The sequence below is a fragment of the Paramisgurnus dabryanus genome, chromosome 14 (assembly GCF_030506205.2).
Source record: "Paramisgurnus dabryanus chromosome 14, PD_genome_1.1, whole genome shotgun sequence".
NCBI classification, from domain to species: Eukaryota; Metazoa; Chordata; class Actinopteri; order Cypriniformes; family Cobitidae; genus Paramisgurnus; species Paramisgurnus dabryanus.
The window spans coordinates 33,763,534-34,340,249 of NC_133350.1; the positions used below are offsets into that span (position 1 = coordinate 33,763,534).

Sequence of the window (576,716 nt, forward strand, 5' to 3'; positions counted from 1 at the left end):
TTTACCCATCTAGTCATCTCACTAGGTTTTGGAACAAATCAGTCCTTATAGCTAACCACTGTAAAGCTGCTTTCAAACAATGCTTTACAAGATACTTTATAAATAAATAAAAACTAAGACATTGCTAAAGGTTGAGTCTTTGAACTCTCCTTAACACACACACACACACACACACACACACCCTGTGCTTCCAGCCAAAGTCTGTCTCCAATGTTATCTGCTTCCCCCAGAAGCCCTGTTTGTTACACAAGGCTGACCGACCAAGATGATTCACGAGAAGCAGACGTTTCTGGTTATATCATCTGCCACGATGCATTTAAACAAAAACTATTGTCTTTGCTTTAAATGCATCCAGATGGGTACCAATGATCAAACGGGTTTCATTCTTTGGAAAAGATGCATTTTCAGATGAAGATCAAATATTTGTTAAAGCAGTCTTGTAGATCAAAGTATTTTTAAAAGATTGAATGGATAACCAGAGGGGATATAGAGGAACATAATGACCTACATTTACAAAGCTTAATGGATGGCGCATGACAAACATTGGTGTTTAATAATATTGTTTGAATTCTCAGAATGTCTGTAAAGATTCAACCAACAGTGCACTGAATGTCAAATTTGGGTTTGTTAATACAAGAGACCGCTTACACCTTCAAATAATCCAAAATTAATCAAACAGCCCTCTTGCCAAACTTAATAACACGCCACAGGCTTTTTCTGAATCACTCTCTGAGAGCTTTTAACTGCAGTGGGGTCGTATTTGTTACATTATCCTCTTAGTCTAGCGGGATGGGATCTGTGAGAGATTAATAACATTTCACACTTGAGCAGGAGAGGGTGTCAGTGGAGGAATGAACCACTTGGAGATTAGAATATATACACACACAACATAAAGCACTAGGATTTGGATAAACAAATACAGGCTAGTTTAATACCGGATCTTAAGCGTTTCATTACTGAGATGAAACTAGAGGACACACAAGAGGTACTGGCAGCTGTGAGTAAACCTTCAGAATATAGCAAACTCTCCAAAGTTGTACTGACATTGCATCTCACCCCATGGCGTCAATATTTGACGACACTTGACCATGCGTCAATATGTTGACGCGGAGGGTATACCTTTCGCGTAATTTTTTGACGAACTGGGGACTTCAATACTATTACGTCCGTTGCATTCTCTTTCCTATTTTCTTACCATTTTCGCGTCGGTTTAGGGTTAGATTTACATAATGACATCCCTACCCAAACCTAACTCTAACCCCAACGCCAGGTGACAACTGTTTAATTTCGCGTACCTAACTCTAACCCCAACGCCAGGTGACAACTGTTTAATTTCACGTACACTGTTTAATTTTGCGTAATCTAACCCTAAACCGACGCGAAAATGGTAAGAAAATAGGAAAGAGAATGCAACGGACGTAATAGTATTGAAGTCCCCAGTTCGTCAAAAAATTACGCGAAAGGTATACCCTCCGCGTCAACATATTGACGCATGGTCAAGTGTCGTCAAATATTGACGCCATGGGGTGAGACTGTGTAGAATGTGTAAGAATTACTAGATATAAGGTCAAAATCTTCACCATTGCTCTATAGAATAGAATAAAATGGGGTAGAATGGGAACAGATAGAATATAATTGTGCAGTATAATAGAATTGCATGGGATGGGATAAAGTTGTTGAATATAATAGAATTAGATGGGATAAAATTGAATTGTGGAATTGAATTGGATAGAATAGAATTGTGGAATGGATGGGATGGAACAGAATTGTGGAATAGAATAGAATAGAATAGAATAGAATAGAATAGAATAGAATAGAATAGAATAGAATAGAATAGAATGGGGTAGGAAGGGATCAGATAGAATATAATTGTGCAGTAGAATGGAATGGAATGGCATAGAATGGAATTGAATAGAACTGAATAGTGGAATGGGATGGGATAGAATAGAATTGTGGAATGGGGTAGCATAGAATTGTGGAATGGGATAGGATAGAACAAAATTGTAGAATAGAATAGAATAGAATAGAATAGAATAGAATAGAATAGAATAGAATAGAATAGAATAGAATTGTGAAGGAGATGGAATGTGATGGGATAGTATGGCATGGGTTGGGATAAAGTTGTTGAATAGAATAAAATGACATGGTATGGAAGAGAATAGAACAGAATTGTGGAATTGAATAGGATGGGATAAGAATTAAGTAAATGAAACAAAACAAAACAATTTAATTGTGAAAAAGAATTAAATGAATGGGATAAAATAGAATTGTGGAATGGATTGGATGGAACAGAATTGTGGAATAGAATAGAATAGAATAGAATAGAATAGAATAGAATAGAATAGAATAGAATAGAATAGAATAGAACAGAATAGAACAGAATTGTGAAGGGAATGGAATGTGATGGTATAGTATGGCATGGGTTGGGATAAAGTTGTTGAATAGAATAGAATGACATGGTATGGAATAGAATAGAATTGTGGATTGAATAGGATGGGATAAGAATTAAGTAAATGAAACAAAACAAAACTATTTAATTGTGAAAAAGAATGGAATTAATGGGATAAAATAGAATTGTGGAATGGGATGGGATAGAATCGTGGAATGGATGGGATAGAATAGAATAGAATAGAACCGAGTACAATAGAACGGAATAGGATATAATGGAATAGGATGGGATGGAATAGATACAGTAGAATTGTGGAATAGAATTGAACGGGATGGGTTGTAATGTGGTGGGATGGGATGGAACGGAACGGGATAGAATTGTGGAATTTGATCCCAGTGTTGGATCAAAAAGTGACAAACCCAACAGTTGGGTTAAATTAACTCAACATAGGTTAAATTACAACCCAACGGGTTAGGTTTGTCCCTTTTTGACTCAACTCTGATTTAAAAATAACCCAACATTTTTTATAGTGTACACATTAGCAGTGCGGCAGCAACATCGACAACCACCGCTCACCTTTTCTTAAAAGTACAGTTACATTATATAAAATAAAAATTTTCTCAAAGAGAAAAATGTAACAGAGCTGTGCTTTAGTCATGTGATATCTGATATCTAAAGCTCTGTATGAAGGCTTTTACACTTGACTTAAAAAGCAGTTTCCTTGAAAACATGCAGGACCGCCTATTGCTTTCTTCACATGTTCTGACTAAATCTGTTTTTCCCTCAGTGCCTCTGAAAGCATTGCATTAGTGAAAGTGACACTCAAATACTCTTCCTGTGCTCATCGTTGCGTATTCATTGCTGTTTGATTGATTTTACAGTGAAGTTAAAGACAAGATTTGACAAGTACGTTTTTGATGCCGACAGCGATTGTTTTTTCACAACAGACCTGCCACCATTTTCATGAGACCTTAATGGTAAAGACATAAAAGCGTGCATAAACATCACTGTGTTCTTTCATTGTAATAGAAGCTTGAGCATTTAATGCACCTGGGTACAATCAGCCTTTAATGCGGGAGGAACGTTTAAACCATGCATGATGACTGCATTGATGGTCTTTACCAATCTGCATATATGTGGATAATATTTTTCTCTCAAACAATGATTTGCTATTACAAATCCTTTACTTGTACTATTTAAAATGTTCCTTAACATTTAAAAACATTGCCTGGGAATTGAATTGAGAATGAATTAATGGATTTTTTTATTCTTATTTTAACAAAGGCATTCGAATTAGCTTATTAACTTATTAAAACAAAATGTGTTAAACATTTACTTGTACTATTGCATGGCAAAGAGAGCCACATCTTAGATAAAGTGAGTAATTTAAATCTCATGATCATTTAATCAAGAGGCCTATAAGTCATTAGGACACATACTGTAGTACAGCATTGCCTTGTGAGAACAATCGACCATATTTTCCTCACATTTGTCTTAAAAAATGACTGATATGACACAGTCAAATACACATTGTTTGCATCAAAGAACTTCCCTATTCCATCTTTTGGTGTTTGTTTAATTTCAGATACAAGTTTGAAGCAGATTTTATTCATCATGGTTGCATAATAGTGAAGGCACGTGTCTAGTGTCTGTTTTTTGCCCTCAGCCCTCATCACTGACAGCAGGACCTTCAGAGGGACAGAGGCGATGCCGTTATCATAGCTGATGTGTCTATCAGATGAAACATGTGACACTGCACAGAGAGGTCCACATTCATTTTTTGAGATTGGATGTGCAGCCCGACTCGTCATAGGTCAAGAGTGAATCAGAAGGAATTACACAGCTGCCAAAGCCCGTTACTTCAGCAGAGCCGAGGTAAATATGCTCAGGCCTGCTCACAAAATAAACGCACACACAGAAATAAACATGCACCACAAATGCACACAGCGCAAATTATACATTAGATTTCAGCAAGTACACTTTGTATATGCAGCGCTATGTTTCGTATTCATTTTATTTATGCATTTAATATTCTGTTGAATAATGATGCTAATGAAAAGTGTGTGTGCAGCGTACTGTTGCTATGGTTACCGTCTCAGGCCAACGCGTATGCAAGCCTCTAGTGTCAATATAAAAATGTGAAATAAGATTTTCACCAACAAAACTAAAAAATAAAGCATTTAAACACCGCAGCATTTTTAATGACCTCATTTGCCAAATATTTCAATTTTTTTCATTTTTACTTTTTTATTTATTTATGACTACTTAACAAATAAACAAACCTTAATGTCTATTTCATAAATGATTATTGTATGAACCCATGTTATTTGTGTGATAGCATCATAAGAACAGTAACGGGATTTGGTTTGGACAAACACAATGCTTCATCCCCCTACAGCAAACAAATCTTAATTGGATTTCTTTGTTCATTCTTTTCATAAATGCGTCAGTCCTCAACCACTGATAAACTGATTGTTGCCTCAAGGTGAATCAATTTTCAATCAATGCGCTCCCTCAACAAGCCTGAGATCATTCATTTAGCACTGATGCTGATTTGGTGCTTTAAATCTAATATCCATATCTGCAATCAGTAATACATCTCATCATCAGGTTATGGATTATCTGAGCATGGGTAGAAATAATAATGATGATAATGGTGATATCGATGGTGCAGCCTATGATAAAGATCAATAATAACACGGTCATCTTCAGTTGCTAACATTATATCATAAAGTGCAATATTTGGTATTGGATGCTGATCTAATATAGACATGCCTGATATAAATGAATGCCTAAGACTTGATATGCATATATATAAATAGTGATAGTAGATGTGTATGAATAGTGCAGAACATTACCAATCTTTAATCTACTATGATTGCATTAAATTGCAAAATTTGAAGACTTTAGACTGATTTACTTAAATCACCACATGCCAATTGTATACTTCATATTGTATGTTAAAATAAAGATAATTTTTTTCTTCTCATTTTAAAATACTAATGAATATAATATACTGCATACATCTAGTTTAGCTATATCTATTAAAAGCAATCTCTTTGTGCAATGTCTTTTAAGTCCAGCGCATTCATTCGCTTAAAATAGGCTTTTGAGAGGAATGACTAGCAATGTAAAACAGTTGATTTGTATAAAGCGAGGTAATGTCCCTCGGGGAGCTCTGCCTTTGACCCATGAACCGACTCTTTTCACAGGATGAGCAGGCGAGGTTGAGAACCTGTGGACATTTTCAGAAGCGCCGCGAGGATCAAGACAACCAAATGACCTTGTTGGTACAATACATCTCCATCCAGTTACACACATGACCCAGAGCTGACACTGGATCCATAGCTCATTTAATACATTGTATGTCAATGGACTGAAATGCGCAACTCAATATTACACAATAGCCTCTTTCACAAAGTAATTTCAGTAAATTACCATAAATTTACCAGAATCACTTTACCAGTAAATACATACATTTCACGTAATATTACGTCTTTTTAAGAGGCCAAAAATTATCTCTAAAATGCAGCGTGGCGAGATAAATAACAAACATAAGGACTGCGGATACATGGTCATAATTCCTTATTGTTTACAGCACAACAACGATGCTGTAAACAATGGTTGGTTATGATTATAACCCGCGGTCCATAGTTTTTATTTTTGCTGACAGTCATACAGTTGCTCTTGACCAAACAACACTGTATTAAATTACTCCAAACTAAACTTCAGGTGAAAAGAGTCTTTAAACTGCATCTAAACATTAAACAGTAATGTCTAAACAGAGCGTGCAAAGGATTCGGCTACAATTCGGCTAATACAGCCTGATCTCATGAGAATTTGTACATATTTTCCGACTTTTTCCATGTTTAATTGCTATAATTGTGTCCCCAATGCTTCTATCAACTTAGAAAATGTGAAAAAGATCAACCCAGTAACTTAGTTTGGTAAACCATTCTCTGTAAGCATGTGGAAAAAATAGGTCATTGAAATTTGGCTCCCCTTGTGATGTCAGAAGGGGATAATACCTCCCCTTAAACACTTTAGGTTGTTTACTTTATGCAGTGTTGGAGAGAAACTTCCGTAAACATCACGTGAGGTAATGCATCATCTGTGTCAGAATGTTATGACTGGCCCAAAGCCGTTGGCGTGTTCTGATGTCGTACCAGTAAATTACTGGTAATCTTACAACTTCTCTCACTGCTAAATTGGCAGGACCGATTTACTGTATGAGTATTTTTATAAAATACCGTTATAAAAATAGTCCCATTCACACATGATCTCTTAAATGCAATTTAACAATAATTTACCAGTACAGCCTGAATGTGTGAAAGCAGTTTATGTCACATGAAGGATGTGTGTAAAAAATGTATTAGGGTTATTTTAAAATAACTAAAATAGATTTCTTAGCCAACTGATTTTCACAATCCTAACTGAGAAAATGTTTTTATTCTGCCACACTGAAAAAAAAATGATTAATTCAATTTACTCAATCTTTTAAGGTAAGTGGTTGCAATCAATTTATTTAAGCTACATTTAAACAAAAGTTATTTATTTTATTTTACTTTACTAATCTTTTTTGTTTAAATGTAGCTTAAATAAATTTATTGCAACCATTTACCTTAAAAAAATGGAGTAAATTGGATGAATATTTTTTTTCAGTGCATAAGCAGTATTATAAACGTGAAGATGCTTGTAAAGTGTTTTATTTTTATATGCACGTTTAGATTTTTTGTGCTGTGCACCTTTTCCATTATGTGGCAAATTGTATCTTCCCCCCATTTCCCCTCAGTTACTATAGAAACCAGAGCTGGTGAATTCACCAAAAAACACCCTTTACGTGAACACACAAAAGTCTCTTAAAAATGCTGGACATTTAGAATGCATTAATAACACATGTTGTTGTTGATCTTGTTTTTTTTATTTTTGTTTTATTTTTCATTTTGACAGAAATGGTCCCAGGCTTTTCATTCATGTTGAAAAGATGTTCCTGTTTCCCCAAGCAAACAAGAATATATATAGCTCGGCAGACTAAATTTGGCAAGTCCCTCTCAGCATTTGGGTTTGGTTTTGCTCTTCTGCTGTACCATCAGCAGTTCATTACCTGAGACTCAATTCCCTGGAGTTACTATAGCAACACTGCACCGATAGTACTGTTCTTCAAATGCATAAAATCCAGGAATAATTTAAGCGTCTCAGACACATAGTGGTGCTCAGGGAGGATTTAATGTGAAGTAAAATACTAAGGATGTCACAGGAGGAAATATTATTGCATTCATGTCTTTGATGTTGCCACCGCAGGCTTGAATAGATCATCCAAAAAAATGGCTTTTAACAAAACCATTTCTTGTGTTTGCTGCTCTCTGCTGGTGGCTGTGAACCCTGCTGACTGTCGCCTTTCTGTTGCAGCGCAGTAAGGAGTAATGAGAAGTGAAGGGTGGCAGGTGCTAAGGAGGGACCGGGAATACATAACATTTCTCTGCTCTTTATTTCTTTCTACTTCACACCCTGTCAAACATTCAGGTGCAGTTTGTTTATCTTTATTCATTTGACAGATCTGCAGTGATTTATTTGAAGGTATCAGACCTTTGCTTACATCTGTGCTGAAGGCCCCTGAAAGACAGAAGCCCACGGGCCCCACTGACCCAGTTGGTTTTGCTTTATCTTTGCTGAAGGTATGCAGAAAAAAAATTACTAATAGTTTTATAGAAAACGGTTAGGAGCGGTACACTGTCAAATCAATAAAACAAATTTACAGTGGAAATATTGAAAATGACAGAAAAAAATGTGTTACATTTTTTTATTATCAACATAATTTGAAGCAAATGTAATAGTGAACTACTTCATCATCATTTTCTTCTTGAAAGGTAATAATATTTCTTTGGAAAGATGTCTTCCTGCCAGATTTTACTGGCTAACAAAAGAAACTAAATCACATTCTCTCGGTTGACTGACGTATCTCTCTCTCTCTCTCTCTCTCTCTCTCTCTCTCTCTCTCTCTCTCACTCTCTCTCTCTTTCTCTCTCTCTCTCTCTCTCTCTCTCTCTCTCTGAAGCAGTTGGCCCCATTTCTCTGCTGCACAGAGCCTTGGATTTGCCAGCGGGCATTAGTGTATGAATGAATCAAAGACTAGCACAGGTTGCTCATTTAATTACAGTTTTTCTGAATTGCTAAAACACATTTTTTGAAACCATCACTCATTTTCTCAAAACCTTAAACACAAATCCCAATTTTAAACAAAATTCACAGAACCCCTGACTCTTCCAGCAAAATCAAACAATTCCTTCAAAACCATTTCACTTGTACTCAAAATCAAACTAAGCTTTCAAATCATACACACATAAGTCTATAATATAAAACACTACAAACATCCATTAGACACTATCTTACAGTTTTTTTGAATTGTTAAAACACTAACCCCCAATCTCTGAACCAAATTCATAGTGGCCTAAACCCATTTGTCAAATCATGCACTCTTTTTGCAAAATTCTAAACACAAACTTCTCACTAAAACACACATTTCACACTGCAATGCACTTGTTTTATAAATGCTAAACACATGCAGGCAGAAGTTGAACACAACTAAAACACCGTTATCATCGAGTAAACACAACAACTCAAAATTCTACACACTTTTATCTAATGGTATTTTTTACCAATTGTGTGAATTGGAAACAGTCTGAGAGGTAGATGAAGAGTATGAGGAAGAAAAGGACACCAGAGACAATGCAATTGGCAAAATTTGCAGTTGGATTGCTGACTTTTTACAAAATACAAGAGCTGCTTACAGTAATATTGAAAACTTACTATTACTTGCAGTACTTACAGTAAAGTATTCACTATATTCACTAAACTAAACTTGTGATTACAGTAATAGAGATTTTTAACAGTATTTGTCAAGTGTGTTGTTATGTACAGTAAACATGTATTTTTCTATAAGCAGATCTCCTGGATGTTGTGTTTTCCATTTTTTAAGGTAGTGTCTAATGGATGCTTGTAGTGTTTTATATTATAGACTTATGTGTGTATGATTTGAAAGCTTAGTTTGATTTTGAGTACAAGTGAAATGGTTTTGAAGCAATTGTTTGATTTTGCTAGAAGAGTCAGGGGTTCTGGGAATTTTGTTTAAAATTGGGATTTGTGTTTAAGGTTTTGAGAAAATGAGTGATGGTTTCAAAAAATGTGTTTTAGCAATTCAGAAAAACTGTAATAAATGGAAAACACAACATCCAGGAGATCTGCTTACAGAAAAATACATGTTTATTGTACATAACAACACACTTGACAAATACTGTAAAAAAATCTCTATTACTGTAATCACAAGTTTAGTTCAGTGAATATAGTGAATACTTTACTGTAAGTACTGCAAGTAATAGTCAGTTTTCAGTATTACTGTAAGCAGCACTTGTATTTTGTAAAAAGTCATCAATCCAACTGCAAATTTTGCCAATTGCATCGTCTCTGGTGTCCTTTTCTTCCTCATACTCTTCATCTGCCTCTCAGACTGTTTCCAGTCCAAACAATTGGTAAAAAATACCTTTAGATAAAAGTGTGTAGAATTTTGAGTTGTTGTGTTTACTCGATGATAACGGTTTTAGTTGTGTTCAACTTTTGCCTGCCTGTGTTTAGCATTTATAAAACAAGTGCACTGCAGTGTGAAATGTGTGTTTTAGTGAGAAGTTTGTGTTTAGGGTTTTGCAAAAAGAGTGCATGATTTGAAAAATGTGTTTAGGCCACTATGAATTTGGTTCAGAGATTGGGGTTTAGTGTTTTAGCAATTCAGAAAAACTGTAACCATTGCTTCAGCATCCTTACAAAAGACAAATCACTTCACTGTCTGCACTCAAAAAAATTATTCATTGGATTAACTCAATAAAATTGTGGGCAGGATTTCCATCCAATATGAATGTGTACCCCTAACTCATAAAAAACTACTTTACCCAATGAAAATATATTGAGTTGGTCCAACTCAATTTAAAGTAAATGGCAATAGTCAATTAGTTGCCTCAACTCAATTTAGTGTAGTCTGAATAACTCAATTTAGCATAGTTTGAATAACTCAATGTAGTGTAGTCTGAAGAACTCAATTCTGTTATTTTATATAAAACGCTTTTATATCATACTAATTAGCATAAGCACATGTTAGCATGCTAATAATAATGACATTTGATACTTTGGATTAGAGTTGTGACGTTCGCGAACGAACCGATTCTTTTGAACGGCTCACAAACATGAACGATGGGAGCCGAGTCGCGGCTGGAGGGGAGCCGTTCTTTCTGTCGTTCTTTTTTCCAATGCGTGTTTCACACAGATGCACACAAATTAGCTCCTCCGCGAGACAGAACAGTTATAGGGGGAGGGGCGCACCCAGCGGAGGGGTTGTTCATTTAAGACTTGAAGGGGCTGATGTCCTATTTGCAAAGTTTACATTAGTAATAGTAGTAATATTGGACTGTATGTAGACATTTCCATTTTATTTATTCTAAATTGTGGAAGTTTTTGTAGTAAAAGCTATTTTGCACAGAAATTCATTGCAGCAGGCTTTGTTTTGATATTTATTTGTGAGCAGGTATTGTATGAATAACATAAGACAACGTAGCTTTACACTTTGTACTAAAGATAAATCCAAAATAGTGATGTCACTGTCTAATGTTGTGAAACCCTATGGAATATAGTCTACACACGACAAATGAGGTAATGATCAATATTTCAGAATAATTCAAACTCAGATATTGGTGTGTGATATCTGAGTTTTAATGATTTGACTACAAATCTAACCTCATCATTCCTCCCAGTGATTATTTGCAGTTTTACAGGATAAACTGAGATGCCCCCAAGCTGGCTTCTTAAAACTGACTAAATATTTAAAAAGAGCCAAATGAGCCGTTCTTTTGAACGGCTCTTTGAAAGGAACGGATCGCCAAGATCCGGATCCCCTGAAAGAGCCATAAATCCCATCACTACTTTGGATGAGCATGTGAGAAGAGACTGATCTCCAAACAGGCATTAACACAGTCAGTGCTCATTGAGAGAAATATGTCCCATCCACAACCTAACCACAAGCGCCACTCTTTTGCATGTTGGTAACCAAACAATTTGAAAATAAATTACACAAACACTTCTAAATCAATAAGATAAAGGGACATTAAACACTATTAAGTCTTTCTCTTTACCTAAAAATGCATAAAATAACACTTAATTTAAAAAATTACTCACCAAAAGCAGTTGCATGCAAAGCATGCTGGGAAATTATTTTTCCAGAACCCAGACTCAAACTTATTGTGTTAACGCAATTAAAAAGAAATCAATAAATTATAGTACATATTTATTTTGTGTTATACTAATTAAATATATATACTTATTGCTCTTAATGAGGTATTTTACATTTATTGAACACAATTTTAATGTGTCATTTCTAAGAAGGGCTTTAATCATTTTTTTGAGTGTGGGAATTTTGGTCAGGTCTGGTAAAAAATCTATTTTTAACTTCCTTTTAAGCATGGAGAATATTTATTTTTAAGTGAAAGCTCCTTAGAAAACTATTTCACATGCAGATTTAAAGATACATTACAATTATTAAAGTGGGAAATTCATTTGACTTCAATTAAAGAATTCTAATCTCTTTGGTTTCGATGACATGGGATAGGATATATCATATTTGATACCGTTTATGAACCATATATATGTTGCTTTGTGTGACAAACATTGTGACTATGAACTGTTGCTGTATAGAAAAAGCTGCATTTGAGCTGCAAGAAGAGAAAGAATGTTGTTTTTCATTTACATGATTCACATTATTGGATAATATTTCAACATACTGTGACTCTTAAAATGACAACTGTCCTATAAGCCCAGCAAAAGGACAAACGCTTTTATAAGGAGTGTTGTTATTAAAGGTGCAAAAGAGGATGTTTGTTTTATACATTTTTGCAATATTACTTGAAACTGTCTTTACTAAATGATAAAAGGTGCACTGAAAGAAATAATATTAGTAAACATCATCTGTGTACAAGGTAGGGCCTTAAAAACATCAGCCAATCGTTTACACCATCATTGCGTAAACGATTGGCCCTCTTGATTGTCAATCACTGCCATTACGTTTCTTGTGAGAGCCATCTGGTTTTATGTTTTATTGTTTGTTTTTAATTGGGACAATAGGTGTCGCTCTAACCTAACTGGGTTCACACAATATAGGTAGGAACGTTCATGTGGGTACCAGGTGTTGCTTGACGGAGGGGGAGCACACATAGCTTTTTGACCGCTTTTGATATATTACTAAAAGTGTGTTACATTGGGTAACGGGGGCACCTATTGTGTGTTTGGACATTATTAAAGAGCACCTATTATGAGATACACGTTTTTAAACATCCTTTTGTGTGTAAGTGTGTATTAGTACATGCTAACGATATTCAAAAAGTACATACCTCAAAGAAAACGATGACGCGAGTTATCGTCTCTAACGTTCGAGGACTACAAAAAACACTCGGATTGTAGGCAACAGTTTACTTCCTGGGATTAGTGACGTAGATAAGACCAACATTATCATAGTTCAGCCCTCTCTGCTTTGCTTGGGTACGCCCTCAAAGACGGGGGTGGAGAGCACGGAGTCAGAAGAGAGCTAAAATTGCGGAGGTTGGGAGTCCCTGCTTTGACTCTGTTTGCAAACTCTTGTTTCATCGTTTAAGCGATTAAATCTCTCGAGTAGACGCTGTCTCTTTAGATGCGAGGGCAAAATAGCACTTTATGGACTTTCACAGAGAACATCATGTTTAATACGGTTCCGAAAAAATCCAGTCAGAAGTTGTTCACAGAGTTTTCACAATAACTGCTTCTCATGAACCGAAGCTGGATTTGCGCGACGTCTCCTCCTGAAAGTTGGATTACTGTGCACTTCTGGATCACAGGCTGTAAGTATATTCACGGTAATTATTTGCCTTGTACTGTATGTTACGTAACCGATAACCGGCGATAAACATAATGTGCGTGTCAACCCAGGTAAAGTCGTGTTATAGTAACGAAAATTTTTATTAATTTATTCGTGTTTGATGACACGAATTTCCGCTGTTTTTCGTGTCTCTGGAGATGAATGTATTTTTCTTCCTTCCCAGCACGAATTTCTATCAATGGCTGTTCGTGTCAGTGACACGACTTTCTTTATCGTGTTTTTTTAGATTTTGTTTTCTCATGGTTCTTTTCTATTTTTTGACCATTGTCGCTTGGGGTTAGGGTTAGAATCACTTTTTGCGACTTCCTAACCCAAATCCCAACTCTAACCCCAACTCCAGGCGAGAATAGTTTTAAAAGCGGACGAAAAACATGTAGAAATCATTGCAAAAAATTACATCCTAATGCAAACCCCGTATCTAACCCTAACCCCAAGCGACAATGATTTAAAAATAGGAAAGAACTATGATAAAACAAAATATAAAATGACACGATAAAGAAAGTCGTGTCACAGACACGAACAGCCATTGATAGAAATTCGTGCTGGGAAGGACGAAAAAGACATTCGTCTCCAGAGACACGAAAAACAGCGGAAATTCGTGTCATCAAACACGAATAAATTAATCAAAAATTTTCGTTATTATAACACGACTTGCCGTGAGACTGTGTTGTGCGTGTAGAGCTAAGCTTGCAAGCTAATTGTTTTGTGTTGTAATACTGTATTTCATAAACAACGTACCATATTTACACATGTGTATGTTGAATTATGCAGACTATCGGTTTTTTATCGATGTTGGTTTAGACATGTTTACAAACTTGCTAAGTTACCAGCTAAACTGTAACAGGTAAAATTTGTTCTCATGATCAAACTCAAGAAACTCTAAGTACAGATGATTTGTTTAAAGTTATATGTATTTTACTGTTGTATTTACTTGAAGCTTTCTTAGATTTTGAAACGAAGTAAACACGTAATGTGTGTTGCTAATGTTGGGCCATGTAATATGTAATGCATTAACGTTTTAATGAATAGTCTAACGAGTTATAGTCGTTGTACTCTATTGTTATAATATGTCTTTTTGACTGAATACATGTTTGTTTTATTTGTCTATATCCTAGATTCGCAGCTGGACACATCCTTCTACACTGTATGCAAACATGCAACATCATTACACGCAGTACAAGGAGTCAGACTGGCATATGAGGAGCAAAGGTGTGTAACACATATGATGTATTTAGCTAGTGAAACCACTACCAGTCTTAAATATATAACTGATGATGACAAAGTTTTTTTCTCTGCATAATCATACGAACCCAGGCAGTAATGTAACAAGCTAATTTTAAAATGTCAACAAAGTTCTGTTAATGTATTGAGACTTATTGATTTTTGTGTTAACTTCAGCAAAACTTGCTGTTATATTAGTTGAATTATTTTGGGTTCCTACCATTGTTGTAGGTGGGGTCGTTTTTAGTGAGACACATTGGGAGGAAGTGTGCCGCTCGTGTTTAGCGTGTGCTCAGAGGCACCGCGAGTGAGCACGGAAGCGGTAGGTCATTTTGCTCTCTCATATTTTGTATGTATTTAAGCGTCATTTGTGAAAAAAAAAACCTTTGTGTTTATGATGAAAACATTGTCTCAAGGTTTATTTCGATAATATTATCAGTGTAATAGTGTTTTCTTTATAAATGGCGTTTGTTTTGATTGAGATAATGAAACTCAATGTGCGTTTGGTTCGCACGTGTTTCTCAATACAGGGATGAGAGAGAGAGAGTGTATTCCGGTGTGTGACTAATCATGCCTACTCTGTTAAAGGTATGTTGTTATCTTGTATGTTTCCAGTTTAGTTGTTTAAATGTGTCATCAGTGTGAAGATTGATGAATCTGTGTTAATTTTGAGTGTGTTGAGATAATGTAAATGCCTGTGTGGCGTTTTCTCATGTGTTGTGGTCACGTGTATGAGACTTTATTGTACACAGTGTGTATATCTGTGTAAAGCCAGCTCCAGTACACAATGTGTTTGTGTAAAAGATACATTTTTACTGTATATAGGATGTTGGATACAAATGAGTTAATGCATTTGATACAGCATTATGCACAAGTTTTAATGTTTTTAATTGAATGTGTTTTGTATTGTGTATAAATTTGAGACTATTACATTTAAGTATTAACTTTGTTACATTTGCACAATTTAAATTACAGATTGTTAATTCTGTACTACTTACCTGTAACTCTACCAAAAGTGTACCGCTCGTGTTTAGCGTGTGCTGAGAGGCACCGCGAGTGAGCACGGAAGCGGGATGAGAGAGAGAGAGTCTATTCCGGTGTGTGACTAATTATGCCCTATTCTACTCTGTTAAAGGAGAAATAAATTCAGTTCCAGATAAATCTGCACATGGTGTGTACTTTGGTGTCCGAGAGGTGTCATTTGAAGTCTGCTACATAAAACTGGTGCCGTGACCCAGATCACTTGATCAGCCGCAGCCGATCGCCGGGGTCAAGCAGTGTGCTGTGACATCAAGGTGCTGTACTGTGTGATCAGAGTGTCTTCACAACAGATATTCGAGTGATGCTATTCGGACATTCGCGTACACACGTACTTACCTAACAGTTGTAAAGCTTGCCGAAATCACAGACTGCTACATTCGTTACGCGTGCACGTTTTGGATATTTACAAACATTGGACATTGATATACATACATGCATCCCTTTAAAGGACTGTAGTTTTTTTTTTTTAAACATAATTTTGTTAAATATTTTGGTCATCTGCAATCTATATATTTACATAAGTTTTGGTTACCTATTTTGGTTGTTTTTGTTTACACCACTGTACAAAATGGCTGGTAGAGGTGAAGATAATTATGTAGTGTACACCCCATTAGCTGGAAGAGGGAGGGGTCTGGGTAGCCTAAGAGAGAATACAAGCACAATACCAAAGCTGTTATTCCCAGGTACTTCACTAATCCCTGAAATAAGTCCACAACCTGAGTTAGTACACCCAGCATGTTCCACTCCTTCTGATGACTCTCCTGTTGGTACACAACAGTTACAAGAATTAATAGTCAGACTAGGCAGTCAGATTGGCGAGTCAATAGCCAGCCATCTCCTAGCTAGCCAAAATGTAACAAACCTGTCACCTGCCAGCCCCCCAGAGTTCACAAAGACTGATTTCCCATCTGAATCCTCCAAAGTAAATGTCATAGTGAGGTCTGATATCAAAGAACCACCTCTGTTCAAGGGAGATGAGAGTGACAAATACACAGTCCAAGAGTGGATAGATGTTATGGAACTTTATTTACAGAAAAGCCGTTGCCCTGAAGCGGAAAAAGCTGAGACCGTCATGAGTCATCTTTTGGGCCGAGCTAAAAGTATAATCAAAGTGGGATTAAAGAGCACGGCTTCTTCTGGTCACGCTAATGTTGAGAAGATTTATGACATGTTGAGACGCTATTTCAGCGATCATCCGGTGTCTCTCCTGCCTTTGGCAGATTTCTACACAACGCAGCCTAAACCTAAGGAAAGCCCTGTAGATTATTGGGTAAGACTGAACTCTGCAGCTGAACGAGCCAATAGCCACTTAGAACATAGTGGGGGTAGTATGGAGAACATGAGTGTAGAAGTAGCCATGATGTTCATACGAAACTGCCCCGACCCTGAGCTGTCTAGCGTGTTCAAGTGCAAACCAATGAGCAAGTGGTCCGTGGAGGAGATACAGGAAGCTATTGATGAACATCAGAAGGAAAGTCAGTCTCGCAGGGTGTCCAGTACAGTTAGACCCCATACCTTACATACCTCAACGGCCGCCGCAGCTTCAAATGTTGCAGTCACAGAAAGTGAGCCCTCTGCTGTCAATGCTGCTGCATGTGTTCCAGTTAACTACCCTAATACATCTGCCTTAACTCCATCCAGTTCTGATGCATTAGAGCGTGTCCTTAACATGTTAGAAAGAGTTCTAGAACGAACCAGTCAGGCAACACCAAACCCCACAGGGCCGTTTCAGACACATGGAGTCCGTAATCCGGCTTGTCGCGTCTGCGGAGGTGTCACTCACTCCACTCGTTCACACTGCATGTGGGAAAAACGGTGCCTTATCTGCATGAGAATAGGACATCAGCGAAGAGAATGCCCGAATGTTGTCAGTACTCCTTCCCAGCCGAATGTAACATCACACACTCAGGAAAACTAGCTTGCTTGCATCGGGGAGGGGACTATGTGAGCGGGAGAAGTGAAACCCTCAGCAGCGAAGATGATCTTCTGTTGTACGAAGAGAGTTGCAAGGCAATCCCTGATAAAGACATTCTATATCAAAATGTGATGAAGCTAGCAAGAGCTGACAGTTTGTTTTACACTGATGTTGTTATCGCCGGGGCCCCGGTCACACTACATGCTCTACTAGATAGCGGGTCCATGGCCTGTACCATAAACGTGGAGGCTGAACGCAAACTGGAGAGCGCGGGAGTCACGCTCATACCCAGCGAAATGCGCCCCGATATTGTTCTCATTGGTTGCGGTGGTGTCAGTGTTCAGCCCAAGAGTATCCACCAGCTTGAGATGGAGGTGTATGGATTTCCAGTTAGTGTCCCAACTCTAGTCGTTCCTGGCCAAAGAGATGAAATGATTTTAGGCACAAATGTTATTAAGTATGTTATCAGTCAAATGAAGAATACACAAGGATACTGGCGTGTCTTGAGTCGTCCCGAAAGTTCAGGAAATTATGATATCGTGCAGTTCCTTGACATGTTGTCTGGCCTACACCGTTGGAAGGGTACTGAGATGCCCAATAAGATAGGGACCGCTAAACTAACCCAAGCTGTAGTGCTGTTCCCCCAGCAAGAATACCTCATCTGGGGTAAGCTACCCGCTAGTGTGCCTGTCTCGGTGGGAAGTGCTGTCCTTGTCGAATCGGCAAAGTCACACAAGAGTGTTGTCATTGGTCGTGTCGTAGCATCGATAAATGATGACAGATGGGTGCCAATCAAGGTGCTGAATGTGACTGACAAACCCATAACGTTGCGGAGGAACACAAAGTTGGCAGATGTATTCCCTTGTGTAGCCTTGGAGGATTTGGACATCGATCCCCAACGTCCAGCCAACCATGAGTTGAAAGTAATGAACCAAAAGACACGCGGTCCAGTTATTGACAGTACGCCCCCTGATTCAAATCTCTGCAGTAAACTGGCTGACTTGGGATTAAGCGATCTCGATGTCGAGTCTTGTGAAGTGTCACAACACTGGAAAGAGCAGCTTATAAAGCTAGTATGTAAATACGAGAATGTGTTCTCAAGGAATAAATTAGACTGTGGCAAAGCAAAGGATTTCGTCCACAAAATCAATCTCGCAGATAGTCGCCCTTTCAGACTCCCCTACAGACGCGTACCACCAGCGCACTATCACAAGCTCAGGCAGGTCCTTTCGGAAATGGAAGAGCATGAGATTATCCGCAAATCCTCTAGTGAGTGGGCCTCGCCGTTGGTGCTCGTCTGAAAGAAAAGCGGGGATCTACGCATATGTGTCGACTATCGGTGGCTGAATGCCCGCACCAGTAAGGACGCACACCCTTTACCACATCAAGCGGACTGTTTAGCCGTGCTTGGAGGCAATGGCATATTTAGTACCATGGATCTCACCTCGGGATTCTATAACATAGCAATGGCCGAGGAAGATAAGAAACTTACGGCATTCACAATGCCTATATGAGTTCAACAGGCTCCCTCAGGGTTTGTGCAGCAGTCCCGCAAGTTTTATGTGTCTCATGATGGGTATATTCGGCGACCAGAACTTTTTGACCATACTCTGTTACCTGGATGACCTCTTGGTTTTAGCGCCAAATGAGAGTTTGGCATTGGAAAGGCTCGAGATGGTATTCAGCCGTCTGAAAGATCACGGTTTAAAACTTGCCCCCAAAAAGTGTCACTTGTTGCGGCGGAGTGTTCATTTCCTCGGTCATGTGATTGATGAGAGTGGAGTAACAGTGGATCCTGACAAAGTCCGAGCTATAACAGCAATAACTGAGCAAGATCTTATGATGGAAGATGGGATTACCCCTTCTCAAAAAAAGATAAAATCCTTCCTTGGCATGGTTATGTTCTACCAGCGATTCATACAGAACTGCTCTAGCATAGCAAAGCCACTATTTACACTTACTGCTGCACCAAAATGTCAACAAAATAAAGGGTCCAAGTCACCCACCTTCAGGAAGTTGAGTCCAAGCGATTGGGGAAGAGAACAGCGTGACTCCTTTAATCAGTTGAAGTCTGCTCTCTTGGAGTCCGTAGTGCTTGCGCACCCAGATTTCAGCCGCCCATTCGTTCTGTCGACCGATGCTTCGTTGGATGGATTGGGTGCGGTATTATCGCAAGTCCCCGAAGGTGAAACCAGAGCTCGCCCTGTCGCTTCGGCGAGTAAGGCCCTCACACGATTTCAAAAAAACTACCCTGCTCACCGTTTAGAATTTCTGGCATTAAAGTGGTCCGTCTGTGACAAGTTCAGCCATTGGCTGAAGGGGCATCCGTTTACTGTCTGGACGGATAACAACCCCCTTACTCACATCTTAACAAAGCCGAAGCTCGATGCGTGTGAGCAGAGGTGGGTTGCCAAGCTTGCTCCATACCACTTTAGTATCCAATACATCCCCGGAAACAAGAACATAGTAGCGGACGCAATGAGCAGACAGCCCTTTGTTCAGGGACGTGCAAGTCAGAGGTTAGTGACCGAACCCTATGACACTCTGCTGAAAGAGGCCAGCCATTTCCAGGAAGACACAGTTCAGCATGCTTTTCGACTAAGTGCTAAGTGTCAAAATGTCCAGTTACCATCCCTAGGGCATGAGCACAGTGAGTTTCCCTTTCATCAGACAATGTGTCAGCCATTTTGATGAATCAGCTAGAGTGGAATGCAGGGCCAAAGGAGGAAGTGTATCATTGGCTGGCTCAGGATGTACATAACTTGGTCCCAGCTGGTCAAAGTGCGCTGCCAATATTTACACTGGGAGAGCTTCAGGATAAACAGTCAGAAGACCCTGTCTTAGCTCGAGTCCTTTCATATGTCACTCATGGCACGAGGCCATCAAGACGAGAGAGGACAAAAGAAACACTGAAAACTCTGAAGACTCTTAAACAGTGGGAAAAATTAAAAATGCTAGATGGGATTCTGTATCGCGCATCCAAAGATCAGCTTACAGGGAAGAAACGTTGGCAGTATGTTGTACCTGCATCGCTGGCTGAACGGATCTTGCAGGGAGTAAATGATGACGCCGGCCATCAGGGCCAAGCCAGGACACTTCACTTGGCTAGAGAAAGATTCTTTTGGGTAGGCATGGAGCGAGACGTCAGGAGATACGTAAAGTGCTGTAGACGCTGTGTAGTAAGCAAGACGCTGGAGCCAGAAGCAAGGGCACCCCTTGAAAGTGTGAAGACAACAAGACCTTTGGAACTCGTCTGTCTAGATTTCTGGTCAGCAGAGAACAAGAAGGGTGGAAGTGTTGACGTATTGGTGATAACAGATCACTTCACCAAAATGGCCCACGCCTTCGCATGTCGTGACTAATCAGCCAAGCAGGTAGCTCGCCAGTTGTGGGACAGGTACTTTTGCATATATGGTTTTCCAGAGAGGATCCATTCGGATCAAGGTGCGAACTTTGAGAGTCACCTCATTCAGGAGCTGTTGCAGATTGCGGGAGTCAAGAAGTCGAGGACTACGGCTTACCACCCAATGGGGAATGGTCATACCGAACGGTTTAACCGCACATTGGGTAGCATGATACGAGCCCTACCCCCGAGAGATAAGCAAAAGTGGCCTCAGATGTTACAGACTCTAACATTCGCCTACAAATGTACTGCTCACAAATCTACTGGTTACGCACCATTCTACCTGATGTATGGAAGGATCCCTTGTCTTCCCATAGATGTAATGTTTCACACAATTGGGAGAGATGATGACATCGCAGATTATGACAGCTATGTTTCAAAGATGAGAGATGATCTCAAGGAGGCTCTTAACCTAGCCCAAGTGAATGCCAGTGCAAGTCAGCAACGTCAGGCAGAGTTCTACAACAGGAGAGTTAAAGGACATGACATTGATGAAGGAGACAGAGTCCTGCTTGCTAACAAAGGTGAAAGAGGCCGAAGGAAATTAGCAGATCGGTGGGAATCTGTGCCCTACGAAGTAATCTCTAAAGACCCTAGATGCCACACTTACCGAATCAAGCATACCATTACCGGCCAAGAAAAGGTGGTACACCGTAACCTTATGTTGTTAGCTAACTTCCTGCCCCTTGAGGAAGAAGAAACCAAGTCTCTTCATGATGGATCCTTAACTAGCCAAGGACAGTCGGATGGTACTGAGGATGTTCTTGAACCAGAACGCACTGCAGAGTGGGTGGCATCCTTACCTGACACTGATGATCTGTTGGAAGAGAGACCTGAAACAGAAAGAGAAGAGAGTATAAAGAACTTTAGTGAACCCAAATGTACTGTGAACAATCCAAGTCTAGGGCCAGATAGTGATAACTCTCAGTTTGAACCTAGTGTAATTTCTTCCAGTCCAGCAGATTCTCAACACAAAGGGCATGCAGAAGATACCATGTTCAGTGCTAGAGAGCGGTCAGGGTCAACTAGTATGTTGTTCATCTCCAGTATGCCCCCTAGAGTGCCCGAATTAGTGACTCAGGTGCGAACTCGCGTTGGCAGGTTAATCAAACCAGTGAATAGATTGATTCACAATATGACTCAGAAAACTGCCCATGAAACAGTCAAAGATATTACAATACCCCTTCCACTTTAAAAAGTTTGAAGTTTAAAGACATATGGTCCAATTATGGAATTTTGAGGTAACGGGTAAATAGGCATTTGTATCAATTTGAGAGGTGTATAAGGCACCCTTTATGCAAGAGAATATCCGAGAGCCTGATCAACTCTCCTTTGTTCTCTTTCCCATGATGTGTGGGTAACATGAATGTTGTATGATGTTTTGAAGTGGTCATGACAAGTGACATGCCTTAATTACTCTGTTAGTTGTGCCAAAGGTGTATAAGCACAAGTTTTGTGAAGTTAAGAGGGGAGTATGTAACAAGCTAATTTTAAAATGTCAACAAAGTTCTGTTAATGTATTGAGACTTATTGATTTTTGTGTTAACTTCAGCAAAACTTGCTGTTATATTAGTTGGATTATTTTGAGTTCCAACCATTGTTGTAGGTGGGGTCGTTTTTAGTGAGACACATTGGGAGGAAGTGTGCCGCTCGTGTTTAGCGTGTGCTCAGAGGCACCGCGAGTGAGCACGGAAGCGGTAGGTCATTTTGCTCTCTCATATTTTGTATGTATTTAAGCGTCATTTGTGAAAAAAAAAAAACCTTTGTGTTTATGATGAAAACATTGTCTCAAGGTTTATTTCGATAATATTATCAGTGTAATAGTGTTTTCTTTGAAAATGGCGTTTGTTTTGATTGAGATAATGAAACTCAATGTGCGTTTGGTTCGCACGTGTTTCTCAATACAGGGATGAGAGAGAGAGAGTGTATTCCGGTGTGTGACTAATTATGCCCTATTCTACTCTGTTAAAGGTATGTTGTTATCTTGTATGTTTCCAGTTTAGTTGTTTAAATGTGTCATCAGTGTGAAGATTGATGAATCTGTGTTAATTTTGAGTGTGTTGAGATAATGTAAATGCCTGTGTGGCGTTTTCTCATGTGTTGTGGTCACGTGTATGAGACTTTATTGTACACAGTGTGTATATCTGTGTAAAGCCAGCTCCAGTACACAATGTGTTTGTGTAAAAGATACATTTTTACTGTATATAGGATGTTGGATACAAATGAGTTGATGCATTTGATACAGCATTATGCACAAGTTTTAATGTTTTTAATTGAATGTGTTCCAGATAAATCTGCACATGGTGTGTCGGTGTGTACTTTGGTGTCCGAGAGGTGTCATTTGAAGTCTGCTACAGTAGCATCGTTTCACAATGTTTCCATCACCATCATCAGTGGATGCCTTTGCCGTCCGTAGCCTGAGATTTCAGATTTGCAGCAAAAAAAAAATATTTTCTCATTTATTGGAATGCTGTGCAGGTATTTAAGTATTTTAGTAACTGTGTTAAATAAAGTAGTATTTACTTTTACAATAAATGTATTGCTTGTTTATATTTTTACAGGTTGTACCTTGCAGCCATCCATTACAATGTCACCAAGCCGTAACAAAAGCAGGAGAGGGAAAGTACAAGGCTATGTTCCCAAAACACAAAAGTGACATACTGTAAGCAGTAATGTTTTATTTCAAATACATTCATAATTAAAAACTTAATGTATGAAGCAGGGAAATAAATGATCAAAACAAAAGATTTATTGACTGTAATATTTGTACAATTATGTGGATGATGTGATCAGGCTTGTGTTTGATGAGGTATTTGAAGATAAGCTGAAGGAAACCCCGATTCCAATGGACCTGGCATCACAGTTTTAGAGACCTTCAAAGGAGGACGTGATTGCATGCCATCTTCAGTGCAGGGGTCATCGAAAGCCAAAATTGTGACCGATCTGATCAGGAAGCTCCAAGCATATCTGGAGACGACAGGATGATAACCTTATAGTGTCGTCTTAAATAGCACCAGCTGACAAAGCTTTGATATGCCATTTATCTGAATAGATAGCTGTAAGAAATGAATTGAACAATTTTTGAAAGAAGAGCACAATATGGTTACTAAAGTATGTTTAGTTGTATATTGTTTAACATTTAAATATATATTTGTAATAAATAAATAAAACTTTTGACTGACTACTATATTTTCTTTAAAGTTACATCTTTTGTTCTTTTGGGTACTTTGTTACTATAATGATACTTAAGTGTTATTGGTTTAAAAATGTAAATCAATAGTTCGCCTCCGCATTCAGATCTTAATGATTAATGGTAAACAAACTTGGCTTGCTGTCCTCAAAGGGAGCTCTACAGCTGAGCTCTGAACCTTCAGAGAGAGCGAACCTGAGGCCGGGGCTCGAGCCCCAAGTTCAACCCCCAAAAAGGAATGTTTGAGGGACAGCAAGCTGGGCAGGTGCATGCAAGTAATTAAGACGTGTACGATTAGTATTAAAATCCTCTAGATCTCCCCCCCCCAAAAAAAGGTAGAATATCATCAATATTACGGCTTATCACTTCTGCGGAAGTTAATAGAAAGTGCGTGACATAGGGCTCCTGCGGGAACGATGGTGATTCACTAATGCATTAGTGCAAGTGTGGTGAAGTCACTGCTGAGGCAGTGAGCAAAGTTGAACCAAATAATGCGGTGCGAAATTTCGGTTTATGACTTTTGTGGAAGTTAACAGAAATCGTGCGTCCTGGGGCTTCTGTGGGAGCGATGGTGATTCACTAATGCAAGCATGATGAAATCACTCCTGAGGCACTGGGCAAAGTTTTACCGAATAATGCAGCATGAAATATTAGCTTATTACTTCTGCGGAAGTTAACGAAAAGCGAGTGGCCTGGGGCTCCTGCGGGAGCGAAGGTGATTCACGAATGCGTTTGTGTGAGCGTGAGGAAATCACGGCAAAGGCAATAAGCAAATTTGTACAAAATAATGCGGTGTGAAATTTCAGCTAATGACTTCTGTGGAAGTTAACAGAAATCGTACGACCTGGGGTTTCTGTGGGAGTGATGGTGATTCACTAATGCGTTAATGCAAGCATGATGAAATCACTGCTGATGCACTGGGCAAAGTTATACTGAATAATGCGCCGTGAAATTTTGGCTTATGACTTCTGCGGAAGTTAAACGAAAAGCGTGTGGCCTGGGGCTCCTGCGGGAGCGAAGGTGATTCACTAATTTGTTTGTGCGAGCGTGAGGAAATCACTGCTAAGGCAATGAGCAAAGTTGCACAAAATAATGCGGTGCGAAATTTCGGCATAAGACTTCTGTGGAAGTTAACGGGAAGCGCGTGACCTGGGGCTCCTGGGGGAGTGATGATGATTCAATAATGCATTAGTGCAAGCGTGATGAAAACACTGCTCAGGCTGTGAACAAAGTTGTACCGCAGGGGCGACACTAGCAATTTTGGGCCCTATGAAAGAATAGGGGGTCAGGCCCCCACCATACCCATTACGCACCAAACATACAATCCAACCTACTGTAGCTATTCAAAATCTTTGTCTGTAATTTAATAATACAGAACTATTTATTTTGCTATTGTTATGACCACAATTATCATTATTTATAGACACCTACAATGACTGCAGCTAAGATAATTTATTGTGCAATGTAAATTTAATTGAAAAATACAGTACATAAACCAAATATTCAGAGAAAATGCAACGTTCTTAAAGATTAAAGATAAATGTGACCATGCCTGTGAAAACCCAGCTGAAGTATTTATTTGTGGTTTACTGTTTTCCAAATAAATTCATCCTACATAATGTAAAGAACATTTTGTGAAAATATAAACTTGATATCTTTAATGTTGACTGAGTAATGTCATGTCAGCGATTGAAATCATAGTGAAATTAATGCTTGATATTAAACTGTGATGTTTTTTATTTCACAATAAGATTTGAGACTTTAGTCTGATTTTCACAGGAGTCTCAGTGACATAGTGTATACTTGAGCTGTCACACACACCAATAACATTGTAACATTTAAAAATGGCGAACAACAACAAGGCATCTTTTCTATACAGTTACCTTATGCCTCAAATAAGACTGGGTCAAAAATGCTTGACCAAAGCTTGTATTATAATTATTAGCATTATTTATAAGGTAAAGAACAAGTTTCACACACCAGCAGCTTCAGTAAAGCAAAAATAACGACAGATCATTGAAACTGTGAACTTGAGAAAACAGCTATACTGTTATTAAATGATTCTTCAGACTGTTTTTTAATCAACAGGACTCTAAAATGAAATGAATGACAACTATTGCAGATTCTGACATAGATTTCCATTGATTTCTTAAACCTGTTGCAAGGTGAGAAGCTATACATAATTTGACTAGTTTAGCCTTCGTTGCATTTCAGTTTTATCACAATCAACTCGATTCACAACTGCATAAAAATACTTCCTTGGCATATTGCGTTACAAAACATTGAAGTGTGTAACTGATCGCATTTCTAGTTTATGTTAATAAGTTTATACGGGCTACGTTAATTAAATAGCTTATAAGGGCTGACTTCGCGTTAGAATCATAACATAAAACAGGGAACGTAAATCACCTTGTGTTTTTTTAAACTGAGGTGAACAGAGCGAAGACTTTACAGTGGAAAGAAAACTGCATTGTATTGCTCCAGCGTCACATTGTGTAAACTGCATTTATAGTAAGGAAGCGCACATATGCAGATATCATAGCAAATAGCAGTAAATACACACACCTTGTTCTCTTCTGAAGTTCACGCGCACTGGAGACTGTGGATTAAAGACGGCGCTAAAACGCAGAGTAAAGACGGGGCGGAGCTAAAAGGGCTCAGCTTAAGGGGGTTGCGTTTGCGGAACAGTCCTTGGCTGGGGCCCTCAAAAGTTCATGGGCCCTTAGAATCGTCCTAACTTTTCCCCCCCTTACGGCGCCCCTGTTGTACCGAATAGTGTGGTGCAAATTTTCAGCTTATGACTTCTGTGGAAGTAGAAGGGAAACATGTGTCCTGGGGCTTCTGCGGGAATGATGGTGATTCACTAATGCGTTAGTGCAAACGTGATGAAATCACTGCTCAGGCTGTGAGCAAAGTTGTACCTAATAGTGCGGTGTGAAATTTCAGCTTAAGACTTCTGAGAAAATAGACGGGAAGAGTGTGGCCTGGGGCCTTTGCGGGAATGGTGGTGATTCAGTAATGCGTTATATGCGAGTGAGATTAAATCACTGCTGAGGCAGTGAGCAAAGTACAGAATAACGCTGTGCAAAAAAATTTTTTGGCTTATGACTCCTGCGGGAGTTTATGGGAAGTGCACGGTCTGGGGCTCCTGCGGGAGCAAATCACTACTTTGGTAGATCGAACGGGATAAGGTCACTGTTGCAGCGGTGAGAGAATGTTGCAGTGACTGTTGAATGGGAGCACGAGCCACTAGGATCACTACAGCGGTAGTGAGAGTGGGACAAAATGACTGAAAGGGGTTAATACCTAGCCAACGTATTCCTTTGATTTTTGAAAGAGCACTTTTAATAAAATTCTAAATTAAAACCTTGCAGACGTCTTGCAGATGTGTAAATAATCAAAAATTACATCTTGCAGAAAGTATACATCAAATAGACATCTCTGAGATGTATGTGAGCTGTCAGTCATAACGGAATGGCAATTGGGAATGTTGGGACTTTGCCAGAGGGCCGGTAGTGTTAAACATTGTGAGTTATATTAGCTACATCAACTGCCAGTCTGATGTGCGGCCGCTTCCCGTTGGTCAAATTGTGCAGCTTCTCTGCTCAGTATAGTATATAAAAATGCTCAACCCGTTCGGCAGGTCCAAACATGTCCAGAATTTTTAAAAATTTATGGGAATCAGTGAGCATCCGCTCCCCAAATGGCATAGCCTGTTGGCCTTTGATGTAAAAAAGCCGCCGAACGCCTGTTTCACACATATACCGTATGCAGTGCGTTTGCGGTCGGATCTGTCAAGAACCCGTTGTGCTTTCACACATACGCTGTTTGCAGTGCGCTGCTGACCGCTGATTCGGTGTATAAAAGGATTGTGTAATTGACACTTTCTGTGGAAAAGCAATAAACAATATAACAAAGCATCAAGATAATTACAAATCGCAAGAGCAAATCACGTTTTGACAATCGCATTTTCTACAGGTACGTGGCGACGCACACACGTACACAAAAGATGCAGATCAGCCATTATTAATTGACTGTGCCATGGTTACGGTTTTAACTTGTTTGCCTTAAAGAACCAGTTCGAGAGAATGATTCATTCACAAACTAAACAGACATCATTAGTAATCACAAATAGTATTTTGGGACGGGAGGCTTTCAACATAGCCGGGTTTAACCATGCTATGCTTCAACAATGATTCACGGTTTCGAAGCACTAGAAAAGCCTAGATATGGCGCCACCTGCTGTTGAAAATGTAGTACATGCTTTATACAAATTGCAACAAGTAGAGGCAGGCTCTCACTTAGGGGGCAAGAGAATAGAAGAAAGGAGCTGAGGAAGAATATAGGGCATCCGAGCTTGTGCCGGTAGCGGAGGCAGCCTCACGCTACAGTTTTCAGTCAGGCCACAGCCGGAGAACAGGATTAGAAGGAGAAGCCTGTGCCGCTAGCGGAGGCATGCTCACGCTTGGGAATGGCAAATAGTGGAAGAAGGGAAAATAGGAAGAAAATAGGGCGTCCGAGCTTGTGCCGGTAGCGGAGGCAGCCTCACGCTACAGTTTTCAGTCAGGCCACGGACGGAGGAAACGATAAGAATGAGAAGGATCCTGAGTCTGAGCTGCTAGCGGAGCCATGCTCACGCTGTGAGGTCAGTATGTGTTGCTAAAGGCTGTTGCTGCGCTCATTCAAAATTTGGATTTATAGTATATAAATGAAGACCCAAAACCTAGTAGGTGCATATGAATGGATAATTTGGATAGTAAAGTTTGCCCTCTTGTAACAGAAGGATGTTAGACTTGTTGCAAGCAGGAAATTTGCTGATTAAGCATTCAAAGATCGCACGGATTATCTGGCGATCAAAAGCACACGGGGGTTGCCTTAGTGACTTTTTTGACCGGGTGCAGGCGAAATGGAACGGATGTGCGGCAACGGAGTGGGTAAGATTGGGAAAACAGCTAGCCAGCGTAGGGCTCTACTATATGCTTTACAAAGATTACATTCCATCCATAGCGACCTTAGTGTAAATTACTCAAGGCATGTTAGGCGTTTTTACTCATGCTGTTTTGATGCATCTACTGACTCAGAAGCAGTCATTCCAATTTTGGACAAAACACATTCCATATTCGCTGGTCAAAACCTTTTAAACCCCTTAGCGTCACCCAACTCTATTTACATTAAATTTACACTCTTGGAGCTTTCAAACGATATCCAGTTTGTCATTAGAATAGAAATTCACATGCAAAAAACACTGAAGTAAACGTAAGCGTCCTGCTGGCAGGACAGTGACATTTAGCAGGATATAATGTTTTGAGGCACACTCTCATAAATTAATCAATTACTCTCCCTACACGATTCATTTTATAAAACACTGTTGAAATGTCTATTCTAGAGGCTTAGACCTTTCCAACGATATATAGTTTGTGGTGATGGATTAAGATTTACATCAACAATATTGATATAAACTTAGGTGTCCCGTAGTCGGGACAGCGACGCGTAACGGTTTAAATTCATTTAAGCTTGTTTGATGATGAACTACTTGCATGATGGTTGTTAGACTCGTTTTCATTTAACCCTCTGGGGTCTAAGGGGTTTTTAGGGCCCTTGGGAAGTTTTGACATGCACTGACATTTGTGCTTTTTTCAGTTGCTTAAAAACATATTAATGGCAAAAGTCTCATAACACTGTGTTCATCACAAACTGGGCTACAATATCATATAATCAACATGTATGTACATGTTTGTATTTTTGAGAGAAAAATGTTTATGCGTGGTTTTTGAAAAAGCAAAATTTTTAAGTCACTGATATAACTCCACAAAACTCATTCTAAACATGTTTTCCCAAGACTTTCCAAACTGGATCTAGTAGTCTAGAGTTTTTTCTTCAAAATGATGTGAAAATCATATGGCCTACTCAATCACATAAAGCAAGATATTGATTTACAATTTCTAAGACACTTTTGCTTGGGAAAGGCTGTATGCATGGAGGCGGGAAAGCTCCTGAATAATCAGTGATTGACAGCTGAGAGACAAAAGAGTTGAATAATGAGCCACTAATGAGCCTTGTGTGGATGTTCAACAGGAATAACTTTCTCTGTAGTAAAACCATGATAAGGTTTACTTTTCAATATAATGTAAATAAACACACACACACATTATATATATTTATATATATTTCTATTGAAATATTTTCTATTAATTTCACAAGTATAAGTTACCTTTTAAAAACCATAGTAGCTTAATCATGGTAAAGATACTGTTTGGCCATCTTAACATGAACACACTTCAACCCAGGGTTAGTGTTTGGTTGGCCAGCGAGAGGTTTACTTTTGTGCAGTAAAAAGCTCAAAAGAACAACTGCCTATCGTTGTCTGGACTCTTATTTGTGTATTTGTAATCATTATAGTAGAAACACAACAAGGGACACGCGTGGTAAACGTATCAATGTTTGTTTACAACCGCCGCCATTACCTCACGTGTTGATCATGAAAGCAGTGAATGTGTGCACACGCGAGTGATCCTGTGTTTAATAAACTTGCTGTGCGGAGATATGCGCTTAGACGCAACTAAAAATAAGGATTGTACTGTTTGGAATCGCGCATTATATAAGAATACCAAAAAGCGCGTCGAGTTTCCTGACTCGCGTGTTTGTGTATGTGTGTTCCAATCGCGTGAACTGTTTGACGGAAGAACAAAGAAAACACTCGCGTCTGGAGATACTGACACACATACGCAAGGAAATAAGGATTTATGTCATGTTTGGTGCAATCGGATGGAACAACAAGGAATGGAGAGACTGGATTGTGGATTGCATATCCATTGACTGCAGGAGGCACGAGTCATGCATATGGATGTTTCTGCTCATTCACTTCAATGGCGCGGGGGTGTGGCGATCCGATCTCATTACAGATAATGAGGTAACTGGCGAAATACGGTACTTCTCCTCCTTCTCATACAGTTTACACCGAATGACAATATCTGTTTTCAATTTCACTTATATCATTTAAAAGGAGACATTCCAAGCATTATGTAGACATTTATCTTTTGTTTCTACACCAAGTATTCGTTAAGTTACAGTTTATTTTTCTGACGCGTTTCTGAAAGGACTTCACTGAGGGAGAGAGAACAGAACGTGCATCATGTTTATTTTCTTAATTTTTGCGAAAAGCACAACATTCTGTTTTTATTGGGAGTGGACAGAAAAAAACTAGACACTTTAACGTTTGAAATGATGTATAAATCATATCTGTATGTCAAAAATCAGCAGAGTAATTTAAGTCTCTTTGCGGAGTGATTGAAAAATAAAGAGTTTGCGGCGCCCGCGCCACCGTCGACCCCAGAGTGTTAAACAGTCATGAAATAATGATATTGCTAATAGGTTAAATAAAATATAATGATTAAAATTTAAAAAAAAAAATTGCATCGCCTGGATGCGATCGAGATTGGGAATCAACATAGAATGGCTATTATGTCTTCCGTGAGGCTGGACAGCTCTCTTTTCGCTCCATCATTAGAAAGCGAAAATCGGTATGCATAAACGTTACTTTCAGCAATTCATTCAAGCTAGCATAAATTACCCTAACGATATGCTCGCTGTTGGAGCCACAGTTTAGGGAAAGGGGAAACAGTGAAACAGTGATTGTGACCATTATGATCAAAATGTTTTACTCCTGATAAAATTCTAGCAGAAACAGCCATTTGGTGATGAATTCCTGCAGTGTGGCTACAAGGTAACCTATGAGTTACTCCAGACAAGTCTTTAGTACCTAAAGTCTATAAAGTTTGTCAGCATGATAACTCTACGGCGTGATATTGCTTAAATGACCTGGTATCAGATTTGTGATGCGGCAATAAACAATACAGAAGAACCATTTAAAATTATGTATTAGGTTTTTAAAAATACTCTGTGGTTTGTCTGTCGGACAAAAGTTGTGAAGGGTGATAAGATGGGTGTTATAATTGTTCAGCTTGCCTGCCAACAAGCTTGCGGCGATGGGTCGATTGCCCAAGCATAGATGACAGTCAAATTCATTGAGCATCGACCAAACCATGTTTCTTTGATGTAATAATCAACTTTACAATTATATTGAAAGCAATGTCTAGGCAAAACATTAAACAAAACATTGTATAATTATTAGACAGGCCTGTTGATGAAAGGTGGGCTGGCATACTGCGGTAGTGCGAGTGGCGATGAAATTGCTTCTGTAACAGAGAAAAAGATGGTAATAATTGGATTATTGCAGGCAGAGATTCCTACTGCGGTAGAGATCACGACAACGCAGCCAAAAGATCAGCGTTTTAAACAATACTTAACCGTACTCGAGGCGATTCTGTCTGAGCAGGTAAGCCTGTAACGTTAGTATCTCCTTGATCAATCCATGCAGAACAAAGCACACTATTTATCTGACATTCTTAAAGTATGGAAATTTGCATTAAAAAACAAATTCTTTAACGTATGACTCAAAATTATTGTATAATATTTGTATAGAATGTACCACTGGATGAGGAATAAAATACAAACCTTAAGATTTCTGCATGGTTTGTTAAGTAAAAACGTAAATGAAATGATAATATTTATAAAGACATAAGTGACTGTGGTTTAATTCATGTTCTCATATTTATATATTAAGCTTAAATTACAAGCACCAGGGTTGTTTCAGCCAAACGACTTCTTCTATCTTTTACTTTCTGTTGGTTTTTGCACTGGATTGCTCGAGTTGCCCCCTGTCGGGTCGAAGGATAGTACAGCAGCGAGCGCGTCGACTACGAACGACTTTCGTTTGTTGACAGCGAGCCGAGGCTCGCGATCAGCGGAGCAAAGCGGGAGTATCCTCGCCCATTCGCGGAGACCATATTATAAAGTATGCAAGGTATGGCAAATGAGGTGCGGTGTTACATTGAATAGAAGAACCACGCGAGAGTGCATTCTTCCGTGGAGCTGTGAATAAACAATTGATACGGAGAAAACGAGCAGTTTGATTACATTGACAATGAGGTAAGTTTCACTACAATTGAAAATCTCCGGTATTTGTAAGGCATGAGGCAGTCGAGGGGAGCAAAGTTTTGTAGTCCGCCATTGTTGTTTTGGTCAATCGTGCATGCCTAGATTGAAATAACAGATGCACCTGACCTCGCCGTTGTCAAACCCATTTTGCGTTTGCCGTTGTCGGGTAAAATGAAACATTCGGACTGCATAAAAAGATGTGTACACTGCCCCTGACATCACTACTGCGGTAGTGAGAACGGGTACTAAAAATACTGCTGCGGCAGTGGTATGTAAAAATATTTCCCAGTTGATCGGAGTGCTGGAGCTCGTCATGTGGAGACGTGATTCCGAGAATGGGCGGGGCCAAATGCTGGAAAAACTGCAGCTGGACCCGGAGGCCATAATGATGATTGACAGACCTGAATGTTTAGGCTCCTCTCGAAACTACATTTAGAACTACAATAAAACTTACTCTAGTCCTGCACCTCAAAGGCTTATAGTCGGTACAATAAATGTTCTGTGTGTAGGGATTTCGACAATTTGTGCAAAACCTGGATGATGAATCACGCAGGTAAGAGGCCCTGGAACCTGTTCAATTCTCCTTAAAACCTAATAAGTAAAAACATAGCACTTTTGAGTAAGTCTTTCATAATAAAGTTTACCATAGTGAAATAATGTAGAACATTCATTTCAATTAATACTTTCTTTGTGCTACATTTGGTGTTTCCATGTAGTTTGCACAGTAATATAGTATGTAAGCAGTCTTTTATAATAAAGTTTACTATAGTAAAATAATGTAGAAATTACCAAGTGAAATAGTTTTATAATCATTTCAACGAATACTTTATATGTGCTACATTTGGTGTTTCCATATTGTTTGCACAGTGATATAGTATGTAAGCAGTCTTTTATAATAAAGTTTACTATAGTAAAATAATGTTAACAAATGAAATAGTTTTATAATCATTTCAACAAATACTTTCTATGTGCTACATTTGGTGTTTCCATATAGTTTGCACAGTAATATTGTAATGACACGTAAGGAGTGGAAACAACTGCAGGGGAATAATAGAACAATATTTATTAAAAATAAACACAGAGAGAGTATTGAGAGTCAATGCGGAAGTAACAGTCCGGTGTTGTTGTTGTTGGCAATGGTGGCGAAGACTACGGTGGAAGTTGATGTTTGAGTGCGAGGTTGGTGGAGTGGTGAGCAGTGGTGAAATCCAGGCTGAACACGGGAACATCCACACGAAGACGACGACGCCAATAAACATCCAACTGTAAACGTAATCCAACAGAACACAGAACAACCAAACAACACGGTGTCGAACACAAAGTGAGAATCTGGCAGGGAACAGAAAGTCAGGTGAGTATTTATGGAGGTGATGTAATGATGAACAGCTGGAGCGAGACAATCAACACACAGGTGAAGGGAATCGCTCTAACGAGCACATGGCTGGGGTGAGTGAACAAACAAACACACACACACACACACACACACACACACACACATGACACGGTGGAAACAGTGGATTTCCTACCGTGACAAATATAGTATGTAAGCAGTCTTTTATAATAAAGTTTACTATAGTAAAATAATGTTAACAAGTGAAATAGTTTTATAATCATTTCAAAAAATACTTTCTATGTGCTACATTTGGTGTTTCCATATAGTTTGCAAAGTAATGAAGTACGTTATAATTACCTTTTGGATGTCTTTGCAACACATTTTCGTCTTCGTTTAGCATTCTGGCAGAGCTAAGGACACCTAAAAAAGTTAAATCCAATCGCGTTCATTGACGGAGATCGTTTATATCGTAACGGCCTTCTGAACTCTCTGGATCGAGCTCGAAGTGGTAAGGCAGTACAGACACCATCGTTTATAGAGAAATATAATGCTTGTTTATGTTGCCTGTGACTCTCAGTCGGAACCGGAAAACCCACGCGTAGTCAGGGGCGTAACCTTTCAAACACACGCCGAACCCAGTTGACCAATAACAGTTGAGTAGTCATCTGACCAATCCGAATACACTAGACATTTTGGGAGGCGGAGACAGGAACTAAATCCGAGCGTTTTCCAGACAGGCAGAAATCGGTGAGGTATGTAAGCAATTTATAAGACTCACAATGCATTAGTTCAAGTTTTAATAACATGTATGTACTATGGGATATTACAATAATGTGCTAACGTGCTAATTTATTAGCATAATTGGTGCTCTTTAATGGGTGTATGTGTACTTTTATGGATTATTGCAACAATATGATGAGAATAAAGTATCAACCGTGAATAAACAGTGAACTTCTCTTTGTATGTATGGACAACAAATACGCGTTAACAAAGTGCCCAGTCTAGCAATCACCGCAGTGCTGTAAGTAAATATTTAGCCCCTTCAAAGCGCATAGTGCATAAAAACTCTGGTGTTAGTTTCGGTTTGTTTTCATTGTCGCTCCTGCTTTTCGTCTCGAATTTGCACCATGGAAGAGAAGAAACCTGAAGGATGACGCAAAAGAGACTTTGTCACTAATCTAACCAAAGTGGTTCTTGGAGAAACATTTTAATGCTGGAGAGCATTGAAGGAACAGAGAGGTGTCAAGACAAACGCGCAGTTGGCAAAAATTCTCAGTCGGCGAAAACATCCTCTTTTGCGCCTTTAAACATGCCAAAGAATGCATTGAAATAATCTGTTAATTTGTTCTCTGATATCTAGAAGGTATGGCTTTATGAATTGCAAAGAGACGGTTTTCCATGTCCATTTACATCCCTAGGATTTGCCTTTAGAATGAAATGGTCTATTATTACCTTATTTGAAAGGGTCATGAATAATAATAATGTTGAGCTCTGCTCTGACTGGCTGTTTCTCAGAGCAGCTCCTTTAGTAGCTCCTTTTGTGTAAACAGATCTTATGTTTGAGTCTGTATCAAATGAAGATGAAGATTTTGCTGAATAATCAATTGTTTGGAGATTGTTAATGGATGTTTCTGAGTGATAAGTTTGTTTTTTCAGTATGGACCTGCAAAAAGTAAATGTATCGTCAATAGTAGAACTTTAGCCTAAACGTTAGCATTTTGCATTAACTAGCATATAGCGCTAACTCAGTAGTCACAAATCTGTTTTTATCATTGTAATAACACTGTAATTAATTTAATGTTGGGAATACATCTCGACTGTAACGTCACAGTTGGTGTTATGTTTGGATTGGTCTGTTTTCCAGCTCTCTTTTGCATGCACGAGGTTTAAGGAGGAGGAAACAATCGTGTTTGAGGCTCACGATATGCCAATACCATGTACAGAACTCTTATTATGCATTGATGCCTAAATAAATACAGTTTACATTCTACTGCACCTTTAAGTGTAGCACATTATATGCTATTTATCAAGAAAATATCCTGTAGCTGATTTGTTAGAGCATTGCATTAGCAGTTCAAAGGTCATTGGTCCAATCCCTAGCCAACACACATTCTAAAAACACCGCTTTGAATAAAAGGACCTGCCAGAGATGTAAATGCAACATCTTCTCTCTGTGGCTAAAAATGTAACAATGCTGATAATTCCAAGTAACCTCCTCACCGTTAGTTACTGTAAAACACTTACTCCAGCACCTCTTCCTCTCGGCACTTTATCATCCATTCTCTCTCTCTGTCCATCTACATTATCCCTACTCTTGGTAAACTTTGTCTGGCTCAAGGGCAATGGCACTCCGCAGCGATGTAAGAGGTACTGAGACTGACCCTTAACTCGCTCTGCCTGCTTATCATCTCCGCTGGATGTCATTTGCATTGCATTAGAGCTCACTCGCTCTCCATTCTCCGGCTTTCTCTGCAGCCAAAGCCTCATCACTTCCATTATGCTGCCGAATCATTTCAAACGCCTCTGCATACGCCAGCCGTGTCGATGTTTCCGGAGGGAAAAGAGAGAGGAAATGCTCTGATTAGTGATTATGTATGATTAGAGGATCTGGATGCTTTCCATTAAAATGTAGTCAGAGAGCCTTTCCTACACATAAGTGAAAAGTTTGAAGGCAAGAACATGGAAACATGGCAGTGGAACAAATAGGATTGCTAATACAATGTGTTAGTTTAATACAATTCTTATTAAAAAGAGGAGGCTGTTCTCTTTTGGCGACTGTACTTTACACATCCCTTTAGGCAGCTGTTCTTAACACATCTCTTTAGGTCGCTGTTTTTTACATGTCTCTTTAGGCTGCTGTTCCCTTTCAGTCTGACACTTCGACATCACGTCGATGACCAATGAATTGGGAACTCATTAGAGGGACCAATCTGCTTTGAGTGGCTAGTGTTTTGGCTTGCAGCATCATTATGGGGTTAGAATAGTACCAGAAGTTCAATATTGGTAAACTCTGCCTCTTCCTCCAAGCCCTTGCCAGCCAGGTGTGGGGAGTGTCAGATGTGGTGTTGGATAACTCAATTCAATTCAATTCAATTTTATTTATATAGCGCTTTTCACAATTGTTAATTGTTGCAAAGCAGCTTTACATGAGTAGATGTAGAGGAGAACATTGAAAATCAATACATAGTATAAGAAGTAGAATATAGCGGCTAAGGATAAAAAACCGTGTAAGCGAGCATATTAATAATGTCACGTATACAGTAAAGTGCTAAGTTAAGCCAAAGTTGGCTGACTCTCCCTGGGACTAAAAAACCCCCTAGGAGAAAACCCAATGGGAAAAAATCCTAGAAGGACAAAAAACCCTAGGGAGAAATTAATATTTATATTTATAATATATAGACACGGTAGGGATAGGAAGCGTGTAAGCGGATTAAACTGGTTCAGCCGGCGGCCGTTGGTCGCGCATCGGTTGGGCGTCACGTTGAAGGACAGCCAGTTGATTAGTGGTGCGATGACCTTCACAGCAACAGGAACTGGGTCTGTTTGTCTCATTGTCCTCAGAGTCGAGGACGAGACAGGTAGTAACTGCGTTACTGGTTAGAAAGGAGGAGCACATACACCAAGAAAGTTATGTGGTGCTGAGGCCAAGCTAAGGAAAATGAAAACCAGTCTGTAACCAGTCTCAGATTGCCCTTAATGCCCATTTTAAGTGACAAGTAATTCTGATGTTATGGCAGGACCAGCCCAAAGGAGGATGAGGGAAAAGAAGCGGCAGAACATCCCCAACTTTGTCCTTTCTTGACCATGTGACCAAACTCAACATGATACTTCAAACTGATCAATCATAAGACCACCTTTAAAGCCCACTGTATTGGACAAACAACTTTGCCAATAGTCTTTGATATCTATCAGTGAGCACAGGAATGTAGATGGTAGAGAAAGGCAATGGGCATTGTGACAGAGTAATACATTCCTGTTTTCCCTGTCATTTTTAGCCTTACAAAAGCACAGATAGGTACAGTTTGTCTAAATGATTCGGTGCTACTATGTTAAATTTTGGCACTCTTTGAACTCAATCAAATAAAAAAACAGAACTGTTACTGTATATAAGAAATTATAAAATAGTTAGCTCCAGTCCTTTATTCGGATTGGTCAATAGCTGTGTTTTATTTATGATAAAGTACAGCTATAATGATTCTGTGTATCACTTCACAACACCCTTAGCAATGTAAACATGTGTAAAACATTCTGTTAGTGTTCACAGTCAATCAGGAAAATTTTTTGCAGCAGAAGGAAAAATATATAAAATATTTTATTTCATTAAAGGTGATACTGTCACGGCTAGTCCGTGTCATGTTTTGTGTATGTCTCCGCTTACGTCATCTGGACTATTCACAGACTGATTGCTCATCTCACCTGTTCCTTCTTTAGTCCTTGTGTATTTATACTGCTGTCTGTTTCACACTTGTCGCCGGTAGATTGTCATTGTAACCATGTCTGCTCCCTGTGTCACGTTTTGGATGTTCCTGTGTTTGTTACCTGTTACTCCTCGTGTTATTATTTCCAGTTTTATCATTAAATGTTATTTATTTTCCGAAGTCTGCGTTTGTGTCCTCCCTTCACCTCCGTGCCATGACAGATACATATTTTTTGCCTTAATATTTGAATTGTGTTGTATAAAAGCAATAAGGTACTCAAGGATGTGCTGTAACATGAATGAGGGGTGAAGAGGTTACATTGACTTTGCTATGCGTTGTGCCTCTTCATCTGTGACTTATTCACAATACAGCACAGCCTCTCATACAGTACCTTATACTTACATATATCATTGAATATGCTGATATGCTGCTTTTTGGGTTTTAATCTGATGATGAGTGAATATTACTGTATTTTACTGTAATAGTATTACCCCGCTCAGTAGCAGTTTTTGGCACGGGCGAACCGGGTATCTGCCCAGTGCTTATTTTTTCATGTAAAATGGGGTGGGGCACAATCAAGCAAAATATTAATTTTATTAAATGATATAATTTTCTATTATATTAATTATATCATCATCTATCATTTTACTTTGTGGGGCACTGGCAAATTAGCACCCCTACTTGCTGAAAAGGTGTGCCGCAGGGGCGCGGGGGACAGTTCACCTCTGGGTCTCTCCGAAATGGAATGGACGTTGGGAGGACAGAGGATCCCCACTGTATAGTGGAAAAATTTTGACTTTCTTCCAAATAACGCACATTTCATTTATAATATTATAAATACAGGCATATCTGAATTATGTAAAATGGATAATAAAAATAGTTAATACAAAACGATTATGTGGTCAGCAAGATAAATTGGTTTAGTTATATATTTATCTGACGCTTTTATCCAAAGTGACTTACAATTGCTATATGTCAGAGTTCGCACGCCTCTGGAGCAACTAGGAGTTAAGTGTCTTGCTCAGGGACACAATGGTGTGTCACAGTGAATTCGAAACTGGGTCTCTCACACCAAAGGGGTGTGTCTTATCCACTGCGCCATCACCACCCTACATTATAAATTAAAATTTTAGTGTCACAAGTATGGCTGTATGTGCTGCTTATTTTTTCTGAAATCAACAATGAATTAATACGTCTCTGTTACGTATGTAACCCTCGTTCCCTGAAGGAAGGGAACAGAGACGTCATGTCGTGACCGATGAATTGGGAACGCGCCTCGCGGGACCAATGTACTTCGAGAACTGCTAACACGGCAATGAACTTGGCATGCAGATATTTGCATCTGATGGTGCCGCCCCGCCGCTTGGGTATTTAAAGGGACACAAGGCAGCATTTTTATGTTAATAACTCATTTTCGTAAGTCGGTATATGGTTAAATGACTCATTACCGGACGAATGAAGACTCTCTCGCCCCCCCAACCGTCTGTAGGAAGAATACCCCACTTGCAAGTTCGCTGTATCCGACCCGGTGTCCTTCAGTCTCGCAAAGTCTCAGATATCGCGAGAAGCAGGATCACTTTACGGCAAACAACACAGAGACAGGCGAGCTAAACACGGCTAGTGATTGTTGCAAATTGCAGAGCCGGGGAAGAAGCATTGAAAACCCTTGATGGAAGGGAAACATAACTGGATTGGAAATAAGCTGATAAACTCGGTTCCGAGGGGGGACAACAGTTTGTTTTTACGACAGTGTGTTTGAAAGCATTTAGTTTAAGACACTAGGGGGTGCTCGTAGAGAATTATTACGCAGACTAGAGTTGGGTCCAAGTCCACCTTTGTTGAGTACGAGTCAAGACCAAGTCCTTAAACTTCAAGTCCGAGTCCAAGTCCGAGTCCAAAAGGGTCCGAGATGGACTCAAGTCCGAGTTCTTAAAGGCCGAGTCCAAGTCGAGTCCGCCCGAGTCCAGAAAGTAATTAAATTGAAAAAAGATACAAAATTTGTATTGTAAATGGTTACTTTCTATTAATACTTTAACCTTTCAACCCATTCAACCAATGGCAATATAAAAATGTAATAAAAATACCTCTATTGCATCTTGTCATTGCCATTGAACATTTTTATTCTATGTCAACTAGTTTCCTATCAAAACTGATTTCAAAGAAAAGAAAGGGATATAAAAGGTATCTTCTTTTTATCAGATGTCTTGCAAATAAATTCTCTATGATTTTCGTAAGCAAAACAAATTATTGCTGACTTTGAGGACATCGTGCTAGCCACGCATTGATGTGTGTGATGTGTTTGTCTGCAAGTATGATGCGACTGGCTGCTGCCTGCCAGTGTGTTGCAGTAAAATAACAGGAGGGGAGACGGTCCCGTACACACTGCATATTAAATTGGGTTGTCACTTCACCTTTTAATGCTTAATCCTGTTCTGTATGTCACATGTGGAAGCGTTTCCGCCCGGACGAGAGAGTGGGAACACCGGAACTTCCGGAAAACGCTGCGAGGCGAAATTAAGCGGATTGATCACAGGTGTGGATAATAAACGTAGCGGCTGGGAATTGGATGCTGTAAGGAAGAGAGAGGTATAAAAGACAGCTTTTGAACACAAAGAGAGGGCAGTAGTGTTGGTAGAGGCTCGTGTGCGGAAGTGGCAATCGCAGTGCAGTGTTGGCAAACCGTTTCGGTGTAGAAGAGGAAGGACCCGGGCACAGTTACGCTGGAAACAGTAAGAGCCATTGTTACTGGAAACGTAGCTGAAGAGGAAAACATAGTCAGAGGATGGGTATGTCATATTTATGAGGATTTTGGATACGATTGGATTTGTGTGCACTACTGTTGTGTTTGGAGTACCGAGGAGGAATTACTCACCGTAAGAGCTGCTGAGGAAGGTTTGAGTGGTGTACTTGAAACCGGGCGAAGAGGATTCCATGGGTCTATAGGAGAAGAAAGCAAAGGAGACCGTTGTAACCCATTGTGAGTACTCAGTGTCTGATGCAGTGTGTATTGTGGAGCTAACGTGTCCAACGTGGGTTGTGAGTTTTCAACCGCCAGAAATAATCAGTGAAAAGTCCAGTGTCTGTAATATCCTCTGTGTCACAGCTTAAAGCCTGCAGAAGGAGAGAGAACCTGCATACCATACCTGTGAGGTACCTACCTGTACGACGTCACGAGCTGACGAGGTGAGAGTGAAAGCCCCAGTGTCTCTTACGAAATCCTCTGTGTTACAGCTAAAAGCCTGCAGAAGGAGAGAGAACCTGTATACCATACCTGTGAAGTACTTACCTGTATGCCGTCACGAGCTGACGAGGTGAGAGTGAAAGGCCCAGTGTCTCTTACGAGATCCTCTGTGTTACAGCTAAAAGCCTGCAGAAGGAGAGAGGACCTGTATACCATACCTGTGAAGTACTTACCTATACGCCGTCATGAGCTGACGAGGTGAGAGTGAAAGCCCCAGTGTCTACTACGAAATCCTCTGTGTTACAGCTAAAAGCCTGCAGAAGGAGAGAGAACCTGTATACCATACCTGTGAAGTACTTACCTGTACGCCGTCACGAGCTGACGAGGTGAGAGTGAAAGCCCCAGTGTCTACTACGAAATCCTGACAGATTTTGGCATAGTCGGCAGGATTCCACCTCGAGTTGAGCAACCAGGGTCTCCCAATGGCCGACAACGAAGCGCCTGAGGCCCCACCCCGTGTCATGCCAGTATTTATGAGTAACCCCTGGGTGCAGAAATATGGAGGGGCAGAGTCTGAGGTACGCCTATCAGAGTGGAAGGCCCAGTTGGAATATCTGACCAACCTGCAAGGGTTGAGTGTTGCCCAACGATTACAGTTCATCCTAAACTCACTAGAGGGGGAAGCGCGTTGGGAAGTTCAGGCCGCTCCCGAAGCTGTCCGAGCCACCGCCCAAACAGTCCTCCAGTTCCTCACGGAGCAGTATGGTGACCATACCCCCGTTGCTGTCCTCCGGGCACAATTCTTTTCTATTAGGGATGAAAGTGAGGCAGAGTCTGAGAGTGCAGTTTCGGAGAGACCCAGAGCTCACTTTCGAGGAGCTGAAGGAGATGGTGGCTTTGGAGAGTGACGAGGCTGAGGTACGAGATCCCCCGGTGTGTGCGGCTGTAAGTTGAGTGGCGGCGACCGCACCAGCAGCGGCCGACTGGAAACAGGCCTTGAAGGCGGAGCTCCTAAAAGACGTCCGGGACCAGATGTCAGAGCTGTCAAAAACGCTGTTGGGAGAGATACGATTGGGACAGGCACGAGAAGAGCCGAGACCTGCCCCCCGAGAGCGAGTGTATTCTGAAGGTGGCCGAGACCCAGCCCGATGCCTAAACCAACCCAATCGGCCTCGATTTGAATGGGACGAGCAGGGGAGGCCGATTTGTAACCGTTGTGGAGAGCCAGGTCATTACAGTCGAGAGTGTGGGCCTCGAAGAGCGTCGGAAGGGGGTTTTTAGGTCGACCGGCCACAGTGGGTCGTGTGGCCGGGACCCCTATAGAAGACCCATTAGGAAGAAGTGACTCCAGGAGCCAGATGATTGGACGCAGTCCGGTGGCGGAAGTTCGAGTGGGCGGTAAGAAGATTCAGTGCCTCGTTGACACAGGCTCCCAGGTCACCTTATTCTCGGAAAGCCTGTCCCTCGAGGTGTTTGGAAGACAAGGGGCACGTGAGGCGGAGGCCCCCTGGCTCACCCTAAAGGGTGCAAATGGACTAGAAATTCCCTATATTGGCTATCGGCTGACCGACTTGGAGATCCATGGAGTGATCGTCCCCCAGAAAGGGGTAATTATTGTGCAGGACCATTGCTTAGGCACCCATCGAGCCCTTCTAGGGATGAACGTCCTCTCGGCATGCTGGGAAGAATTATTTCAGGCGAGGCCCGTACAGAGAATACCGCCGGCTGAGCGCCCCCAGTGGGAACATGTGGTGGCCGACTGCCGTCGAGTGCACCTGACCAACGTCCGGAGGGACCAAGAAGGAGTGGGGCGAGTGGCATGACGCTTCGCACTATCTGTGCCCGCTAGAAGTGAGGCCATTGTGTGGGCAAGAGTCCCGCCACGAGAAGGGGACTCCAAAGACTGGGTGCTAGTTGAACCCCACGTGGACTGTCAGCAGGTGGAAGTAGCTCGGGGCTTGGCAGTGGTCCGAAGAGGAAGAGTTCCTGTAAAGATCCGCAATGAGAACCCCTACGCAGTACACTTACATCGGCACCAAAGGCTGGCCCGGTTAACAACAGTTGCACCCCACCAGGTACGAGAGGGGAGAGATGTGAGCTTCCGACAGGTATGCCCCACCGTTGTTGAAGTGGCCCTCACTCAAGTAGACCCGCAGTCCAGCAACGCTGGAAGGAGCATGCCTGACCATCTCACGGGTGAGTCCCTACGCAGGACCAAGCCGAGAGAGGTAACGGCCAATACCGCCCACATTGTACACCGAGGTGCGTACATTATTACAAGGTCTGCTGAGCCGAGGCATTGTCTGGGAGAGTAGCAGCCCGTGGGCCGCGCCTATAGTGCTTGTGCAAAAAAAGACGGGAGCCTGGAGATTCTGCGTTGATTATCGGAAACTCAACCAAGTAACAAAGAAGGATGCTTTCCCCTTACCTCGGATCGAAGATTCGAGTTGGGGGCCGTAGAGCAGCGATGGGTGGCCCAGCTGGCCAACTTTGAGTACCACCTGCAGTATCGCCCCGGGCGAGAACACACCAACGCTGATGTCCTCTCACGACTTCCCGAAGTGGATGGCCCAAGGGAAAGAGCGGTGTCAAGGATAAGTGGCAAGAACAGAGTTGAGAGGTGAGCCGAGTCCTCGGGTGGCTGGAACAAGGCCGTCGGCCGACACCGGTAGAGAGACAAGCCCAGACCGACGTAGGGCGGAAGCTGCTGGCGCAGTGGGATAAACTGAAGCTGCAAGAAGGTGTTCTGTGCAGGAGTGTCACAGACCCAAGATTGGGCGAGGAAGTCCGCCAGATCGTGGTACCAGGAGACCAGGTACAAGCGCTGATCACGGCGTATCACGACCAGCTAGGACACCAGGGGCAGGAGAGAATTGTGTCCCTTCTACGCAGGCACTTTTACTGGCCCGGGCTGGAGGCGTCGGTGAGTACCTTGATTCAGGCATGTCCCAGGTGTATGTTGTTCAAGTCCAGGCGAGAGGCTCGAGCACCGATGGTCCCCATTAACGCCAAGGCCCCTCTTCACATCATAGCTATGGACTACCTGACGTTGGGTCGACCCATGGACCGCTATCAGAACATCCTCGTAGTAACAGATCTGTTCACGAAGTACGCTTGGGCCATCCCCACGTTAGATCAGACGGCAAGTACCACGGCTACGGCCTTGTGGAGGACCGTCTTCCAGACCTTCGGATGCCCGGAGTTTCTCCACTCAGACCAAGTGGCCAACTTCGAGTCGCGGGTAATCCGAGAGTTGTGCCAACTGTACGGCTGCACCAAAACGCACACGACGTCGTATCACCCCCAGGGAAATGGCAGCTGCCGAGAGATTTAACCAAACCTTGTTGGGGTTACTGGGGACTCTGGATCAGCGACAACAGGGTGACTGGGTGAGTGCCTTGCCTAACCTTCTCCAGGCTTATAACAACAGCGTGCACAGTACTACGGGGTACTTACCTTATGTTCGGCAGGCATGTTCGGATGCCCACGGACTTGATGCTGGGAGTGACCGCAAGCCAGGAAGACGTGTATGTGACAGAGTGGGTGGGACGCCACCACCAGCGCCTACACTTTGCATACAAACAGGTGACGAAGCGGATCCAGATGGCCGGAGTAAGGAACAAGAGGCTATATGATCGGACAGCCCGGGATGCCCCCCTGTTACCTGGAGAAAGGGTCCTGGTGAGGGACAATCGGCGGCAAGGAAAAGGAAAGCTGAGTGACCGTTGGGAGGCCACCCGGTATGTAGTCCACAGTCAGCAGCGACCGGGGCAACCAGTGTACACGATCCGGCCTTAATGTGCACAAAGAGTGCTGTGGGTGATCTGTGCTTTTGCTGTAAGAATACACTTTGAATTAGTGCAGTGGTATGCTGTGTTTGTATCGTCAATAGCCCTTGTCCCTTCACAGAATTCACAGTGGGAGAACTAGAGGCTGTGGAAGCCGGTTAAGTAACCCTTTGTATATGCTGTATGCGTGTCCCTGTAGCAGGGTTATTATAGTTTTAAAAAAAATATTAGTTTTTATTTTTATTTCGTTTTGTAATGTGTTATTTTATTTCAGTTTAGTTTTAGTTATTTTTAGTGGTGCATAAATAGTTTTGATTTCGTTTCTATTTTTCAAAAATCATTACTTTTAGTTTTTATTTAGTTTTAGTATAGTTTTAGTCTTTAGCATAATATCATGGTTGTGTACATACACCTTGCCAAATCTGGAAATGTTGAAAATACGATGAGAATAAGAGGATTTAAAAAAAATTTTGTTTATTTAGTACTATCAGTCAAAGGCCGGGACAAATACCACACCAACCAACACTCTAAATTCTGTTGTGTTATTTGGGTAAATATAATATACATGTATAAATATACATGTTTGGTTATAAATAATCATATGCTGGGTTGTTAACACAAACATGAGTTAAAACAACCCAGCATTGCATTGAAACAACCCAGCATATGTTTATTTCAGCACAGTAAATTTATTTCAGCACATCTTACTTGTACAAACTTATGTCTGTGCACAACAACTGAAAATCAATGCAAAGTTTAATGTTCTGCATATGAGTGTCCATTTCTGTACCAGAAGAGATCGCTGTACTAACATAAAATGCTTATTTGTTGACTAAATATTAATATATAATATTATTTGTTGATTATCCGCAAAGGCATATAATAGTTTCAGATTAGTTAAGCGGACATTCTGTATCATAGCAACCAAAAAGCGTCAGCTAACACTGCCAAGCAAGTGGTTGGTGTTAGCGTTTTCAGCCATATTTAACGTTTTAATGCTTCCGTGTAGAGATAATTAAGCCTTCTTCAGTTATTGTAATGGTTTGCCAGCAGAAACAAATTGTCTTACTAAACTAGCCGTTAGCAACAAGATGATGTTTTCTGAACCGAACTGTTGGCTCGGGGGCAGGGATCCAGTGCCCTGACAGCGTCATACACATCACGTGACCCTGCTGTGCAGGTCAGGAGTTCTAATAGACTGCCACCTATTGGTCATTAATGATTCAGCAACGTCTGCTCATTTGCTTATGATCCGGTAATATGGGTGACTCCGTGTTCAACTGCTGATCCAATAACATTTAAAAAACGAAAACGCAAGTTTTGTTTTCCTAAATTTTAGTTAGTTTTACAGGTCCACATAGTTATAGTTTAGTTTTAGTTTTTTTTAGAAACCTTCGTTTTTATTTTATTTCAGTTAACGAAAATGTTTTTTCACTAATAGTTTCAGTTTTCGTGATAGTTTTCGTTTACGATAATAACCCTGCCCTGTAGTAAAGCTTCAAGTGTAATACCTGTTGTGGCCATCTTTTGGATCCGGCCTGACTCGGTGGAACGGTGGTGAAGGACATTGACTTCCTAGACTGCTGTGAGTAAAACCAATATTAACAAGTGTTGTGTGTATGGAAAACCTCGTACTGTTGTAGGAAGGGTGGCGAAGAACATATCTCACCTGTCACGGAGCCTCTTCAAAGGTGCGCCCCTGTCCAGTTCTCTGTAGCCGAAGTGAAGAGAGGAGAGGGCAGCGTTCGGCTCGGGGTGACGGTGTTAGATTTCCCCTTCTGCAGTGCCAGGGGCCTCTGGGAAGGCTGCATCACGACGCCGTACCATCTCAAGGTTTGGAGCATAATTACAATCTACTTACAGTGAAGCCACCGTAAGTCCACCATCCCCGAGCAGTACTTGATGTTGTGATTTCCTGCTGAATGACCACAAGTTGTTACAAATCAAAGTGAAGTTGAAGGGATACAGCCGCTAAAGTTAAACTGCCTCTGCTTATGAAATGTACCGCCAGAAATAATCAGTGAAAAGTCCAGTGTCTGTAATATCCTCTGTGTCACAGCTAAAAGCCTGCAGAAGGAGAAAGAACCTGCATACCATACCTGTGAGGTACTTACCTGTACGCCGTCACGAGCTGACGAGGTGAGAGTGAAAGCCCCAGTGTCTACTACAAAATCCTCTGTGTTACAGCTAGAAGCCTGCAGAAGGAGAGAGGACCTGTATACCAAACCTGTGAAGTACTTACCTGTACGCCGTCACGAGCTGACGAGGTGAGAGTGAAAGCCCCAGTGTCTACTACGAAATCCTCTGTGTTACAGCTAAAAGCCTGCAGAAGGAGAGAGAACCTGCATACTATACCTGTGAAGTACTTACCTGTATGTCGTCTCAAGGCCACTAGGTGAGAGTAAAAACCCCCAGTACCTATCACGAAATCTTCTGTGTTACAGTCACGGGCCTGCAGAGAGAGAAAGAGAGAGAGAGAATCTGAATATCACCACTGATATACCCTAGTGGAACGCCCAAGGATTGATCAGCTGGTCCCCGGGAGAACATCCAGGTATAACCAACATTGAGCCGACACTTACCATTGTTTTAATCTGCCTCCAGGAGGAAAAGGAGGGCGCCACGAGATCAAAAGAAACCAGGCAGAAGTCTGGCATCGTTGTCCCCTCCCCCATTCCCTGTTTTACCTGGAGGACAGACGGAGAGACCCTCATTTTAATTTTCCCTTGCCCCTTTCCCTTCCTATTTTAATTAAATTAAATAAAGATACTTTTTAACTTTTATCTACGCTTGTGTTGTCTGGTCATTGGGTTGACTTTGGGACCTCCTCGAGGTGGAAACTAGGAAGGGGCGCGGCTTGTTTACATCTGTGGTCGCCCCAACCTGTGACATGTACACACACACTTCAGTAATTTACGGTATTTACGTACAAAAAAGCAGAGGACCTGGCAACACTGCAAGACCGCGCGCTGTGAAGCAGCCTCACAAAAGAAGCGTACAATACACAACACCCGGACGGAGGTTCATTGCAAAACACAATGCTGTTAGATTATTTTGGTCAAAGCTGTGAGTGATAAGCACGCGAGACAGCGGAACATTGCTATGGTTAATTTCTGTGTCAATCATCACATTTTCGGGAGTGAGTCTTGTTCCATACAGACATGAAACGATCATTTAGGGGATTCACTCCCGCATTTAAATGCAGTTGTCACTCTCGAAAGTTTGCAGTGTGTACGAGACGAGACATTAATTAATTTCTCATCTCAAGTTCTTGCTGTTTTTAATGTTGCACATGACGTGGACTCGACTGTACTCGGGATATTTTCCGAGTCCAAAATGTCCAAGTCCGTGTCAAGTCCGAGTACAAATTCACCTGAGTGCGTGACAAGTCCGAGTTCATTCAAAATTGGACTCGAGTCCGAGTCCAAGTTCGAGTACCCCAACTCTAACGCAGACTTCCCTGGTTTCCCTTTAAACGAGGACCAGGTGCAATATCATTAGCTTGATTTTTCGCGGAGAAAGCTGGCAACAGTGCACGGCTTAATTCAGCAATGGAACCGAACTGTGGCGACGGGACGTGACGTCTCCGTTCCCCTCCTTCAGGGAAAGAGGGTTACATACATAACCGAGAGGATTCCTTTCAGTCGGTCACTACAACGTCACCCTTCCAGTGCCTGCAAAATCCCTCCGGCCTCCACATGGGTGACATCGTGAGAGCTTAAAGCATAACGTGAAAACCCCCTTAGTAGTATTTCATACTAGGGGAACGCGGAGCATGCTCCGCTAGGAGAATGTGGTAAGAATTTCCATGGAAATACAAGCATATAGACCCACAGGGGACGCAACACGGGTGCCTAACCTAACCCAGGTTCACATGGAAACATCTAGTGAGAGGCTGACAGCAGAAGCTCCGCAACATCAGCTGTCAAGGCAGTGGAGGAGTGAAAAACACTATTTTGTGACGTTTTTACTATAACGGCCTTCCATAATGGTGCGGTTGTGCAGCACCAAAATAGAGGCTGCAAGCCGACATGAGCCGGTCTCTAGTGGTCTTTACTGATTGGAATAAAAAACCCGAGAGGATACCGGCTCAACACGAACACTGTAAAACCTATAGTGAATGTGTTAGGTGTCGCCAGCCAGCAACTCTGCAGATGTCTGTTAGCGAGGAACCATGAGCCACTGCCCAAGATGATGCCACACTTCTCGTAGAATGTGCACACAGATTAAACGGGCAAGGAATACCCTGCTTTTCATACGCAAGGGTAATAGTGTCCACAATCTAATGGGACATCCTCTGCTTGGTGACAGCATTCCCCTTCTGCTGACCACCGTATACAGACAAAGAGCTGTTCTGAGGTTCTAAAACTTTGAGTCCGAGTTACATACACATGTAGCGCACGCACCGGACATAATAACGCCATGGCTGGGTCTGCCTCCTCCGGGGGCAGCGCTTGCAAGTTCACCACTTGGTCTGTGAAAGGAGTAGAAGTGGGAACTTTGGGCACGTAGCCTGGCCGGGGTCTCAGTGTTACGCTGGATTCAGCGGGCCCGAACTGTAGGCACAAATCGTTGACCGAAAATGTATGAAGATCTCCTATCCTCTTAACTGAAGCCAAAGCAAGAAGTGTTACGTTTTCATAGTTAGAAACGTAACACTCACAGAATGCAGAGGCTCGAAAGGGAGCGCACTGTAAGGCTTTCAGCACCACGGACAGGTCCCAAGGAGGAATAGAGGGAGGACGAGAAGGATGCAGCCTTCGTGCACCTCTTAAAAACTTAACAACCAGGTCGTGCTGACCCACTGTCCTACCGTTTATCGGTGCGCAGATATCACCGCAATATTTACTTTAATGGTAGAGGGGGACAGCCTTGTCCAAGCGATGTTGGAGATAAATTAGCACAACTTTGATTGAGCATTCTCTGGGGTCTTCTCGTTGAGAAGCACACCAGTCAACGAACAGATTCCATTTTAGTGTGTACGCCTTTCTCGTAGATGGCGCTCGCGCTGCAGAGATGGTGTTAGATACCGAGGGTGGTAAATCACCTAGAACCTCCGCGCCCCATCCAGATACACATGGAGGTTCCTCAGATCGGGGCGCGGGTGCCATAATGTGCCAGGGAATCCGCCAGGGAGGGGCTGTCGAGAGGAGAGTGAGCTCTGCAAAACCAATTTCTGGTTGTCCAGTACGGCGCAACTATTAAAATGCGCTCCTCGTCCTCCCTGACTTTGCACAGTGTCTGCACAATAAAGCTTACTGGGGGGAAACCCTGCGACCAGCTGTGTGCTGAGTGTTCCATCGGATAATGAATAAAACAAGCGACAATGGGTTGTCTCTGGAGAAGCAAACAGATCTAACTGCGCTCTGCCGAAACGTTTCCAAATCAGCTGAACCGACCGGGGGTGGAGTCGCCACTCGCCGGGGCGCGCTGCTTCTGAGAGCCCATTTGCCGCTGTGTTCAAAAACCCCGAGATGTGAATGGTACGAAGAGATCTCAGATTCTTCTGACTCCAGAGGAGGAGATGACGGACGAGATGCGACAGGTGACGAGAGCCCAGACCGCCTTGGCAATAGATATACGCTACAGCCGCAGTGTTGGCGGTGCGCACTAATACATCTTTTGCATCGAATCACGTTGATGAAATGGATGAGCGCAAGATATACAGTCCACAGCTCGAGGCAATTTATGTGCCAATGTCGCTGGGGTGTCGACCCCCGAAGCGACGAGCCCGCCGTACATGGCTCCCCACCCCGGGGTAGAGGCATCTGTGCCAACAATAGCATGCCTGGAGACCTGTCTCAGTTGCACCCGCACCCTGAGAAACGCTGGGTTTGACCACGGGGTGAAAGTAAGACGGCATCTCAGTGTAATTATAATACAGTGAAAGCCAGTGAGCCACGCTCTCCTAGGGACTCGGTCATGAAGCCAACGCTGAAGTGGCTTCATATGGAGCCGCCTGAGAGGTGTCACAGCTGGAGCTGCTGCCATATGCCCCAGAAGTTTCTGAAATTGTTTCAGTGGAAACGCAACCCTGCCTTTAAATGTTTTGAGGCAAGTCAGAATTGACTGAACATGCGCTTCTGTGAGACATGCTGTTAAATCGACCAAATCCAGTTCCATTCCGAGAAAAGTTTACTCTTTTCTCAGTTGACCTGAAGACCGAGACGAGCGAGGTGTTTAAGTACACGATCTATGTGTGTGCACAGCATCTGACGGAACTGAGCTATTATGAGCCAATATGCCAAAATGCAAACACCGCTCTCTCTTAGGGGCTAAAGTGCCCCCTCCGCAACTTTGGTGAAGACACGGGGAGAGAGAGAAAGCCCAAACGGTAAGACTTTGTACTGATATGCCCTCCCCTCGAACGCAAAGCGGAGAAATGGCCTGTGTCGGGGGAGTATGGAGACATTAAAGTACGCGTCCTTCAGGTTGAAAGCTGCAAACCAATCCTGTGGGCGGATGTATTAAAATATGCTCCTCTGCGTTAACATTTTGAATATCATTCTGTGAAGTGCTCAATTCAGTACACGCAGATCTAGGATCGGATGCAACCCGCCGCTTTTCTTGGGTACAATGAAGTAAGGGATGTAAAGCCCCGACTTTATTTTGGCTGGAGGGACCGGCTCGATCGTGTCCTTCGCCAATAGGACAGCAATCTCCGCAGGCAACGTGCGCATCGGCGGCCTTCACTGTGGTGAAGCAAATGCCTGAATATTTGGGAGGTAGCCAGGCAAATTGAATGCATAACCGAGACGGATCGTGAGTAAAAGCCAACGCGACGGGCTGGGAAGCTCTTTCCAGGCCCCCAGATACCGAGCGAGAGGAAATTAATGGCACAATATGTGTACCCGTGGCGAGCGGAGACGGGGAACTCAACGACGCGTGCTCTTTGGCCGCATTGTGAGACGTTGTGTGTAATGAAACACTCACCCGACACCACTGATGGATGCTGAGCTCCTTTGTAGATGTCCCGGGACGCTCGACACATCCGCTGGCGAATGAGGAAGAAGAGAACGTAGGGTTTTGATCCCGTCCGAAACTCCTACATGCCCTCGGAGACCTGGAGAAGGAAGAGGAATTCGCTCTTTGAGGTTTAGTGGGTGCCGACTGAAACCGGCGGAACAGACAAAACGGAACCAAGGATTCCCCACCCGGCCCTCCTCCGGGGGGGAGTGGTGATTTCACCATCTCCTGAAGAGCGATCCTCTCCATCTTCAGGTCGCCCAACTCAGAACCGCAAGGTTTCATTTTCCACCTCTGTAGCGGGCTGAGTGGGCAGGGTGAACTACTTACGACAGGTTCCTCAGAGCTGCCGGGATGTAGGAACGAAAAAAGCCACAGCAGGACGCACTCAGCGAAAAGCAGATGAATATACTGACGTAACAGATAGGCTAGGTAGGCTCAAACATGACACGATGCCTCAGTCTGCTCTAAAGCGGCCGAGAATTGTTGGACGCTCTCAGCCGTGTCGCCGAAATGGCTGGTCTAAAATGGAGCATTAGGAGACGCTTCTTAACGACCTACTTAATGCCCGTAAGACACAGCCAGAGATGGTGTTCCTGGACCACCGGGGTGGGCATAACACGGCCGACGGCATGTGCAGTGAACCTAAGTCGCTCATAGCACCAGGTCAGAGCCACACAGGGTTCTTTAGCCGCCGGACCGTGACATTGTCTGTAATGATCCTTCAGTGCCTTAGCTTGGCGGACCTGCAGCAAAGCCATGGTGCACACGGCAGAGGCTGCCTCCCATAAGCCCGTGGGTCTGTGAGGGAAGGGTGGCTAGTCTCTTGGAGCAGCGTAACCCTTAGCGCCCCCGCCGTCAGGAGAGGTGAGAGGTGCGAAAGAGCTAATTGCACCTGATCCTCATTTAAATACCCGAGCGGCGGGGCGGCGCCGTCAGATGCAAATATCTGCATGCCAAGTTCATTGGCGTGTTAGTAGTTCTCGAAGTCGATTGATCCCGCGAGGCGTGTTCCCAATTCTTCGGTCCCAACGTGACGTCTTAGTGACCGACTGAAAGGGAACAATAATTGTCTGTGACATACAAATCTTCTTGACTTCTGGTTGTGAGTGACAGTGTTGGCCAAATAAACACAGAGATGGACGGAAAAAGGCCAAAATCATCAGGTGCCCAATCGTGAAAGAAAAGAAGAAGAGAAGAAACGCGCAAAAGATAAAGGTATGCATCTATGTTCTCTCTGTATGGTTATTACAGTATCTATGTCATGAATGAAGTGCTAATGTCAATTGGAGGGTAACTTATAACTCTTACGTTTGTTAGTCTTTTTGTTATGATGCTTGATATGCTTATACAACAATTCAGTTTTAACTCAAAAAACACGAGTTCTGTTGAGGTTGGTGGTCAAGTTTTGGTTTTATTTTGATTCCTGTTCTTAGTGCAATAATTGGATTATCTTAAGTGTGTTTTCACATTTGTGTGAAAGGACTTGTGCTATTTAGAATATTTGTTCTTTATGTTATGTGTATATTATTCTTAATATTTTATATTATTATTTTTCTTATGGATCTGATTGTATATATTTTTTACACATTTATTCATTTAGTGTATATTTATTTAAGTTCTGATAACTTATACTGTCATACTTTGTGCAAAACTGTGTTCATTGTCTTTTGGCAATGTTGGAGTTGGAGATTGTGCACCTTAAAAAGTGTTTCCTGTTATAATTGCAACAGTTAAATAACTGGATTCTCTTAAGTGTGATTTTCAAATGTTCTTATAAAGGATTTGTGCAATTGGGAAGTGTATTTTTCTCTTTTACCTATTTTGTTTTAATAAAATAGAAATATAACTGTTTATGCAGATTTTTTTTTTGGGGGGGGGCTCAAAGGGGGTCTCGCCCAGGGTGTAATTCTATGTAGAACCGCCACTGTGACCCCACTTGTGAAGAAACCCAATCTTAATTCTGCAATGTTAGAAAATAACTTACCGGTATCTCTCCCTCCTTTCATTGCCAAAAATTTCGAGTGTGTTGTTTTTGACCAGCTTTCCTCCTTTTTCACACAAAATAACCTTCTGGATCGCACTGCTCTCAGTCATTATAGCCCTAAAGACGGCAAGGGAGGCTTCTAAATCATCTGGACTGATCCTACAGTATCTATCTGCCACTTTTGACAGTGTAAATCACCACATCGTCCTGTTGACCCTTAAGGCTATGTGTGTCTCTGGAACGGTGCTACTATGATTCAAGTCTTATCTCTCAGGCAGGTCATTTAGAGTATCCTGGTGAGTCTCAACGTCTCAATACCAGGGTACCTCAGGGCTCAATGCTTGGACCACTGCTCTTTTCCATATACATGACATCCCTAGGTTCTGTCTTTCAGAAACATGGCTTTTCCTACCACTGCTAAGCGGATGAAACACAACTCCACTTGTCATTCCCGCCTGCCGATCCAACGGTTTCTGTCTGCTTCTCAGCATTCCTGGGTGACATCTCACTCTGCTTGTGACATCTCAGAACTGCTTGTGATATCGACTGACCCATGGAATCATCACAGCCTTTCCATTAAACTAGGTTCATAGACCATTACACCTTTCACAACAGCCAGAAACCTGGGAGTGGTCATTGATGGTCAGCTTAGCCTCATGGGTCATGTTGACAGCACCACCCGCTCCTGTAGATTTATCCTTTACAACATTAGGAAAATTAGACCTTTCCTATCTAAGTATGCTACGCAAATCCTAGTCCAGGTTCTGGACTATTGCAATGTGCTACTGTCTGGACTCCCTGCCTGCACAATCAAAACTCTCCAGATGATCTAGAACAGTGCTTCCCAATCCTGGTCCTTGAGGCCCCATTGCCAGAAAGTTTTAGATGTCTCCTTATTTAAACAACTGATTGAACATATCAGCCTCTTTCCAAAATGGTAAACATGTCTCCCTAACAAGCTGATGAGTTAAATCAGGAGACATCTAAAACTTTCTGGGAGGGGGCCTTGAGGACCAGGATTGGATCTTCACCCGCTTATACAGATTTAAGTACCATTTAGATCCCTGCGCTTTTCCAACGTGCAACGTCTTGTGGTGCCGTCCCAAAAAGGGAAAAAAAATGCTATCACATACCTTCTTTGGATCTGTTCCACATCTGTGGAATGATCTGCCGGTTGCGACAGATCTGCTAATTCTGTAGCCATCTTTAAGAATTGACTAAAAACCCATCTCTTCCCTCAAATACCTGACTCACTAGTATAGAGTTTGATATATTTTTCTATTCTTCTATCTTTTTCTTTTATGTTCTAAAAAAAACCCCTTGGCTTTGTATACTGTTAGGTTTGAAGAGACTAGTTCTTGTGCACATATGTATTGCTGTTATTGCTCTAAATGCTTCTATTGTTATGGTCGCTTTGGATAAAAGTGTCTGCTAAATGACTAAATGTAATATTACTATAATCCAAGGTCTCACTGATCACTCAATCTGCCTTTTTTGTTGTAATATACTTTTTAGTTTACTCCAGCTATATCATCCCAGATAATAACTTTAAATGCATCATATCATCTTATACATTTTCCTTAACTCTTTCCCCGACATTGACGAGTTACCTTGTCAATTAATAGAAAAGGCTTCCCTTTAAACTCTAGCTAAAATAAATTAGAGAACCACAGAATTTCTTTTTACCTTTTATTTTTAAAAATGAGTAAGCAGACAATTCTTATGTTCTGTGAATACCAAAATCTGTGTATACAGCAATATTACAAATCCATTATACGGCTGGAACTTTTTTTTATTGTTGAATGACTTATCAAAAGTCCTCAGAGAAACAATGTTTTTCATCAAGAAAGAGTACACACACAAAAAAAACTAAAGATATTGTAAAAATATACATATATCTGAAAAGTTAACAGGATATTATAACATAAACAAGTTTATTTGCACAAACTGACGATGCAACGATGGATCAGACCAGACCAAAGATTGCGTACATGTGCGAAAGGGCCAGCGCTACATCCTGAGGAAACTACACTGAACACAACAGTGCTTGTGATTGTAACACTACAATAAAGATTTCAGTTGCATGAGTGTTGAATACTGAATTTCAAGGGTCAAGCACTTTTTTACAGCTTAATAAATTTCAAAAATACAGATTCGGTTGCTCCATTATAATTCTGTTACTTTCTCTTAGGCCAAAATATAGTGTCCTGTTACACATTGCATTGCATCAATCTTTCCACATCAGATATCTATTACAGCACATATCTAATACTCACCCAAAAATGAAAATTCTGTTTAGAAATGAAAATGATTTACACTTGGGTAAAATGCAAACTTTGTTTTATTTGAATTCATTGATAATTTGGTCCACAGCATTGATCAGTCTGTTCCTGAATTAACATAAAAACAACTGCAGATTGTTGTAATAAATTTTTATAAAAACTTTTATTGTGTTTTACTTTGGAACTTAACAGATCCAAAAACTAAAACTAGAAAATTACAGAATTTTCATCCTTGGATGAACTTTCCATTTGATGTTTTCCCAACATACAAACCAAATCTTCATCTGCATTTCTTCAACCATCAGACTGCCCTTAAACATCACAAAAACATCACAGTGATACTGTGAAAGTTCATGTACTGTCCACTCTCTGGACCACTACTCTGAAATCTGTGTTTGGTCTGTCAGCTTCAATTAAACTCATTTTAATAGGTGTGAAATGGGCCAGAATTCGAGGCGCGTAAGACGCTGCTAGACGGAGATTTACAGCTTATTCGACAACACACTGAGCCTCTTCTACAAACATACAGCCAACATTTGGAGTGGTCCTCAAAACATCTTCTACCCATTAGAAAAGTACACTACAGTAATCCGCACAGGGCCAAGAGTCAATGCGCAAAACCATTTCACAGCCAGTTATACCTTGGCATCTTTCTAGAGGTACAGAATTGACTAACGTGACAAAGAGAGACACGATGTAAAGACATTCTCATCTAGATTTAGATACCCATACAATCATGACATTAAAGTGTGATGTGTTACCTGTTTGTGCAAAACAACCAAGACTACAAATTTGATAATAGGTTTCTCTCTTTTTAAAAATAAAGGCAAACATCATTTTTCGGTGTCTTGTGTCGGTGATGTCCGTGTCTTGGGTTTAGAAATGTGTCTCCTTCTCTGTGATGGTAGAGATCTTGCCATCCGCTCTCATTTTGGCATCAGCGTCATTGATAGCACATGGACCCCTGGACCCGAGACGGCCCCTCATTTTCAGGTCGGGGCTGGGCGTGGTCAGCTTTTTGATTCTCTAAAATCATATAATAATATGCAGCATGAGTTTGCTTAAAAAGCACTTTTGTCATACACAGATTAATTTTTTCTTAAAGTACAGCACTATACTAACATGTGTAACAGAAGGGATTCTGAGAATATACATGATTAGGATTTGAATGTTTTTTTCATGAATGAAGAAATGACTGTCACAGGATTAACTTTTACATATGCCATTATAAGTTTTAACTGATAAAAGAATCGACTACAAGGGCACTTTAAATGTATAGCGGAAGATTTTATTTTTCCGGGTGGATCATCTATAGATCACAGCGCCACCATGCAGATTTCCTTAAAGAAATAGCAGATTTCCTATCTGAGCTTGTAGTCACTGTAGATAAAGCTCTTATTGTTGGTGATTTTAATGTCCATGTGGATAACCCAAAAGACGCATTAGGACGTGCGTTTATAGATGTTCTAAATTCTCTCAATATTAGACAAAACGTGACAGGGCCAACGCATACTCGTAAGCACACATTAGACTTAATTCTGTCACCCGGACTCAATATTAATGACGTCGAAATATCACCTCAGAGTAATGCAGTTTCTGACCATTACCTTGTGACATACACTGTACTTCTAGATAGGATCACTCAATCCACAACATGCTACCGACTAGCCAGAACAATAATTTCCACCACTAAAGATAGCTTTATTAGCACTCTTCCAGACCTGTCCCAAATGAAACATGTAGCAGATAACTGTGACAATCTAGATATTGTAATTGAAAACCTAAACAATGTCTGTTCTAACACATTGGATGCCGTTGCTCCCATTCGAAAAAACAGATTCAAAGAAAAACCGCCAACTCCATGGTATGACCATCACACCGCAGCCCTTAAAAAGGCAGCTAGAAAAATGGAAAGAAATTATAGAAACACAAAGTTAGAAGTATGGCGTGCAGCAGAGTGTTAAACACTACAGATAGGCTATTAAAACCACCAGATCTACATATCTTAGCAAGCTTATAAATGAGAATCATAATAACCCTCGTTTCCTCTTTAGCACAGTTGCGAAACTGACTACAAACAAAGAACAAACAGAAACCAATAGTAAACTTCAACACAATAGTAACGACTTCATGAACTTCTTTTCTAACAAAATTTCGGCTATTAGGGAAAACATCGTAGCTACCCAGGCAGCCACCACTCTACCCATTAGTTCACTTAACACTAGACTACCATACGAATATCTTGATTCATTTAAACCTACTACAATAGATGAGCTCTCTAAACTAGTCACATCATCCAAATCATCATCTTGTATATTAGACCCCGTTCCCACAAAACTACTTAAAGAGGTATTCCCTGTAGTGTCAACCCCGGTTCTAAATATCTTTAACTCATCGCTAGAAATAGGATACGTTCCAACAGCTTTCAAACTAGCAGTTATTAAGCCGCTGATTAAAAAACCACAGCTTGACCAAGGAGAACTTAATAACTTTAGACCAATCTCAAATCTCCCTTTTCTTTCGAAAATATTAGAAAAGGTAGTGGAAAGCCAGTTACGCACATTCTTGACAAATAATAGTACATATGAAAAGTTCCAATCAGGATTCAGGCCCCACCATAGCACAGAGACAGCGTTGCTTAGAGTTACAAATGACCTCCTATTAACATCCGATCGTGGTGAAATCTCAATTCTTATATTACAAGACCTTAGTGCAGCCTTTGACACAATAGATCACACAATCTTACTCAATAGACTAGAAAACTATGTTGGTATCAGTGCTCAGGCGCTAGCCTGGTTTAGGTCATATCTAACCAATCGCTATCACTTTATTTATGTAAATGAGGAAGAGTCATATCACTCCCTGGTTAAATACGGTGTACCGCAGGGATCAGTTTTAGGTCCTATCCTGTTCTCGTTATACATGTTACCCCTAGGAGACATTATCAGGAAACATAACATAAGTTTTCACTGCTATGCGGATGATACCCAGCTTTACATTTCCTCGCATCCCAGCGAAACACACATTTTCTGAGCTAAAAGACTGCATTAGCGATGTGAGTGACTGGATGGCACATAACTTTCTTAAGCTCAACTCCAATAAGACAGAGATACTTATTATTGAACCAAATCGCTACAAACATAATATGTCAGATTACAAATTGCACATAGATGGCTGTACTGTGGTGCCATCTTCCACGGTTAGGAACTTAGGTGTGATGTTCGACAGCAACTTATCCTTTGATAGTCATATCGCCAACGTCTGCCGCACAGCATTCTTCCATCTTAGAAATATCTCTAAAATACGCCATATACTGTCTACATCTGACGCAGAGAAGCTTATTCATGCTTTTATGACCTCTAGAATAGACTATTGTAACTCGCTACTCGGGGGATGCCATTTAAATCAGGTCAACAAGCTTCAGCTAGTTCAAAACGCTTCTGCAAGGGTACTTACTCGATCTAAGAAGTATGACCACATAAGCCCAATTCTGGCATCTTTACACTGGCTACCAGTTAAATATCGCATCCAATTTAAAATATCACTAATCACCTACAAAGCCTTAAATGGCTTAGCACCCTCATATCTTAGAAAATTACTATCAGAATACAATCCATCACGCACACTACGGTCGCAAAATTCTGGTCTATTGATTATCCCTAGACTATCAAAAGTGTCTAAAAGTGGAAGATCCTTTTCCTACTTAGCCCCTAAGCTCTGGAATGATTTACCAACCGATGTCCGAGAATCAGACACAGTCGATCATTTTAAATCTAGACTTAAAACTTTTCTCTTCAACAAAGCATTCGCGTAATTTGTCTAGTAAAGGTTCTTAACTCGCAATAGTTATTTTCACAGAACAAAGCACTCACGGTCATAACACAGACCAACCAAATAAATAAATAAATAACCTTTTCTGCATCAATACTTAAAATGAATTGCATTAAATAGTTTGCCACCGTTTGCCACTGAACCTGCATTAACGACGACAGTGGGGCTTCCGGCCTTAGTCAAACGGTTTGGCACGTATGGTTGGGTTGCGATTTTGGTGCTTTCGTGTGTCTTGTGAATAGTATGCCATACCGACCCGTTTGCCACTGAACCTGCATTAACGACGACAGTGGGGCCTCCAGCCTTAGTCAAACGGGTTGGTATGTATGGTCGGTAGGGGTGGCACGGTCCATGAAAAAAATCCGAACCGTTCGGTTCGCTTGTCTTGGTTCGGAGCGCGTGTGTACCGCACGGTTCAACGGTTCATGGCATGCACAATGTAGTCTCATGCCCTGTATGTGACCTCAGATTGCGTGTTTCCCTTTCGCGCGAAAGAATAGGTGACTGGTTTGGAGTATAAATACTGCAGGTTATGTTGCGTGTAGAAATGGCAAGTGGGAGAGAAAAGGAAGTCTGCCCGCAGTTGGAGGATGCGCCAGCGTCGTATAAGTTTGGTGTGTGGAAACATATTTTTATTTCATGTTACCCATGATGACAGCGGAAATAAAACAATAGATTGAACTGCAGTCTATGGGTTTAATGTGCTCGAACAGCCACAGGAGACCGCCTTCTCTCCGACCATTTATCTGAGGTACTGAACACTGTTTTACGTCTTTTCGTATTCAGCGCTATTTTTAGCCTTTCATTGATAAAATTAAAGCGGCTGATTTCCGCGTAGTTTCATTTTGCTAGCGTGTGAAAGTTGCGCGATCTTATTTTAGAAATTGCCCCTCAAAGTAATCAGGACAGAAGTGGTCAAAAGTGGACAAAAGAGACATATGTAAATATTACAGGTGTAAAGGTTATGTTTCTCTCTCGTCCACATATACTCTCAGTATTAAAGCAGCCTCTCAGTGATAAACCTAAGAGCTACACTGAAGTTGGCATTTTAATAAATGCAAGTTATCTTTGTGTGCTAAAAATGCACATAAAGTTCATGTAGATGGCAATACACATTCTCTTTTTTGCCAAATAAATGAAAAGCATGTTGAAATCATCAATGTCTTCCCTCTTGCTCTATCAAAACCGCATCTGGCTTTCCTCAGGGATGGTCCCAATAATGTGCTTAAAGTCAAATTCAGTTTGTGCATGATTACATGATATAACTTTTTTTTAATACTGTATCCTAAATTATGGATAATTAATACATTAACAATAAAAAATAACAACAAGAACCGTACTGAACCGAGAACCGTGACCATAGAACCGTGATACGAACCGAACCGAGGGTTTTGTGAACCGTGCCACCCCTAATGGTCGGGTTGCGTTTTTCGCGCTTTCGTGTGTCTTGTGAATAGTATGCCATACATACCCATTTGCCACTGAACCTGCATTAACGACGACAGTGGGGCTTTAGGCCTTAGTCAAACGGGTTGTCAGGTTTCATTTTCTCTTAAAGACCGGAAGGTGACCCTTATTTACCATATATACCCTCACATTGGGCCCCCAATTTGGTAAATCCTCAACTGTGGATAATATAATTATGCCGCAATAGTTAGTCTGTCTGGAACTAAGCCGAGTTAAACCACATCACTGTGTGACACTTCAATACATATGAACGGCCGCTACACTAATACGATTTTGTTTTTCTCTCCCTGTCTCGTCCTTGACCTGAGGACAACGAGACAAACAGATCCAGTCCCGGTAGATGTGAAAGTCGGCACACCTCTGATCTACTGGCCGTCCTTCAATGTGACGCCCAGCTGATGCCTGACCAACGATCACCGGCAGAACCGCTTAATCTCCTTATCCGTTCTCCCAAGGGTTTTTCCTAGGGATGCACCGAATGTTCTGAAACAATACGGCCGAAATGTTGTGATGACGCAAACAGAAACCGCGCCCTGCACGTGCTTGTCTGAAGCAACATGTATGCGGCGTGGATGTATTTAACCGCAAAAAGGCGCTAAAGTACGCACAGAGGCACATGCGGTTGTGTCCGGTCCAGACGTGATCATCACAGTGAGTACTAGTGCTGTGTTCAAAATATCGATACGACGATACATCGTCATGGACGCCTGACGATGCGCGCATCGATACAGCACCTTCCGTATCGATTCGGATGTACTTTTGAAAGTAACGTGACAAATTGCTGTTGATCCGTGATCCATATGGAAAGGACGCATGTGTCCCGCGGAGTACGTAGAGTTAAAGGTGCCGGGGTATACTTTCACTTTGCGTGTCTGTCTCGCTGGCGCACGTGTCTGCATAGTGAGCCGCGTATTCGCGCTCTCTCTCTCATGCGCGAATTAAAGTCAATGAGTTCAGTATGAAAGCGTAGATATATTAGCCTATACTACTACAAAGGGCTTTATTAGACATGCTCTTATAAAACAGTACTGACGCATTTGAGAAGAAACACGACAAAGATCTGCATGTGAAAAGTGTACGTCTAGAGAAGAGATACTGAGCTACTTCAAACTATAACTGTCACATTAATAATCTGATTTCTATTAAATAGTATTAAGTCTGACTGCATGTTTATAGATATATTCATAGATGTAGAATAATGAGAGACAAGAGTAAGGCACCATCTTTGTTAAACTGCTTTTAAAAAAACATAAGTTAAGTATTAACTCTGGGATTTTAAATATTTCTAATAGCTAATAAATGAATGGCAAAAACACAACTGTAACAACACTGCTTATTCAATGTACAATAAACAAATAATAATAAAAAAAAAATAATAATAATAATGTTACTAAATTCTGAACAAAAATGTAATTCAAAATAGTCTTGTATTGTGATGCGCATCGTATCGGGACCCTTGTATCGGGATGCGTATCGTATCGGGGAATTGTTGGCGATACACAGCCCTAGTGAGTACGCCCTTCAAAGATCAGAACTCTTGAGGTGTAAACTTTAGAGAGAGTCGCGCAAATGTGTCTCATACTGTATAGTCCATTAACATGTGCCGAACAAAGCAATGAAAAACAACGTAACGTTTTTATGCTGCGCTGTTTGGGATTCGCCTTCGTTCTCTGTGTGCGCGCGCGTTTAAGTGCCCTCAATAGTGCACACACGAGTGAGACGCAAACAAGCGAACGTAAAATCTTTCTGTTATTGACAGGGCACATATAAACAAAATTATCTCCAAAGTATTCTTTTTCTAATAAAAACATTTGTTTATGTCTTAAGTGTATGTATAGATTACAGTCATAAACCAGTCTCTGCTTATTTAAAGAGACACCTCAATTACTTAAGTCTAACAAAGAGACAAATAACTCTAAAAATAATAATATATTTAATTTATACATTAAAGACAGTGTTATGACTCATTTAATTCGATTTCTGTACCTAATGCTAATGTTAGCCCTTATTAATGTGCAGCTTTGTTCTTTTTTATAAATGTTTGTAATTTCTTTATTTGTTATTAGATTTTCCCCACCCCCTTTTTGCTGATCTGAAAAATAATCCGATCCGTGCCTCAAAAACTGTAATGTGATCTGAACCGTGAGTTCTGTGATCTGTCACACACCCCTAGTAAAGGTAGTACACAGTGATAGCCATAAATGCATTTGTACTAATAATTGGCATAATAATTTATTTCGGTGTTTCGGTTTCGGTTTTTCGGCCTTGGTTTCCTCATTTTCGGTTTCGGCCAAGAATTTTCATTTTGGTGCATCCCTAGTTTTTCCCTCCTAGGACTTATTTTTCCTCGGATAAAAGCCCGGGGTTTTTTTTCTCCTAGGGGGTTTTTCACCCCGGGGAGGCAGCCTTTTTGGGCTTTACCTAGCTTCCTCTTCTAGACGTTGCTTTAGTAATACGTGCACTTATAATATTGAGTCATAGCCGCAGCAAATTTAACTGCTTATGCTATCATGTATTTTGTTGTGCCATCTGTCGTTTTTCTGTGCTTTTCACTGCTTCTATTTATGTAAAGCTGCTTTGAAACAATTGACTTTTGTGAAAAGCGCTATATAAATAAAATTGAATTGAATTGAATTGAATCAAGACTATTGGTCATCTCAGTTGTCAATCATTCTGGTGATATGTTTACGTAAGGCCGTCGTACGTGCTCGTCCCTGGGTTCGCTTTCTGCACATGCACACTTTCAGGTGTATATGTGTGGTGGTCTATGGATTCATTCATTCCAGGGTTCTTGCAGGTTCCAGCAAGTTAAATAGAAATGACTCAATGTAGCACCAAATACTCCATCCTAGTCTATATAATTAAAAACTACCATGCTTTGATGTTCTTTCTCTGTTTTCTTTGTTTCTATTTTATTTTAAGCTGCTTTGGTATGATGAAAAATTGTTAAAAACGCTACATAACTAAAATTGACTTTTTATATATTTTATATATATTCTTATTTATATATATATATATATATTACATTATTATATATTACAAAACACCAGCTTAAAATTCAGAATCAACACATGTCAGCCAGCTCAAAGGTTTATGTATTAAGTCATTATAGTAGTATTCCTGCAGCCTCTTGGAAAATACTAAGAGAACCCCTGGGATTATTGAACCAATCAGAATAGAAAAAACAATGAGTCATTAAAGCTGCAAGCAGCGATGGAAGGACCCTCGCAAGCATTTGCACCGCCACCCTATGGCCTTAGTAAAGCATTGAACCAGGTGGGTAAATTTAAGTGGGTAAATATAGGTGGATATTTAAAGGAACTTTGATGTGCCACACCTCTTGTGTGCAGCAGGTGGTGCTGTGACTGTAACTGATTGTTGTTATATTGATGTGTTCAGGCCAGGACAACTTCATGTTTCATTGCGAAACATCACTCTTTGCCAGGCCGCCACGGAAACGCCCTTCAATGAAAAGTCAAGATCTTTGCAATTTATCATCGCAAAGGGCTTAAGATCAGTCTGACCAGATATGATGATGATTTGATTCAATCACTAAGAGCAGTAAATCATGGCGTAAAACATGGCATTTCCTGCTACCTCTAGGTGGCGCTATGACTGAAGCTGAATTTTGGCATGGAAATGTGTTCAGGCCAGGACTCTTATCAAACATGTAAAGCGTGGGTCAGATTGGACATTGTATGCCTGAGTTAGAACAACATCCTTTTTCATGGCGAAAACGCTGAAATTTGTCAGGCCGCCACGGACACGCCCTCCAACAAAAAGTCAAAAGCTCCGCAATTTAACATCGCAAAGGCCTTTAGATGATACTGACCAAATATGATGATGATCGCATTAAATCTCTAGGAGGAGTTCGTTAAAGTACGAAGCTTGGAAATGCCAAAATTTGCACAGAAATCACAGAGAAAATTCAAAATGGCCCACTTCCTGTGGGTTTTAGAGCCTGGTTCAAAGGGACTTTTTTGTAGGTCTTGGGGTGATAGATGATCCAACCAAATTTCGTATCTGTACGTTTTTCGTAGCGGGAGGGTTGTTCTTTTAAAATTTTGCAGGTGGCGCTATCGAGCCATTTCTACACGCCCACTTCTGACGTCTATACCACATGTAAATTTTTGTCACTTCTGACGCGTGTGCAAAGTTAAATGAGTTTTCGAGCATGTTTAGGCCCTCAAAAATGCGATTCATTTCAGAGAAGAAAAAGCAGAAGAATCTGAGCAAAAACAATAGGGCTTTGCACCTACGGTGCAGGCCATTCTGGCCTGCTCCTCGGTGCTCGGGCCCTAATTAGAAGCCTCATTTCTTAGCCCCGCCTTCCCACCTGCGCTTGCAAACTCAAATCAGTGAGAGAATCGTGACAAAACTGCAAGCGCAGAGGGACCAGTAGATGTCGGGTTATTTCAGGAAATAGTTTTCCCTTCGTATGCAACAAGTCATATACAACTGGTTTATTTTACACACAGAGACAGATTCTGCGCGATTAATTCATATTTGCCATTCATGAACGTGTGTTTTTCATTGCACACCACTGTTTGCAAACTTGCAATGCTTTTGGCAGTATTTCATCGCAAAAACCGTGCCAAAAGTGTAAGCGCGGAAAAACTGAGGTCAGATGCATACAGTTCATACTTATTTGCGTAAATATGAAGTTTCAGTTTTAAAAGACATGAATTACACTTACGATTAACAGTAGAATGTTGCAAAACTTGTTTTCTTATGCTTGCAACTTGATTTACACCTTTACAAAACTGTTTTTGCACATGCAAATTTATTTTACGCTTGCAATGTCAAGTACATTCTTACAAATTTTATCCTGCGCATGCAAATCTTTTAGGCGCTAAATTACCTTCATATGTATTGCACATTGTGAGTATAGTTTAAACTAATTTGTATCTCTGGTGCCTAGGTCAACTTTTCCAAGAAAAAAGGATAAAAACAAATAGATAAAAAAATAATCAAATTAACCAAAGCAGCATATACAGTATTTAAGCCATCTAAAAAAAGATTTCCAACCCTGCCAACATAAGTAACACATACAACCTGTAGATTAATAGATTTTAAGGGACAAGAAGTAGGATTTACCCCATCTAGTGGTGAAATTGTATTTTGCATTCAAACGAACAGTGCTCTCTAGCGCCTCGCCTTTCCAAATGCATGTTGCAACTATGGTAGCCGTTATGTACTCACTGATCTCCTTGTCCGTTTCAGCTGGGTCACGTGTTCTGAACGAAAACGCGTTGAGGAAACGCGTTGTTAGGTTAGTGCTTTTTGTCCCTCTCTGCTATTATGAGGTGTGTTCAAGATCATCTGGCGCTGCGCAGACCGAATGTCGAGGTTTGCTGCTTGCAGTTGAGGAAGGAACTGAAGACGGAGCCGTCAAGCCGGACACCGGCTGCTGGCCGTAGTGACGTGTGCGCTGTGTTTCCTTGTTTTTAATCGCGAATGAAGTGAATTAGATGGTGAATTTGATAAGCACAAATGTAAAAAATAAAAAGTTATAACATTTTATATCGAATATTTTAATTGCTGCTTATACTGTATACCCCAAAATATCGGGAAACAAGGCTATATTATTTAAATTCCAATAGAGTTTGTTATTTTCATTTTTATTTTATTACACAACACAATATAACATTTATGCATATTAACGTGTTTTTTCCTGTTTTAAAAACATGAATTTATAATGTTTATTAGTGGAACTAAAGGTTGTATTAAACTTGAAACACACGTGATTGTTGTGGCAGAATTACATACTGGTCCGGCATATATACTACACCGCTTTCAGTCGGTTTCAGTGGTTTCGTGTTTACGGATTATTTTTTTAGAGCAAGGAAAAAAATTATCGGATAGGGAATGCACCGGCTTCGTGTGGACATAGCCTCAGTTATGCGGTAGTCAATCCTGCAGATGCCCCCTTTAATTAAAAAATAAGAAAATTGAAAACAATCAATCAACTTTTCCAATTTTTTGTTCTCCTATTTGTAAACAACAGTCAGGAAACAACTTGATTCCCGATTTTGGTTTTCCAATTTAAAAGGAAAAAACGTTGGTGTAGAAACGCGCAGCAGAGAGCTTGATGACTTAACAAACAATAAATGAAACTGTAACCTGACATTAACCTTCTGTGTTACAGTGTACACAATACGTCACAACAATATTTTTAAGCCACATACGGCTTAAAAATGATATCTGAAAGCCAGTGTTGACATTTAAAATTACCTAAACAAACACGCCCCTACCCTAACAGAATCTGAACCTTCTTTTGATAGACCTGCCCGACACATACGCAAACCAGGTCGTTTAGTAGACACGAACTTTACTGCTGATTGGCTACAAGTGTGTTTTGGTAGTCTGCCCGACTCCATTCTCCAAAGTGTTTTTCAAAAATTATGCACCCCGCCTTTAACATTCTATATTTGATCATGCATGTCTATTTTTCTTTAAGATAAAGCAAAACATACATACTGTATAGTTTTAGGTTATTTAACCTAAGAACATGGGTATGATCATAGAAGGTTAAAAAAATAACACATATTTTAAAACCTTTGGAAAACAATCAAATAAAGATGTTTGAGAACCTGTATCATAAAGCACATCAGATTCAGATTCATTAAAACTTTAAGATGCTTTTACCTCACGGAAGGTTCCCTTCGTTTTCCAGATCTGATATAAGATTCCCACAGGGATGCACACCATTGAGGACAAAGCCATCATCCATCCGATGCCATAACCCCAGTCTGGATATGTGTACACATTATTATACTTCAGAGGCTTGTATTTGATCAAGAAGAACAGAAAGATCCCCTGAAAGTACAGAGATGGCATTCATACATCTGCTTACACCATTTACCATGATGTATAAAGAGATGATCCCAAAGAAAGGTTACTGAAGTTTGTTATTTATTAATTTATCCATTCATACCAAATCCTAATGTTAACTTAAAAAATGAAGTGGATGTGGATGTTTGGCTTATAACAGAAATATATATTTTTTTATTTAAATGACAGAATTATTAGAAAATATATTCTGGTATTATGGTAATATTAATCATGAAATAATAAATTCTTACAGTGCAGATGCCAGGAGTGAAAAACTTCCAGCACCATTTGATGAAGAAGATGGGCTTGAATCCAATCATGTCTTCAATGTTCAAATAAAACCTGTCGCTACCTGATTATACAATGAGATTAAACACAGTTGATCATCAAATCTCAACGTTTACTAACAAGTCTTCCAGTGTCTGAAAAACAAATTTCAAACATGCATGTACTAGCAACCTTTACACTGACACTGACTGTAAAACACTGTATGATTTATAATGATTCATTAAATGCACTCTCTGACTCTCACCAGCAGGTGGCATAACAGCTACAGGAATATGACTGATAGCACAGCTGATGTAAAACTCAATAATAACAGTGGTCACAGCCGAGGTTATTCATTTAAAATAGCCCAAACAGTAACATGTACTGTACGTGACAGAATCCACACAGTTTCTCAATAACTTGACATATCTGTATCAATTACCATTTTATAATTGCAATATGTACAGCCTAACATTTCTGGCTTAAGAGAAGAAAAGATAGATTAGTAACAGGCATATTAAAAGTAAAAAAAATAAATAAATAAGAAATGTATTTAAAAGACACAATAAATAATGTAAAAGTGCAGCAAAAATGTGAGACATTACACATCACAAAGTGTGAGACGTAAATGTGTCTAGACTTGAGATGTTTAGTAATGAAATATAATATATTCATACTGAGTGGTACAGATTCTCTCACCATAGATCCAGCCGATACAGATGGACTCAAAGATGGCCACAAATAACAGACACATGCCACTGGCTGCATATGCGTCAAAGAGCTGGAAGACATACATGCCACCCTAAAAGAAAACACATGCGGTCAGAGAAAATACAGCAAAATAACTTTTACTAAAAGTAAAGGTAAAGTATTAAACGAAAAAAAAAAAAAACCCAAAAACTGGTACAGTGCTGCTATCACATCATAATAAAATATGCTACATACACCAGCTTGACCAGGCTAAAAGACCAGCTTATAGGGCTTGGGCGCCACGTTGCATTCTGGGACGTGGCGGCCATATTGATAGCCTCGCGAATGTAAACATACAGCAAGTCGAACGAGGAGAAGCAGCAGAGTTGGGAGAATTAAAAGAAAGAAAAAAGATGTTAGAATCCGGAAAAGGATGTGGAATTTACTAGGATACGTTAAATATGGAAGCAGGGACTATTAACAGTTTGGATCCATATGAAAAAAGAGTGAATAAAGAGCCTTTTTAAGATAACAGCGTGGTTGTTGTGAGAGTACGATTTCACGCCAATCTGTAAGCAAAGTCACGTATGACCTAGCTTCACAACTAGCTTAGTTAATGCAGCAGTTTTTGTATTTTTTGCTGTCAGCAGAGGGATAGCAACAGAAAGATGTTGAAATTTTCCCGTATTTTGGGCGAGTAAACCGGGACATTTCCCTTATTTTCAATGTTCAATGTTGACTTAAGCTAATATAAATTAATATTCAGATGTTAAACTTCACTGTTGTATATATAAATGTCATTTATATGTCATGTATACACATTACTGAGGGGTTGAGGTTAATTTTTGGTTTCCTACATTGAATAAAACATAATGAAGTGTTGTCCTTATCTGTAATTTTTAATGTAAATTACTTTTAATGTGTTACTTTATTATTAATACAGCAACGGTTTACCATGGTTGAAAAAATAAAGATGAATTAATCAAATTAAGACACACGATTGAGAGAAAGTATGTCTATAAACAGAGCGCAGTAGTCCGAGTAGCAGTAAAGGAGGCAATCAACATGGCCGCCACGACAAGTAATGACGTCACGACCCCCCAGCCCTATTAAACAAACTACAACAACTTCCAGCCAGACCAGCTAAAAAAGTGACCAAAACACCTCTTAAACCATCTGCTACACCTGCTAAAAGTTTTTCTTCAGCTGGCTTTGTTCAGCAAGGAGCCATTAAATCTTGCCATCAGAGGACACATTTTATGTCCAAATTCAATGTTTGCTTCACCTCATGTCTCCTGAGATGCTTTCATCTAATGGAAATCTGAGGCAGCAACCTTCACTGCCTTCAATATCTCACAATCCCCTGTGTGTGTGTCCAAAGGGAAGGGAAGTGCTCAAGCAGTATAAAGTTTGATAAATAAAATAGTGATCAGTAGAAGCGTTAGTGTTTGATTGCATATCTAGATCTTAAATATTTGAGTGGTTCTGGCCAAATTGCTTTTTAATTACAATTTTAAATATAATTTTGTTACGCTGCCTATGAAATATGTCTGGGTGAATTCCCAAAAGAACGGATCTCAAACAAACCATTCATTTTCTCAGTTGATTGTCACCTATGATGGGGTGCTTTGATAGGGTGTTGCTATGCATTTGCTAAGGGGTTCAGTGTGGTTGCTAGGTGGTTGTCTACTAGCCCACTCCCATATCCCATAATATTCTGGTCCTTATAGATTTTACTGTATAGCTATTACATAGATTAGTCTTTCAATCAAAGTTATGCTAAGAAAAATTGTGCAAATGGTAAACAAATAGTCCAAGAGAAATCATATATGGGGATAGAGTTTTGGGCAAATATTTTTGTGAGCAATATTAGCAGCAATGCAAATACCACTATTAACTCACGTTTAAAGGGGACATTTCACAAGACTTTTGATCGTTAAAGATGTTAAATAAATCTTTGGTGTCCCCAGAGTACATATGTGAAGTTGAAATTGACAATTTGTAGGTGTGAGCAAACTGTGTTGTTTTTGGGTGTGTCCTTTAAAATGCAAATGAGCTGATGACATCACAAGGGGAGACAAATTTCAATTACCTATTTTTTCACATGCTTGCAGAGTTACTGGGTTGATCTTTTTCACATTTTCTAGGTTGATAAAGCACTGGGGACCCAGTTATAGCACTTAAACAAGGAAAAGGTTACATTTCATGTTTTGTCCCCTTTAAATGAAACCCTGACTGTTGTTATTCCATGGAAACTCAAACTGATCTTAGATCTTCCCACAGAAGAAAGCTGAAAGATGTATTTTCTCATCCTGGTAAGAGAATCTCTGAAAGTGCATGGTTCAATGGTTTTCTTCATGAAACATACAGTGTAAGTGTTCACGTGACTGTGCTTTACGGGTGCAGAGCTCTTCTCTCTGTCTATTTTTACACACTTACACACTCCAGCCATAAAAGCAGAACAGGAACACACAGTAACAGCCAGGCGGTGACAGCAATTAGCCAACACTCTGCAGTGCTACCAGCGTTACCTTACTGATCCATAGCATTTAAAACTGATTTTAGTGTACAATAAACAAAGAGCTAAGAAGAACCAAGCATGACTACATGGAAAAATGAGCAATCCTGAATAATATGATAACAAACTGTCTTATTTTATTAGATCTATTAGTTCTGGCTAAAACAAATCTGTGTTTGTATAGATCTGTAACGGTTGGTGATGAAAGCTCGTGTTTTACTAGGCAAAACACTGATCGATCCCAATTGGCACAGCACAAACTTGCAGGACACCAGCTAGTATACTGTATGTGAATAAAGACATTACCTCTGTTAACATTATCAGACCTAGTAAGAAGGAGACCACCGACATGCCCAGAATAAGCATTTCTCTCCGATAGCCCACACGGAAGGTTTTAGGATACATGTCCACGATTGCCGTCACAAGACTTTCCACACATACGAACTACAAAGATAGAGAAAATCTGTGCATTAGTAATATTGTGATTGAATTATACAGACATTGCTTGCTTTGTAAACATGCACAGTGCTTTAAATAAATCATGAGCGGGTGATCTAAAATGACTCTTAGATTAGAGAGATTGGCAATATATAAATCCAACGACCAGAATTTAAAGAGCTATGCTAAAATACTCTGCAAACAATCTGCCGTTAAATGTTATATAGCAGAAAAAGTTTTTTTTTGTTACCTGACTGTCCAAACCAAGGAAGATGAGCATTAAAAAGAAGAGACAGGCCCAGAGTGGAGCCCATGGCATCATGGTCACAGCTTTAGGATATGCTATGAATGCTAGACCAGGACCTGAAACATACAGTACAGATTGACAATTTCATTTAGATTACAAATTCACTTTGTCGGATGTCTGTAACACCTGGAGAAAGCTATCCAACAGCATTAGGAATCGTCTCATTGACGTCTATTAATATAAATATTTTTTTTCTGCATGTAAAACAGAGTGTTGAGTCACAACATTTATTGCAATAAAATAAAAATAATTCTGTGGGATTACAGAGCTGTGCAAGCATTAATTAAAATGTTATTTACATAGATCAAATCATTAACCCTTAAATGCATAAATGTTTCTTTAGTGACCCAAAATGTTTATCTAGCATCAATCTCTAAACTTGAACTTAAAACTGTCCTAATACTTCATTAACCTCATCTCATTCAGAAATACTTGCTGGCAGAATTCATTTAGAGTCTGATAAAAAAGCTAATTTACAAATCAGATGCACTTAGAGGGTTTTGCATATAAGCTCTTCAAATCCTTATTTCCTATCTCTTACATACATTTTATCTATGTAAATATACTGTCTTAATGTATGCATAAAAAACATAAATGCCACTGTATATGTCTTCATTTCATTCAACTCCAGATATTATGTTTATGAATATGTACACATATTTATAGACATTTAGAAAAAATTTAATGCTATAGACGGTTTCATCGAACGCACATGATACACGTCTGGATCCGAACCTTACTTCCGGTTTCGTTTTTTTAATGGTCTGACTAGTTGCTAAACTGATCTCTTGAGCAAATGCCTCGTCGAAAATAACAAATGTTTTGGTTTCCTAGGTAATCTATGTGTTGTTTTGTTTGCTTGTTATATAAATAAACTATGTTTAAAGAACTTTGTTGTTATTTATAATTAACGGAGTTTACCGGAAGTTACCTGCAGACAGCGGCTTGTTTATGTTGAAACGGTTAACTGCTGAAACGGTCTATACATGTAACATATTTATACCAAAAATAACTAACTCACAAATATGATCTCATTCTTTAACTCAATATGTATCAATATATGATAGGACATCTGGTCCTCCTTCAGTGGAACTCTATGGGATTTTCTGGCAAGATATTTAATGAAATAACAGCACACCTTCCCCTGTGTTTACCCCGGGTACAGTCCAAAAACATGCAGGTTAGGTGAACTGGTGATGCCAATTTGCCCTCCCCTCAATGTGTGTATAGATCAACTTAGTGTGGATTAACCTACCCTTACCCTGGAATGGTGTTACGAGTAAACAAATAAATATCATATAATAAAAGAACATAGACATGCACCAGCATTTCACATAAATTTGTATTTCCCTTTAACATGAGCAAAAGCAATAGTGTTGCTTGCCTTAGCAAACACAACTAATAATACCTTTATGATGATTGGTAAGTATCATTTTGAAGTTTACATTCAATACTCAGTCAGTTCGTAGTCATCCATCCTCTATTGAAGTAAATAAGTAATGTTGTACTGTTAAATAAGTCATTCGATAAGAGTCTTTATAGTAAGGGAGAAGCTTTTAATAACATGGAGTCCATACACAAACACTCACCTGACTCTGCCACCGCCTCTATTGGCACATTCTGTTCATATGCCATAAATCCCAGCACAGAGAAGATGGCAAATCCTGCCACAAAACTCGTGCCACTGTTCAGACAGCACAACATGATGCAGTCCCTGCAAACAGACTTACAGTTACAGTGGATCACAGTATAAATCAATAGACCAAAAACTTTTTTGCGAATTTGTCGTTTCCATCATGGCTTGTGTAGCAAAACATAAGCAATGCACATCATTGAAAGTCTACATACTAGAGAAGCAGCATTTGGTTAAATGTCGTCATTGAACTGAACTCTTACTTGTAGCAGTTGTTATTATAGCTGTTGTAGCTGCCAAGAGCAGTCAGGCAACCCAAACATATGGCATACGAGAAGAATATTTGAGTTCCAGCATCCACCCATACCTGTAAAAATCAACAGTTCATCACACCGACAGAGAAAAGTCTGCTACTGACAGTCCTTATGTTATAAACACTGAAAGACACCATTTTCTAGATTAAACAGTGAATGAGTACACATGAGGTCAATTATTAATGTGGTACTGCAGAACACTCATGAGGATTTATGACTGTGACATTACATAATTAAGAGCTTTTAGTATCTTTAAAAGAGCTTGTAAACAGAAACAGATAATAATTAATTTATTAATAAGTCCACAAGATCTGTATCCTTCAAAAAAGATCTTCAGAAACCTATGGGTGTGTGTACATCTTTTTTACAGTCTATGGTGTAGACAAGCGGGGGAGTGGGGCAATCATACTCGGGTATAGTTTGTACATCGACCAAAATTATAAACGCAAACTTTTTGTTTGTGCCACCATTTTTCATGAGCTGAACTCAAAGATCTAAGACTTTCTTTATGTATGTACAAAAGATCTATTTCTCTCAAATATTGTTCACAAATCTGTCTAAATCTGTGTTAGTGAGCACTTCTCCTTTGCTGAGATAATCCATTCACCTCACAGGTGTGGTATATCAAGATGCTGATTCGACACAGGTATGGCCACAATAAAAGGCCACTCTAAAATCTGCAGTTTTACTGTATTGGGGGGTCTGAAAACAGTCAGTATCTGGTGTGATCACCATTGCCTGACCCAGTAGAGTTGATCTGGTTGTTGATTGTGGCATGTGAAATGTTGGTCCACTACTCTTCAATGGCTGGGCAAAGTTGCTGGATATTGGCAGAAACTGGAACACGCTGTCGTATACGCCAATCCAGAGCATCCCAAACATGCTCAATGAGTGACATGTCTGCGAGCATGCTGGCCATGCAATGGATGTTTTCAGCTTCCAGCAATTGTGCACAGATCCTTGCAACATGGGGCCGTGGATTATCATGCTGCAACATGAGGTGATGGTCGTGGATGAATGGCACAACAATGGACCTTAGGATCTCGTCACAGTATCTATCAAATGCCATCAATAAAATGCACATGTGTTCGTTGTCCATAACATACTCCTGCCCATACCATAACCTCACCACCACCATGGGACACTCGATCCACAATGTTAAGATCAGCCAACCACACTACCACAATACGGCATACACACTGTCTGCTATCTGCCCTGTATGGTGAAATCCAGGATTCATCCGTGAAGAGAACACCAAAGTGCCAGACACCATCGAATATGAGCATTTGGCCACTCAAGTCGATTATGACAATGAACTACAGTCATGCCAAGACCCAGATGGGGACGACAAGCAGGCAGATGAGCTTCCCTGAGAGCTTGTGCAGAAATTCTTTGGTTTGGTAGAGTGTTTGAAACTTGTAGCAGCCGATTCAAGCAGTTGAAGTTATGTACTTTGTTTGTGCCAGAAAAATATCCAAAAGATTTTTCTGAGAAAACATTGTAGGCACATACAATTCTCATCGCATAAATGCACATGCTGATTTGAGAATGTGCAACATTTGTGCGTGACTTCACATTTTTTGATGCTGCAATTGCTGCAGTAAATATGGTGCAAAACATATTTTAATGTTTTGCACCATATTTACTGCAGCAATTGCAGCAAAAATGAACGCATGAGTTTCTTAATCTGTGACTCATTAAATAAGATTTGTGCAGCTGCACTGAAGGATTTGTGATGTGTAACCGTTCTGTTGTGTTTGAGGGAAAGAAAAATATCAACAAGTTAGTAATCTCCACTTAACTGCAAATCCCACTGTCTCAGGCGCTCCGTTCGTATGGTTTGGTTAAGTATGATGTGAGCGCGCTCTATTGGCCTGGGTATACTTTACTTTTTACAAGTGTGCGATGGTCAAGCTGAACTTTTTTATGCATCATTAAAAAGACCACATTGGTCAATTTTCTCCCAGTAAACAACATTGCTATGCTGGTTCACCACTTGGACAATTTTAATTAATTCCTTACATTCATATAGCGCTTTTCTCAGTACTCAAAGCACTTCACATATGAACAGGGAATATCCTCAACCACCACCAATGTGCAGCATCCACCTGGATGATGCGACGGCAGCCATATTGCGCCAGAACGCCCACCACACACCAGCTTATTAGTGGGGAGGAGACAGAGTGATATAGCCAATTAGTATGAGGGATGATTAGTAGGCCAACGGGCAAGTTTGGCCAGGATGCCAGGGCACACCCCTACTCTTTTCGAAGGAAATCCTGGGATTTTTAATGACCACAGAGAGTCAGGACCTCGGTTTAACGTGCTTTTTGACAGTATAGTGTCCCCATCACTATACTGGGGTGTTAGGACCCACACAGACCACAGGGTGAGCACCCCCTGCTGGTCTCACTAACACCACAACCACCAGCAACCAGGTTTTTCCCAGGTGGTCTCCAATCCAAGTACTGAGCAGGCTCAGCCCTGCTTAGCTTCAGTGGGCAAGCTGTCTTGGGTTACAGGGTGATATGGCTGCTGACATACAATCACTGATTCAGCAACAAACTTTTTGAACTGTAGTGAATTTGACTATTGGGATGACACCAAAGCTGGATTCTTGATGTAGGATTTGGATTTAGGTTGGCAACAAGATACTTCAAGGTTCCATCTGTCCTAAATGTCTTTTAAGAATAACCATTGCTCTTGAAAACCAGCTTCCAATTCGGATGCAGGATTTGCTTGCCTCCAACTCGCTAAAGTTTTCTCGCAGAACCCAAATGCTCTCAATAAAGTCGTTTTACTCCAAAGAATGAGAAAAGTGTAAAAATGTAGCCATAAGGGATCCATGTGAGTTGGTGGAAAATAAGCCGGCACCTCTTTAAAATGCTCTCACATAACCACTGAGCCCTTAATCTCTTTTACTGGGAAAACAATTGACATCTCACAGTATTTGCTTCCTCCAGCGGGTAACCAGGGTAACCCCTCTGACCTCACAAACACAGAGCCGTTTCCCTCCAAGAACATCCATTCTACGGGACGATCGTTTACGTCCGTTCTGTTTTAAACTCGGCCAGTGCGAATGCTCGGGTTTGGCTTTACTCGGACACGGCTCTCCATTAAAAAGCTGCTTGTTGATGTTGTGGCTAATTTGGAGGTTTGTTGTGCAACCTGAAGTAACGTTGTGATTGCAATTTAATTTCTAAACCAAGAGACAAAACTTGGTGTCGTCCTAACAACATGCTGTCATTAATGTCTATGATCTGTATTAGTCGTACAAGGGTCTTAAATCAATCTTTATTAAACTTTGCTTTTTTTGTAGAATGCTAGAAAAAATACAGGTGCTTAGTAAAAACAACACAGGTGTTTGTGTTAATATACCATCAAAACATTTTATTAAATTTCCCCTTAGAATTTAACTTTTTTATAAAAAAAGTATATTGTATAGTTTAACATTCTGTAAGTGTACAATTGTAAACAGAGATGGAAGCTCTTTGGCACAGAGGAGTGATTTGCGTGGAACTGAATTGATCGTAAAAGAAGCCGGTGAATGAAACAACACAGCATACAGTGTGTGAACAGACCGCTTATTGTGTGGCATAAAAGCTAATTAAACATTGGAGTCAGAGACGCCCCCATTGCCGAACAGCAGCTCTTTATCTCTCTTTCTCTCCTTTCCTTTATGTCTCTCGCTCTCTCAAGCTATCAATGCTACTCCACATACATCCCTTTAACTCTTGCTTTCTCTTCACTGGGATGCTGGAAAGGTAAAGCATGACAGACTGATCTCCACGTCTGAGGTTCAGCCATGTGTGGACGTCCTGTAATCCCGATAAATTGTCTAAAAGTTCCCAGGCCTCCTGGAAGTGCAACTGGCATGGATTCCTGGAGTCTTACAATGAAACTCATAGCTTCACTTTTACTCTACATTTCAGTAAGATATGCTATGTAAAATATATTTAAGGGATAATGTACTGTCAACCAGTCATAATCGCAAAATAAACCTTGACAGTGTGAAGCAGAGGAATGCTCGTGTCACCTTAAACAGGTTTATTTTGCAATAATTACTGGCTGACTGTACATTATCCTGCTTAATGCATGGCTAATATTACTAAATAAACAAACAATGGTTGAAATGATCATATTATGTGAGAAGAAACTAAATTTGCACAGCTACTGTATATTTGCCATTAATAGTCATTTACATGGTTGAGTGAATGTTATACAATATATTTCAAATATTTCACATCCGCATAATGCATTTATTGCATGGTATATTTCTGACTACCGACTGGGATGAAAAGATGCAGCAGCATCAAAGCTCAGTTTTATCACAGTTTACAGGCATTTACAGGCATTTGAAGGATAAGCACAGAAAGCCACAGTTGAAATGACAGTCGATAAAAGCAATCAGACAAGATTTATAGAGAGAATTGCTACTAGGATTGCGTGACATGACTTAGCAAGATGGTTTGTCAGGTCTGGATCTCAAAACGCAGTAAAGAAGTTGCTGGATTTTTCAACCTTGCAACTTCAGATATCTGCTCACAGGAAATCATGGATCTACATGACATATCTGCCTGCAAATCTTCCTACTTATGACTTTGGAAATTGTAGTTTACTTTGCAAAGCAGAAGGCTCATTTCATTGACTGGGAAGACTTTAAAGAAGAACTTTTAAAGCGTTGTGCAGACAAACCTGGAAAAACTAGAAAGACACTAGAGGACTTTTTACATCGTGCTCTAAACACACAAAATTAACTGTACAGAAGCTGAGAAAGGTTTCTTGCTTGTTTTCTCATGATCACAACAATCTCAAGATAACAAAAAAGTTGTGTCCTTGTGATGTAATTAAAGCTTATGAGTACTCAATAGAATGTGTTGTTTTGCTTGGAGACAGCAAAAGCATATTTAGTGAAATAAGCATGGATGAACAAATCTGGATCAGGGATTAGCTTAAGCTGAAATAGATCTAACGTGTTATTTGCGGTGCGGACAGTCTTTATGTCAAACAGATCCTGTTTCCAGATACAGAATTATGTTAAAGGTGCTGTTGGATAACAGGTGGGGTGCTGCTTACACCGCTAGCGTGTGCGTGTGGCTGTGACGTTATTGCTTGCGCCACTGGCAACAAAAAGACCAGCTCGGAATCCGAACGTCGTGAGGATGACTGACCGTTTAACGATCCGGCCACTCATTCGTAAAATCTGCCAATTACGATTTTCTAATATTTCAAGAAAAAAATGTTTTAATCCTAACGGAGAAAGAGCTAAATGCTATTGAAGATCGAAACATGTACATTATAACTTTAGAGATGGTCCCCAAAGTCACGAACATCAACGGTCTAACTTGGATTTCTTACTTGTCATTGTGATAGCGATAACCCCAATTAATTTGCATCAAAATACACAAAATATTATTGAGAGGAAAATACATCATGAGATTTGGATGTCAGGATGACAAGAAAACAACTTTTTATTATGTTAAGATCACCAGAAAATTAAGTTGTGATCACGAGAAAACAAGAAAGCTAAGAAATGATATGGCTTCTCTCAGCTTCCGTATAACACTAATAACAAAGATCAAATATATGATTTGTAGTATGCAGGTGGTTAGTATGACATTACAATACATACATCATTTTTTGTTTCTGACAGGCTGTCTCTTTCCGATTACCTCTGAATCAGTAAATCATTTGAATATTTTTCACCTACTGATATATAAATACTGTACATCATACTGAGACATACTGTGTATGTACCACTCATGTGACTTAGTGCTTTTAACATTAGCATATAGAAGAGAAGTGGTTATCTTTGGATACAGGACAAACATGTTAAAAACTTTTTATAGGGACATTTCACAAGACTTTTTAGGATGTAAAATAAATCTTTGGTGTCCCTAGAGTAAGTATGTGAAGTTTTAGCTCAAAATATCATAATAATAATTTATTATAACATGTTAAAATTTGCCACTTTGTAGGTGTGAGAAAAAAATGTGCTGTTTTGGGTGTGTCCTTTAAAATGCAAAAGAGTTGATCCCTGCACTAAATGACAGTGCTGTGGTTGGATAATGCAGATAAAGGGGGCAGTATTATCCCCTTCTGACATCACAAGGAGAGCCTAATTTCAATTACCTATTTTTTCACATGCTTGTAAAGAATGGTTTATCAAAACTAAATTATTAGGTTGATCTTTTTCACATTTTCTAGGTTATTAGAAGCGCTGGTGACCCCACTATAGCACCTAAACATGGAAAAGGTCAAATTTTCATGATATGTTCAGTGTGACAGGCCACACTTTTCAAGAGTCTGTGAAAAGTGTAGTGAGCAGTGCGGGGGAAGAAGATATCTTATATATTGTGACTTTTATTCCTGTCAGAGATGCTCACAAGTCTCTGAGCCCCAGTCCAAGTAAAGTCTCTGGGCTCGAGTCCAAGTCAAGTCTCAAGTCTCATTGTAACAAATGAAACTCTAATAACATAAAAGAAATTACAAACATTCATAAAAAAGAACAAAGTTGCACATTAAGTAAGGTCTAAAATAGCATTAGGTACAGAAATCGAATTAAATGAATAATAACACTCTCTTTATTGTACATATTAAATATTATTATTATTATTATTAGAGAAGTGATTTTCGGTTTGTCTTGGGTTGTTTGAGAAAAAGAATACTGTGAGATAAGTTTGTATGTATGTGCCCTGTTAAGAACAGAAAGATTTTATGTTGGCTTACTTTTTGAAACACTTCTCTCCATATGCACAACTGAGGGAACTTAAACGCGTGCTCACACACAGGCGGAGGGCGAATTCCAAACAGCGCTTCAGGAAGAAGATGCAGCAGTGGCTTCACATAAAAACGTTACGTTGTTTTTCATTGCTCTATTCAGCAAATGTATGTTAATGGACTATAGTATGACACACAGTAGCGCAACTCTGGACCTGACTGGATCTGGACCGGACACATTTAACTGCATGTGCGTACAGAAAGCTGCATACTTTAGCGCCATTAAATTGAATGTTAACATTTGCAAGCCTTAGAAACACGTTAAAGGATAATTCCGGTATTTAACACTTTGAGTCTCATTTCTGGTTTGTTTTGGATGAACTACAGTGATGGACACAGAAATTTTGACAATGGGTCGTGTCTTGAGTTTTTGACTCGTTTAGAAGCGTCTCTTGACTGCTTCAGAATGGAAGTCAATGACCATGCACAAACATGTCATTAAAACAACACTTAACGTTCATTTTCAAAACTGTGCTACTCACCGAGTGGTGCGTGGTGTTCGGAGTGGTGTGGAGCACTTTGAATGACCTCTGTGTATGAAATGTGCTATACAAATAAACTTTCCTTGCCTTGATTTGTCCCAATTAAATACCAAATTAAGATGTAAACTTTAAATATCTGAAGCTGAAATTACTTTTATGTTTATCTCTAGTAATATTTAAAGATTTTCTTCATAAAGTGGGTAGATTATTATAGGGTGCATCAATAACTGGAGACAGAAAATGTCGTGAACATGTTATCAAACTAAGAGAAAGAGCAGCTGGGTGTTAAATCCATGGGACACATAATGACAGTGCATAAAGACATTGTTGGTACCTGAGGGTCCGACAGACGTGACATATCAGGATACAGGTAGAACTTAATTCCATTAGCAGCTCCTGGCAGTGTTATTCCTCGAATAAGAAGAATCAATAGCATGAAATATGGAAAGGTTGCAGTGACATACACCACCTGTAGAGGACAAAACGCAGCTTAGTTTCCAAAACAGACACTACAAAACACTGCAAAACCGTATTCATATTGAATATGTCTTGGTTTTAACTTAAAATATCAAATATGTTCGAAACAAGACAGATTTATGTAATAAAGCAACACTGTGCTGGATATTCAGGATTTTCATAGTTTGTACTGTACGTGTTGAATATATGAGGAGTTCGGATGCAAAACCCTCTAAGTGCCTCAGACATGTTTTCTTGTAAATCTGTTATGTTTAATAATTTCACTTTAATGGAATTAAAAGGTTATTAGTCAGTAACTGAGCCTTCGCCGGGAGTCTGTTTGACAGGTGACATGACCAATCATAACACAGATGTTATGTGCCCTTCTTGCTATTCGCCATTTTGTCCGACAATCAAACATCAGAATAGAGTTAGACCGGCTCCACACTATGCAATTTTAAATAGTCCTGCACGACTGTATGAACATAATCCCAGCCATCCCAGGCTGTGAGATCTCAGTTGTCACACAGTACAACAATAAAAACTTTATAATCAGACTCTCACAAAAAGACTCATCCTGAGTTTTACTTCATAGCCACACCACTGCAGGACTGCATCTCAAAACATCTGACACTGCCAGAATTTTATTGGAGGTACCCATTGCCCTAACCACACGTTATGTAGTTTCAGCAAGCACACTACAAGCTACTGTAATAGCAGTTAACACTAGCTAGAATGATTTATTAAATGTGAAAATATAAATGCATATTGATTTCACATCGGTAGTGAATAGAGAGCTACCCAGCTTTACTGAAACACTGTTGTGATTCTCACCTTGATCGATCAAGGTGAGAATCAGTGTCAGATGTTTATCCAGAATTTATTATCTCAGGATAATAATTTCTAGTGCAGTGGGAGTGCTTTGGCTGATGTCAGATATAGCAAAAGGGGGCAGGTCCTTGCGAAAGGTCAATTGAAATTATTTTTACAAATGTCACCTTAGTCATTTCATTGGTATTTAACAAATTTGACTGTCTTTCGCTGTAAACCCTTGTAAGCGAATGCAAGCTGTTTTGGGCCAAAAAACCCTCACATTTTAAAAATAACACATTGGGTCAAATTTACTAAATGGAGCAAATGAAAGCGTAATTTAAAAAAGTGCCGATGGGAGTGGTAATGCGGGGTATTTACTAAAAAGGCACAAATTAAATAACACAGGTGCAACAGTTAATTTCCATAATGACCAAGCAATCTACTAATGCTGCATTCCAGGCAGGTTTTTGAGCCTGTAAATCACGACTTCAAAACCACGACTCACGACTCAAAACTAGGAGTACGCGTTCCAGGCAACCTGCTGTAACCCGTGTTTTTCCAACATTCTACCCGTGAAAGCACACTGGAACGGCAGTCAAACCTGTGACTTCCCACTGTGAACTTGTACTAGATCAATGTACTCCCAGTTCAGAGTCGTGAGTCGTGGTTTTGAAGTCGTGATTTGCAGGTTATGGGTTGCCTGGAACGCGTACTCCCAGTTTTGAGTCGTATAAGAGCAGCACAAATGAGTTCAGGATCGCAAATAAGCAGAGCTGATGCTCCTCAGGTGCAGGTAATCTACTAACGCCTGATGTGCTCGAGTTCAGCACCCCAGACATCGCAGCTGAAAATGCAGGTTGTGAAATCCCACCTAACGAAGGTTTACAAGAAATTTTGAAACAAACACCAGCAAAGCAAATACCAGTATCACATGCATAAACAGTAAATCGTGTTGCATAAATCATTTAAATAATCTCCTCCCATACATTTTGAGTCTATAGGAGAAACTCCTACAAATAAGGTCAGTCGCAAAAATAATTAGACCACACCTTTTCAGCTCTAATTATCCACTGCATCTTCAGTAAATCCAGACAGTCGTTACTTAACACCAAAATTATGGTTTGCACTGGCGCAAGTTGTTAGTAAATCATCGATCGGATGCAAATTTCGATCGTATTGTAAGGGGTGGTGTAGTATGATTTGTGACCCGATCATCAGTAGGAAGTATGCGTGTAAACGTGTAAATTGTCACATTTGGGTTGTATTCAGGACAAAATGTATTCACAAGGGACACAAGTTTGAATGTGATCCACAGTCACTTTGCACACACTTGTTCATTCAATTCATCTTCTGTGTACTTTGAGGATTTTGCGGAAAAATCTATGTGTCTTTTATTGGATTCTGCCAACAAGTCACTATTTCTGAATGGCCTGAAGCTGGGATTAAGCAAAGGTATTTGATGAGGATACAGTATAATATGTGCTGAGAGCATTTGGTTAAAATCATTATCTAATTTTTGACTGAGGTGGCGTTTAGCCGCTTTTGCCTCTGAACTCCTCATATGTTTATTGAATTTTTCTTAAAATGATTTTAAATTAAATTATAAAAACTCAAATTCTATAAACATTCCCTGAAAGATTAAGATACTTGTTAAAGCATACCACAAGTTTGCAGCCATAAATAAATACCAAACGACACAAATTTTCTTAACAAAGCCGAACAGGTTTGTATGTGTCTGCTATGTAACTTTTATGCAACCTGCATCAAAACAGAATAGGGCTGGGATAAACGATTATTTTTTTAACGATTAATCTAGCGATTATTTTTTCGATGCATCGATTAATCTAACGATTCATTTTGTCAGTCCGATTCGACTTCGATTCGATTCGATTCTCGATTATCTCCCCATTAATTAACTAATAGCAAGTTATACATGTTGATTTACATATCTGAATGTAAACATTTCAATATATCTTTATTGCTCTTAAAATTTCAAAATAAAACTATACAAGTGCAAAATAATGCATTCTTAGACAGAGGTAGCATTCAATAAAGCATTTGCAGTGCATACTGTGCAGTTAAGTAACCGTATAAAAATCTCAAGTTCAAATTACTTTATTTTACATGCATTTATGAGCAAAACCTCTTCAATGTGCCTTTTGATGGTCTGTGTAATTTTTATAACTAGATTTGTTTAATCCACATTGTTTTCGTGCTGTTCTAGTCCATTTAATGACAGATATAAACTTAAGATAGACTTAAGATAGACTTATTATAGACTTAAGAAGCACATATATTATTAAATCTCTTTCTCTTAAGTTTGTTAAGATAGATTAGGACTCATTTACTGCTGGACAAAGAGTGAATGAAAGCGCAGTCTTCTGGCAACAGTGACATATTTCATTGCTTTCTGTTAAATTGCTCAAATGACTGTTTAAAACACACTTGGCATCACATTCATGATTTTATGGTAAAATGACACTTTTTTGCGTAAATCCACGAGCATTTAAACCATAAACAAAGCACTTTCACTTTAATTGAGCGTGAGCAGCGCAGCAGAACCACGCAGAAACGATTGCAGCACTGTTGCTACAGAGCCGCCCAAGTATTTGTAGCTGGCTCCGACCTCCGTTTATATCCGTTTCGAGCCGCGAGCTCGCGCTGCTCATGCGGCGGGGTGCATGCTTGTTAACATGGGCGCTGAAAAAACCACGCGCCGCGCGGCCGCAGGCACTGCTCACCCTTGCTGTGTGAAACCGGCGTGGACTGAAGCCACTCGCGTTGCTACTACTGCGCCGCCTTTTTGGGTCTGACGAATCGACGCGCATATTTTGCGTCGACGTATTTTTTGCGTCGACGTCGTCGATTACGTCGACGCGTTGTCCCAGCCCTAAAACAGAAGTAATCCAAACGCCTCTAGTTGACATTCCATTGAAAGATGCAGTGATATTTATATGAAGCAACGTATTTTAGGTTATGCAGAAATGTCAACAGAGGTATGTATACCGCGTGAGCCTGAGCTAAAGAGAACAAATAATTAATTTCTAAGATATGGTTATGTTCTTAATCTCTAGTGTCACTGAATCTTTTAATTTGTCCATCTTGACTAGGCCAGACATAAAAACAATAGCTAAATCAATCATGTGTGTTTGAGGTGGGACTATCTGTTCATCCAGCCAATAGTGTTAAACTACACTCTACTCTCCACTGCTGCCTTCACAGTAAATCTTGTTCAAAATTTTTAGTATTTGCTGCATTTGGCTACAATACATGTGAGGACCAGTGATGTTTGACATCATTAAAGTAAATTCTGTTAAGGGCATCAAAGTGCCATTTTTGAATCTCAGTGTGAACATGATGATCTCTTGTGTATACCAACTTTTACTTTCACAAAGCATGGCTTCAGAAGACTTAAATGATCTAAAGTCTCAAGTCATATAATAAAATTTCATGGTGCCTTTTTTCTTTTTGAAACTTTTGAGAATTGTTGCTATACAGAAAAGGGTTTAACGAATTTAACAAACACAACTTATCTGTTACACTGAAAAAATAATGCAGGTTTTGAATTACATAAGTTATACATAAAATATTGACAGCATTTTTATTTCTAAGGTGAATCAGGCACTAATGGGTCGAAGAACAGTCTGAAGACATTGTAACCTGATACATGATGAGATTTTACCCTTCTTTGTAATGGTCAATGGTGTGCAAACCAGTTGTCTCACTAGTATAACTTTCAAAGCCAATTTTAAATGAATGAATGAGTAAATGAAGTGGCGCTCTTAACGTGAAGGGGTTAAGGAATACCCTTAAGGTCTGCCAGAGTGGGTAGTTACTCTTCCCAAAGACTTAATTGTGTGAAAATTGAAAGAGTGTTTCTCAGGGGGAGGAAGTTGAGGAATTGCAGGTCCAAGCCAGAGGTTCAGATGAATAAAACACTTAACAGCACAAAACAAGACAAAAATAGCCAGGCCACTGTCATGTTGAAACGTTGTCAATTCACAATCTTAAATTAATAACCACGAGGAGCTTTGTCTCCTGAGAGACACAGGATGATCACACCTATGGCATCAGTGCATCACAGGACGATTCTTCTCCAGCATACATCATAATCTTAAACCTAAAATGCTTCGCAAAAAGCTATTCATGGTCAACAAAAATCAGTTCAACATTTAGAAGCTCTTTCAGTCCCGTGAACAAAACCGCCCTTGGGGGCGCCACTATAGGTTCTTGTTCCTTTGGCACCTAGTCAAGACCATACAAGGACAAGACAGGGTTTGGACACAAAAGCTTCTACTCCCTGTCCCTCTAGAAAGAGCCCAACCGGGAAGTGTTGGCTGTGTGGGAAAATCTGAGGTACAGAAACACACAATTACAGATGCCTTCCAACTGGCCTGGGTAATTTACTGTACCAAAACGACAACAAACACTTCTTTGCGCCGGCTAACAAACATATCACCCATTGAGCCACTTTAACACAGGAAGCTTTATTCTTTGAAGAATTTCTTTGACAAAATGCTTCCTTAAAATCCAGCACAATTCTTGACAAGCTCCGCAATATTATTCATTTGTCTCACTCACTCCAATATGCATTGCATTGCTGTGTAAAAATCAATGTAAATCTTTGCTTAACAAAGTAATAAACAGACTTTGTCAAGCCCAAAGACCAAGCTGAGACCTGTAAGAGTGACCATTTTGTGAAAGGAGATCCTTTAATCCAAACACACCTCACAGTGTGACGCACGAGAGCTCTCCCAACTCGCTAATTCACACCCTTTTCAATTAGTCTCGTAAAATGATTACATATCCATATCCAAAAACCATGGTCACTGCAAAAAGCCAATCCCCGATTTGCTTTCAAATCCATGTGTGTGTTTTATTTCTTAATGAATAGGGCGATGTTTCAAGTCGCCATGAGACTGACACACGCTGACTCTCTCCCAACTCTCCACGCTCAAACATTTAAACCCGCCATTCACGGGTCAACCCCATGCCATAAATCTACCGCCGGCTTATGGGAGAATCGCAAGCGGCCACAAAAGACCTGTGGGCGCACAGCTTAGCGAATGTCCTGAATGCTACAATCTGCATAGCGGTCAAAGGAGAGGAAGAAAGCAGTTTGCTATCCGCCAGATATAATTCCTCACAGAAGAGAAGAGGCGAGCAGAGGAACTCTGCATGCTCCTCATGAACGCTCCACTTTCTCCCTGTGAATACAGAAATCAATCTTGGACGGGCTGCTAAGGCCTTGCCATGAAGGGGCATTCTTTCCTCTTGCTTCACCGCCAAACAAAAGCCACTTCAGGAGATATAGGCCTTGCTGCCGAGCTCTTTTCTCCAGGACCTGTACAATGTGAACCCATTTATTTTTCCTCACACAACCCTCTTCCTTTCTTTCCACTTTCTTTCTGGCTCATTGAGTTTGTTAAACTTTCTTAAAGACCGTTGGACGAATACAATCCAGAGGAAGGCTACTGACTGAGTTTTAGAGATTGGCAAAAGGGCACAGGCCCTCATAATACAGTGGATTGTGGGTACAAAGCGAAGATAGAGAAAGGGCCAAAGACGGGAATAATGCAAACTGTTTGTTTTGTGAAGGCACTTTCTTGGTTTGAGTTTACCAATAAGTCGTTTGGTTATTGTTAAGATGCCTCTTTGTTCACCTGTGTTTCTGCTCACGTTTTGGATCGCTGCCCTGTTTCTGGTCAATTGTTCCTGTACTGGCTGACAGTCTAATATGAAAGTTGGTAGTTTCAACAGCTAACATTTGTGACCCGTCACGGAAACCAGGGACTCAAGTCGGCAGCACAAGTTTCGAGAAAATGAGAAATAAAGTTTTTTTTTCGAAATTTGTGATTTTCGTTTTATTGCAGAATCTGTTAGTTGAGATCACGAAGAAGCCTCTCCATGTTTGAGATAGCAGTTTTTGTATATTTAAAAGCGTACATTTTGCGGTTAAAATAGGCTTGTTTTTCCGGAGATTCTAGCGTGCAGCGGGGGGCGTCATTGTCTGTGTGTATATTTACATACTGTATAAGCTTGTGTTTTCGCCTCCGCCCCCAAAGGGAACAGCGTGACTACTAAATAATGATAGTTCGCCCAAAAATGAAAATAATGTAAGTAATGACTCACCCTTATGTCGTTCTAAACTCGGAAGACCTCCGTTCATCTTCGGAACACAGTTTAAGATGTTTTATCGTTAGATTTAGTCCGAGAGCTTTCCCCTTCATTGAAAATCTATTTATGGTTTCCATGTCCAGAAAGTTAATAAAAACATCATCAAAGTAGTCCATGTGACATCAGTGGGTCAGTAAGATTGTGTTGATGCATCGAAAATACAGTTTGGTCCAAAAATAGCAGAATTACGACTTTATTCAGCATTGTCTTCTCTTCCGGCTCGAGCGTGAAGTCACGTGACTGTAGTGACGCGCTGCCCTGTTCCTCAGACATGTTTGCTAAGTTTTTTTTTTTTTTCAAACTTATAGCCTGCGTCTCCCCAGACTGTAAAGCTCGGGCGCACAAAACAAAAGAAAAATAAAAGAAGCTGGGGCGGAACAAATAACAGTCAGCCGCATCGTACGTCAGCCGCGTCACTCACTTTATGCGGCGCCGCAGTCGGATGACGTCAAAGTACCGCGAGAGCTCTTCAAGAAATCTTACGGAGTAGTTTAATTTCGACTCGCTCTCGCGGTACTTTGACGTCATCTGTATGTCAGTTCTTGCAGCGCAGCATGAGTCCAAACACACAGAAGTTACACAGATATCGTTGTATTCTTCATATAATTGGCTACATGTTTTGTCTATCAATATTTTCCATGAAGTCATTGGCTGATGGAGGAACGAGCGAGCCATTGGTAACCTCTCTAAAGGATGTCACGTTTTCGACGGCGCTGTTTGGATGATCTATTATACTACTTCCCTATTTTAAATACAAACTTTGAAGGCGGGTTCATGTGTTTAACGGAGTGTAAGCTCATATACCCTTACATGTTACGATTTAAATAGTCTTCAGATTATATATTATATTGTATTACCAGACATTCATGCGAAATCTGATGTAAACAATCTATATTTCACGGATTATACGCATTTGTGGACAAATATGGTCATTGGATAATCTGAAACAGACTGGATTCGACTTGTGATCCCCACAAAGGTAAAAGAGTCATGTTTATTTTTGCGGGTTGTCATTTGGTCATAAAATACTACATATGATGCTAGAACATCTCAAAAAGGGTTTTACAAGGGGCATGGCTTAGCTAAATGAGATGTAAATGAGCCCTATTGTCTCCCCCAGCTGAAAAGAAGAGTCCCTTTCGTCTCGATTTTCTCGGTTTGAGTATTTCTGAGTTCCTATATTCAAATGGCCACAACTTCTCCAAATCTTATCAGATTTCCATGTGTTACACATCGTTGGAAAGCTTAGAAACTGCACTTTCAGAATCTGTGAATAACTCAAAATGCCCAGATCCGACTTGTGTCCCTACTTTCCGTGACTGGTCACATTTTCTCAATACGTGAAGCAAAATAACGAACTTGTGCCTAACCTAACCCTAACCAGTGACGAACCTTAACCTAACCCTTTTCATACTTCATAAGCAAACGGTCGGATGCTTATCATTTTTTTTTAAATCTGCATGACATCATAATAAATGTTCCAGTGCACCTAATTTCAGACTGCACAATTGTGTTGATGACATCATCTTCAAAGCTGGAAATTGTCTCACATTCAACTAACCAACTTTCATGATGAACTGACCACAAAACAAGAAGCTTAGCCTCTTGGTCAACATTTACACACATTCACAACCATGCAACCATGTATTCTTCAATGGACCTTTCGTTTTTACCTTTCCTGTTGATTTGGGACCTTTCCAAATGCAGAAATAACATATGATCCAGGCTATCGCAAGACAGAGCGCGAGTTCCCAGCGAAGGCTGCCGACTTCTTCGATTCCAGAGGATATGCGGAGGACACGTCGCCTGGAGAGAAAACATTATAAATTAAACAATGTTCTACCAGTGATGCTGGCACTCTCCACGATGAAATATTAAATATTTAATATATAAAAGGTCCAAAGCATCTTAAAATCCTCCAGCACTCTCTGCAACCCTACATATTATACTTTAATCTGTACAGAGAACAGATAGATGTGGATACATGGATGGACGGATGGAACTCAACTAATTGATCCTGTTTATTATTACCTAAACTTAACAAACTTAAACTAGCTTGACATCTTCATACATTTACAAATTATTATTGGAAGGTAGATAGAATACTACAATCTGCAAGCTTGACTGAAGCTTTTAAGGATATCTTTATCTATTCAAGTCTCTAACATGAAATTTTTGCGTTATATGACTTAATGCATTCATTTTTTGAAACCCTTGATACCAGCACACTTCAGTGATGTAACTAAACTGCATTGATACACATTTTCAGTGACAGTCATCTGTTTGTGTCCAACTATCTGCCCTGTGCCTTTAGTAAAGATTAACTACTTTGCAACACAGTGATGTAAGCTTGTAAGATAGTGAGAAAGAGCAACAGTTTTCTTTTTTGCTCTGCCATTTATCATCTTTGACGTGTTCTTGGGTGACATCCACTTCTTAAGCCAAACATTTCCTATTCAACCTCACGACTGAGAGCTTCTGTGTCTCTCGGTACCAGAGTCCCGCCTGCTCGATGTGAAATCGAGGCCAGCAACATGCAAAAACTGTCTGACTGCAATGGCCCGACCACTTCCACTGTATTAGGATTTGGATATGACACAGATATTCTGTGCAGAAAAAGTAGCCAACAGCGGCCAAATTTGTGTCCATACCACTCCTGACTGTGCAAGTGCCCTTTTGATGCTTGTTGACAACAGCAATGCAAAAAGAATGACAAATTATCAGAGAAAAAGGTTACAGATTTCCAATGAATTTAAACAGCTTTACACATGTAATGTGCCAAACGTTGCTTGGGAAGCCAGTGTGTCCCTAGCATATTACATTTCTGGTGATCCCAGAGTTTTGAGTCAATCCTTAGGCTGGATTCTTATATTTTTGGAGTCTGCACTAAATCATGTATATATCAATGTGTACAACACCACAAGGCATGCAATGCTACTGAACAGTCAAAATCATACTTACTCCCAAAACTCTATGACAGGTGATGTGGCATATGGGTTGCTAAGGTTGGCAATACTTTCATTGTTATAGTCCACACAGTTTTCTAGAAAACAATTATTATAACAATTTAGTCAGTTTCCCATTCCTGCACTCTCCTATGAAAAATAACCATGGTTTTACTATAGTAAAGCTGTAGTTACCATGGCTTTCTGCTGTATTCAAAAACTATATTATGGTAGCTGTGTCAATCCATATTTCAAAGAGCTATTTATTTTTAGTACTTAATCGTATCCTTAGATACACCAACCTGTGTTCCAGTAGTGACCACACGATGCCCAGGGCAGTTCTGTCGTGAAGCAGTTGAACAGGTAGAAAATAGCCCAGGCCAATATGACCACGTAATAAATATTAAGATGGGCTTCAATGACTTGGGTCGCATAGCCAATGCCTGCAGGAAACAACGGGTTATTTTAATTCACAGCTTATGTGAGTTCATACGGAGTATATTCAGCACACTTATTGCAAATACTGAAATGCTCATATTGTTTTCAAACGTAATGAGTGATTCAGACTTTACCTTCAAAGAGTGGGCAGACTTTTCGCCAACATGTGATGCCCCCTTCACTAGTGAACTGACCCAAAGCTGTTTCCAGGAAAAAGACTGGGATGCCACAGCAGACGAAGAAAATGACATAAGGTACAAAGAAAGCACCTAAAACAGACACAGGAAAGTATAAATCTCAGCTCAGTGGCACCCATTGAAAACAAGCCTTTTGATGAATATGAAGCTGTTGTATGTCTGTTCCTTGGAGAAGTCACATGGACAACTTTTATGAGGCTCATTTGTCCTTCTTTGTGCTTGGGCCTCACTTTTAATCAGGGCTTTGAACCAAAAAATGTTCCCAATTGGTTCGTTCCGAACAGAAACAGTATTTTAACGTTTCTGGTTTTCGGTTCAACCCTAAAATTGATGTTCCTGAACCGGTTAGAACAAAAAAATAAAGTTCCCAAACCATTTAATAACGTTCCATGTCAGCTGTGGGACATACAAATAAGTAGGCTGATCATTAGGACATTAAACTTAAATTATTAGTCTACATCATTTTAGTCTCTATCTTGTCATCAAACATTAAAAAAGGCTACTTTATTTAAGCGGCATAACTGTAATCTGACATGCGTACAGTACATTTGTTGAGTGCACATAAACACGTGCACACGCATAGACGGAGGACGAATTCCAAACAGCGCTTCAGGAAGAAAATGCACCGTGGGTCTTGATCTATATGGATCACGGATCAACTGTGACCAAGTACACCACTAATTAGTAAAAAACAAACATCTTGAGATACTTGGGAGCCTACAATATTTACCTCTTATGATTGAACATTAGAGACTTGGACTTAAGTAGGCTACTTAATGGTGGCAAGCTTCTCATTTCTCCTATGAGTCAACGACGAGGAGAAGTGAACTCCATCGAGTATTGCACAGAAATCTTGTCAAAGAACGGAAAAAATAACGGTATTAACCGGTTACCATTATTTTAGATAAACGTTTCTGTTCTGGAACATATATTTTTTGAAAGTTTCTGGTTTTCGTTTTCGTTCCGTGAACCGGGTGAAAGCCTTGCTTTTAATTGATGGGGGGCAGATGAGATATTCTCCTAAAGGTCTGCATTACTGCTTACAAGAAAGAAAACTCATTCATGCTTGGATCAAGGATCTGTGAACTACCTCTCTAAAAATGTGACCTCAGTGTCAAGACCAGTTTAAACTATGTTGTGCTGCACTGTTGACTTCTATAGTTACTGTCAGAAAGAGAAAGTAGTTTATGTCTTCATACATGTTCTGCTCTTATTTTTGATAGTACAGCAGCTAATGAATTACAATGGTTACAGCATTTTATGTGTTGCACCAATAACAACTAGGGTGTACCAATATATCAGCCAAAATCGGTATCAGCAGACACAAGCATTTCTACTGGCAAGGAACAGGGCAGATTATATCATGCCAACCAAAAAGTTTGATTATTTGAAATTGGGTGACAAACAATGACTACAGAATAGGCTTTATGCCCAGCTGCACTACTTCCTGAACTTCAGCCAGCTCCTTGCTTCCTGTCTGCCATTATTGGACAATTATTGTTGTTGTGACTACTGAGGTCAGGCACACCTGGATTAATCAATTTAGGTCAGGCACACCTGGATTAATCAGTTTGTTCAATAATGGCAGACAGGAAACAAGGAGCTGGCTGAAGTTCAGGAAGTAGTGCAGCTGGGCATAAAGCCTATTGCAGTTTGTACATTCTGCAATTCTATGATTTTACCACATACTACTTTGAAAAAGCTAAATAATTGGTATCTATTGGTATGTAGAATTTGATTACACAGTATTTATAATAAATAAATGTAGAGTATTTCATAAAATGTCATAAAACTATGCAAACTAGACAAACCTAGTACAGTTTTACACGATACAATCGTAATACTATGACTTTTGGTCTTAACAGTATACTGTAGTATATTACAATGCATGGTCTCATTCCTTTAAAGAGTACCATCGTATCATTGCTTTGCCAATATGGTACTATGGTACTCCTAAGGTTTAATAAATATATAATGTTTAGATGTATCATCTAAATACCACGGTGGATGGATATATCATTTAGTACCATAATACACAATGGGCCTATATCAAAGTACATATGGTATCAGATACAATAGTATTTGGATATAGGCCTACGGTACCAGATGCCAGGTATCTGATACAGTAGACTAGTAAGACTAGTAAGTACAGTTACTGTACTATAGTACCACAATATTCATTCCGTGCTTAAAATTTCATTTTGCACAAAGTTAGCTGAAGTAACTGTTACAATGTCTCATTGGCTGTCATTAGTTATAATCAATGTACCGTAAAACAATCATTTTACAGACCATGAAAAGAACAAAGTAATGCCGAGTTCAGACTGCACGATTTTAGCCCTGATTTTGACTCGCCGACAGGTTTTGAGAAATCGCCGACAAATGCCCGAAATCACAGGCAAATCGAGGACAATCACACAGTGTGAATTATAAAAGACGCGTTCTGAGAGGATCGCCGACGAGTCGCCGACACCCGTGAGATATTTGGCATGATAAATATCTGGACCGGTCGGCGATTCAAAATCATGCCGTGTGAAATGTGTTTTGACTGACAATAACATCGGCGATGACCTACATCCAATGAGAGAGCAAAATACAGGACAGCTGGAAGTTCGGGGAGGAGTCTCTCAAAACATTTCCTCCTTCATAATTTTTATTTCTTCTTCTTGTTTCTGCTGCAAATGAGCGCACATGCAATTTGTATGGTAAACTTCTTGCGGGTGACCATTTCAAATAATAATCCCAGTCTCACGTGAGAACTCCGGTCTTGCACGCGTGACCTCGCGTTGTTTCATTCGCGTCACTTCTCGCGTGCGTTTGGTTGTGATACGGACCGGGAAACAGTTATAGGCGATTCTTCTTACGGTAAAGTCATGCAGTATGAAAACCCCTGTCGCCAATCCATCATGCAGTCTGAAACAGCAGCGACTGAACCCTTCCCCAGATAATAATCACGCAGTGTGAAACCACAGGTGACCCGACTAGTTTGAAAATCATACAGTCTGAACTCGGCATGGTTGGATGTGGTGTTGTTACTGTATGGGTTTACGCTTTTGGTAATAAATGAATGACCTCTTACCTCCACCGTTCTTGTAACACAGATATGGGAACCTCCATACATTGCCAAGGCCAATAATCTCTCCAGCCACTGACAGTATAAACTCAAGCTTATTATTCCACTGCCCTCTTTCATTCACAATCTTCTTGTCCTTCTTGCGCACCGCGCTCGGGTTTAACGTCTCCGGGTCCATCGTGTCGTCCGCTTTTCCATTTATAATAGGGATCGACTTCTCGGCTGTCATGACGTCCTAACAGCCTAAAACACACTTACAGTTAACAGTGCATTCGATACATTTTAACAGTATGTGTGTTGTTCTCTGGGAATCGAACCAATGAGATTTGCGCAAAAGTGTTATCAATTACGGATTAAACCAAAAGTTGAACCACCTGTCAGCATTGGATGACAATTGATCTAATTTGAAAACTGCCCAGCAGGCCAAAGAAGACGCGTCGTTGATAAACACCTAAATAGGGCGCAATGGCACGCAAAAATGACGCGACGCGACAAAACTATAAAACTCTCATTTTAATGAAACAGTCAACAAACTGACGCAATCCTAGTTTTTTTATTTCGGTGTATTTACTTGCATAGCATCTAACTTTTTTGCGTCGCATCATAACGGTAGCGTTCCAGTTTGACGCGTCGCGTCTTCGTTGTGTCCTGTTTCGCGGCAGACTGAATGAGCGCCGCAGCTCAGTGTTTCCCAAAGTAAGCCACAAATTAAATTAAACAGGGTGTAAGACGAGACTTCCAGAGCTCTGATAAAGCCAATACGCGCGAGCACTTCGCGCACCCCAAATCCGCGTGAGTGATGATGCACTTACCGGTGTAGGTGGTGCAGTAAACCTCCGTGGAGCCACCTGCTTTAAGAGATGCTTCAATCTCCGTGTGATGGAAGCAGACCATATGAAGAAAAGTGCAAATCCCTGATGGATGTGACTCTGTGTTACAGTCTTGTAAGTGTGGCAGTGGGCAGATCACTATGCTGTGATCACAGCTGAAGATCTGCTGATCTCCAACCCCTCTCACTGGAGCAGGGCCACGTGTGGACTGGACATCAGGTTTCTGTTTTGCACCTCCTTAAAACTCTACACAATTCGTAACAACACATCTGCTTGTGTCCTACTATTAAGCTGTTGTTTGATGTATTGTTATTTTGATCATTGAAATGTTGCAGTGTTTGTAAGTCTAAACATATTAATTAAATGTTGTTTTCTGTATAACTAGTTTATTTTGGTATTGTTTTTTTGTCTCAAATAAAAGCTGCTTCTGTGAATGATTGATTTGAACATTAATAATAATTACATTAGTATGGTTAGTAAGTGATAGACTAATAGTATATTTCATTAGTATAGTATACTATATTTATTAGTATTATAACACAAATTATTATTATTGTTAATAATAATAATAATAATAATGGCTTATTTTAATGTTTATGTGTGGTCTTAGTAATTGATAGGTCTAACAAAGGTTTAGATGTAGCAGTAAAATTCTGAATACTATTAAGTCCATTTAGTATTGTACTTTTTGTTGTAATAGCGTAATATGTTTGTTAGTATTGAACAAACAAGTACTGTAGGTGTACTATAACTATAACATACTGTTAAGGTATAGTTATTGCACTGGATATTGTATATTTTGTGAAACACTTTCAACGCTTGACATCTGGTAACTGTAACAAGAAGTCTCAAGTGACAAACTACTACGAATGTTTTCTCCACGCAACCTAATGAGTCTCGTAGTTGTTGTTTTTGACACTGGCTTGCTTGGTGTCTCAACAGGAAGAATTGCTTGCTCTCAGCTGTCTTTGGTTCCCTAGTGTTCAGAGCAGCATGGAAAAGACTGACCTAGTCACTATAGTCTCCTCAATTAAGGGTCAGTTGTCATTTTAACTTGAATGAAGCAGGACGCTGCATAGTGAGAGGCCACCAAAGACGTTGGCAGAGACTCACTGCTCCCTTGGGACACATCGAGCTGATATCTGCATTTATGTAACTTCATACAAGCAACTTAACACATCAAAACACTTGTATTTTTTTCAGATCGTTCTTCAGTTTTGTGCTAAATGGTGACAATTTTCAAGTTTGTTCAGTGGCAAAAAGTTACACAGAGTGTGGCATTAATATATTGCATAACACAGCATGTCAGTACATCACTCTTTAACTTATCCGTCTTTTATATTTCATTTAATAACCACTGTTGATATAATCATTATCTCACATTTTAAATCATTATGCTCATACAGTACCAGCCCCAAAACCTGAAAAGTGATTTTAATCAAACCAGCTTACAAATGATTCATGCAAAATATTTATATAATAAAGTTAATATGTGTATGAGATTCAGTCATCCCGTCTCTTCTGCAGGTCAAACAGGATATTTATTGACTTGTAGTGTTTGATATCATGCTGATTCCTAGCTGTTTGAGATGATCTGTAACTGCAAAAGCATTTAAGTGCTACAAATCAAACCTTGATTTGTGAGAAAGTTAATATCCATGTTATGTTGTCGAAAGTATGGAGTACAGCTGACAAAAACAATACAGCTGACAGGGAGGTTTGTACTTTCCAATATACCCTCAAACACACACACGCACGCGCACACACACACACACACACACACACACACACACACACACATGCACACACAGACAAGCACAAACAGTTGTGGGGACTTTCCATTGACTTCTATTATTTTTATACTGAGCTAATGATTTATTCTATACCGTCTCAGAAAAAAGGTACAAAAGTTGTCACTTGGACAGTAAAAGGGTCCTAATATGTACCATTTTGGTAGGCTACAGATATGTACCTTTATGGAACCAGTATATACCCCCACCTTTGAAGTACCAATATGCACCTTTTAGGTACAAAAGTACCTTTTTTCTGAGAGTGAACCCTACACCTTACCCTTACAAAAAAAAGGCTTTTGACTTTTTAGATAACAATTTCAAAGGTTTACTTAGGTGTTTCCCATGATATAGCTGATGTTAGATTTTAAAGTACACCAATTTCATTGCTAAAAACATTATTTTGTGTATTTGGTATAATACAGTGGACCCTATTTTAATGATCTAAGCCAGTGGTTTTCAAACCTCTGGTGGGTCGCGGAAATTAAAAACTGGGTCGCCACTCGCCAGAAAGATTTCAAAAAAATGTTACTAAAATAATTTATTTATTTTATTATAAAAACTATAATAATTATAACACACTTGAATAAAAGCACAGTAAAATATCTTTTAAATACACTAAATAAAAAAATACTCCACCACTGTGTCACATGACCCATGTGCGTGCGCAGCTTACTGTATTAAATTCATAGACAGCAGATTAAATTGCGCCGAATTGCGCACGGGGTCACAGCCATTTTTTAAATGATGCAAGGGGAAATAAAAACTCCTAAATAAAAATAAAAATGTGTTTGGTCTGATTTAACAAAATATATATTTTTAATGTATTTGATTGGTTTGTCGAAAGTGAGCGCGGAAATGTTTAGTTGTTTGCTAAGCAAAAAACCACCGTTACGACACGGTTGAGTTTTGCAGTAAGACTGACACGTTATGGTTCTGCTGTTATCTTTGAACTATTTTCGCTGCTGAAACCACAAAAACAGTCAACATTGCGTCTAAAATGTAAGTGGCTTAATATTAATTACTTGTTTAGTGAACTGTCATGAAATCTGTCACATTTTCAACCGTGATGTGATGCTGCTTAACTGTATCATGTTATTAAAAACTTCACATTTTTACCGCAGTATGTTTAACCCACTTTGTCAGTGTTAACTCACTTTGTGTTTGCTGCACTTATTTGTTTAACTTAGCGTTATTACATTATGCACTTTCGGTTGTCATTGAGACTAAAGGATGCAGAATCATTAGCGTGTTTTGGTGATTGTTATTGGCGTTTTAATCTAACGTTACTTGTCCCTGATAAGCGGACAAGCATTGATGTCGAGCCCTGCGACGTGTTTTTAGACAGCTTCAGTATAAGCTAGGTCCAATCTTTAAGACTCCTCCGTTGTGTTGCGTATGTCGGTTCTTCCTCGTTTTTTGCCCATTTTCATAATTAATGATATTATGAATTGCAGTGAGGTTCCCTTTCAGTCGGTCACTACGACGTCACGTCGTGACCGACGAATTGGGAACCGCTTCGCAGGTGACCTATCTACTTCGAGAACTATAAGAAACGCCAATGAACTTGGCATGCAGGTATTTGCATAATGCCGGCGCCGCCCCGCCAGGTGCGTATATAAGGCGCAGGTGCACAATACCAAATTAGCTTTATTGCTTCGAAGCCGGCAGACATCTGCTCACGAGAAGCTATTCTGAAAAAACTGATCTTCGTAGATCCTGTTCTGTGGGAAGAAAAAAGATCTCAGCTTGCCAAAGTTGGTTGGGCGAAGACACCTCAGCGGAGGCTCGCAGTGTTTTTTTCTCCACCCTTTCTCTCTCTCTCTGTCTCTTTAATTTAGGACTTGAGTTCGAGTGAGTGCGTTGCCTCTCCCTGTGTGTTTCACCAGCTTGCACAAAAGAGTGATTTCCCTAAAAGAGCAGCACGTTTGAGCTTTGTGTCTTTTTAAAGACAGCCACTCATTCGTGTCACGGTCGGGGTCGTCTTTTTAAAGATGGATTTCCGTCCGTGTTCGGTTTCTGGATGCGGTGTGTTCATCGCCCCCCGGGATGGCCACCAGCGTTGTCTTTCGTGTCTGGGGCTCCAGCACGCAGAGGCAGCGTTGCGTGATAGTTCATGCTCCATCTGTGAGGGCATGACTATGGCGGATTTGCGGAGACGGGTGTCGTTTCTCCGGGAACGGCGCCCGCCTTCCAAGTCTGGTGCTGCTAAGAGCGCAGCTACCAGACTTGCGAAGGATGACCTCCGTATAACGGTGCTGGGTCGGTCTGCTGGTTCGTCCAGCAGCTCCCAGCGCCCTGATCCGTTCCAGCGGAGGTCCCGATGGAGACGAGCGGCCCGTGTTCTACGGTGTCCTCGCGCTCTGTCGAGCCTCCACCCGACGCGATGTCCACCGTAACATCGGAAGGGGGGTTGTCAGCCTCGGACGTCGATCCGGATCCGCTCCCGCCTTCGGGCCAGGTTGCGGCTTCTGTGTTCGACCCCGAGATGGCAGCCACGCTCGCTCGGGCGGCGGAGGCGGTCGGCTTGGAGTGGACTAAACCTCCCCCACCTGAACCATCCCGCCTTGATGATTGGTTCTTCGGGGGTGCCAGGGCTTCTCAGTCCTCGCCCCCGGTGCCTTTCTTCCCCGAGGTGCATGAAGAGCTGACGCGGTCGTGGAAAACCCCGTTTTCCGCCCGGAACCGACCGTTTCAGCCTTCACCCCTCACCTCCCTCGAGGGTGGAGATGCCAAGGGGTACACTGGTATCCCGTCAGTGGAGCGGCCGGTCGCGATGCAGTTGTGTCCGGCCGGTGTCGCTTCCTCCTGGCGGGACCAGCCTACTCTCCCCTCACGGGCCTGTAAGCAGTCTTCGGCGCTGTCCGGTGCTGCTTACAAGGCTTGTGGGGAGGCAGCCTCTGCCCTGCATGCCATGGCATTGCTGCAGGTCCACCAGGCTAAGGCTCTAAGGGACCTGCACGCGGGAGGTCACGACTCTGCGGAGTTCTCTGAACTACGTGCGGCTACGGATCTGGCGCTTCGTGCGACCAAGGTCACCGCACGCGCCGTCGGGCGTGCGATGTCTACCCTGGTAGTCCAGGAACACCATCTCTGGCTGTGTCTGGCGGACATGAAGGACGCCGATAAAACCCGGCTCCTGAATGCTCCGGTTTCCCAGACCGGCCTGTTCGGCGAGACGGTCGAGGAGTTTGCGCAGCAATTCTCCGCGGCCAAGAAGCAGACTGAGGCCATCGCTCAGATCATGCCACGTCGGAAGCGTCCTGCGCCTGCCCCATCCACGTCGGTGCCTCAGCCTGCTCCTCGCCGAGGGCGTCCTGCGGCGGCCGCCTCCGTTCCTCCCCGGGGCTCTTCTAAGAAGCGAGGAACCGGTCGTCAGCAGCCCGCCCCGCCCGCTCAGCCCGCTTCAAAGGGTGGTAAAAGAAGATCTAAGCGGCCCTGAGACGGGCGACCTAGAGATGGAGGGGATCGCTCTTCGGGAGATGGTGAAGGCACCACTCCCCCCACCGGAGGAGTGCCGGTTGGGGAATCTTTTGTTTCATTTTTCTGTTCCGCCGACTTTTCAGTCGGCACCCACAAATTCACAAAAAGAGCGAATTCCACTTCCATCTCTAGGTCTTCAGATGAGCGCCGGAGACACGAGCGGGCTCATAACCCCCCCTCGTTCTCCGACTCATCAGAGGAGAACGAGAGCGGCGCACGGGCTCATAACCCCACCGCGCTCTCCAACTTCTCAGGCGGTAGGAGACAGCTACGGGCTCATAACTGTAAGGAGGTCCAAATATGACCCCATCCATCCGTTTGGCCCAACGACGGAATCCAAACGGCATGGCCGGTTTATAGCGCATTCGGTCTTTTCCGGTGCTTCCGGTTTTAACATTACGCAACTTAATATCTGACTCCAAAGATATGAAACGTATTGTAATATGAATCAAATTGATGTAAATATAGAATTTGGATAAACGTTTGATCATTCTATTTAACTCATGTTAACATTGAACTCATTCATTCGATTACCCATGTCGTATCGGTCCACATCGGCCGTTATGCAGATTCCGAACACATATTTGACCGTACTAGAAGTTATGACTAACACAATTTAACAATGCCGCTCCCGCAATCTCTTGCTAAATGTCCCAAAATAGCCTCATGCAATCGTTTGTATACAACTTAGTACAAAATTCACACTATAACCAGAGGTTCGGGCTTAGCACCATCTAGCCGAATATAGTTAAATCATATTACTATATACAACTTAATTATAGCAGAAATCATGACCAGCGGTTATGACTTATCACTCCGATAGCCCACATACAAATACGATTACCCAACAACTTAGTGAAAGTTAAATAATTAATCTACCATGCAATAACTAGAGGTTCATGACTAAAGCAATTTTAACAATACCGCTTCATGTGTACGGACTCTCATTAAAACGTATCCATATAGCCTCACACAATATGTTATATACAACTTAATTCAAAGCCTTACAATGATCAGAGGTTCGGGCATAGCACCGTCTAGCCGAATATAGTTAAATCCTATTACTATATACAACTTAATCAAAGTAAAGGAAATGATTAGAGGTTATGACTCATCACCCTGATGGCCCACATATAAACACGACTGCGTAACAACTTAGTTAGAGGTAGAACTTAATTAACATGAATTAACCCCGATCAAAGATATGTGGTAACAAAGGATATCGTAATACTTTATAGTAACTTAGAAGAGTCAATAATACAGAGCAAATTAGAATGAATGCAAATGTAACAATTTATTAACCAGGTAGGTAAAACATAATTCAGAAGCCAATTTACATTCCAATTCAAATACGAAACAAACAAAAAACCATTGCATACCTGGTAATGAGATGAAGATCTGGTTACAGATTCCTCAAAGTAAAATAAAAAGAAACATGATGCTGTATCAAAGATACAGCATCATGGGGGTACATTTCTAGATATCGAAAGTCCCGCCTGAATCTTCTGACATTTTCCTTAAATATCCAGAGAACAAAGCATTGTGATATGACATACTGATTGGTTCTTGTAAGCCCAGGGGTGTTGCCTAATATACATACAGTGGGTGATTGGTCAACATGTCTAAGGTGGGAGTTGTCTCTCAACATTAGGTTAAATTTACTTATTGTCACAGATTAACATTGAATCCTGTTGTCATATTAATAAACCCAAATGTACCACTTGCATTAAAACACTTCATATAACACCAAACAAGACCAGTTTCAGATACATGTGTTTGCAGAATGTAGCATTCCATATACAGTTTACTTTTAGAGAAAAGAATACAAATGTATGACACCCTAAAGGTGTGTCTTTGAAACCCAAATGTGTCTCAGTGGGAAGTCCACTGTGAATCGTGGAGAGAGGCTTTTCTCGCGCACTCACTTTGCCCCCATGCAGTGTCCTTTGGGGAGGTGCTATCTTATTTAGGAAATTGTCTTACAGCTCCGCCGCTTGATCATATCGGAGAACATAACAGTCCCGATGAGATCAACATACAGTAAGATGTTAGCTCTTGGTGGTGTCCAATCTCTGTAGTGTTCGTAGTGTTCAAGTTCAGTGTGTCAACCAAGGCCTCTGTGCTTTGTTCAATGAATGTTCCATTCTTTTACGAAAAAACCACCTGTTTTTAGACGTTCTGTCCCTTTGAAGAAAGTTGTCACCTCTGAACGGTGATCTCCTCTGATTTCAGACATCGTCAGGTGGGGATCGTGTCATTGACAATACATCACTGTGTGAAACACCTGCACATCTTAAGGACCATTCATTGATTGAACATTGATCAATACTGATAGACTCAGCAACATTATCAATAGATTCATAGTGTAAACCATAAATAAAATAGATAAAAACATAGCACATGATACCTTGATGTGGAAAGTGCAAGTGGTACGGTCTCACCAGGTCAAATATATCTGATCTATAAAATTACCAATGTTCTTTCCCACTATTGTATTTGGAGTTTAGTTGAATTTAAATGTACTTGGTCTCTGGATATTGAAGAAGAAGATGCAAAAGATCAGGTTAAAACAACAAGGCATAACATTGAGGTATGCATATTATAAAATAAAACCCAGAAAATAAAATGTTAAAATAACCTTGAGATATGCATGTTACAGATTGTATGAAAATAAAACCCAGGAATGGTTAAAATGATCTTCAGGTATGCATATTATAGATTGTATGGAAAATAAAACCCAGAAAATATTAAAATAACCTTCAAGTATGCATATTATAGATTATATGAAAAATAAAGCCCAGAAAATGTAAAAATAACCTTCATGAATGGATATATTGGGTAATGTAAAATAAAAAAAAATAAAACCCAGAAAGTGTTAAAATAATATTCAGGTATGCATATATTAGGTCATGTGAAAATAAAAAATGGAATATGGTAAAGTAAAATTTGGTTATGCATACTATAGGGTGTATCGATAATAGTGACAGTATAATACTGCTATAATAGATTTTGGTATGGGCTTTGTAGACCATATATAATAATAATAATAATAATAATAATAATAATAATAATAATAGGCACATAGTGTTGTAATCATTCCATACACAGATCTACAATGAATGTTTCGAGGGAACGCTGAATTTTCTAATATAAGCACCTTGTAGGCCTAAGATTAACTTAGTATATGTTCAGAACATGTTGAGTCCATGAGAACAATTGAAGATTCAGAATCTCATGTTAGATTTCTATGTGTGCAGGTATGTGCCTATGTGTATATGTATCTGTATGTGAATGTGTATGTATAGTCCATACATTTGAAGATTTAGAATCTCAGATTTCAATGTGTTTGCGTGTATAAGTAGGTGTATGAGTGTAGAGATATGTGAATACTTATATAGGTGTGTATCTGATATGTCGGCTAAGTCACATTTGATATTAGGAGTTGAGATGTAAATGGTTTGATTGATTCTTGAAAATTGTTTGTGCTGTTGTTTAGTGATAAGTTGAGGATCAGGGCGCCACTGTTCCTCCACTTATGACAACAACAGTCAGATTATTGATTTGAGATTAAGACAGTAAGTTTGTTATTGCAATTAAAAAAAATAATTATCAAAGTGTGACTTTGCCATGTAAGTTTCTTATGAGTGTTGTAGTTTTGCTAATCTGGGTGTGAATGATTTCACTTTAGCATATGTGTTAGATTAGATGGCTCTGTTGGTGTAACAGGAGAATGTTGGTTTTAAGTGTAGTGTTCCGTTTGGAATATGTTGTGTGGTGCATGGTGATAAACATGATGGTTTTAAATGTCTTACATACAGAGCAAATCAAATGTCAAAAATAATAGTATTAAACTTAGAAAATTGCTCTTTATCAAGATTTCAGTAGACATTAAACTGGTCAAACTTCTGAAAAGAAAACCCAAAACAGATGCTTAAATTCAGACAGTTTGAAATAATGACTAATTCTTGGTAAGTGAGTGTTTGCTATGCGATTTAATTTAACTGAGGCTATGTGTGAATACCATGCTGCAACAAAGGTGAGGAGGATAAATTGTGATGCAAATTTAGTCCTGTTGTTAAAACAGGGAGCCAGTTCTATATTATCGGTATGAGGTTGTAATCTGGCTCAATAAGTCTTCCAACACCAGTGTTTTTAGTTAGGAAACATGGTAAAAGTGCTACTGGATCCTGTTGTGAGGTAAAACATTTTCATTAATGCAATTATAACACAATGTAGCCACATGGCATTTTTGTGCTCCTCTATAGGGTCTGACTGCAGCTATACAGGGAATAGCAGAGTTTACCACATAGGAGACAAATCCTTCAACATAGAAACACATACGAAACAAACAACTAGAATGTGTTCTATAGAAATATCAATGCCTTACGATCAATTACAAATCAGAAAATGTAAACGGATCACTGCAATGAGAATGTTAAACACATGCTAACTGGCTGTTAAGCCACACAAGCATGTGCCCAATCTGTATTGGATTAAAAATGGGTTAGTGATTTCCAGTTAAATGGGTTTGGTTTACTATCACAAGTGTCATGTAATATTTAAGTGTTAAAACATGGCAACATGTGACAGCACATTCCGCCCTTTTGACACTGCATAGTGGACCAATTCTGTGGGTTTGGCATGTGCAAGTTATTCCATAGTACATTTAATGCACCACATTTTACCATCTGAGGCCAGTTTGGCCATTATAATATAATGTATATTGCAACTTGATCACAATATAGATTATATTACATTAAAATAGTATAAATTAAAAATACTTTCATTACTGATCTCTTTTAAGGAACACCAGGCTGGTGTTTGTAATTTGCAAGATGTTACTGTATCAATGTATTTGAATGTGAAAAGGTTTCGGCCCTGGACAGACTGGTGTGAGGCACAGTTTTTCATTGGTTCATGCTAATGTATTCCTACAACAGTTTCAAGACTAAAAGTTGTGTGGCCTTATACATCTCCAGAAAGCTGTACAAAACTGTCTTTGGACAATTTTCACAGACTCATAGGGAAAGACTAAGCCAAGAACTTTTAACAGTCCTGGTGTTTATCAAGTTCTTAAAGAACACTTAGATTTACAGAAGGAAAAATATGGTTACAGACAAATGTCTCTCTTAAAACAATGTTCTCTCTTGGGAACAATGGATAGCCCGTTATCTGAGCGGGGGTAAGCCCTCTCATCTCAGTTTGGTGTCTCACAGTGAGAGATAGGACCATTTGTGTTTTATTGGCCTAGAAGAACATTATATTTTCCTGCAACAATTTTAGATTTTGTTTAATTGTATCTCATCAATGGAGGAATACATTGAATTAGAAGTTTGTAATTGTAATATGACTTTCTGATTTCATCCTCATTCAGTCCAGAGTGATCTTTTAGAAGGCTCACTCACAACCTTGAATACAATAGACTCCCCGGAGAGCTACCCTTGATAGTCAAACATCACATATCCATACAAATGGTAGATCTGCAGACAGATAGCTACCCTTGATTGTCAAACATCACATCTACATACAAATGCAGCATTTAAAAACCTTACTATCTGTAAGCTTATCACATCTCAACTGTCCAAGTCCTCCTTTCACATGCAAACACATTAATTGCATTAGTTTAAATCATCCAACATCATTTTTTAATTGTTAAAGTTTGTTAGCTATCTTTTCTAGGTTGTGCATTTGCTGTCACAACAAAAACAATTGTGTAGAATTTGGTGATTTAAATTTAGATTCTAGATGTTTTCCTTGTTTGAGAATCAGAACAAATTTTGGATGATTTAACTCCAATGAAAGACGATCTTTTGTTGTCCGTAGGCACGTAAACAAAAGATCTTAACAGAGCAAAGCAATTCATTCTTCATATAGCTTTACACAGCATTTTTTGATAATGTGGTTTCATTTCATCCTTAAAGGCCCCACCGGATTTGATTTCCAGTCTAACATTAGGTATATTTACAACCTATTTCATAAATGTGGGATGTTTAAAACATTCCCTTAAACATTTTTAAAAGGCAAAGAAAAGATTGACTTACCACATCAGCTGAAGAAATAGAAGAAGTTCAAACCTTTAGCTCCATGAAAAGACTCTTATTCTCCAGGGATCGAATCAGTCGTACTTTGTACATTTTGATAAGATTTTCTCACTGGTTGAATATCACGTCGGGATCACCACTTTGTAAGGAGGTCCAAATATGACCCCATCCATCCGTTTGGCCCAACGACGGAATCCAAACGGCATGGCCGGTTTATAGCGCATTCGGTCTTTTCCGGTGCTTCCGGTTTTAACATTACGCAACTTAATATCTGACTCCAAAGATATGAAACGTATTGTAATATGAATCAAATTGATGTAAATATAGAATTTGGATAAACGTTTGATCATTCTATTTAACTCATGTTAACATTGAACTCATTCATTCGATTACCCATGTCGTATCGGTCCACATCGGCCGTTATGCAGATTCCGAACACATATTTGACCGTACTAGAAGTTATGACTAACACAATTTAACAATGCCGCTCCCGCAATCTCTTGCTAAATGTCCCAAAATAGCCTCATGCAATCGTTTGTATACAACTTAGTACAAAATTCACACTATAACCAGAGGTTCGGGCTTAGCACCATCTAGCCGAATATAGTTAAATCATATTACTATATACAACTTAATTATAGCAGAAATCATGACCAGCGGTTATGACTTATCACTCCGATAGCCCACATACAAATACGATTACCCAACAACTTAGTGAAAGTTAAATAATTAATCTACCATGCAATAACTAGAGGTTCATGACTAAAGCAATTTTAACAATACCGCTTCATGTGTACGGACTCTCATTAAAACGTATCCATATAGCCTCACACAATATGTTATATACAACTTAATTCAAAGCCTTACAATGATCAGAGGTTCGGGCATAGCACCGTCTAGCCGAATATAGTTAAATCCTATTACTATATACAACTTAATCAAAGTAAAGGAAATGATTAGAGGTTATGACTCATCACCCTGATGGCCCACATATAAACACGACTGCGTAACAACTTAGTTAGAGGTAGAACTTAATTAACATGAATTAACCCCGATCAAAGATATGTGGTAACAAAGGATATCGTAATACTTTATAGTAACTTAGAAGAGTCAATAATACAGAGCAAATTAGAATGAATGCAAATGTAACAATTTATTAACCAGGTAGGTAAAACATAATTCAGAAGCCAATTTACATTCCAATTCAAATACGAAACAAACAAAAAACCATTGCATACCTGGTAATGAGATGAAGATCTGGTTACAGATTCCTCAAAGTAAAATAAAAAGAAACATGATGCTGTATCAAAGATACAGCATCATGGGGGTACATTTCTAGATATCGAAAGTCCCGCCTGAATCTTCTGACATTTTCCTTAAATATCCAGAGAACAAAGCATTGTGATATGACATACTGATTGGTTCTTGTAAGCCCAGGGGTGTTGCCTAATATACATACAGTGGGTGATTGGTCAACATGTCTAAGGTGGGAGTTGTCTCTCAACATTAGGTTAAATTTACTTATTGTCACAGATTAACATTGAATCCTGTTGTCATATTAATAAACCCAAATGTACCACTTGCATTAAAACACTTCATATAACACCAAACAAGACCAGTTTCAGATACATGTGTTTGCAGAATGTAGCATTCCATATACAGTTTACTTTTAGAGAAAAGAATACAAATGTATGACACCCTAAAGGTGTGTCTTTGAAACCCAAATGTGTCTCAGTGGGAAGTCCACTGTGAATCGTGGAGAGAGGCTTTTCTCGCGCACTCACTTTGCCCCCATGCAGTGTCCTTTGGGGAGGTGCTATCTTATTTAGGAAATTGTCTTACATAACCCATCGTCTCCCTCCTCCTTCGCCAGAGGGTGCATCGAGTGGCGAGAGGTGTCTTCAGCAGAGCCTCCCTTACTCAACCACCCAGCAACGGACTCAGGTGAGTGTTATCACACACAACACTGCTGTCGGTGCGGCCGTTACGCACACACCGGCGATCACCTCCGTTGCGCCTGCCGCGGGTACACCGATCGTGCCTTTAGTCCCCCTCGCACGGTATCTGGGGGCGTGGAAACAGCTTCCCAGCCCGTCGCGTTGGCTTTTACGCACGATTCGTCTCGGCTATGCGATCCAATTTGCCCGGCGTCCCCCCAAATTCTCCGGCGTTCGTTTCACTACGGTGAGAGCTGCCGATGCGCACGTCCTCCGTGCGGAGATCGCTGTCTTATTGGCGAAAGACGCGATCCAGCCGGTCCCTCCAGCCGAGATGAGGTTGGGGTTTTACAGCCCTTACTTTATTGTACCCAAGAAAAGCGGCGGCTTGCGACCGATCCTGGACCTGCGTTCGCTGAACCGTGCACTTCACAGAATGCCGTTCAAAATGCTGACGCCCAAACGCATATTTCCATGCATTCGTCCAAACGATTGGTTCGCATCTATCGACCTGAAGGACGCGTACTTTCATGTATCGATTCTCCCCCGGCACAGGCCGTTTCTCCGCTTTGCGTTCGAGGGGCGAGCATACCAGTACAAAGTCCTCCCATTCGGGCTCTCTCTGTCGCCCCTTGTATTCACCAAAGTAGTGGAGGGGGCTTTAAAACCCCTGAGAGAGAGAGGTGTGCGCATTCTCGCGTATCTGGACGATTGGCTAATAATAGCTCAAACACGTCAGACGCTGTGCGATCACAGAGATTTAACTTTAAAACACCTCGCTCGTTTGGGTCTTCGGGTCAACTGGGAAAAGAGCAAGCTTTGCTCTGTGCAGAGAATCTCTTTTCTCGGTATGGAACTGGACTCGATCGATTTGACAGCTCGTCTAACAGAAGCGCGTGTACAGTCGATTCTGACTTGCCTGAATACATTCAAGAGCAAGAGCGCGGTCCCGCTGAAACAATTTCAGAAGCTTTTGGGGCATATGGCAGCAGCCGCAGCTGTAACTCCGCTCGGACTGCTCCATATGCGACCGCTTCAGCATTGGCTTCACGATCGAGTCCCGAGGAGAGCGTGGCTGCGCGGCATTCACCGTGTTATCATTACACCTGCGTGTCGTCGCACTTTCACTCCGTGGTCAGACCGTGCGTTTCTCCGAGCCGGTGTGCCTCTGAGACAGGTCTCCAGGCATGCAATAGTATGCACAGATGCTTCGGACACGGGGTGGGGGGCCACGTACGATGGGCTTGCGGCTCCGGGGGTCTGGACGGCACCCCAGCTGCATTGGCACATAAATTGCAGAGAAATGTGGGCTGTATATCCTGCGCTCGTCCGTTTCAGCAACGAGTTACAGGGCAAAGATGTATTAGTTCGCACAGACAACACTGCGACCGTGGCGTACATCAATCGTCAAGGCGGTTTACGCTCGCGTCACCTGTCGCATCTCGCCCGTCATCTCCTCACTTGGAGTCAGAAGAATTTGAGGTCTCTTCGTGCCATTTACATCCCGGGCACGCTCAATGTAGAGGCTCTCTCGGGCTGCGCGTCCCGGCGAATGGCGACTCCACCCCATTGCGGTTCAGCAGATTTGGAGACGTTTCGGCAAAGCGCAGATAGATCTGTTTGCTTCCCCAGAGACGACCCATTGTCGCCTGTTCTATTCACTAGCCGACGACTCGCTCGGCGTGGATGCATTGGCACACAGCTGGCCGCGAAACATGCGCAAATACGCGTTCCCTCCGGTGAGCCTCATTGCGCAGACCCTATGCAAAATCCGGGAGGACGAGGAGAGCGTGCTGTTGGTGGCACCGTATTGGACAACCAGGAGTTGGTTTCCAGAACTCTCTCTCCTCGCGACAGCCCCTCCGTGGAAGATTCCCCTGAGGAAGGACCTTCTTTCTCAACAAGAGGGCACATTATGGCACCCGCGCCCCGACCTGTGGAACCTCCATGTGTGGTCTCTGGACGGGGCACGGAGGATTTGAGTGATTTACCGCAAGAGGTATCTAACACTATTGCTGCAGCGCGAGCGCCGTCTACGAGACAGGCTTACGCGCTTAAATGGAACCTGTTTGTCGACTGGTGTTCTTCCCAAAGTGAAAACCCCCGAGAATGCCCGATTAGTGTTGTGCTTTTATATCTCCAGCGTCGTTTGGAGAATAGGCTGTCACCATCCACTATTAAAGTCGATATCGCTGCGATATCAGCTCACCATTCACCCGTAAACGGTAGAACAGTGGGTCAGCACGACCTGGTCATTAGATTTCTCAGAGGCGCTCGAAGACTGAATCCTTCGCGTCCTCCCTCTATTCCTCCTTGGGACCTGTCCTTGGTGCTGAAATCACTCCAGGAAGCCCCATTTGAGCCTCTGCATAGTGTGAGTGTTAAATTTCTTACTATGAAAACATTAACTCTCCTTGCTTTGGCTTCTGTTAAGAGGATAGGGGATATTCATGCATTTTCGGTCGACGAATCGTGCCTTCAGTTCGGGCCGGCTGCATCCAGCGTAACACTGAGACCCCGGCCCGGCTTTGTGCCCAAAGTTCCCACCACTCCTTTCAGAGATCAAGTGGTGAACCTCCAAGCGCTGCCTTTGGAGGAGGCAGACCCAGCCATGGCTTTGTTATGCCCTGTTCGTGCACTACGTGTGTATATAGACAGGACGCAAAGCTTTAGGACCTCAGATCAGCTCTTTGTTTGTTACGGTGGTCAGCAGAGAGGAAAAGCTGTCACCAAGCAGAGGATGTCCCATTGGATTGTGGATACTATAGCCCTTGCATATCAAAAGCAGAATGTGCCTTGTCCGTTTAATTTACGTCCCCACTCTACACGCAGTGTGGCATCATCTTGGGCACTGGCTCGCGGTTCCTCGCTAACAGATATTTGTAGAGCTGCAGGCTGGGCGACACCTAATACGTCACAAGATTCTATAGTGTTCGTGTCGAACCGGTTTCCACTCGGGTTCTTTCTACTAACTAGTTAAGAATGCCGAGGGTCGGCTCGTGTGTCGGCTTGGAGCCTCTTTTTTGGTGCTGCACATCTGCACCAATATGGAAGGCCATCGGGGCAAAAACGTCTAAAAAACTGTTTTTGCCTCTCCTCCACCGCCCTGATAGCCAATGTTGCGGAGCATCCGCTGTCAACCTATCACTGATGTATTCTCTGTAAACCTGTGTAGGCTAGGCGTCCACATTTGTCCCCTACGTGGGGTTCATTTGTGTGTATACTCCGTGGGGTACTAATCCTCCACGTTTTCCTTAGCAGAGCCTGCTCTGCATCTCTCTGCATACTATGTTTTGTTCAGAGACTTTTTATGAGCAACCTATCGGTTGTTTCATATTTTATGTCATCCATTCAACCTTCTTAGGGGATGGCTTCCGCAGTGTTCTAGCTCCGCTCAGTTTAGACGCTTCCCCAGTTCGCTGCTTCACTATCGTGGGTTAAGGAACAGGTAGTGACCGGCCTTCTGCATTTCGCCTTAGGTTCCGCCCCTTACGTGGAGGGCGGAGGGCTTTTTCAGACACTGGAAGGGTTCAGCTGCAGTGGCGTTTTGGTAGGGATTCCCAATTCGTCGGTCACGACGTGATGCGTAGTGACCGACTGAAAGGGAACGTCTCGGTTACGTATGTAACCCTCGTTCCCTGAAGGAAGGGAACGGAGACGTCCCGTCGCCACAGTTTGCTGTTCCATTGCTGTTTTCAGGCCGGGCACTGCTGCTCGGCTTCTCAGCAATAATATAGCTAATTTGGTATTGTGCACCTGCGCCTTATATACGCACCTGGCGGGGCGGCGCCGACATTATGCAAATACCTGCATGCCAAGTTCATTGGCGTTTCTTATAGTTCTCGAAAGTAGATAGGTCACCTGCGAAGCGGTTCCCAATTCGTCGGTCACGACGTGACGTCTCCGTTCCCTTCCTTCAGGGAACGAGGGTTACATACGTAACCGAGACGTTCATCTCATTTGTGCCCCCTGAAAAAATGAAATGCCCATCCGTGAATTTGTGTCTGGCGTCGGGCCTGCTCATTAGGTAATACATACAGATGCGCGCGTGCACGTTTCACCGAGCTCACTCCACTATGACGGCTTTCGGCCCCGCCCTGCTTCATGCTACTAAAGGGCGATTTATAGTCGTGCGTAGGTCCTACGGCGTAGCAGCGACGGCGTAGGTTCCGCGTCGGTTTTCATTTATACTTGTGCGTCGCCGTCCGCGTCGACCTGCAAACACGCGCGAAACCGCTGGTTGGCAGTAATCACGCGTGTAACCACAGTAGCAGCAGAAGTTGTCACAGAAGAAGAAGCTAAGCAAGTTAACCCACAAACGAAGAAGAAATAGCAACTTGTTGTGTATAATTTGAGAAGACCAGCACTGATGGAAGTAAATAAACAGCGACTTATGTTGCAGTTTGAGTTAAATCACTCCTCAACTTGGCTCATCTTTGTTTTCATTGTCTCAAACGGAAATACCTATGACGCAGTTTTTTTTACCTGACGGGAGGGGTTCTGGTGGACCAATCACAGTGCTTACGGTCCGCGTAGAGCTGACGCGCTGTTAGAAATTTTGTGAGGTGCGCGTCAGGCTACGCAGAGCTACGCACAGGCTACGGATAGCCTACGGCGTAGCTACGGCGTAGGACCTACGCACGACTATAAATCGCCCTTAAGGGGGAAGTAGAGTGTGGGTCGCATAATTTTTATTTTTTTAAATTAGGGTCGCTCCTAAAAAAGTTTGAAAACCACTGATCTAAGCGCATGGTCTAAAGCAGTGGTTCTTAACGTTATTCCTGGAGGCCCACTGCTCTGCACATTTTGTATGTCTCTTTTATCTGACAGACTCAGTTCAATTCATGGAGATCTCTGCTAATGAGCTGATGATTTGAATCAGGTGTGTTAAATAAGGGAGATGTACAAAATGTGCAGGGCAGTGGGCCTCCAGGAATAACATTAAGAACCACTGGTCTAAAGCGCATGGCGAACAGTCTAAAAGGGTGTGTCAAAATCCACTTTTGCTATTTAAAGATGGGAAAAATGGTTTGTGCGCCAGGCGCACAGTCTAAAAGGGTTGTTCCTATTCTCGTAATGAGTAATGGGTGTTTTGGGCATAATAGGCAATAAACCAATAGGAGTTTCAGCTCTTATTCACTTTATAAGTCAGTTGTGCTCACACCATGCCGATTCCTTATTTAGATGGTGGAATTTTTGAAAAACTAAAAGGAAGATAGAAGACCACCAGTTTAAGATTGTGTTTTAAAATTGCGTTGTTTTCATTTGTATTGAAATTGTTATTTTTTTGTATTAAAACCTTTAAAAGTCGTTCCAGTCATGGAAGTAAAAATAGAAGGCTTTATTGTAAATGGTATAGCCTACATGGTCAATGTAATCTCAAAAAATATTTACAAATATGCAAGAAAGGTTTGTATTCTAAAAATACTTGTTACAAACAGGAGATGAAGAATTTACAAACACGTGGAAAGCCGAAAAGCATTTTTATTCATTGAAAAGCATTGCTTAAAAGGTGAGAATCTCAGCATATCCACAGGTACAGAGTCATCATATACAAAAAATCTGCATTAAAAAAAACATTTAAAAATAGGTGCAATATTTGCATTTGTTTAAAGCAAAACATTTAATTACTTACCAGGCTACAGGTGAAGCAGCTCTTTACACCTTCTAACATCCCGTAATCAGTCCTCATTTATGTCCAAGAGACTCAATAATAATCTTTTATATTTTAACCCTTTGATTTTTCATATTTTATAACATGTGTGTGCTGCTGCGCACCCATGTGTGTGATAAGCAAACGCACCATGCCGTCCCGTTTATAGGCGCATATTACTTAAGCGCTCATTAAATAACAAAAACAATATTGCACCATTGACTTTAGAACAGGTTGTTGTTGGTCAATGGCGTAGTCTATTTTAGTTGCCTCAAAATAGCAATGCACCAACAATGCGCCTGAACACACTTCGTTTTCAGACGAGAACGTTCATGGGCGCAAAATTGTGCACAAATGCATTTGCTATTTAAACAACATCCCGCATTGCGCCGGGTTGAAACTAGCAAAAGACACTTGCGCCGGGTGAATATTAGGGCCCAATGTGTTCATGTTGTTTATGGTTAAAAAACACATTATTTTCAACATACCGTACATTTTTGTAGCTCCAGATGTCAATGCCTTCCTGAAATGCACAGCTTTTTTACAAAGCTCTTCAATCTGAAAAGCTCTGTGTCCCTGATTGGCCAGCTAATCTGTACGTTGAGATTGGCCTGAATACATCCTTACCATTTTTATAAAATTAGCTTACAATGCAATGCTAACAGGAGTTAATTGACAGGCTGTTTTTCAGAAGTGGCAGGAATTATGATAATGTTGTTCTTGTCTACATCACCAATCCCAGGAAGTAAACTGTTGCCTACAATCTGTGTTTGTTGTAGTCCAAGAAAAGAGATTTACATTGGAGACGATAACCAGCGTCATCGCTTACTTTGGGGTTTTTACCTTTTGCATATCATTAACATATACTAATACATACTTACACACCAAAGGAAATGTAAAATTGTGAAATGGATAATAGGTGCTCTTTAATATCACTGTAAGGTCATTTGCCCCCACAATGCCGCTGAAACCTGAAGCACACACTATAAATCTGTCTACCCATGATTTGTCTTTGTATTTTAATGTCAAATATTAAAGAGTTTTAAATTAAAATGTTTAAGATGAAATCTGATAGAGCAATTAGCATAGAATGTATTATTTTTTAACACATACATTTGATTTTCACAATAAAGGTACAATAAGGTCTATAGGAAGAGTCTGGTTCCAAAACCAGATAACTCCATTTAACAAAAAATAAAAACATGTTTATTATTATGTTATCATGTTATTATTGTATGAAGGCTTAAATCAAAACAAACTGCTATTTGACTAATTGGAATGCACATTAAAACATTTGAAAAAGGACTTATCTCGTTTTGGAACCAAACTCTTTATATATTCACTTACAGTTTTAATCTACCCCATTAATGTGATGTAAGATTGTGTATGGTGATAATAAAACTGAAAGAAGAGCATCTGGCAGAGGAATATATTTAGATGAAACAGCTGTTATGATCATATGAGATGTGTCAACACAATCAAGTGCCTTTTGCAATTGAAACAACTGATAATGGAACAGCTTTGGGAAGTGTCACACATTCTTCTCCTGCAGGTGGCGCTGTAAACATATACCACACATAACTCAATCCCAGTGAGAGCTGTACTTCCATCTCTCCAATCTTGTATTTAAATCCTGGTGTTCTCTGCACCATTTAAGTTAAATTACACAACCTATAGCCTTATTATGTCTTATGTGTTTATCTTTAATCTAACCTCTTGGATCTTTACCATGGGTAAGCAGGTTTCACAGATGGTTATATGTGACTGAGATAATAATTTGCGAGTGACCCCGTGATTTTTTCTGAAAGACTCCAGCGAGACCACAGCCAAGACAGATAGTGAGAGAATTGGACATCCTCAGTCATAAAGTTTTGTCCCCTCAATAAGATGTAATTAGGGAGGTCAAACAATTTGGTGTTATCCTACTTGTATTGTGTTACTGAGCCTGTGAAAGGGATTGAAGGAAACATGCATATATCACAGTGGATGTAATGAATAAAAGGTGGCCCCTTGCTAAGCATGTAAAACAGGCTCTTTGAAGGCTTAAGACAGATTCAGAGATGAAAACAAAGTTGAGCAATACAAACAGTGCAAGTCTCTATGGCAATGTTAGTTCCAGCGAGGAGAAGAACCGGCTCTTGTGTGCTCTCATTCTCTCTGATCAGGGGCCGGCAGGGTGGACAGGAAACCCTAGGAAGTTAAACTTTAGGGAGAGTTAGGGATAGTGATGTCTTCTGGTCTTAACATATGAGAAACACAAGAAAGATGAACTTGTATTATTTGAGGTGGTGTTAACTAGCTTTTCACTGCTGAAATTCCACAGCTCTATGTGCACAATATACAATACAACTAAATAAAGAAAGCTTTCATGAGAACAACATTCCTCTCAAATACTCAGGTGGGTGTCAATGTGGTTACAGATTTGTCAAAACTTAGGAATTTCTAAAGTTGCCATAAAACCAAACAATTGTTTTATTTTCCTGTGATGTTCTAGTTCTAGTTCTAGTTCTTTTATTTATAGAGCACGTTTTACACAGTCAGCAGACTGACCAAAGTGCTGTACAGGTAAACATATAAAACAAACCAAATGCATAGTAGTATATTAAAACAACAATAAAATAGAATTTGGCAGAACCCATGTCAGTAAAAAGTACATAAATCCGTGTATGTCAGTTGACAAACACACAACATACATTTGACAGAAAGCAATATGTCTGCAACTGCGTATGTCAGTTGACAATACACAAACTACACAAGTCGATTAAAACAGGCATTTATATTTAGTCATTAACAAAGGCTAGAGAAAACAGATGAGTTTTCAATAGGGACTTGAAAATACCTAAAGATGGAGCAATTCTGATATGCATTGGCAGACTGTTCCACAGCCTCGGGCCCGTGACAGAAAAGGCTCTATCACCTCTGTGTTTTAATCTGGTGGAGGGGATTTTAAGCAAATTTTGATTACCAGAACGTAAATCTCGGGGGGGGTTGTATGGTCGTAGGAGTTCCGATAAGTAGCTTGGGGCCAGACTGTGCAAACATTTGTAGACAAATAAAAGTATTTTAAAATGTATCCGGTACTGAATCGGCAGCCAGTGGAGAGCTCGAAGAAGTGGGGTAGCGTGATCGTATTTGCGGCCTTTCTTTAAAAATTTAGCAGCTGCATTTTGGACGAGTTGTAATCGATCTAGTTGGATTTTGGAAATACCACTGTACAAAGAGTTGCAGTAGTCTAACCTTGACACAATAAAAGCGTGGACAACCGACTCAAGAGATTTTTCTGGCAGTGCGTGTTTGATTTTGGAGAGCAGACGGAGCTGGAAAAAACTTGCTGAAACTACTGATGAGACATGTTTGTCAAGAGTGAGCTGACAGTCCAACATAACACCAAGATTTTTGGCACACTTTTTTTGATAGACTGCCAGGTCCTCCAGGCTGGAGTTATCAAATTTAGAAACGTTCGAGGGGTTAAAGACAATAACCTCTGTTTTTGAGTTGTTTAGAAATAAGAAATTTTTTGCCAGCCAATGTTTTACGTCGTCAAGGCAGGTAAACAATGAAGTGGTAGATAATGGAGTTCCTCTTTTTATTGGCAGATAGATCTGGGTATCGTCAGCATAAAGATGATATAGGACCCCATGCTTTCTCAAAATAGAGCCTAGCGGTAGCATGTATAGAGAAAAAAGCAGGGGAGATAGGATCGAACCCTGAGGGAGGCCAAACTCAAGACGTGTAGCCGAAGAGGTGAAGTTTCCAATATTAACTGAGAAATGACGGTCTGATAGGTAGGATTTAAACCACTCTAAGACAAAACCATTGAGCCCAATTAGGGATTTTAATCTCGATAAAAGCACCTGATGGTCAATTGTGTCAAAGGCAGCGGTTAAGTCTAGGAGAACTAGGATCATGGAGTCCCCTGAATCAGTGGTAACCAAAATATCATTGAACACTCTTAAGAGGGCTGACTCAGTACTATGGAGAGGCTTAAAACCAGACTGAAAGCGTTCAGTGATGTAATTAGTGCTAAGAAAAGACTGTAATTGATGTAACACCAGTTTTTCTAGAACCTTAGAGATAAATGGAAGTACAGAGATTGGACGAAAATTATTCAACACAGATGTGTCCAAAGAAGGTTTTTTAAGCAGAGGGGTGACAGCTGCCCGTTTCAAAGCAGCAGGAACCATACCAGTAGCTAAACTCTTATTGATAAAAATAAGTAATGTAGGGCAAACTGATTCTGTGATCAGCTTGAAATAGCGAGGGTTTATTTCATCAAAGGGACACGAAGAAGGTTTAAGGAGAGTTATCACCTCAGAAAGTTGTTGTGATGAAACATGGTCAAAGGTGTCCCATACACAGGAAGTTTGAAAGGTGTCTGCTGACATTGACAATGAGTTTTGAGTTGCTACATGTGACCTTAAATTTACAATCTTTTCAGAAAAGAATTTCAGAAAGTCATCACATAGTTCATCTGATGGATTAGGTATACAATTCACAGCTGGATTTAGCATGGCATTTATGACAGAAAAAAGAACTTTTGGCTTATTTTTATTGCATAAGATCAAATTAGAGAAATAAGCTGCTTTAGCCGCTTTTGCAGCAGCCTGGTATGCCAATAATGATGACTTAAACAAATCAAAAGAAGATTGCAATTTGTCCTTTTTCCATTTTCGTTCCAGTTTCCTGCACGCTTGCCTCAGCCTACGAGTTTCAGTTGTTAGCCACTTTGCAGATTTTTGTTTGGGTTTAAAGACTTTAAATGGTGCAGTCACATTTAGTGTGGTGATCCAGGAATTATTTAACAGTTCCAGCTGTTGGTCGGCATTTAGGTCAGTGTCAAACTTGTCCAAAGGCCACTGGGCGGTCATATTATTAAAAAAGGCATTAAAATCCAAATGGAAATGGGAGGAGTAGGCACGAGAAAGTTTCGCACTTTCACGCGGCCACGTTAAATTTGGAAGTGAAAGAGAAAAAATTATTGGCTTGTGATCCGAGATCACAGTGTCAGAGATGGTGAGTTCAGAGACCGATAGCCCATACGTTAGTACTAGGTCCAACGTGTGCCCCTGTATATGGGTGGGCTCATTTACCCATTGTTGAAGGTTAAAAGAGTCTATCAAAGTTAAAAACTCCCTTGAAAGGGAGTTTAGAGGGCAGCAGACGTGGGCGTTGAAATCGCCTAGTAGAATAAAGCGATCATAGTTTGTTGTAATGTATCCTAATAGCTCTGTGAGTTCGAGAATGAAATTATGAACCATATGTGGGGGGCGGTATATCACCGCTATCATAATAGGGGACTTCCATTCGAGGCGAAGTAATTGAGCCTCGAAGCTGCAGAAGTTTCTTACAGTGACTTTCTGACAACGGGAAAATAATGACTTTTTTAATATAGTCACTAAGCCGCCCCCCCTTCCTTGTATATGACATATATCCGAGTGAAACGGTTTCTGAAATGAAAAAAGGTAGGGCGGGACTTGAATGTGTCCAATCAGAACTGATTGGAAATTGGGTCATGTTGCTATTTGCTAATCGTTGTGATCTTTTCCCGGACCCTGTCCACCTGCAATACCATATGACCGGAAGAAAAGAAAGATCGTTTCGAGCAGAAGATTTGCGTTTTTGATTAAAGATTATGAGGGCACATTAAAAAAAATAATAATAATGAAGCTCACAGATAAGACATTTGAAAAAAATACCACAATCTTCAAACACAAAGTACAGTTTTTAATTTCATTTTGACTTTTAAAAATAATAACATTAATAATATATAAAAAATAAAAGTTGTCGTCGTAGCTTTAGTATTAGTACTGCAGTAGTATCTTCAAACACAAAGTACAGTTTTTAATTTCATTTTGACTTTTAAAAATAATAACATTAATAATATATAAAAAATAAAAGTTGTCGTCGTAGCTTTAGTATTAGTACTGCAGTAGTATCTAAATATTTACTTTTTGAAAACCAATTTCATGTAGTGTGTCTTGTAACCAGTTGCAGCTCATTGAACATCTTTCTGAATACAGAACAATTTCTGCCAATATTTTATAAGCATAAATTTTGCCATTTTATGCCTTCAAAACACTTCATTGAGCACAAAAATATATTCTTCTTTTATAGATTGGTAGATTACTTGATATAAATTATCAAGTCATAAATATTTCTGTCTTACCTGTGGGAGCTACATCACTAAATAAAGCAGTACATAACTATAAAAGATTAAAGAGCAAGCGGCTTACAAACAATCATCTTACAAATTTTGCTAACAGTTGTTTAATAATCTATATCTGATGCGGTTTATCACAATGGAATTTATCAAAATAAGTGATGGAGGGAAGTGTTATATACAGCCTGACAATCCAATGCTGCAGGAAACTTATTTATATAACACATTTATGTGAACATTTTATAAAATCACACAACAGTCTCCAGGCTCACAGAACAGCAATATATGAATAATTCGTAATCCATGTCGTCCTTAATTAGGTCCTTTAGGTGTGTTTGATAAGGGTTGGAGGTAACCTTTGCAGAGACACCGCCCTCCAGGAGCAGGATTGGTGACCCCTGGTGTATAGTGTGATTTTTCTGTTATTTTCCTATGGCATTTGAGATTGTTTGGACCTGGAAGCGGTGCATGACATCAGACTTAACAAGCGGATAGGGGTAGAGAGTCTTCAAAAGAAAAATATGAAACATGTCAGTATGACCAATACCAAAGGGGTTTCATAGAGATCAGTTCTTTAGAGATCAGTTCATGATCCTCTTCTCTTTCCAAATTACATTCAAGAAACATCTGAAAACACACCTGTTGCACATAAAATTGACTAACCTGTAACTGTCAATTGTCCACAGTCTGTATTTTTTTTATATTGAGAAAGGGATCCGTCTATCTTATATTGCTTATATTTCATTATTCAACAGTTCTTTCTGGTTTCATGAATCTTATTGGATAAGAGCTCTTCCCAGCCATGCAATTCATACCTATAACACAACTAAGTTCTGGTATATGTTTGTTTATCAGTCTGGAATCTGGATAAAGGATAAACTGACCTCTGGAACAAATACCTTGTTGAAAATCAAAATGTTTCGCTTCACCTAAAAGTTGTAACCAACCGCCATAAAAATAAATTAGAAAAAAACTAGAAAATGTGTCAGTTTCCTAAACACGAGGGGAGACGGCAAGCATGGATCACTGTTGTGCAAAGAGAGGCAAGAATTGAAGGATCTGTATAAATTACATGTGTATAAAACATACATGTTAACTAATTTACTAATTGACTATTTTATTTGAATTAGACCAGTCTTTGTGATCACTTTCATTCAAATTCAGACTGCAAACTCACAACTTCTTTTGCGGTTTTGGCAGTTAGTAGCAGTTGAGGAAATGTTGTCACAGTATTTAAGTTTTGTGCACTTGTGTCTCAGTTGGTGGAGGATTAGGGTTGTCTGATATTCTGTGGATAATGTATGCACACAGAATTAATTTGGGGTATATGTTGTGGTAATGACAGCTTGAGTTCACTTTCAGACGGTCACTTAGAGGTGACGTCTCCATTCCCTTCCTTCAGGGAACAAGGGTTTCATATGTAACGGAGACATTCAAGGGTGTGATTTAGACATCAGCTGTCATATTTCTCTTTTCTTAAGAGAATCACCCTGCTTATATCATCACTTAATTACATCACCAGGGGCTTTAATCATTAATGTGTCGTGTGTAATATGCTGATGACAAATCATTTAACATTTTTAACCAAGTCCAGGACTATAGAACATCAATACACAACATGTAGTTTATAAACATTTGATCTTTCACTTGTAAAAAAGTTATTGTAGATTTATGTCCTTAAGTGGACATAAAATAGCGTCTTCATGCTATAGTTCATTATTGTGGCATCATCAGTTCCAAATAAATATCACACATAAGTCAAAAGGCATCTTTGTGATTAGGTGGGCTGTTCTTGTGGAAAAAAGTTGTGTTACGGTACAGACTTAGGGTACTGTCACTGGTAACAACCTAATAAAGACTTCAAATACGGTGTTGTGTTGACTTTGCTTTAGAGATTGCTTTAGAACCAGTGTCAAAAGTTAACACAGACCCAACAAGACTCAAACACAGTGCAAATGGAGAGAAACTCTCCAACAGGATTCCTCAAACTCTGACTTTGTTTTATCCCCCTCAGTTTTGGTTGGTGATGGAGTCTAAGGGAGTGAGGGAGGGAGGGTGCTGTCGGGGCGTTCTCTTAGTTTCCCATGTCATTCTTACAAACTGGCTTCCCTAACAGGAACTATAGGTATGCTGATCTCATTAGAACAATGACTAAAGGCCTGCATTTTCCAACCCAGCCTTTAAAGACCCCTGGGCAATGTAATTTCAAAATCAATCCCATCCAAAAAAAGCACCAGTGTTGGCACTTACTAAAGGACTGTCAATTACTTCTCCCTCCATTCTGTAAAAGGGAAACAGCATGATTCAACTGGGCCTGCATAAAGGGCCATTCTTTCAGGAAATCGGCCCGCGCATGGACTTGAATTCGTTCGGCATTAATCTGCACCCGTCTGTGGGAGCTCACAAAATATTCATCAGGGGTGCCAGGCACATCGTTGCATGCAAATGAAGAATTTCTGACGTGGAGATACTTCAGTATGTTCTCTCTGCTTCAAACACTTATTTCTCTTTGCCTCAGACACTTGCCGAAGCTTAGGGCCGCTTGAAATTGTGCCGCCATTGCGCCGCGAGTGTTTCACTTCTAATTATTCACAAACTCTATGTGGTCATCTCAAGATCACAGATAAAAGCTGTTTAAATAAGAGATCAACCGCATGGCACGATGGGAAGGCTAATAGTCTTGTGAGGCTAAACTTTCCCACAAGGAGAAATTATGTAACGGTGGGCTTGTGTGTTTTAGTACCAACATGTGCCTTTAACATTTTCCTCACAAGACTCCATTCTCATAAACAAAGATAAGAAGGAAATCATAGAATTATGTGTGCAAGGAATTTTAAACTTAACTTAAACTTAAAAGGTTTTTTTTTTTTTAATTATGCATTCTGACTTTTTAACACAGTTAAAGAGTTGTTATCCCTATGCTAAACAAATGCAAATTGTAAATAAGCATTTTTGGGCCAAACGCTTTCCTAGTTTAAAAAAAAAAAATTTTTTTGAACATGGGACCCTGTTGCGTGTCATTGACCCCATATTCCTTTTATGGGCAATTTCCCAGGAAAAGCACGCCCATAAGCATTGTCCTTACTGAAGTCCGAGGCATCACTGCAGGTGACAGCTTTGTATTAAATCAAGACTCAACAATGGCATGAAGAAGAAGAAGTGTATTTTTGGATGTAAGGAGAAGAAACAATGGATATGGTTGGTTTTTGCGGGGTAGCAGCGGAGACTTGCATGTGTGTTTGTTTAACGCTGGATATTATTGAAATGAGGGAGCCCCAGGTCATAAGTCGCAGGCGGTAAAACAGCAAGTAAGTGCAAATAATGGAAACGAAACAAACGTGGTAAATAATAAGTTTTCCAGAGATAGTGATATAATGTTTTGTGTGTGTTGTTTGCTCGTGACTCACTCCTGCCACTGGATGCCTCTGGGATCTCGTTATTTTGCTAGAAGTGATCTGTCTTTTATAAATCTAATAAAACTAAAGACTCTTCTGAGATAAAAAGGATGTAATAGGTACTCAAGATTAACATGGGATGAGCAGAAACAGCATGTGTTATTTGACCTTTAAACAGTAAGAGATTGACCAAAAAATGTTGAGTGTCAACCAGAATTTTACCTGAAATTTTTTATTGCATATAGGGCAGTAGTCTTTTGTGTCTTTGTGGCAGAAATGTTGTGTAATTAATATAACTTTTCAAAAAACATTATTCCTGACTCAAAAATATGCATTGGATAATACATAACCACAGTGTTGTTCCTGAGGTCTTCATTTACCCTTAACGTAGGTGCCGCAGTCATGGTGGATGAGGCACTTGTAAGTTATAAGTATATTATTATTATGCTTCACCATGTCTGTCTTTTATCCAAAGCCATCTGGGGCCAGTTGCACCAGCTAAATGTACACCCGGTATTAAGACTAGTCTGGACATAAAATGCTCTTTAAGCCCTATGCGCAGAAATTGCTGTATACCTGCTGACCCATTAAACATCTGAGACTAAATCTTACGTCTAGTCAAAGGTAGGTGTAAAGTCTCTATAGGAAAATAGAAATAACTACATTTGGGTAAATAAAGACTAGCTAGTTATTTTTCATATGTAAAGTTATAAATATGGATATTTTCTTACAAAATGACATTGATTTCCCTCAGAAGGCTTTTATTACCCCATGGAGCCGTGTGGATTCATTTTGTTAAGGATGGATGCACATTTTTGGGCATAAAAATCGTGCACCTTTTTTCAACCGTAATAATATTTGGACTAGCTAGTAGGACATTTACTAAAATAACTGAAATTGTGTCTGAAAAATGATGGACATATGTATGACTTAAGGGTGAGTGAATCATGGAGTGATTTTCATTTTTTTTATCTCTCTAATATGCAGATTGTGTTTGATGGTATGGGTCTGCACATACCACAAGATGAAGAACTTCTCTCATTTGTCTATTAGCTGGAGGCAGTCAATTTAAGTTTATAGACCATTTTGCAAGATGTCTGGAGTTTTTTCAGTTGCAATGCAGGTGGCTTTTCCCCCTCACCACTAAAATGAGCTGAGATTGCCCCACGAAGCTCCTACACCCATCATCATTCACCTCACCTTTCAGCTTCATAGCTAAATTACTAAACTTTATTCTTGGACCTCTTCCTCTCAGAGGCTTCTTGCAAATGACATACAGTCATCTCTAAAATGACTTTGTTTATGGATGACTGCAACTTCAAGGCTAGAATGAGGTCTGGATTTAAAGCAGTCTAAGATACAACAGGAACCTCTAAAGATTTACAGAGAGCTGCAAGTATTTTGCATAATTTCAATCATCACTGGTAGTTCAGCCGTCTTGCTATTAATACAACACACAATAAAATCACCAGTACACTGCTGGGGTATATATGGATAACACCAGGGGCCTCATTTATAAAATGCTGCGTAAAAACCATCCTACATTTGATCTTACGATCATTTAACAAAAATGCGTACGTGTGATTTTTCAAATCCATGAATCGCAAATGAACTTGAACTTGTGCGCGCAGCCGAGCAGTTTCAGATCTCCGCCTTTAAACGATGCGTAATTAATGTCAGACATATAAAAGAGCGCTTGTCAATGTTTAAACCCAATTTCAAACAAGAGGAATGGCTTATATTTCCAAAAACCTGCAGCAATCAAACAAGCAAAAGTGCGTACGTCTGCTCAGACCCTGACGTGGCGCTAAGCACTTTTCCCATGGGGCCTCATTTATAAAGCGTGCGTACGCACAGATTTGATCGTAAAGTGTGCGTAGGCGAAAATCCACGGCATAGTCCATATTTATAAAAACCGTCTTTGACGTGGAAAACTGCTTAGCGCCACGTCAGGGCCTGAGCAGACGTACGCACTTTTGCTTGTCTGATTGCTGCAGGTTTTTGGAAATATAAGCCGTTCTTGCTGTTTGAAACTGGGTTTAAACATTGACAAGCGCTTTTTATATGTCTGACATTAATTACGCATCGTTTAAAGGCGGAGATCTGAAACTGCTCGGCTGCGCGCACAAGTTCAAGTTCATTTCTGATTTATAGATTTGAAAGGGGTACGCACGTTTTCTGCGCGTACGTTCGGTTTATGAATCACACGTACGCATTTTTGTTAAATGATCGGAAGATCAAATTTAGGATGGTTTTTACGCAGCATTTTATAAATGAGGCCCCAGGTCTGGTGCACTGCTGGTGCATATAAACTATATGGACCAGCAGTGTACATTTAACACTGGTGATTTTGCTGTGTGGTATTTATACTTTCAAAAACAAAAAATAAATTGTTTTGTACGTTTAATTAGATGCTGAAGCATACAAGTGATGTATTTACAATATTTAATTGCAGCCTTTTATGATTTTGCAGCTACAAAACAAACATTTACAAATATTTAATACTATAAAGATTTCTGTATAATTTCCCTTTAATCGATAATGTAACCTTATCTCAAACCACAAAAATAAAAATATAATGTATTATTTTTATATTATACAAACTAATGGACAGAAATGTGTAAGAAAATTTTTGTTAATCCAGATTCTCTCTGCCAAGGCGCATAATTCATATTTCAAATCGACTGAAAGATGGTGATTACCCGGTTCCCCTTTGTCTCAGTGGTACTTTGCTGGCAGAATAAGACTGAAAGAAAACCAAATAATTCCACATTAAATGAGACTTTCTTTAGACAATGCTAAACCCTTTATAACCCAGTGTCAGGTCTCTCTTTTCAGCTGGAATCTCATCATCAGCATCCAAACGTGATGTTGTTCTGTGAGTTTTGTTTTAGAGCACTAAGAAGACTACTTCATTACACAGCGAAGCATTAGTTGTGATCCACGTTCAGCAAATCATCATCTGTTCAGTCTATGGATCAAATACCAGCTGTACCATGCCTGTGTGTCCCAATCTTTATTGTACTCAACACTGCTCTCTGGTGTTATATATGTGAGTAGCAACACACCACTAACATTCACTTTTACTGTGTATAGTATACTGTATGTGTCCAGGTTAAAGTCTCAAAATCTAATGATGAGATGAGCTGCATCAAAGTTTGATTTTACATTGAGTTCAATCTTTGACATGATCTTACTCAGTCAATAATAAAGGTTATCACTGAATGTTCTTTACATTATGTAGGATGAGTTTATATAGAGTGCAGTAAGTCACATATATGCAAAATTGCCATTTTAGCTTCACACATCAAAATATCCACAAATCTTATAATTTAGTAATAGTAACTGTCTGTAGGTCTGGAAAAAGTACTGTTGACTCTCACAGGCTCAAATAACAAACAAACTGTAAAGATATATGTTTTTGGCACAAAACACACTACTGATTGATATTGACTATAAATAATATGGTGTGTTGCAATGACCTTGCCAGTTCAAGACGTAAAACTTACTCAAAATCTGTAATATTTTAGGGTTGAACATTACAGAGTCGACACAGGACATGTATCAGGAGTGGATAATACATCAGGCCTACAGTATATTCAATTCAATTCAATTCAATTTTATTTATATAGTGCTTTTCACAAAAGTCAATTGTTTCAAAGCAGCTTTACATAAATAGAAGCAGTGAAAAGCACAGAAAACGACAGATAGCACAACAGAATACATGATAGCATGAGCAGTTAAATTTGCTGCGGCTATGACTCAATATTATAATTGCACGTATTACTAAAGCAACGTATAGAAGAGGAAGCTAGGTAAAGCCCAAAAAGGCTGCCTCCCCGGGGTGAAAAACCCCCTAGGAGAAAAAAAACCCCGTGCTTTTATCCGAGGAAAAATAAGTCCTAGGAGGGAAAAACCCTTGGGAGAACGGAAATGGAGATTTAGCGGAGATTAAGCGGTTCTGCCGGTGATCGTTGGTCAGGTATCAGCTGGGCATAACGTTGAAGGACGGCCAGTAGATCAGAGGTGTGCCGACTTTCACATGGTTGTAGGGCTATACCACACATTTAGGATTGGGTGTAATAATTTAAGAATCAGCCATTTAAAAATTCCCATAGTACAATATTAATAGTCTAACAGACAGATATGTGACTGTTCAACTAAATCCTTTGGCATATTTATAGTAAAGTTCATTGTTGTTTTTTTGCTCAGGGTAGAAAAGTTTAAAACAACAATGCTTTATAGCTACTTTGAGCTTTTTAACACTAGCAATATGTAAGAACACAATAAAACTGAATTAAACCAGAAAACTAACAGGTGAAGCCCCAGGGCACAAACACATATTATTGTATTGTAAGATAATCAGCAATAGCCAGTAGTAAGCGAGATGTTTCAAACCACTAAAAAATGTATAATGTTCCTGAAGTATACTCTCAAATCTAAAATGGGAAAAAATATAGCTTTTAATGGGCTACACCACAAATGAATTGATCAAGAAATGTGCAATATTCAACCAAGTACACTTTTGAGACCTTAAAAACATACACATTCAGAGACTGGATCCTTTAAAGGCTCTGTTACAAAGACTGTCCCCATTTTAAATGTGTATGAAGTACTGGAGGAATAGATCATTAACAGCCAAATATATCCAAGAATCATTCAAATTCCTGATTAGATCAAAATGATCCTGCATACTTTTCAAAAGTGTGTATTGTACAGAACACTCTCAGAAAAAAGGTACATAAAGGTAAAAAAAGTTATCACAGGTGGTCCCATACACTCTTAAAAAAGAATGTGTTAAAAACAACACATTAGTGTTGATTCTGGGACAACACACTAAATGCGTTGTTTCTGCGTTGTGTTATTATTGAAACAACACATTTTGCGTTACTTTTTTGCACAACTTAAATACATTGGGCCCTATTTTAACGATCTGAAACGCAAGTGCGAAGCATAACGCGCAAGTGAGTTTGTGGGCGGATCTTGGGCGCTGTTGCTATTTTCCCGGCGTGAGAAATAACTCTTGCGCCGGGCGCAAATCAATAAGGGGTTGGTCTGAAGTAGGTTCATTATTCATAGGTGTGGTTTGGGCGTAACGTCAAATAAACCAATCAGAATGCTAGCCAACATTCCCTTTAAACGCAAGGGCGCAAGTTCCATGGCGGGTTGCTATTATTATGACGGATTTACCAGGCGCACGCCAGGAGCGGTTCACAGCCGAGGAGACCGACGTCCTTGTACGGGGGAATCCCACGCTTGCCAGCATAAATCGGGCACGCCGTGTAACGGGAGGTGGATCTGCCTCAGGACTTGACGCCAACAGAGGACATCGCTGCGTCCACCCTCACCGCTGAAAGGGTTTGGGGGCTTTGAAATCGGACCCAAGAAACGCAAGCAAGGTCCAACCCCAAAGTACTCTTACAAATCAAGTTCATATACATTAAGGTTTCTTATGAAAACATTTTAATTATTATTTACATAAAATAAACGTAATACAGCCACACAACAAAGTTATGAAAATATTTTAATCGTTATTTGCATGAGAATAAATAAAAACTATCACCACAATGCTCACCACTATGATTCCCCTTATCTCGTGTATTAATATTTTTAAGTGTAACAATTTATGATTTGCAAAAATAACTGTTGCATCTGTGTAGATTAGATAAGCAAAGTGTATGCGCGTTGTGCACCCTATACATTATGGTCAAGCATGCGCCCTTAAAATAGCATAATGAACAACGCGCAACTTTTTTTTCTGGTCAGTGGCGCAATTGTTTTTTGAAACTGCAAAATAGCATCAGGGATGGTTTGCGCCGGAACACGCCTCTTTTTTTGCGCTGAACCACCCAGGGAGCGCAAGTTCATTCCCTAGTTTGCCGACGTGCTTCTGTGACGGGAAAAACCCGCTGTGCGCCGGGGCAAAATACGAATGATACATGCGTCACGGACAAAGTCAATTGCGCTGGGTGCAAGATAGAGCCCATAATGTTTTAAAATTACACATAATGTGTTAAAAGACACAAAAAGATGTGTGTTAACACATCCTTTCAAAGAGTGTACCTTTTCATAAAGTACACATTGGTACATCCTGATACCTCAAAGACATATATGTATCTAAATGGTATTACGAACTTGTTTAAACCATTCCAGTGACAAAAAGGTACAACTTTTGTACCTTTATTCTGAGAGTTAATAAAGGTCTCTGGCATTGTTTATTTTGCTGTTAAACCACGGGTCTGTTTAATGCTGTATTCTGATTGGCTGAGAAATATTCCGTGGGTATGCATTAATTTCTGATAACTGCACACCTTACTTGTCAAATGTCTTAAAAATAGACACCGGAGCAATGACTCCGGTCCTTTGAATTATTTGAAAATAATGCACACCCATTATTTGTGTTTTATTATTCCTTACTTATTTATTACTGCTTCATTACTGTGTATTCTGCATTTGACTTCTACAGTAACGTTTAACGTTAATTTAATATAGTGTTGGATGCAGAAATGCATCACATAAAGTACATTTTGTGTCACATGAAGGATCCAGCCTCCTCTGTGGATTTGCTTGTTAAGTTTAAGTTAAGGTAAATTTGAAAATGATTAAAATGCCTGATATAAAAGTTTAGGTGTCTAGGTGTACAGCATCTTCCGAAAATGTTCTTCTTCACACCTGCACTGTAAAAAATGATGCTGAATCAATGTATATTTTTATTCTACTTCAACTTTACAAATTAAGTTATGTAAACTTATCACAAGTCAAAACTTAAATAAGTAGGTTGAATTGACCAAGTTGTTTTAACTCCATGCTCCATTTTTACAGCGTGATGCAGCCCATCACAAACCTGACAGCCAGTGTCATGATTTCGGTCTTATTGGCCGCTTTGTCTTTGTTTCACCATGTGTTGTGTTGTGTTTATGTTTTGACAGCTCCACACGTGCGCGCCTTCCACCTGGTGACCTCATTATCTCCGACTCTTCTCACCGGCGTCCCACACCTGATCCTTATTATTTGCCCATCCGGTTTGATTTAAATTCCCCTCGTTTCCTCTGTTCTTTGCAAGTTCGTCTTTGTATGTACCTGCCCGCTAGCTTGTCTAGTTCCAGTCCTGTTGTGTCTATTATCTGTTTCTCGTCATTGGATTATTCACCGAGCTCTCTGCTGCCTTGCCTCTTAGATTTCCCCGTCCTGCCGTCAGTCTCTCCCGATTGGTGTGTCTACCATCATTCATCTGAGAACACTCTGTCTGTGGTATCTCCGAGCGCTGCTCTACACCTTGCGCTGTCCAGCCGCAGTGCGCTTTCGGGCGCGTAATTCTGCGCTTCACTCGGACCGCTACAGTGCGCTGTCCAGCACGGACTCTGCTGAAGGATTGACCGCCTCTCTCTCTCATTGTCCCACCAGGAATCCTTCTCTGTGCCCTGTGAGGATTTCATCGAGTGTTTATTGAAGTGGATGTCCTACTGTGTTTCCCACTTAGAGTGTTTGGCATTTTCACACATATATCACATGAAGACATTGAGTGTTATTTTCATTATACATACCCCACTGATTCTGAGTTCCATTAAAACCTCTGCATTGGGAATCTTGAGTTGTGTCGTTCGTAACAGGACGAACTTGCCAGGATGGATCCCGCGGAGGTTGATGCTCTCCGGTCGGCGCTTGCCCAGCAGGGCACATGGTTAGGCCAACACTCGGCCCGTCTCACCCCCACGACACAGGAGGTCGAGGACTTATCCACACGCATGTCCGACCTTTCCTCTCGCCTTGACCAAGTGCGGCAGAACACCTCGCAAACGAGTCAGCAGCATGAGACGGAGCCCCATGCCTCAGCCCCACCACCATACGATGGCGATCCTGCCTCCTGTCGAGCGTTTTTATCACAATGTTCCTTGATCTTTGCCCTCCAGCCACGTCGTTATGCTTCTGAGCGCACCCGGGTTGCATATGTCATTACCCTGCTGACTGGCAAGGCTCGTGAGTGGGCTACAGCTGTGTGGGATGCCAGCGATCCTTGCTGCCGATCCTTTGATGAATTTCGCGAGGAGATGGAGAAACTTTTTGATCGCTCCGTCCGCGGGGACGCCGCTGCGGCTCGGTTGGCACATTTGGTTCAAGGAAAACACTCTGTCACCGAGTATGCCATCCAGTTCAAGACCTTAGCGGCTGCCTGCCACTGGAACGAAGCGGCTCTTCGAGCGGACGGACGGGCTTCAGGATGAGATCGCTGTTCACGATCTTCCCCCCACTCTGGATGCCATCATTGATCTTGCTCTTCGGATCGAAGCTCGGAGGATGCTTCGCAGTCAGCGCCGTTCTCTGCGTCAACGTGTGTTTGTGGATGAGACTTCCATTTTTTCCTCGGCCCCTGTGTCACCCCCAGTCGAGTCAGAACCCATGCAACTGGGGCGCATGCGCCTGTCACAGAGAGAGAGAGAGAGGCGGTTACAGAATGCCCTCTGCCTCTATTGTGGAAAGCCCGGACATTTCGCCAAGACTTGCCCGTTAAAAGCCGCCGCCCATCAGTGAATACGGGAGTCCTGGTGGGCGCCACCTCTTCTAAACTCTCCCCAGTTTCCAGTACCCAACTCCCTGTCATGTTGTCCTTCGCTGGGCGTGACTATCCATCCACTGCCCTTCTCGACTCTGGCGCGGAGGGCAACTTCATTGATGAAGCGCTGGTGCGCGCCTGGGGTGTCCCGGTTGTCCCTCTCCAATCCCCTTTGGATGTCTGGTCCCTCAAGGGGCAGCAGATGGCGCGGATTACACATTGCACTTCTCCTGTGAGTCTCTCTGTGTCTGGTAATCACCGTGAGGAGATTGTGTTGCATATCCTTCATGCGTCTCTATCCCCTATTATTTTAGGGCATGGTTGGTTAGCGCAACACAATCCTCACGTTGATTGGCAGCATAGTATTATCTTGTCTTGGTCCCAGTCTTGTCATGTGTCATGTCTTGGTTCTGCTGTTTCTGGTTCTGTTCTTTCTCTTCCTCAGGTTCCGGCGGTCGATTTGACCGGGGTCCCGGCGGAGTATGCGGATATCGCTCAGGTGTTTAGTAAAGCCCGGGCCACCTCCCTACCTCCTCACCGGCCATATGATTGCGCTATTGATCTCCTCCCCGGCACTTCTCCGCCCAAGGGTAGACTTTATTCGTTATCGGGTCCTGAGAGAGAGGCTATGGACCAGTATATTAATGATGCCCTGCGTGCCGGTCTCATCCGTCCCTCCACCTCGCCCGCAGGGGCGGGGTTTTTCTTTGTTAGCAAGAAAGACGGCTCCCTGCGCCCTTGTATTGATTATAGGGGCTTAAATGACATTACTGTTAAGAATAGGTACCCCCTTCCTTTAATGTCTACTGCGTTTGAGCTCCTGCAGGGGGCGCAGTTCTTTACTAAGCTAGATTTACGCAACGCCTATCATCTGGTGCGAATAAGAGAGGGAGATGAATGGAAGACAGCCTTTAACACCCCTACCGGACACTTTGAGTACTGCGTTCTGCCGTTCGGTCTTTGTAACGCCCCCTCTGTCTTCCAAACTCTGGTCAATGATGTGCTGAGAGACATGGTTAACAAGTTTGTCTTTGTGTACATAGATGATATTCTCATCTTTTCTCCCTCTATGCAGGAACACACTCAGCATGTTCGCCGAGTCTTACGCCGGCTGTTAGAAAATAAGCTGTATGTCAAGGCGGAGAAGTGCGAATTCCATCGTAAGTCAGTTTCGTTCCTGGGTTTTGTTGTTGCCCCCGGTGAGATCCGTCCCGACCCTGCCAAGATCAAAGCGGTGGCCGAATGGCCAGTCCCCGACTCCCGTAAGGATTTATTAAGATTTCTGGGTTTCGCCAATTTTTACCGGCGATTTATCAGGAATTATGGTCAGATTGCTCAACCTCTTACTGCTCTCACTTCCACTAAGGAGAGGTTTGTCTGGAATTCCAGTGCTCAGGGGGCCTTTGATAATTTAAAGTCCCGGTTTATCTCTGCTCCTGTTCTCTCTATTCCAGACCCGGCTGCTCAATTTATTGTGGAGGTGGATGCTTCGGATGTCGGGGTAGGCGCCGTTTTGTCTCAGCGGTCTGCAAAGGATGGCAAGGTGCATCCCTGTGCCTTCTTCTCCCATCGGTTAAACCCAGCAGAGCGAAATTATGACATAGGCAATCGGGAGCTGCTGGCGGTCAGACTGGCTTTGGGTGAGTGGCGTCACTGGTTAGAGGGGACCTCGGAGCCCTTCCTGGTCTGGACGGATCATAAGAATCTCGAATACATCCATTCAGCCAGGAGGTTATCTTCTCGTCAGGCTCGTTGGGCGCTCTTCTTTGACAGATTTAACTTCACCCTCTCGTACCGGCCCTGTTCCAAGAATACAAAACCCGATGCTCTCTCTCGTTTGTTCGAAAGCCCCGGTTCCGCTGGGGACGAAACCATCCTCCCGGAGGGGCGGGTGGTGGGTGCCCTGCGCTGGGGAATAGAACAACGGGTGAGACGGGCCGGCCGGGAGGGGGAAGTGCCAGAAGGGTGCCCAGCGGGTCGATTGTGGGTTCCGAATGCGCTTCGCTCCGAGGTCATCCGGTGGGGTCACGAGTCCAAGTTTGTTTGCCATCCGGGGGTTCGGAGAACGTTGGCTACCGTACGTCAGCGTTTTTGGTGGCCCTCTATGGGTCCCGATGTCAGACAGTTTGTGTTAGCCTGTCAGGTTTGTGCCCGTAATAAGGCCTCTCATCAAGCCCCTATTGGTCTGCTTAAACCACTACCCATTCCCTCTCGTCCTTGGTCACATATCGCCATCGATTTTGTAACCAATTTGCCTAGTTCTAAGGGAAACACTGTAGTTTTGACCATTGTCGACCGCTTCTCCAAGGCGGCTCACTTTGTCCCTTTGCCCAAATTGCCCACTGCCAAGGAAACTGCCCAGGTTATGATCGAACACGTCTTTCGCTTACATGGTCTGCCCACAGACGTTGTTTCAGATAGGGGTCCTCAGTTTATTTCTCGTTTCTGGCAGGAATTTTGTAGACAAATAGGCTCCACAGCTAGCTTGTCTTCAGGGTATCATCCTCAGACCAACGGGCAATGTGAACGGGCTAACCAAGATTTAGGTAGAGCTCTCCGCTGTCTGACATCGCAATATCCGAGCTCCTGGTGCCAACAGTTACCCTGGGTTGAATACGCCCATAATTCTCTCCCTGTTTCTTCCCTTAACATGTCCCCTTTTGAGGCGTCCATGGGGTTTCAGCCCCCTTTATTCCCATCACAGGAACCTGATGCGGTGGTTCCGTCTGCGCTAGCTTTTGTCCGTCGTTGCAAACGCACCTGGAGAAGGGCTAGATTTACATTACGCCAGGTTTCCAGACGAACCAAAGCCGCGGCCGACCGTCACCGTAGAACTGCGCCCCGTTTTATCTGTGGGCAGAAAGTATGGCTTTCGTCCAAGGATTTCTCTCCGTGAGCCTTCTCGCAAGCTGGCTCCACGATTCCTTGGGCCATACAGCATTGTTAAGGTTATTAATCCCGTGACGGTCAGGCTCAGATTGCCCCCAGCACTCGGTCGGGTTCATCCAGTTTTCCATGTGTCTAAACTGAAGCCTGTGTATTTTTCCCACCTTAATCCTGTTCCCTCTGCCACCACCCCTCCCACCCCTCAGCTTATAGATGGTGCCCCTGTGTATTCGGTTAAGTCCTTACTGGATATGCGTCGCCGGGGTAGGGGATTTCAATATCTCATTGACTGGGAAGGATATGGTCCGGAGGAGAGGTGTTGGGTACCGGCCCGGGACATCCTGGACCCTGGGCTGATAGAGGATCTCCGCCGGCGACGGGGTGAGCCCCCTCATGGACCGCCCGGTGGCGGTCGTGGGGGGGGAGTCCTGTCATGATTTCGGTCTTATTGGCCGCTTTGTCTTTGTTTCACCATGTGTTGTGTTGTGTTTATGTTTTGACAGCTCCACACGTGCGCGCCTTCCACCTGGTGACCTCATTATCTTCGACTCTTCTCACCGGCGTCCCACACCTGATCCTTATTATTTGCCCATCCGGTTTGATTTAAATTCCCCTCGTTTCCTCTGTTCTTTGCAAGTTCGTCTTTGTATGTACCTGCCCGCTAGCTTGTCTAGTTCCAGTCCTGTTGTGTCTATTATCTGTTTCTCGTCATTGGATTATTCACCGAGCTCTCTGCTGCCTTGCCTCTTAGATTTCCCCGTCCTGCCGTCAGTCTCTCCCGATTGGTGTGTCTACCATCATTCATCTGAGAACACTCTGTCTGTGGTATCTCCGAGCGCTGCTCTACACCTTGCGCTGTCCAGCCGCAGTGCGCTTTCGGGCGCGTAATTCTGCGCTTCACTCGGACCGCTACAGTGCGCTGTCCAGCACGGACTCTGCTGAAGGATTGACCGCCTCTCTCTCTCATTGTCCCACCAGGAATCCCTCTCTGTGCCCTGTGAGGATTTCATCGAGTGTTTATTGAAGTGGATGTCCTACTGTGTTTCCCACTTAGAGTGTCTGGCATTTTCACACATATATCACATGAAGACATTGAGTGTTATTTTCATTATACATACCCCACTGATTCTGAGTTCCATTAAAACCTCTGCATTGGGAATCTTGAGTTGTGTCGTTCGTAACAGCCAGCTCATAAATGAATCCAGGATAAACAGAGCACAGATATTGACAATGTAAAGTGTTGTGCCAAATATGCCATAAAAAAAACATCAGTAGCTATAATGCATATAGTCAATGGTCTGCATCAGGCCAACCACAGTAACTGCTGTTAAAGGAAAACCATTTACTCTGTTTTTACCTCAACTTAGAAATTAATACATCGTTATCTTTATTCAATATGTGCACTTAATCTTTGTACAGTGTGTCCTGAATGTGTAAGCATTTAGCCTAGCCCCATTCATTCCTTAGGATACAAACCTGGATGAATTTAGAAACCACCAAACAGTTACATGTTTTCCCTATTTAAAAACTTTTTTTTTAAAGATTTTTTAAGCAGATAAAAATGAGAACTATATTGTATGGCGGAAGAGCACTTAGTTTGCAGCACTTCAACCTCGGGCACAGTAATATTGATGGGTGATGATTTGTTACTGCGCACCAAGGTCAAAGTGCTGCAAACTAAGTGCTTAAAGGAATAGTCTATCCTTTTTCCAAATTAAACTATGTTATAACCTTAACCAAGAAGAGTTGATACATACCTCTGTCATCTCAGTGCGTGCACGTAAGCGCTGTGGCGCGCTGTGACACTTTGATAGCATTTAGCTAAGCTCCATTCATTCAACGGTACCAAACAGAGATAAAGTTAGAAGTGACCAAACACATCAACGTTTTTTCTATTTAAGATGAGTAGTTATACGAGCAAGTATGGTGGTACAAAATAAAACATAACACTTTTCGGTAACACTTTATTTTACGACCCGTAAAGTACCGCGTAATTAAACCGAATTTACAGCGTACCTATTTGTAACAACAGGGTAGGTAACCTGTATTATTTATACTCTAAGTATTTTATAACAACAGGGTACCTATTGTAATATTACGTGGTATGTATGACTTAGTCAAGTCTATGGGGAAATTATGTTTTATTCATTTTTTATTGTGAATTTTTCATATTGACTACTGAATGTTGTATACAGTCAATGTCTACGAGCCACATCGGCAAATAAATATAACAGAATATCACTTTTATTTTAGTAGCCTATATTACTTGCTTTTAATAACAAAAGTCCACCTGATTTAATGTGGTTATCTTTTTTTAAGGTAAGTACAATAAAATAGCAACTTATTCCCTATTTACCAGGAAACTCCTACATTTGCGGACATATTTGAAGTGGTGCTTTGCAATTTATTTACTGTAAACACAAGTATTTTAGCCAAATATAATTTATGCAATGGCAAACCAGAATGAAACAACAGCAGATATCAGCTCCCGCTAAAGCAAAAGAAGACTACATGCGTAGGCTACTGCGCAGGTGTAGAGCGCACGGCCGTCTGCAGGAGGTTTGCGGGAACGCGATCCTGAGCTGAAATTTCTTTAAGAGGTTTTAAAAACGTTCTACACTGTGGAGTACGGCTGCGAGTGATGTTAGCAGGATCCGCATGCTGGATAAGGTGACTGGTTTTGTTAATACATGACTCATGCATTTCAAACAATGTTTTTCAAGAAAGTTGCTAGCCAACGGTAGCAAGTTAGCTACACTGTAAAAAAAATCCGTAGAAATTGCAGCTGGGTTGCCGGTAATTTACCGTAGATCTAAATGTATGTTATTTACTGGCAACATTTTGTTCAAAGTTAAATGAACATTTAAAATTTACAAGTCTTTGTCTTTACAGAGTAAAACTAAAAAACATCAAGCAAAACATTTTGGGAAACAAAATCTGAAGCAAAACCCAGAAAAAGGTTTATGATGATTTCTGGTTCCCAGAATTCTTTGCATGAGGCTGTTATTGTATAGTTTTATTCTGTAAAGATAAAGACTTGTTAATATTTAAAATTTATTTAACTTTGAACAAACTCTTGCCAGTAAATAACATAAATTTAAATCTACGGTAAATTACCGGCAACTCAGCTGCAATTACATTGTAATTTCTACGGATTTTTTTTACAGTGTAGCACATAAGTAAGCCTAAAATTATTAACGTAACTGGCTTAGAAAACTCTGTTTCTGTCAAGGCACAGTGAAGAAACATTTACTGAAGGCTTTCATTTATGTTTTTTATATGTAATGCAGAACAGCATTTGTGAGACGACATCAACTCATCATCCGAGTGGACAAGAACACCAACAGAGGAAGCCAAGCCGCAAAAACAATGAAAAATTGTCATGACTTTTTATTTTAAATAAAAGTTATGTGATAATAAACATTAAGTGTTGGCTTAATTATAGTGTTTTAAAGATGTTTTGAAATAAGTTGTTTTAAAATAAAAATAACAATATTCTGTATGTTTATGGTATTTACCCTATAACATTTATAACAAGAGGTGAACAAAGCACCACTTTAGTTTACAGCCGCAAATATGTGAGTTACCTGGCACATACACAGAACAATCGGGGAATAAGCCCCACTTTAGTTTACAGCCCGCAAATATGTGAGTTACCTTGTACATACACAGAACAATCGGGGAATAAGCCCCACTTTAGTTTAGAGCCCGCAAATATGTGAGTTACCTGGTACATACACAGAACAATCGGGAAATAAGCCCCACTTTAGTTTACAGCCCGCAAATATGTGAGTTACCTGGTACATACACAGAACAATCGGGGAATAAGCCCCACTTCAATTTACAGCCCGCAAATATAAGAGTTACCTGGTAACTCCTGTATACATATACAGATCAAAGAGGTACAAGTTGCTATTATTTTTATTGTGTGTTATATTTTATTTGCCGACGTGGCTTGTAGACATCAACTGTAGGCTATACAAAACACTTCATCAGGTAATTAGCAAATATGAAAAAAAAAAACATATTACACATAGACCATATTACCCATAGACGTAAGTCATACATACCACGTAATATTACAATAGGTACCCTGTAGTTATGAAATACTTAGAGAATAATTTTCCATATATTCTTACCCCTTTATTACTCCAAACTTAAAATATTGTTCCCTTATAACTACAAGTACGTACTGTAGAGGTACTCTGTTGTTACAAATAGATACGCTGTAAATTCGGTTTAATTACGCGGTACTTTGCGGGTCGTAAAATAAAGTGTTACCCACTTTTCTAAGCGGATTTAAAAGAGGAACTATATTTTATGGCGGAATAGCACTTTTGGAAGACTCATAATAGGAGAGGGAAAGTGTAACTGCGCCGAGTCGAAGTACTCCCAAAAGTGCTCTTCCGCCATACAATATAGTTCCTCTTTTAAATCCGCTTAGAAAAGCGCTACATTTTATTTTGTGCCACCAAACTTGCTCATATAACTACTCATCTTAAATAGAAAAAACGTTGAGGTGTTTGATCACTTCTAACTTTATCTCTGTTTGGTACCGTTGAATAAATGGGGCTAAGCTAAATGCTATCAAAGTGTTGCAGCGCGCCACAGCGCTCACATGCACGCACTAAGATGATAGAGGTATGTATCAACTCTTCTTAGTTAAGGTAATAACATAATTTAATATGGAAAAAGTATAGACTATTCCTTTAAAAATAGTCTTTAAATAAAGAAAACATGAAAGCGTTTGGTTGATTCTAAATTTATTCCTGTTTGGATCCCAATGAATGAATGGGGCTAGGCTTAATGCTAACAGATTCATAAGCGCTGTGCAAAGATGAAGTGAACGCATTAAAAAAAGATAGGTTTGTATTAGTTCATCTAAGTTGAGGTAAGAACATAGTAAAATATTGAAAAATGGTGGTGTTTTCCTTTAGGATAACAAGTTTGTTTTTGTGAATTGCAAAATTATTTATAATCTGGCTTTAATTGACCAATTGATTTATTGTTAAGATCATTTATAGTGTAAAGTTTTGCCATTGAAGGCTTTGCCCTTTGCCCATGCATATCAAAGCCTTAATGAGATCAGCAATGCAATGCAGCAATAAAAGAATACAGCACATTATTTAAATCACAGACCAACTTAGAATCACTCTATAGTGAGTTTTTGCAGTGATTACTTAATGAAACACTAAAATCCACTGCATCACATAAATATTACAAATTCAAATGACTGCATGTTAAATATTTATTGCACTGTTTCAATGAATTTATTATTGCTGTTGTCAACACAGTTCCCAAAATATCTTGGCTTTTGGCACTGCAACAGTTCTCAGCAGAAGTCCCATAAAACCGCAGAGACTCGACATATGGCCGTACGGCGTTGTGAGCCGATCTCCGCTGCCGACAAAATGTAATCAAGAAATATTGTCATTCATTAAAAGATGCCAAAGAAACAGAAACGACAGCAAAGCATTGTACAGATTTATCTTCAAAGTCATGCCGAGCAGCATATGTAATGATACAGAGACACTGGCTGCACGTCGACCCCAGGATCAGCTCGAATCCGCCGAGTACATCCACGACGTGCCACAATCTACTGTATGAGCAAGAGATAATACACCAAGAGACATGCACACTGCTCACGGGACACTGGTTCATGCTCCTCGGGGAATTTATTAAGTGCTTGTTTAGGCATATTATTAGTATTTTCTTTTTTCATTTGATCACTTGCGTTCCTGTCTGGAATGGTGGTATGGACAGTGAAGCAACAAGAGTCAGTTAATGTAATCAGGCTAGAAAATCATTTACATCACAATATTTTTTTTCTTTGTTTTGTTTTACTGACTTTGAGACCACAAACATTCCAGCAACACACTCTAGGGTAGATGAGAAACAATCAAAAGCTTTTTGCATAGTATTAAATGAACAAAGACATTGAGTTCTTTATTTACAATTATTGTATAGATTATAAAATTCATAAAAACAAGATGGATGAACACTTTTCATTTACCCATAAATTGCTAGAGCGCCAAAAATACCAGTGGCGTCCACAAAATGCATGCTGCTAAGTACAGTACATAGAAGCTGATGTATTGCAAGAAATTTTATTATTATTATTTGTGATTATTAGAACGTCATCATCGTTTCGGTTTATTGGTTATACATGTTTTAAACTGCATCCGTTATATTATAGCCCGTCAACGGCGGACGCAAAACTGAACTGAATTTAGCCAAACTGGCCATTCACACAGTAAAAGTTCAGGAGTCATTACAGTCCACACACATTTCAAGACAAACTTTCCCAGAGGTGATGATTTTGGTCAGCGTACTAATGTTGGGAAGTGTTGGCGGGCCAGGCTTTGAAATGTGATGAAGGGCATTTCAGAAAAACTCAAACTTTTTTGTTAATTTATGTCGTTGCGTATTCATGCCTGAGCAACTGTTAAAGCTTGTGCACCCTCTCCCGATGAGGAAAAATAAAGAAAGTCCGATTCAAAGACTGACAATGTTGCATATTAAGCATATGACATCACGCCTGTGTGTAATAATGGAGGAATGTGAACGCGTGAGTGACTCTATAAGCGTGTCGTCCGACAGACCCCGTTGTCCTTTCGTTTCTAGAGTACATTAAATAGTTAACAACTAGTGAATACTGTTGAGATGCTAGAGTATATTTACTGACTGCAGGAAGACAAGCTTGATTTGAACACAGAAGCACATCTAAATTTACACCACAGAAATTCATTCATATCTGGATAGTGCAGAAAAGGATCGTAAATTGATTTTTTTTTTGTTGGTTCGGGTTTTCCGGTTTTTCTTTTTTTTTTAAGAAAAGTGTCAAAAGCAACATTCCTTTTTTGTTTCGTTTTGTTATGCATGATGTAGTTCAGTCGTGACGTCAGCTCGGGAGCTGGGTTCAATTCCTTAAACCGAAGATAATCAAATGTCAAAAGAAGAAGAAGAATCAACACAATAAATCACAAGATTTGAACACAAGTTTGATTTCCATACAGATATGCCAATATAACTTAGTTTACATGTTTCCAACATAAAATCCATCGAGCTTTTGATGGTCACACGTAACTGAAACGATTTATGTTAAATATTTATGTTTCTAAAGAAGATATTTAAATCCAACCTGAAGTATCCGCTCACATTTGAGGCTCGACCTTTGTCTGAATATATCTGATTCGTTTATCGGGTGGGTCTGCTCAGCTTCGATCCTAACAATCGTGTAATACTAAGATGCCACATTAATGATAAATCCCACTAGATTTTGGTTTCTTTTTGTTATCCTCTAAAAAATATCTACATCTTTTGACAAAATAGCAGGCAAGTCCAGCACACAATCGGTAATAAAACACCTACAGTCTGATATTACAGGAACAACTCGAGCCGTCTACGTCTGCTGCGTGGTTTCGAACCCTATAAAGAAGTTTTAAACCCTACAAAGAAACCAGGACATATCTACAGGTCTTGTAAACAAATTACATTCTTTTTAGGACATAAATAAGTTAAAGTAGTTAAGAGTCATTTAAGCAGAACAAGGCAACATGCCAACAAATAAAGATAAACTCTGTAAATATATATTTATAATATGTATATAAATATATATATACGCTTAATAAATTCTAATTTCCGAGGGCTTCTCTTTTCCGACAGGTGCAAATCATCTGTGCAAGTTGAGCCCTGCGAGTTTGTATACACCTTAATCGATAATCGAAAACAAACGAAAAAATCTATACAATTATAGATACATGCCACACACAATACTCACAGATCAGTGAATCAGAGAAGCTGTCTTAATATAGCAGTCCACCGCACGTCCCACCGAATCAAACCATTTAAATAAAAATAAACTGTTCTTCAAAGAAAAACCTGGGTAATGTACATTCATGCAGGAGCGACAATAATAGCTGAATTTAAATGACTTGTCTCTCGTTTCCTCTGGAAATGGGAGTGGCGTGTGTTCACGTTCAATCCGTTTCTCGAGTCACTCCGGAATCGGTTCATTCTTCACGTCTTGTTGTTACACGACAAAAGTACGCCAGGGCGACAGCGCGTTCAGTCAACAGTACACATTCGTGTGCGCTCTCCGTAGCGTTTTCAAACGTATGTAGTCTAAGATGATCGTTGAATAATTTCCTGTGCGAGGTGGCTAAAGCGATGTCTCCAGACTATGAAGCGGGCTCCCGGTGATGGAGGATGCGGCAGATTTACTCGTGTCGATAGTCAGATTGATACCGCTATCGATGGCGTTGTTGTTCTTGTTGGGCGACGAGGGTTGAGTCGAGTTCTTCCTGGCGGCCTCGTCGTCGGTGTCGTCTATGAGAGGAATGTGGGGCGTCGAGTCCTCTATTCTAAACTCCGGATGAGTCATGAAATTGTGGATGGAGGTTCTGGAGTCGGGTTTTTCCAAGCCTTCGTAGAGCGAGCTACGAAACGCGTTCACGACACGTATCTGCGTGAGGAAAAGAACAACGTAAGAGCGTTAAAATGCAAGTTTGCAGACGACCCAAGGCGAAAGGAAACAGGAAGAGGGAAAGGTCATAGAACAAAGTCAGCTATCGCTTTAAAGTTTGGGGAGCGTCCGTAATTCGCTTATTCTACCGTGCACTTGGACGCTTTAGCGTTTGCACTGAAATGACACCAACTCAAAGATAGATCACTCAAACTCATGGTAAAATAAAAAAGAGAGCGTTAAAAAGAAAACAAGAAAACATAGGCAATGCTTTTATGTATACCATACAGTACACAATACAGTATACAGTGTTCAAAAGGTCCAAAGAGTTGTATACCTAGAGACAAGCATTGTTAATTCAACAGAACCAAAATGAAAGAAAATACCAACATGCAAGTTGAAAACTTTTTGTGGAAAGTCGGTAAAAGGAAAAGATTAGAGTTTTAGATCTGGTATGAGTTTCGAGGTTGAAATAAGGTGAATTTAAATAAACAAAAGTACGAAGACTCAATACAGATGACTGGGACAGTAGATCCTATGCTACGAGAGCATAGGGTCACGACACAACAAAGCAAAACAAAAACTTGACAAGCCAACTGAACGACTACACACAACATGCTGTTTGGGACGACACCACGTGGAGATGTTTAGATGAACACAGGCACACAGACTGCGAAACAAGAAGAGACGAGAACAAACGCAGCAACGTCTGTTCTTTCAACAACTCCATGCATCTCTGTGTAAACACTCAAGTATAGTCTTTGTTCAGGTTCAGAAAACTATGCTAGATGATCAAGTTTTATTGTGCAATTCAAACCAATGGGGGTAGCCTAAATTACCTCTCAAATCATCACAAATACATTTTCATATGATACAACGGGATCATAATCTAGTCCACTATAACTATAATCTATTCTATGGCTGTTACAAACCCTAGCGAACGCGGCACCTGAAACAACATAAGCTTGCTCCTGGGTTTCAACCAACAGTTTGCAACAGGTGTATGGGTTTTATGGTACAGTAAATCCCGGAATCCATTATTCAAGGCAATGTTGACTAGTCTGACTACGTCAGACTTTGTACTTCCGCTAAATTTCATTACGCTTCTGTACTCAGTCTGAGATACCTCAAATTCAAACCGTTTTCCCCTGGCTTCAAGACCGACGGCCCAATCAACGAATAGAGGGTGGGCTGAGAACCGTGACGTAGACGCTAAGCGCCAATGTATGGTTGTAGTTTGTAGTGGACATGGAGGCACAGAAAGCTATTTGCTCTGTTATGGAGAACCGGCACTTGCCAACTTAAGCCCGAACAAGAAAAGTGTTTGTTAAACATTTTGAATGGAGATTATGTTGCTGCCCTACTCCCGACAGGTTTTGGGAAAAGTTTAATTTATCAACTATTACCGATCGTCAGCGAGAAACTGTGTGCAGCACAGCTTGACGTGCACAACGATTGAGAAATCATGGAAGGGAATTTCATTGTTCACAGTTAATGGTGGAGGACGCGTGGGCAAACATTCTTTGGTGACGTTCCTGATTAACCAGAAAATAAGGTAGGAAGATTTACAGTAATTTACATGTGGTTATGGCTGTCTGGTGGAAGAGTTTGAGAGGAGAGAGGGGCATTCCTCCACTTAGACGTGAGTGGAAAGACACCGTAAGGATAGTGTTCAACTAGGTCTGGCCCGATTTACTTTACATAATCTGCAAAAGTCGTTCATAGCCATGTTAACTCCGATATTTCGCTCGATGGGTTTGTTTTCACATCATACGTGTGTTTTACAGCAGAAATTTGATGCGGCTGAGCCGGCGCTTAACACACATCATATCCAAACGTTATGTGATTGGCTTACGTTTAGACCAATGATTTTAAACTTCAGACAAGCCCCTCCCACGAGAAGGAAAACGATTGTCAATTATGCCCAGCCAGACTCTGTCTATGAAGCGAAGCAAAAAGCAGAGGATGGTATTACCAGGCTAAATGTTGACCATAAACATATTTTATTCAATTTAGAATAAAAACAAAACAATAATATTTGAGATATGTAAAGTTTTGTGTGTACAGTATTCTCAAGGTGTTATCTCAGCAACATGCTAATATCCGACTCTACATCCGAATCTAATATCCATTAAGAGTTGTACAGTAGAGCATTTTGAATAAATTCTTTAAAATATTTTATTTTGATTAGGATGCTGAGTGGCTTTAACACTAGGGTTGGTCACCAAACCCGATACTTTTTAGAACACTGACCGGATTACGTCGGTATCACAGTAAGGTGACCAGATTTTTTAAATGAAAACCGGGAACATTTCCTAGTTCATTGGTCAAAATATCATTAATATCTAATTTGTTGTTATCTATGAATGAAAAAATGGGCACAAAACATTTTCTGCAAAAATTAATTTCTTACTAAGTATTTTGGTCTTGTTTTCAGTAAAAATATCTAAAAATTCTAGCCTGATCTGTGAAATAGTCACGCATTATTTTGCGATATTGTCATGTATTTCCACCATATTATACCACGACTTTCTTTTCCATGACAGTTTCACGTATTGGTTACTCAACTGTTTTTCCTATTTTCTTACAATTGTCGTTTCGGTTTGGGGTTAGAACAACTTTCTGTTACATAAAATGACATCATTACCCAAACCCAACTCTAACCCTAATGTCAGGCAACGATGGTTTAAAAAGCATACGAAAAAATTGTATAAACCAATACTTTAAGTGACAGCAAATCTAACCCCAAACCAAAGCGACAATTGTTTAAAAATAGGAAAAACAGTTGAGTAACCAATACGTGAAACTGTCACGGAAAAGAAAGTCGTGGCAGGGGTACGTAATATGGTGGAAATATGTGACAATGTCACGCAAAACTGAGCAAAATAATGTGTGACTATTTCACGGAAATTTGTGAGATCAGGTTGTTAGATCAGGATGCATTTTGTTCATAAGCAAAATCCCCTAAGAAAAAAAACTAGCTTAAAGACAAAAAATATTAAACTGAAGTGAATTTGTGCTGAATTTGTTGCTTGTTTTTGCTAATTTAATATTTTGCGAATTTAATATTTTTGGTTTAAAAACTATACTTATTTTCTTAGGTCAATTTGCTTATCAAGGAAATGAATCCTGTTTTAAGAATTTTTAAATATTTGTACAAAAAACAAGAGAAAAATACTAAGTAAGAAAGCTTTGAATAAAAGCGTCAGCTAAATGAATAAATAAAATGAATAAATAAGAAAGTAATTTTTTAGTGTTTCTAATTCAATTAATTGAAACATTTCTGTAGCCTAAATCTATTTTTTTCCATTTTTAATTCAGTGCACATGACATATCTCATCAAAAATTACTTCTAATGTACTACTTCAGCTGATTTCATAGCATTGTAAACGTTAAGAACAGAAGAAATAATGCAAAATGTAAACATATTTAGCCTACACAAAACAAAAGCTCAATGTCATGCTGTGACCAGTTCACTTTATTGGTTTATTACTTTAATTAAACATGAGTTGTTAGTACCTTAACCCCCGATAACTTTGATTGTTTTCATATCTTGATTGTTGATAACTTGATGACGCTTTCATGTGTCTCATAGTAAATTCTTCTTCGATCAATCAATGGCGCGCAACTAAGAAAAATGGGGACGTCTGGTCACCTTATACTACAGAGGATTGATTTACATTAAATCAATCAATGTCAAATTTCGGTTCCTGAGAACACACCTGGGCGCTGCGCAAGCCGGCAGAGAGAGCGATAGAGACCCTGTCACGTGAAGTCACCTCTGCAACATGTGCAATGTGATTGTCGCCAACTTTTATCATTTTCACATGCTTTTAGATATTTGAGCACAAGAAGACGCATTACAGATCTCAGTGAGTTTGAGGAGTTAAGTCAACAAGTTGCAGGTTTATTTTTGTTGAGCCAAACCTGTCAATCATTTTTAAATGCACATTTTAGTGGTTACCTTGGTGTTGTCGTCAGATAACAAATGAAAACAAATGAAGCAGCGTAACAAAATTGGTTGCGAGGCCACCGGGGTTTCTTTCTGTCTAACTGGTGGGTGTTGGGCTGCAGACTGCATACTCATCGGTTGTCGTTTACAGTCAGGTTCAGAAAAATTGCCACTGGGTCGGATAGGACCCGGGTAAAATTTTCTGGGTTTCGTCTCGGGTTGGATCTTTCATAAAAAAAATATTTATGCACGTCGGGTTCGGGTAAAAGTGATTTGGGTCAGTTCGGGGTCGGGTACATTTCTTTAAGGGCGATTTATAGTCGTGCGTAGGTCCTACGGCGTAGCCGCGACGGCGTAGGTTCCGCCTCGGTTTTCATTTATACTTGTGCGTCGTCGTCCGCGTCGCCGACGGGCTGTTAGAAATTTTGCGAGGTGCGCGTCAGGCTACGCAGAGCTACGCACAGGCTACGGATAGCCTACGGCGTAGGACCTACGCACGACTATAAATCGCCCTTTAGACCTGAGTAGACATCTATACTGTACTGTATGCTGTCCTACTCAACTGCTAAAATATACCAATATATATTAGTGAAGTTGTGCTTTCTTTTATTGAAAACTGCCATACTGACCATCTGTATAACGTAGAACTTACTGCACATCACCATCAAACACAGAAAAAAGTAGTTGAGCATTTTTAAGACAGATAGTCTGCAATGAAATATTTTCCTACCATCAAGTAAAAACTTCAATCTAACCTTCTTAACAAACAGCAAACTACTACGCATCCAAGAGCAAAACCAACACAAACTGGTCTGAATGACAGATGAAAACGAATGTCAGAACGAATCACATAGATGAAGACTGGCCTAACGTTTATTCTGCAACTGTCACGCGGACACAGTCAACATAGTAAAGCCACGAGACACAATGGGTCGCTGTGGGCATCGCGTTGGACTTGATTTTACACCACGCAGACGACAAATAAGACAAGACTATGGAGAGGAATCGGCACTTTCTTCACACGTCCTCAGAGCTGTGTGGAGAGAAAGTCGTATAAAAACAGAATAAACAAAACCTATAAACAGCCTCCCGTGGTCAAGAGAAAAACCAGTTGGACAATGCAGCCTCGGGTATTTTGGAGAACGGGTCAGGCTACAGTTGATATCATTGGCTATACTTGAATGTTTACCCAGCCTGGTGAGTTTGTTGGTGGAATATTAGTTCACATCAATTTTGCGACGGACAATGGAGGGACTCACAACCTTAAATTCACTCCGTAGGCTGCACCCTTAGTCCAGGGCTCTTAGCACTCTGGGGAAAACAAACACATGGTACAATGAAACACATGTTCTTCTGAGAAATGGGTTAAAGATGATTTGATAAACAGTGACATGGAGAGTAAGAGAAAATCAGTAAAGTAAAGCAGATATTCAGGGATGCCTTTGACAACTCGATTAATTATGCCTATAAGAATGCTTGAAAATGTGGTTTTACCCAACCTCAAATGGCTTGGTTAGCGGTTGTAAACTCCGTGGCCGGTTGCATAAACGTAGCCGTTAACTTATGAATGTGTCTTGTGTAGATTTTAGAGGCACCTAGTGGTGAGATTGTGAATTTCAAACAACCGCTCGGTCTACTGCTCATGCACAGAGAAGCTACGGTAGCCGCAACAGGACAAACATGTCATCATCGGAGACATTGTAGTGACGAAAAATTGTTCATTTTGTAAAGCAGTTAGTCAGTTTAGGGCTACTGTAGAAACCTGCAGGGTACAATTGTGACTTTTATGTCCAAGACCAAGGGGAATCGCAGTGTAAGTAGTAGATAAAAAAGTCTCATTCTAAGGTAATAAAAACAATAAAGTTTGTGTTCATTACATATTTAAGGTATTTATACAGTACACCACTAAAAAACAATGTTATGTATATTGCATTTGAACTGCAAGAACTAGTCAAACTAGCTACCAAGTAGTTTGGGCTAATCAGTCCAACTTTTTAGATTCAAATTAGACAAATCTACTTTTTAAAGTAACCAGTTTAAAATTTGTATGATAAGTCTTGAAGAAAATAATTATGAGACTTCATGAGAAATTATGCAACTGGCTCCACGCCTTGCCAGCTTCGATTATAACCAGGAAAGAAACAGAGTTTTTAAAAATGGTGACCCCAGTGGGCAGCTATTTATAATGCCTTACTAAAATTACAATATTGTTTTGTTCCATCTGAACTTGGTCAGAGATAAACAGTATTTTTAATGACATTAATATAGTTAGGTATAATGTAAAATAGTCCATAGCATATAATGTTTCTGTGACTCAAATGTACACCACAGACAACATTCAATAAACATTTTAATTACCTTTCTGATCTTAAGAACCTGCAGGGTGGGTTGCACCAATAAGGATTTAATTAAGCAGAGTTTAGAGCTAATCTAGGGTTTGTTGATCTCAGTTTACTTTTAATTTGAGTTGTGTTGCACCACCAAAATGCAGCATCAAGTTAAAACAACTTGGTTTTGTAAGTAAATTCAACCTACTATTTTAAGTTTTGATCTGTGAATAGTATAAAGACAAGTTGAAATTGTTTAACTTAATTGTTTTAATTAAAGTAGCATAAAAATATATGTTGATTTGACAAAAATGCTGCATTTTTTACAGTGCACTCTTACTTTAAGGCTGAAAGAGCATCGCACAAAATGATGACACATCTTGGGTCAAAGTAAAAAAAATATATTTGTGGTGATTCTTCATGAAACCACCAATGGAGACCGCTCAAGACCCTGGTGTTCACAAACCACAAGAGCACATGTCAATTACAGACACGAGCCACTGCTGGCAGTGGACACCAACTGTTTAAAGCTCGTATTAAAAGAAAAGAGAGCACAGCATGTTCTCCTCAACACTAGATCTGTCTGATCTGCTCTCAGTATATCTTGTTAAAATCGCAGTCAAAGTAACAGTAGGGACGCCACTTCAGTCAAGACTGCCTGTTTATCTGTATCTCTATCTGTACAGAGATATCATGTGCATAAAAAACGTATATCAAATACTGCTTACAGCCAACTGACTGGTTGGAAGATCAAAAACATTTATTCATGACATGGGGCTGTCAAGGAAAATCTGTAAAATTGAATAACGTCTGTGTACCGTAGGCATCCAATCTAGAAAAACTAGCCTGAGTTACGAGAATTGCTTTGAAATGTGCTTTATAGGCAAATGAAAACAATACCGAAAACAATATTTAACAATGAAAAGCTAGCTGCTAGCCCCCTCAGTTCAGCTAGCAGCTAGCTTCTCCTTTATAAATGTTGTTTTTGGTATGATTTTTTCTAATGATAGCAGACAGCTTTAGTAAAACCAAAATTGATTTGTTCAAAGCCTGTTTGAAACATTTTACTGCAGGGTAAACTCTACTTGCATTCACACCAGACGCGAAGGAAGCATTAGACGTAACACGTGAAAAAATCTGAACTTTGGCGGATATTCACGCTGCGTAACCAATCAGGAGCTTGCTAGTGACATGATTACGATGTAGCAATCTAAGGCAGAAAAACGAAACAACTATGGAGGACATTGTCGCTATATCTGGACTCCCATAGATGTACAACACCTTGCATGGAAAAAAGTAAGCGAGAAGGTCGGACAATCTGGTAAGTTGTATAAAACGCTTTTTAGTCTATTTGATATATATATATATATATATATATATATATATATATATATATATATATATATATATATATATATATATATATATATATATATATATATATATATATATATATATACAAATATATTGAGACTAGCAAAACCCAGCAAATTTAGATTATTCCTGTCTAAATTTCATGTGCGAATGATGTGGATTTCATGCATGAATGAAGTAAGTTAACTCAACATTTTTAAGCTACACACAAATAGCGTGATTTATTTGCTTGATTTGCGTCTTGTGTGAACGCACAGTAAGAACTTATGTGGTTTGTCTCTCCAGTTATGTGCCATTTTAAAAGGACAAAAAAGTGCAGTTCAACAGACTAATTCAATATGCTATGTGTTTATTAGTTTTGTTGTGACTGGCTGGCACTATGTCTGATGTCATTGAGGCATCCCTGACAGACACCCAGAGAAGAGTCTCACTCACGCCCAGAGGGAGCAGCAGCAGTGCTGGTAGGAGAGGAAAGGGCATTGGACAAGGAAACATGACTAGGACTAGAAACATTGGTTACATCCTGATTCTGGCTGGTGGTGGAGGACTGGCGTCTCAGAGCCCCCTGAAAGGAAGTCCCGCTCTTGAATGTGTTCACTACCTCGATCTGCAGGGGGGAGGGGAGAGAAATACATGGAGGATGTAGATTCTCGTCGCACATTACAACACGTCAATTAGCATCAACATCTTAAATTAGCATAGAGACTTTGATGGTTTCAGTCAGGTCCTCCTCGCCATTGCGGTCACGATGACACCTTCAAGAGCTGTCGGTAGGTGACTGACCCGCACTTCAGGACTGAATCAACGCCTAGAAGAGCATTGTTATCAAATCACATAACACACAATTACTGTTGCACTATGTTTCATGCCATTACTTAAATGCAACATGCCAATTTTATTACATGCATTACACAATAAGGCTTCAGTCACACCAAAAGCGTTTTAAACGCTTGCAAACGCAAGGCGCGACGCACTGCCTTTTTTAAAAAAAGAGCAGTGCGACGCGGCTTTTCATATTGCTAAGCAACCACCGAGTCAGCTGTCTTGTCAATCAAATATTGAAGCGTGAGCGCCCTTTTGCTGTTAACTGTCATATCAGCAGAAACTTTAAAAAGAGGACGCTTGCTCTGACCTTGTTTGAGGGTGAGAGGTGCACAAACACACAGGAGAGAGTGAGCGAGTGGTGTCCGGTTCTTCAAAGCAACTAAACTTCCCTCACCACAACGTAAGGCCCGCCTCTCCCCTCATTCGATTGGACAATGGAAAGACACGAATGACGTCGGGCGCTTCTCCGCTCTCAGCGCTCCTTCAAAAACGCGTGCGCGGCAGGCGGCAAAAAACCGCAAGGCGCTCGGGGCGCATAAACAGCGCGCAAACGCGCCCTGGCCATAGAATATCATTCAAAAAAGGCGCCTGCAACTGCCATAAACGCTATTGGTGTGACTGGCCCCTTAGTCAACTGGTTTTACTTTATGTCAGGTCCTAAAATTAGCATTGAAACTTAAGACTGGACACAGTCAAAACTATTCATCTTAAAGTGATATTTTTTGTCCATGGTTTCTAAAAATGAGGGATGGGTATCAGCACAGATGCATGATTCAATTGTGATTAGATTTAATAGTCGAGTCATATTGATTTAATAGAAGCTGGACTATACGGTCTGGAGAGATGTTTCTAAAGTGTTGTACCATGAAAAACATTTTCAAATGGTGTTTACACATGATAGATGTATAAGAAAACTGGAAAGCATATTTTGCTATCCTAACTATGCATGATTATGTTGGTAGCTTTATTTAAAAAAGGCCCTCATGTAGTAAATATATGGAACCCCTTAAAACTCATCTTTGCATTAAAAATGATCTATGAATAAGCACATTACTCCCTGCCTCCACTCAATCGCACAACTCGAAACATAGATATATATTTAATTAGATTCTACATTTGGCAGTTCCAGACATGTAGATGATGGTTTTCCAGTGCCTACGTGAACTGCATATTTTTCTGTGCTGATGTTAACAGGTTACAGCACTCACCCTGCATGACCATCACAGAAGTCGAGCTGAAGCAGCAGTGCTGCAATGGGTTTTGCAATGGAAAACAAGGAACCTCAATTCAAAAGATAGATTTACACATGGTTTGTCTTGAAGCAAATTAAAAACACTACTTAGACATACAGCGGTGGTTTCCTGGACAGGGATTAGCTTTAAACAGGACTAAGCCTAGTTTTAACAAACATGCCTTACTAAAAACATTACTTGTGTGCATTTTGAGGCAAAACAAAGGGCACTGATGTATTTTAAGATATCTCAGTGCAAGTTGCTTCCAGTTTGGACGGCTCTTACATTTATTTTAGTCTAGGAGTAGTTTAATCCCTTTCCGGGAAACCGGCAGATAAACAATTAAAACTTGATTTTAACCAGAGGGGGACTTTAACTCTTTCCCCATTAATTTGATTAAATCCCAGAATTATCTCATCAATTAAGAGAAAATGCTTCCCTGCCAATGACAAGTTTTTCTGGCAATCTGTATTTCCGCTATTATCCACCAGGTGCCTACACAACTTATAAAACCTGGAAGCAACCCCTTAGGGCAAACAGTAAAAACTCTGTATATGTTTTGATCATCGCTCTAAATCTGATCTCTATCAAAAGAGCCTTCACATAAATGCAATTAATTCAGCTTTTTGCTCAAAATTTTTTATTTTTACAGAAACCTACAAATATTTGAGAGATAAAAAGAGAACAAATGAGTATAGGATGAAAGTTTTTTTTTTAAACATTGTAGGTTTATATATTTAAAGAAGAAATTTTTTAGAAGGCATTCAACTTTTGTGAAAATTATAAAAAATGCTGGTGCTGACTGGCAATTTTTTTTTCTGTTTATGACCAATTTTTCTGGATCTCGACCCACCAGTTGAGAACCACTTTCTCAAACCTTTTGTAAACTTGTATTGGTAAACAGTATTGGTCATTTTTTAGTTACTGTATGTCCACCTGAAATAGTTTGAGTGCGTCTACACTGGCCCCAATCGCATCATTCTAACAATGTTAAGTAACACGGACCAATCAGCTGTAAGCTCAGTGTATTTCTGGAGGAGTACAGTAAATATTTATGTATACAACTTTAATTCCAAAGTAATCTCTAGGGAACTTTATTATTTGTACATTTTTATGTTAAAGGGCATATATAATCCAAAATCCACTTTTACAAGGACATAAATGTGTTTTGGCAGTGTGTTAACACAAACACAAACACTGTACAATGAAAAAAAATCCCCCCATTAAACAAGAGCAGTCTCATTAGATATGCTGTTTTGATTCTCTTGTTAATGTGACGTCACACTAACAAAGCCTCACCCACATCCACTAATTTTACTCAAAAGCTTTTCTAAATGTGTTTATTAGCACGTTGTTAGTCACTGTATTTTTTCTCCGACTATATTCCCAGACTGTTTTTTTTCTGTATTTATTCAACAACTTCTGACTGTTAAATTAAATCTAAATCATGATGTTCTAATCATTGCTATTCTAATGTATGTAGTTTGTGTTTGTTTTTCTTTTTTTTTTTGCTTTTTTTAACCAGATATTTAGACTAAGCCAGCGCCCTGATATACTGGTATAGGCTCTCATGTGTTCCTGCAGTGAATGCAGGTAAGTGGGTTTGGAGAGTGGATGATGGATAGCTACTGTATAATAAGTCAATATTATACAAATAAATTTCTAGTAAACATTTTACATCTAATGGGTCCAACATTTTAAAGTAATAGCCAGCGATTGATCTAAATTCTTAAAGGGGTCAAATTGTCAGTTTGCATGTTTTCCTTTGTTTTTAGAGTTTTAAATGATGTCTGTGCACATAAAAGATCTGTAAAGTTGCAAAAATTAAAGTTTCAAATCCAAAGAGATATTCTTTTTAAACGTGAAGCCTCATCCACGCCCACCTAAAACGGCTCGTTTAACACGCCCATGCAGTTAGACGTCATACTGGTTTGAACATTTTCATAACACCGCCCTCATATATACGCAAAGATAGAGGGTATAACTTTCAATCACGCTGTAGTATTGTTGTTTCCGCCATGTCGAGCAGACGTTGTGTTTCGTTGCAAAACTACTTTGGTTGGCATTCCAACAGAGTAAACATTAAGAAACCAGTGGTTAGGTTTTATTTACAACACAGTTTCAGAACAGTACAGCCCAAATGTTCGATTGTGTGCTGCACATTTTAAGGAGGATTACTTTCTAAACATCGCGGAGTACAACCGCTGGATGTACACAAAGGCTTCGTCTATTAAGTGGAGCAATTGTAACTTTGCACCTACACTGACATCCTGTAAGTAGCCGATGTTTTCATATTTAATACATTTCCTCACTGACGATTCAAAGACGAGTTTTAAGCAATGACGCGCCTGTGTTTTAATGCATTTCCTAATGATGATCCAAACGCGAGATTTGAGAAGTGCCGATTAGTGCTTGTTTGTTGTTTCTACGTTCACAAATGCAAACATGGTTTATGTTTCAGTATCCTTACCTTACCATCTGTTACGTTCTGCTCACATCGCGCTGGTAAAGTTGATCGATTAGCTTAGCCATCCGTGTTTTCTGGGTCAGATTCAGGCTCGTGTTGATAAGGTAGTAGTAAATACGATAGTATCTCGTGGCTTTCACTATTGGTTTGGGAGCTCATCTTCCAAAACTTGGCAAGGAGCGTCATATTTCCGATTACGTTACTGAGGTATTCAGCCAATCTCAACGCACTGGATAGCTGGCCAATCAGTTCACACCCGTTGACACCGCGCTTTCTCACAACGATGAGCTTTGTACCAAACGACCTGTTTCAGATGGGCGGGACTTAGAGGTGCTAAAAAAATGTATGGTATGTGGAAAATAATGATTTTTTTTAACCATAAACCACACGAACACATTGTATTACACCAAATACACACAGTAATGTGCTTTCTAGCCCTATAATATGACCCCTTTAACACAAGTGCTGCAGTTTCTGTCAGTAATGTAGTTTGCCATTCAGTCAAGCTGTGGTTCAACCTCTGCACTGTTCTAAATCTGTTGTGTAAAACACGCTGCCAGAGGCGCAGATGCTTCAATCCCAAGTGCATAAATACAACTGATGTACAAGCATAAGTACAGTACAGTACAGTACAGTATAGTTACGTCATGCAGTTTCCATTTCAATGCACAATTCATGCATAATACAACAGACTGATGATGATTCTTACCTGGGTCTGGATTCTGTTAAGGCCCCTAAACCAGAGGATCTGCCCTCGCCGCAGTTCTCTCTCTGCATGATCGATCTCCTCCTGGTCCTCGTTGAGTTCTTCTTCTGGCGTCATTTCATCCTTCTGCGTCAGCCGACCGGCTCCTTTCAGGAACCTCAGCTTGCTGTTCGGGATTGTTGATATGACCTGATCCACAGTGAAAATGCACATAATATATACTTTTATAAACATTCAGGTATATAAGTTTAACCATTTTTAAACTTGCAGAAGAAGAACCAGTTTGTGAAAACATTTGCATCATAATTAGGGGTTAAGCCCTAAAGGGGCAAAGATTATTGTAATTGTTAGTTTTCTTATTATTCTGCTTCTTATTCTTCTTCCGTCATTGCATCTATTGCAGCCTACATAAGTGTAAGTAGGAAAATTATGAAATTTGGCACACAGTTAGAGGACTGTCTGAAATGTTACCACACCAAATTTTGGAGTCTCTATGTCAAACCCTCTCAGTGTCAACGAATTTTAAGTATAGCACGATTCGAGGCAAGTTAGTCCAGAGCTGGGAAAGAGTGCTTTAAAAACATGTGCGAATATCTCTGCACCCGTAGATGAAGTTTTCCTAAATTCTTTAAACTGCTCACCCAAACTCTACTTAATTTATTTTTGTTTTCTTGTTTGGCTTGACTGGTATTGATGCTTGCAGCTATATTTGTATTTTGTTCACGTTTATGCTTGTTTATAAAAATCACGCACAGTAAACAAAATGCACTAATTTTTTATTTTTTACCAAAAAAAAAACTGTTATTTACATTACATTTATGCATTTGGCAGACACTTTTCCAAAGCGACTTACTGTACAGCATATTACAAGGTACACACTTTTTATTAGCATGTGTGTTCCCTGGGTTTGAACTCTTGACCTTTTTTCTCCGCTAACGTAATGCTCTTCAACTAAGCTATACAGGAGCACAAACAAAAAACGAAAACGCTTACCTGTCCCCAAACCAGTTCTCCCAGCCCAAGGAACACACACCACATCCACTTCTCCAGATCAAGAGGAGAACAGCTGAATGGTTTTCCTCCAAACTGCACAATCACAATCTGAAATGTGAGGAGGGAATGAACATACTTGTTAAATTTTTGGACTAACTGGATAACGCAACTTTAACTTGTTACTGTATCATCCAGCACATATATGCACTGATCAAGCATTTGGATTCGGCTTAAATGCGGACTTTGCTCCAAGGCACAGCTTAATATGCAGAGGCGATTTCCATATAAATGAGATTGTTGAAGGCTGATCCCCTGAAAAGTGTGCTCTGGCTCTGTTCGGCCAGCCTGACACAGCAACATTATTGGTATGAGTTTGTGCTGAGACTCTCTGTTTCTTTGACCAGTATGATAACATCTTTAAAATGTTGAATCATGAACCTGCTGATACCTGAATTGCAAAAGTGCCCAGAACAATAGAGCAGAAGATGGGATTTCTGAAGATGCCGTCAAACACGTTCCTCTCTCCGTGGATCTTGCGGGCATTGATCTCGTTGAAGAGCTGCATCATGACAAAGGTGTTGAAGATGATGGTGTAGTGCTCAGATGGAGGTGAATGCAGCGGAGCATGTCTGCCACTGTCAATGTCAAAGATCTGCTCACCTGGATCATGTGGAAACGTGAGTTAAGATCATACAGATATTTCAACTAAGTCATGGCTCATATGGACTTTTAATCTTTTTTTATCTTTAATCTTTATGAATCACATTGTAATCCTTTAAAATAAACCAGTTTTCTTTAAATGTACTGTATAGTAAACTTACCCACAAACAGCAGTGTGAAGATGATTATGAGCTGGTAGACACCGTGGCCCAGGATGTTCTTGGTCATGGTACTAGAGATCAGAGGTTTGTTTCGACCGTAGGGTTTTCTCATCAACAAAGATTCAGTAGGAGGTTCGGTGGCTAAAGCCAGAGATGCAAAAGTGTCCATGATCAGGTTAACCCACAACATCTGCACTGCTTTAAGAGGAGAATCCTGTAAGAACACATCACATATGATCTGTTAAAGGACACATATAATGCAAAATCCACTTTTACAAGGTGTACAGTGTGTAAACTACTTTTTTTTAATCCTCATTAAACCAAAAGAGTCTCATTGGACATGCTGTTTTGATTCTCTTGTTAATGTGACATCACATTGATAAAGCCCTGCCCACATCCACTGACTGACTGCTTAATTTACCCAAAAGCTTTTCTGAATGTGTTTGTTAACATGTTGTAGCACTCATGTGGCTAACAATACTATGGACTCAGACTGTATTCACGGGAATAAGATCTATTTTTACTAAGATCTCTCTCTATCTGTTGGTAAGGGAGTAATGAGTAGTAGCTCATGTGGATTTAAAGGTAAATACATAAATAGAGGCATTATGGACAAGCTATTGCAAATTATCTTTGGGGCAGACGCGTCATGCCCATTCAAACTGAGGGGGCACATGCCCCCTTGTTTTTTTTTTTTTGAGCCAAATGGATTTTGCATGCAACTTCAAAATCAAAAAAACGTCCATTAATCTGTTATTTGACTTTTAATCTGTTTAATATGCACAATATTATCCATTCTGTGCTGCATCCTTGTGAGATTTTCACATTCGTGTTACATTACTTTATTCCAGGGCAGGCACAGACGTTATTAGTGTCTGAGCGTGCTCACGGGCTCTTTGCTTTTGCTGTTGCATTTTGCTCTCTGAGGAATTAAAACGTGTAAGAAATGCTCACAACATTTCCAAACCCCAGTACGGTAATGTGCAGTTAACCTCCTCTGTGTAGAAAATGTATGGTTTAAAATGTGACAGTCTCAACGTTATATTAGTAGAGATTTCTAGATTCATCTACTTGGTACAACGCCAAAGTTCGTCAGAGTTCACGGGGGCGCGGAATCACACATGTGCACATATGAGGTCAAATTTGTTGCAATAATGCATTCCTCTAATAATTTATCTACAATTTTTTTTTATCATTATTGAACATTAAAGTCAATCACGTGGCTATAGGTTGTGTCATTTTCGCTGTTTATATACTTTATGGATTTAAAATTACATTAATTTTAGAGGATAATGCAGTTGTTGTGCAAAATGCATTAATGACACAATTAAACAAGTACTTTATTAAAACTTAAATAAATAAAACATGCCGTTAAAGATGTAAATATGATACCAATATGTCATTATTCCAATTGAATAGAATTTGATATGAAAGTTAGTCAACACTTTTATTTTGGAGGTTTTTGCATTAAAGCAGGGGTCATTAAATTGTTAGAAATGTAGGTGCCATGGAAAAGACTGAAAGCTCTCTAATATTTCGTTTGATGTCTGTGTATGCACACATTTCTGTGAGCTGTGCACACTGTGCCCCTTAAAAAAAATTGGTGCATGACGCCCCTGCTTTGGGGTATTTTGAGCTGAAAGTTCTCAGGCACATTCTAGGCACACCTGGGACTTGTATTACTTCTTGTAAAAATAGGTATAATATGTGCAGTTTAAATCACATTGCATTCTGGTTGTTGAAATCTCTGTCTGTTAAATCCAGACTAAAGTCTTATAATCAAATAAAATTATGTTTGATTTCACTTATTGATTTTACATTGAACTCAGTCAATATTAAAGATATCAAGCTTATATTTTCACTGAATGTTCTTTTTATCAGTAGTTCTCAAACCAGGGGCCGGGGCCGCGAGATGGTGCCAGGGGGTCCCAGTTTTATGACATTTTATAAAATACATTAATTTATCATGAATTCTGTGTAATTAAACCTAAAAAAATTTTTTGTTTAATTAAAATGTTCAATAATAAAAAAAATCATAAATTTACTGCAACGTACACAAGGGGGGGCCACAAGTGAAAAAAGTTTGAGAACCACCGCTTTATATCATGTAGGATGATTTTACTGAGCTGTTGACTGATATGACTACATATTGTAATGCAGATACGTAGACCCTTAAACTGACATTTTATTTGACTTGTTATCTCAATTTTAGACAAAGTGTCTATTTTTTAATTTCATTAGAACAACAACCTCATTCTCATAACAGTTCAGACTCTTCAGACACTAGCACTATACTGCATCATTTATTAGGTCTGTGGTCCTCAAGAAAAATTTAACAATGTTATTTTAGATCATAGGCATACAGTTAAGTCTTTGGCCTTGGCCTAGTAATCTACTTGCTACTCTCCAGATTTTGTATTTATTGTCTATCGGTCTAAGTTAAGATTTTTATGGTAGGTAAAAAAACACGTATTTTGTGGGTTTGCGCATGTTGAGGTGTTGTGTAGGGTGACCGACCATTCGTGCCATTTTTGTGCCCTGGCCAGGATTTCGTGTGCGTCTTCCGGAAATCGTATTTGTCGGTTGCTTTTCTAAAAATAGAACCTGAAATAATAAACCTCGATGACAAACCGCAGTCCACAAATACGACTTCTGTAAGGCACTGGCCAGGACGCGTCCCGGAAAAATGGCCACCCTAGTGTTGTGTATGTCGGAGGCATTGCTATGCTGTTTTTATAGTAATCTGAGTGGTCTCTTGATACGCTTGAGTCCCATTCATTCTAAGTCTTTATTACACGGCTCTCTGGAATGCTTGATTCTGATTGGTCAGTTGAGACATTTGCAGGTTCGTTCTTTTCGAATAATAACCGCTCCAAAATAATAACGCATAGCCGGTGCTACTTTTACGAGTAAGATCGCTCCGCGCCAATAAAGATCAATAAAGATTACTGTCTGTTTGGCGCCATCTTGTGACAAACACTGGACAACCACGACAAGACACAGAGAGCTTACTGAGACTGAACTTGACAAAATAGAGCATGACAGCTACGAAGCCAACACACAAAAAAATACAGAATGGGCATTAAAACTTCTCAAAGACTGGCTAAAAGAGAAAAAAATGGAGACAGACAAGTATGAAGCAGAGGATCTTAATAAGGTATTACGATCATTTTATGCATCTGTGCAAAGTTTCGCGGAAGGATAAAAATGTTAATTTAAAACAAATATGCCAATAAAATGTTTCAAATTCATATTCATGTCCAGTTTTTTTTCTTATGTGACAAGTAGCCGTGTAATAAGCGGGATAATGTAGAGTCAGCCGGTAGTTATCGGGAAATAAGCCCCTTCAGTGTGATACAAGACCCTCCGCTTCGCGTCGGGTCCTGATCACACTGTCGGGGCTTATTTCCCGATAACTACCGGCTGCCTCTACATTATCCCTTACTTATGGGATTTTTTATAATCTGTCAGTTGTCAATTTGTACATGCGATCACTTATCATAAATGAACATTAATGGTTTGAGCAGAGGTAGATCTTATTGACAGACCTGTGTGATACAGGCTCCGGTGAAGGCAACGATCACAGCCACCACATTAACTGTCAGCTGGAACTGAAGGAACTTTGAGATGCTGTCATAGACGTTGCGTCCCCACATCACAGCCTTCACAATGCTGGAGAAATTATCATCTGTCAGGATGATGTCAGATGCCTCTTTGGCCACATCTGTCCCTGCAATTCCCTGTCAACAAACAAATATACATATTAGTTACAAATAACATAACACAATCTCTGTAAACACAAGTCTTAAATACAAGTGTTATACAGTTTGGCTTTTCAAGTTTACTTATCTTGTTTAAAACAGTTTTGTTAAGAAACATATTAGATGTCATAATGTTAAATTATTAAAATGCTTTATGGCAGTATTTGTTGTACTGCCCTTATAGTAAAAAAAAAAAACGATTATCTACTGTAATACATTTATTCCACTTTTGATTTGCAAGTAAACATATTATATCTACAATTATAAGGGATGAGACAAAAACTACATGTAAGAGCAAGACTAAACCGGACAGTTAGTGTGGCGTGTATTCGTTCTCATGTTTTACCACACAATGTGTTTATGAAAACTAGCTTGAAGGACTGTATTCCCTTAAGCCACAGCTGACAGAAAAATCATGGTAAATACCACAGCGAGGAAGCGGCCCGCAGGCAGAGCGTGTCAGTTTGATAAAGAGGAACACAAGAACAAGCTCTCCGATGCCACAGCTAAACTCGTGAAAATCGCAAGGGGGTGCTGACACGAGCTGTATTTTCGGCTCATGCGAGCACCGGCTGTAAAAAGAAGCTCATTGCACTAGGGGGCGATCTGGTGCTGTGTGATAATACTGAAAATGAGGACAGTCCGTATCTGAGTACAGACTCCAGGATGAAATTACAACATCACAGGCTGCTTTTCCACAGCTTAATGAATTTGGCAGTGTAATGGTTCTCACCATGGCAAAACCGACATCGGCTTTCTTAAGGGCCGGACCGTCATTGGTTCCATCACCGGTTACAGCCACCACCTGCCTCTGGTCCACAAGAGTACTATCAATTATACCTGTTAGACAATAAAAAAACTGTATTATTATACAGAGAGTTTCCAATTCATGAGATCTTATTATTATTATTTATTTCATCTGATTATTCTTAATTATCTTTTAGCATTTTAAAGTGTAAGATTTATAAAAAATTAAAAGAATGGTTGCCTAAAATGCAGTAGACAGGATTTGAACTAATCATAAAATCATGTTACTTAAAGGTGTAGCGGAGGATTTTCTCGAATTTAGGAAAGAACCGCCTTGCCTCGCCTAAAAAATGCAATTGCGCAACACTCCTGATTGACAACTAGGAGGACCAATAGTCTTGATGATCCACCCGGAAAAAGAAAATCCTCCGCAATACCTTTAATGTAAAGAGCATGCTGTGAAAATGTAATCTTGATATCTTTAATATTGACTAAGGCCAAGTCAAAGATTAAAACTACAGAGAAATTCATTGAAATGATCTTGGTCTTGGTTTCACATTCAAAAAATATAATATGAAGTTATTACAAAGTGTTACTGTATGTTATGTCTTAGATGGTGTTAACACAAGCAACCTAAACACTGAAGCAATATAAATGCATTTTCTCAAGATGTCTTCAAAAGAATACATCTGTTCTTCTGTTTCTCATATGAGCTCATACATACCTTTGACAAGTGTGTGTTTGTCTGTCGGTGAAGATCTGGCCAACACTCGGAGTTTGGGCCAAACCTTATCAATGCGTTCCTGCTCGACCTGTTGAACACAACACAAGTCTTCGATCAAGCCCCTGAAAAGTGTCTGTACACCCGTGCAATAAAATGCATAAAGCTGGCAGTGGTTTATTATGTGAAAATGTATTTGGCTGGAAGAAATGGTCATTCATCAGAAAAAGCAGTAAAATGCAGCAATCACATTTACATAAAATTGTGTATAAAAATACACCGTCAATCATTTACATGTGGATTGTCCAATACTTAAAAAATAATCATCTATCAATGTGTTCAATAGCAATCATGAATCACAGCTCAGCATTACTTACAGAGAATAAAATGTAACTAATGTAATAACTACATAATAAAATAGGCAATAAATTATGAGAATACTGCAATAAAACAACTTCAAAGTAACAGGGTGGTTATACTCTACAATGTGGCTGAACATCAGTTATGTAATAAATTTCAGCAATAAACCCTATGAAGCTGTGCTTTAGTGAAGCAATAAAACATAGCTCTTCTGAATTCACCGCGTTTTTCACAGTGCTTGCTGCTATAAACACACAGCAACAAAAAGATCCCTGTAATTCAAACTAAATATATTCTTTAGCTACAGTATGTATGGTAGTTTTTCAGAAAGAATTCTGCAAAGCAACTACTAATGTGCAGGAGTACCTGAGTACTTGAAGATGAAAGCGACGAATTATTGTGTGTGTGCAATTTTACTCTGTTCTGATTGGTTATGGTGCCATTTTGAGCTGTAACTAAAGGTCTGGTGAGCCTTGCGAGAGTAAAGATTTGGAACAATGGAACGTGCAGTGATTTCTGGCTTTACTTCAATAAATTAGACAAAGGCTGCGTCCTTGCCAGAAGTAGTAGGTCATCCAGGTACTTTTCACATACTGCTTTTGGAATACTAGGAATTCAGACATATTACTCAGCTCGCCTACTGCTTTTTGCCTACTTTGGAAGTAGGCGGTTCGGATGCAGCCAAAATCTATCATGACTAGAGCTGTCAAAATTAATAACACATTAAAGGAATAGTCTACTCATTTTCAATATTAAAATATGTTATTACCTTAACTAAGAAGAGTTGATACATCCCTCTATCATCTTAGTGCGTGCACATAAGCGCTGGGGCGCGCTGCGACACTTCGATAGCATTTAGCTTAGCCCCATTCATTCAATGGTACCACTCAGAGATAAAGTTAGAAGTGACCAAACACATCAACATTTTTCCTATTTAAGACGAGTAGTTATACCAACCCAGTCTCACCCCATGTCGTCAATATTTGACGACACTTGACCATTCGTCATATGTTGACGCGAAGGGTATACCTTTCGCGTCATTTTTTGACGAACTGGGGACTTCAATACTATTACGTCCGTTGCATTCTCTTTCCTATTTTCTTACCATTTCCGCGTCGGTTTAGGGTTAGATTTACATAATGACATCCCTACCCAAACCTAACTCTAACCCCAACGCCAGGTGACAACTGTTTCATTTCGCGTACCTAACTCTAACCCCAACGCCAGGTGACAACTGTTTAATTTCGCGTACACTGTTTAATTTTGCGTAATCTAACCCTAAACCGACGCGAAAATGGTAAGAAAATAGGAAAGAGAATGCAACGGACGTAATAGTATTGAAGTCCCCAGTTCGTCAAAAAATGACGCGAAAGGTATACCCTTCGCGTCAACATATGACGAATGGTCAAGTGTCGTCAAATATTGACGACATGGGGTGAGACTGTGTTAATTATACGAGCAAGTTTGGTGGTACAAAATAAAACGTAGCGCTTTTCTAAGCGGATTTAAAAGAGGAACTATATTGTATGGCGGAAAAGCACTTTTGGGAGTACTTCGACTCGCCTGAAAAATCCGCTCCCCTTCTCCCTCTCATAATGAGAGAGGGAGGGTGTTACTGCGCCGAGTCGAAGTACTCCCAAAAGTGCTGTTCCGCCATACAATATAGTTCCTCTTTTAAATCCGCTTAGAAAAGCGCTATGTTTTATTTTGTACCACCAAACTTGCTCGTATAACTACGCTTACGTGCACGCACTAAGATGATAGAGGGATGTATCAACTCTTTTAGTTAAGGTAATAACATATTTTAATATTGAAAATGAGTAGACTATTCCTTTAACTTAAATTTATTTTTAACTACACACCAGTCGCGGTAGAGGCGTCAAGCGCGAGTGATTTCAATGCATTGACGCGCGTCTGGAGGTCTTGCCTCATTCGCGATTCCGCCTCATTCGTGCTTCTAGTTTGCGCGAATTGAGCGTCTGGCGCGGTACACGCTGTACGCACGAATGGTGCTTTTTGTGCATTTTGCGTTTGATGCCCGAGTTGAAAAATTTGAACTGTGGCGGATTTTCGCGGCGCGTTAACCAATCAGGAGCCTGCTTGCTGCTATGGCGGCAGCCCCGCCCAGAGTCACTCATTTAACATGGAGGAACACTTGATATTGTCCGTGAGCAGTCACCCAGAGTTATGCGACACAAGTACTTATTTCTATAGAGACAGGAATTAAAAAGGACCTCGCTTGGAAGAGTGTCAGTGAGGATATTTGGCAACCTGATAAGTTGTAAACAGTGATGGGCAGTAACGCGTTAGAAGTAACGCGTTACTGTAATCCGATTACTTTTTTCAATTAACGAGTAAAGTAAAACGAGTAATTAGATTACTGTTACTTCCCCGTTAGCAGACTGCGTTACTGCGTTATTTTTTAATCTTGATTTTGTTTCGTGAGACTCTCTCGTGTCGTGACGCGAGTCGAGTGACAATGACGTATGAGCGCCGCGCCGTCAGTTAGTGTATTGTTGAACGTGAGAAGACAACATGGAGCGCGGAAGAGAACAAGACTATGCAGCGTTTAATGCTTGGAAGTACCGACATTACTTTGAGTTTAACCCAGTTAAAGGTGACAAAAACATCAGCGTCCGCTGTACACTCTGCGTGGGAATAAAACTTTTATCCACAGCGAAAAATTCCACCTCAGATCTAAGCAAACACCTAGCAAGCCGGCACAGCAATGTGAAACTTACTGAAAAAATCCCTGAACCCCCAGCTGACATGACCGCTGTGGCTCCATCTCATCCACGTTCACACGAAATCTGATGTAAAACAACAGACTATATATATGTATTTCATGGATTATTGGACAAGCTGACGTGACCTCTGCGGCTCCATCTCACGTTCACGCGAAATCTGATGTAAACAACAGACTACTATATTTCATGGATTATACGCATTTGTGGACAAAAAATGTCATTTGATTAATTTTATTAGACTGATTTCATGGGTTATTCACACAACTGAAACAGACCGGATTCGACTCGCGATCGTTATAAGGTAAGAAGTCCCGTTTATATTTTGCATCTAGTCATCTGGACTTCTGTAACAAAATACATTTCTGATGCTAGAGCATGTATCTCAAAACAGAGACAATCACCATACAATGATGCTTAACCCGTAGACCTTTTAAACGATGTATAGTAATGTTGATATTAATATTAGTAATCTTTGTAGACAGTATGCTATATAGATATTGTTTGCAGGCTTAGAAAAAAATGACGCCATCACGCCCACGAATTAGTGCGCGTCGAGAGGTTAAAACAGATAATGTTTCATTTGATTCAATTTCAGATGATGGAATATGCAGAAAGAATTCAATTCAATTCAATTCAATTTTATTTATATAGCGCTTTTCACAAAAGTCAATTGTTTCAAAGCAGCTTTACATAAATAGAAGCAGTGAAAAGCACAGAAAAACGACAGATAGCACAACAAAAAACAAAATAATAATACATAGAATAAGCACCTTAAGTTTTTCCCTTAAGTATGACACTTAAGGGGTAAATTCCCCTTACCTACAGTAAGAGAATAATTTAAGGGTGTGGCATACAGTATAATCCCTTAAATGGTTCTCTTAGGTAAGGGTAATCGTTAAATGTTTCACGACAGCGACCCAGGTTTAAAAAATACTATTGTTGCCATGGAGATGCAACAGAAAAAGCTTAAGGTTTTTTTTGCAACACCCTTAAGTTGAAATGAAACATAAGGGTGAATTTAAGGGAAAATTACACTTAAGGTGCTTTATGCAACTGGGCCCTGTTGCATACTGTAGCATATTCAGGTCGTGCATCATGTTTTTGAAAAGTAATTAGTAAAGTAACTAGTAAAGTAACTAATTACTTTTGAAAATAAGTAATCAGTAAAGTAACGGGATTACTTTCTTAGGGAAGTAATCAGTAATCAGTAACTAATTACTATTTCCAAGTAACTTGACCAACACTGGTTGTAAATACACATTTCACTTTTGACTCACGTGACGTTTATCGACCCGTGGCATTCCCGCCATTTTTTTAACTATTTTCCATCTATATGTGACCAAAAACAAACCGGTAACTCTCTCGATGAATGCATGATCAACATCAGCTATGTTGCAAATAGACAACCATAGCACTTGCCCCTCCCACAAGAAGCGGATTTCGCCTCTGACACGCGTCAAATGCTTGCTTTACTCTAGACGCACGAATGCATTAAAAATGTTTAAGCGGCAAACTAGATGTAAAGTAGCCATGATTTTGACGCCTCAAATGCAGCTGATGTGAAACCACGGTTAGACAGTAACTAGTCATCAAACTTCTAAAATGATCTTTAATTGAATGTTTTCTGAGAGGTTTACCATCCTAAATGCTTAACTAAAACAAATGTTGTGTGTCCATCAACATTCACATCTGAGATTTTGGTTTTGATTTGTAAAACTTGCAAGACTTAAAAAAAACTTACGTACAGGACGTGCTTTATGTTAAAAAAGTTATTAAAACTTCTTAACACGCACCGGCCCGGCGGCGGTCCCTAGGGGGCGTTTTTACGTGTTTTTGTACTTTGTTTAACATCAAATATTCAATCAACAATCATAAACTTTGCATTATTTGAAAGTTTAAACACTCAAAATTCATGTTCTGAGCTTATTTTTGCAATCAATACACTGGTGTGGAAAGGGTTACATGAAATGCAGACGGAACGCATATAAAAATGGGTGTGGGTACTCACATGTCTTGCCATATGGTTCTGATCATCTCTGACAATTCCCAAAAACTTCAACGTACATTGCAACGTAAGGGTCCACTGTTCAAAAAGCATCCCACGTTTTAATCCAAAACAACGAAAAATAGTGATAAATCCAGCAATACCCTCCTTTATTTACATCCACGCGTCCGCTAAGTATGATCGATCATGTTTATTTTCTATCAAATATCGAGTTTTATCAGTGAAAATCCATCTCTTCCTGCTTCGTTAGACTCTTCCGATAAATATCCCGCCCTATTTTTCTGTTTTGTTCAATCAGATAAGGTTTGACAACTCAAAATGAATCGGGAACACCGATTTGCCCAGACAGATGTCCTTCAGCTAACCATAGGCTTTTGACTGGATTACGCCAAAACAAAGCCAGCCAATGCTTAGCCAGCAAAGTTTTGATGGGCAGGGGTAGTAACCAATCATGAAACGATTACAAGGATTCAACTTACGTCAGTAAAGTAGCCTGGTTAGCCAGACCTACATCAAGATGTAAGGTCTGGCAACTCTTCACACAAACGGCTCAATGCAAGGGGCGGGATATAAGGTTGTCCCTCAAAATGCCTCTGCACGCAATAGGATAGCGCTATGACCAATCAGGGCAACGAAGAACGAAGTTTTCAAGTAGGAACCGTCGCAGCTCTGTCGTCATCATGTTAAGCCCGCCCCACAGACGCTACACACGATGTGATTGGCCTGACCAAATTTTGGTTTTTGGAGCTGTTAAGTGTATTGTGAGTGCCTAGACTAAACCCTGGCAGCAAATATATTTTGCGGCCGCTAGGGTGCGTCTAGATTTCTAGGCTATCAGTAAAGTGTACTTCTGCGCAAATCTACAGAAGCGCATGGAGAGGAATGCCCACGCCCCCTCCCTGCGCGTTTGTTTGTTTGGGTAGCATAGCAGCCGGCTAGGCTCTCCGGAGCCGCTGAGAAACCTCTCAAAGGTTAGATATAACATCTCCATTGTGGATTGTCGACTGAAGAGGACTTGTTTGTGTTGAGAGTGTTTTGGAGAAGTTGATAAAGAGCATGATCGCGGAGCAAAGATACAAGATTGGATATAAACGAAACCGCGTCGTCGACGAGAGATGGACCGGACTATGAGCTCAGCTGCGCTCGCTTGGATAAAGTAAGTGGATTCTTTTGTTCATTAGTTATTTTACGTTACATTTCTAGTTTCTTGTTAGCTGTTTTGATTATAAAGTAACAGTGGAGATGACTAAAATACGAGTTTTACATGGTTTCATTTTCTATGACATGTTATATAAATGAATCATTTTTATAGCTATATGAATCAAATGCACAGAATATACAAACTAAAAACAAGATATGTGGTGGAAAATATGAGTATTACCAGCTGAGAATTATAGGTTATTTGGCAAACATAAGACATTTGTAATTATAAATATATTCATGTAATGTGTGTATGTGTGTATGTATTATGTTCATGTATATTACATCATAGTTTCTCATACAAATAGTTGTATGTCTCTAACTTTTGACTCAAACTAAAATCCTCTCTTGCTTTGTGTGTGTCTGTGTTGTGTTGTGTTGTGATGTGATGTAACAGGTCTTCAGCTGACATCCAGAGGAGGACTGGAATCTGGAGTGCATTCATGAGCGACCACATTCAAAATAGCAAGTATTTTGTTATAATGTGCAAATGTTTTTTTCTGAAATAGTTTTTTCTATGTGCTTTGGTGGGCAGAGAAGTTCTGAATTGATATACATCATGTAATATGTAGTCCTGACTCATTTTCTTTTGATAATCATGTCATTTTGTTATCATGTGTATATTTGGAGTTTCCAAGTGCACTTTTTCTGAAAGGACGCCTGGACTTTTTTGAAATAAAAGCTCACAGAAACAACATTTTTTGGAGTATCATTCTCAAATTTGAATCACAGCATGGTCAGACATTCAGTTTACCTATATGGTGTCCCCAGGTGTCTCAGATGACCATTTCATACCTTTTTTGCTAAGTGAATGTTATTTAAAGAAAAACGGAAGTCATTTAATGTATATTTTACCTTGTTTTACTCTGTTTCTTTACTACTCTGAGTTGTTATGACTATTAGGCAACAATATGTCAAGTGTCTAGTTTCAAACAAGACCAGAATTATGAATATAGACCATAGGGTTTAAGAGCTGCAGACGTTTTAGTTTGGAGTTGTCGTTTTTCAGAAAATGCTCAAAAATAGAAGTGCTGGCTAACAGGTTAAAGGGGACATTTAAGTGCACCTCATACAGTGCCGTGGTTGGATAGTGCAGATCAAGGGGTGGTATTATCCTCTTCTGACATCACAAGGGGAGCCAAATTTCAATTACCTATTTTTCACATGCTTGCAGAGAATGATTTACCAAACCAAGTTACTGGGTTGTTCTATTTCACATTTTCTAGGTTGATAGAAGCACTGGGGACCCAATTATAGCACTTAAACATGGAAAAGTCAGATTTTCATTATGTCCACTTTAAGAGAGATGTTAAAATAGTTATGTCATCTTTCTCATACTGACAGACATATGTCTTAAGTGAATGTTTGATTAACTGTTGAGGAAAAATATCTGATGCGTAACATTACATTAGATCATTCAGAAATTCATAACTTAAGTAAGGATAGTTTTTAATGTAGAGTATTACAGTACCTCTCCTTTCTCATTCCTGATTCTTCTGTTGAACTCTTTCCCATCGATGCACAGGAAATCTTCTCCGGGGTGGATAATCCCGCACTTGATTGCGATGGCTCTCGCGGTGTTGATGTTGTCTCCCGTCACCATACGCACAGTGATGCCTGCACGCTGGCACTTCAGGATGGCATCTGGCACCTGTGGGCACAAAAGTGGGCTTTGAGTACCTCTGTCTGCTAAGCACAGGAGTCTCTGCAAACCACAGAGCAGTGTCTTCCCTGGCAGTGAACGGGAACAGCATGCAAAACACACATGATTCGATGAGACCGCAGGATTCATCCTTTAACGTCTTACTTTGTGGAGAGCTGGCACGTTTAGATGCTGCGGTGAAAGATGTGAATGCTCATTAGGAGAAATTCAAAGAGGTTCATAAAGGTCCTGATGTAATTATGCATTGGTGCTTTCTCACGCAACAAAGGAGAGAATGAATCATTAGCGGTTTAGTTTGTGTGATCGACATGATTGACTGTGGTTTTTGAGGTTGTTAGCAGTGAAAAATCGAAACTGACTCATTTTTTAAGCATTACTTTTAAAAACATTGTCCAATTATTCTCATTACTTAAATGCAAATAAAATCTGACTGCCATTACTGTAGATGAAGATGAAATATGATCTTTTCAATTGGATATTTTCCAGTCTTGTTTACTTTACAGCTTGCATAATTGATATTTCATCCTGACGCAGTATATACTTATTAAACGCTAGAGTCTTGGCAGAAAAATTAATCCAGGCACAGACATGAAAATGGGCGACGGTCTAGACACCGAAGTGTGAGATGGTATCTCCTTGACTAGACGTCCAAGTATTTCTGAGAAATGTCAAGATGATCCAGCTTAACTCGTCAGGAACTTCATTAATAAAACATAATACCAAAGAGGAAGGTGGCTGGTAACACTAGACTTTTTAGACCAATGGATTTATTTACAGATTCTCTGGTTTCACCTGCTTTAATCGAGAGAGGAGCACCTCGTGTTGCACCCGGTGTAAAATTAACATAGTGTTAATATGAATGTGATGAAACCTGTGTCGTGTTTTCAAAACGCTACTATGCAAACCAATGAAATGTTCAAAATCATATCACTGCTGTTTGGAAGGAGAACAGAGGGTTCATCTTGAAAGTCATTTTGTGTTCCCACATTTTGTTATACTGCAGATCTTGCTTTCTGGGACAGACTTCAACAAACTGACAATTACTGAGCGTGGCTTTAGAGACAGAGTTAGAAAACGGCAAAGCAAACAAACTGCGTGATAAAAGAAAGATATTAAATAATGCAGCAGTATAGACGCCTCCTCTGTCCCTGTGTGTGAAGATCTGCCATCAGCTGAGAAGGTGTTTTTAAAGAACGCATATAGACCTGACGCAATGTCTTCTCAAATTCCCATCATTTCTTTTTCAAAGCATCCTAACCCATTTAAATTATAGCTGAGATGCTTTTTGTGTTGTCTAACGGATTACATTCAAATAGAAGAGTCATTTTTTGGACACTTGAAATCTTGAGAAAAGAGCCTTCTTTAAAGGGTTTTTTTTACACTGGGAATGTTTGCTGTGGTGTGATTGTTCCTGGTGTCCCCCACAGCATTGGTCTGGTTTCACATTGCATTCATCTTACCAACGCGCACATACTAAAGGAGGAAAAACAGACCGGTGACATGGAAGATAATTTTGAAAAAAAAATTACCCCTGAAATGAAGACTTCTGGTGAAAATAGTGGAAACTAATTAATAAATTTAGATAAATATATTTTATACAACTCCTTAGGCCTAAATATTTAATGAATAGCAAAGTATGCCTAATAAGTATACAAGACTGAACCACATAGATGTGAAATATAAAGGCTATCATGATCATTTTGCCAACAATGAACCATGGTTTTAATTTAAGTTTATAATACGCCCTCTTCAAAGACCCCACCCCTTTTTAAACCTTGAGATATCTAACCCCATAATTATTTAATAAGAAACCCATCAGAAATGATTGACACATTATGAGACGGGAGGGAGCGGGACACAGGAACAGAGGGAGAGCACTGGAGAGATATATATGTGGATTGTTAGGCTAAATCTGTACTATCTCTTTTAATATAATCACTTTCTTATTTGAGTTTTAAAAATCCACATAATTACATACCATATGAGCCTCTGGAGACGACTGACGGACAATGAACCTTAACATTCCTCCATCCTGTGCCCGCAGCCTCTCGCTCCTCTTGTGATTATCTCCTCATGCGTGCTGCTTTATATCACACACTCCGCCGTGACAAACAGAATAAACGCGACGGCATATGGTACAATTGGCCTTGTATTCATTGTCCCTCACTTGTCGTCATCGTTGCTATGATACGTGACATCACAATGACTGAAACGACCAATGGGCATTCCCTGATGGGGCTGCAAGATGTTAAAAAAGCTACGCAGATCATAGACAAACAGAGGGAGAAATTACCGCACCGTCAGGGATTTCTTAATGACGCGGTCTTCGTTCATGGCTGACATATTATAAGCTATGTGTCTGTCATGTATTTGCACTGAATTAATTTTCATAAAATACGGAACAAACTGCGTTCCGTATCAGTTCAATACGGAACAAGAACGGTTGGCAACCCTAGTTTTACTACAGTAACCATGGGCTGTTTCTCAATTCCAAGAACACAACGCATTCTTGTGGAGATCGGTCTTGCCAGGCGACCTTGAAAGAACAAACTCAGAAGGCCACAAGAACACAGAACGCACTTGTGAGAATTGAGATGTGTGTGATCTTCCTGTTGGTCACATGACCTCCCCATTGTTTTGCCGCAATGACTTCTGGGGTGTAAAGCAATTTCAGCGCGCCAAGTCTGCACTCAATGCATCCTCAATATCAAGAACACATCCGGGTATTTTCATGTGTCCTATGTACTTGCGTTCTTGAGAATTGGAAGTGAACTTCGACTGTTAATGATGACATAGAGAGAGAACACAAGGACGCAAGATTGCTGAAGCACAAATATGGAAAACAGCGATGGTTTCTTGAACTGGCTAATTTTCGTAAGAGTATGGTCACAATGCGCAGTTCATCAGTTGTCATGGTAATCGTGTGTTGTGTAAATTAATAATGTCTTCATAAGGCTAAAACACATGCGCAGGTTACTTTAACAGGATACCTGAACAACTGAGGACCAGAGTGTGAGCTGCTTTTTCATATCGCTTCAAAGTCTCAAGGTAACCGAATTCAGATCACCTCGTACAGGTATTATTGGATTCGGTACCCTGGTGCATTTTTTGGGTCCGCATTTGTACATTTTTCATGCAAACTTCAAATTTCAAACTAAACTATTTATATGAAAGACCTCCAAAATGCAGTTTCGTCAATGTTGAAACATTTATGTTCTGGAGTAAAGATTTGATCATGGCCTCAATTGGTCTTAAAGAAGGATTTAGTGTAAAGCTTGATGGTGTGGATCTTTAATATTGTATGTGATGGTAATGATGTGTTCCCTTGACTGTTCCTCTAACATTCCTCTGTTTGAGCATCCCAACTTAACCAAAACAAGCCTTAGTATTAGTAGAAAAAATACATCCATACATCAGGAAATGTTAAGTATGACCACATAAGTCAAATTCTGGCATCTTTACACTGGCTACCAGTTAAATATCGCATTCAATTTAAAATATTACTAACCACCTACAAAGCCTTAAATGGCCGAGCAACCCTCGTATCTTAAAGAATTACTATGAGAATACAATCCATCACGTACACTGCGATCACTAAATTCTGGCCACTAAATTATCCCTAGAATATCAAAAGTGTCTAAAGGTGGTAGATCTTTCTCCCACTTAGCCCCTAAGCTCTGGAATGATTTACCAAATAATGTTCAAGTATCAGACACAGTCGATCAATTCAAATCTAAACTTAAGACATTATTCTTTAACAAAGCATTCACATAAAATGTCCGGTAAATGTACTTATCCCGCAATAGTTAGTTTGTCTAGAACAAAGCATTCACATAACTCATCTGGGTAATATACTTATGCCGCAATAGTTAGCCTGTCTGGTAATGCTAATGTATGACACTTGCATTACATGTGAATGGCCCCTACACTAATAGGATTAATAGGACACCACTGATCTGCTGACCATCCTTCAACGTGATGCTTAGCCGATGCCTGACCAATGACCACCGGCGGAAACAGTTTAATTTGCTTACCCGTTCACATACCCCGATAGTATTTATATATATATTATTATTTATATTATTATTATTTATTATTATTTTATATATATATATATATATATATATATATATATATATATATATATATATATATATATATATATAAAAATTTATATGCATCTCTCTCAGGGGTTTTCTCCTTCTAGGTGTTTTCCCCCTGGACTAGCCAGGAGGGTTTTTCTCCTAGGGGTTTTTTTCATCCCCTGGAGAGTCCGCCACTTTTGGCTTAACTTACTACTTTACTGTATACGTTACATTACTACTACGCTCGCTTTTCTATGCTTTTCCTACATCTCTTAATGTAAAGCTGCTTTGAAACAATTAACAATTGTCAAAAGCGCTATATAAAAAAATTTAATTGAATTGAATTGAATTAAGGCAGTTGTTGCAAACATGTGGTAAAATCAAGAACATTTTATGATCAAGTTCTTACCTCTGGTCTGACAGGATCTTCAATCCCAACGACACAAATTGCTGTCAAGTCAGTCAAAATGTTGTTTTCCTCCTCCCAGTTGGGTTCGGGGTCTGCTGGGAAGTCACGGTAGGCCACGCAAATGGTTCTGAGTCCGTCACAGGCCATGGGTTCAATGACCTTCTTCACCATCTCGTCCCTGTCCCTTGGCCTGAACATGCGAGGTTCACCCACCTCATTTAGAATGCGTGAGCACCTTAACCAAAGACACCAAGATGAGTCCTTGTAATACATGATCACACTTTTATAGTTTTATAAATATGTACATTTTTACAACAATTTCGGTCAGCTTTTTGAGGATATTACCTCATTATGCAATTCTACAAAGAGCACATTTAAATGACATTGTGTGCACATGAAACTGCACATTATTATAATTCAACATAATCTCCTTCTATTTGATGTGAAAATGCTTTGAAACAGAAATAGTTTATCTAAAAGCTGAAACTAATCTGATGCCAGATGAAACGCACTCACTTCTTAAGGACAATCTCTGATGCTCCTTTGCTGTACATTCGGAAACTTCCATCTGGAAGTTTAATGACTGTGCTCATCGACTTCCTCACCGAGTTAAACGTGTACACCTTGTAAAGTTTCTCCTCTGGGATTTGGTTCCGGACGGTCTGGTAGTCTCGCTTCAGGTCGAGGACCAATCCCAACAGGCCGCATTCGGTTTTGTTGCCCACTTGTTTGGGAAGACCCCCTTCCTTATCAGGAGGCTGGAATGATACAAACACAAAGCTTGGATCATAAGCAGCTTTGTAGTTATGAGCCGAACAGAACATGTTTTGTTAAGGTGAACAACTGTTAAAGTCAATTCCCATGACAACTTTGACAACAGGTAAAAGCAACATTGCTTGGCAACCAGCACAGATGGTGAGCTATGCTGCAATGAATATTGGAGCAATGACATCTTTTAATACACCTGCACCACTAGTAGAGTTTTCTTTGAAATCACGATCACTATATCATAACCTTGATCACATATTTTTAACAGAACTGGTTGATTTTATCAAGAAAACACTCTTTAGTTCAGAATCCAATGGTTTCAATACCAGGGGCACCACATATAAACACACATAAAATGTGTAACTTGCATGCACTGTAGGTCATTTCTGATACAAACTATTAAAGGCAAAGGTGTTTTCTGTAGGGTTAAGGTTAAAGTAAGTAAATATACTGATGTCTGTTTAACTCATTCCCAGCCAGGCATTTTTCGTTAAAAAAAATAGCAAAAAGCTGAAATAATCATGCTGAATAATCATGCTGAATTTCTGACACTGTCAGAAAACTATTGTAGGCTATCTTTGGATGAAAGAGGTCTTTGAACCTCTCTCACTGTCAACAAAGGACCACCGATGAAAAGCCACGATCATAAAAATCCCGACGATTTATGATGACAACCTTTCATTTGGGACAGCCAAAAATCGTGCAGTGTATCCCGGGCATAACAGATCCTCACGTGGGTCATTCAAGAGCATATACTGTAAAGAGAAACTGCTCATGTATTTAATATGGATTTTATGGCACCATTCAGCGAGGTACTGGCACACAACTCTCTCCTGAACAGCTGTCCTCTCCCTGGTCAGCACCTACTCCTACGAACCACGGCATATGGCAAAACATGCACTGGCAGCCGAACTTCCTCTCTATGGTCGTATCGGACCACACGAGCCCTCGCTTGTTTCTCCTTCACACCACAGGGACCCCACAGGCCCCGCCTCCAAGGTCACATCTCTGATCCTTCACCTGCACTGACGATAACGGCCCCTTCTACGCCCCAATGACGTGATTGGGTTTTACCAGAACTGATTGGTTTGAGCGAATGAGTGGCAAGCACCACAGAGAGATTTTGGCGTCACATGGAGGGGCTGCTACCGGATAAACGATTTTGCCTGAAATTATTCACATCTCATCAAAGACAAGACAGCAAGATATTTCACCTAGTCAAGGAAAGAGTGAAAATAGCTCTTAAAATAGCTTTACGGTTTACAAAAAAACATTACGTAGCAGGATTATTTTTGCACATACTGTATGACTGCTGGCTTAACATACTCGTTTTTCTAAAAACAATGTGCTCCCGTTCATGTCATGCTAAACTTAACTTAACAACATCTCCCCCATTGACTACCATTGTATGGACACAAAAAACATAGACATTTTTTAAATCATCTTTTGTGTTTCATAAAAGAGAGAGCTATATACAAGAAGGAGATTTTAAATGTAATCGTCTTGGTTGAGTTGTTAGAGTCATACAACATCTGACACAAACACAGAGTTCCTTGTCACTGAATACAAAATGAAAAGAACATCACCACTTTATTTAACATTATGGACCTGTTCCCAGATTCTCAAGCAGAAGCCATTGAACAACACATCAAGGATGAATAAATTACATCAACAATAGCCAATAACAGCATATAAATTACAAGCAGATAGTTAGCGAGCTGGGACTTGAACAGGGAACACTTTGCCTTTACATCACTACACTATATTAAAGCTATAAAAGTAAAATCTTGGTGTTTATTGTGAGAGATGCCACTATCTAGCACAGTGTCACCAACCCTGTTCCTGGAGCTGTTCTTACTCCCATACAACAAAAAAGTGAAAAATTTGTTTTAAATATATGCAAAAAACATTTTGGCCAAAATATAAACGTTCATATGAAATGTATAAAGTAGAAGTATAAAATGTATAAGTATGTATAAAATAGTCTGAGCCGTTGGTGTGGTAGACAGTGCTTCGACATATGTTGCAGATGCACTTCCGGCAACCTGAGTTTGAATCCTGGCTCGAGGTCTTTTGCTGATCCCATACCCCTCTCTCTTGTACTTTCCTGTCGTATCATTAAATACTGTCTATCAAATAAAGGCAAAACATTCACTTAAAAAAGTATAAAATAAGTATATTTTGCAATTTAAAATATATTTAATTTTAATATTTTCAAACCTGTTAACAGGTCTGTAACATACAAAGTTTTTCCTTCCAATGTGACATGAATATAAATGCTTTAAAATATTTATCTTTCAAATTTATTTCAAAATATAATAAAAATGCCCAAAAATATATTGGTGAAAAATACATTAAACATATTTCAAAATATATTTCAGTACATTAATTTTGTATCATTATCATGCCATTTTTGGTTATTTTAAAATATATTTAAAATTATAATAAAAAAATGCTGTATAGGCTGTCCTGCAGAGTTCAGCTCCAACCGCAGTCAAACACACCTGAACCTGCTAATCAAGCTTTTCATGATACCTAAAAAATTGTGTTGGTGTGTTGAAACGGGGTTGGATCTAAAGTATGCAGGAGGGTAAATCTCCAGGATCAGGGTTGATTCAATTTTCAAATTGTAGTTGTTCTGCATTTACCAAGCTTAAGCATTCAAGTTATAATAAGATAGAAATATTTAAACAAATGTGTTTCATTTCTAGAAAAGATGTGCTTATTAATAACTGCAAATATTTAATCCCTAAGTATTAAGAGTAACAGCTTCATTTAGGCTAAATTTGCAACCCTATCTTGATGTTTATATAATGTTTATTTTAAACCACATAAATCATTGCATTAGACCAGGGGTGCCCAATCCTGCTCCTGGCGATCAACTGTCCTACAAAGTTCAGCTCCAACCCAAATCAAATACACCTAAAGCAGCTAATCAAGGTCTTCAAAGTTCACCTGAAACTTAAAGGCAGGTGTGTTTGATTAGAGTTGGAACTGAACTCTGCAGGATAGTCGATCGCAAGGAGCAGGATTGGGCACCCCTGCATTCACATACATTTAATAACACAAATCATTGTTTTTCAAGACTTTTTTAAGATGTGACATAAATCTTTGGTGTCCCCAGAGTACATATGTGAAGTTCTAGCTCAAAATACCACATAGATCATTTATTTTAGCATGTTAAAATTGTCACTTTGTAAGTGTGAGCAAAAATTTGCCATTTTTGGGTGTGTGCTTTTAAATGCAAATGAGCTGATCTCTGTACTAAATGGCAGTGCTGTGGTTGGACAGTGCAGATTCAGGGGCGGTATTATCTCCTTCTGACATCACAAGGGGAGACACATTTCAATTACCTATTTTTCACATGCTTGCAGAGAATGGTTTACCAAAACTAAGATACTGTGATAATCACATTTGGGGATTTTCACATTTTCTAGGTTGATAGAAGCACTGGGGACCACATCATAGCACTTAAACATGAAAAAAGTAATTTTTTCATGATATGTCCCCTTTAAAGCTGCAATCCATAACTTATGACTCTCTATTATCATCTCTGTTAAAGGAACAGTATGTAGGATTGTGGCCAAAACTGGTATTGCAATCGCAAAACTTGGTACTGCAATCACACAACGGGGGCCCGTTCTTCGTACGTCGCTTAATACATCCGAGATCAAATGAGACATCCGAGAAGTTTAGATCTGGCTAATTATAATCTCGCCTATTTGGTTCTTTGAACACCACTGCTGTTGATGATTATTATGGCAGGATTGAATTATCTGAGATCACTGCGCGTTCGTGCACTTCAAGAAAAGTCAATACATATCGATAGTAGAAAACACTGATCAGCCACGCTGTGATTGGCCAGTTGTTACAAAGGCCAAGAACACGCCCATTTTTAACCCCTGCAGTCTGAGAGCTATTGATGGAAGGTTGTGAACTTTTTATGTGACTGAATTTAAAAACCCAGTTAAAGCTACTTTAGTACATAAATCACCATAAATAATGTAAATTTTTTTGTAAAAATATAATCTTGATATCTTTACTATGCTTGTCAAAGATTGAAATTAATGATTGTAATTAAAATTTGATGCTCCTAAAGTACTTTAAGTCTCTTTTAAAAACAGTTAAATGCTATTTTGTCTGTTTGTAACAGCAACTTAAAAAGCAGAATAAAAAAACACAGGTGGTGGCCCTCCATCTTCATGTGATGTGCTGGCAGGAGTGATGTCTCTAAACTGGCTGATTGTACAATCTCTGGAGCAGTTGCTCTTTCTTAAACCGACAGCCAATGCAACAATTTAATTCCTGATAAATACAATTTTAATTGTAGTGTTATGGTAATGTTATTCTACATCAAAAGATTATAAAATACAACCGTTTCTGATAGCAATGCACATGACAGTAAAGAAATCCTCTCAGATGGTAGTCCTTTAGAGAAACTATGCAAGTGGTTAAATAAGTTTACTTCAATTGCATTATTCTTAACTGATTTCTGACTATATTAGCAGTATTCCACGTTAACTGAAAGTCCTGCATCTGCTGAGTCTGCACAGAAAAGTGTAGTAAAGAAGATAAAGATATGTGAAAATATGTGCAAAAAACTTATTTGGTTATTTTGGTCATTTTTGTCACAGAACAGGGACAGGGTAACATATTTGTAGACAACGTTTTAAAGATAGAACAGATAGAAATTACTAAACGAAAACCCTTTCATGCATGACATTGTAAGCTACTTGACAATCTACAGACAAAACTAAAATAGGAGATTAGTTTATTCAAATGGAAATAATTTCATACTGAGTAATAGTCTTTATTGTACATAACATCTATTAGTGCTGGGTATGATTAATTGCTGTTTTTATTATGGAAAATTCAAACAAATTTAAAATGAATGTGATCAGCATGTCATTCGTTTAAGAATAATAATCAAACACCTGTTACACAAAAACAAGTCGCACAAGTACAGAAAAAATATATTTGTTATATTATATATTTTTTTAATAACATCGCTAAAAGATTTAATTAATATATTCTTTTTTTATTACGTGTTGAATTTGAAAAGCTCTTTATATTAATCATGCATCTTACGCAGATTGCGCTCGTATAATGAAGAATACGCGACTGCGTCAGACTTTCCGTATCACATCCGCTTAAAAAGGTACAAACTAATCTTGTTTACATGAAATAAGCCTGCTCCCGAGCAGGTTTGAGCTTACAGACCTGTTGCTATGACACCAAGTTTAGAATGAGCTTCGAAGAACCAAATAATCCAAGATCATGCCAAATCATCAACAATCAAATCCAGCTAACTGAGTTAGCGACATACGAAGAACGGGCCCCGGGTGGCCAATACACAAAATGACAACATAAACATCAGTTAAGGGCTGCAACTCCACTTTTTAAATGACAATATCCTGGCGAGACCACTGTTGTCAGTGATATAAGTATTTGAAATGAAAATGATTTCTTAATGTCTAGTGACATATCGGTGTCATTTTATGATTAATTGATATAAATTTCTTACATACTGTTCCTTTAAATAACAAATTACATTTCCCACAAAATCCAACTCAACAGCTGAACTTATAAATCATGACACAGGAGATAGTTTTGAACAAAAAATCTGATGTACTGTCTCAGATTTCTGTTTATCTTTAACCAAAAATATGTTAAGGAATTGCAGCTTTAAGCGTTATAAAACAGCAAGTAGTTTAATCTGATGTTGACTAAATAAAAAGTTCTTCCTTTAATCTGACTTGTTAAATAATACTGTTCGGGGCATCTGCTGAATTAAGACATTCTGGCGAATTCCCTTCTTACAGTGCACAATGAGCTGTAAGCAACGGTCTGAAAAAAACACTGACACACACTTGTGTGTCACATGCATCAGCGTGACCTCCTATGAAGAATTGATGCGATCCCAGGAACATGACATCAGTGTTCGACCTGACCTCTCCAATCGGAGGGCAGGAGGTCTGACAGAACAGGTGGTGGGAGCAACCTGAGATCAGTGAGACAGGAAATCTCTATAGAGCTCAGACTACCAGCTGAAGTATCAGTCTACACCACCTGTACCTTCTTGTCCTGATCCAGTTTCACAATTCCACTATAACTCTTCCACGACAAGTTAACGCACCGAACCATCGTCATCCTGAGAAGATCTCTATTATTTATGAATCTCTAAGTAGCATACAAACACATGTCAACTTCTACATTCACATTTGACTGAAAGTTAAGGGCATACGAATTTGGAATCAGTTTTCATGTTTGGTTGATTATATCTAAAAAGACTCGGATGGAAGTGAAACTTTGTGAATTCGCAGGAACATTGAGTGTTGGGTGAGGAGTAGGTCATGAATTAATTTCATAATGGAGCAGTAAGGCAGCTCAGGAAATCTCTCCAGGGATAAAGTGAACGAGGTTCTGCTCATCTCATGTTATAAACAAGACGGCTGGAATTATATTTTTATCTTTGTTTTGCAAAGCTCTCAGCAGTGGTCCCTGGGGAGAAATCCTGTAAGTCGTGCTAGTCTAAAGGAAGAGGATTTATTCATGGGGTCCAAAACATCTTCAACTGATCACATCTAATATATATAAACATTAGTCACTAGTATCGATTATCATTTTTATAACTATATCTCTATATACAGGGCAACATTGACAACATTTAAATCAACCAATCAGATTTCAGAAATATGTTTATAGTTTGTTTTAAGTTTTAACCAGGATTAGCTGATTCTAGACCATTGTTTTTCATTTATAATTTCCCTCTGATTTTAGGGTTCAGTTATGGTTATGGTTGGGGTTTGGGTGCTTTTAGGTTTTATTTACAAAAATGTTGTCCTTGGGTCAACACAATATTGCCCTGAGGACATCTCTCACTTGGCAAAATCAGTTTGAGCATGAGCATAGATCTTCAAAATATCAGTGATGGGCAGTAACGCGTTAGAAGTAACGCGTTACTGTAATCCGATTACTTTTTTCAAGTAACGAGTAAAATAAGGGATTACAATTGCAAAATGAGTAATTAGATTACTGTTACTTCCCCGTTAGCAGACCAGTGGTGTAGTCTACGTGATACGCAGGACTACGCCGTATACCCACTAGAAATTGTCAAGGATTTCCGTATACCCACTAAAAATAGCGCGAGGATGCGTAACAGCATGGTTTTGTGACATTTTTAAACTTTTAGTCATAATATACATGTGAAGCACTGACCATTAGCATGCTACACTTGCTACTTTAGCGGGTTGGTTGAAATATATAATAGGCTATATACTTCCTGTCGAACTGCGCGATCCGATCGGCGTATTCATTTCTATGAAATCAAATTACTATAGTGAAGCGAAAGTGACTGGGGAGCAGACTGGTGTTGCGCCACAAGCGAGTGATAGCAAAGTACCGCGAGAGAGACTCCAGTTATCACATGGAGAAATCTGCTTTGAATCGCTCTCGCGGTACTTTGACATCACCAAGAGGTCTGCTTTACGCCAAATGAAGTCGAACCTGGAGTGTAGCTGCTCACGCGAAACTGTAAACAAACAGTCCATGTGGAGAAGTGAACAAGTGAAGCAGTGCTGCAGCATAAAATCCATAGAGTTTACAACGCACATGTGAGTAAACAACATTTAAATCATCAGTCCAGTTTATTACTTTATCTGGAGGTAAGGCTCCAAATGCAATAAAATAAGCCCGTGATTATATCCTGATGGTTTTTAGCTGCCTTCAGTTGCTCTGCATGTTTGCTTGTGCTTCACAGTGTTAAACTTCCCTTCTATGTGTTCATTTATATATCTACGTTCAAGATGTATATGATCTTAAAGTTCTGTAAGGAAATTCATGTCTGCGTTGATATTCAGTTCAGACTTGCAAATATTAGGCTAGATGGTCTTGTAATAATAATTAAGTATAAGCCTATTTTCAGTTTTAGACAATGCTCATATTATATGCAATAATAAGCTTTTATATCAATGACTATGCAAATAAGAGTTAATTCATGGTCATCTTAAATGTGTATTAATTAAAAACATTTACACCATTAAATTACACATGGTAATGTTATCAATAGTTGTCAGATAATAGCTATTGAAAGAATTGAATATTTTTTTCACCTTCAATGCCTGTGTTTGCCACGGATTGAAGATTGTAAACAGTTAATTTAATTTTAATTAACAGTTAAGTAACTTTTGTCCCTGAGATAGATGTTGATTAACACTAAACCAGTCTAAAAATCAGTCCAGTTTCCCCAGCTGTAAACCCATTGGCTGTTAAAGTCTTTTTTTCCTTATAATAAACTGACATGTTGATAACACATTCAGTTTATGTGTTCATGAGTGGGTGATTCTCACGTTTTAAAAATGTCAAGCATGAAAATGTAAAAATTGCTTAAATTTACTTTTTTTCCCACCAGACATTGAAAAACAAAGTCTGGAGTAAATGGGAACATTAATTTAAACACTTTTACTTATCACACTGACATATTTTCAAAATGACATGACAAACCTGAAAGAACATAATTTGGAGATTCTGCACATGCATTTAAAATCAAAGTATTATGCTTCTATTAATTAAATTAACATTTAATAAGCATCTGTTGCGGTAATGATAATCAAAATGTCGTGTAAGCATTCTGACAAGACAATATTTCAAATTAACTGTAAAAAAATGATCTTACCTGGAAGCCATCTTGATGTAACTGGTCCATGTGCTTGGTCACTCAAAATCAAACTTTATTAAAATTCTGTATGTGTGCTTAAACTGTTCTCAAAAAGTGTTGCGGAGGATGAGAACATCAGGCATGGACACATCATTTTCCTAATTTTTCTTCATTATTATTATACATGAATATTCAGTAAATATTTTTTCTGTCATCTAAAGTAGTCTAGAAAAACATCCATTTATTTTTTTTCTAAATATTTTTGTGTTAATTTGATTAAATTACAACATAACGCATGTTCAAACACAGCCGGACACATTGCGGTAATGAGAATTTCAACAGAAAATGAGATACAATTGACAAATTATAAATTCTTATGTTGAAATCACACATTGTGCAAGGTAGAACACATTATTGTGTTAATTCTGATGCTTTTTAATATTACTATATTACACATTTTATAGCTAAAATCATTAGTGCCGTGGTGTTTCAATGGTTTCGTGAGAATCACCCGAGTACACTTTCAGAATGCTCTTAGTTACATGAAGATCCATACTGTATGCATCTGTGAGTGTTCTGGTGCTTATGAGGTGTCCGACATTACTTTGAGTTTAACCCAGTTAAGGTGACAAAAACATCAGCATCCGCTGTACACTCTGCGTGGGAATAAAACTTTTATCCACAGCGAAAAATTCCACCTCAGATCTAAGCAAACACCTAGCAAGCCGGCACAGCAATGTGAAACTTACTGAAAAAATCCCTGAACCCCCAGCTGACATGACCGCTCCATCTCATACACGTTCACGCGAAATCTGATGTAAAACAACAGACTATATATCTGTATTTCATGGATTATTGGACAAGCTGACGTGACCGCTGCGGCTCCATCTCACGTTCACGCGAAATCTAATGTAAACAACAGACTACTATATTTCATGGATTATACGCATTTGTGGACAAAAATTGTCATTTGATGAATTTTATTAGACTGATTTCATGGGTTATTCACACAACTGAAACAGACCGGATTCGACTCGCGATCGTTATAAGGTAAGAAGTCCCGTTTATATTTAGCATCTAGTCATCTGGACTTCTGTAACAAAATACATTTCTGATGCTAGAGCATGTATCTCAAAACAGAGACAATCACCATACAATGATACTAAACCCGTAGACCTTTTAAACGATGTATAGTAATGTTGATATTAATATTAGTAATCTTTGTAGACAGTATGCTATATAGATATTGTTTGCAGGCTTAGAAAAAAACGACGCCATCACGCCCACGAATTAGTGCGCGTCGAGAGGTTAAAACAGATAATGTTTCATTTGATTCAATTTCAGATGATGGAATATGCAGAAAGAATTCAATTCAATTCAATTTTATTTATATGGCGCTTTTCACAAAAGTCAATTGTTTCAAAGCAGCTTTACATAAATAGAAGCAGTGAAAAGCACAGAAAAACGACAGATAGCACAACAAAATACAAAATAATAATACATAGAATAAGCACCTTAAGTTTTTCCCTTAAGTATGACACTTAAGGGGTAAATTCCCTTTACCTACAGTAAGAGAATAATTTAAGGGTGTTGCATACAGTATAATCCCTTAAATGGTTCTCTTAGGTAAGGGTAATCGTTAAATGTTTCACGACAGCGACCCAGGTTTATAAAATACTATTGTTGCCATGGAGATGCAACAGAAAAAGCTTAAGGTTTTTTTGCAACACCCTTAAGTTGAAATGAAACATAAGGGTGAATTTAAGGGAAAATTACACTTAAGGTGCTTTATGCAACTGGGCCCTGTTGCATACTGTAGCATATTCAGGTCGTGCATCATGTTTTTGAAAAGTAATTAGTAAAGTAACTAGTAAAGTAACTAATTACTTTTGAAAATAAGTAATCAGTAAAGTAACGGGATTACTTTCTTAGGGAAGTAATCAGTAATCAGTAACTAATTACTATTTCCAAGTAACTTGACCAACACTGCAAAATATATACACCCTAAATATTGCTGGGTTATTTTTAACCCATGCTGGGTAAATACTGGACAGAACACACAGCTGGGTTAAAACTGACCCAATGCTGGTTTATTTTAACCCAACTGCTGGGTTATTATAACTCATGGTTGCATAACAACAACCTAATATTGGATAATTTTTAACCCAGATTTGAGTCATTTTTAACCCAGCATGGGTCTTGTCCCAACCATGTTTACAGTATAGCGACACATTAAAATGCCAGTCTAAACTTCTCTTACTTGAGTATTTTGGTGAAACATTCAATGAAAAATCTACAAAAAAGGGCTTGACTTGATTTTTTTTCTTTTCACTGGAATAACCCATGAGCTGTGCACAGTATGACTTACAACATGTAAATAGTAAATAATGACACTTTAAAGCATGCAATCCTTCTTTCTGTTAGTTTATTCTTAAAGTCATTCCAGCCGACCAATGTTAAACTGATGTGAGAAACTCATATGAAAATATGACTTTAACCACAATCTGAGGTCAAGTTGAGATCAGGCCACATTTGTAATGTTTGGGTTTGGACATTTTTTCAACCTAGTACTAGCATTTAAAACCACGCGTGTGCCATTAATACCAAGTGTGATGTTTAAAAATAAACTAATCATGAACTTTGTCACTTACCAGTATTTTAGTGGTATAGGCGCTGTTGAGGGATATAGCATTGACCAATGTATCCAGAGTTTTGGGTGGGATGGATCCAGGGTCTGGAATCGCCTTGTAATGGACATCAGCCACATAGCACTGCACTGCTGTCATTCGATTGGTGGTCAGTGTCCCAGTCTTGTCTGAGCAGATAGCTGTGGCATTGCCCATAGTCTCGCAAGCATCCAGATGGCGTACCAAGTTGTTGTCTTTCATCATTTTCTATGAATTAGACATATTCAGATTTCAAGAAGCCACTTGTACATATTTTACTTTGGATGAGACTGTGTAACTATAAACATGGATCTTCAGAAAGGACATATTTGAGATTTTTGTGCTGTTTGACTAATGCACCATACAAATAAATACTGCGAATACTGCACCTATTGGCTTCAAAAAAGCCCTTCACAAACATATGGGTGACGTCACAGACACTACATCCATTTTTTACAGTCTATGGTTATTATACAAACAAAATCCAGTTGCTGATGATCACTGAAGATCAGAAAAACTCTTTCACCTTAACTAAACAAACTGAATCTTATATCAAATGGAGTCTAATCCACACCAAATACTCGAGTGTTCAAGTGCAATTGAATTTTACCTTGACAGAGTAGGCGAGAGAGATGGTGACAGCAAGTGGAAGGCCTTCAGGTACAGCCACCACCAAAACCGTCACGCCGATGATAAAGAATTTGACAAAATACTGAATGTAGATTGGAGTGCACTCCGGCAGCCACTGTCTCTTCTGAAGCACAAAGTTATCAACAGCAAAGTAGAGCACCAAAATGATGACTGTAATGGCAGACATCACCAAACCTGAGAACCAGAAGACATCAAACATTGGTGCCCTGTAATACTCACAGCTAAATCATTGGTTTAAATGTGTTTGCATTGTTGTAAGATTTAACTAGGGATATAAAATATGTTTTTGGAAATAAAATATTGGCAACAGTTTTTGATATTTTTTATTAAGTATTAAGTATATTTTTTATTCTAACCTTCCACATTAAACCTTTGATAACCAAACAACCTAATGTAATGCAGTACCTGCTTTGCCTATTTGCACAGCCAGCTTCGTCAGTTTTCCTTGCAGGACGGATTTCTCTTTCTTCGAAACGCTGGCTTTCTTCTTCTCTTTCTCATCAGTTTCCCCACCCTCTGCGCTCTTCAGGGGCTGCATTTCCATTGCAGCGGCACCATCCTGCTTTTTAACTGTAGAAAAAAAAGAAAACGCAAGTTAGTTACGGGAGATCTGACTTTCGTTTTCTACTAAGTCAGTGGTGGACCATAACTGGTATTATTTCTGATTGTACAGGAATCACAAAATAAAGAAAAAAAACACTAGTAGTTAAACTCTACCGTAAATTGCCTACCTTACCGTAAAAGGTAAACAAGACACCTTAGCTACATTACCAAAGTTCATCTGTGATGATGGTCACAGCCACCAAATGCACTTCTTATTCCAATAGCAGACAGTATATAATAGAGACATTAAACTTCAATTACTTGGGGGGAAAAAGGTGTTATTCCTCATAGACATATGAGATCATTATAAGTGTCGGTGAATGAATTGCACATATCCTGGAACAGAGTTAAAGCCGATCCTAAAAACATACTGTACACCATGGTTGAGGGAGCTTGATTCTGAAAACCTTAAGTTTTCACAGAATCTGATGACAAAAATTAAATATCGCTTTTCTACCAGATGACATCTTGAAGCTCCCTCATGTTAAGCCGAAGACATTTATACAAAGTTTAAATCTAGCGCAATTGCCACATCTAGACTTAAAACATGCTTAAAACATCCCCAGTCAGTGTAATTACACAAAACATTCACCTCCAATGGTAAACCATTTTAGTTAACCTTCATTTTAGTTGCCAGTAATTTTCACCCATATGTTAAACAGATTGAACAAAAGTCCAGTGGCTCTCAATTGGATTTGCTTTAGCTTTGAAAATTGGACATTAAAATGGTAACGTGCTCTGTATTTCAACATATTTCTTTTTAACCGGCAGTACATAAAGTAAAAACATCAATTTAACCAACTACATATGGGGTAGTGTTCAGAAAACGTGTAAAAGATATTATTCCTTCTGCTACATTTTTTTTTTTTTCGTTTTTCTTTATTTGCAACTATATTATTATATGAATTTAGCATTATTTTACTGTAACTGACTCTCAGAACATTTCAACAACCCCTTGTTTGTGTTGTGGCCAATCAGTTTAAAACCACTGCTTTAACTCTTTCCCCGCCAGCATTTAAAAAAAAGTTTCCAGCCAGTGCCAACTTTTTGTATCATTTTCACAAAAGTTTAATGACTACCAGAAAATGTTCTTTTTTGAATATGCAAACATACAATATATGAAATGAAAGAACAGACCCTCTGCTTTTAAACAAACAAAAAATTTCATCCTATATTCATTTGTTTGCTTTTTATCACCTCTCAAATACGGGTAAATTTCTTAAAAAATAGAAAATTTTGAGCAAAAAGCTGAGATAAAATTTTTTTTGGTGAAGGACTTTTGTAAGGGATCAGATTTAGAGCGATGATCAAAACATACATGGAGTTTCAACTGTTTGGTCATAGTAGATGCTTCAGTGTTTTATAAGTTGAGTGCCACCTCGTGGATTATAGCCGGGATATAGGTTGCCTTAAAAATAATTGTAATTGGGAGGGAAGCGTTTTCTCTTTATTGACAAGATAACTCATCAATGGAAGGGAAAGAGTTAAAAAGCTTTTTATACCAATTTTAAATGGCTTCAGCCAAACAACAAACATTAGCTTTTTGGTCATTTGCTAGAAACTCTGTACAAAAATATCTAAATAAAATGATTTATCTGACAAACAGACAAAGTGTGTAAAAAATGTAGAGACCCTGGCACACACACACACACACACACACACACACACACACACACACACACACGAGAAGCAGCACGAACAGATGTCTGGCTTAATGGACGAGCTCACATCTGAACTGTGTTGAAAAGAGGAATAAAACAATGGCGAGAGCTCAAACCAGGTGGTAAAGTGAAAGCAGGTTACCTTTGGTCTGGCAGTTCTCCATATTTCCATCCTGCATTTTACCTATGATGAAGGCATCCACAGACACGGGACAAAAACAACAGAAAGCAGACGATAAAACATTCATCACATGGACATTACAGTGAAATCAAATGAAAAGGGAAGACAGAGAATGAGTAGTTTATCAACAGTATTGTGACAGTAACATACATAAGACAGAGTATCATAATGAGGTACAACATGGCTTTGAGTTAGGGCCTTGCACGTTTTCCAGCTTACAGAAAGATACACGATGCAACCAGAAGTAAGTGGAGACATTTCAACTCAAAACTGCATTGACACTTTTGCCGAACTGTTATCTGACAGGAACGAACCTTGGAATGTTACAACTGGCCAATCAGAATCTAGCATTTTAGAGAGCCGTACACCTGCAAGCATACACCTGTTTGAAATGGGTGTAGCTGTAATAGTTATTTCGAAAGTGGTGTCCACATACTTCAGTCCATGTTATGTATCTTATCCAGCTAAAGTTTGTGTCTGCTTTACTCTTTACTGCTTTGTTTAATGCTTGTATTTAAAAAACGCATGAATAACATGGTTATTTGCTTAAATACATATTTAGATGTAGGTGCTGTGTTGTTATTTATATACTGTGTTCCGTTATGAGAATGTGATCAAGCAAGAAGGGATACCAGTTCTGTTATTCATATTTACGTGTTTTTATGACAGGATTGTCATGGAATAACTAATATGTATAAAATGCAGACATACTGTATGCATACTGTGTCTATATACTGTATTTATTACACTTTTTGTACTTAAATCTTCACAATGAGCCATAATGGTGGAAAATATAAAAGTAGATCTTCAGATATTCCATGGAGGATAAATTACAGAGATACACACAACGTACAGAGTGAGGACTAGAGGAACAGGACACAACTCTACTGGACATGCAGGAATAACAGCCATGCAACACCACAGAGGCCAAAGAAATAGCATTTATTACGGCAGAGCATTAGGTGCGAGACTAGCAAAATAAAAATATAAAGTTTTTAAGGTTAGTGTAAACCAGGTATTGCCAGTCTGATTTCAATATCTATACACCTAAATGAATATGGTAAACATGTATGAAATACATACAGTATCTACAGTATGTCTAACATCCACGCAGAAGCTAAACTAATGATCAATAATCACTTTATGTATTTTTAAGTAGAAAGATCAATCAAAGATTATCGCATATGTATGTGTGCTGGAATATGCTTTGCATACAAATACCTATAAATACTAATGAGAAAAATTCTCAAATCGCATTAAGAAGTAAAAAATGTATTAACGGTTTCAAATACCAGCCTATACTGCAGGCATATCCAAAACCAACGGGTCAACTGGCGTTGTAAAATACATAAAAAATAAACAAACGTAAAAGTGTAGAAATACAGAAAGCAGACATGCACTGAAAGAGGAGCTCAAAACAACTGGAAAAAAGAGGGAGGAGGGAGAGAGTCAATGAGGGACGGACAGAGGAGGTCTGCTCAACCTACCATTGACTAGGCTGGTATTACCAGGGGAATTTGCACTTGCCGCACCATCAGTAGCTATAGTTGCGATGGGGTGTGAGGAGGGATGGGAGCAGTCTAGCCAGTAATAATGAACAAAAGTAGCATGGTTAAAAGCGTCATTACCACGATTAGTATTCTTTCAATATTCAGCTGCAAACTGAAAATGGTGATATAAAATGAAGGACATTCATGGGAGAAAAATGCAACATAAGACAGATTGCACATAATATGGAGGATAAAACAAAGTCGACCAAACGACACAATGATCAATGGCACAAATAGCAAAATTTCTGTCATTTGACCTAAAATGACCATAGAAAAGAATTTATTCTGACTGCCATGAGGAGCTCACTATATGTTTTATTCATTTTTCAGATGTGAACTGATCAATTGGTCTTATAGAGAAATCTGAAATTTTTTGGCAAACATTGATATCTTGGCAAATTTTAGTACAGTATTTTAGTAAATGTTAGTTTAGTATGAGACATATCTTTTGAAAGTCAATAAGCACATTTGAGATTACTGGGGTCTTTATTCTCAGAGGGAAAATCTGAGAAATAAGATATTCCATTTAATCTTTTTGCTGCTATGAGAAATAACTGAGATTTTCATTATTCATATTTCATTTGTGATTTTTCTTTCCTATGAGAATTAAGTTGATAAAAGTGGTAACAACAAAAAATACATGCTTCAAAATCAAGCCAAAGGACTTCAATCACAACAATCTACAAACTGTTGTCTAGACTAGAGAATAATCAATCTAAACCACAATGACAATATAATGAAATATTCATTTGTCAGGGAATGACCTCTTGATCATCATATCTAAGCAGGGAAATGGATGAAATGTGTTTCTCGTAATACTTAAAAAGAGATTCTTTTTAAGTGACAAAATCACTAAAGCAGGGTTTGTGAGGGGAAATAAAGATTACTTTATAATATCCCTGCAAGAGGCAGAGAGATGTATACTCTACCTGCTAGCTGATGGCCATCTTCCAGAGCCTGACCTGTGTGGTAGTTTGCAGAATAACAAACACATAAGGCCTTATGCTTACATGGGTTTAAGCGGTACATATTACCTAACCATCAAATTGAGTAAAAAATCACAGTTTGCATTTAGCAGTCATCTGAGACACTTAATGGTGTTTGTTGTGTCTCAGAAGAGTCAGGCGTGGTACGCCACGCAACAAAACCCCTCAAATTTATACCCTGAAGCGACTTCTGCTTAAAGGCGGGGTGCATGATTTTTGAAAAACACTATGGAAAAGGGAAATGGGCGAGTACCAAAACACACTTGTAGTCAATCAGCAGTAAGTGGCATGTCTACTAACCGACACCGTTGCCTGGGTTGTGTATGTGTGGGGTGGGTCTATCGAAAGAAGGTCCAGATTCTATTAGGGTAGGGGCGTGTTTGTTTAGGTGATTTCAAATATCAACATTAGCTTTCAAAGATCATGGACCCCGCCTTTAAGTGATCACAGGACTAAATTGGAGATGAATTTACTAGCTGGTGATATTTATTCACAGATTTTTGACCATCACCATATAAATATTTGCCTAAACAAAGTTTTCTTACCTTATAATGTTGACCTGTTGAATGGATCCTAACAATTTTCAATGAAAGTGATTTAATAATTCAGCTACTGAAAAGACCAGCTAACCAGCCTATGCTTGTTAAGCTGGAGAAGCAGACCGGATTTAAAAGTGTTTTAAACACTTTTTTAGCTGGTCAAGCTGGTCTTAGACCAGCTGACCCACCAGCTAAAATCAGCTGACCCAGGCTGGTAGGATGAGCTTAAACCAGCCACTTCCATCTTAAACCAGCTAATACTGGCCAACCAGCAACCCTATAAAGTCAGCCTGATACACCAGCTTACACAGATAAAACCAGGCTGGGAGACCAGCTACAACAGGCTGGTTTTAGTTGATCTTTTCAGAGGGGTAGTATATGTTACTGGGGGGGAGTGTTCAAATCAACAACAGGAAAAACAATGTTTGCTATGAATGTATTTTTAAGCCTACCTGTTGTGACAATTTGCCAACATTGCCACGTTTCTGCATCTTTATTATTTAAATTGTATTATGTTTTATTTTAACAACTTTTCCAGCAAAAGGTGATAATTGCTATAACAATATCATATTCTTGAGCAAGAAAAGCATGTTTAAACTCATAAAGAAGAACCCAAAAACCTGGGCAGGTGTAAACACAACTGCTGCTTCGCCCGTTTGACGTTTTGCCAAGCTGAGCTTTAGTTACGTACCTTTCTTTTCTTTTTTCTCCTCCTCCTCTCCGCCAGCACCGAGCAAGGTGAAAATGATCCCAGTCTGAGAGTTCACCCCGACAGCCGTGACCAGCATCCGACCTGAGCCCTCCATCACATGGGTGCCTGGTGATTCAATTAGTGCAGTAAGTAATAGGGAAACTGCATAATAATAGCAGTCAGTGCCTGACCTCAGCATCATGCGTGATGTCAGACTGCAGTAATGACTTTTGTCTGTAAACTAACAGTAAGAAATGATAACTAGGTCATTTATATAACCTGCTGAGAATGCTGAGAAATACTTCAGCTTGTAGATTTAGGGACATTAAGTACAGACTGTGAGGTTGTATCACACTTTCCTTATGCATTTTTAGATTTAAAGTGATAGTTCCCCTGAAAAATGAAAATTCTGCCATTATTTATTCATCTCCATCTTGACCACATGCTTATGTTATTTAGAACACAACAGCAGACATTTAAAAAAAACATATTAATAATGGATACGCAGCTTTTGCAATATGAGGACATAACATAGTGACTGGGATTTGTCAAAAAAAAAAAAAACAGTTTACTAGGTTGTGAAACAATGCCATTATGTGTTATGTTTACAACAACAAACAACATTATTTAGATATGCAAGTTATAAAGTAGCAAACTGGAGATTTACCAGAGAGAAGCATTGGGTCTTTGTCTGCAGATTTGCGCACATGGTCTGATTCTCCCGTTAGAGAGCTCTCATCAATCTTTAGATCATTGCCTTGTATTAAGATTCCATCGGCTGGCAGCAGGTCACCTGAACAAAGTAATATATGATTAAATGATGTAAAGATATAAGGTACATTGATCCAGATCCAGACCTCTGAGCAGATGTTAATAGGATAAACATTTGAAACATCATAACTAAAGTGAGTTATAGTAGGCCACTTGCTGCATTTTTTCTGGAGATTAATTTAGGCTTAAATCTAATGTTCAAAAACACAGCAGAGACAAAGCAATTTTAAGCACAGACACACATGCAGTTATGGAACATATTTCAGAAAGTAATCTTTAAAGCACTTCGTAGTGACTTTGTGTTCCTTTCAATAATCCCTTCAGTTTCACCAAACAGTGTTTGGATCAATATTGCATCCTCCTATGAATTCCAAAGTTGATCCTCTAAGAAGGGACTTGTCAAGCATTTCACAACAGAATCTCTCTCTAATATTTCTGAATTTACTGGCATAACTAGGTCAATATCTGCAATATCTGTGTTGAGCAACACAAGGCTATATTGTAGGTGTTCCCCAGGGTTCGGTATTTGGACCTTCTGCTGTTTTATATAGCAGACCATTTTAATTTCCTTCAGTGATCATTTTGCTTTCATTTTCCTTCTTTGCAATGCATCATATCAAGCCCTTTCTTTAGACTCCTACACATATTCAAACATAACGGTAAGCCTGGGACTGCAATCCATCACCATACCTCCAACTAGTCAAGAAGATGGAACCCTCTTTCAGCTTGCCAAACACTCTCACCCACAGGATCTCTCCGTCACTGTCAACAACTACATTATCTGCCTCCCACTTGTTCAGGAGATCCAAAATAACAACCGGAACTTTTCCATAAAATCTGCAGAAGCACCCTAAATCTTATTTTAGGAATTTTAGGAAATCAACAGACTGGGAAGTGTTATAATTTAAAACCTTAAACAGCTTAAAATAATCAACCTAAAAACCTAAAAAATTATGAGACAGATCATTGTTGTTTCATTCACAGCAAGATGGCCAATCATTGCTTTTAAACTCTCATAATAACTGCTTCACCACTTCCAGGATTATGGTTTCCTGGAAACACACAAGCTGGAAAGAAGCCTACCAGGTGAATGTGCGAACTTACACTTGCCTTGAAATAAGTAGCATGCTTAATGTGAGGACAATGACAGGTGTATGAGAGACAGCAATTCTTTGTGATAATGTGATATTAATTATTATTATATCTGTACATGATAAAAGACTGATAGGGGAAAAAAAGTGCCCGAAATCAAATACTAAAATAGTAATAAAATATATGTGTAAATGTGAAATAAATGTAAAGACCATAAAATCTTGAAATGTTAAATCACTGACACATACCATACTTGATTTGTGCAATGTCACCAACGACAATATCAGCCACAGGAAGTTGAATGACCTGGCTTCCACGAACCACCTGGAATTTCTGCTCCTGTTCGATGCGGCTCTGTAAACCCCTGAACTGTTTCTCCTTGCTCCAGTCATTGAAGGCCGTGACCAAAACCACACACACCACAGACAGTAAAATCGCAGCCCCCTCGATCCAACCGGCCTCCGACTCTCCCTCGTCCTCTGCGCCCGCGCTGACTGTGCCACAGGCTGGTGAGAGAGAAGACACAACATTTACACATGCTGGTGTAAACTCACACATGACATTTCCAATTAATACCCAAAAAACTGCAGTGATAGTGAAGAGACGAGTTTGGTGTACTCTATAACGAATGAACAGAAGTCATCTCTTCAAGTCTCTTTAAATCCTGCTCCATTTGTGCCATCAACATATTATAAAACCTTAAAACAAGCAGCTTGTTCAGGAAAGTTTACCTGGAAAAAAGCAGGCTAGAGACCAGAATAGGGCTGTATAAACCATAGAGAGGATGGACTTGTTTTGACTTTAACCACTAAGTGGCCATTTATCAACCACTCTACAGTCTAGCAACAGCATAACAGTATGTTCGGAAAATGTTTAAATCTAGTTACAATTCTAGTAATACAGTATTATAACACATAAATAAATGCAGACTGTACGAATCCATGTTGGATAGAAGTGCATACACTTTAAAATAATTGAATAAATTAGATTTTAAAGTGACACAGAATCTTCCATAAATGCATATCCAAATAACCGCAACTATAATTTTGACATTGTATACGAATAAAGCAGATCACATGTGACACGGAACAGAAAGCCCAAACTCTTACAAGCCCCCTAAAAACTAAAGTGTGAAATATATTTACCCAGGGTTAAAACCTCTCCAAAATGATTAACATCTACACACATCCAGGTCATATTGACTATTTTGACATTCCTGTTAGAATGATGTAGTGTTGGGATTCCCTCAGGGATAACTGCTGTAGTCTACTATGCACTGGCGGCCATTTACAGTACAGCGCCAATTCATCTCCAGCTGTGCGTGATAAACTAACAGATACATTCACAGCAGCTGGCACACACTGTACACACAAAACCATCATGATAGCTCAAAAGCCTGAGCTGTTTATCTGCAGTATTAGTTCAAATGGCCAAGCAATGATCCAGTCACTGCTGAATACATCAGGACACAAAGATACATTTTTAACCATTGAAGTATTCCATGGTGGACCATATAAGTACAAGAAACTTGTACTTGAACAGTCGGCAGCCAAACCCTTAAAAACACTAAAAGACAATAAGAAACCAGTACTATACACTGTAAAAATGGCTGGGTTATTTTTGACCCATGTTGGGTAAATATTGGACAGAACACATGCTGGGTTAGAACACAGCATGTGTTTTGTCCAATATTTACAGTACCCAACATGGGTGTACTAGTACTGGTTTCTTATTGTAGTATTCAAAGTTCATCCAGCCAACACTGCGGCACATAGCACACACTAAAGCCATAACAAAAGTTTTTGTCAGACAGGAATGCATAAAATGCAATGTTAAAGGGACACTTCACTTCATGTTTTTGAATGGTTGTGCATCATTTTCTCAGTTGCCGCTGAGACAGGAGAAATACAGATTTCAGTGTTGCACTTCCTTCTTTCAATGATGTAAAAATCATCATTTTGCATCATTGAAAGAAGGAAGTCCAATATCTTTGTTGAGGGGGTGAGACTACAAACACCCCTTTTCTCGGTCAAATAGGCACCAAATTCTAAATGTAGGCTATGTTACATTTCGACTACAAATGTGACGCACTTTCAATAAAGATTAATGTTTCTATGAGTGAAATGCTCCTTTAAGGTGTAAAATAATCTAGATTATTTTGACAAAAGGTTTTATACAACAGTTGGATGGGTATTTATTCCACTTCTCTGACATTCTCATTGGTGAACAGATTTTATATTCTGGTCAACAGATGTTATACAGTAGGATGTTATATTACCAGATGTTGCATTCTGACATCAAAGGTGCTCTCTGAAAAAAAATATCTCTGGTTTTTGCCAAGTTTAGTTCACCATTTTTAAATGCAGTAGTGTGAAGTAAAACACTGTAATGTGCGTATACTGTATATTAGATGGATGTAAAAGTAAACCCCCAAATGAATTAAACATTTGGAAATGCATCATGTTAGAATGTGTTCCCACACTAATTTAATTTTAACCCAACAGTTGGGTTTGTCCATATCTGACGCAGCTATGATTTGAAACAATCCAGCAATTTTAGAGTGCATAGACACAGTACTATCTTCAAAATTCAGTAGGTGTCATTTTTAGACGTCTAGTTTTAGGGCCGACAGTAAGTAACCTGCTGAATACCCGTCCCACAGCTGCGGCACACGGATAGGACTCTGTAGATCTCATAATATGATTTGGATTCCCTACAGTAAAGCACTTGATTGTGTCCAGCACTTCTGGGTGCAGAATGTCATTGAGCGTGTCGGGTGCTGTCCGTGGTGCTGAAGCGCAGACAGCAGGCGTTAGATAACAGCTCGTGACTCTGCAAGCTGCACACCAGAGAGCAGACGTCAGCCTGTCCTGCGAGAGCCATTTACTCTTGTACTGAGCGCTTTTCTGATTCTAATGTGCATTTGTGACTTCAATAACAGTGAGTTAGGTATTATGTACCTGTCTGTTATTCTATACTAACAGGAATTGTGGCATTATGTTGAATGTCACAGAAAATACACATACAGAAGTCTGGACAATATGAAAGCTTGTAGTTTTATAAAAACAATTAGGGGCCGATCACACCAAATGCATTTTAAACAATTGATAAAGAAGACAGACCACACTGGCTTTATTTAAATGACTTTAGAAAAGAGCAGTGCACTGAGCTTTTTTATATTGCTAGGCAACCACCGAGGCAGCTGTCCTGTCAATCAAATATTGAGGCGTGAGCTCTCTTTTGCTATTAACTGTCATATTAGCAGACACTTAAAAAAGGGGACGCTTGCTCTGACATTGATCGAGGGTGAGAGGTGCCCAAACACGCAGGAGAGAGTGAGTGACTGCAGTCTCCGGTTATTCCAAGCAACAGTAACTTCTGTCACCACAACGAAAGGCCTGTACTCCCCTCATTCGATTGCATAATGTAAAAAACGCAAATGGCGTCAGATGCTTTTCCACTAAGAGCGGGAGGCAGCAAAAATGCAAGGCATTTAGCATGGATAAACAGCGCACATAACGTTTACTGCTCGTAGAAAAACATTCAAAAATGGTGCCAGCTACTGCCATAAAAGCGTTCTGTGTTATCCTGATATCCTCTGCAGAAATCCATGTACTCACAGTATGTTATTTTGTTTCATTTAAAATTACATTAATTACTGATAATGCCTCCACAAAATGGCATGTCAACATCATTCTCACCTAAACAGCATTTGAAACATAATTATTGAATTTTTGAAGCAAACATGAAACATGAGCTCTGGGTATGGGGGGCATTATTAGTGAATAAAGTCCTAATAATGAGATTAGGAGCATTAAAGTTTGATTTCAGTCAATGAATTCACATTGACCTTACTCGGGATCTTACACTGTAAAAAACATATTGTGAAATTCACAGTAATTAACTGGCAGCAATTGACAAGTAACTTACTTTAGAAAAAGCACAGTAAGTTACTTGTCAATTGCTGCCAGTTAACTACTGTGTTTTTTTTCTATAGTAAGTTACTTGTCAATTGCTGCCAGTTAAATACTGTGATTTTGCCGTACTGTAAGTTACTTGTCAATTGCTGCCAGTTAACTACTGTGATTTTTCCGTACAGTAAGTTACTTGTCAATTGCTGCCAGTTAACTACTGTGATTTTTCCGTACAGTAAGTTACTTGTCAATTGCTGCCAGTTAACTACTGTGATTTTTCAGTACAGTAAGTTACTTGTCAATTGCTGCCAGTTAACTACTGTGATTTTTACAGTTTAAAAACACTACTGTGATTTCACACTGAATGCACTGTAATCCACTGTGAACTTTATTACAGTTATTTGCTGTGCATGAACACAGTTAATTACTGTAGATTTCACAAGCATTTTTTACAGTGTATATCAAGGTTATATTTTTATAAAATGTTTTTTACATTATGTAGGATGATGTTATGTAGAAAACATACCCCCCAAAAAAAGATTTTAGCTGGGTTTTCACAAAATGGTTAACTTTTGGCCAGTTGGATTTTGGCAGCTGTATTGACTTTGTAAAGCAAAACCTGCATATAGATTCTTAAAAAAAATCTCTACTCATCTTCCACAGAAAAGAAAAGCATACCGTCCATAATAATTGTTTGTCTTTTGTGCATTTGAATTGTGCATTGTGAATAATAAACTGCCGTCATAATGTCAACCTGCAGTACAAATCTGAATGTCCTGTGCTTATTGCCAGGTCTCCTCCCCTCACTGTGAAAAGTAAGATTTTCTCTGTATTGATCTGTATGGTGCCTGTGCTTATCTTGCATGTGGGAGCTGTAGGCAGAAAATCTGTAAAGGCATAATTCAATATGAACAGCAGGGCTGTCTGGACACAGAGCTGCGCCGCAATCCATCTTCCTTAAGAGACACAGACAGTGCCATTCTCCATAAAAACATGGCCTGTCACAAACCTCAGACTTAATGGCAGGACGGACACAGCAGTTAGTGCTGATGTTTAGCCATTGTGTCGCCGATTTCAGATTCTTTTACCTCTGCCTACTGTAAGTGGTCATGAAAGGTCCACTGCAGATGTACTTTGCATAATAATGTGAGCAATTTGCATTATAATGTTCACGGTAACCTTTTTTGTCCCATTATTTCTTGCTGTATATGGGCACAGCTCGTTTTTGGCCAAGTAACAACGCTACAAACCAAGAGTTAATGAGCTATTCTTTGCACAAATCTAGACGGCTTCCTATCTCGGAATCCATGGGAATTAAAGATCATTTTCCATTCCCGGTGTAATTGAATCCTTGAGCATTATAGTGATTGATAACACTTGCTCAGCATTCTTCTACATGCTGCCTTAATGGTTTTGTCTTCATTGCACATTTTATGGCCTGGGGATTTGATGTATGGCCATCACCCAAAGGTTATTCTTCCGGAGCACACTTCATTAACTCTAGAGACTTGGAAGCCGTTCTTTCATTAGATTCCCTATGATAGTCTCTGAATGCATAGTCATGCCCGTTAATGAGAACTTGCTTTATCTGAAGAGGTGAGAGAAGGCAAACACTTCTAATGAAGGTTTACATAAAACATCAAAGGTCCACCAAAGATATTGGATAAGCAACCCATTCTCAATTCCCAAGGAGTCGAAAACTGAAGCATGTTCAGATGCCTTCAGCGACAGCACAAAGACGCGAAGGGTGCCCCTATGCGTCACTATATCGACGAAATGGGAACTCCATTGCTTTAATGGTAATCCCTTGAGTAGACTGTAACTACTCAATTTTTGTTCCAAAATTTTTAACATTGTCGCTTGGGGTTGGGGTTAGAACAACTTTCTGTTACATAAAAATAGATTGTAACCCCAACCCAACTCTAACCCCAACCCCAAGCGACATTGGTTTGAAAATAGGAAAAAATTTGAGTAGTTACATGATCCTGCCGATCGTCGCATACGTTGACGTCGCATAATGTGACGGCATCACCTTCCGGGATTCCCTTTCATCTATATCCAACGGGATTACAATGAAAGATTCCCATTTCCTCGATATAGTGACGCATAGGGGAACCCTTCGCTTCTTCGTACTGACACTGAAGGCGTTTTGAACATGCTTTAGTTTTTGAAGTCTTGGGGAATGAGAATGTGTTGGGATATAACATGATTGAGCATTGCTATTACTATGAATAGGGGACAATGCAACGGTCAATAGGGCCGCTTGGGTGACTGAAGTCACTCCTTCCAGTTAAAAGAAGCAATCATCAATCAATAAAGACTGATGATTCTCTGGGGGTGGGGCTCTGTAGGGAGTCACGTGAAGCGCTTGACAACCTGTCCCATGTGCAGTAGCTGAGGCAACCCCCAACATTTTGTTTTTAGCACAATTTGAGCTTAAGAAGCAAACATAGTTTGATGTCAGGTTTAATTGTTGGTCAGAAATATGTTGTTTAGTTGTGATTTTAGCACAAGATTTTAGAGATACGTGTCTTTCCCTATTCCCCTACTTGAAATAACTCTCCAGAGGCGCTGCAAAGATGGCCGCCTGACGCAACTTACCTAAAGGGATTATTCTTAAATTCTCCTAAAGTTCCAAATATGTCATCACTTATTCAATACGATGTACACTCAACGGCTAGCTGCCATCCCTTCACTGTGCACGTGCCAATTCAAGCATCATTTGTAGCAGCTGACATCTAATTATGATATATTGTATTTATTGCCATGCACTTCAGTACATATTTAAGCATGACTTAAGTGTCTAAATATTTAGCATATTTAATATGTAACTATGGTGTTCACAAGTTTTGCAACACATGCCTTCAGAGCTCTGTTTTTGATAAAATTCTTATCTTAATTACTGTTAAAGTAAAAAAAAAATGCCATTTCAGATTATCATGACATCTTAATGTAAATCTAGAGTAAAACCTTAAAGTAGAGACATTAGAAACATATTAGACCTCGATGCGAATATACGTGTTGGACTCTATATTGAAACACAATCACAATCAAGTTTTACGAAAACTTTGTTAGAGTACCATGCGGCTAAATATCTGGTTCATCCTCAAGGGCATCTCAATTGATCCCAACGAAAGAAATCCTTTATATAAATCTTTCATATTGGTTGTTTTTGTCATGACTGCATTGCATTAATGTAAACCAGCCTTACACGACATTGCCACAGGCTATAAAAGTTTTTGAATTTCTACCTCACTTACAAAAGTATCCTAAAATAAACCTAAATAGCTATTGGTCTGTTGGTAATCATTTGCCAATAGCCCACAGAAACTGGGTAGATTGTTACAGCTGTAAGGAAAGTTATTACCGTACATTTTAATGCAAGATCACAAGACTGATGAAAGAAGGTCTGGACACCATAGCAGATTTTATTGGCCAAAAAGCCATCTGACTGACATGTAAAGCTGACAATCACTGTTCAGCGTTGCTCATTTCAAGTCATCTAAAGCCGGATAGCTTCGGGTGAGGAACAGACTAAAATGTAAGTCATTATTTCAGAAGTCAAAAGTAGTTAATTGTGTTCAAGTAATATCAATTTCTCTATCAAATATGATGATGCACCATTATTACATTTGGGAATGGATCCATGATGGTTTTTGTCCTATGCAGTCACTTTTATTTGTAATATGGCAAAACATTTTCATAATAACTAAAATGTTCATATTTGTATGACCTGTCTCTTCAGTAAAAAGTACCAAAAAACCAAACCAACATATTTTAGCAAACAACTTTTTGTATAATGCAAGAAAAACAGCACAGACACAGAAAAACACTTCGCATCAAAGGGTAGTCAGGCATATAAAAAACTATACAGTAATTTTGATATTGCTTCTAAAAGCTAAAAGCCACCTTCAGGTCCCCAAACAGAAAGCCATAATACCAGCTAAAGATACTCACACTCGCTGCCCTCCCCGGGTGGTTGATAAAAGGACAGTCCCAGTGATATCATGGCTGCGATTTCAAGGATGATAAGGGTAACATCTTGTAATGCTTCCCACACTAACTGTAAAAAAGTTTTTGGCTTCTTTGGAGGTATAAGATTTCTCCCGAAGACTTCTCTTCTTTTATCTAGGTCAGTAGAAACTCCTGCCAAACCTGCAGTGGAAGAAGGACACAAAGACTGCATTAGCATTAGCGGAAAACATCGGTCAACGTGAGGGATCGTTTTATGGAAGTATAGCTTGATTTAAAGCCAGCTTATAAATCCCTTGTAGCCATGGCAACCAGAGGGGTTGAACTATGGGCCCTTTAAGAACTCTGTTGCTAAGTGCAACATCTCACTCTGTGATGTGCTGTCCTAAGCATAGGTTGAGAGATGTTACATTTGTCTAAAATGGCTCTGCATCCCGTGCCCACCAATAAAAAATGAGCAATCCGTCTCTGAGAGTAAGACTGAGTCCTCATGTCATCCACAATCTCAAATTACCCTGCTGACTCATACGCGCTTACATAAAGACCTTTCAGTGATAATAACACAGAAACCGGACTACTTCTGCTATAGTTATTAACAATTATAACAGGAACATTCTGCTTTTAGTGTAGATGGTGGCCTTACACCCTGCCATGGGTGTCACCTTGAGCTGAGAACAGAGAGCGGGTACAATCAGAATTGGACTGATTTATTAAAGGTATTATGTTAATGCAAATGTAAAAATTATCTTATTTGCTCAATCACTAAATTTCTCTCACAAACATATCCTTTTGCTTTAAAAGGTCATTACCTGAATTACTGGATAGATGGATGTGCTTTTTGGATAGCAACTTTTTGTGATGACATGATGGTGAGTAAATTATGAGAAATGTTCTTTGTGATAGTCAATGTATTCATCCAGAATTCAGGTCTATGGTAGAATATTTGGTCACTTGTTCTTATTCATCAAATGTTAAATCACGTGATATTGAAAAAAAATATTTAAACAACATTTTATCTAGGTTCTCATTGTACTGTGATTTAAAGTAACAGTGATTACTGGTGACCAATTTAAGTGCTTAAATTTCCATAATCTGTGTTTGATTCAATAACTTAATCTACACTCACCTAAAGGATTATTAGGAACACCATACTAATACTGTGTTTGACCCACTTTCGCCTTCAGAACTGCCTTAATTCTACGTGGCATTGATTCAACAAGGTGCTGAAAGCATTCTTTAGAAATGTTGGCCCATATTGATAGGATAGCATCTTGCAGTTGATGGAGACTTGTGGGATGCACATCCAGTGCACAAAGCACCCGTTCCACCACAACCCAAAGATCCTCTATTGGGTTGAGATCTTGTGACTGTGGGGGCCATTTTAGTACAGTGAACTCATTGCCACGTTCAAAAAACCAATCTGAAATGAGTCGAGCATTATGACATGGTGCATTATTCTGCTGGAAGTAGCCATCAGAGGATGGGTACATGGTGGTCATAAAGGGATGGACATGGTCAGAAACAATGCTCAGGTAGGCCGTGGCAGTTAAACGATGCCCAATTGGCACTAAGGGGCCTAAAGTGTGCCAAGAAAACATCCCCCACACCCACACCCATCGCTATGGGCGGGCTATAGGGGGCCGGGCCCGCCCTCAAAGACGCTTGTGCCCCCCCAGTATTTAAAAATACTGTATTTTTAAATTATCATAGTTGCTATTTTGTGTTGCATTAATGTTGTATTCTTTATAATTAAAACATTTAAAATATAAAAAACAATGGTGTGATTTTGTTTGATTGATGGGAGTCTAGCTACACTTCAACAGCCTATCACGAGGCTACGTACGACACGTACGTGACGTAGCCTACGTCAGTGTTGCCTCTCAACAGTTACCGCACTTTTTTAAACTGGATGAGTTTTCGCTTAGCTATACTGCTTTAAGATGGATATTATCCGCAAATGGTTGAAAAGCCCACCAACAGTCTCCTCTGCCAAAATTGAAACGACATTGAAGCCTGATGTTGGAGAAGACGACGACACTGGACGACAGCCTGAGCCCGATGCCAGCTCCGTGGAGCCCGACCCCGTGCCTTACAGACTACTACATTCAGAAGATACGGACTTGTTCACTGCGGTGATTCAGCTTGCTTTTGAAAAGGACCTCACTCACAAGTTTAATTCCGAGTGGACACTTTATTAATGAGGAGGTTCTGCTCGGAGAAACGCCGCCTGCCGCTATACTGACAGGAGGGAAGGGAGAGACGACGACAGCGCTGCCTCTACTCAAGTACCGTACCGTAGGTTAAAAGGCTGCGTGCGTGCGTGTGTGCGTGTGTGTGAATGTGTGTGTGCGCACGTGTCTCATGGCAATGTATATCCCTCTGTTGACTGCTTTAAAGTGCAATGTTTGAGAGATGTCTCTGGTGTTACATGTAATATGTTGTATAGATTTATGGATATTCATAAAATTGCTTCTATATGTAATGTGGTGTAGGCTATAGGCTATCTGGTCATATTGCTGATGGTTATGTTTAACGTGTTGATTACGTGCTGCGCGAATAGAATATATATTATTATAAGTATACATACTGTAGGCTAATAATAAGTGTGCCCTCCCATGCATTTCATATGCCCCCCTTAAGACTGAGGTCTGGCGACGGGTCTGCCCACACCATTACACCATTGCATTAATAAGAAATTGAAAAGCTGTTCCTAATAATCCTTTAGGTGAGTGTATATATCAGTTTGCAGGTCAAATAATAAATACATTGATTGTAATATTTTCACTGTGAGGGGAATTTGTAACTCAGTCCACCCTGTAATAAACCAAATCTGTACATCAGATGTTTATCAGGAACTAAATTCTTATGTTCAACCGGCGATTGATCCAGCATTGGAGTCAGGAGCTCAAACAAGGCACTCACTTCCATCCGGGTCATGGCACCACTGTAACTGGCTTAACATGAACCCACCCCAGGCGGGATTTAAACAGGCAGTCGGGCCCTCTAATAAGGAGGTTAAAGGTTTCCACTTGATGCACGGCCTTTATCCACTAGCTTACAGAATTACTAAATTAAATAAAAAGTAAAATATGCCATGTTGTGATTGTACACTGCTGTGCATACGAGACATCTTAACTAGTTTAATAACTAACATGCACGGCTTTATTAGTTATATTTTGATGGTGAAAGCACAAATATTTACAGTAGTTAGTCCATGTTAGATCCACACTAAGCTGGTCTTTAAATATTTGTCTGCACTTTAAAACTGTAATTACATGGCACAGTTCCTGAAATAGTAAAGGGATTTATCAGCTATAATATAAGTCAAATAATGTTGAGAACATAATATACCGAGCTTCACACATTCTCTCTTGAAAAGACAAGGTGGCAAATCCATGACAGTTTATTTCACACCCAGACTATAGTTATAAATCATGCTAAATGAATGAATGTACAGATTCAGAAAACAGTCGAACAAAAGGATTACGATGATCTCAGTTTATGCAGGTTTGGAAAGAGGGGGAAAGTCTAATGGATGGGCTGAAAATCACAGCTCATAGCACCTTTAATGAGATTATTTCAATAAGAATTAACAGAATTTGATATTGTATTATGATATTTAAATTACTGTCCATATTATTACTCCATATATGATCTTAAATTTAATTTCACATACCCAAGAACTTTAATATTAACATATATGAAAACAATGTAAACATCTTACTTCTATCAAAATATATAAACTGTTTCCTAGAGAATAACGTGTCCCTGACAACAATCACAGCTATGACATGACAAACAACCATGATTGTGAACTGTGGTCGTCATACGCATGACGTGTAACGCTATCATTGAGGCATACCGGCCAAGAATCAGTGCCAACCGAATGCTTCAGTTTATCATCGAGCTGTCCAAACACACGGCATGACTTTAGGCAGCGATGGGCACCGCGCACTCTTGGAGCGCATACAGGGGCTCAGGCTCAGAGCTGGCAGCTGGACAAACGTGATTGGGCAAGAGCTGTTGTTTTCCAGGGTCCCTGATAAACAGGGTTTGTGGCTCGTGCTCGGTTTGTGGATCCAGCTGTGTTCTGCTGATTTTGAGTCCCTCTTTAACAAAACCCTGCCTTGAATAATTCACAAGCAGCTGTCCTGTCTTTGTGATCGCCTGTGCTACCAGTGACGATGTAAAACCATTACAGCTCTCACATAAAGCAAACGTTAGTATTAAACACTGGTGTTTTGAAGATCAACTGTGCAGAGGACAATTGAGAGCATCATACTGCTATATCTACTATATTGTATTATATTTACCATGATGACTCTTTTTAATATTGTTTTGTATATTTTAAATAATCTTTTTATACTATTTTGAATCAGGTACCAGAATACAGTTAAACACGCCTGTATTTGAGTCCTTAACATAGTTGTGTTCACACGCAGTTTGGTTATTTGTGGGAGTGACAACTGCATTCCATAATCAAATTCACACCTGTACATTTTCAGGACTCATAACCGTATTTTTCCTGCTGTGTGAACAGAACCCTACTGGACACCCTCTCTCTCTGTCTATCTTTAACTGTGTTGAGGTCATCTTGCATGAAAAAGATAGCAAACCGCATTTCAGATTTGTTTTAGTAATGTTATGCACAGCCGAACTTCTGGCACAAGACAGCTGCGCTGTAATGCGATATTTTATTAGTGTCCATAAATGCAAAAGTGCAATACTAAATCTCTTGTGTAAACAGACCGCACACATCCAAGTCTTGCGTTTGCTTTTTTTAAACAACATACAGATTGAATCTCGCTCTGTTGTTGTTCAATGCAATGCAAAATAATACTTTCTGTTGACAACACACTTTCTGTCAAATGTATGTCTGTCACTATGGTTACAGGAGTCACATGCAAGTTAAAAACGGGCCTGACGTTGGTTGCTTGTTCGTACGGCTGTGACTGTAAACTGCTGGGTAAACAGAACATATCCAGACTTTCATAAGTGAATACGGCTCTCACTGCAGCCCTCGTGTTCTTTTATAACAATACTATCATTACTATAACATTTCTGAACACTTATATCTGAATCTATAGTTATATTTGGAAATATCTGAATCTCAATAAAGGTAAGAGCATTTGAATGGAAACTTCACCCAAAAATGTCATCATTTTCTCACCCGTATGTTGTTCTAAATCTGTATGAATTTCTTTTTTCTTCACAATAGGATATATTTTAATAAATGATGGTAAGCACCCAGCTGATTGTAACCATTGACTTCCATAGTAAGAAAAACAAATACAATGGAATTCAATGGGTACCGTCAGCTGTGTGCTTGCCATCATTTATCAAAATATCTTCTTTTGTTTAGAAAAATTCATACACGTTTACAGCGACATGAGGGTAAAAAAATCATGACAGAATTTTCATTTTGGGGTGAACTATCCCTTTAATCTGAACACAAAAAGATAATACAATCAATACTAATAATGCAGTAATAAATATTGATATTTGGCCATTTGCAAATGATCAGCATTATTTAACAAAAGTATAAGCTCAACTTACCAACAGCAACAGCCGATGACAATGACTAATATTTTTAGTAATATATTTTAAGTAAAGATTGTGTGTCCAAAAAATATTTTATTTTTTATTTAATGGCATTATTTTATACATATACAGTACTGTGCAAACGTCTTAGGCCACCATGCCAGAATTAGATTTGTTGTTTTTGCAATGTTATAGTGACCATATACAGTATAATTGTTTCTCAGTCTCTTTAATAGAATACATCCAGAAAATACAGGAAATGTGTATTAAAAACTGAATAAAGTTTTTAGGGTAAACTTCCCTTCCACTTGAGCAATAGCAGGAAACTGCTGAATCTCTGAAACCTAAATAAAATTAAATCCTAATTTGTCTTTTTACTTCATTCTGCTCAAAAACGCTCAAGATGTGTTTAGTGCCAAAAAAACCCAACCATCAACGAAACCTTTCTGCTACTTCATTCTGTTTGATTTAAAAGTTTGTTTCCTCACGGGGATCTCAAAATGTCCCCCAAGGTCACAAAAATACTGGTATTCCTATCTCTGTTGGGAAAACTGGTCCCCAAAACGTGATAATTACCAGGTACACACACACACACACACACACATATATAAGAAGTCAATAAGCTAATAACTGAGTTTGACCTTGAGATTTGTTTTCTCAGGCACTGATGCACAATCCCCATTTCACTTCTACGAATTGAGGAAACGCTTTCTTCAACTGACAGGAGGTTGACACGACAATGATCATCGGAACTGACACGGAGCTAAAGCGACCAGAAATAAGATGGTGGCCGCTTCCATGGGAACGGCACAGAGACCACAAAACCATGTGAAGCTGCATTTACAGCAGGGCAAAAAAAATGAAACACTGTTACTGAAGTAAGGAGAGGGGGGGCACTGGCACAAAACAACTCCCACCACTGGGAAAGAACGCCCAGGTTGCAAATAGCACAGTGGGCTAAAAATAACCTCATGAAACATTCCAGCTTAATTGAGTCTCTGCATGGAGGAGAGCTCTCAAGCATCAATCCCGCCTGCGCAGCATCAAACACCGCTGCGTGTTTGCCTCTCAGCACCGCTTTCATCGTGAGAGCCCCGTCCGAGGATGCTGCGAAATTCCTGTGATTGCCGTGGACCGGAAACCCTGAGCCGAACACGTACAACTGGTTTACCGGCAAGCGCAATAGGCGTTCGAGGTCGTGCGGTCGCTCTAGTCATCACGTGGTGGAGGGATTAAAGGTTTATTAAATGAAACAGGAAGATCGCGTGGGGAGATATAAATACTGTATGTTAACGCTTCATGCGGTTTACACTGTGAATCATAAACACTGTTGTTGGCAGGTGTCAGCAGTCAGTTACATGTTTCGGTCCTAAACATGATGGCGAAGAAAACAAGAAAATAAATCACTGCTGTTGTTGCGTGTGCCACAAATATGGTTTCCTGAAAGTGCCTCATGCATTTCAGGTCTGTTGAGCATCTGCTATTTTTAGATGTTGAGGTAGCCTCAGAATGCATAATCAGTCTTTAGATTTACCATGTGGTCAATGTTGCTGGTTTAGATTTGTGATGTGTTGCTTTTCACTAAATACGATATATGTACAGTACATTTAGAGTAATATGGCACAGCAGTGTGTGGGAATTGTAAAATCAAGAGCAGATTTTGTGCAACCCTCAAATATATGACCGGGCCCGGGTAGAATTTATCTGAATGGACTCTGTCTGTAGAAACTGTCAGGGGGAGGAGGGGAGGTTGAGGGTACGTGACGAAGATATTTGATAGACAGGGGGTGTTGACATCAATATTTATTGGTTTAGAAGCTCAGGCGATCTCTGGATAGTGAATGACAACAGAGCAGGGGTGATGATGTATTAAGCGGTCCATCAATCCTGAGCACAACCCCATTTCTCACCCCAAATTTAACCCTGGGTGTGGCATCTTTATACATACTACCTTAACGGATTACTTTCATCCAAGTCATCGAAGATGTTTATGTCTTTTTGATGTACCATCATTTATTTTAGTGATGCTTACTCTTCTACTGTAGATACTTGACCGACTCTGACATCATATAGGATTATATATCATGAGGAAAGTTTTGGAACGTGTTGTTCTGTGTGCTCATTTCTCATGAGTTTTTCATGAGTTCAGGGGGCTCCTGTGCATTTTAATGGCCACTATTGTGGCAGAGCTTCATCTGAGCCCGACATCAGAAACCTGACACTGATGTTCCAGCTGCGAGAGAGAGAGAGAGAGAGAGAGAGAGAGAGAGAGAGAGAGAGAGAGAGAGAGAGAGAGAGAGAGAGGAGGACTCCTGCAATCAGCTCTTCCTCCCCAAACACACACACACACACACACACACACACACAACATCTGCCCACGACAGCCACACTATCATTACTCTACACAAAAACTGTGTGAGCGTGGGCTTACAGATCAGTACACTGCTTCTTCATGACTGCTGGTGTTCACGTATAAGGAACAGAAGTTTCCTCAGTTTCCTCAGGAACTACAGTTTGTGAGCCACAGCGATACGTTGTGTTCTGGACTTATCAGGAAGTTTTGCCTTCTATATACACCTTACTTGCAAACACAACCTCAGCCATACAGTGAAAGCAGTAATGTACAATAAACATAGTCATGTATTTAAAGGATTGGTAGACATTGCATGAAGCAAAAGATTATTTAAATGTGGATTACTGCATAGAAACATAAGACAAATTACTTTTTTGTAAGAAAATTTATTTAGCACCAATATAGTCATTGGCATGTAAAGTAAACTATACATGGTTTCATCGGGCGCACGTGCGTTGTCGCAGTTGTGCATCTGGACAGAAGTTTACTTCCGGTCTCTGTTTGTTTAATTGTCTGACTAGTGTTTAAACCAAACTTTCATTGAAAATAACAAATGTTTTGGTTTTCTAAAGCCAAGGGGAGACGGCGATCATGGATCAGCGCTATTTGATGAGAGGTTTGGCAGCCAATTTGTAGTTAACATTGTATAAATTATAGTACACATTTACACAGTAACATTATCTCAGTGTAGTTTTTGATAAGCCTTACCTATATAAACTACTTGTTGTTTATTTAGCTTGTTATCAGAAATAAAATACTCAAAAATTTTTGCATCTATTTTATGAAAATGAACCATGATTTTTGGCGTATCAATTACCATTGGCAAAACCATGTTTTTTCTACACTTTCCATTAGGGCTGAGACAAAAAAAAATTCAATTAATAGATTTTTTTCCGTGGGTTGATTCAAAATCGATTCTCACAGGCCACTAATCAATTTTTTTTCCAATTTTAGTTCCGCAAACATTGAACGTAAGATTAATGTTAATCTAATTACTAGTCTTCTACACTAGATGTCACCCTTTTTTTGCCTTGCACGATGTTACCAAGGAGCGAGAGGTGAGTCTGTCATTCATTCATTCAGTCTTCATTCTAATATATTATAATATAACATAATTCTATATAATCTATATTCATTGAGTTGAATCAAAAATCGAGTATAAAAATCAAGTCGAGAATCGGATTGAGAATCGAAATCGAACCGATAGCTTGTGAATCAAAATCTAATCGATCTGGAACATCTGAATCGATACCTAGCCCTATTTTCCATGGTTTAACTATAGGTTCACCTATAGCATAGTAGCAGTGGTTTATTTATAGTAATAACAAATGTAAAAGTACTTGAAATTTGCATATAACTGGTAATTGTATTAACTTTTTTCATTAACAAATTCACTTTATCATCTTACGTACATATTCCTACTTATGTTTATAAGATTGATCACAGTATCTGTAAGTGACTTTTTCACTTTAGATCTTTTAGAGAAGTAAAACATCCATGTTTGCACATCAGCGCCTGTATTAGGTGTTTCGGTTGCACAACTTAAAAATAGATTATTATTATCAATTAATTTAATAAAATGTAAATTTTAATATATTTGAGAGTACATATTTATTAGCAGGCATGATAAAATCAGTATAGATGATGTCGTTTCTTCATGATGTAAAAAAACTTGTGAAGTGGTTTGTTGAAGAAGTTCATTGAAAAATCCTGTCCAAAAGAACCAGTCGTGGGAAAATAATCTGACATATCACTATTTCAAAATCAATGCTAAGCATTTTCAGGTCCTAAAACAGGATCACATGGTCCAGCAAATGTGCAGATATATCTCAGAGTAAACGAAAAGCTGATTGGCTCTGATTTACCACATTGCAATTTCTCCCATCAATGAATGGTCCATCTCATTTATCTCAAACTGTCTCTGATAAAACACCAGAAGACACGGGATGTAAAAATTATCTGCAACCTGAGACATAAATACGCTGCAAGTTATTGAATAGACATTCATGTCAAATATAGGTCTGCCCTTTCTTAGATCCATTACTATATTGATTGAACATTTTCTTCTACTCCTGGTTAATGTAATCAGGGTGAAGACTATGGTGAAAGTCGCATAGCAACACGAGCCCTCTGACGTACGGTTAGGTCATTCAGACGTACACGAATGCAGGTGTTATGAACTTTATATCATCTCCATGCGCCTGCAGTGCTCTTAACTACACCCCGTGTGAAGTGCGCAGCCAATACCCAGAGTGCTTTATGTGTAGGGTTTCCATGGTGATCTATATTTAACCACAGAGAAAAAGTATGCAGAGTATGTGAAAAAGAGAAACATGCGGTATGCCTATTATGCATGCTTTCTTTAGAAAGGGTCATATTGAAGGCCAAATGAAGCACATGCAAAAAAGAACGAATGCACAAATGCCTTAAAACGCACAACAATTTGAGTAGCGGATGTATAAATAGGTGTAAAATGTACACAGCCACAAAATCGATCTGTGATTATTTGAAACCACGTTTACCGCCTGACGTCGATCTATATTCATCCCAAATTTACGTCCCATCATGCAGAGCGTGTATGTGTCCTGGTTTCACACCCTAATTAATATGATATTCAGTGGTCGCACGAGTCCCCAGAGTCTCGATTTACACTCTTTCACTGAGTAATGAGGTCAGCTCTTACTTTCTGCCTCTCGCTTCATTTCACAAGAACGACTTTTCTCATTCTTTCCCTAATTTTGTCTTGATCTTAATGCTGATTCCAGCACTTCAAGTAGCGTATCACCATATCAATTTAAATCTAGATGAATCTTTCTCAGAGCCCCTTTCATACACATTCATTTTAATGAAAGTCAAGTATTCCTTTAATGCAATGATCTCCACACCTGTTGTCGCTCTGCTAGGTCACCAATAAAAAGTTGTAGGCTACTAACTCATACTTGAATCTGCTCAAATCCCCCTTAAACTACTTGCAAAATAACTGAATTAGCATCATTTATTTGCAGATGACACTCTTTGATGATCCAAACGCAGGTAGTCAGCAGCACTAAATAAAAGTACAGTATAATCAAAATGTTTTGGGATCAAATCACTCAACATTCAGTCAGAATGTGACTGCATTTATGTGTGAAAGCTAATAAGTGCAGTTGTGTTTTAGACAGCATCAAAGGCCCATAAACCCGGTTTAGCACATAATCTTGCAGCAACTGTTGTAATGGGTGATTGAACAACTAATGCTCATTATCAAGATGGCAAAACCCTAGATGCCTCCCTGATGCAGTGTAGCGCTTATCCTGGCAATTTTTAGGACATGATGATGTAATAATATATAAAGCCACAGTTACCCAGCAGCAGGCTACAGTACACACTGCTTAATGAGCCTTAAAATGCATTCATCTGAAAATGTTGCACCATTTTCATAATAATTCATTGACCATTTTTGCTGGTATGAAAAAAATTTTTTTAGGAAAAAAGTCTATTAAGGCTGATAAAATGTGGCGTTTGGTTTCATTTATAATGATTGGATCAAAGTGGATGGGCTTGATAACATCAGTTTAAGATAATATTACATATTGGTATTTTGTTTAATGGCATACTGACAATACAGGAATATAAAACATCTGTAAGGTAATAAAAGATCTGGTATTAAATAAATTAAATAATATAATACAATTATTAAGCGTCAGTAGATTAAAGAGCACATATTGTCCGATTCACATTTTAAAATTTCCTTTGGTGTGTAAGTGTGTATTAGTTCATGTTCATGATATGCAAAAGGTATAAACCCCAAAGTAAATGATGACGCGAGTTATCGTTTCCAACGTAAATCTCTTTTCTTGAACTACAACAAACACACGGATTGTAGGCAACAATTTACTTCCTGGGATTGGTGATGTACAGAAGATCAACATTATCATAATTCATCCTGCTTCAGACTCACAGCCTATAAATGATCTCCTGTCAGCATTACATTGTGACCAAATCTTTCAAACATGGTAATGAGTGTCACATTTCTGGCTGACGTCAGAAGTATTCAGGCCAATCACAATGTACAGATCATTTGGCCAATCAGGGACACAGAGCTTTTCAAATCTGTGCGTTTCAGGAATAAAGTCAAATCTGGAGCTACAGAAAATATACAGTATGTGAAAAATTATCTTTTTTTAAACCTCGCAAACACATTGTATTATAAAAATACACAAAATAAGGTTGCTTTTTTGCAATGAAATGGGTGCTCTTTAAACCTAGTTACTGTACTCACAAATGTATTTTTTAGAAGGTATGCAAAGGTTACATTACAGCAGTGGTTCTCAAACTTTTCGGCATGCACCCCCATTTCATGCCCTCCCCCAAAAAAATTAATGAAATAAACAATCTCAAACTTAAGATTTGAATTAAACAAAACATATATTAAATGATACACTGTATGTTCTGCTGGTTAGCAGCCTTATTTTTCTTAGTTTGATTACACAGTATTTAGGATTTATAAAATGTCATAAAACTGGGTCCCATCTGGCACCATCTTACGCACCCCAGTTTGAGAACAACTCCGTTACAGTCATCCAAGGACAACTCTACTTTGATGTTAAATATTAAAGTGTACATCACTACTGTAACATCTAAACATATTTTTCAAAAATGTTGATGGTATTGTAAGTAATTTGCTAATTCTAATTTGGTTACTTGACTCTGCGCAGGTTAAAGCTAATATTAGTTTTGCATTTTGTAAAATCAGTTCAGTTTATCTGTGTCCCCTGAAACCTGACCTTGCTGTTGCTATCACAAAACTTTACCAGTTGAGCTCCAGTAACCCGGAGACTATTCAGAACACACACACATTAACCTAAACCCAAAGATCCACCAAGGACTGCATAATACAACATATGCCACTGAACACACATGCAGCTGCCAAAATAGACATGAAGGTCCAAGGGGCAAGCGAGACAGTGACAAAATAAAACTACATCAGTGAGCGACTGGTCTCTGGTTAATGGTGTACGGCAGACACCAGGTCGGCTCCAGCTAGCAAAAATGACGAATGGGGAGAAGAACAAGGTGTGATTCACTGACCGGAATGGAGAGTCAGCTGTCACACCTTCCTACTGCCGGTGTCATTAGCCCTTTACACACAAACATTATTGGAAAATACACTGTAAATGCATCCGGGATTTGTCCCGTATTATTTGATTTTTGTTTCATTTACACTTCCAATGATTTTCCAAAATCTGCGTGCATTCACACACATGTAGCAAAGATCCCGGAAATACACGTGACATGTCCTGCAATTGTTAGATTTTTGTTCTCTGGAGCATCTGAAGTTTGCTTATTCTTGATTTTTCTATCGAGAAACCATGTGCGTGCATTTTTGTTTATGATAAGATTACAAAGGAAAGCGTGACACACTGTTCTACACAGCAAAAAAACTACTTTCTTACTTAATATTTTTATATAGTCTTGTTTTAAGTACAAATATCTAAAAAAAATTAAATCTATATGCATTTTTATCAGCAAAAAGACCTAAGAAATGTCTAGGTCTAGGTTTTAGACAAAAAAATATTAACTTTAAGTGAATTTGTGCAAAAGATTTTTTGGTGCAGATTTTCTTGCTTGCTGGTTTAATATTTTTCTTAAACACTTAACTACTAAGTCTGAACTACACGAATGAGCAACCTAGTAAAACAGTTACAGATTGCATTGTAAGGCAAAATATCATGTTTCAATCATTTTTACCTTTGCATACTTTTCTTCACAAAAGACTGACATCACCCTTCAAGGGCATACATTCAAGAGCATCTTTCCCTTGGAAGAGGAATAAATGGGCCCGCACTTATTTATAATCTGTCCTCAGAGGAAATGCTTTCTCCTTTTAAGAATGGCTGCCGGAATGAGGGCAGCAGTTCTGTCCTTATTAGAGGAGATTGTACAGCTTCTGAGCAATTCCTGGTGGGACTGCTGATTAAATAGGATATATCAGAGGGGAATGAGAACACGGACTGGCGGACTACATTAGCGTGCCGATCAAGGGTACGGAAAGACAGTGAAGTCTAGTTAGGGTGGGACAGTGCTTAACTAACCGTGTGAAACACGTCTTCAACACAATGTCAAACCATCGGCAGGGCTCGGTCAGGTGAAATGGTGGCACGGATATGGGCAGTTGGCGGGTGTCTCTGATGCTGAATGTGTGAGCTGAGGTCGTGTTGTGTTTGCTGCTTGGCTCGGCGATGTTTTGCCAGTTCATTTTGACCTTCATAGCCTCTTACACTTTAAACACGGCATCCGGTTACATTTGAGTGCTTCACCCGGAGTAATACTGTATTGCTCAGAGGTTGATCTTTAAAGCTCGGGAGACCCCGTTGAGGGCTTAGTTGTTTCATTTAAGCATCAACTTAGTTTCGGATGTTTTGCCTAAATTCCTATTGAATTCCGAAAACATGAGGCACTGTTGTAATAAAATAGTAGTATACTGTAGGTCAATTATAATAATGGTCATAGTATTGATCATCTCATTTGGTCTTAAAAGTACACTAGTAAAATATTTCACTTTTCGTATCTGAACATTTAATGCACATTTATGAGATCTCTTTTGAAACTTTAGAAAGGACGTGGTATTGCTAAGCTTTCTAAAATCTAGAAATCAGTACACCACCGTGTAATTTTATTTTATTTTATATAGGAGAAACAACTTACATATGAATAAAGTCTAATTCATCTGATTTCCTCTAGTACCTTTTAGAATACATGCATTCTGTTTCTTTCTTTTTATTTTCTGGCTATAAGCTAATTTCAGCATTTGGTCGGCAATCGCTAATTGCCATAAAACAGAAGGTTAAAAGTCTCACATCTGTTCCTTTAATACACTCCAGTTGCGCCGGGCCAGACTCGAAAGATATTTTAACCCTCATTTCATTATAAATTAGTCAGGAGACACATCAGGATGTGCGAAACGTGAGCGGCTAGATTAGCGAGACAAGCAAAGTGTTGGTTACTTCTGAACAGGCTAATTTGGGTAAGGATGTGCACTGCGTTGAAGTAAGATCAGCTATCAGACTGAAATAGAAATGAGAACACAGGCTGGTATGGGGGAGGACTGTGGCGGTAAGGGAACAGATACTTCTGGTGCTAGGACATGGCACACCGACACCATTAGCGTACAATAGATGTTCAACATTCTCATAAACCCAGTCCGCATCTACTGCAGATCGTGTGCTGTTGTCGCAGATACGACAGAAATGTCTTTCCCTCGAACGCATTTACTTTTTATATTGTGTAAAAATAAGACATCTAACTGTCCTTTATATTTGTGACTGCTCCTTATTCCAATTTTGCTACCTGTGCATTGAGCTACATTCTTTCAGCAGAATTATATGAAGAGAGTTGACTTAAGGGAGATGCTTTCTGTATTTTGGGAGGTCGCCAAACTCCTCAATATCTCCCATCTGCCAGGAACTGTCTCTGTGAGAGCGGCCAACACCCACAACTTGAGAAAAGTGAGCGCTCTAGAAGCTCAAAGATATTCACAGAAAGTACACCAGCACTGAGGATTCAAGAAAATCATGTCCCCTCACAGACTAATCTGTTTAGTAGTCAACCATTAACCCCAATGTAGCGCTGATTTTAGCATAAGTGACGTTTTATGTGAGGGTAAGTGTCGATTAAAGGCAGATGTATTGATTGAGACATCTGGATGAGGTTTCTGAAGAAAGAATGGGGATCTAGTTGGTTGAAGCTGGTTAATTTCAGTCATTAGCTGATCTAACCTGATCTAAATAGCTGATCGGGTAAACTAATACCTTTGGCTTCACAGCAAACAATTTTGTGTTTAAAAGACATCTAATAGCCGTCCAAACAAAGCCCATGGCTAAAACAAGGCAAAATGTGTGATGCCGGTGCCTAACTATATCCCAAAAAGAAATAAAAAAATTTAAAAAAAGAAAAGATAAATGACAACACTGTTGAGTTCACATGCATAATGCAATATCACACTCTAAAAACCGTTGGGTTATTTGTTTTACCCAATAGGTGGGTTAAACGTATTGGGTTGTTCTGTTGGGTTATTCCTAGCTTGTATTGGGTTATTTCCATAACAACCCAGAGAGTTGGGTTAAAATCGGGCTCACGTCACGCATTTTGAATTTCAACGGTTGACCGGTGCCACTGCTGAGTGCGGACAGACACGAGAGGTACGTTTTAAAATATATATTTCTGTGTAATGTTTTATTTTGCTACAAAGTGTCTTTAAGCTCTAACACACAGTAAACTATCAGTCACGTTTAAATAAGTGTACAAAAACGCTGTTGTCTAGTTTTTGTCCGTTACACCTGTTCCATTCATTAACTGTTATCGATGCCAAACGCGTTTTTAAGCAATCATAAACGTAGAGAGACATTGCAATTTATTTTAATACTAAACAGCACCAACAGCATGAGCCCTTACGAAAATGAATCATTTCTTTTTTTAGTAGTATAACGTTAGTTTCATGGCGTATTGATTGTCATATTGCTTTAACCATGCTTTCTGTAACAGACAATGTTGTTTTGTTTAAAGTGTAGTAAAAACCGTTTTTTAACTTTTGTAAGGGATGCAACCGGCTGTTTTTTGCTCCAAATATTTTTTTAGCCGGTCTGTGTTATAGACACAGAGCTGTAATATAAATGTGATTCTGAATGTAAATGTCTTAAGAAATGACTCGATGGCATTTTATTGTCGTCTTACTTCAGTATAATCCCTGATAAAGCGCTGCACGTCTACTACTGTATACTGTAACCCCGGTAACGGTTGAATTTGCAATTCAGCGCCATCTACTGTCAAAGTAGAGTATTTATTCAGCGTGCCAGATGTGTTTGCTTTGAGATTTAATTAATTATTCTTTTCTTTAAATGTAGACATTCTTGGAGATGTTGCATTAAAAACCTTACAAAATGGCCAGCAAGATGGTTCAGCCTTCCTACAGTACCAAGAGGCAAAGCAAACATTTATTAATTTGCAACCTGTAAGTATCATTTATGACACTTGTTTTTTTTAACCTGTTTATGTGTGCATATTTACATTGTGAAAATTCTGTCTTCAGGTCAGAAAACAAACATAATTCAGTATTTGGAGGAGGAGGTATGACGAAGACCCCATGTTCTGCTATGGGATGAATTTGACTAATCACAAGCCTTTGTTATCGTGGGGAGGCATGGCCCTGGAGCAAGACCAGCAGTTGACATGTGCTTTAATATTTTTTTTACATTTTATACAGAGTATCCCAAGCCTTTCACTACTGTTAAGTAGTTTCTGTAACACACAATACATTTTGTACCATGTGATGTTTCCTGAACACACTGTCACCTGCTTAAAGGGACAGTTCCCCCAAAAATGAAAATTGTCATAATTTTCTTCCTCTCCTGTCGTTACAAACCTGTACACATTTTTTTGTTCTGATGACCACAAAGGAAGATATTTTGAGTAATGTTTGAAACCAAACAGATCATGAGCCCCATTGACTGTCATAGTAGGAAAAAAGAATACTATGAAAATGAATGGGGCTCATGATCGGTTTTATTTTTTAAACATTCTTTGAAATATACCTTTGTGGTTATCAAAGTAAAGACTTATATACAGGTTTATAACAACATGAGAGGGAGAAAATGATGACAAAATGTGTGAACTATGCTTTTAAGCAGTTTTTAGTTGGATAAGATTGAGTAGATTTGTTTTGTTCTTATGTTTTTGTTTATTTATGTATGTATGTATGTGTGTATGTATTTATGCTTCTATACATGTATGTATTTATACATTTAAATGCAGGTGCAAATGACTAAATGAAATTAAAGCATTATAAATGTATTTGTAAGTTTTGAATTATTTATTTATAAAGCAAATAATAGTAATAAATAATAATAATAATAATGGGGTTAAAACAGCATTTCAAAAATAACCCAACAAATTGGTTATTTCATAACCCAACTAATTGGGTAAAACTTTCTACCCAATGCATTGGGTTAAAATAACCCAACAATGGGTCGGTGCTATAGTAACCCACCATTGGGTTATTTATTGGATTATTTTTAACCCAACTGTTTTTAGTGAGCAGATATCTCACAAATTATTTTAACAAAAACTACACTAAATTCAAGTTTATTTTGGTTAGAAGTGGATTTTGTACAGCCGGACTGAATTGGGTTTATAGTTAAAGGGATACTGCAGCCAAATATCAAAATGATATACCCCATGATTTACTCTGAGATACATATGTCCATCATACTTTCAGACAAGCACATTTTGAGTTATTTTAGTAAATCTCCTTGCTCTTCCAAGCTTTATAATGGTAGAAAACAGGAATCAGGGGACAACTTCCGACTTTAATCAAAACAAAAAGTGCATTCACCCTTCACAGAAGTAATTCACACAATTCCAGTGGGTTAATAAAGGTTTTTTGTGGGTAATTAATGTGATTGGTTAAGAAAAATATCCATGTATAAACTGTAATAACTAGCTTCCGGTAACTATGTCATCTTGGACTCACGGGAGTTAGTTATTATAGTTTATAAAATTTTAAATATGTATACTTTCTTACAGTATCACATCGACTACCCGCAAAAGACCTTTTGAAGCCGTGAAGGATAGCTTCACTTTTTGGGCTTTAAAGTCAGAAGTTTTTCACTGATCCCTGTTTTCTCCCATTGTAAGCTTGGAAAACCAAGAACCTTTATAAAAATAACTCCAAATGTGTTCATCTGACATATGTGGACATATGTATCTCAGATTGCTTGAGGGAGAGTACATCATGAAGTTGATATTTTTGATAAAAGTCCCTTTCACACATACAGGGCCCTATCATTCACCCGGTGCAATGCAGCACAATTGCATTCACTCTCTGTGAAGCCTAATGTGTAAACATTCAGTTTTGTTTCTAGTCACCTAATGCAATGTTGTTTGTAGTCACCTAATGCAATGTTGTTTGGTCACGAGCAACTACACAACTGTTAGCGTTTGCCAAAGTAAAAACAACAAAATACGGATCATAGATATGAAGTCATAACCCGCCATTAATTGCAAATACAATACAGTTTAGAGGTAACCGAGTTTACCGGTATTTTGATACTGACAGTGTTGGGGAGAAGTTAACTACAAGTAGCGATGCTACTAACTTAACTACATTTTTCTGTAGCTTTACGGTAGTTCAATTACTTTTAAAACAGTGTAGCTTTAACAGTAGTTGAATACTTTTTCCAGCATGTAGCGGTGTAGCGTGATCACGCTACATTGCGTTGTGCCTCCTCCGCAATGCTGTGCAGCGCACTGACTGAGTGCAGCAGCGTCGTCTTCTCTTCTTAAATGACAAACTCAAATTGTTCATTACCGCCATCTATTGTTCCGTCACGCGTCTATTGTAATATCCGTGATGGGCCACGACATGAGGGCAGATCTGAAAATGTAGATATTAATTGCCAATTTACATATTTGTCCAAGTTCATGTCTCTTAAAAAACGAACAGCAAACCATTTGTCTTACTACGTTGAAAACTTCATGCACATACAAGTAAGTAAGAGCCATTTTAAATGAATCCCCCCGCTTTATTGCTTCCATATGTAATGTCTATTTCAAGTACAGTGATGAATCCGTGTTTCCCATTATTCCAGAATCGAATCTGTCCTGGCACTGTTTTGTAACAAACCTATGAGAACACTAACATTGTGTTTGCGGCAATGCTTTAGCATCTGTCAATCAAACAGAAAAGGAAATTTGCATTTAACTTATATTATATACTTAGTGCATTTATCAAATCACATTATTTAATTACCTAGTTTGTTTATTATAATTATTAATAATGATTCATAATTATTATTATAAAGAGCTGAAATAAAAGTGTTTCTAATTCATAATTTTCTTTTTATGACTTAACATTTTAATTTTTAAAGACTCAGTTTGAGATAAATATAGAATACTGAAATGATAATTGTACTACATTACATTGTTTTAAACCCCAAATCTTCTTAAAAATGTTTTCATTAAAATTATATTCAGTTACTTTTAATATTAAGTAATTGTAAAAAAATCTAAGTAGTTTAAAAGTAGCTAGCTACTTTTTTTAGTAACTTGTAGTGTAGCTAACCACTTTTTCAGATGCGTAGCTTGGCTGTAGTTTAACAACTTTTACTGATAAGTAGTTTGTAGCTTAGTTAACTACAGTTTCAAAGTAGCTTCCCCAACACTGGATACTGAAGTGTGAACAAAATCTTACTGGTAAAAAGACAAAGCGTCACTGCGTGTTGAACAGCACATTTTTGTATTTACTGGTAGTCATTCTGGTAAATTCATGGTAATTGTGTGAAAGAGGCAAGTGAAATGACAGCTATTGCTTGCTGGGTTGTTGGAAGGTCATCGTGTTTGGGGCCTAAACTAGCAGAACAGATTAACTTAACATGACCTGGTTTATATAGCAGCACATTACTATGATGCTGGTGGTTTCTTATTTTTTGTAATACTCAACTAGTTGTTATTGAACTGTTTGACTCGGTTGTGTAGTTAATGTTAGCTAAGTTCTCTTGGGAGGTTTTTTGGTTGTTGAAGGTCAAGAAATCAGATCAAGGTGAAAAACAGAAAGGGCTCAACAATTTCTCATCTTCCTCTTATTTATTGTAAGGAATTCCTATAGTCTAACATTCAGACTGTACATTGTGTTCCACCCAGACATATACTGCAAAAAATGACTTTCTTACTTAGTATTTCTGTCTTGTTTTAGGAGAAATATCAAAAATTCTTAAATTAAGATGTATTTTCTTGATGAGCAAAATGACCTAAGAAAATAAGTCTAGTTTTCAAAGAAAAAATATACAATTGAAGCGAACTTGTGCTCAAACAAAATGGGGTAAGAATTTTTCTTGAATTCAGTGTTTATTCTTATTTCTATTTTTTTGCTTGTATCAAGCACCAATTCACTTAAATTGTATATTTTTTTGTCTAAAAACGGCTTATTTTCTTAGGTCATTTAGTTAATCAAGAAAAATCTTGATTTAAGATTTTTTTTATATTTGTACTGAAAACAAGACAACAAGACGATAAAGAGCTAAATAAAACCCAGATAATGTCTAATGATAATGTTGAATGGTCATCGCTGGCTATTGATGACCGTCCTGATAGAGAGAATGAATAACTGCACAGCTTATTATCAAGAATACATGTGACCATTTGTCTTCATTATCACGTCACACTTGGGGTGTCAACACAATTCACTCCAACAAGGCAACAGCCTGCTCCAAAACATGTTCCTAACACTCACACCAAACACATATTCAGCAGAGATAATGCTGTACTCTGAGCTGATGGATCAATCTGGGACTCTACTGCATACGGTAGGCCAGTTTATGTGAATTGTCCTCCTGTTTTTTCCTTCATGAAAGATGCTATTGTATAGTAGTCAAGCATCTTTCTTTTATATTTGAGTGCTATTTCAATCTCAAGGTGATGCGACTGAATTGCCATGCAAGGGAAAGGTCTGCGATGCACCACGTACTGTTTGTTAGAGGAGAGTGATTTGTCATTTAAAAAATCCTATAGCATGTATTGGCTTTTCTACCCAGCAACACTATAATATTACAAGTAACAAAATTAGTTTGACCCCTCTGCTGTTGCCTGAGAAACACATTCTGGTTAATAACTCCACCAACCAGCGTCACCAGCAGGTTTAAGGGTGAAAAAAACCTGTCTGAGGAATCTTCAAATCTACCGCATAGGAAATGGGATTATTATCAGTGTTTGAGCGTGTAAGTGTGGTAATAGGGTGAACGTGTGTAGTTATTGTAACAGTAGAAGAGAAAGCCCACACTCACCCTCTGTCGGCGAGGTTTTCAGCCTCTGGCACAGTCCTTCAATGCCTCCACTGTCCTCCTGAATTCGGACCACTGCCTCCGTTCCTCTGAGCTCCATAAGGGAGCGGAGCTCCATGAGCGAGCAGCCGAATCCCACCGCATGGTTGCTGTCGTTTCTTTGGTTCTTGGTGTAAAAATCGCTATTCGTCATGTCCCCCATGGTGGCTGAGTATTGCTCTGTAGCTTTTCTTTAAAGCTGATTGAAAAAAAAACGCCACAAGAGAAGTATCTAATAAAATTTGAGCAATGCAGGAGAGAACAGAAGGTAAAAGAGGATGGATGAAGAAAAACAGATCCAGTCGGCTGTCTGTAATTGAAAAGAGGCTCCACTGTGTTACGCCAGCGAGGATGCGACAGCCATCCGAGAGATCCCGACTGAGGTCCTGGGGACGTCTGCGCTCACCACGGCTGCAGACCGGAGGCACTCCGTACGTGGTTTCCCATTCTACCTGCTTCCAGTCGGCTGCTGTCTACATGGTGAACCTCTCCATTACTCCTTCAGAGGCAGAGAGAGAGACACAGAGGGAGAGGAAGGGAGGGAGGGAGGGGGAGAGAAAGAGAGAGAGAGATGCATGAGTGTATCGCAGAGTCGCGAGCGACACAGAAGTGAGAGAGGCGCTAGGAAAGCACAGCACGCGGCATTGTGCCGTCGACGCATCTGCGTCTACTTCGTGCACAGGGGTGGGAGGGGGGCATCCATCTATTTCTGTGATGCTCCTCGTCATGTGGAAACCGCTGTCACATGCATGGATGTGGCGTGCTGTGCTTTGATCGCTCTCTGACTGAATACAGAGCCTTAAAATACTATACATTACATTCGTAAATGAGGCTGCTGTGGTGAGAATGAAAGAACTCAACGGTATCAAGAAATCCAGGGCAATGCATCACACGCTGCAACAAGGTTAGCTTGAGGGGAGTTAGGCGATGGGAAAGCATTATATTATTGCATGCTATTGCATTTGCGGTGCATAGGCGAGTATTTAAAGAGTAGCTAATGCTAAATAACTGTCTCATTCCAATAAACATTTCTTGTTGGAGTTTAATGTCAGCATCTCAGAAATGAAGTGCAAATTTAAAATAAGTTTAAATAATGTGATGCATGGTACAGTATTTTCATAAGAACTATGCGATCATTAAAATATATGGCCTAAACATGGTATGAATATTCATCTTTAAACAAGCTTATTGACTAAATTTAACCAAAGTACGAAGTAGTTTGGGCTAAAAAACTCAATAGAGTTTCTACAGTAGCACACATTTCTCTGAGAACTTCATTACAGAAATAGATTTGACATGCAATCGCTGTTTGTCAAAACACTACTTGTATTTACAGACTTCAGCTTTATGCTTTCAGGCGAGCTGCCATGCGTCTGTCATGACACAGCACTTTTTGTACCCGGGCACCGTTTTTCCCGTCAAGCGTTTACTACTGAAGTCTTGCTATGCTGACAAATGTAATCTGTCAGAACTCATTCGTCTTTGCCACTGAACATCATTTTGCTAGGTAGGACATGTTCCTGGATCGACATATTTATCATTAACCTTTACTACAAATAAGAGAAAATTATAGATTGAAAAAATTTACATATCCAAAGCAACCTACATTCAAGGTACACATTTGATCAGTATGTGTGTTGAATGGGGAATGAAACTACAACTTTGCACTCTTAACACAACGCTTAACTCATTAATCTACGCTTTACCGGAGGCTCTGGACTGCACATAATCTAAAAGAAAGGAAAAAGCTTTGACGCTATGGAGATAAGAATGTTTCCCATTCATTACTACCCGCCACAGTCCATTTTGTACCACCGTAGTCTCAAAATGAAGGGGAAATTGATGTATACTTATAACAGCACTAACTTTGTGTCATTCTTGCATCGTTGTTTACAGTCATTTGCCATACTTGCTTTAAAGGTGCCAAAGAATGCATTGAAACAATCTGTTAAATTGTTCTCTGATATCTACATAGAAGGTTTGTGGTTTTATTAAGTGCAAAAATTATTCGTTTTACATGTCCATTTACAACCTTAGCATTTGCACCCATAATGAAACAGCCTATTATTACTTTATTTGAAAGGATCAAGAATAATAATGTTGAGCTCTGCTCTGATTGCTCTGCAGCTCATGCCAGTAGCTCACATTAGTAAACAGATCTTATGTTTGAGTCTGTATCAGACGAAGATACAGATTTTCAGGTATAATTAATTGTTTGGAGATGGTTAAAGGGGACATATCATAAAAATCATATCATATCATATCATATCTGACTTTCTCCATGTTTAAGTGATATAATTGGGTCCCCAGTGCTTCTATCAACCTAGAACATGTGAAAAAGATCAAACCAGTAACTAAGTTTTGGTAAACCATTCTCTATAAGCATGTGAAAAATAGGTCATTGAAATTTGCGAACACCTTGTGATGTCAGAAGGGGATAATACCGCCCCTTAATCTGCACTATCCAACCATGACATTTACTGCAGAGATCAGCTCATTTGCATTTAAAAGGACACACCCTACAAAGGCAATTGGCAATTTTAACATGCTATATTAAATTATCTGTGGGATATTTTGAGCTAAAACTTCACATACGCACTCTAGGGACACCAAAGATTTATTTAACATCTTAAAAAAGCCTTGTGAAATGTCCCCTTTAATGGATGTTTCTGAATGGGGTCGCGCACTGCGCGAGAAGCACTGCGTCACGTGTAGGACAACTCGCAGGTATCGCACACCGGACATGCCAACATATCCTCCAACCCATACGATTGCTTTGGTCATTTGACCATTTCACCAAACACGACCAATACTGTAGATGCATTTACTAAATTAGCGCCTCTACCAGCAGCAGGTGAAAGTTAATATATTAGGATATAAAATGATATTTTGGGGTATCATTTTGCTATGATGACAGATAAGATTTTCAATTTAAACCGACAGGATTAATTGTATTTTATTACACATTACACTATTCAGGCATTTAGGGCAAATAACATACCCATTTATTTATTATATGATATAAACACAGCATACAAAAAAGTCACAACTTTTGAAAAATGAACTTAAAATATTCCAAGTGTACAGAGGTCAAGCAATCGATTTATTTGAAGAAAAGGTGCAAAAGTGATGACAATCCGCTGTAAATATCAGATCCGGTGTAGACTGATTCAAAAACTGCCGCCAGAAGAAGGGATTACACGTCATCTATGATTGTGAAAAGGCATTGGCTCTTGTGTGTCGTGACAAATTGCATCATAACGTTAGCTAAGAATGTGAAGCGCTATTGGCTCTTGAGATCGACTACGTCATACTGCTTTATGTTTGAATGAGATCTGACTGTGCGTTCTTCATATAAAGTAATCGTATGGCTTCATTTCGCAAGGTTTGCAACGCGAACTGTTTGTAATACTTTAATAATATTTTATGCAATAAATACCTGACTGTACTTTTACTTGCGTGTTGTGTTTTATATGGTTGAGAAGTGGTTGGGTTTAGGGTAAGGGTGAGGGTGGGGTTAGATGCTCCAAAATATCTTTAAAACCATAAATGTTTATGAAACTGTTTCTACATTTACAAATTCATAAAATTAAATGTGTCTAATATGATGTATAAGGAAAAACCTTAAAACATAACAACAGGTTGTATTAAAGCAGACATATCATGCTTTTAAAATCTGTCCTTTTTACATATAAATCATCTATTTGTGGTCTATATAAAGCGAAACTGCAATGCTTGGGTCTGAATTCCTCATTATTATAGCCCCACAGGCCCCCTTTCTACCCCTTTTCTGATGTGCATCTGAGAGCAACTCGTTTTGGTACTGTCTTTTTAAATGCACGTCATACCCTGCCCCCTCTCCAGGTCATACCCTGACACTCGGTTAAACTCCACCCCGTTGGGCCATTTTTGTAGTTTTATAGCAGAGATACGATTATCTAGCGGCACAGAAACGTTTTATTCACTCGTTATTCACAAAATGTCAACAACGGAAGACTTGTCCATCCAGCCTTACATGTTCACGCCAGAGTCGGAAATGGAGCGAGATGAAAATGAAGACGACGAACCTGCAGAACAACGTCTTCATATGGAGGTATCGCAATGGTGTGTTAATGCCGGCTGTCTTATTTCAGAATATTAACAATTATAAAGTTGACTATTATTCTTAGTTAATTGTAAGTTGTTGTAATATGCTATAACTTAATCCTGGGTTGATGACCACATGCGCGACATCCACAGGCTGCAGCCTTCGGATTGAGAAACAGCACTGCTAAACCATGACAACCGTGTACTTTACTGTTTTTAAAGTTATTTACAGTTTACCAAAGTGCTCTGCTCGTCGTCTCCAAAGATAGAAGTAATTGACCCCTCAATCAGACGAAGTATATCGGCAAATCCTACTTTATACTGGTGGAGGTTGGTGAAATAGTTATCCTTGAAGTGCTTCGCACACTAAAAAATGACATTTCCGTGAAAAAAAAACTCAACCAGGCACAGGTTCAACAACCGAACATTTTGATTTACTCTCTCGTAACTTCTGCATCCTTGAGCTTGGACTACAATATCGCATCGAGAAATTGAAAATGGCGGATTGCTCGAAGTGTTGGGCTGGAAGTCGATGTCCTTATTTAGCAGTTCCGCTGCAAATACTGTGACGTAATTGTTCAAAAAACGTAATAGATAATAGAAAAATCAGAACAGGTTGGAAAATATGACCAAAACAGAATATAAAGATATCAACAAAGCACCTGAAGAGACTAATTTTAACTTTTATGTACTTCTAAACACTACAAATATACAACAAAATGCATTCAAGAGCTAAGAAAGTGGATTTAGCATGATATGTCTCCTTTAATAAGCTACTGCCGCTAGAGGACACTAATGCCTTAATACGGCACTTTACGTCGTAATAAGGTGCTTGCACAAACGACCTACAGTATGAGGTTGTTATATTTTGGAGAACAGTCTGAGACATGCACATTAAATAGTGCAAGCTTAGTTAGACAGAGTCTACTTCAAGATGCAAAATATGCGTTAGCAGCACATTTTAATGTTAATGTGAGTGGCATTCTGTGGCATGCCATGGATTTGAGCAGCATCCACAGTCACAACAAACAGATGCCCCAGTGTGTGTACATACATAGAAAATAACGTGTTTGATGTTTAGATACATCGCCCAGTGTGCGACCCCCTTGAGTGGTAAGTTTGTGTTTTTTTTAGTATGGACCTACAAAACGTTACCTACATAGTTTGTCTGTAAATATGCATCTGAAATGGAAAGTTGCTGCTGGTTACATTAAAGTACTTTTTTCTTTATTCATCAATCAGTTGTGTTATATTACAGTACAGCATGTAACAGTTCATAGAGTAAATGCAAGTATGATTACATCATAAATATATTCTATAGTGTATGGCGTCATCCAGCTCCATCATCTCATAAAATCCTGTGGGAAACACTGAGCAACCAAACCCCAAATGCTAAAATCTGATTGGTTGAATGGACAAAAGATGTTGTCCTACAAACCATGTAAACCATGAATGTTCTCAGTAACAAACGGCTACTGAGACGATATTGAGCCAATCCTGTGCCCAACACCAGCTTCACCAGCTGTGCCCATGAAGGTGAACTCAGCTCCTCTGGGAGGTATAATAAAATCTACCATAGGGTTGCGCTTACAGGTAATGTAAGTAATAATACATTTACAGCTGTTTTTATCTGAATGCAGTGACAGAACACAATAGGTTAACTATCCCTCTAGAGAATTGTTTTCTCTGGTGCTGTCACAAAGAAATAAAGAATTGTGCCTAATTCCAACAGACAACCGAAAATTTTTGTATGAGTGTATGAATATGTAATGGTGCTTTCCATAAATACAGTATGGTACAAAACAAGAATGAACTTTTTTCAACAAATGCTCAAAGGATGGCCAGTGTTAACCACTGGGAGGTCAAAACTAATGTTTGATATGATGCGTTCTTTTCATTTTTAAAGTGTAGGTGGCCTACAATAAAAAAAATGCTAGGTTATTTTAAACCCAGCAGTGGGTCAAATAGGGACGAACCCAGCCAGTCAGATAATGTAACCTATTCTGGGATGTTTTAACCCATTGTTGGGTCAAATATAAACAATTTCTGGGTTCGTTTAACCCAGTGGCTAGGTTTGTACATTTTGACCTCTGTTTAAAATAACCCAGCATTTTGTAGAGTGTAAATATTATGGTTTCCTTCATTTGAATAATGTAAAGTATAATATTTATTTACTTAAGCGAGCATTTTAACATATTTATTCATGCTTTAATTTGGAAATTAAGACATCAGAGGAGACAAAGTCAGGCCAAAATCAGTATTTTAAAGTTGTGGTAGGCTAACTGTATGCAAGATATAAAAAACACATAATTTGTGCCTTTAATGCATAAGAAATGGAGCACCAAAATGGACCTAATTCATGGAATCTGGTGAATAATATTCCCACGCTGCTATGAATGACTGGAAATGACAAAAGGCGTTCCAACAATGTTTCAGTAAAGTATACAGCACCTGCACTATGAGACCCATTTAGTTTTGATGGATGAACGAAAAGAAATAAAACTGACAAGGACAAATGATGTGCTTAAAACAATTTGGAGCTTACGATAAACAATAAGCAGAACAAGTTACATCCTAAAACTTTAGACCTTGAGAAGTTTTCAAAACTTATGCCAGACATTTTAAAGCAATGTGAGAAGAGTCAGCTGCAGATGTTGACTTTGGCATATGCATGTAAACAACATGCTGCACTGTTCATTTGGGTTTCCGATCAGGGCTGTTTTGTTTTGTTTATTTGTGATTACAGATTCATTTCAAGAGAGTTTCTTTCAAACATCTATGGCTGTGTTGTGAGAATCCCATTAGCAAGCAATCTCTAATACAGCGGTCTATTGACCTCACTTCAATTTAAATGATGCATTGGTGCAAACCATTGGTGCAGTACATACAGAACAAATAAGTATAGGCCACAGAGACAAGAGAAGAAAGAAATCATAGAAAATCATACAGAATACGTGGTACTATTGCAAATTATACTTGGGGGGGGGGGTAAAGCTATTTCATGCATTCAGACTTATTAACCCTGTTTGAGAGTTGGATTCTTCATGCTAAACATAAAAGGCAAAGAGTCAAAAAAGCACAAGCAGCCTTATGGAAACAATGGATGGAGTTTGGTTATTTTCGGTGTAGCAGTGGAGTATTAAGAGAAAACATTTTCATGAAAAAAACGTGTTCCTGATGAGTTTCTATGGTTCCTTGTATGATTCATTCCCAAAAATGCAAGTATTTAAGCTTTTTGCTATTTTTTTTGTTTTTGCTCTAATATACAGTGTATAGGACATTTATCTTGACACTTATTGCTTTTCAATATGTATTGAGTGTTGTATTCATTTATTTAATTTATTACTATTGTTTTTTGCCTTTTTTTATTCAGTTTATTTAAATATACTTTAATATATTTGTATGTTTTCCTTTTTTTTCTATTTTCCCTTTTTTGCTTTTTTGGGGGGTTGGGTTGGTGTAAAAAAAATTGTTCATGATTCTCCTGTATATTTTTGTAAAAGTCAATAAACAGATTAAAAAAATTGTCTTTTAGAAGAAAAATACCCATATTTAAGAGTTTAAAAGCAGAGAAAAAATATAGATAGGATGAAAAAAATGTTTCCGGTTTTGTTTGTTTCTTTGTTTAGTTTAATATTTTTTGAAAGCAAGGAGTTTGTTCTTTTATCTGTTATATTTGTATGTTTATATATTTTTAGAGGAAAATTTTCCTGGAAGACATTTTGTGAAACTTTTGTAAATATCACAAAAAATGCTGGCAGGAAACTTTTTAAAACAAGCAGGCAGGGAACGAGTTAATAATGTCATCTAACCTAAAAATAAAAGTTTTTTGAATCATAATCTTTGGCTGATTTACATATTTACTGCCAAAGAATGTTCTATGTAATATATTATTTTAAATTATACTAATTAACTAATTACTAAATAATATTTGACAACTAAATGCAAAATAAAAATCTTTTTTTATGTCCATAATGCCTTATGTATCTGACACAATAATAAAATGTCTTGACTGGCAAATACTCAGTCCCTCCAGAATAACGTGATTATGCAATCGCATGATTCAATGCATAATCAGCCAAAGTTCGTAATTTATGCGGCGGGCCGCATTTTTTAAATACGTTGTACTTTCGCTGCATAAATTGCAGATTTCTTATCGCAAAATATGCGGGCTTGCATAATTTCATAATCACATAACCCCCTTATTTTCGTAGCAAAAAGTCATATATATCTTAGCAGAAAGTAAAAAAATGTTGCATTTACTTCGCACAAGTGCAGCCATGTCTCTTGTTGTCATGGGAAGGTTAGGAAGTGACATAATTATTACGTGACGTGAACATCAAACAAAAGCTGCAAACAGTTCACACAGTTTTAAGTTCTCGCAATTTTGGCAGGTTCCTGCAATTTCATCGCATAGAATTGCATAAATATCCATTTTTTAAGAAAACGTGTCGCAATATAAAGGATTTTTGCACGCAACAATCACAAAAAAACTGTGTTTTTCAGGAAGGACTGAATACTAATACTGCCTATATGCAATTAACTGCAGTTTATTTGATTAATGAGCCATATTTAATAAATGTATTCAAAATCTATTAATTGTATGCAGGCCAATAGTATTACTATTACCACTACTTTTGTGAGGTTACAGCTTTTTTATGAACTTTTGTATTTTATGCTCTTGTAACACTGACAGACATTATCAGATGCATGCAATAACAGTTTCAGTGTGCAAAAAACATTGAGCATATAGTCTATGTTCTGACAGGTGACATGACAGTAGTTTATATGAGCAGAAGACTCTCTAAGACAGCTCTTGAATCACTGTGTATTTCTTACAGTGATCATATGCATGCTTGGTGTCATCTATAAGAGCATTGTGGTTCACTTTGACCAGTATCTCTTTCAGAAACTCCTCTTTCCTAAGCCGTCCTCAAATGAGTAATATAATAGTTGACATGCCCGAGCAATCTGAGGAAGTGCAGGCATTTTCATTATTAATGCAGACTTGTTATTATTTCATGAGACACTTTTAATTGTTCTAAAGTAATTTACTGTTAAAATGATCTTTAAATGTTAAATCAGCTTGTATGGTTGACATCATTATTGTTTGCTCTGTTGATTGGAGTTACACTGAAATAGATTTTTGCTTTGGTGATATTGAGGGTATTAACCAAACTCTAATGCCACTAGGCTACAGCATATACCTGACAACTCAATCTGTTTTCCATATAACTAAAGAACATAAACAATTCATGGGCTCCTCCTGAGATACACTTAATGTTCCCAAGGTTTGATTTTTTCCTCTTGCTTAACACATTAGTTTCTTTTTCCTCCTGTACTCATCAATCATTTTTGATAAATTTTTAATGTCCACTGTATGTTTAACCAGTGTTCCAGACCTAGACCTTTTCTAAATAATAATACAGCTAATAAAGCATAATTGGTTAGCAAGATATTTTTTTTATATGTAATTATTGTCATTTCTCCCACAGAATGTTATTACAATCACACAAGAGAATTATTTAGATGTGGTGGAAGTGACATTTTGGTAAAAATATTTATTCATTTTTCTGTAATGCATGTTTATAATATGTGACCTGTGCTTGCAAAATGAGTGGAACGCACACTGTGTCATTTTAAACTTCAGCCAAAATAAAGTCGAATTTGAGATTTTTTGGTCACACTTTATTTTACGGTATCAGTGTTACTGTGTAATTATACATTTAAGTACTAAGTAATAATCATTAACAACATGTACTATAGGGTTGGGGTTAGGATTAGGGTTTGGTTTAGGGTTAGTTGCATGTAATTATGCATAATTAACTGTTATTACTATATAATAATGACATGTATCATGTGTAACAAAGACACTTTACCGTTTTTAAAATAAAAATAAGCATATCAAGGCCTCATCTAGCAATCCCAATGCTTTAAATAGTCATCAAACATCTAAAATGATCTTTTCTCTGAGAGGTGTACTGTCCTAAATGCTTAATCTAATACAAAGATGAGTCCATTGAAGATTTAATGAATCAAAATATAAAGGAATCAAGTATAATCTATGTGAAGACCATTTATATGTAATAATTTACCATTATGTATTTGAGTTTTCCTGTGCATTTATTAGCTGTGTAGTCTAAGCCTGTGAAGAATGGACCATTGTTTACATAATGATCTTTACATAGGGTCTGTGATAATGATTGTCTTGTGATGATGATTGTCTACATAATGAACTTTTACATATGGCTTTGTGATAATGAGGCAAAATCTGAACCAATGAGGTTAAAGAAACGGTCACAAGAGCCAATGGATGAATATCCTGATTAAATTAAGGGACCAAAGGACATGAATAGTAATATAATAAAAGTTACATGTGCAAACCAGGCTTTACTAGCTGGACGCGAGAGATAGACCCCAGTTGGTTTTTGCAGTTTTGCAGGAGAAAGTTGAACATATATTTATCCTATAGTATTGTTTTTGACTTTGTGTGTGCTAAATCTATTAGTTTTATCTATTAGTGATTTTAAGGTATGGATGCGTGATTTTGCTTTATTTATGCTGACTCAAACAGTTTTAGCTCTGTCATTTTTTGTCAGATTCCAACAATCATACATCGATTTAAAGTTTTCTTTAATAGATAATATATTATAAATAACTAATTTTCTTACATTTGCACATTCTGCCAGCACGGGTCACATATGTTGTACATTATCATCAGGACTTAATCTTTGATTATCACATTTTGTCTGAGGTTTTGGACTCTGCCCCCTACTGTAGCTGCACAGTATTAACTACCAAAGACAGCCAGAGCATCATCATTCCCTCCTGATCTCCAGAAAGGGTGATGCAGTAAGGACGTGCCCTACACCGTGTGAAATGAGAAAAGACATTAATGATGGCACTCGTGATGAGTAGAGATGGGAATGAGGGATCAAGCTGGCACTGACTGCTAACCAGCAGAGCACACAATGCTCCCCAACACATCCATAACAACCGTATCTCCTGTAACCTGTATTCATGTAAATACACATTTAATTTTTTCCCTAGGGTCTACTTAAAATGTTCGTCCCTTCTTTACATAAGCAAAATGTGTACTCTCACATGATTTACTGTCAGGTCCAGTGTGGTTTTAACTGTCCCATCCATCGTATTTCCAAACAATCCGTGCTGTTTACAGACTTGTTTGGGATGTGTTATTGTAACAGATATCTTATTTTTTCCTACAAAGACTCCTATGTGTCCACAGTGAGAGAGGGTCTTTTAAAGAACAACTGCGTGGATCGCTTCAGGGTTGTCATGCCTTTGAGGAAAATGCTGTGTCTCTCACATGACTGAACTCCAACCGTGGCTCACCCTTTGTTGCGTCAAGACTTTAATGCATCCTGTCCTTCAGTGCCAGTGAAAGTGCTGTCACAAAAAAAGCCCCACGGCATGTAAAGGTGGGCATTCCTGCACAACTCCAGTATCTCTGAATGTGCTGATACCAGATAACACCAGAGTTTAGAGTATGGGGAAACTCAGTATGCATAACTGATTTATTTATTAAAGTTTGGACACAGATGTACTGCAGTGTAGAAAACCTAGATGTAAGCTCTGACTGCAAAAGTACATTTTGGTAAAATTAGTGAGATAAATATTTAAAGCATACATATTGGGTACATTTAAGTACGGGTACAGTATATTGTCGCTGTCCGATGAAATGTACATTTTGCCGATTTTGAGATTTTTCGACGGATTGAATGTCCAGGTTCATTTCCGTTTACAGTATGCTTCACATATCTAAATGGCCAATGAAAAGTTGTGAAATCATGTCATCTGATTTTCACGTATATCTATTTGGAGTCAAAGCTGTCAATCACGCCGCGTATCTCCCGCCCAGTGGAAGCATCTCGCCGGTCTCGTGAAGTTTCATCGAAGCTTAGCACTGGATAGCCGAATAAACATAGCCTGGTGAGACAATGACTTTCCTTCATCGAGGTAAACGTTTCACCCCTGACGCCAGACATACGTCTAGGAGTGACAAAATTATGGTAGAACTGTGCAAACAAAGTATCTGTCTAGCATTACCATGTCAGTGTATTGATTCATTGTCCCTTCATAGTTTGCAAGAGACATTTAATAAATTTATAATTAATATTAAATAAACTAAGCGTATTTAATAAACTAAGACAAAGGCTATTTAATAAACTGAACGTATAATCTGTCAATATGAAACGCGACTTGGCCATTCAATTAATGATCGGAAGAACGCGTATCGACCACCGTTACTGTAAAATATGCATGTATTTCCATTTAAACTCAATTTTGGTCAAATGTGGATTATATCATTACACTGGCAAGAATATGGTTACATGTAAAGATGCCGTACCAAGTATGACAACGCTACATTCAACTGCTTTTGAAATTCTGTGGGTTTTTTTTCACTTCCTGAAAAGTAACCATTTTGGACATACGTGAGTTTCATCGGGCAGCGACTATATATTAAAATGTAAAATAGTTTTACATTAAAGGATTACTCCACTTTCATAAAAAATCCAGATCATTTACTAACCATCATGTCATCTAAGATGTTTATGTCTTTCTTTGTTCTGTCGAGAAGAAATACAAATTTTGAGGACAACATTTCAGGATTTTTCTCCATATAGTGGACTTTATTGGACCTCAACAGTTTACAGTTTCAATGCAGCTTTAAAGAGTGGTTCTTTTAAACCACAATTCTCATCTTGCATGTGACCTGCCAGCATTTTTTGTGATTTTCACAAAAGTGTCACAAAATGGCTTTCAGGAAAATTTTCTTCTATAAGTATATAAACAAATATATAAAATGAAAAAACAGACCTATGCTTTCAAACAAACAATAAACAAAACATTTAATAAAAAAACTCTGATTATAAATTCTAAAATATGGCTAGGTTTCTTCAAAAATACCAAACTTTGAGCAAAAAGCTGAAATAATAGCATTTTTGTAAAGTAGTTTTGTTAGAGATCAGATTCAGAACAATTATTAAAACATTCACAGAGTTTACAATGTTGAAGAATTAGTTTTTGCATCAGTTTTTTATAAATTGGGCAAGTGGATAATAGCGGAATTACAGATTACTGTAAAAACTCATCAGGAAAGCATCATTGGCAGGGAAATGTTTTTTCTTAATTGATAAGATAGCTTGTCAATGGCGGGGAAATAGTTAAACAATAAACTGACACAAAGACCTTAATTAGTATCATTCCCCATACAACAATGTCTGAACGCTCCTCTTTCTCCACACTCCATACATCATGCGCGACCTTTCGACATGATTTACGTAACACATAAGGTTACGCTGGCGTGTCACATGGCTAAAGCAAGACGAGAAGTTGTGGTTTAAATGTACTTTTTTCTGGGGGAAATTACGATTGTTCCACTAGATAAGACTCGGTATGTCTCGGTTAGGATTGTTTAGAGCCCTTTGAAGCTGCATTGAAACTGTGAACTGTTGAGGTCCAATAATGTCCACAATATGGAGAAAAATTCTGGATTTTTTTTTTACAAAGTAAGACATAAACATCTTGGATGACATGAGGGTGAGTAAATTATCAGATTTTTGTATGAAAGTGGAATATTCTTTTAATGTTAACCCCCAGGGGTCTAGGATATCACTGGCGATAACACCTAAATTTTTCGTGGTGCAAAAAAAAAGACACCATTGATTTTGGACATACAGATATGAGTTATACATCATTCAAAAATGAAAAGTTTCTAGTTTTTTTTGCGTGTCCACTCAAATGCTGTGCTTTTCACAAAATGAAGAGAACAAGCAGGATGTGCGTTCTGCTCTCTCTCAAGTCGCACAATGAACTTTAACTTAGTGAATACTTGTCACACAAATATAAGATAAATGTCTACATAATGCTTGGAATGTCTTATTTTAAAAGTGCTTTCAAAAAGAAATATTCTCAACTTATGTAATTATGTAATGTCTTTCACACATGAAATAGTTTGGCCGATCCATATGCATGACACACACATAATATTCATTATAAATCATTTTTAGCATTGATATTATTTTACATTAAACAGTAGTAGTTTGCTGGAAAAAAAACTGAATATCCACCACTGAATGTTCTAACTGGGTTTTTTTTTCAAAATCATGCACATATTGGTTCTACATTTGGTATACAAAGCATGCAAGATCCAAGAAGACGCACCGTGTTATAGGGTGAATGCAGATTATGCATTATTATGAGACTGAATGTGAGTTCACAGGCATTCACAGCAGTGCCCTTTAATACAGTAGGTGGGTTTAGATGACATGTCACTTCCGGAGGCCACGCACAACTCCATGTTGCCGTCAGTGAATCTGTGAGGGGACCACCGGTGGCTTTGCTCAGTAAAAGCCCTCTCAGATGTCACGTCTCCAGGTCTGCGGTGTACGATCCACCGCCGCGCAGCCCCGGGGAACCATTACATGCTGACGGTGCATATTGATCTAGCGCAGAGGATGTCACCTTTACTTTGCAGACACAGAGGACATTTGCAGTGGGCTGGTTTGTTTGGACGAAAATAAATTTGGTTTCTGGTTCAACAGGTGTTTGAAACATGATTGAACTCATTTCTGTTTTCAAGTGAATGACAGACTTTTTTTCAAGATATAAGTGAGGTTTTTAGGTTGAAACAAGGGCAGAAATGATCACGGGCTCGAAAAAAGCAAGTATATAATATTGTAGTAAGTTTAAATAAAATACCATTTTAAAATAACAAATAAAGTAATTAATCAAGCGGATTGTGATCAGATGATGAATCAGAAGTGCATGTCTTCATGAAGAGCACAAAACGACAGAATGCCATACAATAAAGGTTTTATTTTTACTTATACAAGGCAAAATTAGCTTATTTACTGTCATGTACATTTGTGCTGAAACAACACTATGACTATCATCATAGTATAGCACTTAATACTGTTTAGTATACTGCCTATTATTTTTGAAACAGGAACATTTCGTGCTACATTGCTGTCTGCTGTACGTGACAAGTGGTGTGCAGTTATTGTGTGTAAAATTATTACTTTGCTTTTTTCATTTAATGCTAAATATCTCATTCTCTGGCAGTACTCAAAACAGAGTTAAAAATGTGTCTGACAGCTGGAATGGAAACTCATTGATTGAATTGTTGCATTGTGGGACACATCAGTCATGTTGTATAACTGAGTAAATCAAATTAGATGCATGCAAACGCTGCATACATGCTGCGTATGTTTTACTTTTTCAATATTTACCATTAAGATTAGTATACTACCACATATTACAATGAACATCTGCTGTTTCTATAAATCTGTTTGTCTTTCACCTCCCATCCACACTAACATTACTTCAGGAATCTGAATTTAAATTGCTTTCTAAAACAAGTTGGGTGGATTCAATGCTAGTACTTTATGATATTATGACCTTTTTTGTACAACTTGATATTTCACTGTAAATTGTGCCAACCACTCATGATTTATGTTACACCCAAAAGCAATTCACAAAAGAAAATATTTCTATTTTAAAGTTGGAAATTTTGGGGTGAAATGCTGAGCCCTTCAATGTCACTTTTTACTTAGTCATCCAATCACAGTTAAGGAGGGGCAGGACAAATACCACACTAACCAACTGGCGCTTTGTCCAATCAATGACAAACAAACAGTAGTATCATAGCAACTAAAACGCTAAGCTAAACGGTAGCTGCCTAGTGGATAATAGCGGAATTACAGATTCCCATAAAAACTCATCAGTAAAAAAGCGTCATTGGTAGGGAAATGTTTTCTCTTAATTAAAAAGATAACTCATCAATGGTGCTCTAATACACAACATCCATTTTAAAAACATTGAAACAAATATAACGCATACAAAAATGTTAAAGTGTTTCTAAAGTGTTAAGGCTAATTATGCAATGTTGTTCGAAAGAAACACTTTAATATTTTTGTATGCGTTATATTTGTTTCAATGTTTTTAAAATGGATGTTGTGTATTAGTGCACCATTGATGAGTTATCTTTTCAATTAAGAGAAAACATTTCCCTACCAATGACGCTTTTTTACTGATGAGTTTTTATGGGAATCTGATTCCTTAACTTGGGAATCTGATTCCTTAACTTGACATTTCTTTATGCAAATGGAGTTGAATGCAAATGTTCTGCAACAAAACAAAAATGAACAAATAAGATCACACTGTTAAGATTGTAGCTAAACTAAATTTAAAGATAAGGAATGGCACACTTGCTAATATGAAGTAGCAATACAGAGAAATGCATTTAGGCTATGTTTGTATTAGAGTAAAGGTGCCAAGCATCTGTTTTAGTGCTGCAATAGGATGATCTGAGAAAATAGAGCTTACAAAAGCTTTGTACCTAAATTATTTTTTTCAACAGGTTACTAAAAATAAGATCCATGCATACAATACTGTAAAAAAAAAATGCAGCATGAAGTTAAAGGTACTCAATTCATATTATTTTTGGTTTTGACTTGTGATAAGTTGACATAACTTATAAAACAAGTTGAAATTGTTTAACTCAATTATTTATTAATTTAAAGTAACACAAATATATGTTGATTTGACAAAAATGCTGCATTTTTTACAGTGTGAAAAATCAAGGATATATGTGCAATACACAGATGTCCCTGCAGTCATTAGATCAATTTAAGTACCCCTCAGTGTTTCAATGTTAAAGTTTTGTACTTTTAATATGTTAGCTGTCATCAATATGCTACTATACCTCGGAAGAGATTTCATGTGAAGCTGCTTTGGTACGATAAACAATTGTGAATAACGCTACACTGTAAAAAAAATCGCTGTAATTACGCAGCTGGTTGCCAGTAACCTACTGTAGAAAATAAAGACTAAAATGTTTCATGTTCAACTTTGAACAAACTGTTGCTAGTAAATAAGATAAATGTAAAATCTACGGTAAGTCACTGGCAGCTAGTTGCCAGTAATACCCATTAATACTGTAATTTATACAGAAATAATTTCTTTTTATATAAAATAAAATTGAATTATATATACATTTTAGATAAACACATTTAAATGTTTTTTCTAATTTGGTTGAACAAAATGTTCATGACTCATCTAGCACTAGCCAGATTTTTGTCAAGTTAAATTCCCTCTAGAATGAAAAACTCTCTCCTCCTAATACCAGCCGAGTAGCGCCTTGCATAACCTGTCATTTGCAGATAGTTTAATGATTTATGACTGTGAAGTAAAAATAGATCCCACGCAAACTTCCTCTTTCAACCCTAAAATATAAAACTGCACTTCTGATTTCATGGATCCTGAATCTGAATGTAATTGTGTTTATATTACTTCTATTTTATATTACTTATAAAAATACTGTTCAATTACAGTATCAAAACTACTGCATACTGGAAATGCATATGTGCATATGATTATTAACTTCATTTAAATGTAATAAAAATTGTTGTGCTTATGGATAATTTACTGCCACAATGTTTGTTTATTGTGTATGGTTGTGACGCATTACAATGCAGTTACTACAGTTTCGACACATTGCTGTGTAACTGCTGGGGTGTTCTGAGTGGTTGCTAAGGTGTTGCTAGGTTTCTAGTTTCCTGTGGGTGAAAACAATGGTGTTGTAATGATATGAAGAGTTTGGTTCCAAAAATCGAAAGATGCCATTTAAAAAAAAAGAGTTACTGCCAAAATCAGTATTGTATCAGGTCAGTATTAAAAAGTAATTCTTAATTTTACGCAAAATCCAATATCCGCCATGTATTCTGTCATCTTGTCTACCTTTTTTCCCAAAACCCGATAATCGCCAGTCCTCCTTTTCTGCGGAATGCTTTAAATCCGCTCAACAAATTAGAGCACACCATTCCACGCACTGTAAACAACAATGGTGGTGCGTTGAATACACACAGAATCCTAGTTTTCCTCATCTACTTTGTACTTTGTGATCAACAAACAAACAAAAACAAAATAATACTTTGATGCCATTAATAAACCTGTGGCGGGGAAGAAACGTAAGCCATCAAAATCTAATAATTTACGCGAGAGTTACTCGGGAGACAGAAAGTGACGGCTGTTGCAGCTCAAGCTTCTGTTATGCTAACACATTGACCCCAGGGGATCTTATGAAAAACTTTTCATTATTTTATTCAAAGCCAACAAAAATCGAGCAGGACCAAAACATTTTACAGCTGTTGGCTGTCAAAAAAGTTCAGCAACGACATCCCAAGGATAACAGCAGCAATGACAGTGTTATTAATATGACATAGTAAGTGTTTTGATTAATGCCATTAATGTTTAATCAGTGTATACCACTAGGCAACTAAATGAATATAACATGGCAAAGATTTATATATTGATTTAATAGATTTATAGCATTTTGAAAAAAATGTGCATGGACCTATTGCATTTTGTGAAAAAAAAAACAGTTTTTATAATAAATCTTTGAGAATCAAAGGTAACACTTTATTTTACGACCCGCAAAGTACCGCGTAATTAAACCTAATTTACAGCGTACCTATTTGTAACAACAGGGTAGGTAACCTGTAGGTATAAGGGAATGATATTTTAAGTTTGGGATAATAAGGGGGTAAGAATATGAAGAATTATAAATTATTTATACTCTAAGTATTTTATAACATTAGGGTACCTATTGTAATATTACGTGGTATGTATGACTTAGTCAAGTCTATGGGGAAATTATCTTTTATTTATTTTTTATTGTGAATTTTTCATATTGACTACTGAATGTTGTATACAGTCAATGTCTACGAGCCACATCGGCAAATATATATAACAGCATATCACTTTTATTTTAGTAGCCTATATTACTTGCTTTTAATAACAAAAGTCCAGCTGATTTAATGTGGTTATCTTTTAAGGTAAGTACAATAAAAATAGCAGCTTATTCCCTATTTACCAGGAAACTCCTACATTTGCAGACATATTTCAAGTGGTGCTTTGCAATTTATTTACTGTAAACACAAGTATTTTAGCCAAATATAATTTATGCAATGGCAAACCAGAATAAAACAACAGCAGATATCAGCTCCCGCTAAAGCAAAAGACGACTACATGCATAGGCTACTGCGCAGGTGTAGAACGCGCGGCCGTCTTCAGGAGGTTTGCTGGAACGCGATCCTGAGGTGAAATTTCTTTAAGAGGTTTTAAAAACGTTCTACACTGTGGAGTACGGCTGCGAGTGATGTTAGCAGGATCCGCATGCTGGATAAGGTGACTGGTTTTGTTAATACATGACTCACGCATTTCAAACAATGTTTTTCAAGAAAGTTGCTAGCTAACGGTAGCATGTTAGCTAGCACATAAGTAAGCCTAAAGTTGTTAACGTAACTGGCTCAGAAAACTCTGTTTCTGTCAAGGCACAGTGAAGAAACATTTACTGAAGGCTTTCATTTATGTTTTTTATATGTAATGCAGAACAGCATTTGTGAGACGACATCAACTCATCATCCGAGTGGACAAGAACACCAACAGAGGAAGCCAAGCCGCAAAAACAATGAAAAATTGTCATGACTTTTTATTTTAAATAAAAGTTATGTGATAATGAACATTAAGTGTTGGCTTAATTATAGTGTTATTGTTTTAAAGATGTTTTGAAATAAGTTGTTTTAAAATAAAAATAACAATATTCTGTATGTTTATGGTATTTACCCTATAACATTTATAACAAGAGGCAGGGGCGCCGCTAGCAATTTTGGGCCCCATGAAAAAATAGGGGGTCAGGCCCCCCCATACCCATTTCGTACCAAACATACAATCCAACCTACTGTAGCTATTCAAAATCTTTGTCTGTAATTTAATAATACAGAACTATTTATTTTGCTATTGTTTTGACCACAGTTATCAGTATTTATAGATACCTAAAATGTCTGCAGCTAAGATAATTTATTTTGCAATGCAAATTTAATTGAAAAATACAGTACTACATTAAATCAAATATTCAGAGAAAATGCAACATTCTTAAAGATTACAGATAAATGTGACCATGCCTGTGAAAACCCAGCTGAAGTATTTCTTTGTGATTTACTGTTTTCCACATAAAATCATCCTATATAATGTAAAGAACATTTGTGGAAATATAAACTTGATATCTTTAATATTGACTGAGTAATGTCATGTCAGCGATTGAAATCATAGTGAAATTAATGCTTGAAATTAAACTGTGATGCTTTTATCTCACAATAAGATTTGAGGCTTAGTCTGATTTTCAGAGACAGTCTTAGTGACATACTGTATACTTGAGCTGTTACACACACGACATTGTGTGTGGCATCTTTTCTATGTACATTCTGCCTGAAAAAGACTGGGTCAACAATGCTTGACCAAAGCGGCGTGGTGAGCTTGAACCTGCTTACATCACGAGGCATTTTTTGGACCCAACATTCAATAGGAAAATTCAACTGCAGTAGCCACCGTTCAACCTGAAGAAGGCAGCACTCAGACGTTTTTACACCATATATTGTAGTATTGAAACACTTTATATCCAAATGTCAAAAAACGTACTAAAATCAATGAACAGCACTAATAAAACCCCATTCTTACAGATCATTAACTAAAAAAAAGTTGGTTTAGGGTTTAGTTACTCTTTAAGAAAACAGCTATACTGTTATTAAATGATTCTTCAGACTGTTTTTTAATCAACGGGGCTCTAAAATGAAATGAATGACAACTATAGCAGATTACGACATAGATTTCCATTGATTACTTAAACCTGTTGCAAGTTGAGAAGCTTTAATATACAAAATTTGACTAGTTTAGCCTTAGTTGCATTTCAGTTTTATCACCAAATCGATTTACGACTGCATAAAAATCCTTCCTTGGCATATTGCGTTACAAAACAAAACAGTGTGTAACCGATCGCATTTCTAGTTTATGTTAATTAGCTTATACGGGCTACGTTAATTTAAACAGCTTATTAGGGCTGACTTCGCATTAGAATCATAACATAAAACAGGGAACGTAAATCACCTTGTGTTTTTTTAAACTGAGGTGAACAGAGCGAAGACTTTACAGTGGAAAGAAAACTGCATTGTATTGCTCCAGCGTCACATTGTGTAAACTGCATTTATAGTAAGGAAGTGCACATATGCAGATATCATAGGAAATAGCAGTAAATAAACACACCTTATTCTCTTCTGAAGTTCACGCGCACTGTGAGACCATGGATTGAAGACGGCGCTAAAACGCAGAGTAAAAACGGGGCGGAGCTAAGAGGGCTCAGCTTAAGGGGGTTGCGTGTGCGGCACAGTCCTTGGCTGGGGCCCTCAAAAGTTCATGGGCCCTTAGAATCGTCCTAACTTTCCCCCCATTACGGCGCCCCTGACAAGAGGTGAACAAAGCACCACTTTAGTTTACAGCCCGCAAATATGTGAGTTACCTGGTACATACACAGAACAATCGGGGAATAAGCCCCACTTCAATTTACAGCCCGCAAATTTAAGAGTTACCTGGTAACTCCTGTATACATATACAGATCAAAGAGGTACAAGTTGCTTTTATTTTTATTGTGTGTTACATTTTATTTGCCGACGTGGCTTGTAGACATCAACTGTAGGCTATACAAAACACTTCATCAGGTAAGTAGCAAATATGAAAAAAAAACATATTACACATAGACCATATTACCCATAGACGTAAGTCATACTACCACGTAATATTACAGTAGGTACCCTGTAGTTATGAAATACTTAAAGAATAATTTCCCATATATTCTTACCCCCTTATTACCCCAAACTTAAAATATTGTTCCCTTATAACTACAAGTACGTACTGTAGAGGTACTCTGTTGTTACAAATAGGTACGCTGTAAATTCGGTTTAATTACGCGGTACTTTGCGGGTCGTAAAATAAAGTGTACCTCATTTAAATTATGGATTTTAATTTTTAATGTTATTATAACCTAAAGATGCTATGTGAAAGTTTGTAACAGAAAATAGTGGTTTACATCTTGTCACTTTCTTGGTATAGAAAACACGTTTTTACCCAAATTAGTCAAAATGGATTTATTGTGTTTTGGAACCAAACTCATATTGTTTTCCTGTTGCTCAACTGGTAGAGCATTGCGTAAGAAACACAAAGTCATGGGTTTGATCCCAGGGAACACATACATACAGATAAAATCTATAGATTAGAGTCTACCAAATGCATAAATGTAAATTTCTACTCACACCAAGTACCAAATTACCCCCCCCCATTCCACCCAAAGCCCCCGCAATCCCTCAGTTAATTATTAACACCGTAGTCTTCCACAAGCACAAAATGCAAAGCACAAGAGCAACACTGGAGAGAAAGAGTAAAAGAGATAAAGATCCCTTCAGGATAACGCAAAACGCTTTACCTCATCTGCGGTGCATTAATTACATCTGACAGGCGATCCGACACCGCAGGCTACACTTCTGTCTGTCATAATAGCCCAGCTGTGGGCTTGTGAACGTCCGGCACATGTGCATGAGGATGACGCATCAGAATGCAACACGCGCTAACCCGATCCCCTACAGAAACAATCATACACCCACACGAGCGAGCGGTAATGAGCGAAGATCCCCACTGCCTGACATGATGAAGAATCTCTGCAGTAATTAGATACGCATTTATGAGTCAGTTTTACAGCTGAAGCCCGCACTTGTGTACAGCACAGTTACTGCATACAGGCAGAAATTGCTATTATAAGAACGCTGAGTAGGGAGTTATTTTAAAGCAATAGAGCGTGTGTACGTTTCGAAAGGTCAAAGGGCTTGTAAGTACAAAAACAGTTTAACCCTAAATACAAAACTGTTGTAGATTGTTTTTATTATCTAAGGGTATTCATGCTTCGTATTTGTTTTTACACTGACACAGACCATTTTTTTGTCTTTCTTAGTCAATCTAAACAATGATTTCCTAAGCCCTACTTCACTATGCATACGTAAGACCCCTCTGCATTCTTACCTACTGCCTCCACCGTTTCCAAAAAAACTCCCCTGTCGCAGTGAAGATAAAGCTCTGGAGGTCACCGCCATTCGTCCCCTTGCCCCACGTCAGAAATCTCTATCCGCAGAACAAACTTTATACCGCCTGACTCACTCTGAAACACTGTACGCCGGTCTACCTCGACAGTGCTCGACCGTCCCTGCCGCCACTCTGCAACAAAATCTGTCCGTGCTCAGGCGTATCTGCGGGCACCCAAGCAAGAGAGGTTTGACATAATCCCATTCAGCTGTAACTGGAGCTTCTGAAGCTGAAAAAAACAGCAGCGGCACTGGTCAAGCGCTCCATTGGCTCGTGTGCCCCGCGTTATAGGCTGGATGAAACCTAATACGCAGAGGGCAGGAATCCCCACCTGCCAGTGCGCCAACCTTTAGCGTGTGAAGGACAGAGACGCAGGCACGGGACAGCACAGCTGCTCTTCCACATGCGCTCATGCACAGCACATGGAAGGTCGCTGCAGCAAACATGCATTAATGGTAAGAGGATGCGGCTGTTGGAAAGCATGGATGTAGTTTTACTTACTGAGGCATGCGATCGTGTCAAATCCACAACGCTGGGACTCACAGAGAGCTGTAATTACCCTTAAGCATCTGTACAGAGAGCCTGACTCGACTACATTACTGGTGCACACAGACACGCAGCCTGAACCATACTAGATAACAAGATAGCAGAGAGACAGACACACACCGAGAGAAAGAAAGAAAGAGAGAGAGAGAGAGAGAGAGAGAGAGAGAGAGAGAGAGAGAGAGAGAGAGAGAGAGAGATGGGGAGTGAAAGGTGCAGAACAGAAGCAGAAAGGGAAAGAGAGATGAAGAACTTTGACAGATAGATAGACAGACAGACGGACATACATAGATGGATAACACAATCTGTATATAGGCAGATGCACACAGACAGACAGACAGACAGACAGACAGACAGACAGACAGATAGATAAACATACATACAGACAGATAGATAGATTACACAATCTGTAGGTCAGATGCACCCAGACAGACAGACAGACCAAAAGACAGACAGACATATAGATAGATAGATAACACTATCTGTAGATAGACAGATGCTCCCAGAAGATGGACAGACAGACAGACAAACAAACAGATGGACAGACAGACAGACAGATAGATAGATAAAGAGACAAACAGAAGGACAGATAGAAGGATAGACAGACAGAACGAACAACCGGCAGACAGACAGACAGACAGATAGATAACACAATCTGTAGATAGGCAGATGCTCCCAGAAGACAGACAAATAGATGGACAGAGACAGACAGACAGATAGATAAACAGACAAACAGAAGGATAGATAGATGGACAGACAGACCGACCAACCGGCAGACAGACAGGCAGACAGACAGACAGATAGTTAACATAATCTGTAGATAGGCAGATGCACCCAGAAGATAGACAGACAGACAGACAGACAGACAGACAGACAGACAGACAGACAGATAGATAGACAGACAAACAGACAGACAGATAGATAAACAGACAGACAGAAAGATAACACAATCTAAGAATATGCAGATGCACCCAGACCGACAGATAGATAGACACACAGATAGATAGATAGACAGACAGATCTCTGCAGGTGCAGTATTATTACAGGCAAAGGAATATTAAGAAATATGCAACATCTTAATAAAACTTAATGTGCCAGAACAGCATCATGAAAAGAGTTATAGGAAAAGAGAGAAAACACAATGAGAGAGAGGACAATCTTTATTCCCTCTCGCCCCTGTGATCCATGTTGCTGCACTGCCCCCCCCCCCCTCTCTCTCTCTTTGTGCATGTGCAGTGGCATATCCATAGAGACACACACACAGTTGCAGAAAGAATAAACACTTAGTAGACAGCTGAACGTCTGGAAGTACAAGGGGATTTAAAGGACATGCTTTCTGAGCTTTATCTGAACCTGCTAGGTAGCACATACTGAACAGATATTCCAGTCTAAATGAACTTCACTAGCTAAGACAACTCTCTGACATCTTATAAACCAAAAACATGCTCAAAATATAAGACACACAAACACTGGTCTATTCAGTACTAAAAGGTATTTTGGAAGATTACACACACACAGAAACATGCACACTCACACACACACACACACACACAGTTGTGCATCATCACTGACGCCCTATGAGCCAATAATTACATTTGTCTTACATAACTGAAAACAATTATCTCAGTGCCACACCAAAATAGAATAAATAAAAGTTTTTTAAATATAATGTTTTTAGAATAAATCAAAGATAAATAAATATAGTGTTAAAAAACTACAGTGAGATTAAAGCTAAAGCATTAAGAGTGTAATGTTATAAAAAAGTGACATTTTACAAGACTTTTTAAAATAAATCTTTGGTGTTCCTAGAGTGCGTATGTGAAGTTTTAGCTCAAAATATCATATAGATCATTTATTATAATATGTTAAAATTGCCACTTTGTAGGTGTGAGCAAAAATGTGCCGTATTGGGTGTGTCCTTTAAAATGCAAACACTTATCATCACCATAATGGTGGTTTGTTGAAACTGAAACTCAATTATGCTGTAAATTATTTCTCTCTCTCTGCATTAAATGTCAGTGCCGTGGTTGGATTGTGCAGATTAAGGGGAGGTATTGTTATAATGAGATCCCCTTCTGACATCACAAGGGGAGCAACATTTCAATGACCTTTTTGTTTTTTTTCACATGCTTGAAGAGAATGTTACTGGGTTTTTCTTTTTCACATTTTTTTGGTTGATAGAAGCACTGGGGACCCAATTATAGCACTTAAACATGAAAAAGTCATGATATGTCACCTTCAAATCATAAATTAAGAAGTTAAACGTGTATTAATATGTGAATAAAACTGAAAATACATAAAGTAAAATTTTAAACTATATGGAAAAGGTGACATTTCATGACCCAGTAAAAATCAGGCAAATCATCAGATACATTACAAATACTTAAATTGTACTTTTAAATAAGATTTCACTTTTGGGGGGGTCATCAGAATCCAGTTAGCACAACTTTAATCTGATGTTGGCAATTGACACTAAAGTGTTTCGATTAAACATGCTCATAATTTTTATTTATTGTAAAAATATTAATTTATTCTTGTTAGGCATTTATTCTCAAACCATTACACTTATTATTTTGCAATGTATGCAACCTTTTTTTGAACTGCTTTTATTTTATTGTGTCCAAAAATAGCTATATTTATTATATTATAAAAAATAATATTTTGCAATGAACATCATTTGCTTGCATATTAATACTTCATATTGTATGGTTTAGGATACACAAGATCAATATCCAGAATGCATTGTTGTACAACATCTAAACATCAACATAACAAATGCATTGTGACTTCATGTCCCATGACTATATCTGGGTGATCAGTAGGTCACCAAGAAGGGTTTGTGAGGAGCATTAGGGTGTTAGTGTGCTCTGGAGGGTTCTGGTGCAGGACAGATGGAGTGTGTGCTTGTGTGTTAAGACGGCCACCGCATATCAATGCTGCACTATAGGGCTGCAGTGCACCAAAACCCCAGCAGCCCACACAGTAGAACCACATTTACTGTATACTCAATCCAGTGACACATTGTGTGTTTAGCAAAAGAAGAGGGAGGACAGGAGACAATGGGGAACGATGTATGCCTGATTCAAACCTGTTTCTCTATCATGAGCACCATGGCTTAATGATTCGTGAGTACATGTGCTAATCACTAGGCCACAGGTCATCAAAAAAAAGCCTATCCATAACCAAACCTAACCATTACCCTATAAAATAAAATCTAATAGGAGATGCATTGATGAATCCACACAATTCCATACAAAAAAATGATTGAGGACAGGGCAGCTAAACTCTAAAGTTGCAAGTAAAAAAAAACATCTTGGACTTTAGCAAAGTTTCTCCTTTTGTGTTAAAAAAGAAGTCAATGAGGTGAGTAAATGGTAATGAAAGTTTTAATTTTAAAAATGAACTATTCCTTTAATAATGCTTGCATAGAGTTTTGCTTACCTACATAGATGTGTGGTGTTAATAGTGTCTGGGGTCATGACTGAGGAGAATTATGTCATCAACTCCAACCACTGTGCCCACCCTCTTCACCCGAACTGTCATACCCACTCAAAACCACACACACAAACGCCACCTCCACCCGCTGTGAGTCATCACATCCTTTATCTCAACCGCCAACAGATGCTTCTCTGAAACATCAGCACGGCAGCAGATAGATCAGTCAGGTAATTATGTAAAGTGAAGGTTTTTAATGGCCCGTTGTTAGCATTATATCATTTAGCTTTTTGACAGCGCAATAGAAAAATTATTATAAAGCCACTAATCCAAATTATCTTTATTCTGTGGTCTCTGGCACCAACAATGCCACATACTTCTTATGTCAGAGACTGTAAAAGGCCACTAATTATGTAAAATCCACTTTCACAAGGTGTTTGGACATACATGTGTGCTGGCAGTGGGTGAACACAACAACCCTACATTGAAAAATATCCACCCAATTTTTTTAATCCCTGTCAAACCAAAGCAGTCTCATTAGACATGCTGTTTTGATTCTCGTATCAATGTGAGGTCTCAATGATAAATCCCCTCCAATTGCATTAGCATATTTACACCTTTAACGATTTGTACACTGTCAACACAGACAGTATTGTCTCAGACTGTATTAATAAAAAAGCTATTTTAACTGAAAGCGCTCACTGTCTATTTGTAAAGAAGTGAGGAGCTGTAGCTCATTTGCATTTAAAGGTACAGAGTTTAAAACAGCCCCTTATTGCTCCCACCCAAATAGGGTCATTTTGGACATGATATAATAAATGATCTGTGTGGTATTTTGAGCTGAAACTTCATTGATGCATTCTGGGCACACCTAAGACTTAAATTGCATGTTGTAAAAAATGCCATAATAGGTGCCCTTTAAAGGTGGGAAGGGTGTAGTTCAACTGTCCTTCAATGCTCCACATGCATTTTGGGTGAATCGTACAGTACAGTATTTGGTAAAACAGCCAGAGCTGCAAACATTTTAGTTAAACATGCCCACGTGTGAAGACGTCATGACTCTATTTAGCCGGTATGGTCTGATGGCCGGCTGCAAAAAATTAAACGATGGTTCCAAGGTCACTGTGATGAGCCAGATGTTCACAAGCAGGATACCAGCCAACAAAACCCCCTAAGTTTAAGTGTAACAGGATAGTATTACTGTCTATTGATTATTATTTTAATGGAATTCATTTTAATTTGTGAAGAGTTACTGCATTAACACATCCCGTTTGTGATTCACATGCCTATGTGTATAGTAGTTATTATAAGGTTCTGCAATTTGAGTTGCCACTGCTAGTATCAAACACCCTTTTCATAATTTGCACAAAACACAACAGATTCTGTATTTTGAGAACGGCACAAGAATGCAAATTTACATTACATTTAACAGAAGTGTTGCATTTATGGGTAGTATGGCCATCTTTAATCGAATGAAGCCTCACATCTCCAGAAGGGCCCTACAACTACTACAATATTTTTACAGATCTTACTGCAGCGCATTTTGAGATTCATTTTCTCTAATAATTTTTAATGTCTGAGAGTCGGACCAAGACAAATTCCTATCAACTTGTTGACATGGCAATATATTTATTGAATTAAATTGTAAAAGATAGGTGCAATTTCCAAGATAGCATGCAACCATTGAAACAATGTTTAAAATTGTTGATTCGTCATTGTTAATACCATTGAATCAATATCAGGTTTGCACCATCCATTAATATTGAAAACATTTTGAAATTTCAACAACTCACCATTATTGTTATCAGTGTTTGCTTTAGTTGGGTCATTGACTCTTGTGTTTTAATGATACGTTTTCTTTGGCTGTTGAAGCAGTGTTTTAAAAAACATCTGTTATTGCAAAGAAAACAAAGCTATCTGGGTTTGGTGTAGATTTTGTTAATAATGAGACAAAAATGAGAAGGTTTTCATAAAAAAATATCAAATAGTGCTAACTCAGCAGTCACAACTTCTTTTTCAGCATTGTAACAACATTGTAATTAATTTATTGTGTAATTTAATGTTGTTGGTGTACATCACAATAAATACTGTTTTATGTTCTACGGCACCTTTAAATGTCATCTGATTAACATATTATTAGTACATTCAAATGCGTTCTGAATGCTTTTGGGTGTTGGACACTAAACATAAATGATATAGTAGATATCACTTCACTGATGATAAATTATAAATCAACACAGTAAATATAATAAAGATTCAAAGCACTTTTTATTTGCCCATTAAGCTTTCATTTAGTCTATGCCGGTTACACACCAGATCCTTGTGCAGGGGTTACATGGGCCAAGGCATTCATATCATTAATTATTTGTTGCAAATTCATTTGGGTAGAATAATTATTTTTTTGTAAATACAAATAAAAGCTAAATCAAATAAGAGTCCTAGTTAGTGTCCATGACCTTTCAGGTAGTAATATAATACAGTTACAAACAATTTGAAAATCATCAGTATTTTGGTCAGATATCAATTGCATTTTTTATTTGCACCTGAAAATAAAGATGCTACACATAACCATAGAAGAAGCATTTGTGGCTGTAAGGTTCCTATAACATTCAATGAACCTTTCTGATGAACTATTGCTAACAAAATAAAAACTAAACTTAACTGAAAGCGAATCAAAAAACAATCAATTTGAGAACCAAACAAGAGCCTCATATACCAATGACACATCAACACTAACCAATGCATAACAGTCACTACACAGGGTCATGACAAATAGCTATTGACCTTTTAAATGGGGGAAGGTCAACCAGGTCTCCAGAGTGCATTATACAATAATGAGGAATGACTGTGTTTTAGCTAATTGGAAAAGCCCCAAAGATTGTTACCCTTCCCTATCGCTGTCAAAGCATTTACTGAAACTCGCAACGCAACGTGGATGGATGCTACATTTATCATTACATCTTTTAAGCATTTTAATACTGTACATACCTGTATACAGTAGAGGTCATGGAAAAACAAATGACTTTAACTGGAAAAAATGAATTATTCTCCCCAAATTAACTCGCAACAAATGATTAACGATAGGAATGCCTTGGCTCATTTAACCACTTTGCTGTTTCTGTCAACTTAAAAAAGGTGTAGCTCTGTCATTTTATGTCCAATTCCAACAACTCATACATTTAATAGAGAATGTCAAAATATTAATAATTCATTTTGCCAGCAGGAGTCACATTTGATTTGTATAATACGTGCGAAGAGAGTTCGATTAATACCGTTATCTCGTTTTTAAAGGAGGTGGCGTTTAGAGGCTTTGGCCTCTGAGCACCTCATTTGTACTTAAAAAAATTATGTGGTGTTTTATATTATTACATAATAAATAAATGTGTATGCAATTTGCTTAAAATGCTTAAATAGTAAAATAATTTGTAATATAAATGCAATTAATCCTGGTGGTTTAAATAGAAAATTCTATCCTAATACATGTCATTATTGCAAAAATGATACCCCAATATATAATTTCATACCCCATATATATACATATGATCCAGAGGATCATTACCACAGCACAGTCGGCTGTCCCCTCTATGGAAGAATTACACAGTTCTCATTGCCTCTTGAAAGCTCAGAAAATTCTCAAGGATCCATCTCACCCAGGACATTCGCTTTCTGAACTACTACCTTTGGGCAGACGGTATAGGGTTTTAAAATGCAGAACAAACAGATAAAGGACGGTTTCTATGCCAAAGCTATTTCTGTTTTGAATACTATACGAAGTGTAAACTAATTCATACTACAGTGTGCAAGAAACAAAACAAACACCATGGGCCCTATTTTAACGATCTGAAACGCAAGTGCGAAGCGCAACGCGCAAGTGAGTTTGTGGGCGGATCTTGGGCGCTGTTGCTATTTTCCCGGCGTGAGAAATAAGAGGTTGGTCTGAAGTAGGTTCATTATTCATAGGTGTGGTTTGGGCGTAACGTCAAATAAACCAATCAGAACGCTATCCAACATTTCCTTTAAACGCAAGGGTGCAAGTTCCATGGCGGGTTGCTATTATTATGACGGATTTACCAGGCGTATGCCAGGAGCGGTTTACAGGCGAGGAGACCCACGTTCTTGCAAGAGCAGTCAAAGACAGAGAAGTTATTTTGTATGGGGATGGGAGAAACCCACCCAAATCAGCGTAGGTTAAACAGGCGTGAGAGGAAATAGCCACAGTCTCATCAGCTGGCATATCGTTGCGCCAAGCACTACAATGATGTCAGGAGACGGGGGAATCCCAAGCTTGCCAGCATAAATCGGGCACGCCGTGTAACGGGAGGTGGATCTGCCTCTACACAGACGCCAGCAGAGGACATCGCTGCGTCCACCCTCACCGCTGAAAGGGTTTGGGAGCTTTGAAATCGGACCCAAGAAACGCAAGCAAGGTCCAACCTTACAAATCAAGTTCACATACATTAAGGTTTCTTGTGAAAACATTTTAATTATTATTTACATAAAATAAACGTAATACAGCCACACAACAAACTTATGAAAATATTTTAATCGTTATTTGCATGAGAATTTTTTAACGCAGCCACACAATAAATAAAAACTATTACCACAATGCTCACCACTACACTCAAAAAAAATTTTTTTGCACCTTGTCTAATTTACTTAAATGAAACAAGTTAATACAACACAATTTTGTATTTTTTTTGTCTCAACCTATTTTTATAATGTTCAATCTGCTTAAATTTAAAAAAATTACATGAACTCAATCATTTTATATTGGGACCACATTAATGATTTCTGTTGCTATTACTTACTGGGCCGTGAATCTGTATTTCCCAGCATGCTTTGCATGTAACTGCCTTTGAAGAGTAATTTTTTAAATTAAGTGTTATTTTATGCATTTTTAGGTAAAGAGAAAGACTTTATAGTGTTTAATGTTGGTTTATCTAATTGATTTAGAAGATTTTGTGTTATATTTTTACGAATTGTTTGGTTACCATCGTGCAGAAGAGTGGCGCTTGTGGTTAAGTTGTGGATGTGACATACGTACTTATTTTAAAAAGCACTAACTGTGTTAATGACTGTTTGAAGATCAGTCTCTTTTCACATGTCCATCCAATGTGTCATTAGCATGCTAACGTGTGCTTATGCTAATTCGTATTATATAGAAACTGACAATTGGTTTAACTAGACTTTTTTGCTTGAATGAACTTGTTTTGTCTTTGTTGAACAGACCAGAAAAAATTTCGTGGAAAAGTTTTCCTTATCTGAATTTAGTTTATTGAACAAGATCATTTTATGACCAATATAAATATATTTATTAAGTTGGTGCAACAAAAGATTATTTGTTTAAATTAACTTAATGTATTCTTGTTGTACAAGCCTAATCTTATTTCGTGGAAAAGTTTTCCTTAATTGAATTATGTTGATTGAACAAACAATTTTTTTGAGTGTATGATTCCCCTTATCTCGTGTATTAATATTTTTTAGTGTTACAATTTATGATTTGCAAAAATAACTGTTGCATCTGTGTAGATTAGATGCAAAGTGTATGCGCGTTGTGCACGCTATACATTATGGTCAAGCATGCGCCCTTAAAATAGCATAATAAACCACGCGCAACGCACCACTGACTTTATGGGCCCTATTTTAACGATCTAAGCGCATTGTCTAAAGCGCACAGCGGAACGTCTAAATGGGCGTGTCCAAATCCACTTTTGCTAATTTAACGACGGGAAAAATGGTTTCTGCGCCGAGCGCATGGTCGAAAAGGGTAGGTCCTATTGTAATGGGAGTATTTTGGGCGTAACGTGCTGTAAACCAATGAGAGACTCAGCTCTCATCCCCTTTAAAAGCAAGTGCGCTGGCGCTATGTCTAATCCCTATTTAGATAACGGACTTTGTAAACTGAAAAACTAAGCGGAGGAAGAAGATCCCCAGTTTAAGATTAATGTTAAATAATTGTGTTGTTTTTCACTTGTATTGAAATTGTTATTTTTTTATTAAAACCTTTAAAACCCGTTTTCTTTTAGTCATGGAAGTAAAAAGCAGGCTTGTAATTGCTTTAAATGTATGGCTATCCAATATCATCAAAAAATAATTTACAAGTATGTAAGATAAGGTTTGTACTCTAAAAATACTTTATTTGTAACAAACAGGAGATAAAGAATTTACAAACGGCTCTCCTCACGTTTCAGCACTTTGGACAGCGGTGTTTTTTAGCAAAGAGTTTTTTAAGCATTACTTAAAAATGTTTCTCATCTCACCATATCCACAGTTACAGAGTCATCATACAGTATACAATAAATCCGTGAGGTAGCATTAAAAAAAACATTTAAAAACAGACGCATTTGTTCAAAGCAAAGCATTTATTTACTTACCAGGCTGCAGGTGAAGCAGCTCTTTGCGCCTTCTTACGTCTCATAATTAGTCCTCATTTATGTCCAAGAGACTCAATAATAATCTTTTATATTCAATCCTTTAATCTTTCATATTTAAAAGCATTTTTGTGCTGCTGCGCATTCATGTACCTTGTGATAAGCAAACCCGCGTTGTCCTCCAGTGTATAGGCGCATTTTACAGTACTAATGCGCTCTTTAAATAACATAAAACACATTGCGCCATTGACTTTAGAGTTTAGACCAGGTTTTTGTTGGTCAATGGCGTAGTCTATTTTAGTTGCCTCAAAATAGCAACGCGCCAACAATGCGCCTGAACACACCTCGTTTTCAGACCAGAACGCCCATGGGCGCAAAAGGGGGCGCAAATGCATTTGCTATTTAAACAACGCGGCGCTAAACGTGAAAATTAGGGTGGAAACTAGCGAAAGACACTTGCGTCGCGCATTGCGCTGCATTGCGCCGGGTGTAAGATAGAGCCCATATGGCCCATTTGGCCCATTTAGACGTTGCGCTGTGCGCTTTAGACAATGCGCTTATAGGGCCCTATACTTTTTTTTCTGGTCAGTGGCGCAATTGTTTTTGGAAACTGCAAAATAGCATCAGGGATGGCTTGCGCCGGAACACGCCTCTTTTTTTGCGCTGAACCGCCCATGGAGCGCAAGTTCATTCCCTAGTTTGCCGACGTGCGTTTGTGGAGGGAAAAACCCGCTGTGCGCCGGTGCAAAATACAAATGATACATGCGTCACTGACAAAGTCAATTGCGCTGGGTGAAAGATAGGGCCCCATGTGTTGATTGTGATTGTGAGACGTCTTCTGTGTGTAATACTGTGTCACAGATATAGTCTTCTGTGTACTATTTATTCACTTATGTGCTATTTAATGTTTACTAATTTTCTTTATGCACCTAAGCATTGCACTCAATTTAGTGGTATTTGTATAATGACAATAAAGTCATTCATTCATTTAGTTTCACATGCTGCCGGAAAAGGTGTAAATTTAGTAAACGCATCTGTGAGTCATATTTGGGGAATGGAAAAACAGCCTAAACAATCTTTCTTTTAAGACAGCTTTAAATGATAAAATATGTCATACCTCTCAGATTTAAAAAAGTGATTAAAATTCCCAGGGCACTTTGCTCAGAAGACAGTTTTATAGCTCTGAGAGATTACATCAATGAGGGTCAGGGTTGTAAACAGAAAACCATTTCAGATCATCCAAAGCATTTAGTTTGGTAGCACTTGACCTCTTGACAATTGTCATTTGAAGTGGAGCGATACCTTCCTCTTCAAGGACTCCAGAGACACGCCAGTCAAACAGATGAGTTTATTTGGTCCACAAGGACAGTTTTAAAATGCAGTGATATGACATACTGCCTTGACCCTTTCTGCAGATATCTTAAGAAAAGCTTTAAAGCTCACATAACATATGCTGTTTCTGCTTATCTAATGTAAATCTTGAGTACCTATAGAGTAGCTTTACATCCACTCACCTAAAGGATTATTAGGAACACCTGTTCAATTTCTCATTAATGCAATTATCTAATCAACCAAACACATGGCAGTTGCTTCAATGCATTTAGGGGTGTGGTCCTTATCAAGACAATCTCTTGAACTCTAAACTGAATGTCAGAATGGGAAAGATAGGTGATTTAAGCAATTTTGAGCATGGCTGTTGGTGCCAGACAGGCCGGTCTGAGTATTTCACAATTTGCTCAGTTACTGGGATTTTCACGCACAACCATTTCTAGGGTTTACAAAGAATGGTGTGAAAAGGGAAAAACATCAAGTATGTGGCAGTCCTGTGGGCGAAAATGCCTTGTTGATGCTAAAGATCAGAGGAGAATGGGCCGACTGATTAAAGCTGATAGAAGAGCAACTTTGACTGAAATAACCACTCGTTACAACCGAGGTATGCAGCAAAGCATTTTTGAAGCCACAACACGCAGAACCTTGAGGCAGATGGGCTACAACAGTAGAAGACCCCACCGTGTATCACTCATCTCCAATACAAATAGGAAAAAGAGGCTACAATTTGCACGAGCTCACCAAAATTGGACAGTTGAAGACTGGAAAAATGTTGCCTGGTCTGATGAGTCTCGATTTCTTTTGAGACATTCATATGGAAGAGTCAGATTTTGGCGTAAACAGAATGAGAACATGGATCCATCATGCCTTTATACCACTGTGCAGGCTGGTGGTGGTGGTGTAATGGTGTGGGGGATGTTTTCTTGGCACACTTTAGGTCCCATAGTGCCAATTGGGCATTGTTTAAATGCCACAGCCTACCTGAGCATTGCTTCTGACCATGTCCATCCCTTTATGACCACCATGTATCCATCCTCTGATGGCTACTTCCAGCAGGATAATGCACCATATCACAAAGCTTGAATCATTTCAAATCAGTTTCTTGAACATGACAATGAGTTCACTGTACTAAAATGGCCCCCACAGTCACCAGAACTCAACCCAATAGAGCAACAGGGAACGGGGGCTTTGTGCCCTGGATGTGCATCCCACAAATCTCCATCAACTGCAAGATGCTATCCTATCAATATAGGCCAACATTTCTAAAGAATGCTTTCAGCACCTTGTTGAATCAACGCCACATAGAATTAAGGCAGTTCTGAAGACGAAAGGGGGTCAAACATATAGTATAAGTATGGTGTTCCTAATAATCCTTTAGGTGAGTGCAAATCCAAAGAGTCTATAGCAGTGGTTCTCAAACTGGGGTCCGGGGCCCCCCAGTTTTATGACATTTTATAAAATACTTTAATTTATCATGAATTCTGTGTAATTAAACCTAAAAAATAAGGCTACTAACCAACAGCACTACTTTGTATTACTTAATATGTTTTGTTTAATTAAAATCTAACATATTAGAACAGTTTTTGTCATAAATTTTCTTGGGGGGGGGGGGGGCGCGAAGGAATGCACCGTACACAGGGGAGCTGCACGCAGAAAAAGTTTGAGAACCCCTGGTCTATAGTTTTAACAGATTTATAAAAGACAAATAAGCTGTACCGATTCTTTCCGGAAAAAAACAGACTTCCATGAGGCGTACCGCGGGCGGAGCGAATCATGTAGTTGGATTGAGTATAGATATGGCTCTGTTTATGTCATTGAAACTTAGATTACATTCTAATTTACGTAATTATTTAATAAATGATTAGTTTAATACTTTTAAGGAAGCTGTTTCATGACTAAATTATGTATTATGCAGAAATCTACTCATTATTTGTTTGGCAACAGAACTTTTATTGTTCATGCAACCAGCAAGGACGAGGTATTACAGAATTCCTACCCCACTTCTTACCATTTAGACTGCAAGCTTAAATCTCAGTTACAAAAGCATCTGCAGTGCAAAATATTCAGTAGAAGAACAATGCCACTGCTGCCAAAAGGCACACGAAACCCACTTCTCAAAACATTGTAGTACCGGGTTCTGCAAAAATACTCAGATATCTTAACTGAAAACGTGTAAAATTTTAATGTGAAAAAATGGCAAACTTATATGTTGAGGATTGTTTATTTAATAAGACTTAAGTACTTAATGTATTAGACACAAACTCCACTCCTTCAATGACATAACTTAAGTATTTTTACATTTGACCTCTCCAAAAATTCCTCTAATCACACCGCTAGAAGGTACAAAAGCTACTGTCAGCACAGGAAAGGCATAAGGACGATTAAGTGAACAGTTTCTCTTAACAGCTTGGCTAAAATAATAACCATCATGTGACAGGGTTATTGGACCCACTCCTTTATTCAAACCTTAAACAATACTTTGGCCCTCATGGTCTCTTTAGGGCCTGATGGCTTTGCTTCCACTTGAATCACAGCCAGTTGTTACAGATGGACAGGTTATAAACTTCCCTGCCGTTACATGACAAATGACTTCTGGATGAACTGGCAGTACTTTTTAAACATCAAACCATATAAAACAAACTATACAAGAAGTTCAGTGTTTCCAACAATATTGTGCTTAGCAAAAGTATTGTTAATTTTTTTTATGATTTAACCCAGACTGTCTGTGACTACCCTTTAGCGGCATCTAACTTAATGTAACTTGACGTGAACCCGCAGCTCGTCTGTGCAGAATATTAAAACATCAGTATGACTGTGACATCGCCTCTGACACAGTGATCTAGCCAATGAATTTCTATTCATAATGTCATTTTTGCCCTCATGAAAACAGTAAATCCCAGCTAATCTCTTCGTACCCCTGAGCTCTGGATTAGTACGTTGTATTAGTGCTAGGTGGACATGTTGTATTTCAATTACATATAGCTTTTAATTCATCAAGTAAAAGCAGAAAAGCAAACGTGGGACTTTATAAAAATACTAAGAAGAACACTATCATACTAATTCCACATTCTAATTCAATCACTTAAACATAAACTAAAGAATGATCAAAATTTGAGTTATGCCCACCCCTCAGCCATGTACTACTGGGTTACCATGGAGGATGTCTAAACAGATTACGAATATGATTTAACCTTTAACACAGTAAAGGTTTTGAGAGAAAACAAAAGTTCATTTAGCCAACACCAACAGATTTAGATGCTTAAAAATGCTAAGCACATTTAGGTACCATCTACTGTATGTACTGTACTGTATTGCATATATAACTATAGTGATAATCAAATGAAAAAGGGACCAACAAATTTCATGTGACCTAGTTGCGTTAACTGACTTCATACAGCTACAACAAACATGAAGCAGGGGGGGCTAAAGCTATTTCATGCATTTAGACTTGTTTAAAGGGGACATATCATAAAAATATTTAACTTTTTCATGTTTAAGTGCTATAATTGGGTCCCCCCAGTGCTTCTATCAATCTAGAAAATGTGAAAAAGATCAACCCAGTAACTTAGTTCTCTGCAAGCATGTGAAAAAATAAGTCATTGTAATTTTTCTCCCCTTGTGATGTCAGAACGGGATAATACCGCCCCTTAATCTGTACTATCCAACCACTGCTATTTACAGCTTATGTCTTTTATATATCTGATCAAACTGAAGACTCTTTAGATATATGTAGGATGTAATACTACACTATAGGTAAGATTAACATGAGATAAGCAGAAACAGTGTGTGACCTTTCACCATAAAGTGTCTAAATACTTCTTAAGTCCACTGTTTATTCAGTTAAGTTTATAGAAAACAAAAGAGTCCGTTAAGACGACAACACACAAATATAACCATAATTCATTATTTTAGAGCATATTTTTTTAATACTATGCACTAGTGATTTATTCACAATAAGATCAGAACAAAGTAAAAAGTACCAAGTAAATAGAGTGGATTTTTCTTTAATGCCCACCATCTCTAAAAATCCAAATAAGTATAATCACGAGCTCAAATGGCATGTCAAACATCCTCTACTTACAACAGCTCGCTGTATAATACAATCAAGAATAAGTGAATTATTTTTGTGATAGTATTAGTTTGTGAGTCAAGTCAAATTAAGCGATATAATGGATTTGATTTGATCGGAATATACACAGACTGCACTTACATACATAAGTGCTTGTTCTTGCTGGCATTTGCAGCCAACTGAACATTTAATGTAGTTATAAAGGTAAAAATAAAAACCCTCTGCAGTAGGCAGTGTGTGAGTGCACTGAATGTTGAGTGGTGACCAGTCTACTAAACAAAGATGTGGGTTGGTAGCCAAAAGGTTTGTATCCGCGCCAGAAGAAATGGGATGTTTCATTTTGGCAAAATACCAGTATGAGTAAAAACCATTCAGAGCAATTATTTGAACATTTACTTAAAGCAATGTTTACATTTTAACCTAATTTGCTGATTATATTCATTTATAGCTATTTAAATAAAGGGTTGGGTTTAATATGGTTATTAGTATGTATCGATATTTGGACTTAGGACAGTAAAATTTCCCTGGTATTGTTATGAACTACTTAAGGGTAGGTGTAGTGACAACCCTACATTCAACTATCACCAACAGGTCCCAGGGAAAGACGGGTAATCTCAGTTTACACCATGGGAACGGTCACGGTAACACAAGACAATTTTGTTCTATGGTAACGGATTGTGTTTACAGTACACTGTATTGAAAGTGTAAGATGTGGAAATAATTTCCCTTCGGCCCTGGTCATTTGGCAAATAAACACTTTGTTTTCTTCTAAAAAGCAAGGGTTGTTTTACTGTGGTAAATTATTAAAATACAGGTGTAAAAATTCAGGCGGGTTTTGCAGGTGCGCTACTTATACCTAACAGCACAGAGATCAATGGTTAATGACCCAAAGCACTATCATCCTATCGCATCCAATCTCATCCCATCTCCCTCTGTCCCTCTCTCCCTCTCTCTCTGCAGCACTTCCTGTGACCTTGCAGCTGAAGGCAGCAGTGTTACTGTAGGAGGAAATGAGCTCCTGTGCTATTGCCCATTTTATATGCTGTCTCAAGAGAATCTGTCAGCTGAATGATAAAGTCATCTACACCCAGAGAATGACAGAAACCTCATTCTGACATCACACAGCCAGCGGCGGTCACACAGACAGACTATTCAAATTATCATTCTGTGCTAACAATAAGATAATGGGTTGATGAACTGCTAGTGAAGAAACATATAGATTTGTGCGACAAGTAGCAAGTGGTTAATTTTCTAAATCTTACGATCAGCTTTTCACGATAACGAAACTTCTTTTTAATATTGAAATTAGCAAAATGCACCATATTAACTCTAACAGCACCAATAAACGTCTTGATAAAGCCCATAGTAACAGAAGTCAAATAAACTACTTTTAAAATAACTATTCATGCATACAGTCAGAAATAAAGGATTTTTTTTACTTTCTTTATAAAAAATGTCAGGTTTAGACTGCAAGGCTAAATGTACAGATCTTACTGGATTCAGGACAATACTTTATGTGTGCATCACACTTATTTTATGATCAAACATCACATTAATTCTGCTGCTGCTTTAGTCTCTAACTGTACTGAGTATTTGATAATACTGCAGATAAACTGATATTAATACTTTTGACATCCCTGATATGAATGATATTGCCACCATCTATTAACTTTTGAAATTTAACATATCCACACTTTTACATGGCATTCATCTCTGACTACCAACTAATTAGACAATTATTTTGACTCAGTCATAAGAGTCATTCCTGGTTTACTCCACCACATGTGTAAAGACCTCAAATGTACCGTGACAACCTGGGGTGCGTTTCCCAAAAGCATCATTAGCCAACCAACTTCACAAGTTCTGTTGTTATTTTTCGTGATCCTATATTTCAAACTTAAGTTAGTGTGTAAGGTTGCTGTTAGAGAATCAATAATACCTGCAAAATGATAAAGCTCACAGTTCAATGCCAAGCAATATATTTTCTTTAACAGAATTCGTTTTTTAAGGACTACAGAGAATGGCCGGTACACCCCTTCCCAGATATATGACGTCAATATAAAGGTTTTTGGACTAACCTTCGCCCACAGGAATACGTCTGTCACCAGCTGAGCTCAAACAGCTCTGCTAAGCTAAGCTGCTATCGAATCACATCACACTAAACAAACTACACAAGCAAAACTCGTTACGTATTTCTGAAGGAGGGACTTCATAGAACAAGGAAGCCATCAGCCCGCTTTGAGGAGAGTGAAAACAGCACTAGAGAAGAGTAAATAGTTTACTCATTTATTTATTTATTTATTTATTTTCTTATTTTTGACAAGCCGCTGGATTGGTGGACAAAAAAGAGAAGCTAATTTACTCTCAAGGCACTGTCATGAATGCAACCTTCTTAAACATGATGCTATTAATCCGAGCATGTCATTGATGCCCAGGCCATTTCCTGCGTGCCAGGAAGTGGGAACACCACACTCACTGATTTTAAACCCCTTTGTGCCTAACAACCTCTCAGGTGCAAAGAAATGTCAGAGTCTCACGTATTACAAGCTCAGGTTTGAGGAAGAGTAATGCTGCATGCGTTCAACCCTAATACAGAGCAATGCAAAAATATGAGCATCATCCTCCTGCTCTGCCTTATTCTGGAAGTTATAATGTTGTGTTTCACATTTGAGGATGTGGTGGATTAGCCTGGTCCAACCAGACTCTCGTACATTCAGTTCATTTGTACAGAGAGTCTGGCCACGCTCCATTGCAAAGCGTTACTTCCGTTAAGGAGGGTCCTCTGTTAAAGTTTAAAACTATTGGATCTGCCCAGAGTCACTCAGGATCTGCCATAGGCGATCGCTAACGTGTGGTCGTGACGTATATCATGCACCGAAACCATCCGGAAACAACAAGTCAGAATAATCAGACAAAAAAAAACTTAGCAAACCTGGTTCTTGCTCCGGCTTTAACTTTTGTATATTCTGCAGTTTTGCAACAACGGACCGAATAGCTTTTCTCAAGTCTTTCTCCGCTGCCATTACTGAACTACAACTCAAACTAATGCACAACCTCAACTTCATCATTCTTAGCCACCCCCATGTTCGCTGATTGGTCCTGCAGATTTTTGCAGGAGAAAACAAAACTCTATAGAGCAATCCCAGACGTAGTACTGAAGCTAAATGAAAATTAAGCGGAAGCACGTAGGAGGGCGGAGCCAGGCTAGTGGTGGATGCCATCAGCTAAAACCACTTAACAAGCATTTTGTCAGTACACAGAAAAAATAGCTGCCTTCAATTTTAAAGTTTAATCAAATCAGCCGTGCAAGTCATTTTAAAGGGGGGGTTCAATGGTATTTCATGCATTCTGACTTATTAACACAGTTATAGAGTTGTTTCCTCATGCTAAACGTAGGCAAAGTGTCAAAAAAGCAGTTGGATGTGTTACAGAGTATTTCTGTGCCGAATGCACTTCGCCAAGGTTCGTACAGGTTTCGGAAAGTTTTTTTCGATTACAGGTCCAACTGACATTTCAGGGGTTTTCTATACGTATCACTTCTTTATATGGGCACTTCCCCCCGAAAACCCCGCCCACCCGTCAATCAGCGGGAGACGCTAGAACTTACAAACATTCACATCACACAACAGCTTTGTTTAATTTACAAACTTAACAATGGTACGAATGAAGAAGTGTGTTTTTGGATGTAAGGAGAAGAAATCCAGCCTTATGAAAACAATGGATTTTGTTTATTATCCGGTGGATAATAGTGGATTTTCCCAACCGGGTCATGACGAGTTGCACGCGATAAGTAAGACTTCTGTCTTATGTTGGAAATAGTCGCGTGCATATTATATAAATGACACGAACATGTAGTGAATCATAAGTTAAAACAGTGTTGTATAGTGTTGCATGACTCGCTCCTCCCGCGGTATAACTCCTCCTTCTTCATTTTTTCGTACGTAATCAGAAAGAATCGGTAAAGCTAATCTTTCTTTTATAAATCTGATTAAACTAAAGACTCTTCGGAGATATAAAGGATGTCAAACTACTCTATACAGGTAGGTACTCCAGATTAACATCAGAAATGCAGAAACAGCGTGTGTTACGTGAGCTTTAACTTACTTTTAAAAAATTTGTCTAGTGATTAGTTGCTTTAACTTATAAGTTATTAAAAATATTTAGTTAAAATTACTTGTTTAATAGCAAAAAAAATTTACATTGATGTTCATTCTTTAAGAATCAAAACTGTGATTTTGGCTTTGTTTTAGCATCGTCCTCTACCAGATGAGATACAAGAAAGCTTAGTCACAGGGACATAAATCAGTAATTGCAGAATTGACTTATTAAAAATCCATAAAACCCACTTCATCCCCAGGGTTCCCACAGGTCATGGAATTTCTGGAATATCATGAAATGTTAAAAAAGGTCTATTTCAGACATTGAAAGTCAGGGAATCTGATATATTTCATGGAATATCAGGGATTTTTGTATGGAATGGCATGAGGATATGGAAAATATGCACTTTTAAACCATAAGGTCGTGCTGGGGCGTCACACGGATACTGCGAGTCAAGAAGTTGTGGTTTAAAAGTACATATTTTTATTTTTTCTTGCAGAAAATGAGGATCGCTAGATAAGACCCTTATGCCTCGTTTGGGATCGTGAGAGCCCTTTGAAGCAGCATTGAAACTGCACAGTGTACACTACATTAAACAGGCTCATGGCATCCCGGACGTGGGTCATGGAAATTCAGCTTTTTAATCAGTGAATTTGACATTTGGCTTAGAATGGGAAAACTTAATGTTAATGCTTAATGCTACAAGTTAAAGTTCATGTTTTACACGCTTCTTGTCAGAGCCATGAATGCTAAAAAAACAAATAAATATGTTAACCGTTCACTTACTTTATTTTAAATTATTTGCATCCTGGGCAATTTATTTTCTGTATTGCCATGAACGAGCCAATAGCATACGGTTCACTAGTAAAACAGTAATGACCCATGTCTTTTTCGACACTGAGCCTGATGCCATGAGACCACCCAGTGTGCTCAACTCACAGTCCACATGCAACCAAATGAGGCATTCAGCTACACTATAACAGTAAGAAAAACTAGTCCTGTTTTCCGAAACGTATGCCACTACAATACATTTACAGCAGAGACAAAGATTTTAACTGAGTATACTGTAGATTGTGCAGGTACTCTCTTTAAATCTGTAAAAATATAATACCCACTTACTGCCTTTGGTCAAGACCAAGTATCCCATGTCTATTTCCAGTCCATGTTCTTATGATTAGAGCAAGACCAGTGTTTAAACTAGCTTAAAATATTGACAAATACTCTCACAAAAGTAAAAATGCTTAAAGCTTCCAAAAAATAAGTGATTGAGATTCACCTATTGGACTTTAGCACACTTCATTTCTCAAGATCGTCTCTGTAGACCTGTCAGTGTGGCTAATTTCACCCTTAGGAGAGCCTATTATTTGCAATGATCAAAATGCAGACGGTTGGGTACATCTTGGCAGCTAAAGTACAGGCATTAAATTCTGCTGCATTTCTGATTCGCTAATTGTGTTACAATCTACATCTGACGAATGACCGGAACAGCCCCTCGGATCGCTCCCAAACTCACAGAGGAATTTTTAATCACAGAGTAAAACTAAAATAAAAAATAAAAAATTAAACGTTCACACGCCTACCTGCTGACAAACGCTTCCAGGCGTTTTATGTGGAGGACAACCCAATGTTACAGTATCTGCTGCTAGGCAGACTTTGGGTAGATTTAAACGGTAAACTATATCCTTTAAATAATCTGCAAGTCACGTTTGCACCTGTATAGCATAGTGTCTGCAGTTCTTGAAATTGACTTCTCTGAATGTCAGATAGTGAGTGTTTACTAATGTTCATATGTCTGTAGGATTAAACGTAAGAGTATCTGTCAACTTTGCCAGTAATATCTTGAATGCTGAAAACAAGGTTCAGGTCAAAATTTCTGTCTGGGCACTTGGTTTGGCTATGTAGAGTTTTGCTGACGTGTGACACCAAAGGAGTTACTTACAACAGATTGTTCAAGCTGCTATTTTCCATATTGTGAAATCATGGTCACTCACTGTGGCTGTCAAACATGATTTTCAATGCAGGATTTTCAGTGAATACGCATAGAGCTATCGTGTTGCTTCAGAAGACTTGCTTAATGGACTGCTTTTGTGATGGTCCTTTAAATTTGAAGATTGACAGCCCTGCCCCTATTCACTTTATGACATAAATAGTAATCTTTTTTTTTTTAAACACTGCACCTGACTGTATGTTGGTACAGGAGAAAGACAGTCTTACCGGTTTAAAAGTCCAATACACTTTTATTTTTATGACAGTCCCATGGGAAAATCAAGCTGGTCTACTGCATACTCATAAATAGAGACCAAACGATTTGCATGAAGGTTTCCCACATCTTACTGTAGATAAGGAAAAAAACCTTGACTCTTCTGTAGTTACATCGTGTACTAAGACCGACAGAAAATTAAAAGTTTTTGTAGGCTGATATGGCTAGAAACTATACTGTCATTCTGGCTTAATAATCAAGGACTTTGCTGCTGTAACATGGCTGCAGCAGGTGTAGTGATATTACGCAGTGCCCGAAAATAGTCCACTGCTATTGAAAGTAACCAAGGGGACTATTTTCGGGCAGTGCGTCATATCACTACGCCTGCTGCAGCCATGTTACAGCAGCAAAGTCCTTGATTATTACGCCAGTTTGAGAGTATAGTTTTAAATAGGAAAAATATCAAAACTCTTTGGTTATTTTTTAACGCGATGCTAATGGTCTAATCAGATTCAATGGATTATGCTAGCTATGCTGAAAGTGGTACTGCCAGACCCGTAGATCTGCTAAATGGATTTCAAACAGGTAAAAATCAAATGTTTGACTCTAGGGGAGTTGGAAAATTATTCTATTTTCAAAAAAAAGTGTAATGTCCTTTTAACAATGTCATAAGAGCTCAGATCTGGTACCACATTATTTCACACTCTTAATGTAGTTCAACAATTGTCTCATACAGTATGTTTCTATTTCTATTTATTTATTTATTATTTCCTTTAAGAGACACAACTGAGTTAAGTTTGATACCTAATTTTAATCAGTATGTGTGTTCCTGGGTTTAAACCCATGACTTTTTGCGCTGCTAACGCAATTCCACTAAGCTTTAGACAGTTGTCATGGTTACGCGCCAAAACTTAAGTGAACTTCCGGTCGGGTATTTATTTATCGATCTGGGGCCGGATTCACAAAACATTCTTTAGAAGAAAAATCTTCTTAACTGCCATTTTTATCTTAATTTCAAGCTTAAGAAAAAAGTTAAGAATATTTTGTATTCTCAAAAAAGCTTCTTAAGAAAGTTCTTATTTTTTTCCTTAAGTATGTTCTTAAGAAAAAACTTAAGAAGAATTCCAATTCTCCAAAAATAAAATGTCTTAAATAACATCTTAAAGTTCGGATAACCATACAGTAGTCTTAAATCTCAAAATGTAAGATGTTTTATAAGTTAATGTGATTGTTTTAAATGTGACATGTTGTATTTTGTAGTCTGAAATGGCAATTTAATCAGTTTACTTCACATAGATTAGTTTAAGAGGAATTCCACACTCATGTAATGAAGTTTATTGGTTTACTCAGTAATATTTCATGAAACACAAATAAGTATTAGTGATAATATTAGCAAACATTTATCTTCCTCCGTAATAGCCTACATTCATTGTGAAATTACTTAACAGCTAAAAGACGCTCTAAGCGGGAGGCGAACCGGTAATCGCTCCGCCATGTGAGTCGAGGACTCCAAAACCGCGGGCACGCTTCACCCTCCGTGTCCGTCTCTTGATGCGTGAGCGCGGGTCGCGGAAGACGAAGCCGTGGGCACGGAGAGTGAAGCACGCACACCCAGAGGGCTCGACCCGCATGATTGGGACATTATGGAATTATATGCACCGCACCGCCTTAATACTATAGCTGGCCTCTGTTACAACAGCGAATAACATCCTATAGTAGTCCTCATGCATCACTCGTTTGTATCACGTCAATGATGGCAAGGTAGTCAAAAGATTAATGGATAAGTGTAGTTACCTCATTAGCAGGGTATCTTAATTCATTTAAAAGCTTGTCATATATTCTTAAGACACAAATTTAAGATATTCTTAAGAAAAAAATTGAGAACTTCTTAAGAAATGTTTGAGAATTGCACTTAGGAACATTCTTACGCACTTCTTATAATTTATCTTAAGAACTTTCTTATTTTTTGTCTTAAGAATGTTTTTGTGAATCCGGCCCCTGGCTTTTTGCTCAACTGATCTCTGGAACAAACAGTGCCGGTCCTAGATGCTGGGGGGCCCTAAGCAAAGCTTTGTGAGGGGCCCTCTGTCAGTGCATTCAGACCCTTATAGCATAGCACACATACATCTCGGAGACGTCTATTTGATGTCTGCGTTTACATCTGCAAGATGTCTTATTTAAATTGTTTTCTCATCTGCAATACGTCTGTGAGACGTCTACTAAAAGATGTCATATAGACATATTGAAGATGTCTGCAAGACGTTTTTGATTTAGAATATGTAAAGCAGCTCTTTTCCTTTATAAGATGTTTTTACACACCAGATGTATTCCAGATCTCCAGATCTTTACCAGACATCTCACAGACGTACCTGTGCTATCTGGGTAAAACCCAGTCAATGTTGCTGTTAGTTAGTTGTTAACTAACCACATAGTGTATTATCTTATAGCTGTATAATATTCCCATATGCACATTACTTTGAAACCCTGACTGATAAACTTGCTGATTATAACATGAAACATGTATTTGCTGATAAGTTGTTTTGATTTAAAATGTGTTGTGAGAAGCACTAAAAAATTAACCTGATGTAAATGAATGTAATGAATCAAATTAAATTACATATAAATACATACTGTTAATACACAGGGGTTAAATTGGGATTTGTTATGTGGGGGGGGGCTCTGTGGGGAGGGGTACTTCGAGGGGTAACATGTTTAATACTGATGACAGCAAAGCCACTGGTGTGTTTCAATGACATTCTGGACCTCTGATAGGATTTGATAAGTTTCAGCTTTAAAAGAGCATTTCACCCGTAGAAACATTAATCTTTATTGAAAGTGTTATATTTGTAGTCGAAATGTAACATACATTTAGAATTTGGTGCCTATTTTACAGAGAAAAGGGGTGTTTGTAGTCTCATTCCCTCAACAAAGACATTGCACTTCCTTCTTTCAATGATGCAAAATGATGATTTTTACATCATTGAAAGAAGGATGTGCAACACTGAAATCTGTATTTCTCCAGTCTCAGCAGCAACTGAGGAAATGATGCATGACCATTCAAAAACATGACTGGAGTTCTAACTATACAAAGCTTAATGCAAATGGGTGAAGTGTCCCTTTAAAGCTGTCACAGAGGTTGACCCCAAATATTTTAAAAATAGTGTCTGATTTTAAATATTGCACATCTATGAGTTTGACACCCTATATCCATTTGTTGCACATGTCATTATGCACAACTGATCAAACTTTAAAGGAAGTTAAAAGAATCAATCTCCTTGAATAATTCTAGGCATAAGATGCCCAAAAAGACTCAATTAACAAGATAAGGTACAACACACAGTACTGTATCAGCAACATGTCTTAGAAATTAGCCATAGAGATTCCCTATGCTGGTCAGCAGCTACAATCATATAGTTAGGTTTGATTTGTGTAATCAAAATACATTATTTTATTATCTATACAATGAGTTATATCCAGTGTTATCCAGTTAACATACTGTAATTAAACGAGTGACATATACTTTAATCCTTTACAAATTTCAAGTCTTCTATTAAGTTTTCTCGACGTGGGCACCATTCTTACCTCTCTCTCTCTCTCTCTCTCTCTCTCTCTCTCTCTCTCTCTCTCTCTCTCTCTCTCTCTCTCGTCAAATTATCCTGCACGAGAGCGCGTTCTTGAAGTTCAAAGGAAAAAGCGCGTGTTTTCGCGGCAATTGCGTCACCCAATTCGCGTCATTTGAATCGCCCCATGCTAGGACGCGTGTCTTTACATTGACTTAATCTGCTCGCGCAAATCCTTTATCTTGTTCCCTTGCTTCACGTTTTTTCCCTTTATTCTGCTCCAGACGGATAGCTTTGTCTTTGTTTTAAATCAATGGTGGGCATATAATATGCGCATCGTTACCAAATCACTCTTCTGCGTCATGCACGCGGCCGTTTCTAAATTTGAAGGCTGCAACCTCCGGATCATGTCGCATATGCGCGCTGCATACGTCATCAAGCCTGATTTATTTAAGTTAAATAAGCATTTCATTTGCAAGTCATAAGCATAATATAACAATTAACCATTAACTAAGAATAATAGTCAACATTATAATTGTTAATATTCTAAAATACGTTTTTATGACGCATATGCAGCCTACAAATGTGACCTCTGAAGGCTGCAGCCTTCGGATTGAGAAACTGCCTGCATGTTGTCCGAGTACATATCAGTGATTTAAGAAATCATTAAGTATTTTTAAAAACCCGCACAAATTCGGAAGTTTGCAAATTATTTAAATTATAGCGTCTTGTTTTCATTAAACATAATAATAATTTTTCTTTGATATAATGGTTTTAAATAATTCTGAGATCAAGGGGGCCCTCTAGTGGTGCGGGGCCCTATGCAAATTGCGTACTTTGCGTATAGGAAAGACCGGCACTGGGAACAAAAACTTTTTTGCAGAATCCATTAAACGCCATGTCTATTTTTTAGATTTTTCACTATAGCACTTAAAATGCACGAAAGACTTTATTTTTACATTTTGAATTCTGAATTTCATCATTTACAATGTTTGTAGTTGCATTGTTTTTGATTTTGCAACTGTTTACTATTTCTTGTCAAATTTTGATGCATGCACTTATAGGGTTTTGAAAGTCAGTAAAATGTGTTAAATACCACTGAAATTACTAAAGTGACATTTGTGGGGGGGGAAGCATTTGAAATACTGAATAATAACCTTTGCATTACCATTAAAGTTAAATTACTGAAACTACACTGTAAAAAACTATTTTTGCACTTACATTTTTAAGTTACATACTTTAAGTTAATAAATTTTTAAGTGATGAGTTGCTGTAACATATTAAATCAAGTTGAATGTGATTTAGTTATGTCAACTTTATTTTATAAGTTACAGAAAGTCAATACAGTTAAAATGACTTGTACATTTAATTAAAATAATTTTTTTAAGTGCAAAAATGTTTACTGTGTAAGAGCTTGATAGAGGATTTTGCATGTGAACTCTTCAACTGATACTGAAATCCTTATTCATGCCTTAATCACATCACGCCTGGATTACTGTAACGCTCTTTTCACTGGTCTCCACAAAAAAAGTATTGCGAGGTTACAATACGTTCAAAACTCAGTAGCTAGGGTTCTCACGTCCACCAAGCGCTCAGACCACATAACACCTTTACTACGTGATCTTCATTGGTTACCAGTCGCTTCTCGTATACAGTTTAAGATACTGCTACTTACTTTTAAGGCACTGAATGGTCTAGCACCATCTTATCTTGCTGAATTACTCCACAACTACTCTCCTGCAAGATCCCTTAGATCAGCTGAACAGGGTCTTTTGTCTGTCCCCCGTTACCGGTTGTCTACTGTAGGCGGCCGGTCTTTCAGCATAGCTGCCCCCAAACTGTGGAACTCATTACCACTGACATTACGTAAACAGTCATCTCTGTCATCTTTTAAGACACAACTGAAAACATACCTCTTTAGCCTACATTTCGGACAAACCCTGTAATATTGTGAACTCTTGGGGCCCTATCTTGCACCCAGCGCAATTGACTTTGTCAGTGACGCATGTATCATTCGTATTTTGCGCCGGCGCACAGTGGGGTTTTTCCCTCCACAGATGCACGTCAGCAAACTAGGGAATGAACTTGCGCTCCCTGGGCGGTTCAGCGCAAAAAGGAGGCGTGTTGCGGCGCAAACCATCTCTTATGCTATTTTCCAGTTTCAAAAAACAATTGCGCTACTAACCAAAAAAAACTAGTCTAAAGTCAGTGGCGCGTGGTTCATTATGCTATTTTAAGGGCGCATGCTTGACCATAATGTATAGCGTGCACAACGCGCATACACTTTGCTTATCTAATCTACACAGATGCAACAGTTATTTTTGCAAATCATAAATTGTTACACTTAAAAATATTAATACACGAGATAAGGGAAATCATAGTGGTGAGCATTGTGGTGATAGTTTTTATTTATTCTCATGCAAATAACGATTAAAATATTTTCATAACTTTGTTGTGTGGCTGTATTACGTTTATTTTATGTAAATAATAGTTAAAATGTTTTCATAAGAAACCTTAATGTATATGAACTTGATTTGTAAGAGTACTTTGGGGTTGGACCTTGCTTGCGTTTCTTGGGTCCGATTTCAAAGCCCCCAAACCCTTTCAGCGGTGAGGGTGGACGCAGCGATGTCCTCTGCTGCCGTCAAGTCCTGAGGCAGATCCAGCTCCCGTTACACGGCGTGCCCGATTTATGCTGGCAAGCGTGGGATTCCCCCGTACACGGACGTCGGTCTCCTCGGCTGTGAACCGCTCCTGGCGTGCGCCTGGTAAATCCGTCATAATAATAGCAACCCGCCATGGAACTTGCGCCCTTGCGTTTAAAGGGAATGTTGGCTAGCGTTCTTATTTGACGTTACGCCCAAACCACACCTATGAATAATGAGCCTACTTCAGACCAACCCCTTATTGATTTGCGCCAGGCGCAAGAGTTATTTCTCATGCCGGGAAAATAGCAACAGCGCCCAAGATCCGCCCACAAACTCACTTGCGTGTTGCGCTTCGCACTTGCGTTTCAGATCGTTAAAATAGAGCCCATCGTGTTTTTGTGTTGTATGAAATGTATGTATATTTTTGTAAGTTGTTAATTTTGATGTATTGTTATGTAAAGCGACCTTGAGCTTTGGAAAGGCGCTATATAAATAAAACTTCTTCTTCTTCATACTATTAAATAATATATACAGGGTGCGATTTGTGAAAAAAACAGAGGGGCAGGGGGTGTTTTCATAGGCGTCGATTTCGGTGACGGTGGGTACTCGTACCCACCATATTTCGTCATGAGTCATTTTGTACCCACCACTTTTAACTTCCATCCATAATAATTTGACTTTTGGTACAATTTTTGCACTGTTTTCAGTGGTTATGAGGAGCATGAGAGAGAAATTTGGTAATCATTGTCCGACCTAACAAAAATCCATTATAATATTATAATTTTTTAAAATATTTCTAATTAAATATTCTTAATATTCAGACATACGCTTTCAGCTCACGAGCTCTGATCAGAACAAACCCGAATCTCACTGTCTGCTGAACTTGCGCAGAAACATCAAAATATAACCATGCAGCTTTTTAAAATGGTTTTAAAACTAAACATTTAGACTATTTTAGAACAAATTATAAGCTTATTGACAAAATTAGAATATAGTAAAAGTTGTTTTGTTTTTTTTGGAAAAAAAAGTTTTAGGTGGGCCTGTTGAAAATTGGGGCCGTGCCTGAGCTACACTCTTAAGAAAAATGGTTTTTCAAAGGTTCTGAAACGATGGTAAAGGTTCTATATAAAACCATAGCTTACTGAAGAACCCTTTTTTCCCGAAATGGTTCTTGTCTTGACAAAAAGGGTTCTTTATTTCCCTCCTTTTTTGATTTAAAATTTAGTCAGTTATTAGTCCTGATTATTTTCACCTGTAAAAGCCCTGAATCATCAGTCCTGCTGAACCGCCTGCAGATCAATGGTGCGTTCCAGGCAGGTTTTTAAACCCGTGAGTTACGACTTCAAAACCACGACTCACGACCCTATGCGTTCCAGGCAGCCTGTAACTCGTGTTTTTACAAACTTCTACCGGTGAAAGTGCACTGGAACGGCAGTCAAACCCGTGACTTCCCACCCGTGAACTCGTACTAGATCGATCTACTCCCAGTTCAAAGTCGTGAGTCGTGGTTTTGAAGTCGTGAGTTACGGGTTACAGGTTGCCTGGAACGCAGCACAACATCACAAGCAGGTAAGAGAGTAAAATAATCATCATTTACTGTTAAAAACAGTTTTAAAATTAAAGTTTTGTGTGTTCTTATTGTAATTTATTTATTTTATAGGAGGTAAACTTTATACTGTAAGCTTCATTCCCTTTAAAGCAGGTAAGCTTCATACATTAATTTTTAAATTATATATTTAAGGGACTCTGTCAGGAATGGTGGAGGATAGAACCCAAGTGCAGACAGCTCTCAACTCAAAAGACTTTTATTATTGAACAAAAACTCCCTCGAGTGGGTAAACAAGGCAAGAAAGAAATAAATAATAACAGGCATGACAAAAACTAGACAAACTCCTGACGACGTACAAACACAATGATCCGGCAAAGACAAGAGACACAATGGCATATAAATAGGGAAACTAATTAGGGGACAATAACAAACAGGTGAGGAAACTAATCATACATAATTAGGAAACAGGAGGGTAAGGTTAAGACTAAAGAAAGGAGAGCATGTGCCACACATAACACATAGGTCACGTGACTCTCCACACAAACACAGAACACGTATACGGGGGTGTCAGGATCCTGGCACCAAACAAGACAAAATACACTTAATAACATTTGGGATCCTGACAGACTCTGCTTTAAGACTTAGGATTTTGATTTGTTAAAGTGTTAAAAAGCTAATACATGTATATTGTACATTAAGTTTATTAAACTAATTATCAAAAGAATGTGGTACAACATGTGTTTAGTTTTTTATTGATATTTCAGAGTTTTCGTATGTGAGGTAATCTTGCTGGGAGTGAAGGCAGTGTGTTTCACCGCTTGATATGAGAGACACATCCTGCTTTTAAAGGTGATGTATGCATGTGTCTTTCAATTCTGACATTAAAATAATGGTTATTTACTGTTTAAACATTATGAAAATTGAAGCTTGGTGTGTTCTTATTGTACTTTATATCGTTTATAACAGGTACACTTTATACCGTAAGCTTCATTCCCTTTATAGCAGGTAAGCTTCATACTGTTTTAAATGATATGTAGGGGACTCTGCTTTAACAATGATTTAGGATGATAATTTGTTAAAGTGTTAAAAAGCATATACATGTATATTGTACATTAAGTTTATTAAACTAATTATCAAAAGAATGTGGTACAACATGTGTTTAGTTTTTTATTGATATTTCAGAGTTCCCTTTCAATACGGTTCACTTCGCATTGCGTCAGTTTGCTGACGCTATGGGGGAAACTCCTGTTTACTCCGTGATTGAAGCCTATTGGTTAACGTCTGTAGAAAATACAGACCAATGACGTTTGAGCCCGCGCGGGGGCGTGGCACACGTCCCTATATAAGCCGGTGAAATACGTCAAGAGCTCATTACTTTTCTCCTTCAGCGCGAACCTTCTCGCTGCTCCGAAGAAGAAGCCCTTACTCGCCGTCGATCCAAGCACTGCAGCGGACTACAACGCACCAGCGTGTTCCCCTGCCGCTTTCCGGTGAGCCTAAAAGAGAGTATCTAAAAGAGCAGAAGCGCGTTGAGATAATGTCGCTTCGGCATTGCGGCTCCTGCCGAGCCCCTTTGCCTGTGGAGGATTTCCACAAGGAGTGCGTCATCTGTCTGGGTCCTGCCCACGCCGAGGCCGTACTCGCCGAGGCGGGCTGCGCCCACTGCGAGCTCCTTCCTATCGCGGTGCTGCGCTCCCGCCTCGAGATCTTTAAACGGAAGGCTTCCCGTGCTCTCCCGCCTAAACAGCAGCGGAGCCGTGAAGCTGGAAGACGCCCTGAGACCGAGTCCACGCCGGCTCATCCCCCGCGTGCTCTGTCTCCCCGCCGTCACCCTGTCACCTTCGCCCATGAAGACCTACGCCCCCTGCCGAGTGCTAGCGGCATGGTTTCCTTTGGGTCCGGTGACAACTTGGAAGTGATGTCATCCTCTGAGGAGTTAGAGGATTGGGCGGCTTCGGATGACGACGCCCACGCAGCCGCCGCTGATGAACCTACCGAGTCGCGTCCTCACGACTCTGAGCTCATCCGCATCTTGACACAAGCTACGACGGAGCTCAACATCAAGTGGTCGCCGCCGTCAGAGCCTCAACTCAGCCGGTTGGACGAGTGGTTTCTGCAGCCCGGGCGCCGTCAATCGTCCCGCCAACGGCAGGCGCCGTTTTTCCCTGAGGTTCACCAGGAGCTCACCAAATCTTGGCGTGCTCCCCACTCCACCCGAGCTCAGAGCGCCGTCTCCCACGTCCTCTCCGTAGTGGACGGCGCTGATGAACACGGCTACTCCAAGATGCCGCCGCTCGAGGAAACTGTCGCCGCCCATCTCTGCCCGTCTTCAGCCGGCGGATGGAGGGCTAAATTGAACCATCCGTCAAAGCCCTGTCGCCTGACATCGACCCTGGCGTCGAAATCTTACGCCGCCGACGGCCACGCTGCATCCGCTCTCCATACGATGGCGGTGCTGCAGGTATACCAGGCAAAACTCCTCCGTGACATGGACGAGACAGGTCCGGACCCGTCGACCTTTCAGAACCTGCGCAGCGCGACTGATCTGGCCCTTCGCGCCACTAAAGTCGCCACTCAGGCTGTAGGAAGAGCCATGGCCAGCCTGGTTGTTCTGGAGAGACATCTGTGGCTGAACTTGACGGAGATAAAGGACACGGATCGGGTTGCCCTTCTTGACTCGCCCGTGTCACCGTCGGGGCTCTTCGGCTCCGCTGTGGAGGGGTTCACCCAGCGCTTCACTGAGGCACAGAAATCGTCGCAGGCTATGCGGCATTTTCTACCAAAACGATCTGCCTCAGCGTCTGAGACCGGCCGCCCAAAACCGCCGCCAGCTCAACGCCCTAAGCCAGCACCAGCTCAGCCCCAGCAGAGAGCTGAACCGGAGGTCAAGCGCCAGCGTCCTGCACGACCGGCTGGCCCGCCTCGACGCCGCGGTCCCCGTCCTCGGATTACGCTGGACCCGACGCCGGCGCCGCCTCCCTGAAGAGAGTCTGAGGAGGAAAAGAGGCTCTGGTCCCGCTTCGGCCGGCCCGCCCTCGAAAGTTCTGCATGTTTCAGTCCCCTCGGGCGCTGGACACACCCTCGCTGTAACAGTGAAACACAAATTTTTACCTTTTCACAAAAAGAGCAAATTTCCTCCTCTGTACACACAAACACACACACACGGCTTAACGTCCATAAGCATATCGACGCTCGCCGTCAAATTTCACGTTTGGCAATCCACCCCCGGTATGCCGGGCTGGATTCTAAACGTAATCCAACACGGTTATTCACTTCAATTCGCCCGGAGACCACCCCGGTTTCGCGGCGTTCTCTACACCACTGTCCCAGACGATCGTATGCAGATCCTCAGGGAAGAGGTGCGTTCTTTATTACTAAAAGGCGCGATAGAGAAGGTCCCGGCGGATCAAAGCGAATCAGGCTTTTACAGTCGTTATTTTCTCGTTCCAAAGAAAGACGGCGGCCTCAGACCGATATTGGATCTACGCGTTTTGAATCGCGCTCTTGCCAAACGGCCGTTCAAAATGCTTACAGCCAGACGAATCATGGCGTTAATTCGACCGGGCGATTGGTTCATATCAGTGGATCTGAAAGACGCTTACTTTCACATTCCGATAGCGCCACGTCACAGGCCGTTCCTAAGATTCGCGCTCGACGGGACAGCATACCAGTACAAAGTTCTGCCCTTCGGATTATCTCTGGCACCACGCACATTTACCAAATGTGCGGATGCGGCTCTCGCCCCTCTCAGACAGAGCGGCATCCGCATATTGAATTACCTCGACGATTGGCTTATTCTAGCACAGTCAGAGAGGGAAATTACTGCGCACAAGACCGTTGTACTCCAGCATTTGGAGAATTTGGGGTTCAAAATCAACCTCCAGAAGAGTTTGCTCACCCCCACGCAGCGAATCGCGTTCTTAGGCACGACGCTCGACTCATTAAAGATGCGGGCATGGCTTACACAGGAACGCGCGCTCACGGTCAGACGCGAGGCGGCATCGTTCAAAGCGGGTTCACATCTCCCTCTCAAACGATTCCAAAAAATGCTGGGTCTGATGGCAGCAGCATCCCCACTAATACCGTTGGGAATGCTGTTCATGAGGCCGCTTCAGTTTTGGTTGAAAGCGAAAGTTCCGCCCCGTGCTTGGTTGTCGGGCCGCTTATTAATCAAAATCACGTACAGCTGCGTGAAAGCGCTTTCGATATGGACATCCCCTCACCTTTTCCTCTCGGGTACGGAGCTCGGCTCCGTGAGCAGGAGGAAAGTGGTGACTACGGATGCGTCTGCGACGGGTTGGGGCGCTCACTGCGACGGCGAGCTCGCCTTCGGTGCGTGGAACAACCAGTTGTCTCAGCTACATATCAACCACCTCGAGATGTGGGCGGTTATCTTGGCGCTACGACACTTTCGACCGAAACTCCAACATCAACACGTTCTAGTGCGGTCGGACAGTATGACGGTGGTTTCGTTCATAAACCACCAAGGAGGGCTGAGATCTCGCTCCCTATCCAGGCTGGCAAGACGGCTTTTATTATGGGCTCACGCGAACGTACGTTCGTTAAAAGCGACTCACGTACCGGGTGTAGCCAATACGGGTGCAGACATTCTCTCGCGCAACGGTCCGCCGCCGGGAGAATGGAGACTGCATCCTCAGACGGTCGAGAGAATATGGACCGTCTTCGGCCGGGCGGAGATCAATCTGTTTGCGTCAGACGAGAACGCGCATTGCCCGATCTTCTTCTCGAGACACCACGATGCCCTGTCGCAAGCATGGCCGGCGTGTCTTCTGTATGCTTTTCCTCCGGTGGCTCTGTTACCACAGGTCCTTCAGAGGATAAGAGAGACGAAATGCGCGATAATTCTGGTCGCCCCGTTTTGGCACAATCAACCATGGCTCCCCGACCTATGGCAGCTGAAAACATCAGCACCATGGCCAGTACCGCTGAGGAAAGACCTCCTATCTCAGGCGAGAGGGACGATATGGCATCCACAGCCGGAGCTATGGAATCTACACGTTTGGTCTCTGAACGGCAACCATCACGCCTTTCAGGACGGGTGTTAAATACTCTAACTGAAGCTAGGGCCCCATCTACCAGGCGCCTTTACGCTCAAAAGTGGTCTATTTTTTCTGACTGGTGCACGATGAAAGACTTAAACCCAAACACCTGTGAAGTGGAGCATATTCTCTCCTTTCTGCAGGAAATGCTGGACAGCGGTCGCGCGCCCTCGACGCTTAAAGTGTATGTGGCGGCGATAACGGCGAATCACGCCCTTATCGCCGGTCGCACCGTGGGAAAACATGATCTCATCATTAAATTCCTCAGAGGCGCTCGCAGACTAAACCCACCGCGACCTAACACGGTCCCGTCTTGGGATCTGTCCACGGTCCTGAAAGCGCTGCGCGGTCCCCCTTTTGAGCCCCTCGAACAGGCTGACCTGCGCGCTCTCTCGTTTAAAACCGCTCTCCTCCTGGCGTTGGCATCGGTTAAACGAGTGGGCGATTTACACGCGTTTTCAATTGACCCGTCGTGTCTGGAATTCGGTCCTAACGATAGCAAAGTGATCCTTAGACCGAGAGCGGGATACATTCCTAAAGTTTTGACCACGCCATTTAGAGTTCAGGTGGTTTCACTTCTCGCCCTTCCGACGGCGGACGGCGAACAAACCCCGAACACGCTCTGCCCCGTCAGAGCGTTAAGAATATACACGGACCGTTCTGCCTCATATCGCAAGTCAGATCAGCTGTTCGTAAGCTTCGCACAACATTCCTTAGGTATGCCGCTCACTAAACAGAGGCTATCTAAATGGATCGTCGAAGCCATTGCTTTGGCTTACGCCTCCCTGAATGAACATTGTCCAGTTGGTTTAAAAGCTCACTCCACGAGGGTTATGGCTTCATCTTGGGCTTGGTCTACGGGGATTTCTATCGTTGATATTTGTAACGCGGCCGGCTGGTCCTCGCCGTCTACGTTTGTCAGATTTTATAGCCTGGATGTACCTGCCTTACAAGCACAGGTCTTATCGGCTTAATGATTCACGCGACTGCGTTTCTGTATGCCTTCACGGTGCGTTGCTAGCTCACCGTCATGGCTACCTATTAATAATTCATGCACAGCTCGCGGCGCGCTCAGGGAACCCGCCGTCTCGTGCTCTATTGTATATGCATCATGGTGCGTTTAGAAACTTCACTGTATGCGTATTACTGTCTCATATATGGTGCTTACACTTGCGCTCGCTAGAGCTATGTATATGCTGGGTTAGGGCCACATGCAGTGTCTCTCCGGTAAGGGCACCTCAGTCCGTTGTGTATGCACGGCGGGATGGGATTACGTTCCCCCATAGCGTCAGCAAACTGACGCAATGCGAAGTGAACCGTATTGAAAGGGAACGCTTAGGTTACTCACGTAACCCCGGTTCCCTGAAATAACGGGAACGAAGCATTGCGTCGCTGGCCGTGCTACAAACGTCTACGCAGCGAGTGTTATTCGGCTGCGCGCTTCAGTCGAATAATAATGAGCTCTTGACGTATTTCACCGGCTTATATAGGGACGTGTGCCACGCCCCCGCGCGGGCTCAAACGTCATTGGTCTGTATTTTCTACAGACGTTAACCAATAGGCTTCAATCACGGAGTAAACAGGAGTTTCCCCCATAGCGTCAGCAAACTGACGCAATGCTTCGTTCCCGTTATTTCAGGGAACCGGGGTTACGTGAGTAACCTAAGCGTTTTCATATGTGAGGTAATCTTGCTTATGCTGGGAGTGAAGGCAGTGCATATGACCGCTTGATATGAGAGACACATCCTGTATTTCAAGGTGATTATATGCATGTTTCTTTCGAAGCAGCCTAACGCAATATTTTTACTCTAATAGCTTATCTTTCCGCACACATATGAACTGTGATCAAAGCACAACGAAAAAACACGCAAGAATTAAATCTTGAATGGAAAAACTATATGGCACAACGTAGTGTCAACTTAAACATATATATGAACAATAAATTGATTGCAAAGTTAAACCATTACAGTAGAAACAGTTTAACTGCTGCTTTTATAGTAATAACATTAACTTTATACTGAGCTACAGTGAAATGATAGAAAAGACAGATGCATTATGTGTTAGTCAATTAGACTCATTTGCGGGAACTGGATGCGCCCGCGCCTCGTTAAACGCCTCATTGGCGTTTATCATATGGGTAACTTCAGCCATTCTCAGTGGAGTGACTGGGACACTAACTCTGCTTGTCATCATAAACAGATAGTCAGATTGTGATGTTTATTCCTGCTTTATTAATATGCTGAATAATATGCTGCTGAATAGCTGCCTTCCTTCGTTTGACACACAGATCCACAACCATCTCGCAAGTGTTGATAGGCTATTACTCATGAGTTGTAACCAGGTGTGTAACCAATCAGATAGCGCCGTGGGTGGGACATTGAGCAAGTCTTCAGAGTGGTGAATACAGAGAGGCTGCGCCTCTATCAGCTCTATCAGCTATATCAGAGCCAGCCAAAGAAAGTAGCGCATTTTAAAATTAAATTGACTTTAATCAAACCACGGATCCGTGATAAGTTTTGTGATGCGTCTTGCCATTAGTGTAGTAGCACTGAAATAATTAAGCAGAGGCAGGGATACATTGACCAGAAAGGGGGAGATCCCACGCATCCCCCCCGGCAAATCGCACCCTGAATATATATGTACAGTAAGGGTGAGCGGGGCACAAACTAATGCATATTTCTGCAGGGCTGAGCTATCCTTTTGGTCTTCTTCTCTTACTGTCAGAAGATGATCTCTTGTGAATTTGTGAAAAGTTTTGGTTAAGATATTAAACAAAAAGTGTTTTTGAGGCATGGAAGTACATTTCTTCATCTTAAGGATTTTTTTTCTGAGTTGAGTGTGTAAGTCACCAAATATTTCTCAATATATTTCAAGTAAATTGAAATCATTTTGAAAATGGCTATGGTGTTTTTTTTAACATGTCAACATGAGTGTTGTGTTTAAGATGTTACGTCAACCTAAAAATAGTCCAACTTTTAAAATGAATCTCATGAATCTGTTTTGTGTTACGTTCAGAGATGTCTTCAACAAGCTAGACTTCCATCCCAATGTGTTCAGTTTGCCTTGGAAAAATACATCTTAAGAGAACGCACCCTGTGAATGGCATCCAATTAAGGTTGCTGTAGGTGAACCCAAAACCGACCTAAATATTCAGGTCTGTTTTAAGACCAATTAGCTAACTAGTCATACAAGTATAGGTATCATTCAGATATATGCAGTTTAAACATTCCTAGCATTTCATTCTATTAAAGGCATATCAAAGGAAATTCCTAAATGTAGCGTTTAACAGATATGATGAAATATACAGCTTATGTACTTAGTGGGATTTTCATCCAACTTGTATCCATCAGCTTGACACATTCCACTGGTGAAAAGGTTCAGAGCTCGGAAAAAAAATTCTAGTTGCTAAGCAACAATCCAGCCCAGGCATGGTGAATGATGTTGGTGGCATAGCTCAAAAAGATTTTTAACGGGACTGCATACAGCACACTATAAGATAGATTATTTTTTAAGCATAAAAAATAATGACCAATCATAAAAAAGCTTATTTGGACAATATTACTCACTACACAGGTGCTGGTTTGTAAATTTGTAAGATACTATGGTAAATCATCCATTTCCTTTAACTGTAGATATAAACAGCGTGTACCTCTTACTTTTTACAATCGATTTTTCACCATCTGTGTCATTACCCATGAAACTGTATAAGGTAAACAGTTACAGTTTTCGAGGAGTAAACATTGATTGATTACTATAGTTCAAATGCCCATATACAGTGTTAAAAATAAGTCACATGTATTTTTGGAACCTCAATCTGTCTATTACAAGAGTATGGGAATAAACAAAATAGTACACAGGGAAATACTGTAAAATAAAGCTAGTATATTTAGCAATATGTAACAAACATCCTCCGCTGTACTCTATATGAAAACACATTTGTGAAGCTATTCAAGAAAAAGAGATGCAGAAAGACTTATAAGAAAGATTATGAAGCAGACAGTTTCAGTTATAAAAGCTGATTGGTTGATAGATAGTTCCAGTCATACTATAATACAAGACGGGGACGTAGCCACGGGTGTGCCGGTGACACCCACAGTGGCCTAAAAATGGATGCAGAATCACTCTTTAGTCTCAATAAAAAATGTTGAACTTGAGCTATTGTTGTTTACTTAGAATATATGTATTTTTTAAACCAATTCTTTAACGCGTAAGTAAAAAATATTTTAACTGACCCCTTGTGTCCATAGCGACGCGTCATGATTGTCACGTGACACACCGCAGCCACAATAGCTAACAGATGTATGCTGTTCGTTTTATTTCCTTTTTCATTTATTAATACTTGTCATACAAAAAAAGATAAATGTCTACATAATGCTTGTAATGTCTACTTTTAAATGATGTAAGTGAAATTGTACATTGGTAATAGATATTACATGATTTCAGCATAGGCCTATATAGGCTGGAATGTGTGTATAGTAATTGTCTTGTGGACAGAATAAAGTCTAAAATTAGCATTTCTTTTTACAACAAAACCAAACACAATGTTTTTATCCTGGAAGTGTGGAATCTTTATAGGCTACTGTATAATTACTAGTTGGACTGGATTGCCACCTTGAACTTGAAAGCGCGACGTGCATCATACCCACCTGTAACCAAGGTGGCGGAGGTAAATAGACATAAATCGCAATTTCCCTATCAATAGAAAATATTATTTTCGAAAAGGACTTAAAACTTGGCATTGTACAACAACACAGCACAATTCAATCAAATGTTGCACAAAATACCAAATGCAACACTATATGAAAGATTTGTTGTTGCAACGTGGCGTCTATGAGCCCTTATAAAAATTGCTGAAAGATATTTTTCCAGCTGAAATATGCAACTTCAGGATCTTTTAATTATTATGATTTTTTTAAGTAGTATATAAATAATAAAGCACTCAAGTAAATATGTTACCTAATTGCCCTTTGGTCGTGTCTGTATTCCTAATCTAGCATGGATTCTTGTACCTTCTTACCTAATAATACTTTATATTCAAGAGGGGAGTCAAACAGTGCTAAAAATATGAAGAGATGAAGGACACTCTTGCAATAACCTGATCATCATTACATTTACATTAGCATTAGGGAGACAATAATATGAGAAGTGCTATAAAAAGATAAAGTTTCAAGCAGTTTCAAAGAGAAATACCTGCTGGAAGAGGGGGAAAGAAATGAGAAGGTGAAAGTGGAGTGAGCATTTAACATGTTCCTGTCAAGTATTCCCGGAGGGTACGACTTTTACAATTTCTGTTACATTTTGGTCTGTTCTTTACACAAAGATATTACATGGCTTCAGAAGACTTTTTTGCTTTTTTGGAGACACTTTCACATGAAAAGAGCAACATTCGGCTTAACTTATTTTATGTTCTCCCTTGGTGCTCGCAAAACTCACCAACACAATGTTTGTGGGTGGTTGGTCTTGGGTCCTTTGACATTAGCCTACTGGGTTTAATTGACTATTTTATTATCAAAGAAATTGAAAAATATGATTGCCTGAACAAGTAAAAGCAGAATTTGTGCTATAAGGATTATACAGATTAGTAACCCTAATATAATTCAGATGGTAATTAACTTTTAGGCAACTGTTCATTTCCCTAACCCTAAGTATGAGGGTCATCTTAATCTTTGGTTGATTTTTCTAAATTTTTTGTTTAATGATAAAACCTTCCAACTCATTTATATCTGCATGGCCTTTGTGTAATCCAGAGTCCAGAGCTTTCAAAGCATTCGTCATTCACGGATCCTGCCTTGGTTCAAAAGCGGAGCAGTGCGGCCCAAATGACAATGGAGCGTGTGATTAAATAGAGACGGCTGAACCAAAGCGGCTGTGCTGAATGCAAACGAAGCCCAACCCTTTCCTGAGAACCACACACACCGGATCACGCTCAAGGAGACCCGCAGGACTTAACCCAACATCTGGGTGGTAGTTGAGGTCTGTGCTCTGCATGCATGAATGGTTGCGTGGGTCGCTTATGAGCAGGAGCCATCACACTTTCTATTAGATTAAACGGCATATTCAGAAGTGCCTGTGTAAGCGATCCAAGCACATCACAAATGAACTGCGGTAATTCAGATTATCAACCGCTGTTAAAGTGCATTCATAGGTTCAATATTCAATATTCATAGGTTCATGTGATATTTATTTGTGATATTTATTTGAACCTATTTAGCATTAAAATAAGCTAATTATTTTAATGCTTGCTTTGTTCAATTGTTTAATAATTTTAAGTCATCTTGAGGCCCCCTTGAAACTCTGCTGAGGCCCCCTTGTGGGCCCCGACCCCCTGGTTGGGAAACACTGTTTTAATAGATTAGTTGCTATTTGTGTTACGGTGTTGGTTATGATAGTTATATAAATGCAGGTCCTTGGAGACGCAACGTCATCAGAGAGAGACGCTGAGAGAAAGACGAAGAGAGGAGTCGCAAGCCCGAAGCTCCGTTGAGCTTATCAGCTAAATCCTATTTTTTCACTATCTTATTCCTATCTATATAATATAACTTATTAGTTTATCTTAGGAATACTTTACCTTGACGATTACTGAATTGTATTACTAAGCGAAACGATTTTATCACTTGTAACACCCAGTTTTAGCATATAGCCCTCTAGCATTTCTTACCGTCTGTTTACTTAAACCTGCCTTCTTTGGCGATCTAATGGCGGATTCATCCGAGGTATGCTTTTCTGATCTCTCCACACCAGATCGGGAAGCTGTGAAGGAGGTGCTGCCCGGCCTTCGCAGAGTCAGCGTGCCTCACATCACCCTGACCACAGACACTCGTAGGCGGCCGAGGCGTACTGCGAGCCAGCACCCGTCTCGATGCAGCTTCACGGACCGCGTTCAGGCGAACGGAGACGCCATAGCCCAGCATGAACACGGTAAGACTCCGCTTGTCATTGTAACCTGCACTACTTGCCACATGTACAGTTTAGCTTCTTCCGTCAGCATAGAGGGGTTTACATGTGCTAAGTGTATTGAAGTAGTAAGGCTGACGGAGAAGGTTGCTGAACTAGAAGCGCGCATCCGAACGCTAGTTGAGGACAGTAAGACCGCTAATGTTATTGTTACAAACACTGTTTCGGGTGCGCCTAGTGTTAAGCGTAATACACATGGCTCGGTTCCGACTTCAGAGTCAAGGCGGCTGACTAACTGGGTGACTGTCAGGCGGCATAGTCACATTCGGCACCCAAATCACGCTCCTGTTTTAATATCAAACAGATTTTCTCCACTCAGCAATACACCGGCTGAGACGTCTGTTAAAAGTGCCCTGGTTATTGGAGATTCTATACTCAGGAACGTTGACATTGAGGCACCAGCCACCATAGTCGATTGTATACCGGGAGCCAGAGCGTCTGACATTAGATCCAAATTAAAAGTGCTGGCTAATGCTAAACGTAAGTTTTCTAAGATTGTTATTCACGCCGGCACGAATGACACCAGACTCCGCCAGTCGGAGATCACCAAAGATACTATTAAAGAGGTGTGTGAAATTGCAAAAACAATGTCAGACAATGTAATTTGCTCTGGTCCCCTCCCCGCCTACCGGGGAGATGAAACTTACAGTAGATTAGTGTCTCTTCATGGCTGGATGTCAAAGTGGTGCCCTCAGCATAACGTAGGGTTTATAGACAATTGGAAGCATTTCCGGGGAAGACCTGACCTGCTAAAGAGAGATGGCCTCCATCCGTCTCCGGAAGGTAGTGCTATACTCTCTAGAAATCTGACCAATAGTCTTACTTTTGATATAGTCTGACTATCCAGGGCCCAGGTCAGGAAACAGACAGATCGGCTTACCCATCAGTCTGTTAGCTGCCTTGACATGTCAAGATCACATATATCCCAGCACATAGAGCCTTTTTTACCAGAGTACCAACACATCTCGACTGTGTCTGTTCCTCGAACAAATAAATACAGAGCACCGTCTACCTCGTCTCGTACAAATCTTATTAACATAAAATTAGAACACAATACACTAAAAGATGAAACTCAAATGTTAAAATTCGGCCTTCTTAACATTAGATCGCTTACCAATAAAGAACCTATTATCAATGAAATAATTACTGACCAAAACTTAGATGCACTCTGTTTAACAGAGACCTGGCTTAAAGCAGACGATTACATCAGTTTAAACGAATCCACCCCACAAGACTATTATTATAAACACGTTCCTCGCCTAAAAGGGAGAGGGGGTGGTGTAGCTACAATATACAACAAAATGTTCAAAGTAAACCATAAATCAGAACTAAAATTTAATTCGTTTGAAATAATACTGTTAAACATGGAAATAACTGATCGTAACAACAAACAGCTTTCGTTCATTTTAGCTACCATATATAGGCCTCCGGGCCACCACACAGATTTTCTTAAAGAAATAGCAGACTTCCTATCTGAGCTTACAGTCACTGTAGACAAAGCTCTTATCGTTGGTGATTTTAACATCCATGTGGATAACTCAACAGATGCATTAGGACGTGCGTTTATGGATGTTCTAAATTCTCTCGGTATTAAACAAAACGTGTCTGGACCCACGCATACTCGTAAGCACACATTAGACTTAATTCTGTCACTCGGACTCAATATTAATCACATCGAAATATCACCCCAGAGCGATGCCGTTTCAGACCATTGCCTTGTGTCATACACAATACTTCTAGATAGGACCGCTCAGTCTACAACATGCTACAGATTAGCCAGAACAATAATTTCCACCACTAAAGATAGCTTTATTAGCACTCTTCCAGACCTGTCTCAAATGAAACATGTAGCAGATAACCGTGAAGATCTGGATATTATAATAGAAAACCTGAACAACGTTTGCTCTAGCACGATGGATGCCGTTGCTCCCATACGAAAAAAGAGAATCAAAGGAAAAACGCCAGCTCCATGGTATGACCATCATACTGCAGCCCTTAAAAAAGTAGCTAGAAAAATGGAAAGAAACTACCGAAACACAAAGTTAGAAGTATGGCGTTCAGCATGGAAAGAGAGTGTTCAACACTACAGACAGGCTATTAAAACCGCCAGATCTACCTATCTCAGTACGCTTATTAAAGAAAATCATAACAACCCTCGTTTCCTCTTTAGCACAGTTGCGAAACTGACTAGAAACAAAGAACAAACAGAAACCAATAGTAAATTCCAACACAATAGTAACGACTTCATGAACTTCTTTACTAACAAAATTATTTCTATTAGGGAAAACATAGAAACTACGCAAGCAGCCACCACTCAACCCAATAGTACATTTACCACTAGATTATCATACGAACATCTTGAGTCATTTAAACCTACTACAATAGAAGAGCTCTCTAAATTAGTAACGTCATCTAAATCATCGTCCTGTATATTAGACCCCATTCCCACAAAATTACTAAAAGAGGTATTTCATGTAGTGTCCGACTCGGTACTAAATATCTTTAACTCATCGCTAGAATTAGGATACGTTCCAACAGCTTTCAAACTAGCAGTTATTAGACCGCTCATTAAAAAACCAAACCTTGACCAGGGAGATCTTAATAACTTTAGACCAATCTCAAATCTACCTTTTCTTTCTAAAATATTAGAAAAAATAGTGGCAAGCCAGCTACGCACATTCATAGCGAATAATAATACATATGAAAAGTTCCAATCAGGATTCAGGCCCCACCATAGCACAGAGACAGCGCTGCTTAGAGTTACAAATGACCTCCTATTAACATCCGATCGTGGTGAAATCTCAATCCTTATATTACTAGACCTTAGTGCAGCCTTTGACACAATAGATCACAGAATCCTACTCAATAGACTAGAAAACTATGTTGGCATCAGTGGTCAGGCGTTAGCCTGGTTTAGATCGTATCTAACCAATCGATATCACTTTGTTTATGTAAATGAGGAAGAGTCACATCACTCCCCCGTTAAATACGGCGTACCTCAGGGATCAGTTCTAGGCCCTATCCTATTCTCGTTATATATGTTACCTCTAGGAGACATTATCAGGAAACATAACATAAGTTTTCACTGCTATGCGGATGATACCCAGCTTTACATCTCGTCACATCCTAGCGAAACCCACCAGTTTGCTAAGCTAACAGACTGCATTAGTGATATTAGGGACTGGATGGCACATAACTTTCTTATGCTAAACTCCAATAAGACAGAGATACTTATTATTGAACCAAATCGCTCCAAACATAATATGTCAGATTACAAGTTGCCCATAGATGGCTGCACGGTGGTGCCATCTTCCACGGTTAAGAATTTAGGCGTAATGTTTGACAGCAATCTATCTTTCGATAGTCATATCTCCAACGTCTGCCGCACAGCATTTTTCCATCTTAGAAATATCTCAAAAATACGCCATATGCTGTCTGCATCAGATGCAGAAAAGCTTATCCATGCTTTTATGACCTCTAGATTAGACTATTGTAACTCGTTACTCGGGGGATCCCATGCAAATCAGGTAAACAAGCTACAGCTGGTTCAAAACGCCGCCGCAAGAGTGCTTACTCGATCTAAAAAGTATGACCACATTAGTCCAATTCTGGCATCTTTACACTGGCTACCAGTTAAATATCGCATACAATTTAAAATATTACTAATCACCTACAAAGCCTTAAATGGCCTAGCGCCCTCGTATATTACAGAATTACTATCAGAATACAATCCACCACGTAAACTGCGATCACAAAATTCGGGTTACTTAATTATCCCTAGAATATCAAAAGTGTCTAAAGGTGGTAGATCCTTTTCCTACTTAGCCCCTAAGCTCTGGAATGATTTACCAAATAATGTTCGAGTATCAGACACAGTCGATCAATTTAAATCTAAACTTAAGACATTCTTCTTTAACAAAGCATTCACATAGAATGTCCAGTAAATGTACTTTTCCCGCAGTAGTTATTTTGTCTAGAACAAAGCACTCACATACCTCATACGGGTAATTTACTCTTGCCGCAATAGTTAGCCTGTCTGGAACCGAGCTGAATTAAACCACTATAATGTATGACACTTGCATTACATGCGAACGGCCCCTACGCTAATAGAATTCTGTTTTTGTCTCCCTGTCTCGTCCTCGACTCTGAGGACAATGAGACAAACAGACCCAGTTCCTGTTGCTGTGAAGGTCATCGCACCACTAATCAACTGGCTGTCCTTCAACGTGACGCCCAACCGATGCGCGACCAACGGCCACCGGCTGAACCAGTTTAATCCGCTTACACGCTTCCTATCCCTACCGTGTCTATATATTATAAATATAAATATTAATCTCTCCCTAGGGTTTTTTGTCCTTCTAGGATTTTTTCCCATTGGGTTTTCTCCTAGGGGGTTTTTTAGTCCCAGGGAGAGTCAGCCAACTTTGGCTTAACTTAGCACTTTACTGTATACGTTACATTATTAATATGCTCGCTTACACGGTTTTTTATCCTTAGCCGCTATATTCTACTTCTTATACTATGTATTGATTTTCAATGTTCTCCTCTACATCTACTCATGTAAAGCTGCTTTGCAACAATTAACAATTGTGAAAAGCGCTATATAAATAAAATTGAATTGAATTGAATTAAATGCAGTATGTTACTGTACAGGTACGTACTGTAAATGCAGTGAATGTGTAGGCTGTCCAATAAATTATTATTTGGAATCATTATCCAGACAAACCTGGCTCTAGTTACGGTAGTCATATGGATTTATAGTTTGCTTTTGTTCGACTTGATATATTTATTGTTTGTGTTCATTTGATAGCATAATAATGAATAAATGAACCTCCCACAGATGAACAGTGAGCTTTTGATTTAAGAGCAGCTGAGAAGCATAACGTCCCTGTGACCTACTGTACATACAACGCACGCACGCACGCACGCACGCACGCACGCACACACATCACATGAAACTACATTCTCTCATTACATTAAATACATGTTTGAAAAGCTGGAGACACTTTCAGCCTCACACTTGAAGGCTTATATGACTTGTAATTTGTTATAATTGCCTTCTCCCAAAATCTGTTATAAAACAATTATATAAACATGTGATATTTATCTGAGCCTACAAATGCCAAATGAAGTACAGCATCTTGGTTCTAGGTAAACTTTTACAGCTCGAGTAAAAAAAGCTGTTGATACAGAAACACTACTTATTAAGTTAAACAATTTCAACTTGTTTTTATAAGTTTAAATCAACTTTTGCCTGCTGCAGATGTGTCTAAAGGGTTTATGATCAAAGAGAAGCTTGCGTTTGGCAGATAATCGTATAATCTCATGTGTTATCAGAGTTTACTGTTAATGGAGTGTCTTGCGTGTATTTTGTGAACGTGAGCGTCTCTTTTATCATAAACGGTATTGACGCGTGTGCAGCAGGCACTTATTTCGACAAAACACGTGATGCACATGGTTCACATCACGCAACAAACACATATTTTGAAAACACAAGCAACACACATGACACTCCAAACACTTAGTTTGAATTAGCGGTCATGAGCCGCCACTGTTGCAACCATTCAATGTCACACAAACAATGGCCAATGAGCGAAAGCAGGGCTGGCACTACCTATAGGCATAGTAGGCAAATGCCTAGGGCTTCAGGTTTGGAGTGGGGCCTCCATAACCGCTAAATCCATGTGTGCTAGTGCACCAATCACTGCCGAGTACTGACAGCAATAGACAAAGTTATAAAGTGAGTTCGACTTCACGCGGCACCACAAGAACCGCAGGCAGATGACATTAAAGTTTGGTGAGAACGACTGATACACTGTCAGATAAAAAGGTACAAAGTTGTTCCTTTTTCTGTCGCTGGGGTGGTACCCTAAAAGGTACCTTTTTGTACCTTTATGGGTATTACACACATTAAAAACCTCATGGGGTACAATATTATACCCTAAGGGCCAATTGTGTACCTTAAGGAACAATTTTGTACCAGTTCAATTTTAGGGGTACAAAACAGTTAACTGTACCTTTGAAGGTACACAATCGATCCTTAAAGAACAGTAATGTACCCCATAAGGTACAACATTGTATTATGTTTATATACCTGTAAAGGTACAAAACGCTACCTTGGGGTATCACCCCAGCGACAAAAAGGGTACAGTTTTGTACCTTTTTTTCTGACAGTGTAAGCAGACTACTCTGGATAATCTCTTGAATCGCTCTTGCGCTACTTTTATGTCATCCGCCTGTCGGTTCTTGCAGTGCCGCGTGAAGTGGAAGAAGCCTAGCCTATATGATGAACAACATTCAAAACTTTGCACTGATTGCTTTTAAGTGACGCTGAAAGCGGCTATCATGTACTTTGTATCCTGCTTAGTGAATCCTGCATACAGGGCAGCACATGATGCAGGTATTTTGAAATGATTGTAATGCATTGTAAAAATAAACTTGGCTTGGTTTTGTGTATCAATGTCATTTCAGGACAGATCAAACTTGAACACTGCTGACTCTGTTTAGACACTTTGAATGCATGTGCACGATAGCATCGTGTGGGGAGCTGACTATCAAAATAGACAAGTTAAAAAACTTTGTATTTCAAGTCAAACAGCAAACAAAACCGGAGTTCATAAAGTACCTGAAGTAAACTGTCTGTTTATCTTGTAAGTCAGGGGTCTCCAACGTGGTGCCGCACAGAGTCTGTGAGGTGCCCACCAAAAGCACATTCTATTAATAGTCTCAATTTTAATATTTATTTATTTGATACTTTTTATATTAGCTTGGCTTATACATTGATTTATTTGTGGCGTGCCGCCACAGAATCAACACTTGCCGCCATCAATAGATTTTTCATGATTACCATTTACATTCTTATTTTACTATATAAATGGCTTTATTCATTGTTACAAGCTCGTGCAAATCAGACAGAAAGTAGATAAACTGATTTTTTTGTGCCAGCACTAGACCAACCGCAAACACATCGCAATGATATCACAAATATGTTAATAAGTCTCTCAAAATTCTGTGAGAAACACTGTGTTAACATTTTAAACAATACTAAAACATATCAACAAGTAAAATAAAATAAAATCAACAAGTAAAACAAAAAAAGTTTTGAGTAGACTATATAAAAAAGTAGCCACCCAGATTTTTATATCTATTGTTGTAGCCCTTGCTCAAAAAAAGGTTGGAGACCTCTGAAAACCATGAAAACATTATGCATATATACTGAAAACTATCCAACAATATAATTATTCAGCTTTTTAGTTTGACTGTTTAACTTCCATTAGCTGTTGATTTGTATGGATATTTACGGCATATATAAGGTATTGCAATATATTATATGAATATATTATATTAATATAATGATCTATAATAGATAAATGTATACTATAAGAGGGAAAATCCTGTTTATACCCAGCTAAAATAAAAACAATAAAAGATACTGATGCTCATTTACTGAAATAATGTCGAGGAGGTATTCATTTGTAGTTTTTTAGGGTTAGGGTTTTTGCAATGTAGTGTAGTCTTTTTAATTTTACTCTTTGGAAAATTAAAACTGTTATCCCAAAAACGATAGGTTTTTAAATAAATTACTGCATCCACAAGAACAAATTTTACCTGCCTTAAAATGTTTAACATGTGTTTAATAACTGTAGTGCTTAAATGATGTCTTATAGGAAAAACACTTTATGACACTTTATCACATTATGGGCATTAACATCAATTTGCCTTGGGATTCCAAATATCTAGAACTGGCCCTGAGCTAAAGGATTTCTTCAAAGTTTATCAAATCTCTGACATTAATGTTTTTATTTTACATTTATATAACCTAGGCATGTGCCGGTATTAACTTTTCATTTTGTGGTAATTGATGAAGCTTTTATTATGGTAGAAGGTGTTGACTTGCATTACAAAACCAGGTTGTCACTTTTAGTATAATAGTATAAATAACACACAAGACCAAATACATCTGTAACATTAGTTCCCTTTCAGTCGGTCACTACGACGTCACGTCATGACCGACGAATTGGGAACTCGCTTAGAGAGACCAATCTGCTTCGTAAACTACTAAAACGCCAATGAACTTGGCATTGAGATATTTGCATAATGCTGGCGCCGCCCCGCCAGGTGCGTATATAAGCCGCAGGTGCAAATATGGAAATTAGCTTTTTCGCTTCGAAAGCCGGCATTATCTGCTTCTGAGAAGATACTTGCTCTTCTGGGAATGGTTGCTGAAGTTGATTGACAAGCAGTACTAACACAGCGGACGCTCGCAGAATTCCACTGCTCTGCATCTTTTTTGTTTTGAGTTTAGTGTGTGCGTTGCCTCTCCCTGTGCGCATCATCAGCTGACCACCTAAAGAGTGATTTCCCTAAAGAGTGATACGTGAGAGCTCTGTGTCTTTTTAAAGACAGCCACCCTCTCGTATATTCGGAGATCAGCGTCCTTTTCAGGAAAGCTTTTCCTCCGTGCAATCTTGGATGCGAGAAGTACAGGGATTCCAGTGACGGTCACGAGCGCTGTCTTCGTGCTTGGGCATCGAGCACTCAAAAGCTGCGTTCGTGGAGAGCTTTTGTTCTCTCTGTGAGAGCATAACCCTCTTGGATTGCGGAGACGACTGTCGTTTCTACGGGAACGACGTCCGCGTCTTTGCAGTGCTGACGCCGCTATGGTGCGGCTGTCAAGCACTCGCAGGACGCTCTTCGCATCACTACGCTGAGTAGGACGGAGGATGCGTCCTCCACCTACCGGCCTTCTCATCCTCAGCCGGTTGAGGTTTCGGTGGAGACTGTAGAGTCGTGTTCTACGATTTCTGCCGAATCCATTGGACCTCCTTCTGGTCCCATCACTTCTGCAGCATCAGAGGGGTGCATATTTTTTCCTCCGAGGCGGAGTAATCCCGGAGATGGCGGCCGTGCCCGCTCGAGCGGCGGAAACGGTAGAGTTGGAGAGATTAACCCCTTTCCGCCCGAACCGTCCCGCCCATATGATTGGTACTTCGGAGCTGCTCGGGCCTCTCGGTCCTCACCTCCTGTGCCTTTCTTTCCCGATGGCACGAAGAGCTGACGTGATTTGCGGCCGTCTCGGCCGTTCAGCTTTCACCCTTCACCTCCCTCACCAACGTGGACCGCTTCAGTGGAGGCGTTCCTCGAGGGACCACCCAACCCTTCCCTCCCGTGTTTGTAGACAGTCGTTCGGTTACGGGCGCTGCCCATCAGGCATGCGGAGAAGCGGCTTCAGCCCTGCACGCAATAACGTTGCTATGGTTCATTACGAGGGAGGCCGCGACCTTCAGTCGTGCGATGTCCACCACAGTGGTTCAAGATCGGCACCTTTGGCTGTGTCTGGCTTACATGACGGACGCAGACGAGAACAATTTCCTGAATGCTCCTGTCTCACAGACCGGCCTCTTCGGCAAGCCCGGGGAGTCGTACAGCTCCGCTGCGCAGACTGAGGCGATCTCCTGGGTCGTGCCCCAGCGGAAGAGAGCTGCCCTTGGTCCACCAACGCCGGCTCCTCAGTCTGCCTCTCGACGTCGGCGTCCTGCGGCGGCCACCTCCGTTCCCCTCCTCGGACCCCATCTCGGCAGTGCAGGGGAACCGGTCGTCAGCAGCTCGCCTCGCCCGCTTAGCCGCTTCCCGTGAAAATCGGGAGTTTAAGTGGCCAGAGACGGGCCACCCGGAGTGGCAGAGGATCACTCTTCAGGAGACGGTGATTCGCTCCTTCCCCCGGTAGAGGGTCGGGTGGAAAATCCCTGGTTTGCATTTGTTCCACCGGCTGTCCAGCCGGTACCCACTTAACCACACATAAGAGTGCATTCCTCTTTCCTCTCCAGGTCTCCGGAGGATTGAGAGAGCCGTGAGCGGGCACCTGCTCACCCTACCTCTCCTCTATCGCCAGCGGGTGTTTTTCCGGAGTCTGCGCTCTCCGCGCAGGAGACCAGACGACCGTCACCCTCAGCGGGCTCAGGTCAGTGTCACCCACACACATACTGTAGGTGTTTATGCTGTCACAGCAGATGCACCGGCAGTCTCACCTGTCTCGCTTCGCTGCCCCACCGCAGGTACTTCGGTAGTGTCGTTAATTCTCCTTGTACGGTTCCTGGGTGCTTGGCTTCAGTTCCCAGCCGTCTCGTTCGGTTTTACGCATGATCCGCCTCGGTTACGAAATGCAATTACCGGCACACACCCAAAATTCTCTGGCATTCGTTTCACTATAGTGAAAGTGTCCGATGCACATGTACTGCGTGCAAAAGTCGATGTCCTGCTGGCGAAGGATGTTTCGAGCCTGTCCCTCTTACCAAGATGATGATAGGGTTTTTCCAGCCTTTATCTCATAGTACCCAAAATACGCGGCGGGTTACGATCGATTTGATTTACGCACCGGCTCTACAAAGGTGATCCTTTAGGATGATAACGCCGAGGTTCGAATTTCAATATTCAGATCGGTTTGCAGCCTTAGACCTGTAAGACGTGTACTTCATGTGTTATCTACCCTCGCTTTAGATCGTTTTTTCGCTCTGCGTCGTGGGGTGGGCATATTAATACTAAGTACATCATTCGAGCTGTCTCTCTCTCCCCGTGTCTCCATGAAAGTGCTAGTCACTGCATTAAAATCTCAGAGAGAGAGAGAGTTGTTCGCATTCTGCTTATTTACGTCGACTTATAATAGCCTGTTTTTGGCAGACGTGCGCGAACACAGAGAGTTAATGCTTCGGCATCTCGCTCGTTTAAGTCATCAGGTAAACTGGGAAAGAGCAACTTTGCCCCGTGCAGAGGATCCCTTTTCTCAGTATGGAAATAGACTCGATCGACTAATTGCCGTGTTTTACAAGAGCGTGCAACCAGTCAGTTCTGACTTGCCTCGGTTTAATTCGTGGGAAGTACGCGGTCCCTCTGAAACAATTTCAGAAGCTCCTGGACATATGGCAGCAGCTGCGGCTGTGACACTGCTCGAGCTGCTTCATATGAGACCGCTTCAGCGTTGGCTTTACGATGGAGTCTAGAGGAGAGCGTGGTGCACCGGCATACACCGTGTAAACATTACACCTGCGTGTCATTTCAATTTTACCCCGTAGTAGACCCAGCATTTCTGATAGCAAGATATGCCCCTGAGGGGTCTCCTGGCATTCTGTATCATGCGATGCCCTCAGCACGGGATGATCAGCCACGTATGACAAGCTTGTAGTCTCAGGGGTGTGCATAGCACCCCAACTGCCGCGAGCGGTGCGCTGTATATCTGGGACTTGTACGCTCCGCTATGGAGATGCGAGGGAAGGATGTATTATCCGACACCGACAACATTGCGACTGTTGCGTTATTTACCGTTAAGGCGGTTTTGCGCTCTCGTCACCTGTCGCATCTCGCTCGTCATTTCCTCCTTTGGAGTCAGAAGCATCTGAGGTCCCTTCGTGCCGTTTACATCCCGGGTACGCTCAATACAGCGGCAGACGCGCTTTCCCGAGCTGCGCGCCCCGGCGAATGGCGACTCCACCCCCAGACGGTCCAGCTAATTTGGAAGAAGTTCGGTCATGCGTAGATAGATCGGTTTGCGTCGCCGGACGATACCCACTGTCGCCTATTTTATTCACTAACCGAGGGCAGCCTCGGCATGGATGCGTTGGCACACAGCTGGCCGCAGGGGAGGCGCAAGTACGCATTCCTTCCGGTGAGCTTAATCGCACAGACACTGTGCAAAGTCAGGCAGGACGAGGATAGCCCTTTATTAATCGTCCGTACTGGACGACCAGGAATTGGTTTTCATAGTTAATGCTCCTCGCGACAGCCCTCCCTGGCGGATTCCCCTGATGAAGGACTTTCTTTCTCAAGGAAGGGGAACATTTGGCACTCGCGCCCCGACCTGTGGGATCTCCATGTATGGTCGTTGAGCGCGCGCAAGGTTTAGGTGATTTATCGCAAGCGGTATCTAACACCATCGACGCGGTTCGAGCACCGTCCACAAGACGCGCTTACGCGCTTAATGAAACCTTTTTCGTCACCTGGTGCTCTTCGCAATGCGAGGACCCCAGAGAATGCCCATTAACATTGTGCTTTTATAGCTTCAACATAGGTTAGATGGTAGGCTGTCCCTCCGCCATTAAAGTTGATATCGCCGCTATTTCTGCTCATCACTCACTTATCAATGGCAGATCAGTTGGCCAGCATGACTTGGTTATTACATTTTAAGAGGCGCTCGCAGGCTAAAACCCCTCGCGGCCTCCCTCTTTCCTCCTGAGACCTGTCCATGGTGCTGAAGCCCTACAGGTCCCCCGTTCGAGCCTTTGCAGTCTGCGAGTCTGAAGTTTTTGTCAATTAAAACTCTGACCCTGCTAGCATTGGCCTCCGTGAAGAGAGTAGGGGATTTACATGCATTCTCTGTTGATGATTCGTGCCTTCAGTTTGGTCCTGCTGTCTCACTGAGACCCAGACCAGGCTTCGTGCCCAAAGTTCCCACCACTCCCTTCAGAGATCAGGTGGTGAGCTTGCAAGCGCTGCCCCCGGAGGAGGCAGACCCAACCAAGGCTTTATTATGTCCCGTACGAGCTCTACGCCTCTACGTGGATCGCACACAAAGCCTCAGGACCTCAGATCAGCTCTTTGTTTGTTACGGTGATCAGCAGAGAGGGAAAGCTGTCACTAAGCAGAGGATGTCTCATTGGATAGTTGATACTATCTCCCTTGCTTATAATCTGCAGGGCATTCCTTGTCTATTTAATTTGAGAGCTCACTCTACTAGAAGTGTTGCCTCATTTTGGGCACTCGCTCGTGGTTCCTCGCTAACAGACATCAGTTCATTAGATTTTACAGTGTTCGTGTCGAGCCTGTCTCCTCTCGTGTTCTTTCCTCGTTAGGGGAAGCACAGAGAACAGGCTCGCATGTCGGCTTGCAGCCTCCGACTGCTGCTCCAAACTCCAAAAAGGCCATCAAGGCAAAAATGCGTAATAATTTGATTTGTCTTCCTCCGCTGCCTTGGCAGCCTGATGTTGCGGAGCATCCGCTGCCAGCCTCTCACTAGCTGCATCCTCGCGAACCTATGTGTTTGGCTCGGGCATCCACATTGCGTCCCACCGGGTTCCTTTGTGAGTATTTTTCCATGGGGTTAATCCTACTAGCCCACGTTTCCCTCAGCAGAGCACTGCTTTGCTTACACAGCCACGGCTGTCATTTATACCTCAAGTACGGTTGACTTTCGCCCACCAACGTGGCTTCCGCAGCGTTCCTATACCGCTCAGATAGGGCGCTTCCCAGTCGCTGGCACTACTGTGGGGTTAAAGGAACATCTAGTGCCCGGCCTTCTGCCTTAAAACCTAATTCTCCTTATCCTTAAGTGGAACCGGAGGGCTTTACGCAGACACTGGAAGAGGTCAGCCCTCAGTGGCGTTTTGGTAGGGATTCCCAATTCGTCGGTCACAACGTGACGTCGTAGTGACCGACTGAAAGGGAACGTCTCGGTTACGTATGTAACCCTTGTTCCCTGAAGGAAGGGAACGGAGACGTCACGTCCCATCGCCACAGGGCTGCTCCCTGCTGTTTATCGGCCGGTCACACTTTCCGGCTTTCTCAGCGAAAATAAGCTAATTTCCATATTTGCACCTGCGGCTTATATACGCACCTGGCGGGCGGCGCTAGCATTATGCAAATATCTCAATGCCAAGTTCATTGGCGTTTTAGTAGTTTACGAAGCAGATTGGTCTCTCTAAGCGATTTCCCAATTCGTCGGTCACGACGTGACGTCTCCGTTCCCTTCCTTCAGGGAACGAGGGTTACATACGTAACCGAGACGAATAATTGATATTTAATGGTCAATGTATTGATACATCACTTAATTATAAATAATTACCTGTCTGTGTCTACACAATCATAGTACTATAATACATGTTATTTTTTCCAGACAGCAAGCAGTAATATAGTTTACTGTAATATAGCTTCTTAAACATTTAAAAACAGCACTGTGTGGCAAGATACGATTGGGTTATGTTCCAGCTTCAACCTAAAATCTAAATAATGTTCTGCAACACTGCCATTATTAAATACACAACATACTATTAGTGGATCACTGTATCAAACTTTACAGTATCATAGCTAGCCAACCTCTATAGTTAACTGACGGGAATGCAAATAGCAATAGTCCATGTTATTTTGGTATCTTAGTTTGGCTATTTGTTTCTATGTGGTATTCATACCTCCGACTTTAGAAGTGGTATAAATAGTCAGCAGCGCTCCTCCATCTCCACGTGAGACGCAGCATACTGTACACACAGTGTTAATTTAATTAATCAAAGTAAAGATAATGCACATTCTTCCTAACAGTAATTTAAAGCATCCGCATTAACAGCACTGTGCATTTTAACTACAATGATGTAACGAAAAAAACACTGACACGTCTCCTATAGCCAATGACAGCAAGGCACCGCTCTTCATAGTTGGAAAACTCTTTAAAGAGACTGTTCCCCCAATAAGAGAAAGTCATTTATGATTTACTTACCCTAATATCATTTCAAACCATATGTCTTTTTTATCCAATGAAAACACATGAAAAAAAATTAGTGTTTTAATTTCATCTAATTATACTGTTATGCAAAGTTGTTTTAAAGTGTTTAACAAGGACACTAAAGCACAATAAGGCAACTTTCTTTCGCATTGTTTAGGTTTTAACTGTCATACATCTAATACAATATATATAATCAACATCATCCACCATGTAAACATGAGATATTGGCTGAGGAACAAGCCTAGGTACATTTTAAACTGTTGGGTAACGCATATTGTTTTCATTTCTCTGGCATTTAAGCAGTCACGTCATAAAAACTGTTTACTAGAAAATGTAATTTAACAATCAGTGTCCGAGGGCGCCTTTAGGTCATTGGGCCCCTGGAGGAAGCTGCACAGCATCTGTAAGGCAAGGGCCAGTGTTGCATTATCAGTTAAACCATCACAGAAAACACAAGGGAAGGTGTTCTGTACTTTAAAAACAGCAATGTCATTATAAAATTAAGGACACTTCTCAGCACAAATGCTTTGCAGACTTATTAGTACCTATCAGAGCATCCAGTCTGCTAGACTTAATGTCTCCCTCTGGGTGTTTAGAGGCAAAATAAACCTAATTATGCTTCTTTCATGGCCACTACATTTAAAACGTCAAGAGTCCAAGGTTTTTAATTGAAATAAATGGCTTGTGCTGGTTTTTAATGCAGTTCCTATTTGACCCACACCATTTTTTTAAAGCCACAACTACATATGTAACACATATATTCTTGCCACTGCTTTGACTCTTAAATTTTATATCTTCTTTGCAAATTTTCCAGCTAGTAAAAATACCTTCTTATGTACACACAGACAATAAAGGCATTTAGCGTAGCACACAGCATTTTATGGATGGTCCTCAAAATCTTTCTGAACAATCCTTATCCCTTTAAAGGTGCACATGTAGATTTTAGTGGCATCTAGTGGTGAGGTTACAAATTGCAACCAAGGCTCAGTCCACCACTCACCCCTCCTTTCAAAGCATAGAGAAGCTAATGTAGCCGTCACAGGACAAACAATTGCGTCATCTTAGAGTAAACACAGTGACAAAACACACTCTGTTTGTCCGTTTAGGGCTACTGTAGAAACATGTAGGTGGGTGTAGATAAAACGGCTCATTCTATGGTTAAAAACCACAACGGTTTATTATGTAAGGTCCTTGTACACCACTGACAACATATGGCATTTCTGTCAATAGATCCTCCTAAAATGCGTTGCACCTTTAATTTCAGTTTGCTGTTAAAAATGCCAGTGAGAATGTTAAAGGGACATTTCACTTTTTTGAAAATATGCTCATTTTCCAGCTCCCCTAGAGTTAAACATTCGAATCTTACCGTTTTGGAATCCATTCAGCTGATCTCCGGGTCTGGCGCTAGCACTTTTAGCATAGCTTAGCACAATCCATTGAATCTGATTAGACCATTAGCATTAGGGATGCTAAACAATTAATCATGATTAATCGTTAGCAGAATAAAAGTTTTTGTTTACATCACATATGTGTGTAAACTGTGTATAATAAATATTTATATATATATAAATATGAACACATTCATGTATAATTTTAAGAAAAAAAAAATTATATATTAAGTATTTATATTTATATATAATATAAATTATACATGAATATACAAATGTATATACACATGTAAACATTTCTAAAACATATACATGCATGTGTGTACATTTATTTATACAAAGTTATTATACACAGTTATATGATGTAAACAAAAACTTTTATTTTGCCAACGATCAGGGTTCTAAATTAACTTTTTTGACCACCAGCCAAAGTGGCTGGTAACTTTCTAAAGTTACCAGCCAAACAGCATTTCCACTAGCCAAATTTTTTCCGGTGAAAATAAGATAAAATATGAGTGCCACTGAATGCAACAATGATTCGTTTTTTCTTTCGCGTGCATGCGACAATCCTGACAAAACATGACAACATTTTTGTGATGAAACATAAGCTTTCTAAATTTCTCTGTCGATAGACATAAAGCTTTACTGGGGCACAGGCCCCTCATTTTTTGAAAGCCTGCTGTGTGCAAGAAGTGTGCAACACTTCTATACAATGCCCTTTGCTTAAAGTGCCCATCTTATGACTGCTTTTCCACAAGTTATATAGGTGTATGAGTTCCATAAAGCATGTTTCAAAAGTTGTTTGCTCAAAATAGCTTGTAGGAAAAGATTGTTACCCATCTCTAGTAGCCTCTGTTTCAGGGCAGTTCAGATTGTGCCATTTTGAGCTAGTCTTACATATTTATGAGCTGCTGCTCCTTTGATCACGCCCCACTACTAACGTCATGTGATCATGCGCATGCTCAGTGGTATCGTGAGCAGTACAGACCATACTGTGTTATTATTTTATATATTATTATTATTATTAACGGTTTATGTTGCCAACAGACAAATCATGCAGAAAAGTATCACTAATAAGTACACTACAGGAGAAGAAACTCTTGACACACAATGATTCCAGAGTAAATTGTGATGTTACGTTAGCAGTCACAACAATAATCTCGTTTTCCCTGGACAATGTTAACATATTCCAGCAGCCATATCACCCTGTAGCCCAAGACAGCTTGCCCACTGAAGCTAAGCAGGGCTGAGCCTGGTCAGTCCTTGGATGGGAGACCACTTGGGAAAAACCAGGTTGCTGCTGGTAGTGGTGTTAGTGAGACCAGCAGGGGGTGCTCACCCTGTAGTCTGTGTGGGTCCTAACACCCCAGTATAGTGATGGGGACACTATACTGTCAAAAAAGCACCGTCCTTCGGATGAGACGTTAAACCGAGGTCCTGACTCTCTGTGGTCATTAAAAATCCCAGGATGTCCTTCGAAAAAGAGTAGGGGTGTGCCCCGGCATCCTGGCCAAACTTGCCCATTGTCCTACTAATCATCCCTCATACTAATTGGCTATATCACTTTGTCTCCTCTCCACTAATAAGCTGGTGTGTGGTGAGCGTTCTGGCGCAATATGGCTGCCGTCGCATCATCCAGGTGGATGCTGCACATTGGTGGTGGTTGAGGAGATTCCCCTGTTCATATGTAAAGCGCTTTGAGTACTGAGAAAAGCGCTATATAAAAAAAAATGTAAGGAATTAATTATATTCCAGTTATAAAACATTTTAGAACGCATTATTTTCGCAAATTACAGAAATTAAGACCCGGCGGGGGATGTATACTGCTTGTGGACCGCGTTCTAATTGCTAGAAGCTAGCGGGAGGTCCGGACCGTAAAGTTATAAGAGGCTCGGGGGTTAGCCTCGTCAGAAAAGCCGGGGCGGTAAGGCCCGGTCTCGGTGTGTCAAACACATCATGACACACAAAGATTCCAGCGTAAATTGTGATGTAGCAGTCTGAACAATACACTCGTTTTCCCTGGACAACACTAACATATTCCCATTATAAACATTTTCAAACGCATTATTTTCGCAAATTACAGAAATTAAGACCCGGCGGGGGATGTATACTGCTTGTGGACCGCGTGTAATTGCTAGAAGCTAGCGGGAGGTCCGGACCGTGTATATATCTATGCGGACCGTAAAGTTATTAGAGCCTCGCCTCGTCAGAAAAGCCGGGGCGTACGGTCTCGGTTAGTTTGGCAAAAAGCTTTTAGCTCTAGCATCATAAATGTAGTATTTTGTGACAGAAGATGACAACATGCAAAATACAACGTTACTTCTTACCTTTTGTGATGAAACAACGCGATTGTGAATCGAATCCAGTCTGTTTCAGATGTGTGAATGATCCATGAAAGTCCAATAAAATACATCCAATGACCATTTTTGTCCACAAATGCTTATAATCCGTGAAATATAGATACATAGTCTGTTGTTTACATCAGATTTTGCATGAAGGTCTTATCGCCTACAATCTGAGGACTGTTTGCGTCATAACACACTGTATATAAGATTACTCCTGGTTCCAATAACCACGCGTTAAAACTTTGTTTTTAAAAGTAGGTGGGAGTATAATCCATAATATCCAAATAGCGCTGTTATTTCCGTGAGACATGATAACAGCACAGAGGGTCTCATTCAAGTGACTGCTCTATGCTCTCTAGCTACCTGGTGGGTGGAGACCTGCGAGTGGGGTGGTGGGCGGGAAAATTCAAACTGAATGTGACGAAACGGTTTGTTATGTCACAGCGGAGCTGAGTTTTAACTGGCGCAATCTGAGACTCAAGGCAGGACATTCAGAAACCTGTATCTCACTCAAAACAGCATGGATGGATTTTTTTCCAAGTTTGTATGCGTGTGGGAGCATCAGAGACACAAAATAACACCCCAAAACCCAGAAAAAGTGAGTTTTTCATAATATGGGCACTTTAACCCACTATTCTACAGTGCAACAGGTACTGCGAAAGATAAATATGTATTTAAAAATATTTAAGTGTAATCTTCATCATACCTAACATTATTAACATGTTTGGAGGCACACATAGCATAAAATGTTTGGTAATAATGACAGCAGAGAATTATTTTCTACAATATACAATGATAGCAATGATTAATAACTTATTTTTACAAGAATATTTTAAGAAACCAGTCATTTTCTGACTGCTATACTAAATAATCTCAGTCATAGTTACTGCTAACTGTTTATGTAGTGTACTAGTGTTAAATATTAGTAAACTAAATATTAATTTCATATCTGAAAATACAGAACAGTATAACACATACGTCTGTTGATTTTCTCAGCAACAATGCAATCCTATAGACTTGACAAAAGGTTTTCCTGAGATTTTTCTCTAATGTTTGAGACCTGACAGGGTAAGGATGTAGTTGGTCTTAACTCCCTTAAACTCATCATCTCTCCTTTCTACTTCCCTTGCCCTGCTTTGCACAAAACATTTCTGATGTCCATCTACAGAAGCCAATAATGATCGAGTCAAAATAAGATTAGCATTATTATTTAGAAACTTACTTCTCGTCATGTTTTCATCATTTCTCATTCGCGTTGCGTCCCCTTTTGGATGCAGTTGCGCGCGCGGATGAACGCAAAGACTGCTTCGTCCCTTTACAAGCGTAAATTGGGTATCTATAGACCCTTTTACAGCTCACGTGATCAAATAGCCTGCGCGCGCATTTGGGCAACAGAAGTGGTGTTATTCCCCATTGATTCTAACGTGGTAGCAACTCAGAAAGTTTATTAAAACGGTTTCTCAACATCAAAATGTCCCGTTGTTGCGTTTGGTTGCACTAATATAATATACGTATATATGTATCTGGCAACTTTATTTTTGGCCATCTGCTAACGTCTTTTATCCACTCCACTATAGTACACGGATCTGGTAGCTGTGTTGAAAATGTTGATAAAGTCAATTTTTTTTAAATAACTTACTGTTTGTGTTGCTTCACTGTTGATTCTTACGATACTTCCGTTGCCTAAATGCGCGCGCATACGCTGCCACGTCATCATTGTGTACAAACAGTAAAAGGGTCTATATTGCATATATATCTGTTGTTGCCGCTATTATCTTTGTAAAGTAATACACTAGTTAACTGCTAAAATTTAAACTTGAGATTTACACCTGGGCACGAAAGATTTACACTGGAGCACATGCCCCAGTAAAGGGGTGTGGCGACACCGCTGTCTGTTAGTCTATCCTCCCTGCTCTGCCCATTCGTTCTCCTTCTTCCTTTAGTTTTCTGGTGGACGGGCGCGCTCAGTTCGTTTCCATGGTTTCTCGCGCTGGTTTCGCTGCAAACTGCGCGCAGCCAATACACCATCACGTAGCATTACGGCACAGTGTTCATGGGAAATGTAGGAAGTACTGCCAGAGGGATAAATGACCGAGAACGGAGCTTTATGTATCTTGCATGCAATGCCTCATGCATCACCGGCCAAACTGGCTAGTAAGTTTTTATTAACACCCGCCAAAATGAATTTTAACCCGCATTTGGCGGGTTGGCGGGTGTTAATTTAGAACCCTGCTAACGATTAATCGCGATTAATCGTTAAGCATCCCTAATTAGCATCGCTCTAAAAATAACCCAAGAGTTTCAATATTTTCCTATTTAAAACTTGATTCTTTTGTAGTTACATTGTGTACTAAGACCGACAGAAAATTAAAAGTTGTGATTTTCTAGGCAGATATGCTAGGAACTATACTCTCAACCTGGCGTAATAATCAAGGACTTTGCTGCTGTAACATGGCAATGATATTACGCAGTGCTCGAAAATAGTTCCCTACTATTGAAAGTAACCAAGGGGACTATTTATGGGCAGTGCATAATATCACTACGCCTGCTGCAGCCATGTTACAGCAGCAAAGTTCTTTATTATTACGCCAGTAATAGGGGGAGCTGGAAAATGAGCATATTTTCAAAAAAAGTGGAGTGTCCCTTTAAGCGAACCAGGATCTGACCCAAAGACAAGGGAACCCAACTACAAGTGTAAATACAACCTTGTTATGAATTATTATTTAATTTGATATTATGATTTTATTTTGCTAGCCAAATTCTTTTTCATCACAACTTAGTATGAAAGCGTTTAGACAGATGTTTTCATAGCGTCTTCGAATTAGTAAGAATCAATTCAGCAATTCACTCAATCACTCAAACAGAAGTCTTATGGCATTTACCACGGGGGTAAAAATTTTAGTTTTTTACTAAAAATAATTAAACTACAGTGTCATGGAAATTCTTAGTTGTCTATTTAGGCGTTTTAGCCGCATCTAGTGAGATTGTGAATTGCAACCAACATCAATTTCAAAATGCAATGAGAAGCTACGGTAGCTTGCACAGGACAAACATGCGTACAACGTAGGGTTGAAATGCACTCTGTAGAGTAGTTTGTCCGTTTAAAGCTACTGTAGAAACATGACAACGACTTCTATGTAAGGGGACCTGTGGTGTATGCAGGATAAAAACAGCTCATTGTAAGATAATAAAAACAATACAGTTCATCATGTAAGGTCTTTATACACCACTGATAATATAATTATGTATATTATATTGTATTTCTGTCAAGATACCCTTCTAAAAGTTACACAATGCACCTTTAAGAAACATAGGCTGAACAAGTATCATGGTATTTTTTCTGCTATATCACTTCAAATTCACTTTATTTATGTAGCATGTTTACAACAGCCACAAAGCTGATAAAAGTGCTGTACAGTAAATGAAAGCAAAATATAAATTCTAATAGAAACACTAATAAGAAACAACATAAAAGTAGTAAGATTACTACTAGCAAATAAATGTGTTTTTAAAAGAGACCTAATCTCAAGGGGGAAGTCATTACAGAGCCATGGCCCGATGAACGAAAAAGCTTGACCCCCTCTACACTTAAGGCTAAGATTTTGGTCACCTGATCTAAAACTACGAGACGGATGGTAAGGATGCAACAAATCAGATAAATAGATTGGTGCAGGGACTTAAACAAAAATACAGAAGTATTTTGAGCCCATTTATACACATACTGTAGCACATTATCTGCTACTCAGCAGTACAAATGAACACACAAGCCCACATGTCAGATGAAAAGAGTATTCGATCATGATGATAACGCATATTACCGTCGTCCCATGGGGCCACAAAATGATATTGCAGCATGCAGCTCTTACACTCCAGGGCCATCACTTCACTACTTATGTAATTATTTTAACAACCAATTAATTATACAACCTAATTGAACCGAGTAACCCCTAGAGAGCACTAGTTGTGTCCTATTTTTAGGAGGTAGCCCTCTTTCACGCAGTTGTGCATTGGTTAGTCGCAAATCCTGTGTCTGCTTGCTTTGTGTCGATAGCATCTAGCAATGCACTTTAGTGGCTTTCTGAGCGGTTCTGTGGAGTCTCGCATTACCATTATCAAGTTATTTATTCTCAAACCTCTTTCCACTGGACTGCATTTTCCATTGCTCTCAATGTCAGAAACCGCTAGCTGTGATTTTCCATTATTCTCAACGCTGTGGACAATGCATCCAGCGCCTGGCCACTGTCCCGATTCAATAAATGCACACTGTACAAGTGCTCTGATCTATACTAATGACTTTAGTATGAAATGCATTCAAATCCAATCTTGATAAAATACAGATTAAATAATTTTATGCTAACCGATAAATGGAACAAAACAATCGAGATTATAGGCTATAGGACACAATGTAAAAAATAGCATATATCAGCGTTCCTTTTATTTAATATTCATAAGTGAGATAGATAAATAAGCATATTATAAATGTTTAGTATGTGTTCCTTGGCCTTATTTCAACAACTTTTAAAATATTTATTTTACTAACCATGCATAAACATAATTTCATTAAAAATACAAACATGTATGTTGGAGAAAATGTATTTCTTATGACATTTTTGAAGATATTATGTTACCATTTATGAATGTATAATCCTTTGCTTAAAATCATATTTACTAGCTACTCAGAAAAACTGCCAAAATGAAATAGTGGGTAGAATGTTCCCTTGTTATCATACGACCTTTGATTACTGCATATTCAAGCTACATCATCAAGTTACTATTTTGTTTTTGGTAGAATGTAGACAATCCTATTCTTCTAGACTTAGAAAAATTTGTGATGTTGTTACCATTGTGAAGTTCTGTGAGGTTCGACCTTTGGAATGAACCAACCCTGTGATTAGAACCTAAATAAATACAGTCCGCAGAAAAGCTCAGATCGAGAGACAGTTGAGTGTTTCCCGATGAGAGATCTCAATCTGGGTTCTCCCTGCAGAATATTATACCACCCCATTCATTGCCTGAGTGTGTCTTATTTTTGTTAAGGTTCATAAGTATTTTAAACCTGACAATGTACATACATGTTCCTCAAATATTACTTGCTGAATATAGCGTTATGTGAAATTAGCCACTAATATGTTTTAAGCAACTGAAAAAAGACAAATGTAAGGGCATGTCAAAACTTCTGACCATGTCCCAAAACCCTCAGACCCCAGGGGGTTAAATAATAGCAACGATAATTTTACTTCAAAATAGAAAAAAAAATAAAGCCCACAATTAGAGAGAATCCAGGACTATCCAATATTGAATGAGGACACACAATAAATAAACTATAAGGTTTCAAATTATTTGATTTTGATTTGTTTATTTGCACATTTAAAATACAACTTTAATAAATCCATAAAAGGAAACAAAAGAAAAAAAATATACTGTGCGGGAGAGAGTGAGAAGACCCTATTATATTAGTGAGAAGACCCAAATTATATTAGTTTACAAAACGTGTTTATGAATTTAATTAACATTAATTGCTAATCTTAATATCATATTTTTACAGAAGTTGTGGGTAAACAGATGAACACAGTAAAACCAGACTGAGGTTCATTCAAGCATATTGACTAGTGAGGTTGGATTTTAACCAGAAGATTGTATTCTCTTATAATGTTCTGGCAAAGCTATTCACTTTCTTATTGGGTCAAGTTGTCAATATGTTGAGATATAAATGTATTTATTATTTGTGAATTAAAATATGTTGTTTTTGAATGTAATAATTAGATTCACTGTAGGCCAAACAATCTTGCTCTTTCATGAGTATTTTTGTGTTTCATAATTCATTAAATATGTGACAACTTGCCCCTCTGAAATGAATGTGTTTTACTGTATCTTTATTCATAGGCAATAATCGTGAAAATATTTAATAGCCAAACCCTAAACTTACATGCCCACATAGAAATGAAATCTGATAAAATATTTACTGCAGTAGTTTGTGTGATAACAAGCCCTGGTTTACTATAACACGTTAACATTGTTACATTTAAAATGACAAATTTCAGGACAAAGAATGTTAAAATATTTTATACATATTTTCCAGTGTTGCCTAGTTCTCAGAAGTATGAAGAATTTGAAGGTTGTTGTGGTTTTGTTGGCCCATCAAGTTAATCTGTGCTAGAGGAATACTAAAGCAGCCCAGGGCCATCCAGTGCAGATCAACACAGTTACATGCAAGCCCTCGGCAACTAACACTACCTGGGACTGATCACATGTGTTACGGCCCAGGTTAAGTAATTTTTATTTTGTTAATTGTAACACATTTATTTTAACACATTGTGTGTCCTGGGCCTGTGTTCTGTGTTTTTGTTTTTCTTTCAGTCTGTTGTTTCTCACTCTACCTGCTCTCAGGCCAAATCACCATCAGCTGCAGCTCGTTTGGGTGTGTCGACAAAGGGATTGAAAAGCACTTGCTGAATGCTGGAGAGTCGCACACTTCTCCCTGCCTCAGACTGAATTTTGTTTGGTGGTTGTCTGTTTTGCTTTAGTGAGCAAAATTCAACAATTCTATAGAAAATTGGATTGTGATCCTGAACTATATTTGGTGTTAACCTTCTACATGTGTTTGGTAATTAGAAGGTATTGTGAACTTTAAAGCTTTACTTTTTTACTCTGTTTAAAAAGTTGTATGAGAGAGTTCCTAGTTTATTTTATATGCTTTTCTCCTGATTATGCTTAGATGGGGAGTAAGGGAAGGTTATGTTGTTTTATTTTGTATTATCTTTTCCCAGGTAAGTTTAGGTTCCCCTAAACTTTAGCCAGTATTCTTTGGTAACACTTTATTTTACGACCCGCAAAGTACCGCGTAATTAAACCGAATTTACAGCGTACCTATTTGTAACAACAGGGTACCTCTACAGTACGTACTTGTAGTTATAAGGGAACAATATTTTAAGTTTGGGGTAATAAGGGGGTAAGAATATATGGAAAATTATTCTCTAAGTATTTCATAACTACAGGGTACCTATTGTAATATTACGTGGTATGTATGACTTACGTCTATGGGTAATATGGTCTATGTGTAATATTTTTTTTTTTTCATATTTGCTACTTACCTGATGAAGTGTTTTGTATACAGTTGATGTCTACAAGCCACGTCGGCAAATAAAATGTAACCCACAATAAAAATAATAGCAACTTGTACCTCTTTGATCTGTATATGTATACAGGAGTTACCAGGTAACTCTTATATTTGCGGGCTGTAAATTGTGGGGCTTATTCCCCGATTGTTCTGTGTATGTACCAGGTTACTCTCATATTTGCGGGCTGTAAACTAAAGTGGTGCTTTGTTCACCTCTTGTTATAAATGTTATAGGGTAAATACCATAAACATACAGAATATTGTTATTTTTATTTTAAGACAACTTATTTCAAAACATCTTTAAAACACTATAATTAAGCCAACACTTAATGTTTATTATCACATAACTTTTTTTTAAAATAAAAAGTCATGACAATTTTTCGAGTTGATGTCGTCTCACAAATGCTGTTCTGATTTACATATAAAAACATAAATGAAAGCCTTCAGTAAATGTTTCTTCACTGTGCCTTGACAGAAACAGAGTTTTCTGAGCCAGTTACGTTAATAACTTTAGGCTAACCTATGTGCTAGCTAACCTGCTAACGTTAGCTGGCAACTTTCTTGAAAAAACATTGTTTGAAATGCGTGAGTCATGTATTAACAAAACCAGTCACCTTATCCAGCATGCGGATCCTGCTAACATCACTCGCAGCCGCACTCCACAGTGTAGAACGTTTTTAAAACCTCTTAAAGAAATTTCACCTCAGGATCGCGTTCCAGCAAACCTCCTGCAGACAGCCGCGCGTTCTACACCTGCGCAGTAGCCTACGCATGTAGTCGTCTTTTGCTTTAGCGCGAGCTGATATCTGCTGTTGTTTCATTCTGGTTTGCCATTGCATAAATTATATTTGGCTAAAATACTTGTGTTTACAGTAAATAAATTGCAAAGCACCACTTCAAATATGTCCGCAAATGTAGGAGTTTCCTGGTAAATAGGGAATAAGTTGCTATTTTTATTGTACTTACCTTAAAAAAAAGATAACCACATTAAATCAGCTGGACTTTTGTTATTAAAAGCAAGTAATATATACTAAAATAAAAGTGATGTGCTGTTATATTTATTTGCCAATGTGGCTCGTAGACATTGACTGTAACATTCAGTAGTCAATATGAAAAATTCACAATAAAAAAAATAAAACATAATTTCCCCATAGACTTGACTAAGTCATACATACCACGTAATATTACAATAGGTACCCTGTTGTTATAAAATACTTAGAGTATAAATAATTTATAATTTTTCATATTCTTACCCCCTTCTTACCCCAAACTTAAAATATTATTCCCTTATACCTACAAGTACGTACTGTAGAGGTACCCTGTTGTTACAAATAGGTACGCTGTAAATTCGGTTTAATTACGCGGTACTTTGCGGGTCGTAAAATAAAGTGTTACCTATTCTTTTTGTTTGTTGTTTTTAGGCCTCTCTCCCTCTCTTTTGAATGCTAATTAGCAGAAAAGCTCATTTGAAAGAAACTCTTAAATAAATTTTGCTTTCTGCTTAAGCCTATGTGAGGTAGTTGTTTTCACTCTGGGACAGTGGTTGGAAGTGTGTCAATTTTTTCCTGATTTCCTTTACAAAAACTTTTTTTGTCATTTTCCCCTCCTGACCCCTAGACTAAAAGGGGAAGATGTAACAAGTGGGGGCTCGTCCGCTCCTTTTTTTGTACGATTTGAAGGTACTTTTCTCTCTTGCTGTTTGCCTGTTTTTTCTTTTTAGGGGTGAGGTAAGAGAAGAACTGTGTGGTAGGTGAAAAATGGAGTTTGATTTAGTTGCTTTCACTCTATCTCCTACCTTGGAAGTTTTTAAACATTGTAGAAAGATAGCAAACTTTTATAATATTGAAGTTCCTAGGTCAGCAACTAAGAAAGTCATTAAGAAATCTTTGTTGGAAAAACTAGTTGAAGCTGGTATTTTACTGGTACCTCTTCCTGCTGATGAGGAAGAGCAGCCTGATGCTCCAGTTCTAGATCTTCCAGGCACACCCCCTGTTCCTGGTGACCCTATGCTGCAGTTTAAATTAAAGGAGTTAGATCTCCTAATAAAGCAAGAGGAACGTCAGGCAATGTTAGTTAAGCTTCGCCTTGTACAGGCTGAAGCAGCAAGAGATGTTGAATTACGTCAGCTTGAGTTGCATGCCCTAGATTTAAAAGGTAGACGTACCCCTGTTTCCCCTATGCCTTCTCCTTCTACACCTCAAAATCCTAGTGATACTGTTCCTGACGTAGAATTCGATGTGTGTAAATATCTTAAACTGGTACCACCATTTAGGGAGGCAGAGGTTGATTCCTATTTCGTCACTTTTGAACGGATAGCAGTAAAGCTAAGGTGGCCTAAGGACTTGTGGGCACTGTTTTTGCAGTGCAGCCTTACAGGTAAAGCGCAGGAAGTTTGCTCTGCCCTACCAATAGACCAATCTCTTGATTATGAAGTTGTTAAAAATGCTGTGTTGAGGGCGTATGAAGTAGTGCCAGAGGCCTACCGGCAGAGGTTTCGTCATACCTAAAAACAGCCAAACAGACCTATGTAGAGTTTACAAGAGAGAAAAGGATGCTTTTTGAGAAATGGTGTCTCTCCAGCAAGATTACAACTTTGGAACAACTTCAGGAGTTGATCCTGCTGGAAGATTTTAAGAGTTGCATACCGGAGAACATTGTTGTACATCTAAATGAGCAGAAAGTCAGTTCATTTTCTGATGCTGCTGTATTGGCGGACGAATTTGTACTAACGCATCGGAATGTGTTTCCTGCGGTGCGTCGAAGCGTAACAGGATTTCCTAGCGAAAGCCACGTTAAGGCTGCATCCCGTGTTCTCTCCCGTAATGGTAAAGATGAGACTCCAATAAATGCGCGTCGTAAACCTACCTTAAGTGATAAAAGGTTTTATTGCCTTGACCCCAGTCATTTAATTTCGGACTGTAAGGCATGGAAGCAGAAGAGCTCTCCTTCCAAACCTAAAGGTGCTGCACTTGTAAGTTCCGCCCTTGATGTAGGCCCCACCGCAGTTTTGTCGTATAAGCCTTTTCTTCTGACTGGCTTAGTATCTCTGTCAGCTAGCTCCGAGTATGTACCTGTTACAATTTTGAGGGATACTGGGTCAGCGCAGTCATTTATTTTGGAGGAATTGTTGCCCCTAACTACCAAAACCTATTCAGGTACAGATGTACTTGTACGTGGAATTGGAATGCAGTGTATAAATGTCCCCCTTCATAATGTCTACCTGAAATCGGACCTTGTAACTGGCGCTGTAAAACTCGGTGTACGGTCTCAATTACCTGTTGAGGGGGTGGGAATTATTCTCGGAAACGACCTTGCAGGAGGTAATGTCTTTCCTCAACCAATTGTGGTGCAGAACCCTATTGATAGTGAACAGCCTAACCTTACAAGTCACTCTATACCTTTTCCCGCATGTGCAGTGACGCGTGCACAGTCGTCTAAGTTCAGAGATGTTGTGGACCTCTCTGAATCTTTTTTGTCATGTGACAAGTCTGGGGAGGAAACTGAAGTATCAGTTATACTAGAGAATTGTCCTGACAACCAGACCTTAGCTGTTGAGGAGATTCCTTTAAAAGTTGGGAGGGAACAATTAGGTACTGCCCAGAAATCTGACCCTTCCCTAGCCAGATGTATTGAAGCAGTTATACCTCTTGATGAGATACACCGTGCAAAAGTAGCCTATTTTTGGGAAAATGCTGTGCTCCTGCGTAAGTGGAAAGGTAAAGCTCCTGTAGAGTCGCAGGGATTATTTCAAATTGTATTGCCAATTGGGTACAGGGACCAAGTGTTAAAACTCGCCCATGAGCATGTGCTCTCTGGACATTTGGGTGTAACAAAGACCTTTCGGAGAGTCTCCTGTTACTTTTATTGGCCTGGCCTGAAGTCTGATGTGTCTAACTTCTGTAGGTCATGCCCTGTTTGTCAACTAGCAGGGAAACCCAACAAAAAGATACCTGTTGCCCCTCTCAAGCCCATACCAGTCATGAAGGAACCCTTTGAACGTATTCTTGTTGATTGTGTAGGTCCGCTACCCAAGTCCAAGTCAGGGTATGAATATATCCTTACTATCATGTGTACAGCAACCCGTTTCCCTGAAGCGATTCCCTTGCGTTCCATTAAAGCCCAGGTGATAATTAGGGAGCTGATAAAGTTTTGTACAACCTTTGGTTTGCCCCATGTCGTACAAACTGACCAAGGTTCAAACTTTACGTCCAAGGTTTTCAAACAAACCCTTGCAGAGCTAGGAGTTAAACACCAACTTTCAAGTGCATACCATCCTGAGTCGCAGGGTGCACTTGAAAGATTTCACCAGACCCTTAAATCAATGTTGCGGTCCTACTGTGTTGCTAGTGGAAGAGACTGGGCAGAAGGTCTACCATTCCTTATGTTTGCTGTTCGAGAGGCGGAACAGGAGAGTCTCGGATTTAGTCCAGCCGACCTTGTTTTTGGCCACACTGTGCGTGGACCCCTAAAGTTATTGAGTGAGCAGTTGTTAGCTAAGGATTCTTTCCCCCGTTACCGTTCTTGACTATGTCAGCTTGGTCCGTGAACGCCTGCATAAAGCCAGAGAACTTGCGAGGGAGCATTTGGTTGTGACTCAGTCAAAAATGAAGTCCCACTATGATAAGAAATGTGTAGAACGAAGCTTTCAACCTGGTGATTCGGTTCTTGTTTTTCTGCCTGACCCTGGTTCTGTCCTCAGAGCTAAGTTTTCGGGGCCATATGCAGTCAAGGAAAAGCTCAGTGACACTGATTATGTCATTCACACCCCTGATCGGCGCCGCAAGGCCCGCATTTGCCACGTTAATATGCTTAAGCAGTTTATTAAGCGTGAAGGTGGTGAACCTGCTCTCTCCTCTGTTTCATCTGCTCCACCTCTTGTGTGTGCTGCTAGTGCTATGCTAGATGATGAGCTAGTTGAAAAGAATGCACAACTCTCTGCTAAACGATTACAGAATTCTGCCATATTAAGTGATCTACAGGGCTTTCTTGCACACTTGTTGAAAGAACAGAGTGAGCAGATTATTAGCTTGACAGATATATTATTAACTACCCCTCACTTTTTTCTGATGTACCTGGCAGAACAACAGTGCTGAAACATGATATTGATATTGGTGATTCTTCTCCAGTCAAGCAACATCCTTATAGGGTAAATCCCAGGAAACGTGACATAATTAGGGTTGAAGTTGAATACATGTTGCAGCATGGGATAGCAGTGCCCAGCCAAAGCCCTTGGAGCTCACCCTGTGTATTAGTGCCCAAATCTGATGGCTCATATCGCTTTTGCACAGACTATCGTAAAGTTAACTCTTTAACAAAACCTGACTCCTTTCCACTGCCTCATTTAGAGGACTGTGTCGATAGAGTAGGCTCTGCCAAGTATGTGACCAAAATAGATCTCCTAAAGGGATATTGGCAGGTGCCCCTTACCTCACGTGCTTGTGACAGCATTTGTCACTCCTGAACATTTTATGCAATATGAGGTTTTAGCCTTCGGCATGAGAAATGCCCCCGCTACCTTCCAACGTCTCATGCAGCTCGTCTTGTCAGGGGTACCAAATTGTGATGCTTACATCGATGATATTGTCATCTACTCAAAAACCTGGGAAGACCATGTAAAAACTTTGGAAGCAGTGTTTAGTCGCCTAGCTAATGCCTCTTTAACTGTGAACCTTGCCAAATGTGAGATTGGCAAAGCGGTGGTGACCTATTTAGGGAAACAAGTTGGCCAGGGTTGTGTCAAGCCAGTGGAGGCTAAAATTTTTGCTATACTTGAGTTCCCCACACCACGAAATAAACGTGAGTTGCGCCGATTTTTAGGCATGAGTGGATATTATCGTGGGTTTTGCTGTAATTTTTCAACTGTTGTATCACCACTTACTGACCTCTTAAGTACCTCCAAGAGCTTTAAGTGGACTTCAGCATGTGAGCATGCATTTAAGGCTGCCAAAGATCTGCTTTGTCATGCACCCGTACTGTCTGCCCCTAATTTTGACCTGCCGTTTAAGTTACAGGTTGATGCCAGTGATACCGGAGCTGGGGCAGTCTTGTTACAAGAAGACTGTCATGGTATTGACCACCCCATTTGCTATTTTTCAAAAAAGTTCTCAAAGTGCCAACAATGCTACAGCACGATCGAAAAAGAAACCCTTGCATTGCTTTTAGCACTCCAACATTTTGAAGTCTATTTGGGAAGTAGTGTTATGCCAATTGATGTTTTTACTGACCATAACCCTCTGGTCTTTCTCTCTCGCATGGCTAATTCCAACCAGCGTTTGATGCGCTGGGCTCTGATTGCCCAAGAGTATAATATTAACATCCAACACATTCGTGGTAGAGACAACGTAATCGCGGATGCACTCTCTAGGGCTACTGAGACCGAAGAGTAGCTGATTTGTGTTATTCTACCTAATTGAACTACTGATGTAGGGAGTTGTTTATTTTGCAAACCGGATTTGGCAAACTTGATGGTGGGGGTGTTACGGCCCCGGTTAAGTAATTTTTATTTTGTTAATTGTAACACATTTATTTTAACACATTGTGTGTCCTGGGCCTGTGTTCTGTGTTTTTGTTTTTCTTTCAGTCTGTTGTTTCTCACTCTACCTGCTCTCAGGCCAAATCACCATCAGCTGCAGCTCGTTTGGGTGTGTCGACAAAGGGATTGAAAAGCACTTGCTGAATGCTGGAGAGTCGCACACTTCTCCCTGCCTCAGACTGAATTTTGTTTGGTGGTTGTCTGTTTTGCTTTAGTGAGCAAAATTCAACAATTCTATAGAAAATTGGATTGTGATCCTGAACTATATTTGGTGTTAACCTTCTACATGTGTTTGGTAATTAGAAGGTATTGTGAACTTTAAAGCTTTACTTTTTTACTCTGTTTAAAAAGTTGTATGAGAGAGTTCCTAGTTTATTTTATATGCTTTTCTCCTGATTATGCTTAGATGGGGAGTAAGGGAAGGTTATGTTGTTTTATTTTGTATTATCTTTTCCCAGGTAAGTTTAGGTTCCCCTAAACTTTAGCCAGTATTCTTTTTGTTTGTTGTTTTTAGGCCTCTCTCCCTCTCTTTTGAATGCTAATTAGCAGAAAAGCTCATTTGAAAGAAACTCTTAAATAAATTTTGCTTTCTGCTTAAGCCTATGTGAGGTAGTTGTTTTCACTCTGGGACAGTGGTTGGAAGTGTGTCAATTTTTTCCTGATTTCCTTTACAAAAACCTTTTTTTGTCATTTTCCCCTCCTGACCCCTAGACTAAAAGGGGAAGATGTAACACATGACCTGCTTATGTGAAAACCATTTGTCCTTTTAAAAAATACACACCGTGCTCGTCCGGATGACATGCTGTTGTGGAATACACTACATGTTATGTCTTATATTATCTTATGTGTCATGTCACAGTATATGTTATGTTGTGTCATGTCATGTTATATGTCCTGCAGAGGTGGAAAGAGTAATAAAATATTCTACTAAAGTAAAAGTACTGTTATTTTAATGATATTTTTACATAAAGGTACTGGTCTAAAAATGTACTTAAGTAATAGTGAAAAGTCATTTTAACTTTACTCAGAGTAAAATTTTACTAGAACAAGGAAATATACACTAGCTGTTTTAAACTGAAGAAACACCTTTACAATTAAAGTGCAATAACAAAAATAATTCAAATAAAAAGCTTTTTATAACTAAGAACCATTTATGAAATTGTTTAATGATTTTTACAGGTGAATTATGCACTTATGAAAATTATGCACTTAAAAATATGAGGTCAGCAGCTAGTTAATAAAGTTACTGTAGTTAGGTTGTAACGGATTTATTGCTGGTAACATACAAGATTTTATTAAGCTATACAAAATAAGCATATTGAGCATATACCCACTAAACACAGGACGTCGGATAGACGTGCAGATCATGTCTATATTGGGTCCGTCGGTCCATGACCAATTCTGGACATCTATTCGACGTCCAAACTAAGTCCACTATTTGGACGTCCCACCATGACCCTGTTTGGACGTCATATTGATGGGCAACATTTGACGTTTAAACTGGGTAATTTTTGGACGTCATTTGGACGTCATATTTACAGGCAACATTTGACGTTTAAACTGGGTAATTTTTGGACGTCATTTGGAAGTCTATGACAGGCCTATGTCTATATTACATGATTAGGCCTATAAAAATGTGTTTATTTACAAATATCAGCATTATTGTACCAACATGATTAATACATAGTCTATATTATTATTACAGTACTGTTTTTTTTCTGCTTTCTTGAATTACATACAAAATTCATCTGAATGTACCATTAAAAATATGTAATTAAATGTGTAGTTTGTTATATTAAAAGTATATTACCATACTAACAATTTAACATGAAAGTATTCTCATATATCTTGAGTTCATGATATGAATGCAATAAGAATGCCTTATATACGATTTGAAAGTATGTCCATGTGGCCGAGTGGTTGGAGAGACTTGTTTGTAACCCGGAGATCGAGAGTTCGAATCTCACAGCCGGCAGGAAATGTCTGAAGGGTTTCGGTGTGGTGGATGGGTGAAGTGCAGAGGCAATCATGTCTTTTCGCTTTTTTCATGTCTCTTTTGCTTACACGGCGGTCCTACGGTTATCAATATTTTTAGACGTGCAGAACACGACGAAAAAAAGACGTCGCCTGGCGTTACAAAACAACCCCTTTTATGGACCAGATTCGGACGTCCAAAAATTACATGAAAAAGACGTAATTCCGACGTCACTTTGCGCAGTGGGTAAAGAGATGAGCGCCATGGCTATTTACTTTTAACCTTTACAAATTTCTTCTATCTAGTTATCTAGTTATATCTCTCTGATTTTTGCAATGTCTAATGACCCTGCCTCAAGGATCTCAAGGAATTTCGTACGTTGTGTTCGAGCTGCTAGCCCTCGGAAGATAATGTGCATGGTGTCAAAAATGATTGACGCGTCATGCAAATGAGCGGTAAAAACTTGGTCAGCAATTCGTACTGACGAGTGTGAAGCCTACCTTCCACAGGAATGAATGAAAATACTTGCTTTACCAGCGGGCACACTGGTGCAGAGCACAACGAGACCTTCAGCCTATGGGCCTGGGCTCAGCCCCGTCAAATGTAAATAAAAATTTTAATAATGAGTATCATTAACTTAACCGAACACTGCATAATAAAGCTATTGCCTCTCTTGCACTTGTAGTCAAAGTGGTGCTTAAATATGGCCAGGGGTTTCTTTCATAAGAATTGAAGAATGATTAATCGCGATTATTTTATGGCAGAATAAAAAATTTTGTTTACATCATAAATGTGTGTGAACTGTGTATAATAATTATGTATAGATAAATGCACACACATGCGTGTATTTAAGAAATGTTTTAAGTAATGTTTAACATTTGTATATTAATGTTTCATTTATATTATATATAAATATAAATATTTTTTTCTTAAAATTATACATTATAATTATACATTATACATATTTATATATACATAATTATGCATCCCAAGTCTCCAGGGTTCTTTTTGAGAGTTTAGTGCGTTCCCCCGTCCATCAATCAATCAGTATCCCTGGTGGGCCTTTTTCACCTAGCATTATTATTATTATTTTTTTTACTCAGTAACTATATGATTTAAAATGTAGGGACGTACAATACTATTACTTAAGTATGTTTGTTTAAAGTTAAATGAGAGATTTTAAAAACTACTTCAAAAGTAGAAGTACACAAAAAACTACTCAATTACATTTTGTACTCAATTACATTTTATGTTATGTTATATGTTATGTTATTTTCAAGTCTCACACATTTGTCAAAGAAATGTTTATCTTTGTAATCTTTCATCTAAATGTTATCACGTGATTTGCCTCTTAAATGACGCTGATGTCATATAGGCCACATGGGCTATATCGTATAATGACCAATAGCCAAAAAGCTAGTTGCTGCATTTTTATAATTCGAGATGTGAGCATTTCTCTACAGACTACAGCAAACTTACATCCAGGTCCTTCCCTCATTTATTTCTCATTTAAAATAATCTCCTTACACAACTAAAATGAGCTGGATCATGTTGGATTTGATGTAAGTCAAATATAAATGTTTTCTATATTGAAGTAGGATCATTACATTGGACACATTGGGAATGAAAGGGCTGTATCTCATCAGAATAGTTAGTCGTGTCATAACAGTGGTGTGATCAGTGGCGAGTCTCTGTGGAGAAAATATTGACTGAACCTCTGCTAATCTTTAATATTCACTTGATCATTGCCATGGTGACAGAGATTTCTCAGAAACAAGTCGATAAGTTACATTACAGTCAATGGACTCATGGATAATACAATAGATTGACTGAAAGCACTTAAAGGAATAGTGCACTCAAAAATTAACATTTTGTAATATTTACTTAACCTCATCCAATCCCAGATGTATCCCACATGTTTAAATGAATCTGCTTGTTTAAATAAGCTCAAAAAATTAATCGTTTTTTTTTCTTCATTTAGTTATTAGTATTAATATATATATATAACCACTGGAGTCATTATATGTATGTGCTTTTGCAACTGCAACACAATGTCATTTTAATATTATTTTATTGTCTATTGTCTTGAAATCGTTTGGGATAGCATAAGGGTGAGGAAATTATGTGAGAATGTTAATATTTTGGAGAGCAAACATTTTTTCCTAATGTACCACAACTATTTCAGAAACAACTGCTGATTCTCCAGAGAAACACAAACCCTAGACTGATATTTACAGATGCAGACAATGTTTTAGTTCTGGATTAAGCAGCTAACTAACATTTAAAACTGGGTCATTTCACATAAACTGGCACACAAATCACAAAGCTGCTTCTGTAGATTCAGCACTTACTATACAAAGCTATCGTTTTAATGATATTATGAAACTGATCCTGCCATCGATACATCTTACATAACCTAATACTCTTCTAAAAATATTTTTAACAAGAACAGCAGGAAGAAATAAGAAAAAAGTAACATTTCAATTTGCACAGCCATGCAATCACATGGAGAACAAATTCAGACTTTCCTAAAGTTTTGTGCTTTTTACTTTTTGTTCGTTCAAGAACAATTTCACACATTTCTTCCGGACTAATAAGAGCTTTTATAAATGTCCCAGACTGTACTTATATATACCAAGATTCAAACATCAATGATCGCAAAATAAACTCCATACAATCTCTAAAACAAAATTATCTGAACAACCTTGTTTCTAAATGTTTGTCAACAATTGGCTTATTTGAATCTTGATATGATATGTAACTAATATGTCCCAGTCTTTAGCATTTTGAGAAATACAGTTTATTTCTACAGTTTTATCAAAGTTTAGCATGAACGTAAACTCCTACAAAACCCAATAAAATATCTTTAGACTCCAAAATATTTCATGTAATAACCTTTACTCTACGGCTGCGTTGAAACAACACAATTTGTGTCTAGTTAAGGACAAATTCAGACCCTAACTAGACACATATGTGTTATTATTGGAACAACACATTTTGAACACAATTTGTTCATTTATTTGAACACAAAATCAACACAAAATGACAGATCAAGTGGTAAATAGCATAAAAAATTAACATATCCTTTCTCTCTTCTAACTCAACTGCTATAACTACTTAACTTGATCAATTATAGGCCTATCATTCATTAATGAATGCATGTTGATATTAAGAAGAAGCATTAACTGAACAAAAGCCTCACAACACCGATGGAAATTCCTTAAGAACAGCCAATGGAAAAAGATGATAATCTCCTCTCATCTGCAATTCATTATCTCACAAACTTCTCACCAATCACAAAACAAACAAATTCATTTTTAAAGAGGATGAAAGTAAGAAAAGCACTTACTTGGGCGCATCCGAAAGCCATAGCGGCATTTACACGAACATCCTGCGGTTGAAAGACTAAAAATAGAGCGACCGGGCCAGTTTACGCTTTTCCATGCGGCCAATGGATTTGTCATGAGACCGGCACAATCGTAAGGCCTAACTAGACCACGGACCTTGACATTACAGGTCAAACATGGGCGCGCCGTGCCCGGCTCGATCTAAAGCATGTGCACGGGTACGTTCGGGTCACGTAAGGTCAGGCAGAGAGAACAGTTGTGGCGTGAGGCTTCTTCGGCAGGTGACTCCGCATGCTCTGCGGTCTCTGCCTCCGTCCCTCCCCTCCCTCTCAATCTCTCAGGAGAGCTCGTATCAAAGCCGTCTGTGCCTGCATTGGCAAACACAACTCTGCATTATCCCCTCAAATCCAGCATAATCTGTGCCTCAAAAGTCATAACGCCATAACTATCGAGCAAAGGGTTATTCGAAACTAATCCCACTATCCGTTTCCACCGTGGAGAAAGGATGTCCTCTGTCGTATGGAAAGCTCTAGAGTGTTTAGAAGGATCTGCTTCCCAGGGATTTATGGAAACAATGTTCTCATCCGAGTCAAGGGGGTAATTGGCCAAACAATACACACATTGTAGAAAAGTTGAATAGTTCCAACGTTTATCTGCGGAACAGGAGATTATTTTCTTCTGTCTGTATAACTCAATGTTCTAACTTGACGAAATCTGTTTCTTTTGCTTTTCTAAACAACCGAGTAAGATGTATACGTACTGTATACAGCATGTGCTTATATAATAAGATCTGCCTTTTTGAAGGCATCAAACAGAGCATCCTATTGTGAGGTCTTGATGGAGAAGACATGTGAAGGCAGCTGTACGAATGGGCTTCCCATGCCCTTTGGGCTGGGGCTGCACATCTCCCACAGGCCAACTTTAAATAGCATGCCCTCCCACCGCAGATATTATTAGTAAGCTACATGTGCTGTTCAGAGCTTACAATGAGCAGATACAGACCCTGGGCGTCCTCGTGGCAAGAGATCTGTCTTCATAATCCTAAACTGCAGATTCAAAACAGCTACTTTTATAGTAAAATCGAAGCAACACATCATTTCCCACAATTGAATGTGATATTTCAGAAAGATTTGAAATTCAGATAAATGTGTCCTTACTTATTCTGAAAGACGTCTCAGATAACAGATACACTTTTTTATTAATGCATTGGGCAGAAGCTTCTATCCAAAGCGAGGCACAGTGCACTGAAGGTATATGTTTTATCGGTACCTATGATTCAAACCTATGACCTTCACACTGCTAACATTGATCAGATGAGTTACCTCAACACTTCATTTGATCATAAACTTGATCTTATTTTAATTCTTATGTTGATGAATCTGAACTAGTTTAAATGAGGATGTCTGTACCCATAGATTTCTGCAAAACCGTTCCATACTTTGTTAAGTAAAACACATAATAACTCATGCATATCTGAAATAAACTCACTATGAAAACAGGGATTATTTGCCCGCTGGCCCTGAGTCACAGTGTACTTTAAGCTTAAAAACAGACTAATAATAATAATTACTACCATTCTTCGTGACCCCTGATGGTTTTGACTAAAACCAGAAGACACATGTAATGACTGCGTTGTTTAATAGCTCATTATAATGCAGTGAACATTTCTGTTTCAGAGACTGGAAACAAAGTCTCTGCAGATCATTCTGAAGTGTAGCATGATTAATGCATTTACTGTACGTTTATGAATTATGTTAGCCCTCATTTATCAAACATACGTAAACCAGCATACATCCAAATGGAAAAATCTGCATGTGATTCATTAAACTTTCGTATGCAGCCAGTTCCGTCACACAAATGAATGTCGCACGGGTGTTAAGAAAATGTGATGGATGAAAACAATCGTAATTTGAATATTATGGCCATATTCTGTAAATGAAACCCTGCCACCTTGAGTTCGTAAACGTAACCCAGCCACGCAGAGAAATGTCTCCATGGATACTGAACTTTGACCTTTCAAGTTCAAAAGAAAGAGCTTGAAAAGCAAAATAAAAGAAAGACAGGAAAATGTCGAAAAAGCGAAACTGATCTTCACACAAAAAATGTCTTTTAATTTCCAATAATTAAATGTATTTAATTTAATTTAATTTAATTTAATTTAATTTAATTTAATATATATATATATATATATATATATATATATATATATATATATATATATATATATATATATATATTAAATTTAATTTAATTTTACCAAATTACCCATTCTCACCAAAAAGCGTACAAATGACACGCAGTGTGATTATCGTGCAATAGATACGCCAAATTCCGATTTTGCGTGCATATGATATGCCAGTCCTTCCCATTCACTTATATGGCGAATCGTTTCGTCTCGTTTTATTTATTGTTTTCTCATTTGTTTTCTGTTTTTTTTACCATTTTCGCTTGGGTTTAGGGTTAGAACAACTTTTTGTTATATAAAAATGACACCCTAACCCAAACCCCATTATAAATAATATAAAGATATGTAGTTTAAATAATTGGGTGAGTAGTAAAACAATACTTGTACAATACAATGTTTAGAAACATTCAAGTGCCCCCCTCCCTTGGTCCACACACAAGTTCAGTGAGAGACAAAAGTCTTCAGTAGTTACAGTGAACCTGTCAAGGATATTTTATTCAATATCAGATTAAGTGATTCTTTTGTCTTTAATAGAGATAATGGTGATTCATTAATAAATTAGTCATGACTGTATGTTTATGTATTGAGTCCGCAAAGTTAGCGATTATAACAGTAGCTAACAGTCATTACGTTTAAAGTACAAGTTTAATTGGTGGCTTGATTGTAAAAGGCTTTAAAAACATTGAAATAAATGAATGGGTTTGAAGAAGAATGTATGATGTCCTCTCTGCACACATATCCTTACAAGTACAATTCTCGTTTATTGTTCCCCCACTGTCAGATAAAATTACGCCCATGCACTAAACCCCTCAGGACAATGAAAACAATAAACATATGTTATGATAAAAAAGCAAATACATCATCATGACATCACAGATGCTGCTATATGGCTCTTTAAAGAACATGATATCCCTTTTACAAATCATTAGATGCACAAATGTCATGTTGTGGTTGATACATTTTTGAAATAGTTTTGGTGTTCTCATCTTTGAGGTCCAGAAAAAAATCTTACTTTTTACATAATCAATTCTTAACACTCATTCAGTTGTTGTCTTTTTGGCTATTAATATCAAAGAAATGTAAAATCCACATTTTTGTAATATGATTGAATAAACAGCAAACCTCACAAGTTAAATATACAGTTATAGAAAATAATAGCATAATGTTATAAACCAGGGGGCGTATTACAGAAAAGTCCTAACTTTAAAATCTTATCTTAACTGTTTGGTAACCATGGTAATTTCAGTTAGGACCTCATTTAAGACAAAAGCTATTACAGAATGATGTTCCTAAATGCATTATCTTATCTTAACTGCAGATAGGAAAGTGGTATTACAGAAGCATCCTAACTTGACAAAACATCCTAAAAACGGTCTTAACTTTAGGGTAACCTCACAGGTGTCCTAACTTAAAACTTTAATGAGAGCCAGCTGAAACAATCACATTATGATAGAGATGCGGGAGAATGACATTACATTTTTAACAAAGTGGAGGATGAAAAACATCAATGTTTGTTTTTGGATTACTCTTTGAATGTTTTTTTACCTTCACACATTCACATAATCACAATGTTTCTCACTACTGGAGCGATCTTTCAATTTCTGTCATCCCTCATTATTAAAAAACAGTTATCTTAACCGTGAACACTTGATGGGATTATAGTGAATACAGTACACACTTGACTCAGCATCTATTTCTTGTCATGTCTCTATCAAATGTTGAAATGTACAATAGTATCCTAGCACTTAGGAAGAATAATTTTTTAAATTTTTGTAAGTCACATTTGCTAAATGTTTAAATTGAATGGTAACTGCTAGATGATGTGCTAAAACACTAATACAAAAACACAGACTATGATTACTATGAATTTAATAAAATGTACTTTTCTGGCCCATTGAAATTAAAAGGACAATTCTTTTGTTTACTGTAGCAGCAGCTCACGCATTGCTGGTTGCTTGGTAACAGACATGACAGTTGATAGCCGAACAGGATTAAGCGATTTGGGATTTCCTAACTAGAGATGAGATAAGATATGGTGAAATAAGATGAGAATCCTAAATCAATTTAAGATTTGCTTCTGTAATATGAATTTGTGAAAAATCTTAACTTAACACATCATATATTAAGTTAAGACCTAAGATAGAAAGTTTCTGTAATACGCCCCCAGGGGTGTCAAACTCAATTTCATCCCGGGCCACATCAGCATTACGGTTGCTCTCAAAGGGCCGGTTGTATTTGAACGACTGTATGAATGTATCAACTCTTTTATTACTGTATATTGCATAATTTTCTCTGCATTTGATTATTATTGGTTTCGTTAATAACTCAATTAATACCTAGCTTTGAAAGTAGATGCCAAGGCAAATAATGACAATGTGTATAGAGTACAACTATTCTACAGATTATTTTAAAAATAATTGTGGTAACAAAAACACATGTTGTATGTGAGTACACTCAAAATGTTCTGTTATCCTTCATTGTGCAGATAAGAAAACGAGAGGCATTTTCAGATACTAATAAAGAGTTTTACAATCTCCACCACAATATGCATTTATTAGACACATCTACTCTCGCTTGTCATTTCTTGCTGTCTTTGCAAAAAAGCTGTGATTTTTTTTACCTGGCTTTAAGTGTCTGATTGACTGACTTCTCATGAGTTCAGGTTACAGATCAATAGTTTCAATCATGTATTAAAATTAATTGGTTCAGATGAGTCATAAGTTGCGTATTTAGCGGGAATAGACAAGTTGTAAAACTAATCCCAGCTGGAAATCGCAAAACATTTCTGTAAACGAGACGGAAAACATTTGCTTGCTGGATGCGCATGAGCATGCGCGAGAGAGGGAGAGAAAGAAGGAGCAAATAGGCTACTGTCCATCACATATGCAGCGTCATCAAGCCTGGAAACAAAACAGTCTTGATGACGTATGCAGCCTGGAATGCAACCTACGGAAGCTGCAGCCTTCGCATTAAGACACGACCACTCAAGTAGTGTGCGCGTGCGGGGCATTGCTCGTTCTCTCTCCTGCAATCATCAACATTATCACTATAATTACATTACAAAAAGACTTTGGCGGGACAAAAATTCGTTTTGGTGGCTGCTAAAAAAACAATGTAGGAAATAACATGCAAAAAATTAAACTTATAATAACAATAAAATAATTTTTAAGCTCTCGCGGGCCACATAATTAACATAAATTGAAAGCTCTCGCGGGCCAGATAAAATGAGTGGGCGGGCCGGATTTGGCCCGCGGGCCTGACACCCCTGTTATAAACACATAACATAACTTAAAAGACTGACTTTCTGAGAAAATACATTTTATACAATTAAATTGACTTATATTACACTTAATTTGACTTTTATACGAGATTCAGATGATTTTTGTATAGTTTTTAATACAAAGTGTCCATTGGAAAATGTATTAGTTTAAGTTCCCTTTCAGTCGGTCACTACGACGTCACGTCGTGACCGACGAATTGGGAACTCGCTTAGAGAGACCAATCTGCTTCGTATACTACTAAAACGCCAATGAACTTGGCATTGAGATATTTGCATAATGCTGGCGCCGCCCCGCCAGGTGCCTTTATAAGCAGAAGGTGCAAATATGGAAATTAGCTTTTTCGCTTCGAAAGCCGGCATTATCTGCTACTGAGAAGCTACTTGCTCTTCTGGGAATGGTTGCTGAAGTTGATTGACAAGCAGTACTAACACAGCGGACGCTCGCAGTATTCCACTGCTCTGCATATTTTTTGTTTTGAGTTTTGTGTGTGCGTTGCCTCTCCCTGTGGGCATCATCAGCTGAGCACCTAAAGAGTGATTTCCCTAATAGAGTGATACGTGAGAGCTCTGAGTCTTTTTAAAGACAGCCACTCTCTCGTATATTCGGAGATCAGCATCCTTTTCAGGATTGCTTTTCGTCCGTGCGATCTTGGATACGAGAGGTATAAGGGTTCCAGTGCCGGTCACGAGCGCTGTCCTCGTGCTCAGGTATCAAGCACTCCGAGGCTGCGTTCGTGGAGAGCTTTTGTTCTCTCTGTGAGAGCATAACCCTCTTGGATTGCGGAGATGACTGACGTTTCTACGGGAATGCTGTCCGCGCCTTTGCAGTGCTGACGCTGCCATGGTGCGGCTGTCAAGCGCTCGCAGGACACTCTTTGCATCACTACGCTGAGTAGGACGGAGGATGCGTCCTCCACCTACCGGCCTTCTCATCCTCAGCCGGTTGAGGCTCCGGTGGAGACTGCAGAGTCATGTTCTACAATTTCTGCCGAATCCATTGGACCTCCTTCTGGTCCCATCACTTCTGCAGCATCAGAGGGGTGTCCATTTTTTCCTCCGAGGCGGAGTCGTCTCTGAGATGCTGAAGTTCGAGCGGCGGAAACGGTAGAGTTGGAGAGGTTAACCCCTCCCCGCCCGAACCGTACCGCCCACATGATTGGTACTTCGGAGCTGTTCGGGCCTCTCGGTCCTCTCCTTCTGTGCCTTTCTTTCCCGACGGCACAAAGAGCTGACGTGATTTGCGGCCGTCTCGGCCGTTCAGCTTTCACCCCTCACCTCCCTCACCAACGGAGCCGCTAAGGGCGGGGACCCCTTCAGTGGAGCGGGGAGTTGCGATGCAGCTATGTTCCTGGAGGGACCACCCAACCCTTCCCTCCTGTGTTTGTAGACAGTCGTCCGGTTACGGGCGCTGCCCATCAGGCATGCGGAGAGGCGGCTTCAGCCCTGCACGCAATAATGTTGCTGCAGGTTCACCAAGGATTTACGAGGGAGGCCGCGACCTTCAGTCGTGCGATGTCCACCACAGTGGTTCAAGATCGCCACCTTTGGCTGTGTCTGGATGACATGACGGACGCAGACGAGAACAACTTCTTGAATGCTCCTGTCTCACAGACCGGCCTCTTCGGCGAGCCCGTGGAGTCGTACAGCTCCGCTGCGCAGACTGAGGCGATCTCCCAGGTCATGCCCCGGCGAAAGAGAGTTGCCCTTGGTCCACCACGCCGGCTCCTCAGTCTGCCTCTCGCCGTCGGCGTCCTGCGGCGGCCAAATCCGTTCCCCTCCTCGGATCCCATCTCGGCAGCGCAGGGGAACCGGTCGTCAGCAGCTCGCCCTGCCCGCTTAGCCGCTTCCCGTGAAAATCGGGAGTTTAAGTGGCCAGTGACGGGCGACCCGGATTGGCAGAGGATAACTCTTCAGGAGACGGTGATTCGCTCCTTCCCCCCGGTAGAGGGTCGGGTGGAAAATTCTTGGTTTGCATGTGTTCCACCGGCTGTTCAGCCGGTACGCACTTAACCACACATAAGAGTGCATTCCTCTTCCCTCTCCAGGTCTCCGGAGGATCGAGAGAGCCGTGAGCGAGCACACTCCAGCTCACCCTACCTCTCCTCTATCGCCAGCGGATGTCCTGAGGAGTCCAGCTCTCCACTGAGGAGACTGGACCACCAGCACCCTCATCGGAGTCTGCGCTCTCCGCAGAGGAGACCAGACGACCGTCACCCTCAGCGGGCTCAGGTCAGTGTCACACACACATACTGTAGATCAGGGGTGTCAAACTCAAGGCCCGCGGGCCAAATCCGGCCCGCCCCCTCATTTCATCTGGCCCGCGAGAGTTTACAAATTATGTTAATTATGTGGCCCGCGAGAGTTTACAGATTATTTTATTGTTTTTATAAGTTTTATTTTTGCAGGTTATTTCCTATATAGATTTTTTTTTAGCAGCCACCAAAACTCCTTTTTGTCCCGCCAAAGTATTTTTGTAATATAATTATAGTGATAATGTTGATGATTGCATAAGAAAGAACAAGCAGTGCCCCGCACGTGCGCACTACTAGAGTGGGTCTGTCTGAATGCGAACGCTGCAGCCTCCGGAGGTCGCATTTCCAGGCTGCATACGTCTTCAAGACTGCCTTGTTTAAGAATATTAAGAATTATAAAGTTTAATATTATTCTTTGTTTATAGTAAATAGTTGTAATATGCGTATCACTTGCGAATGTAATGGTCAGTTAACTTAAATAAACCAGGCTTGATGACGCTGCTTATGCGACCTCCGCATATGGAAACGGACAGTATCTGCTCGTTCTTTCTCTCCCTCTCTCGCGCCTGCTCACGCGGATCCAGCGAGAAAATGTTTTCCGTCTCGTGTACAGAAATGTTTCGCAATGTCCAGCTGGGATTAGTTTATTACGCGTCTATTCCCGCTAAATACGCGAACTAATGACTCATCTGAACCGATTACTTTTTTCAATAAACGATTGAATCTTTTGATTTGTAGCCTACAACACTGAACTCATGAGACGTCAGTCAATCAGACACTCAAAGCCAGGTAAAAAAAATCACAGCTTTTTTGTAAAGATGGCAAGAAATGACAAGCGAGGGTAGATGTGTTTAATAAATGCATAATTTTGTGGTGGAGATTGTAAAACTCTTTATTAGTATCTAAAATGCCTCTCATTTTCTGACCTGCAAAATGCAGGATAACAGAACATTTTGAGTGTACTTTACTCACATACAACATGTGTTTTTGTCATCACAATTATTTAAAAAATAATCTGTAGAATAGTTGTACTCTATACACTTTGTCATTATTTGCCTGGGCTTCTACTTTCAATGCTAGGTATTTATTGAGTTATTAACAAAACCAATAGTAAGCAAATGCAGGGAAAATTATGCAATGTACAGTAATAAAAGAGTTGATACATTCATACAGTCGTTCAAATACAACCGGCCCTTTGAGATTAACCGTAGTGCTGATGTGGCCCGGGATGAAATTGAGTTTGACACCCCTGCTGTATGTTAATGCTGTCACAGCAGACGCACCGGCAGTCCCACCTGTCTCGCTTTGCTGCCCCACCGCGGGTACTTCGGTAGTGTCGTTAATTCTCCTCGTACGGTGCCTGGGTGCTTGGCTTCAGTTCCCAGCCCGTTTCGTTGGGTTTTACGCACGATCCGCCTCGGTTACGAAATACAATTACTGGCACACCCCCAAAATTCTCGGGCTTTCATTTCACTATAGTGGAAGTGTCCGATGCACATGTACTGCGTGCAAAAGTCGAAGGATGTTTCGAGCCGGTCCCTTTTACCGAGATGATGATAGGGTTTTTCCAGCCTTTATCTCATAGTACCCAAAATACGCGGCGGGTTACGATCGATTTGATTTACGCACCGGCTCTACAAAGGTGATCCTTTAGGATGATAACGCTGAGGCTCGTATTTCAATATTCAGATCGGTTTGCAGCCTTAGACCTGTAAGACGTGTACTTCATGTGTCCATCTCCCCTTGCCTTAGACCGTTTTTTCGCTCTGCGTCGTGGCGTGGGCATATTAATACTAAGTACACCATTCGAGCTGTCTCTCTCTCCCCGTGTCTCCATGAAAGTGCTAGTCACGGCATTAAAATCTCAGAGAGAGAGCGTTGTTCGCATTCTGCTTATATTTACGTCGACTTATAATAGCCCGTTCTTGGCAGACGTGCGGGAACACAGAGAGTTAATGCTTCGGCATCTCGCTCGTTTAAGTCATCAGGTCAACTGGGAAAGAGCAACTTTGCCCCGTGCAGAGGATCCTTTTTCTCAGTATGGAAATAGACTCGATCGACTAATTGGCGTGTTTTACAAGAGCGCGCAACCAGTCAGTTCTGACTTGCCTCGGTTTAATTCGAGGGAAGTACGCGGTCCCTCTGAAACAATTTCAGAAGCTCCTGGACATATGGCAGCAGCTGCGGCTGTGACACTGCTTGAGCTGCTTCATATGAGACCGCTTCAACGTTGGCTTTACGATCGAGTCTCGAGGAGAGCGTGGCGCACTGGCATACACCGTGTAAACATTACACCTGCGTGTCATTTCAATTTTACCCCGTAGTAGACCCAGCATTTCTGATAACAAGATATGCCCCTGAGGGGTCTCCTGGCATTCTGTAGCATGCAATGCCCTCAGCACGGGATGATCAGCCACGTATGACGGGCTTGCAGTCTCAGGGGTGTGCGTAGCACCCCAACTTTCTTTCTTTCTTTCTTTCTTAATAAAGCACTTTCACACAACGGTTAAGTTAGGACAAAGTGCTGTACATTATTAAAAGAAAACGGCATTAGTAAAACACAGTCACAAAAAACAAAAAACAAAAAAAAAAACAAGTAGTAAAATGACAAGACATAAGACAATTACATGATACAACATTACAAATCTTACACCATTAGATGTTTTTTGAGTTTGCATTTAAAAACTGGTAAGGAGGGTGCAGCTCAAATAGACAAAGGGAGCTTATTCCACAGAGTAGGGCCAGAGATCGCAAATGCTCGATCGCCTCTGCGACTGAGTCTGGTTTTCTGGACTGAAAGGAGACCGAGATCAGCAGACAGATGTTTGTTTGGTCTATGAACACTAATTAGCTCAGAAAGGTATGATGGTGCTTGGTTGTGAAGGGCTTTATAAACAAAAAATAAGGATTTTATAACTAATTCGTGAAATAATTGGTAGCCAATTTAAAGAGATTAAGATTGGAGAAATGTGATCAAACTTACGTCTACCTGACAACACTCTTGCGGCTACATTCTGTACCATCTGAAGGCGCATTAAAGATGACTGACTGATACCATAATACAAAGAATTACAGTAATCTAATCGTTCTAGAACAAACAAATGAATAACCTGTTCAAATTGTTTTTTTGATAACAGAGTTTTAAGTTTGGAAATGCGTCTTAGATGGTAGAAACAGGATTTCACAACTACACTGATTTGTTTATCAAAGTCAAGGTTTTTATCAATGTAGACACCCAAATTATTAACTACAGTGGTCAAGTGAGAAGCGAGATGGCCAAAGTGAGGGGCATAGTCATCATATGATTTAACACCAAATAAAATAATTAAAAGCAGTAAAAAGTTCTGTTTTAGCCATGATTGTAGCTCATTTAGACAGGAAAGCAGAGGACCTAAGGGTTCGCTGCTTTTATGCTGCAGTGGTAGATAAAGCTTGGTGTTATCGGCGTATAAATGAAAAGAAACACCATACTTCCTAAAAATAGAGCCTAGAGGTAACATAAAAATGGAAAATAAGACAGGAGCTAAAATTGAACCCTGTGGTACACCACAGGTCAGATTACAGGGAGATGAGCTATGTTGCCCAATAGATACACTATAATTCCTATTTGTTAAAAAAGATGTGAACCATTTCAACGCTGTACCCTGTAAGCCAACACAATTTTCCAGCCTAGAGATCAAAATTTGATGGTCAACCATGTCAAAGGCGGAGCTCAAGTCCAAGAGTACCAAAGCCATTGGATTTCCTTTGTCTGTTTCTAAAAAGACATCATTTAAAACTTTTAACAAAGCTGATTCAGTGCTGTGCATGGATTTGAACCCAGATTAAAATTTTTCAAAAAGACTATTAGACACCATATGCAACTGCAACTGAGATAACACAACTTTTTCCAGTATCTTGGAGAGAAAGGGTAAATTTGAAATAGGTCTAAAATTATTTAAATTTGAAGGGTCCAGATTAGGTTTTTTTTAATAGTGGAGATACTGATGCAGTTTTTAAGGCATCAGGAACGACCCCTGTTGTTAGACTGAGGTTTAAAATGTTTAAAAAGTTGTGTCCGATGTTATTAAAAATCTGTTCAAAAAATCTTGTTGGAATAGTGTCAAGGATTGAGGAGGTAGGTTTTAAATGATCAACAATGTCTTTACAGAGCTCCAATGAGATCGGTTGAAAAGCATTAAATAGAGTCAGTTCCTCTGATATATAGGGAGGAGTGTTGGCCTTTGAAGATAAATTAGATCTCAGCTTGACAATTTTTTCATTAAAAAATTCACAAAATTGGTCACACAAGGCTGTTGAGAAGGCAGGAAAGATGTTTACAGGAGGGTTAAGAACAGAGTCAATCACAGAAAAGAGTGTCTGAGGCTTATTTAAATTATTGTCAATCACATCTGATAAGTATTTTACTTTAGCAGCTTTAACTGCTCTCTGGTACACACGTGTGGAGTCTCTCCAAATTTCGTAGGAAACCTGTAGATTATCCTTACCCCATTTTCGCTCGGCTTTCCTACAATCTTTTTTAAGAGATCGTGTTGAGTCAGTAAGCCATGGTTGAGGTTTTGTTACAGTTCGTTTTGGTTTAAGTGGGGCAGTAAGATTTAGAGCATTTAAACATTTTTGATTAAAACAGTCCAGCTGATGATTCACATCAAATTTAGGAGAGAGAGCAGGCAATGAGAGTCCACTTGAGGCATTTGCAGCTGAAAAAATCTCACCTGACTGGGAAGAGAGATAGCGCTTCATAATTGTAGGTGGGGGTGTAGCAGCAATCAATCCGGGCAGTTCGGCGAAAAAGAGAATTGACTTGTGATCGGAAAAACTGACATCACTGATTTCCATATCAGAGATGCCAAACCCATATGAAAGAACCAGATCTAGCCTATGCCCATGGATATGGGTCGGCCCTCTCACCCACTGCAAAAGGTCCAGCGACTCAATGAGTTTTACAAAGTCAGTGACCAAGGGTTTGGTTGGACAACAAAGATGTATATTGAAATCCCCCACACTTAGAATGTGATCGAATTGTGGAATTAGTCCTCCAAGAAGATCCGCGAATTCATTCAGAAAATTATTGTTGATATGCGGTGGGTGATAGACGATAACATAAAGAACTGGGCATCGCAAATTAATTTGTAAGAGCTGTACCTCAAAGCTCGAGTAGGCATCAGCCGTAAAAGTCTTTGTGTTAAATTTTGATTTAAAAACTGTTGCTATGCCACCTCCCCGACCAGTTCTCCTCGGGCAGTTATGAAAAGAATAATCATGTGGTTCAAGTTCAGAAAAAGGGCTGTTATCGCCTTCTTTAACCCAGGATTCAGTCAAAAATATAAAATCTAGATCATTGGAAGTAATGAGATCCTGAAGAATAAAAGTTTTGTTAATTAGGGATCGAACATTGAGTAGTCCCATTTTGATCGGTAGAGAAGCAGCAGGTAAAGGATTTCCTCGGTTTAATGCACGAAGGGCGCCAAGATTAGACCCTCGCCTGCAAATCCGTGGCGAGCGAACAGATTCCTTAGCACAGCTCCCATCAGTCTCTCCAGAGAACGGCCGCTCACGTAGCAACCGGAGGTTAATCGAGGACCCGCTGTACTGCAACCGGTAAACCTGATAGTTCCGGAGATTAAGCCAGCCTTCAGTTTAACACGGAGTCCCGCTCGCTTCCCTCGTCTTCTGCGACGTTTCTTCGATATTATATCAAATGTCAGTCTCCGCAGGAAAGCGGGAATATTTGAGGAAGGTGGTGGCGAGCGTGCATGGGATGTAGTCCACACTTTCTCCGACGAGTTGGAAATAAAAGCACCAATGTCTAGTAGAGATTGACGATCATAAATTAAAGGTGAAGTGTTCACCAAGTTAAAAACTGATGATAAAATAACAGACAAAGCCACAAATAAAAACCACGAGGACGAACACACGGAGATCTGCCGCGAGCAGTGCGCTGTATATCTGGGACTTGTACACTCCGCTATGGAGATGCGAGGGAAGGATGTATTAGCCGACACCGACAAAATTGCGACTGTTGGTTTTCATAGTTAATGCTCCTCGCGACAGCCCTCCCTGGCGGATTCCCCTGAGGAAGGACTTTCTTTCTCAAGGAAGGGGCACATTTGGCACTCGCGCCCCGACCTGTGGGATCTCCATGTATGGTCGTTGAGCGCGCGCAAGGTTTAGGTGATTTATCGCAAGCGGTATCTAACACCATAGACGCGGTTCGAGCACCATCCACAAGACGAGCTTACGCGCTTAATGAAACTTTTTTCGTCACCTGGTGCTCTTCGCAACGCGAGGACCCCAGAGAATGCCCATTAACATTGTGCTTTTATATCTTCAACATAGGTTAGATGGTAGGCTATCCCTCCGCCATTAAAGTTGATATCGCCGCTATTTCTGCTCATCACTCACTTATCAACGGCAGATCAGTTGGCCAGCATGATTTGGTTATTACATTTTAAGAGGCGCTTGCAGGCTAAACCCCTCGCGCCCTCCCTCTTTCCTTCTGAGACCTGTCCATGGTGCTGAAGCCTACAGGTCCCCCATTTGAGCCTTTGCAGTCTGCGAGTCTGAAGTTTTTATCAATGAAAACTCTGACCCTGCTAGCATTGGCCTCCATGAAGAGAGTAGGGGATTTACATGCATTCTCTGTTGACGATTCGTGCCTTTAGTTTGGTCCTGCTGTCTCACTAAGACCCAAACAAGGCTACGTGCCCAAAGTTCCCACCACTCCCTTCAGAGATCAGGTGGTGAGCTTGCAAGCGCTGCCCCCGGAGGAGGAAGACCCAACCATGGCTTTGTTGTGCCCCGTACGCGCACTGCGACTCTACGTGGCTCGCACGCAAAGCCTCAGGGCCTCATTGTTTGTTACGGTGGTCAGCAGAGAGGGAAAGCTGTCACTAAGCAGAGGATGTCTCTTTGGATAGTTGTTACTATCGCCCTGGCTTATAATCTGCAGGGTATTCTTGCCCCTTTAATTTGAGAGCGCACTCCACACGTGTGAAGAATTTTCCACCCGACCCTCTACCGGGGGGAAGGAGCGAATCACTGTCTCCTGAAGAGTGATCCTCTGCCAATCCGGGTCGCCCGTCACTGGCCACTTAAACTCCCGATTTTCACGGGAAGCGGCTAAGCGGGCGGGGCCAGCTGCTGACGACCGGTTCCCCTGCGCTGCCGAGATGGGGTCCGAGGAGGGGAACAGAGGTGGCCACCGCAGGACGCCGACGGCGAGAGGCAGACTGAGGAGCCGGAGTGTTGCCTCATTTTGGGCTATCGCTCGTGGTTCCTCGCTAACAGACATCTGCAGAGCTGCTAGTTGGGCGACACCTAATACATTCATTAGATTTTACAGTGTTCGTATCGAGGCTGTATCCTCTCGTGTTTTTTCCTCACCAGGGAGAGCACGGAGAGCAGACTCGCAAGTCGGCTTGCAGCCTCCGACTGGTGCTCTAAATTGAGTTTCAGTTTGGGAGGCCATCAGAGCAAAAATGCGTAATGGTTTGAATTGCTCTTCCTCCGCTGCCTTGGCAGCCTTTGTTGCGGAGCATTCAGCTAGCTGTATCCTCGCGAACCTACGTGTATGGCTCGGGCTCCACATTGCGTCCTACCGGGTTCCTTTGTGAGTATTTTCCGTGGGGTTAATCCTACCAGCCCACGTTTCCCTCAGCAGAGCACTGCTTTGCTTACACAGCCACGGCTGTCTTTTATTCCTCAACTACGGTTGACTTTCGCCCACCTATAGCCCTTAACGGGGCGGTGGCTTCCGCAGCGTTCCTATACCGCTCTAATAGGGTGCTTCCCAGTCGCTGGCACTACTGTGGGGTTAAAGGAACATCTAGTGCCCGGCCTTCTGCTTTAAAACCTAATTCTCCTTCTCCTTAAGTTGAACCGGAGGGCTTTACGCAGATACTGGAAGAGGTCAGCCCTCAGTGGCGTTTTGGTAGGGATTCCCAATTCGTCGGTCACGACGTGACGTCGTAGTGACCGACTGAAAGGGAACGTCTCGGTTACGGATGTAACCCTCGTTCCCTGAAGGAGGGAACGGAGACGTCACGTCCCGTCGCCACAGGGCTGCTCCCTGCTGTTTATCGACCGGTCACATTCTCCCGGCTTTCTCAGCGAAAAGAAGCTAATTTCCATATTTGCACCTGCTACTTATAAAGGCACCTGGCATTATGCAAATATCTCAATGCCAAGTTCATTGGCGTTTTAGTAGTATACGAAGCAGATTGGTCTCTCTAAGCGAGTTCCCAATTCGTCGGTCACGACGTGACGTCTACGTTCCCTCCTTCAGGGAACGAGGGTTACATCCGTAACCGAGACGTTTTTAAAACACATTCCGTACATATGAGTACTGAAACTTAAATATAAGAGCATATGTGCGTATGACTCAATATATTTCAATATATAGTTCACAGTACTCATATGTATGTGTTTTAAAACTTAAATGGATTGAGGCTATCGGTTTCCTCAAATTGTTTGAGTTGAGTTAACTTATCAGGTTCTCTAGTGTATAAAAAGGCCTTTAACACCTGCCACTTCATGTGTTTTCTCTGATCGGATAGCTTACTTTCAAGTGCTTATGTTTGGGAGGAGTAAAGTGCTGAAATATATGGCTTGTACAACCAGATGCATTTACACTTGTCCAGTATCATCTGTAATGCATCCGAGACCGCCTCCTGAAGTGGTTTGAGCACACTTGAGACACTTGATCTTTTGATGATCAGATGGCTATCCGATCAGAGAAACATATGAAGTGACCAGGAGTAAAAAAAGCCCTAAAAAGAGCACAAGTATTTGTTTACTATATTACACAATATAAATTAGCTGGAATCCCTCTTTAGGAGATGGATCATAAAAAAGAAACACTGAAAATGGTGGACTTAAAGAGTAAAAGATCTGAGGCATAAACTAAAGTTAATTTAAAGAACGATACTGCTCTGTAGCACTCAACACAACATCTAATCAAAAGTGTTATTTTAAAATATTTTTATATTATTGTAATAATAATGTTTTCATTTCTCGGACCCCTCTACATTCATGAAAGCCATGCACTGCAGCAGTCTCCAAATGATGGCCTCACTATTTTTAGGCAGTAAATGTATTCAGTGAATGTATTCAGATTTTGCATGTGTTCTCACAGCTCTAACATTAAAAATGATTATACATGAAAGCCTTTGGAGTGATGCAGCGATGTTCAGCAATGACTCACAGAAAACTGTGTGGTCCACTGTACGGTTTGCTCTTCATCTGGCTTTATTCACTGAGTTAAAAGAACGGTTTAGGACAGAGAAAGCACTCTTAAGTACACACTGACACATTTAATTGAAGTCAAATCTGAGTAAGTAACAAGCAGCCTGGAATCATTTGTGTTGTTTTGCTCAAGGTTGAGTTCACATGTTAGATGACTTAAACAAGGTCTGGAGAAGCTAAATCTCCTCAAACACATATGTGCAAATGCCCCCAGGTGCTGCACAAGTTTTAAAATGTCAAAAAAAAAAAATATATATATATATATAATTGTGTTTTATTTAAATATTTTTTTTTGTATTTCTATTGTTGGTTTTAAAATCTTATATACTGTAAGCTATAAGCTGATGTATTGTATGTGAATAAATTTCATATGACAATTTGTGATGAGATGAGATTTAAAGTGTACGGCCATATTTACATTGACATTTTTAGGCATTTGGCAGATGCTTTTATCCAAAGGGACACAAGGCATTACAAGGTATACATTTTTTATCATAGGAGAGAGCAGGGCACAAAGTAACGCTTTTTGACTTTGGCTCTATCATTCAAACAATATTTAAGTTAAAGTATTTTTTTTTCACAATCAACACACACATCTCTGCTACAGTACAAATAAACACTTAGGGTGGGTTGCACCAACAAGTATTAAATTAAGCAGAGTTCAGAGCTAATCTAGGGTTTGTTGATCTCACTTTAATTTTAATTCGAGTTGTGTTGCACCACTTAAATTTAAACACAGATTAACAAATCTTAGATTAAAACTTTAAACTGTATTAAAACCTTCATCTGCGATTTATTTTGTCCGCCATGATGAATTTTCCGGTGTAATTAAACAGCAACAATGTTGACGTTGTCATTCAAAAAGGAAATAAACAGTTTATGCAGGCAAAGGTAATGTAATTTTTGTATTATAAATCACCTACATAGTACATCGGTAGGCTAATTTTACGCTCTAACTGATTTTGCCAAGTGGTTGTTGTTTTCAGGGCAACATATTGTGTTGACCCAAGGACAACGTTTTTCTAAATAAAACCTAAACCCACCCCAAACCCTAACCATAACCAAACCCTAAAATCAAAGGGACATGATAAGTGATGTTAATAATCTTTTTTAGCCGCCAAACTCACTCTATTGAGACGTTATGATAAACACATCTTTAAATAGCGCCACCACGCTCGCGGTGTCTGTTTCTGATCATTTAGCCATTTAATTAAAACATATTTAAACCTCCTCATATGCAAGTTTAAAGTTAATCCCTCACTGAGATTTAAAACAGAGTTTAAAGTAATGGAGCAACAGGATTAAAAATAATCTAGGTTTACTGTAAAATTTAAACTTGGATCAAGATTGCAGTTTAAATGTAAACCTGATTATTTTTAAACAGGTTTAAAGTTTTGTGCAACAGAATTATTAAATAAGCTTTGATTTAAACCAGATTTAGGCCTAATCCTTGTTGGTGCAACCCACCCATTAAGTTTGTGTGTGGGACCTACCGTTACAATAATTCAATTATATATCTGCCTATTGTAGATAGATATCCAGACATTCATTCATCCATGATCCTTCACCTAATCATCCTTGTATTATGCAGCAATGCATATTAATAGATTTTTTTATAAGGGCTGCACAATTAAGAAAAAAAATCAGAATTGTGAGTTATTTCCCCTGATACAGTTATCATTTTGATTAATAGTATTTACATTGTTTTCATTTCATTATCATTGTATACCTGAGGCTTAACTGTAACTGTGTGACAACTAACCCCGCTGTGTAAAAATGTTTTTAATCTCAGCTATCAGTTACTAGGAATGCTGTTCTGTTTAGGTATCAAGACAGTGATTAAAATAATATAAGGTTGGATTTGGTGACTTTGGACACTCTTTATATATCTTTAATATCTTAGCCAATACACATCAACTCTTCACAAATTCACAGGAGATCATTTTCTGACAGTAAGAGAAAAAGATCAAAAGCACAGATTGCTTGGGCCTGTAGAAATATGTAAAGTAGCCGTGTTACAATTAACCCTGAGTTTGTGCCCCGCTCACCCCTTTGTGTTCCCTGGGTTCGAGCTCATGACATTTAGTAGTAGATTTGGATAACATTCTATAATGCATAAATTTATGTGGTTTTTGGGTCCAAGGACAAATGAACAGCATATTTTTATTAAAAGGCTTTGTGTTCAAATGTGGTCATATACATCTGGGATCACACTTAGAAAGGATGTGTTAATTTTTTACACATCTTTTTGTGTTAAGCTTCTAACACAGTATGTGTCATTTTCTGTTGATTTTGTGTTAAAAGTAACACAAAATGGATTCTGGGACCACGCATTAAGTGTGTTGTCCCAGAATCAACACTAATGTGTTGTTTTTAACACATCCGTTCTAACAGTGATGGCATAAGGATGTGTGAGGTTTTTCTTTTTGAGTGATCTATTCCTTTAATAATAAGAACGATGGCACTCGGACAATTGCTTTTCACATCTGCAACAAAGCCAGTCAAAAGCATGACAATTTACAGAAAAATTTGCCATTGTAAAAACATTTAGAAATATTATAGAATTATCAATTTTGTCAAAAAACACGAAAAAAAAACATCTGACCAGGTGGTAAATGGATTTGATCTGATTCAAAGGTTAAATTTGGCCAGAAATGTTTGGAAACCAAAACAAACTTCTCCTCAGGTGGTTGTAGGTTCACACTGCCCCCTTCTGAAAGTTCTGATTCCCTTTCCCATAAGCCCATGGCCCCTTTCACACTGTAATGGGTCATTAGTAAACTGCATTGTTAGCGGACTCCTGTCGGCTCTTGATATTAAAGTCTCGGCAGGCCTCTGTGGTGATTAACACTGAGACAAAAATGGTACACAAACTTAGGCGAGAAAGAAAACAAGCAAGAGAACAACAAAATGGTTGGGCAATCAGTGCACTACACTCTTGAAAATAATGGTTCCTGAAAGGTTTTTTGTCAGGCTGTATGGTTCAATAAAAAACATTTAGCATCCACAGAACAATTCTGTTGCACAAAAGGTTCTTCGTAGCCGAAAACGGTTTTACAGTCTATAAAAAGATAAATGAAGCTTTGAATGAAACCTTTAGGGAACTAAAATGGTTCTTCTATAGCAGGGGTTTTCAAACATTTTGTCAGCGAACCCCCTTGACCTCAATCATTTACTTGAAGATTTTAACACCCTTATTTTTTTAAGAGTGTAAGTAGACAAAGGCATTTATTTACAGTATGTGCAATAAAACAGCATTTCCAAGTTAAACCCTTTAACTGCCACACCAAGAAAAAGGCATTTGAATTTTTTTTGTTTGCATTTCTTTTCTCCTTATGTCACCACTTAACACAATCAATGTATTTTTTTCAACACATTCCAGGGGTGTAACCAGTAATGGGCCAGGACGGCACTGGCCCGCCCACATAACTCCCTGGCCCGCCCAGGCAAGTTTAATCAAAATACATTTTATTTTTATTATTCAAATGTATTTAAGAAAATATATTAATATAAACCTGATTTATTGTTGACTGGTGTGTGTTTAATTTGCTTTCTAAATAAAATTGAATTGTTAAAGCAAGTTGTAGGAAGCCTCCGGAACGTAATTGGTTGCTTGGTTGCTAGGGGTTCTGACCGGTAGACTCTGTGGGTGGAGCGGCGGCCGGCATCTCTGGCAGCGAGCCAGCTAACTTTGCTAACTGCTTTTTTGGCTTTGCCACAATAATGGCTAAAGTTTCTTTAATGTGTTATTTAAAAAAGCAAGAGTTGAGGAAGACGATACGCCACTGCCTCCATCTGCTGAGTCCTACCAGCTCAGTTCTTCAGACTTATCAACCCACAAGGCGGCTAGTCAGGCGCTGGTGGCGCCGGTTGCCGCTCTCTCCCTGGAGGCAGTTCCAGTGCGCTCTCCCGGTCAGCCTGACACAGGTTGACCCGCCGATCTCCCGGCAATTGATGAACCACATACAACCCGATTTGAATCCATGAGTACTACCCACCTCAAAAACCTGTGCCTTTTGTTTTTTGAAAAAGAACTCTGTGACTCTTTGGACTATAATGAGTTCATTTCTGTTTTCAACAATAAACCCAGGGGCTTGCGTCTTGTTGTGTAGAATGAAAACAACAAAGGTAGGCCTGTTGTTTAACTCATTTCCTTAATTTTTGCTCGTGAAGTGATTTAACCTAGCGGTGTGTTGTGTATAGATGTATGCCTTATAGGTTAACTTACATTGTTTAATTTAAACGAGTTGCTATTTTTTGGCACAAAAGCTTAATTTCCACCAGGGTGATTGCACTGTATATGGTTGATTTAATATAAATTAGGCAGTGTGTTGTTATTTATTTCAGACGTGCTCTGCTGAGATTTTTTATTATTTAAATTTCCTGTTACTTTTAGCCTACTTTATTTCAGGTGAACTGTTTTTCCACTACTGACTAGCCTGAATAAGACTGCCTGGCCTGGTTTTTCCAGCCTTTATTGAGCTCTGTGTTGGTTGAACATTTTTAGACAGTGTTTTATTATTGCCTTCGCCGAAAATTGCAAAGTGAAGATGTCACTGTTTTTTCAGATTGTCTATTCTTTTTTCTACTCTAAGGTTTAATTATTATTTAAGTCATTTTATTCTAGGATAAACTATTGGCCCACTCACTTTTGCCCCGGCCCGCCCAAAATACAATTTCTGCCTACGCCCCTGACACATTCCATCATTTTTTTTTAAATCGGCCTCTACCAAACGGTTGATATGTCACTTAAAGGAATTCAAACACATACTATGGAAATTAGAAAATATGAACTATAATACAATTTTTTTACAAACATAATCAAAATAAAATGTTTTTTTATATTAAATCTTCTTTATTTATTGAAGTATAACATATTAAAATATTTCAGGTTTTCATTTTAACACAGGAAATGAAATGTTTTCATGTTTTTTGCAATAAAAATGACCAAAAGTAACAAAAATAAGGACTTTCTGCATTTAAAACCTAAAATAAAAGAAGGCCAAAGATAGTAATACAATGGCATTTTAGTCTTTTATGAGATAAGAAACACACTGTCAAGTTTGGTAGTGCAACATAATTTTTTGTCTTTTTTTTTTTAAATAAATTAAAGGGGTCATGGCATGAAAATCTGATATTTTCCATGTTTTAGTGCTATGATTGGGTCCCCAGTGCTTCAATCAACCTAGAAAATGTGAGAAAGATCAACCCAGTAACTTAGTTTTGGTAAACCATTCTCTGTAAGCATGTGAAAAAAAGGTAATTGAAATTTGGCTCCCCTTGTGATGTCAGAAGGAGCTCTTATTATAATAATACAACCCCTTAATTTGCCCTTTCCAACCATAGCACTGCCATTTCCAGTGTTTTAATCCAGAGAGGGAGAGATAGAGAAAATAATTCACAGCACAACTAAGTTTCAATTTCAACAAACCACCATCACTGTGATCGGTGTTTGCACTTCATCCGCTCATTTGCATTTTAAAGGACAAACCCAAAAGGGCACATTTTTGCTCACACCTACAATGTGGCAATTTTAACATGCTATAATAAATTATTTTAACCCTCTGGGGTCTAAGGGGTTTTTAGGGCCCTGGGGAAGTTTTGACCTGCACTGACATTTGTGCTTTTTTCAGTTGCTTGAAAACATATTAATGGCAAAAGTCTCATAACACTGTGTTCATCACAAACTGGGCTACAATATCATATAATCAACATGTATGTACATGTTTGTATTTTTGAGAGAAAAATGTTTATGCGTGGTTTTTGAAAAAGCAAAATTTTTAAGTCACTGATATAACTCCACAAAACTCATTCTAAACATGTTTTCCCAAGACTTTCCAAACAGGATCTAGTAGTCTAGAGTTTATTCTTCAAAATGATGTGAAAATCATATGGCCTACTCAATCACATAAAGCAATGCATTGATTTACAATTTCTAAGACACTTTTGCTTGGTAAAGGCTGTATGCGTGGAGGCGGGAAAGCTCCTGAATAATCAGTGATTGACAGCTGAGAGACAAAAGAGTTGAATAATGAGCCACTAATGAGCCTTGTGGGGATGTTCAACAGGAATGTAACCCTCAGTAAAACCATGATAAGGTTTACTTTTCAATACAATGTAAACACACACACACACACACACACACACACACACACACACACACACACACACACACACACACACACACTATATATATATATATATATATATATATATATATATATATATATATATATTTCTATTGAAATATTTTCTATTAATATCACAATTATAAGTTACCTTTTAAAAACCATAGTAGCCTAATCATGGTAAAGGTACTGTTTGGCCATCATAAAGTGAACACAGGGTTTGTGTTTGGTTGGCCAGCGAGATGTTTACTTTTGTGCAGTAAAAAGCTCAAAAGAACAACTACCTATCGTTGTCTGGACTCCTATTTGTGTTTTTGTAATCATTATAGTAGAAACACAACAAGGGACACGCGTGATAAACTTATCAATGTTTGTTTACAGCCGCCGCCATTACCTCACGTGTTGATCATGAAAGCAGTGAATGTGTGCACACGCGAGTGATCCTGTGTTTAATAAACTTGCTGTGCGGAGATATGCGCTTAGACGCAACTAAATAAGGATTGTACTGTTTGCAATCGCGTATTTTATAAGAATACCAAAAAGCGCGTCGAGTTTCCTGACTCGCGTGTTTGTGTATGTGCGTTCCCGTCGCCTCAGCTGTTTGACGGAAGACAAAGAAAACACTCGCGTCTGGAGATACTGACACACATCCGCAAGTAAATAAGGATTTATATGTCGGACATCGATCCCGTCACACTGACGAAGCACACACACTCGCGTCTGTCTGGAGATTTAGGCGCGAGTAAACAAGTATGTGATGTGTGTAATCGCATCTTTTATAATGATACCACAAAGCGCTTCAAATATGAGGCATTGTGTGTTTGTGTGTGCGTTTGGACGTCGATCGAGTCACACTCGCGTCTGGAGATAACTTTAGTTACAGTCACGAGTAAACAAGTATATGTCATGTTTCCAGCACTCGGATTAAAACTCATTCACAGCAGTGAATGGCTGCAGAGACGGAATGGAATGTCCATTGACTGTGGGGTTGCCTAATGAATATGGATGATCTCTGCTCTTTTCTTCAATGGAGCGGGGCGTGGCTCATTATAGATAATGAAGCAACAGAAGAAAGACGGTACATCTCTCTCTTCTAATACAGTTAACAACGAATTACAATATTTGTTTTCGATTTCACTTACATCTTCCAAAAGCAGACATTCCAAGCATTATGTAGACATTTATCTTTTGTTTATATGACAAATATTCGTTAAGTTAGAGTTAATTTTTCTGACGTGTTTCTGAAAGGACTTCACTGAGGGAGAGAGAACAAAACGCGCATCATGTTTATTTTCTTAATTTTGCGAAAAGCACAACATTCTGTTTTTATTGGGAGTGGACAGAAAAAAACTAGACAATTTAACGTTTTAAATGATGTATAAATCATATCTGTATGTCAAAAATCAGCAGAGTTATCTAAGTCTCTTTGGGGAGTGATCGAAAAATAAAGAGTTTGCGGCGCCCGCGCCGCAGCCGACCCCAGAGTGTTAATGATATTTTGAGCTAAAACATCACATATGTGCTCTGGGGACACCAAAGGTTTATTTATCATCTTAAAAAAGTATTGTGACATGGCTCCTTTAACATTTCTTTGTAAACCAGCAATGCTGTGTAGAGTAAGCCAACGTTACAAACAATCCTTCAAACAATTTAAAACATAATTTAAGAAGTAATTATTGGTTAATTAATCAGTAATTATGATTTCCATACATTAATTACATTAATTTTATGAATTCATTATAGTTATTTCAAAAAAAATATCCAGAAGTGGCAAAAATACATACTTAAGAAATGATCTCAATATATTCAATAAGAAATAACAATAGTTGTGTCATATTCATAGCTGTGAATGATCAGAAACTTATATTTTATAGCAAATAGTACACTATAGGATGATCTGAAATAATTCCTTTAGCTGTCTACTTTTACCATTAAGTGACAAATCAACCGTTTGGTTGAGCATGTTTTTGAAAAATTATTCAAAACATACGAAAGTTTTTTCATGGCACCAAGTAACATAATTTTGTAAAGTTAGGGCTCTTACAGTGTAATATGTCAAGAAATATGGTTTCCTTGCAAAATTTCAACAAGAACAGTTCATATAACAGAAGTGATTTTTTTCTTTCTAAAATCCACATAACAAGATGTGTTGTGACAAGTGCTGTTGGTTGACACATTGATATCTAGTTGAATTTTTTTGCAAAACATATCTTGCACAAATAGTAGAGATGGCTCAATCAGCTTCAGTTAAGTTAGGTACTCCTCTCAATAAAATATAGGGACTCAAAATGTGCTCAACCGTTTGGTTGAGCTGGCAGTTAAAGGGTTAAAAGAATGAAAAACCATTCACCTTACACTTCTGACAAGCCACCAATGGTTTATGCAAATATTTTCATATTACTTCAATAATAATAATACAATATGATTTCAAGTAACTACATAGTAAAAAGCTTGGTACGGCAGTGATTATACCAATTGGCACCTTACGTTTAGTACATTAGTCAATAAATTATTGGTAAAATGTAGTTTGGAATCGAATCAGAATAGCATCTTTATTGTCACTGTTTATTAAAAAACAAAATATTGTTTTATGTTCTGATATTCCTGGGGGTGAAAATGTGATGTGTCAGTCAAAAATGTGTTTTGAAGAGGAAAAAACATACAGTATATAAGTCAAACTGGACTATACGTCGCGTTTATCTAGAAAATTATTTCAATCCAAGCCCAAGAACAGACATTTAATCTGGAAAGGCAAGTTATTCAACTAAACAATAGCACAGAACAGCAAGCTGAATAGGTGTCCTTACATGTTAACCTAACATTACCATTTATTAACCGAACACAATAGCATATCGAACATACCTGGGAGGCTGAATAAGCAAAATTAACACAACAAGCCAAATCAAGTTCAAAAAAGTAAATTGAATTATATAAAAAAAGGAGCAGCATAGAGCGGACTCTTGCGGCTTTAGACGTTAATGGTTTCTCTTGGTTCATATAAATATAAATTTTGACATATAAGTCGCACCTGACTAGAAGTCGCAGGACCAGCCAAACTATGAAAAAAGTGTGACTTATAGTCTGGAAAATATGGTCCACATAACATTTGCAGCTACCCTTTACATCCCCCCATGTAAAACTTTATCTGGCTGTGTTATGGTTGAATATCGTTGATCTCACATGATCTGATCTCATTTTATCTTTATAATGTTGATTATTTTCTCATCCCATTACTTTGAGTAGACTCTGCATTCATTACATCTTTGAAAATGTCACTGCATGTCACATTCACAATCTAACACAGGTCTGTCTATACGAACAACGTCTCTTCTCAACTTTTTCTGTGTTCAGGACGTATTGCTGGTTGCTTTGGCCGGTGATTCTTAACACCATTTGGAGGCTTCTGTACAAACAACTCTCATCAAACTTTTCCTATTCATTAAATGTGATGCTCAGGAGCGCTGCAGCTGTCTTAGGAACCAGTCATTATAACAGAGTCCAACCACCTGCTACATCAATATTGGTCCTCAGATGCACATTTAATTACCCTGAATCAAACGCTCCCCACGAGAGCCTCTCTGACTGCGGCACGGTGCTCGTACAGCTGCCTGCTCCAAAACACTTTCATACATCACAGGAGACGGTGTCCAACTGTGAGAGAACACTGCATCCGAGAAAACATTAGTCCCTGTGCCACGGGGAATACATGTAATACACTCAGCGCTGTGTTTTTCCCTTCTTCAATGAAGAAACCTTCAGAAGAATGTAACACATACTGTACTGACTGCGTCTTAAAAATGAAGTACAGCGTCTTCCTAGATAGCATTTTGGCACAACAAGCAGGTTTGAAAGCTGTAGTGAATGCTTCAAACCTGCTGTTTAGCTAGACAACTCCCTAAATGTTCATATTCAACATTTAAATATGCATGCACAAGAACTAGAAAAAGTCTTTCCATGTAGATTACTGGATGCCGGATAAAGCCTACGTAGATTTAAAGCTCCCTAAGTTTTTATTTTTATATGTTTAAATACTCTATGCATACTATACAACCAAAAAAGAAGCAACAAAGAAGGTGGTAAGATTTGAGATGTGACAACCTGGTCTTTAAAAGGTCCTAGCCTGAAAAAATCAACACTCTTTTGTGACGTAGGTAGCGAGTCTTAATACCGCCTCTTAACCTGCACTATCCAACCACGGCACTGCCATTTAGTGCAAAGGGAAAGATAAAAAAAATAATTGACAGCACAATTGAGATCCAATTCCAACAAACCACCATCAATGCGATCAATGTTTGCCTTTCATCAGCTCATTTGCATTTAAGGGGACACACCCAAACACTGCACATTTTTGCTCGCACCAACAAAGTGGCCTTTTTAACATGTTATAATAAATTATCTGTGAGGTATTTTAAGCTTAAGCTTTGCATACACTTTGGGGACAGCAAAGACTTATTTTACATCTAAAAAAAGTTTCATAATACATCCCCTTTAAAGGGAAATGTACCTATTTCATGTGATTTGTATGAATCATACAATGTGAAAACTGCACAATTATCTAAAAAAGCACGGACTAAACCTCACCATTTTACGTGTTTGATTTGAATGTTCATGCCTGTTCACATAAAGTATACTGTGTCAGTAAAAAGGACGTCCAGACAGACCCCATTTTTTAACAGATTTCTACAAAAGTGCTATCTAGGTAGGAAACCTTGTAGGTTTGAACATACAGGACACAATTAGCTTGTCATTCATTTAATATTGAAAGACTAAGAATGGAGGCTGTCATTTATGAAAATAAGTATTACTGTAATCATGCAGGTGTTCACAGAGATTTAATTAGAAAATTGCACATTTTATTTCATATGCTCTATGAACTGGAGTCTGAATGGATTGTAATAATAGGATTTTAACACTGTGGCTGTCAAAGTGATATAAATTTAGATTAAAAGACAAAACTGGGAAGATTAAAACAATTTTCAGAAACTCTAAAGAAAAAAATGGCTCTGATTTGATAGAAGATAGATTCAACATTTTCCCACCAAGTATATTCAACCGTGGATATACGCAGATGGCTGTACAAATGATTTCTAATTTAAATGATTACTCTACTAGGACCTCAGGTCAGCACTGATTCACGTCAATTACAAGAAATTCACAAATTCCAGATAGATTAAGAAAAGTAGCGGATCCACCACTGCAAACAAAGTTTAGAAGAAAGAACGAGAAAACAAAAGTACAGGAATCAAATATTATGATGAAGGAAATGCTGCTTGGCTTTTTGATGATGTATGCAAAGGGATGCTGTCTATTGCCATTGGGTATGTTGTTTATAGTGTAGTGTTCGTATAAACTTTTTTTTGCACATGCGTTGTTATGCACATGGTCATCAGAACCATTATACTGTATGTGGGTGGTACAAGACCCACTCACTTTTTAAGACCACTGATATTGGACACACTCATTTTTTCTCTAATTTCTGTTCACTTGTCAGAGCACCCAGTGAAATCCAGTCCACGAGAGAAATGCCCTAATTAATTAAACTAAACTTGACTTCCACGGTGCTGCTTCCTTAAATCCATTCCACTTGCTTCATTTAAAGTTCATATAAATGAAACTCCATTTCATGTTTTCGAAATTATCATTACTTTCGCCTGCTGCACTCTGGGCCGCAATAAACAAGGTAAACAAAGTTTTTAGGCTATAAAAGCATCTATTTAATTAAAAGGCACCAGAATACAAGAAAAGGACATCTTCTCCAGTAGATGTTTTGGACCCACCCACATTTTCTAGCTTCCGATGCCCATACGCGTACCATCCTCGTGGTCTAAAAAATTGGGCAGAACATTGTGCCATCGGGAGATGCTTTGTCTAAAGATATGTACAGTGCATTACAAGGTATACATTTTTTAATCAGCATGTGTGTTCCCTGAGTTTGAACTCATGATCTTTTGTGCTGCCAACGCAATGCTGTATCAATATGAGCCATACAAGTAGCCTGGGTGCCAGCCGATCTTAGCCCCGCCCACAACATTTTGAGGAACGGGAAGATCGGTCTGGAGTTTCACCGTTGAGTTGCTACTATGCTCGACCCAAAGCTGGTCGAACCAATCAAATTGTCAGGGCGGGCTTTATATGATGATGGACAGATGATCAGTAACGTAAATCAACCACGTCACCAAAGAGCGCGTGTGTTGAATCTGTTGTTTACAACGAAATGGCTGCCGCGGTAGAAATCAGATGTGTGGACTCTGACATTGAGTCTGTTCTAAAAGATATCGACAGAGCATTGATTTTAAAAGAGGAACAGAGAAACGCGAGCAAGGCATTTGTTGATGTTTTTGCCGTCCTACGGGATTCGACAAAAGTTGTCGCACTTATGAAAGATCAAGTTAAAGAAGCAACTAAAATGGGTATCACGGCGATGCAACTCGGTGTGCACGACGAGATGGATATAACAAGCAAACGTAATGGGTATCGTCGTGGATGAAGTTCAACTAATGTACAAATGGTAAGAGATAGTCTTACTGTATGACTTAATGTGATATAAATGAAATGTTGTAAACATAGTAGGTGTTGATGTACGTTCGCAAACTCAGACTTGTAGTGTGTGTCGTAGCGAAATAACTAGCAGTTCGGTCAAGCTGCAAATACGTCATTTCAACATACGTCTCACACCCCGTTGCTCTGATTGGTCGTAGGTCTATCCAATTGAGTGCAGAGGCATTTTTCGGTTGAGACACGCCTCATAATTATAGCTCAATGGAGCGGTATCAGACTCAAATTCTGACTAGAATTGAGTATGACAACGTCAGGCTACCATACAAGAGCATATACTGTAACTGCTGATAAGGAAATGTTGCCAAAAATTGCTCATCCCAAACAAGTCTGACATTCACACTCTTCGCTGCAATATAACCACCAACCAACAAAAACAGCTGATGCTTGAGAAAAACAGTTGTTTTTTTAAGACGAGCCTGTATCAATAAAAGCTATGGATAGAGACAGACCACAGTGCAACCACATCAAACTTTGCCTACAGGAAATCCATGTTTTTCCTGCCAAAGTGCACACGGATAATTTGGTCTAAATAACTATGAATCAATAAGAGTGAGTTTGATAGCTTTTAAAAGCAAAACCCACTCATTTCAGTTCACTAATAGAGTGACTTTAAACAGTAAAGGGAAATCTTTCAGAGAAACAAATCAATAAGTATGAATGCAATATCTCCCTCACTGATATTGTTTCTGGGTTTTTAATTAGAGGTCAATCATTTCTTACATAATAAACAGTTTCAAGAATAAGCTTCAGTCACATAGGAGTGTAAGCACTGGAAAGTCTAAGATTACAATCACACAAATATTGAATTCTGCAATATCCATACTGGTTATTTAAAAGATCAACACTATTACATAGGTTTATAAATAGTTTAGGAGACAAACAGACAGAGAAAGATACAGAGAGAGGGAGAGCGAGAGAGACAGACAGGTAGACAGACACTATCCATTAGATAATTTGGATCCATTCCATAAATATGGATTGTATAACAGAGCCTAATCCAACAATATATTGGCCTGTGATAGTATTTCATCTATTGTTCATTTGTCAGTTCTTTGGCTGACGTCAGACTTATTGTGAAGGATATTTCTATTTGTGTACTAAACTTAACAGTTTTCAAGAAAGGGTCATTCCATTAGAAACCATTGTCTTTTACAACAATACGGTTGGACACAAACACTGGCACATTCAACTTGCCGATAAATGAATATACATGATTTACTGGATCAGACAAAAAAACATTAGATTTTCTCACAATTATCTTTGTTAGGAAGACAAAACCATGCATTTGTACATATTGTATGTTAAAAGGGACCAAAATCTTTTGTTTGTGTAGTGTTTTATATTGTATGATTATTGGAAAGTATCAGAACTGATATACTGCATGTGAGGCCTCAATTCAATTCTGCAGATGTCCTTGTCTTATTTTACAAAAATATTTTATGCCATATGGTTAAAAATGGATAGCTTAGAATTATAGAAATCCAATAAAATCCCATGATGACAATGACAAGTTCAGGTTTGTATTTCTTGATGAAACAGTAAGTTAAGGTTCTATCCCATGTTCTTAGTTTACGCTTGAGTGCAAAATGAGTCATCAATTTTTTAGGTCTGTTGTACTGAAAGATAAATGGCCCTATCATACACCTCTTTTGGACGTATTTGTATTTGTGGGTATGGACAAAAGACCAAAACAATCATATGGGTTAGAGGTTGCTTTATGTGACTCTGGGAGTTTACGGTTTGTTTCAAGTTTAAAGGGATAGCTCACCCAAAAATGAAAATTCTGTCATTAATTATAATTTGCTTTTAATCTAGACCATTGCTTTTCACTCATCCTCTCCCTCTAATTAGTTGGGTTTAGGTTTTATATACAAAAATGTTGTCCTTGGGTCAAAACAATATGTTGCCCTGAGGACATTTCTCACTTGGCAAAATCAGGTCGAGCCTATATAAACTATGGTTTAAAACAATAATTAAAATGAAAATGTCTACAAATGAAAATGTCTATCATTCGCCCAAGTGGAAATAGGCTATTTCAGCAAGTCAATATACGGCTCTGCATAGGTTCATAATGGCTAGAAGAGCATTCACCCAAGCCTCTTTACTCTCTGAATCCCCTCCGGGAGTTCAGTTATCAACTCACATACATGATGTGAAGAAATATCTCCAGCATCCATCTCATAGACCCCATACTGATGCAGCATTTACAGTATTAGGGAAAAAGATATTGCATGATCCTTCTGTTAAACAACATTTCATGAATCACAGGAATTCAGATTCTCCCAATAACACATATTTCTTACAGATTCACTGAATTATGCACAGTATTCACTGCATATACAGCATGTGCAAGTTTTGTTATTTAACAGCTATTAGACGTGCAATGGAAGAATGCAGAACTTCATCATAACATCAGTCGTGTATGTCCAGACAGTTTTATGCACAGTTATGCTGGATGTTGGGTGAAAGAAAATGTGTACACCATATTTGTTACATATTTTGATTACAATTTGCTCATATTATGTACTTATCTGTTTACAATAATGATATATTTTAGGATGTGTGTGTGTACTGTATGTGTATACTTCTGAGAGCTGAAATTTCGTTTCACAACTGTGCAATGACAATAAAAACTATTCTATTCTATTCTATTCTATTCTATTCTATTCTATTCTATTCTATTCTATTCTATTCTAGTATTCTATTCTATTCTATTCTATTCTATTCTATTCTATTCTATTCTATTCTATTCTAAATGCATATAAATGCAACTGATGCATCAAACATTACATTGAAAGGACAGAATAAAAAGATCAAAGCCAAATGACCGACAGCAATAATTTGGAGTAAGAAATAATAAAAGTAATGTTTGAGCTTCAATCCATATTATGGGTGATATGTAGCTAGTGATATACTGAATTAAGGACTGACAACAATAAAAACTGTGTATCTTACAAAATATTTTGTTTTCTGATTATTTTATCTTGCCTACTTAAATATTAAGTGTTTAATGACTTAAAAATGTTGAATTCCTTGTGTTTGAGATTAGTTTAAATTATACTTATTAACATGGGATCTCTTTATATACAGCATTATTGACTTGCAAGTGTCTAGATGTGGGTGCCACACAGCAGGGTTAGGTTCATTGAATGCATGCATCTATTACAGCATTATCTTATGCCGTTTCAATGGTAACACAATACCACATTCTCCTTATCAATTTCTTTTTTAAATCAGATGGTATGCCAACAGTACTTAGCCCTGAAAGTTGACAGAAAGGTCTAAATCCATATTACTCCAGGCAGCACAACTAAAGATTTTAGCTATTTTTAAAATGGTCCAAATTAATGAGAAGCTTTGTCAAACATAATGTAACACAATCACAGACCTAAGTGGGCAGAATATAATTTATCAGAAGACCCTGAGTTAGCCAGATTTGTTCATTGTTGTGTGAAAAATGTAAAAACACAGATGTGTGGGATTTGCACAAGAAGTCACAGTGTACTTTGATCTGTTAAACACAAATTTACTCTACCTTATCTTCTGAGGAAAAGTACTCTTTTCGGATAACACTTTGGATGCAGCAGAAAAATTATGTACAATCACAGTGTGTCATTGTAATCCATCAAAAGTATACTTCTGAAATTATAGCTGTCATGTTGGTACATTGTGGTTGTCAGTGGGAGCCGGTGACTTCAATTCTGAGGCGCGCAAATTCAAAATATGTGTTCAGAGTGTCATGTGTGTTGCTTGTCATGTCAAAATATGTGTTCCTTGTAGTGTTGCTTTCGTCAACGAAAAGTATGACGAAATATCCTCGTCAACGAACCTTTATCACGTGACGAAAACGAGACTAGACGCAACGTAAATGCTGGTCATGTGACGAAAACTATAATAAAATGTATAATACAATATTGTTGACGAATAAAAACGAGACTAAAAGTGGTTTACTAAATAAAAACTATGCTAAAATGTGTCTTCATTTTCGTTGACCAAAACGAGACGAGACGAAATATTATAACGTTATTTCGTCTAGCCATCTCCTGGCACCCCGCCACCTGACTGCAAATTATCATGTGTGTTCAATGGCGCTCTGCAAATCGATCCGCAAAAATACGTAAACGTACCGCGAGAGCGATTAGAAAGTATGCAGATCAGTCTGTTCTCGCGATGCTTTGATATCATACGCAATCCGTTTGCGCAGTATCACGCGACACGTCACGTTTTGATGGCCAGCTGCGCCCGCGAATACACCGCCTCATCAAGTCTTCAAATGGAAACGAAAAGTCCAAAATGAAACCCGTGCGTCGTTTTCAGGTGAGTTCACAAGCCTTTTAATATGTATAGCGTTGACTGCTGGCACCGCAAACTCATCTGTGTGATTTAAATAATATAACAATGTACCAGTTTGCATCTTCAATCGTTTAAATGACATGTGCTGCGTTGTGTTTTGAAGCATGGTAAATATATATATGCTAAAGACGTTGTTTTATAACTTATATGCTAACAACAAGGGTCTGTGTCCTTGTTTATTATTTTAATGAACTAAACTTGCTTAACTGAATGCTTGAGTGTTAAATCAATCAAACAGCTGTATTATTAAGAACATAACCAACCATACATACAAACTTTTGCTTTTGTTACTAGACATCTGATGTTTCTTAAAGCTGGCTTTTAATTTACTTACAAGAAAGATATTTAGTAATTCTCCGAAATTACTTGGATTTATACTGACACGTAAAATTAGCTTTGTCACATTATAGTGCCATTAGCTACACAAATACAGATATACTATATTGCATATTTGTATAATTGTAGTTTGTGTTGCTGTCAAAATACAATTATAAATGATAACAATAGCATTTTAATAAAGTGCTATAGCATTTTAATAGAGTGCTATTCTCACACATAGCCTACTATAGTTGTAATTTTGTTGTTGTTTTTTAACTAAAGGTGGCACCACCGTAAAAGTCAGCTTATGGCACCCATCTGACCAGCAGTGGCCCTGTTTGTGTGTTTCTGCTTAGACTACTCTGTTTGTAGACTTTAATGTAGACTCTTTACCTACAGTCAAGTCACTCACTCAGAGGTTAAATAAAATTAAGTAAAATATATATCTTCAAATCAAGTAAATTCCAATCAGAGCATCTTCCATGTCTGAAAGGGATGTATTCTTATATCTATAAGGTATAATATAACAAGATAACTTTTTTTAATGGGTTTGGCTAAAAGAAAATTTTGGTTTTGTCTATACTACTGCTAGGTACTTATACTATATTGACTGGGTCTGGGTTAAATAGAATTGCATTACTAAAAAGAGACTAAAATACAATTTTCATTGACTAAAACTAGACTAAAAATGTCACCAGTTTTCGTCGACTAAAACTAGACAAAAATAGTCAAGGATAATTCTGACTAAAATAAGACTAAAATGCCCAGACTTTTAGTCGACTTAAACTTGACTAGACTAAAAAGAGTATGAACTGACTAAAACTAATAAAAACTAAAATGTCAGCTTGACACAAAGACTAGACTAAAACTAAAATTAAAACAGGCCGCCAAAAACAACACTAGTTCCTTGTGTCATGGGAACCATGTGCATCATGCGTCATGTCAAAATAAGTGCCTTCTTTCTGATAAAAGAGACGCTCACGTTCAAAAAATAACGCTAACACCCTGATTACCCATTAGATTAAGCAAGTATCTGGCAAATGTGAGCATCTCTTTTATCATAAACCCCTTCAATGCCAGGTACATATTTTGACATGACACGTGACGCAAATACATTTAAATGAAGAACAAATACATATTTTGACATGAGAAACCACACACATGAAAGGCTAAATACATGTTGTGACGAGAAAAAGAAGTCACTGGCCCCCACTGGTGTTTGCATAGTTGTAAATTAAAAACATTTAAAAATGTAAAAAAATATAAAGTTAATCTGAGAATGATGTCACAGGGTGACTATTATAGGGAGGAACCAAAAGTGGCGAAGATTGGTTCCGCCCAAAGATGGTTTCCGCCTGGGCCGAACATTACAAACACCTTGGGCACTATTTTAACGATCTAAGCGCATTGTCTAAAGCGCACAGCGCAACGTCTAAATGGGCGTGTCCGAATCCACTTTTGCTAATTTAACAACGGGAAAAATGGTTTTTGCGCCGAGCGCATGGTCGAAAAGGGTAGGTCCTATTGTAATGGGAGTATTTTGGGCGTAACGTGCAGTAAACCAATGAGAGTCACAGCTCTCATCCCCTTTAAAAGCCAGTTGCGCTGGCGTTATGTCTAATCCCTATTTAGATGACGGACTTTGTAAACTGGAAAACTAAGCGGAGGAAGAAGATCCCCAGTTTAAGATTCATGTTAAATAATTGTGTTGTTTTTCACTTGTATTGAAATTGTTATTTTTTTATTAAAACCTTTAAAACCCGTTTTCTTTTAGTCATGGAAGTAAAAAGCAGGCTTGTAATTGCTTTAAATGTATGGCTATCCAATATCATCAAAAAATAATTTACAAGTATGTAAGATAAGGTTTGTACTCTAAAAATACTTTATTTGTAACAAACAGGAGATAAAGAATTTACAAACGGCTCTCCTCACGTTTCAGCACTCTGGACAGCGTTTTTTTTAGCAAAGAGTTTTTTTAAGCATTACTTAAAAATGTTTCTCATCTCACCATATCCACAGGTACAGAGTCATCATATACAATAAATCCGTGAGGTAGCATTAAAAAAAACATTTAAAAACAGACGCATTTGTTCAAAGCAAAGCATTTATTTACTTACCAGGCTGCAGGTGAAGCAGCTCTTTGCGCCTTCTAACGTCTCATAATTAGTCCTCATTTATGTCCAAGAGACTCAATAATAATCTTTTACATTCAATCCTTTAATCTTTCATATTTAAAAGCATTTTTGTGCTGCTGCGCATTCATGTACCTTGTGATAAGCAAACCCGCGTTGTCCTCCCGTGTATAGGCGCATTTTACTAATGCGCTCTTTAAATAACATAAAACACATTGCGCCATTGACTTTAGACTTTAGACCAGGTTTTTGTTGGTCAATGGCGTAGTCTATTTTAGTTGCCTCAAAATAGCAACGCGCCAACAATGCGCCTGAACACACCTCGTTTTCAGACCAGAACGCCCATGGGCGCAAAAGGGGGCGCAAATGCATTTGCTATTTAAACAACGCGGCACTAAACGTGAAAATTAGGGTGGAAACTAGCGAAAGACACTTGCGTCGCGCATTGCGCTGCATTGCGCCGGGTGTAAGATAGAGCCCCTTGACTTCCTGGTTTCTGTGGCAACACAATCGGGGCTTTACGAGCAGCAGGTGAGGAGAATTAATGTGGCGATTTGTGATTGGAGGATGGGCTGAAGATGAGACGGATAAATAGAGCAGTAGAAGCACCAGAGAAGAGAGTTGATTTCGGGGCGAGCTCCGCTCCGCCAAGAGAGCGGTTGACTTGGGGCAGAAGCATTTCCGCCTATGGCGGTCGAATACGGGGCGAGCTCCTTTCCACCTAGGGCGAACCAAACCACACACTCCGAGGGAAAAGCCTGACGGCTCCGCTGATCCGGGGATCAAGAGTGCGGGGCCGAAGAAGACGAGAGAGAGGAGGTGGTGGCGATTGTTAAAGGAGCACGACGGAAAAAGTGTTTTTTCTCTGTCGTGTTGTGTGTTGTGAGTCTAGCACTCAGAGTTGCGGCCCCACCGTGGAGAGAAGCGTGGGTGAGCCAAGGAGCACAATTCAACTAGGAGTAAACGCAGGAGGTCCGACGTCCATAATTAGGTGCTTTTTCCCGCTACTGAGAACACCGTCTAACCAGCCACACGACGAACCCGGGCCGAGTTTGGCTAAGTCCTTAGTCACTTAAAGTGTGTGGAGTGTCGTGGGTGAGTCTTTGTCTTCATTGTGTGTGTGTACACCCAAAGTGTGCAGTGTAGTGCTGTGCTTGTTTTGACAGAAGCCACTCTGAGTTCAGAGGAATTGTGAGGAAATTACAGCAAAGAATCGAGAGGGAAAAGTTCTAGTTACCTGCTTATAGCCACGAACCTAGAGGATCCAAATGCCCCCACCCCTTGCTATGAAGGCCCGAGGACTGGGATGTTTTTTAAATATTTAATCCCCCCTATTACCCTTTTAATATTTAATAAAAGTTGTCAAATTTGAATCCTTTGTCTGTCTGGTCATTGGGGTGTTTTGGGACCTCCTCGGGGTGGAACTAGGAGGAGCGTGACCCGCGACAGGGGCGGTCCGCTTCTCCGACCTGTGTGACAATAATGTACTAAAATGTTAAAAAAAAATTGCGGCTGATGATTGGGTTCTGATTGCGGCTGATGATTTTGCTTCTTTCTTTGTGAAGAAAACAAACACGATCAGTAGTCAGTTATCTACGCCAATGCCATTTCTCCATCGGTTATCCTGCTCTCAACCACATTATCAACTCATCTCTTTCCACTGGTACATTCCCCACAGCTTTTAAGACGCCCAGATGACCCCACTAGTGAAGAAACCCACACTTAATCCTGTAATGTTAGTGAACTACAGACCCATATCTCTCCTTCCCTTCATTGCCAAGACTCTTCTTGACCGTGTGGTTTTTGACCAGCTTTCCTACTTCTTCACACAAAATAACCTCCTCTACAGCAACCAGTCTGGTTTCAAGAGTGGTCACTTTACCGAACATGCGCTGCTCAGTCATTGAAGCCCTAAGGCAGGCAAGGGCAGCCACCAAATCATCTGTACTTATTCTACTGGATCTATCTGCCCCTTTTGACACTGTCAATCATGACATTCTCCTGTTGACCCTTAAGGCTATGGGGGTCTCAAGAACGGCACTACTATGGTTCAGGTCTTACCTCTCAGGTAGGTCATTTAGAGTATCCTGGAGAGGTGACGTCTCCGAACCCCAACGTCTCAATACCGGGGTATCTCAAAGCTCAGTACTCGGACCACTGCTCTTTTCAATAAACATTACATCCCTAGGTTCTGTCATCTGGCAAGATGGCTTTTCTTACCCACAGCTATGCAGATGACACACTACTCCATTTCCCATTCCAGCCTGATGATCCCACGGTCTCTGCCCGCATATTAGCATGCCCGAGTGACATCTCACTCTGGATGAAGGATCATCATCCCCAGCTGAACCTTGCAAAGACAGAACTGCTTGTCATTTCATCTGACCCTAAGATTCATCACAATCTCTCTGTTCAACTAGGCTCTTTGACAATCATTACTTCCAAGACAGCCAGAAACCTGGAAGTGGTATTTCCTATCTGAGAATGCTACCAAATCCTAGTCCAAGCACTTGTCCTATCCAGACTGGACTATTGCAATGCGTTACTGGCCGGACTCCCAGCCTGCACAACCAAACCTCTACAGATGATTCAGAATGATGCGGCAAGAGTGGTCTTCGACAAGCCTGTTGGTTCTTTTCCTCATCTGTGGAATAACGTGCCAGTTTCAACAAGATATGCAAACTCTGTAGCAGTCTTTAAGGATTGGCTAAAAACCCATCTCTTCCGCCAACACCTTATTTGCTACTGTCTTTTCTTTTTCTATCTTTATCTTTTTTCAAAAATAACTAAATACTAACCCTTGGCTATGTATACTGTGTTAGGCTAGTTCTGGTGCACAAATGTATGGCTGTTATTGTGTTTTAGACAAAAGTGTCTGCTAAATAACTAAATGTAAATGTATATGCTGCTTAACCTATAACCCTTTCTTTTTTGGAAATACTGACATTGTAAGATGATCTGCTGGCTGAGCTTACTGGTAAGTCCTTTGTTAGGCTTTTCCACATTCCTTTCCCCGTTAAATTTTTATTCTGGATTTAAAAAGCTATGCTGACATTCTTCAATTCTAATTAATAAGGCTTTTATGTTTTGAAATGCCTCCAACGTACAAAAAAAACCAACATACCATTGAAGTACACTCTCAAAAAATAGCTTGCAAAATATGAATGGCCACTGAAGTGTGTGAATAATTACATACAAACAAGCTTAGTAAGCTGAATACTAATCATGCTGCAAATTATTCTTTTAAGTATTTTTGTTATTTTAACAATTGCATGGCACATAGCTAAGGATTATTCACCTAAAAAAGATTAGGTCATGATTTACTGACCTGCATGTTGTTCCAAACCTGGGACTTTCTTTCCTTCGTGAAAAACAAAAGTAAAGATATAAAACAAATGTACTGCTCGCTCTGTTCCATTGAATAGCGTTAAGACATTTAAGTTTGACAAATGATATTAAAACACCATAAAAGTGGTCCATATGACTCACACCTTTTAAAGTCCTTTAAAACTTTGTATTAGAACTGCTGCGACTATAGATGAATCAGTTAGTTGAACCCAGAAACACAGGTGCATTTTCAAAAGCACTGTTAGCCAACTGTGGTCATACATCTCTGTAGCTGGAAACGTGTGTTATTTGATGTAAACACTGATCGGGTAAAAAGTAAGCCTAAAACAAAAAAATAAATACAGATCACTTATAATGTGCTTGCTATTTGCATACAGTCTGTAAAGTGTTGTATTTCCAAGGCAATGACTGACACGTTTTTGTATTACATTCCAAAGGATGCTATTATCAGTGTCACTATGAAAAATGTGTCCTGACATCTCATTCTGATTGTCCTAGCAGGGCTTACACTGTATGTGAACATTGTGTCACACTAAACGACTCGCCTATAATGTTTGCTACCTGCATGTGGAGTTCTTCATATAAAGTAATTAAATAACAGAGTATTTCTGTTCATTTTTACTACTCTTTGGACATGATCGTCTTACCTTCTATTAATAATAACAAATTTTACTGTTTCTGATGTTTTGTATTACCGTATGTCCCACTGTATTGCATCATTTTTTTATGATTTTTTATTAACATTATTACACTCTTTTCTATATTGTTCTGCATACAAAAATTTCAAAAAAGTTTTTTATTTCAAACTTATATTTTTATCTGTTTTTAGGGTGAAAAATAAACCTTAACAAAGTTACACTGAATTGATTGAAGTCACAATCTTGTTACACAATGAGAAGAAGCAGCAAAAGTTTTGGAAAACAGCCCCCACCAAGTTCTCTAACGAACATAAAAATGGTCATTATATTATGGTGGTTGGGTACAGAATGAAATGTTTGTCCAGTAAACGCACCCCAATCTGATGATGTAAACAGAAGGAGAACTACATTAAAGCAGCACATAAGTCATATAAACCACTTTTATGATGCTGTTTTGGTGCTTCATCATTTTGGAGATTGACAGTCCCAGTTTAAATTCATTATGAGCAACAGTAGTCAGGATATTCTTCAAAATTAAATCTTTCATGTTTTAATAATGCATTGTTTCAATAATAAAATAGTGGTAATGAAATGAATGTCAGTGAGCAATGACAGAAATTCATTTTTAGGAACTAACTTACATTCTCAACAGAACACCATACAGACTGTGTTGTACTTTCAATAAAGATGAAAGAGGTGCAAGCAATGTATTTTTAAAGTCTTCTTAATTTTATTATCCTGTAAAGGCTCAAAGCTATTCTCTTTTGTTCACTTAGATGAGAGTATCTTAATATTAAATTAATTCAAAATGTGTAAATCTATCCAGTACCAAAGACAGACATGTTTTAGATTTGTATCATGAGGTTTTTTGAAGAACCAATGCAACTTGTTTAAATAGTCTATTATTGACCTGTTCATTGAGAATTCAGTTAAATACTTCTTCTTATGCCTTTTTACAAGGTCTTGATTTTTTGGTGGCTGTATATATGTATCAGCGCAGCCTTTGCCACAGCCGCCGCTGCCCTCAGCGCAGCCTTTGCCACAGCCGCCGCTGCCCTCAGCGCAGCCTTTGCCACAGCCGCCGCTGCCCTCAGCGCAGCCTTTGCCACAGCCGCCTGCGCAACCAGCGCAGCCTTTGCCACAGCCAGCTGCAACGCCCCCTACCCCACCTCTGTCTGACCCGCCTGGAACTATCCCTCCTTGCCCTGTCCCCACCAAGCCTGTCCATTTTAAACCCCCTATCAAGCCTGCCCGGACCCCCCGCTCTAGACAAAGTCCCTCCCAGTCTGGACCACCCCCGATTAACTTTCTTTTTCCCCCACCCCCCCCTCCCTTTAATGATGTTTTTGTTAGTCCATCCAAACCCTGTCATTGTACGTTGTTGTTTGCCGTTTTATTGGTTTTTCTCTGTTTCTCAGTATGTCCTGTCTCATGTCTAGTGTGTTCCCTTGTGGGACGCCAGGTGGCGTCCCTTAAGGGGAGGGTCCTGTCATGATCCTGTCTTCAGGTCACAGTTTTTTAGTCATAGTGACAGGATCATGGCAGCCCAATGTTTTGTGTGAGAGCACTGGCTTTGTTTTTCATAGCCATGTGCTTTCTGTCTCGTCTCCTGACCCCGCCCCCTTGTTTCCTCGTTAATTATCCCATCATTGTTTGATTCATGTCACCTGTTCCTCTCTTGATTTGCTCCCCTATTTAATGCCCTTGTGTTTGCTGTCCTGTGCTCAATCGTCTGTTTATGTGGAGGTTGTGTTTGCCTGTCACATAGTCTAGTCAAGTGCTAAGTCAAGTCTTGTTCACTGTAAAGATTATTTTATGTTTATTGTCTTGTTCCCTCGTGGGTTTTGTTTTCCAGTTTTATTTAATAAAGTTACCCTTGTTCCCTTAGTCTGTCTGCGCTTGGGTTCTGTCTCCTGGCAATTCCTGACAGTTATAGGTCATATATTAAAAACAAAGACCCACACATCTTGTATCCAGTATTTTGCCTTTGAATTACAGAAACTCAAAGTTTCTTTTTTTAATATTTTAAAAACAATTGCAGTTTAACATTGCAAGAGCCAAATGTTAACAGTTCAACTATGAACCTTGCACAAAATAAGTGCAATTATAAATAATCAACACATGTATTTTTGTATTGCGTTTCTTTAAGCTTTCATAAATTGTTACATTTCAAGTATTCAGAACATACAGCCAGTCTTCTCCTAATAACTCAAATCGTTTTCTTTTTTAACATTTTAAAGATATATGCTAAACCTTTCCACTGGACATTACAGTCTGAGTTCGCCCCCCTAGTGGCAGTCGTAATGAAATTTCAGTTTAATCGTAAATTCATGTCAACATAGGAAAGAAGCTCATTCCAGCGCAAGAGCCTTCAATCTATGAATATATGTATAGAATATATAAAAATGTACTTATCAGTAATCAATCTTTTTAAAATGTTACTGATAAAGTTAAACAAAAAAAGGATTAATAATTTTCATCTTGCACACAGTTTTTTGACAGGAACACGATGAAATAGGCCTTCCGGTTGGCATGTCACATGCAAACGATGTAGCGTGGTGTAGTCGAACAAGTATCTTTTATTTAATGCCTCCAAAGCTCAAATTGGATCCGAAAATTAAGCACCAGCACCACCTTTTCGACTCTCCATCCAGTTTATTAGCCTTAATTTGTCATGTACAGTGGAAAGGTGGCTTTAAAGTAACCAGACTGATTTTAAATCAGACAAAGATGACCCACAGACCAGATAAAGATGATTGGAGGGTCGCATTTGGGATAGCATAAGTTTTGTCTTATCAGTCCGACGCATTGATCGACCAGACCCACCTTTGCAAGCGCAGCAGAGACCAGTTATTGTTCTTATATATTTCAGGGTTGATGTTATAAGCCATTAAAAAATGTGACTTATACACAAACACACACACACAGTATCAGTGTATTACACAGAACAGCTTTTCCAGTAGATGATGAAGTATTTGAAGGGATTATTAGGGCATATGATCACGACAGAATGAAATGAACTGTTAGCTGCTGATCACACAGAACGCGTTTTTAAAAATTTGAGGCCGACCACACTGCCTTTTTTGATTACATTCAGAAAAGAGCAGTGCGCTGCACTTTTTTATATTGCTAGGCAACCACAGAGTCAGCTGTCCTGTCAGTGAAGTATTAAGCATGAGTGATCTTAAAACTTTGTTTTGCTGTTAACTGTTATATTAGCAAAAACTAATATAAAGAGGATGCTTGCTCTGACCTTGATCAAGAAACTGCGGGATGATGCGCGTGCATCACTTGCAGGTAAGTCCATCATGTTTAATCATTCCTAAATAAGGGAAATTGTGCTGGGCTGCAGCTGTTGCTAATGCTCCTCGAACTTGCTGTGCTGACATTAATGTTAGCAAACTATGTTGTTATAATTTATAACTTCAGTGAAAGCTAAATTGAGATTTTACTGTAAAACATTAACATATGCATTTTACAAATAACTGACGCCAGCTGTTACTTTCTTTACTACGTTTCTTTAGATATTGAGCAGTAGTTTATTTTTTGGTTTATTTTGACATGACGGTGGTTAATACTTAGTTAATGTTAGCAGTCAGTGCACATGGTAGGCTAACAATTCCTGACTGTTAAATATATATAAATATAAAATGTCATCATGTATGATATGAAGCAGACATTACTGTGACACTTATTAGTTCTCTAAACCTTTGTATTATTTAAGAATTTTGAGTATTCTTGTTATTGATGTTTATTTAAAGTAATTTATTTGTGACATTAAGTGACATTGTACTTGGGAAAAACATGTCTGGATTATTTTAATTTTTAATTTTTTATTTTGCTATTCTATTTAAGGTTGGTATGTTTTTCTATTTTGCTATTCTATAAAGGTTTGCACTTTCAAATGTGTAGTGTGTGTTGACTAAAGCTGTGAAGATTTTACTTTCTGCTATTAAGTTATATGTTTTGGTAATAAAAAGTTAAACTGGCAAAAACCTAAAAAAATTCTCAGGGTCGGGGTGGGGGGCATTATGAAGAAATTATGCTTAGGGCACCAAAATGGCTAGCAGCGGCACTGCATCTTAGTCTGATTTAAAATCATTGTGGTTACTTTAAAGCTGCCTTTACATGACAAATAGCGCTGCTTTGGGTGCCAACGATCTGCAGGTGCATACATTTCCGGATCCAATTTGAGCTTTGGATGCATTCAATAAAATAAACTTGTTTGACTACACTAGGGTGACCATACGTGCCATTCTTCCCGGACACGTCCTGGCCAGGATTTCGGGTGCATCTTCCGGAAGTCATATTTGTCGACCTCATACGTCATAGAGGATTATTATTATTATTATTATTACAGAAAAGATATTGTAGAATTACATTTTTAGGGTAAAAATGAAACTACGACTGTATGTCTTATGTTTTTAACTGAATGGCGAATGTAGTCAACAAATACGACTTCCGGAAGGCGCCCCGAAATCCTGGCCAGGACGGGTCCGGAAAGAATGGCACGTATGGTCACCCTAGACTACACCGCACTTGAACCAAAAGTGAAGTATTTCAAGACATTTTTTGTTTATATTTTGATGATTTAGACTTATAGCTCAAAAGTTGTTAATATTTTCTCAAACATCACTCAAATATCATAATTTGTTTTTGAAGTTTGATTGTGTTTACAGGCGCAATATAACATGTGTTCATGTTTCACGTCTAAAAATAACACGGTATTTTTCACACAATTTACTATCTCTATAGCCCTGTTTTCACTGTCCTCAAAACAGGCTGATGTCTTCCTTTTTCTATGAAGTCCCTCCTTCAGAAATACGTAACGAGTTCTGATTGTGTAGTTTGTTTTGTGTGTTGTGAGTCGACAGCAGCTTAGCTTGCGGTTAGCTTAGCTGACGACTGACGTATTCCTGTGGGCGGAGTTTAGTCAAAAACTGTTCTACTGACGTCATTTAATCAGGAAGTACAGGGCTGTAGTCCAAACCAGCAGTTCGCTGTAGGCTTTAACCCTCTGGGGTCCGACCATTTTGGGACCCTGGCAGAGATTCTGACATGCTCTTACAATTGGTCTTTTTTCAGTTGCTTAAAAACATAATAATGGCAAACGTCTCATAACACTGCGTTCAGCAAAACTGGGCTACAATATTATATGAGCTACATGTATGTACATGTTTGTATTTTTTGGAGAGAAAAATGTTTATGCATGGTTTTTGAAGATTTATTTAAAGGGGTCATGCACTGAGGAATCAAATTTTTGACATTTAACAGGTCTTGGTATTATTAATACATACTGCAAGTATCAAAGTTTAAACTTCCTCCTTTGTGATTTTTATGTGATCATTCTCTGAAAAAACAAAAACAAATGTAAAATGGCGGTATGATGTCACAATGTAGGTTAATTTTCATATAACCTGCCCCAAAGCAAGACAACAGCAGATCATCATATTGTTGGCTCCGCCCACTGGCATCCAGTCTGAGGAGCCCCTCAAATGGATCTAAAGGGAGTAGTCATTTACAATAAGACAGGTTGTATTACGCCCCATTCAGACAGCCAGCGACCAGCAGTAGCTAAGCGACACGATCTCATTCATTTCAATGGAAACCGGGCGACTTCCGGCGGCACGAGCGAAAGTGACCTTTGGCGACTGTATGGGCATGTCCAGCGATGCGAGAAAGTTAAGAAAAGTTTAATTTTATGCAATTGTTGAGTGAATTTCGGGAGCGACTACCAATGAGAACGAAGCAGTGGAGTTCACGTCATCCTTCTCTCGTCAGTTAGCGTGGATGGTACTCATTTGTTTATGACAAGCAGATTTAGAAACGCCTCATTGAAAGAGACAGGCGACACACAGCGATAATGTCGCTGGCTGTCTGAATGAGGGGTTAACAGTACAGTAAGATTGTGATGTCAGACAAATATTGTGCTGTTGTTGGCTGTGGAAAGCGAGCATCTTTGCAGTGCTTCTGAAGGATGGACATAAGAGAGAAATGGATTGTTTATTTTAAAGGGATGTACTGTAATACCAGCGCTGACCTATGTGCCTACTGTTTTGGACTAAACAAGAATCCAGCAAACTGTGAGTAATGCATTTCATTTAAATAATATTTTGCAACCGGTAATGACCCGTTCATCCATGAGTTTTAAATTACATTGTGCAATATGGAAGTGGGAGATCTGATAGCTCTATATACACAAGAGTATATGTATTAGAAACACATTGATATTGTATTGCTAATCTGTGCATATTGTTGCTGGCAGTTAATTCACAATTTACCATGCAAATCTCACAAAAATCAGATCAAAGGATTAAAAACTTTTGTATGTTTTCTGAGCAAAAAACTTTAGTTAAAAGTGAATTTTCCACTGGGATTAATAAAGTATCTATTTACCTTATCTATTAATTAGTACACCCTATCTCATCTATTAATAAGTACAGTTGGCATGGGCGACATGGGCAGCCAGCCAAGGCGGCATTAAGCGAGGGTTGCCTGTGAAAAAAATGAAAAGCGAGGCCGGGATTTTTACAGCTCATTTCATGTCACTGTGCTTGTCAGTTAACCTGTTTGGGACTAGAAGTGTGTGCCTAGAGCAGTGCCCGAAGCTTAAGCTCATAGTGATTGAATATTTACTTGCGGGGAGGCACATGCATTGGCAGACACGAACAGGTGCGCTGGGCATAATAAAACAGACAGATTTGGACACATAAACCGGAAAAAAGTACATTTCACATGCGTGTACTAAACCGGTTGTAGTGAATGTTCAGTCTTATATTCAGAATTGTGGCATCCCTAATTTTAATGCACATTTACAGGCCCTTAACAAGAACACCTCAATGGCCCAGCTATCATAAAAGTTAACCCTGTAATTCCCATGGGCAGATAATGAAGTAATTGATGACTTTTGGTCAGTGGATGAAGAATGTGAACACGCAGATCTGTTTCAGTGCTTTCAGAGAATGTGAATGTGTACATCTGTCTGTTTTAGTCTGTGCGCGTTGCACCTCAGTTTGCTGAATAACTGGTCCTGGGACACTTCAGCATCGATGAAGAGCATTTGATTGGACAGAACATTTGATCAGAAGCTGAAGTGTACATGACATCATAAAATGATAAAGTTTTAAGTGCTTATATCTTCTGTATGCAATTTTTCATGACCAATTAATGTTGAAAAGAAAGCCATTCCAAAAGATTCACATCCTTTTTCCTACCACATATGCACACTACACAATATATTACGTCTAAGAAAAATAAACCAACAGTGATCTCAGCAAATGTCTATCCTACATCAAAAAAAAAAACAGCTAGATTTCTATCTGAAAGGCATATCACCTTTAATCTTGTACACAATTTTTATTAAAAGTCTTTCACGAACGATACAATTTCATCTCCACTAACAGCAGCAAATCTCGTGAAGGTTGAGATGAAAGCATCCCACTGAGTCATGAACATGAGTCGCGCGCTCAACGACAAACACCGAAAAATGTAAATGCCTAGGCATTCCGTGTAATTTACACGGAAATTAAAGTAAATCCATAAACAGTGAATGCATCACACACCTAAAGGAACTTCACTAATAAATAAATAGTGCAAGAACATGAGAGCATCAACTCATTGACAACAATCAATATAATGAAAGTCCGTTAACATCACTCGAGTCATTCACGTTTTACCGTTACATACAGTATGAGAGTTTATGTAACATCCTGAGAGTTTATTTCGCTTATAATTTGCGCCATATTCCTATTTGTTATCATTTCCTAGTATACTTAACACCATAAGCAAACTACAAACGTTGCTATAGCCATATTAACACATTTCTATCCGCTGACAGTGGTTTTCTTTTTTAATGTGTTAATAAGGATTTGTTTTCTGTTATTGTCCTGAATGACCTGCGATGCTCGATCACCTTGCGCTTTCTGCAGACGCGAGCATCATTGTTTCTCACCTTCACGTAACGCTGTCCACACAAGTATCATCTTATATGATGATAAGAGTCAAAATAAAGCTATATGATAAAGCCATATCAACTTACCTTGTGTTGTCCTCACGCGTGTGTTTAGAGCTTCAGCGCATTGAGTTTTGCAGGAGATCCGGGGGGCTGAGAGGAGATTGAAGAGATTTTTCCATTACGTCTCTTACATGTTACCCTGAGGGGAACACTGCAGCTCTCTCTACACATGGCAAAGTTTTCATTCATTCACAGAAAACAAATACCTGACCTTCATCTACGGCATATATATTACTAACCAAGTGCCATTTACCGTCTTCACAGCCGCGTTATACTTGCTAAACAAAAACTAACGTACACAATAAACGAGTTTTTCTACATTTAAAATTGTTACACACTGTATAAAAGATTTCTATTCACATGGATGTTCAACAAGTTTTAAAAAACAGAAAGAAATTACATAACTTAAAATCTATAATTGTTATGTAGTAGGAAACGTATTTTTATTTTATACTCACCAAAGAATCCTACTTTCGTGAGCGTTATTCAGGTATCCTTAGCAACAAAACGACTTAAATTTTAAAGGCGCAGTCACACATGCAAAGCTTTTTGACAAGTTTAAAGTGGAGCTATTCATTAAAAAGCTCATGAACAAGCAAAAAAGCTTTAAAAGGTAGGATATTAATGCCAAACCACTTTTTCACAATTTGTGAATGTATTTATATTACACACAAACTCCCAACCCTGCTAAAACAACAACAGAAATCGTTGCTCTTCTATTGGTTCCCATCGACCAGATAACATCCCACCACATATTACCAGTCAATCAGAGACCATTATAATTTCCATTAAACACAATTACCATTATAACCATAAAATCCATTAGAATTTCTGTGATGGTTTCTACTGTTTTTCAAATACACTTTGCTTAAAGTTTATCAGCGCCATCATGGAAATGTAAGGTCATCACTAACAGATATGGTTTACTTTATGGACAGATATGCAAATTTTACTTTTCTCTACATTCTAAAATGCAAAAATTGCAACCCACTTGGTATATTGTATATTTTTGTAATAAACCTGATAGAATCTTACAACCACATCAGGGTCGTCATTAAGAAACTAGATTATTATACAGTAAAATAATATGAAGAATGAATTTCTAAGGCATTATGTCATAAAATTACAGAAATACATAAAAAAAAATCAATCAGTAAAGATTTATCAGAATCAGTAATAGTTGCTTTTTCTGTTATGCGTCCTACAGGTATTTATAGTTTTGCTCTTGGGTTGTGTAAATAAGATCATTAATATAGTTTATATAATATAATGCCAGAGCTTGACCACATCATCTTAATTTAACACTGTGGAAATCATTTTCACTTGAAATGTACAGAATATGAGGGACTTAATGAGACCATGTCTTTGCCTGAATAAAGTCCTGATCCCTTATGGAATGCAGTCACTGAACTGTGTGTGCTGGATTTTTTCTAGAATTAAATCCTCAGATGTTTTTGAGAGCTAAGCGAGGTGTTAATCTACACAATAATATATACAGTAAATGGGTTTATTTAACCTTTACAGCTAGCAGAAAACACTTTCCAGATTTTTTAAAGCTTTCGATTAAACTCCACAGTATTTTGTTTGCCACTTCATGTCTCATGTGAAATCTGGGTCCTGAAGCAAAACCAGCTGAGATCCACTGATCTAAACAGTTATGTTTTTTAAGTGATATATTTTTGGTTCTATTACTATACAGTAGATGTTCTCTATGTAAACAGCACGTTGTGTTCTTCTTTAGTATCATTACACATTTATTTGCTCTTACTGACAAATTTAACTTGTTTTCTGTGGTTTAATCCGAAAGCTTATTTTATATCCCCTCTACATACACTTAAATGACATTTTTAAGGAAACTGTACAATACCCAACAGATAGACTAAATGAAGATTAAAAAGGTCTCATACTGTACATGCGGGAGTAGTTTAATGATTAGCGATGGCTGAGCAGTAAAGATGGGCAGACTGAGTTTATAATGTGGATGTGAGGAGCAGATGGCTGACTGGCTGTGCTCGATGTTACTCCTGTGACTTCAGAAGGACTGGCTGGTGAGCTGACAGATGGCTAAAGGCTTGTTTAATATTCACTCAGACACCGTGGCAGCAAAAGACCAAGTCATCACAATTCAAGGATGTCCCCTTTCAACTGACCAAATGACAGTCCACAGGGTCATTAAAACAAAACTGATGGCATTTTTCTTTCTCATGTATGTATGTTGCATTGGCAAAAGGACATATCATGAAAATCTGACTTTTTTCATGTTTAAGTGCTATAATTGGGTCCCCATTGCTTCTATCAACCTAGAAAATGTGGAAAAAGATCAACCCAGTAACTTAGTTTTGGTAAACTATTGTCTGCAAGCATGTGAAAAAATTGGTCATTGAAATTTAGCTCCCCTTATGATGTCAGAAGGGGATAATGCCACTCCTTAATCTGCACCATCCAACAACGACACTGCCATTTAGTGCAGAGATCAACTCATTTGCATTTAAAAGAAACCAAAACTGCAAATTTTTGCTCACACCTACTAAGTTGCAATTTTAACATGCTTTAAAAAAATATATATGATATTTTTAGCTAAAACTTCACATATGTACTCTGGGGACACTAAAGATTTATTTTACATCTTAAAGTCTAATGTAACGTCCCCTTTAAGGTTATGCTTTATGCTGTTACCAATTTGAATTAATTTCCAAATATCAAACAACTTCTCTGCTTAAAATAAAATATCATTATATACTATGTATTCTATTCTATATACTATATATTTAAGAATTTTCTTGTGTTCGATGGCTTTTTTCAAACTAAAAAAGTGACCAAACAAAAAAAAATGGTGAAAGTGTTTGTCATATCTATTGCAGGCAATGAGTTTGGTTATGGCTGAAGGACGACAGCATGCAGTGATTTACTCCAGCACCTTTCCTATGAGCACAGGTGAAGCATTCAATTACACTGCGGGTGTGCATCTAAATTCAATCAAATCTGCTGCGGCATTATTTCTAACCAAAGCATACCTGTAAGACAAGCGTGCATGTTGAATAATTTCACAATAATGACTCTGTCATTCTGAACATAATACCTTCTGACAAGTAATGAAAAATGAATAAATCAAGGCTCTTTCAATAAAAGTTGTTCATTCGAAAGCTTTATTCAGAGTTTTTCAATAGAACACCACGAATGTTCAGAAAGTACAGGTCAAGTCTAGTGGATCTGATTTACATCATATGGTTTGGTATCCTAACAGACTTTAATGATATAGTGATCTAAGTAATTAATACAGGGTATCACCAATATAAAGCCCAGAAGAAATAAGAAACCATCATAATGAAGATGTGATGAAAATGAGCTGATTTATTATTAGATGTGTTTTACTGTAATTGGTGTTGAAAGAATGTGACATCACTAGGCTTCTGCAGTTGTGGGCAGAGCATTCACATACAGAGTTTTGGTGTTCAGTGTCTTCAGAGGAAAAGTCTCTGTCAATTCTGAAAACAAACAAAATGAAATTAGTTAAAATAGTTAAATATGCAAAAAAAGCAAATAAACACAACTGCTGACAGTAGATGAACTATGGCTGATTATTGAAGGATTTGTTCATTGCTGTATTATGATGCAAGATTGTCCATCAGATAGCTACTGTATGATGATGTTAGGATATGTTGAACCGTTGTGAGGATGGAGTGATGTTGGGGTGTTTACGTTACGTTCAAGTTAATGGGAGAAATGTCTTGTCACATCGTGTGGACGATTAACACTTGGAAAGAGGAATATAGACACTCGTTTTTTTCTGGAGCGTTCTCTTCTCAGAACGCGAAAACACCGTGGAACTTCAGGTAAGCACCGCAGCTTTTAAATGTGGACATTGATCATTTACTTTATCGTGACGTGACTATTAAAACATGTTATGAGATATCGCCACTGGTATATTTATAAGCAGCATGCAAAAAAATCTCTCTGACACTTATAAAAAACCGTTTTGTATAGTACTGACAAGAACAAAGTTTAATAATAATAATCGAGTGCTCGTATCACGTTAAGAATAAATGAGAAAGCAATAGTAACGTTATACAAGTATAGTTTTATTAACTTTTACCTCCCGCCAAAACAATAACAACACAAAAGACACTAAATATGAATAAAAAAACAAGTAATAGTTTGATCATGACACCAAATACTGCTGATTTGATCTCATTTTGATGATCATAAACACACAAGGCCAACATGAGAGCCAGGGAATCCCTGTCAGAGATGTAGCCCAGAGAGGGCGGTGGTCAGCGGGGCGAGTGAACACTGACGTCCGCTCATGCTTTGGTTCTCATTCGTACCGAATCTCAGTAAGCAAACGTTCAAACAGGCGCTATCTTTACTAATCGACTGCAGATTTAAATATAATACATATACATTCTCGACTGAACTAATCTTAAAACTACACTTTGTGACCAAGAAACGGTAATATAAAGTAACGGCTTTTCCGTCCATTGAGTTATTATGAGCTTCAAAGCAGCCGAAAGTTTTACCTGTCATTCTGGCCGCCCTCAAATCCGTGGCGGAAGAAGTAGTTCCCAAACAAAGAGGCTTTTAAAATAACTCCGTTGTTGTTTTCTAGTTTTCGTTTTTCAAACGTGTGCCGTCGAACTGTTGTATAAAAGCAATATCGCTCTCGGAGTCGTGTGATATAGCTCTATATCATCACGGCTGTGATTGCCTCCGGCACTCGGCCTACGGCCTTGTGCCTCTGGCCTAATCACAGCCGTGATGATATAGAGCTATATCACACTCCTACTCGAGCGATATTGCTTAAATGGCCCACCCCTAAGTCTCCACCAGTAGGCGCGCAATGTGAAGCTTGTCACAAAATGTATTTAGCCCATCATCCCATCATGCGTGTGGCTCATCATTTCAAAATGCGTCATGCAAACTTATGTGCATCACACTTCATGTCAACATACAGTAAGTGCCTGCTGCACATGCATCTAAGGGTTTATGATAAAAGAGACGCTCACGTGCCTCTGGCCTAATCACAGCCGTGATGATATAGAGCTATATCACACTCCTACTCGAGCGATATTGCTTAAATGGCCCACCCCTAAGTCTCCACCAGTAGGCGCGCAATGTGAAGCTTGTCACAAAATGTATTTAGCCCATCATCCCATCATGCGTGTGGCTCATCATTTCAAAATGCGTCATGTAAACTTATGTGCATCACACTTCATGTCAACATACAGTAAGTGCCTGCTGCACATGCATCTAAGGGTTTATGATAAAAGAGACGCTCACGTTTGCCAGATTCTCACTTAATCTTATGTGTAATCCGAGTTTAGTGTTAAGGTAGTGTCGTGCAAGTATTTTGTGAATGTGAGCGCCTCTTTTATCATAAACCCTTTCGATGCATGTGCAGCAGGCGCGTATATTCACATGATGCACATGGATAACATGACGCAACAAACACATATTTTGACATGATGAGCACACACATGACACACACATTTTGAATTTGTGCCCCACATAAGAGATCGACTGCACGACTGCATTTATAATTGGCAAGCAGATCGGATCATCAGCCACACAGCTTGAAAAAAATGTCGACCTTAAATAGTGGTTCCAGGAGAGAATCTAGGAGCGCTTCTTGCTGAAAGGACCACTTTGTGTGCCCCAGAAGGTGCTCTTGGTTGGGTTAGAACTAATATCTAATAAATCAGAATCCAAGGCACTACTTCCAGTTCAAAAATATAAAAAGCCTTTATTCAAAACATGGCTTACTTAGAAAACATTAAAAATGACTAAAACACTGCACACTGATGCATTTCGGCCATCAAGCCTTCCTCAGAGTGTGTCTTTCTTAAATAGTGGGTCTTTGTTAAAAAAACTGCTTTGTTCCACTCCACCTTGTTCCACCGCATTTCATTTAAGTGCACTATATGATGAAAAATCCTGTTATATTTTCCTCAAAACCCCTAATTTATTTTTGACTGAGAAAAGAAAGACTCGCACATCTTGGATGATGTGGGGGTGAGTAAATTAACAAAGTTTTAGTTTTAAAGTGAACATATTCCTTTAAGGTTCGACAGCAGGCTGTCAAGCTTAATTTTAGTTTGTTAATTGGAAAAATGTACTCTTAGAGGCTGTTTACACTTGGCATTAACATGCGTTTTCATCGATCGGATCACAAGTGGACGAGAGAGACACATTACGTTTACACCTGGTATTTAAATCCGTCTCTTTTGTCCACTTTCGACCGCATCTGTCCTGAATACTGTGAGGGGGTGGTCTGTGAGATGGTGGGCGAGTCTCTCTGCTGTCATTCAAACCCGAGCGGGAGTAATTATGAGTTTATATGGACGCAAACTAATATTATGTCGGAGTCCACTGCTTGTTTAGCAAGTATACATGCTGCATAGTGTTTTGTACGTTTATATGTTGGAGCTTTCTCTGAATTTTCAGCGCAATTGATGAAATAGGATCGCGCAACTTTCACACGCTTTCAAAACGAAACTACGGAGATCAGCCGCTTTAGTTGTATCAATGAAAGGCTAAAAATAGCGCTGTTCACCGTATGGTTACGCCAGAAGTCAAAAAAAGACGTAAAACTTGTGTTTAATACCTCAGATTAGATAAATGGGCGGAGAGAAGGCGGTCGCGTGTGGCTGTTCGAACGCATTCAACCACATATGCGTTCCGCAACTCCAAAGCGATCCGATCGAAAGTGGTTTCGACTACCTCTGAATGTGGTTGAAAGTGGTCGAAAGTGGACGAGCTCAAAACGTTTTGAACACCGTTTACACCTGGCATTAACGTCGTCCACTTGTGATCCGATCGACGAAAACGCATGTTAATGCCAAGTGTAAACAGCCTCTTATATTAAATTCGATTACATGTACAACATCAAATGCTAAGAAGCCACTTGCAATGCCCTTGCATTGTGAAGGACACTTGCATGGTCACATGGTTTTAGAAAAATGTAGAAATCTATTTGGTCCATATTGTATTTTTTAACCCAACCTCAAGAGCCCAATTAGTCAGGTTTAATAAATGAGGGCTTATGGACTAAATCTTTTCCAATACTTGCAAGCGCTATTACGCATTCAAGTGCAATCAGGGCCTAAATCCAGCAATGCGTCAACATACACATCAATAATGCCAATGGCAACCTGCCTGCATTTCTTCATTTAGTTGTGTTATACTGTACAGTTATGGAGTATGTGTCACTGTATAATGCTGGATTGCAGTTAAATGACGTTCTAATGAAAATCAGGCTTGGCAAATCTTCACGGTCATCTTTCATTTTCATCTGATGTAAGTTCTTGGACTGTGTGCCCTCTTCAAGTAAAAACCTTAAAGGGATAGTTCGGCCAAAAATGATATTAAACCCATGATTTACTCACCCCCAAGCTGTCCGAGTTGCATATGTCCATAGTTTTTCAGACAAACACATTTTCGGATATTTTAGAAAATGTTTTAGATCTTTCAGTTGATTAAATGTAATGTTACGGGGTGCACCCATAGTCCACGACCTTCAAGTCCAAAAAAAGTGCGTCCATTCTTCACAAATTGAATCCAAACGGCTCCAGGATGATAAACAAACGTCTTCTGAGGGTAATCCGCGCCGTGTTGTTGTAGAAATATCCATATTTAAAACTTTATTAACGAAAATAACTACCTTCCGGTAGCGCCGCCATCTTAGACGCGTCCGCATTCAGGATGAGAGCTTACGCAGCCTACGGAGGCTACTCTGCCGCTGCTCTGTGCCCCCGCCCTCCGAATTTGTCATACGTCACTAAGAAAATTGCGTACACTACGCTAATACTCTCTCCTGAATACAGAGGAGTCTAAGATGGCGGCGCTACCGGAAGGTATTTATTTTCATTAATAAAGTTTTAAATATGGATATTTCAACAACACCACCTCGCGGATTACCCTCAGAAGACCTTTGTTTATCATCCTGGAGCCATTTGGATTTAATTTGTGAAGAATGGACGCACTTTTTTTAGACTTGAAAGTCGTGGACTATGGGTGGACCCCGTAACATTACATTTAATCAACTGAAAGATCTAAAACATTTTCTAAAATTTCCGAAAATGTGTTTGTCTGAAAAACTATGGACATATGCAACTCGGACAGCTTGGGGGTGAGTAAATCAAGCGTTTAATATCATTTTTGGCCTAACTGTCCCTTTAACAGAAGGTTCAAATCACAGGTTTCCCATGACTCTAGGACAGTGGATCTCATCCTTCCAGTTTTAAAGCCCCCACTTTTCCAAGAAAATATTCAAAGAAATTATTAATAAACGCAAGTTTATTAATAATATTTAAACGCACAACAAATATCGTGTATAACACTGTAAGAGAAGACGGTAGTCAAACATGCATCCTAAAATTTGGGATGGGAAATGTGATGTCATTTATCAAATCATTTGGTTTGTTTTACATAATTGGTTCATTTCAAAGTAAAGGAGTTTCAAAATAAAGAAACATCCAGTATATTTCAGTAATCACTTAAAAGTGTCACAGTGTGTCTTTTTCCATGTAAACATTTATTTAACATTTTTACTATTACGGTTAACTTTAGATACAGTACTCATTCAATAATGCTGTTTATACTTTGCTTTTCAATATATGGTTTGCTGTTACCTTATTGATTGACCTATATTGTTTCTGTACAAGAGCAAGTAACTGAAATAAAAAGTACTGTGGTTTACCTACTTTAAATTATGAGTTTGACTAGCACCTTCACCAGCGCTTGTAAGAATGTATGATGCCATTACAAATGTCAATTTTTTCATGACTTCCATATTTCAAAAGACATTTCTGATCTGTTTGTAAAATCTTAAGGTCACGACAGAGCGCGGTGACCCAAACGTTTGTCCTCTTGACTTTTTGAAATCTATCTATCAGTGTGTGGTAGTCCTCACGTCACATTGGGAGCGGAAAGGGGTGTAATGGAAGTGCAGTTGTAACCCAGGCCACAGTTAATTGGTTAGGGATTATTTATTGCAGTCACAACGATCCCAGCTGAAGGTCTGTGCTTTAGACTCTATCTAGAGATTAAGAGTGACGGTTTTCTCTAGCCGAAGACTGTAAGTACAAGTGCACTGCGGGAAAATAAGCCTTTCCACGGCCTATAAAAACATGCCTTATGTTGATGGGTACAGTGTTTCGTCATTTCTCCTGAGCTTCTTTCTCATATTAATAGTCTCTGCAGTTGAATAAGTTGTTCTTATCTAGAGTATTCAAAGGAGCTTGATGTACCTACATAAACACAATGTACTAGCTCAACGCTTAGAAAGCATTTACCTAAACTAAGCAACAAAACAAACTAAACTTTGCTGTCACAGATAAATGCATCAACACATTAACATGACCATGATGACTCGAGTGATGAGGAAAACTTGATCTGTCCGGGTACAATGTTTAAATCTAATCTATTAAAGTCTTTTATTCCTTGTTCCCTTTTTCCTAAATTCCATGTTATAGACTAACCTGCAATTTAGCAAATTCCCAGTTTATTCCCATAAATTCCCATGGAAAGTTTCCAGCCTTGAAAATTCTGGGAAGTTTTGTATAATTCAATTTTTACAATGTTTTATGTCATAAATGTTTTATTTCAAGTGGACACACCCAGAAAAAGTTTTATAAGGATCCATTTATAAGGATAAAAACAATTGCAATAATACTATATATTATTTTCTATATATACTATAAATGTTATAATTTTCCCATTTGCTGTGGTTTCAAAAATGTATATGTTTTGGAGGCAGTACACTTTGCCAGAATGAATATACAAATACACCAAATCATGTATACGACTATAAAAACAGATTTTGTTTTTAATCAATAATTTAAGTAGTTAAATTACATGAAGATATTTTCAGTTTACCTTCTGTAAGATCTTCGTTCATGTAGAGCTTCAGCTTCCTGCCTCTCAGGCCAAACACTCGTGCGGTTTCATGCAGGAGCTCAGGATACTGAAGGCCGTTTTTACCCACTGGATTCATTAACAGCAGCGTCCCCACATCTCCAGACTGACATTCTAGAGGAATCACAAAACACTATATAAAATAACACAATAAAGCATTTCATTCTGTCTCCAATACTGCGGTCTTTACAATCATGCCAAGCATTTTAATTAGCTGTTAACAATAAATGCAATGTTGATGAAACAGAAACAAACTTTATGCTGAACTGAAAAAATCATACAGTAACAATCAAGATGTTAGTAATTGTCTATCATTTAAAACTTGTGGAAATATGTTTTGTTCAAATCTGTTAAAATGATCAAACTCAAAGCCATGGTTATCTCTGGTATTCAAAAACCAACCTGCTGGACTGGCGTTCATAAGCTGGAGATTAACATATGGACACAGGAGAGAGTTTGAGTCAGTCACAACAGCAGGACTTATACCGGAGGTTACGGTCAGAGTTTTCCCATTCAGAGAAATCAGATCAGCATTAGCTGTCAGCTCTGAAACAGATAAACAAATACATTGGTAAATATAAGTAAGTCAGACATATTTCATTCACTTTTAGAGGCTCATTTCAAGAGACGGGTAATGTTTTATAGGTTTAAATGAATAGTTAATGCACCCTCATGATGTTTTTTAAACAGTCATGCTATATCTATATCTATTCTGTGTAACACAAAATGAAAAGATGCATGCTTTTCTATACAATGACACATCATAGTGACCATGTCTAGAAAGATCTAAAAACAGCTACTATACTTTAAAATACATCCATAAAAGTAGTTTATATGACATGTGCACAATATATTCCCTGTCTCGTAAAGTTATACAAAAGCTTTTTCTTTACATTTATGAATTTTGGCAGATGCTTTCATGCAAAGCTCTCTGTCAAACCTTGCGTTTAATCTAAAATAGTCCAAAATAAAATACTTTACTTACTACACATGTGAGAATTAAAAATAGCATCAATGATATTCTTTAACTCTTTTTCGACCATTGACTAGTTAACTCTTTAAGAAAACAAAAACGCTTCCCCGCCATTGACGAGTTAACTCTTCAATTAAGAAAAAAAAGTATTTGATGTCAGACTGATGTCCAATCTGTGCTGTATTTGAATCAGGAGTCACATAATGATCGTCATGCCCTACTCCATTCAGGAGTGAATAACAACCAAATTTTTGATCTTGACGTTTTTCATTTTGTGTTACAAAGACATAAAATAACAGCATACCAGGTTAGTCAATATGACAGAATTGTCATTTCTGAGTGAACTGTTCCTTTAGTTTTCCTTTGAAACCGCTCCAAAAATATCAACAAGACAGAGCAAGTGTGGGAAAAATGCAGATGTCACTGGTCTAAATTTAAAAGAACACACAATAAATACCACACACGTACACGCACACGCACAGACATAGAAAACTAAACACATGACTAAATAGTGACAGTATTTCAGTCAGTTCATGGACCAGTGATCTAATTGAAAACATACTCAACTGTTTCACCAAACTCCAAGCAAAGACAGATGGCCAAATAAATAATCTCTGGCACACAAGTATTCACTGACCTAACTGAAACCAAGCTGTTATTCCTCATTAATGACAAAGGTGTCCAATCCGGCCCGCATGGTGATTTATTTAAGCAATATCACGGCCTCGTGCCTCTGGCCTAATCACGGCTGTGATGATATAGAGCTATATCACACCACTCCAAGAGCGATATTGCTTTTATACAACAGTTCGACAGCACAAGTTTGAAAAAGAAAACTAGAAAACAACGAAGATTTTAAAAGCCTCTTTGTTGGGGAACTACTTTCTTCCACCACCGATTTGAAGCTCAGAATAACAGGTAACTTTCAGATGTTTGGTTTGAATGTCACAATAATTCAATAGAGGGAATAGCCATTGTCATGGTTCATAGCGGCAGATGCAGAGAACGGCAGCCGCGCGGCAGTTCTGCCGGGTATCGTGTATGAAACGCCCATCGTGTATGCTTTAGATTACTCATGTGATTTAACTTTGTGTCTTGTGAATGTTTTGTTTAAGTTGAATAGTTTAAACTGGAGCGAAGACGTGCTTGAGGCGAATAGCACGTGTTTTCGCGGCAATTGGGCCACCCACTTCGCATCATTCGCCCCACGCAAGTTCGAATCGTTTTGCGTCTTTGCATCGAATTTGTATGTAATCTACGCCCCATTAAGCCGCGATGGTGACACGCTGCGAACAGATTGGGCCCTATTTTAATGATCTGAAACGCAAGTGCAAAGCGCAAGTGACTCTGTGGGCAGATCATGGGCGCTGTTGGTATTTTTACCGGCGGAAGAAATAACTCTTGCGCAAGGCGCAAATCAATAAGGGGTTGGTCTGAAGTAAGTTCATTATTCATAGGTGTGGTTTGGGCGTAACGTCAAATAATCCAATCAGAACGTCATCCAACATTCCCTTTAAACGCAATGGCGCAAGTTCCATGGCGGGTTGCTATTATTATGACGGATTTACCAGGCGCACGCCAGGAGCGGTTCACAGCCGAGGAGACCGACGTTCTTGTAAGAGCAGTCAAAGAAAGAGAAGTTGTTTTGTATGGGGATGGGAGAAACCCGCCCAAATCAGCGTCGGTTAAACAGGCGTGGGAGGAAATAGCCACAATTGTCTCATCAGCTGGCATCCCCAGGACGTTGCGCCGCAACGCTACAATGATGTCAGGAGACGGGGGAATCCCAAGCTTGCCAGCATAAATCGTGGCACGCCGTGTAACGGGAGGTGGATCTGCCTCTATACAGGACCTGACGCCAGCAGAGGACATTGCTGCGTCCACCCTCACCGCTGAAAGCCAAAAAACGCAAGCAGTCCAACCCCAAAGTACACTTACAAATCAAGTTCACATACATTAAGGTTTCTTTGAATTTTTTTTAATTATTATTTACATAAAATAAACGTAATACACCCACACAACAAACTTATGAAAATATTTTAATCGTTATTTGCATGATAATTTTTTTATGCAGCCACACAAAACAAATAAAAACTATCACCACGATGCTCAACACAATGATTTCCCTTATCTCATGTGTTAAATATTTTTTATTGTAACAATTTATGATTTGCAAAAAATAACTGTTGCATCTGTGTAGATTAGATAAGCAAAGTGTGTGCGCGTTGTGCACGCTATACATTATGGTCAAGCATGCGCCCTTAAAATAGCATAATGAACAACGCGCCACTGACTTTAGACTAGTTTTTTCTGGTCAGTGGCGCAATTGTTTTTTGAAACTGCAAAATAGCATCAGGGATGGTTTGCGCCGGAACATGCCTCCTTTTTTGCATTCCCTAGTTTGCCGACGTGCGTCTGTGGAGGGAAAAACCCACTGTGCACCGGTGCAAAATACGAATGATACATGCGTCACTGACAAAGTCAATTACGTTGGGTGCAAGATAGGGCCCATTAAGTTATCCGAAATAAACTAACCTAAAAGGACTCTGTTGTTGTTGATTCTTTGCGGCGTTTACCAGAAGTTACGTTTGTTCCATGAAAACATTTTTTTATGTTGTTACTGTCTATAGATAATACATTTTAGTGAGTTTAGATTTAAAATTGTGTTAAGAACGTCTCTGATATAAACAAGAAATGCTGTGCATATCACAATAAATTGTATTATTTAAATACCAGTATGATACTGGCCCTCGGACTCTCTGCTTTCTAGATATTGGAATCAGTTTTGGCCATTGAAAAACACATTAGTCTTATGGGTTTTGCAGATGAAAAACTAAAGTCTCTTATTGGTGACTGACCAAAATATCACATAGGGTATATAACTGGCTGACATTTGGCCATTTTAAGGTTACTGGTATTTATAGCAAACATTTGAGAAAAGTAAAAATTCATAGCTATACCGTCCTTCCGTCCTTATTTATATATTTTCTTTGCTTGACATTTTCGAAAAAGTCATGAATACAAATTCCAGTACATTTTTTATATGAGGACGCTCTTGGGAACATTCCGAAATCTGGCTGGGATAACTTGGATCATCAGGTTTACAATAACTTTGAATTCAATCCAGCCTGAGTGCATGTTGTCAATAAATCAATAGACGGCAAATACCAAATACTAAAACCTTCTGAAATGGTGATTTATTAGCCAGGTCTTACCTGTCTTGCCATTAAATATGGCCACAGGAGCGCCATTGAGTCCAAAAACGCTACAGCAAACAATCTTCAGCCGCTCCACGTCCAGTAGGTTATCACCCTTGGGATTCTCCAGCAGAACAACGCCCTCTGAGAAAAAAGCATTAATGAAAAACAAATAAACATGGCTCGCTTTTAAAGCTCAACAATCGTGCACATTTGTTTAAAGCTCTGAGAGCCTGCGCACATCCGACGACTTTACAAACAAAAACCCAATCGATGAAAACGAAAAGTACGTCAATATCTCCAACAGTATTTGCCTGCAGAAAGGTAAAATGACATCACATTACAATAGGACTAAACTAAATTAAGCGAATGTGGCGGTTGTAAATAAGCGGTTGTATTTAAATTTTGAAGCACGCTGGTAATTGTGTCTTCCTTTATCAAGCGTCAGATGTCACGTATGTTTGGGAGATCAAGCATACCTTGCTGTTTGTCCTTGAGAGTTATTTTCAGGTTGACGTAAGCACATGCAGCAGTCGTCAAAGGAGCCCTGGAGACGGCAGCACCTCTTACGATAGTTAAATCCAGATCTGAGCCTTTCAGCTACCGTACAAGACAAACAATTACAGATTAAACCTTATTGTACTTAAACTAAAATATCTTTATAAATATCTTAGTAGATAAAAAACCATGCAACAAGAGTGTGAAGTGAAACGTCCTCTTTAAAAACATATTTGTGCATCTAAAATGAATCACCTCAGTTTTCTCCTGAACAATAACAGTTGCACTCTTGGGCACTGGATAGGGTTTCAGTGGGGCCTTCGTAGTGGCCAAGATGAAGTCAGTGTGTGTTTGGATGACTTTATCCAGGTATCCACCGGCCGGCTCACTGCTGTAATACACTGTGATCTCATCCGATGGGACCAGATGACCCTGAGAACAAGATTTAATTAAAACAAGTTTGTTGTCATTTTAGTTGGCTTTAACAGAATATGGGACGGCATTCACAATTCATTTTGTTTCCCATTTTGTCATGTATTTCACAAAAGGAATGTTCCAAAGGGAAAAAATCTTAAGACTGGAATTACGTGATTCCATTGGTAAATAGTGAAAAGTGGGCAGTACGTATAATTGGAACCAGACAAGACCTCCTAGTTTCCTTCCTGAAACATCAGCATGCTCTTTTGGGAAGGCTTCGTAACTGTAAACTGTAACTGAAGTGTCAATTTCTGGCATTAAATTGCTGAAGCACTGGCCAGATTCATTATCATAATTCTACATCCAAACAGCCTAGGTTTCAGTATCAATACACAAACTTTCTTGATAATATCTACTGTAATGACAGTGTACAATAAAAGCAGGAATGTATATTGACTTCATTTAAACTGTAAAATGTGTCCCATTGATTCTATCTCCATTTTTACAGTAAAATATAAAACAGAACTGTACTGGGAAATGCCACCATGTGCTTATTTTCCCAAAGCAGAAGCAACAAGAAAGCAGATAAGCATGTTGTGAAGATATTAGCTTGGGAATTCTGTACCTTTAATTAATTAATAAAAACACAATGGCTTTTGCTTTTCCATAGACCCCGCTCGCATACTTGTGCCCCCTGGTTACCAGCTTTCATTCGAGGATACGTTGAAAAATTAATTCCCTCCTATGGAAAATTCCCTGAGATTTTTTCAGACTTTCAATAAGAGTGGAATTCGGTCCTGGCAGGCGTCCATGCCCTCCCCCCTCAAATATACCCAACACTGCTAGTGGAATGGAAAAAAAAATTGTTTATTAAGAGAAAAGAGGGACAAAAAAGCGAAGGGGGTCTGAGGGAAGGAAATCCGTCTTACATTCCTATTTCCACAGAACATCAAAGTGATGTTTGTCTTAAACTAGACGCTGGTAATTAAGCTTTATTATGGCAGTGCTGTAAGTCTGAACAATTGCCGGCACTCAGAGGAAAGATTTTCCGAATAGCATCTCTCTTGAGCATGGGAAAAACAAGTTAGCACGCCCCCAAGAGAGAGAGAAAGACAAACACACGATAGGAGGAGACTTCAGAGGTGTGGAACCGGACCGAGACAAGAGATTGCCGGCTACTTTGATTCACCAAACAAACTAAGCAAGACACCACAAACACTTCACAGTTTTAGGGTGAAAATCTCAAAATCAACCGGACAATCGTCCAATCTTTGGATTGCATAAAAACTACACTGAGCTTACATTACTGTGTAAAATGTGTACTATATAATCTATACAATGTGAACTACAGATCGGCTGCCAAACCACAAGACATGAACTCCACTGCTTTACTCTCATTGGAAGTCGCTTGTCATTTGCATAAAGTTTGTTGTGTAGTTGAACACGCCCATTTCCTGTCACTGATGGTCAATGTTGCTCATGTTGCAACAAGCTGGAAAGCCTTAATTCAAATGACTGATTCAAATCGTACCCCTGTTGCACGCAGCTTTACAGTGGTTTTATTTTTATTTGTGTGTCCACACTGCATGCAACAACAACATCACAACATTAGGTCTCAAATGTACCTCTGATAGGACTGCAGCTACAGGACAACTGCATGAAATTTCAGGATATCTACACTAAGTATTCTTGGCTGTAGCGATTCAGCGGGAGGAGGGGAATAAAGTTATTTGAAACACTATAAACCTCCGACTGTAATACTACGGGGATTCCCAAGGGAATCTTAGATTTTAGCTTAAAAGGGAATATTATGTATAACTAACTGTAATTAATTATACAAGTTTATCAGGTTTTACCTGGCGTAGCAGAATTAATAATAACAATTCATTAATATGTTCGTCCACCGAAGACATATATCCATAATCGTATATTAACGTCTAAGAAATGTTATTTTCATGGCCTTTAAAATTAACCTTCTTACTGATATACAGTGCTACTCGCAGCGTGTAGCTGGATCAAAAGGCAGAAATAGGGACTTTAATTTCGTGAGCATTGAACATAGAAACAATTCAATTGTGAAAATGCAAAACCGGTTTATTGACTACAAAATGAAGTACACACAACGACTAACTAAACATACACATATACAATAACATAAAACATAGATGAGAAAGAAAAGACTGAAAAGCTAGAGAGAGAGTAAAAGATTGGCAATAGCACTATTGCTTAACATCTGCACAAACCATCGGAAAATCTCTAAGGATCGCCTTAATTTTCATAAGGGGTAAAGCTTAAACATCAGCGAGTAGAACAAGTTTAATACTTGCATTTGGCTCTTTGTGATGTAGTACGAAGTTTCTGGTGCGAGCAGGGAGAGAGATAGAATCCAGGTGTGTTCGTAAGTCCGTTTGGTTGTTCCGTATGGCGGGTTGTTCCGCGTAAAGTGTCCGAACTCGAAGTGCAAAGTGCAAGCCAGGAAATTACTGTCCCGAAGAGTAGGACAGGGCTCAGAGAAAAGATGATGAATCCGAGGGACTCTGGGTGAGTCTCAGCGAGTTTCCAAACTGCGCTGACGGGTTACCTGAGTAACCGAGCGACTGAGCGAACTGAGCGCTGAGCAATGATGGCTTGGACGATAGGCCGTTTTGACCTTTCACGCGCCCAGCCCATTTTAGGTGAATGACCAATGTGCGAAGTGTTCGATCGCGCGGGAAACAAGCCTTTGTTCTTTCAGACATCACATTTGCGTAAATGCCAAATGATAAAAGTTTGTTTCCATAACTCTTCAAATCGATATTAAATGACATTGATGCGGCTTATGGTAATATGATACATAGAAATGATTAGGAAATAAAGAGTGGATTAATTTGATACTAGACAAGACATGGGTTTAAGATCACGTTGAATAATAATTTCATACCTAAGATATGAACCATGCTACAGTGAACAAAATCTAACTAAAGTGTTAACACACAGTTACATCACACATACACGATCATGCAGTAAAGGGATATAAAATATATATACATTTAAACAGCTCATTGTGATCTTTAAATGTGGTTTCATCAGAGACATATAGTCTGTGCCCCCTGCTGTGTCTCTGGCAAGTGTCGTTCGATCGGTTCTCAGGTTTCTCTGGTGGGATTCCTTTGAACCTCATTTGAAGGCTGCATTTGTTTTAATTGTTGCCCATTTTACACCCCTGATAGGTGGTAGATATCTGGGTGATTGTGTTATCAGGACACAGGGTTATCTAAAGTTATCTACAATTTTAGGGCTGTTTACGATCCAGATGCCAAATGGCCTCAATCTGACTCCGAGCCATTTGCTACATGGCGTTAACAACCATAAGTTATAAAAGAGGCCTCAGGATTTGATCACTGACAATTATTACAAACTGATTGCTGTGAAATCTAGTTTACGTGAGAATAGTGAGCACATTTACACCCAGATGGTAATTAATCTACATAAAACTGAAGCGAAACCACAGAGTGTAGCTATAAACTGCTGAAATGTCTGTCCTCACTCAGTCAGATTTAATGACTATAAAGTGTTTGTGTGTCTGTCCCTGTCTGGTTTATAATGCATATTCAATGTGTTTTAGTCTCAGCTGTAAAATACTCGCTGGGTCACCCCTGCTAAGCATTTGTTGTCTTACTGTACATTCACGCAGGGCGAAAGTGTTAATGCTTGACGGAAGGCTTGTCTGAGGGGGGCAAACAGCCAATCACAGTGGCTGCAACACATGCTCCGGTCTTGCATAAAAGTAAATTGGCTGGCTCGCACTAGGTTATTTGCATAAGGCAATCTGATTGGCTGACGCACGCATTGGAGCTTGAAAAGTTGAGAAATGTTCAACTTCTGCCGCGAGCAACAGCAGTGGCGCGACGTTGATGGATCCACAATTTAGTTCAGCAACGCATGATGTCACCCATTAAAAGTAAATGAGAAGTGTTAACTCTTTCACACCATGTGAATGTACCGCTGTAAAATATGTTGCATCCATTTAATAAACATATTGTTTTAAATACTATTTTTACTCAAGCCGAGACAATTTCATTTTAGTTCATAAAAATTATGTTTTAATCGATTTTAGTCAAATAGACTTATGAAATTAATACAACTTGCATGTTGCATTTGATTGGCAGCATAACGAAAGTTGTGAATAGAGGAGATTTTAGTGGGATGGTTATGCTGGATCTGCAGAATACTTTTGATACCATGGACCACAAAATCTTATTGCATAAATGAAGGGCAATTGGATTAGATGAGAAATATCTTAAGTGGGTCCAATCTTACTTTATAGATAAAAAGCAGTTAGTGCACATTAAGGGTTTACTATCTGATCCATTACCAATCAATTTTGGAGTTCCTCAAGGGAGTTTTTTCCCTTTTATACATGAATGATTTAATGGTGGCGTGCTCAGAGGAACTTTTCCTCCATGCTGATGATGTAGCAATTTTGGATGCTCATCAAGATAAACAGGTGATTGAGAACACAATGTCTTTGCAGTTAAAATGGATCTCAAATTGTTTTTAATTGTTATTTTTGCATTTAGGGAAAACTATTACTTTTGCTTCTAAAATCAAATTAAACAAGCAGGACAGTTTTTGGTCAAAATTAATGATGTGGTCAAAGAGTCTAAAAGCGTTGTACAATATTTGGGTTGTTTAATAGACAACAAACTAACAGGGAACTATATGGCTAGTAAAATGACTGCAAAGATATGTGGTAGGTAGGGTTGCAAAATTCCAGGAATTTTTGATGCTGGAAACCTTCCATTGGAATTAAATGTGAATCTATGGGAATTCACAGGAATACTGTATATGGTATACAGTATAATGAGACATCAACAACTTTATAATACTAGGGGGTAGATATTTAAATATTTATCCTTGCAAGATTAAAAGCCTGTCAGGGAAAACATGTTTTTATATACTAGTGCTATCGCATGAAACAAGCTGTCGGTATCTATAAAGAATATAACAAAACTAGGGGTGACCCCGAATAGTCGAAGATTCGATGCATCGATAGGAGAAGCCTGATTCGACTACCAATCTCATAGTCGAATCGTCGCAGATGTGTTATGAAATGAGGATCATTCAATTTTGGCCGTATGGGTGCACACATTATCTGATTTCACATATAACAGCTTTCTCACAATATATTAATATACTATATATTATGATAATGCTGCAAATAATATGTGAAGTAGCAGCTTTCAATAAATATTTTTTAAATGCGTTAATAAATCCAACAACCCCTGTGACCGGGCTTCACGTCCATAAGAGGTCTCTATGTTAATAAAGCCTTGCCTCTTTGTTTCGACATTTAAAAAACAAAGCTGGCAAATTAAACTATGACTTTCGTTCTTTTAATAATTTCTATATTTTATTTTATTTATAAATCACTTTGGGTTATCTGATTTAACTATTTGGCTTGTGTTTTGTTTCCGTGCACTTGAGGCATTTTGCATATTTGTTCTTCACTTTGTTACTTCTGACCTTATTTTATTAAAAAATTGTATTTATTATAAACGTAAATTCTGATCTAATTTAAGTATGTAAATTTTGGATAGCTTTTCGTTGTATCGATGTTGCGCTATTGCGTGCTGGCCATGCTTGCGCATGTAATTTAGCCGAACGGGCTAGGTGCTCTGCATGCGTCTCATATTTAGGAGTTCATCAAACTAAACATTAAAAAACGGATGTTTTTCGACGAGTATAAGTTTTTAAAATGTATTTAAAACAGAGTGGTTATATTGTCTATCTTAAAGTTAAACTACAAAACAGGTTAGCCGTTTTTTATTTCGGTGATGAAACGGAAATTAGTATCTGCACCGAACCTATTTCTGCCTGACACGAATGTCTTTCTTGTGATTTAATATTATGGTCAGTCGGTGTTCACTTTCAAATGATAGCAAAGAGATTCCTGAAATAAATAATATCATCAGGTCTTTCTGTATCTAAAGTGAATACAGAGATGATCAAAGTCAAAGCAAGCAAGCAGGTATTTCTGTGCTAAATAATAACGCGTAGTGTCTATAAAATCATTAATTTCAGTGTTTTCCTTGTTATAAATTAAAGTTTAATGAATTGTATATAAAGATTAGTTTTTATCATTTACAGTCACAATCACAAATTATTTGCCATTTCTCATTTGTCGGGTTTTTTTTTGTCATGACTGCTTAGACATCCTATCTCCAAATTAAATAAAAACACTTAATTGTAGCCGGAGTTTCCAAGGCAGGATCACCTTTGTTATTTTTTTAGGTTTAGTTATCAAATGTATTTTTGTGTGATGTTCTGTAGATCGTGGCTTTAAAATGTTATGAGGAATAATTAAACAAATGTTGCCTTACATTTTACCTTAAAAAATATATATATAAATGCATCCTCAGTTTTGTCTTCGTTTATTACTTGAAAGACAGTTTTGGTCACTTTATCAGACAGTTTATGTGTGCTGCTTGTGAAAGAAGTTACCAATTTGAACCTGGTCTGGCCCCCTCCCAACCCATGCACACAAACATAGATGATTCGACTATCGGTCGACTATGGAAAGATTCGAAAATTCTGATTCGAATATGTAAATCCTTAGTCGAGGACACCCCTAAACAAAACTGAGAAGTTTTTAAAGGGTGTTGAAAAAATGGTTAATACGAGATGCTAGTTAGTATGTAGGCATGTGTTGAATGTTTATATTGGAATATTGCATATTTGTTTTATTGTATAAGACTTACAATGTTATTTGAAGGGATGCTTGTTTTGTCTTTCGTCATTTCTGCATGTTGCCTTTATGCTTTTATTTATATCCGCTATGGAAAAAGCATTTGCTTTTTTGTATTTTTATCATCTGCAATTTTTTAAGTGTATGGGATACTTGTTTTGTGAAATTCTGTCAGATACATTTCTATTCAATTTAATTCAATTCAATGGCCAGTTTAGATTTCTTGACTTGTTGGATATGCTGTTTCACTAAGAAATGATGTAAAATGAAATGTAAAAATGTGGCTTAATGACTTTAATTTCTTTATACCCAATAACTTTGTTTCTTTTGGTTTAAGGGTGAAATTTGACCTTGCCATGTCTTCATGAAATTCAACCATACAGCTCACCTTTTTGCGTAGCTTCTGAATGCGGTTTATGACCTCACGGGCCACGCCCTCATCTAACATGGACTGATCTGGGCTGATGTCAAGAAGAACCAGGACCTAGAACAATAAACCACACAATATCAGAAACATGTTATTTATTTCCTTTTTGCCAAACTACAGACATTAATTGTTCACATTGGTATACATTAGGGATGGGCAACTTCGGTCCTGGAGGGCCGGTGTCCTGCAGAGTTTAGCTCCAACTTGTCTCAGCACAACTGCTTAAAAGTTTCTAGTATGCCTAGTAAGACCTTATATGGCTGCTTCAGGTGTATTTAATTATGGTTGGAGCTAAACTCTGTAGGACATACACTATGATCTAAATTTTGGTTTTGGTTTAGGAAGAGCATTACTGAAAACAGTGATTCTCTGGCCACTGTCCGGGTCACAAACCGCTTTTATACAAAACCAGATTTTTTTTTTTTTTCCAGATCATGATCCAGGACTGAAGTTGCCCATCCCTGGTATACATGAACAGTACCATGCAAAAGTCTTATGGGGCGTACGCACCAAAAGCAAATTCAACGATTTGTAGATTACATACAAAGTCAATGCAAAGAAGTGAAGAGACCCAGACTTGTGCCTGGTGATGCGAATGACGTGAATTGGACAGTCCGAATGCCCCCAAAACACGCTATTAGCTTCAAACGCATCTTTAAGTTAAAACTATTCAACATTCACATGAAACAAAGTTAAATCCCGCAACTAATCTAGAGCGAGGGATGCGATGCTTCGCGTTTGGTGTGTACAGACCATTCTCTATATTTTTTTTATTAGATTGAATAAAGTGAACGAAATCCTAATTTCTTCTTCAAATCAAATTGTTTCAGGACTTAAGTTGCTTTAAAAAATATCAGGATGTGTTACTGTTTAGTGCCAAGAGAGGTCAAACTAAATACTGATGTTTAAAATTTACATTTTATTCTAAAAAAAATTGAAATATTTTGCAGAGATTTTCCAGTATTTAAAGGAGCATTTCACCCATAGAAACATTAATCTTTATTGAAAGTGTGTCATATTTGTAGTCGAAATGTAACATACATTTAGAATTTGTTGCCTATTTGACCGAGAAAAGGGGTGTTTGTAGTCTCACCCCCTCAACAAAGATATTGGACTTCCTTCTTTCAATGATGCAAAATGATGATTTTTACATCATTGAAAGAAGGAAGTGCAACACTGAAATCTGTATTTCTCCTGTCTCAGCGGCAACTGAGAAAATGATGCATGACCATTCAAAAACATGGCTGGGGTTCTAACTATACAAAGCTTGATGCAAATAGGTGAAGTGTCCCTTTTACTGTTTGTATCTTAATAAAGAAAGTGAAACAAACATGGATGGTCATTAAAACTTTGCTTAAGGCTTTTGCACACTCCTGTATAAAGAGTCAGTACCTGTGCATCTGAATGGGCCTCATATTGTGAAGATGTTCCTGAGGTCTGATCAAAGGTGTACATCAGACGCAGGTCCTCCTCATGTAGCTCATGACCATCCACAACTATGGATCCTAAAAAACACAGTACATTTTTACAGTATTGATGAATTATTCATTTATTATGATTCTTTAATTAATGCAAATACAATGAAACTGTGATAATTATTCAATTTGAGTATTTCGAGTCGAGAGAGCATATGACACGTGTGCAAATGTGCTTTGATCCCACTTTCTCCTCAGAGCGCTCTTCAAAGCCACGCCTCCTCACCTTTTCTTCATACATGTAAGGACTATCTTTTCAACATCGTTATCTTGTGCCATCTTTTGTCGATTCAGGAGGAACGTAAGGTGGTCACTGCTTGCCTTTTATTTTGCTTGGTCTGCATGGCGTAAAACCATGCAGGGTTGCCAGATCTCCCTCACAAAAACACCCCAATGACCAAACAAAACTAACCTAATAATACTAGTCCAAATACCAAAACTTTGCTTTTATGAAAAAATAATTTTACCTTAAGATTTATGAACAGTGGACAGCTGACTGATTTAAGCGGCTGATACAACAATCAATGGCAACAGTCGAAATGTAGTCCAAACCTGCAGGCATTGATTTTCTTTTCATTTTAAAGTAAGAAATAAAGTACAGGTAACTAAACACACTGTATTATGTTGTGTGTTTAGTTTAATATAATGCTTCACTAAGCTGAATTGTTAAATACACAATGTAAACACTCAATATTAAATTACTCAGATCAGGGCACAAAAAAACTTGATCCGGACATTCCCAGTCAAAAGTGAATGTCTTGGGACTGATATGGTACATCACTGGCCAGTCAGCATCATCATGAGGTCATTTTCCTGTAGCTCATTTTTTCTCAAAACAACCTACAGTAGAAATGGTACCCATGATCGAAGATGGACAATTTTAAATCGCATACTCCCACTGGGGTGCACATGCCATCTGAGAAACCGTCACGGAGCTAAAAGGGAGTGCTAACAGATAGCAATCTCCAAAAATAATGCAGACCATGCTGTTAGGAACTTAGAAATTGCTGAACAGTGATTGTTTCCAGGATGCACCAGAAGGATTGTTCCTATAGATCTGTCTAAATGTAAAGAGCTGGTAAAACACTGCATCCTTACAGAGAAAACTACTTGCAACAGTCATCCTACATCACCCTTTGGGCTTTAAACTGAGCTTTTATCCAGGTCTGATCTTTTCAAGGACAATTTCCCAGCTTTCCGGTGATTAAAGCATCAATGTTAGATACAAAAGGCATGAAAATGCTTCAGAAAGGTAAGCGTGAGGCACGACTATCAGATCATTGCACTCTAATCTGATATTTACACGCTTGGCTTAGCTCTTCCTCTCCAGCGCCCAGGGCGTTTGGCTATCAAATGCACAGGTAACGGCTTATACCGCCCACTTCAAACCCAGAAAACCGCTGCCTACTCAACAGGGCACATCAAAGGTCATGCTGCAGTAACTCGCTCATGCATCTGACATGAAGCATCGTTTTATATTTCTCATTATAATCATACCACAATCGTCAAGAAAACAATGTCATTAATATTTCAGTTAATGATAAAGTCAATTGTTTAAGGACGCAGTGGTTATAGCCCAAAACTTTTAACCAATGAAAGTCACCAGGTCTTCAGCCACCTTGCAGTATCTCCAATCATCTATGGACATCATTAAACAAAGCCTTATGACCATCTTCTTCGCCTGTGGAGATGTTGGCAGGAGCACTAGAGCACTTGTTATAGATTTCATATATACATTTCACAAGTGATACATGCCTGTCCTCTGGAAGGCTTCCAGCTCTTCACTCTTTAGCTCTTTGATGGAAGCAGTAACAGATTTAAAGGCTCCTTTCAGTCGTTTGCCCAGCACCATGTGATCAGGTTCAGCCCTCAGACGAATTCCATATTTATCCTTGTCTGTAGACAGAGTGAGCTGGCGAACATTCAGCTCCTGAAGCAAAAAACAAAACACAGCATTTTACAGAAACATTTGACAAAATTTTATTGATCTCACTTTATATAGGACTGTGTAATTTGTGGTTTGTAATTTTGTTTTGTTGGCCAATACAACAGTAGCATTGCACTTTATACTATATTAATATTTGATCATTTATGAGCTATAAAATGTAACTCATAATGCAATTCATAAGTCGTAAAGGGATAATCTGTTGCCACAGCTTAAAATACATTGTATGGGTCAAAATTATAACTTTTTATATCAAAAATCATTAGGATATTAAGTAAAGATCATCATTTACCAGTGTAAATATATCAATTTTTAATCATTAGTAATATGCGCTGCTAAGAATTTCATTTGGACAACTTTAAAAGGCAATTTTCTAAATATTCAGATTTTTTCCACCCACGGAATTCAGATTTTCAAATAGTTTTCAGTCAAATACGGACAGTATCCCAACAAACCATACATCAATGGAAAGCTTATTTATAAAACTTAAAAAAAAATGACCCTCATGACCAGGGCCCAGGGTCACAAATAATAAACTTAACTTTATTCCATTTCAACTGCAGTGTTTGTCTATTGCTATTATTTTCTAGTGCAGGGGTGTCAAACTCAAGGCCACGGGCCAAATCCGTACCACGCCCTCAATTTATGTGGCCTGAGAGAGCTTACAAATTACTTTATTTTATCATAAGTTTAATTTTTTGCAGGGCATTTCCTGCATAGATTTTTATAGCGGCCGCCAAAAAAAATGTCCTGCCAAAGTCTTTTTTGATAATTTAATGTAATAAATGAGTGATAATGTTGATGATTGCAGAGGAGAGAATGAGCAGAGAGCCCCGCCCCACACATGCTATTGAAAGTTACCAAGGGGACTATTTTCAGGGACTGTGTAATATAATTTCGTCTGCTGCAGCCATGTTACGGCAGCAAAGTCCTTGATTATTACACCAGAATGAGAGTATAGTTCCTAACCATATCTGCCTAGAAAATCACAACTTTTAATATAGCTGCAAGCAGCAATGGCGGGCCCTCGCACGTTTTTTTACAGCTACATGGTGCCTCCGAGAAAACGATGCACGGTGGGCAAGGGCATCAAGTGGGTAAATATCAGTGGGCTATTTAATGTTGTTACTGAGCCATTTGGGGACTGTAGGTAAAAGAAACCCCACATTTTAGACAAATGGGGGCACTAGTGAGCCACTTAAGAGACATGCCTATGTCTGACCTGTTTGTGCACACTAAACAGCCGACAACTCTGATGTGTGTGCCGACTTTTAGGTTAATATAAGCACGCCAAGAGCCCTAAATATGCCTGAAATAAAAGTAAAGTTTGGGGCGTTACCATGGGAACAGCGTTTGAAATATTAAAAATCCCTTCACAATTTATCATCTACAATGTCTCAGCATCATGTTGACCACTTTTGGTGTCAATTGCATGATTATTCTAGAAGGAGTATATAAAAGTTCACAGCATGCAACTGTAAGGCTTAAATATGCCTTAAAAATGAAAGTAAAGTTTGACACGTTGCCATGGGAACAGCGTTCGAGATATCAAAAATCCCTTTGCAATTTATCATCTACTATGCCTCAGCATCATGTTGACCACTTTTGGTGTCAATCGCATGAATATCCTAGAAGGAGTATTTAAAGGAACATTGGCATTAACTGAAAGGCTTAAATATGCCTTTAATATGAAAGTAAAGTTTGACGCGTTGCCATGGGAACAGCGTTCGAGATATCAAAAATCCCTTCGCAATTTATCATCTACAATGTCTCGGCATCATGTTGACCACTTTTGGTGTCAATCGCATAAACATTCTAGGAGAAGTATTTAAAAGAACATCGCATGGAACTGTCAAAAAAAAACCACCTTTGTGACTTACACACTTCCTTGCGCCTGGTGGTGGAGCTATACCCGGGAGTCACAATAGGCACATCGATGCGATTGGAATCTTCAGACGAACAAACACCCCGCGTGTCATCACAATAAGACATTTTTTGCCCTAGATATTAGACACTTCCTATTTCTCTGATTTCGCCATAAATTTGTCGGCTCGCCATGGCAGAACCGTTCGAGATATCAAAAATCCCTTCGCAATTTATCATCTACAAGGTCTCGGCATCATGTTCACCACGTTTGGTGTCATTTGCATGAATCCCCTAGGAGGAGTATTTAAAAGTTCACCGCATGCATTTTTTAAACAATCTAAAATAGCCGACTTCCTGTTGGGCGGAGCTTAAATGTTAGAGGGCGAAAGTTGTTTGGGTTGATGAGAACTATATGCGTACCAACTCTCGTACATGTGCGTACATGTTTGCCCGATCTGTGCAACAATGTTTGTTTTTGCATTACAGGGGGCGCTACAGAGCTCCCTTGCCACGCCCGAGTTCCAGCCTTTGCCGAGTCCTAATGGCCGACGACTCTGACATCTCTGCCAATTTTCAAGAGTTTTTGAGTATGTTAAGGCCCCCAAATTGCCTCGAAACGTAAAAAAAAAATAAAAAAAATAAATCCGAGCAAAAACAATAGGGCTTCGCACCATTCGGTGCAGGCCATTCTGGCCTGCTCCTCGGTGCTCGGGCCCTAAAAAAAAAAAAAAATAATAAATTCGAGCAAAAACAATAGGGCTTCGCACCTTTCGGTGCAGGTCATTCTGGCCTGCTCCTCGGTGCTCGGGCCCTAATAAATTCGAGCAAAAACAATAGGGCTTCGCACATTTCGGTGCAGGCCATTCTGGCCTGCTCCTCGGTGCTCGGGTCCTAAATATTCCTTTGGTCTTAGTACACAATGTAACCACAGAAGAGTCAAGTTTTAAAATTTGAAAAAATAACGAAATTCTTTGGTTCTTTTCTTAGCGTGATGCTAATGGTCTAATCAGATTCAATGGATTATGCTAAGCTATGCTAAAAGTGGTACCGTCTGACCCGGAGATCAGCTGAATGGATTCCAAAATGGTAAGAATTAAATGTTTAACTCTAGGGGAGCTGGAAAATGACCATATTTAAAATGAAGCCTCAAAATGCATCCTTATTTCTTTGCGCTGTTAAGGATATGGATCCTTCACAGCCTAGACTATCCCAAAATTCATTGTGTGCCTGATATGGCTGAATATAACGGCATTAAATAAATTATTATTACATAAAAGTCTGTATTTAGCAGAAAACATTTTTTTGTCACTGTTAAGTATTATAGGTTATGTTTTGTATTCATATTATTCTGTTTATGTTGCGTATATTTCTAAGGTTGATTATTTGATAAAAGGCTGGTTAGTTTAATCTACATCTACATGTCATATTTTCTAAAATAAATTTATATTTTTCTGGTTCCATATTTATTTAAATAGGTCAGAAAACGAAAATTATGGATCCTCCGAAGGATAGACCATCTCATTTCAGTTCTCTTCGCGGACTTCTGAGGCTGCCATCTTCAAAGAACGAGTGGTCGCCTTCTGAGGTCGTGTCCTTAGAAGGTCGCAGCCCTTGAATTTGGACACAGCTAGTATCTGCTCTTTCTCCTTCTATCTCTCTCATGCGCGATTTTGCGAGTATTCATCAAAACATATACAGAATGGAATAAGGTCGGAATACCAAATCCTATTCATTGAGAAAATGTTTTCCGTCTCGTTTACACAAATGTTTTGCAATGTTCAGCTGGGATTAGCACACTACGCGTATATTTCTGCTTGTCTGATTCGTTTATTAATTCACTAAATGATTTGAACTACTGATCTGTATAACACTGAGCTCATGAGACGTCTGTCAATCAGTCACTCAAAGCCAGGTAAAAAAACACACTTTTTTGCAAAGAGGGCAATAAATAATGACAGCGAGAGTGTGTCTGATACAGTGCTCTCCAACATGGTGACCACATGGAGTCTGTGAGGTGCCTGTCAAAGCACACTCTATTAAAGCAACACTATGTAGTTTTTTTACCTTTAAATAATGTCTCTAAAATTATTTTAGTGATAGAACAACTTTTAACTGGACAAATTGTACTGTTGCTGCAACCTGAGCAGCCTCCTAGCTGCTACAAGCACAATCTGAAAGTGGCGATGGAGGGTAGGAAACACAGCTCCGCCCCTCCCCCTGCCTGCAGAAGAGTGTCTGATACCAGGCATTGTTGCGCTTTTCAACCACATGGGGAAGCTGTAAGTCATTTTTACATGAAAACTTCATAGTGTTGCTTTAATAGCCTCAATTTTAATATTTATTTATTATTAAAAAAAGTATTAACTTGGCTTCTTTTATGCATCTTAACTTTAAACTACTGAAATCACATTTTTGATTTTGACAACTTTATAGTTCTTAGTTATGTGTAATATGAAATTTCCATCTTATAAGTTTTTTTTTAGATTTCATTATTATTACTGTGTATTTTGCAGTATGTATTTACAAACATATACACAAAGTATATAAATGTGTTCCTGCATTGCATTTGCAGTACAAAAGTTGTTTGTTTGATTTCTAGGGATCATTTTACAGTGCATACTGTATAAAGTAAATGTACAGACTGAATACAAAGTAGTTGGCTTTGGATAAAAGCTTAAGCTAAATGTATTTATATATGCATTCATGTAAAAAATACATTCATGAAGCTCACTGTTCAAACTTTACAGCAGGCTGGTTGGTGAAAATATATACAGTACCATGTAAACTTTTGAACTAGGTTATGTAAATTCAGTTATTGAGTGAATTGTAAACATCCATATTGTGAAGTAGCTTTTTCAGAGGAATAATAAATAAAAACTTATTTGTAAGGAGTATGCATGATGTATAGTGGTGATGCTGTAAAAAAGTCAATAATTCATCAACTATACATATTTATATCAGCTATGTTACGCTGAGGGTGAGAATGACGCATGCAGAACTGTTCTTCTATAAGTGTACATTATATTTCATCTTCGAGTCACATAACCCTCACAGTCATTTAAATAAAACATGACAACTATTGAACACCAACCAAGTTGAATGATTCATACCACCTGACAGGGAACACTTTTAACTTTCTAAACAAAATCATCAGTCATTCTTTATTAATACAAAGTAATCTGTCAGATTTCTAAAGCACGCCAGCAGATATTTGCACATGAAAAACGCAGAAAATAAAAACTTAAATAGATGTGCTAAATAACCAAAATACAAGTACGCTTGATGGTTCATAAGCTGACTACTGATGCCCGAGGGTGTGGGGAATTTACATCAGTGAAGCGTTAAAACACCATCACTCTGTTTTTACTGCATATAAATGCATTTAAATATCTCATCTCATACTAAATAATGCAAAGCCAAACTCGCAAAGACTCCAAAAACTGTCCGTTTCATCATCTTCTGTGAATAATAAAGGTTATTTTTTCATGAATATATTTACGAACGGGCCACAGTGAATGCGCGGTGTGTTCAGAGCTATCGGCCTGATCAATGGCAGGCTTGTGGCGTGTGCCGCCCAGTGCTTTCTCCACGGGGCCGTTTAACAATCGAGCATGGCAGACATAGAGACAGCACAGCTAATTTTAGCTCAGAGACCCGGCCCCACCATAAATCACAGCGGAAGGGTCTATGCTTGAAGGACACAGGTGGAGGCGACAACGTGACCTGTGCTTATATGCATTGGAGGAAAACTGGCACGTAGATCATTACTATCAGCCGTTTTGAACTAATGCTTATTTATCTGTATTTTAAATTATTTAGTTAAAGTCCTTGTGATTTTATCATATATAACCACTGCACCCAACGATTCTCTAGCTGTGTCCCAATTCGAAGGCTGCGACCTCTGAAGCCTGCATCTGAAGACCGATTGCATCACAGCAGCATGACTGAAGGCTGCATATTATGCATCATCACAATGCATCCTTCCTTCCGGGACTCGAGGCTAGTTTTGTATTTTGAAAAAATCACAGCCTCGCGTACCTTATTGCTTACTTCAAAATGTTTGCATAGCATATTTCATATCATTAAACTCAAAGCTTTGTTGCCAGCCAACCAAGAACGTTTACTGTCAAAAAAGTTCTAAAAAAGGTTTTAATATTAAGAACAAATCATCAATAAATGAACATAATTAACATAATGGGCCTTTATATTATATTTTATTAAAAAATCAATTATAAAACTTTTGACTAAAGCTCAAAGCAACACAAAACATGAAGTAATTCTCACCTCCAGGATGTATTTCTGTAGGGACTGAATGTCTTTTAAAGCTTCTGGGTCCTGATGGATCACCACCACTTCCTTCAGCGGATACTGAAATATCCCACAACATTCACCATTAACCCATGCAGTGATATATTACAGTGTATTTGGTTTAGAAACTACATGCAGGTAAAGGAAACAGGGCCAACTAGCATAAGGCGAGGAGAGATACATTCATGCAAAACCATGATGGCGAGGAGAGCCGTTAATTGTGCTCGTTGCCGTGTTTGAACTGCACAGAATTATAAGATCAACTTTCTGAAAGGGCAGACCTCATAAAAACGCATTTATAAAATATAAGGAAATAATAACGTGGGTCTCACCTTGACGGGGAGCGTCTTTCTGTCTCTGATGACACGACCCAGCTCAATGACAGACTGCATCTGTGACACAGCATTCTCAATGCGTTTATCAATCAGAGATTCCCTGCAAAACCATATGAACAAATTAATGTCAACCTCCATGTGGGCAATTCCATGCAAATGTCAACCAAATGTTTAACCGTACTGAAATCTCAGATGTCAATATTTGTTAGTTTAAATACCCATGCAATATCTGTTAATTTTTTTATTATAATTATTTTTCATAGTTAAGTAAGTGCAAATTTTAGAATCGCCACGTCCATAACAAAGAAATGTCACATCCATAAATTCATTAAAATAAACATTGAACGATTTTTGAAGAGCCATTATTTGGGGTATTATTACTTCTGGTTTGTATAAGTCCAGTTTTCCAGTTATTGTGCTGCATTATTTTGATAAGACACCAGACAGGTCCTATATTAAAGTTGTTTATGTACAGTATACAAGAACATATTTATATTTTGTTTCATCAATATTATACATTCTCTTTACTCTCAATCTCTGATTGTCTTTTCGATAATAAAAATTATTTATGATAAAAGGTTATTGCCCCTAAAAGTGCCCTTTCAAATGATCTATAATGGCCACTGCAGTTTTACACCATCTTTACTGCAGAAATGCTTCATCATTTCGATCCTTCCTGGTTAAATTTTAATGCAACTATAGCGTGCAGTCCCAGGCCAATACAGCCAGCAGCGGAGATGCTGATACAATAAATAAATAACAATGCAAATAAAACTAATTCCTCCCAGTAGAAACTGAGAAAACACAATACTGAAGAGATGTGAAAGCAAATGAAGTATGCGCAGTACATGTTAAATGGGTTAATGAGTGAAATGTCCTTTGTTTCTCTTACTGGCGGTCACCTTTGTGAGAAACATACATGCTTTTCTGTGCTTATTAATACACAAGGGCCATAGTAATACAGGACATTACATGAATTTCTAAAAGAGATGGAGATGGGCTGAAAGGGAAAATATCTTCAAAGCGATTGACTGCACTGGGTGGCATGCAAACGAGAGCGGGGTCATGTGAGGTACTCTACTAAATGTGTTTACAAACAGACATTAAAGACAGTAAATCGTTACAGCAAACCACAAGGACGAGCAAGGATTTCAGATGAGCAAGGACAAAAAAAGATTTTTCGGCCCCAAACGCAATGTACTCATCGAAGTGTGCTTGCGTTACAAATATTATATTTTATTACTGAAACACAATAAAGCAACAGCAAAGCTCTACAGAGCATGGTCCTTTCAATGGCAAGGTCATAGATTTGATTTCCAGGGAACACACATACTAACAACTAAAACCTTGAATACACTAAGGCTGCATCCGAAATCTCTAAAATGCTGCCTTTGGAGGCAGGTATTCCAAGGTGATCAAATAAAAAAATAAAATGGAGGCAAAGAAAGCAGCTGGATTACAAATTTAGTCTAAATAAAGTTTTATTTTTAAATTTTACACAGTTTGATTGGGTTTTCTAGCGAGACATTTGTATTGTAGTTTTTAAATGTGGGATTATTTATCATAAAGGAGTTCTCCCTTTATATTTTAAACTTAATTCCATTACACTGCCTATGAAGGCTGTCTGAATGTATTTCCCAGAGCTGCCTTCATGCCTCCAAAGTCATTGATTCATAAGGCAGCAATGCAACAAGTCAGCTGTCCAAGCTTTCAGAAGCAGCCTAACTCTTTTACCGCCAGCATTTTTCATGATTTTCACAAAAGTTTAATGCCTTCCAGAAAATGCTTCTTTTTAAATATATAAACATACAATATATGAAATAAAAGAACAGACCCTCTGCTTTCAAACAAAAAATCAGTTTCATCCTACCTTCATGTGTTCTGTTTTTATCATCTCTCAAATATGTGTAGGTTTCATCAAAAACACCAAATTTTGAACAAAAAGCTGAGATAATTCCATTTTTGTTAAAGACTTTTGATAGAGATGAGATGCAGAGCGATCTTTAAAACATACATGGGCTGAATCCCAAACCGCCTACTTTCATACTATATAGTATGTAAAAAGCGCTACTTTGCATACTATATAGTATGGAAGTAGGCGGTTTGGGATTCAGCCACTGACATACAGCTGTTTGCCCTAGGGCAATACTTCCGGTTTTTATAAGTTGCGCCCCCTGGTGGATAATAGCGGTATTGCAGATTGACGAGATATCTCGTCAATGGCGGGGAAAGAGTTAAAGAGTTTTTGCAAGTAAATCTGTTTAAATCTGTTTTAACATAAAACCTCAATAAGTATCATTTATATTTCTGCATACATTTTGTCATACACAAAGTGATGATAGTCTAAAATCATGTTCTACATAACGGTATGATGATAAATCTACAGAATTAAAATGCTAGTGAAAGTAGGACTTTCTTATGCATCTCATTCTCCGTTGTTAATTCCAAAACTTTATTTTGAGAGAGAGAAACATGCATATGTGTTTGCGTTTCCATTATAGATTTGACCAAAACTTTAGCATTATTTTCTAAATGTTGACAAAAGACTATTATGAAATGATAACATTCCTATTAACCAATGATATGTGTCTGAAAGGTAGTTTTTAATGCCAAGGAAAGCCCCTTATACTTAGGAGAATCAATATATATGTGTTTCTTGGAGGTAAAAGTACATTATTTTAAATCAAAAGAGATGTAGGAGTGTTATCCAAACATTATTGGCAAGGATAGCCTCTTATACCCGAGAGCAGACACGTATTGAGGTGTTTCTGGGAAGTTTTAGTTCATACCGCATCATCTTCAAATAATAATTATGTGATTTACTTGCATCAGGTGACCTGAAAATGCAAATAAAGTGTTCCCATTGGAGTTTTGGGAAATACACCTTTGCCAAATTGCCTGAAAAATCACCTCATGTGAGCTTAAAAACATTTTTGCGATATATGGTAGTTTTTGCGAAAGTGACGTGTTTCCATTGGCCGTATTTTTATTTAAAGAGTAATGGAAATGCAGCTACTATGAAGTTGGCCTGTAAATATTTATATATAATGTGTACTGTTGTGTTGTTGTGACAGCAGCTTGCCAGTATTAATAAGGTAAATATGGTTTCAAGTGTATTGTGCTTCACAACTCCAGTCCTCGAGACCTCCCTCCCAAAATGTTTTAGATGTCTCCCTACATAAAACACATGTGGTTTGTTAATTAGGGAAACAGGTTTGTTCGTCTTAAGCGGCACTGCGCAGATCGGTCAGCTTGTAAAATCACAGTCAAGAGTAATTCAAGTGTAGAGGACTCTATTTGCTTTCAAATCACTCTTGCGGCACTACTGTGCGATCCACACGCTGATCGTTCTGTGCAGCTCTGCAAGATGTCGAGCTAGCCTTTTAACTGGAGTTAAGAAACACTGTTGTAGACTTAAACAAACAAGATTATTTTCCAAATACTAAAATGTGTCATAAATAGTGATATAACAAAATGTGTTTGCAAATGTGAAAGACATACAGCAGAAATATAAAGCGTACTACACGTTTACTTGATATGAACTGTAAAACGCTTGTGAACTGTAATTTATAAAACAGGCAGTTCTGGTTCTTCATTCTGATTGGTTGAAACGCGTTCTAAGCCATGACAAAATACACCGGTAACCTCACGGTTCAGACCACATTACATAAGTATCACTGTGCCACTGTTGCTGAGTACTGATTTATGAAAATAAACAACAGTGTCTTTAATCATATTTTTAATTTGTCTACAATTGCACAATTAATGGCGATATCCAGATAACTGTCAAAAATATTGTTGAGTCATCTCATCGATAAAGAGAAAACGTTGTCTGAGGAGTTTCTAACTCAAGTTCATACGTCCGCTATTATCCACTGGGTGGCGATCTTACCCAACTTAAACACTGACGAATTCAATCAACAGCGTGTAAGTTTTCATGGCTTTGAATCTAATCTCATACTAAAGTTCTTCACAAAAATGGAATTATCTCCGCTTTTAGCTAAAAATATTGAGAGGTTATAAGAGAACAAATAAAGGTAGGATGAAACTTTTTTTGTTTGTTTTTGTTTGAAAGCGGATGGTCTGTTCTTTCATTTGATATTTTATGTTTATTTAAAGAAGATAATTTTTCTGCAAGGCATTAAACTAAAACTGGGTGGCAACTTAAAAAAAAAAAAACCCTGACTGGGAAAGAGTTCAGCATGCTTCCAAGCATATTTGATCATCATCACTTCAACAGTTGCACAATATCAATGTTAATGTATAAATTAGATGAATGGTGATTTATAAAATAAACAACACAGTCTTAAATCATATTTTCATTGTGTCTTTGCTGCATCTGTGTTGGTTGGGAACTGCGCTCTGTTTCAGTCACAATTGATTCTGAGGAACTACTTTGTTTGGCGGAAGAGTAATATTTGTACTAATATAATTACAACTTATTTGTGTTTTATTTTATAAAATCCCTCTAACGTTATGCATATGAAGTAACCGTTTTATAAACGCAATAAACCCCCTCGAAGCAGTGGGGTTACAGTGCATTTTATAACAGCTAAGGGGCGTTGTTAGGCACAACGCGAAGCACTGGTAACCCACTGCTTCTTGGGGTTTATTGCTTTAATCTAAGCATGTGAGGATGCAGTATAATAACGGTTATGTTGGGTACCTGACATGTGGCAGCATGAGGTAGTGAATACTTCCTGTGTCCTTCTCCTCCATTGATACCGGATCAATCAGGTGACGCAGATTCTGATACATCAGCTCTGTTATGAATGGAGTGAATGGGGCCTAAAAACAACAAAAGATTCATTAGTTTCAAAAACCCTTCTCCATCTTATATAGTTTCCCATCTCATCCAGATCAAACAGCAAACTCTATTAAAATCATAATCATGACACAAAGACAGGGTTAACTATAGACATCAAATTCATATCCAGCATTCATGTAGAGATTTTTCAGGGTTTTTTTAAGGTCTTTCACCATCTGCTTAATCTCCATAACTTTGAAGTTCTTGTTCTTATAAGGATTAATTCCAACATTAAATACTTACTCAAAAATCACTGACCAGGAAAATGGGGCATTGACTGACTTTGTAAGACTCCTTATCTTTCAAATTACCTTTTGGGTCAGCAAATAATTAATGCAGTAAATTAAGTCTGCCCTCATAGTTTTGAACAGAAGTGACCGGCTCTGACTGCCTGGAGATGTGGGGAACTATTATCAGGGTCCAATGGCAAAAGGGCATATTCTTCATTTAAGAACAGAACTTATTTTTCATGTAAAGGTGTTATATTTAAAATTATCCAATAAGAAACTGCAAATGTATTTATAATCCTACTGAATGAATATGATGCACTCCAAAAAACAATGCTTGAGCTTCTAGACTTATAGTCAAAGCATTGCAGAATTGTTGAGAAGTAATCTGGCTGAACAACACAAATATTTCTTATCTTAAGCTAAGCTGATATCCTAAAGTAACAGTTCGTCATCTATGAGAAGAGGGGCTCCAACATGGTGGCATAGATTATCACTATTGTTTTTCGAATGCTATGAATTTGGACACTACTTGCCTCACCTACTTCTTTTCGCTAACTATATATTATGGAAGTTTGAGCTTTTTTGACGCAGGGTAAGTGTTAAATATTGCTTAAAATATCTAGTTGCAAGGCAACTATATATCCCATCGACCCCATAATAACTTCATGCATGCAGAATTTGGTGACATTTCACCATGAGGGATAAAAAAAAAAAAAAATTTACACTGGATTGCTAAAAATAAAAGTTAATTCCTGTGATGCAATATAAAACTTCCTCAAGCCTTGCTTTAAACCTCTATATATTGAAGCATTTTATCACTACCCACTGATGTGCACTCTGTTCCATTTTTTCCTCCTGCAACAGGAACATTTCATTCGGAATGTGTCTTTATTTAAGGAACAGATGCAGGACCAGCGAGCGCTGGTGTGACTCACCATCAGTCTGCACATTGAGAACAGCACACTGAAGAGGGTCTCCAAGGCATGCATGCAGTCCTCAGTACCACTCTCACCCTGACAAAGAGAAAGATTCTTATAGATGCACTGTTAAACCACATAACACACAACATGTGCACACTACACCGCAGTGTTATGACATCATGTTTAAGCCTGCAGGTCCTGCTCAGAGTATTTACAGTCACGGTAAACACAGGATGATAATGGAACATGACATAAGAGTAACACTGTACATGAAGTGACAGCTACGCATGCCCCATTTGAGAAGAATTGAAAGAGAAAATAAAAGTAAAATTGATTATATAGGTATGGTGAAAACGGCATGGTGTGGTGGTTTTCTGAGCATCAGAATGAAATCGGGCTCAAGACAGACACCCCTGTGGCACACCATTTTTCATTTATTTTCAAAAAAATAAACCAAGAATTTCTTACAGAAGGGCATCTGAAATTGTTCAGAATCTCACAAAAATGTGTGGATTACCCTAAGATCATTTAATTTAACCCTGTATTTGTCATTTAGAACTATAAAAGACTTATTATGTAAATTGTTATTTATTATGTAAAAAAAAACATATACCATTTATTTTTCACAGTACCATATTGTCCAGAATATAAGACAAAATATTTTCATTGAAATACCCGTCAATAAACGATGCCAATATATATTTTAGCTCTAGATAATTACAATTTCAATCATACTCTACACCTGCAAAAAACAGTTGGTGGTGCCGAATACACAAACAAGAACTAAAGCTGGACTAAGTCTGGACTAAAGCAACCTGATAAACTGTAAGGTAGACTTCTACTGTTAATGAAATATTAATAGGCTACGTGTTTTTTCACAATGAAATGGACGGCCCAAGCTAATTTTTATTAAATCCAAATGAACTGCAGGTTATTTAGGTGGTTTCAACAGATTCACGCGTGTTGTCATGGTTACTCGTCCGGACAGAAATTAATTCCGGTCTCTGTTTCTTTAATGTTCGGACTGGTGGCTAAAGTAAACTCTGGAACAAAGATCTTGTTGAAAATAACAAATGTTTTGGTTTCCTCAAGACGAGGGATCAAAGCGATCATGGATCACTGTTACTGCTCTTTGTGGAGAGGTGTACCATCCTAAATGCTTAATCTTAATACAAAGATACATCTCCATCCACATGCGCATCTGTCATTTTGGTTTTGATTTTAAAACATGCAGGAATAAGAAAATAAAGTGCAGGCTGCGCAGAGCAATAAGACATGAAACAAACTTGTTTGTGCTGGCTGACAGACGTGCAAGTGCGATACATCTACAGAATTCCAGTTTTAAAAATATCTGTTTTGACAAGAATTCCTGCAGATATAATTTGTTAGTGAAAGTTTGATTTAATGTTGGGGAAAAACATCTGGGGCCGGATTCACAAAACATTCTTAAGAAGAAAAATCTTCTTAACTGCCATTTTTATCTTAAATTCAAGCTTAAGAAAAAAGTTAAGAATATTTTGTATTCTCAAAAAAGCTTCTTAAGAAAGTTCTTATTTTTTTCCTTAAGTATGTTCTTAAGAAAAAACTTAAGAAGAATTCCAATTCTCGAAAAATAAACTGTCTTAAATAACATCTTTAAGTTAGGATAACCTTACAGTAGTCTTAAATCTCAAAATGTAAGATGTTTTATAAGTTAATGTGATTGTTTTAAATGTGACATGTTTTATTTTGTAGTCTGAAATGAAAATTTAATCAGTTTACTTCACATAGATTAGTTTAAAGAGGAATTCCACACTCATATAATGAAGTTTAATGGCTTAATCAGTAATATGTCATGAAACACAAATATGTATTAGTGTTTTAATAATATTAGCAAACATTTAACTTCCTCCATAATAGCCTACATTCATTGTGAAATTACTTAACCACTCAGTCCCTCTAAGCGGGAGGCGATCCGGTAATCGCTCCGTCATGTGAGTCGAGGGCTGCGGAACCGCGGACACGCTTCACCCTCCACGTCCGTCTTTTGACGCATGAGCGTGTGTCGCGGGAGACGAAGCCGTGGGCACGGAGAGTGAAGCACGCACACACAGCCAGAGCGCTCGACCCGCATGACGGACCGATTGGGACATTATGGAATTATATTTACGCACCGCACCGCCTTACTAGCTGGCCTCTGTTACAACAGCGAATAACATCATGTAGTAATGCATCACTAGTTTGTATCGCGTTAATAATCGCAAGGTAGTCAAAAGATTAATGGATAAGTGTATTGTTACCTCATTAGTAGGGTATCTTAAACCAGTATCTTAATTCATTTAAAAGCTTGTCATTTTATTCTTAAGACACAAATTTAAGATATTCTTAAGAACAAAATTGAGAACTTCTTAAGAAATTTTCAAGAATTGCACTTAGGAACATTCTTACGCACTTCTTATAATTTTTCTTAAGAACTTTCTTATTTTTTGTCTTAAGAATGTTTTCGTGAATCCGGCCCCTGATGTCTAACATTATATTAGATCTGCATTACAGTAGTAATAAAACTGTCTGTCTCTTTTTGAAAGACATGAGTTGGTCTTTAAAAGGCATTTTTCCAAAAGGTACACAAAAGGTCATATAATCAAGGTTGTCTTATATTCGACCAATACGGTAGTTTTTTGCATTAAGAAAATTAGAATTTAGGGAAGAAATGGCTCAAAAAATAATATTTAAAGCAAAATATAATAAATTTTCTCTTTGTACTGTATGTTGAAGTTAAATATGAACCGGACACGTTCTTATCAGGTTTCGTGATGTTTTGTAAGAAAGGCTGCTCTGGACTGAGTTTGTGCATTAGTCACATTTTTAGCCTACCTTCAGTCGCCTGCGGTTAGTCCTCACATACCAGTTGGTGAGCATATCCACAAATTTGACAAGCCTGGGAACCACAGTATAGAGTCTGAAGGCTGAAAATACAAGCACGCAAAAACAGACATCATCTATTTCAGACCATCTAAGGTTCAGATTGAGGAGTTACACATCATTATCTGGTGTGGTGGGTGTGAAAAACCAAGTGTGTGATCTCAGACCTGTGCCTGGTTTTACTCACCTCCCATCTCATCTCTGAAGAACTGAATGAGTGATTGAGTGAAAGACTGGATCCATTTGTCCATGATGTTTTCGCTCAAGCTGGCTGTCCTCTCGTTGTACAGAAACTCTATGGACTCTTCCTAATGAGTACAGTTACCAAACAGACGTGAGACAAAACTGGACTCAGTAAGCAGGCTCTGTTTCCTGATGCTGTGCACTACTTTAGAGGTGAGCTCTGTTTAAAAAGTGCAAGTAATTATTGGGCCCTATCTTGCAGCCAGCGCAATTGAATTTGTCAGTGACGCATGTATCATTCGTATTTTGCACCGGCGCACAGCGGGTTTTTCCCTCCACAGACGCACGTCGGCAAACTAGGGAATGAACTTGCGCTCCCTGGGCGGTTCAGCGCAAAAAAGGAGGCGTGTTCTGGCGCAAACCATCCCTGGTGCTATTTTGCAGTTTCAAAAAACAATTGCGCCACTGACCAGAAAAAAAAAAGTTCAAAGTCAGTGGCGCGTTGTGCGTTGTTCATTATGCTATTTTAAGGGCGCATGCTTGACCATAATGTATAGCATGCACAACGCGCATACACTTTGCTTATCTAATCTACACAGATGCAACAGTTATTTTTGCAAATCATAAATTGTTACAATAAAAAATATTAACACATGAGATAAGGAAAAAAATAGTGGTGAGCATTGTGGTGATAGTTTTTATTTATTGTGTGGCTGCGTTAAAAAATTCTCATGCAAATAACGATTAAAATATTTTGATAAGTTTGTTGTGTGGCTGTACTACGTTTATTTTATGTAAATAATAATTAAAATGTTTTCATAAGAAACCTTAATGAATATGAACTTGATTTGTAAGAGTACTTTGGGGTTGGACCTTGGTTGCGTTTCTTGGGTCCGATTTCAAAGCCCCCAAAAACCCTTTCACAGTGAGGGTGGACACAGCAATGTCCTCTGCTGGCGTCAGGTCCTGAGGCAGATCCACCTCCCGTTATACGGCGTGCCCGATTTATGCTGGCAAGCTTGGGATTCCCCCGTCTCCTGACATCATTGTAGTGCTTGGCGCAACGATGGGGATGCCAGCTGATGAGACTGTGGCTATTTCCTCTCACGCCTGTTTAACCGACGCTGATTGGGCGGGTTTCTCCTATCCCCATACAAAACAACTTCTCTGTCTTTGACTGCTCTTACAAGAACGTCGGTCTCCTCGGCTGTGAACCGCTCCTGGCGTGCGCCTGGTAAATCCATCATAATAATAGCAACCTGCCATGGAACTTGCGCCCTTGCGTTTAAAGGGAATGTTGGATAGCGTTCTGATTGGTTTATTTGACGTTACGCCCAAACCACACCTATGAATAATGAAGCTACTTCAGACCAACCTCTTATTGATTTGCGCCCGGCGCAAGAGTTATTTCTCACGCCGGGAAAATAGCAACAGCGCCCAAGATCCGCCCACAAACTCACTTGCGCTTTGCGCTTCGTACTTGCGTTTCAGATCGTTAAAATAGGGCCCTTTGTCTGATAACTCGTTAACAAATGACACCAGATATAGTCTACAGGTCACATTGGCAATACTGTTTAATGGAGTAAAGAGAGTGGCTGCAATTGATTCCTCCACAAACTGTAACCACAGGGATCGCACAGAAGCCTATGTATTGCTTTTTGTGGTGTGTGTTTGAATTCCAGAGCCTCAGTACATACAAAGGCTTTAAGAAGGGATGTTTGTATCAGATCATGTACCTTGTGCAACCTTTGGATGTTCTGCACCAAGAAGCGATATGCGTTGTACCAGGGTAGGAAGACATCTTTGAGCACATCTCTCACCCCCTCTTCTTTGAAGCGAAGGTTTTCAGCACGGACCACAGGAGAGTTGATCAGATACAGTCTATTGGGAAAGAAACAGTGTGAATTTGACACTTTCGGATGAATAAGACCAGTGAGCCAAGGCTAAAAGAGAATGAGGAAGATCATTCAACTTCAAGAGGAGCTTTAGGACTTTATATCAAAGAATATCCTTACTGATGTCAAAGAAGCTACATTTAATTATGTTGCCAAAAACTAAGAACAAAATCAAAAGAAAATTTGATTCATGATACTTTTAACCATAAATGTATTTAGCTAGATGTAGATTTTATTATTGTACCCTTGCCAAGACCCAGTCAATCCTTAAACTATGACAAAGAGAAATAACTTTTAATTGATGCTTTTTGCAGACTATTTAGTGTAATTTTTATTTAACAGAGAGGTGTCTCTCACCAAAAAAAACATAATTCCCCAATTTTAACTACAGAACTAGGTTCTAGTATACAGAACCTGCTAGAAATACTGGAACTTTTGTACCAACGTCACTAAATTAAAAAAACACATGTAACAAATACAAGTATTAGAAGTGCTAATTCTGTTCTTGTTTAAAGCATTGTTTTTGGACTGCAAATGGTCTATACGGTGTCTAAACTCCAAATTTTTTGTTTATTAGCATTAGTCAATCAACAAAGTGACAACAACTTGTTTTTCATGCGTCCGAGGTGATTATAGTCTAATACTGTAAATGCATGATTTGTAAGATGCAATAATTTATTTATTTTTTCAGTTTCTAAGTTGGGTGTGTAAGATACCAAACCCAATGTTATGTCATGTTAATCAGTGTCTTGTTGACTAAAACATAGCATCATTTTTTAAATATGTCTGCAGCTCTTGGAAAATTTTTGGGGGGCTTGAAAAATTTTTTAACCAGCACTTACAATATGAAAACAGTTAACGTTGGCGTAATTCTTGACATTGTTTTAAATAGGCTACACACTAATGATTGCTGGCTGCCAACAAAATAAATGTGCCTGTCTTATCAAAAATTGTGTGTCAAAATTTATTTTTGTTCATATCTATAATATCCATTTATAATTGAACTATGGTTAGATGAGGGATGAATAGTGTGGATACCTGTCAATTATAGACATATATAAACAATATCCACTTCAAGTATATAGACAAAATAGTAATATTTGAAATATTTGCCTGCAAACTTAATTTTTAGCAAGTGTTACAACTAACCTCAGCCTGTTACAATTAACCCCACCTATGGGGTAAGTTGTAACGTTTGCACTTATGTCACATTTGGTGTAATTGTCTAAGAGTGGTAAGTAATAGAAACAAACTTCAAATGTTCATTTGTAGCAGAGATGTGTGTGTTGCTTGTGTAAAAATATAATTAATCAAACTCAAAAAAATTTTAATGATTGAGCCAAAACCAAAAAGCATTAGGTTGTGTCCCGCTCTCCACTACCTTCTGACACATTAAATGTTATTGTGCCAACCACACATCTTACTGCGTTGCATGTTTAATTGTGACACAAGTCATCGGACACATGACTGCTAAAGCAATCTATAATCAAGTGCTTAACCAGGTGAAACTAAAATCTCAGTGAACAAAAACAACATTACAGCCAACAAATGAGGGAATACATTTTTCAATTGAAAGTGCTATATAAGTTCAACATTTTTAAATGCGTTTAAGCCTAAAAGAATGCAAACATATTAAACAGTTCTCTTGCTTAATTACTGCTTTAATTCCCGTTAGCCTGGTTTAGATCGTATCTAACCAATCGATATCACTTTGTTTATGTAAATGAGGAAGAGTCACATCACTCCCCCGTTAAATACGGCGTACCTCAGGGATCAGTTCTAGGCCCTATCCTATTCTCGTTATATATGTTACCTCTAGGAGACATTATCAGGAAACATAACATAAGTTTTCACTGCTATGCGGATGATACCCAGCTTTACATCTCGTCACATCCTAGCGAAACCCACCAGTTTGCTAAGCTAACAGACTGCATTAGTGATATTAGGGACTGGATGGCACATAACTTTCTTATGCTAAACTCCAATAAGACAGAGATACTTATTATTGAACCAAATCGCTCCAAACATAATATGTCAGATTACAAGTTGCCCATAGATGGCTGCACGGTGGTGCCATCTTCCACGGTTAAGAATTTAGGCGTAATGTTTGACAGCAATCTATCTTTCGATAGTCATATCTCCAACGTCTGCCGCACAGCATTTTTCCATCTTAGAAATATCTCAAAAATACGCCATATGCTGTCTGCATCAGATGCAGAAAAGCTTATCCATGCTTTTATGACCTCTAGAATAGACTATTGTAACTCGTTACTCGGGGGATGCCATGCAAATCAGGTAAACAAGCTACAGCTGGTTCAAAACGCCGCCGCAAGAGTGCTTACTCGATCTAAAAAGTATGACCACATTACTCCAATTCTGGCATCTTTACACTGGCTACCAGTTAAATATCGCATACAATTTAAAATATTACTAATCACCTACAAAGCCTTAAATGGCCTAGCGCCCTCGTATATAAAAGAACTACTATCAGAATACAATCCACCACGTAAACTGCGATCACAAAATTCGGGTTACTTAATTATCCCTAGAATATCAAAAGTGTCTAAAGGTGGTAGATCCTTTTCCTACTTAGCCCCTAAGCTCTGGAATGATTTACCAAATAATGTTCGAGTATCAGACACAGTCGAACAATTTAAATCTAAACTTAAGACATTCTTCTTTAACAAAGCATTCACATAGAATGTCCAGTAAATGTACTTTTCCCGCAGTAGTTATTTTGTCTAGAACAAAACACTCACATACCTCATACAGGTAATTTACTCTTGCCGCAATAGTTAGCCTGTCTGGAACCGAGCTGAATTAAACCACTATAATGTATGACACTTGCATTACATGCGAACGGCCCCTACGCTAATAGAATTCTGTTTTTGTCTCCCTGTCTCGTCCTCGACTCTGAGGACAATGAGACAAACAGACCCAGTTCCTGTTGCTGTGAAGGTCATCGCACCACTAATCAACTGGCTGTCCTTCAACGTGATGCCCAACCGATGCGCGACCAACGGCCACCGGCTGAACCAGTTTAATCCGCTTACACGCTTCCTATCCCTACCGTGTCTATATATTATAAATATAAATATTAATTTCTCCCTAGGGTTTTTTGTCCTTCTAGGATTTTTTCCCATTGGGTTTTCTCCTAGGGGGTTTTTTAGTCCCAGGGAGAGTCAGCCAACTTTGGCTTAACTTAGCACTTTACTGTATACGTTACATTATTAATATGCTCGCTTACACGTTTTTTATCCTTAGCCGCTATATTCTACTTCTTATACTATGTATTGATTTTCAATGTTCTCCTCTACATCTACTCATGTAAAGCTGCTTTGCAACAATTAACAATTGTGAAAAGCGCTATATAAATAAAATTGAATTGAATTGAATTGAATAGATGCAAAAAAAAATTATGTTTCAGGGTAATTTGGCAGGTGTGTCAATGTGGCTTAAACTATTCTCCATTGTAGGATCAATAAACACTTATTGCATTTATCCAATAACACAAAAAAGCAAGAAGGAAACGTTTTTAGTGTGTATTGCACCATATGGATAGATATTAATATATTTTATTAATTATCCATATGGCCATGCCACAACTATGCTTCCGGGCATTTTTAATGTGGCAAATACATTTTTATTAGGACAGACTCTGATATCATTATCTCTGTTATTATTAACTAGAAAAAAACCCTACAAGCATTTTCATGGTGATGTTATTTAGTGCTGTAATACATTAATGCGTTGTGCTTACCGGAGCGCATCAGCGCCGTAGTTCTGCACGATTAAGTTTGGATCTGGATAATTCTTCTTACGTTTACTCATTTTCTGTCCATCACTGCACACAAAAAAACATTCAGTGTTTTCATGTCACTGTGTTTTTAACACGCGTGCTGAAGCAGTACTGTATTACTGCCTTAGGGTCCGCAGACTGTGAATCTGACAGCACTTGAGGCTAAACATTATGAAATCCTACATTAAACACAAGAATTACCTTGCAAGAACAAGACCGTTGACGATCACATTCTTGAATGGGGGTTTCCCAAATAGGGCAGTGGACAGCACAAGTAATGTGTAGAACCTAAAGAATCAACATTATTATTCAATAACAAATGAATGTTGCATCCTCTAGATTTCATCTTGGTAAAGAACAGCAGGGTTAAAAATAACAAGAGGTCTGAGGACAGAAATTCTGTGGGATGTAAAAAAATTTTTTTTAAATATTTAACAGATTCAAAAGATGCCAACACACTGTTGAACCGCTTTGGCATGACACCATAACATCATAAACTGCCCCATGCTTGCAGGTTCCTCACCATCCTCTGGTCTGATCGATGCCCTCAGCGATGAAATCTGCCGGGAAGGTATCCTCAAATTCTCGCTTGTTCTCAAACGGGTAGTGCGCCTGGGCGTAAGGCATGCTGCCGCTCTCAAACCAGCAGTCGAACACTTCAGAGACCCTCTTAAGTTGACCCTTTCCACAGCGAGAGGGGATAGTCAGACGGTCGATGCTAAAACACACACAGATCAACATACGATCAGACTTTGAGTGTAACAGGATTATGTGTTATGTCTTTAATGAAGCAGATGAGCATTAAAGTCGCCCTGTATCCCATAATTATATTACTTAAACTCATCTTTTAGCATTTCTAAAAGCATATTTAAAAGTTTTTTTCTGAGTTTCTCAGAGAAAAATTGCAAAGAGTTTGAAGTTATCATCATCTACAGTGCATAATATCATCCAAAGATTCAGAGAATCTGGAACAATCTCTGTGCGTAAGGGTCAAGGCTGGAAAACCATACTGTACTGGATGCCCGTGATCTTCAGGCCTTTAGACGACACTGCATCACATACATGAATGCTACTGTAATGGAAATCACAACATGGGCTCAGGAATACTTCCAGTAAACATTGTCAGTAAAGACAATCCACCGTGCCATTTGCCATTGCCGGCTAAAACTCTATAGGTAAAAAAGCCATATCTAAACATGACCCAGAAGCGCAGACGGTTTTCCTGGGCCGAGGCTCATTTAAAATGGATGGTGACAAAGTGAAAAAATGTTTTGTGGTCCGACGAATCAAAATTTAAAGTTCTTTTTGGAAAACTGCGACACCATTTCATCCGGACTAAAGAGGACAAGGACAACCCAAGATGTTATTAGCGCTCCTTTCAGAAACCTGCATCTCTGATGGTTTGGGGTTGCATGAGTGCGTGTGGCACGGGCAGCTTACAAATCTGGAAAGGCACCATCAATGCTAGAAGGTTTATCCAAGTTCTAGAACAACATATACTCCCAATCAGACGTAGTCTCTTTCAGGGAAGACCTTGCATTTTCCAACTTGACAATGTCCGACCACATACTGCATCAATTACAACATCATGGCTGCGTAGAAAAACGATCCGGGTACTGAAATGGCCCGCCTGCAGTCCAGATCTTTCACCCATGGAAAACATTTGGTGCATCATAAAGTGGAAGATGCAACAAAGTAGACCTAAGACAGTTGAGCAACTAGAAGCCTGTATTAGACAAGAATGAGAAATTATTCCTATTTCTAAACATTACCACTGCAGATGATGATAACTTCAAACTCTTTGAATTTTTTCTCTTGAGAAACTCGGAAAACTATTTTTTGCTGCAGCATTGGGGGAATTGGTGATTCTCTGCCCATCTTGACATCTGACAGACACTGCCACTCTGACAGGCTCTTTTAATACCCAATCATGTTGCCAATTGACCTAATAAGTTGCAAATTGGTCCTTCAGCTGTTCCCTATATGTACATGTAACTTTTCCGGCCCCTATTGCTACCTGTCCCAACTTTTTTTTGAATGTGTAGCTCTCATGAAATCCAAAATGAGCCAATATTTGCCATTACATTTCAAAATGTATCACTTTTAACATTTGATATGTTATCTATATTCTATTTGTGAATAAAATATCAGTTTATGAGATTTGTTAATTATTCCTTTCTCCTTCAGAACTGCCTTAATTCTACGTGGCATTGATTCAACAAGGTGCTGAAAGCATTCTTTAGAAATGTTGGCCCATATTGATAGGATAGCATCTTGCAGTTGATGGAGATTTATGGGATGTACATTCAGAGCACGAAGCTCCCGTTCCACCACATCTCAAAGATCCTCTATTGGGTTGAGATCTGGTGACTGTGGGGGCCATTTTAGTACAGTGAACTCATTGTCATGTTCAAGAAACCAATTTGAAATGATTCAAGCTTTGTGACATGGTGTATTATCCTGCTGGAAGTAGCCATCAGAGGATGGGTACATGGTGGTCATAAAGGGATGGACATGGTCAGAAACAATGCTCAGGTAGGCTGTGGCATTTAAACGATGCCCAATTGGCACTAAGGAGTTTCAGTTTGGAGTTCAGGAGATTGTCTTGACCAGGACCACACCCCTAAATGCATTGAAGCAACTGCCATGTGATTGGTTGATTAGATAATTGCATTAATGAGAAATTGAACAGGTGTTCCTAATAATCCTTTAGGTGAGTAAATAGCTTTCGGTTGTTGTAACGTAGACTAACTGTGTTCCGTACACAACGATGTTCCTTACAGACGACCTTTAGCTGCCAATAACTCAATAAATAATTTGAGGTCACACACTAAATTTATATCTGTGTCATCATCATTTCCCCATCATTCATCCACGACCAGGAAAGGGTACCTCCTGCAAACTGTTTCAGTGATTATTCAGTAAGTCTGCAGGGTGCGCCCCCTGTGTTTGAAAACGGCCGGTGGGCAAGCTAATGCTAACAGACTGCAGCTTCGGGAGAGACAAGTGGGGTAGCAAAAATGGGGATTTCGGTTTAATTTATGCTTCACACTGTATTTACATCTTTATAAAATGAATTATATTTATCACAAATGGTTAAATAAATGTCCTTTTGTTGAAAAAAATATTTGAAATGGGAATATTTAATGTTTTAAGTCGGTTGCATCCGATGACCACATAGAGCCACTCGGACAGCACGTCTGTCTGCACCATCCTGTATGCAGTGATTATGTTTAACTTAACTTTCATTATGCTTTAACAAATTAAACAACAACACAATCAAGTAAAATAAAACATTATTTCATTTTTAATGTCCATTTTGGCAGCTGAAATCAAGTTTTTCGCTATGTACGGAACATCATTGTTTGCATGTACGGAACACCGTTTTCCCTTATAATCTTCCATACACAGGCGGAGGAGGTACTTTTTTTCACTTTTCTCAAAAACTACTGCTCCAAAAGACATCAATCAAACTGTGACTTATACAATAGGCCTTCCCCCCGGAGAATGCGCACAGAAACATGCTTATTTTGAGCAAGTTGCTTCGAGGAGTAGACGAAAGCTTCCGGAAAAGCCAGAAAGTGTATGGAACACAGTTAGACTACGTTATAAATCTCAATTAAAAGTTCTTCTGTTTTGAGGACCAGACAAAAGAATCTGATTTCTATGACGTGTTGTTACCTGTGGATGGATGTGTAAAGTGACTCACCTCTCCCTGTGAAGATCAGTTACTTTAACTCCTGTCAGTTCCTCAAGTTCAGCCATGGAGCCCACACACACCACCTAAACATGGCCAAAAACAGAATAGCAAATAATGATAGTCATGGATACGATAAAAAAAAACATCTTCTGAAGATAGATGTGATGCTGCTCTTTAGATCAATGGCCAATGAAGTGAGACCGATAGAGCCATCAACCAGCACATTTTATTAGAAGATCAATTTCTAAACCTTTGAGAAGACAGATCAGGTGCTATATTTTTCTTGTAAAAGTTCTTGAGAAACATTTATTATAACAAAACAAATGCAGAGGTTAAACGCTTGGTAACAATAAAAACAATTCTGTATTGAGATACATATAACGCTTCATATATAGGTTCAAAAGTGGTTTGGTGATGGCTGCCTGCTCATGCAAACTGCTAAACCCACTAGTTATGTTACATGCAAATAAATAATCCATTTGTGATTGAATTAATGGCTCCATCTAACTGAAAAGCCTTCATGTAAACACCTTAATTGATTTGATTGAGGTCCATCTTAAAAAAAAATATGGTGTAGACCAATCTGTGATTCAAAAGTCAGGAGAAAACTGCATCTAAATGCGTGAATTGTCTTCTTTTCTCAAAGCTGGAGCAATGCTAGGTGATTGTGTACTTGGTCAAGTTAAAACATAGCAGCCAAACTACATAATGGCCTCTAGATATGTTTTGTGTTTGTCATTCAATGTAAGTCTACTTCTTTTATTGCACAGGAAGTAAAGGTAATAACTCGAATCTCCTTTACCAAGCCACAAGACTTGAGGTATTATTCATGTTTGTAGCATTCTAAGAACAAGTCATAATATAATATATAATATAATTATAAAATTGCATGACCTTATAAATGTACCATTAATACACATAACATATACACAAATAACATGACATGCTGATTTCTGTACAAATCTTGCAGCGGTCAAAAACCAGGACAACCTTCATTTTCACCAGGTGGGCAGTGAAGTTTACTACAAAAGTGTGTTACCAAAAGTGAGTGGCAAGGTTGGGCCGATGTCCCCGTTTTACGCTGGGCTCAGGTAATATGGCCCAGATAGAAACGCCTCGGCAGAGAGCAAGAGAGCTGCGCTTTTCTGGCCCCGCTACGCTCAGGGAGTCAGAGACACTCCAGAGAAACAACTCATTATGCTATTTTCAGGAAACAGGTCGTTGTCCTTCTTTTAGAGAAACTCATCTTTTGCGGGCAAAGACACCAACAACCCAATTCTGACTTCTCACAAGTTAAGATTTAAAGAAAAGCAGACAAACAAATGCATTTGATAGTTTCCTAATGTCTGAGATGGTCGACCCTTCGAAGAAGCTCAAACGGAAACCGTCATCATAAAACAAAACGCAAGTGACGTCATGACCTAAAAGCCATATTTGGGTCTCGTCTATATAAATCTGCATTAACCAAGCTCTTCATTTTTTTAGCCGTCATTCTCATTAGCTTCGTTTACATGCAACCACATAATAGGTTTGTAAACATATTGATGGCTTAGTCATATTGAAATTCCTTCATGTAAACACCTTAATCAATATGATTGGGGTCGATCGGATGTAAATTTGGATCGTATTGAAAGGTGTGGTGCAGTCCATTCTGTTATCTGATCATCAGGAGAAAAGTGTGCATGTAAACGCGTGAATCTTAGTATTTTCTCAATCAGATGCAAAAATACATTGTGCACATGCGCAGAAGAATTGTGCCTAAGACTTATATTTACCTCATATTTACATATAAGATGATTCTTGTTACAGAAACATGCAAAAGCAAGAAAACTGCAACACGCATTATTAAAGTAATGGGATCACGCCACATTCTGCAGCTTTCATATCTTTTTATAACTTTACGTAAAGGAATAAAAGTGCACGGTGCCTTTAAAAAAAATTCTTGGCCTATATCTAAAAACTTCTTAAGAACAACTTTCTCCATTTCCACTTTGACTTTGTACATTTATAATGAGATAAATCATGAACTGCTTTGTGCCGTGTTGCCAAGTCATCCTCCTTTTTTTTTCAGATTTGGGCTACTGTTTTAACTGCGGGTTAGAGATGAAAGGATTTTGTTTGTTAGTTATTGGTATTTGGGCTGTAAATAGTCATTGGGATGCTTTTGGGATAGTAATAAGGTCTATTGGGCGACCCTGGCTGTGCGCTTGCTCAGACAATTGGTTTGGATTATATAGAATGTACATGTTAACAAACAATTTAATCAGATTGCAATATTTAGGGTACATATAAACTGTACTGCCGTAACCTGCAATCGATATGAATTCAGTCAAATTGATAAAACTTTGTGCATGTAAACATAGCCATTGTTCTTAAAAAGCTCACTAATCTGTTACTGACCTCTTCAAAGTCGTCACTGACCCACAGCGGGATGGGTGTCCCCCAGTATCGGTTCCTGGAGACGGCCCAGTCTCGTGCATCCCTCAGCCAATTGCCAAACCGCTTCTCTTTCACGAACTCAGGAACCCTGTGTACAAAACAAACAGAAGTTGACTGAGAAATTCAGAAAGTGGTGTCACTCCTGTTTCAGAGTACCAAATACTGTTACGTTCATACACATACAGATTTTGTATCACACACAAAATGAGTTTTGAGGTCTGGAGGCAATCCAAATATTCTGCAACACTGTAGGCCGCTGATTGAATTTTGATATTTACTAGTGCTGGGCAAAGATTAATCGCGATTAATCGCATACAAAATAAAAGCGATTTTTTTGCATAATATATGTGCGTGTACTGTGTCTAATTATTGTGTATATTTAACCACACACACATTCATATATTCATTTCAGAATTGTTTTACTTATATATAATTTTTTTAAATTTATTTTTAATATAGAATATATAAAAATATAAATAAATATATATAAACATGTAAATGTTTCTTAAATACATACATGAATGTGTGTGTATTTATTTATACATAATAATTACACACAACACATACTCATATATTATGCCAAAAATCACTTTTATTTTGTATGCGATTAATCGCGATTAATCTTTGCCCAGCACTAATATTTACTTGAGCACACAAGTCTTTATTGCATTTAAAATTCACTGAACGGTTGCTTCTGTAAAACACTGTGTGACAAGGACATTATAAAAGTTTCCTGTAACACGACTGGTAAAGCATTGTGTTAGCAGTGCCAAGGATGTGGGTGAACACACATACTGATAAAATATATAACCTAAATGTGATGTGTCGATTTGGATTAAAATGTCTGCCAAATGTAAATGCACTAAACACAGTAATCAACCACTGACAACATTGACTGTGTGAATGTAGCAACAGACATCCAAATTTTGATGCGTTGTAGAAAAGCGACATTCAGGGTTGGGACCAGTGTTGGGGGTATGGCAAAAGCCAATACATAATATAGTACAGCAAAAAGACATCTATATCAAAAATATGCCGCTTGGGTGATTTATGGATCTTGACTCACGGGGAAGATTTGAAATATTGAGCGAGAAAAACTGAATGAAGTTCTTCATTCTGATGCAATGCCTCAGCCACAATGCAGCATATTGAGAAGGATGAATGCCTGACTGAACTGACATATGCTACACATTATCATTCAGAGAACAAGGTCTCTGTCCTTTGTTTTGGAGATTGATTACAAAATGCAATAAAATTTTCCTATTTAAAACAGTCTGTGAAAAACCTAACCAGCTTTGCAATCTGTACTGATCAACTGACTGACATACATCAAATTCTGCAATAAAGCAAGACCAACAGAGCATTGTGGTTATTTACACTGAAAAATGGTCCATAAAATCATAAAAGTACACTTTTCTTGTACTATAGTAATACCTATCAACATTGGGATTTGAAAATGGGGGAAATGTCCCAATATTAACCCCCCACCCCCGTTATTCCACTGCTCACTTACACAGGTATAATCTCAGGACCAACCAAAATATTTTTTATGGAAATATGCAAAAAAAAAAAAAAACACATTTAGAAATACAAAACAAATGTCAATGTATGAATTAAATGTAAGTTTAATTGGAATCCTAAACTTACAAAGTTACAACAAATGCCTGTTGGTGGGCCCTACGTTTTGTGTAACTTTTCACACTGCTCAACATCCTCCTTCCTTGGAATCAAGTGTTGCCAGATTGGAAATGTCCAAGGATCGCACCAGAAGCTCAAAATTATAGAAATTGGAAGAAAATTATTGTAAGTCAAATGTGCAAAATACAGCTATTTATCTAGACCAGTGCTTCCCAATCCTGGTCCTCGAGCACCCCCTCCCAGAAAGTTTTAGATGTCTCCTTATTTAAAACACCTGATTCAACTTATCAACCAAAATGGTAAACACGTCTCCCTAACAAGCTGATGAGTTAAATCAAGTGTGTTAAATAAGGAGACATCTAAAACTTTCTGGGAGGGGGTGCTCGAGGACAGGATTGAGAAGCACTGATCTAGACAAACAACTTTTGATAGCCTACAGATTTTTCCAGTAGATAAATAACTAGGTATACCTTAGGGGGGGGATAGTCGTCGCAAAACTGACTGGAAACTACTGACCTAAGCACCGTGGCAGGAACGTTAACTCGTGAAAGAGAGAGTCATTCTCAACGATGATTGGCCAAGAAAACGTAACATGAGAAGAGATGGAGTTGTGGCTAGAAGGGAAATAGCAATCACCGAAATCACGTGTAATTCCACCGAATGAGTGATGTTTCTATACTAATCCTACCCTTAAAGGTCAGATATGGTCAAAACTGAAAATTTTGTGGCTTTTTTCATGATAACTGAGGTCTAGGGGCTATGTAAGTACCATATACATTTCAAAACAGTCATTTAAGAGTCAAATTCACACAGCCTGCTTGAAGTAGATGTGAGTTAAAAACGTTCGTTTGTACTTCCGTGAAGTTGCTACGTCACCTAGAGACAGTCGCCGCCTTCAGTCTCCACCCCGAGCACTGTCCACCGTCCACCTCCCCCCACCATTTTTGCTAAACAAACTCCTAAGGAATATTGCACCACGTGAGAAAATGCTGTTCAATTGATGGATGTCAGGAAACTAAATCATTGCAAAGGCTTTTGAAAAACATTAATATACGAGAACAATGGCTAATATTCATTTAATTAGAAATTCCTCAAAAAATAGTTTGACTTTAGCCGTCTGTTCTAAACATTTCACAAGTGACTGCTTCACTGTGGCAGTTCAATGCTGGTTTCTACATGAATCTACTCATCAAAGATGTTGCAGTCCTTACTTTGTTGGATCCGACCTTAAATCCACAACCCGTAAGTAAACACATATTAAGCAGGGCTGCACGATAACTTGTACGCGATTGTCACGCGCATCTCGTTAGTAGTAAAGCGGCATCACCTGCTCTCAGAACCGGCTGCTGGTTGCCGCTACTGAAAGCAGCTGATGGTGATTTACTTCTAATCAATGAAGCGGCTTTACTGAAGAGATGCACGAGACAATCGCATGCGATTTATCAGCAGTCCTAACTTTTAAGTTACATTATGGAGCCAGGGTAAAACTGAAACTATATATTGTACAAGTTATGCAACGCTAACGTGTTTGATAACTAGATGCTTATGTGTTGTTTTGTAACGTTAAAGTCTTTGGTAGCCACCGGTTTTGATAGAATATCTGTTGGAAATCAGACGTTGTTTGTATTCTTAAGTTACAGACACAAGCCCTGTTGGTGTCTCTTTGTTTATTGAGTTAAACATGGTAAAGTTAAAATCTCTTAGTCTCTGTGTCTGTTGGTTTACTAACCTAACATTTAGTGTCCAGAAACTAACACTTAGTGTAATTCCATGGGTAACTTTATTTCAACTGCGTATTTCACTCAAAACAACAGGCCTATCAGAAGATAGGCTCATGAATATTACTCATTACAGGCCAAAATGACCTGTTTTTAACAGAGCTTCTGAAAGAGGAGCTGTAAAAGATATATAGAGATTGTTTTTGGTACTTAAACTGCAAATATATATTCTTAAGGACATCATAACCTAAAATAAAACTCTAGAAAGCTTAAAAATATGTGACCTTTAAACCTAACCCTAAACCCAACATTTCACAGGATTTAGGTTGTAGCTGTATCCCTTCTAGCCAAAACCAATCTATAGAAGACATGCGTTACATGCATTCATGTTCTCCTCACAATAATCAGGGCAGATGTAAGATCCACAGTTAGATCAAATAGTATAGAAGCCATTTGATCATTTGAATTGTCAAAAAATGTAGAAATTGTCATACATTTTGGGATTGTATTATTTTTGATTGTAGAGCAAAAAATTATGGTACAAATACGCTAATTATTGTACGTCTGGCAACACTGCTCTGGATCCAGTGTTCTTGTTTTATTGGCGGGATTTTTTTAAAGAAAGAAAATATTTAAACAGGATGATAGCGGGATAAAATGGTAAACTACGGCAGAATCCTATAGGAAAAACAGGAGGGTCGACAGGTATGAATATAGTAAGGATAAAATGTGCCTGACAATACTGCAGTGGTTCAATGTCAGAATGACAGAGAGTTTGCAAACTTGAGTCCATGTTTGTAGAAAACCCTGATAACAGCAACATTTCTCCTATTATTACATGACACAATATCAGGTCAGTTTTTAAAAACTATTCCAGATTTTACTGCCATCCTATTTTTCCTTATGGAATTAAATTACTTAATAAATTGAAAAGTAAAATTTCCTCTTGGGCGTCATCCTGTTGAAGTATATCTCTTACAGACAGAGCTTTCAGAGAACACCTCAGAGTCAGCATGTACTATATTGCGGTTTCATCAGACAACCATCGACTTCATAAATTCTCATTGAGATGAGGCATTTCTATTTAGGTTCCACCTCGGCACCCAATACATCAATGTAATGATTCCTCTGCTCCTCGATTCTCCCTCATCTCTGACTAAATGTAGAATTATAAGAGCTCGGTCTAACTGTAGACTGAGGCCAATTTAACATCATCAACCTTTTAACAATTAGGGAAAAGTGCACCTATTATGCAAACACAATACACAAAATACACTATTTTGGACATAATGTGTGTTTAAAATGTGTGTGAACACAACCAACCTACAGTGAAAAAATCCAGCCACTCCTTCTTTTTTAATCCCCATTAAACTAAAGCGGTCTCTTTAGACACGCGGTTTTGATACTCTTGTTAATGTGACATCACACTGATAAAGCCCCACCTACGGCCACTGACTGACAGTCCTGCATTACCACAGCGATGAAGTGTACGAGTTGTATGCTGTCCGCTATATTTCAATAGTGAGATTGTCTCAGACTGTTTCTACAGGAATCAGACCTTTTTTTACTGAAAGTGCTTACTGTCTTGTTGGTAAGGAAGTGAGGAGCAGCAGCTCATTTGCATTTAAAATTACAGACATGACAACACCCAAATATGGGCATTTTGGACATGCTATAAAAACGACATGTGGGGTATTTTGAGCTGAAACTTCACAGACAAAATGTTACTTAAATTTTTACTTAACGAAATTACATCTTGTAACAAATATGTTTAGCTAAATGGTTCTTTAACATCCAAAGAACATTCTTGCTGTTTCACAAAATAAACATGTAAAACTTCCTGGAACTGATATCAAATATGAAAAATCTTTGAAGAAATAATGGCTTAATGAAAAATATTCATGAAATAAAAATATCTAAAGGAGGTCATCAACAATAATGGTTCCCTGTGGCATTGAGGCGATCACTTACCTACTTCAAAAGATTTCAATAAAAGACATTACACAATGAAATGCAGGTGGCCCTGCACAAGCCATTAAGAAGTAATGAAGAAGGTTATTAGTTTTAAAGCGGTTTATTAGTATGGAAGAGCAAAAAAGTTGAACAGTACAGCTACATAAACGGCAGAATCCCTAACATACAGAATATTTGCTAACCGTGCAGTGTTTCCCCCGTCATTTAGTTCAAATTAAAGGATGTGTGTGTTTCTATACCATACAGCCACACTGCATAGAATATGATGGACGACTTGAAAGTAATGGTGCCCTCAAAAAACCATTAGTGGCACTCACAGATTCAGACTGTACGCACTGAGACTCCTTAATAAGACTGCAAGTGAAAAATACGCCTAATTCAGTATAAAACATATTATTTAGGAAATTTAATATATTTAGTGCATTTCATTATATTTGTCTGGGTGGCAAAACAACTGCACAAACATCTTTGTAAGGGTTAGTACTCACAGTATTAGTTTACTTTATTGTTCACATATGCCTTATTATTAAAGGAACAGTATGTAAGAAATTTATATCAATTAATCATAAAATGGCCCTGATATGTCACTAGACATTAAGAAATCATTTTCATTTCAAATACATATATCACTGACAACAGTGGTCTGGCCAGGATATTGTCATTTAAAAAGTGGAGTTGCAGCCCTCAACTGATGTTTATGTTGTCATTTTGTGTATTGGCCACCAGTTGTGTGATTGCAGTACCAGTTTTAGCCACAAGTTTTGTGATTGCAATACCAGTTTTGGCCACAATCCTACATACTGTTCCTTTAAACCAATCTATCTGCATAAACCAAATGAGTTTCTATTAAACCACATTTCACTTTTTTTATTTTTAGGCAGAGGATCTTAATAGTTCAGAAACTGAGAAGCCCAGATTTGATGTCTAGTGCAATATCATGACTGTAGAGTTAAGTAATGTGTGCAGGTGATTCATATGACAGCAGATCAGCCCGACCCGCTGCTAAACACCTGTGCTGCTGTGTCATCGGCCCAAACATGACTTACATCACAACATCCCTGTAGTGCACAGCTGCCGGCATACACGCCAGTTAGACAATTACACCAAGCCTGGTTTATGTCTTTTTAGGTGTTATGTAAATGAGGTGGATTGATTACACATATGAATTACATTACTTGGATTCATTTTACAAACCCAATTTTTCAAATATAGCCATGAACATCAATTATTTATATACAGCTGTCATCTACACTACACAATCACTTAAATGAACTTGAAATTACTTTTGTACACAAAAATATACTAGCCAAAATATATGCCAAATATTGTAATTTCTTTCATTAAAACCTGATCCGAATCCGCAGTACCGCCGGCGGCACACTGCATGTGTTTTGGTTGATAACATTGGGAAATACAACAACTTAAAAAAGACAAACCTAAACATATCATATATCATTAAAAAGCTGAGATTCTTGTGATTCGAACGATGTAAACCATTTTAAGATCCAGTCAACACAGTCAGTGCAATCAGAGTGTTTGTCAAACAACCAACAACCAAAAAACCAGCTACAAAATGTGTATGAAAATTAATAAACTGACCTATGAAGCCTTCTTGTAGTCCAAAGATCCATAAAATTCCAACAAAAACGGTGTAGTTACACTCTGAAGGGTCCAGTAAATCCAATTCAGTGAAATATTTAGTCCACAGCACATGTATATGTCAATAAACATCCAAGGAACATAGTAGTATCATTTAGAAATAGCCGACAAAGCCACCAAATCGCATTCCGTCGTGTACCGTCTCTTCACTTGAAAACATTGCAGATGTGTTGAAGTCAAAATGGCCGCTGAACTCTGCCCTTTTGATTGACACCTCACTTGAGCGAATAGGTGCTTATCATAGGTGACAACAGGGAGAAATACACAAGGAATGCCCTTGAGCGAGGATGGGACCGTCCTCTATTTGATTGACAATAGATCGATCCTGTCGCGTCAGAGTTTGCAAATGACGGGCGTATCTGATAGCCAATACGATTCTGAAAAGAATGATATGCCGCTTGACTAGAAAGATTCAACCTGTAACCCGATTGGCCGTGCACAAACAATCATTCGTTGGGTTGCGCGCTGTGCGCAAATCCCAGTGGTGACTCGGGGCCGTGCGCTAAAGCTGCTAGTGCTGTGCTAGGAAAGCATTGAGCGTCTAAAAAGTTTTACAATGTCGAAAAGAGCAAGTAAAAGAAACTTTTCACTTGAAGAAGTTGTCGAGCAGTGTACAAGGCGTGAAAGTGATTTGTTGGAGGAAGACGTTTCAGACAAAGAGAGCGTTTCCGCCGTCGACTCGGTAGCAGGAAGAGATATTTTGGATGGGGGAGACTTCACTCTCGACAAGTAAGTGTTTTATTGTATTATAAAACATATTTTACTGTTGGTACTGAGGTTTGTGTTTGGGTGCGTGTTGTGTTGTGATATCTTTTGCGTGTTTGGTGATCTCATGCACGAGTGTGTTTGTTTGCGCTCATGCACAGGTATTTGTGCCCGTATTTGCGTGTGTGTCTGTGTGTGCTTTTGCGTTACTTTATGCAAGTAAAATAGAGCTTTGTTTGGGTGCGTGTTGTGATATATTGTGCGTGTTTTGTGATCTCATGCACGAGTGTGTTTGTTTGCGCTCATGCACAGGTATTTGTGCCCGTATTTGCGTGTGTGTCTGTGTGTGCTTTTGCGTTACTTTATGCAAGTAAAATAGAGCTTTGTTTGGGTGCGTGTTGTGATATATTGTGCGTGTTTTGTGATCTCATGCACGAGTGTGTTTGTTTGCGCTCATGCACAGGTATTTGTGCCCGTATTTGCGTGTGTGTCTGTGTGTGCTTTTGCGTTACTTTATGCAAGTAAAATAGAGCTTTGTTTGGGTGCGTGTTGTGATATATTGTGCGTGTTTTGTGATCTCATGCACGAGTGTGTTTGTATGCGCCCATGCACAGGTATTTGTGCCCGTATTTGCGTGTGTGTCTGTGTGTGATTCTGCGTTACTTTATGCAAGTAAAATAGAGCTTTGTTTGGGTGCGTGTTGTGATATATTGTGCGTGTTTTGTGATCTCATGCACGAGTGTGTTTGTATGCGCCCATGCACAGGTATTTGTGCCCGTATTTGCGTGTGTGTGTGTGTCTGTCTATGTGCTTCTGCGTTACTTTATGCAAGTAAAATAGTAGCATATGCAAGTAAAATAGTAGAATATAGATTATAAATGAAAAAAAATATGTGCCTCAATGTTGTCTTATCTGTCCATACAGGTGCATGGGTGGTGTGGACCTTTCCAATGCCCTAATCAGTTATTATAAAGTGATCCACAAAACCCAGAAGTGGTAAAGGCCTTTTTTATCATTTCTTAGACATTGCCATTGTGAATGCCTTCCTGATTTACAAGCATATACCTAAAGGTAAAGGGGAGGTGCCAATGCACCAGAAGGCATTTAGTGAGACACTAGTGAGTTGCTGGTAGCGGCTGCTGACATGCCCGCTCCATCGCCCACTTCACACAGAGCACATCACAAGCCTTGGCATATTAGTGGAGACAGCACCACAGGTCGTCTAAGGTGCAGGCACTGCCATGCAAAGACAACTGTAAAATGTTCTTCATGTGATGTGCCTTTGTGCTTTTTGAAAAGCCGTGAGTGTAATAACGAGTGGCATGTTGCCAATAACCTGTAATATTATTGTAAAATTTCTAAATAGTTTTTTATATACATTGATATATTTAGATTGTGTTTTTTCTAATATTAAAAGTATTTTATTACTATAGAACTTGTTTTGTATCTTTATTTTTACAAGTATAGTTTCAAGAAATTGATTTTTTTCAACACTATAAAGTGTTTATGCTTCATTTACTATGTGTCAGCAATTATTGACAGTAAATTTGGACATGAAATAGAGTAGCTCTAAGTGTAACCTTTCATTAGAGCCCAAAAATATGATTGTACATTGAAGCATTCAAGAAAAACAGCATTTTATGTCAAAGACATAAACCTGGATAAACATGTGAAAAAGACACATTTTCTAAGATATTGTAATCAAATTTGCTTGGTAAAGCTTTGTAAGGCTTCATGCTATGATCTGAATGTGTTTTCCAGCTAAAAGCTCCCCATTATTAGTCATCTGCAGGCAACTGTTTACAAAAAAAAGTAGGCGGAATATTTTTTCCCCTCTTTCAGTGTGTTTAAAATTCTATTACTTTATAACAGTAAGACTTAAAGTGAATCTGACTGTATAGGAACAAACTTCAGAGTCTTACCTTTCAAAAGACATCAAAATTCATTCATGCATATACTCCAAATACTTCAAGAACAGTATGCAATTTACTTTGGGTATGTTTTTTTAGGCGTTTTTGCAAAATATAGCAGGATTGCAAAGGGTTAAAAAGGTGACTTGAATATTAAAGAAAAAGCAGCAAATAATACTCCCGAATAGATTGCTTGAGTACCCGAACGTGGCATCGATGACCGATCACGAAAACGGATGATGTGGGTTTATTTATTTATTTATTATGGTTATGGCGCCATTTTGATGTCTGGTTAGCATTACAAGTGCATGTGGTAGGAAAGACTGGGTGCGTGTTTGACCTTGAGTTGAGCTACAGATATCAGGAACGTTACCATGCATGATTCAAAAACAAACAGATAAGTCCACGCACCTGCGCCGCGACAACCTGGTTTTAAACTATGGTTTTAAAGGATGCCGTGATTTTCGGAAATACAGTCAGTCAGGTGCAAAATGTACAGCGCTGTCACAAGTTCAATGGGTTATCATCTCATATTTAAACATTAAATGTCAAGAGATACCAGAGAGCGATACGAGCATTACATCTTGACTGACAACAGGTGAGAGCACAACACAGCTAATCGCTAAAATGCAAAAGGCTTAAAGCTGCTTAATGTTACGAAGCTTGTGCTTTGACTTCACATGTTTAAAAGCGCACAGTTATGGTGCACATACAAATATATGCACATTGTATAACACATTTATGTTGTATATAAGGCCTAATATTATGTAGAGTGCGTCATATAGAAAGCGCTTCAGTTTGTGTTAATTAACCCTTTAGTTTCACTTCATCATGCAGCTTTTCCTGTAAGAGGTCTCTGTTAAAAAACATTTAATTAATTAATAATCTAGCATGTGTTCATTGTTCTATCATAGTTTCTTCAAAATTAAGTTTTATTTGAGTGTTTTTAATAAAAATATTTTCATTTTCACCATGACGTGTACGCCCCACCCATTTGATTGCCCCGTCCCCAGTTAATCGAGTACTCGTTCTTCAGACCTATTGATTAATCGAAATGCACAGGTAACATTAGTTTTAGTAAAGTGAGGAATTGAAAACTATGAGGAATTTTACCAGTAACATTTGCTGTTGTTGTCCAGAAGTTTCTCCACCATGTGTTCAACTCTCACAAACCAGCTGGGCACCGCCTTATAGATCAGAGGTGTGTCCGACCTGTGACGGGTCAAAATATACAGGCATTTAATACACAGAGTGTTAAAAAACAGATAAAAAGAAACTATCATTAGTTATTTCATTAAAAGAACATCTTTTTGTAATCTTAAAAAATACAGGGATTTTAGGAAGTACATATTGATGTATAGATTATGAGCGTGTTTGACCACACGGCTGACTTTTAGCTGTGAAGGCAAGAAAAGATGCTTAAGTCTCTTAGCTTTGACATTCTGAATCTTTATGGGCCGGCCTTCAATAACCGCAGACACACCCCTTCAATATCCCTAATCATCCCTCCAAATTCACAACAATGACCCAGGTTGCTGTGAGAGAGGGGCAGAGCTCTTAAGAGTCAATGAGCGAGTGATTTATTGATGTGTAAGCGCTTTACAAGTTTGCCTTCTTCATAGAGGTTAATAAGACTAAAGGTTTTTCGGCGTACTGTTGCTGTGACCTCTTCCTGCAGACTCATGGACATCTGAGGTGCTGAAACAGCAGGGCAGATATTGAACAACATATGATAATTTCCCCCTTCTACAGGCCACGCTATCGATTTAACAATGTCCAATCCAGGAGAGCTACACTACCTGAATACTACCAAAGTCATCCAGGAATTAATTATTGTTAGAACCGAAAAGTCTGAAAGACCACTAAATATTTCATGTGCTTAAAGGGGGTCCTGTTACACCTCTTTACAAAGGTTTACTAGGTTAAGTTTAAGGTTCTATGTCCCATTGCATTGTCACTATATTCATAGTAATAGCAGTACACAATCAGTCTTGTTGCATAAAAATATCTTTAAATGACACATAGGCTTAAATTTCATCTAACATTGGGGGGGACAATAAACGTAAAATGTCTCAAGAGCAATTTTTGAGGGAGACACAAATATACAGCCAAAATTGTACTTGCGAGGATAAGTGTACACAGAGGAAAGCCTAATATTCTTCTTCCAAATAATTTTATTGCAATGTTTTGAAGCTGTGAACAATCAAAGCTGTTAGCTAGCAATATAATCATTAACATAAGAGAGTCGTGAAAAAACATAATTTAATATGTTTTGTCATGAATATTTTATTCATGACTTGGCATATTTATATTACCTCTTTGTCAGTTAAAGGACCTTTTTTCCTGATCCCATTTTTCAAACTTTAGTTTTTACAGCAATCCATATCTTCACTATGGTAACACTTTAGTATGGGGAACACTTATTGATTATTAATTATGACAATTTACCGCTAATTAATAGCTAATAAGGTAGTTGTTGTAGACGTTAGGTTTAGGTATTGGATTGGGTTAAGGGATGTAAAATATGGTCATGCAGAACAAGGCATTAATATGTCCTTTATAAGCACTAATAAACCGCTAATATGCAAGCTAATAAGACACTAGTGAAAAGTGAGAATTGGTCCCTATACTAAAGTGTTACCTTCACTATTATACACTAGGTGGCGCTCTTAACCAACTTATAAAACACTAAAGCATCCACTGATCAAAAAACAGGAAAAACAGCGTTTATGTTTTGATTATCACTCTGAATCTGATCTCTATCAAAAGTCCTTCAATCTCAGCTTTTTGCTCAAAATTTTGTATTTTTGAAGAAACCTACCCATATTTAAGAGGTGATAAAAGAGAACAAATAAAGATAGAATAAATTTTTTTTATTTTAAAGCAAAGAATCTGTTCTCTTTTTTATATATATTGTATGTTTATATATTTAAAGAAGGCGGCATTAAACTTTAGTAAAAATCATAAAAAAATTTGGCGCTGGCAACAAAAAAAAAAAAACCGCTGGCAGGGAAAGTAATCACTTAATCTGATGTAAAAATGAATAAAATTGCCTTGACAGTCTACTTAGTGGAGTTTTGTCGGAAGTGATAATCCGTATGCCCTAGTCATTTGAAGATCAATACTCTTAAAGTATAAACTCTAAAGGGAGTGCATTTGTGTCTCATACTGTGACCAATTAAAATACACTTGGCGAACAGAGAAATGAAAAAAATTCATTTTCACTTTATCCGAAACGACTGTTTGTAGGGGGGGAAATATCCCTTTTTGAATGCACCCTACTGTAGGCGAAGTAAACGGGGAAAGCAGGCACTGTCAAGGCCAAGGAGGGGGCATTCAAATGTTTCTAAACTTTAAAGTACATATCTTTATATTACGCATGGTTTTCATTATATTTTTATAGGGGACCACCCTCAATCGCCCCAGAATTTACACTTTTGAAATGACGTTAACCATGAAGTTATAAATTATTTTACTAAATTATAAAAAGACTTTCAAAACCATTTCATACGGTTTTTAACTTTTTCCCAAGGTTGAAGGCTAAATTTTAAGAGATACTGATAGTCCCGACTCCAACACTTGCAGTTGCTTGGTTAAGCCAGTGTTGCTATGATGGTCTTATTGAGATAGCACCATAATCCCAGAGTGTTTAGATTTTTATAAATGCTATTGATATCCATGATTAACTCTACATAAACACATTTTTAATTCACCTGACAGTCAAACTTTTTTCAGACATCTCTGTGATATCTGATCTGTACTCACCTCCAGCAGAAAGGGTAGTTGTGTTTGAAAGAGCTGGCATTTACCAGACGGCCGTTCTCCTTCAACCACTTGATAATGTTTTTGTCTGCGTCCTAAAAGCATTGAGGTCACAAAGAATAAGGTCTTAAGACATGTTTCGAATACAACATGAGAGCAATTAAAGAATACATTTCTGGCGCCGAGCCCCACAGCAGATAAAGCCATAAAATGACCTCATAAAAATCTTTCTGTACCCGATGTTGCTCTTGTGCAGTTTGCTGTACCTTTTTAGAGTGCCTTTAATCAAAAGTCATGTTCATTTACTTTAATGTAAGCGTGTCCAGGGTGTCCTTCAACCCGACTGGGGATGAATTGGCATCCTGTCTCATGCTAAATTGATTTTAGGAACCTTTTCTTAACCTTACTGAAGGGCATCTGTCGTATGCAGGGGAATACTGTAATCAGAGACCAGATCAGCATATTCATGACTCATTTATCATAATCCTGGATAGTTTTCATCCAAATGTCAAGTAGAAATGATGGGCAATTTCATTCTCGATTCAGAGAAATTACAGAGCAGCTGTTCCTAAGTTTGGTTATACAGACAATAATATAAACTGCAGCAAGTGTCTAATTAAAAGCTTTTATGGACATAAGCAGCAAAGGGAGATCATTAATTGCAAGAGTTTAAATATTTAAACAATAAAAACTATTTTTATTTCAAATGAAGTCTTTTTAAGTAAATGCTTTCAAGTATTCAGTGCACATCCAGGATGCATCGATACCACATGTAAAATATCAATGTGAGGTACATTTATTTTGATACTCCTCACATGTTTAAATAACATCCTTCTACAAATTTCAGCCAAAAGTGATGATAACAGCAAAAAGACAGACACAGAAAACTTTGTCTCTTAATCATATCAGACATACTGTACCGTGATAAGATGTCCGATTAACTATGAATCTATCATGCTTTGAAATGCTGTCTGAGTGGCACCCTACTGTAGGATGTGAATTACACTAGGATTTTGCCCGTCAAGCAGTCTGCTGTTGCTATGGTTACCTCCTCTAGCAAACGCCACTTCTGTTCATCAGCATCTATTTGCAAAGTGAAAATAAGAACTCTGACTAATGTGAAATGTCAAGTTTGTGGTTATGAAAATGTTACAATGCTCCTCATGTAATACCTTTAAAAAGTACCTTTAAGACTCCAAAAACTGTTTAAGATTTAAGTCTTAAAGGAATACTCCACCTTCATAAAGCAATTCGGATATTCACCCCCATGTCATCCAAGATGTTTGTCTATTTTTGTACAGTCGAGAAGAAATTAAGTTTTTCTGAGACGATTATCATACCGTGGAAATCTCTACCGTTACAACCCTAAGCTGGCTCGTCATACATACCCTTATGCGTCAGTTGTGAGGGTTTTGAGCCCTTTGAAGCTGAATTGAAACTGTAAACTGTTAACTATATGGAAAAAAAACTTGGAATGTTTTACTCAAAAAAAATATATATATATTCTCAAATGAAGAAGAAAGAAATACATAAATATCTTGGATGACATGGAGCAAATTTTTCTGGATTTTTTATGAAAGTGGAATAATCCTTTAAATGATAAATCACCCTGTATTTCACATCCCGATTCTACACAGAATAAAAAGTGATTTCAGATATGTACACAGTATCTCTATTAAATGAGGTCAAAGCTGTCAGTGAGACTGTAACTACTGGCTCCATTTCAAAGACACCAAAAGCAATCTGTTTCCACTGAGATTTGTTACTGCCGTGAGGTGCAATAATGCACGTTTAGGGCAAGGAAAACCAACTATGAGTGAAAATGCAAGACGACAGCAGAACTACGATGGAAGTAACTTTCAGCAAACAGCATCATGTTCCTCAGTCAAACCTTTACTGCTGACATCAGCGCTCAGTCACCTAATCGCACCTGCACACTCGCTTATAAATGTCACGCTTGAGAAATGAAATTCACTTTCTGTGCTGTACTTCTCTATATTATCTTCAGAAACTGGTAAGCATAACAGTTTACTTAAAAAAGACAAACAAAAGAGTAGCTTCGTATCACTTTTCTCTTTTCTCTGAGGTTTAATTATTTGAGAAAAATATGATCAACAGGTAAGAATACTTGAAGTTAAATCCAATCTGATAAGGTGGCTTCAGGGCCGGAGTGGGGCCACTTTTCAGCCCGGGAGTTTCAGGCCCAAGACCGGCCCACTTTTTCCATAGTGTTATTCCAAATTAGCATTTTTTTCAAATTGGATAAATAAAGCAACAGTTCAGCTCTTACTATAGTTTTTATTAATATCATGGTTCAACAAATAAGGTAAAAGTTAAATAATATTTCACTTAAGAAGTTAACAAAAATATTCCTCTACACTCTAAAAAAGGCTGGGTTACTTTTTACCCATAATGGGTAAATATCGGACAGAACACATGCTGGGTTAAAATTTACCCCATGCTGGGTTAAAAATAACCCAATGTTGGGTTGTTGTTATGCAACCATGGATTATAATAACCCAACAGGTGGGTTAAAACAACCCAGCACTGGGTCAATTTTAACCCAGCAGGGTGTTCTGTCCAATATATAAAATATATAAATAACTCAGCCCTTTTTAGAGTGTATTCCACAAGGAAAGGTTGATAAATTATTAGCATTGCTAATGCTATGAGGCCGATGATTAATGCAAATAGAAATATAAAAGTCCTAATTAAAAAAGAAAACAATTTGACAAAAAATATTGAATACAATATTGGTTAAATAGCATAACAAGTGATTTATAAGCTTTTTTAGGCTGGTCATTTTTACAAAAGGTGTTATAGGGTTCTGAACACAACCTGAGGGTTAAATAACTTTAATTCATGTTGTTTATTCATGGCCTCCTCATTTTCAGCGGGGGACTGCTCAGAAGCTGCTTGCATAATATTTGCAAAGGCTATGAATCGCCATGTATACACAAAAGGGTAATATTTTAACAAAAAAAAATGTTTTGCTTGTAAATAGTTTGACAACGGTATTAGGCGAATAATTACGTTGCTAATGCTAATCATTACTAGGCTTATTTCTCTATAAGTTACCTGTTGCCACTTTTGTTTGTCCTCTTGAAAATAAATCTGTAAGTTTGACACATTGGCAGCATCCTCCTCCAATGGATTTTTTTCTTCAACCTGTTTTTTACGCCCTCCTCCTCTCAGACGCGTATTGTTACGGTAGGGCCGGCCCAGCCTACCGGAGAAAAGTTTTCTTGGACGTGCTATGGACCGAACCAACTCTATGGGAGGGGAGGGGAAAACTCCCTCACATGGTACAACCCATGCAGAGGCTGCGCGCTGCAGTGTCAATGCGAAACGTGTGAAGTGTCATTTAAGAGAAGATAGACTCCCTAACGTGACAAATGTAAAAAAAAAAAAAAACTCGACCGGCCCAAAAGTGAAGCGGCCCACCGGGAATTCTCCCGGTTCTCCCGATTACCCACCCCGGGCCTGGGTGGCTTGTTGCATAAGAAGTTATTAAATTTTATAGATTCAGCGGTGAATTCACTTAGGGTACCAGCTTTCTATAAAAAGTCATAGATAACAATATATACAGTTTACAATTTAGATTTCACTGAATCACACTAGACTAAAGTGGTTTTGTAAAGAGGAATGGGCAAAAATTCCTGGATTCAGAACCACTGAAAGCGCTTGCTTGAAGTAATTGCTGCCAAACAAGAATCAACAAGCTATTAAATCCAAGGGTTCACTTTCATTTTCCTCCAGCACTGTGAATGTTTAATGGGTGTTTTCAAAAAAAGACACAAGAAACTATAATTATTTGTGTTGTCAGCTTATATGTACATTGTGTTTGTCTATTTTTGTCACCTAGATGAGGATCAGATCCCATTTTATGGCAAATCACTGTAGAAAACCAGTTCATTCCTAGGGGTTCAAATGTTTTTCTTGATACTGTATCTAGTGTCAGCATCCGACAGCACACTTATGGACTCCCAAAAGTACACACGGTACACTAAATCCATTAAGCCGTCTATACAGTATACAGCACGGCATTAAATCATGTTACTTGGAAAAGTGGACACCAAGCGTACCTTCACATATTGACCTTCAAAATGGGTGACCTCGGAAGTGAACACACCAGAAGCATCAACAGGACAAATAGGAACCGAATCCCTCTGGATGATCTTGTACTCTGTGCAGACACGGTAATCATCCTGTAGACAAAGGAACACAACATCCGAACAACACCTCAGGTCAACAGGGATTTACCAGTGAGATTTCTCATTCTAAGAAAATACATACAGCATAGACACATGTGCGTGCGTTTGTTTGTGTTTGTGTGTGCTCTTATGTCCTGACTCTCAATTAGAGGAAACACTATAAATGTGCTAACAACAAAAGACATGCTAGAAATAACAACCACTGTATATAAAACAAGAGTGATTCATTATTCATATTAGAAAACATGTTAACATAAATAAATAAATAAACCAGCATACTTTTATGCAACTATGCAAACAGAAAATGTTTCAATCTACAAACTACAGAAACAAAAACAGATTTTTGAAAAATACTGGACAAATGTGCATAATGCTTGTTTGTGCAAAACTCCTCATACACAAAAGGGTTTCTTAAACTTTTTAGGGCCAGGGACCCCATACAGTGGAGAATATTTTTAAAGAACCACTCAAATTGTATTAATTACTAAGCATACTATTATCATAATGCATATTTTTACACTTATTTCATAGTTGTAAACTAAAACACAATTTCTCTTAAATCATGTAAATTAAACTTATGTTTTTAAGAGGGTTGTTTCGTTCAACTGACTTATGGACTTAAAAGTTATACTATTTGTGACCCGTGCTGGCAAATTAAGTTGGAATGAGCTATTTTTTTAAATGAGTAATTTATATTTTGACATTCTCTATAAAATGCTTGATGTATGATTTGTTGTAATCTGACAAAAAATGACAGAGTTTGAACCTTGACCTGTTTGAAGTTGACAGAGTCAGCAAATTTGAGAAAAATCGTGTTAAATATTTTTGAGGGTTCAAAAGCAAAATCACTGCATCTATACCTTAAAATCACTAATAGATCAAACTAATAGATTTAGCACACACACAGTCAAAAACAATACTATAGGAAAAATATATGTTCAACTTTTTTCTTTCTTTTATTGTTTGATTGACATTGAGACAGACAGTTTTAAGATCAACTGTAATGCAAGGATCTTATATAATGTTACACATCAGATATTTTTCCCAACAGTTAACTAAACATTAATTTAAAACATAACAGATTATATCTGCGTGAATTCTTATCAAAACATATATTTTTTAAACTGTAATTCTGTAGATGTCTATATATCGAGGTCGCGCAGTCAGTGTCTGTGCACTCATCAGATGTGTCAGTCAGCGTGAGGAAGATCATTTTCATGTCTTATCGCTCTTAACTCTTTCACCCCCAGCGTTTTTAAAAAAAGTTGCCAGCCAGCGCCAGCATTTTTCATGATTTTCACCAAAGTTTAATGCCTTCCAGAAAATGTTCTTCTTTAAATATATAAACATACAATATACCAAATGAAAGAACAGACCCTCTGCTTTCAAACAAAAAAAAACGTTTCATCCTACCTTTAGTGGTTCTTTTGCAATCAGCTTTTGAATATGGGTAGGTTTTTTCGTAGAGGGTAGGACTTTTCATAGAGATCCCATTCAGAGCGATCTTTAAAACAGACACGGACATGCAGCAGCTTGCCATAGAGCAATACTTCCGGTTTTAAAAAGTTGTGGAAGGGCGCCACCTGGTGGATAATAGCGGTATTGCGGAAAGACGGAAAATCTCGTCATTGGCGGGGAAGCGTTTTCTCTTAATTGACGAGATATCTCGTCAATGGCGGGGAAAGAGTTAATAACTCTTTAAACATCAATCAGGTCCAGAACTTTATCTTTCTTCTTAACTTTTTCATCATCAAGCAAGTCCTTCACTTTTTTTTTAATTCCTGCATGTTTTTCATAACCAAAACAAAAATGTTACGCGCATCTGGATGGACGCATCTTTGTAGTATAAGGTTAATCATTTAGGACAGTACACCTTCCAGAAAACTTGTTTAATGTAAAGATGTTTAATGACTATTTGTTTAATGTACTTATTTTTATGAAAACCTCAATTTTAACCAAAATCGACATTTATACTTTCTTTTGCCGGTAGCTCAAAACTAGACGATGCCATTCTGACTCATTTTGACAGCATGGGTCACATTTTATGTAAATTATATTATAGGCTTTCATAAAGTAAGCAGTAGCAAGACTGACAGGGTTTTTTAGATGGTCCACAAATTACTAATACAACACAATAATGTAAGGAATAATTGATGACGGGCCTGAATTATAAGAAAATAATGTGAAGTGGAGTGCCGTTACACCGAAGGTGTGCATTATTTTGGAATAATTCAAAGGACCGGAGTCAATTCTGCTTATACCACGTTTACCACAAATGGTGCTCTGGTGCCTATTTTTAAGAAATTTGACAAGTTAGGTGTGCGGTTTACAGTAAAAATAATCAACACCCATGGAACACCAATCTTAACCAATCTGAATACAGCATTCAAAAAACCTGTGGTATAAATAATTTATAACAAATTATTTCCTGGACCCCCTAGCTAAGAATTAAGGACCACCAAGGGCCCCTGGACCCCACTTTGATACACAAACTAGGCTGATGTGTGTGACTGTCAAGGTGTTGTAGGGGTGATCTATATGTTATCGTTGACAGTTTCTGGATGTTGGTTGTTCTGGGTAATTCTGCTCTTAGACCCTGAGCTTTTGTGGAATCTATTTTCTAGATATTTTTAAGTTCAGATCAATCTATTTTTTATTTCATCTGAATAGGTTTGTCTTCTGCTGCTGAAAAGAAACCAAAAGTAACACTGCAACCTTTTGTTATGCTGGTCTGCATCAAACATTACATAAAAACAAGAGAAAGGTTCAGTTTGGTCACAACAGATCATGGTGTCTCAAAAGCCTTTGGGCAAACAGCAGATACGAAGTGATATTAGTTTTTCACCAAAAGGTTTCTTTATGAAAACAACATATAATTCATTAAATAATGTACATTTTATCAGTATGAGTGCTCCCTGTAGATTGAACGCATGACCTTCGCACTTCTAATGAAAAGCTCTACATGTACCACCTTGATTATGGAAATTGTATTAAATATCAGCATTGCTGTGACAACTGTTGGGACTCATGCATACACAATCACTGCAGTGTTGATATTGAATGCAACAGTACAACACAAAGCATGTGTGTTATTGCTTCATTTTAAAAATATCTAAAATGTTGCATTAACCAATCAGAATCCAAGATTGATACTATCTGTTAAGCAGCTGTGTTGACATGACTAAACATTTCAGTTAATTGTAAAAAGGCATCACAAAACATTCCCACAAACAGTTCTTGCAGGACGAGTTAGTGAGATTTTAATGTGTAACTTACAGCTCCAAAGTATGGGGCCTGATGTACGACTCCTGTACCGTCATCATCACGTACATAGTTATCCAGCACCACAGAGAAAGCACCATTCTCCTTACACTGAACCAAAAGAAGAAGAACTAGTGAATTTTACGTTTCAGAATATAAGATGAAGAGCTTTTACCACAAAGATCTTTGTGTCTATTACATCCTAACTGACAAGACAAAGACAAGATTTTTAAACAAAGATTTGGGCTTAAACTCTGCTCTGAACAGAAGTGATTTGTGAGTTTGAGTCAAGTGTATAATAGCATTACAGCATTTACCTTGACGAAGTAGTCGAAAAGTGGTTTGTATTTCTTGCCCTTCAGGGTCTTGCCAGGAAATCTAGAAGACAAAAAAAAACATAAAAAAACTGATTATTTATTTAAATAGAAATGCTTACAAGGGTCCATCTCTGATCAATTTAGACTAGAGCCTTATTCTGATGGTTTTCTGCATTGTTTCTCATGGCGAAATAAGGTACAGGGGGTAGTCAGTGATTTTATTGCTGTCCGAATCCAGAATGTTTGTGTTTTTCTTCATACCTTCCATAAAAAATCCTACTGTTTTTTGACGAACACCAAGGATGTTTTGTAATTTCATTGCCATCTGAATCCAGATCTCTGGGATTATTAAATGGTCACGCGCTTTGCATTTATTCTGCACCAGAGATGTGTCTTTGTGAGCATAACCATTGACATCTTCATAACCAGGGTACCCCCAGGATTGTCAAACCTAAATTCAAGGCTTTTTAAGACCTTTTTAATACCACTTCAAATGAAATTTAATACCTACATCGCATCCAGTCGGGTAGAATAAATAATTTTAAATAACGTAATATACGTCAAATAATTACTATTTAAAAGTGTTTGAACATTCATGACAACATGCTTCTGAAAGGCTGAGTCCAAGGCCCAAACGGCCTAACCCTTATCTTTACCCAACAATCAAAACCAACAATCAAATAGATTTAAATGTACACTTATTGAAAATTTGAAAATCCCTATATCAGGGATGGGCAACTGGAGGGCCAGGGGCCACATGCGGCCCTCCTCTTTATCTTGTGCAGCCCGCCACGTTTTAATATGACCATTATGTCGGATAAGGTAATTTATGTTAAAACAATAGCCTTGTTTGATCCATGAAATTTCAAATTTGCATTATTGTTGCAGCTTATTATTGCATGGATCACACAAGACTATTGTTTAACATATAAATGACCTTCTCCGACATAATGATCATATTCAAACGTGTCTTCTCTACCTAAATTTACTAGAGACGGATTGTGGAACAGAAGATTGTGTGTGTCACTGATTAAATCAAACAACCGATCACAGGTGAGAGGACACCGGTCATTGTCCCGCCCCACAGTCCCAAAGTCAACTTGATCGAGCAAGTGCGTGTTGTGCAGCTGCAAGCGCATAGAGAGAGTCGAGCGAGCACTCATCCCAGCCTTTACTTTATCATCCCAGCTTTTTTACTTAACTTTTTACTTTGCTCGTGTGACTGTGTTTGTGCGCTTTTAACAGAGGTGCGCTCCCGGGAGGACGTTTTTCTGCGCGCGAATAGTGTTCTGTGAACACGCGAGAATGCTTTCCCGCGCGTGGATAGTGTTCTGCGCGCTCGCTAAAATGCTTTTCCAAACATGGATAGTGTTCTCTGCTCGTATCTGTCGCTCGCGCGTGGTTTTTGTGCACGCGAGTTTTGTGTCTGAATTAATAGCATATAAATCTATTGATCATTTGAAAATTAAGACCTTTGTGAAAAATTCAAGACTTTGAGGTGAAATTCAATACCTTTTAAGGCCTTAATATGGGAAAATGAAATTCAATACTTTTTCAAGACTTTTAAGACTCCGCGGGTACCCTGATAACTAAAATAATGAGACGTATGGGCACAATCTTTCATCGCTCTTCTACAGCAAGAAGAAAATCATGAAAACCTTTAAAAAGTCTATTTTCAGCAGCAGCAAGTGCTAAATACAATTTTAAAATGTAGTCAATTACACAACAGTAGGCTATTTCATATACATATATTTAAGTATGTGAATTGTGTAATTAATCACACATGCAGCGCATTTCCAGCTGTTTCAAATGATAAACTCATCCACCACAAATTTATCTTCATCCAAATGTTTTATCGCAGAGAAGGCAAGCAAATGTATTTTTACATCCTCATTAGAAACAATTACCGTCCGAATAGGTGCATGAATGGGGGGACTGACATTGTGATATTTGTTTTTCTGAGGTGTATATTGCAATATAATATGAGAAAAGCTGGATGACTTCACCAGATGACTTGAAAAGCTCTGCTTGCAATCACATTAATTGTTACCACGATGTCTTTCACAAAGTGAAATGTTATTAAATCTGTGATTTCTCTTTGCTATTTCTTACATAGTAACACTGACAAATGCATCCGAATAGTTTACCTATTGAAAAATTGCTCTGCATGTTCTGCCATGTAACTGCAGACACACACATTACGATGAACATGGTGAAACAATATATTTTGCAGCCCTAATAAAGACAAAACAAAGCAACAGTTCTGCAACATTTAACAGTTTAATAATTGCAACATGGATCTAATAAACTTGGGAAGGACATGCATGTAGACTGTACGGTAATGTCACCTGCTCGTAGGCCATGACGCAAGTTAGTAAACGTCATCAGTATATAAACAAACACAGCAAAATGTATGGTGGATGCCACGTTTGCTCAGGGAGCTAGCATGTAGTTTACATAAACGTAAGCCTTGCCTGTATACAGTAATACTGAATATTCATTATGACTATTGCAATGTTAAGCTCAGCAGTGTCTTCACCTAAAGTTTATGCAGTAAAATGTTTTTAAAATGTTGTGTTGATCAATATGTCATTTTAAGTTGCATTTTCATTGGCTACTCAGTAGGTGTAGGTTGAAAAAAACCACACAAATTTTATGACACTGACAGAAAATAATCGTAGGCTATCTTTGATCGCAAGACCGTGACAATGTCCGTCTTTGAATCTCTCACTACGATCATAGAAATTGTCACAATTGTTTTACGATGGCCATCTTTCGGAAATCTCAGTAGTACCTCACTGCAGAACACGGGGCAGGATTGGGCAGATGAAGGGGTGGAGCTGGATCTCTTCCAGCAGCATATTGATTGGTCGGCAGTTTTACCACAAAACGCATCATACACGCGTTGTCATGTTACCATTTCCACATTGAGTCGTAACTAAATTAACTACACTTTTGACGGAAAAACAAACTGTACTCTAATATGACTACAATAAAGTAGTGCCTACAAGGTGTGTGTATATTTACTTGAATAGCAACTACCTGTGTAATAAGTGGGATAATGTACAGCCAACCGGGTTGTTGTTGCAAATTAATCCCTTTAGGGTGATATCACCATGTTGGGATTCTGCTAAACGTGTCCCTTACCTCCCCTTACACCTAACTGTGAGCATTACTTACTAATATATGAATCTATATCCACTATATTATTAATCAAACATAGACTTATATTAATAAGAGCAAATGTTGGTGACAATGGGTTGTAACTAACTGTTGGCAACTAACATTTTAAATATAAAAAAAATTCATTTAAACTGTGAAGTATGAAGGTATATTTGGTGCAAAACAACTGCACACCTGTGACAGTGGAATTTGTATTTGAAGAGATTATCCACACATGTGTATCAGTAAACTTGAAGTCGCAGAGGACGTGATGCAAACTTGTAGATTTTTTTTCTTTCCCTCAAATACAACACAACAGTTACACATTCACAAATCCTTCAGTGCAGCTGCACAAATCCCATTTTACAAATCACAGATTAAGAAACTCACAAGTTCACATTTTTTGCTACAATTGATGCAGTAAATATGGTGCATAACCTACTTGAACGCCTGCATCAAATAATGTGAAGTCACACACAAATTTTGAACAATTTAAATGGGAGTGCTAATTATACACACATGAAGGTAATTACATACAATATTCCAATGATTCATTAGTAAACAAAATATAAGTGCCATAAATTTCAAACCATCAATATAAGTAGATTAAAAAATACAAGCAGCAAATACACACATAGGCCTACATTTAAATAAGATACCAAATGATGTAAGTCCCATTCATTTTTAATATCATAAAACAAATTATTTTATTTTTCAGACTAATTTTTAATTCAAACAGGAGGTGGGGCCATGGAAAGAACGTTTGTGATTTCTTTTGCAAAATAACCTTTTTTTGAAGAAAAATATGTGTATTTAAATCATGCTTTTTCTTCTAATATACTAATTTGGATGATTATTTCTGTCTTTTTGAATCGGGTTACTGAACAACTAAATTCTTTTTATTATTATATAAACAGTTGTTCTGATTTCTTAACATTTACTTTGGTTGCTAACCCAAATCAAATCAGCTTTTTAGACTTGTGGATAGCTCGTAATTGTTTATATAGGGATCCGATTAAAAAACCTACAGCTCGTAATACACTAATAAGAGTGGATTCTTATTGTCGTGAGCAGGGCCGTACGCAGGATTTTATAAATACCGAGGTCCATATGTATTTTTCTAGGGCATGCACCCCGGGAAAAAATTTCTTATTTCTCTGCTCTACATATATGACTTCTAACACATCAGAAAAAAAAACAATCAAATAAATATAGATTTCAAACCATGTCAGTATGCGCAAGACTTGTGTTGTTTATTAGTAAGACATTGAAATAATTATGTTACCATCCTGGGCACTGTCAGTTAAGTAAACATAAGCTAACTGAATATAGGATCAGTTTAGTGAATTAACCAAAGGCTATCAAGAATTTGTTTATTAAATTCATTCACAATATGCACACACTTATTACACACTTAATATGCTGAAATACAACATCAATATTGCAGTGGCAGAACTAGAATTTTATAAATGGGGTGGCCAAGGCTACTTTAGGGGGTCCATATCCCATGAAAGAAAACGATATGTAATTATTATAATACTTCACATTACCCCATATTAGATAAATATTCTTCTTGCCCTGAATTCATTACATGCATTATACTAACTGTAAGATACAAACATAATGCAAGGCTGAACTTGCATAATAAACCAATAATAAACCAACTTACTTCAAAGAGCAGAGCTCAACATTAAGGATTGTTGGCAAAAAAAGATATTTAAAATTAAATATGGATTAATCTTTTTTTACGAAGTTACAGTCAGGACCAGTGAGTGATTTTCTCTTCTTTTGTTATTTAAGTAACTTTAATGACTTCAACAGGTACTGTTTTTTAGACTTTAAGACAGAATGTAATAAAATGTTTACATTCGGAAGACATATTAAGACATAATCAGTAGTTTACTATGATACTCACTAAAACAGTCCGGACCTCAATGGTGGGTACGGCCAAGGTCAAGAGTCTTGTCTGTGTCTGCCCTATTTCCCTCTTGTTTCTTTGTTGCCCCGCCCCCTTTTTTGTTGCCATGGACATTAATTCATACTCCACCCACTGCCCATCTGTTTCCATAGTAATTAATTGTTTCTGTTATGTCATTGGTTCTTGTCACGTTTAATTACCCTGCCTGTTGATTGCCTGTTTGTCAGCCATTGTTTTATGTTGGTTGTTTCCTGTCATGTGTTACTGTTCGTGTTCTTGCCTGTGCTCCTGTACCTTTTTTGGATTTAATACACTTAAAAACTGCATTTGGATCCACTCATCTTGCCATGTCTTGCCTTCCTGTGACAGTTATCATCCGTTAACATTGAAGAAAAGTCTTCCTTAAGGTCAAATGTAATATATAAAGTCTAAAAATAATATATAAGGGACCAAATTATTTTATTAAGAATCTTAATGATATGGAAATATCTTTGGGATTCACCCCCAAACAAATACAAGCTTATTTATTTGATAACATGTCACTGTGGTAAATCATATGTAGGAAAAACAAACAGAGAGTATAAAACACACATCACAAAACATCAGAGTGCAATAATATGCAGAAATATGAACCTGCCATTAGCACTGCATTTTGTTGAACTTAATCATCCTATTACTTCATTATTGATAGGAATTGAGAGGGAATTTCCATCTAGAAGGTGAGGTGAGTTTGACCAATTTTTACTTAGACAGAAAGCCTTTTAGGTATATTAAATGTGAACATTGGCACACATGGTTTAAAAGTAGATTTTGATTTGGGTTGTTTTTATAGGTATTATGATATTAAAAATGAATGGGACTTACATCATTTGGTATCTTATTTAAAGTTAAAATGTGTGTATTTGCTGCTTGTATTTTTTAATCTACTTATATTGATGGTTTGAAATTTATGGAACTTATATTTTGTTTACTAATGAATCATTGGAGTATTGTATGTAATTACATTTATGTGTGTATAATTAGCCCTCCCATTTATATTGTTCTCCACTTTGTGAAAATAATACCTTGATAAAGGCGATTTACTTTGCTGAAACATTGGTGGTAATTAATAAACTCTGCTTCAGTGAGTGTCTGGGGCGCCACCTGGTGGGCAGTGCTGAACAGTGCTCGCCAAAGCCTACAGGTATACAAATCACTTTCGCACCATTTATCTCGAGATATTTGGTGCAGAAGAGAGAGCACATGAAAAAGAGTATTTGAAACTCGTAGCAGCAGATTCAAGCAGTTGTATTTATGTACTTGTGTTTGGGCTAGAAAATAAAAAAAAAATAAAAAAATATTTGTGAAAAATAAATTGTACACACATGCAAGTCTCATCGCACAGATGCACAAACTGATTTTGCAAATGTACAAAATTTGTGTGCGACTTCACATTATTTGATGCAGGCGTTCAAGTAGGTTATGCACCATATTTACTGCATCAATTGTAGCAAAAAATGTGAACTTGTGAGTTTCTTAATCTGTGATTTGTAAAATGGGATTTGTGCAGCTGCACTGAAGGATTTGTGAATGTCTAACTGTTGTGTTGTATTTGAGGGAAAGAAAAAAAAATCTACAAGTTTGCATCACGTCCTCTGCGACTTCAAGTTTACTGATACACATGTGTGGATAATCTCTTCAAATACAAATTCCACTGTCACAGGTGTGCAGTTGTTTTGCACCAAATATACCTTCATAGTGAAGTATGGTTCAGTTTTACTTGTACGCGAAGGTCTGCATACAGTGCATGTGATACAATTTTCATCATCACAAGGTGTTGCAAATTGACGCAATGCGTATGCATCGGACATCAGCGCACGTGTATAAGTGAAATGGACTATGCTTGTAAGGCTTTGCGTGCGACTGTGCTCGTACAGTTGTGTATGCATAAAAACAGACTATACCCACCGCTTTTTACTGTATTTACTTATATCTCACCTATATTAACTGAATGTTTCTGAAGCATCATGTAACGAATGCAATGTAACTAGGGCTCCCAATAAATAAATTTGACACAAGAAGGGCAGAGGAAATAAACTCCTGCTGCTCATTCCCGAAGAGCTGAGGAACATTAATCACAGACTGAGAGATATAAATCAATAAGAGGAGTTCAGGGTTTAATCCCACAATGCCTCAGCAGCACAGTGTTTTCTGGCCACCGCACAGTAAACCAATCTCACAACACAGCAAAATAAAGCCAAAACTTCAACACAGACAACCAGATGAATCACTTATGGCCAAATAAAAATTTTATACAAAATTTAATAACTATGAGAGAACTTTACATGAGTTGATAATGAGACATTCAACATTTGATTTACATACTACCAGTCGAAGGTCTGGACCGACTTGACTGGATGTACAGTATGTTACGCTTTAAAAGATTTTTCATTATGTGATTTTTCTAAACTGATTCAAACTAGTTTTGTGGAGAAATAAAAAAATTTGAGTTGGAGCTGATATGAAAGACAGCAAGTAAAGTATCCAGCATACATTGAAAAGCCTTCAATGCTGTTTAAAAGGTATGTAGTGAAATTGTTATGGATAATAGCCAGACTGTACAAAACACTAGTAAGTCTTCACATCCTTTATCTCAACCCTCATCCAGAGGTGGAAAGAGTACTGAAAATTTGTACTCAAGTACAAGTACAAGTAGTTGCTAAAAAAATACTCAATTACAAGTAAAAGTACTGGTGTTAAAAATGTACTTAAGTAAAAGTACAAAGTACCCCTCTTAAAAACTACTCAAGTACAAATTACTTTTTAGCCGGTGATATTTATTGAATAAACATTAAATCCATTGAATGAAATCAGAGATATGAATGGATTAAAAACAGGCAATTTGTGTTTATACGAATAAACACATAGTACAGGAATTTTGTCTGTTTAAAGAATGTTATATGATTTTAACAGCAGCTATATTATTTCATATTGTTTCTTCATATAATTTTTATCAAGTTATAAAAATGGTCTAATGTTATTATTTATTATTATTAATTAATGAATTATGATACAACATAAATAAGCTTGTTGGGTTATTTTATTTAAAAACAGATTTTTTTACATTAACTCATTCCCCGCCAGCCATTTTTCGAAAAGTTGCCCGCCAGCATTTTTTATGATTTTCACAAAAGTTTTACAAAATGCTTCCAGGAAATTTTTCTTCTAAAAATATATATATCAAATGAAAGAACAGACCCTCTACTTTCAAACAAACAATAAAAAAAGTGAAAAACCGTTCCATCCTTTTTTTTCCCTGCTTATAAACTCTTAAATATTGGTGTTTTTCTTTACAAATACACATTTTTTTAGCAAAAAGCTGAAACAATTGCATTTTTGTGAAGGAATTAAGTTAGAGATCAGATTCAGAACGAATATCAAACATAAAATTAGTAAATAACGTTTTGGCTTCAGTTTATCCATAAATTGGTTAAGTCCGCTATCTAGTGGACAATCGCGGTATTGCACATTAACATAAATTCTTCAGAAACACGTTTTATGCAAATGTTTTTTTTTTCTTAATTGACAAGATAACTCGTCAATGGCGGGGAAAAGAGTTAAAAATATTATTGGACAAGAAAGTTTTCCAAAAGTACACTACTAATATTTCAAAAGTTATCAGCATTTATGATTTAGCACTGACATATGTATAATTTAGACAGGCTGTCAGTGCAGTTACACTGCTACGCGAGTGGGACGCGGCAACAGACGAATTTGATAAAAAGAGTCCTTATTAGACTGTTTATTATTATAAGCTTAAAACACTGATTCAATATGAATAATACAATGTTGACAATGACATGAAATTTAACTTTGAGCACCATTTTACAATGTTAAATCTTTTTTTACGGTCTACGTGCTCGTCACCTAGGTAACTGAAGCTCATGTTTTAGGTATGTGACAAAAAATATAAATACATATATAATTATAACCATATGATAGATAATAAAAAGAACTTTAACATGGTTTTTAAATTATTAAAATCGGATAATTATTAAGAAAGTTATGGAATTTTTTAACTCGAAAATTAGGGGGCATTTTTGTACCCAATTAAAACTATAAAACTATGAAAAACTTCCGCTTGACCAAACACTTTAAAATATCATAACTTTCTCATTTCTTGGTCTATTTGCATAATTCAAACACCACATTGTATGTAATTAAAAGCCCAAGATTAAGATGACATCTTTTTAAAAGATATATATATAAATGTTATTATTTTTGATTAACCACTAATTAATGAAACCGAGAGCATCAATCCACGCATATCTTTCCATATGAAATCAAAGCCCTCTCAAATAAAAGCTGTATTTTTATATATTAAAGAAACATTTCATTGTTTCTTTAATATTTCTTAATTGACTAATAATGCTGGCGAGCAATTTAAATGGTCAGATATTATTAATACATTAATTGATGATTATGTTATTTATCATTAATAATAATTCAATAAATGCATGCATGTTGCATGCATGTATTTATTTATATGTTTGACAAAATTATGCCAATAATGTAATCTAGAGATTCTAATCCTTCGTTCTGTATGATTACTTTAAAAAATAATGCACGGATTGATGAAAACGGAGAAGTTTTGGAAGCCAATATGATTGAATGGGCGATTCTGCTTTTGACAACAACGTCACTTGCGGATCTTAAAAAAGCACATGCGAATGTTACAATCAATCCCAAACTTCACCTAATTCAAGTTAAATGTATATTCTATCAAAAGTATTTGGTTTGAAACAAAAAATACTCGCCTTCATAGAGGATTTCAATGCCAAACACAAGAGAAATTTTGCTTCGCTTATAACTTTCTTCTTACGACAGCAATCTTGGAAATTCGAACGTGAGAATCAACGTGAGGAAGTAATTTATGTCACTAGTATATGGGCTTTAGAGGTTTTCACAAAGCAAAGATATGACAGATTTCCTAAGTCACCAACGTGTCTGGCGCTGAATACCTGCTGGGAACACAGCCGTGGGAACAAAGCGCTCGTGCGTATTACGTCATTTTGTCACATACCTACATGTTTCAAGTGATGTTTTCTGGCAAATTATCGTGAGGTCTACCCAACATTAAAAACGAAGACGATCAAATAAATATGGTTATAAGTCTTCTTACCATAATGTGCTTTTTGAGATTAGAGGCTGAAGTATTGTAAGCCGAAATCACTGCAGATGGCAAACAAAGTTTGCATTACATTTACACGCTGTCTCCTTTCCTTCCTCTGTTTGAACAACTCCCAGGTGCGGCCATGGGCACTCATCATCCGGTATTTCTTCTGAATTTTTAATTAATTCAGCGTCCATAACGCCAAAGTTCTTTGACATTAAAGCACTAAATACAACGTCACAGTGAAGGACGCAGAGACCGGGCTTTTTTCCGGTTCAAATACAAGGGTTTTTATTGGCCCGCCCACGATCAATTATTTCTATTGGATATCCAAATGCTGTCAAAGATTTGAATATTAATTTGATTCAAATTCTACAAGTACTTAGTAACGAATGTGATTTTCAAAGTAGCGAAGTACATTACTTACCTTAATTTGTACTTAAGTACAAGGGAAATTACAGACTTAAAAATGTACTCATAAAAGTACAAATACACGAAAAAACTACTTAATTACAGTAACGTGAGTAGTTGTAATTCGTTACTTCCACCTCTGCCCTCATCACGCACTTGAATCCAAACACTCAGGTAGATCCTTCAGGTATCATAGAGGGGAGAGCAGTCCAAATCACAACACATGGTCACTAGAGGTCCTTCAAGGATCAGTACTCGGCCCACTCCTATTTTGCATCATTGGGTGCAAATACTCTAAGGGGTTGTTTACACTTGGTATTAAGATGTGTTTTCATCGATCGGATCACAAGTGGACGAGAGAGACACATTACGTCCGCGTGTATGTCTAGCAAGTAAACATGCTGCACAGTGTTTTGTTCGTGTATATGTTAGAGCTTTCTCTGAATTTTCAGTGCAATTGATGAAATAAGATTGCGCAACTTTCACACGCTTTCAAAACGAAACAACGAAGATCAGCCGCTTTAGCTGTATCAATGAAAGGCTAAAAATAGCACTGTTCACTGTATATTCAGGCCAGAAGTAAAAAAAAAAGATGTAAAACTTGTGTTTACTACCTCAGATTAGATAAATGGGCGGAGGGAAGGCGGTCGCTTGTGGCTTATCGAACACATTCAACCACATGTGCGTTTACAATACAAAATAAATCTGATCGAAAGGGGTTTCGACTACCTCTGAATGTGGTTGAAAGTGGTCGAAAGTGGACGAGCTCAAAACGTTTTGAACACCGTTTACACCTGGCATTAACGTCGTCCACTTGTGATCCTATCAACGAAAACGCATGTTAATGCCAAGTGTAAACAGCCTCTATATTACACACAAGTTCTGTGTGATGAGTCACTGCAATGACTTGAGAAAATAAATCTGCATTGTTAATCCTTTTGATCTGAATTTTTTTAAATCACAAATCCTTTTACTTTTCAATCAGGTAAAACAGTTAAAGTTGTGATGCCAACTTCTGTTTAAAATCATGCAGTGTACTTATACACACTTACACACCAGAGGAAATGTAAAATCGTGAATCGGACCATCGTTGCTCTTCAAAATTGAATAACATTATATTTGTCCCAAATCTAGGTTAAATGTACAAACGGACCTTGCCTAGGCTGAAAGAGAAATTGGGAAAACACTGTATTAATACAGCAAAAAGCCTGTACAGGATTCAACAATATACTAAATAACAGATATAAGAAAGCATTAACAGATGTACCTCCATATTAAGGAGTGTATTTACTAATTAAAATTCAGAAGTCACCTATTGTTGAATCAAAATTAAAAGAAAGACTAAAACTGGGCAATCTTGCATCAGGAGTAGACTTGGAGCTGACGCATGCAGAATGTGCACATCCAGTGTGTGATGTCAGTTGTCCTAGATGTGACTCTGCACTACCGTGTTCGGCCGCCTTTAGATAACCGTCACCCTACGGCTGATCGCACTTAGTGCATTACTAGTAAATCGTTTATTTGTACTGCTGTGGCCTTGAGGTACTGGTTATATCGATCCTCATTAAACATTATGTACAATCACAAAGACAAACACCTTACTGCCTCTTTTAACTTCCTTTCCAAACCACCATACTGAACATTTAAAATCCAAAACATTCAAATATAGTCTGTCACTGCTGTATCTGTTTTAATCACAGACAAGAAAGAACAGATGGCCTCCATCATTAAATGAACCAACAGAAGATTCATAGTTCATTGAACACTTTAAATGTTGAGATGCTTTCAGACACGGATCATGAAAACCAAACTCACCTGTCCAGGATGGTGTATTCACTTTCAGATTTGAAGAGAGCTACTAGTCTGGCCTCCATCATGATGTAGATCTTCTCTGAGCTGTTATCTGAATAAGACAGAATCAGGAGAGAAACTCAGGCAAATAATATAATAATTTAAGATAAGACGAATCATATAATTGTAGTCTTAAATAGTCTTGCAAATGCTCTTCCTACACATGTGTACTATCTACCCATCCATCTACCTATAAGCAAATGGTGAAGAACATCATCTTTAAAGAAATCAAACCTAAACAAGACGTTTAACAAATCAAATCATTTGTACCCATGTCTGTAACACTGTTGACCCAAGACAAATGTTAAAGTGAAAGTGGTGGACGAATGCAAACCATTGGCAAAGCATCTTAACAGAGGCAAACTGTTTTATTATTTAATATTATTGCATATGCACTGAAGTTTGGTGTCTGTATCTCTTATACGTGATTCATTCTGATAAATACAGAAGCTGATGTTGAGAAAGTCATCCACATAAATTGCCAAACCTAATAAACAGACACAAGCCTGTTATTTCAACCATGTGTTAATCCTGTAGAAATGAATTTCAACTCTAGCTGTCAATCATAAATAAATCTGTGACTTGGATCAATATGAACCAGAATAAAACTGAGAAATAACCTTTTTTAATAGCAGACCATAAAACTCTGAATACTTAAGTGAGATGCAGGAGACAGAACACAGGAGCATCAATAAAAGATGGCACTTCCCCCTAAAGGCATGCTGGGAAACGATAGAGAAGAAATGTGGAGGTACTGATGCTGCATTGGTATTCTGTGCGTCTCTCTCATGCAGCAGAACCCGGCGGTGCAGACACGAGTGGCATCACAGCGCCCCCTGTCAACCGCTGCAGGACACTGCGTCCTCAGGACAAACTGGGTCAAGGGATCTTTAGAGGAGATGTAATGCAATGCATGTGTAAAAAAAGACCATAAAGAGCGATTTATACAGCCTTTGCTCTTTTTGTGACCTGATTCGAAATTTCTCGTCCACTCACATATTCTGCACTAAAAAAAGAGAGACCGCTTATGCATCCAATGAACCCTTTACATTTAACAGCATTGACATGTAAATGTTCAAATAGCATTGCTGTCTATTACAATGAGATCGGAGTATAAAATACTGCAGTCATTGTGTACCAGCTAATGTTTTCACACTGACTAAAGAGAAATAACTGCTGTGACTTTGATATTCACATTTCTACACTGGAATAGTTAATGGTTCTTCACTATACACTCTTGTGAAAATAGTTACCCAACACCAGCATGAAATAAAAGCATTCACAGGTACTGTAACACAACTTTTTATAACAACCACTTATTCAAATGAGAAACATCATAAAAATAATTGTATAAACTACAGGTTTTGATTATGGTTCATTACTATTTTAGAGGTGAGCAATATAACCAACCATTTGTGGATTGCATTTATGCGTGATTCTCACAAAAAAATACTATTTTTTTTAAATACTTATATCAGAAAATTTTGTTTTTATTCATTTAAAACAAGGTCTAATATGTTTAAAGGCATTCATTTGTAAACCTTTTACTAACAATTGAACAAACCTTTGAAGATTTCTTAAAAAAGGGCGTTGAAAAGAAATCTCATTACCGTAACCATTTGAAACGGTCAATACCATAGTATGTTTTGGTAAAAATAAATAAATATCATGATGCCTAAAGCTAGTTTTTATTAATGAAACATAATTAGACATTAAAGAAGTATATTTTAATAAAAATATATACATGTAACTTTTTTTATGTGGAAAACTACCTGTATTGGTAATGACCTGGTAGCCAAAGGTACTTTGTCGATATGCTTCTTGAAACAAAATCAAACCTGAATATCTGTGTGTGTGTGTGTGTGTGTGTGTGTGTGTGTGTGTGTGTGTGTGTGTGTGTGTGTGTGTGTGTGTGTGTGTGTGTGTGTGTGTGTGTGTGTGTGTGTGTGTGTGTGTCTTTTTCTTCATTTTTATTATACATTAATATTCTGTCAATTGTTTTTTATTTGAGAATATCTAGTTGAACATGCAATTATTGCTTTCAGAATATGATAATTACAACATATGCCCTCAGACATAGTGGGATGCGTTATGGTAATGAGATGTTCAGCAGGAAAAGCAATAAAACACAAAAATAATTAATTCCTATGTTAAAATTATTCATTGTGCAAGGTAGAGAACATAATCATGTTTGTAATGATTCTTGTATGAGTAACGTGTTGTATAATTAAACTTTTACTGCCATGATGTTTCAGTGGTTTCATGAGAATGAAGCTTAAATATTCCTCAAAACTTTGATTTTTAATAAATACAGCATGAAATTCATTCTCAGGTAATCGCCGCAGTACTCGTTCCTGTAAATTAGTACCGGAAACTAAGCGGTCCGAAAGCAGCTATTAGTACTTAAAAATACATATCAGTACATTAAAAGGTAAATGTTGGTACTAAATGTATTTATACCTGTGCCTAAATGGTACATATTATAGTATACTATAGGATACATACTTTTTTACTTTTAAGATTTTCTATTTTATTTAACCTTGAATTTAACACAGAGTACCTTGGTTAAAAAGTTTTAAATTGTGAAAATGTTTCCCTTCAAACGAAGGGCATAGAAATGTTAAAGCCCAGTAGCACTATTTGTGTGCTGGTTTTATAAATAACAATATAAATCTTAAATCAAACTAAAATAAATAAATAACAAACAGATCTGTACCTTTAACCTTGATGTAGATTAAGTCAGGGTTGACACAGAGAGCCAGGTTACTGGGCAGGGTCCATGGTGTGGTAGTCCATGCGATAAAACTCACAGTCTCATCCTCCAACAGAGGGAAGTTTACAATCACGGACGGGTCCTGCACATCCTGTCCGACAATTTAAAACATTTTAGAAATCTGCGATTAGAGATGGCACTGGACTTTATCAGGAACTTTGCATTTGTGGAAAACCAGGAAATGTTTACTGAGCATTTTATTGAAATATATGTGGGCATGTAAGGACAGTAATTGAAGCAGTAAACGCACTGACCTTGTAGTTTTGATTGGCCTCAAAGTTGGAGAGCGGTGTGTTGCAGGCGGTGGAGAAGGGCATAACCTTTACCCCTCTGTACACCAAACCTTTATCATACAGCTGCTTAAAAACCCACCTGAAACAACAACCACACTCATCAACTCCTCTACTGACTGTGAAATACTGAAAGATTACAACAGATCTGCTGAAATGAAAATATCACCCATTCAGTCAAATTAATCGGTAACATTTTACAATAAGGTTGTATTTTATAACATTAGTTAATGCAATTGCTTACAAGAAATAACAATTAACAATACTTCTACAGCATTTTTAATCTTAGTTCATGTTCATTTTATCATCTACTAATACTTTTTTTTTTATCAAAAGTTGTAACTGTTAACATTAGTTAATGCACAATGAATTAATACGAACAACTGTATTAGCAATAACAAACATAAATGCCAATGCTAGGGCAGCGCAATATTAGAGGAAAATGCAATATGGGATGACTTGCAAAATAATGCCGTACACAATGCGATACGATAAAACTTTACGATTGTAAAATCTATTTAAATGATATTGAAATATATTTTTAAAAACTGCAAATTATATAACAAACATAAATCTTTGTCTCTGCAGTCTCTCTGTTATTTACTTTACCTTTTGAAAGTGTTTTAAATATGCACATTTGCGATATCAGGGCTCCAGACTAACTTTTTTCACTAGGAGCACAGTGGCCATAAACTAAAAATTTTAGAGTCGCAACCAGAAAATTTAGGGGCACATAACGTAAATCAATATGCTAACCAAATGTTCGCATTTCTACTAAGTAATACACTGTATTACTAATAAATACTTTGATGATAGATGCAGAAAGTACAATGTGCTGTTTTAAATTCAGTTTCACATCACAAAAAAAAGGTCAAATGTACTGGTCGCACATGTGCGACTGGATAAAAAATTTAGTGGCACACTCTAAAATTTTGGTGGCAAAATGCCAGCATTTGGTGGCAGTCTGGAGCCCTGGATATTTTGAAATATCTTGCAGCCTTAGCTAATGCTATAATAAATGCTGAAACACTACATTACTCATTGTAACTTCATGTTAGCTGATGCATTTACTAATGTTAACAAATACAACCTTATTGTAAAGTGTTGCTAATAAAACTTATTCTTACTTCTAACACATTTTATTATGATTCTACTTTATGTTTTTTAATAAATGTCATCAAATTAATTCAATTAAGACCAAAATGTCATCACTTACCTTGAAAATATATTTTAATGTTACAATAATGTGCACAAATGATTGTAACTAAACATTCACACATCAACATATAAAAGCTTAAAATAAAAATATATACATAAATGTTGCGTATAACAAAAACTTTTGGCTTAAGGTAATTCCAATCAGAAACAGTACTAGCATGAGTTACTGAAGCATTTACTTCTGTTAGTTATGTAGACCGTTTTCTGCAACTATAGGAATTAAATTCAATACCAGTATTTTATAATGAAACTCAATAATAACTTCAAGAATAACTGATGTTTCATAGCAATTCCAGCTGATATAATGTGAATATAAAACAGGACTGTGACAGATTTTACCAGACTGTCTCCATAAACCATGGGTACAGAGTCTTATAGTCATTTCTGAAGTCAATCCAGCGACCCATTCTCCTCACAGACGTCTGGTGTGTGCAAACAAACAGAAAAATATATAAATTAATATAACATAAATGTCACACAGTTTACAAGATCATTTTTACTATCTGTTACGCTGTCTTGAGATTGAAAAGATGTGGTCACTGTGAACTGTTGTTTTATGGAAAAGGCCTGCATCAAAATTTTCATTTTGGCTTCCTCAATAACATCATAAGGATTTGGAATGACATCTTGCACAAGATAAAGGTGTTAAGAGAGGTCAGGAAGATCCTTAAATCTTTACACACAGGGTTTCACTTGTAATCTGATGAAACTGTAAGTTTACTGAGAGCATACACACAGTCTCCTATCACCATTGTGCCCTTTAGCAAAACACAGATGCCCGTCCTGCTGCAGGCAAACACTGTCACTATAATACTGTACTGAGATTTATTTTGAATATCAAGTGACAACAACGTGACTCAGTGATTGGTCTACAGGAATCAGAACAAATGTGTCTAGAAAAAGTAGCAGTAACAGATGTTGCAGTCAGGATCTCATCAAAAACATTCAAAACTTAAACAATATTTTGTAACAACAATTTTGGAAATATAATTGATCCTATCAGTTACTTTAACATTAACAATCCAATCAGTTAGCAGAAAACGTGAGTCATGTTTGCCCTTGCAAAACTTGCTGTCACTATGCTGGTGTGCTGTTGCGTGACTTGTGCTAAGATGTTTGTGACTGGTTTTGGGTTTATTGCTGGGTTATGTAAGGTTATGTACTGGGACCAAGCCACAAGCACCCAGCCGCAAGTCAGGGATTCTGTTTAATCCTCAATCAAGTCATAGCTAGCAGATCCAAGTCAAAGTAACAGCATATCTCTTCACAGCAAGCTTCATAATATGATGTGTACTTTATGTCCAATAAAGAAACGGTGTGGATAGATGTTAACGTTTAACATTACAAGTTTGCTCAAACCACAAAGATATAACCAAAGACTTGATCGGTTAAAAATAACAAACAAAATCTGATTATGAATGTGTCTTAGACCTGCTGTTCATTTTTGAATAATGAAACTAAACCACTGCACTATAACTATTAGAAAATGTGCTTTAAATATGATTGACTTTTGACTGATATAACTTCAGTAATGGTTGGCACTGCAGAGGTTTCACCCTCTTCTCTCTTTTTATCCTCTTCCCTTTAATAATATTAAAATCTATAAATTGATCTAAAGGATCTAGGAAAACTTCTGGGAGATTAGAAACCTTTCAAAAAATTTAAAACCAGCAAATTCAAATAACACAACTAAGCAATAAAATAAAAATGCCTGAAATCAAGTCATTCAGAAAGCACCATACAATCAAAGTATTGCTCGTCTGTCATTACTGAAAATCAAAGACACAGAGATCATAATTTACACATACCTCCCATTCATCGGCATATCTCATGACGATACCCCTGCACTTCTTGTTATATTCTTCGATTCCCATTTTAGCAACATCTTCAGGTCCTTTAATGTTCAGTGTTTTATCAATCTCATACTCCTGAAAAATATGAACAATTATATAATATTTACATGTTATGCTGTTGGCACAGGATCTTGGCATTATTATCCACAATGGCTTGCAGTGTATCCAAGGTATACAATTTTTCTGCATATAAGTTCCCTTGTAGGCATAGGCCAGTATGAGATTTTGACCACATAACCTTAAGCAAAAAATACCAGGGTTTCCAACCCTAAAATTTGTTATTTTCAACTGGCCACAATACATTTTACTTTTAAGCAACATACATGATGTATGTCAGGTAAAAATAAAGCCTTTAAATTATAATATTGTTTTCAAAAAATATATTTTGAAATTTTGTATTATTGTTATTATACAACAAGATCATTGCATACATATAAAGAAGATCGCAGATTTCAAAGGTTTCAAACTATATTTTGTAATATATATTAAATGTGCATCAATTACATGACTTAATGATTTAAATAATTTTGTGTAAACACAGCCATATCTTGGAAATGGTATAACAGAAACATTGACTTAATATACCTAGAAAATGGTATCTGGCCCATGGCTATTCCCTTGGATTTGAACCCATGACCTTTCTGTTGCAAGCACAGAATTTTACCAAGGAACATCCATGAGAGGACATACAAAATGAAAACAAACCATCCAGGATGATCAAATCTCACCCAGGTAAAATCATCTGGGCGGCTTACAAAAATAGTTTTCATGAAAGTGAAAAGTGAAAGTGACAAGCTTGTCAAATATGATCTCTGCATTTAATCCTTCCTAGTGAGTAGTGAACACACCCACTGAAGTCATGAACACACCTTTTCATTTTGATGTAAATTCAGTAACTTTACCCAAACAAGCTAAAAATGCTACACATTTTATTCTTCAACTCATTTTGTGTTTATGACTCATCAAATAGCAATCTGCATCACTGTGAAAGGAACAGATCACAGAAATTGTGATAATACTGTGCTTCTTTCTGGTACTTTTTAGTTAGGATATTTTATATAAAGAAGTGCGCAAAAATTTTAGGCCACCATGTCAGGTTTGTTATTTTTGCAATGATCACATATAATTATTACTACTTATTTTCTTTATTGGAAAAAATAATTGACAGCATAATTGAGTTTCAATTTCAACAAACCATCATCAATGCATCACATAAGCACTTTAAGGACAGCAAAGATTTATTTGACATTTTAAATAAGGTCCCCTTTAATAATGAGAGAGAAAGATTAATATGGATGGTTAATAAACTTTGGTAAAACAACAAAGCTGGCTTAAGAGTTGGCCTAATGGTTAAAGAGACGGGCTTGTAACCTCAGAGTTGCCAGTTGGAGTCTCATGGGGTGCTTTTGAGCAAGGCACCTGTCCCCCATTGCCCCCTCAGCCCTACAGTGATAGCTGACCACTGCTTCAGGTGCGTGTGTTCACTATTGACTGGATGGTTAAATACAGAGGTCACATTCAAAGTATGGGTTACCATATGGTCACTTTCACTTTAAATGACTTTTCCACAGTTATTTACTGTTTTTAAAGCTCTAACCTTCAGAAGCACTAAATGTTTTCAATATCTAACAAAAAGAGGGAAATGGGGGAAAAACTATAAGAAGTCAAAGGGTAACACACAAAGCAAAACAGTTCAGTAATATTAGTTAATTGCATATTTAAAAAAATAAAAATACTAAACAAAAATGCAACAGATTCTCACCACAGGCAACCCATGACAATCCCAACCAAACCTCCTGTCCACATGAAAGCCGCTCTGGTGGGCAAACCTCGTCACAACGTCCTTGATGGTTCCTGCCAGGATGTGACCATAGTGAGGGAGACCTGTGGCAAATGGCGGCCCATCATAGAACGTGTACCTGAGAAACAAACATAAGACATGATCTGTCTCTCAACATCTCAACATTACCAACATTCTGCATGAAAGAAAAAGAGCCAATCGCTGGGAGATAAAACTGCATTCTGAAACATCTAAATTGATGACGTCACAGCTATGAAAATCATGTTGCACATCCAAATAATATTTCAATAATGAAAACGCGAATGATTGATTCTGTACTTTCATTTAAAAATAAACTACCACAGTTGTTTGTGATAACCAAATGTGCCCTATGCAGCACTTGTCAGTGTAACTTCATTAATATATTCATGAATCAGATCTTTATTAGATTGCAGTTTCACCTTGGCCTGGTTTTGGATTGTCTGAGACACTCCTGGAAACAATCTTTCTCCTCCCAGAACTTCAGGATTCGCTCCTCTTCAGTGGGAAAGTTGATGCTTTCCTGTACTGCTTCCACCATTTTGACTACAGACAAAAACATCATAAGTGTTACTATGATATCCAGAGCTATTCTGTACCTTCAGCTATTTTGTACTACTGTAAACAAATACTGCATCTGACACCAGGTCACATTTAGCAAAAATACACCTAAAATGGGATATTATCAATAAAGAAATAAAAATAAAGAAATAAATAAAACCATTTAATGACAGTTTACCGTATTATGGTGAAGACAACGGGTTTTCATTCATATACATCATTACCTCAATATTATTATTTTTTTGGCATTATAAGAAACATAACTAATGTATAAAATAACTAATCCTGTTCAGACAAAAACTTTCTGGTTGACAAGATAAACATCACACCACAAAAACAGACCAGTTTAACTGGTCCTTTTAGTTACCCAGCTTTATCCCTACCAGAAATTTTAACGCTTTTGCACTTTTCAATGCACTTTATTAGCAATGGACTTAAATGTTTTTATGCACTTGTGTTTTTATTGTATGTCTTAACAGAATGAATGCAACGACCTCATCTCATCTCAAACATTTAACGTTACAGTTTCCGCGCTGTTTATTTATTGCGTTCTATATGAATTTCATGATGGCAAGTATGGGTGATAATATCTGTAAGTATAAACTATAATAAATAATGAGTAAAGTGACAACTGAACACTCACATGCGAGTCCTTACCGGTGAGGAGAGGAAGAGAGAAAATGATGCAATTCAGCGAAACATTAAGCCTCAAATACGATTTTCATAATAAAAGTCTCGTCATGACATACAATAAGCTTATGTTGTAATGCTATGTAATGTTTTATGAGCATATAAATTAAATATATTTTATATGAGCACGATTCACTTGCATATTAAAACTCTTTTAAACAATTTGGTTTGCTAATTTTTGAAGAAACTCAAAACATATAATACAAAGTAATACATAATAATACATTTTTCTCTTTGGTCATTACACTATTTCCACATTTCCATTAGCATTTTTGTTTAGTTTTGACATAGTTTTTAAAATGTGAATGGTTTTTGGTATGTATAAAATGTGTGCCTTTGTTTCATGTTTGTTACATCCAAGTAAGCTTATCATGCTTTCCATCATATAATCTTTCTGTTCCTGTAATTGTTGGCTTTTTTGATGTTTTAAACATTAAATAAATAAAAATACATTCCCACAACACTAAACACACTAATATATCATTTGCAAAAACAAAATTTGTCCACATATCTGCAAATGATTTGCTTAAGAACAGAACTGTTTCACTGAATGATTTGTAACTTTTCAAAGGTTAAGCCTAATAGTTACTAATTTGGTTTAGATATTTTAGTTTAGTTAAATTGAAGGGGGTACATCATGAAAATCTGACTTTTCCATGTTTAAAGGGATAGTTCACCCAAAAATAAAAATTCTGTCATAATTTACTCACCCTCATGTTGTTGCAAACCTGTATACATTTCTTTGTTTTGATGAACAAGAATGAAGATATTTTGAGAAATATCTGTAACCATACTCTTCGTGGACCCTATTCACATCCATAGTAAGAATAAAGAATACTATGGAAGTAAATGGGGTCCACGAACAAAATTTCTCAAAATATCTACCTTTGTGTTCATCAGAACAAATACATTTATACAGCTATCCCTTTAAGTGCTATAATGGACTCTATGCACGGCGGTGCTTGACGTATTTCCGGTGAAATCTCAGGATGCTGGACTACTTCCGCCAGTCATAGAGCTCAATGATATTCAGGAACGTTGGTTGCCAAAATAGCCAAAATAACACTGCAAATTTTGTTGATGCTTGTTTAATTTACATAGAAATAACTTATACTTCACATTTAATACCATAATGACATTTAAACGTATGAAAATATATTTTTATAGACGGGAGAACCGAACTTCTAGCCACCACTGGTGTGTGTCATAGTGTTTACAGCATTAGACTCAAGCATGACAACTTCTACACTGCTACCCTGTATCTGCATTAACACTATTTTAGATAGAAATTGCACTGATAACAGTGCTATTCATCTGTTGTTGATATACTTATGAATTTTGTATAATTGTTATCATCAGTACTAGCGAAGATAACATCTGTGGTTATACAAGCAAAATGTTAGAACAGTAAAAAAACGTGTATTTTGCGCATTTATGTATGCTTAATTAATAACAAATGCAAAAGACAAATAGAAAATTCATATCAATGACAACAAGAATAACTTCAGAGAAAAATAAAACACACACACAACAAACTAAATACACGGGTTATTAAAATAAACAAACAGCACAAGAAATAAACAAATAATGGAATAGATTTCTTAAATGGACTTTACCATAGTAAATAGTTCTTTTTGCGTTGTTATTTATATCCTATAAAGTTCCAAGATATAACTCAAAAATATCCAAGTAAAAATGTTTTGACAATCGACGTGAATATACAAAAAAAAAAGGTATTAAACGTCACATTTAATATCAGTCCTGCTGCAGTTCGTGTTGCTTTTTCCTCATATAGCAGTGAGATTTCATTTACGTCTTTTAATTTACCTGACACTTTAAGATAACATTACAAAGACATTAATCCTGAATCATAAAAACAGCACAATGTAAGCTCTGCTAGTATGATGAACATATCATAATGATTGCAGAGATAAGACGACTTGCAACCTTTCTCGAGTTTGCACATCTGGACAATTCTTCACACATCACAGGTTGTAAATTTGGGTAAATCCAGCAAACAACGAGTACATTTAGCGATTCTGCCGTCACTCCACTTTAAATCTCCCGTACCGGAAACTAAAGAGCAGCCTTGAGTCAAACGCGGAAGTTAAGCGTGCATAGAGTCCATTGGGTCACCAGTGCCTCTATCAACCTAGAAAATGTGAAAAATATCAACACAGTATCTTAGTTTTAGTAAACCCTTCTCTGCAAGTATGTAAAAAAATAAATAATTGAAATGTATCTCCCCTTGTGATGTCAGAAGGGGATCTTATAATAATAATAATAATAATAATAATAATAATAATAATAATAATAATACTGCCCCTTAATCTGCACTTCAGTGTCAACAAACCACCATTATGGCTATCAGTGTTTGCATTTCTTCAGCTCATTTGTATTTTAATGTGGCAATTTTAACATGTTATAATAAATCATCTGTGGGGTACTTTGAGCTAAAACTTCACATACGAACTCTGGGGACACCAAAGACTTAGTTTACATCTTAAAAATATATCATAATATGACCCCTTTAATGAAGTATATTTTAATAGAAAATTATGTATGTTTTTTTTTTATGTGGAAAACTACCTATATCTGTAATGACCTGGTAGCCAAAGGTACTTGTCGACAAGACACAAAAGACTTATATTACATCTTAAAGGGGTGGTTTCCTGGACAGGGATTAGCTTAAGCCAGACCTAGGCCTTAGTTTAATTATGAAATATAAAAAATTACAAACACGCCTAACAAAAAACATTACTTGTGTGCATTTTTAGTCAAAACAAAGGGCACTGATGTATTTTAAAATATGTCAGTGCAAGTTGTTTTCAGTTTAGACAGCTCTTACATTTATTTTAGTCTAGGACTTATCCCTGTCTGGGAAACCACCCCAAAAATGTGTAATATATAATTGTAACAGACCAATTTTGTGTATGCAAACAGAGATGACGTTTTTTGTGGGCGGAGCCAAACTGGTTGCAGAAAGTGACTGCTCCGCAGTAGGGTTGTGAACAGGGCCGGAGTGGGGCCACTTTTCAGCCCGGGAGTTTCAGGCCCAAGACCGGCCCACTTTTTCCATAGTGTTATTCCAAATTAGCATTTTTTTCAAATTGGATAAATAAAGCAACAGTTCAGGGGTGTATTCCAGAAAGCAGGGTTAACTTACCATCAGATTAACCCCGAACTTTGGGTTGATCAACCCCAAACTTGCTTACTCGGGGTATGTCGGTTCCAAAACACAGTTTAAGAGTTAGGTCAATCAACTCGCTGAAAGTAACCCAGAGTTAACGCGCGCTCACGGTAACAACATAAAGGCATTGTCAATGGATCGCAGATTTCACGAGTCACCATGGAAACGTCAGAGAACTTAAAAGTTTTTAAATGAGAAATAACATTATAAACTAATATTTTCTGGCAAAATCAACGTTTTATAATCGGCTTAGAAGTGCGTGATTACAAAACAGATCAAATTAATTAATTAAATAATTAATACGAACCCATTTTACCCCATTTAAGTCCAATATTATATGTGTCTCAACGAAAATACACACAATTTTATTTAAAATAATCTAAAACAATCTAAAATAATTAATATAGTCAAAATAATCATAGATTTTATATATGATTGTAAACATATGAATTATGAATATATTTTCCCCTGTGAAAAGTAACAATGGTTTTACTACAGTAAAAAACATGGTTACAGTAAAACCATGGTAACCACAAAATAACCATGGTTTTCAAAAAAACATAGTTAAACGATGGTTAGTGTAGTAAAACCATGGTTCTGCTGATAGTAATCAATGCACAAAAAAAACATGGTTACTACAACTATACACCAATAAAACCATGGTTAATTTCATAAGAGTTGTGGCACATAAAGTGCAAATACATCATAAGGCTTATTTAAAGTTTTTTTTTTTTTTTTAGATATGATTGTATTGTGTAGGCATAAAATGCACTATGATAATATTCACTATATTGTACTTATTTTACTTCTGCTCCTTTGGGTGACCCTGTTTAGTTTTAGGACTTTCCTTGTATGACACTGTGTCACCATCTTTTTTAACATTTACTGATAGCTGATAGATTAATGCACCCTCTTTTAATTGTAAAGCTTCCTTACAGTCCTTACAGATTTTCAATAATGTTGTGTAATGCTTTTCATTACACTACACTAAGAATAATCATTCATTTGCATTGGACGATTAGGATCTGCTGTGACAGAATTGGAGAATAGAAATGTTACATTAGTGTCAATAGTAACATGTTGTAATATATGTCCTGTATCATCTAATATATGCAAATATCTCAATTTCCCTTTGCTCAAAAATGATAGCTCAGGAAAGCAGCTACAAAAGGTCAATTTTAAAGAAATAAAGGTGATTTAGAAAAACACCAACTATAGATCAAATGTAGAGAGAGGGCTAAGGATCTGAAGTGCATGTTTAAGAAATAAATATTATACTATGAAATATATATATTTATAATTTCATTTCATTGTGTACATGATTCTAACTGATATAATAGAAAATCTCTGACCACTATGCCATGTCTGTGATTCAATGGTGTTTCACCTAATGAAGTCTGTGCTTCACCTGTGTCACTATGTGGGTCAGTGTTAAATCATGCCTGTGCTTCATGGGTGTCATTCTGTGGGCCAGGTCAGATGCACATGCCTATCAGAGACTGCAGGCAGGGGTAACTTCTATCCCTCAGTAATTATTATTATGATAGGCATCATGTGTTTCTATTTGTTATATCCATTTACTGTAACATTGCCACATTGTCACTTAAGTAACATAGGTTAAGATTCATTAATGACAATGTATTTGCACACACATTTATTATAACTTTAGATTCATCTCAAATTATCTAGTAAGTGAAAGATGAGGTTATTTATGAATTGACAAAATTGATATGGAAATGTACTTTATTGTTAACATTAATTAACTGATGGAATTATGTTTCATACATCCACTGATATTTGGAGATATATTACTAATGAACATGATTAAATGTATAGTATTTAGTCCGAACACAAATATGAATAAATTTTTAATTAAATTTAATTAATAATAAAATTTATAGTAATTAGTCCAATCACCAATAACAATCCATGTTATTAAAAAAATAGTTTCTTTAAAAAAAATTCATATCACACATTTTTTAAGACAGCAATAAATATTCGCGACTGTAAATATAATAAAATAAAATAAATGCTTTAACATTGTAATATTATGCAAAATATATGCTTCCACGCCCGCTGTACGCTCGTCATAAGTGCACGCATGCGCAGACTTCCTCCGAAGCCTCGTTTTATTAACTAAAATGAACTTACCCTGCAACATAACCTGCTCCGGAGCAGGTTATCTTCAGAGAGTCAGTTGCTATGGTTACTTACATAACCCGAAAGTTACCTCCGTTTTTGGAACCGAAAGCAGAGGTTATCCGCTTACTTACTCCTAAACTTACCCGGGTAAGCCACATAACCAGCTTTCTGGAATACACCCCAGCTCTTACTATAGTTTTTATTAATATCATGGTTCAACAAATAAGGTAAAAGTTAAATAATATTTCACTTAAGAAGTTAACAAAAATATTCCTCTACACTCTAAAAAAGGCTGGGTTACTTTTTACCCATAATGGGTAAATATCGGACAGAACACATGCTGGGTTAAAATTTACCCCATGCTGGGTTAAAAATAACCCAATGTTGGGTTGTTGTTATGCAACCATGGATTATAATAACCCAACAGGTGGGTTAAAACAACCCAGCACTGGGTCAATTTTAACCCAGCAGGGTGTTCTGTCCAATATATAAAATATATAAATAACTCAGCCCTTTTTAGAGTGTATTCCACAAGGAAAGGTTGATAAATTATTAGCATTGCTAATGCTATGAGGCCGATGATTAATGCAAATAGAAATATAAAAGTCCTAATTAAAAAAGAAAACAATTTGACAAAAAATATTGAATACAATATTGGTTAAATAGCATAACAAGTGATTTATAAGCTTTTTTAGGCTGGTCATTTTTACAAAAGGTGTTATAGGGTTCTGAACACAACCTGAGGGTTAAATAACTTTAATTCATGTTGTTTATTCATGGCCTCCTCATTTTCAGCGGGGGACTGCTCAGAAGCTGCTTGCATAATATTTGCAAAGGCTATGAATCGTCATGTATACACAAAAGGGTAATATTTTAACAAAAAAAAATGTTTTGCTTGTAAATAGTTTGACAACGGTATTAGCCGAATAATTACGTTGCTAATGCTAATCATTACTAGGCTTATTTCTCTATAAGTTACCTGGGGCATGTTCAATCTCACACCGGTGCGCAACGTTTTGCTACGGTTTCCGGGTTGAACGACATGTTTCCTGGAAACGGTGTGCAACGGAATGCAACAGGTTTTAGAAGCGTTTTCTCTTGTTTGGTGGGTGTGTCAGAAATGTCAGCCCAATCAGCGGCAAGATGTATAAAACCACGCGATAGTAAAGAGACAGCTCTCTCAATGGGTTCAAGTTGGAATGTTGTCTTTCATTTTGGACGGCAAGGTCAGTGATTGTAACATCGAGGGTATTTTACAGTATTAAACACACATTTATAACGATTTCATCAGGCTTTAGAAACATTTAAAAAAGAACACAAAGAATGGCCTCTCAGCTACCGTAGTTGCAACTCTTGCGTCATCACAACAGGGTGTTCAATGCATCACCGTTTCAGTTTAATAAACGTTGTGCAACGTTTTGTCGGGGCTGAACGCAGCCCTGTTGCCACTTTTGTTTGTCCTCTTGAAAATAAATCTGTAAGTTTGACACATTGGCAGCATCCTCCTCCAATGGATTTTTTTCTTCAACCTGTTTTTTACGCCCTCCTCCTCTCAGACGCGTATTGTTACGGTAGGGCCGGCCCAGCCTACCGGAGAAAAGTTTTCTTGGACGTGCTATGGACCGAACCAACTCTATGGGAGGGGAGGGGAAAACTCCCTCACATGGTACAACCCATGCAGAGGCTGCGCGCTGCAGTGTCAATGCGAAACGTGTGAAGTGTCATTTAAGAGAAGATAGACTCCCTAACGTGACAAATGTAAAAAATAAAAAAAAACTCGACCGGCCCAAAAGTGAAGCGGCCCACCGGGAATTCTCCCGGTTCTCCCGATTACCCATCCCGGGCCTGGTTGTGAAGTGTTTTAGCATAAACCGTGATTTTTATGGATCCGGTGTTCTGTCGAAGTCTGATTCCCCTATGTTTCTCTTTAGTGCAATGTTTCTTATAGCGTTTTAATCACGTTACGTTTATTTTTTTGGATAGATAAAAAGTTTAAATGGCTTGGCTACTGATATGCATGTATGTAATGTATATGTATTGTTCTTTTTTGCTAAATCAATTATTTTTACAGTCTGAATCGCTAAAGTACATATAAAAGCAATACTATCATGTATTATATATTATAGCGTTTATTAAATATTTCATAATTTACCTGTTGTCTATTATTTCTTCCTTATATTTATCTTACGTGTTTGTTCTAAAACTATTATAAAAGTATTATGTTTAAACATACATTAAAAAGGCCTGTTTATATATTAATAACACTTTATATCATGTGTGTGTTTGTGTGCTATATTTATATATTTATTAAGTATGTAAACATAATAATTTTAGAACAAACAGGAACAAGACATAAGCTAAGATATAAGGAAATAAAAAGAAATAATAGAAAACGAAAAAATTATGAAATATAAAAAAATTGTGATATTATTGCTTTTTCATTATAAAAAAAAATCATTCTGAATAAATTATAATTGTAACGTGATAAAAACACTATAAGAAACACATGGAGGGAACAGACTTCGACAGAACAGGACACCTTCTCTACTTAATTTCTATTCTAATTATTAAAAGATTTCCAGATGATTTCCTCGCTCCATTCTGTCCGTTTAAATGCTTATTGTAATCATAAACACCTACGTTTACCTTCAAATGATGTCTTCGACGATGGTATTCTATAAAAATGAAAGCCATCTTTTTTGGTATTCTTATTCTGACACTTAACACAGCACAACAGGACATTTTCTATTGAGTTATCTTGCTCTTTTCACTCGTGTCTAATTCATTTCCACTGTTTTTCTGCAACCGCATTGCGCGCGCAGCTTGCAGTGACGTCTACTCTAAATTGGTCTATTCACCTTATTTTCCACGACAACAAGGGCGGCGCCATTGCGCTCATTTTGTCAACGTACTTCCGGCTGCATATGATGAGCAGCTGAGGCAGTGGCTGAAGGCGACGCGTTTAACTTAAAAAGCTCACTCAAGCGCCTTTATGTTTGTTTCTTACCAATTTTAATGGACGGGGAGCCGACTGAGGAACACCCTAATCCCAAGTAATGGTTCGACTACGATGTTCCGGTAACTTTAAACCACGCCGGGTGTTGAAAAGGTGGTCAGTTTCAGGTAAGCTATCTTAGCTTAATGTGCTCTTCGCCTAACGTTAGATTTGTGATGTCCGTTCTACGAATAAACTTAAGATCAGTAACGTTAGTTTATAAAATGCAATTATTTTGAATGATTTTCATTGCCCACCTGTATTTTTATATTTAAGATAAGACAGCAATATATTATAGTACATTACATTCTTACAGTAGCTCACGTGATTCATACAAGTTACAGAGATTTCAGATGCTAGGAGGTCAGTTAATTTCTCATTCAGATATTGATGATAATGACCTATTAAACGACATATTATTTAACATTGAAGTTAGAGGTTGTGTGTATAATGTTACTGTCTCTTTTTAATGCATCTCTCACACACTGTTCTGTTTAAGTATGGATGTCATTTATAAATTAATTCTCATGATGCAAGTTTCTTTTAAATACTAACATAAAAATGTTTATGGTTATATTATTTTCACAGATGCATTGATGTTTAGTGATGCAATGGACAACTGTGAGGATGATATACAATCAACGTGTTCCTAAACTGTGATGCAGAAACACAATGGGAGGATCAATCCGTCTCTGAACACAACTACACTTTAAAATCACAACTCAACGTTGAAGCAACCTACATCTGATATGGGAAAACAACCTTGCAGTTTCCCGGACAGGGCTTATGCTGGTCCCAGGCTAAAATGCTTATTTGAGCTACAATAATTTAAAAACACCTTGTACTGACATACCTCAACATATTTGAGTGCCATTGTTTTGTCACAAGATGTGGTTTGTTTGTAAAAACTAAAATGTCCTAATAAAATTAAGGCCTAGTCCTGTAAACCCTGTCTGAGAAACTGCTTCAATGCTTCTGCTTCATGTGTTGAGGTGTCACAAGAGTACATATCTCTGCTGAGAAACAACCATCTTTGTCAGCTTTACACAGGGTTGATATTGCATGCATTACATTCAGTCGCTAAGCACATCACCAGTACATACACATACAGCTTCCAGATAAACACTTGGGATCAGCTCCTGATGACTCTGATAAAGCTGTGTCTTAATTCATTGCAGGGTGGTCTTGCTGAAAAGTTAGTTGTTTCTTAGTCCATAGTTATTTTTATAAACCTTTACAATTTGACCTGATTTTACCTGTTGTAAAGTTACATTAAACCTTCATACAGTTTGTTATCAGATGTCATGCAGTGATATCAAACATTTACAATGTGATCTGTTGTGCATTTATATTAAACCTTTATAATGTGATCAGATATTACCTACCATGCAGTTATATTAAACCTTTACAATGTGATCAGATGTTGTGCATTTATATTAAACCTTTACAATGTGATCAGATGTTGTGCAGTTATATTAAACATTTACAATGTGATCAGATGTTACCAGTCATGCATTTATATAAAACCTTTACAATGTGATCAGATATTGTGCAGTTATATTAAATCTTTACAATGTGATCAGATGTTACCTGTCATGCAGTTATATAAACCTTTACAGTGTGATCAGATATTATCTGTAAGGAATTTCTTAAACCATATGTGAGCTTTGTAGATTCCACTTAAAAGGATTTAAGTCTCCTGATTTGAAGGAATAAGTTTTGGCAAGTTTGCAAATGAATTCTATCATGGTACATTACCACATAAAAACGAAATAGATATTGGACTGGCTAAGGTGCACATTTGCTTTAAAAAAGAAGAAATCACTGTGTAAATATTGGTAAGCATAATTACTTTAATAATGCTGCTCCATCAACTCCTTCTGACACGACGAGGTAATAAAATATGTCTCATAGGTTACTTGCCGCGGCTGCTTCATATCTTCTAACCACGAGACGATTGATGGGACATTATAAGACTATCCGAGCGTCGTATCAAGTTTTCTCCGTGCTCCTAATTCAAAACATTTACAGCAGTTGCGATATTTGTCATTTAGCTAAAGTTATAGTGAACTACGAACAATCTTTTAACCACCAAACTAGCTCCCGAATGCACTGTGCCATATTAGCAGCGGAAGTCGGTTGACAAAATGCGGAAGAGCGAAGAATTGAAAAGGGGCGTGGCGGAATAAGGTGAATACTATTGAAGTGTGTTATTTATGAGATATATCTTTGCAAGGTCTCATTTCACCTGCTCGACTCTGCCTAAAATGTGTTATATATGTTCTCTTTTCAAAAATCAGTGATACCTCATTCTGTTCTTTGTTTTCATTAAACTTGAAGAAACAAAAACATAAAGAATTAAAAAAATGTGGTCATCAGGCCTTTATTGATGAATGCAAAGCCTTAATGAAATTAAAATATTTGTAGTAGAATTATAAATGAAAAGATAATAATACACTAAATGATTGTAATTAACAATCTCCCCCACATTTCATCAGGTAGAATGGATCACTGCAGTGAGATCCATCTATTTATACAGTTGATTAAGGCAGTGTAACAGGGAGTGTCGGAGGTCCAGCATTACAGTACAGTGCGATTAAAGGGATAGTTTACCCAAAAATGAAAAATGAGACATCATTAACCCATGTTTTTCTAAACATGAGTTTGGTTTACAAGAATAAACAAAGTGATCAGATGTGCTTCTTTATATAAAAGCATCAAACAAATGCATAAATATAAATTTTCCTATAAAGCATAAGCATTCCAATACACTTATGGCAGTTTTGTGATCATTTTGTGGTTTATCATTAGTTTTAATGTGGCAGCTTCCTGGACAGGTTCTGGTCCCAGACTATCGCATTTTTGACTTATCAGTGCCATAACTTTGTCTCAAGGTGCACATCAGTAATGGTTTTTGTGAGGTATAAACTACTTCAATATCCTTATATAGGTCATTCTGGTCTGGAAGACTGCCACAATATTATAAAGTTCAAACAAAACCATTTAAATGACTTAAATGTCCATAATTTTTGTTTTTTGTTTTAGATTACTGGATCTTGCAACACACTAGACTGTTTGAGTTAACTCAGTTAATAAGTTAAATCAGGTGTTTCAAGTAGGAAGATATCCTGGGAGGGGTGCATTGTAGGACCCCTTAAATGCACAGAGAGTAGAAAGGACCCACAGAACATTTATCAAACTACATTACAAATATTAAAATAAGCAGTTTTTGTGTTTACAGATACAGTTCACATAATAAACAATTAAAATGTACTAAAGATTTTAACAGGAACCTTTCATTTTTAGTTTTATATAACCTTATATGGGAACCTTCATTTCGCTCATTTTTTATTATGAGACTAATACTGCATTTTTGATTGATGCCCAATTAAAAAAAAAATATTTAAATTCAAACAATATTTGATATATTGTTGAAGACCCATGCATTATATAAAAGGCTTGCTTAGACCCAGCTAGCTGAATACCAAACAATAAGCAGAGTGTTTCCTTTGATTGTGTGTTAACAAACACTTTGGCAGGAATTTATATTAAAGACCACTTATTTAAACGCCTGGTTTATGGTATATCTAACCTTCCCTAACCATGTTCTCCAATTACTGATGAATGAACCAGAGAGTCAAAGAAGAGATTTCATTAACAAAGCATGGCTTTATTTTCATGGTATAAAGTCCTTTATCAGAACATCTGTACACCGTTAACTCTTCAGAGGTCTTTCATCTATTTGGGGGCCTGTTTCTGTGCGACAGCCTTCATCCCCTTCTTGTTGTGTTTCTTAGCAAAACGCATGTTCCTCAGAAACTTAGGGTCCACCTGTTGATAAAAAAAACATCAATACATATTAAACGTTGCTGTAACAAATGCAAAAAGTGACATTAAGGGTACGTTTTATAAACGTATGCAGATTTATAACAACCCCCCCCCCCAAAAAAAACCCTATGGGGATCTCATAAGACAACTAACATTTTAATGTTTAATAGACAAAATATTATACCATGACTGTCTTCTGTACTAATAAGACTGCAACAAGTGTCAACTGGTTTGATATTTTTTACACCAAGATTTTGATATTTGGTTTACATGTATGCCAAACATATTTGAAAATCACAATGTGACAGGTGATCTAATGCTAGTCTTCACTCAGGGATTAAAGTGAAAAAAATTCTTCTGACTGAAATTTTTTTCAGGCCAAGTCATATTCCTTTAACTTACACTTTATGTAGGCGAGACCAATAACATTTTAAGGGGAGATTTTTTTGCCATTAATTCCATATTAAAGTCTCCTGTAGTATATAGGTAGCTGTAGTTTACAGGGAATTTCAGATTAAGGCGAAACAGCTAAATAACTCACTATATAAAAAGAAAACATGAATATCACCACCTTTAATGAATCTTTTATTAATTATTAATTAATTAATTGTAAATGTATTAATTTGAGCATTTACTAATATTTTTTTTAAATCAAAGTTGAAACTGTTAACATTAGTGAATGCACCATGAACTACCGTCAATTACTGTAATGATGACATAAACAAGAATGCTTATATACTCTATATTTTCATTGTTTGTTCATGTTATATAATGCATTTACTAATGTAAACAAATACAACTTTTTCATATCATATTATTCAGTACACAAACAAATAATCCAGGGTCTGTTCTGTTCACAAAACAGCTTACAGTCACAGCTCTTATACAGTAACGTTATGTATGAATATAAATCCTAAACGAGTAACTTGAGTCAAACTCGTGTACAATAAGCACAGTCTGTAACCATAGTGAAAGACGTAAAATGAATGACTGTACCTTTATCAACAAATTATTATGTTACAATAGAGGCAGCGCTGATGTGCTATTTTGTGCGCAATGTTTCTGCTGTTTACTTTCTCCTAAGACCTAAATGGCCGTGTTTATATGAGGATATTTGCAAAGACTGGATTTTTGACGCATATGTTTATTTAAGGCCAATAAAGCGGCAAAAATACTCACACAATGAGAAGCGAATGCGCGACTTTGCGTGCCTGCCCATCTGACACAGAAACAGCGGCCGCATTTTGCACTGTTGTTTGACTTTGAATGGCTTAAATCACTTGTTTTTAAACTGTGGTGCTTAAATATGTGTACAAATGTTAAGTTTTTGTGACCACACGCAAATGCAACTGCAAGAACCGACATGTGGTTGACATCAAAGTCCCGCGAGAGCAGAAGCAGTCTCCTCTTATGATTCCTCGAATCGCTCTCACAGGATTTGGATGTCATCTGCCTCCTGGTTCTTGTGGCGCCACATGAAGTTTACCCACGAGTTTAACAAACCCGTTGTATCAGCCACTGGTTAGATCAGCAGTCAAAAACGGGACGCGGGTGATCACGTACGGGGGAAATCATTTACCCCCAAAATACAGCACCCCTAGTCATACGGTGCAAAGACACGCAAGTTACCTGGCTTTTTGGTTTTCTTAGCCCACGAACTGAAAGCCTTGCCAATCTTCATCATTTCGCTAAGTCAATCTCCAGGTCTTTTACACCTTTATCGATCTCCAAAACATCGGAGCCTTCCTGCATTATAAGTTTGTCCATGCTAGCTGAAATAAAGTTTTACCTCAGCTTAACGTGATACAGCCAGAAAACCCGGAGTGGATCCGGTGCGTGGTGGTTACAGAACGCTTACAGTGGAGAGAGGAACGTGATTTGGCTCCACTCCAGGCTTTGATCACATCCCACTTAAAAAGGTGAATACACGACTCGTCTTTATGAAAAGTGAATTTAATAATTTTTCAATTGACGGAAATCCGTCTAGCGACGGAAAACTTTAATCCATGCTTCACTTAGTTATAACAAAAACAAACTCAATATGGAAGCAGAAATTAGGATACACAGGTGAATGAAAGCAATGTATGCAAAACTGTAAAAAAAAAACATCTTCAGCTATTCACATCCCTACTTAAGCATGCTCACCTATTTTTAACAACAAAAGATAACATTGGTCAAAGTAGGGCTGCACAATAAATCACACGTGATAGTCATGCGCATCTCGTCATTAAAGGCGGATTAATGAGTAGTAAATCGCCATCACTTGCTTTCAGATTTTGCAGCATTTACTAAAAGCCGCAGTTCCCTGACAATCAGAGCAATCTCACATTAATTATCGTGGACGTATCATCTGCAATATGTATACGATATGGCCCAGCTTGTTTATTAAAACATTCACTGTCATATAAAGCAATTACCTGTCTTCTGTATACAACATTACCACACAAAAGACAACTATACCGCACAAAACAGTGCATTTACATGCAGAAAATAAGCAGATATCGATCAGAAATCAGCGTATTACAGAAAACTTTCATGCTTTTATATCCAAATCAATAAACCGGACACATAAAACTGCATTTTACTGCGATTTGGAGATTTGTCAGGTTTCTCACAGGCAGTGACTACATGTCAACTAGTCACCTTAGGATTTCAAAAAGCCAGTGAAAAATCGAAAGCTACACTGTTGCATCTCATCTTACGTCTGCATAACCTGTAAATGTAAATAAAGTTTTCAATTTTACAGTTTCTCAATCATCTGCATCAATTTGACAGCAAACTTAAACATTAATTGGGTTACACGAAGGCTTTGCATAGGTGGACGCTCAACTCTGAATTCTAACAACGCTTCCATTCCACACGAACTGCAAGCACTGCGCCACTTAGGAGTCCGCTAAAACCCGTCCCGTCAGGCCCTCATACAGATTTTCACCAACGACAGTAAAAGCTAGAAATTAGCTGTCTGTGTGACTGCGGTGAAGCACATCGCTTGAATCACCTGCAGCTTGAACTGAAGGTCAGCAAAATGACTTTAGTAGAAACAGAAACTGATATAGATATAGATGTCATCTTTTAAGTCCAACGTCTGGAAGCATTTGGTTTTCATATCACTCGACAGGAATCTTATTCAAATCGCACGGACGCGTGCACGTACAAAAACATATCCAGACGTGCGCTTCTGTCCGTTCAGCGCTTAACCGCATACCAGGAAACGCCACGCGATTAAGATATCTTATGAAAATATAACAAAACTAAAGTACATTATAAATAATAATTATAATCTTATTTTAACTCTATCGCTATTGGCTCCTGTAGATGGACATCAGATATGTCTTGTGCAAAGCAGGAAAAGGGAAGCAGAAGTGAAAGATGATGAGTTTAAGGGAGTTTAATCCTCACCCAGTCAGGTCTCAAATATTAAGAGAAAAAATCTCAAGTAAACCTCTGTCAAGTCTATAGAATTGCATTGTTGCTGACACGTATGGGTTATACTGTTCTGTATTTTCAGATATGAAATTAATATTTGAAGAGTTTGGTTCCAAAACGCAATAAACGCCATTTTTGAAAAAAATGAGTTACTGCCAAAATCAGTATTATATCAGGTCAGTAGTTAAAAGTAAATAATTAATTTTACGCAAAATCCAATACCCGCCGTGATATTCTGTCATCTTTTCTCCCTTTGTTCCCAAAATGCGACAAACGCCACTCCTCCTTTTTTACAGAACGCAATAAATCCATTCCTGATATTACAGCGGACCATTCACGCAATGTAAACAAACATGGCGGCGCGCATGTACACGGAATCCTAATTTTCCTCATCTACTTTGTACTTCGTGATCAACAAACAAAACAAAATAATACTTTAATAGCATTGCTAAACCTGTGATGGTTTTCTGTGACGGGAAAGAAACGTAAGCCATCAACATCTAATAATTTCCGCGAGAGGCACTCGTCTGCTTGTTCTCCAGACAGCATCAAGCTTCTCATGCTAAAACATTGACCCCAGATGATCTTATGAAAACTTTACATTATTTTACTCAAAGTCAACAAAAATCGAGCGGGATCAAAACATTTTACAGCTGATCGCTGTGAAAATGTAAAGAGACGACGTCAAATATAACCGCAGCAATGTGTTCTTAATATAACAAAGTAAGTGTTTTGGTTAATGCCATTAATGTTTATTTTTTAATCATTGTATACCACTAGTCAACTAAATAAATATAAAATGGTTAAGATGAATGCACATTTATACATTGATTTAATAGATTTATAGCATTTTGAAATAAAAAACTGTCATGGATTTATTGCATTTTGTGGAAAAAATAATTAGTTTTTATAATAAATCTTTGAAAATCAAGTTATGGATTTGAATTTCTTATGCTTTTATAACCTAAAGATGCTATGTGAAAGTTTGTAACAGAAAATAGTGGTTTTCATCTTGTCACTTTGTTGGTATAGAAAACACGTTTTTACCGAAATTTGTCAAAATGGATTTATTGCGTTTTGGAACCAAACTCTTCATTTAGTTCACTAGCTGTAGGACACAGTTGGCAATGCAGTACCTATGACTGAGATTATTTTAGTATAGCAGTCATAAAATGAATGGTTTCTTAAAATAGTGCTATTGTAAAAATATTCTTGTAAAAAATTTGTTATTAATCATTGTTATAATTGTATAATTTAAAATGCAAATGTGCTAGAAAATGTTCTCTGCTGTCATTATTTCCAAATCTTTTATGCCATTTATGCCTCCAAACATGTTAACAATGTTCATGTTAAGTATAATGAACATGATTCTTAAAGAGGCCCTGCCACATAAATCCGTTTTTACTTGTATTTTTTGATATGTGTTAGGTCCATGTGTGTTTGTGTTGTGTCGTGAATGTGAAAATTAACTTCCACCTCCTCTGTCAGCTCTAGCCACTGAAAAGAAATAAGCGGAGAAATCAGGTCAGTTTGAAAAGCTTATCAGTGTGACGTGGAACTGATCGAGGTCATTACTATTCATGAGCTCTTCAACTTGAGACCATGCCCACATTTAAGTGAAGTTGAGTTAGTTTTCATAACAAGTTACAGCAAGGATGGCTAAACGTCAACCGTACCATATTTGGGCCATTGTTTTTGTTGAGACACATCACCCCTATTAAAGGTAGGGTAACAGATTTGATCCGGAAACATTTTTAGTTATGCTTGTTAAAAGTCTCCTCACATCCTGATAGCAATCACTGTGTTAAGTTGTTTAAATGTATTTGTAAAAATTTGTCATCTGTGAAAGGCGTAGGACCAAAAAATGTTCAGCAAATCATAGATTTCGGTCCGAACGGACGTTTCCTTTTATGTCCCTCATACGTTAGCGTAATTTGAATTCCCACCGCGCAGCGAGTCCACGCAGATACCATACGTCATCGGTGCGTTCACGTGCGCTCTGTCTACTTTGCTACTTTTTACAGCAAACTTTTCTGCTGAATTGACAACCTACACAGGAGCAACAAAACTAAAGACATCTTTTATAACAACAACAGCAAAAACTGCCTGGATCAGCAAGAGCAAAAACCCAAATGAACATCGGTAACTTTTTTGCTTTACCGCGAGATGCAAACAGCTACAGGAGGCAAAGGGTCTGAAAGGGTCGTTGCACTGTTTATTTTGGTAAGGTAGGTACGCGATATGTTTGTATTGAGATGGATTCAGATATTCTACTTTGATGAAACGTTGTGTTGCTTATGAAATTTGTGTTCGTTTTCCGGATTAGCATAACAATATAGTTACTACGTCTACACAATCGAACGTATGCTTAAACAAATTCTAATGTAAACCAGTTGTTTATGTTGGTTATTTTGGAAGTGTTATTCACTTTGTACTGCAAAGTTTTCTCACTGGTGAATGAGACATGAGACGTGACCGTCTGATCTGTGCGTGTTCATGTGTTTGGAAAGAGGCGTGACTTTGGATGGCGATTTGACTTGGGGGTGGGATCGGGATTTCATTGCTAGGCGGCTACCGTTAGCATTTTTCAAAATGTGTTACCCTACCTTTAAACGAGGGAATCAAAACAGTTGCTACATGTTTGGATGTTCAGAAGAACGCTGGATTTGAAGAGAGACTGCGATTAAAAAGCAATGCTCCTCTATCAATATTCGATCCGGACAGAATGGCGCAGCTTATGTGAGTAAAACACTTTAGTACTATGTGTCACTGTGGCGGCCGGTGTTTTCTCTTCCGAGGGACGCGAATTCATGCTGCACACTCTTTGAAAGGGTTTATGATAAAAGACACGCGTGTTTGTGTGAGTAAAACACTTTAGTACTATGTGTCACTAGCAGTTACGGCCGGGATTTCTCTTCAGAGGGACGCGATTCACGCGAATTCATGATGCCCACGCATCAAATGTGATAAGACACGTGTGTGTGTGCGTTCGTAACACGCGCATCGAAGGGTTTATGTAAAAGACGTGTGTGTGTGTGTGTGTGTGTGTGTGTGTGTGTGTGTTTGTGCGTGCGCTGCTACACGCGCATCGAAAGGGTTTACGATAAAAGACACGTGTGTGTGTGTTTTTGTGCGTGGGTTTACGATAAAAGACACGCGTGTGTGTGTCAAAAGGGTTTATGATAAAATATGCATGTGTAAGAAAGACACTGTGTCTTAAGACACTCACTTAACATTAAACTGATTACACATGAGATTAAATTGAAAGTTAGTTTGAACGAAAAACGTATCCAATCATAGCAGTGAGCGTTTACTTCCAAGTCTTCAATGCAGCTCGCCCATTAAAACGGATCATTTCTCTAACCAGCTTCAAAACCAGGGTACAAAATGGCCTATTACTTATTGCTTTTGATGTTTTTGGATGTAAAAACCATGCAAACATCATGAGTAGACCTCAGACAACAGTATAAAATAGGGATGGCGAAAACGAAAAATTTTCTTGACCGGCCACCGAGCCTCATTAGCCGGTTGAAACCGGTTAACCAATATGTCTATTAGTTTAAAATATGCTATGCTATTTAAAATAACAGCCATTTCGAGCCGCGCCTGCAATCTCTCTGCGCTCTGCCTCCGGCTCACACACACACACACAGACCTCACAACACCTATTAAATCCCCTACAGCGCGAAACATAAGTCCCGCAAACGCAGCGCCGTGCTTAGTTTCGAAATAGTTTAGGTACTAGGTGATCGCGTTGAACTTGAAAATAAAGGCGTTTGTGAAGCTCATTTGAAAATTGCCGCGGCTCATTTAAGAAAATGACAGCTCAGAAGAGACTGCGCTTTAGTTTGGGGTAGTAATAAAGACATAGGATGATCATCATCACCTTTTCTGTTACCATTGAAATATAGATGTAATGTATTTCCAAATCTAAACCAATCTTATGCGGAATGTTGCCTAATAGACTGCAACACGATAAAACCAATGGATTTAACAGGCACCTTCAGAATGTGTAAAAGACGCACCGGCCAAAGCAGGTCTCGCACTGCGTTTGTTCTAGAACAAATGCAGCAAAGATATTTAATGCTAATGTATGAGGCATTTAAGCCTATGCTGAGTTTTATTTATTTATGATGAGGTGTGTTCTAATTAACAATGCAATGCAAGTGAACGCACCGTGCCGGCGCCTTCATGCACGGACCGGTAATTATATACTCTGCTATATTTGCTTTTTATTTATTAAATACATGCATTTGGTTGATGAAACATTAAAATTAAGATACAATTTATACAAAACGAAATTCACTTTAAAGAAACGCTGTCTACAAAGCAAAACTCATGGCTAAGGATTTACAGAAACAAAACTTACTCTGTACTTTACTGTTAGCCTAAAAGACATAAATGTTAATAATTTGGAACACAACCAGGAGAGACTTTAATTTTAATTATTTTATTGCTGTATTTTATTTATTATTCAAATAAAGGAATTTATCAAAAAATAGCCTGAAGCATTTACTTTTCGCAAACCTTGTGAGCATGCAAAACCAGATGCAGTGACCTCACGCCAAATGTTTTTTTATTGGTTTATAAAGTACAAACAGACCAGTTATGAAAAACTGAGTGTGAGGGATTTGTTCACTTCACACAAAAAGATCTTGGAAAAAAAGAGATGACTAACTGTAGTAGGGTTTAGTCCACTGTCTATAATAGCCTAGTTTACAGATCCCTTTTTTTTAACCGACAACTTTGACCGGTTAACGTTGATACGGTCAACCATCGGTCAAACGGTCATCGGTTAACATCCCTAGTATAAAACCATAAAAACAACAGAGGAAGGGCACCTTTAAATATTTTAAAATACATGTAGGAATAGGACATTGTATAGAAGTGTTAGGCTTTCAAAAAAGTCAAAAAAATAGGGGGCATGTGCCACAGTAGAGCTTTATATCTAACGCCCCTGCTAAGTCCCTTAATTCTAATTTTATGTAAAATGTCCCTTTTTCAGTGACAGATCTGCAGTACAAAAGGTTCATGTTAAAATTCTTTATTAAGTTTTATGTACAACAAAAAAGTTACTGAAATTGTTAATATGAAAATTTATCTAAAATTTAAATAAGTTTAATTTTTTTAATCGCTCCCCCCACAAAAAAACGTGATGTGTATCATACCATGAACCAATCATCAAGATACAGATCGAACCGTCAGCTTAGTGTATCGTTACACCTCTACACAAAAATAAACGTTTACCAATCTTTGGCATGCCCAAGACTGTGAAAAAGGTAAAAAAAATCCAGTCCACAATCACTTTTTATATTGAAAATCAGTCAATTTGTGTTTTTTTCCCAAATCAGTGACACCACTTTAAACTTGGCAATTAAAGAGTTAAAATCATGAATTTTTTTAAACATTTGGTATATTTGATCAGTACTGAGGTTGATTAACAGATTTATGAAAAAAAAGGGGGAAAAAATTAAACTGATAAATTTTTACAGCCGTTAAAGTCAGTGGTTTTTTTTGTACACGAACAACCCGAAAGTGTATTGAATGGGAACAACCCACAAGGGTTAACCTCCATCACAGCTAATCTGCTCAAATCATTTTTCCAGTGTATAGAATTTTGCTTTTTGGAGCATGAGCTTTCCCCAATAAGAAAAAAACTTTTACATGTTTATATGACCTTACACATAATCAGTTTATTAAGCATAATCAAAGTAAGATTGTGCATATAAATGCACTCAACTCCAGAAAATGCAGCAAATCTCTAAATTCAAACTACTGACCACATCACCTTTTTCCTGATTAATTTACAGACTTAAATATCAGTAGAAAATAATCCATTGCAAATAGGGATGTTCATATTGACAATTTAACCGTTAACCGAAGCTAAGAATTTATGACCGATTAACATTACCAGTTAAAAAAAAAGTTAACAGATCGCGTGCTATTTGATAAGGTAATGCTGCGTGAATATCTGATAATGTATGAATCCTGGTTCTGTTGTTGATTTGTCGCTGCTGTTTGCACGTTCAAATGAAATAAAATGTTTTGTTTTTACCAGGTCACAGACAACCGTCAACTGTATTTTTACTCAATGACAATTTTATATTAAAATCTTATAAGTTACCGGTTAATGTTCGGTTAATGAGCTGCAGTTGTCGGTCGGGATAATTAACTGATATGAACATCACTAACTGCAAATCATCCATCTTGTGGTTATAATTGAGCAAGCAGAGGGTTTGATAAACAGCTTGACTGATCCATTTGTTGACTGTTTTAACAATTCAAAAACTAAAACGAAACTAAATATTACGGATTATATAAAATGGTTTTATGTTTGTGGCAACAAGTCACATTATGTTAAAGATGCTCTGACACTTACCCCCTTCAGAGACTCATAACGCTGAGATCTGGGCTTCTTGATGCCATTTCTGTGCCATTTACGGGCTGCACATATAAACAAAAGTAAAATTAACATGGACCTCAATGATCACGTGTATTGAATTAAACAGGACAGATTGACTTACACTGGTTGTGTGTGGTGTGGTTCTTTGACTTAGCCATTTCTGATCACTATCTGCTGACAGAAAAAAATGAATAATATTTAGATTAAACAGACACGTAACAACTTTCTTCACAATATCAGTCAGAACATGCAGTATTGAATCGCCTGCCCTACACCTATCAAACCTGAAGTGATGTATTGAGCGATTATACCGCGTTCATTTAGATTACATCATCAACGCTAATATTAACTTGGGCATTTGAGGAAAATATTAGGTATAAGTAAATGTGTACTTAATCAAAATTAAACGTGTTTATTAACAGACCAATTCGCTCAAAACAGCGCGCGCTGCGAACAGCTAAACCAGAAGCTAGTAAACTACAAATTATTTAGAGCATAGCAAACCACTCATCGGCCTTAATATTATACAGACGATGCTTTAAAAGTGATGCTAAACGCGTTACGGAATAAGTGTTTTAATGATCATCAGCATATCTGCAGGATTGTTTGAGATTATATTATTATACAGAGAAAAACTCAATACCTGCCACACGAAGCGCACGACAACCGGAAGAGAAAGAAAGTGCAAAGCACTGTGGGAGATAAGAGTCACAGCCCGGATGTGAAGCAAAACAAAGTTTTTTTCAACATGTAAAAATAATAATGTATTATTTCAGCATGTTAAAGTACAAAAAAACAGTTTAATAGGAACGATGGACTGTAAATAAGTATTTTAATTCAATAAGATATAAACGGCGTGCAGGCTCAAAAGATTAATGAATCATTAAACTAAACGGCTTCTGTTATTAGAACCGATTTATTATACTTATTTAACGATGCTTAACATAACGTTTTTGTTTACCTGCGTGCACAATATAGTCTGACATTAAATGAATTTAAATTTGACATTTTTACACTGTTTAAAAAAGAAACCATATTCATTGCTTTATTTAAAGGACCAGTTCATCCAAACATGAAAATTCTGTCATAATTTTCTTACTCTCATGTTGTTACAAACCTGTATTAACCCTTAAACAGTCAAGAGTGGAAAACAATGAGCAAAAAAATCATTCTATGGCATTTTTTGTATCATCTGGACTTATATATTCATTGGAATTTTTAAAATATTTGATAAATTCAGGATTTTATGAGTTGTATCTCCCAGGATACATTGCCCTGTTAAGGTATAAAAAAGGACTAAATCATCAATATTTTTTTTTATTTGCAGCAAAAATTACGTGCTTCTCCACTCTTGCTCTTAAACATGCCATAAATATTTTTTCATCCATTTTAAACCGTGTAAAGAACAGGTTTACTAGTAACAAACCATGTAAATAACCCAAATTAATATAAGTAGGCCTAACTAAGAAAGAGCAGGTTTTGAATGTTTATTGGCTTCATTGGTATCTAAAAATATATTTTTAGATAATAATAGTTTGGTAAATTATTTAGCAATTGATTAATTTTGCATACTACCTGAACTTAGTGATGGGAGAAACAAAGCTTTTCGAATCTTCGAATCAATTGAACCAATTGCTTCGAAAATTGATTCAGTTTTTCGAAGCAGTTCGAAACCCACACACGCTGGCGACCCCTGCTGGTCAAAATAGTGTATAAGCAGATGTGTCCAAACATTTTACACTTTTTTTTACAAAATAATAGCAAGATTTTTATTAAAATATGTTTAAAAAAATTATTTAACTTAATTAAGACATAGTTAAAAGTGTATTATGTGTTTTTAGCTTTATTTAGGGCAAACAAATGAATAAAACTTACTACCCTTTTAATTATGCACATTTTTGTCATTAAATCGGTCTATAAACAAAAAGTAGACAACATGGCAGTGTTATTAGTCAGAAGGATGAATGTTTTATGAACTTTCATAATAAAACTGACCCGAGTTCACCTAAACCTATTAGACACTGGTCATGTGATCAACTCCCCCTAGTGGTGAACCATCAGATTTTCGAAACAGTTATGACGTAATGAAGCCTCGTTTGCTAAAATCACGTGACTTGGGCCAGTTTGAAACAAGCTCCGAATCACTGATTCGAAACAAAAGATTCGTTAATGTTTCGAAGCCTCACGAAGCAGTGCTTCGAAAACGACCATCACTACCTGAACTACCCCTCAATGTAAACTATATGTGTTTCATGCAGAAGCTTCTTATTGGCTGCAATTCAGACGAATGCATGCCTGGCATGAGGAAAATTGCCTAAATTTCTCAGGTCTAAACTGCTGCACTGTCACAAAAACTTCATCTTCATCACTTTTCTCAAAATCTGAAGAATTAATTGGTATTGGCTCTTTAACTCATATTCGCTGCGAAAAGAAAATATCCTGTTAAAATGCTAAGATGCAGTCACCTAAATATACAAATATCAGTTTAACCTGCAAATTTGATCATTTATTACATTTTTCAACTCAAAATACAAAGACAGCCAATATTGTGGTTAATCCCTTTTTTATACCCTAATCAGGCAATGTATCTTAGGGGATACATATATTTCAAAATGTGCTAAATAACAATATGAACAACATATAACCAAATTTCTTCTTGAGCAGCACCTTAAGACAATGTTCACAATTAATATTATCAGTATTAATTTTTTTTTAAAAGAAGAAAAGTAAGATTAATATTCATTTACTTAAATCTGACTGTCCTGCACCACCGGTGGCCATGTTGGATTTAGGTCAGGCTGACCAATCGATTAAAAAAAAACTTGAAGCAAATAATGTTACCCACATATATAAGACAGACCAAAGTTTGATAAGTGAAACAAGGATTTGATTGAAAAGTCTTTTTAATGTCCCAAACAAGACAATGAAGAGAGTGTATTCTGTGGTGCACGTTGCCTGTTTAAGGGTTAATGTCTTCTGGTGACCACAAGGGAAGATATTTTAGGAAACATAGCCAAACCCATCATAAGCCCCATTTACTTTCATAGTAGGCTATTCGTTTTTACTATTATAGAAGTCAATGGGGTCTCTGAACGGTTTGGTTACAAACATTTACTAAATATCTTCCTTTGTGGTCATCAAAACAAATACATTTATATACTGTACAGGTTTGTGACAACATGAAAGTGAGTTAATGATGACAGATTTTTAATTTTGGGTGAACTATCCCTTTAATGTGATTTGTCCAAAACACTATTTACAATAGTGACAATAATAACTGTAGCAACAATAGTGATTGTGTTTTGATAAGGAATGATCAAACAAGCAATTTTAAATTTACTATTTATATGTCAGTTATCATTAAAGGGGACATATCATGAAAATCTGACTTTTTCCATGTAATTGGGTCCCCAGTCCTAACCCTATCAACCTAGATACAATGTGAAAAAGATCAACCCAATACCTAAGTTTTGGTGAACCATTCTCTGCAAGCATGTAAAAAATAGGTCATTGAAAAATGGCTCCCTTTGTGATGTCAGAAGGGGATAATACTGCCTCTTCATCAGAACTATCTAACCACAGCACTGCCATTTAGTGCAGAGATCAGCTAATTTGCATTTAAAGGAAACACCAAAAGCGGTACATTTTTGCTCACACCTACAAAGTGGCAATTTTAACATGTTATAATAAATTATCTATATGATAGTTTGAGCTAGAACTTCACATACATACTGTATGTGAAGTTTAAGATTTATTTTACATCTTAAAAAAGTATTGTGAAATGTCAAGTGCAATAATCTGATGCAATCCACCAAGTTCAATATCATATCCCTGGTAATAAAAAAAGTATGCTAAATATATTTAATTTTGATATACTTCAATATACTTGCAGTCACACTAATGACCAGTATACTTAAAGTGTGCTATTGATTACAACTAATTTTGTACTTATTATGTTTTAGTTTTATATTAATTGTAACAAAGTACAACTTTAAGTGTATTTAGTGTACTTTTGTGTGTTAAAGTGGAACAACTTCAAGTGTACTTAATACAATTTAAGCACATGACTGTGTTTGTGCTAAATTCATGCTTAATAAGTGAATTCAGAGTATGTTTTATTTATGTTAGGAGTACATTACAAATGTATAATGAGTGTCTTGCAAACATACAATCAGTATACCTTGAATAGACTGTTTGCACATTCTATATCTATATTTTTGGCCAATCCAAAATTCTAAAAACTGCCCTAGTGAAAAATGAATATGCTAAGTATATTACATTTTGTATACTTTTACATGCAGCTAACGAGTAGACAGTTTCATCGAACGAACGTGATACACGTCTGGATCTGAACCTTACTTCCGGTTTCGTTTTTTTAATGGTCTGACTAGCTACTAAACTGATCTCTTGAACGAATGCCTCGTGGGAAATAACAAATGTTTTGGTTTCCTATGTAATCTATGTGTTGTTTTTTGCTTGTTATATAAATAAACTACGTTTAAAGAACTTTGTTGTTATTTATTCTTAGCGGAGTTTACCGGAAGTTACGTGCAGACCGCGACAGCCGCTTGTTTATGTTGTTACTGCTGAAACGGTCTATACTTCAAGTGCGTTAATGATTAGTTAACTTAAAGAGTGCTATTTTGGGAATAGATTACTTTAGCTGGTATCATAACCAAAATAATTTTCCAAATAAAAGTTTCCAAAAAAATAAAAGCTGATTAAAACAATTCATTTAAAATATATTTTTATTCACAGCATTCAAAGTGTACAGTATTTGCCTAAAAATGGTCATTGAAGAATGTCAAAATGATTGAGTTTTCAACGTCTTTCTCTCCCAAATCAACTTTAGTCCGGCAGGTTTTGGTTTATCCTAAGGAAATCTGAAGAAGAGAGACAATAAGCTCAATTAACAAGTGTTTAATATTAAAACATTGCATTTATTTAAGACTTACTGTATTAAATCTAGCCCTGAGGACCCTGTCCCGGGTCCAAAATTTCGTATTTTGACTTAATATAAAAGATTCTTTAAATCTTTAATGCTCCGTCATGGACCCCAGTAACACATATGAGATACTGTTTGAAAGCTTAGAGTCTCTACTTTCTGCAGATATGCATCACTTTGACATATCTTTTACTGTAAGAAAGTTATTTACACTTAATTTACACTATCACCCCCCCAATATTTTTTGATATCATATAATATTCACATATTTCATATTTTTCAAAAATGACAAATCTGGGCAAGTCTTATATCAAATGAAAGCTCTCACTCTCAGGAATAAGGCTACAGTGTTATTTTTGTTCTAATATCAACACATATCCAACAATCATCGAATGAATAATAAGGTAAAAAATGGTCTTTTGTAAACATATGTGAAACTTGAGTGTGAACTGCCTCAGATAGCACATATAGCCACAAATGATACACCATCTTTTATTTTAGGTCCTACTCTAAACAATGAGTCCATTCACAGCATTTTCTTTGGTTGTTTGCATAATTAATCCCTAGCTTTTTATTATATGTGCAAAACAAAAAATTAATATTTTTATGAAAAATGTATTTCCGCACCCTTCAGTAAAATAAGAATATCTTTTGAATGCGACATGATAAAGAGTTCATTCTTTTTTTGGGTGTTTACTGTCTGCTGCTGCTAACAACCAGAACTGTCTGCAGTCTGCTAGAGCATCCAGAACCAGAGTTATACACTATCAAAGACAGTGTTTACAACATAAAAAATAAAATTTGGTGTTTCATCATATGAAAAACAACATAAATAACAATATTTGTCACAAACAGCAGCTTTTATGTAACTTCAAAGGGTTTTCTTTAAAATGATATAAAGAAATTGCATTTATTCCACTGTATGTGGTTATGGTAGCACTTCAAATGTTTTTTGGCAGAAATTGTACACCATAAGCGTATTATTCCTCCCATCAGTTGGAGTAAAATAACTTTTGCATATATTATGATAGAGAAAAAATTCCTTTTTCCTCTGTAAGCTGACAATTGCTGGAATCAAACAAAACTGTCTGCAGGGACCTGAGATACCTAGGACCAGAGTTATATACTTTCAAATAAAAACTTTAGAAAAAAAACATAAAAAGCACCTATTTATTTTTGTGTTTATTAGAGGCCTGACATCACATACAACCATGTTTAGCACTTTCAACAGTGTTTTATGTAATTTCAAAGGGTTTCCTGTAAAATGATACCAAACTTTTGTATGTAAACCTCTGCATGTGGGTATGGGAAGCTTTTGAAATTGGATAGGCCAAATCCAGGCGAAAATCCCCAAAATAGCTTCAGGGTGGAAGAAGCTAAAGAGAACAATGGCAACTGAGCAGATATATATTATTATATTATATTTTTTACCTAAACTAGAGCTTGACTAGAATGTCATCATATATATTAAGAGTTTTCATTATAACGTCTTGCCTATATGGGCTGCAAAGTCCTCCTTACATAAAATACTTCAGCTCCTAAGGAAAGATTTTATTGTATTAAATCTAAATGTAAAACTGGTCAGAAAGAAAATGCAACAAGCAGACAATTGGGTGGTTTTCTGAAAAGGGATTAGCTTAAAACAGGACTAGGCCTTAGTTTAATTAAGAAATATAACTAGTTTTAACAAACATGCCTTACTAAAGACATTATTTGTGTGGATTTTGAGGCAAAACAAAGGGCACTTATTTTCTTATTTTGTCTTGAATGTAAAAGTAAAAAGAACTTACGTCCTAAACAATTGGTGTGCAATTGGTTCTGCACCTGCTGTTGGTTGTAACAATTATGTAGAATATATAATAAAATAACGTAAAAGTAACCAAAATAAAAGCAAAGAAACCCAAAAACTAAAATTACTAAAAATAAAACAAAAAGTAAATCATTCATAATGCTAAATATTTGTTTCAATTCAAATACAACTTCTTCTTCTTCTTCATCATCATCATCATCATCAGAGGTGCCTGAATTCTCATTTACTAGTTGTAAATTCAATACTGTTCTGTAACGTAACTCCTGATAACATTCTTGTTGATTTCAAATGTTTCCATCATCCTAATGTCACAATAATAGTTCGGAGTCAAATGCAAGACAACAATGTTTATTTAGAAAAGGAGAGATGGAGAGTAAAGTTAAATAGTTCAGAACCACACACGGCAATCACCCTCGACTCACTCTGGATGGAATCACTACTGTCGGTATGGAGCACACCCAACAGTAGGAGAGAGTGAGTCGGCACTACAGAATAGTCCAGTTCAGATCTTGAAGAGAGAGAGCGAGAGCCACCCACGCTCACAGTCGAAAACGCCAGCACGATCACCCAGGGCCGGCCCTGGCCAATTTGCTGCCCTAGGCAAGATTTCACCTGGTGCCCTTTAGAATCACAGAATCACAATTGTCCTCCAATCATTTTGTTCATAAACTTACACAGAAACAAACTGCACAGATTTGTCTTGTTTTTCTTTATTTTGAAAATATTTTGGAAACACACACAAACACACGCACACGAACACATACATACAATACCCTATTACTCAGGCATTTGATCTTGACATTGTTAAAATCTTTTTTTTACATGTTTTAACACTGTAGGCCTACATTTAACTTAAAATATTTAATTTTGTACAAGAAAACAGCTGTTATCAATGAATTATTAGTAGCATGTTGTAGTGTCTCGGGAGATTGTGCTCATTGTTAAATAGCTTTGTGGCTATACTGCACTAAAGCGGCAGTTTAAAATATAAACCCAGAATTCAGCGAACGTCAAGAACAAGAAAAAAAACAATGAGGCCAAGACGCGGGTGGTTACGTTACACGGACCATGTATAAATTTCAATGTTTCTGGACAGAAATACCAACTTTGTCTGGTATTAAAAAGCTGCACATTGGAGTGCTGGCTGCTCCCCGCGGTGCTGAAGACGCGTGATGGCACACAATACTATTGGAAAGCGGAGAAGTCATTAGTTGGGTTAGTAAAATAACGAAATTACAGCTTTTAAATAGAAGAAAAAAGTTTTTTGTAAAGAGATATATATTTTTAGTTTAAAAGTGCAGAACTCTTCTCAAGGGGAAGAAAGCTATACTTTTGCCCTTACGTGCAACCTATCGGAAAGCGCTGATGAGTTAGTTGGGTTAGTAAAATAATGAAATTATAGATTTAAGTACAAAATAGTATTTATATAAAGAGAAATATTGAAATAAAAAGTGCAAAACTCTTCTTAAGTGGAAGTAATAAAGTAAAATAACGAATAATAATTATATAATAACGAATTATAGTTTCCAATAGGTTGCACTTAAATATCTGTGCTGCCACCAGTACTCCGTCCGAGCGCGTCTTCAGCACCGCGGCCAGCACTTCAATGCGCAGCTTATTAATACCAAACAAAGTGAACAAGTTGGTATTTCTGTGCAGAAACATTGTTATTTAAACATGGCCTATGTAACATTATGTAAATCCGCGTCTCTGTCTGATTGTTGTTTCCGTTTTCTTGTTCTTGACGTTCGCTGAATTCTGGGTTTATATTTTAAACTGCCGTTTCAGTGCAGTATAGCCACAGAGCTATTTAACAAGCACGATCTTCCGAGATACTATGCTACTAATAATTTATTAATAACTGCTGTTTTCTTGTGCAAAATATTTATATTATAAAATATATAAATATTTATAGTTAAATGTTTATATACATATATAAAAAAAATTGGGGCGCACGGACGCCCCAAGGGGTCGGAGGCGCCCTTAGCATTTGCCTATTCCGCCTATGCCCAGGGCCGGCCCTGCGATCACCAGACGCGACAGAGGGTATGAAACACACACGACTGAAGGTGGGTGAAAGGCGGAGATGGAAGATGTAAATCCAAAGTTCTCAGACTGGATATAATCCACTGCGGATGCAGATGTAGCTGACGCTACCCGGAAGTAACTGGTGTACCGCCTAAGTACGAAGCGAACCAGCTGCTCCGGGAAACAATCAGAGTCAATAGAGTTCATATAATCCACAATGGTGAAATCAGTATAATCCACTCACGGGTGATGGTGATAGCCGATGAAAACCGGAGACAACTGGTGTACCGTCTAAATACGAAGCGAACCAGCTGATCCGAAAAATAAACAAAGTCAATAGAGTTCCAGTATAATCCACAAGCGAGTATATCCGGGCGAAGACGAGCCTCCGGATGCCGTAAACCAAACCTGGGGTAACTGGAGAGAAAAACAAAGAAACGTCCGACAAGACAAGGCAGAGCAGCTAGACTGTGACCAAACAAATGAGCGCGCAACGAGAGACAGGACGCCGTGTAATATAAAGGGAAAGGTAAACGAGACACCACCGGTGAACAATTACCGAAACGAGCGGGCGGGGTTAGTGAACACATGTGGAACCGTCACCACAGGTAAATAAACAAACACATACCCCACACACCACCATCGATCACCCAGAAGTCATGACAGTAGCCTCCCTCCCAAGGCCGGCACCAGACGGACCGGGAAACTCACCCTGTCGCCGACGGAGGTCCTCGATCATATCTGGATCCAGTATATCCCGAGCCGGAACCCAGGACCTCTCATCCGGACCGTATCCTTCCCAATCCACTAGATATTGAAACCCTCTGCCCCTGCGGCGAGAATCTAGTAACCACTTAACAGTGTAGACAGGGGCACCATCCACTAGACGAGGGGCGGGGGGGTTAGGGGCAGAGACAGGAGGGTTATTGCGGGCAAATATCATAGGTTTATCCTTGGATATGTCACAAGTCGGGGCGGACCCAGATGCTATAAGGCCGCGCCCCTTTCTAATTTCCACCTCGAGGAGGTTCCCAAAGCCACCCCAATGACCAGACACACAAGGTACAAGTAAAATTTAAAATGAAACTTTATTAAGTTAATTAAAATGGAAAAGCAGGAAAGGGAAAGGGGGACTTAAAATAAGGACCTCTTCTGGCCTTCAGACGACACGTTAAGAAAGGGAAAGGGAGGGGGGACTTAAAATAAGGGCCTCTTCTGGCCTCCAGGTGACACGTTGAGAAGGGAAGGGGAGGGGGACTCTTAGGGGTTGTAGTGGAAGATTTTTTATTTTTATTTTTAATTATAGTTTATGAACTTATAATTGTTAAATGGAAAATCCTGTTCTTCTGTTCTAGTGAAAGATTTCTGTTCTTTCCATCTGTTCAGTAGTAAAATGTCCAAAGACTAGAACATTATGCAAAGACCTACCAGATAAGATAAAAATGATGAACAAGTGGAAAAACTCAGTAAATAATAGTTTCTTCTATTTGACCAGATGTGCTTCAACTGATATGTTTCTTAGTCATTGATAAATTGAAGGTTTATTTTCTAAGTGACGCTGGAACTATGATGAAATCTTTGGATAATGGGCGGAGATGGGATGACTGTGTTTTTCAGTATCTTACTATAAATATGTGCTCAATCTTGTAAACGGGGCTCTTAGGTTTTTAAACTTCTAGCACCACGGGGGTGAGAGCCTATTCTGCAGAATATATTAAATTCAGACAAAGAAAATTCTGTCGACAGTGTGTCTGTGTGATCCTTGACTTTCACTCTTAGTGAGTATTATTTGATGCGGCTAAAATTCCACGACAGGGTCTCCTCCTTGATCCCGTGGCGCCCTCCGCTTCTCCAGGAGGCAGATTTTTAGGGGGAGTTACTGCAGCCGTGGTTGGTGCTTCTCGATAGCCCGTTCGTTTCTGCAACACAGGTTAGTTAATCTTTGGATGACTGAGATTTCTCCTACTTGCAGGTAGCGGCAACAGTGGATCTGGTGAGTACTTTTGCAGGTAACTTATTCGTAATTGCTCTCCTTCAAAGGCTCGGGACTGTAACACAGAATCAACACTTTCACAACTCACTGTGGCTTTCTCTCTCTCTTACAGGTGGACTGGCTTCAGCAGACACGGTAGGTATTTCACTGGTGTCGGATTCGTGTTCTCATTCTCTAGAAGGTTCTTGGCTGTAACACAGAATCAACACGTTCACAACTCACTGTGGCTTTCTCTCTCTCTTACAGGTGGACTGGCTTCAGCAGACACAGTAGGTATTTCACTGGTGTCGGATTCGTGTTCTCCTTCTCTAGAAGGTTCGTGGCTGCAACACAGAATCAACATGTTCACAACTCACTGTGGCTTTCTCTCTCTCTTACAGGTGGACTGGCTTCGGCAGACACGGTAGGTATTTCACTGGTGTCGGATTCGTGTTCTCCTTCTCTAGAAGGTTCGTGGCTGTAACACAGAATCAACACGTTCACAACTTACTGTGGCTTTCTCTCTCTCCTCCAGGTAGACTGGCTTCAGCAGACACGGTAGGTATTTCACTGGTGTCGGATTCGTGTTCTCCTTCTCTAGAAGGTTCGTGGCTGTAACACAGAATCAACACGTTCACAACTCACTGTGGCTTTCTCTCTCTCTTACAGGTGGACTGGCTTCAGCAGACACAGTAGGTATTTCACTGGTGTCGGATTCGTGTTCTCCTTCTCTAGAAGGTTCGTGGCTGCAACACAGAATCAACACGTTCACAACTCACTGTGGCTTTCTCTCTCTCTTACAGGTGGACTGGCTTCGGCAGACACGGTAGGTATTTCACTGGTGTCGGATTCGTGTTCTCCTTCTCTAGAAGGTTCGTGGCTATAACACAGAATCAACACGTTCACAACTCACTGTGGCTTTCTCTCTCTCCTCCAGGTAGACTGGCTTCAGCAGACATGGTAGGTATTTCACTGGTGTCGGATTCGTGTTCTCCTTCTCTAGAAGGTTCGTGGCTGTAACACAGAATCAACACGTTCATAACTCACTGTGGCTTTCTCTCTCTCTTACAGGTGGACTGGCTTCAGCAGACACGGTAGGTATTTCTCTGGTGTCGGACTCGTGTTCTCCTTCTTTAGAAGGTTAGTGGCTGTAACACAGAATCAACACGTTCACAACTCACTGTGGCTTTCTCTCTCTCTTACAGGTGGACTGGCTTCAGCAGACACGGTAGGTATTTCTCTGGTGTCAGACTCGTGTCGACACAGACTTTGATAACCTGTTCAGTGTGCAGTGAATGGGTGTACTCACAGACCTTTCGCGGTGAGATGGTTACTTGTGAGCCTTGCTTCATAGGCCTGTTTACAGCCCTGGGGATGGAGAACTGTCACTGCCAAGCCGAACGGTGCCCTCTCCTCTCCGTACATGTAACTCCAGAGAACTGGACAGGGGCACACCTTTGAAGAGGCTCTGTGACAGACAGGTTACTACACACTAGACTTCCATACATACACTGTATCTTCTTTGACAGGTATATCAGCATTCAAATCCCTACTCACGCTTAGGCCTGGATCTTCCGTACAACCCACCACCGACTTCACCGTCTACACCACGGGGACTCTGGACACCACGCCCGTCTCCAACTAATTTCCACTGCACAGCATATGATTTATAAGCACTTTGCCTGCCGCATGGCATCTTCTCTTACAGCCGACTCACTATAATGGCTCCTGACAACAGATACACAGCACAACACTGCACGACATCAAGTGTAACACTCAGCAAAGTCAAGACTCACCCACGACACACTTTTAGTGACAAAAAGTAAGGTCAGGCCAAGATCTTCCAGGAGTCGGCTATGGGCCGGCGGGGCGTTGTAATGAATGCTAATGGTTGAAGTAGCTGTTGCAATAATCCTCCTTCCTGATAATGGTACGCGGCCGGCTCACCCACCACTTTGCTCCGTGACAGGGCCGCTATCGTCGTTCACCCACGACACACTTTTAGTGACAAATAGTAAGGTCAGGCCAAGATCTTCCCGGAGTCGGCTATGGGCCGGCGGGGCGTTGTAATGAATGCTAATGGTTGAAGTAGCTGTTGCAATAATCCTCCTTCCTGATAATGGTACGCGGCCGGCTCACCCACCACTTTTGCTCCGTGACAGGGCCGCTATCGTCGTTCACCTGGGCTCACACACACATGAAACAATGTACTTTCAATGAAATGCACTCAGCTGTCACTCTCTTGTACTCACGATAAGTTGTCGCTCTCTCATTCAGGCCTCTGTGATATCCACACGGGCTAGTTCCACTCTTGGTGTGGGTATTCCAATCGCACTTAACCGACTACTGTATCGAAGACATGTATATCAACTTTCTCACAGCATCAACAAACTTCCAATATACTCAGCCACTGATTTCCTCTTTCCTCGTTTCCATCGTTCCTCTTAAATCATCCGTCTGCTTGCAACCACAACACAGTATACGCTTCACCACCGTAAACAAAGGACCCAGTCAACACCACAAGCCCGATGGGCAAACTGAAGACTAACCTTTAGTTTTCTCCTCCTCTTTATACCAGTTCGCTTCCTTTCATCCTCCAATCCCGGATCGCTACATTTGTTTGTCACACCTGTGTCTCGTTTGCTTGATTTCGGTTGCGGGGTTTTCCCGGAAGTTCTGGTGTTTCCGCTATGCCGCCGGGTGGAACTCAACTCCAGGCGGAACCAACCTTCCAGAGTTTTGGTTCCGCCCATGTATTCGTCACCGTGTGACAGATACATGAAAAACAGGGTGAACCCGACCAAGAGAAAGGGGTAACTTAAGCTTTACCGTCACCGGATTAATGACCTTAGAAATGCTGTATGGCCCAATGAATCGCGGAGCCAGCTTACGAGAAGGCTCACTGAGAGAAAGATCCTTGGTAGAAAGCCATACCCTTTGACCACAAACGTAACGGGGTGGAGGTCGCCGATGACGGTCAGCCGCAGCTTTGGTTAGTCTGGAATTAGATAGTAAAAGTGTTTTAGCTCTCCTCCAAGTGCTAACGCAGACGGAACCGCTGCCTCGGGCTCCTGTGATGGAAAAATGGGGGGTTGATAACCGATGGAAAGTTCAAATGGGGACATATGTGACCAGTCACGGAAAGTAGGGACACAAGTCGGATCCGGGGCATTTTGAGTTATTCATAGATTCTGAAAGTGCAGATTCTAACGATGTGTAACACATGGAAATCTGATAAGATCTGGAGAAGTTGTGGCCATTTGAATGTAACACATTCAAGAAAGAGAATGCTGAGAAATTTGATAAAAAGAAAAAAGTTAACACTTTCCCTTTTCCCTGGCTGGAGAGACAATAGGGCTCATTTACATCTCATTTAGCTAAACCATACCCCCTGTAAAGCCATTTTGAGATACGTTCTAGCATCATATGTAGTATTTTATTACAGAAGTCTGAATGAACAACATGCAAAAATAAACAGGACTTTTACCTTTGTGGGGATCACAAGTCGAATCCAGTCTGTTTCAGATGTGTGAATCATCCAATGATTTTTGAGTATAATCCGTGAAATATATAGTCTATTGTTTACATCAGATTTCGCTTCTGGTAATACAATATAATATACAATTTGAGGACTATTTACATCGTAACATGTAAGGGTATATCAGATTACAGTCCGGTATTTGCGTTCCGTTAAACACATGAACCGCCTTCAAATTTTGTATTTAAAATAGGGTCTCTGTGTAACTTATGAGTTTGACTTCATGCTGCGCTGCAAGACGTCAAAGTACCGCGAGAGCGAGTCGAAATTAAACTACTCCGTAAGATTCCTTGAAGAGCTCTCGCGGTACTTTGACGTCATCCGACTGCGGCGCCCCATAAAGTCAGTGACGCGGCTGACGTAGGATGCGGCTGACTGTTATTTGTTCCGCCCCAGCTTCTTTTATCTTTCTTTTGTTTTGTGCGCCCGAGCTTCATTTACAGTCTGGGGAGACGCACGCTATAAGTTTGAAAAAAATAAATAAAACTAAGCAAACATGTCTGAGGAACAGGGCAGCGCGTCACTACAAGTCACGTGACTTCAAGCTCGAGCCGGAAGAGAAGACAATGCTGAATAAAGTCGTAATTCTTGCTATTTTTGGACCAAACTGTATTGTCGATGCTTCACCACAATCTCACTGACCCACTGATGTCACATGGACTACTTTGATTATGTTTTTATTACCTTTCTGGACATGGAAACCGTACATAGATTTTCAATGGAGGAAACAGAAAGCTCTCGGACTAAATCTAAAGTTAAAACATCTTAAACTGTGTTCCGAAGATGAACGGAGGTCTTCCGAGTTTAGAACGACATACGGGAAAGTCATTAATGACATTATTTTCAGTTTTGGGCGAACTATCCTTATTCAGTAGTCACGCTGTTCCCTTTGGGGGCGGAGGCGAAAACACAAGCTTATCCAGTATGTAAATATACACACAGACAATGACGCCCCCCGCTGCACGCTAGAATCTCTGGAAAAACAAGCCTATTTCAACCGCAAAATGTACGCTTTTAAATATACATAAACTGCTATCTCAAACATGGAGAGGCTTCTTCGTGATCTCAACTAACAGATTCTGCAATAAAATGAAAATCACAAATTTTGAAAAAAAAAACTTTGATTCTCATTTTCTCGAAACTTGTGCTGCCGACTTGTGTCCCTGGTTTCCATGACGGGTCACATATTAGTAGACGTAACGGGAAGAGAATTATGAGAATACTCAACACACGGGAGCTGATCGCACCAGGAATTCGGATATTGTGACGACAGACAGCGAAGTGTTCTACCGAGATCCTGATTAGCCCGTTCGCATTGCCCATTGGTCTGCGGGTGATAACCAGAAGACAAGCTGGCCGTAGCACCAATCTGTCTACAAAACTCCTGCCAAAAACGAGAGATGAACTGAGGACCCCTATCTGACACTACATCAGTCGGAATACCGTGTAACCGAAAGACAAGATTGATCAAAACCTGTGCCATCTCCTTGGCAGAAGGAAGCTTGGGTAGGGGAATAAAATGAACCGCCTTAGAAAAGCGATCCACCACAGTTAGAATAACAGTGTTACCATTAGATGCCGGTAAGCCGGTGACAAAATCAAGGGCTATATGAGACCAGGGGCGGGAGGGCACGGGCAAAGATTTAAGCAGACCAGCGGGAGGTAAATTAGATGCTTTATTACGAGCACAAACCGAACAGGCTAATACAAACTGTCTGACATCCGTGGTCATAGAAGACCACCAAAAACGCTGACGGACGGCAGCCAACATTCTCCGAATACCTGGATGGCCGACAAATTTGGACTCGTGACCCCACCGGATGACATCGGAACGTAACCGCTCAGGAACCCATAGGCGACCCGCTGGACACCCCTCCGGAACTTCCCCCTCCCGGTCCGGCCTCTATCACCCGCTGTTCGATTCCCAATACGAGGGCACCGACCACTCTCCCCTCCGGGAGAATGGTCTCAGTCCCCTCGGAATCACACTTTTCGAACAGATGGGAGAGAGCGTCAGGTTTTGTATTCTTCGAGCCAGGCCGGTACGAGAGGGTGAAGTTAAAACGGTCAAAGAAAAGTGCCCAATGAGCCTGCCTAGATGTAAGTCTTCTGTCCGAACGGATATATTCAAGGTTCTTATGATCCATCCAGACCAGAAAGGGCTCCGAGGTTCCCTCCAACCAGTGACGCCACTCCCCCAAAGCGAGTCTAACCGCCAACAGCTCCCAATTACCTATGTCGTAATTTCGTTCTGCTGGGTTTAACCAGTGAGAGAAAAAAGCACAGGGATGCACTTTCCCATCGATAAACGATCGCTGAGATAAAACGGCGCCTACCCCGACATCAGACGCATCCACTTCCACTATAAACTGTTTAGCCGGATCAGGAATAGAGAGGACAGGTGCAGAGATGAACCGGGACTTTAAAACATCAAAGGCCTCCTGAGCCTCCCTATCCCAACGGAAACACACGTTAGGTGAAGTGAGAGCGGTAAGAGGTTTAGCGATCTGACCAAAATTTCTGATGAAACGCCGATAAAAATTGGCGAAACCCAGAAATCGCTGAAGCTCTTTCCGAGTGTCGGGTACTGGCCAATCGGCAACCGTCTTAACTTTAGCGGGATCGGGACGAATCTCTCCCTCGGCAATAACAAAACCCAGAAACGAAACCGACTGCTTGTGGAACTCGCACTTCTCCGCCTTAACGAAAAGTTGATTCTCTAATAGCCGTTGCAAAACCATGCGAACATGCTGGGTGTGTATCTGCATGGAGGGAGAAAAGATGACAAATCTGTTAATCATGTCACCCAGCACTTCATTGACCATGGTCTGGAAGACGGCCGAAGCGTTACAAAGCCCGAACGGCAGAACGGAATATTCCCAGTGTCCTGAAGGTGTATTAAAGGCTGTCTTCCACTCATCGCCCTCCTTAATACGTACCAAGTGATAAGCGTTGCGCAGATCTAACTTGGTAAACACGTGCGCTCCCTGTAACAACTCGAATGCTGATGACATTAATGGCAAGGGGTACTTATTCTTAACAGTAATGTCATTCAACCCTCGATAATCAATGCACGGACGAAGAGACCCGTCTTTCTTCTTAACAAAGAAAAATCCAGCACCGACTGGAGACGAGGAGCGGCGAATGAGACCGGCTTTTAAAGCTTCACTAATGTACTTATCCATAGCCTCTCTTTCAGGTTTAGATAGGGAAAAAATACGACCCTTAGGCGGAGAAGTGTTGGGAAGGAGTATGATCTCACAATCATACGACCGGTGAGGAGGCAGAGAAGTGGCTCGGGCTTTACTGAATACCTGATGCAGATCCGAGGAATCCGCCGGGACCCCTGAGAGATCGACAGCCGGAACCTGCGAAACAGAACAAGAGACAGGAGAGGGAGCAGGACCAAGACATGAAACATAACACGAAGATTTCCATGACAACACAACATTGTTCTGCCAATCAACGTGAGGATTATGTTTGGATAGCCAGTCATGACCTAAAATGACCGGCGATTGTGAATCTTCTAAAAGATAGAATTCAATCTCCTCACGATGATTGCCAGAAACAAACAAACTCACAGGGGTGTGCGGTGCGTGATCACAGCCATATGCTGACCCTTCAAAGTCCAGGCAGACAAAGGAGAAGAAAGAGGGATAAAAGGAATACCCCAGGACTTGGCCAACCCAGCATCCAAAAGACATGCCTCCGCACCGGAGTCTAACAACGCCTGTGAATGAAAAGAGTCAATTATTACAGGAAGTGTTGTACTGCTTACGGGAGATTTAAATAACGATGCGCCCACCGAGACTCCCAAGTTCATCGACGGGCGGAACCCTTTTACCGGACATGTAGCCGCCATGTGCCCCGGCTTGCCACAATACAGACAGAGTCCATTAAACAGACGACGATTTCTCTCACCAGCAGAGATACTAAATTTTCCCAGCTGCATGGGTTCCTCGGTGGGAATATCCGAAGCAGACTCCCCTGGTTCAGACAACAGATGGCGAAAAGAGCGGCGCAGATCTCTCTGACGATGACGAGACTCAACCCTCAAGGCCAGGTCGATGGCAGCCTCCAGTGACGTGGGTGGCTCCCTGAGTGCAATCTCGTCTTGAACAGCCGGTGTGAGACCCTCGAGAAATTGAGTTCTTAAAGCAGCATCGTTCCAGTTGCAGCTAATGGCAAGCGTATTAAATTTGATGGCAAAGTCAGTAACAGAGTCATTACGTTGCCGTAATCTCACCAGTTCAGCCGCAGCCATGTCACCCTTGAGTGAACGGTCAAATAAGCTCAACAATTCCTCCTCTAGAGCCTCAAATGAAAGTGTAAATGGAGCCTTAGCCCCCCAGGGAGCCATACCCCAGTCTCTCGCTCTCCCAGTGAGTAACGTCAGAACATAAGCCACCTTGGAAGTGGATGATGAGAAGCGACGGGGTTGGAGCGCAAAAACGAGAGAGCACTGTTGCAAAAAGGATCGACAGGTGTTGGGATCGCCGTTGTAGGTAGGAGGTGTCGCCGTGTGTGGCTCCCGCTCAGTCGAAGCGGCTCCTCCATGTGTAGATGGAAGTTCACTGAGTGGAGCAACTCGGTCCAACCGTTTACTCAGCTCCTTAAGTTATTCAAACTGTAGGTTGAAATCTCTGGCCGCAGCATTCAATAATGATGAGTGTTGTTCAATGACCGCCCCCTGCTGGTGAAGGGCGGTCTGCACCTCCAAACTCTCCGAACTCGCTGACTCCATAAGTGGCGCGCTCATCTGTCACAATAATAGTTCGGAGTCAAATGCAAGTTAACAATGTTTATTTAGAAAAGGAGAGATGGAGAGTAAAGTTAAATAGTTCAGAACCACACACGGCAATCACCCTCGACTCACTCTGGATGGAATCACTACTGCCAGTATGAAGCACACCCAACGGTAGGAGAGAGTGAGTCGGCACTACAGAATAGTCCAGTTCAGATCTTGAAGAGAGAGAGCGAGAGCCACCCACGCTCACAGTCGAAAACGCCAGCACGATCACCACACGCGACAGAGGGTATGAAACACACACGACTGAAGGTGGGTGAAAGGCGGAGATGGAAGATGTAAATCCAAAGTTCTCAGACTGGATATAATCCACTGAGGATGCAGATGTAGCTGACGCTACCCGAAAGTAACTGGTGTACCGCCTAAGTACGAAGCGAACCAGCTGCTCCGGGAAACAATCAGAGTCAATGGAGTTCATATTATCCACAATGGTGAAATCAGTATAATCCACTCACGGGTGATGGTGATAGCCGATGAAAACCGGAGACAACTGGTGTACCGCCTAAATACGAAGCGAACCAGCTGATCCGAAAAATAAACAAAGTCAATAGAGTTCCAGTTTAATCCACAAGCGAGTATATCCGGGCGAAGACGAGCCTCCGGATGCCGTAAACCAAACCTGGGGTAACTGGAGAGAAAAACAAAGAAACGTCCGACAAGACAAGGCAGAGCAGCTAGACTGTGACCAAACAAATGAGCGCGCAACGAGAGACAGGACGCCGTGCAATATAAAGGGAAAGGTAAACGAGACACCACCGGTGAACAATTACCGAAACGAGCGGGCGGGGTTAGTGAACACATGAGGAACCGTCACCACAGGTAAATAAACAAACACATACCCCACACACCACCATCGATCACCCAGAAGTCATGACACCTAATATTTTAACTTCCATTTGGTTTTCTAAAAAGATACTCACAACTTATTTACCCACTAACCTCTAATTAAAATTGATTCAGTATATGTTGTCATGTATTTCTACTGGCGGCATCTAGTTGTTATCCTAAGATAAATTAATGCCTTATTGGTAAACTTACCAGTACATAATTTATTGTACATAATTTATTTATTCTGTATTTTTATTCTGACAAAACTTTATTAAATTCTTTGTTTAGCTTAATTCCATGCCTTAATCTAATTTGATATCCATTTGATTGATCGACAGAATCTACATATAATTTTATGATTAATTGTTTTGTTCATCCTTTAATGAGTATTCTAAATTCCCTTCTATTGTAGTGATTTCCATGTCTCCATCATATTTAAATACCTTTTCTCTCCATCCTAATGATAACGAGGTCAAACATTTTCTTTTTCTACAAATCCAAAATAATTCTCCAAATGATATTGTTTGATATTCAAATATCTTCATTTTATATGTTGCTCTGATTTGATTATAGTATTCTTCTAATAGCATTTCTCTTCTCACTTTTACACTTAAGCTAGACTCTTTGATGTCTTCATAATAGATCTAGAGTTATAAAGCATTTCCTATTGAATTTTCTTAAGTCTATAATTCCATTTTCTTGATTGTAATCCTACTGTACCGTTCTGAAATCTCTATCCTTCCTTTTTTTATTTTAATGTTTTGTGAACATACTACCATTGACACAAATTTCTAAATTGTGGCCTGCAAAATGTATTTTTAAACTCAGAATTTCCCAAAAGACCTAAATATTATGCTGACCTTAACTTTTTCTCTTATCCATTAGAATTCTTGTTGAATTCTGAATATTGAACCCTTATCATATATCTATGTGGACTTGAAAATGTTATTACCTTATTAAAATCTGGTTTAGTTTAAGCATAAAAAGCAACTTTGCAAACCTATTTCCTTGAATTTAAATAGTCCCCATTTGTATCATTTGTTATCTTTGGGATGTTTCCCATAAAATGTCCAACTTATGTTCTCTGTTCAATGTCTCTGTGTTTTTCAGTCTTTTTTCCAGATTCTGTTCCTTTGATATTGTTACAGATCTTTCACTGGGCCTCGTTTAAGTTACAAGTTCATCACCAGGAAGTTTAATTGACTGTAGCCATGCAAATCTTCTGTAGCAATCAGCTTCGTTCTTTTCAATTCAATTTCTGTTGACAATTTCTCTTTTTCACTTTTTCTCTCGGTGCTCAAAACTTTGCTCTCCATCCGTCGGTATACTTGAATTGCTTTTAATATGATTTGGTGATGATGTTTCTTCTTTCATATCATGTAGTCGTTCTCCTTTTCTCCAACTGCCCTCCTACGAGCTCTGATGCATTGGTTGCTCCTCCCACTTGGACATTCTGGGGTTGCTCTCATCCTTCTGTCTCCCCCAGTTTAGGCCCCTGTGGCCGTGTTTAGGCTCCTCCGACCTATTGACCCTCAGATAAGCAAGATCATCTCGCACAAGGAGGCATGTTGTCTCATCTCCTCCTCCTCCTGCTCCTTTTATTTTCTGTACACAAATAGCTCAATAGATAGACAATTAGTTTCTTCATATAACACTTAAATCCATATTTCCTCAATACGCATAGATCGATCGACGGCTATTTCATGCAGTGTTAAAGGTGTACTTTTGTTAGTTTACATGCTCATTAATACAAGGTAAAACATCAATTCTGTTAAGATTAGTATTTTCACACATTTTCTTAAAGAGCACCAATTATGCTAATAAATTAGCACGTTAGCACGTTATTGTAATATCCCATAGTACATATTAAAACTTGAACTAATGCACTGTGAGTCTTATAAATTGCTTACATACCTCACCGATTTCTGCATGTCTGGAAAACGCTCGGATTTAGTTCCTGTCTCCGCCTCCCAAAATGTCTAGTGTATTCGGATTGGTCAGATGACTACTCAACTGTTATTGGTCAACTGGGTTCGGCGTGTGTTTGAAAGGTTACGCCCCTGACTACGCGTGGATTTTCCGGTTCTGACTGACAGGCAACGTAAACAAGCGCTATATTTCTCTATAAATGATCGTGTCTGTACTGCCTTACCACTTCGAGCTCGATCCAGAGAGTTCAGACGGCCGTTACGATATAAACGATCTCCGTCAATGAACGCGATTAGATTTAACTTTTTTAGGTGTCCTTAGCTCTGCCAGAATGCTAAACGAAGACGAAAATGTGTTGCAAAGACATCCAAAAGGTAATTATAACGTACTACATTACTTTGCAAACTATATGGAAACACCAAATGTAGCACATAGAAAGTATTTTTTGAAATGATTATAAAACTATTTCACTTATTAACATTATTTTACTATAGTAAACTTTATTATAAAAGACCGCTTACATACTATATTACTGTGCAAACTATATGGAAACACCAAATGTTGCACATAGAAAGTATTTGTTGAAATGATTATAAAACTATTTCACTTATTAACATTATTTTACTATAGTAAACTTTATTATAAAAGACTGTTACATACTATATTACTGTGCAAACTATATGGAAACACCAAATGTAGCACAAAGAAAGTATTAATTGAAATGAATGTTCTACATTATTTCACTATGGTAAACTTTTTTATGAAAGACTGCTTACTTATAAGTGCTATGTTTTTACTTATTAGGTTTTAAGGAGAATGCAACATGTTCCAGGGCCTCTTACCTGCGTGATTCATCATCCAGGTTTTGCACAAATTGTCTAAATCCCTACACACAGAACATTTATTGTACCGACTATAAGCCTTTGAGGCGCAGGACCAGAGTAAGTTTTATTACATTTTTAAACCAATAACACTAAAGTATCATTATAGTAACAAAGTACCCAAAAGAACAAAAGATGTAACTTTAAAGAAAATATAATAGTCAGTCAAAAGTTTTATTTATTTATTACAAATATATATTTAAATGTTAAACAATATACAAATAAACATACTTTAGTAACCATATTGTGCTCTTGTTTCAAAAATTTTTCAATTCATTTCTTACAGCTATCTATTCAGATAAATGGCATATCAAAGCTTTGTCAGCTGGTGCTATTTAAGGCGACACTATAAGGTTATCATCCTGTCGTGTGTTGTTCTCCAGATATGCTTGGAGCTTCCTGATCAGATCGGTCACAATTTTGGCTTTCGACGACCCCTGCACTGAAGATGGCATGCAATCACGTCCTCATTTGAAGGTCTCTCAAACTGTGATGCCAGGTCCATTGGAATCGGGGTTTCCTTCAGCTTATCTTCAAATACCTCATCAAACACAAGCCTGATCACATCCTCCACATAACTGTAGAAATATTGCAGTCAATAAATATTTTGTTTTGATCATTTATTTCCCTGCTTCATACATTAAGTTTTTAATTATGAATGTATTTGAAATAAAACATTACTGCTTACGGTATGTCACTTGTGTGTTTTGGGAACATAGCCTTGTACTTTCCCTCTCCTGCTTTTGTTACGGCTTGGTGACATTGTAATGGATGGCTGCAAGGTACAAATACCTGTAAAATATAAACAAGCAATTAATTTATTGTAAAAGTAAATACTACTTTATTTAACACAGTTACTAAAATACTTAAATACCTGCACAGCATTCCAATAAATGAGAAAATCAAATGTTTTTTGCTGCAAATCTGAAATCTCAGGCTACGGACGGCAAAGGCATCCACTGATGATGGTGATGGAAACATTGTGAAACAATGCTACTGCCTGGGTTCCTATGATTATGCAGAGAAAAAAAACTTTGTCATCATCAGTTATACATCTAAGACTGGTAGTGGTTTCACTAGCTAAATACATCATATGTGTTACACACCTTTGCTCCTCATATGCCAGTCTGACTCCTTGTACTGTGTGTAATGATGTTGCATGTTTGCATACAGTGTAGAAGGATGTGTCCAGCTGCGAATCTAGGATATAGACAAATAAAACAAACATGTATTCAGTCAAAAAGACATATTATAACAATAGAGTACAACGACTATAAATCGTTAGACTATTCATTAAAACGTAAATGTATTACATATTACATGGCCCAACATTAGCAACACACATTACGTGTTTACTTCGTTTCAAAATCTAAGAAAGCTTCAAGTAAATACAACAGTAAAATACATATAACTTTAAACAAATCATCTGTACTTAGAGTTTCTTGAGTTTGATCATGAGAACAAATTTTACCGGTAACAGTTTAGCTGGTATTTGTATTTGTATTTAGCTTAGCAACTTAGCAAGTTTGTAAACATGTCTAAACCAACATAGATAAAAAAACGATAGTCTGCATAATTCAACATACACGTGTGTAAATATGGTACGTTGTTTATGAAATACAGTATTACAACACAAAACAATTAGCTTGCAAGCTTAGCTCTACACGCACATTATGTTAATCTCCGTAACCTACAGTAAAAGGCAAATACTAAACGTGAATACTACTTACAGCCTGTGATCCAGAAGTGCACAGTAATCCAACTTTCAGAAGGAGACGTCGCGCAAATCCAGCTTCGGTTCATGAGAAGCAGTTATTGTGAAAACTCCGTGAACAACTTCTGACTGGATTTTTCCGGAACCGTATTAAACATGATGTCCTCTGTGGAAGTCCATAAAGTGCTATTTTGCCCTCGCATCTAAAGAGACAGCGTCTACTCGAGAGATTTAATCGCTTAAATGATGAAACAGGAGTTTGTAAACAGAGTCAAAGCAGGGACTCACAACCTCCGCCATTTTAGCTCTCTTCTGACTCGGCGCTCCCCACCCCCGTCTTTGAGGGCGTACCCAAGCAAAGCAGAGAGGGCTGAACTATGATAATGTTGGTCTTATCTACGTCACTAATCCCAGGAAGTAAACTGTTTCCTACAATCCGAGTGTTTTTTGTAGTCCTCGAACGTTAGAGACGATAACTCGCGTCATCGTTTTCTTTGAGGTATGTACTTTTTGAATATCGTTAGCATGTACTAATACACACTTACGCACAAAAGGATGTTTAAAAACGTGTATCCCATAATAGGTGCTCTTTAAGTATGGCTTTGATGATAATTCCTTTTCTATACCTTTTTATCTACCATCCCTTGTGAATGTAGATGATAGTCAAATTTTTCTTTACTCTTCAAAATCAATCAACTCAACTTTTTCGTTCTTATAACAACTCAAAGGGCCCTATTTTAACGATCTGAAACGCAAGTGCGAAGCGCAATGCGAAAGTGACTTTGTGGGCGGATCTTGGGCGCTGTTGCTATTTTCCCGGCTGGAGAAATAACTCTTGTGCCGAGCGCAAATCAATAAGGGGTTGGTCTGAATTAGGTTCATTATTCATAGGTGTGGTTTGGGCGTAACGTCAAATAAACCAATCAGAACGTCATCCAAAATTCCCTTTACACGCAAGAGCGCAAGTTCCATGGCGGGTTGCTATTATTATGACGGATTTACCAGGCGCACGCCAGGAGCGGTTCACAGCCGAGGAGACCGACGTTCTTGTAAGAGCAGTCAAAGACAGAGAAGTTGTTTTGTATGGGAATAGGAGAAACGCGTCCAAATCAGCATAGGTTAAACAGGGGTGAGAGGAAATAGCCACAATTGTCTCATCAGCTGGCATCCCCATCGTTGCGCCAAGCGCTACAATGATGTCAGGAGATGGGGGAATCCCAAGCTTGCCAGCATAAATCAGGCACGCCGTGTAACAGGAGGTGGATCTGCCTCAGGACCTGATGCCAGCAGAGGACATCGCTGCGTCCACCCTCACCGCTGAAAGGGTTTGGGGGCTTTGAAATCGGACCCAAGAAACGCAAGCAACGTCCATCCCCAAAGTACAATAACAAATCAAGTTCATATACATTAAGGTTTCTTATGAAAATATTTTAATCGTTATTTGCATGATAATTTTTTAACGCAGCCACACAATAAATAAAAACTATCACCACAATGATTTCCCTTATCTCATGTGTTAATATTTTTTATTGTAACAATTTATGATTTGCAAAAATAACTGTTGCATCTGTGTAGATTCGATAAACAAAGTGTGTGCGCGTCATGCATGCTATATACATTATGGTCAAGCATGCAACCTTAAAATAGCATAATGAACCACGCGCAACGCGCCACTGACTTTAGACTAGTTTTTTTGGTCAGTGGCGCAATTGTTTTTTGAAACTGAAAAAAGCATCAGGGATGGTTTGCGCCGCAACACGCCTCTTTTTTTGCGCTGAACCGCCCAGGGAGCGCAAGTTCATTCCCTAGTTTGCCGACGTGCGTCTGTGGAGGGAAAAACCCGCTGTGCGCCGGTGCAAAATACGAATGATACATGCGTCACTGACAAAGTCAATTGCGCTGGGTGCAAGATAGGGCCCATAATCTTCATTCTTATCACAAATCAAATAATACATTTTTATTCCACTTATTCGCCCCATGTACATCTATAATAATAATATTTATGACTGAAATTTTTTCACTTCTATACAATCTAAAAAGATCTCCTGACACTCCGAGGCCCTTTTTAGCTTCCACATCTGTTTGCCCATGCTGGCAAAATCAACTGTTCTCCTGTGTGCCTATAACTCAATGACAACCAATCATTTTATCAACTTTTTAGCATTAATCAACCAGATAACCTTTCAGCATGTTGGAATGGTGGTTCATCCATTCTAAACCTGTATAATGTTTTCCCTTATAAGTAAATACGTAAATGCAAGTAGCTACTTCTTATGCAAATCAGAATTCACAGTAAAAATGTTTATCAAATGGAGAAACACTTGTCAGCAAAGTATGTGGTTGTTGGAACATCAATGTTTTCTTGTCATTAATTGTTCTTAAATCGTAGACTAGATTTATTTGCTTAAATTGCTAAGTTTGTTACAATAATTAGTTATTTCTTTTCTCTATTCTCACAGCTTTTTCTTGTTTACCTTTTATAATATCCTATAATTATTTCAATTTATTTCTTTTATCTATTTTATTTTCCTTTCTGTCATAGCTGTTCCATGCCATTTATATTTTTGCTTTTTAATACAGTGATTGGAGTTCTAACTTCCTCTGTACAATACCAAATTTAAAAACACCCAATTTTCATTATGCATGTCAGATTAATAGGAGTCTGATTTGATTTCAGAACAGGTAGTCACACCTAACAACATAAGTTCTTGATCAGCCTTTAAATTTGTCTAGCTGATTTTCTCATAAAGATTGTCTGTGTCCCTATAGTAACAAGGTCTTTACTAAACATTGAACGGCTGTCTCACTCTTCTCCTCTTTCACTCAAAGGCTTGTATGAAGATGAACAAGTGTTCAGTGTCCAGTTTTTCTCTTGTCTCCAAGAACAATATTGTCTTTGTGGGTCTCCTTCTGGATTCCACTCAGTCTTTTTGTTTTTCATCTTGTAATTGTCTCTGAACATTGTGCAGTGCCCCCTTCACTGCTTGAGATCAATCATAGTCCCATTCAGATAGTATGTGTCCTCAGTTCAGTTTATGAGTTACTCCTCTATTTGCAACTCCAACACTTTGATGTCACACAGTTTTTGCCATTGTCTGTTTCTTGCCACCTTTTATTCACGTTCTTGAATGTCAAATGATGGGAGTTTTCAGCCCTTCAAGGTTCAGCTTGACCCATGCAAAATATTGCCATTCAATTTAAAATAAAAATTCTTTTGTGACCACCTTCCATCATCAGATGAAGATTCCTCTTCATTTTGTTAAGTATTTTTTATCTTTATATAATTTATCTGTGTCATTCACCTTTTAATAATTTTTCTGTCCTTTTTTATTTTTCTCTTTATTTCCACCTTTAATAACTTGGTCCCTACTCTTTTCCTTTAAACTTGTTGTTTCTCTTTCAAAGCTTCATCTCTATGTTTCTGCTAGATTTAGCCTTAAACCTACAATTTCCTCGAGCAATGAGAATTTACCTTTACAGGTCAAATCTAGTGACCCCTCCCTTTTCTCCTCTCTCTCTCTCTCTCTCTCTCTCTCTCTCTCTCTCTCTCTCTCTCTCTCCCTCCTAGCATTTCTTTGTCTGTTGATTATCTCTTCTTATCTTTCTTTTAGCTTATATTTTTATTTAGTTGTATTTCTCCTCACACAATGCCACATCAAATGTTTCCTCATTTGAACATCCAATTATTCTATTTTCTAATTCTCCACCCAACAGTTGTTTAATCCTTATTTTTCCATTAATGTGACTGCCATAATCTTTTCTTTGCAATATAACAAACCTTATATTTATAATTATTTCTCATTTTAACCACTTCACAAACTTATTGTTTTTATGTGTCCAATTTATATACTCTCTAAATAGTTACTTAGATGTCCAATGTGTCTTTAAAATAAAATTTCCTTTATAATATTTCATAATGTTTTGCCAAATAAAGTCAAATACCATCACGAACATCTGTCCTTTTTTGGACAAGCAATCTTTTCCTATTGAGCACAATTTTTTATTTTAATCAATCATTTAAATTAATTATTTAATTTCTAGAAGTAGCTGTATACTTCATTATAATAACTAATATTTTTGGCTAGAATACCTCACAACCACGATGTCTTCAAATCTCATCTTTAATACCCAGCATTTATAACTGTCTCTTATCCATACTCATATTATTACTTATATTTACATACTTTCAAACTTTATCCCCTTTTTTTTAATAGTTTTAAACAATCATTCACTCCTGTAACACAACCCCTCTCTGTGCCCTCTGCAGAGCCACAGGAGAAAGACACACCCACTACTCACTCAGCCCCCACTCTTTCCATCTCAGACATGCTCACACAGATTCATGCTATCACAGACACATTACATTCTCACACAAATCAAAATCAAAACAACTCTACCTAGAATACCTGGCCAAGTTCATCTCTCCACTACACTTCCGTCAACATGGAAAAGACTCACTTACACAATTTACCAATCCGACATGACAAATAAAACAAAAACAATATCTCTCCTCAGCCCGGGCCTTCCACAACAACAAGACAAATAACACATAGACCGTACCTGACCTACAGGATTTGAGTACTCTTCTCTCCGAACCCCAACGTGTCTGCCCCGACACGGTAACACTCAGGTTCCTCACGACTCTTTCGTGAAACTTCTTATGCGTTTTCTCAACTTAACATTTAAATCTTTATCCAAGCCACTCAACGACAAAATAAAACTCATTCACACAATAAACCATAATCTGTCCTAGCCGCATTTCTTTTGAAAATGAAACCCTTTATTCTTATAATTTAGTTTAATAATCTTTAATTTGCCCTTTTTATTCTTAAATTTGGAAGAGCATTTGTGATTTGACCACCACGAGCCATCTCAGGTGAACAATACAATCTTTAAACAAGCAAAATTGCTCATCTCTTAATAGGTGGCCACCTGATTGCATTGCCCATCTAGAAAGTTAGCTGTGGTCTCAGGTTCTGTGCTCTTTTTGATGTCCCATCTGGTGTCAATTGTTTTTACCAAACCTTAAATTTCAAATGTATGTTTGGTAACCTATAAACCAAATTGTTAACCCAACCATTTTTCAGTAATAACCAATTAGCATTTATGTAAAACCCTTTATTTATTTGGGCTCTCTTTATTTTTTAGGGCTCATTATTCCACACTCTAACCCAGTATTCATTCACCCTACACTCACAGGACAGCAATTACACCCCCCTTAACAGCCTGCAGAGACTGCCCAAGGGAAACTCTCTCCCTGCTTACCAGATGCAAGTTTATATTTCTCTCACTCACTCACACACTGCAGCTGTAACACAAACATTAAATAATTAAACAATCGTTAATTCACTTCCCCGACATTACGATTTAAACTTTTAACTTCAAATTAAACCAAATAAACAATCGTTAATCCACTTCCCCGACGATTTAAACCTTTCTTTTACTTAAACCTCTACATCATTCACTTCCCCGACAGACGTAGCATATGCATCCTTGCATACAAACTCTTACGCGTTTTCTTTCACTTAAAATCTGCTTTAATTCACTATGATCATCAAAGCCAATTCATCCGTCAATACAGATTCATGCATGCATGCCTTAGTTAGATTGTACCCTTGAAATCAAAACCCAGTTCACATATATGGTTCTTAAATTTAGAAGAGCTGAAATTTCTCACCACGTTGGACAATTCTGGCAAACAACCAGGGCCGGCGCTAGCTATAGGCAGAGTAGGCAAATGCCTAGGGCCTCAAGCTTGGAAGGGGGGCCTCCATAACTGCTAAGTCCATGTGCGCTGGTCCGACAATCACTACTGACAGCATTAAATAAAGTTTTAAGGTGAGTTCAACTTCATGCGGCGCGGCATTAAAAAAGTTTGTATTTAAAGTCAAACAGCAAACAAAACTGGCGTTACCTAAATTAAACTGTCTGTATATCTTGTAAGTCCTCTACACTTTATTTTAGTTTTCAAATCATGAAAGTAGTTTGTCTGTTTAACTTCCAGTGGCAGCTGATTTGAATGGATATTTAAGGTAGTTTATAAAAAGCAATAGTCTGATAGATAACTTTATACTGTATATTGGTTAAGTAAGAGGGAAATTCTTCTTTATACCAAGTTGAAATAAAAAACAATAAAAAATTTCTAGGAGGTGTTCACCTGTAATTTTTTATGGTTAGGGTTTTTGCAATGTATTTAGGGGTCAAGCCCAGAATGGGCGAGACCCCTATTGGGATTGTTAGTTTTCTTATTATTATTATTATTAGGGGTCAAGCCCAGAATGGGCGAGACCCCTATTGGGATTGTTAGTTTTCTTCTTATTATTATTATCTATTATTCTTCTTCTTCCGCCATTGCGTCTATGGCAGCCCATAGAACCGTACGTAGGAAAGTTATGAAATTTGGCACACTCATTGAGGGCATTCCAAATAGTCACCACACCAAATTTGGAGTGTCTATGTCAAACCCAATAGCGCCACCAACAGTCCAAATTTTCACTTACATTTTTGGTTATAACTGCTGACCTATACGTCATAGAAACGCAATTCTTGTTTCTTCTGATTCCTTGGCTCATGCCGATTCGATTGCACCATATGACGTCATTTCCGTTATGCTAATTATTTCGATATTTTGAATTGTTTGTAAAACCTACTTTTTCGAACTCGTCCTAGAGCTTTTGTCCAATTTGCGTAAAGAATGGGTGTGTAGCATCTAGAGACACTCATGGCAAAAAGTTATGGAATTTGTGTCGATTCGCCAATCCGTTTCCGTATACCGCGTCAACAAATTTTACGTAGAGCGCGGAAAAACGGATTTGAGGCTGTATCTTCGCCAAAGTTGAACGTATTCACACGACACTTGGTAGTTTTGATGGCAGTCATGACCTGAGGGTTCATGCCCAGTTTCGTCACAGCGCCACCTAGTGTTCACGAGAATTGAAAAAAGGCTATTTTTGCTTATAACTACTGCAAACTTGAGTCTAAAATTATAAAAGTGCTATTGTTAGATTCCTTGAGGCATGCCGAGTCAAACGATACCAAAATGTTTTCGGTCGGCCATTTTGGGGGTCGGCCATTTTGAATTTTAACTTTTTTTGTCGGAAAGTTATGAAATTTGGCACACTCAAAGAGGACATTCCAAATAGTCCCGACACCAAATTTGGAGTGTCTTTGTCAAACCCGATAGCGCCACCAACAGTCCAAATTTTCACTTGCATTTTTGGTTGTAACTGCTGACCCATACGTCATAGAAATGCAATTATTGTTTCTTCTGATTCCTTGGCTCATGCCGATTCGATTGCACCATATGACGTCATTTCCGTTATGATAATTATTTTGATATTTTGAATTGTTTGTAAAACCTACTTTTTCGAACTCGTCCTAGAGCTTTTGTCCAATTTGCGTAAAGAATGGGTGTTTAGCATCTAGAGACACTAATGGCAAAAAGTTATGGAATTCGTGTCGATTCGCCAATCCGTTTCCGTATACCGCGTCATAACATTTTACGTAGAGCGCGAACAAACAGATTTGAGGCTGTATCTTTGCCAAAATAGTTTTGATGGCAGTCATGACATGAGGGTGCGTGCACAGTTTCGTCACAGTGCCACATAGTTTTCACGAGATTTGAAAAATTGCTATTTTTGCTTATATCTAATTATAACTTGATATTAAATTTATGGATTTGTGGCTATATCTTCGCAAAAGTTTTGCACATTAATGTGTGCATTGCCAGTGGTTCAGTGGTTAGTGTAGGTTGTCTACAAATCGGAAGGTTGGTGGTTCAAACCCCAGCTCCACTTGACCAAGTCTTGAGGTGTCCATGAGTGAGACATCTAACCCCAACTGTTATATGTCATGAACTGAGGGTGCATGGAATGGTTTGTCACAGGGCCACCTAGTGGTCACGAGATTTGAAAAGTGACTGTTTTTGCTTATTTACTGCAAAATTGAGTCTAAAATCATGAAATTGTTATTGTTAGATTCCTTGAGGCATGCCGAGTCAAACGATACCAAAACGTTTTGCCATTTTCAATTACAAAGCATACCAACTTTTCAAACTCTTCCTACAGCGTTTGTTTGATTGGCTTGGATTTGGTACACACAATCTAGACTCTAGACAAAAAGTCATAAAAAGATTTTGATAGACCAATCAGTTATTGTATAGCGCATCAACAAATATGATGGCGAGCACGTCGAAATGGATTTGAGGCTATATTTGGAAAAGTTTTGCATATTGATTTCCGTATTTCCAGTGGTTCAGTGGTTAGTGTAGGTTGTCTACAAATCGGAAGGTTGGTGGTTCAAACCCCAGCTCCACCTGACCAAGTGTTGAGGTATCTTTTGGCGCTTTTCCATTGCATAGTACCCCACGGTTTAGTTTAGTTTGAGTCGGGTCAGCTCACCTCACTTTGGCGTGGTTAGCTTTTCCATCGAGTTTAGTATCACTTCGGAGTGGGAGGGATTATAGGCGTGTCGTTATATTTACGCTGCCTACTGCTGTGACATCATACACGTGAGAGCGTTGTTGTACATTCCCATACATTCATTTATTTCTTAGTCTGCCACAAAATTAAAATTGGCCACCACAAATAGATGTTTGCACATCGCGTTTATAACTACCTCTGTCTCACATGACAGTTTCTGTTCAAACACCCGACCCGTGGCGTCAGTCGACGGCTCTCCGCTGAGCCTCATTCAAGTTGCATTTAAGCAAATATAATGCAGACGTGCACGTCGCGAATGTGCCGCCACAAACTGCAAGTCTGGAAAAAACTGTTATGGTGTCCCGGATTCTCAACCTGCGGATGTTTTTCATCGCTAAAAGGGTGTTTGGAAACTTATAGCAGAACACAGATGACATGTTTGCTTGAGACAGCGCAAGCTAGCAGTAAGCTAAAGCTAGTATTTACATTATAGCGATGACGTGACGATTCTCTCAGACCAATCAGTGATCTACAGTGTTTTCGCGTCACTTTTGGTATCAGCTCGGGTCGCTTGGAACCCCAACCGAGGTGGTACGAAAAAAAGTATCGGGTACTACGTACTGCACCCAATGGAAAAGCTCCCAAAAGTAAGCTGACCCGACCCAAACTAAACTAAACCGTGGGGTACTATGCAATGGAAAAGCGCCATTTGAGCAAGACATCTCGCGAGGCTCTCGCATGGCTGACACTGTATGAATAGGTGAATGTTTAATAACTTGTAAATGTAAATTGAGGGTGCATTGAATGTTTTGTTACAGCGCCACCTATTTCATCAGCAACATTTTTTGAAAGCCCTTGTAAACTTTTCAGTGCCCCCAAGTGGTTAAGAGTTTTGAGGCTTTATCTCCAGATCGCTTTATTGTGTGTACACCATATTTGGTGGGTGTCATCACAATCATGACCCGAGGCACCATCTATTGTTTTGGTGCAGTGCCCCCAGTGGTCAAGTCATTTGAGGCTATATCTTAATATTGGTTAATCATATGTATATCAAATTTGGTGGGTGTCATCACAATCATGACCCGATGCACCATCTATTGTCTCGGTGCAGCGCCACCAAGTGGTCTCAAGATTTGAAAAATTGCTATTTTTGCCTTAATCTACTGAAAACTTAGATCTAAAATCAAGACAGTCATTACTGATATTTCATTCTGTGCCCTTTTTGGCTTGACCCCGCCATCGCTGCTTTGCAGCTATATTGTTGTCTTTTTAATTTTACTCTTTGGAGAAAGCAAAACTGTTATCCTGTGTTATCCCAAAAAGGTGGTGTTTTTAATAAATGTGACTGCCTTAAAAAATTTAACACATGTGGTTTTGCATAATTTCTAATTACATTTTAGCATAAAGTTAATCAATTTGTTGATAAAACTTAATAAAAAGTAATGGGGAAAAACATGTTTATTAGTAGTGCTCATCTGATTTCTTACGGAGTAGAAAAACACGTTCTCACATTATTCTGAAAATTAGAGGGGTGTGAGGGGCCTCCAACATAAATTTTGCCTAGGGCCTCCAAATATCTAGAACCGGCCCTGCAAACAACACAAACCTAATTAATAAGGAAAAAGTGCTTACCTTAGTATATGGCCATACTTTGTTTGTGTTGTTCGTCAGGTCCGCCCAGGTGGTGCGACTGTCCAGCTCTTTTCTATCCCGGGTTTCTGCTCCAAATGTCGTGGTTTTCCTTTTCCTCAAATGAAACAATCTTCAGTTTTAGGTTTTGATTTCAAGAGATAGACTTTTATTTTCCGGACAAAACAAAAAGCCGAGCCTGCCCTGGTGAATCCCCCCAGAACCTGAGTGTGGTCCTGGGAGGATCCTCCAAAATCAGTCTGACCCTCTGAGCCATGGCATGGTAAATATATAGGTTTTGGTCCCCCTCCATGCTTCATACAATATGTTCCTGTTCAGGCTTGTAACATGAAGAACCACATGACATCACTTTTGTAAGGGTCACCATAGGTCATTGCTCCTCAGACCAGTGTCTTCTTCCTATGACCTATTTGACCCTAGGCTACTCATTATACTTAGACCCACCTCAGGCTACTCATATTAAGACCCCAAACTATGCAGTAGGCTTTCACAATGTATGCCAAACTTTCCCACACATGATTGCAATGAATATATATAATGGTAAATTAATTGATACAGATAATATATAATGGTAAAATGATTGATACATAATATATAACGGTAAAATGATTGATACACATAATATATAATGGTAAATTAATATTCATGTAGATTGGGATTAAAATAAACTTCTTCACCAGTAATACAATTATTTTTTTAAATGTACTTTTTGAAAGTATACTTCTAAAAAGTTGTAATTAAGTTCAACTTAAGAGTCCAAAAATAAGTATACTAATTTACCAGTAATTAAATTATTTTTTAAATGTACTTTTTAAAAAGTGTACTTTGTTGTCAATGTATTTTAAATTGTATAGAAGTTTATTTTTTTTAAGTATATTAAATTTGACATACTTAGAGTGACAATTCAATATACTTATGGGAAGTATATTTTTTGGAAATTAATTGTTAATTTACTTTTTTAAAGTGTACTATGATCTCACTTCATTAGAAGTGTGACTTCTGTACACTTTATACAGTACACTCTAAAATAAGTGTATTTTTAGTTGCAAATCAGAGTACTTTTATAAAATACGTTAGAATAATAAAATGTATACACTGCATGAAAAGAGCTGTATCCAGACAAATACGGATGAGAAATCCCTGCTAAACTTTAGGTTTGCCAGATAAATGAGGCAGAGTGCTTGGAAACGTAATACTTGGAAGTAAACTCGTGAAACATCCAGAAACCTTGTGTATATGGATGTATACAGGAACTGGTGGAAGCATATCCTCACAGCTGGTTGTGAGGAGTGCTGGTTGTGAGGTGTGAAGGGTTAATGACAGAGGTGCTGTCTCTGTTTTCAAAGCTGGGTGGGGGGTTCGAGGCAGCACATAACATAAAAACATTATCTACAAGTGTATTTACTAAATACATGTATTATTATGCTAATGTAATTTAATTCATAAAGGTTTTTTTATTTAAGAAAATCTGAGCATCACTCAAAATAACTGTCAACATGTTTGTCAACTAAACATGTTTTGTAAACATTATACATTTTATAAAAATATTTTATATTTTTATTATTGATAAAGTATAAAGAACAAATCAGTGTGAAAACGCAAATTATAAAAAGTACATAAAGTGCCAGCAGAGGATCCAAAATAATGAAAAAATAATAATAATTTTGAAACATCCAATGCATCTTGGAAATCGTAGTCCGTTTACATCTACAGCAGTAACAGCGCCAGGGCAAAAAACTCCAATTCCCAGAATGCACATGCACCCACCCATTCATTCCCACCAATCAGGATCAACAGCATATTTTAAACCACTACTGACTCTGTCTTCGTTTTCATGCTAAACAGTACGGCTGAGGTAAGTTTGACTTTCATTCCTCTACATCGCGCAGATCTGTTCCATATTTGTTCCTATTTTGTTCTTCACTGTGATTATTTTTGTCTTTGTGTGAGAAGTATTTTAATTTAAAGCACACACAGGAAACATTTTGGGGCGGTTTCCCGGACAGGGATTAGACTAGTCCTAGACTTTAACACTTTTAAGAGCTCTCCAAACTGAAAATAACTTGCACTGACATATCTTAAAATACATCAGTGCCCTTTGTTTGACCTCAAAATGCACACAGGTAATGTTTTTAGTAAGGCATGTTTGTTAAAACTAGTTATATTTCCTAATTAAACTAAGGCCTAGTCCTGGATTAAGCTAATCCTGGTCCGGGAAACCGCCCCTTATAGTATAAACCGTACACAGTAACTTAAACATGCGTTTTTTCAGTGAGCAAAGTTACATGCAAAATGCCTGATAAACGAATCAATTCGATGTTTAAAACTTTTAAAATAAAACTGCAAGATTACTTGTGTTGGAGATGTTGAGCTAACTGTAGCAAATGGCTCTTTCTGCTATTTTAAACAATATAGACGATCTGTTGCCGACTAAATGCCGGTATTTTAACTCCCCACGGACGACAGGTCGGGTTGGTGGGCTTGCTTCTATCTACAAAGAGCACTTCACTTGTCGCACGGTAGTAGCGACAAGTAGCACGGCTAGTAACAGCTACAGCAGCTTTGAACTTCAGGTGTTCTGCCTTGAACTAAGCGACCCACTACTGATTGCTGTTGTCTACCGACCACCGAAATATAACACCAACTTTTTAACAGACTTTGCAGAGTTCCTTGGTGATGTGACTCCAAAATACGAACGGCTTCTCATCCTGGGTGATTTTAATGTGCATTTATGCTGCATGAATGATCATTTGGCTAAGGAGTTTTTTCAAATCTTAAATGCTTTTGATTTTATCGTTGAGGTTGATATTTCTACTCACAAAGGTGGCCACACTCTTGACTTAGTGCTCCAGCACGGAGTTTGTATCACTGATTTGGAAATTTGCGAAAATGGTTTCTCCGATCATAAGACTGTTATGTTTACTGTGCCCTGCCCTGCGGCGGCACTTACAGTAACGTCTCGTGGCAGCTTTTCACGCTACATCAATGATGCTACAAAATCAGCTTTCCTATCGACTTTTCACGAAGTGATGCCATCTCCTGCTAATATCACTTGTGACATTAGCGCTGAAGAGCTTCTCTCCAGGCTTAACTCCACCTGTTCTGATGTGTTAAACACGGTGGCCCCCCTAAGGATTGCTCGACCTAAATCGCATCTTGAACCCTGGATTGATGAATCTATTCGTTGTCTTAGACGATGTTGCAGAAGAGCGGAACGAAAGTGGAAAAAGGACAGGCTTCAGATCTCTTATGAAATTTTAAATCATTCTCTTCATAAATATCAGAGGGAAGTAAAAAAAGCCAAATGTGGATACCTATCTCATATTATCAACAAGAACTACTCTAGACCAAAGACCCTTTTTAATATCATTAATGCCACTCTTAATCCATCAGTTGGTCTCTCTCCTGGGGTTACGTCCCCATCATGTGATGAGTTTTTATTATTTTTTGAAGAAAAGATAAGGACTCTCAGGCAGGGTATAATCCCCTTGTCTAATACTACAACTATTGCTACTTTTAACCATATCTCAAATGTCACTGCCTTTCTAAATGAGTTTAACTCCATTACTGAGTTAGACTTGCTAGAAATAGCTAAGCAGCTCAAGCCCTCTGGATCACCGTTGGACATTCTTCCTGCTTCTCTATTTAAACAAATTTTCACGGATATAGCTCCCTACCTGTTGATCATAATTAATCGTAGTCTAGAATCAGGGATTATGCCTGACTGTCTAAAGCATGCAGTGGTTTATCCACTGCTTAAAAAATTGAACATGGACTCATCTGCTTTGACAAACTTTAGACCTATCTCAAACTTGCCATTCATCTCCAAATTTTTGGAAAAAATTGTGTTTTCACAGCTACAGAGTTTTTTAGTATAGAACTCATTGCTTGAAACATTTCAATCTGGCTTTCGAAAATGTCACTCCACAGAGACTGTATTAATCAAGGTTTTAAATGATATTCTGATTTCATGTGACTCTGGTGATTTTGCAGTACTTGTGCTTCTTGATCTAACAGCTGCTTTTGACACAATTGATCACACTATTTTAATTGATCGTCTTGAAAACTATGTCGGTGTAAGAGGTACAGCCTTAAAATGGTTAATATCATATCTAACAAACAGGAGTTTCTCAGTTAAGATGGGCGAACATTATTCTAGTAAAGCCAATCTGTTTTGTGGTGTTCCTCAGGGCTCTATTTTGGCTCCACTACTTTTTTCTCTGTATATGCTTCCCCTAGGGTCCATCTTTAAGAAACATTGCATATCATTTCACTGCTATGCAGATGATACGCAGGTTTATTTGCCAGTCAAACAAAATTCTGCAGGATTAGGGTCTTTGATAGCTTGTCTAGAGGAGGTTAAGGCATGGCTTTCTTTGAATTTTTTAATTTTTAATGAAACAAAAACTGAAATCATTGTGTTTAGTCCATCTGAGTCATCAAAATCTAAAAACTTGGATTTAGATCTCTTACCTGAGACCCTGGGTAAAAAATTTGGGCTTTATTCTAGATGATAATCTAAAGTTTGATCGCCAAATAAATTCTGTTGTTAAAACATGCTTATACCAGCTGCGTCTGCTTGCAAAAGCAAAGCCGTTTCTCTCCTTTAAGGACCTTGAGAAATTAATTCATACTTTCATTTCATCTAGGCTTGACTATTGCAATTCACTTTACTTGGGGATTAGTCAGCAAACACTGTCCCGCCTGCAAATTGTCCAAAATGCAACAGCAAGATTTTTGTGTGGTGTAAAAAAAAGGGAGCATATTACTCCTATTTTACGCTCATTACATTGGCTTCCCGTGCTTTTCAGAGTTGAATTTAAAGTATTACTCCTAGTTTATAAATCCATAAATGGCTTAGCACCCACCTATTTGTCTGATCTTTTGACCGAATATAACCCTCCAAGATCTCTTCGATCGTCTACTCAGGCCCTATTACATACTCCAAAATCAAGACTTAAGTGTAGGGGAGATCGAGCTTTTTACAGTGCGGCTCCAAGGCTTTGGAACAGCTTACCTGTTAGCTTAAGACAGGCTCCATCTCTCCTTACTTTTAAATCTAGACTCAAAACTTTTTTATTCTCAAAAGCCTTTGAGGAAAATTTTAATTAATGTGATTTTATTTTATTTTATTTTTCCTGTGTCTTTTATCTATTGATGTGATTTTATCTTATTTTCTCTTCTGTCTTTTATCTATTATTTTATTTATTTGGAAAGCACATTGGTCAACAGCTGTTGTTTTAAATTGTGCTATATAAATAAATTGTCATTGTCATTGTCATCTTCTGTTGTTTAAAAGCTTATTGTTTTAGTTCTGATAGATGCTGTCAGGGTTTCCCGCAGAAAATTTGTTAGTTAAGGTGGTAGGGTTGTGCGGGTGGGCGGGCCGGGGGCGTGGCAATCAATGGGGCATACGCGTCATTATGAAAATATTTTTATTTAAAACACTCAAATAAAACTCTATTTTTGAAGAAACTATGACAGAAAATGAACACATACTAGATTATTAATGAATTAAATGTTTTATCAACAGGCTAGTTATCCTCCAGACATTGACGGACCATGTCTTTCTCTCATTTCGGCCATGTGGCGCTACCCGCTCGCAGTGTGAAGCGCGTCCACGCTCTTCTCCGAGATGCTCTTGACGGCCTTTTGTGCAGCAAATTTTTTTTTTTGGATGACCTTGTTAAGGTGGTAGGGTATCCCAGCTTAGGTGGGCAGCCCGAACTGAAAAGTGCTGCGGAAAACCCTGGCTGTTTATTTTGCAAGCCTGTTTTAATAGTTTTATTCTGTTTAGTAACGAAGCCAGCTTCACTTTAAGTTTAAGATTAACTAATGTTAGATGCTGTTGTAAAGAAGCTTCGAGTCAAAATATATTTTAAAGTTGTATGATGGCCTTCTTTTTTAATATGATGTCTATCCATGTTTGCAACCTGGTCTTATGGTAAATACGTACCTCTGCACACTTTTTTGCAGCGCCACAAATATGTACCAATAGGCACGTATTGCTACAGTTTTGAAAAACAAACGTCCACTGGGGTCGCTAAAGAGAAGAACTCCATGTGACATTACATTAGGAGTTGCATTTCATTACATAGCGAGATTTAACAACGCATTGGTAAGTTAAGTGTCTTTAATTTGATATAAAGTTTATTACTCTATATAAATCAGATTAAAAGTGTTCAATTCAATCGCTGTTTTATATCTGTCAGTTCTGCTTAGGCTTATTATATCTCAAAATGATTTTAAATCAGCACATCGTAACTAAAGCGATTAAATGCCATCCTCAGCTTTAACGTGATGCAGATTCGATCATTTAATATTAGGATAAAGGTAACGCGATACGCGTCGATTTTACCATGCTTTACCACAGTAAAAGTTTATTTCGGCTACTGCGTGGTAAAACCCGAATACGCGTCGAATTTACCATGCTTTACCACAGTAACAGTTTATTTCGGCTGCGCGTGGTAAAACTCGAATACGCGTCGAATTTACCATGCTTTACCACAGTAACAGTTTATTTCGGCTACTGCGTGGTAAAACCCGAATACGCGTCGAATTTACCATGCTTTACCACAGTAACAGTTTATTTCGGCTACTGCGTGGTAAAACCCTAATACGCGTCGAATTTACCATGCTTTACCACAGTAACAGTTTATTTCGGCTACTGCGTGGTAAAACCCGATACGCGTCTAGTTTACCATGCTTTACCACGGTAACAGTATACTCTCACCTCAGCCCCCCCCCTCCCAGAATGTTTTAGATGTCTTCATATATAAAACACCTCCCTTACGAAAATTAACCATGGTTTTATTGTGGTAAAAGTGTAGTAACCATGTTTTTTTGGTGTATTGATTACTATGAGCAAAACCATGGTTTTACTACAATAACCATGGTTAAACTATGGTTTTTGAAAACCATGGTAAATACAAAATAACCATGGTTTTGACAAACACCTGATTCCACCCATCAGTCTTGTTCCAGAATGTTTAAAACGTTCCTTAATTAACACACTTACAAGGTAATGAACTGAATCAGCCCTTACAAAATTTAACCATGGTTTTACTACAGTTAAAACAAAAAAAAACATGGTTACTGTAGTAACTACAATAACCATGGTTTAATTATGGTTTTTGAAAACCATGGTAACTACAAAATAACCATGGTTTTGACAACCATGGTTTTCAAAAACCATAGTTAAGGTCTTTACACACCGGGACGTTTTTCGTGCGCGTTTTTCGTGCGCGTTTATCGTCGACGTTTAACGTCTCGTGACTCAAGAACGAGCGCCAATGTGAGTGCGCACACCCACGCGAAAAGCGCGAGGCGCAAATGCGTCATTTTCAGAAAAACGCGTGGGACACGTTTTTTTGGTTTGACGCGGCGCGTTAAAAGTTGGCCGACCAATGAGATTGGCGCTTTTGTTCACGTGCCTGGCGCTGCTGAAGTTCCAGTAAAACACGACTTGGTGGCGCTCAAGCACAAAATGGTCTTGCGGAGCACGTGGAACAGGTAAACACACAAGGAAGCATCGAGGCTGTGGAGGTTTATGAAGGTGTCGGAGTTCCTCACAACATCGACTGAATTTCGAAGGTAACGTGATATATATAAGAACATAACAATACATAATTGTGTGGGCTATATGATTAGATTAGATTCAACTTTATTGTCATTACACAAGTACAAGGCAACGAAATGCAGTTTAACGTTAGGTCTAACCAGAAGTGCAAAAGCAGTATAAAAAGTGCAGGATATCAGTATTTGCATAGGTGCAGGATTATGTAATACGATGGAACAATTTACTGTGGGTGGTACTATGAACATAATATACAGAAATTTACAAATCGATATGTACAAAATAAATTAAACTATACAGAACAGGAGTGAAATTAATATTTAGGTAGTGCATGAATGAATTTGGATTGTAACTAGTCAGTTAAGAGTGCAATGGCATAAGTTATTGTGCAGTGAATAGTTATTCTAATATTCATTACATAGTACAGGGGTGTAAACGATGCAATTCAAGTAGTCCAGCAGTGCAAATGAACAGTGAGTATGAAATAGACAGTCCAGTAGTGTATTGAACGGACCAGTAGTGCAAATTTACATTATAACTGTGTGTAACATGTCTGGAACGGATACCCTCACCCACAAAGACCACGCGACCACTTTATGATGAGATCTGGTATTTTAATCTGTTGGTAAGGAGAAATTATCAGGTCAAAACGGGGTAGCAGCTCCTCCCACTCTGACACACAGTGTTGTTTATAGGGAGGACCGCACGTGCATGCGTCCACCAACCTCATGTAGTGAAACTGAGGCCAACAATAAAAGAAAAATAAAAAAAAAATAAAATGTGAATAAAGAAAGAACTTTAACTATAGCATATGGATTTCCCCTGCTCATTTTAAACAATGTGTTTTTTTTTTTTTACTAAAAAAATGTAGTATATCGCATTGCATCTTAACATTTTACACTTGAATTACAAATATGCACCATTTTACAATACAAACTCATGTGAATACACATTAAATCTGTATTCAAATACTGCATCATACTCTGAATGAGCAAAATAATTACAAAACATACTTAAACTCAGTGTATGTAAACATTATATACAGAACTAGATAATGTGCTTAGTATATTTGCACAGTCATATGCAATCTACACAATGTGCATCACACTCAGCACAAATAGAATGGTTTACCAAATAAAACATTAAATAACAGTCTTACCTTTTTATAACACTTAACATAAAACACTCATTAACTATCATCCAACACACTTTACTTTATAAAACAAACAAAACAGATAGCATACCTGTTGGTAAGGAGAAATTATCAGGTCAAAACGGGGTAGCAGCTCCTCCCACTCTGACACACTATAGTATTAGCACACAATGCTAATTAGTTAGCGCCACAATTATACTGACTACTTACACAAAATCACATTAAACAGTACATCCTTGTTGCAGCTAATACTATTGAATGTTGACACAATTTTAATTACATTCATCCAATGACAAATATACACATTGAGGCAAAAAAACATCAACATACCAGTGTTGTTTATAGGGAGGACCGCACGTGCATGCGTCCACCAACCTCATGTAGTGAAACTGAGGCCAACGCAAAACGCACGATGAGAAACCCCGGATGTGCCCCGCTGATGACACTCCCTCCCCAAACAGGTACTCAAAGAAAAGTTCCTCTACATTTTAGATATTTAAACAAAAATGATTCAAACGAAATTTCGTGAAGTTCATTACTTCAGCATGAATACACACATATGGAAAGTATAACATTAATAAAAAAAAATAATAATTTTAGAAAATAAAAACTTTAGTACAAAAATATATATAAATAAAAGGAAAACTCAAAACAAAAAACTCAAAACAAAAATCTAGTCAAAGTAATTTTTATACCAGTTACATCCTCCCCCCTGAACTTCACAAATTTCGACTATAGGGGATAATATACACTGGACTCAGACCAACTGCTATTTAGAATATTGTGCAACATAATGTTTCCCACTTACAGGGAAGGTAAGAACAGCAGGTTGATCAGGCCCACTGCAATCACCTGCAAAGGGTGCCTTAAACACCATTCATTTATAGATGAAACTTCATCTCAGATCCAGAACAACAGTGTACTGAAAACATTGACTCAAAAGGCACTTTACATTAAAGTTTAAATCTCTCAACAACAAAAAAAAGTGCATTCTTACTTTAACAAAGACCTTATAACCCCACCAGCCGGATTCAGGGTTTTGATAGACTGGGTCATATTCTCAATTAACCTGTTGACAGGTTTCACTATCCTGCCCACTCTGGTCCTAACTCCAACCACTTCATGGTCTGTAGTTGGTTCAACATTACCAACAGGAATATCATCATGTATAATCTCTGAAGAAATACTGTTAGATTCATGAATCAGACCTTCGGTTTCTGGAGCTTCAGAATTACTGTCTCTCTCTATGGAGTCATCCTTTGATGCTGAAGGGACTTCTCCCAACACACCAGAAACTGTATCCACTGACACAATACTACTACTACTACTGCTGGGCAAACTCTGCTGAGGGCTCTCATGCACAGCACATTCTTCAACCCAACTGGCAACTCGGTCAGATACACTGGGCTCGATCTCGGGAGCACAATCATTTGCCAAAGAAGTTCTCACACCCATAGACAGTGACGTGCTACTACTGCTGGATGGTACATCAGAATCTTCCAGCTCCAACGGAAGAAAGTTAGCTTGCAGCAATAAGTTGCGGTGAACAGTTTTCTCCTGGCCAGTTTTAGTGTTATGTATACGGTAAATATGGCACTGAGGGTTCAACCCAACTACCCTGTAAGGTGTGGACTCCCACCTATCTGCCAGTTTTCTCTTTCCACGTTCACCTTTGTTGGCCAGGAGAACCTGATCTCCCAACTCAATATCACAGCCCTTTGTTTTCCGGTTGTACAATTCGGCCTGCCGCTGCTGGCTGGCATTGATGTTCTCTTGAGCAACGGTTAGAGCTTCTTTCAGGTCAGTCCTCAACCTCTTTACGTACTTGTCATAGTCAATGACATCACTGTCACCCTCAAGGTTACCAAACATGACATCCACAGGCAGCTTTGGAATTCTGCCAAACATTAGGTAAAATGGGGCATACCCAGTGGATTCATGCACGGTACAGTTGTACGCAAAAGTCAGTGTATAAAGCATCTGAGACCACCTATCCTTGGACCTAGGCGGCAATGCCCTGATCATGTTGCCCAAGGTTCTATTGAACCTCTCGACAAGGCCATTGCCCATGGGATGGTAGGCGGTTGTTCTGGACTTTTTCACTCCTGCGACCTGCAACAGCTCTCGAATCAACTGACTTTCAAAGTTAGCTCCCTGATCAGAGTGGATCCGATCAGGGAAGCCATACACACAGAAGTACTTGTCCCACAATTGCCTTGCCACCTGCCTCGCTGATTGATTACGGCACTGAAAAGCATGAGCCATACGGGAAAAATGGTCAGTAACAACTAACACATCTACGTTATGACCCCTGGAGCTTTCTGCGGTCCAAAAATCAATGCATACAAGCTCCATGGGCCTTGACGTTCTCACACTCTCCAGCGGGGCTCTGCCTTCAGGTTCGGGCGTTTTACTAACGACACAGCGTTGACAACATTTGACGTACCTGCGAACATCATGTTCCAACCCGACCCAGAAGAACCTTTGTCTCGCCAGGTGCATGGTTCTACTTTGGCCCTGGTGCCCTGCTTCATCGTGAATGCCTGTCATCACCTGTGCAACTAAAGACGATGGAACAACATACTGTAACCGTTTCTTTCCTGCCAGATTGTCTTTCCTTACTCGATACAGAACACCATCAACCATCTTTAATTTGTCCCACTGCTTCAAAAGCCTGAGAACTTTATGAATCTCCCCAGCACGCTCACGGCGTGAGGCTCTTTTGCCCCTATTGATGTAAAACAGGACCCTGGACAGGCAAGGATCATTTTGTTGTGCATCTCGAAGTTCATCCAATGACAAAACTGGTAAAGGGCATTGCCCAGGGGGTGACAAATGTTGGATGTCTTGACCTATCAATGAGATTGCTCTGGATTCTACTCCTGCTTCCCAGTGACTATGACCCTCTAACACTGCAGACACCTCAGCACAGGAGAGCGGACATTGGTTTGATGTTACACAGGGAGGGTCATCAGCGCCCTGAAGCCCAGTACTCAGCCTAAATGCTTCCTGCACAGTGTCTTTCCCAAACTGTTCTGCTTCCTTGAGCAGTGAAATGTAAGGTTCAGTCAGCAGTCTCTCGCTGAGCCGGTTAGGAACAAAGGGTTGACGACTCAGAGCATCGGCCACCACATTTTTAGGACCAGGTATGTATTTAATGCTAAAGCGGTATGGCGCCAACTTTGAGATCCATCGCTGTTCACACGCGTCGAGTTTAGGCTTTGTGAGGACATAAGTTAATGGATTGTTATCCGTCCATACGACAAATTCACTGCCTTTCAGCCAGTGACTGAATTTGTCACAAACAGACCACTTCAAAGCCAAAAACTCTAAGCGATGAGCAGGATACCTGGCCTGGGCGCGGTTAAGAGCCTTGCTAGCAAAAGCGATCGGCCGAGCTCTAGTCTCACCCTCTGCAAGCTGCGAAAGTACGGCACCTAACCCGTCAGTAGAAGCGTCAGTGGACAAAATAAATGGCCGGCTAAAGTCAGGATGCGTCAGCACTACAGAATTTACCAAAGCAGCTTTTAGCTGCTGGAAGGCACTGCTGTGCTCCTCCTTCCAATCCCCAGGGCTCAATTTCCTGAACGCAGCAACACGTTTATCTGGAGGCTTTTTGCCCCTTGGGGCAGCTGTCAATGCAAACAAAGGTTTTGCGATAGTGGAGCAATTCTGGATGAATCTCTGGTAATACAACACCATCCCAAGGAAAGACTTTATTTTCCTTTGAGACGGGGTTACCCCATCCTCCATCATCAAATCAGACTCTGACACTGCCGCAATAGCACTGACCTTGTCTGGGTCAGTTGCTACACCTGTACTGTCAATAACATGCCCCAAAAACCGCACGCTTCTCTGAAGGAAATGACACTTTTTAGGAGCTAATTTTAACCCATGTTCACGTAGCCTACTGAACACCATCTCAAGTCTTTTGATGGCCTCACCCTCGTCCGGGGCATACACAAGTAGGTCATCCAGGTAACAAAGCAACGTCAGGAAGTTTTGGTCGCCAAAGATATTCATCATTAGGCGCATGAAGCTAGCGGGGCTGTTACAGAGCCCCTGCGGCACCATGTTAAATTCAAATAGGCCCATTGGCGTTGTGAAGGCCGTGAGCTTCTTGTCCTCCTCCGCCATGGCAACATTATAAAAGCCGGAGGTGAGATCCATTACACTAAACAAAGCATTCCCACCCAGGGCCGCCAAGCAGTCTGCTTGGTGAGGTAAGGGGTGAGCGTCCTTAATGGTCCGAGCATTAAGCCAGCGGTAATCAACGCAAACGCGAAGTTCACCGCTCTTCTTCCATACAAGGACCAGTGGGGACGCCCACTCACTACAAGACTTCCTAATGATGTCTTGCTCCTCCATCTCCGAGAGCACCTTCCTCAAGGTTTGATATTGGGCCGGGGGGACACGCCTATACGGAAGCCTAAAAGGGTGGTTGTCTGATAAATGAATCCTATGGACAAACTCTTTGGCCTTACCACAGTCTAGCCTGTGTTTAGAAAACACACCCTGATACTTCTGAATCAGCTGTAGAAGCTGATCCTTCCAGTACGGAGTGACTTCACAGGACCCTATGTCAAGGTCACCGAGGCCAAGCTTTTGCAGTACACTATGTATATCAGAAGGGGGGCTGCATATACCAACAGTAGAGGAGACAGACTAACTCTGTACATTCACAGCCTCTCCATGACTATTTCCAAGTTGCACATCCAAGTCTTCAACTGCTAAAACAGGAGACACATCTGCTATTTTGGCATTACGTCTCAAAGTGAGCGGTTTATTAGACGGGTTAATAACCTTAACCGGCACCCATCTGTCACCTGGCAGTGTGGCTATAACACGCCCGACAAGAACACCCTTCTTGTGAGTCTGAGCCTTAGGTGGTTCGACCAGCACAGCACTGCCCACAGAAACAGAAGAACTGGCGGGAAGCCTTCCCCACACAAGGTGCTCCTGACGAGGTAGAAGTGTGACAGCTTGAGTAAGCTTAGCGGTACCGATGACGGTTGGGATGGTACTGCCCTGCCATCTGTCATGTCCAGATAACATATTCAAGAACCTTTGGATCTCTGGTTCTCCTGTAGGATTTGGCTGATTCATGACACGCCAATAGCTTTGGGACTGCTTAAGTTGACTAAGAATGTATTTGATGACGTTAGTACCGACGATTAACTGGTCTTTTTGTCCTGGTACAACAAGGGTTGGTACAACAACTGAGTGGTCATATACATGCATTTTTAGCTGATAGATGCACTTGGGCCTGACCCGAACGCCACCACAACCTACAAGTAAAATATCAGTGTGGGGCTGATCAGACTCAAGGGTCCCACATGCATCTAGCAGCTTGCACTCCATTTCCTCGCTAATGGTACATGCCATAGAACCAGTGTCCAATAGGCCCTGGCATATGACTGTATCATTAACCAACACATCTGTATAGAATAAACTGTCAGCTTTTTCCAGTTTTGCAATGCTCTGGAACAAAACAATGCTGCTACTTGACTCAACTTGACAATTGCTGCTATAGATGACCATCGGATCATCTTCACTGGTGAGAGGCTGACTTTTAGCACTCACACCGCCCTCCCCCCAATGTGAGTGATCTAGTTTCCCTGATCGTCATTGGCTTGGCCCATGTCTTGCCCAGCAGCCCTGTGACACTGCTTACGCTGATGCCCAAACTCTAAACAATTAAGACATCTCTTTTCCCTCATGCAGTGCGAACGGGTTGAATGAGATCTGTCTCCACATACTGCACATGGGGAAGCTCGATACCACTGAGACGGTTGAGGCTTTGGTCCTGGAGCAGGTAAGGTGGTGCGCTCGAGCACCCTCTCTAACATCTTTAACACACGCTCCAAAGTGCCAGATTCCACAGATTCGTTTGTTTTAGGGTGTGGGCTTGCAGCACATGCTGCAGAGTTTACACCTACATCTTCACTTCCTACTGTTACCTGAGTGCTCACAGGTCCTTTAACAACAGCAGCCTGGTTTACTGCAGCTTTAAATGCAGAAGGAAGCTGCCTACGAGACCTAAAGTCCCTTTCATGCTCATCAATGGCCTCTTGGACCTCTTCGGCGGACCATTTGCTTATGGGCTTACATCTAAAGACACTGGCAAGGTCAGAATTAGGGCAGTTCCGGATAAACATCATTACAATCTCCGAACTCATATTCTCCATCTTACCACCACATCTTTTCAGGTGAGCATCTGCTAGCTCGGCTGCTTCATTCAACCTGACCCAATAGTCAACAGGGCACTCATTGTGTTTTGGCTGTGTCGCATAAAAATCAGCTAACGGCTGGCATGAGCCAGGGCTCTCACTAAAATAGCGACGCAGTACCTCGTAAACAACTTCAGGGCAGAGTACTGCAGCCGAGCTGCTTTTTAGCTTAACCTTAACAATGCTCTTTGCCCTACCACAAAGGTGATTAAGTATCTCTTCTACGCTGTCTACCTTGTTGCAGCCCTTTTTGGACAGAAATACTTCCATCTGTTCAATCCACTCCAGGATGGTACACTTATCACTACCATCCCCTCTGAACATTTGTGGGTCTTTAATGTCAGCTTTGACTATAAGGTTTAGCTTGGACAGATCAAGATTCGGTGATAAAGGCATTGTCATTGATGGAAGCTGCTCAGACGATGGAGTGGGATCAGGTAATATTGAGGCTTGGTTTGTCAACAAACGCGTAACAATAGAATCGCCTATTTGACTTCCAAGCTCACCAATGAGATCACGTAGTTGCTGTGTAACATTGTCACAACCAACATTGGCAGGCGTGGATGACTTTGGTTCGTTTATCTTGGTGTAGGGCGGAAACGAAGCAGTCGCAGAATCATAAACCAACATGCGCGGTTTACCAACTTTAGGCTCGTCAACTCCAAGAACGCCTCGACCCCTGCCAATGTGAGGTGTTACAAAACTTCCATTAAACCCTCCTTCTGCCATAATACCAGTGGTAAGTAGTTACAATGGAAAACATACACACGCACAAAAAAATATCTTCACAGTTATCATATGCTTTAAGTCAAATGAAGGCAAAAACGGGAAACAAATGGATAGAAAGTCCAATATGTGGTGTGGTGAAGTGAGATTTCAATGACTGAGTTCAATTACTGAATTACTGTCAATGTCCAGACACTGATACCGGAATGTCAATGATGAAAATGCTTCGGACGTCGTTTTCTGCGTTGTGATCCTACGTCGTTGAACCCCAGCGACCAGCTGCAGCGGATCTAGTGCATCCGGGTCACGGCACCAAATTTATGTAACATGTCTGGAACGGATACCCTCGCCCACAAAGACCACGCGACCACTTTATGATGAGATCTGGTATTTTAATCTGTTGGTAAGGAGAAATTATCAGGTCAAAACGGGGTAGCAGCTCCTCCCACTCTGACACACAGTGTTGTTTATAGGGAGGACCGCACGTGCATGCGTCCACCAACCTCATGTAGTGAAACTGAGGCCAACAATAAAAGAAAAAAAAAAAAAAAAAAAATGTGAATAAAGAAAGAACTTTAACTATAGCATATGGATTTCCCCTGCTCATTTTAAACAATGTGTTTTTTTTTTTTTACTAAAAAAATGTAGTATATCGCATTGCATCTTAACATTTTACACTTGAATTACAAATATGCACCATTTTACAATACAAACTCATGTGAATACACATTAAATCTGTATTCAAATACTGCATCATACTCTGAATGAGCAAAATAATTACAAAACATACTTAAACTCAGTGTATGTAAACATTATATACAGAACTAGATAATGTGCTTAGTATATTTGCACAGTCATATGCAATCTACACAATGTGCATCACACTCAGCACAAATAGAATGGTTTACCAAATAAAACATTAAATAACAGTCTTACCTTTTTATAACACTTAACATAAAACACTCATTAACTATCATCCAACACACTTTACTTTATAAAACAAACAAAACAGATAGCATACCTGTTGGTAAGGAGAAATTATCAGGTCAAAACGGGGTAGCAGCTCCTCCCACTCTGACACACTATAGTATTAGCACACAATGCTAATTAGTTAGCGCCACAATTATACTGACTACTTACACAAAATCACATTAAACAGTACATCCTTGTTGCAGCTAATACTATTGAATGTTGACACAATTTTAATTACATTCATCCAATGACAAATATACACATTGAGGCAAAAAAACATCAACATACCAGTGTTGTTTATAGGGAGGACCGCACGTGCATGCGTCCACCAACCTCATGTAGTGAAACTGAGGCCAACGCAAAACGCACGATGAGAAACCCCGGATGTGCCCCGCTGATGACACTCCCTCCCCAAACAGGTACTCAAAGAAAAGTTCCTCTACATTTTAGATATTTAAACAAAAATGATTCAAACGAAATTTCGTGAAGTTCATTACTTCAGCATGAATACACACATATGGAAAGTATAACATTAATAAAAAAAAATAATAATTTTAGAAAATAAAAACTTTAGTACAAAAATATATATAAATAAAAGGAAAACTCAAAACAAAAAACTCAAAACAAAAATCTAGTCAAAGTAATTTTTATACCAGTTACATGTGCAAGTAATAAAAATGAATATTGGTGCATTACATTATGATATGTAATGCACTGACATTGAACAGTGATTAACTTCATACCATGCATGTTCCCTGTACACCGTGTGATATCACGTTTTGTTGTTTGCACCATAATACTTTGTGTGTAACTGGAACCTGTTGTACACAAACGTGGACAATTACACTGCTTCATGTTCAAAGAAAAATATTTGGTTATTATATTCATTGCTTCTTTCTAACCCCAAAATAACTGGAAGAAATCAAAAATGCAAGCCAAACCAAAGGTCGGGTTTTAGGAGGTTAATTTGTGTTCTGTGTATAGGTAACCTAGTTTGTTTAGTCAGATGAAATACCATGAATCTAAATTATATTTGTAATCAAATATTGACCTCATGGATATCGTGGCATGGCCCTCAGTGTGAAAGATTGATTCTGATGAAAACTACATTTATCTTTACAGTGTTCACAGCAATATTTCTGCTAAAAATGATGTGAGCAAAAGTGAGGAGGCCCCAGCAAGCACGTCTTCAGGATCATCCAGCACCAGCCGTGACCAGGTCCAATCTAAACAAAAGAAAACAGTCCGAGACAAACCTCTGGAGAGGTACCTCTTATTAAATGATGCTAAAGGGAAAAAATTGAAAGCAGTGCACAGAAGAAAGAGGAGCACAGAAGGAGCGCTCTGCCAGTTTTTGGTCACACCTATAGATGTTTATAATATACCATTTTATTTAGTTTTTTTTATGTTTATACATTCAAGAAATACAGTTGAACATGTACATGTCATACATATGTTTATTTGCACTACAGTTCACTTAGACTTCTATCATTGTGACTTTTTTGCTCTACAGCTCTGCCAGTTCTTGTTCACACATAAATTTATGTTTATTATATACCATTTTACTTATGCATTTTAAGTGATTATACATTTAAGAAATTCATTTGAAAATGTCTAATTTCTAAATGTTGATTTGCACTACCGTTCAGTTGCACTAAAGTCATTGTGACTTTTCTGGACCAACATTTCTGACTCCTGTTTTATTTGATTTTACTGCCATGTCTCTGATTGTTATTGCAAACTGCAGTTCATTCACAAAAATAAATGTTTGATTAAAAAACGAATTGTAAAAACGAATTGTAAATAACGTGCCATTTTGACATTATCCATATATTTGTACATCAGTATTGTTGACCTCTTATTGTAATAACTACATACCTACTTCTTTAGCAAAATCACAAAATACAATACATATGGGAGGAAATGTGAGAAAATTGTTAACAAGAGAAAGTGCTTGTAAAAGATTAGTTAAAAATACACACATCGGATCACCCATTACCTTATATTTTGTGAAAGAGCTTTAATTTTGATATAACGTGTTCTATCAAAATAGTTAATTTTATGTGGAGAGTGCTGATAATAGAATCGAATTATTTGATCAAATAGATTTGATTTAACAAATGTATTTAAGTTCACGGAGATATTGTTTGTACAAAGAATATATATATATATATATATATATATATATATATATTATAAACACACCGTTTTCAAAATGGCAATTATAATGACTATAACACGAATGCACAGTTTGCTTTTATCTGAGAAGATCATGTTTCACATGATCATACTGTCAAGTAGCTGATGGTGAGTCCTGATGGTGAGTTGAAGTAGTCTTTGTATAGTTGCTGCTGTTAGAAATCGAGCTGCTATAGTAATATCCACGTTTTGTTAAAAGCAAGCATATGACTTGTTATTGACTAGCGTGTGGCTTTCTTCTTCTGTGTGACAAGTGAGTGTCAGAACAGAAGCATAAAGTTTCGCTGCGCCCCCTTGTGTACCGGCATAAATCTGTTTTGTATTAAGCGCCATCTAATGTCCAGGGGTGAATTTGCACCTCACTCGGCTCAGCGCCAGTAAAAATCGTCTGGGTGTGAAAGCAAAAAAACGTCACGTTAAACGCCGACGATAAACGCGCACGAAAAACGTCCCGGTGTGTCAAGACCTTTAAACCATGGTTCTTGTAGTTACTACAGTAACCATGTTTTTTTTTTAACTGTAGTAAAACCATGGTTAATTTTTGTAAGGGCTGAATCAGTTCATTAGCTTGTTAGTGTGTTAATTAAGGAACATTTTAAACATTCTGGAACAAGACTGATGAGTGGAATCAGGTGTTTCATATAAGGAGACATTTAAAACATTTTGGGAGGTGGACCTTGAGGACTGAAGTTGGGAACCACTGACCTAAAGGATTATTAGGAACACCTGTTCAATTTCTCATTTATGCAGTTATCTAATCAACCAATCACATGGCAGTTGCTTCAATGCATTTAGGAGTGTGGTCCTGGTCAAGACAATCTCCTGAACTCCAAACTGAATGTCAGAATGGGAAAGAAAGGTGTGGTGTTTAATCAGACCCAGCGCGCACAAAAACCACGCGCGAGTGAGAGATACGAGCACGCGAACACTATTCGAGCGCGAAAAAGCAGAACACAATTGTGTAAAGCATCCTTGCGAGAGCGCACCTCCGCTCAGCACGCACAAATGCAGTCACGCGAGCAAGGGCTTGGATGAGCTTTTGCTCGATTCTGACTCTCTCTATGCTCCAGGGCCGGAGTGGGGCCACTTTTCAGCCTGGGAGTTTCGTACCCAAGACTGGCCCACTTTTTCCAAAGTGTTATTCTAAATTAGCACTTTTTTCAAATTGGATAAATAAAGCAACAGTTCAGCTCTTACTATAGTTTCTATTAATATCATGGTTAAACAAATAAGGTAAAAGTTAAATAATATTTCACTTAAGATGAGAAGTTAACAAAAATATTCCTCTACACTCTAAAAAAGGCTGTGTTATTTTTTACCCATAATAGGTAAATATTGGACAGAACACATGCTGGGTTAAAAATAACCCAATGTTGGATTGTTGTTATGCAACCATGGATTATAATAACCCAACAGTTGGGTTCAAACAACCCAGCATTGGGTCAATTTTAACCCAGCAGCGTGTTCTGTCCAATATTTACACATTATGGGTCAAAAATAATCCAGCCCTTTTTGGAGTCTATTCCACAAGAAAAGGTTGATAAATTATTAGCATTGCTAATGCTATGGCTATGATTAATCAGATGCAAATAGAAACATAAAACCCAGTCCGAATTAAAAAAGAAAACAATTTGACAAAAATATTGAATCCAATATTGGGTAAATATATAGCATAACGAGTGATTTATAAGCTTTTTTCGGCTGGTCATTTTTGACTGGGGACACAAAAGGCGTTATATGAACACAACCTGATTGTTACATAACTTTAATTCATATTGTTTACTCATTGCCTCCTCGTTTTTAGCGGGGAAATGGCTTATCTGCTGCTCAGAAGCTGCTTGCATAATATTTGCAAAGTCTATGAATCGTCATGTATACACAAAAGGCTAATATTTTAACTTAAAAAAAATGTTGGCTTGTAAATAGTTTGACATCGGTATTAGCCGAATAATTACGTTGCTAATGCTAATCATTACTAGGCTTATTTCTCTTTAAGTTACCTGTTGTTGTCCTCTTGAAAATAAATCTGTAAGTTTGGCACATTTATCAGCATCATCCTCTAATGGATTTTTTCTTCAACCTGTTTTTTACGCCCTCCTCCTCTCAGACGCGTATTGTTACGGTAGGGCCGGCCCAGCCTACCGGAGAAAAGTTTTCTTGGACGCGCTATGGACCCTCACATGGTACAACCCATGCAGAGGCTGCGCGCTGCAGTGTCAATGCGAAACGTGTGAAGTGTTTTTTAAGAGAAGATAGACTCACTAACGTGACAAATGTAAAAAAAAAAAAAAAAACTCGACCGGCCCAAAAGTGAAGCGGCCCACCGGGAATTCTCCCGGTTCTCCCGATTACCCACTCCGGGCCTGCTATGCTCTCACAGCTGCACCACACACGCTCGCTCGATCAATATGACTTTTGGGTCTTTGGGGGCGGGACATTGACTGATGTCTTCGTGCCTATGATTGGTTGGTTGATTTAATCAGTGATTTGCATAATCTTCTGTTCTCAATTCGTATCCAGTCAATCTAGGTAGAGAAGACACGTTTTAATAGGACCCTTATGTCGGAGCCAACCCTATCTCACAGCGAATTCGTAATAATTCAAACGATTTAACCAAGTGGCTAAATCGTATGAAATCATACGAGCTGGCTCGTACGAAATCGTACGATTAGTTCATCGCATTTAACACAGCCCTGTATTAGAGATGCGCGGATGGGCTATTATTTCATCCGCAACCGCATCACAAAACTCATCATCCGTCCGCCATCCATCCGCACCAACGTTTCTGACCAGTTTTCAAAACCGCACCCGCCCGCCATCCGCTAACTGGGCGATGCAAGACGCTGCTGATGACAGCCGCGAGACTAGAAAGCTCTAGAATATCAGCAGTGAACTCAGTCTCCGATCGGCGCACACGGGACAAAAATAAATAAATAAATAAGTAATGCCTAAATTAAACGCACAAATTACATAGTCTGCACTGGTGTCATCCTGATTTACCACTTTGTAAAACTTATTCCAGGCAAACCTTTTCTGACCTTCTATTTCCTTTGTTTTTAATTCTCATTTTTTGAGGCGTTGATAAGAGCTATGTCAAAATGCGTCCTCATTTCTCTGCGCTGTTAATGATAGAACGAATGGATTCTTAACATGCCGAGGCTATCCCAAACAATTAAAACCTTTATTAAATAAAAGTGTATTAGAAAACTTTTTCTTGTCACTGTTTTAGTATTATAAGTTATGTTTTGTGTTAATATTATTCTGTTTATGTTGCGTATATTTGCAACATAAGGTTGATTATTTGATATACTGTTGAATAGTTTAATCTACATCAATGTGTCATATTTTCTAAAATAAATTAATATTTTTGATTACATATTTATTTTAAGAAGTCAGAAATGTCTCAGCTGGTTTCTGCTGACAGGCGCGGTGGGGGCTACTGGGGGCGCGTGCAACAGGTGACGCAAATTATGGGTCCTCAGAAGGCTAGACCGTCTCATTTCAGTTCTCTTTGAGAACTTCTGAGGCTGCCACCCTGAAAGACAGAGTGCTCACCTTTTAAGGTTGCATGCTTAGAAGGACACAGCTAACAAGCAGTCGATCCGCCACCCGCCCGAATCTAATTAAAATATTATTTTTCGTCACGTCATCCGCCCGATCCGCGGTTTATCCGCGGAGTCCGCGGCTGTAACCGCCAACCGCGCATCTCTACCCTGTATCGCAGGGATTTTGTGCTAATTAATACGAATATATTAAATCGTACTATACCATACGATTTTGTTCATCGCATTCAAGAAGCGTGATCCGTAGCCAGAAAAAAACCTCTGGGTGTGCATCTGAAAATCTGCGTGTGTCACAGGCAGGCAAGATAACCAGAAACGCTGGGGAATTCAGGTGCTGTTATCGACTCATCTCGTTATAGATCAAGATAATTTATGAAGATCTTTAAACGAAGGATTGGAATATCAGATAGTTGACATGGTAAGCAAGTTAGTTAATATTTTTAATTAAAAAAAAAGGAAAAAACGAAATAAAACGAATAGCATACATTATTGTTGTTGCGGTGTGTCACGTGACAATCATGACCCGTCGCCATGGACACAAGCGGTCAGATAAAATATTTGTAACTTGCGTGTGAAAGGTTTATTTTAAATATATATATATTCTAAGTAAACAACAAAATTGAAACTATAAATAAATATTCTGCATCCATTTTAGGTGTGCCACTCTGGGTGGCTCCGGCACACTCGTGGCTACGCCCCGCCGTGACCCAAATCTCATTCGCACATCATCGCGATATTTATCATCAATTTACAAATGTCATCACATCTCGGTGAGTATACCATAAAGTGTATGTTTGTTTGATTTTAAATTCATTATATGTGTTAATCCAGATCGACTTCTAAATGTTCTCTGAATTGTATTGGTCATCTATATTACATTCTTTCTTTTTGTTCAAAATAAGTTCAACACAACACATAATCAAGCAGTGGGTGAAAAGCTAGTCACGTTATGTTAGTCACCATTAACATAACGTGACAGATCCTCGATCATTTTATTATATTCATATTTTTGGAATTAACTACCAATGTACTTCTACTGTGGTATTTTGTGTTCATAGTACACAAATCGTACCATGTTTTTACAGCAGTTAGTCTACTTCTACTGTGGTGTTTTGTAGTACAGTAACAGCAAACCTTATGCTTTTACCACAGTTGTTCAGCCTTTTTATACATAGTAAAAAACAGTAACAACAACACCGTGCTTTTAATACATTTGTGGTACAATTCAGAAATCTTTAGACATTTAGATCTTTCTTTTTGGTCAGTTTTATTCTTTTGCCGTTTTATTTATTTATTTATCTTATTATATAGTCTTATGATAGTGGGCGGATCTTGGGTAAATAGTTGTAAATAGTTATATACATACAATGTTTAGTAAATAAAGAATTAAAAAAAATCCAAAATTTGTAATTCACAATTTTTTTTGTCTTGCAGTTTCTTCACATACATCTCATACTCCTCCATCTACACGCTCCACAACATTTAAACCAACGGCTCTTTTAAGAGCCATCACTTGCAAAAGCTTTCCTACTCACTCACTCACTCACTCACTCACTCTCTCTCCTACTCACTCACTCACTCACTCACTCACTCTCTCTCCTACTCACTCACTCACTCACTCACTCTCCAACTCACTCACTCACTCACTCACTCACCCTCCAACTCACTCACTCACTCTCCTATAGGGATGTGCAAAAAAATCGTCTGCGATTCTCATGTGTTTTTCATCAGTAAAGCCAGTTCCGTGATTAGAAGTAAATCGCCATCAGCTGCTTTCAGATGGAGCGGCATTAATTACCCAGACCCGTAGTTCACCGAGAAGCTAGGCAAAATTGCATCGATTATCGGAGTCGATTTTCCTTGATTTTGAACCAGATTTTGCCTAGCTTCTCGGTGAACTACGGGTCTGTGTAATATATGCCGCTCCATCTGAAAGCAGCTGATGGCGTTTTACTTCTAATCACGGAACCGGCTTTACTGATGAAACACGCATGAGAATCACAGACGATTTTTTTGCATAGCCCTACTCTCCTACGCACTCACACACACACTCACTCTCCCCCTCTCTCTGTTTGTCCCTCTTTCAATTTGCTTTGCCTATTTCTCTTTGCATTCTTTCTTTTCTTTAATATGGCATCTTCAGGTTTTGACCAGTTATGCCAGGAAGCTGCAACTATTTCAAAGCATCTTGACATGAAAGCTGACAATGCTGAACTTGAAGCAGCTACCAGGGAGGCTGAAGAAATTCTACAAATGTTCAATCCTCCACTGGTAATGTTAATTACATTTCAGTTTCCTTCTTCATTTGGTAAATTTTTTATTTACACTTAAGTTACTTTAATAAATGTATATTTTTATCTGTTCATAGATTTCCAAGTCCTTACTTTCAATCACTTTTAGCATTTTATTTTAACATGTTTATTTCCAATTTTTTTTCAGCTGAAAAAGAAGACCAAACGAGCGATTTCCTGGACTCAACAGACACAGTGAACTTTGAACTGCATTTCAAAGGTAATATTGGTTATATAAAATATCCGTATATCCACATAAATGGACTCAGGTCCGTAATAGTGCCAATATAAATAATATAGTTTTATAAAATTGATTGTTGTCTGTTGTTACATCTGTAGCCAGCTTCTCAGCCGCAACACCGAGAACCAGAGTTAAGGTCAATGTACTGTTGAGAAAAGTGCAAGATCTGTTTAACCAAAAATATAGTAAGCATATGTTCAAACACTTTTTAAGTCTTGATAACCTAATATACCTTCATGTACCTTCAGAGGATGCCGGAGGTACTGGAAGGCTCCCCTACCAGTCCCTGATAAATCAAGGCATGACAGTTAAAGTTGCAGGACAGCCTCAAAAAGCCATCCTATTATGGAAGGAAGCAGTTGGAGGGGATTTTGCAAGCTGCTGAGGAGATTTCATTTGAAATCAGTAAGTGAGATTAACAGTGGTTTTGTTTCTCCACCTGTGTTTCGGCAGATCACTTGGCTCTATGCAAAGTGGAAAAAATAAGTTAACTAAACAATGATACGGGCCTACATTTGAGTGTTTGTATAGTGCAGCACTGGGTGGGTTAAGTTTTGACCCATAATAAGTAAATATTGGATAGAACAAATGCTGGATTGTTGTTAATGCAACCATGGGGTATAATAACCCAGCAGTTGGGTTAAAACAACCCAGCATTGGGTCAATGTTAACCCAGTGGTGTGTTCTGTCCAATATTTACCCAACATGCGTAAAAAAATAACCCAGATATTTTTAGACTGTGGGCCACTATATTTCTCCATGTCTCCCCAACCAGTCGAGGCAAATGGCTGCCCATTCTGAACCATGGTTCTGCTCGAGTTTGCTGCATATTAAAAGGAAGTTGCCATTGCACTCTCAGAAAAAAGGTATAAGTTGTACCTTTTTGTCACTGGTACACTACCCTTTAAAAAGGTCCACCATTTAAGTACAGATATGTACCTATGAGGTACCAGCATGTAGCTTGGTGGTACCAATATATACCTTTTAGGTACAAAAGTGTACTTTTTGAAAAGGTACTGCCCCAATGTCAACTTTTGTATCTTCATGTACCTTTTTTCTGAGAGTTTGTAGCCTAATAATATAAAGAGTACAGTATGGTCTCTAGACCTACTCTGTTTGAAAAGTGCTGTGAGGAACTTTGTTATGAATTGGCACTTTAAAAATTAAATGTAATTCAATTGAAACAGATTCAGGTTATAGATTCTGTATGTGTCTATGACAGTTTGTAAGGGATGTAACACTATTTCTTAGTTGCAGTTTCCTCATTACAGTGGACACATTTTCTAAAAAGGCACCTCTCCAGAATATCCTACAGCTTGTTTAGTTGAATTTGACTAGTGATTGTGATGGCCCTTGGCAACAGTTGAATTTTATCTATAAAATTATATTTCTTCATTAATACTGCTGTGTGATGCAGAAAGACCAGTTATTTGTTATGCTTCTAAGTGTTTCTTTTTTCCCCTATACATAATTAGATGCAGCACAATGCAACTCCACTGACAAAGCAGAAGGAATGTCAGAGGTGATGGACGAAGAAGGTACGCTGAGTTGTTTTTATTTTATCTTTAAATAAATACAACCCCAAAACAGAAAAAGTTGGGACATAGTAGAAATTGTGAGTAAAAAAGGAATGGAATAATTTACAAATCTCATAAGCTTATATTTTATTCACAGTAGAATATAGATAACATATCAAATGTTGAAAGTAAGATATTTTGAAATGTCATGCCAAATATTGGCACATTTTGGATCTCATGAGAGCTACAAATACCAAAAAAAGTTGGGACAGGTAGCAATAAGAGGCCAGAAAATTTTAATATACATATAAGGAACAGTTGAAAGACCAATTTGCAACTTATTAGGTCAATTGGCAACATGATTGGGTATAAAAAGAGCCTCTCAGAGTGGCAGTGTCTCTCAGAGGTCAAGATGGGCAGAGAATCACCAATTCCCCCAATGCTGCAGCGAAAAATAGTTTTCTGAGCTTCTCAGAGAAAAAATGCAATGAGATTGAAGTTATCATCATCTACAGTGCATAATACCATTCAAAGATTCAGAGAATCTGGAACAATCTCTGTGCGTAAGGGTCAAGGCTGAAAAACCATGGATGCCTGTGATCTTTAGGCCCTTAGACGACACTGCATCACATACAGGAATGCTACTGTAATGGAAATCATAACATGGGCTCAGGAATACTTCCAGAAAACATTGTCAGTGAACACAATCCACCTTGTCATTCGCTGTTGCCAGCTAAAACTCTATAGGTCAAAAAAGAAGCCATATCTAAATATGATCCAGAAGCGCAGGCGTTTTCCCTTGGCAAGGCTCATTTAAAATGGACTTTGGCAAGGTGGAAAACTGTTCTGTGGTCCAACAAATCAAAATTTGAAGTTCTTTTTAGAAAACTGGGACGCCATTTCATCCGGACTAAAGAGGACAAGGACAACCCAAGTTGTTATTAGCGCTCATTTCAGAAGCCTGCATCTCTGATGGTTTGGGGTTGCATGAGTACGTGTATCATGGGCAGCTTACACATCTGGAAAGGCACCATCAATGCTGAAAGGTTTATCCAAGTTCTAGATACATATGATCCCATTCAGACGTCGTCTCTTTCAGGGAAGACCTTGCATTTTCCAACATGACAACGCCAGACCACATACTGCATCAATTACAACATCAAGACTGCGTAGAAGAAGGATCTGAGTACTGAAATGGCCAGCCTGCAGTCCAGATCTTTCACCCAAAGAAAATAATTGGTGCATCATAAAGCGGAAGATGCGACAAAGAAGACCTAAGACAGTTGAGCAGCTAGAAGTCTGTATTAGACAAGAATAGGACAACATTCCTATTCCTAAACATTGGTCCTCCTCCAGCTGTTCCTTATATGCACATTTAACTTTTCTGGCCTCTTATTGCTACCTGTCCCAACTTTTTTTTGAATGTGTAGCTCTCATGAAATCCAAAATGAGCCAATATTTGGCATGACATTTCAAAAAATCTTACTTTCAACATTTGATATGTTATCTATATTCTACTATGAATAAAATATAAGTTTATGAGATTTGTAAATTATTCCATTCCTTTTTTACTCACAATTTCTACTATGTCCCAACTTTTTCTGTTTTGGGGTTGTATATTAAACTTTTAAATATATTAAACTTAAGAAGCATAGTTTACTAGATATGTAATTGTGGTCATTACACTGTACATTTCACCACTATACACATTATTAAAACAATAATCAAATCAAAAGATGAAATCTGTGTGTGATAGTTTAATATCTTCAAATCAACAGACACAGCAGATGTTGCCCAGAACGTTTAGAGGCCATGTGTAAAAATGGTATTTCTTTTCATTGTAATACAATTTGAATGGTATTGCTTAAGTTCAAGCTTAATTAAAACTACTCTTCTGAAAAGTCTGCCATTGACATTGGACACAAAGAGAAAAGCTCACTTGTTTGAAAATTACAATTTAGATATACAATACTTATTAAGGTGACATTTAACATCTTTTATAGACCATTTTGCAAGATGTAAACAACACTGGTCCAGAAGCACGTCCTGTATCAGTTTTTTAACACAGCATAAATGTTGGGATAAAATACAACCAACAGGACATATAAAACTTAATCAAAAAGTTAAAGAAAAATGTTTAAGATGTTTTCTTTATGTGTGAAATAAAGAAAACAGTTACAAACTGAAACAGGAAGTTGCTTACATCTTGCAATGATAATTTTACACTTTGAATTGGCTGTTGATATTTAGATGCAAACAATGAATGGTACTGTATCTGTATTTGACCTACAATTTACTAATTAACTATTGATAGTATAAATGTTGACACATTGCATTATGAATTTGTAATTTAGATTCAAATGTTGTATAAAGAAAGTTGTTATTATGTTTTATGTTCTACAGAGCTGGAAGAACAGTCCTCAGAAACAGCCACTACTGTAGCTATCGTGATGACTGCAGATTAAGGTATCTTTTCAAATTGTGCTGATTTTTATGTCCCATTGTGAATAATAAGCTCTTCCTCATAGTAGACCAGGCCAAGTAGACCTGGTTTGGAGGCAGCAACATGAATAAAAACAGTTAGTTTCAACAGATTACAATACTTTAACAAGAACAGATATTGGAACAGAACCATAGACCAAAACATTTAAAAAGGGAAACAATCCACTACACAGTGACACATTGTGACAAATCAGCCTCCAAATCTTTCATTTAGGATCTAACAGCATTAAACTAGATTCACTTTGTAAGTCTTTCAACGGGCAGTTTCCAGGCAGAACGTGCAGAATATATAAACAAAGTTCTGTACATACATTTGGGACCTAATGTATGAAAACATTTTAAAGGGTGTTGTCCAGGACATTGTCTATTACAAACAGAAATAGAAGGTGAGCACACCAACAATTGCTTTTAAAATGATGATGTTCCTGTGTACAAGCCTATGAATGGCTAGAACAGGCCAACCTACGACTGTATGAGTTATGGCATTACAGTTAGTAATGCTAAAGCTGAAGAATAAAGTGCTGGTGAGATTTTTTTAAATTGAGTTACACTTCTGAATCATGTTTGATTTACATACATTTCTGAAATGGAAAACCCAGAGTTTTCCTTGTTTCCGCTTTCTGAAATGTGCCCCAGGAATTCTTCTTTGTTGACCTGCTTGTATCTTATGATTGAGCGTCAGCAATACCCACATTTTAATTTGGCAATAGAATATTGAATAAACTGCCTTTGAAATGTTACTTAAAATATGCTCTTGAGTATTAATTCAACTAACTGGCTTGACTTAAATATATTTGTTTTGATAGATGGAGGCCATTTGTGCTGTGTCTGCCGCGTCCTTTTCGATGACAGGAAGAAAAATGCTTCAAAGAAGTGGCGTTCATGGTCACAGTGCACAGTGTGCCAATCATTTTTTTTTCAATTCAATTCAATTTTATTTATATAGCGCTTTTCACAAAAGTCAATTGTTTCAAAGCAGCTTTACATAAATAGAAGCAGTGAAAAGCACAGAAAACGACAGATAGCACAACAAAATACATGATAGCATGAGCAGTTAAATTTGCTGCGGCTATGACTCAATATTATAATTGCACGTATTACTAAAGCAACGTATAGAAGAGGAAGCTAGGTAAAGCCCAAAAAGGCTGCCTCCCCGGGGTGAAAAACCCCCTAGGAGAAAAAAAACCCCGGGCTTTTATCCGAGGAAAAATAAGTCCTAGGAGGGAAAAACCCTTGGGAGAACGGAAATGGAGATTTAGCGGAGATTAAGCGGTTCTGCCGGTGATCGTTTGTCAGGTATCAGCTGGGCATAACGTTAAAGGACAGCCAGTAGATCAGAGGTGTGCCGACTTTCACATCTACCGGGACTGGGTCTGTTTGTCTCGTCCTCGGGTCGAGGACGAGACAGGGAGAGAAAAACAAAATCGTATTAGCGTAGCGGCCGTTCATATGTATTGAAGTGTCACACAGTGATGTGGTTTAACTCAGCTTAGTTCCAGACAGACTAAATATTGCGGCATAATTATGTTATCCACAGTTGAGGATTTAGCAAATTGGGGGCCCAATGCGAGGGTATATATGGTAAATAAGGGTCGCCTTCCGATCTTTAAGAGAAAATGAAACCTGACGACCCGTTTGACTAAGGCCTAAAGCCCCACTGTCGTCGTTAATGCAGGTTCAGTGGCAAACGGGTCTATATTGTATACCATTTACAGGACCAGGAGAAAACGCCAAAAACATCGCAACCCGACCATACGTGTTAACCCGTTTGACTAAGGCCGGAAGCCCCACTGTCGTCGTTAATGCAGGTTCAGTGGCAAACGGGTCTGTATGGCATACTATTCATAAGACTTACGATAGCGCCAAAATCGCAACCCGACCATATGTGCCAACCCGTTTGACTAAGGCTGAGAGGCCCCACTGTCGTCGTTAATGCAGGTTCAGTGGCAAACGGGTCTGTATGGCATACTATTCACAAGACACACGAAAGCGCGAAAAACGCAACCCGACCATACGTGCCAACCCGTTTGACTAAGGCTGGAGGCCCCACTGTCGTCGTTAATGCAGGTTCAGTGGCAAACGGGTCTGTATGGCATACTATTCATAAGACTTATGATAGCGCCAAAATCGCAACCCGACCATACGTGCCAACCCGTTTGACTAAGGCTGGAGGCCCCACTGTCGTCGTTAATGCAGGTTCAGTGGCAAACGGGTATGTATGGCATACTATTCACAAGACACACGAAAGCGCGAAAAACGCAACCCGACCATACATACCAACCCGTTTGACTAAGGCTGGAGTCCCCACTGTCGTCGTTAATGCAGGTTCAGTGGCAAACGGGTCTGTATGGCATACTATTCACAAGACACACGAAAGCACCAAAATCGCAACCCGACCATACGTGCCAAACCGTTTGACTAAGGCCGGAAGCCCCACTGTCGTCGTTAATGCAGGTTCAGTGGCAAACGGTGGCAAACTATTTAATGCAATTCATTTTAAGTGTTCATGCAGAAAAGGTTTTTATTTATTTATTTGGTTGGTCTGTGTTATGACCGTGAGTGCTTTGTTCCGTGAAAAAAAACTATTGCGAGTTTAGAACCTTTACTAGACAAATTATGCGAATGCTTTGTTGAAGAGAAAAGTTTTAAGTCTAGATTTAAAATGATCGACTGTGTCTGATTCTCGGACATCCGTTGGTAAATCATTCCAGAGCTTAGGGGCTAAGTAGGAAAAGGATCTTCCACTTTTAGACACTTTTGATAGTCTAGGGATAATCAATAGGCCAGAATTTTGCGACCGTAGTGTGCGTGATGGATTGTATTCTGATAGTAATTCTCTAAGATATGAGGGTGCTAAGCCATTTAAAGCTTTGTAGGTGATTAGTGATATTTTAAATTGGATACGATATTTAACTGGTAGCCAGTGTAAAGATGCCAGAATTGGGCTTATGTGGTCATACTTCTTAGATCGAGTAAGTACCCTTGCAGAAGCGTTTTGAACTAGCTGAAGCTTGTTGATCTGATTTGAATGGCATCCCCCGAGTAGCGAGTTACAATAGTCTATTCTAGAGGTCATAAAAGCATGAATAAGCTTCTCTGCGTCAGATGTAGACAGTATATGGCGTATTTTTGAGATATTTCTAAGATGGAAGAATGCTGTGCGGCAGACGTTGGCGACACACTGCATGTGGTTTAAAAAAAAAACATGTGCCTTAAATGCCAGTGTAAAGACACCATGCAAACAGCCTGTAGCGCTGCATCAGTGATAGGAAACATGCTAGTTACACAAGATGTTTTATGTTTTAACTTTGAGTTGTTTTTACTTTGTTCATGACCCCATCCCTACAAACACACACACACACATTTTTTTTATTTTTATGTAGGTGCCATTTAGGCTATGTTTACATTAATGCGTTTATCCTTTAAAACGCGTTACTTTTGCTACGTTTACGCCTTTCATCTACACTACATCACCGTTTTCGACCCTCATAAGCGGATTCGTTCGCAAACGCTGAAGACCCCGTTTTAGTTTGAGAACTCAGACGTTGCTCTGAGTGTAAATGAACATAGACGGAGTCTTATGTAAACGAACAGCTGATGTTAACGTGACAGCGCATCATTTTCAAAGTAAAAATTATTTTATTCATGTAAATGTTGGTTTGTTACGGAGGTTTTGCCAAAAATAGTAAACATCTACCAACCAGCTATTATAAACGCTATATCGGATAGTTTTAACATGTATCCTTATAGATAATGTCTGTTTTATATGAATGTTTGAGTATTGTTGGGTTTAATGTGTTTATGTTTTGTTTAAATGTAGTTAGCTTATGAAAGATAGACTGTAATTTTAAATGCCATATAGGCGTTGCAAAGGCCAATATGAAGGGAGAATTGTAATGGGTCAGACATTATTTTCCATTTAATGTAAGTTTTGTTTGCTACTTTAAAATGAATTTCGTTTCAGATAATTTGTCTCTTAATTTTAATCGATGTTTTGTTGATAAGTTTTGTGAATATAAATTAATAAAAACAATAAACTCAACGTCATTAATATAATGCTTGTTTAGGCGCTTGGCTTTTAGCTATTTGTGTGTTGCTAGCGGAGGACGTGCACGGACCTCGCACACTTTTAAAAATTAATTCAATAAGCATTTCTGGTAAAGGCTAAAGCAATACTTCACCTCTTACTATGTTTGATTGAAGTTTGAATTTGCTGATTTATTTTTGCTTCAAGTTCGCTACTGTTCAGTACTGTTCACTTGAATGCTTTCTTTTTAAATCATAAAGACCTTTCTGTTTAGTTATAAAATAAAAATTAACCTATTAATCATATTAATATGTTGTAGGGGGGAGCTAGAACAGTATAAGTGTTTATGTTTTGTTTAAATTTAGTTAGCTTACGAAAGATAGACTGTAATTTTAAATGCCATATAGGCGTTGTAAAGGCTAATATGAAGGGAGAATTGTAATGGGTCAGAAATTATTTTCCAGTTTAATGTAAGTTTTGTTTGCTACTTTAAAATTAATTTCGTTTCAGATAATTTGTCTCTTAATTTGAATCGATGTTTTGTTGATAAGTTTTGTGAATATAAATTAATAAAAACAATAAACTCATCGTCATTAATATATAATGCTCTTTTAGGCGTTGCGCTTTTAGCTATTTGTGTGTTGCTAGCGGAGGACGTGCACGGACCTCGCACACTTTTAAAAATTAATCCAATAAGCATTTCTGGTAGGCTAAATTAATACTTCACCTCTTACTATGTTTGATTGAAGTTTGCATTTACTAAAATTTATTTTTTGCTTCAAGTTCGCTACTGTTTAGTACTGTTCACTTGAATGCTTTCTTTTTAAATCATAAAGACATTTCTGTTTAGTTATAAAATAAAAATTAACCTATTAATCATATTAATATGTTGTAGGGGGTAGATAGAGCAGTATAAGACTTTCCCAAACACATTTTTATAGGTTAAAAAATAGTGTCTGTTGTAGTGGCCGGCAAAGGATCTAGCTATGAATTTTTGTCAATATCGCACACCCCTAGGCTGCGTAAACGTGCAGGTAAGCTATTATTAGAGTAATAAGTTATTTTACACTTTTATGCGCATGCCCAGTTACATGATTGGTCATGTTTCATGCGTTTATGGTGGTGTATAGTGTGGATGAAGATTCTTTTTAAAATGCCAGTATAAACGAGGATCGTTTTCATTTTAAAATGCCGTTTTAAAACGCAAATGCTCTAATGTAAACATGGCCTTAATCTTTTTCATGCAAATGTATTGTAATGATTACACTTATAATAAAACATATTTTTCATTCACTCTTTATTGTTGTCATTTGTTGGCACCATAAGTGTGGTCCCTTTACCTGGGACATGTGGGGACCAATTCATATCTATTATACTGAATTTAGTCCACAGGTTGTAAATGATAAGTAGCCTATTGTTTCATCTTTTATCAATGGTTCGGTAGGTTGGGTGTTGGCAAGGACCTCGCCATACTTTTCAATACAGTGAGTCAAAGTTCGATTTCATGTTATGATTAAATAGTTTACATAACTTTCACTTCTTTTTGCAGTCTTGCTGTCACTGAGAGGTATTTGGCAAATTGGATATTGAAAAGTTGGTTTATGTCAGAGCAGTAGTGATACTTGTGAATACTTTGATAACTGAACAGTACAATTTAAACAACTTTAAATACAATGGTTGCTATAAAGGATGATGGGGATGATGATGTTATGTGTATCTGCTTTATCAAAGTGATTTTCCTCCATCACACAGATGAAGTTGAAGCAAATCTCTATTACCACATTTAATGTTATGAAAAGAACCATCATGACAGAAATATATATTTAAATATGAATTGAAAGTAATACAAAAAAAATTGAGACCAGAAACCCATCATGAGTTAAAAAACTGGCTATGCTCAGTTGTAAGGAATTTTTTGGAATGATTAAGTAATTTCACATTTTGTGTTTTAAATTAAAGTGACAACACAAGTAACAAAATTTGGTGTTCCAATAATAAAACTGATTGTGTTGTTTTAACACATCTGTTTTTAAAGTGTATGTATTACTCTACAGAATGCTGTACCATTCATTAACAAAGTTTTAAATAATATATACTGTATACTACACTTTACTATAGTATTGGTATTTACTATAAATTACTTTAGTACTTTTTATGTGTGCAGAATTTTTATGACTGGACACACCTGATCCACATACATTCACGGTATAGTTTGCATACTGCTCAGGCCTGTCTTTCTGCTTAGAAAGAAGGAACATGAAACAATACATAGGCTTCCTATACTGTACACATAGCTGAAGCATTCAGTTTCTCAAAGTGTTTGGAAGGAGGGGAATGGTACTCTAATGGATAAACTAAATAGGCCTGTTTACAATTTTTAGTTGAGCTCAAAAGAAAACATCTAAACAAAAATAAATAGGCTACAAAAGATGCAAGAGAGCATACATTATGTACATTATGTAGCAAACATTGTGTATAATGTTTGTTAATCTGGGTATTGACAACCAATAGGCCTAATAATAATCTACTAGCCTACAATCAGAGACGACTACCCATCAGACTATGATCTTATTTATTAATGGTATGTTTTAATTATCATAGCAGCATTGACATAAATAGATAGTATATGCATAGAAGCCCAAACAGAAATGCACAGTTTGTGTGTGTGGCCAGCAGGTATTCATCAAGGTGTGGGGTCTGTTTACACAGCCAGAAACAAACAAACAGCTTTATTTTATCTAACCCTAACCTTATTGAGCCTTCAAAGTGCTCTCTGAAACTACACCTGAGATGGCTTGTGTACTTGAAATGAGAACATGAAAAGTTTGTTATTGAGCTAAGCCAAATACATCGTTAGAAAGATCTTGACCTGCAGAATAACATATGTCAGTATAAAGAATCTACATGGCTCCTGCTTTGAAATACGGACCTTTAAAACATCACCTTGGTGCATTTTTGAATGCTTATAATTAGGCAACAAAAGGGGCTATAGACATGGGACAAACTCTTAATGAGAGCTGACCTCAGTTATAATGTCAATATAGTCAACAACTTGGGACTCTATCAAATATGGTTAAAATTTATTTAAACCTATTTAACAGTTAAATATTTAAAATCTGATTGCATAAGTGTGTTAACAATCCCCTAAACACCTTGTACTCTCAACTCACTATTTACAACCTCCAATTATAAGAAAAACACAAATGTTTTAAAAAACTACAATTCCCTACATGTGTGCAATGCAGCTTGATACAAATCAGCACTAAAATTGTAGTTCCCTTTCAGTCGGTCACTACGACGTCACGTCGTGACCGACGAATTGGGAACTCGCTTAGAGAGACCAATCTGCTTCGTATACTACTAAAACGCCAATGAACTTGGCATTGAGATATTTGCATAATGCTGGCGCCGCCCCGCCAGGTGCGTATATAAGCAGCAGGTGCAAATAGGGAAATTAGCTTTTTCGCTTCGAAAGCCGGCTTTATCTGCTACTGAGAAGCTACTCTCTGCTCTTCTGGGAACGGTTGCTGAAGTTGATTGACAAGCAGTACTAACACAGCGGACGCTCGCAGTATTCCACGGCTCTGCATCTTTTTTGTTTTGAGTTTAGTGTGTGCGTTGCCTTCCCTGTGCGCATCATCAGCTGAGCACCTAAAGAGTGATTTCCCTAAAAGAGTGATACGTGAGAGCTCTGTGTCTTTTTAAAGGCAGCCTCTCTCTCGTATATGCGGAGATCAGCGTCCTTTTCAGGATAGCTTTTCGCCGTGCGATCTTGGATGCGAGAAGTATAAGGGTTCCAGTGACGGTCACGAGCGCTGTCTTCGTGCTCAGGCATCGAGCACTCCGGGGCTGCGTTCGTGGAGAGTTTCTGTTCTCTCTGTGAGAGCATAACCCTCTTGGATTGCGGAGACGACTGTCGTTTCTACGGGAACGCTGTCCGCGCCTTTGCAGTGCTGACGCCGCCATGGTGCGGCTGTCAAGCGCTCGCAGGGCGCCCTTCGCGTCACTACGCTGAGTAGGACGGAGGATGCGTCCTCCACCTACCGGCCTTCTCATCCTCAGCCGGTTGAGGCTCCGGTGGAGACTGCAGAGTCGTGTTCTACGATGTCTGCCGAATCCATTGGACCTCCTTCTGGTCCCGTCACTTCTGCAGCATCAGAGGGGTGTCCATTTTTCCTCCGAGGCAGAGTCGTTCCGGAGATGGCGGCCGTGCCCGCTCGAGCGGCGGAGACGGTAGAGTTGGAAAGGTTAACCCCTCTCCGCCCGAACCGTCCCGCCCACATGATTGGTACTTCGGAGCTGTTCGGGCCTCTCGGTCCTCTCCTCCTGTGCCTTTCTTTCCCCGACGGCACGAAGAGCTGACGTGATTGCGGCCGTCCGGCCGTTCAGCTTTCACCCCTCACCTCCCTCACCAATGGACCCGCTAAGGGCGGGGACCCCTTCAGTGGAGCGGGATGCGTTCCTGGAGGGACCACCCAACCCTTCCCTCCCGTGTTTGTAGACAGTCGTCCGGTTACGGACGCTGCCCATCAGGCATGCCGGAGAGGCGGCTTCGGCCCTGCACGCAATAACGTTGCTGCAGGCTCACCAAGGATTTACGAGGGAGGCCGCGACCTTCAGTCGTGCGATGTCCACCACAGTGGTTCAAGATCGCCACCTTTGGCTGTGTCTGGCTGACATGACGGACGCAGACGAGAACAACTTGAATGCTCCTGTCTCACAGACCGGCCTCTTCGGCGAGCCAGGGGAGTCGTAAAGCTCCGCTGCGCAGACTGAGGCGATCTCCTAGGTCACGCCCCGGCGGAAGAGAGCTGCCCTTGGTCCACCACGCCGGCTCCTCAGTCTGCCTCTCGCCGTCGGCGTCCTGCGGCGACCACCTCCGTTCCCCTCCTCGGACCCCATCTCGGCAGCGCAGGGGAACCGGTCGTCAGCAGCTCGCCCCGCCCGCTTAGCCGCTTCCCGTGAAATTCGGGAGTTTAAGTGGCCAGTGAAGGGCGACCCGGATTGGCAGAGGATCACTCTTCAGGAGATGGAGCTCCTTCCCCCGATAGAGGGTCGGGTGGAAAATCCTTGGTTTGCATATGTTCCACCGGCTGTTCGGCCGGTACCCACTTAACCACACATAAGAGTGCATTCCTCTTCCCTCTCTAGGTCTCCGGAGGATCGAGAGAGCCGTGAGCGGGTACACACCAGCTCCCCTACCTCTCCTCTATCGCCAGCGGGTGACCTGAGGAGTCCGAGCTCTCCGCTGAGGAGACCGGACCACCAGCACCCTCATCGGAGTCTGCGCTCTCCGTAGAGGAGACCAGACGACCGTTACCCTCAGCGGGCTCAGGTCAGTGTCACACACACATACTGTAGATGTTTATGCTGTCACAGCAGACGCACCGGCAGTCCCACCTGTCTCGCTTCGCTGCCCCACCGCGGGTACTTCGGTAGTGTCGTTATTTCTCCTCGTACGGTGCCTGGGTGCTTGGCTTCAGTTCCCAGCCCGTTTCGTTGGGTTTTACGCACGATCCGCCTCGGTTACGAATCCGGCACACCCCAAAATTCGGGCTTTCGTTTCACTGTGGTGAAAGCGTCCGATGCACATGTACTGCGTGCAAAAGTCGATATCCTGTTGGCGAAGGATGTTCGAGCCGGTCCCTCTTACCGAGATGATGATGATGATAGGGTTTTTCCAGCCTTATCTCATAGTACCCAAAATACGCGGCGGGTTACGATCGATTTGATTTACGCCCCGGCTCTACGAAGATGTTCTTTTTGGATGATAACGCCGAGGCTCCTATTTCAATATTCAGATCGGTTTGCAGCCTTAGACCTGTAAGACGTGTACTTTATGTGTCCATCTCCCCTCGCTTTAGACCGTTTTCGCTCTGCGTCGTGGGGTGGGCATATTAATACTAAGTACACCATTCGAGCTGTCTCTCTCTCTCCGTGTCTCCATGTGCTAGTCACGGCATTAAAATGTCAGAGAGAGAGCGTTGTTCGCATTCTGCTTTTTTCTACGTCGACTTATAATAGCCCGTTCTTGGCAGACGTGCGCGAACACAGAGAGTTAATGCTTCGGCATCTCGCTCGTTTAAGTCTTCAGGTCGACTGGGAAAGAGCAACTTTGCCCCGTGCAGAGGATCCTTTTTCTCAGTATGGAAATAAGACTCGATCGACTAATTGGCGTGTTTAACAAGAGCGCGCAACCAGTCAGTTCTGACTTGCCTCGGTTTAATTCGAGGGAAGTACGCGGTCCCTCTGAAACAATTTCAGAAGCTCCTGGACATATGACAGCATGCTGCGGCTGTGACGCCGCCCGAGCTGCTTCATATGAGACCGCTTCAGCGTTGGCTTACGATCGAGTCTCGAGGAGAGCGTGGCACACCGACATACACCGTGTAAACATTGCACCTGCGTGTCATTTCAATTTTTCCCCGTGGTAGACCCGGCATTTCCGATAGAAGATATGCCCCTGAGGGGTCTCCTGGCATTCTGTATATTGCAATGCCCTCAGCACGGGATGATCAGCCACGTATGACGGGCTTGCAGTCTCAGGGGTGTGCATAGCACCCCAACTGCCGCGAGCGGTGCGCTGTATATCTGGGACTTGTACGCTCCGCTATGGAGATGCGAGGGAAGGATGTATTAGCCGACACCAATAACATTGCGACTGTTGCGTTATTTACCGTTAAGGCGGTTTTGCACTCTCGTCACCTGTCGCATCTCGCTCGTCATCTCCTCCTTTGGAGTCAGAAGCATCTGAGGTCCCTTCGTGCCATTTACATCCCGGGTTCGCTCAATACAGCGGCTGACGCGCTTCCCGAGCTGCGCCCCCGGCGAATGGCGACTCCACCTCCAGACGGTCCAGCTAATTTGGAAGAAGTTCGGTTGTGCGTAGATAGATCTGTTTGCGTCGCCGGACGATACCCACTGTCGCCTATTTTATTCACTAACCGAGGGCAGCCTCGGCGTGGATGCGTTGGCACACAGCTGGCCGCGGGGGGTGCGTAAATACGCATTCCTTCCAGTGAGCTTTATTGCGCAGACACTGTGCAAAGTCAGGCAGGACGAGGAGAGCCTTTTATTAGTCGCCCCGTACTGGACTACCAGGAATTGGTTTTCAGAGTTAATGCTCCTCGCGACAGCCCCTCCCTGACGATTTCCCCTGAGGAAAGACTTTCTTTCTCAAGGAAGGGGCACATTATGGCACCCGCGCCCCGACCTGTGGGATTTCCATGTATGGTCGTTGAGCGCGCGCAAGGTTTAGGTGATTTATCGCAAGCGGTATCTAACACCATCGACGCGGTTCGAGCACCGTCCACAAGACGGGCTTACGCGCTTAAAGAAACCTTTTTCGTCACCCGGTGCTCTTCGCAAACGCGAGGACCCCAGAGGATGCCCATTAACATTGTGCTTTTATATCTTTAACATAGGTTAGATGGTAGGCTGTCCCTCCGCCATTAAAGTTGATATCGCCGCTATTTCTGCTCATCACTCTCTTATCAACGGCAGATCAGTTGGCCAGCATGATTTAATTATTACATTTTAAGAGGCGCTCGTAGGCTAAACCCCTCGCGCCCTCCCTCTTTCCGCCTGAGACCTGTCCATGGTGCTGAAGCCTTCAGGTCTCCCTTTTGAGCCTTTGCAGTCTACGAGTCTGATGTTTTTATCAATGAAAACTCTGACCCTGATAGCATTGGCCTCCATGAAGAGAGTAGGGGATTTACATGCATTCTCTGTTGACGATTCGTGCTTTAGTTTGGTCCTGCTGTCTCACTGAGACCCAGACCAGGCTACGTGCCCAAAGTTCCCACCACTCCCTTCAGAGATAAGGTGGTGAGCTTGCAAGCGCTGCCCCCGGAGGACGCAGACCCAACCTTGGCTTTGTTGTGCCCTGTACGCGCACTGCGACTCTACGTGGTTCGCACGCAAAGCCTCAGGACCTCAGACCAGCTCTTTGTTTGTTATGGTGGCCAGCAGAAAGGGAAAGCTGTCACTAAGCAGAGGATGTCTCATTGGATAGTTGATACTATCGCCCTGGCTTATAATCTTCAGGGTATTCCTTGCCCCTTTAATTTGAGAGCGCACTCCACACGGAGTGTTGCCTCATCTTGGGCTTTAGCTCGTGGTTCCTCGCTAACAGACATCTGTAGAGCTGCTGGTTGGGCGACACCTAATACGTTCACTAAATTTTACAGTGTTCGTATCGAGCCTGTATCCTCTCGTGTTCTTTCCTCACCAGGAGGAGCACGGAGAACAGTCTCGCAGGTCGGCTTGCAGCCTCCAACTGATGCTTCATAATTGTGTCAGTATGGAAGGCCTTCAGAACAAAAATGCGTAATGGTTTGAATTGTTCTTCCTCCGCTGCCTTGGCAGCCTTTGTTGCGGAGCATTGGCTGTCAGCCTTTCACTAGCTGTATCCTCGCGAACCTACGTGTCTGGCTCGGGCTCCACATTGTGTCCCACCGGGTTCCTTTGTGAGTATTTTTCCGTGGGGTTAATCCTACCAGCCCACGTTTCCCTTAGCAGAGCACTGCTTTGCTTACACAGCCACGGCTGTCTTTATTCCTCAACTACGGTTGACTTTCGCCCACCATTAGCCCTTAAGACGGGTGGTGGCTTCCGCAGCGTTCCTATCCCGCTCAGGTAGGGCGCTTCCCAGTCGCTGGCACTTCTGTGGGGTTAAAGGAACATCTAGTGCCCGGCCTTCTGCCCTAAAACCTATCTCCTCCTCCTTAAGTGGAACCGGAGGGCTTTACGCAGACACTGGAAGAGGTCAGCCCCTAGTGGCGTTTTGGTAGGGATTCCCAATTCGTCGGTCACGACGTGACGTCGTAGTGACCGACTGAAAGGGAACGTCTCGGTTACTGATGTAACCCTCGTTCCCTGAAGGAGGGAATGGAGACGTCACGTCCCGTCGCCACAGGTGCTGCCACCTGCTGTTACGGCCAGTCACACTTTCCGGCTTTCTCAGCGAAAAGAAGCTAATTTCCCTATTTGCACCTGCTGCTTATATACGCACCTGGCGGGGCGGCGCCAGCATTATGCAAATATCTCAATGCCAAGTTCATTGGCGTTTTAGTAGTATACGAAGCAGATTGGTCTCTCTAAGCGAGTTCCCAATTCGTCGGTCACGACGTGACGTCTCCGTTCCCTCCTTCAGGGAACGAGGGTTACATCCGTAAACGAGACGTTTTTCTGGTTTGCAAAGTAGGGCTGTAAAAACATATATCTACTGAATATATAAACACCTAGTTCAGACAAACTATTAATTATGCTGCATCTAGATGATCTACGTTAAGAAAATGTAAAAAAGTTGTTTGTTTAAGATATTTTAGCAGAAACAGTGTTTTTTGCTAGATGGGATACAGCTACGCGCTTTAGGGTTAAGTTTGGGGTAGAATTCGGATGGAAACAGCGGATCTGTCTAGATGTGATACAACTTGTCTTAAATCGCGTGAAATGTTTGGTTTAGGGTTAGGTTTTGGGGATAGGATTAGGATAATAACAGCGCTCATCCGCGAGATTTTGCTGTTGCTGTATCCCCTCTAGCCACAACGCCGAAACAGCAGAACACGCAAACCTTCAACACAATGCACTTCTGTAACCTTCTGCTACCAAAAAACTCATTTCTCAAAATCAAATTAGAAATTGTTCAAAATGATTATATTGTTGAGTTATCAAGTTTTTGTTTTCTGTAGGAAAATGTTGAATGTCATTTAAAAAGAAAACACGTCATGCAACCAACGTGGTTTCAATAACAGCAGCCTCATAGCAACCACCATAGCAACGAACTATATAATACTAAATGTAATATAATGGGAAGAAAAAAGTATTAATCCACATCAACTTAGTTCGGGAGAATTTCAAGCCAATATGGTTATGTAAGAACCTACTGATTGTGGCAGTCTTGTGGATTATGACTGTAAAATCATTGTATAAGTCATTTATTAAGTTAATCACTATTCATTCACCTCTAAAGTGTGCTGTGACAATTGCTGAAATCATGACTATAACTCATTGTGGAAAACATTTTATTTTTAAAAAACTTTTACAGTATTTGTTTCAAAGGATTCAAGATTCAATACTTTGTCATTTCAACTTAGCACACAAAAACAAAACACCTTACACACATTGACCACATTTGTACATTACTGTAAATAAGTAACATCACAATGGTAAACACACAATTTTGTCCTCACACAGACTAGTGTGAATATGTGTGCTTAAAAACAGTACCTACGCTTTAAAATAAATCAGACCTAGTAAAACATCATGTTTGCACAAATAAGGCGGACATTATATTACACCACCATAAAGGTTTTTATGATATGCTGCAACATATACTATACATTTACATCATTCTTTTTACAGAATACAATATCAGACTAGAAATTAAAAAAAATCTGTAGTGCTAGTTAACATATTTATCCACATTGTCATTATCACTCTTATAATTGTATACCAGTGTCTGTATGCTTGGCATGGGGAGGGCCTGACACAAGTGGGGGTTGTCTGCAGGAACAAAGTCTGATACATGTGGGTGAAACATCACAATGGCTTGATGTAGTTTTCTTTCCAGCTGTTGGAAGCGTTGAATGAGAGCAGCTTTTGCATGAGTCTTCATATGTAAGGCATCAATCCCTCGCCTCCTCGAAACATCATCTTCTTCAATCTAGAAGACAAAAGAAAACAAAATGCTATGTTATGTTATCAGGTGGTTTCTAATATGATTTGCAGGTAGTTAGTTTGTCAGATGGTTATTAGAGTGACTGCTGTGTGGTTACTAGGGTAAAGTAATTATATTTACAGTGTCATCAAAGCAGAAGTAGACATGCCAAGAGGGATCACATGATTCCTGAAAATCAATTGTCGCAGGTAAGAAGCTCATCTGCGGTGACCATTGAATGCTGTTGTATTCTTTTGTTGCCTGTCTCAGTCTATCCCAGGTGAAAAAGAAATATATTTAAATAGTATTTTTTGGGACATACTTAATATACACTGTAAAAAAATTCCGTAGAAATTGCAGCTGGGTTGACGGTAATTTACCGTAGATTTACATTTATGTTATTTACTGGCAAGAGTTTGTTCAAAGTTAAATGAACATTAAATATTTACAAGTCTTTGTCTTTACAGAGTAAAACTAAAAAAAACTGTATCAAGCAAAACATTCTGGAAAACAAAATCTGAAGCAAAAACAGAAAAAGGTTGATGATGATTTCTGGTTCCCAGAATGCTTTGCATGAGGCTGTTATTGTATAGTTTTATTCTGTAAAGATAAAGACTTGTTAATATTTAAAATTTCTTTTACTTTGAACAAACTCTTGCTAGTAAATAACATAAACGTAAATCTACGGTAAATTTCCGGCAACCCAGCTGCAATAACATTGTAATTTCTACGGATTTTTTTTACAGTGTATTTAAAAGCTACTATACTAAATGCATATTAAATGTATTATATTGAACCCACTTCAAATATATTAAATGCATTTCAAGATATATTTAAAGTCAATTTTAATCTATTTGCATTATATTTAATATATTGAAATTGTGTTAAATTGGAACAACTTCAAATATATTTAGTGCAATTTAAGTGTACTTCTTTAAAATTCATTTGAAATGCACTTCTCATACACTTAAAAATACAGTTAGAATACATTTAAAGCTTAATTTAACTGTGCTTTAAGAACACTTTAATAGTACTTCAGCATATTAGAAATATACTAGCATTACATTAATAGAAATGTATTAGCATTACACTACTATTTTATTATAAAGCTGTTTTTAATATTTAAAATGTTATATTAAAATCATTAAATATTAAGACACATACACAGATTTTGAATACAGAACAATTTAATATACTTCATATTGTGTTGTGTACATTACAAAAATACCTAAAGTAAATTAATCAAGCACAGAGACATACATAATCTCTTGACCAAAGAGAAACAATATAAAACAAATATCAGAGAATGCAATTACAGAGCTACTTCTATCAAATTGTACAACATTAACATTAAATGTATTAATGAAAAGTACACTATGAATATGCAATCACTAAATATTCATAAGCAATGATTATATAATAATCATAATGTAATTCTCTGCATAAAAAGTTAATGAAAAAAAAAATGTT

The 576,716-nt window shown here is 38.8% G+C and overlaps 4 protein-coding genes, 4 long non-coding RNA genes and 1 pseudogene across 24 annotated transcripts; 4 read left to right on the top strand and 5 right to left on the bottom strand.

Moving 5' to 3' along the window:
* Positions 1-56,449: 56,449 nt before the first annotated feature.
* slc6a11b (solute carrier family 6 member 11b) lies at positions 56,450-97,754 on the bottom strand. Its single transcript, XM_065265936.2, has 15 exons — positions 97,529-97,754; positions 96,723-96,959; positions 93,581-93,715; positions 93,311-93,451; positions 93,025-93,106; positions 91,737-91,869; positions 82,952-83,086; positions 75,305-75,408; positions 74,998-75,122; positions 73,352-73,464; positions 72,970-73,107; positions 70,155-70,257; positions 69,440-69,540; positions 69,003-69,173; positions 56,450-58,082 (listed from the first exon to the last, which is right to left on the bottom strand). The coding sequence occupies exons 2-15, from the start codon at positions 96,943-96,945 to the stop codon at positions 57,933-57,935; spliced, it is 1,854 nt and encodes a 617-aa protein (XP_065122008.1). The 5' UTR covers positions 96,946-96,959; positions 97,529-97,754; the 3' UTR covers positions 56,450-57,932.
* A 45,151-nt stretch (positions 97,755-142,905) lies between these two features.
* Positions 142,906-379,414, bottom strand: atp2b2 (ATPase plasma membrane Ca2+ transporting 2). 15 transcript variants are annotated; one of them, XM_065265916.2, is made up of 25 exons: positions 251,760-252,167; positions 228,711-229,245; positions 206,988-207,185; positions 199,365-199,622; positions 197,921-198,046; positions 197,254-197,379; positions 195,967-195,999; positions 194,975-195,067; positions 193,449-193,490; positions 191,448-191,612; positions 191,002-191,216; positions 190,377-190,619; positions 178,818-179,059; positions 178,302-178,536; positions 173,616-173,795; positions 165,836-165,923; positions 165,098-165,204; positions 164,152-164,343; positions 160,604-160,817; positions 160,231-160,442; positions 159,783-159,890; positions 158,793-158,978; positions 154,080-154,166; positions 151,121-151,169; positions 145,769-145,906 (listed from the first exon to the last, which is right to left on the bottom strand). In XM_065265916.2, the coding sequence occupies exons 2-24, from the start codon at positions 228,907-228,909 to the stop codon at positions 151,128-151,130; spliced, it is 3,591 nt and encodes a 1,196-aa protein (XP_065121988.1). In that variant the 5' UTR covers positions 228,910-229,245; positions 251,760-252,167; the 3' UTR covers positions 145,769-145,906; positions 151,121-151,127. The 15 variants fall into 15 exon arrangements, with proteins under 15 accessions (XP_065121978.1, XP_065121977.1, XP_065121976.1 ...); XM_065265917.2 differs by having other exon boundaries at positions 145,779-145,906; positions 151,118-151,169; XM_065265910.2 differs by having other exon boundaries at positions 145,815-145,906; positions 153,995-154,166; positions 251,760-252,166.
* Positions 170,715-172,841, top strand: LOC141280707 (uncharacterized). Its single transcript, XR_012334992.1, has 2 exons — positions 170,715-172,100; positions 172,542-172,841. It is a non-coding gene; the product is annotated as an uncharacterized lncRNA (long non-coding RNA).
* LOC141280720 (uncharacterized) lies at positions 222,876-224,770 on the top strand. Its single transcript, XR_012335024.1, has 3 exons — positions 222,876-223,076; positions 223,779-223,885; positions 223,964-224,770. It is a non-coding gene; the product is annotated as an uncharacterized lncRNA (long non-coding RNA).
* Positions 379,415-382,396: 2,982 nt separating the features above from the next.
* On the bottom strand, positions 382,397-475,077 carry iars1 (isoleucyl-tRNA synthetase 1). Its single transcript, XM_065265944.2, has 34 exons — positions 475,037-475,077; positions 474,255-474,378; positions 473,776-473,932; positions 471,969-472,088; positions 470,500-470,582; positions 468,907-469,024; positions 468,596-468,743; positions 465,844-465,931; positions 453,386-453,446; positions 453,084-453,179; positions 449,679-449,801; positions 445,597-445,688; positions 442,945-443,043; positions 432,189-432,315; positions 429,798-429,871; positions 426,612-426,806; positions 426,290-426,376; positions 426,050-426,133; positions 422,131-422,275; positions 420,399-420,519; positions 420,164-420,255; positions 417,326-417,403; positions 416,020-416,141; positions 411,351-411,453; positions 410,995-411,078; positions 404,655-404,829; positions 402,817-402,929; positions 401,386-401,481; positions 394,109-394,285; positions 393,835-393,955; positions 393,374-393,499; positions 389,588-389,731; positions 389,147-389,299; positions 382,397-382,758 (listed from the first exon to the last, which is right to left on the bottom strand). Exons 2-34 carry the CDS (start codon positions 474,371-474,373, stop codon positions 382,676-382,678), a joined length of 3,804 nt encoding a protein of 1,267 aa, XP_065122016.1. The 5' UTR covers positions 474,374-474,378; positions 475,037-475,077; the 3' UTR covers positions 382,397-382,675.
* Positions 475,078-487,059: 11,982 nt separating this feature from the next.
* rpl29 (ribosomal protein L29) lies at positions 487,060-497,789 on the bottom strand. Of its 2 annotated transcripts, none has more exons than XM_065265923.2 (4): positions 497,711-497,789; positions 497,189-497,241; positions 497,044-497,108; positions 487,060-487,241 (listed from the first exon to the last, which is right to left on the bottom strand). In XM_065265923.2, exons 2-4 carry the CDS (start codon positions 497,223-497,225, stop codon positions 487,149-487,151), a joined length of 195 nt encoding a protein of 64 aa, XP_065121995.1. In that variant the 5' UTR covers positions 497,226-497,241; positions 497,711-497,789; the 3' UTR covers positions 487,060-487,148. The 2 variants fall into 2 exon arrangements, with proteins under 2 accessions (XP_065121995.1, XP_065121996.1); XM_065265924.2 differs by having other exon boundaries at positions 497,189-497,238; positions 497,711-497,772.
* A 22,269-nt stretch (positions 497,790-520,058) lies between these two features.
* Positions 520,059-521,993, bottom strand: LOC135747329 (uncharacterized). Of its 2 annotated transcripts, XR_012335029.1 has the most exons (5): positions 521,536-521,993; positions 520,912-521,005; positions 520,680-520,813; positions 520,494-520,597; positions 520,059-520,383 (listed from the first exon to the last, which is right to left on the bottom strand). It is a non-coding gene; the product is annotated as an uncharacterized lncRNA (long non-coding RNA). The 2 variants fall into 2 exon arrangements; XR_010531846.1 differs by lacking the exon at positions 521,536-521,993 and having other exon boundaries at positions 520,912-521,465.
* A 15,607-nt stretch (positions 521,994-537,600) lies between these two features.
* LOC135747331 (uncharacterized) lies at positions 537,601-555,711 on the top strand. Its single transcript, XR_010531847.2, has 3 exons — positions 537,601-537,707; positions 554,664-554,778; positions 555,443-555,711. It is a non-coding gene; the product is annotated as an uncharacterized lncRNA (long non-coding RNA).
* Positions 555,712-556,138: 427 nt separating this feature from the next.
* LOC135747323 (uncharacterized) lies at positions 556,139-561,470 on the top strand (annotated as a pseudogene).
* The last annotated feature ends 15,246 nt before the right edge of the window (positions 561,471-576,716 follow it).

Bases quoted from the DNA above. Each gene is read 5' to 3' on its own strand.
- iars1 (XM_065265944.2), bottom strand. From the start codon at position 474,373: ATGGTGGAAGCAGTACAGGAAAGCATCAACTTTCCCACTGAAGAGGAG. The intron at 445,689-449,678 runs GTACGCTTGGTG...CAATGCTTTTAG, and splicing joins TTGAAGGTCAATATGTGAAG to GACGCAGACAAAAACATTAT. The intron at 401,482-402,816 runs GTACTGACTCTT...TTATTGTTCTAG, and splicing joins AGGCCCATTCAGATGCACAG to GTCCTGGTTCTTCTTGACAT.
- rpl29 (XM_065265923.2), bottom strand. From the start codon at position 497,225: ATGGCTAAGTCAAAGAACCACACCACACACAACCAGT. The intron at 497,109-497,188 runs GTAAGTCAATCT...TTATATGTGCAG, and splicing joins CCACACCACACACAACCAGT to CCCGTAAATGGCACAGAAAT. The intron at 487,242-497,043 runs GTAAGTGTCAGA...TTTTATCAACAG, and splicing joins GTTATGAGTCTCTGAAGGGG to GTGGACCCTAAGTTTCTGAG.
- slc6a11b (XM_065265936.2), bottom strand. From the start codon at position 96,945: ATGACAGCCGAGAAGTCGATCCCTATTATAAATGGAAAAGCGGACGAC. The intron at 69,174-69,439 runs GTAAGAATTTAT...CTGTACTTTCAG, and splicing joins TCACTCCTGGCATCTGCACT to GGGATCTTTCTGTTCTTCTT. The intron at 58,083-69,002 runs GTAAAAGCATCT...ATATGATTTTAG, and splicing joins CGAAGGGAACCTTCCGTGAG to AGAATCAAAAAGCTGACCAC.
- atp2b2 (XM_065265906.1), bottom strand. From the start codon at position 228,909: ATGGGGGACATGACGAATAGCGATTTTTACACCAAGAACCAAAGAAAC. The intron at 196,000-197,253 runs GTACGTAACTAA...ACTACCACACAG, and splicing joins GGAGAAAAAAGAAAAGAAAG to GTCAGGCTCTGGAAGATGGC. The intron at 178,537-178,817 runs GTGAGTGCGTTT...TCTTTGGTTAAG, and splicing joins TCAGAGATTGTCCTTAAGAA to GTGCTCACGCATTCTAAATG.